Source organism: Adelges cooleyi, unplaced genomic scaffold (assembly GCF_023614345.1).
Source record: "Adelges cooleyi isolate 19-005CV unplaced genomic scaffold, UGA_ACOO_1.1 ACOO_flye_CR_arks_rails_tigmint_CR_PRNA_30, whole genome shotgun sequence".
Lineage (NCBI taxonomy): Eukaryota > Metazoa > Arthropoda > Insecta > Hemiptera > Adelgidae > Adelges > Adelges cooleyi.
Genome location: NW_026095971.1, coordinates 6,765,208 through 7,341,923, shown reverse-complemented (window position 1 = coordinate 7,341,923; position 576,716 = coordinate 6,765,208). Strand labels below are relative to the sequence as shown.

General features: G+C 30.3%; 18 protein-coding genes and 7 long non-coding RNA genes across 88 annotated transcripts; 8 read left to right on the top strand and 17 right to left on the bottom strand.

Moving 5' to 3' along the window:
- Positions 1–2,044: 2,044 nt before the first annotated feature.
- On the bottom strand, positions 2,045–6,688 carry LOC126839105 (uncharacterized). Its single transcript, XR_007685781.1, has 4 exons — positions 6,525–6,688; positions 4,941–5,171; positions 4,263–4,542; positions 2,045–3,072 (listed from the first exon to the last, which is right to left on the bottom strand). It is a non-coding gene; the product is annotated as an uncharacterized LOC126839105 (long non-coding RNA).
- A 1,829-nt stretch (positions 6,689–8,517) lies between these two features.
- On the bottom strand, positions 8,518–10,783 carry LOC126839106 (uncharacterized). The gene is made up of 3 exons (XR_007685782.1): positions 10,578–10,783; positions 9,809–10,157; positions 8,518–9,724 (listed from the first exon to the last, which is right to left on the bottom strand). It is a non-coding gene; the product is annotated as an uncharacterized LOC126839106 (long non-coding RNA).
- A 2,685-nt stretch (positions 10,784–13,468) lies between these two features.
- LOC126839104 (uncharacterized) lies at positions 13,469–18,378 on the bottom strand. Its single transcript, XR_007685780.1, has 4 exons — positions 18,181–18,378; positions 15,207–16,877; positions 14,872–14,942; positions 13,469–13,616 (listed from the first exon to the last, which is right to left on the bottom strand). It is a non-coding gene; the product is annotated as an uncharacterized LOC126839104 (long non-coding RNA).
- A 10,687-nt stretch (positions 18,379–29,065) lies between these two features.
- LOC126839103 (uncharacterized) lies at positions 29,066–42,172 on the bottom strand. Of its 3 annotated transcripts, XR_007685779.1 has the most exons (4): positions 41,791–42,172; positions 37,599–37,647; positions 29,825–30,077; positions 29,066–29,456 (listed from the first exon to the last, which is right to left on the bottom strand). It is a non-coding gene; the product is annotated as an uncharacterized LOC126839103 (long non-coding RNA). The 3 variants fall into 3 exon arrangements; XR_007685777.1 differs by lacking the exon at positions 29,825–30,077; XR_007685778.1 differs by lacking the exons at positions 29,066–29,456; positions 29,825–30,077 and adding an exon at positions 34,532–34,646.
- An 18,272-nt stretch (positions 42,173–60,444) lies between these two features.
- On the bottom strand, positions 60,445–63,044 carry LOC126839343 (zinc finger protein 681-like). Its single transcript, XM_050574622.1, has 3 exons — positions 63,017–63,044; positions 61,287–61,502; positions 60,445–60,813 (listed from the first exon to the last, which is right to left on the bottom strand). The coding sequence occupies exons 1-3, from the start codon at positions 63,042–63,044 to the stop codon at positions 60,551–60,553; spliced, it is 507 nt and encodes a 168-aa protein (XP_050430579.1). The 3' UTR covers positions 60,445–60,550.
- An 11,689-nt stretch (positions 63,045–74,733) lies between these two features.
- Positions 74,734–76,493, bottom strand: LOC126839108 (uncharacterized). The gene is made up of 2 exons (XR_007685785.1): positions 76,114–76,493; positions 74,734–75,224 (listed from the first exon to the last, which is right to left on the bottom strand). It is a non-coding gene; the product is annotated as an uncharacterized LOC126839108 (long non-coding RNA).
- Positions 76,494–80,433: 3,940 nt separating this feature from the next.
- LOC126839102 (uncharacterized) lies at positions 80,434–83,224 on the bottom strand. 2 transcript variants are annotated; one of them, XR_007685776.1, is made up of 5 exons: positions 83,066–83,224; positions 82,853–82,958; positions 82,262–82,338; positions 81,862–82,019; positions 80,434–80,907 (listed from the first exon to the last, which is right to left on the bottom strand). It is a non-coding gene; the product is annotated as an uncharacterized LOC126839102 (long non-coding RNA). The 2 variants fall into 2 exon arrangements; XR_007685775.1 differs by having other exon boundaries at positions 82,853–83,221.
- A 458-nt stretch (positions 83,225–83,682) lies between these two features.
- On the bottom strand, positions 83,683–87,441 carry LOC126839342 (gastrula zinc finger protein XlCGF8.2DB-like). The gene is made up of 5 exons (XM_050574621.1): positions 87,435–87,441; positions 87,195–87,317; positions 85,826–85,972; positions 84,532–84,720; positions 83,683–83,711 (listed from the first exon to the last, which is right to left on the bottom strand). Exons 1-5 carry the CDS (start codon positions 87,439–87,441, stop codon positions 83,683–83,685), a joined length of 495 nt encoding a protein of 164 aa, XP_050430578.1.
- Positions 87,442–91,548: 4,107 nt separating this feature from the next.
- LOC126839341 (zinc finger protein 586-like) lies at positions 91,549–97,182 on the bottom strand. Its single transcript, XM_050574620.1, has 4 exons — positions 97,173–97,182; positions 95,611–95,730; positions 93,934–94,134; positions 91,549–91,847 (listed from the first exon to the last, which is right to left on the bottom strand). The coding sequence occupies exons 1-4, from the start codon at positions 97,180–97,182 to the stop codon at positions 91,549–91,551; spliced, it is 630 nt and encodes a 209-aa protein (XP_050430577.1).
- A 9,346-nt stretch (positions 97,183–106,528) lies between these two features.
- LOC126839340 (zinc finger protein 875-like) lies at positions 106,529–111,899 on the bottom strand. Its single transcript, XM_050574619.1, has 4 exons — positions 111,876–111,899; positions 111,505–111,768; positions 110,172–110,178; positions 106,529–107,015 (listed from the first exon to the last, which is right to left on the bottom strand). The coding sequence occupies exons 1-4, from the start codon at positions 111,897–111,899 to the stop codon at positions 106,726–106,728; spliced, it is 585 nt and encodes a 194-aa protein (XP_050430576.1). The 3' UTR covers positions 106,529–106,725.
- A 2,482-nt stretch (positions 111,900–114,381) lies between these two features.
- LOC126839101 (zinc finger protein 699-like) lies at positions 114,382–117,005 on the bottom strand (the record flags this gene model as incomplete). Its single annotated transcript, XM_050574140.1, has 2 exons — positions 114,382–114,929; positions 116,873–117,005. Coding segments are annotated over 2 exons (399 nt in total), but the record flags the coding sequence as incomplete, so codon positions are not given.
- Positions 117,006–123,758: 6,753 nt separating this feature from the next.
- Positions 123,759–128,596, bottom strand: LOC126839107 (uncharacterized). Of its 2 annotated transcripts, none has more exons than XR_007685783.1 (3): positions 128,066–128,596; positions 126,018–126,101; positions 123,759–125,282 (listed from the first exon to the last, which is right to left on the bottom strand). It is a non-coding gene; the product is annotated as an uncharacterized LOC126839107 (long non-coding RNA). The 2 variants fall into 2 exon arrangements; XR_007685784.1 differs by having other exon boundaries at positions 128,327–128,596.
- An 8,281-nt stretch (positions 128,597–136,877) lies between these two features.
- On the bottom strand, positions 136,878–279,889 carry LOC126839087 (longitudinals lacking protein-like). Of its 50 annotated transcripts, none has more exons than XM_050574068.1 (6): positions 279,584–279,889; positions 279,313–279,504; positions 276,737–277,508; positions 276,569–276,661; positions 171,273–171,483; positions 170,890–171,064 (listed from the first exon to the last, which is right to left on the bottom strand). In XM_050574068.1, the coding sequence occupies exons 2-6, from the start codon at positions 279,487–279,489 to the stop codon at positions 170,950–170,952; spliced, it is 1,368 nt and encodes a 455-aa protein (XP_050430025.1). In that variant the 5' UTR covers positions 279,490–279,504; positions 279,584–279,889; the 3' UTR covers positions 170,890–170,949. The 50 variants fall into 50 exon arrangements, with proteins under 50 accessions (XP_050430036.1, XP_050430052.1, XP_050430043.1 ...); XM_050574092.1 differs by lacking the exons at positions 170,890–171,064; positions 171,273–171,483 and adding exons at positions 181,577–181,600; positions 181,775–182,001; XM_050574079.1 differs by lacking the exons at positions 170,890–171,064; positions 171,273–171,483 and adding an exon at positions 136,878–137,146.
- On the bottom strand, positions 226,436–237,000 carry LOC126839093 (zinc finger protein 809-like). 2 transcript variants are annotated; one of them, XM_050574130.1, is made up of 4 exons: positions 236,385–236,511; positions 234,233–234,788; positions 231,912–231,959; positions 226,436–227,571 (listed from the first exon to the last, which is right to left on the bottom strand). In XM_050574130.1, the coding sequence occupies exons 2-4, from the start codon at positions 234,699–234,701 to the stop codon at positions 227,330–227,332; spliced, it is 759 nt and encodes a 252-aa protein (XP_050430087.1). In that variant the 5' UTR covers positions 234,702–234,788; positions 236,385–236,511; the 3' UTR covers positions 226,436–227,329. The 2 variants fall into 2 exon arrangements, with proteins under 2 accessions (XP_050430087.1, XP_050430086.1); XM_050574129.1 differs by lacking the exon at positions 236,385–236,511 and adding an exon at positions 236,536–237,000 and having other exon boundaries at positions 226,977–227,571.
- Positions 250,642–259,852, top strand: LOC126839098 (transcription factor grauzone-like). The gene is made up of 3 exons (XM_050574136.1): positions 250,642–251,851; positions 257,006–257,087; positions 258,295–259,852. Exons 2-3 carry the CDS (start codon positions 257,054–257,056, stop codon positions 258,747–258,749), a joined length of 489 nt encoding a protein of 162 aa, XP_050430093.1. The 5' UTR covers positions 250,642–251,851; positions 257,006–257,053; the 3' UTR covers positions 258,750–259,852.
- LOC126839096 (longitudinals lacking protein-like) lies at positions 260,362–265,136 on the top strand. Its single transcript, XM_050574134.1, has 2 exons — positions 260,362–260,853; positions 261,551–265,136. Exons 1-2 carry the CDS (start codon positions 260,626–260,628, stop codon positions 261,815–261,817), a joined length of 495 nt encoding a protein of 164 aa, XP_050430091.1. The 5' UTR covers positions 260,362–260,625; the 3' UTR covers positions 261,818–265,136.
- An 8,123-nt stretch (positions 279,890–288,012) lies between the features above and the next one.
- On the top strand, positions 288,013–295,567 carry LOC126838265 (longitudinals lacking protein, isoforms H/M/V-like). Its single transcript, XM_050572559.1, has 9 exons — positions 288,013–288,254; positions 292,017–292,167; positions 292,239–292,403; positions 292,551–292,832; positions 292,902–293,126; positions 293,364–293,508; positions 293,617–293,759; positions 293,818–293,905; positions 293,970–295,567. Exons 2-9 carry the CDS (start codon positions 292,024–292,026, stop codon positions 295,106–295,108), a joined length of 2,331 nt encoding a protein of 776 aa, XP_050428516.1. The 5' UTR covers positions 288,013–288,254; positions 292,017–292,023; the 3' UTR covers positions 295,109–295,567.
- A 1,653-nt stretch (positions 295,568–297,220) lies between these two features.
- On the top strand, positions 297,221–301,540 carry LOC126838914 (ufm1-specific protease 2-like). Of its 2 annotated transcripts, XM_050573699.1 has the most exons (10): positions 297,221–297,304; positions 297,895–298,132; positions 298,233–298,442; positions 298,618–298,854; positions 298,922–299,123; positions 299,184–299,423; positions 299,510–299,662; positions 300,731–300,857; positions 300,919–301,172; positions 301,246–301,540. In XM_050573699.1, exons 2-10 carry the CDS (start codon positions 298,085–298,087, stop codon positions 301,452–301,454), a joined length of 1,680 nt encoding a protein of 559 aa, XP_050429656.1. In that variant the 5' UTR covers positions 297,221–297,304; positions 297,895–298,084; the 3' UTR covers positions 301,455–301,540. The 2 variants fall into 2 exon arrangements, with proteins under 2 accessions (XP_050429656.1, XP_050429657.1); XM_050573700.1 differs by lacking the exon at positions 297,221–297,304 and having other exon boundaries at positions 297,867–298,132.
- A 10,595-nt stretch (positions 301,541–312,135) lies between these two features.
- On the top strand, positions 312,136–391,996 carry LOC126838310 (G-protein coupled receptor GRL101-like). The gene is made up of 27 exons (XM_050572638.1): positions 312,136–312,274; positions 326,748–326,904; positions 359,394–359,543; positions 364,310–364,414; positions 367,352–367,468; positions 367,543–367,665; positions 372,624–372,722; positions 372,870–373,025; positions 374,257–374,391; positions 378,252–378,515; positions 380,779–380,901; positions 380,993–381,121; positions 382,802–382,921; positions 383,181–383,295; positions 383,448–383,522; positions 383,601–383,744; positions 384,390–384,461; positions 384,528–384,599; positions 384,666–384,737; positions 384,805–384,876; positions 384,938–385,335; positions 385,416–385,563; positions 385,644–385,735; positions 385,812–386,038; positions 389,883–390,072; positions 391,457–391,505; positions 391,746–391,996. Exons 2-27 carry the CDS (start codon positions 326,793–326,795, stop codon positions 391,810–391,812), a joined length of 3,426 nt encoding a protein of 1,141 aa, XP_050428595.1. The 5' UTR covers positions 312,136–312,274; positions 326,748–326,792; the 3' UTR covers positions 391,813–391,996.
- Positions 391,997–393,292: 1,296 nt separating this feature from the next.
- LOC126838392 (uncharacterized) lies at positions 393,293–402,639 on the bottom strand. 6 transcript variants are annotated; one of them, XM_050572774.1, is made up of 15 exons: positions 402,362–402,639; positions 401,372–401,464; positions 400,385–400,429; positions 400,254–400,298; positions 400,119–400,163; positions 399,988–400,032; positions 399,856–399,897; positions 398,681–398,746; positions 397,760–397,828; positions 397,594–397,662; positions 397,452–397,520; positions 396,285–396,335; positions 394,915–395,077; positions 394,241–394,471; positions 393,293–393,414 (listed from the first exon to the last, which is right to left on the bottom strand). In XM_050572774.1, exons 1-15 carry the CDS (start codon positions 402,485–402,487, stop codon positions 393,380–393,382), a joined length of 1,194 nt encoding a protein of 397 aa, XP_050428731.1. In that variant the 5' UTR covers positions 402,488–402,639; the 3' UTR covers positions 393,293–393,379. The 6 variants fall into 6 exon arrangements, with proteins under 6 accessions (XP_050428731.1, XP_050428732.1, XP_050428734.1 ...); XM_050572775.1 differs by lacking the exon at positions 400,385–400,429 and having other exon boundaries at positions 402,362–402,638; XM_050572777.1 differs by lacking the exons at positions 399,988–400,032; positions 400,119–400,163.
- A 3,479-nt stretch (positions 402,640–406,118) lies between these two features.
- On the top strand, positions 406,119–412,922 carry LOC126838512 (calmodulin-like). Its single transcript, XM_050573005.1, has 8 exons — positions 406,119–406,287; positions 406,775–406,843; positions 408,669–408,728; positions 410,049–410,120; positions 410,250–410,363; positions 411,685–411,859; positions 412,468–412,698; positions 412,798–412,922. The coding sequence occupies exons 1-8, from the start codon at positions 406,186–406,188 to the stop codon at positions 412,824–412,826; spliced, it is 852 nt and encodes a 283-aa protein (XP_050428962.1). The 5' UTR covers positions 406,119–406,185; the 3' UTR covers positions 412,827–412,922.
- Positions 412,923–414,273: 1,351 nt separating this feature from the next.
- Positions 414,274–463,065, top strand: LOC126838002 (LIM and calponin homology domains-containing protein 1). 2 transcript variants are annotated; one of them, XM_050572066.1, is made up of 15 exons: positions 414,274–414,616; positions 444,691–444,842; positions 445,849–445,994; positions 457,310–457,950; positions 458,337–458,809; positions 458,880–459,005; positions 459,078–459,189; positions 459,258–459,373; positions 459,506–459,656; positions 459,745–459,923; positions 460,110–460,156; positions 461,929–462,037; positions 462,099–462,304; positions 462,381–462,625; positions 462,722–463,065. In XM_050572066.1, exons 2-15 carry the CDS (start codon positions 444,699–444,701, stop codon positions 462,742–462,744), a joined length of 2,718 nt encoding a protein of 905 aa, XP_050428023.1. In that variant the 5' UTR covers positions 414,274–414,616; positions 444,691–444,698; the 3' UTR covers positions 462,745–463,065. The 2 variants fall into 2 exon arrangements, with proteins under 2 accessions (XP_050428023.1, XP_050428022.1); XM_050572065.1 differs by having other exon boundaries at positions 461,923–462,037.
- Positions 462,957–466,641, bottom strand: LOC126838003 (CCR4-NOT transcription complex subunit 10). Of its 3 annotated transcripts, XM_050572068.1 has the most exons (12): positions 466,552–466,641; positions 466,060–466,489; positions 465,811–465,995; positions 465,620–465,751; positions 465,445–465,548; positions 465,230–465,381; positions 464,963–465,168; positions 464,790–464,902; positions 464,419–464,679; positions 464,094–464,337; positions 463,234–463,312; positions 462,957–463,164 (listed from the first exon to the last, which is right to left on the bottom strand). In XM_050572068.1, exons 2-12 carry the CDS (start codon positions 466,472–466,474, stop codon positions 463,106–463,108), a joined length of 1,950 nt encoding a protein of 649 aa, XP_050428025.1. In that variant the 5' UTR covers positions 466,475–466,489; positions 466,552–466,641; the 3' UTR covers positions 462,957–463,105. The 3 variants fall into 3 exon arrangements, with proteins under 3 accessions (XP_050428025.1, XP_050428024.1, XP_050428026.1); XM_050572067.1 differs by having other exon boundaries at positions 466,060–466,613; XM_050572069.1 differs by having other exon boundaries at positions 465,620–465,748; positions 466,060–466,613.
- Positions 466,642–470,876: 4,235 nt separating this feature from the next.
- On the top strand, positions 470,877–479,373 carry LOC126838348 (dopamine beta-hydroxylase). Its single transcript, XM_050572702.1, has 9 exons — positions 470,877–471,208; positions 472,714–472,866; positions 472,967–473,230; positions 473,379–473,576; positions 473,655–473,739; positions 473,819–473,985; positions 475,900–476,082; positions 478,445–478,632; positions 478,927–479,373. Exons 1-9 carry the CDS (start codon positions 470,930–470,932, stop codon positions 479,171–479,173), a joined length of 1,764 nt encoding a protein of 587 aa, XP_050428659.1. The 5' UTR covers positions 470,877–470,929; the 3' UTR covers positions 479,174–479,373.
- Positions 479,374–501,036: 21,663 nt separating this feature from the next.
- Positions 501,037–503,937, bottom strand: LOC126838826 (uncharacterized). Its single transcript, XM_050573565.1, has 3 exons — positions 503,598–503,937; positions 502,625–502,774; positions 501,037–501,305 (listed from the first exon to the last, which is right to left on the bottom strand). Exons 1-3 carry the CDS (start codon positions 503,865–503,867, stop codon positions 501,105–501,107), a joined length of 621 nt encoding a protein of 206 aa, XP_050429522.1. The 5' UTR covers positions 503,868–503,937; the 3' UTR covers positions 501,037–501,104.
- Positions 503,938–576,716: the final 72,779 nt, after the last annotated feature.

Below are 576,716 nucleotides of genomic sequence, written 5' to 3'. Positions count from 1 at the left end.
CTGAAACGATGAAAATGAGTTTATTCGATTTTCTTCTAAATGCTAACACTAACCTTTATTACAGAGCAGAATATCCATATGAACTGAATTAACATAATATAGGTGATATCTGTGTTTGTAATAATATTATTTTAGAAGCTATTTACATATTTTATTCGAGTTGTTGTTATTGTACTGTTACCGATAAATATTGTAATTACACATCGTGAGTATCTAGTGATCTGAACTAACTATTAAGACGCACAATCCTTGACGCCTTTTCTTATGTAAACTGTACAACAATGGGGTTATACAAATAAAATTGATAAAACTAGAGTATCTACCTATTTTATATATTGCGAAATGCAAAATTTCAAAATAAATTCCCATTTAACCCTTTATCGCATTTATAAATTTTAATATATAGATACTTAGTTGTGTAAACAGAAAATTCAGTTTTTTTTTATGTTTTATTATAATTTATTGCGATTTTATCTGGTGTGTCAATAAGATAATGTGAAAAATATACGGTTCACTTTTTGATTCAACAAATAAATAAAACAATAGACAATAATATAATATAATGATTTGCACGAAGCACATTTTGACTATTTAAATATATAGATAATATAATATAGGTACTATTATCCAAAATCACAAAGACCATATTTAGAAAGTTAAACAAATACAGACAGTATTGTATTTTTAATGGTTACTGAGTGACGCGACCGTTGTGATTAACGTCCTGTGTACCATAATCATATGTCGCTTTAAGTTTTCGTTTCTGGTAAATTTCCTTAGGCATATATTGCATGTAAACATGGGCGCTACGCCACACTCCAGTTTCAAATGTTTTCTCAGGTTGCATTTCCTTTGGGGTCCCCTGTAGAAGCGGCCACAGTAGTTAGGACATTGCGCAAGCTCAGATTCGGAAAAATTATGTAACGGCATCGAACCGGCTGTAAAAAAAAAAGAAGATATAGAATAAGATTAAAATGTCTTATAAGTGTTTGACCTTAGTACATGGCGTATAAGCATAAAATCATTGATGTACAGTTTCTTTAAGTCAGATAAACAAAAAAAAAATATATATCTATAGAAATAAAACTGAAAAAACTATAATTAAGCGCTATGAGTTTTTAAATTAAAACCGTCTCTCTTATACAATTAAGTTCCATTAATAAAAAATATATGAGTGAAATATCGTTTTCAAGGAATTGGGTAAAATTACGGTTCTTTTTTATAATAAAATAATTTATACACGTTGAAACTTAATAATAAAATGTTTTCGCAAACTTTTACAAAATACTGTTAATTAACGACAAAAACAATATACTGTAGACTATTGTATTTGAATGAAAACACGAATACATAATATTGTGTGTTCCATTTTATTTCGTTTACATTCAACTGAAATATGTTAACAAATAATTTCGTAATACAAAAATAACAACAATAATAATATGTAAATAAAATAGAATTTTATTTTTGCTTTTGTTTTAACCTATCAGACCTGTATGACAACTGTAGCTATTGCAGTTAAGAATATATTAATTACGTTTTTATGAAAAAAATTATAATAAAAAAACGTATTTTTTTTTTTTTACTGAACGAAAGATAGAGGACGAAGAACGTTACATAAGAAAAATACTTTTCAATGTCAAACTGTGTGACGCGTTATCCAAAACATGTTATTGAACTCGATTTCCGTACACTACACTCGTTCAAGGGGGAGGCGTAGTTTTAACTATGGGGTTAGAAGAGATTGTGATCGCCTAAGGCGAACGGCCGTTGGAAGGTGCGCCGGCATCAGGCCGAGTCGTGTCGAACGGGATGATCCTGTGCACGTTGACCAAGTGCAATTTCAGCTGGTAATTTCGGAAAAACCGTTTTTGGCAAGCGTAACAAGGAAACCTGGGCAAAACGCCACACTCGAACACGTGCCGGCGCAAGTTCACCTTTCTGTGTTGACCCTTGTAAAATCTGCCGCATTTGTTGGGACAGTGAGCCGGATCGTAAACCGCCGCCACCTCCACTCGGCGCAGGATATCATCTTGATCTGATTGCAAAAAAAAAAAAAGCAAAAACGTCCAAAAAGGATTTTAATAAGAACATCGCCTTTATCAAAGGGCGCATACGCATGATGCAATGCACTACGAACAACCATAATCAAAAATGAAGTAGGGCGTATGTATACCTATTGGCGTTTTGCAGCAAAGTAATAATTACACTTTGGCGGAGCTGATAATACAGCGAGAAACCCGTAGTCGTCGTGGGTTATTTTTGCAGGGTTCCCCGCTATATCATCAGTGTTACAACTTACAGCGTAGCGTTCTCTACAGGTGTTGACAAACGCCAATACAATACGTTATAGCATAATATGGAACGATGCGGTGTATGGAAAAACTACTAATAGTATAGAATACAGTCTACACTTTACTGTATGTCATTACACACTGTCATTTGGTGTTGTTTAAGCAAAAGCGATTACGCAAATAAAATACAAGATTTCGTTTAAACTAATTCGATCGCCGTTATGCCATATAAGGAGATTAAAATGACGGTTAACGGAGAAAATGACGTATTTTATTAGTATAATATCGACTGGATTGTATTATGACAATGGAGTAGGTAATATGGACTAAACAAACCAATAGTCATCGCATTGTAGAGTGACGCGTACTTAAGTACAATTTTCATTTGTGAAATTCTATGTACATTGATTTTTTTAGTACAGGCATACACCATAGTGTTTATAAAAAACGTCTGCGAGTAATGTTTTATTTTTGTTTGGAGACGTTTACTTGAAAAATCACACAAAATACTATAAACATCAATTAATTGCATAAGGTCCATTTTTTTATCGTGGCACCATGCGTTTATGAACGAACAACATATGAGCCGTCATGACGTTGTTTCTAGTAAACTGTTTTGAGCACAACGGACAACGAAACTTAGGCGGTACACCGCACTCGTAGACATAGTGTTTTCTCAAATTTCTCTTCCTATACTGTCCATTGTACGAACGACCGCATCTGTTCGGACAGTAAGCAGGGTCGTTCAGGGCGGCCATGTCGATTATCGTTTGGATATCTGTAAAATACCGTACAATTTCTTAGAGATTGAGATATAGACAATAATATTGGCTCACTAAAAGAAACACTACAAATTGCATTGAAGCCAATAAGCGGTGACACATTATATACTAGTCAGTTGAAAGTCGCATGTACACGATTCTAAGCAAAATACTGAACGGTGGCCAATTGTATGTAACACAAGCCGACTTCAGCCCGTTTTACAATAAAAATGCATTGCTTAATAAATTGCTCAAAAAATTCAATTAAAATACTTGACCGATTGTCATATGATATCCTTGTCGGTTATCCACTGAGAGATCTCGAAACCTTAAACTTCGATACCAGAACACACCGTGTATAATATCTATTAGTTTTTAGGGATATTGGGGGGTTCGTTTACACTTAAATGTTGCTATGAACTCAAAGGGCCAATCTCAGTTTTCACACAAAATAATTCAGCAGTCCTGCACACTAATTTAAAATGTATCTTCTACAAAACTAATTACCTAAACGGATAGCTATACAAACAACTCCACACATCCGCAGTCCATAAAATAAGGACTGAAACTAAGGTTATTCGGCCACCGAAACCCCTTTTAATACTGGGGGAAAACCAATCTACACTACCTGGTAAGAGATTGAGAAATTATTACTTATTAAACATTTTAACGTTAACATATTCAAACACATAGTACATTTCATTGTTAATTAAAATTATAAGGATCAACCACGGGTCTGTTGTTTTCGGAACAATTAAATAGTTGACTTATTAACTGATTAACCCGACGTTAATGCGGTAACTAAGTTGTTGGTTTTAACGCGTATGTACATATTCATATTAAAGCATAACGTGAGTTAACTAAAATCGCTACGTAGATATTTCTTGCACAAGAAATATTAATTATGTTTACTTCAATTTTTCTGTGAAAATAATGGAGATTTTATGGTTATTTTCCATTATCGGCTTCGAGGTAAGTGTATAAACAATTGTGTATAACGTATATACATAAATACAGCGACCACTTTTAGGTTTAAAAAAGACTTTTATATTTATATGATTGCCAGTAAATAAACAAAAATAAAAATTCAGCACCGGTTGAAAGTTGTATACGAAAAATGGGTAGTGCGGGTTTTCTGGACAAAATAATATATTATCATCACATGCAATAATCATTTAACCCGAAATTCAAAAAAAAAATGACGTACAATCATAATGCTTGTCGTTGAATACATGGTTGTTGTAGACTTGTAGGTTATGTGACTATGAATTTGTGTACACTGACCAAGTGTACTTTCCAAGTCTCCTTTCGGGCAAACTTCTTTTGGCAAAATTGACACTGGAACTGCTTTTGTACGCCACACTCAAACATCAAGTGATTTCTAAGAGTGATTTTTCGGTTGCGACCGCCATAAAAGCGACCACACAAATTCGGACAAAAAGCAGGATCATGGACACCCGCCAAATGCACTCTTTTCAGCAAGTGAGCTAAAAAACAAAAGGTCAACCGACTTATTGCATGTTGACGATAGTCGATAATGATTTAAAAATGTTTTTAAAACGGATAAAAGCGTTCGCTGGAATAAAAAAAAATTTACATGGTAAATATATTTTTTTATTAGGTTAGGCATATATTGTTAAATAGTATCTACGTTCTCATAACATACAAAACACTACGGTCATTGATGACTTAGTTTGCACTTAAAAAATATAATGTATTTTCTAGCGGGTATGTATAGTTTAATACATGAAGAATTCAAGCAGCTAGAATTAGCATCTGATAAAAACAAAAATAGTTGCACAATTAAAACAAATAATTTCTATTAAAAAAGGTGTTCGATTAGGTAGAATATACTAATAAAATTGTCAAAGCGACACGCACGTACTTCTATATCATCGACATTTTAAGGTACAATGTTACTTTAATATAATTGCATGTCGGTTGGCTAAATGTAGTTTTAATGATTCTTTTCTTGAGAATTTTTTATCGCACATGTGACATTTGAATTTAGGTTCCACGCCGCAATGATACTTTAAATGTTGAACAATTGTGTATTTTACGGTTTTGCCCGAGAAACGTTTTCCACAACCGTTAGGACAATAGTGAGATTGCGAATCTAAAACAAGTAATAATTATTCTATTAGAAATAATAACATTAATTATTATTAAAATATATTTAGATTGAATTAGCAAACACGAGATTGTATAACTAAACGAACGGATTCCTTTATATTCTTAATGATTTATAATTGAAATGTTATGATTTCACAAGTGACACCATATATTAATTAAAAAAAGTTGCACAATATTTCCAGAATAGGAATATCAACGTTAAAAATAGACATTTTATGTAAGTGTTTTTAAGTTTTTACTTTACAAAAAACTAAATAGTTTTTAGTTGTTGTTCTAGCTAAAAATACAAGTAATATTGTAGTATTACATAGTAAAAAGTAATAATTAAATATTTTAACTCAAGTAAGAATCAGTTAAAAAACCTTAACGCTGAATACAACGATTTTACATATTTTATAAGTATGTAAATTGTAATTATGTTAATTTGAAACAATAAAAAAATACCATTCACGTAAGCATACAGTTTCATAAACAAAAAAATAATATATTACTTATTTGTTATACGATAACATATTATAATTTGCACCTATTATTTACATAGAAATAGTAGTTATAATTTTGTAACAATAATTTTAAATGTAACATAATATAGAAATATTTTGTTTAATAAATTTAAAAAATATATACTTAATATAAACCGGGTAACCATAATATGAATGAAAGAAGTGGTAACAGACACTATTCGTTTAAGACTTATATTTAATGTATAATACAACAATAACATGGTGGTAACTAACAATTTATACAAAAAACAAAAATCAAGAACATTAACTCAGCTGTAATGAAATAATAATTTAACCGATTATTTCAGAAGCGACACTTGTGTAACATTTTAAACGGTTTTGTAATTATAGTAGATTCTTGTAGAGTATTTCTAAACATTTATTTTTGTGTAAAAACAACACGTCATGCACCATTAAGTATATTTAAAAAAACGAAAACTCCATTTAAAGCAGAATCTACAAGTAGAAAAATACAGTTTTTTTCCCCTAAATCAAACAATGTTATACGTGTTGTTTCTGCAATAACCAGTTCAACTAATGTAAGTCGTTAGCAAAAATAGACAAAGACATAATATTTGAATTGTGACAGATATAGTTTTAACTTGGAAGAGGACTTGCTGACAATTGTAATGACAGACGTAGATCGGTTAATGTATACAAGCCAATCAAACATAACAAAAGCGGTAGGTAAAATAAAAAAACAAAACACCCCACACATTTTTATAAAAACACGCACATACAAACAAATAATAATAATCATACATAATTAACACAGCATTGAGTAATTATATAATAGTTTGTTAATTGGTAAACAGTATGTATTAGTTTATAACCTAATATTATATGGTTTGAATTTTGAGAGTTATTTTTTGTTTTATACTTTTGGTGCAAAAGTAAAATGGCAACTGACGTATATACATAGGAACCAGCTTAAGCAGCCCACGTAGGGCCATTGCTGTCCTTATATGACCTTTGAAATGCTAAAAAGAGAATAATAATGCCTCTCACGGCATCGTTGTGTTGGGTGGGCCCAACACGATTTTGTGGACGACCATCAGGTGCATTTTTAAGTTGGCTTTTAAAGAGAAACTTTTTGGGCACACGGGACATTTGAACTGCGGCTCTACCCCACACTCGTATTTCAAGTGCTTCTGTAAATTATACTTTCGCCATATGCCCTTATAGCATCGACCACAATTCTTAGGACAGTAAGCCGGGTTGTCTTTGGCCCATACGTCGCTTCTCTTTAGCCATACATCTGGAAAAATAAAATAAATCCAAAGTCAATCATCAAAAACCATCCAGCTCCCGAATAAAACCCCAAACAAAACACGAATATTATTTATACAATATAAGCAATTTAATATTTTATGTTATTAAAGTCATTCCTTTGGACAAACAAACGAAGGAATTTTAAGGCAAAAAAAAAATCATTCAGCAAACACAATCCATAACATTGATAAAAATTGTTTGCGGCTTCAAAATATAAGTATATGGTGGAATAGAGGAACCAAAGTGATTAACTTAATAATAAATATGCATCGAATGAATAGGTTATAAATTATAATATTTAGATATTACTATTTTATGTATTATGCACTGGGGGGGGGGGGATAAGAGATCATTTCATTGATTGCCCAAAATGTATAGTAACGTCATATAGAGTACGTTATTTATTCATTAGCCGATGACTGCCTAGTATAGGTATTTAAATGCACAATAGGAATAAACTGTAACACAAGGAAAAAATAAATAATGTTGTCTCTACACAAATTCCTTAAAAAAAAAAAACATGCCATCATCTAACATGCATCATACATTTTTTTCCTACCCTCAAAAATTCAGTTATTTATTGTTTATAATAATGATTTCCGTTTAATAAATGAATCAATGACAAACAAAATGCCAAATCTAGGTATGATTTACAAATTTTATGTATTTAAAGAAAATTAAGTACATATTTTCTATTATACTTAGCACGTGCATATTAATCGTGGTTGATTGGTACGAGCGTCAATGATCGCCGGTAAACTAGCCATAATACTCATAACACTAATCAAAGAGATGGAAATATTGTTGGTCGCTTGTGTTCGATTAAATCAAGACTAGAGTAGTTATCGTCAGTTAAGTATTCCTTTTTAAACACATAGTCGAAAACCTTCGGGTAAACAAAGGAGTGTAATCTTGACCAATCTCGTCAAAGGAGTCGTCCGAAGAAATCTGGATACCTGCAACGTTAAGTGATAAAAATATATTAGCCAACGCCAGTTGATAGGATTGTTATATTCGGGTTATTGTACAATAAACAAGCACCCTTCGGTTTACACCAAACATTGGAAGTTTGATATAATTTACAGCTGTTTTATAAAATAAAACATAAATAAAAATCGTAATACTTAGAGAGTATTTATTATATTGTTATAACATTAAACATTTCAGTAATACAAACATAAAAACTATTTAAAAAAAAAGGTATATAAGTATACATTTATGCTTAATCGAAAACCAAATGAATCATTCTCAGGTGATTGGCCAGACCTTTTTTCTTTTCGAACATCTTGAAACAAATTGAACATTGAAAACCACTGTCATTCGCATTGCACAAGTGGTCCGAGTGTGGTTTCGATACGGGTAAATCGGTGTTACATTTAATGCAAGGATGCGTTTCTCCGCTTGTAGTATCCGAGGATTTGGGTTTCGGTACAATTATCGTCTCTCTTTCTAACATGCTAGCAAGCACGGACATTGGCGAGTTGTTCGCGAGCGGTTGGATCACAGTCGGTGTCCTCAACAACTCCCGTAACAATCGTGTACCTAAAAACAAATATAAAAAACAAAAATGAAATACATTGCGTTCGACGACGGCACAAGAAAGAAAAATTAATTGGTTAGGTGATAGGAGGGATAATGAATAATATAGACAAACATAATATAATGGGTTAATTTAAAGCGTTTCAGCAAACAATAACACCGCATTCGCCGACATTTAGGTACATATGCCTTGGACAGTGGTGGCCAAATAAGTACAATCAATACAAATATCAGTAAGTATTAATCACACGTTGTCCCCACAGATCGACGATTAACCACGTTATAGTAGAAGTAAATGAAAACATCATTAATCTGTCCACGCGTAAACAATATTTTCGATAACATCGTTGCTTGTTTGCTCTCGCCTGACGATATATGTCTCAAACTCGGCACAGACAAAATGTTGCTTAGCTGTGGACAGAGCATTCCAATTTAAATAATTCAGTGAAGGCTGGCTACAGTTAAAGTTGAGTTGTTTAAAAATTTCGGAGTTGATAAGGTTCATTACCACAAGACATAATATTTCAGATAGCATCTACTGTAATTATGTACTTAATTGAAAATTTGAAACTTACAAATATATAATATACATCTAGTATGTTGTATCAGCGTTAAACTCTAGTGGTACACAGGGCTATAGCATGCATGTTAATGGTGGTACCAGTGCTTTCATATTGGTATTGTACAGAAGCTCCATATTATCTAGTTATTACTTCTTGTTTTACTGGATGACATTAATTGTACTATTTTATTCAGATAGGACAACCTGCAACTATTATAACGTCTCATGTTGACGTTAAATCAATTTTTTATTATTGTTAATTTATAAATAATAAATTAACATTTTAAAAACAGAATTCCCACGTTTAATAAAAATATAGTTGTACAATTAAAATTGTATAAGATACAAGCATAAGTAATTTAATAAAAAATAAAAAAAACATTTAAATATAATGAAAACGTGATTAAACATTTCATGATAAAATAAATCATTTTCTTTTGTCTCGAATCGCCTGTAGATAAGCATAGTTGTGTACAGTAATCATGTGTTTTTTGAGGTTATATTTTTGAGCGCAAGTCTTAGCGCAAAACCGGCACTTGAATTGCGGTTCGACGCCACACTCGTATGTCACGTGACGGTTCATCGAGTCCTTTCTAGTATATTGACGACCGCAGTTATTCGGACAACTATACATAGAACTGCCAACCGTTAAAAAATTTCCTGTAAAAAATCACATTAAAAAAAAAATTAATTAATTGGAATTAAATTACAAAATGTTACAACATAATAAATAAAAACACACACATTTTTCCAATTCAGCGCCAACACTAATACTGCTTTCTTACTACAGTAAAGCTAACGCATAAATTATACTTGTACAAGGACTAAGGATTAACAAAATATACGCTAATGAAGATTTAATAATCATTATTTAAGTAAAAAAAGAAAGAATACTACATGGTAGATTTTTAAACTCGTGACTTGTATACACGCGATTTTTTAATAAATCATTATTTTAAACAAAAACTATATGACAATTCATACATAAACGACGGTCTGTCGTTATTGAGATACTTTTAATATATTTTTCTAATATCATTACTGGTCACTCGAGTCCGATAAATTATATTCGGGAGATCCAATTATTAAGCACCTGAAAACAATTTAAAAACAATAACTATTAACGAAACGAACACGGTCAACACCTTATTACATCATATACAATGGATAGAGCATCTATAGTTGTGGAACGTGTTGTATCCAACATCTAGCCGAGTTAAATAGTCGAGCAAACATACACGTACTACTGCGCATGCTCGATAGCTACTGCGCAGGCGTAATACACTTTCACAACATTACACCGCATGCGCAATAGAACAAATGTATGTTTGCTCGGCCATTGACCTCAAACATGTTAGACACAAGCCTATGTACTGTACGCTATATCCATTGTGTGTGACCTAAGGTCAACACGAATATCATAAATACATTATAAATTGGTCGATAAAATGACCGTTAGCAATATAACTAGTTTGTAAAAGCACGCTGTATAGATATTTTGTTGAAAATTTACTTGGAAGAGAAATGTACGTGTTATAATGCGAGAACGACATGTGTTTCTTCAGTACTTCTTTGCGGGCGAAATTTGTTAAACACGTGGGGCATTGAAATCTCTTGGACACACCGCATTCCAATTTCAGATGCCTGTTAAGCTCAGAGTTTCTCTTGTAGCGCCGGCCGCACATGTTGGGGCAGTTGAATTTAATGTTTTCCTTTAGTTCTCCTGTGGAAACAAAATAGGAAACGCACATGACGTTTTAAAAACTAATGTGTTAAGTTGGTCTCGACGGTTATCCGAACAAAACAACGATGGTCGTCTCTCCGTCCAAAGCTATTTAAATACTATTATTATTATTATTATTATACTTAGACGAGATAAAAACCAACGCTTAAATTTACAACCGATAACCGGCCCGCAAAAATGACAGACTGTATACACTATTGACATAAATACTAATTAAAACTACCTATGAATAACTTATGAACTTACACGGATATAATCCTGAATCCCAAAAAACTAAAACAAATTATAGTAGGTATATTTTATGTGTACATTATACACATTATTGCAATGTGTAAATTATAATATACACGCATACACATATAACTTTAATAAAATACAACTGTTTGAAAGTTCATTGAATAGCAACTTGAAACGTTTGATATATAATTATAAATTTTGTTTTCGTTTTATTAGTCAGTAAATATAAAATAGTTTAACGTTCTTTACATTATTCGACACCTAAATAGTACCGAGTACATAACAAGAAACATTTTACAGTATACAAACGACATCAACACAAAAATAGAAATTATTACAATAATAATACAATAAAAGACATTATTAGCAAATGTAAATGGTTTATCAGTCACGAATTACTCAGGAATTCGGTATAAAAATAAAATTAATTGTGTATAAAAAAATAGCGAGGATTATTATGCGGATTATATAAAATATAAAACTGCATTTAAGTATTTACTCTCAATATAATTACTAGAAATTACTCAAATTGTACTAGAAACAATAAGAATTTCCACTAATATAACATGCGTTACAACATAATACACTATTATACCGATTGTGTTCGTAGTTACACTTATCACTAAGAAACGTATACATCATACAACAATAACTGTTAGTCCTGTAATACAATAGATTCAATAATGAGGTAGCCAGTATAAAAAAAAATGTTTCCATTAAAATTACAGCAAAAAAAAAAATAAAAACTTACATCTATAAGTTAATATCCACGGCATGATGTAGTGGCAATAGTGGTTAATAATAAAACAAATTAGTTAACAAGCTTTTAAGTTTAAAACCAAGAAATATAATATTTTCCCGTTATCCTATGCGTTTTCGCTAAAATTGTAAAAAAAAAAAAACTACACAAATCACCATTGAAATCAACACTTTTGCAAATGTATCAATACATAAATAGCGCTAGTTTCAACTTAAGAGGACAATGTTGAATTAACTTCAAAATAATAACTCTGTATTCGTTTTGCGGTTACTTCAACAACTCGTCCTGTTGACGGTAAGGCTATGCCGACGGCGCATGATAATATGTATTTCATACGTTTGCAATGTCGCAAAGTGCTTTGTATTTTTTTTTTTTTTTTAATGTATTAAAAAAAAACAGCGACGGCAAAACTCGAAATGGCCGTTTTCGAATTGTGTCGTCGCCGTTTTTTTTTTTACACGCGATTATTATTGCATTAACAATTTAAGCAAAAACACACAGGATTTGACGTATATAATTATTGTACGTACTGGATATCTATAAACGACGTTTAAGACAAATTTAAGAAATTTTTTTTTATAATAATAATACGGGTTTCACTTTGTGTACGCACTTCGACGAGTGGGTATTTTTTTTTTTGTTTTCTAATACGGTTTACTCTTGTTTCATGTCTTTGTGGACGAGACCCATGTGCTTTTTCATGCTAAAGTTGTAGACGAATTTACGCTGGCACACGTTACACTGGTACTTGGGTTCGACGCCGCACTCGTAGGATATGTGCCGCTTCAGGTGTTCCATGCGCTTGTAACTGCGACCACACAGTTTGGGGCACATTATCCGCTGCATGTTATGTCCGAAACCAAAATCAGCCGGGGCAGGAGGCGGAGGCATGTAATCTAGAAAATCGAAGAAAAAAAAAATCAAGTAAACTTTAATCGAATTTCATTAATTTTGACCACTTTGGGCGACAACGCCACCATAGTACTCAAAACGTTTACGTTATACAGGCCAAATGGGAATATACGATTACAAGACTAGTGTATGAATATACTTTAAGGTTTACACTACACTACTGCAGCACAGATAAATAAAAAATCACTAGTGGAAAAAAGCGACGCACGAGCTGCTAAAAACGATATCATACTACTGTTAAATACATACGATAGAATATACTACTTATAATAATACATAGGAAGACAATACACGTACACAATGTATTATTTTAAAAAGTGTTAAATAATAAAAGAAGAGATAAAAAAAATAAAGCATAACATATGGTATTTTTCTAAAAGCTTCACTACGCTCGACAAACACTGAAGGAGATAGCGGGAGTGTTGTCAATATTTGTTTATTTGAATCGATACAATAGAATAAAAAAAAAATAGTAGTAATAAAATCATTTACGAAATATACAGGTAATTTTATTTAGATTTTAGTTGTATGTGTACATCCGAGTATAAGCGAATTGGACAAGAGGTAGGATGGATATAGATAATAAATGCGATTGTGTCGGACGTGCTTGGGGTCCGCTACAATTGTGAATCACACATACATAGAATATAGTGTACAAAAGCAATACAATAGTAATCGTTGTAGCTGACGTATTGTACAATTAATACGGTGTTAAAGTTTAGATGAGTGCTTGCACTTGATATGTCTCCTCATGTCGCTGCTGTGCTTGAACATTTGGCTGCAGTGGAGACAGCTAAACCTAGGCGCCACGCCACACTCGTAGTACAAATGCTGGTTAAGTCCGTTTTTATACTTGTACGAACGACCGCAACCGTTAGGGCACTTCAGTCGACCTGCAACTAATAAAGCGAAAATACAATTAGTGAGCCGTGTAACGTTTTAGAGATGCTTTCGTGTTGACCCGACACACAAGTATAATATAGTGCTCGTCAATTGAAATAATCAGGGTTGGCAATATTTGTAAGTTTTTAAAATAATAAAGTATCAATAGTACGTTTAATAAACCACCACTTGAAAAAACAAATCGTAAAGAACATTTTGTGTTTACGTGTCACGAGGTTAATCTTGTTAAATACAGGGTGACTATTCTGCTAACGCATGAAAAACCATTCAAAGATGGTCGAGGGGTTGCTTTGTTTCGCAAATTTCAACTGAACTGGCCACAAAGGTTTTTTCGGCACGTGTTTTTGTCGTTCAATTCGGTTGAAATTTGGAATACTCAGGTTTTTAAAAATATCAAAGAAATCGAGGGAGTGTCGGGTTAGTACAATCTACTAACCTCCTGGCATATGACATACTACGACAGCCGCCTAAAAGTTGAAGTTAATATATTTGTTATTAATTTTAAACAAAGATATAAATATTCCAACCCTGAATTAACAATTGATACTATTCACGGTAAAATGCCATATAGTATTGCGTATAGCCGAGAACTTATTTTATCCCTCATCCATCAGACATTGCTGAGTAGTCGCTATATATATTATATAGTAAAGCAATCATTTGTTTTAATTATCAAAAGTTAACGCCACCAGTTGATCAAAAAAAAAAAAAAGAGTAGATAATACTGTAAAATTATACATAGTGCAGATGCAGTTACATAACGAGAATAAATCCGTTATTAAAGAGGACTTAAACAAATACATTAATCGATTGTTAACACACGCTTTATGGATTCGTATTTACACCATTTATATGTTTATTATACATATTTAGAGTAGTAACCTGACCACACGTCTATAATCTAAAAATTAAAACAATATTACAATGACGCTATTGGGAACAATAAACTTTAAGATTTAATATGTTCATTACGTCTGAACTATCGACAAGTTAAGTAATCGCATATGGAAAACATTCTAGAATTATGGGACACTGTAAAAGTACACAAGCAGTTCTTTTTAAAAATGGTATAAAAAATTGCTATATTGCATTATATTTGTAAAAACGGCAATTGATTTATACGTCAGTGTGTAATAAAAGTCAAGTGGTCAGAGATTTGTGAATCAGTATAATGTGTTTTTTTAGGTTAGACTTCATAGAACTTCTGTGAGGACAAAACGGACAGTGAAACCTAGGTGCTAGGCCGCACACCTCAAAATGCTGTTTAAGTCCTTTTTTGTACTTGTACGAACGACCGCAATTGTTAGGGCACATCAGTCGACCTGTAAATTAGAGAGAAAAAAAATTATTAGAATACCGTATAACGTTTTAGAAACGCTTCCGTGTTCTATACAAGAATATTAGTGTGCGTCAATTAAAATAGGCGAGGTTGTCAACATTTAATTTTGTTTGAAAAAAACATCTAAATATTATCTATTTGTATCAGCACACTGACGTACTCCAATACTAGGAATGCGATTTAAATTGGAAATATCAAATAGTTCAAATATTCGGATTCGATAAGTAATTAAAAAAAAAGTAAATACCTGCTTATTACGAATCTCAAATATTCAATTACCGTTATTGGCAAAACTATTCTTAATTTAAAAAGTTACAAGAGATAATAGCGCTCTAGAAAATAATACCAAAAGTATATTTGGTAACTTTATAATTAAACTGCAAAAAATTAAAATGGTTATCATTTAAAAAAAACTACAAAATGGCTATAATTTTAAAAGAAAAGTGTGTTAATTGCTTTAGTCTTTTAGATCACTTGTGTTATGAAAACACTATTATAGTAAGTGCAGACCTGGTTATACTACAACGAGGAATACGTTACTAAGGATTTATAAAGTAATACCGATTGTTTACATATTGAATGGATTATTGTATTTATGCTAATTATATGTTTTAAGGTCACTAGAGTGTACAACAGTTAGACTGGTCAGTAGTCTGCAAACGTTTTAGATGTCATACTGGTATTTATCATGACTGTTGTTATTCGACGTTGCGGTTGCCATTCCCGACTGTTGATATATACAGCACCGAAAATTGTAGTAGTTTTCTTTCAAAACGTCGATAGATGATTCAAATCGTATATTAAACATATAGTAGTAACCTAAAAACACGTATTTAATCTAAAAAGTAATAATTGCAATGCCGCTACTGGGAACAATAACCTTATGACTAAATGTGTTAACAAGTCTGGAATATCCGCAAGTTATGTTCTTGCTTGGCTTAATATTAAAGTACCACAACAAGTTTATGATACGCATTACGTTTATATAACTTTACATACAATTACTACTATTGAGTTTCTTTCCCATGTAAGTTATACCATGCGCTGATTTAGCGGATTTAGCTAAGTGTAATCGTATATGGAAACATTCTTGTTTTATTGGACAAAATATAAAATACTCAAAAACTGTAATGGTAAAAAATAGTATACAAAATATATAATATTTGTAAAACAGAAACAGCTATTGGATTACACGTCGGTGACTAGAACAGGACAAGTGGTCAAGCATTTATGGACCATTGCAATGTGTTTCTTTAGGTTAGACTTCACAGTACTCGTCTTATGACAAAAAGGACAGCGAAACCTAGGTGCCACACCGCACTCATTGTAAAAATGCTGTTTAAGTCCGTTTTTGTACTTGTAGGAACGACCGCAACCATTAGGACACGTCAGTCTACCTGTAAATTATAGAGCGACAACAGTTAGTTTTGTGTTATAGGGTAATTATCGTTTTACTGTTGCATACATGAGTAGCAAAATAAACAACACAACAATAATTAAAAACTGGCATATACAATAAAATATGAATACAAATACATTAGAATACGTTAATGATAGGGTTTCTTCAATGACGATTTTCTATCTTGATATTATTCACACACGAATCACATCAAATACACAAAAAATAATATTAGTTTTTTATTCTGTTTGTCATATTTTTTTTTTACAGAGTTTGCAAAATAGCAAGAGCAATAGGTTTACGGATCGATTAGGTTAGGTTCAACGATAAAAACAGGACTAATCTTAAATTTGTGAACCAACTGTATATGCTTCTTTAGGTTAGACTTTAACGCGCTCCTCTTGGGGCAGATTGAACAAGCGTATCTGGGTGGTTTCCCACACTCATAATGCAAGTGCTGATTTACTCCTTTATTGTACTTATATGATCGGCCGCATATGTTTGGGCACGTTATCATACCTAAAAATAAAACAAGTATGCAAGTATAATTATAGCTAGTCCATAGCAACAAAATTAAAGAAAACCACCTAAGTATTGAATTACAAAAAATTAATTATAGTTGATCTGTATGAATGTGTTAAAATAACTACACTTAATTTTAAGTAAATGGAAAAGTATATATATATATATATATATATACAGGGTGATTATTTTATCACGAACCAGCCAAAATCTCACTAGGTTTAATTAATAATTACATTTTTTTTTTATAATGTTTTTAAAAAACGTGATCTTAATTTTTCACAATTTTTTTGTTTTACCTCTCTCTACTTAGTTTTTTGATAGCAACTTTTGAAACTTAAATGGTAACGTACATATTTTATTAACTTTTTAAATTGAGAACAATGAACTAAAAATGTTGACTGGTCGATAACCAGTTTCAGATAACTATTTTTGAAGTTATTGAAGTTTCAAGTTTAGGGCAGGAGGAAAGGTGGAGTGTATTTTTATTTTTATCTGCGCGCATTTCCCAACCGCACTTCCCCCCCCCCATCATAACTTTTAAATTCTTTTAACTTTAAAAATAATTGTCCGAAAACTAAGTCGGGAGGGGGTAAAAACGAAAAAAAATATTTGAAAAATTGAGATCACGTTTTATAAAAACATTATAAAAAAAAAAAATAATTATTAATTAAACCTAGTGAGATTTTGGCTGGTTCGTGATAAAAGTATCACCCTGTATATAATAAAGAAATAAAATAATGATATATTAAAAAACAAAACCTTATCCACGAAAATAATTACACTATGGAGTATACGCGTATTTCGGCAGCAATGTTACCATCATAGTTTTTCTAGATAAGTATACAAACTAACAATAAAAATTAATTACGTTTAAAAAACTTTAACAATCTTTTTATCGATTTAACTGTAACGTTCGTCTACTTAAAAAAAAGCATACGGTTAATCATAACTATCACTTTTCAAGGGGTATGACAAAGCATTTTTAAGACTTAACGCAGACAGATTAAAGTTATGTTAAATAATCTTTAATGTATAGAATTGTACATATTCAAATATATCTATAGAAATATATTACTTAAGTTAAATTGTGAAAAACTACGCCGTTTTTAAAAAAAGAAAAGTATCGATACTACTTTATTTCTAACAAGGTTCATTAAATAATATGATTATTAGTTACATTACCACTTAACACTACTTGTGTTTACCATATTATATATTAAAATTAATATGGTTGTATAGACATTTAAAAACTGTTATTTTTATATTCATTAAATTCATTTACTAGTAACATATTTACTGTTATTTGATGAACACTGGACTGGTCAGGAGGCTGTGAACTAATATTATGTGTCTTTTTAAGTTGGACTTCAACGCGCTCCTCTTGGGGCAGTGCGGACACGCATACTTGGGCGATATTCCACACTCGTATTGCAAATGACGGTTTAGATCTGTATTGTACTTATATGATCGACCGCAGCCGTTTGGACATTCTATCCTACCTAAAAATAAAACAAGAGCTATTTTAAACCATACATTACTATTTTGTATAATTTGCCTAAAACCGCTATCAATATAAACTTCAATAATTTTATTATACATATCGAACTATAAAAGCAAATAAATGAAGTCGCAAAAACAATTTAACTGGTCCTTACTAAGTTAAAAAAACGACCTAGTATTGAATTACAGATTATAATTAGTTTTAAAAACGAATTAGATTTAATGTTTGTAAATCTTCAAAAATGAATCATTCATTTTGAGGAAATAGATAGTAGGCAAGTTTAATGTAGGTACATAAACAAACAACTATTATAAATTGTGATTTTATAATATTAGAGTGAACACAAATTTCTACCCGATAAATATTATTAATTGACAATTGTGGCCATACATTTATATAAACCTCCTTAGGTATGTTTCAAAATTTACTTTTATTAAAACTTTGCTTAACTATGAAATTTAGTAACAAATTATGACTATTGACAACTTAATTTATAATTTTTAAAATATGGTTTTAATTGATTAAAAAAAAAATCAGATTACCCCTAAACTTTTATCTTCTTAAAAATAGTCTATCGGTTTTAAATTATAACATAGCTAGCACCGTTTTAGGGCTATAACAAAGCATTTTTAGAACCGACGTAGACAGATTAGTGTTACATTTAATAATTTTTATTACGTACAAATAAAAATAAAATATATAATGTATACTTTATTAAAGATCTACAATTAGAACTAACAAAAAAAAACAACTTTAGTATACGGCTTATTATACTTATCTAAATATATCTACACAAATATATTACATAGGTTTAACAAAAAAAAATTTTAACTTTAAACTTTTTTACACTTGATGAATTACACACATAGTTTTATAATTACATAACTAGTTAACACTATTCGGAATTACTATATATTATATATTTAAATTAATAAGTTCGTACAGAGATTAACAAAAGGACTGCTAATTATATTCATTGAATTTGTTTGATAATAATTAAATTACTCGTCGTTAATTAACACTGGACTAGTCATGAGGCTGTGAATTAATACTATGTGTTTTTTCAAGTTGGACTTCAACGCGCTCTTCTTGGGACAGTATGGACACGCATACTTAGGTGACATGCCACATTCATATTGCAAATGTCGGCTCAGACTGCCCTTGGCTCGGTAGCTCTTGTGGCAGCCTTGGTTTGGGCACAGGAACTTAGACAATGTATCGTTAGCATGATAATCTGAAGTAAAAAAAAATATATGATCGTTAATATAAAAGAAGACTGAAAATTATAAACGTTTCAAGCTTGAAAGTTGAAACAATTGTCTCACACTACTGCTAACGCTAACATTACACAAGTATTTGTTTTATTATAATATAATTACAGTAAATGTAAAAATAACAGCTTTTATTACATAAAGATTGATAACCTATGTCATTTTATCCTAACATTTTATTAAGACATCATTAAATCTAACAATGAAATATACTAGAGCAAAATTGATTTTAAATATTAAGTCATGCGATTAAAATACTTATCAACGCAAATCGTTATGGACACAGGTTAATAAAGGTTCACGAAATTCTAATGTGATCTTCCAAACATACAATTTCAGGTCTTTTTGTGGAACACAGTTCACTAATAAGGATAATTTCTCTATCTCTTTCAAATTTATTTAAATTTCGATTATCAATTAAAAAAAAAAACAATAATATAACATTTTTAAGCGATAAAACATTTTTAATGAATACTAATAATTATGGTTTTATCACAGTAGGTGTATACTTGTAGTTAGACAAACGCGAGACATTATATAGGTACTAGTGATGGGAATCCGAAAACCGGATTTTTCAAAAAAACGCTTATTAAGTCATTCGAAAATCATATAATTGTTAAATACTATTACAATATAAAGATGTGTACCTAAGTAAAATTTTTTGATAAAAATTTTTAAAAAAAAACTCGTAACTTTGTCTATAAAATGCTTTCGGATTTCGGATTCCAGATTTTCGGATTTCAACAAATCCGCAATTCAAAAGCAGTTTATCTCTTTGGTGTTTTGTTTTATTTTCACATATTTATCAAAAAAATGTTACTTAGATATAGAGCTTTATATTGTAAAATTATTTAACACTTATATGATTTTTAAGTAGCTTAAATAGCGTTTTTTTGTGAAAATCCGGATTTTCCGATTCCCATCACTAATAGGTACAATAGTGGTTAATAATTTGTTTCGATCATTTAAAACATTAATACACGATACACGTCGAAGTCATAGAAAAAATAACAATGCACAATTGTAAAAGGTTCGCTCAACGATTTTGACGGTTAAGGTTAATTTTTAATTTTGCCTGACAGCTGATAAAGGGCGTCGGCGTCGACGGTCGAAAGTGACTGATGCATTCGCTTGATGTGTTTGGTGAAATTTGATTTCTGGTGAAATGGCTTCTGGCAAATACTGCACTGGTATTTCGGCGGTTTACCGCATTCGTACTTCAAATGAAAGCTAAGCGATCCTTTGTTTTTGTAGCTCCGGCAGCAGAACGCATTCGGGCATAAGTACCTCACAGAATCGTCGAATGCATTTGGTATGGCTATACACGATAATAAACTTAAGGTTAACAATTAAATAATATCGACTAAAATCTAAATGCTGTCACCGATTTACTATACTATTTTATAGAGATAGACAACGCCCATTTATCATGAATTTTGAGTTCTTTTTTAATAGTTTTATGATAATTTTACTATCGGAATAGTCAAATAAACGCACAAATTGTCGACTAAAAGAAAGCGTTGTCTATATCAGGTTACAATGGCGCGACTAGACATTATTTTCGGAAATGGTTAGAATGTTTTTAGTATATACCTAACTCAGACGGAATAAAAAAAGTAAACCATTTTAGCAAGTGTTAAAAATCCCTCGTACCCTATATCTTGTTGCGCCACTGATCTATAGTATATTTAATCAATGTCAGTGTATACTTATGGGTTTGGAATGCAATATTAAAGCAAACAGTTAACTTAGCAATTTACATTTGTCTGCTACAAAGCCAAAAATAATATTATAAGTCTAAGAAATTAGTCTAAAATACATACGTTTTTTTGGCGATGAAAATGTTTTTATAACGTCGCGTAGCAAGTAGTAGTTTTCACAGTTTTAACCCATCTTGAGAATTGTTTACAATTAAGTTAACCAGTATAACACCAGACTCATAAAAATTAAAGTACATGTGAAAAAAGTTTATTATGCAAAGTATGATTCAAATAAAAAGTCCAAGTTTAGCAAAAGTTTTTATTAAAAAAAAAAAAACAAATCGATTCAACGCAAAAAACATAATAATGTGACCATAAAGCAAATGTAGAACAATTTTTACTATAGAAGGCAATCCTGTCAGATTAACATACGATTTATATGTGATCTGCCATATAATCATTAATCGCAACCTATAATACTATAAACACTCACTGTATAAAAACGGCCGTGTTCACAGATGCTCGAGTAAATTAACAGTATACAAATTGTATAATAATCTAATAAAAAATAATTTTTTTTTTTAAATGTTCCCATGTATTAAGATATTGATAAAACAATGTTGTATAATATGTTACACATATACAAAAACAAGTATACAACAATTAATATAATTGTATATATTAAGCTGTAAACTATAGTAATTATGATATTATAGGAGATCCTATAGGCGAATGGGGTATATAAATTGCAATTTTGTATAGCTAGTTATATCTGAATACACATTATACATACAGGTGCTATTGGAGTTAAATGGTCATTTTATTATGAACCGTAGCTAAGTGAATCTTCAACACATTCCGGTAGGCGAAACTCTTGTGGCACACTTCACACGGAAACTTGGGCTGTACGCCACATTCATATCTCAAGTGTTGCCGTACTCCGTGCAGGGCTTTGTAACTTCGGCCGCAGATATTTGGACACGGGTATCGTCCGTCGACCATGACAAATCCTCGCTTGCTGGTTGACTTCCAGTTAGCATAATCTACAAAATAGTACAAAGAAGTCAATACTAAATAATTCATAAAATATAGGATGGTTCACGTAATCAGCAGCAGAATGCGGACATTATCATAAAATATCGTCATCATTGATAATATAGAAACGGACGCTGAGAGTGGTATAGCTCACATTGGGCCTGACCCGACTTGAAATAAGATCAAAAACAATAAAGCCCTTTCTCTATAATCAGGCGACCGTTTGCACCTAAATAAATACAAATACGATTCAATTTAAAATGAAACGAAACCGGCGGCATTAAAGTGTCCACCAAACTGAGAACTATATATTCTATGACTACTGTGGACGGTTATAACAACAACTTTTATATCGAGTTCTCCCTAGTAAGCTCAGTTCTCGACCACTAGGTTTCATTAACGTTCGTTAATTATTTAAACGCTAGATCCCCAAATGGAAAATTATTAACATATGTGTTAAAACTAGAAACGCTTGGCAAAACTAGTCGAGCCTGGTTAGTAAAGGATTATGAATTCATCAAAAAACATGCATTTCTTATGATAAGCTTAAGTTGTCAGTTTGATGAGCACAGGTATAAAATTTACATTGTGACAAGTAAACTATAATGAAATGAGTAAAATCATACGTCCATTCCTATAAGATCCAAGACTTATTTATCATATCAAGCGAAAAACAAGTACAGATAGAGCTATACGGTGGATAACTAAAAAAACAATGTAGATACGACGTTTAATATTATTGGACTACAATTAACAATTAAGCGCTTAATGAGTGCAGGGTGGGTTTAACTATATATTATAACAATGGTTGTTTTATACCTAACTAATCATAAAAACAAAACGTTAATATCGTTCTAGTGAATTTTACTAAATGTTTATATCGACAGATATAAATAAATATAAGGATATCTAACAACGTTACACGCTTAATTTAATGTACAAGGTGCAAACGAAAAAGAAATTACAAAAAATTATAATTATAAATTACAATTAAATTACACTAAGCGTTTAGTTTTTCAACTTTTTTCAATATAAGACAAAATAAATAATAAATTATAAAATCATTAAATAGTAATATTATATAGTAGTAACAATCGTTCCACTAAGAACATTGTAGTGATTCCGAAGCTCTTAAATGGAATGCATTCCGTGTGTCAGTCTCTGGTGTTTTTTGACGGAATCCGACCTGGAATACCTTTTACCGCAAAACTCGCACTCAAAGTTCACACCGCAAAACTTGAAGTGCTTGGCAAAACTCGGCCTTTTGTCATAGGTTCGTCCGCACTTGGAACACGTGTACACTTCTGCAATCCGAATCGTTCAAATTATTTAAACACAATTTCAACATAATATGCTTAATTATATACATGTCATTATTAATTTTCACTTTCTATCCGACTACCAACAGTACAGCGGTGCTATTCGACTTATGTAGGTACATAATATAGATGGCATAGTGCACAAGTTTAATCAGTGTATTTTTCGATAAATTGAGTTATATAATTCACTATTGATAACAATAGCCTTTTACACAAGTTTTATCACGAAGGATACTTTACCTTTCATGGTTCAACTATTGGAAGCTGAAAATTTCAATATGTATTGCTAGAAGCCATGCCATAATACAGCAATATTTATTTTGAAATATTGTTCTTGTAAAATAATAACAAAAAATGCACTTATAATACCAGTACATTATGCCATTGGTATACGAGGGCTGTAATTTAAATTCAAATAATCGAATAGTTCGACTAATTTATCGAACTATTCTAATACTCATTAATAATTGAATACTTAATATTCGACTCGAGTAAGTGAATAGTTGAATCATTCCCATCACTAGTGCATACATAAAGTTTTATATACACATATTATATAATATATATATATATATATAAAACTTTATAATAATTATGTCTAAATACCTATGTTGTGAAATAAATAGTATGTATAACGGCATCGTCGTACGGATAAATACCAAAGACGATACGTGCATTACAAAAACGAATTAATAATGACTGTACTTAATAGAGATGTAGCAGGCAACGAACAACTTTTTTCTTATAAAATCGTTAAAATTAAAATCTGAATAACTACCGATTTTTTTATTAAGCTTATAAGCGTAGCAAGCGATTAAGTATTAAACTAATTTTAATACTTAATATATAAATGTGAGATTTATTCTTACCGCCAAATATTCAATTGCTCTTTTTAAATAATAATCTTCAAGTAGTATAAATAATGTGTGTAGAATAAATTTTAACCCGAAAAGCCATTGAATCATTTATGAGTTATTTAAATTTATATAAAACAACCGGTTCACGTTCCCATGCACAATACATCGCACCGTCAGAACATTAGTGCTGCAACTCAGAGATTATAGATTTTAAAAATCACGTTTAAATGTACCTATTAATTTACGTTAAACTGTTAAAAATAAGTTTAAATATATAATATAATTATTGTATAATATCATATTGAAATTAAAATTTTTATACTCTTTTAGGTATTTCTGAACTCACTTTTTTTAGTATTCCACTAATGTTTAGACGATACAACATTTGCAGTGTTATATAGACAATTGTATAATTGTTTGCAAACACAGCATTAACATATGTATTTACAAAGTGTTAATTTATTGAACAAAATGTGTCTTATCAGTTAATAAATAATCACTTATAGAAAAATATACAGATCGCTTATACATAAATAAATAAACAACAGACAAGTTTAATGTAAACGTTTATTTTATCAAGACAATCATATGAAATCTCATTTTGATAATAAAATTTAATAACAATAATAATAATCATAATCATAAATTAGCGATTTGGTGGAATAATGACGAAGCCCCAAGATAGAATGTCCGGTTCAAGTTCTAAAATTTACAAATTTGAGTTTTACCATAAATACTTTTTTATTGATAAACCCATTGACGGTTAATAAGTATTTGAAATGTGTATAGTGCCTTTTAAATATCTTGTCGGGTTCTAAATTATTCCTGTCAAAACGAAAAACTTATCAGGTACATGTAAATAGTTGTTCAAAGCATACAACATTAGTGTCAATAAAATTATTTAATATTATACGGGTTAACAATACGAGAAATAGTAATTTTTAATCTCTATAAATACTTAATAATTGTTCGGCATGAAACATTTCTAATTGTTAATATGTATTATATATATATATATAATACCTTAACAGCACACAAATATTCAAGTGTCCATCGAGTTCTTATGAGTTCCTCTTACGATTTAAATGATAACTAACTATATTATCACAGATGAGATAATTTATTTTTATTAGACAATTTTTTTTATTTTTCACAGATTAGAATCTGTGATATTATTATGATATTGTATGCTTGAATCTACGATCACACTGATTTCATTTTAAATCATGTGACGTCATGGTTTTTGCTTACATTCCGAGTGAGCTATCTGTTTTCATACAGTCTGTGACCCTACTACAAAAGGTCGTAATTTGGACAGCAGCCTAAAGACCGTTTAAACCTTCCCAGACCGGCATGGAAACTTAACGGTAATTTTCATTTTTTTAAAATATTTTATAAGTTATAACATGCAGACTCACATATCTACTTTGTAAATTTTATGAACTAATGGGAATTTAGTATCGACATCTGTTGTGTAAAATATAACGTATATACAAACAAAATAACGCTTCGTTTAACACATATGTATATAAAGCTGCAATGTATATTAAACAAAAATATATATATAAACTGGTACACATTTTTTTATAATAACTGCTTACTACAGTTTAATATATATTCTAGCCACGAGAGAAGAAACCCGTGCATAAACCAAAACGCCTTCTTTTGGCTGCGCAGGCGCATACTAGAGTAACGCGTTTTAGTTTCTGCGCAGGTTCCTTCTTTTGAGGCCCAAACAAACGAAATTTCACTTGATTGAAGACGATCAAAGACCGCGTGTTATCCTCAAAACGGTATTGTCTTGTGAACCATGATATTGTGCCGTTTAAGGTTCTGCTTTTGTGTGAACGGGCGACCACAAACGGTACACCTAAACTTGGGTTCCACGCCGCACTCATACTTCAAATGAGATCCTAAATTCGCCCGATACTTGTACTTCTTGCCGCACTGGGTACAGACGAAAATATACGCATTACGGTTCGAATCTGAAATCGCGTAAGTACACCATGTATACATGAAACTATGGTCACATCAAAATCTATTTAATCTATCATATTGGCGATTGAAAAAAGCAAGTGTTAATCAACGTTACAGGGAGCGTGGTAAAATAACATGTAAAAGTTATCTCAGACCGTCCGTTACAGTAGTAAGCTCTTAACTTTCACTTGCCAATAGCTATGGTGACAAATGACATTAACAGGTTCACAATAATAGTTTACAGTGTACTCAGCAATAGCACACAAGGGTATATCAACGGCCTAAATGTTTGCATGGAGATAAATGGTAGGTGGTTAAAATGTATTTACCCCTGTGAGAGTGCACTGAGTACAACGTTCTAGATGACCATATGAGCTAATATACATGTGCAACAACGATATTAAAAACAAATTATGTTTAATAATAGTAATAATTGCTTTATACTTATATTATTTTAATAAATATCGTTAGTCATACACTTCAATGTGTTTATATGGTAAACGAAATTACAAACAAAATATAAAATTAACGTACGATTTGTGTCATTACGTTTACTACTATCAGCTGTCAATCTTGACAGCTCAATATTAAGCGGACAAATAGTTGTACAAAATTAAAAACAACCCTAGATCATAGTAGTATGTTCAACGTTTTGTGGACGTTTATTATGTGTCGCTTTAGGTGTTGTTTCCATGTGAATTGACGGCCACAAAAGTTGCACTTAAACTGTGGTTCTACGCCGCACTCGAGTTTCAGATGACTGTTCAGGCTAGCTCTGTGTTTGTATATTCTACCGCACCGGGGACACGGAAATGTAAACTGATCGAAATCTGAAAAAACCATAATTGCGTTGAAAAATACGAAAAAAATACGAGTGCATTGTTCTAAAAGCTATTATACGGTCCGAGATGGACTTGTACGGAAGGTACTCGATAAAGTGAGGGTATACACGTATGCCTTAGTACATCGATTGTAAGGTAGTAGCAATTAACCAAACACAATTAAATACCGAGATGCCAAACTATAAGCTATAAGTCTAAATTGGCATACTAAAACAAGTTCGTCTAAATCTTTTTATTCAATTATAGTGTAATGCAATAACATCAAATGACGTTTGAGATGAGTTTTCTGGTGAAATCTTCGCCAACAAATGGTACAATGGAATTTCGGATCGACCCCACATTCAAATCGCTGGTGTCTGCGTAAGCTCGGTTTGTACTTATACAAGTTACCACATTTTGTGCACTGGTATTGTGGCTGAACAATAACTGTAAACACAAATTGAACCATGAAAAATGCTTTATGTTCGCATACATTACTATAGGCTATCCAACGTGTAAGTAATTAGTCATTACCATAATCGTTACGTTTAACGAATACATCTAAAGCGCTATGTAACTATTATAAAATTATTAAAGTAATGTGTCACTAGACCATTGAATTTAAATTTGACATTTTCATCTTTTTTTTTAGTGACAATCACTTTTTTACTAATTTTGGTTTGTTAAACGATGTACACTTGATATAATTTAATTTTAAAAGGAAGCCAGGACTATGAGAATTATTATCAGTAAGGGTGATGAAATCATTAAGAAAATGTGGATCTATAGGCGGTACAAATTTTAAAATCCACAAAATTGTTTAAAGGCAATAAAGTGCTTAGAGACATGTTTAATAGATGTTCTACAAAAAAATTCGATTCAATCTGGTCATTCTTGACAGAGTTATAGCAAATCAACGTTGAGATCTAAAATCCCGAGAAAATTTTAATTTTGGATTTTTCTGTTTTTGGAATGAAATAGTTAAATTTTTATATTTTTGACTCACCATAGTACCAAACGCATACGATTTTGGATCGGTATCCACGCTACTCGAGTAAACCGATCTTTAAGAAAACAGTTATCGTACCTTCATACAAAAAAAACGCATCATTATAAACCAATACCTTCTCATCGGAGCTAAAATAAATAATCTTGGTAAAAAAAAGACCAATTCTAATCAAATAATGTACCGCCCAAATTGTTTTATATCTACCTATATGCGTATTAGAATATTATAAATACCTGAACGGTAATCTAATTTTAAAAAAACTTGTTTTTTTAGTATTAATATTTCTACCTATCCAGCCATTGGAGTTCCATCGTTGGATGGCATCTTTAAACACGTCATACACAGCTAATATTATATATTTCTTATTGTATACATATTTTAACTTTAAAGATTGTATATTTTTCTAATAAAAAAAAATAAATATTTTACCTCATATTTCATGGTAAAATTGAAATAAAACAACTATTTTATTAAACAAAGTTTATTTAGGTATTATCACACATGGTTAACAATATATAAATATATATATATATATGCTTTAGAACATCTTAAAAAAATATATATAAAATTGGTGTTGACAACAAAGAGTAAATATTTAGTAGGTATTTTAAATTAATTAAGTACTGATTAATTAATTTTCTGCATAATTTTTTATTTTTCATTCTAGTAAGTCGTAAATTAAATTACACTCAGAAAACCTAATAATTTATATTAACTAATAATATATACTAAGCTGTTTTGATTATAGTATAATTTATTCTTCATTCTTCTGCTGTTGTAGCTTTCCAACAGCAGAAGAATGAAGCCTAAATTATATGGGATTTTAAATATAATTGACCTCTGATAATAATTAAAATAGAGAAACTCAATTTAACGTTTACGTTAATATCTTGTGAACAACCATTACATGATTACGCATATGAGTTCTACGAGCAAATTTTTTTTGGCATATTTCGCACTGGAACTTCCTATCTACTCCACACTCAAACTTTAAATGATTTTGTAAAGTTGTTCGGTGTTTGTAGATTTTGTAACAATTGTGACAAGTCCAGGCTTCTTGTAGTACTTGGGCAAACATGCCCCCTGTAAAATAAAACATCTTATCAATTTCATAATATATATATTTATATTTTGTCAAAACTAGTTCCTTATTTTTTAAGACAAAACATAAAAAAATGTTTGTGGTAACTGCCTGCGCCTAAGCAGACCGTAGTGATTCAGCGTTTCAGTTTCTACGCATTACCGTTCTCTCGTTAGACACAGTATAAAAATAGTAACAGATAAACAATATAAAATATACACAGTTTTTTATTATAGTACTCTGTACAAATTATATAAATTGTTCTAATACATAATTATTTTACTTTATGCATGTATTATTACGGCAGTAAGTTTTAATCAACGTCTAACAAAAATCCAGACTTTGTTAACAACTAGCATCGACGTTTTACCGAATTTATTACTGAACGACGGTTTCGTTGTTCATCACATTGTATCCGTGTATCATAAGCATGTGTCTTTTCAAATTATCCGGTCGTTTAGCCATTTTGTCGCAAAAGAAACATTTAAATTGAGCTGTCTTACGACACTCGTACTTTAAGTGTCTGTAAAGACTATTACGCGAATACAGTTTACCACATTTCTGTGGACACATGACTTTGTCTTTACTTCTGTCGTTAGGAAACACCATCCTGACATCTAGTTCTGAAAAAAAAACACAAGAAGAAAATTAATACAATGTTGCTACGTCGACGCCCAAACTATAAAAGCGTAATTTTATCATAATACTATTGTCTACAACTATGACGCGCGTGTTGACTATATATCAAACAAGATACATAAATAATGAACTATATTATCACAAATACATACTTGTTTGAGTTTTAAACATACTACAGAAAACGGTATTAGCATGTTAGTAGAAAGTTTTCGGTTAAATCCAATCTCATCTTACCTAACCTATAAGTGATTGGAAATTGTAATAATGTTGGGGTTTCGATGTGTTCAAGATCTATTTGATTTTATTGAGCAACTAGAATCGATTAAATACCTCTAGCGTAAGTACTTAAAAACCTCGAGCGTCCGTCGAACTCAAGCGAATTGGGCGACAATTGGCCTTCCCAAAAAAAAAATATATATATTAACTAAGCAGCATTTATGTACAGGTACTTATAAACCACAATGTTCTTCTAGCAAAAAAAATTGCACAAACAAATTGGAATTCACAAAAAAAAATTTAAGCATGTAATAAATTATTCAGTTATATTATAAAGAAAATAGAATATATTTTGAGACAGTAATAATAATAAAAAAATATATACATACATCTTATATGGATAAGAACAAATAAAATATTTCAAGGGCCTCGAGGAAACCGATAATAATTTAATAGTGATTTATCGTGGGTGGTGATCTTTTATCCACAACTCGATTCGTGGATCCATTTGTTCGAGAACAAACCACTGGATGGTGTAATTAGCTAATTTTTACGAAAAATCTACAATGGTCGTTTTTCTCCGCATCCCTTTATTTGATAACGCTTAAGAGAACGTTATACCCCAAATTCTCTAGCGTAAACCCGACTACGCAGAATGCATTGTACTCGGACCATGATAGTTTTAGAGCAAAAACCCACATAATAATAAAATAACGTGAAAAAAAGTTATACCTAACTATTATATAAAAAAGGAAAAAATATAATTTTAAATGTAAAATATTAAGCTAAATATTAGGTTTATCAAAAAAAGTCATAATATTCTATCCAAAATCATCATCATCCAATATTTCATTTTTTTTAAATGTGTTTTTGCTTTAAAACCACTATGAACCGAATAAAACGCATTCTTCGTAGCTATGATTGTCTGAAAAATATTTAACTACCAAAATAGATTTCTAATCGATTTCTGAACTAATTATTCACACATTGATGCTTTAATTTAATTTTTTACAAACAGTTGTCCATACCGAACTCCTTGAAAATAAAGGGTATCACGTCTTCTTAAGCAAGATTGAATAAACGAAAATAAAGAAAATATTATTATCTATATAATACAATTGTGGATTCTTATCATGTGTATCTTGTGATTTATGCGCTGTTTGAACGCCTTTCGACATACGATGCACTGAAATTTCGGATTAACCCCACATTCGTATTTCACATGTCTAGCTACGCTACCCTTGTGCTTATACTTACGGCCACACTTATTTGGGCAGTGGATCTCTTCGTCTCCATCAGCCGATTGGGGGCCTCTTCCACCTACAGACAATCCAATCCCTAGTAATGCAACAATTATACAAAACATACTACTTCTCGTCTATTTAAAGTAATACATTATAAAAGACGGTATAGATATGTAATCACGTATGTGATACACGTATATTTCATGTATCGAAAAGCGTATAAAGATAATAATAAATATCAAGCTCCCTCTATTTATGTATTATCACATGTATGTATATAATACGTATATATAATATGAAGGGCTGCGGGGGAAAAAGATCAATGTCAATTTTTTAACATTCTGAGAAAATCATGTTTTTTTTTTCAAAACGTAATACATTTTGCCTGTATGCCTAAACTTCCGGCGGTCGTTACTCTCGACTAAACTATTTTTTTCCCTGGTTCGAGCGCATAAAAGATACAATACATCAGTACAAATAATTTGATACCAAAATCTCATTTTCAAAAAAAAATTGACATTGATCTTTTTTCTCTGCAGCCCTTCATATGTGTTATAATAGTCAAACGATTAATTCGGTTAAGTTGTTTATACACATAAAAAAGCCAAATAGTTTAGTTGTATGTGAAGATTTAAGAGATTGCGCGAGTATATCATAAAGGTATTTTCTTAGATACAATTACAAAGCACCATAATTATAATATAGTACACATTAAGGATGAAACACTAATAGGATTGCGATAAGTAAAATTCTCAAGTAGACTAATCGATCAAAATTAAGTTAATTTTGTGATAAGGCTTTAATACATTTTTAGTTTTTATGGACACCAATATGCAAATTACAAAATCGATACTCGAGAAGTCTCTTGAAGTCTGTAATAGTAATACTAAAATTAATTTAGATGCAGATCATTTAGAAAGGAAAAGGAAGGGTACATTATAAATGAACCAACGATATAGTTTTAAAAGTTACCTGTAAATATGAACAGCGCGACCAATTACATAAGTTGATCTACCAATTTTATAAAATAACGGACAATTTTGACTAATCAATAACCAGTTTTAAATTATTATATTTAAAGTAATTTAAAAACTTCCTCTTCAAGCCATTAATAAAAAATTCACAATATTTTTTACACTAGTGATATCCACATTAATTAGCTAAGTAAAGGTGACACACTGTGTGACCATTCACCTCCGAATGTATCATGTAAACTACATTTGTTTGCCAAGTTAGTTACCAACTACGCTCGAGACAAGTACGTCGTAAGTCCGTAGTTTCGTTTATTTTGTAATTGTGTTTTTATATAATGCAATTAAAGTTTAAAACGCTTAAGTCAAATAATTGTTTATAAATCATTAATAACACTAGTATCAGAATTAATAATGTTATAGCTGTATAACTCTATATAATATGTAATACGTAAGTAACTCAGAACAGAACTGACATAAGCCTCTAGTCACGAAGCGTAAAAAAACTATCCTTGCCAAATAATTATAAAATAGCAATTTTTGTAATTTATACAGATTACCGTATACCATAAATCATAATATAGCCACTGTACTGTTGTCAAAAATTAAAACCAAATATTTTGAAAAAACAATTGTAATAGTTAGCGGTACATTGTAGCATTGTACTTACACATGATTATTCTATAACTTTTTGGATAAATTAGACAGTTGAACGGCATTAATTAATTAATAACAACTAATAATCCATACGAAAAATGTACAAAGTTTATTTAAATACAGATGCTGCAAACAACATAAATAATACATCTAAATAATTAATAATATTAAAACTAATAACAAATAGCCAAGTGGAAACACTTTACAAGTAAATTAAATATATATATATATATATATATATATGACATTAAAACTTTAGAATGTGAATTATTAATGGCTCTCAAATTATTAAAACTGATATCGCAATCAATCAACACTCTTTCGTATTTTCTACTATCTATACATTTTTACCATTCCTTATATACGTATTATACTTTTTCTAAATAAGTCTCCAAAAAAATATACTCTTCTTCAAATAATTTACTGATATAAAAAACGATCTCCATAGAGTAAAAAAATATAATAGTATATACTATAATGGCTGTTCTCGCCAGTTAAGCTTAAAAATAAGTATAGATTAATTAAATTAGAATTATAAGCTAAGTTATATTTAAATGTTTAGCCAAACTAGTGAGAACGTCCATTAAGCATAAAATATACCTATGTCACTTGGATAAGTGATATTCAACAACTATATTGACTCAATATTCAATACAACCTTTTTAACAATTAACAATAATAAGGTTTTGTTCCTGAATAAAAAATTCTAAACATTCGTTGTAAACGTAATGAAAAACAATTGGTACTAATAATAATTTTTTTTTTATTATGACAAATAAAGAACAGTCATACTTATAAGACTTTTGAAAGGAACTAAGTCTTATAACTATGATTTTTTAAAAGAATAAAACATGCTACGAGTTCATAATTAGATATTAATCTAACTGATAATAAACAATAACAGTAAGTAACAAAACACATAAAAAACGTTACACACTTGACGTTGATACTTTTAAGATTATGGTAATGTTGAATGTATATTTAAAACATTTTCAATATCTTGAGTATAAATTTTGTTTTAAAAAACATTATTTCAATAAGATCTATTTTGATTAGATACACAAATATATTGTTTATTGAGGACATTAATATATATTTAGTTAATTAAATTACCAAGTATGATAATACAATAAAAAAATTATTAGTTCATTTTTCTTTTATGTAACAATGTGATTTTGAAATTTTACTAATTTGTTATGGTCTATAATTGTATATAATTACTAGGTATGAAAAACGTTTTCTTTATGAGACTTCCTCTCACTTTTGTTGATACCGTGTATTGATGCTAAATGCATCTTGTACGTTTCAGGTTGTTTGTACAGCTTACTACAAATGGGACATTGAAATTGAGGCGACACACCACATTCATACTTAAGGTGGCGAACTAATCCTTTTTTGTACTTGTACTTGCGACCGCATTGTTTTGGGCAATAAAAAAAGTCAAATTTGCGTTCCACGTTATATCCTGCAACACGGGGAATTCCCGCAATCGTAAAAACTTAAAAAATATTGATAATAAAACAAAAGTACAAGCGCAAAGTATAAGCTGGTAGGAGTATTAAGCAAATAATAAATATAAGAAGATAACTCGAAATATTTACAACAAAAATTACACTATAAGTTAATACAAATATATATAATAATTTTAATAAAAAAACCTTTAAAACGTTTGATTTTGTTTTATTTTTTCATCATCATCATCATCAGCTTAACGGGCCTTTAAGACCCAACGCTGTTATCATGAGATGGTTTCTAGACGGATTCGCTATCCGGGACAGGGCGTTAGTCCGTCGCTGAAGAGGAGGATGGCAGCTCCTTGTCACCGGACGATTGCTCGCCCGACAAACGAAGCGCCCGTGACCGAGTGTCGAACTGGCGACAGTGAGCGCAAGTGACTTACCGCTAACACAGTGTCACCTTACCCACTCGGCCACTCCTCCTCCTCTTTTTGTTTTGTTTGGCAAAAATATATTTTTGTTAACGTAATTAATAAATATTGTCTTTTATACATTTCTTTCAACATTCAAACTTTACATTATAATTAAAAAATACAATATCAAATAAAAAAACCAGAACCTACAAACACATTCAATAAATTATCTTTATTTAAAGAAATAAAATCATATGACACATTATCTCTAAAACACTAGTCGTATTTACTGAAATAAAATAAGGCTATGTCAATATATGGAGTTTTGTTTCCAATCAAGTATAAACTTATCATAGTTACTTAAATCTAGAATATAGAAACAATAATTAACACTTACCATAATATTTAAAAATCAACATCACAATCAAGTGATTGAAATAAAATTGTTAACATCAACCACAAAAGTAAAATACACGGAAAAAATATTTTTAAAATAAATCGCCTTCAGATAACATTTAAAATATAGTACGTACCAAATAAAAATAGTAGAATAAATATGGTAATCAATAACACTAGTAATAGTAGGTATTATAAATATTATGGTAGATTGAGCCTATTGATACAATACTCAATAGCAATGTACCATTTTTTTAAATTTTATTAATTATTTGAAATTTTGTACCAGGAATTAACATAATGACTCTATTTATTTTAGAACATTATATTTACTATGGTTTGATTTCAAATATTATTAATTTTGATTAATCTACAGATTGATAAAATAGTTTATTGAACACAGCTAGCTATTACAAACTAGTAGCTATCTAAAAATATTTCCATTGTCTCTCGTCTTACCTTTGTTTTGATCCATTGTCATAAGTTTCTTTGGGTAACTGAAATACTAATATTTATTGTTTATTCCTATACATAAATAAGAACAATTTTTTATAATAATTGGTATTTAATTCAAAATTTAGTAATTTCCTTTGACGCACAAAATCAAAAAACCTCAAGAAGTATTCAGCTTAAGATTTGATATGGAAGAATAATTTGATATATTATTTAACATGAAGACTGTGGAGAGCCATTTCTTTGTCACAAATTTTATCAGATCTGACTTGGTTGACTATGCTAACTTTGAATTAGAAGATGGTCAGAAAATATTTATGTCCTTTAACAAAATTTCTCTCAGGTAGTAGATGTAATTTATGATTATGCAAAAAACTTAACCATACTTCATAATAAATGTATATTAATCTATAACATTAAAGTTAAAATATGTTAAACTAATCATTTTGTATTAAATATATCATTATTTCATGTTTGTCTTTTTCTGTGATTATGCCATTGTTTGATGCAAGTAATTACTGTACCTACTATGTACCTAAATATCTACTGTACCTACTTATGTATTTAAAAAAACATATAATTTCAAAAAAAAAGTTCAAGGTTATATTATAGAAAAGATTCATAAAAATAACATTGTATTCTAAGAAAAGATTTTACTTATTTACTTAGTGTTATTATTCAAATATTAATAGTAGATAACTAAATATTTATGAAATTTTTACCTGCAATATTTTAGATCTTCTGAGAGACATGGAAATATTTGCTAACAAATATAAATACTAGAAATATGTGCCACAGATGAAAAATATTCAAAGTATCTAATAAATAATGATCTAAGTTATAGAATCAATTTTTGGATACCCAAGTATTGTTATTACAATTTTAATTAGGGGAATATTTCTATTACTTTGGTTCATGTTGATGGTTAAATGTACTTTAAAAAAAAAAAATATATTTTTAAAAAATAGTGTAATATTTTTAATTATGGCACATACTTGCATGTTTAAAAAAATAGAAATTTTAAAATGTTCAAAGTATTGCTGCTAGCAGAATCAAAAAACAAAATTTTATACTTCGCTTATTACCTATTTAATTCTTTAAGCTTAATGATGTTTTGTTATTTCAAAAAAATAAAAAATATAAATAATAATATTGATACTGCCAGCTAATAACTGTGTCCCATAGAGTAATATACTCGATGCTGTATTCGTGTATGTTTAAATAAAAAACTAACCTTTAAGGTTTTTTTATGATTTCAGAATGTCACAATTAACTAGTAACGTGCGGTATCGCTACTCATTGTATTGTGGCTGTACATCAAGTTTTTGAGTAAAATCAAATAAATTAGTTTACTAAAGATTCTACTACAAATACACCAACTAAAATCAATGTTTTGTATCAACTAATAAGAACGAAATTGGTACAAGAATAAGCAGAGTGTTACAATATACCGCACATCACTAATTAAGGGTTGAGATTTCAGAACATCAGACAGCATGAAACAAAATGAAATCTGACATAAGTTTATCTGACTTGACAACATTATTGAAACTCTGAGAAACCTATACTGGTTTAATGTACTCTAATTAAAGTAGAATGGACAAAAGTGACCCATACACATGAGTGGACACTGGACCCAGTTACATTCCACAATACCTTAACATAAAAGGTAGGTATATCTTATTTTTAGGTACTTACCTTATTTGTAACTGTGCGACACATTCAAAAATGATTAAACAGCATCACACTGAAAAATAAAACAAATATAAATTAGTTTTAATACCTAACTTATAATATTACCTAATTATTATAATTTAAATAGAAAAATATAATTATCACTGGTCAATAAGTAATGTATAAAGTTATTTCTATGAGATGGACCTATTTAAATGGATCCCAGTATTTTGCAATATAACTATTATAGCTTAATAATATGTTTCAACCATTTTTAAAAGTATTTCTTTTTAACAGTTAATGTGATAAAGTCTTTTATTAGTTGAACCATACTTCTATTTTCTATAAACAAAAATCAAATTTCCTGTCAATAATGGTTGGTATGACTATCAGTAACCACAACTGAAAACTAAACATAATTTATTAGTAAGTAATAAATGTAATAAGTAAAATATATTAATAATAAACTATTTTATATGTATATTTATAACTAAATAGAAAGTTTTTTTAACATTTTCTATAATCCAAGATGTGTTGTTAGTCTTTCACCATACAACAGGATAAGTATTTTTTATTTTTACATAAATAAATAAATAAATGGAGCTGATTAAGAGTATTAAACTGGTGACAGTGAGCAATGAACTCAGCAACCGCTTTACCCACTTAACCATTCCATCATTTTATACTTAATAATTGCAATCATTTGAAGTAGGATAGATAGATCTATTTTAATTTAATTAAATCTCAGCTCATTTCATTTCATTTCAGCTCATCTCAATTCATTCAGCATGGAATAGTAAGTTAACATTACCTAGTTTTTAATGAATTATTTATAATTGACAATGTGCCTACATTTTTTATAAGATAACTTTTTTTCAATGATATGCATAGAAGGTTTGATAAACTAATTGAATAGTTTTAGTTTTATTAATGTTCAAATGCAATTTTATTTTTTTTTAAACAATTTGTATAAATGTTGCATACCTACCTATAATAAGTCATTGTGGTGAAGTTAACATTGATTTACATGAAAAGAAGCCGTCCACCGACAGTACTTTTTTATTAGCTTGATATTACTATGGGGTTATAGCAGGAGGGTAAGCCGTAAAGTGGATTAGGACAGAAGGTCTCTGCACTACTGGCATTTTGAACGGTGAGGAGCATTGTTTGGGAGAAATTGGGTGAGAATAAAATCTTTTGTAATTGCAGTTTCTTTGACTGTTGGTTTACTTAAATACAAAATTATAAATAATCAAGAAAATGTTGTATGACATTAAAAAAGAAGGCCATTAAGGCAATCTATTATACAATTAGCCATAATTGTTGCAATATAAAATAATTGATAACATAATATTAAAAATTTCTATGCGCACATGATTTATGCTGATATGAATTATTGGCTTTCAAATTAAATTAGAAACTAGCGCGTTTATATACAACATTATGCTTGCCTCATCAACCATTTAGCTAATTACTAAAATGGAAATACAGAAAACAAAGGTATGAATGAAAAATAGTTGTCAACATTTGATTATATTCTTACAATTGTCATTTAATAAATTGTAAATCTATGAAGCAATATATTACATATACAGTTTTACAATGAAAATAGTATAAGTTTATTATTTCTTTTTAATTTTCACCTAGACGCAGACATCAGAATAAAAAAACTCACCAAATAAAAAGGCAATAGCAAAATAAGTATTACATGTATAACGTAAAAAATAAGATTATTGATATACATATTCTTGTTGAACTTGTTAATACCTAAGAGTTATAATATGCAATATGTTTGTTGATGGATTAAAATTCTACTATGAAAAATTATATGTTTTGTTTTAACAAATCAATTTCTAAGACTTCAGTATGTGTTCAAATGTAGTGTTCTAGATTCTAGCTATCTAGAAACCTTTCTTGAGAGTATGTAAAAAGATGAGTAACTTGAGGAGCGAATCAAGAATAATGAATCAAACATAGATGCTACTCAGAGTGTATTAGATCTGAAATGGATTAGATAGAATTGAATATCGGTTTTAGACGATTTTAAAATTCACACTAGGTTTTTATAACGTCGGTTTATTAGTTAACAACATATAAAATAAAGAAAACAAAATTTATTGGCAGTAAAACATTTATACGCTGTTACAGTAAGTGTGGTGAGTGGATCACACCCACAATTGTCCACCTTCTAGAGCTAAATTAAGGGACCCTAGCTGAGACAGGAAGCTACCCTGTATTTACCCTAAAATATCCCTAGAGACTAAATTTATATAACCGCTCGAAGAGCAATAGGACCGGTCGTATCTTTAAGTGATAAAACGGAACTCTCAAATTGTAATATACATCGTTTATTAAAAAGGCTTAACGCCGAGTAAGAATTAAGTTATTGATAAAAATATTAAAATGACTGAAAAACTATATGTATACATTTATACATACAGGTTTTACACCTGACATCTGGTCCGTGATAATCCGGAGATAAAGCCGTAGGAGTAACGCGCACAAAAATGATAAAAAGGTGCCGGATAATTACGTAATTATTATATAAGATATTAGCGTGTAGATAGTAAGATGTAAGTGGATGCAAGTGCTGTTCACTGGTCCTCTAATCATTATAATATTATATTTATAACGCGGGCCCAGACCAAGGTGCTGTCCGACATAATAGACTTCATAGGTTTGGTTTGGGAGTAATGACAGCTACCAGCTATGCACAATATTATTATTGCTAATAATATGCAAAAAGACATTGTTAAAACACCAACGCTTCCCTTGGCAAAATTTATCAAACACAGTATTTACGGCTGTAACTAAATAAATAATGAAAATATCAATGTTTTTATTAAGAGGACCCACCTGTAATTAATAGTGTAAATGTTTATAGTACAGTGGTATAAAGCGTTGAATTTGATTGGCTAGAGGTATTAGTTTCAATCCCGTAACACAACAAAACAGACGTTGTCTGCAGACACCTTGCACAAGACTGACTTATAAAGGGGTATATCCTCATATACAGGTGGTTAGAGAAACGAGAAAATTTGAAATAACTCTCACAAACGTTTAAAAAAATTATTTTCAATATTTATTGTGGAAAACGTAGAGTACATAATATGCTATTCAAGGTTCAAAACACTTAAAACCCTTCCTGGTATTGATAATACGTGGTTTCAGCAAGATGGAGCCACAGCTCATACTGCCAGCCGTTCGACAGCTCTTTAGTAATCAAAATTCAAATCATCTCACGGTTTGGCGACATTCATTGGCCCCCAAGGTCACCTGATTTGTTGGCGTGTGATTTTTTCTTGTAGGGCAATCTTAAAAGCAAAGTGTACAGCACTCGCCCAACAACACTTCTCCAGTTGAAGACAAGAATCCAAGAAGAAATTGCTTTGATTCCCATGGAGATATTACAGAGAGTCTTAAAAAACCTCCACACACGATTCGAGGAATGTATACGGAGGAACGGACAACATCTTACAGACATAATTTTCTAAACTTGAGATTTTAGTATTTTGAACCTTGAATGGCATATTATGTACTCTATGTTTTCCACAATAAATATTGAAAATCATTTTTTAAACGTTTGAGAGAGTAAAATATTATTGATAGTAAAATATACATTCATACGTATCAATGGATATGGATACATTCAAGCGAGTTCAAACAAATGGATAATACATAGAAATAAATAATTATATATTTTTTAAACAAAAAGTAAAAGAACTTTACTCTTAAAGTGATAAGAGAATTTATTATTGATTATATTCATTATTTTTGTATGCTACTTTAACTGAAATCAGATGTAATATTATAATTGTATTTTAAAAAAATTGTCTACTAACCAAAAACTATATATACATATATATATATAGTTTTCTTAAAACAAAATAAATACTCAATAAATATTAATGATTTCAAATAATTATGATTTGCTTTTAAAATCTACAAACAAAATAATTTAAGATGTCACCAATTAATTAAACTGAAAAAAGTATAACTCTAAGTAGCCAGAAACTCCCTAGCAGCGATTTGCTCTATTGGGCTGCTCAAGCTGTTTTTTAACTATATTATATGAATACAAATATATTTATATATAATAGATACCTACAGTTAATAAATTATATAACCATTATCCAATTATCTAATTTTTGGTTAAATATTTATTTTTAAGTTGAACAAATAATGTAATTGTATGAAATCTATAAGTAGTTCTTACCAGTTAAACGTTAATCCATTCTTCAATGTGTACAAATCCCAGGAACCCTTGGTCATTAGAATATTGGAAAATTAGTTACACCAAAATGTATAAAATTTAAATTTAAACTAAATAAAGCGCACTTTTTAAAATTTTAAAAAAGCTTCTACGTTATTATAGTATCATAACTATTAATCATAATAAACATGATTTGATACAAAAAAAAACTATTAAAAATGATAAAAAGAATCATTATTTATTGTATAGTTATTATTGTTGTCTATGTAACTTTCATATCTAGTCATAGGTAGTTATTATATAACTATTAACATTATTTTAAGTCCCAATCGTTCTAGAAATTCAAACTATATTATGTTCAAACTATACTAATTCATGTCAGTAATATAAAAAATATATAATAAAATATAAAATTAACTTTTTAAAACATTATCTGTATTATAAACATATATTTTAACAACTTGCACCGTTTTCATATATTTTATAAAGTAGCCTAAAATATTTTGATATTATAATACGCGTACAAAGCTTTTTTAAAATACAAATTTACTTTATGAAAAAACACTTTATCACACTTAAGACTTATTAAAAAGGAATAAAACTATAATTTAAAATTATATATACATATTTATATATTACTTAAAGCACTTGCAATAGTATACTACATTTTACAATATCACACTAAACAACAATCATTCAATTATTTCTGTATTATAAAATGAATAACAAACTTAATTTGTAAAATATTACGCATAATATATCACACAAAACGGTCGCCATTCGCGAAAACGAAAAAACAATCAAAATAATGTAAATTAAATATTGTTTTGTATACAATAATTTACATTACATTGATAAAAAGTCCGGGTTGTTGACAAAAAACTCAAAAGTAATGATAACAACGGATCGCTACTAATGACAAAAACGCTGATAGTATGTCAGTGAGATTATACGTTTTACATAGAATCTCCTTGAAAATGGCGTCTGGAGAATCCCTTTATCGATAATGTGACTTTAGTTCCCGCGCTTTAATATTGTAATGTACTTTTTTGTGTGCATACAATTTTAAATAAAGTATAATAGTTACCATTATATTTTGCATTCAATTTGACAAAAAATATATCCGATTCACTCAATGAACAAATTATATTTTACCATGTACCATATTCCATAAAGCTAAGCATTATTACCTAAGCATTTTAAGTAATATATACCGTTAATCGATACAGAGAATATTGTTATAATTGTTAATATTACAGTCAATTTGTTTAAGATTTCAGTAGTACCAAAATAATATTTTAAAACAAAAACATAAGTTTTCAATTTTATCATAGTAGTAGACGTAAAATTGTATTGCTTATTTTTTGGAGAATAGACTAACCGATCGTCTGCCCTATGAGTTTGTACTGTTTACTAATAATGAACTTTACATAAATATTCTTTGTATTATTAGTATACTTTACCTATTTTATAGAAATATATTCTTCAAAATCCCAAAAAATATTGTGCTTAGACTTAATATTTGTATGATAATACAAATATTGTGATAATTAAAAAAAAAACTGTAGTTTGTTTACACAAATAATTATAGGTAGACTATCAAATTATGACTATGTGTGGTAAAAGATTAAATTATCTACAATTCTATAATAATACAGAGCACTCAAATCATAGTACAATATATTATAATGTCATGATAATACCAAGAATATTAAAACCGGTGAATATCACCGAAATCTATTACATTTATTAGTTCAAATATTATTTCATAGGGAGCGCTTGTGGTATGAAATTACAATAAAATAACTTTATAGCGTCCTACAATACCACCTATAAAATAGTACCTACGTACGAATTAGGAAGTATAACCATGAATCATGATGAATGACGTTTTGAAAACATTACCTTAAGCTAGTACCTACGTGTTGAGTATTTTAACAGAATTGGTTATCAGAACACTAAGCACGTCCTATTATCTGTAATAAATGTGACATCTCACATATTTTATAGAATATAGTTTAACTGAGTAAAATAATAAAAAGTAGATGAGGAGAAAGTTTACTTGTATTGTTATAAGTAACAAGTTTAATATACTATTTAGTATAGGTATAAACTCAATTAAGCTATAAGGTCAACGCTTAACTACAGTTGTTTATAACGCTAATTAACAATTAACATTTCATTTATCGCTTCAATGGTTTTTATATTTTTTTGTATTTTTATTAAACCAAAAATATCACTGAAACACATAGGTACGGAATAAACAAATATCAGGTATTAAATAAAATATTTTTAATATCCCAACTCGTATCAAGTAGTTGAAGAGTCGTAAACATTATATTATCTTAAAATCGCTGAAATATAATGTTATTTTACATTACAACTGTAATTTAAATAAAAGTAAGAAAAAATCATTGTCAATTGAACATAAGTAATATTTAAAATTCTACAAATTAAAAAAAATAATTAAATTAAAAAAAAAAAAAAACGTTTAGGAACTCTCTTTCACTACGAGTCAACTTAACCTCTAATTAGGCGTTTACCTTGTTTATGTTTATCACATTGGTTTAAGTATCACATAAGTTAAAATATGGTAATTACAAGTCGAGATTAAATATAACTATTCTGTAATAACTTTATGAGCCAATATCATATGGGCCCTTAACGACGACATTGGCTTGCATGACTTCCAGCAAACTCTACAAATGCGCAATTTCCAGTACTGTTTTGGACAACCAAAATCATTGTGTGATTGGAGCTGATGTTGAAAACTGTAACTACGTCCGCAATTGCACGGGCACATGAACACGGTCCGCGGGCTAAGTAACATTTTCGCAAGTGTCTCTGTAACGTTGAGATAACACAATATTATACGGGAATTCTGTAAATACCATATTGAGTACAGGTATTTTTCAAAAGCCAACATTTATCCCCACACACGATCCGACACAAACACAGATTTGTAATATTATAACATATAAAATAACATAGTTACATGAAATTTCACTGTAACCACTGACCATTGTAACCGTTTAAGGACGAGCGAATGGTAAACTATGACGAGGCAACCACCGTTGCCAGCGGAATCCCTCATAAAATCTGTCGCCGTTTTTGTGTATAGCACTGCTTATCTGTATAGTCTATACTCTAAAATCAACGCTGTAACCTATTATTCCTGGGAATTTCACAAAATTTAACCGGCCACACACAAATAAAATCCTCTTATCAAAATATCATAAGAATTACACCAATAACCAAATTACTAAATGGTAAGGTAATTTTCAGGTTTATTTGCGACCGTCTAACTTTATTAAAATGCATCATAATATTATCCCTAATCATAACACGATAATAATGTTTAAAACCTTGTTTCAGCAGTGATAAGGTATGTAGATTACATTAGACGGTACTTCAAATTTTTCACCATTTTTTGATTCACCGCATCTGAAAAATATCAAATTTGACACAATAAAACAACTGCAAACTTGTATAACTAAAAATGTTCATATAGTCTGTGTCATTAGTAACAAGTAATAATTATTTAGTATTTAGTAACATTAGTAATGCTGAATATTACTGTACCTATAATTGATTATATAAAATATTCATCACAGAAAAAAGACAACGCCTATTAAATATATATATATTTTTTAAAATATTTATTCAAACGGCTACACGACTAACATATTTAACTAACAACGAAATGGCTATTTTATACGTTTTTTAAATAATAATCAACAATATCACACAAAATGTTATTCAAAATAGTTACAACAATATAACAATGACCTGTCTCATATTTTTATTCATATATACTTTCTTCTATTTAGGTATAAAAATCAGGAAGCAAATCTACTTTACCCGACATTTTTTTTAAACATTTTTTTATAACGTTTTAATTTTTGTTGCGAACCAATATTATTAGACATTACTTAATATAACAAAATACTAAATAATTTTAGTTTAGAAGTTATAGAAACCTTTTTCCCGCATTTCTGCTAACATATTCGATATTATAACTTAACCTAACCAAGCAGGTGAAAAAAAAGACGGCCACGAAGGACGACTGAATGAGGAACGCCGGCAGTAACGCCATAAAGTATTGTGCTGCGTACACCAATTTTCAGTAATATGAGCAATCTTTAAACGTCTAAGCTAATTGCGAGCAGCGCATAATTTTTGCAGATTCATAGTCAGCATGAAAAGTACGTTCGATAAAAAAAGGTGTCTGGTAAAGTAGATTTATACCAAACATAAAAGATAAGAAAAAATATGTTTCTTAAACTTGTTACTGTTGTGATCGCGTTTAATTTGCAAAATTCGACATAGAAACACGCGTTTAAGTAATATCATAAAATAATTAATGAAGCTAAGGTGGTCGTCAAATTAATAATATGAATGGATTATTATTCATATTTTTTATATTTTAATCAAATGCACCAAAATTAGTTGATATTTGGCGCAATTATAGATTATTTAGAATACAAAATAATTAATTTTTTACAACAGTGTTGTTCGTCAAGATCATTAATTGTACCCATAAAAAAAATTACATATATTGTTGAGCGTTTTTTTTTTTACAAATACATTTGTTAACAAAATTTGCTTGAGTTGTTAGTAGCGTTGCATTTCATTATTTGCTTTAATTTTTCGTCCAGTTCTTTCATCCGAAATTCGTGGGTCAAGCTTCTTTTTAAATCAGATCTTTTGATATTTGTACATAACCAATTACTGCCAGGCACGAACGGCAGTCCGGTGTGCCAACTGTTCCATAAGTACAGTCTAGTTTCTGAAAAACATCAAATTTGTATGTATAAGTATATTATACACACACGTACATACTATATGCAATGGTAGGTAATCATCTACAAAATGATAAAAACAAAATAGCACAATACCGTAAAAACCCGGTACAAGCTTGTATAAAATAACTATAAACAACTTTTTAATAATCAATATTAGAACATGAATACCTATCTACAAAATAAACACAACGTAATATTGGACATTTTAAATTCTTAGTAATTTTCAATACTAAAAGATAATCCGGTTTTAAAGATGTCGTTTAATAGTTATTTGGTTTTAGGATGTTTGACTATCATAAAGTAATTTACTACAATAGGCTTTCTTGTCTGAATTCTGAAAAAGAATAGGTACTGTTAATAGGATATAAAAAATAGGTATAGTTGCATTAAGTATTTTTATTCCATGTATTCTTGTCGAACAATAGGTACTTAATGGCATTAATACCTAATTCGAACAAAATTAACCAGTTTATTTTCTTCAATAAAAGTCTCAATTGTTACAGAAGCAAATTAATTTCGTATACTCACAATTATAACAGTAGGTATACTTATGTTAGGTTGACCTTAATATTTTCTGAAATTGTCGGTTTTAGTTTCACCTATACGTTTTTTGGTAAGTACTTTGAACACTTGAGCTCCCTCAAAAATAATGAATTCTGGCTGTGCCACTGGATTACATTATATTAGTATACTAACCTACTAAACCTTGAACGTTTTATAGGAAAGAGAAAGAGTTGATCAAAACTCAAAAATATATTTTTCTAAATATTAATGAATTATAACACTGTATAAAATATGAAATGCTTAGTACTTTTGCACCTAATATGTAAACTATTAAATTAAAATATAAGGTAACTGTTAAACCATCAAAATGTTGATCGTTTTTAATACATACGAGTATAAAGAACATCTGTTCACTGTGGTGTTTTATTGTGATATCCTACGAGTTATTAAGTACCTTGTACATTTGTTTTGTTCGTATTCATAATAACATAACATTTGATACATACATACCGTATAAATTATTATTATTATTAATAATATTTCTATTATTGTTGAACAGTCATTGTAAATTACTAAACGAATATAATTAACAACGATAACGCTGAAGTATCATTTATAGAACTAACATAAGTATTATAAGATAACTCGTCTACTAAATTAAATAAATCTTGATGTACAATATTCAAGATGGATATGTTCAACAATAAATTTGATTGTGGACTTTGAACATGTGCACCTTGAGACTGACTTTTTGGGCGAAACTTTTGCTGCATATGTAACACCTGAATTGTCTGGGCACACCGCATTCATAGATGAGGTGGTTCTTTAGATTATACTTGCGCCATTTGCCTTTGTACTTGTGGCCGCATCCGTTCGGGCACAGCACCGGATCGTCGATAACTATTGACTCCAGTTTAGACAGAATGCCTATGCAAATAAGGACATAACATAAACTTAAACAATAATTTTTTTAAAAACACGTTTCTATTTATTTTATATTTTGTCACTACGCTACATGTGCGTAAGCTAAAACAAATAATAGATTTGGTTATTAAAGCAAAGCGATTTTGTTTTCTTTAGATCAATGAATTATAGCTATTAACAATATCTTATTGGAAACGTCATGATCTATAATTGATATTGGTAATTATTAAAAATATACGGGATTACGAGGAAATGTTCGGTTAAAGGAACATTGTTCAAATACGTTTTTTAATTAATCGAAATGACACAATCAAGTCGAGACTTAATCGCCTTAGAAATTATTTTTATTTCTTAATGAAAATTATGAAAAATATCTTTATAATATTTAATAGTAATATTTTAAACGTGATAATCTACTAAAAACAATGACCGCTCTCGATTGCGAGCTGCAAGCTATGTTTCATAATTACATGTAGATACATATATATATCTTAACATAATATTCATTCATCGATCAGTTCCGTTTTCCCCTGAAAACAAAGAAAATGGAATGAATAATTTATTAATATTTTTTTTTAACAATAACAACGTCATAATGTAATAGTTATACAAATTATCATTTGTTGAAAACTAAAACGAGCTGTAATTTTAGTATATAAACATGTACTTGATATCAACATATCCAGTATACGACAGCCATTATTTTGATATGTACTCTAAGTACTTTATAAATACAGCTCTTTCAACACCGGGAAATTATTATTGAAACAACTCGTAATTTGCAAAAATAGACTTGGATTTTGATTTTTAAAAGTGTAATGTAAACTTTTTAATACATAAACAAATGTGATTAACTAACGTAAATAATATTTCTTCGATAAATATAAAATATCAAGTTAGGTTATAACAAAACCGTAATAATAATAATAATAATAATAATACCTAAAAGTTTTAATAATATTGTTAGCTTTTCAAAATGCAAATAAATTCTTATTATTGTTTATATAAACACGAAAAACAAAAATAAAATATTAACTAGAAAATAAAACTAAGATAAGTAAATTCGGTATATTTTGTGTTATAATAAAATATTAAGTATTTTATGTGTGATAGGTATATAATAATTTTTTTGTTAGACTACTCTCTTCGGCTAAAGTCATTTTTCACATAACTCCGCCATACACATGCTCATGGCGTCCAAAATGTTCTTGTGTACGGCCATCTGGTGTTTGTTCAGGTTGACTTTTTGAGCGAATGTCCTCGGACAGTATTCACACTTAAACTGTGGCGGAACCCCACATTCGTACTTCAAGTGCCGGCGCAAAGTACCGCGGTGGTTGTACGACCTGCCGCAGTTGTTAGGACAAGCCAGCTTGAGCGCACCCACTCTTTGGAAACTACCAAAAGCACCATCGCCTGCGGGACAAAAAAACAACGGGAAAAAACGATATCTTCTATTCAACAGCAGGTGTCGATGCCGTTTGGCTAGGCTGGGTTAGTAGACTTAGGATAATAATGTAAGTAGATAAGTAAAACAAAAACGAAAAGTCTGTTAGTAAAATTGTGTTGACAACGTTAACAAAAAACAAAAGGGGAGGTTCTTTTGCGAGCGACCAGTTTTCGAAAAAGGACCATACGACCCTTCGTCAAGTTAATTAGTAAGTCACACACTCATACGTCATAATCACGTTTCAGCAAAAATAACTTCCTTAATATATTATAAAGCTTATTATAAGCTTCTTGTAATTGAATACAAAATTACATGTAATACACGTGTAACTTATAGTTTTAAAGTACACAAGTTACTGAGAAGACGTGGGAGAATAAAGTTATCGTTTAATAAAAAAAAAATACTACAAAACATTTACTTATTGTAGTCCATTGGGAATTTTCAAAACGAACAAACAAACTGACAGTTATTTTTTATTTACATAAACTCCTTTAAAGAAACGGTACTTATAATATATAATGATGGGAACTGGGCAGTTGTGATCAAGCGCATAAAAACAATAAAAAATAAATTAACTCTTTATTAAATAATTATTTTGATTCATATTATATTACATGATCACTGTTTTATATTTTATTAGCTAGGCACACATATTCTTGAATCGTTGCCATTGTGTAAGCTAAAAGTACTAGAAACTAATTAGTTGCATTCGTCTCTTGTATAAAACATTTTTGTAGCGTCGCATATGCTACGCAGAGTACTGTCTACATCACCAATGATCAATCTAAAAAAATACACATTTTATGTAGATTAATCATTTAAAATGCGTCCAGTAATCACATTTTTTTTTAAATATAGGTACATATAAATATATGTAAAATAGTATGTAGATAAATCGTTTATAATTCATTTTAACGTAGTATTTGTTAATTTACATAATACTAAATTCGCATACAAAATAAAAATGTGTACATCATAATACACATAGGTATAAAATATAATATAAAGTAATAATAGTATAACATAACATTTATAATTATAAAAATAATAATTTAAGGAAAGTAAAACCATTTATTTTCAACCAATCAACAATGAATCCGTAGCATATTCATAACACTTAACAGCTATGTAGCAGTAAAAAATACTAATATTAATATTAAGCGACTAGCTTATATAAATAATTTATGAGCAAGTATAAATTTATAAGACATTTCCTGTCAGGTAGCGAAATCTTATAGATGATATACAAATGGGAAAATTAAGTACATTTTTAAAAAAAATAAACAATAGCCAACAGCTTTTATTATTTATCTGAATTTTTATCACATAACGTTACCTACATAATAACTGGTAGCTATTCCTTTAATACAAATTGTATTCACATCCACTCCATTCAGTATAAAACTTTAAAATTGAAATGCAGAACGAACCACTAAATTTATTGACTATACTGATATATTAATTTGTATTTATTCATCGTTGATTTTCATTATTTTCTATTACTGTATGAAGTCTCATCGGCTTGAATTCATAAAATGAATTAAAACCACCCAGTTGAGAGAAGTATAAGAATATAAATCACCAAATACACGTTGTAATTGGTGATTTATACAATTTATCCCTTTTTGCTGTAAATAATTAATATATTTTATACCAACTAACAAATGTTTACTTCAAATAAAATTATAGCAATAAACATTGTTTGAATGTATGTACATTGTAAGTGGTGAATTAACAAAAACATTTTTTTTACTAAACATAGGTACATAAGTACTAAAAAAATTATACTATGTAAAAAAAACGAATTAACAAATTATTTGTTTAGTTCTTTAGAAAAATAAATAGATAGTAGGAAATAGGAAAATTTTAAATTTACATGATTTTATGAGGCCAACCTCTGACGTCTGAGTTGCATTGAGCCTAAACGTCCTGTTACTAATAAACCAAGTGTACTTGGGGGTCACGTCTGCAAAAGGCAATATATTATGTCTATCTATTAATTCTTTTTGCTTAAACGGTTTGGCGCAAACCTGACAAGCGAATTGAGGTGGCATCTCACATTCCTTTTAAACGTGTTGTTCTAACGCAGACTTCATTTGGTACGTTTGATTGCAAATTGCGCACATCCATCGTCGCTGCCACGGTATAAAACCCTTAAAAAACGTTATTCGCAAATATCTTACAATTTATTTTTAGAATATATGATTATAAATTTTATAAAATTGCATCTACATAAGAGTATACTTTGGTAAATTGTAGATTGAAATCATATCATCGGTACGGATAAAATGCGTACCGACTTTGGTAATTTAATAATATTTAAAAATCAACCACGTTATACTGAAACATTATTGCACTTTCATTGACTTTATATGTATGTAGGTTTACTGGAAGACCAATAATTTCTAAAATATTTGAACAACGTATAGTTAACCAGGAGTGGATATCGCTTCTATTACGCGATTTCGTATGTGTCGGCTCAAATCTGCTTTAATTTTACGTTTGCAAGTCAATCTCACGATTTAACTAGCCATTTACATTATAATATCACCTAAATAAAATTTAAAAATGTATGCAGTTGATACTCGTGCAAGTATGTAATAAATATTCATAATGGTTGAATAACTCTTTTGAAAATTAAACGTAATATTTATAAGTACACAAAAGTATAACAGAAACTTCACTGGAATAGTAAAAAAAACGAAAGTTATTGCTTGAAATAGTCAGATTTATTTGAAAATGTTATACCGAGTTAGGTTGACGAAATGTTGGCGCCAGCCTTTGAGAAAAAAAAAGGTAGTTCAGCATTGATGATGTACTCTGGCTAAGTGCGTGACTAAATGATAGTTTCTTTTGAAAGACTGCAAACAGATGGAACACTTATGTTGACGTTCAACTCCACATTCTTTTCGCATATGACGGTTCCAATCAGATTTATACTTATAACTTCTGCCACATCCTTTGCCGCATATCCATCTCAAATGAGTTGGATTGTCTGATTAAAAATACAATAGTATGTAATAAATAAATGATTGGTCTATAAAGATATTAAGGTACTAATTGTAAGTCGTAGTTTTCATTTTGAAATTTTATCAATTTGTCCACAGTAGGTTAACTAAAATGTTACACTATTTCATATCGCACGTAGAACAACTTATTTGTATTTTACTAACATATTGTTTAAATGAAAATCCATAAAATGTATTTACTTTCAAATTTATGAAATTTTAGTTTTGTTTATCACCAACATTTTAGTTATTATTTACAATTTATTAATTAATAATTCATGTCCATGTTTTTAAAAACTGGATTTTATTGAGTTCATTAAACAGGAAATGTTTTTGCCGAGCTAATCTAAGAAATAGTTACTAGAGTAGAAAAAAGGAGGAGAACTGTATAAAATATTAAAAAGCGGGAAAAGTGATGTATAAACTTGTGCATAATTAAGAGGAAAGAAAACCAGTGGTTTGATGAGTTTGAGTTGTCTAAAAAAAAAAATCCGCAAGTGTTAGTAAGAGAGGTACTATAGAGAAAAGAATATTAAAGAGAGACGTTTAATGAAAGAATTTTCAGTAAGTAGTAAAAGAAAAATGAAGCGCAAAAATTGATAAAAGCAATAAATTCTAAAAAAGCGGTATGATCGGATGTGTTGCCTGTAAAAATCGTGAGAAGGTGACAAAATAAAGAGCTTAAGGTTAGGTTAGGTTTCAGCAAAGTTATGTATGGAGAGGAAATGCCCAATTTTTAGAGAATATCTTAAATTAAAAATATCTAAGGTTAATTTCATGGGATAGATAAAATAAGTTTAGAACTCAACGATGTAATTATAGTTTTAATCAGGTTATGTAAAATTAAACCACAGATCACCAGTCGAAGTTTGTAAAAAAAAAGAACATTTGGAAATTGTATTATTTTTTCTTTCATAAAATATTCTTCTTAATTATCTTAAAAATGGAATTCTGGGCTTATACCAAATACTATAAATGACAATACAGGTAACGGTAAAGGTCAATGTTATTTGTATTGACTCAGAATTCCCCCCCCCCCCCAATAACAGTGTTTTCCATATCAAGAAATCAAAATAGCATTATTCTGAAACGATGTGTACACTGAAAATTGAAATTTTACATAGGCTTATCAAATATAAATTATTATCATACGTAATATGTATACGGTATATTTTTTACAATCTATGGCTCACTGATATTGGGGGGAAAAAAGTGAGCACCTAAAAACCTAGCCTTCCGGTATTTTCTTTTGTAGTATTTGCTAAAACGCAGAATTCCAAATACGTATTCATTCCAAACACTATTTAAGTCGAAGAAACAACGTGTATTATTAAGATTTCTTATCTATATTTCAAATTTTGTAGGTAACTAGAAGAGAGACAAAGGCTAAGGAATTTCAAACTTAAAATTCCTTCTAAGCTTCTTCAGGCCTTTAAAAATAATTCAGCAGCTATTAGCCTCGAAGAATCGTTTTGGTTTTTTACTAAACATGTTTGAAGAGTTTGTAAGGGATCTATACTTCCCCAGGCCCACCTATCTCGTGTTGCGACATTGCGTAGGCTCCAGCATATTGTCATTTTACTAATAAATTATAGAAATTCTAATGCCCGAGAAAACGAAAAATTACTATAAAACGAACGACTAATCTAACTGTTCATTATTGTTGTCTAACGTTAAGTTTTAATGTAAAAAAAAAAACACATGGTTTAATTATTAACAATAACATAATTTAATCAGTTCTGGTGTACGCGTTATATTGTATTTGTGATTTTATGAACGTGAACACGGTGTTTCTTCATGGAATCCTTGAACCGAAACATTCTGCCGCACTGATCGCATCTAAATGTCGGCGGCGCGTTGGTACAAGAAAGCAAATGTCTCCTCAAATGTGTGTTTCGCTTGAACGCTTTGGCACAACGAGAGCACACGTGGCTAGGAATAGCTCCACATTCTTTTTTCACGTGTTGTATGAAATATTTTTCATATTTATAACTTCCGCCGCATCCCTTTGGACAATAGTACCGTCTGTCATCGCCTAGGTAAGCGTTCCAGTAAACTGAAATTTAAAATCCACAATTAGTCGAGGCGCCTTTTACCTACACTTTGACCACGATTGCGTCGAATGGTCTGTACAGTTATTTCATGTTGGTCTATAATCATGTTTACCGTAAATAAAAATGATTAAAAAATATATGCAACGCAAATCAACCTAGGTTTGAACTCGATGTTTTATCAGACACGTGGTGAGTTATCTATACAATTTGTCAATCAGATCTACATGATATTATTGGTCTAATTCACTCAAAATGCACTCACCAGTACACAAGACATGTTCTAAAAAAATAAAGAGAAAAAAATATTTCTTTTATCTTTGTATTGACCAATTATTATCAGTCGAGTTTATTGCGTTCATTCAAACAGTTATCGTAATAAAGTTTATGACAAACTAATTAAATTTTACATAGGTAACTAACATACCCTTTCCCCCATACTTATAGTATCACATAACTTGTTATTCTGGCAAAATGTTCAGTGGATTATCTTAATTTTGATACCATTAGAGTATGCAACTAACATTTTTATAAGGCTAAAAATTGGAAAGTGAAAGGTTTAGAGTTGAATGTTATCAAACGAATTTTGAATACAATTTGGTACCCTTTATGGTATATTATTGCGGTTTCATATCAGTTTAAAAACTACAAAATAATATAGTTATTTATTAAAATAACATACTTTTAATAACAAAATTACATAGTACAGTTAGAATCATTATTTTGTGCGCGAGATGAATCAGTATTCCATAACTGATAAAAATTATTTTTTAACTTAAGATTAAAGTAAAATTTTCTATTTTAAAATGGAGCCGGAGCACACGGGAAAAAAATGTACAGTTAAAATAGGGACTACATTCAATTTGTAGTTGGAATAGCTAAATTAATAGTTAGGGCAAATAAATGTATAACTGTTTTAACAACACATATAGTTAGCCTATCTTATTATTATTTTATTCCAACTATACATTTTTTTTGTTCCTATATTAGCTATAACTATAATTGGTCCAACTATATTTTTTTTCGTGCACTAGTCGACGTATTGATCAAAGACTTTATGAACCATCAATGTGTGTTTCTTCAACGAGTCTTTACATCTGAACATTCTTTTACAATAATTACAGTTGAAACTAGGTGGTATATTGGAACAAGATAGCATATGTCTTGTCAGATGAGCTTTGTGCTTGAAGGCTTTTAAACATTGATGACACAGGTGCTGTGGAGCGACACCGCATTCTTTTTTTAAATGCCTGTTTAGGTTGTGTCGTTCCTTGTAACTTCGACCGCAAGCATTCGGGCAGATGTATCGTCCACTAAACGGACAAACTGTAAATTTTAATAAAATTAATATTTTATAAGACAAACGTACTCGTTGTGTATTCACTATATTGTATAACAACTTAAACTATTTTAATCAAGCGGAAGCCGACAGCAAGCTGCTGCTGCTGATGCTGCTACTGCTAAATCACATTCTATAGTGTTAAAGTAGGTATGCGGTACGGTGTAATACGTTTGTATGTGGTCTAGTGCGCGGATTAATAAAAGGTAAATATAATTAATTTTATATATAATATATAATAATAGAAGTTAAGCACTGATATTAATGTTAAAGGTAAAGTACCAAAAATTATAACATAATTACTGCATTTATGCAGTTTAGCATAACCATTAAACAATAATTTATAATAATATGTAAAATAATGTAATATTCCTCATACACGATCGCTCACTTAATTTCACAGCTATTGCACCGAAAACACTGTTATCACATTCAATGTTTTTTTAGCAATTTATTTGGTTGATTAATAATGATTATAGTAAATAGATAATATTTTATTTGAATAACCACATATTTTTATACATTTGGTTTAACTAAAGAAATGTTCTTCAGTAACTATTTTTTGTACAAAAAAAAAATGAATACATACATAACAAATAAATAAAAATTATATTATTCATTATAATAAATATTTAATAAAAAAAATAAAAGTAGCCGCAAATAAATTTCAAAACTCAATTGAACCTTTTATGAACAATGATCTTATGGGATTTAAGATTATCTCTTCGACGAAACATTTTATTGCACACATCACATTGAAAATTAAGCGGTAAGTTGGCACAGAATAACTTATGTCTCTCCATTGTTGTATGTTGTTGGAATCGTCTGCCACAAATGTCACATGTATACTTGGGAATGACGCCACACTCGTATCTCATATGTCTAATTAAACTGCTGTGTGACTTATATGCTCGGCCACATCCATTTAAACAGTTAAATATTTTACCTATAGTGAACACATCACCAATAAAATAGGGTAATTAGTAAACGATTATATAATACAATAATTAAAAAATAATAACTCATAATAATAATTTTCTTCAACACTGCTACAAATACCTACTTATTTACTACTATTATTGTGTAAAAATCAATATGGTATTTACTTTAATAATAACAAAATATATAAATAGGTATGTAAATATTATGATGCAATATGTTAAAAACATTACATAGCAATAAACAATGTAGGAAATCAAGACCAGCTGTAATTTTTTTTCGCAAACCATAACACCACTTATCAACTCAGGACTTCTGGTAAAACAAATACCAGACGACCAACTATAGAAGAAGAAAAAATATTAAAGTTTAGACTGTAACTTTCGAAAGGTAACTTATTAGATCAATTTCGTATAAATTATACTGATTATAATATGTTTATTCCAGTAGTTATATTAGTTTATCTTTTAGTTATTTTATGGCCATGATGATTTTAATACATTTAATGTATTACATATATTATACACAATAAACAAACAATGAAGCTAATAAACACCAAAGATAATATTTTATTGCAAAAACATAAAAATATACCTCCTACAAGTCTCACTGTATAATTAATAAATTAAAACTAATGAAACATTAATTTTAAATCTGTAAATAACATACAATGTTTATACTGTTTCATGAATACATTTAGGAGTGAAGGTATAGCAAATGCAGTCTTATAATTTAGATTTATGTTCAATAGGTAGCCTTTTTAGTTCCAACAACTGTGCCACAATACATATAATCCGATTCACTTATTACATTTTTTGAAGAGTTTATCACATTATGTATCAACACCGAGTGCGATTTAAGCGATTCTTTTCGCTTAAACGTTTTATTGCATATCCTGCACCGGTACTGCGGCTCAACACCGCACTCCTTTTGGCAATGGCGATTCAACGAAAACTTCTGTTTGTAACTCCTGCCACATTTATTCGGGCACATCCATCTGCCATTGAAGTGGATCATATCTAAAACATAATTAATTCGATAGTCTTAAAACGAATTCTCTATACCCCGTGTATTTATCAAAACTATAAACGTTACTCAAATATAAACTTTACAGTTATTAACTTGTTCAAAAATTATTAATTGTATAATATTCTACCAGGCTTTAAATGAGTACAACACCTATTCCATAAGAACTCATAGTGGTCCGTCATATATCCCCTCCACGTTACTTAGCCGCCCAAATGGTGGGTATACAATAAGCGATGTTACGGCCAAGGGATGCGCAATGTGCATAGCCGACCGATTTAAGAAGAAATCTTGTGGCATAAAGTGTAAAGCGATTGCAAATCCATTGAAAACATATATTTGCGAGTTAAACAAAAAAAAAATTAAATAAATAAGAAACAAATTTTTAGGAACGTTTGCATTTAATAACGAGATACATCCGAGAAGTTTTATTTTTAATCTTTACAGCAATTTCATCGATGGTACATGAACTATATACACTGACACTGGATACAATATTGTTTTTTTGATCATAGCGACTACACTATTATATCATAGATAATAAAATTGTCATCACATTTTCAAGACAAATGTATGTCATTAAATCGGTGAAGGATTGTAGTAAACTTTGTTGGGATTACGATAAAAACAAATTTTAGACAATTTTCTTTTTTATACTGATAAATGAAAAACAAAAATTAAGGGGTTATAAACGTTACAACATTCATAAGTTATGACTAATGGTGACACACTCCGTGAACGCTTGCTTTATGGAGGTATAGGTTAGCTTTTCGTCGGAATAGTTTTGCACAAAGGTCACAACTAAACTTGGGTGGAATGCCACATTCCGTATTTACATGACGATACAATCCGCTTTTGTGCTTATACATTTTTCCACAATCGTTAGGACATATCCACGTTTGTACAGTTAATAACTCTAAAAAAGTAAAACACAATATACGTTAAAACCATCATAATTGACAACTTAAAAACATTAATGCACGATGATCTCACGAGTTCGATCAGATGTGTTAAGTAGTTTGAAATATATTAGTTAATTGGAACACAAGCAAAATAGTTAGATTACTTTATGACAGAACCATCGAATTCTTGGGCTAGTTTGAATGCGACTATTCGAAATAAAGTTGATTTGATTTGTTTCACTTAATATAAAGGGCACACAAAGATTTAAACTTATCGCTTACTCAATCAGTGTACCTATTTTAAGAACTAGCGGCACTTCGGACTAGCCTAAAAAATACATTTTTTTATTGTGTTATCTTTTGATGACCATATAAAACTGGCATGCACCGCGAGTAAATGATAGAAATAATTTACCCTTAATTTCCGTAAGTCAACTCACTTTTCTATATCGTGATTATTGTCATTTTTTTTTAAATAATGCAACAAACACAAATGTAATTAAATTTAGATAGAAAGAAAAATACCAAGTATGTCATCGAACTATTATTAATCGTTTTGATTTTTGGCAATCATACATGCATAATTGAGAGTCTACAAATTTTAGTATACAGAAAATATATTTTTTTTTTACACAGCACCAAGTGACGAGAGTATACAGAAATGTTATTGGAGACGCATGCTAAAACTTTGAATATTACTATATTGATCGGTCAATTGTTTGAATCAGAGTATCTTTGAACAATTTGCTGGTTCAATTTGCTAAGTTCGATAAATTATTTGGAAAACAAACAAGACAATACAAAAAAAAGCTTTTGATTAAAAACAGATTCGAACTATTACATCAGTGTTTTATGAATGTTCAGCAAATGAGACTTTAGATGATGACATCGGGCGAATTGTTTTTGGCAGAAATTACAACGAAACTTCGGTTCTACACCACATTCATACTTTAAATGTCTGGTAAGGTTGTCTTTTCTTTTGTAAATTCGACCACACTGCTTTGGACAGAAAAACGGTGTGCGGGTTTGATCTAAACAAAACATTTCAGATATTGTAGTAAATTTGTTAACAATAATATCAAGAATTTTACCACTTAGTAAAAATGGTTAGCGACACATTATATACAAAGATATTTTACATCGTTTAATTTTGATTGACATTAATTGAAATCGACATTATTTTGAAACAATAATCTTTGAAACAAAGCAATAAATTTTAAATCGATATTTTGCTGTCGGCTCTGTTATATGACAATAAATAAAATGCAGGTCATCGGGGATTGGGCACTGGCTCCCTTTGCTCCACTAAACCAAAAATATCCTAGGATTGCAAGCTAAAGTCACATGTTCCAAAAATAAAATGTCGATTCTAATATTTGTCAGCTTCAAATTTATCGATTTTGTAACACATCGTTTCCAAACAAAATAATTTCCTAGTCTTTTAAAAAATAGTAATTTCAAATATTTGTTTTTCAAAGAACTTCCCGCACACCTTTTCATACATTTCAACAAATAATATTACACTTTTATAAAACTAGTATGCGACTATCTTACAATTAATATTAACATGTTTTTTGATCAAAAGTTATAAAAGTAGATATAAGTACACATTTTTTTTAAAAGATATTTAATTATAAATTATAATTTTACTTCATATGGAGATCAAAACATAAATAAAATGTAAGTTATACAATACAAACAGGATTTAATTTAAATATTATGCTGGCTGCAAGTCACAAACATTAAAAAGTATAAAAGAATACAAAATTTGACACTTTTTTTAAGTACATTTTATAGGATACAATTTTGTTTTGATTATTCCAAAACTCCGTGTAAAAGAGCTTTGTGTGTTTTCATGTTTTGTTTTTTGGCAAAATATTTGTCGCAATTTTCGCATTTGTACTGTGTGAGAATACCTTTAGATCGTACATGAGTGTGTAAATGTCTATTTAATGAAGAATTGTTTTGGAACGATTTTGAACAAACAGCACACACCATGTTTTTTTTTGCTTTCTCATTCTTCTTTTTTTTTGATTTTGCTTTTTTCGTGATGTTTGGTTCTTTCCTTGTAATTTTATCTGGAAAAAAAACATTTATCATAAACGGTAAAACATTTAATAATTAAAAAGTAGGTTAGTCGAAGCTGGAAAGCAAATGTCGCCAAAATAATAATAAATAATAAGTTATAACCAGCAGCGTGAATGTGTTAATATTATACGTGTATAATTTATTGTATATAATATATGTGCTGTAATGACAAATATAAACATAACCAACGAATATAAGATTAATTACGGAATCTTTTCCGAACGGTCTTTCGAGCAATTTGTTTTTGAAGATAAAACTAAAAAGTTGACAACAGGTTATTCTACAATGTTCGTACAACAAAATTGTAATTTAATGCATTTTTTTGTGTTTTTAAATAGTTATTGATCGGATTTCTATTTGTGAATTCTACCGGTTTGCCAGTAAGTGTTGGCAGCAGGCTTCGCCAGTTTATGCACAGTGTACTTGTGTGTTTTCATGTTGTCTTTGCGCGTGAACATCTTACAACAAATGTCACACTGAAAACGAGGCGCCGGGTTACCGCACGACAACAAATGACTGTTCAGGTGGCTGATCCGCTTAAAATGCTTCAGACATTGTGCACATGTGTATTGTGGACCCACTCCGCATTCACGAGCTAAATGAAAACTTAAGTGACCTTTGTGTTTGTAGCTGCGACCGCATACGTTTGGACAAATCCAACGCCCTTCTTCTACATCCTCTACAGACAACACAATCGTTAATAATGTTAATAGAATAAGTACTTGATATTGCGATACACGCGTTAATATTTTAAAAACTGCAGACGTATGCAACAAATAACTAATAATAGGAACTCGATTTCTAGTAAAAAAATGCACAACACATACACAATACAAATATTATATTATGCATTAAACAGTCATGACATTAATGACAAGTTATTAAACAGTCATGACATTAATGACAAGTTTTCTTACCGGGTTCACCATGTGCCGGTGTCGGTAATTATTTTCTGAAGCTTTTAAAAAATAGAGGTTTTAGGTGTCTACACATCAAAATAAAATACTTGTATTTAAATGTATACTACACTACAGTGTTACACTAACTAAACTGATGTAAAACAACGAGCGATCTATACTTATACTAGGATTAATTGCGAGAACACAATAACCTCAAATTGTCTTGTGCAGAAATTAGTTTTTAGTCCTACAGGGAATTAAATATTGGAATATGTCAAATTATTATCTCATTAGGTTTTTCATACATTGGATTATCACAACTTAAGAGCTGCCATGACAGCAAAACCTACAAGACAAATGGCGCACCGCAAAATCAAAGTATCCTAGTGCGTTTTATAATTGATTCTGGTGATATATTTTTACTGAAACATAACCAACATATATAATAATATACATTTATTAATAAGGTAAAAATACAAACTTAGAAACTTATTTATTAAAATTAATGAGTGTATTTTGAGTTTATAGACGTAGTTACCACTGTTTGACTCGATGCAACTGTAAGTACTCAAAAATCCATAAATCTAAAAAACAACAATCAATTAGTATAACTTAAGATCAAACCTATTAGATTAACTCCAAAACCAGGATTTCAATAAGAAATAAAATATGTTAAATAAACAGAGTTAGGGGAAATTCCGTTTTTTTAATTCAAATAAACCAATCCAGTTAAGGGTTTTTAGGCTCACATAAATCCAAATAAATGCAATTATTTTGGTTAAAACTTTATAACCAACATTTTGCTGAGCCTGGAATGAGTCGAAAAATTCTACCAGTGAGGTCTTTTGCCAACTCTAAAATAGAATCTAAAATGAAGATGTATACAAACACGGTAGGTCAATATTTATTCTTGAAACGTTTATTTTTTGATAAAAAAAAATAAAAACTTAACAATGAAAGAATAACCACTTAAGTATAAACGACTATTAATAAACAAATTAACAAACAATTAACGGTAGAGAATAGAGATCGATAAAGAATAGTTTTTGAAGGTTACATTGGACTAGAAATTTTATATTACTTAACAATTTAAAACCGGTATTAAAAAATTAATTAAAATACAAAAATAGTTTACTAGGAATGGGTAACGATACAGGATAATATGTTTTTCGTCGCGGAGCGTAAGCTTATATCATAATCATAATTTTATGGACTAGTATCATGTGTTTTCTTAAGTGTTCGTTTCTGCGAAAATTCTTCAAGCATATGGTGCAAACAAACTGAGGTGGCCTACCGCAGTCGTGCAAGTAATGACTCCTCATGTTCTTTTTATGTTTGTAACTTTTCCCACACTTGTTTGGACACCAAAATCCTTTGCCTCTTAGCGCTGAAACACAATCAAAAAAAATTTAACAGCTCTTATTACAATTAATTTTCTGACAAAATATTTTTGTTATTGAACAAAAAAAAATAGAACAGACGATCGGGGTTTTTGTTATTTATAGTAAAACATTCGAACTGAATATACTTTCGAATTTTCATCCAAATGCACATTGCACACATGCATGACCAAAATACACTCACTGCGTTCAACATTACTGTATCAATATCAATCGATTTAATAATGGTAATGCGGTGTTAATAAATATCAAATTAATATATTTTATAAAGAAACAACGCAATACAAAAAAAAAAGCTTTTAATTAAAAATAAATTCAAACTATTGCGTCAGTATTTTATGAATGCCCAGTAAATGAGACTTTAGGTGGATCTTTTGGGCGAATTGTTTCTGGCAGAAATCACAACGAAACTTCGGTTCTACGCCACATTCGTACTTTAAATGTCTGGTTAGGCTGTCTTTTCTCTTGTACATTCGACCACACTGGTTTGGACAGTAGAACGGTGCGCGGTTCCGATCTAAACAAAAAATTGCAGTTGTAGTAAAACTGGTAACAATTTAAACATATAATACCATATATATATATATATATAAATACAAAAATAAAATCTTATCAATCATCAACCTTATCAAGAATTTTATTACTTAGTAAAAATGGTTAGCGACACATTGTTTTTTATATGCAAAGATTTTTTACATTGTTCTTTCTTGAAAAAAAGCGCTTAGCATTATTCAGTGTTAGTCTCCCATAAATTATTAACGAGCTTTTGTGCTTAAAGTTTAAATACACAAATATCTAACCAACAACATGCATAAAATCCGAATAATTATCCACAACTATACATTATTGAATGATAACTCTTTTCTAATCCATTTCTAATCACACACAATTGATTTTCTAAATTAATCATACAAGTCCACATTAATAATATTTTCATCGGTCATTAACTAATAGTTATAATTCCTTATTTATTTATTTATTAATTATTATTAATAAAGATTGTAACAGTTTTTAAATCTAAAAACTTACAAAAAAATCTTACAACTGTGGTAAAATATTGCAAATTTAAAATGAGTTTATTTAAAATTAACATAACATACTTGATACAATAGAAAAAGTAATGTATCTAAATACATGATATAGAATATTTAAACACGTATTATTAATACAAGTTATTCAAAAAAAGCTCATCTCTATGATTTATAAATTGGTAATTAAAATAAATGTTGACAGTAAAATTGTAATACAAAATAAATAATTATTAATAAAAAAGTTATACATTTTTATTAGTCCAGTAACAATAGGTGGAAATCGCCTTAAAAATAATCGTCATGCAGTTAAGCCAAACTGATAATTGTATAATGAAAAACATGCACAATTATAGTAATATTGTAGGTTGGTGTACTGATTTTATAAATTTATTTTTAAAAAATGGCATAGTGTTATCTACTAGTAGAAAGTAAAACAAACAAATTCAAGCGATAACTATGTTAACTACATTTACAAAACAGGGCATACAGGTATACAACAAAATTTTAAATCGCATATTTACAATTTTTTTCAAAAATATAATCCATATCAATTATTTTTAAGGCTATACTCGTATATATTAAAATATGAATAGTTTTGAATAATAGCTGTTGTCTAAGTCTCAGTCCGCGTATCTCTAAAATATTAGTAGAATTGAATTATAATTTATGCGCTTTTCTTAAATCTTGAACCTATTTAATGTAGAATATATAGCTCGAATAAAAAATTCTAAAATATATTATACGATGATTAAAGATGTCTTAAAACGATGATTAAACATGTCTTTTAACCACAACTCCACTTCTTATCCAAGAGGATTTATTTAAATAAAAAACAAATTCTTATTTTAAAAACAGGTCGACATAAGTTAATTTTTTTTTTCCACTTAATAAATACCTAACTATCAAACATGTTAAATGAGTGGAAACACATAATGTTCTGGATATTATTAACAATGCAAATTTCACCAATGACTTTGGTACGTCTTGAATATAAATTCGAAAAACGTGCTGTCTAAAATTAAAAATATTCAGTACTCAAAATTGAAAATTCAAAACTGTGTACCACAAAACGTAAAAATCCAAATTCTCAAATATATAACAGCTGATAAAATCGTTGTATGACTTAGATCATTTTGCCCAAAAAATTGTAAGTTTTTTTCCGAATCTAGATAAACTATTTTTCGCATATTTTAGACTTAGCACGTTTTTCCCGAGCGCCATTGAATTGTTGAAAAACAATCGACAACAGATGTTCATGTCATTTTATGCACAAACAACATGTGTCTTCTCAGGTTGTCCCTTCTGTTGCTCTTCTTGTGACAAACCGGACACTGGAACTTTGGAGCTTGGCCGCAAAAGTGTCTTAAGTGCCTGTTCAACTCGACCTGAGTTTTGTAGCTGCTACCACAACCCGGATTTGGGCAGGCGAACCGGGTTAGAGCGAACGATTTATTTATGGATTCTGCAAACACATATAGAATAAATAAATAACAATTATATAGTTTCTTGCAGCTTTTTTTTTTTTAAGTTTTGGTAGAAAATCGAGAAAAAGTATTGTTGCATAATATAAAAAAAAATGTAAAAGTATTTTTACTTATTATATTATGTCAATAATTATTTATATGACATTTTTACAACGTACATCATTACCTAATGAACACATTTTCAGTTAAACCCGAATAGTTTGGAAACACTTCCCTGTCCTAGCACAGACCACAGAGTAACAAAACCCGCATGACACTCACTATGACAGACGCTATACAAACAACACCACGCCACAAAAAACTAAAAGCGTTATTTGTATTTAAAATAAAATGTTTATTTTTTCACAATTTAGTTAGTTATCGTTTACACAATAATGATAAAGTACAAACATTTAACAAAAAAACGGGTTAACACATAATTATAGTACATGCATGATGGTGTATCCCGATGATCGGACAGATTGATACATGTAGGACCTATGTAAATTGTAAATCTATACATACGTATTCTGCCAGATCATCGTGATACGTTCAGCATAATTATTGTGTACTAGGAATTATTAAAGAACAAAACATTATTGACTCTTAGATTACGATATTGTGCACGTGCATTCGATGAGATCTGAGCGTTGTATTCCTAGTGAACGACTTGAGACAAATCTCGCAGTTGAACTGTCGTTCCACTCCGCACTCATACCGCCTGTGTCTGATTAGACTGCCCATGTTCCTGTATTTGCGCCGGCAACCGCTACAGTGATAAAAGCCTGAAAAAACAATGCAAAAAAAAAACTAAATAAATGTTAAAAATAAACAAGACGTTAGTTGCCGGCGGTCACAGTTCAATTATTCGGGAGCAACTTGAACTGGAACCACCGGCACTTCGCATAGCAGCAGCTAACGTGTAAAAAAATTTATCGAGTCGATCATGATTCATGTGTAGCACTTACATACTTGCCACACGCTGGCCAAAGCAATTAATATGAATACATTAATGCAAATGTATTATTATATAGGATACAAACAAGACTGGCGGAAAAAATAACACGGGAAACAATAACATGCTCATTTTTTTTTTAATTTGAATTAGTGCGTTATAAAAATTAACAACCGACATTACTCGTATCGTTTGGCCCAAGCATTATAGATATGCTGTATGTTGTCAGTATGGCGTACCCACGTTTTTTATTATAAGTCTTTTCGACTAACTACGCCTATTTAAATATATATAAAATGTGTTGTACTATACTTTATGCCGAAATTAAAAAAAAAAAAACATTCCTTTTTTATCTATTTTCCATACCTATAATGTTCTTTTCTCTATTCAAGTTCAGAAGCGTGTGCTGAGCAGAAATCAAAACGCGTGTATTTCATTTGGACAAGCGCATACAAAAGTATTGCACACGTTTCTTAACTTGAATTTTTTTTTTTTTTTTGTTAACAGCCCAAAGGTTGGCAGCAATTCTCCACTCCTGACGCTTCTCCGCTGGAGTGGAATATGCGCTCGATAAATATCATAGAAAATTAATATCCCGAAATAACTAAAAATACATAAATCATACTTAATATGAACATAATCTATAGAGTACAGAGATATTTTATAAGTACATATTAAATCCATATGGCAATTTGCTCTATATTTTGTAATTTATCAAATACCTGTACAAATATATGTATTTTATTTGTCTAAAATCACAAGTGTTAGCATCATTATGATAATCAGAGAATTAAAAACGCAAATCGATACTAACGATGAAAAGTGAACGTATAAGGAACTCAATTTTAATATTTATAGATACATTTGTTTTTGATCATCTATAGAAACAAATTGTACTTATAAATATAATATATTTTTTTAGATTTTTCGGTAGTATTAATAAATGTGTTGTTTTTATTTTTAATTAAAAACTGCCATAGGTTTTTTTTTTGTAGTTTTTAAATAAAAACCATAAGGATACCTATTACTATTGATTACAAATATTATTATTGGTTTCAAATATTTGGAACTAATTCGAGTCAACGACTATAATAACATAAGAATATACGACTTTATTTTTAACACCGAGTAAAAACAAATAGGAATAATATAAATATAATAACATAATAATAAAATGGTTTAAATTAAAGGATGATTTTTAGGAACATCGGAGAAGTTCGTGACCGGCGGTGTGAGTTGGTCTTCCTTTAATTTGTGCACAGATAAAATGTGCCGTTTGAGATTAGAATACCGGCACGACGTCTTGGAACAAAACTGACACTTGAACTTGGGGTTGACACCACACTCGTTGTTCAAGTGATAGGTCAGACTGCATTTGTTCTTGTAGTTTCGGCCGCAGTAGCTGTTTGGGCAATAGTATCGGTTTCCGGAGAACCGAACGATATCTGTAACACATATGTTGATGGTCGGTCACGGTCAAAGCCAAAATAAAACAGCTTAATATAAAATTATATTAACATGTATTGTGTACTTAAGGTTCTACACGATACAAGCGTGATGATTCGTGTTAGAAGCTGGGATAAGTAAAGCCATTAAGCTTTAATAATAGTAGTAATAACTAATATTAATATGTTTAGATGAGGTACCGCTAGAGCCTAGTTCATTGCACACGGTCGAAGGACTACACCAAAACCAGGGCCAAATAAACAGCTGCCGTACCAGCTACCCCCTTCTGTGAAACCAGTTACAATTACAAACTACAAGGGCTTCAAAGGGAACAGTAGTAGTTTGATATCGGTAACGGTTTTGGAAAAAAGGCAAACTAGATAAACAAGTAGCGAATCACAAATTAGTTCCCAGGGGGCTTACAACCCTCGACCACCTCCCCCCTCCCCCGTTGCGCCTAGGTCGAAACCCTTTCAAATGTTAACAAATACGTAGAGGGATAAAAAAGACCATTCCTTAATGCTTTAGGTGGCCATTTTTTGTCCATTATTAAACTAACAATTTATGTCAATTATCGTTATTAGGTCAAGCGACACAAATGTTACTCAATATACGTTCAGATTATTAAATTGCATTATTTAATAACGCACACCACACACTAGCGGCTGACCCGACAGCGGCTTTAATTATTATTTCCAAGTATTATAGAGTAACGTATTATTTTTTATTTAAAATTTAATATTAGTTAAATTCTGTGTTTAAAAATAATAATTTAAGAATACTTTTTCAACGATTTCATTGAAAATCCCCCAGTGACGAGACTTTTAATAATTTCTTTAGTTTATGGCCACCTCAACTTATATTTAAATTCTGAGTATCTAGATATTAACTAAGTGAACATAAATATTTTACTACTTAGTTGGCATGTCACATTAGAAAAAATCGTCATTAGTTTTTTAAATCATATAAATCTTTGATATGCCAGAAACAAAAATTACAACTACAAACAAGACTTGTATATCATTATAATGTTTCAATAAATATCCTACTAAATACATATTTTACATAGTTGTCCTCGTTAAAGCAATACAAAATAAGGACGTGTACTCTAAATACGGTTAAGTGTTGTTCATAGATACATTGGCTAGGTTATTCGAAATCCTCACACAGTTTAAATTACAATCATAATTTATTTATTGATTAACTAACTATGACTAATTAACTGTTTGTTTCTCAACTCGTGCGCATAACACGAAGACTCAACGAATACCTCACAACAATGAGACATTTTCAATAAAAAGCTACATTAATATATATCAAATAAATATTATAGTTGTATAATAATTATTGTGATACTCTTAGACCATGACACGGCATTTCATATTATTTAAGTATAATTCCAATTCCGTTGATAACGTGCACGTACCTGAAAAGTAAAACAGAAGTACAAATTAAATTAGTACGAGCATCATAAAAAAAAATCAAGTTAATTATATTTTATTATGTTGAACAACAAAAACTTCGTTGATAAAATATAGTTATTATACTGTCCTCATACATTTTAAGATGGTATGTATTAAATTATCGACCCAGAATAGACAATCTAAATTCTGGTTATCCGACATACTAAAATAGGGTTTGTTTAACGGTATGTAATGAATCGAGAAACAAATACAAATAATATATTAGCACCTTTTATTCGCCATTTACTACATCCAAAAAGAATAAAAAAAATTGTTAATAATAAAAATAGTAAAAATCAAGTAAGTACATCGCAATTGTATCAGTACCTCATAACAGTATTAGAACATAGGCGTGTAATCCACAAAACGAAAAAAAAATTATATTAAGTTTTAATTAGTTGAGTAAAAAAAAAAACATTTTAAACATTATTTGAATTACACATTGTATAATATAACGTTAACATCGAATACAATTCAAGTATTCAATTTAAAAGATAATGTTAAAAAAAAATCAACAGTAGTAAACACATGTATTATTAATTGAGAGTAAAAAGTATTCTTGTACATTTTGAACTACAAACATAATTTTTATTTCATAATTTACTCACATTTATAATTGTTGTAAAACGCAAATATAGATATACAAGTTAATTGATATTATTTAAAGACACACATATATTATATATTAGATACATAATATGTAATAACTATATTATAATTAAATATCGTAATACATCATAACAAACGGGTAATTTACAGCGTTAAACGGCATTATTATTCATACAACAAAAAAAATTCACAAATTTTTGGCTTGTGTTTACAAATTATTGGACCAAACTGATCTGACTAATATGGTCTTAACATAAGTTAGTGTGGTCGAATGTTAAGTATGGTAACAAAATGATCTATCAATGGGTAACCGTCCACTCGTCTCCATTTAGATTATGATTTGTAAAATATAATATATAGAAACAAAAACTATACATGTTTAGAACATTTTTGAATTAAATAAAAACATTACTTTGTGTAAAACAACTTGTAAACAAAAGTAAACTAAATAACATATTAAGTAGGTATTTAAAATGTTGGCAGGAATTTGTGAACGGTTATCATGTGCTGTTTTAAATTGGACTTAAGAGCCCAACGCTTGTGGCATATCGTACATGCGTACTTGGGAATTTGACCGCATTCAAACTTTAAGTGCCGGTTTAAGGAACTTCGGTTCCGATAAAATCGTTGGCAAACCTTTTCATTGGGACACCTGAACACCTCTTTGAACAACTCCGGCGGCAGTCGATGCAAATCTCCGGTAAATCCTAAAACGTTGACATTAAAATACATTTGTATAGACAAAAAGGAGTACAAGTGGTAGAAAATAACATATAGTCGTGTATCGAAGCAAAAAAGTGGCATCATTTCAAGAATCAATCGGTTAAAAAAAAAACACCAAAATCAATTTTTTGTTTTTCCCTTCTACCAGCCAGATGACTATTGGTAGGTACAAAGATAAATAGTCGCAGTAGGTATAAGTATATATGTATATATACTATAAAATACAGCGTGATAATAATTGTTTTGTACATTGTAGGTATATATTATAATCATAGTATTAGTAAAGTTCAATATTGTACAGTGTTATTCAGTAAACAACGGTTGAATCTACAAGGTTAGGAAGTTTCAGGCATTTGATTTTAACAACATTAATTGTATCTCCTGCGACCACGCAACGATGGCAGGGGCGCAATGGGTTCGATGTTGCAGAAAGTCTTGTGCACTTGGACGATGTGCGACTTCATGTTGGACTTCTGGTAGCATTTTTTGTCGCAAAACGGACAGAAGAATTTCGGTTGAGTGCCGCATTCGTTTCTCAGATGACACTGCAACGATATCTTGTTCTTGTAGGTTCGGCCGCACCCGTTGGGACAGCTAATACGCTCGTTGGCGTTGTTTCTCAGGACTAAAAACAAAATATAACAAAACGCAGAGATTAATAAAGTCGACAAACGTGGTTCATCGGGGTCGCATAACCCTTGAAATCGCTACAAAACTTCGACAGCCCATCAACCGGGTCTGTGTACTAAGTCCGATAGGAAAAGAAAAAAAGAAAAACTTGGCAAGCAAAGCATACATTTGATTTATATCATATGTCATCACTATTGGATTTTCCAATGTTTCCAACGAGTCGATCACTTACCGACCACAGCGCTGGTTGTCGCTCCCTCGATCAGTCTTGACGCAACTATATAGAAGAAATACAAAAAAAGTAGTAGGTCGTTTAGCAATTGTTTATATTTCTTTGGTTTTCGTCAATAGCATACAATAGTGTATAATTTTAAAGTCTAATACTATTTACCTTTTCTATTAAACAAGACAAGCATATTTTATGTATTACGCAGGCCTAGACTAAATATACTATAATATGTCTATATGTGCACATAAGCAATGCATATTATGGAACGGCTGGACGCCCTTTTTGTAGTTCATTTTTCTGTCAATAAAACTCAGAATGGATTTAAAACATATGCCTGCTGGTGTATCACAAATGTATTATTCTCTGTCTATAGCCATGTCAGACGTTTCCACCACTTTCTACAATTAAGCGCTCCCAGTTACCCGAATTCACACTAAAATGTGTGTTGTATACGTTGCCAATCATCATAACATGGGCATTGTCTATCTATACTCTATAGTATATTTAATCTAAGATAGAGGTATACACATTATTATTATAGTAATGAGTAATGACCCAACAAATATGGATATTACACACAAAATAACAAATATTTTAACGAAGTCATCAGTTGGATGTAAACTCAAAACAAATACAATAAAACTATTACAAAAATGTACACACCAACAATACATAACATTTTTATTCTTCAAACTTTTGTTATAAACTTTTGAAGGTATTATGACTTTTGAGTTCATATATTCTATACACTTTAGTATTCAAATACATTTAAACATAAATCAAATACTGTAAAAAAAAAAAAAAGATGGTCACAGAGTAAATAGGAAAATTCTAAAAATATGTTATAACTCAACAAGTTTTTTTAACAAAAAACCCATTATACAGATCAAACCACACAATCAAAAACGTTCGAAAAAATACAGAGTAATCAACGGATAATAAACGAACTGTAATTGGTATTAACTAATCTATTATTATTACATTATTATGTAATATTAAAATGAAGATTTAAGCTTTTTCGTAAACCGTAAAAAATAATATGTAATAAAAAAATATGAACTGATTAGTTAATAATAATTATTATTAATCGTAAATAATAGTGATCATTACAACGGCAAAGGGTATGATAATATCACCTAATAATTATAAAACATTACTGTAGGAACATTTATGTAGGTAAAAAATCATTGCAGCCAAATAATCCAATTGTTTAATAATTGGTGGAATCTTGTCTGGTTTTAATGACTTTATGTTTCAACACCAAATGGCTCTCCAATTGGAACTTTCTGGCAAATTTTTTCGGGCACAGCGAACACATAAAACTTGGTTCGACGCCACACTCGAATTTGACATGCGTGTGAACTCCTCTTTTGTATTTATAACTGCGACCGCACATGTTCGGACACGGGTACCGTGGTAACATTAACACATCTGCAACATTCATTAACACCCGTTAAAGATCAGAATACGGTATTGAGACTCCGATAGATAATAATTTGTTTTATTATTCTTAAGGCAGCGAACGATAATTCTCAGTGAAACAAACAAGGCGACTACACGGCGAAACAACAAAAACGCTCAACGCCTATATACTCAGTGCAAACTGCATACCTACGTCGCATCTATTAATAAATGGTCACCATAAAAAAGTATAGGTTTTGTATGGATTGATGCTAAACGCATACACCTACAAGGTAGATTATTTAAAAAAAAAGGAAAAATCAAATGGAGTATTCATTAGCTTTAACAAATCTAAATTAAGCAATCTTCGTACTTCATGATGCAGTGAATACTACAATTTGTATAGAATAGAATCATTCTATCTGTTAGATCCGATACTGCTTATTTTACATACACTCATCTACAAGTAAACAATAAGTTCCATACCTACTGTACAATACGCAAATATTGGAATACTTTTATCGATGGTATGTAGTTAACGTTAATGTTAGGACACTACTAGGCTCTAGCGCTATTGGATTCACTGCGAAACTAACGTTGGTAGCCTCCATCACACACGAGCTATGCTTAAATATTGTTGAGTAAATCACTAGTTTTATGCTTGTATAACGCACGCCAGAGTACTTCACTCACCATTGTTTTTATTTTGTAATAATAAAAACACCTATTCCAGAGTCAACAAAATTGTTAATATTCAAGCAAATAATACTACTATTGTAGTAGTAATGTATACATAGGTAATACATTTGGTATACGACCATTACAGCTAAAAAACATACATTACTATATACGGTAAAAATGTTTGATGAAAAAAACGAATATATATATATATATATATATATATATGGGAATAACGGACGTTAAAAGTAAGAGAGATACCTATACTCGGTGTAGATAAACTAAAATCGTGCTATTATGAAAATTAATTTTTTGATTATAAAAAATACAAAACAAATTTTAGATAACGATCACAAATCTTCGTTGTTTAATATAATGCTGTGGTTACTGGCCATGTGCACCTTGAGCACGTTTCTGTAATAAAACCTCTTGGTGCACAAGGTACAAGTAAACCTAGGCGTCACGCCACATTCGTTTCTCAAGTGTTGTTTGAGTCCACTTTGGCCTTTGTAATGTCTGCCGCATAAATTTGGACAGTGGTATCGTCCGTTTCTCAGGCAATTTGCCAAAGGCACGTTTTGTATGATCCCGTGGCCGCGAAAGTTATTGTCTAAAAAAAATTAAAACAGAATACCAGTTAATTGTACGTTCATCGTAACCAGTTGATTTTAAAACAATTTAAGTTCAATAATGTTACACCGAAGCCGAAAAAATAACAAGATCAAAAATATACAAATTTGTTAACCCATTCGGTCAATTTAATTAAATTAAAAAACAAATAAAAATAACATCCATTAAGTAAAAAACAAAAAAAGTAGACGTCCCCTGTATAGTATATAAAACATGTACCACTAATTTTTAAATTAATTAACCTGTTCAACGTTACCCTACCGACTTTTTAAAATACAGATCTTAACATATTAAACATAATGTGCGTAATATTAAATATCGTTAAAAATAAAATAGTCAAACAAAATAAATAATTAAATATAATTATACTCAGTTTAATAGTAAATAAAACCAAATAATAATATTTACAAAAATTCATATTTTTGTTTATTCTTTTCACATTATTAACATACTAACTGGAACTAAAGACAAAATGATTTACTTTGTGACATGGGTACATAACATAGAATTATAATATAATATATGTAGGATTTGATTTTTAACCTAAATATCTCGTGTAGTCCTAAATGTATTGTAACTTATTGTAATGTCGAGGTTACAATGAACGTTAATACAACGGGTTTTTAATTTGGAATTTTTGTACATCTAGTAATTTAGTAGACATAAAAAAATTATTCCATGAGTACTCCGTGTTTGACAGCTTTGTGGAGCTGAAGTGTAGCTTTACGTGTGAAAACGCCTTGGCAAAGGTCACAACTGAACTGTTGGCCGCAATAGTAGAGTCTGTGCTTTTTCAGACTAAGCATATTCCTGTACTTCCTTCGACATTTATCACAAGTGTATTCTAAAATCAATATACAATTTTTTATTAGTGCGAAATTAGGTACATTAACTCTAATTAAACAAAATGAGATGCATTAATTATACTTAAAAAAAAGACGCTAATTAAACAACTTTCTAAATTATAGCGATATAAATTAAATCTGGCATTTTTCTATGATCAAGAGTATCAAAGGATAGCGTACGTATCTACTTCTAAAGAAATAAAAGACATCCTGTTTTAGATAGAAATGATCTTTGCAAGCTGATGATTCTAAAATGGTTTTGTTGTGTAACACTACAATAATCAAATTAAATTATACTCCGACTATATTTTTAGTCATTGTACAGTAATTCTTGGCAAATCACAGCCTAAGATGAAAATGTTTTTTTAAATCTCAATTATCTGAGCCACTGAAGTAACCTAAACGTTTTAAACAAATATATCTCAAGAACATATACTAAAAAAAAAAATTATACTAATTATTACTATCAGAGCGGATTTGAGGTGTGTTGCTACAGATCCACATCCTTCCTTTTTAGCTTAATTTCTATTTACTTTATTTTACACAAACCAATGGGATGTTGTAAAACATAGAATATGTGTTTAATTTTTCAAAATAAAGACTTTTTATAAACTGTTATTAGTAGATGCTGATAAAAAAAGATCAACTATTAAAAAGAAGAATTAGGAGAGGAGGAGGATATGACCAGCTTTAGTAGCGTTTTCTGTCGCGTATGTTTTTACATGAGAGGATCCATAACAAAAACATAATATATGTTAAAAAAAGATGGCTATATTTAAAATAATCTATTGTTATTATAGCATAGGGTACATAGGAAATACAGAATAGGAATAATAAGTTTTTGATTATAGTAATGAACAATATAGTGTAACAGTTTAACGAACTAACTAGTTTTACATCAACATTTAACGAAAGTTCTGATGAATGTTAATCATGTGAGTTTTGAAAGTTCCAGGCTGTTTAAAATATCGTTGGCATATTTTACACTGGAACTGTGGACTAACTCCGCATTCATACTTAAGATGATTGTGAATCCCAGGTTTGGATTTGTACACACGACCACATAATATGTTCGGACAAATGTATTCACATTCTCCATTTTTTACCCCACATATCAATTTGGCGTATTCTATAGTGAGAAAAAATAATCACATTTACGGTTTACCGAAAAAAAATTCACCCATATATAATTAAACCCAGAAATAAAGCTTTGCATATTATGTTTATACATAGTAACATATACTTAATATGTGTAGTTTCAAGTCTGTATAAATCTACCTAGAACTTACTTGTTTTGTACCTCAACAACGCATATACATTTTAAATATATAATAAAGCAAGCTTGTAATTTAAATATCTCTTTCAAATAAAAAAAGTTTTATAAAAGTAGCAGTGAATCATATAAAGTATACCAATAAAAAACATTTCACAGTTACATTTAGTGAACAATTTGATTGCCAAATGTAACAAATTAATGACAATTACCCGTTAAGATTACTTTATTCTCAGACATCTAGCTTTTAATATCAGTATTATACCTTATTAGTTATTACTGACCCATTAATAAAAAAAATTGATTTTTTTAACCGACACCAAATGAAAACGAATGTTCACAAAAATAATTATGGCATTTTATTGAATGCATTTCATTTTCACGTAACATTAATAATAAAGTGTGTTTTACATATTGTTTTGTATTTCAAAAATATTATATTTAGAAACGTTAGACTATTAATTGAGAATAAAAGATCATACACTCGTCTCGTTAATAACATTTTAACAACACTAAATGTCTAAATTGATTAATTAACACGTATTAGATCAATAGCATCGAATAGGAACAGATATCTATCTATACCCAATGGTAAATGGTGCATTTAAAACATTGTCAAACGTATTCTTTCGGATTAAAGTTAGTCAACATATAACACAATTAATCATTAAACCTATCTTTAAAACAAAACGTAAAAATAAAATACATACAATTCATATAAATAAGTCAAACAATTTTTTTTTATTGTAACTATTAGTAATAACACTTGAATAGATATTATAGCGTTAAATTAACGTTAGTAAATTATTATTAATTGTTTTAATAACAGAGTACCTACAGATATGGTTTAAAAAAAATTGTATATAATTTATAATTAAACACATACATATCTAAATTTAACTATAAGTCATAGAACAATTTTTAAGTGGTGAATTGGCGCTATTATTTATAATTGAAAAGCATATTTCCAAAACTAACTGTCTATACTTTTTGGAAAAATAAGAAAAAATTGTTTAAATATTTTAACAACTTTAGCTATGGCGTGCAATTTTTTAATTGCTCTATATTTAAAGTTATTTTTCTAACTGTGTATTACTTTAAAAACTTTAAACTAAAAGGAAATATTTAAGACAAATTATGTCAGATAATTAATTTTGTAACTCAAAGGTGTAAATTATAAGTTTTGAAATAAGTCGATTATTTCATACAAAAATATTATCAATAACATTTGAACTGGATAAACAATAATCATTTCGTATTTTCATTTATTTAATTTCGAACTCTAATACTAACCATTGAGAATTTGTTATCATACATTCAAATTTATAATATTATGAAAACCACCATGAGTTAATAAAGAAGATAAGTTTTGGAACTATACGTGTACATAATAGGTTTAGAAAAAAATTAATTCCAACCAAATCCTCCAATAGAAGATAATATTGTGACCCTGTTAGCCTTAGTATTGAAAATAAGGCTATATTAAATATAATTATAGCTAGAACATAATAAGTTTAGGAAATTTCTTTTAAGATAAAATCAAGGCAATATATTATCACAAATCTTTAAAATCATAATTTTAATATTAATTTTACATTAATCAATATTTAATTTTGGAAATAGGCTACTCAATTTAAAAATATATATGATGACAGTTATTGGCCATTTACATGCTTAATCGAAAACAAGTTTAAAATTTAAAAACTTTAAACGTTAAGGCTGCAACTAGCAAATGACTCTTTTAAATTAATTTAAGAGTACATTAGGGATAATCAATTGCGATTGTAATAAGGTTAACATTTTTGGAGGGCCACATTAGGGATTCGGGAAGTTTTCGCTGGCCAACAAAATTAAAACTAGTGAACTTTATGTAATAAATAAATTAAATTACTGAAAAATGAAAATTTTAGTCATCCGTTGTCGCGCATCATTGTTTATCGCCTTTTTCCTCTTCTTTTTCTTGGCGGAAAAAAATAGCCTATGGGCCGACAATTGGTGACCACCCTTGCTATTTAATACAAACTTGATTTGCAGCTTTAATGTAACTTGGTTTAATACAATTTAAAATGTCAAATAGTTCCTTTATTGGAAAAAAAATGAATGGAACCTTTAAAATATATTCTACGGGCAATTTTTAAACAAATAAATGAATATTATTAATCAGATCCAATGGAGTAGTCTGCTAGCATATGCTGGCCAATATCATAGTCGTGTTTTAATACCAAATGTTTTTTAAAATTGGAAGGATAGTAAATGCCCTTTCCACAAAACTGGCAAATAAATTGTGGTTCTTTATTGCATTCGTACTTCATATGAGTCTGCATTGTGTACTTGTGGACGTAAGTTCGGCCACATTGTGGACAAACATTATCACCATTACGGTTTTTTCTTGGTTTCCCACGGTTGAAATTATAATGTACTGTAAACAACAAACACAAACATGTTAGTAATAATACTCAACCAGTTTCAAACTAAAAAAAAAAAAAAATAGTACTCGTTTTATAGCTGTGCACACAGGTTATACAGAGTTCAGTGCCATAAGATACTACAAATACCTTGCATTAACATAACTAAAACATTTAGAAATGATTTTTCATTTCAAACATATTTTTATCTTAATTCAATTTTAACTTAAACACATGTAGAATAGATCTGCCGCATCCATATTAAAGTTCAGGAAAATTGTTGAAGTAGAATAATTAAAATTATTGTTAAATAATAAATAATTATTGGAAGTCGCAAATTATAAATAATTATCTTTGACACTTTTACACCATAGTATTAAATATACCGATAAGTAATATTAATTGGGTAATTAGAACAAGGTACTACTATGCACCAATGTTTACAATTATTTAATAATTTATACATAAGTATACTTGGATCATTCAATTTTATTTTACTTATTAAGTTTTGGGTTCATAGAATTTCTTATAGCACTTTACTCTACTGTTGTTTGTGGTGGGCAGTGGTGGCAAACTAAAGCGTTTACAACGTGATGATACTTAATTGTCCTTTAAAGCTGGTGATATTAATATATGCAGTGAGCTGAAAAAACAAGAAAATTTACAGCCAAATATAATTAGTACCTACTAAACATCATTCTGAGCAAGATATTGGACTTAGAATAAATAAAAATAATAAGCCAAGACTAAAAAACCGATAGGTACCACTATGTGTTTAATAAGTATTATAATAAATTAACCAATAACTTATAATAATATTTCCTTCTAAAGATTTTTAAATTATTATACAGTTTAAGTATAATCTATTATTATAAGGTGTTATGGTAAAATTAACTTTTAGTTTAAAGCATATTCTTAATAAATTAAACCTGCCTAGGTACCAATAAAAAGACAATTATAAACTTTTTTGTATTGTTTTTAGGTGGATTTAAAAGTTTGATAAAATATTTACTTTTATAATTACCTCTGAAATAAGGTTATTTAAACTAGAAATGTACTTATAAAGACAAAAAAATGATCTTTATATTTAAATTTTGTAATACATGATGCATTAAACTAAATGCACAAGTCATATTATTGGAAAAGTATTAGTGGGTTTTTACCTCATTGTATGGCTTACAACATATTTAAATGTGCCACTTGTAATTAAAAACAGTAATATTACGAAGGTCGACACAATATTTACATTAGTAAAAAAAACATATTAGTAATAACTGTTAATAAGTTTAATAATTAACCGACAAACAATTAAATTTGAAACATTGATTTCCAGTTTGCAGCAACATTATTAACAAGCTCACACTTTTTTTGATACCCTATGATACATTGACATACTGTTGTTAATTTTGATGTTAGATGAACATAGTTGGTTTTTTAACATTTATGACTCCAATTTTCTTTTTCCAAACATTAGCCAGTCAATATTTGTAATTTTTGCAGTTTTTTGTATTAAAAATGTATGTACATAAATTTAGTTTTTAATTAAAATAGTTTATTTAATCATTTTGTTCAATCAGTAACAAATATTTCAAAGTAACTTAATATTACTAATTCATTACAATTGTACTACTATACATATATAACAGTAGGAAAAATAAATAAATGCTGAACATAAAATACAAATATTATAAATACAACTCGATTTCAAAATTTTAAATTGTTATCAAGTTTATAGGAAACTAATAATATCCAACTGAAATCAACGGGAACTCTTTTATCATATTGACATAGTTTGTGCTGTTGAGTGTTTTCCATAAATATGTGCTTTCAATGTGAACTTATACCGACATTTTTTTGGACACATTGGACATTGATAAGATGGTTCGATTCCGCATTCGTTTTTTAAATGCCTGTGTAAATTACGTAAGTGTACATATGATTTTTCACATTGTGGACATTGAAAGTGGCCCTCCCCTCTGAATAGTCCATCAATAATTGTTCCTACTAAATAAATATTAAGCAATATAAAATTAAATTTCAAACCAATATGAAAAACAAAATCTTGATAAAATCTACTATAGGCAGTAAATAATAGATAATAATGATAACTATCATGTAAAAAACCACTTAAAATAACAGCGTTAACTAATAAAAAGCATTACTAGAAAGCAATATGGGTAGCTTTTAAATCTACGATGACCATATATATGTGTATAATATTTTGTATTAATTACATTGTGTTTACAGTTTCAAACATTTTATTTAGAATTTCATCATACATCTTTCAAGTTCAAAAAATAATTATATACAGATACTATTTGGAAATGTAAAAAGTAAAAATTATAATAATATTCAACTCATAATATCTGGTTATAAAATATTATATGAGTAATACAATTAATTTAGGATTATTGGTTCTTTAGCAAAGTTTGTTGGCTCCTAGTGAAATAAACTGATCGGTTTGATGAGATACTACTTAACATTTATGTTATATCATATATTAATTTTTAATATATTATATAAGTTATTAATTATTATGTCTAATTGGAAATATCCATCTTTAACGATAATTATAAGATGTAAAATAATTAAAGATATCATTCTATTACTGTTGATGAATATAGTTTTTCAGTTTTTTTTTAAATATAAAATAATCACATTGTTATTAAATAATATAGAATTATGTCTCATATAATTTATTACACCCTATCAAATGATAAAAATGTTTTTAAAAAAAAAAGAAATATTACACAAGAGTTTGTGACTTGGTTAAAATGTGGTCCAGAAGCAAAACAATTTTAAAGTTTTACATAAGATACATTCATTATACAGTACACTATAATTATTAACAAATCATAATAAATTAATAATTAATAATCTATTTTTTTTTCAGTATGTCACTTAATAATGAAATTGGCTTATTTTAAAAATATTTGTTTCAAGCCAATTAATTTTTACCAAATGGTAGTCTGCACATGACTTGATTTTCTACAGAAGGCACGTTACACATGAATTCTGTTTTGTGAAACATGTTTCCACTGGTCCCTTCTTACGATAGATTGTAACGTTAAATGTATACCAGTGCAGCTAGGGTAGATAATTGGATGACGATATTGCTTAAAAAAAAATAAATTCTCAAGTCATAATGTACAGCATAAGAAGTACTAAATACCTTAACCCTTAAATGTATTCTAAGTGTCACTATATATCACATTTTCTCACTATTTTGCACAAAAAGGTTAAATTTGTTTAGATAACTTAAATTAATTTAAAAAAAAAAAAAGGATCACATACATCACCTTTCATGACCATTAGAATTGGTAAGTAATAAACATAGAAACTTTCAAAATAGACATACCTTTTTGGTTGCTCGATGTGGCATGGATCTATGAAACTATTTATCACGTTATCCGATAATGCCATTGAAGTTTTCAACTAAAATAAAATAAAAAATTAATAATCTTATTGTATTAAAAAATATAATTTTATATTTTTAATTAATGATACCATTTATATAATACACTAATTATAGATTTTAAAAGTAAAAATTAAATAAGGACAACTGGAAATTTAATGAAGGTAGAAATATGTTGTACAAAATAAGAAAATTGAATTTTAAATATTTTTAGGCCCAACTTCACCAATGGTTGAAATTTTGTTTAATTATTAACCGGCTAATTTTGGTCTGTTAACTGCTAATTGCGATTAAAATTGTTGCTGAAATCAAACACAAGATTAGCAATGAGTAATTAAACGTTTCAGGTACAGTAAATATGAACTAATTTGTTAGTAAAAAAAAATATAACTTGAACTTTTAGGCTCAAAGAAGTTATTGAAAAAAAAAGGTTTTTCATTGTTCAATTGGAGAAAAGTAATTTGTAATTAATCCTTTAACATAACACATAAACCAGCACTTTTTAAAATAATGTATATTTAATTAATAATTTACCCTTAAATAAATAAGTGCTATATTCATTTTTGTAAAATCTGATTTTTCTTGCAACATAATATATTAACACATATTTAATATACTAGTACTGGTACTACTTCAAGGTCTATGCTTGAATAATAAAATAATAAAATATAATACAATAAGACAATAATTATAAATTGAAAAACTATTTATATATTCGATAAAAACAACACAGGTCACGAAACATACATTACTCACAATCATCGAGATGTATTCTTAATCTCGATGCTCACAAGTAACAATTCTTCACAATTCGGCAACCGCTCATTGCATGCAGACTAACGAATGATAACACAAACGTTGATAAGCTATCATGGTAGTTTGCGCATGGAGATTGTATATATACAACGAAGCGGTATTTTGAAAATGACAAAGTAAAAAATTACAACTCGTCTTAATAAATCGGTTAAAATTAAACACTTTAAATGTTTGCGAAGAGATTTGTGTCATGTAAGTACATTTTTTAAAACGCATATTGAATATGTTATTACTTATTTGTCTTTCTTGCATTTTTCTTTTTTCAAGCTAAGCAAATATAATAACATTTATTATTATATAGTAATTATTTATGACATTGAATAGGTCATTTTAGAAACGACATAAGTTAACACTGTTGTTACATAAATTACTTTTGTCAAATTTTATACTATATATGTAGTTAGGATTTTTTATTTGATTTTTTTACCAATTGATTGCTAATACTATTACACTATTAAAACTACTAATAGTATTTATAGTCAATTTTTCAAGTCAAACTTAAATATGTTTCATACTGGTTTAATAACATAAGGTCAAAAGTAGACTATTTAAAACTCTGAATCATGAAACACAGATCCTAGAAATAAAGTTAATTTATAATATTAATTAAATCTATTCTTATTTCACAACCCCCCCCCCCTTTCCTCCCGAAATTATATTCTATATACGCCACTGCCTACAATAAGATATTAGATATAAAAATCTGTTACATTAGATAAGTTGGCAAAAACAACAATATAATAAAACGAATTATAACATTAATTTTTTATTATCATACAAAAGTATAGATATGTAACAAGTAACAAAGAACTCTTTTAATAACAAATAATTAGACTTATGGCGTGTATGAAATAATAACAAAAAGGTTATGTTAGAACTTATATAAATACAAAATAATATGTAATATATTTTGTATTGGGTACATTTAGTTAACTTAACTAAGTTAAGTACATAATAATCACGTTATTCACTGCCGTATACATAAATACATAAGTATTTATGAAAAAACAGTAATTCGTCAAGAAAACTGGCAAATCGAAACTCATTCGATAAGACTTCTTAAAAACTATTAACTGATTTGTTATAACTATTTATTAGTAGGTACATATATGTGTCTAATCTGAATATATTTTGGCTAGACACTGTAATAGTTAACACATGTTATAACTGCATAGACGATAATGGTGTTGGTGTTATAAGCTATACATATTTGATAAAAGTCGAAATTAATAAAAATAATGAAGTGATTTAATTTGTTTTAGTATGAACGCTGACGATATACATTTCTCGTAGTTAAGTTATGACTTTGTGCACACAGCCCAGGTGCGTTCTAAGGTGGACTTTTTGTCTGAACATTTTATTACAAAACGGGCAACTGTACTCAGGAGGGAAATTACCACAACTCATCATGTGACTTTTTAAGTGGTGTTTGAGCTTAAACGTTCGAGAACAGTTCTGACAGGAAAACTGAGGTTTTACACCGCATTCATATTTAAGATGACTGGCCAGCGAGTGTTTGTTTTTATAGCTTCGACCGCAAGTATGCGGACACGTCCACTTGTCGTTTAAGTTTTCCAAAGGCAACACTGTAAACCATAAAATACCATAGTTAATGGCCTGTCACAATCTGTGCTGACGTAATAAAACCACTATGATGATTATACAATAAAAACACCTATAGCGTATAAAAAGATTAAACAAACAAACACATCTTTATAATAATCGGAATCACTTAAAAAATAAATCAATTCAGATGGGTCATTCAATTTAATAAATTTTAAGTAAAACAAGCCATACTAAAACCTTTTTAGCTGTAGGAGATATGCTTTTTTTTTTTTTGGTTAGTGTTTAAAGCAATCTACATTTTAAGCCGAAGGTAGTAATTATAATTAATGCTTGATAATAAAACAAGTTCATTATTCATACGGCATAGCGACAAGTCTTACTCATATAAAGGGATCTTGGTACTTACCGATCAGATAAATACAATCAATAAGCTCCCATAATTTATTGGATCAGGCTTTTATACTATGAAAATAATTCCACACGCTATTTATTCAAGTTTAATTTCTAACATCATACAAAATCCTACATTTTTATGTACGTCAAAATTATATTTACGGTTCATAAATAAATATATACTAAATTGTATCTGTTTTTTAAAAGGCATTAGAATAATAAATTTCAGAAAGAATACAATAATTATAAAGGGATCGCTTGAAAATATAAGCCGAAATCCAACAATCCTAGTTACATAATATTTCGGTGCATTGAACTGCGATCAAAAGAGCAGGTAACTAAAATATTTACATTTACGTGTAAACCACGTTCAGATCTCAAATTTGTGTTCTTCAAAAAATGATCGGGGTCTCTCAAACTTTGGCCGCATCTCGTGTGCACCGTTAAAAATCCGTTTTTGTTTAGAGTCTAAACTTGATAGACACCATGTTGAAATTAAAATATTATGTAAAATTGAAAGCCTTGTAAACTTTAAAAATTATTATATTAAAACAAATACGAATAAAACATTATGTTTAACATTTCCTCATAAAATTTAAAATTAAATATGTATAACATCATATAACTGTAAAGAAAGTAAACTCTTAAAATGTGTTTCCCCTCTATATTCTTGACGCGTATCAAAGAATTCAGCCAGTAAATTGACACTGGCTTTGAAATGCTTTTTAAGACCATTTTCTTGTTTGAAATCTTCTAAACAGATGCTACATGAATACTTTGAAAGAACACAGCATTTATCGGGTATATGCGAACTAAGACTTCCTTTGTACTTACATTCTTGACCACATACATTTGAACAAGCAAACCAATTTGTAAGATCTAAAACATTTAATATAGCATTTTAGTGTTTAACTAATATACAATATAGCGTGAGCCGCGACGTAATTCATCAGTTACATAAATAAGGTTATGTTAGGATGTCGAAGAGCCGTCGTCACAGTCAGTTAAAAAGAGATTGAATTAGGATAAGTACAAGGTGCGAATGAAAAGCAAAAGTCAAGACACGAGTATCTAAGGAAATAGGAGCACACACTGTGCGAACGAATCGCAAGACAAGTGCAAGTGTTAAAGAAAAATACAAGGTGTTGATCAAAGGAACGAATGTTATTAACTGATGATACATGGTGTACTGAAGTCGACCGACTTTTGCAGTTAATCGTTATTTAATTATTTTTTAATCATTTATTTATTTAGCCATCACTCATCAGTCTTGAGTCGCCGGAAGTGCTGCTGGTATTTATTTTTCTATAAGTATAATATATTGATGACCTGGTAATCCTATAACAACACCACACGGCTATAAATTTAAACAATAATAATTCAAAAATAATAATTTATTAGTAAGAATTTATTGCAACGTTCTAATTCCTATACGAGCAACTTTACACACATTTTATATTCATTTATTTCATTAAGAAGTACCTACTTAGAGTTGTGCTGGAGGTTTACAATTTTTGGAATTTCTTATTTAAATAAGCTATTAGAAAGCCACTCCCTTCCCCCCGCAAGTAAACAAATTTATTATTTTTTTAGACAAAGTTTAATAAAAAAAAGCGCTAAAAAATAAAAATTCGTAGGGTGGTATCATGAAAGTTTATGAACAATGGGTGTATAGTAATTGTTTCATAAAGATTATAATTTTTATTTTAGGTATTAGGTTGTTCAAAATATAATGCGTATTTATATTTTTTTAAATAAAATGTATGCGATTTGAATAACATAAAAAATACAAGTAAAGTGACAATTTATGTTTTTAACGTCTGCCATTGTTGAGTATATATTACATTGTAAAAATTAAATATAACAGCCAAACGTTGTTATATTCATAATTAAATAGTTAATGATGTTGTTTGTATCGTCAAGAAATTCTACACGAAGTCGATTATTTTGTGCACTACTGCCAAATGACTCCGCAAATTACTTTTTTGGTAAAAACTTTTCTCGCACATATAACAACGAAAATCTGGTGGTAGGTTAGCGCAAGATTTGTAGTGTGTATTCATTTGTCCTTTGTGCTTAAACCTCCTCGAGCATATCTTACACGCGTACTTTGGCACAAGTACGCCGCATTCTTCCTTCAAATGTATGTGCAATCCTCCTTTATACTTATAACTTCGTCCACATTTATTCGGGCACACGAACCGTTCTTCAAAGTTTGACTCGCCTAAAACGAAAGCACAAAATTAGACTGTGAACAACGGTTACCTACTAATTTATAGTTTTTAAAGCATAAAAAAAAAAAATATTTTTCGCTTTACTTCACAACATATTTAATAACTACTAGCCATGGCATCTCGTTGCTCATTGTATTCAAATTTAAATATTTATGTAAACAATTATTTAAACACGGTATTTTTTTTTTAATACTACCTATCCAATAACCATTGTCTAATGCCATTACCTATTATAAGTTTTATAAAAACAAAAAAAAATATTGTATCTTTTTAATTAAGATTTTATTCCTTAAATAATATTATATGACAATTAAGATACATGCTTTAATATTAATTATGCCATATATATTATAGATGTATACATTTTTTATGATAAATACTTTTCACAAATAACTGTAACAACAAAAATATAAAAGACTAGTTTAAACTATTTTAACTCAAAACAGGTAATAATTAAAACAGTGATGTAATTATGATCAGACTATAAGTAATAAAATGTCACCAAATAAACGATACAACATAATATTATACTGGTTTATATTTTATAAATAATTGCAAAGAAACATACCTAGTAATTTTAACTATTATTATCTATTTTGATCGCAGTTATAACATTATTAAGAGTCATGTGGGTAATAAATAATAACCACTCATAAACGAAATTATTATGTTTTTATTATTAATAAATTTATGTTCGATATGTTTTTAAATATATCGAACATAAATCATTTATTTGTAGCTGTATTTTTACTATAAATAATGTTATTAAAAACACTTTTTTGTATACAAATAAAATGCCTCAGTAAAATAATATAGTACGTTCATTAACCTACTTGACTACTTTGTTTGGCACCCTTAGTAAAGTTTAAGTTTCGCGGCTAACGCCAAATTTTGAATTGTTTCAAATATGGTACATTGTGCAGTAAAAAAAAAATCATCGCAACTTATATAACAAAATATTATTTTATATGATAATTGATTAATAGAAAAAAGAAACAGTCTAGATGAAAGGAATGCATTTGTGGATTAAAGCTATATGTCTTTTGAGGTGAGTTTTCTGATTGAAATATTTGGTACAAATCACACAAACAAACTTTACACCACATTCGTTTTTATGATGATAATTCATATTTAGTCGATGTTTAAAACTCCGACCACAATTGTTAGGGCAAGTGAACCTTTCCACTATAACTGGTTGACCTGAAAGTTTTTACATAAAAAAATTAGTTAATTTCACAAAAAAAAAATTATAATAAAATAAAGTAATAATGTATGTATAATACATGTATATAAAAATGTAAATATGTATACAAAATGTGTATATGTATATAAGAAAAACATGTTTTATGCTGAAATTATAGTATATGAAAGTGCAGAAAATACTAATGCGGTTGAAAACGAAAAAGCTGATATTAGGTAATGTATTGAAACAACCAATTAGCAAACAAACCATTTACAAATTAAATACACTTCTTACTAAATTCTCGGTGATTCCCTTGATGTACGTACTAATTAAAATGAACTAAATTCACAACAATAGTTAATTAGAATGGTCTTATTCATAAATTTTCATTTTTTCTTTTAAGAAGTTGCTATCTATCTTATTATTCTGAAAAAGTTGAGTGTGTTACAAAATTATTGAAACGTAGTTTATAATACTTTATTAGCCTAATAATTCAAATAAATGAATTGTTTAGTTTCTTTGAACATATGATTGGATATCAATTTGTTATAATAAAATAATAAGGCCAACATATATTATTTTTTTAAATCTTCCTTTTATTTAAAAGTATTTATTATAAATTTGTTAGCGTTCGTTACATTTATAGTGGTTAGGTGAAGTTAGCTTTTTCTCATGCACTATAACTACATTGTCCTAGGTCAAGACTAAAACGACCAGGACGATTCGTTGATAAACTGTTTAAAAACTTTGTAAAATCGTTTTTTTAAGTATGCTAGCTAATTAAGAGACCCGTCTTGCACTAATTACACAGGTACTTAAATCGACAACATTCATGTATATAATAATATTAGAAACCGGAGGTTTAGCGTATCATACTAAACTTGTCACTAAAATGTCTCAGGTTAATCTAACCTAAAATATCTGATATCAGTGTTGTCGGTATAGCAAAAGTCACACTCCTTTTGTAGTTTTATAAATAAAACCAAACATGTTAAACAATAAATATTAAACAGACTTTATGTACTTTCTTTTAAAATATCTATGCATAAGACAAAAAAATTTATAATAGGGAGTAAAAGTGATATTAATGCAATTGACACTGCCTTCTATGAAATCCAAAAAGGATACAAATAAAAATAATGACATAACATCTATATTAACATTGATATATTGTTATCTAACATAGATCTATAATATATTAATATCGTTCATTTCACAAACTCAGAAGTAAAAAGTCGTTATGATTTTTAAATTAGTTTGTACAGCAATTACTAAAATTTAATAAATAATACAAAATAGGCTTCTCATAAATGTCGACATATTATATTTATATATTTACATCATCTGACAAAGTTACGTTACTTTCCATATCGGATTTGAGTTTGAAAAGTATAGTGCATAACTTGCAACTAGCTGTACCTCCACACTTATACTTTTGACAGCTTCTTTGGTCGCAATTGTTTCCACTATCGAGCGGTCTTATACTGGAACCAGATTTTATATCTAGTACAAACAAATAAAATAGTTAGTTTTTATTTCAATTTTCTAGCGTTAACTATTATACATATACATAGAAACTGTATAGTACCAATGAATGACCGAAGTGTAGTATATGTATAGTTATTATTAAAGTATTTCTTAAATTTATTCTGTGGTACTTATTAGAAAAATTCCTTTGATATATTTTAAAAGTAAAACAAAGAAAAGTTAGTATGATGACGTATTACAATTACAAACAAATTATTTTGCAGGAACTAGGTAAACTTTTAATTAACAAAAAAACAATTATGTTTTAAGTTAGCACAATATCATATAATGTAACTACAAAAATACGAACAAGTTTTGATTCCCACAAGCAATATTATGATATACAAATATAACCAATTTTTAAATATCACTAATAGTTATAAATTAAAATTTCGAAAATTACACTTTATATCAATTGATATCACTTTATACTCAATTTAAATCATGAATACTAATTTGTCACATTACTAAAGCACATATTTAAATAATAAGTATATTATTTAATAACAATTATCAATATATTAATATTACCTTTAACAATTGAATTTAATAATTTAAAGTTTAAACACAAAAATTCTATAGAGAGGGTATATACTATATAGTATAATCCCCATTCCTATCCTATACACCAAAAATACACTAATAAGTGCAACAGGCAAAAGAATACCAATAATAATGACATGATTGCAGATAACTATAGAAAACAGTTAATTTTTCTACCTACACTTAAAGAAGTTTTTTTCCAAATAAAAACAAAGGATATTTATTTTTAAGGACACCGACTACATAAACCTTTAGCTCCAGCATTCTGCCGAAAAAAGATTTGCAAATTGTACACTGGTATTCGATGAATACCGCATTCGGATCTTTTGTGCCTATTCAAATTAGTCTTGCTCTTTTAACTTCTGCTACACGGACAAAAATAGCACGTCCCCGTCTTCTTAGTAACTACAAAACAGGAATGAAAGACACCTAAAAATTTATCTGAGAAACTCGGCTAATCAAATAAGTTACATGTTTTTGGGGTTCAAAACGAAAATTATTTAAAAAGGTTAGGGAAAAAATAATAATTAATTAAGAATAAAAAAAAATACTAGTATGATACCAACTATTGAGAGGATTCTGCCCCGAAAGATTCCTGTTCCGTAGGTATTCCTGGACTGTATAATGTGCATAAAACACGATTGTTATTTTATATAAGTTTATTACATTGGTTAATCTGTGAAGTACTAAAAACAACATTTTTTATTACACGAATACTGAAAAACACTATCAACTAACATTGACTAACTAATAAATAGCTACATAAATATCATACCTTTACAAAGTCTGAGAATCACAAACAATAAAAACTGATTATGACGAGATTCTTATTACAATTAAAATGTTTAATATTTTAGGTTTAGATATCATTATTTTCGGTATCACATTATAATTATTGCGGTATAGAATATTAGCTCAAGTTCCATTTGTATTTAATTATCGTTAACAAATCTTTAAAACAATTTAAACTAAGTAAGTTGATTATCAGACCAGTTCAACTGTTGTCTAGGATTTCTGTGGACGGCGTCCGGTAAACGATTGTGCACAACCACTATGTGTAGTTTCAAAGACTGTTTGCGCGTAAATGACTTCATGCAGTATTGACACCGGAACTTAGCTTGACATCCACATTCGCTCCTTGCGTGTCTGGTCATATGCTGTTTATTCTTGTAGCTCTTACCACACCCGTTGATGCAATAGTATCTATTATGCGTATGTTCCAGGGCTTGCATTTCTGTTTCATCTCTGACGACACCATTCACTGTACCTGTCAAAATAAAGTACCAGTATAAGTATACAGATATGTACGCTTTCGGATATTCGTATCTACTGAATTTTATATTGGATAGCTCATGATTTAAACTAAAAACACGACTTTATTCTAGAATTCTGGAGTAATTCAGACGTCATATAGGCGTTGATATTTTACAGTTACTCACTGGCTAATGATCGGTATAATAACCGTTCAATACAAAGATTCAGTTTGTAATATTAAGCATACACGATCGACTACCATTAGCATGATTATATTGTTTTTATAAATCTACTAGAGTAGCGTTACAGATGAAAAAATAATTATTATTACCGATAAAAGTCAGCCATATTAAATCTGAAACAAAATTACACCTTTTTTAGTTTACAAAAAAAAGTCATCGTGTAATTTTTAAATTAACATAGAACTTTAATATTTCGACCAAAGACGTTGGACTACATATTATGTATATATTTACATGTTTATTGTAAGTAATCAACAAAAAAATTAAAGAAAACTATAAGAAAAAACAAAATACATAAATTGAGCAACTAGTTAGTGTTAAAATAGACATAATTATATATTTTAAGTACATTTGGATAAAATACCTTAACCGTAGACTATTTAAACAAATTACACACGGCAAAATTAAATATATCAGCAAATAAAATCTATAATTTAAAGAGTACTAACTTATTAAATAAATAATATAATACTAACTACAACACCGGTAACTGCAATATAATTGCGTTTTACATTACTACTAACACTTTCAAAACTATTTGTATAAACAACTTACAAATAAAAATTGGTTGATAAATAATTTGTGTAAATTTAATATTATTAATACATTGCACTTATAACATATACTTTAAGAGCTTACTTAAAAAACGAAAGATATAGGAAAAATTATCAAAATTGAGATCAATAACAATTAATGTTCAAAACCCGTTACACAGATAGTTTACCTATGATATATACAAACTATATTGTGATTAGAATTATCATTTAAGAAAAATAAAACACCATTTCATACAATAATATTATAAGAAAGACTAGTTTATTAATATTAACCAAAAAAAGGACGGCATTTAAATAAAGATATTTTTTCCCACCCGAGTAAAATTTAGTAGTTAAAACAAGGGAATTGAAATCAAATTATTAAGTATGATAATTAAAAAAAACAGATTTTTTTTAATCGCAAAACTTATTTTGTAGCCGCTAACATCCACTTGGAAGAAATTAGTTTAAGGAAAACTAGTGAATTTTGACTATTGATTAATTATAAAATTAAAATAAAACCTATGACAGTAACCAGATATTGTTTTTTAACAAACATGTTTAAATAAAATGTCATGTTCAAAAAGTTTTGTGGTAAACAAGTATTTAAATTTAATTTAACTAAACAACATTTTATTTACTGTCCAAATGTTTGGTTAAATGACAATATAAAGAGATCAAAAATTTTACCATCCGCTAATAAAAACAATAATATTTGGATTTTAATTTAGTTGTAAATTACCTTGAGTATCTGATAGAAAAGACCAAATAAATTTAATAAATAATATTAACAAAATATGTACTTTATATAAAACATATAACCTTTTTATATTATATACCTGATTAAGAAATAGAAAACAAACATATCATTTTATTTCAAAATAAAACTATGGAATAATAAATTAATATATTAAATATTATAATTAAACAAAAAATTCAAATAGTACGAAATAAAAACAAATTAACATTTAGTAAAGATACACTGAAAATAATACATAGGTGGTACAACTAAAATTGTGGTTAATACAGGTTATACAGTACATTTCTAGCTGGAATAACTAAATAAATAGTTCGACTAATTACTATACATTTAGTTGGTAAAACTATAGTATAGTTGCTTCAATTACAAATTTAGTTGGCCCAACTATTCATTTAGTTATTCCTACTAGAGATTTATTGTGTCCTTGTATTAACCTTAATTTTAGTTGGACCAACTATGTATTTTTCTCCGTGTAAAGTATAAAAAAGATCAAATTTGGTGATGTCGTGTATTAAAATTCAGTTTATCTTATAAAAAATTGTTTATTCTCAGATTTGTCACTAATGTGTTGATCAATAGCTATAGTTCTAGATGTGCATCTCTGAAGGTGTTTTTTCAAATGATTCTGAAGTTTAAACTGCTGCAAGCATGTGTTACATTGAAATTGACGTCTCACACCACATTCATATCTTAAATGCCTGATTAAACTTTTTTTGTTCAAATACTTGCGTCCACAATCATTCATACAAACCCAGCGTTTATCTAAATAACAAAAACTTATAAGTTTTACAAAATTATTAATTTTTTTTAAAACCAAAATAGGCATAGACTGTTATAATAATATAGCAATACAAAACCAAACAAAAATAAAAACACTTGAATTATATACAATACATTTCTTATCTCAGGCATATGTATAAGGTTAGTTAACACAATATCAACATTTTCCATTTTCTTTGCTGCTTCACCATTATCTATCTTCTGTTATAAGTTGGTTATAAGTTATACCATACAATAATTGTAATAATATATCTGATCAAAAAGTAAGTTATTATAAATACAAGATTTAGGTGGTTTAATAAATACAAAATTAAACTCGCTAATAAAATGTTTATTTGTATGAATTCGTTAAAATCATAAAATATCATCTTATTACAAGTATTATTAACAAAAATGTACATGCCCACAATTAATAAAAGAGTTAAGCAAAATTACAAAACATTAATACATTATTTATGGTTATATTATAAATCGTAAGCGATGGATATATGTGGACAGAAGTGGACACGAGTAGTGTAGACAATACTTTTGCACTACCTATAAGTCCAAGTTAGGCCCTGAGAACTCATAGGCTATTAATTACTTGTCAGTCATCCCAACTTTATTATTCAAGCTATATAATTTGGTATCATCAATAATCATTTAAAATTATTTTGTAGGTACCGACCGACTGTGTTAGATTATAAACCATTTTGAAGGAACATTATTACGTTTAATTAAAATACTGTTATTAGTATGGAGTTGATAGTTATAATTAAAAATATTTATTAGGATACCTAAAAAGATTAAGTATAAAATTGAGATATACAGGGTGATTAATTAAGGCTAAGATATTATTCTTTCTTTAATTTAATTTCAGTATTTTAGTTCTCTTTTATTTATATAAAACTATTTATTTATGTTGTTTTAGAATATTATAAAATTACCTTATTTTCGTGAGCTCTATCAACTTAAAAAACTTAAATGGTAAAGTACACATTCAAACAACTGTTTTAATTAAGAATAATTTGCTAAAATCGTTGACTCCTTGCGTGTTGGGTAATTACTTTTAATTATACTTAAGTTTAAAAGTTAAGACATATTGAAGGATAAAATGTAAGAAAACTAAAAAATTACAATTATTATAAGAGAAAACATCCTTAACGAATCATCCTGTAGTTATGCACTTCCATGACTCTCAAACCTCTGTCCATTATTTTTGTAATAACATAACAGGTACAAAAAGTATAAATGTTTTAAAAATGAAATTTAAAAAAAAATTGATATATTTATTTAGTATACAATATGTTACACATAATACTATTATAAATATATATTAAGTTAAGTATTTAGAAATCAATCTAATGTCTGTGTCTTAAGGTACCAAGCTTTTGTGTACTAGCGCTAAATGATTCTTCCATATATCTTTTCTCATAAATCGTTTAAAACAGAAGTAGCAAACGTGTTTTGGCTCTTTACCGCAATAATCTTTTATATGTCTGTTCAAATCTGGCTTATACTTGTAACTTTTGCCGCAGTTACTGTTCGGGCACATAAACTTGAAAGAACTTCTGTATTTGAGCTGGTTGATTTGCGATTCTAAAAGAAAAAAACATAAATTGTAAATTATATTAAAAAGATATTTTTGTATATTATGATGAGAAGAAGATGAAAGCTGTAAAAACAAACTAAAGTTCACATGATAATATAATCACCACATGCTATATAAATACTTAACAAATAAAAAAGAAATTAATATTTAAACCCTTAAGCATAAAAATAATACACTGAGCCGTATATACACTGTGTATATACATACGGCTCAGTCTGTTTTTAGCACTGAAAGTGACAACATTGTTGTCGAAATACGTATGTGCATAGAGTGTATTATTTTTATAGTTAAGGGTTTAAATATTAATTACTTAACTATATAATATGAATGGAGTTGTAATGTGTATAGTATACACTATACCACACTAGTTAAACTGAAATCTCTTTTTTGTGGGTTGGTTGCTTTCTGCATAACGCCATTCATATAAAACCAAAAAATTTTCCTAGACTAACTTAGCCAATGAAAACAACTTAAAACTACTAGTTTAATAAGTATTAGCTTTAAATAAAAATGATCCACATCGTAAAATGTATTAAAACTAAAATATAATTATTAACTTTGCAAATTAGAAATTGTAATATGTATGGGGAATATGTTGAAAAAATGCTTGACCAATGCTAGGTGAAATTAATTAATTTGAATCCTAAGCAAAAAAACTAACAACGATTAACGTGTAGATATTAAATACGTAGGTATGTATTTATATTTATTTATTTATTACTATAAATACATTTTGAGATTTACAGTTTTGAAGTAAAGATCATTTATAATAGCGTTTAATCATTAAAAAACAATTGTTATTATATAATAATTCATAAATAAAAATGTTACATGGTAGGAGTACTAGTTAATTTTTATTATTTAACCAGTGAAATACAATATTACGTGATTTAATAACTATAGTAAATAGTAACTGTATATAATAACGTAAGAAAAATTAAAAAATGTAATAGCTTATATTGTATATCGGCGTAACTAAGATAATCATTTAATAAAAAAATACATTTTTAATAAAATAAAAGGTTACTTTTTTGTATTATTTGAGTATAGTAAGTTAAACCAGAATATACATTTTATATACTTATTAATTCTTCATAAAATAAAGTACTAGACAAGTATTTTCCATCTATTAATGACACTCACAAGACTTACATACGTAAATAAGTATTATACACAGCTATCGAGGAATCAAAAAACAGACATACTAGTATACAGACTTGTATGTTTAAAAAAATATTGTAATCTGTCTTATAACATTATACTTTAGTTATACAAATTATTCTAATACAAATAAATTACCATATTATTATTATTATGATTAAGTAAAAGCTTTTTTAGCAAATCAAATGTTTAATTAATTAATGTTTGAACAGTAAATCATTTATCAAATTGGAGTGACTATTTAAATAAATTTCAATTTTGTCGGTACCTACATTCATGTCAAATTAGCCTGATTAAAAAAACAAACAATTAAAATGTTTAATAATAATTGAAATGAGTTGATTTCACGTGTCTGAGCAAAAAATCTTTGCGCACGAACTTTTTGCCACAGTATGTACATTTAAACTGGGGTGGAATACCACAATGCTCGGTGTGTTTAAGATAACTGGCTTTGTTGCTATATGCCTTTTTGCACTGGGGGTTGGGGCAAATCGATTCTTCTAAAACAACTAGCGATTTTACAACTACAACAAATAAAAATAACGTATTAACTTATATATAAATTTAATTGTAATTAGAAATATTTTAATGTATTTAGAAAAAACCCGCATTTAAAATAATAGATTAACAAAAAGATATTATGATGGAAGATTTAAGCTACAGTGTTGTGCCTATTATTTGATGAATAAAAAAAATATATATTTTACGATATAAAGCGTAAAACACAGTAAAACAAAATATTATAGTCTTAGAATTAATGTTCTTTGGAATAACTACTAGGTACTCTAGTATTTTATATTGTATGAAGCAATCTAGTATTTTGTTATTATCTGTTATTAGTAATCTGTTTTTATTACAAAATAATATTTAAAACATTAAAAATATTTTCTTTACATAATAACAAGGTATATTAATATAATATAATGTACTTAATAAATTTAAAATTATATATACATAACTTACGTAATCTCGAAAATATGTTAATAGTTTTTACTAGGTACTAGATAATACAACCAGTAGCGGTGTAAACTGTAATGAAGTAAATTGCTGGACAGTGAACCAAAATTAATACAAAATAATAACCATAACATCCCATCCAATAGCTGTCACACAATAAAGTTATACAAGTTAGGACTCGATTTTAAACGGATTGCGGTTTGTTTGATTTGTTGTCCCTATTCATAATTTCTTAGAATTAAAAACACAATACTTAAGCACCTAAAGTAATATAAATGATTACATTTTATTTTTAGCATTACAAGGAAACACAAAATATAATTAACTAATAAAACTAAATGTAACAATAATAAAGAAAAAAAATTCTGAGGACGAAGAAAATAATAAAATGTGCGCTATTTGTATAAGTATATATAGATACGAAAAACAATAAAACTATTTAAGTATAAAGATTATAGTAATAGTTAATAATATAATATAATGTTAGAAAAAGCATACAACTGAATTCTGAACCCATAAAATGTTTTATAGAATATAAGTGTAAGCTAAAAAAGGCATTTAAAAACTTTTTCCCAAACTCAATTGGGTTCATTTATACTTGGTAACTAGCTCGCCGAAATTGCAGACATAATTTGTTTTGTATCGTTCAGTGCAGTTTAACTGAAAAAAAAAATTATAATTAGTACTAAATATATAAACAATTTATTATAGTATGAACAAAATGTATTTCTATCAAAATGATACTGTCTAAACCGACTGTTTTTAATTGTAACTCAATTACATTATTGTGACATATTTTCATTTGCGATGAAAGATATTGTCAAACCTGACCAAAACTAGTCAGCATGAAGAAAATCTTAGTTTACTTAGTCGTACAGTTTTTTAACACAAATTGAAAGTGATAGCTGATAACGAATAGCATTCAATAAGAAAACTTAAATCATCGAAGATTGGAAAGAATGTAGAATTACGTCTAAAATAAAATAAAAAATAAGCTATTAGGAGGGCGTCACACACCCGTTATTTTCTTCAAAAAACCCGCCTTGCGTGGCATAATTTTACAAAGGCTGTAATCAAAACTAAGAAACCAAATTTTCACATAATATAGACAACAACATTCATGTCAGTGCTCTACCATGGCCATTTTTTTAATATATATTTCAACCAGTTAATGAATAATTAATTAAGAAAGGACTATTTTGACTTTTTTCAAAATGATATAGCGTCGGTTGTACTAAGTATATGGAAAAAATACGGATGCTGGAGCACAGATAATTTTGTATAATATAATGTGTATGAATTTCTTTCCTTAACTATGTATGAAGCCTGAGAAAAATTAATCCGCACATAGCAGTTTTGATGGGGAAAAAATTGTACTTTATCCAATAGAAATGACTGTGATAGTCTGACAAAAAAATTGCAATATTAATAAGTATACATTATAGTTCAAACTCCAAATTAAGATTTTTCGAAAAATTGCCTATACTTTACTCCTTAGAAATGGCCTGTGTGGCGTCCTCTTAAACAGAATATTGTATAATACAATACTATAACGGCCTATACAGTGTTGTAATGGATGTTAGCGGTGGTGCAACCAAGGGGGGTCCTCAGGCCCATACCCCCCCTTGAGTATTTCTAAAGTGGAAAATTGGTAAGGTAATTTTAGTTATTGTCTAATTATATTTTACAGTAAACAATATTTATTTATTTTGGCAGTATAATAATTTTGTTTTGGCCTGCTTTGCGACAAATAAAAAATCGTTATCACATATTGTCATTTTCTTATATTACACATGGACCTTATACCTAAAAACCGTACTTTGGACCCCCCCCCTCCCCAAGGGACATTTCTGGTTGCGCTACTGATGTTAAGTATAAGTTCGATAATTTATATTATATGATTTTATTTTACAAAGGACTTAAATGCGATTAGGATTAATCCAGAATCGTTTTTACAATTATAACTGTTTAATAATTTAAATAATTTCCATAAATGAAACTTGATGTAACATCTACACTGTATATTTTAAAATGCGTTTGGTTTAAAATAAAACAAGTGGAAATACATAGGATTACAATCTAATGACACTTACAATGTCGTACAAAAAAAAAAGGTCAACTTATTTTTTACATATAAAAACTTAATGAGGAATTCTAATAAAAACTATTACGAGAAAAAAAATGTACTTGCATACGCAAGCAATTATTCTATAACTTAAATTTAAGTATACTAAATGGAACACTTAAAAGCATTTATGAATCATCAACAAGTGTTTCTTCAGCTGCTCGTTCATGTGAAACGCTTCGTTGCAATAGAGACACGTGTAGTACTTGTTTTTAGTGCAAAATTTTTGTATGTGCTCTGTAAAGTTATTGACCACGGTGTACGTGTAACCACATCCGTTTGGGCATTCCATAAATTTTGGAAAATTGTCTTTGACTTTAAGCTGTAACTTGGGTTCTTCTGAAACGAATACAATAGCGTGTTTGTCAATTAAAGATAAGATTGAAATACATTTTTTAATACTATAATGTTGATCAAGCTGCCGAGGATTGTTGTATTTTCCTTGTTGGATTCTAACCATACAACTATAAGCAAGAGGTAATTATAATTATATTGGCAATTCAAAAAGTTAGCAGGCAACAAAAGTAAGCCGGAATTTCACTGAAAACTAAAATTAAAATAATTTAAATGGCAAGACAATGTAAACATATAACATATATAAAAATATAATAAACCACCAAATAAGTTCTTGCAATAAAATGTTCTGGTTTATTCTTCTACAGTACATAATTATATTATTATATTTCTGACTACATAATCGTTTAATAATTAGAGGCTGTACAAAGTAGTTTTATATTTGACTAAACAATGAGACAATTTTGTAGAAATTAAAAAAAATAAACATTATAACATTACAGGATTAAAAGAAAGATGAAATAATAACAATATAATAACTCATTGAAACTAAAAACTTTCTTTCAGTGAAATAAAAAACCTTTGTAAAGCACTCAGTTTGTTGTAAATGCTGTTGATGATAGCATATAATTACCGAAATACAAGACTGCTGAGGAAAGTATAATTTTTGTGGTGTACCTAGGGCGTTTAGGTATTTTATTATGTTATATTATGTAAAACCACAAGTTTTTTTCTCGATTTCTTTTTAGAAAATTTGTACAAATAATATCTTAATATAAAATAATAGTCTTAATATCTTATTTAAATTTGTACCTTCTTGGATCGATTACCTTCGAATGTGCTTATCCAGGTTCTCCTCCTTTTTACACACAAAAGCTTTATAAATTATAAAAACAATTTTTTATTTGTAAATTGATTATTAGCTTATTTACAAACTATCAAGTATAAACGTACATTATATGTATTAGGTATCTCACGCATTTTTAACAATTTTACACGGTAATTTACTACATCACGCAATACACTCTTTAGATTTATTATTTTTAGAAAAATATAACTTAAAATATAGTTATAAAGGTAGGTTAACAGTTAACCAGTTACTAATGCCAACTTACTTTAACAAAAACCAAATACAAATTATAAATAAAATATAGATATTTTTTAAAAAATAAAAATGCATACATGTTTTCTGTTTTTTTTTTTTCAAAAAAGAAATCGACCGGAAACTAGTGTATGCGAGGAGGTGAACAGTGAACCACCTCAAGTTTGGAAGCAAGAGTTGCGCTTAACGGCGTACAAAATAAGGTATTTAAAAAGGGCATATCCGTTGTTATGGCTAAATTTTCGAGTATGAAGGTAATGTTAGCTGGAGGAAGACTTATATATCATTATAACTATAGGAAGAATACAATTTTGTAGCTATAATAGTCACGCCAGTTTCATTTTGATCGTGCACCTCCAATCGCCGGGCTTGCGACGGCATTGTTCTGTTTCGTAGGCATGGGAAACCCATGTATGTAAATCATGTGTGACTTGAGCGATTGCTGTTGGGTAAACCTCTTGTGGCACACGATGCACGGGAACTGCGGTTCTTTGCCACACTCGTACTTAACGTGTCTAAACAGACCACTTTTGTATTTGTATCCCCTACCGCATCCCGGATTGTCGCAAACGTACGGACGCCAATGGTTGGGCGAATCCAGCGATAAATTCAATTCTAAACAGCACACGTGGAAAAAAACCATATTAGAAATAATATACTGGAAAATGGATAAAAAAAAACAATTTAAAAACAATTCTCAAAATTCGACAAACTAATTATGCAAAAAACCTAACTACCGGGCACAAATCAATATAAAAACTATCTATATATATTAATCTACTCGAAATCATACCAATATTTGATATGGTAAATAATAAGTTAAGTACATGATACGCCGTCTATCAGTCGGTCTTTCCATTCGAGTAGGCATCGTAATATACTACTACTACTATTATTATTATCATTATTGATCAACTATAGGCTAGTTTATGAAACTCAGTAAATAACGAGAAACTAATTTGTATTTGAATTTAGACGTTAAAAATGTTTTAAAAATAATAGATAATATAAAACATAAATTATTAGGTATATTATTATTATTATTATTCGTGTATACAATTTAAAAGAACATATTAAGTTTATGAATGTTCATCATGTGCTTTCTCAGGTGTTCCTTGCGTTTGAACGGTCTGTTGCACATCTCGCACGGAAACTTCCATTCGACACCACACTCGTACTTCATATGCCTGGCCAGTCCTCGACTGTATGTGTACAACCGACTACAGTTCGGACATTCGAAGTTTCGCTCTGTGAACGTTACAGCAAAACATTTTATATAAATCACAAAAAAAGAAAAATTAATAAAAAACAAAAAATGCTCGTGCAGCAATGACGAAACATCTAATATTATAAGCGATACTGCGGCTAGTAGGTCCTATGTTCCTTGAGCCATGTAAACTAAACAAAATTGAACTAAGAGAACACCACACCACCTAGATACATTGAAGAATAATATAAAAGCAACTGTTTAATAAAACGCAATACGAAGCCTGTCAAATTAAACAAACATTAATAGCCCCATATAGCTCATACATTAATACATCAAAGCTAAATTACTAAGTAATAGTCTTAATTTCCGACTGTTTAAATTAGCGTAAAATGTTTAGAACCAGAAATAATCTTAAAATAAAAACACGGTCAATGTTAATTAATCCTAATAGAAACCAAGGTATTTAGATGGACTTAAAAACAAATTAAAAGTTCATAATTTTGTTGGAATATATTTCATTATTCATAGCATTGATTTCCTTATAGTATTTTACCAACCCTTATTACAGAAGACAACTATATTTTACTTTTAATTGGCTGCCATAGAAATTTGATCTATTGTAAAACATATTTGGTACACTGTTTTTTAAAATAATATCAGTTTGTTTAGACTGACTCTAAAATTTAGAGATGCTCCTATTATTGTATATTCCATTACACGGTATTTATTTATGTCATCCATCAAAATTCAGATTTCCTCAATTGTATAATGATTTATTTTATTGTTTAAATGCTTAACTCGCTAAGGTCATGAAATCAGATCCCCATGTCAGTAAATAATAAAGTTAATTTTTAAGACAACATAATGTGTTTACCTGTGTTATTTAATGAAGCAACCGCAGTTCACGTTTAGGTTCGGCGCCACTGTTGGCATATATTTAAAAACGCGTATAATAAGCAAAAACATAAGTGGGGTGACGTTCCCTTCGTTAAAAATAATATGAAGCGTAGAATTTCTTACTTAGTGAAACACTTTTTTATAAAATACTTTTATTTTATTTTTCTACCCTTCTACCCCACTCACAGCTTTTCATCAATTGCATTAAGAAAACTGGCACTGCAGCCTCGGTACATTGTTTTACTTAGAACCGTATAAAATATGTTAACATAAGTACAGTTAATAGTAAGTTATTAAGAACATCGGTTAATAATTCTACAACAACGATACGACAAATTCTCCTCTTAAAAAAATATGTTTGGGCCACTAAAAGCAGTACTACAACTATTCCAAAATCAGCAAGATTTTCCTAATATTGCCAAAGAAAATTTAGAACAATAAATTAGAATAACTAACTAACAAGGAAAAGAGTGATTAGAAAAAGAACAGTATAATTAATAATTATAACCACACACAATCAAGTTTCAAGTACAAAAAAGGCATGATTAAAACAAATATTTAAACTCCATCCACTCTAATGTTTTATTAATAGTTTATGAACGATGCACATGTGAAGTTTAATTTGCCATCTATATGGAAATGTTTTGTGGCACACATGTGCTTATTGCTCTACGCCGCACACTTGTGAAAATGTCAAATCATATCTTTTCTGTTTATAATGTCTCTCGCACTGGTTGATACAAAATTATCTCACGTTCTCCACTGAAACGAAAAACCACAAAGTCAGTGTTAATTTTATAAGTCTAAAAACCTACAATGGATGAAAAGCTATTGATAGGTATTTTAAGCTCAAAAACAAGGCCGTTTTATTTTGTTTATTATGGTACTAGTCGATCATATACCATTCACATATCCACGAATTTAAAAATACGGAAAAACCAAAACATTTCTTTAATATTTTAAAGTTTGAATTAATCCAACAGAGAAGCCGGTGTTCCCCAAGGAACAATATAACTTTTTTTAAAGTTAGTTTAAGTTTATACACGTTATATTTCTTAAAAACTTTTCAAATATTTTTGTACGTAGATGACTCATTATAGATGATGATCCACACAAATATAAAGCAACATCTAGAATTCAAAGACATCTTCAAAATATGTAACTATGGTCCGACTGTTTTGAATATAAAAATATATCAGTCAGCTTGTGTTAGGTACCTCCTTCTTCCGACCAGGCTAATGTCAACCGGTAAATCTAAAAATCTAACTTACTAAATGTCAATCTGAAACCAAAAATGATAACTTATTATTGACAACAAAAACTTCAAATCAAGCGTAATGAAATACTTCCGTCTTTATTGCTTACTCTTAAAATAAAAATTAATTATTATGTTACCAAATAACATAATAATATATTTTAATTATAATCCTTTCCACGTACACCCTGCACAATTATCATCTTAACAGTCTAAAAAAACAGTGGTAACGTCTTATCTAATATACATTTAAAAAAAAAACATATAAATATTTTTTAAAAAAAAGTTCAATAAAGAAAATACACTGGCACGGATAAAAGTATTTTTTTTAATAATTACATTAACTTATTGTACAAATTTGAATTGAGTATTTTGTAACTATTCTGATAAAGTAAAAATAGCAACTAATCGTTAATCAGTTCAATTTACTAATGTTCAAATCGTTAAATTGGTTTCATTTAAAAATAATATTTATATAAAAAAATTATCGCACTCTAACGGTTTATCAATAGTTTGTGAACGGTGCCCATATGAAGTTTAATTTGCCATCTGTATGGAAATTTTTTGTGGCAAACACTACACACGTGTGTATGCTCTACGCCGCATTCGTTGTGTAAATGTCGGATCATGTCGTTTTTACGTTTATAATTTCTGCCGCACTGGTTGACACAAAAATATCTGCCGTTCACGACTGAAACAAAAAAAACAAGTGGTCAGTGTTAAGTCTGCATCGCATTATATTGACAATGAACGGTGTTAACAATGACTTATAATATTCGAAGCACATTTAACAAAGTTTTAGATTTTTTTTTGATAATAATTGTTTATAAATTCTGATGACCACGGTAACTGAAACAGTTAATGCATACTACGGGACGGTAAAGGTACATACTGGTAAGTTTCCTTAAAATGTGCTTCAAATACAGTCACGCGCCTCATAGGCTCCTTCCAGTGTAAAAACGGTTGATAAATACGTGGCTATATTTCCGATAGCTAACACCCTGCTTTTATTCGTGAAACAATAATAACCAGCTACACGACACGCAGCAGTGTGACATCATGAAATATGAAATATGCTAGTGCAATTATAAACTAGCTTACGGTGCCACTTACAGCTATAAGACAATGAACGCACTGACAATAATTTATCAAAGCAAAATACGTTAGGTATTGAAAAAAGGAAGTAATATTGTAACGCACGAGATTTCATCCGGTCGTTAAATTATAGAATCTAATGATTAGATCATTAAAACAATACAAGTTAAACGAATTGCCAAAGTTTATTCGATTAACAAGAGTTGAAAAGAATAACATTTTAGCAAATTTAAATTATTTTCAATTTAGCAACTAAAAAGTAAAACTTGAATATTACTATAAATTATTTTACTTCGAATCGCAAAGCTAAAAAATATATGGCAGGTTTAAGTATATTAATTATTACCGGTAATATACATAGGTACAAAAAAAAATACTAGCCTTTGTCGTTAGTGTTTACATTATACCTCAAATAAGTTAATTGTGTTAACAAATAATACATTTATGTGTGTTGGCACTAATCATACTTAAAACATACATTTAGTTTAACAACACTGAAACTATGCGTACAGCTATACATGAATTTTACTATTAGTTGGTGCAAACGGCTATTACAAACAAACTACCATAATAATTAGATATATAAAACTTTATAAAATGACTAACAATTCTGGAATGATAACATAAATTATACCTATCTAATTAAAATATTATAAAATATAAAAACAAAATTATATCATTAACAATTTTAATATGGACAATTATTATGTCTATACAGTGTCTTAGTAAATATATACTTATCAAAGAAACGGAAAAGGTAGAATAATATATAATTTTAAGAAAACTAAAAAGTGAAATATCGATTGTTTAATTCGCTATGGTTAATAAAAGTGTGGCGCGTCACTCGTGCAACGTATCAATGACAAAAATTATTAAAAGGTATTTGTCATAATGCACTGTACATCCATTCTTCGGTCAAGTTGTGTTTGAATATCATATGATTTCTCCAGTTGGACTTGTAACCGAATTTCCTCAGACAAATGGCACATGTAAAAAACTCTGACCCTTCGGAACAACACTTAACGTGTTTTTTCTTGTGGTCTTTGCGCTTAAATGTTTTATCGCACCTGTCGCACTTAAACTGAGGTGGTACTCCGCACTCGAATAAGTGACGTTGAAGATGTTTCTTGTTCTTGTAACTACGTCCGCAGCTTTTTGGGCACACCCATCGGTTTTCTAAAAGCAACAAAATAATATTGCAAAACCATCACTATAAGCACTCATAATGTTGTCCAAGTCAAGCGTTCAATTTACAAATACTAATTTTCAACACATATAACTTTGTACACTCTACATAAAATATAATCAAACAAACATTTTTTCAAGTTTTGATTTTTTTATTATCGAGATCAGTACGCTGATATAAATTACCTATATATTATATTGCCCAAAAAAACAATTTTAGTCATACACATTATTTAACATTTATCGGAACTGTAAAAATAATACTGTGCTTGATTGTCTGTTCTACTTGTCATTTCTTATAAACAGCTTACGCCTGTTTTGTCTCTGTCTTTTCGTGTCTAGTACTAACCAACTGGTAAATTTTGCCACACCAATTTTGACGCTTTAGCCTCACAGCAGTACATTTTATAAAAAAAAAATGCAGGTTAGAGCTCAAAAAAACAATAATTATTATAACGAAAACAGCAAAATATAAACACTTTATTTCATTTTTATTATAATTGGAAAATCGTATTCAATTTGTGTGTACATGTATAACTCAAAAATGATTTGTGGATTAAACTATTTTTTAAACACCAACACGAAAATGAAATACGATTTTATTGTTTAGTTATTTATAATACTATTTGTTTTTAATTTTTAATGAAAATTAAGCTGATCGTAAATAATAAAAATAAATATTAAAAGTCAACTTAAAATATTTGTTGTTAAAGTATTCTAAATTTCTAAACAGATATCAAAACATGTTTTTTAAGAAATAAATTTAAATACTTACAAGAAATAATTCATAATATTTAAAAAAAGTTTTAATTTTGGCGAAATTGTTTTTATTTTTTTAATTCTATCGAACGACAGCGCATTTACCCACTCATTTATCCTACTTAACGAGGCTCTAAATTACATTACTGTCATATAGACTTTCGTTTTGCAGTATCTTAAGGGTACTACTCCAGTAGTGTATTCGTTCCTAAAATCACTCACATTTGCCACTAATCACATCAATCAATATATTGTGCTTCCGTTATTTTTATAAATTAATTAATTCAGTTATCTATTATATCAGTTAAGTTCTAACTGGACTAAGGTGCCTATGAAATATAAAATACAATCAGTTATATTTAGGTACAAATATCGAAAGTAATCATACATTTTATAAAGATTGAACTTCTTTGATTATCACATAATGTTTACTAGTTGTTTAAGTTAGATATTTTGAAATGTTGATCCATAAATAAATTATCAAAAAAAAATACAAATATATTTTTTATAATTAAAAAGACTAAAAGAAGTACTAATATAAACAATGAATTAGTCAATTAGATCAATTAACAATTTTAAAAAAAAACTTAGGTACGCTACTAAGACTAGCAAATTACACTATATAAATTAAGAATGAAAACTTTTGTTCACAATATAATTAAAATAGAAATAAAAACAATACAATTTTTTTTTAAAATATACTAATCAAACTTATTGTTTAAAACTTAAGCACACTCTTGAATAGAAAAGTATTGTTAAATATTTCTATAGGTTTTACTAAAATGACACGGGATTTTAACGAGTTGTATTTACATAATATACACTGCCTTAATTGAAATTATTAAATCTTGTGTTTCACACTACTGTTATTCAGAACTGTTTTAAAACAATGATATTAAGACAAATATTTAATCATAAATATTAATTTTTAACATTATACAGAGTGATTCTTTTATCATGAACCAGTCAATATCTCACTGGGTTTAATTAATAATTGATTTTTTTTTCATAATGTTTTTATAAAACGTGATTTCAATTGTTCAAATTTTTTTGTTTTACCCCCCTACCAAATAAGTTTTTTTTGATAGCAACTTTTGAAACTTATATGGTAACGTGTATATTTTATAAACTTTTTAAATTGAAGTTTAAAAATTGGGATGGGAAGGGAAGTGGGGTTGGAAAATGCGCGCAGATAAAAATAATACTAAATAATAATTCCTCCAGCCCTGAACTAGAAAATTTAATAACTTCAAAAATAGTTATCCAAAACTGGTTATCGACCAGTCAAAATTTTTCGTACATTATTCTCAATTTAAAAAGTTAATAAAATATATGCGTTACCGTTTAAGTTTCAAAAGTTGCTATCAAAAAAACTAAGTTGGGAAGGAGGTAAAACAAAAACAATTGTGAAAAATTGAGATCACGTTTTATAAAAAAAAAATCAATTATTACTTAAACACAGTGAGATATTGGCTGGTTCATGATAAAAGAATCACCCTGTTTGTAAGGTGGAGTGCCAATTTAAGATGAAAAAATTGCCTTATTATCAATATCATGAGATGTTTTCGTGCAAGGACGTTTTCATATGACCGAACAAACTTTCCTTTCGGGTAAAACGTTTGAAACACACATGACACTCGAATTTAGGTATAACTCCACACTCCAGTGTAAAATGCCTTTTGAGATGGATTTTTCTTTTATAACTGCGTCCACAGTGATTCGGGCAAACAAACCTCCCGTGAAGGTCACCTGAAATAAAAACATAATATTACCATCAATAATAACGGTGAACAAAATCGATACTACTGGGCGATCAATTTAACAATCATGTATACAATTAGGTAATATGCAAGCACTATCGAAGCCACAGAGATTGATCTAAAATGTACCCGGAGAGCTCCTCGTACCAAATAACTATTTGTTTAGCTACGTAATTTTGTTAAATTAATGAACGTACACCATTAACAGTTAATTACTTTCATTTGCGGATATTAATTGTTATTAAATAAACATTCCAGGTGTATCCGGGACATCGTAAATGTTCTCATAACGAAAGCTTTGTAGGCTATCTGTTCAAAAATCAATTTATCGATGGATTCTACAGAGATGACCTTTATGCGTTCTGATGTATCGATAATTATCAGTTATGCAGTCTAAGCAGTTATGCCGGAAGGATGCTTTAAATATTTTCCTACTAATCAGTATTTATCTTGACGTGTTAATGCAGACAAAACAAAAAGTATTTCAAAACACGGTCAAATAAAAGCAAGATAAAATATTGGTGTGAACGTTCATCATTTGGGTTTTGGAGTAATAGTACTTTTTATTTTATGTCCACAGGCAAAACTGTAGGGTTTGACGGCTTGACCTCCTCGGTATTGATATTACCTCGCTCCTATTTCAATTTATTAGAAATTTAACTACAATTTAAAGTATTTTCCATAAACATTAAATAATAAACTACTTTAAAAAAAAAACCAAATTTACAACTATAGTCCCTAAATTTTGTTGTCCGGCATTAAACCTTCTGTCCCTTTTTGAATACATCCCTAATAGTCGAATTTCTATAAACAAGAATTTTCTACGTCCAAACAATTATAACTGATCATTTTTAGCGACATTATAATTATTACTATATTATTATATTATTATTAATATATTCATCATTATCAATATGATAAATATCATATAAACCATTATGAATGAATACCAAATAATCTTAATGATCATTATGTATACCAACATACAGGCTGACTTTTATACTTTTATCAGCTACCACACAATTATATTTTATCCATGTTCGTCGTCGCAATCGAGTAGCCTCTTAATTTTCAACATTGTAAGCAAAACCGTTAATAGGTATTTAAAGTTTTTCTTTTAATAAATACACATATATATATTTTAGTTGGACAACATCATTTCTTACAATAATATTCGGTAAAAACAATATTATTTTGAAAATATTTTTCGAATAACACAATATTATTCGTACAATTATAATATTTTATTCGCGAAACGCACAGTGAATATAAGTCATAACATTAATTCATTACGTACAATATTATAAAGCATTCGATTAAAAACATGTTTAAACAATATGTTAAAAATCTAAAATATGTAATTTATGAAATATGTTAAAAATAAGAAGTATTTTTCATCCAACATCATAAACACTTGAGTTTTTTACTAAATTTGATTATTACCAACAATTTGTTAAATAGAAATCATATTTTTTTATAGTCATATAATTTTTGTAAAAGTCAATTCTATTGTTTATAATAACTTTATGATTATTGGTTAAATTAGTGAGGCGAACAGAAAAAGGCAAATTTGTAAGTGAAGACCGTTGAATTTTTTTATACAATTCGAATGAAAAAGTATTCAAAAATATATGTTTTACAATGATTTAAACTAATATTTGTTCGAATAAATCCCTTATATTTGTACAAAAATGAGTTTTAGCATATTTTATTGAATTATATTATATTATTCTTGTACGATTCAAACGTAAACGAACACACGTGTTAATACGTGATAACAAATTACTATATAACTAAGGTAACATATGTATCATTACATGACGTACAAACTACAATACTCTTGGCTTTGCTTATTTGATTTATTCGAGTATATTTTTTTTTTTTGTATACTTCAAATCAGTATTTAATTTTGTTTTAATGCAAATGTATGCGTACAACATTTTTTTCTATCGAGAATTTCAATCAAATGTATTTTTTACAACACTAACTACGTGCAACAGTGTGCAGTGTCGGTTCAGGTTGGCTTTCTGGTGAAATTTTCGACCGCAAAAATTACAAACGAACATTTTTTCAACGCCGCATTCGTACATTTCGTGTCTCCGCAAGTTCGCCTTGTACTTGTACGAATTGCCACATCTCTTGCACGGATGACGGGGCAAAATAAATGTGAAACCTGCGATTCCAAAAAAAAGAAAAAACACAAACGTCCAATCGTTAAAACAACACTATATTATGCATGCGTTTTCCGGATACAACAAACAAACGTCGCGGGAAAACGCACCATGTGTAGTCAAATCACAAAGTCATATTACAAAATATGCGTTTATACTACCGCAGATGCAATGGCGAAAACCATAGTATTACAATCTATCAAATCAAATTGTACTAATCGGATAAATGCAACTAAAATAAAAAAACAAAATACCAAAGAACCGAATCACTTATGTGGAGGGTTTCCATGCAAGTCCAAGGTGCGCATCCAGCACATTAATCCATCAGTCGACCTAATTAGAATAAACAATTTGTACACATTTTAGATAATTATATAATAAGTGTAATTTTTTAATAAACCATTATTATTAATATGACCAATTTAATCAAAAACGAGTGCTATAAACATTATTTTTTTGTAAATAATAAACATTTTGTTGGAAAAACGTAAACGGCAAACTGCTTTTGCACTTAGAACATAAATGTAGAATATAAATATAAATAAATAAAAATACACCGTTCAATATGCATAATATTTATACCAGCCATAAGACGTTCACAGTATTAGGATATAAGTGTTTCGCAACAAAAAAAAGTGAATATAAATAAAATCTTACTGCAGTAGGTACAACAATAGTTGTATGTGAAAATTAAACTACAAAGTATTAGACATATAATTTTAACGTATAACTTTGTGGATGTTGAAGACGTGTGCTTTGTAGGTAATGGGCTGCTTAAAAAATTTAAAGCAATATTCGCACTGGAACTTGGGCTGAACTCCACATTCAAATTTCAAATGAGTGTACAAAGCTGGTTTCGATTTGTATATCCTACCACAAGAGTTAACACAAGGGTACATTTTCTTTTCAGACATTTGTTTACTTGCAACTCGTTTAACCGCAGGCCTGTATCCTAAAATGCATCATTAATACAGAATTAACAAAACAAATAATAATACAGTTTTTAAAAAATAAAACATTCTACTAGCATTTAAAAAATGTTAAGCATATTTATTTCAAGTACAACAATTTTCGCGTAGTTAACAACTATATGGAGGAACTAAAGGCCAAATGTTACTCTTTTTCCCAGAAGTGCTGCAATACACTTACAAAATAATATGCATACAATTTTTGTAAAAAAGAACTATAACGATTATAATAAATTATGTTAAAAGACAATTATTATTGCCCGAGTTCGGATGAGTATAGGTTATGAATGCCGGATTTTTTTTACACATATTATTAAAAATTTTCCTTTTTATAAGCAAAAAAAAAAATATACAGACTTTTTTCTAACTAAAATCTTAACAGCCAACATAATTTTAAAATCCATTTTAATTATAATAAACGAGTGATTTCTTCTCCTCCTCGCATTACAATTTAATCAGGTTTTTCGTTCAACTTCATCATGATGCAATGCTTAATTGAATAGAGTACCGTCAACACACATATTTAATAAATAAACTATCAAGTTTCTTAGAGTCAATTTTTATTATTTTTTTAAATACAATTAGTGAACAATTAAAAATGGGCATACGTGATAGCCGCTTTAATTAACAAAACAATATTAACTGTTTTTTATAAATAATTATTTTGTATGGAACAAAATACAATTAATAATAACCATATAATTTTTTACTATTGTTTGTAATACGCATTAAGCAAATAATAAATTAGAAGAATACATTTATCTTGTATTAAAATTACACCATATAAGTAATAATAAAACAATCATTAATAAGTATCCGGGTGGTTACGAAATTAAGACATACTACTTACGAATACAGGAAAAACGTATAAATTAAGTTATTTCCCATTATGGATTAACTAAGATCTATTCTAAACTTTGAACTGTATGAGTGGATATAACTATGAATATAAAGTCATTCAGGAATAATGAAAAATATCACTAAAATGATAGGAAGGTACGAGATCATTTTTTTTTCTAATGAAACCGTATTCTATTATCCCTTAAAAAACGATTTACGTATTAGTTATAAAAGCTATTATAATATTTAATATTTTACTTATATCGAAATAACATTTTCACAATGATTTTAGCCTAAGATACTTGCATTTAAAATGTTAGAATAAATTATTTTTTCGGTAATAACGTTTTGAGCAAACTTGACATTCTTATGAAGACATGTCTTCGCACTGGACTATATGTAATACAAGACGATAATATGATGTTGAATATTTTCGTTCACAGAAATTTGAACATGTGTCAAGTGAAAATCCAGTGATCTAAAAATTAAAAACAATTATTTTATTAACAAAAAAAGTAAAAATGTTTTAAATTAAAATAAAAGTGTGTTTTTTAAACAACATTTAATATTATGATACGACTTTCCATTTTAATAGTGTACGTAGTCTATAATCATATACAATTGACTGCAAGTATAATAATGATTAGCAAATATAGGTCTTATTTGTTAAGATCAAAAATACATCTTTCAATCATTTGGTTCTGCCGATGGATATCTAATACACGTTGGTAAATTATGCAATAATAATTATGTAGTTTATTACCGTACATCATAAAGTAGGAATAAAATATCTTTTGAAATCTAAAATACTATTACGCAATATAGGAATACAATAGCATTTGTTCCACGGTAAAAGAATCGTTTGCCAAAACAAACGCTTAAGTTTATCGTAGAATTTGAAAGGTTTATAAACTATATAGGTAATAATTAGTTTATATTATTATTAGTTGTTATTTTTGTACAAAATATTAAAGTAACAAAAATACATAATACATAAGACATCGTTTGATTTCGTAGCTGCACAGTGTGTGTTGTTATTTATGACAATATGTACCAGTTAATAACAAAATCAAAAGTTGCCGATAGGATATGATGTTCTAATTTTTTATTGTACTCTTATTTTCCTTTAACGTGTTGGTCACTAGTTTGGATTATGACCTTCGACCAGGAACTTGTGGACGTTCATTATATGGGCCTTATAGCTGACGGGTTGCTTGAAATATTTATCGCATTCCCTGCAGTAGAATTTTGGCTTTACACCGCATTCGTATCGCATGTGCACACTGATGGCTTGCTTTGACTTATATTTCTTACCACATTTGTTTGTGCAATAGTAAAGGCCGTCTTCCGACGGTCCCGGATACTTGTTCATTCTACCGGATTTCGAGTTGTACAACAAACGAACGACTGCGAACACATAAGAGATGTTAGTCAGATTTAATGCAAGACACACAGTAGGCAAAAAATAATAATAAGGAAAGAAAATCAAAATATGAATCATGCGCTAGAATGTCTTAAACTGTGGCGTGGCGTACTAAAATATGTTATAATATCAAGTAGAAAAAAGTATCTGTATACAGGAAATAATCTGACTACCTGTAAACAGAACACATACCTAAAGACAAGACGTTTTAACTGGATTTATGTTGACTTACGGCCACTTGATTTTTACATGTTAACATTATTTTATGACCGTCTAGAAAACTGCATTAATTTTTTTTTCTGCTAATACTAGAATATCTTAATATCTACGTTTAACTTTGAAAACATGTCCAAGAGATCTCCACATGTAAATTAGCTTCCGTTGGAAGGATGTTAAAAGGAACTGTGTTTTATCTACACTTATTACACAGCAATATATTACTATTAAATTATAAATCATAATTAACAAAAAGAAATAAATACTCTTTCATTCAACTCTTTCAATCTTTCAAAAATTGCAACTCGTAAATAGATTATTACAGTAAAATAATTTATATTTTATTAATTTGTATTTATTATATCTTATTTTTATTAACAAATATGGTTCGGTAATTACAACGGTACAAATATAATGATTAATTAACAATACAATATTAATTAATTAACAGAGAAAAAAATATATCGATATTAAAGATGATGGCTGAGGTAAACAGTTGAATTATGAGAGAATTGAGAACAAAAGTGAGGAGATTAGAATTAGAATGTAACAATTGAGTTATTAATAAAACTAAACTTCGCGATTTGCATAGAAAGACCCTGGAAGCCGGTGAGTCTAAGTGGGTATAAGCTCATTTTTTGAAGAAATTTGGTTGTATAGTATAGATACCTAAAATAGACTCTTATTAATTTTACACATATGTTTTAAGCCAGAGACTTATAAGCTTTACTGTTAAGCTGTAGACGTTTATTAAATCGCACAATAAATTTTTAAACGTCTTTTCTGAATTTTTTTTTTTTAAATGTACTTATATTCCTTGGATTCTAAGGTCCTCATACATATTATGATTTGTTCAGAACGATTCAATGACTTATCTACACTGTGACACTGGCAATGACGAAATTAGAGAGAAAACGACTTTATAGTATTTATCTTCTCTAAGCTATTAAAAGCTTCCAAAACGATGTTAGACAAAATAATAAAATATTGACAATTATATTTTTTTATAAATAAAAGTATTTTGGTAATGACAACTTATAAACAAAAATAAAATTCAGCATAATTATTTCTTTTATCAGGATTTACATACAATATAAACGTCGGCCGATTACACACAATTTTAGCACTTAAGCACCTCTTTTTTTGTCCATTTTTATCATTTAAAATGGGCTTACAGGTCATGGAACCGTACTTACATACAGTAGCCTTTGCAGGTACTTTGTTAGTTATTAGTTACTATTAGGCAGGGCTCAATCCTACTTCTCCGCCGATTTCAAAGCTAACTGCGTCACATGACACTAGCAACCATTGCTTAGTTGGAACAGACATTTGTTTGTATGAAATTATATAGAAACAGTGTGATTATGGGTAATTTATAATAAAAAAAGAAATGTTAAAAAACAACAAATTTGAAAGACATAATTTAAAAGTTTTAACAAAAAAGTCATATTTAAAACAATAGGTAGTTAATGAAATAATTCTTTCTGAATCAATCTCACGACAAAACCTTTGTTGGCCCGTGTAAAATTTTTTTATACATAAATAAACTTAAGAAATTATAAGATGCCATATAACAAACATGGTAGTTGACTATCTTAGCGGGCTTAGACCATAGTCACGTGATGCAGGGATTTCATGTGGATTTTAAAGTTCCCGGGTTGTTTGAAGTTTTTATTACAAATAGTGCAGTGGAATTTCGGCGGTACATTGCATTCGTATTTCAAATGGTTGTACAACCCAGGTTTGGTCTTGTAATTTCTATTACAGTTCTCGTTTGGACATTTAAACGCCCTTTCTATATGTTCAATCCATAAACCTAAAAGAAAAATATACACCACAACAAAATGGCCGGTTAGTAATTTATTTCATTCAAAGTAACGCTATCATTATTTTTGTCTTACTTAAAAAAAAAAAAAACTAGTACCTAATTAGATTTGCAATAAAAAAAAATACATATAAATTTTAAAAACCTCAGCGTTATGTATGATAATGTCAATAAAACATACCTTTGAAAAACAAAATAAAAATCATTCAAAATTAATGAATAATAAGCAGTAAAAATGTATTGTAAATTATTAACACTAGCTAGATAAACCAATAAAGCGTCGTTTATTAGCAATAAACGCTACCGAAATACAATCAATAAAACAATAACATACAAAGTATATTAATAAACATTGGTACTTAGTTAATATACTTTAATAGCGTATTCATGCGTTTATGAAATTATTTACATAAAATATACACATGTAGACCGATTAAAAATTGAGTAATTATTATATATATATATATATTATGATATTTATTACTAAATTCAATATTACATAAATTATATGATAAGAAACACGTAGTTATAACTTTAAATTATGCGTGAATAATAAAGCGTCGTCTATTTTTGTACATTAATAGTTCATCGATAAATTTTATCAATACTCAAAACTGGACATTAAAAAAAGACAACTGTATTTTAGTTGTTCACAAACATAATGGTGTAATATTGTAAAACCGATTCCCGGACACTTGCCCGAATGCTAATTATTTAATTTAGGTAAGATAAGGGTAAGGCCATCGTTTATAGTTTAGTGAATTTACGTGGTGGAGTGAGTATTTTGTATTTTTTTGAATTAACAAAATTATAGAGCAGATTACCGCGAGGGTTGGTCACCCGGCAGCCCCATCCCTTCATCCTACATCTTAAATACTTCAATTTTCAGTATAGTGACTTCAATATAGTGTATAATTTATATACATATAATAGTACCTCATAAAAAAATCATGGTGGTTATACGGACCAAGTAGTTTATCAAAATAGTTAAAAGATAAATTATTTTACAGTGGAAATGAAGTATTTTGATGCACGACTAATAATATTACCAGTTCTGAGATGCGTTCATTAAATTTATTAGTCTAAGAAAGTATGTAATTTTTTTTTTTTTAATTAATTAGACATAAATAATTACTTTCTAATCGGTCAAAACTAATTTATTTGTAAATTAGAGAGAACGCATGAATTGGGATAACATTAAAACCGAATTTAAACGTAAACAGATGACAAACAAGGACAACACTGATCATTAATGAACTAACTTGACTCGATATCATTGACTTGATAAAATATAATTTGTTTTAAATAATAACGGCTTCGAGTAGTCTTTCATTTTTAAAAGGTTTTCAGCGAGTGGGACATATTATTTCAATCGTAGAGGGTGGATTTTTGCAACGCCCCTCGCCGTTTTTCTCAAGAATAACCCAAAGTTTTTCATTTAATTAAAAGCATAAAAATATATAAATGATCATCACGACAAGCGTATACAAGCGGAATGGTAATGCTTATATATCTTCATCGTTGGCTCTTTTTCTCAGTTTGACAATTGTTCCAATTATCGTGAAGACCTGATATAGAGATATCAATCAAATAAATCCACATATAAAATTATCTGAGAAATTAGAAATACCTGGGTGAAAATTGTAGGTGAAACCTTAAACGTGCCATCTAAGACCATGTGTTACCAAAACGATGATAAACAAAAACAACCAAAACGTTGTTAGATTTTGTTATATTATCAACACACTTAGTTTACGGGAAAAGACCACTCAGCTGGCATGTCTGTTCGGGAATAAGTTCGGGTAAATATCATTCGGGCGAATGTCCGGGAACGGTAAAACCTAAACCGGGTAGGTACATAGATTATATATAATAAAAAACCATTATCAATACATTAACAATAAATTTGATTTCTATAGACAAAATGTTTCAATTTTTAAGCCAATATTGGACACCTAACCGAAAAAGCAAAATCATTCATTAAGAATTTAAAGTTATTTATAAATATTTAACATAGTATCTAAAACATAACTTATCGATTATCATACATTAACGGGTTGCTTAAAACAATTATGATTTTAATAGACCAATCACAGGCTACTAATTTATGTCTAAGGAACTATTAAACGTCTATTAATGTCTATTGGTTCATTAAACTTTTAATGCAAATTTGTGCTACCTGATATATAAATATTTTATTTTAATGATCCGGTCAATATATGATGTAAGCATTTTATTTTGAAACCTAGCAATAAAGTTAATTAGTAATAATTTACTTACAAAAAAATATATAATTAAAAAATCTTTCAAAAGTTTGCACTATTAGTTTTATACTTATATGATGTTAAGTACAACAAAAATACTGTTGCGTAATCCTTCAGTACCCATTGTAGCAGATATGCTAAATGTTTATTATATAATTTAGTTTTTTTTGAAAAAAATTCATTTAATTTGGTGGTGCCCTATAGTTATTGAAGATATTTTATATACTGTCCAGATGTTATAAACGTAAGTGTTTTACTTATTTTATCAAAATTCCTGATAGTTCAATCCATATAAAAAAATTTTACATAACATTTTTAAAAAATTGGGCATTGAAGACAACATGCGGATGTCGTCTTGTGTATACAAATTGTCATTAAACAAATTTAGTGTAAGTTCATACGCTATAAAAAAAAAAATTTTTAAAAATAAAAAATATTGGACAATTTTTAATTGTTTTATATAAATTCATATTAATATAGTCATAAATAAATAAACTAAACAAGCGGACAATTATTGTTCAAAAACGGTACAAATTTGAATTACACATTATCTTTAATACTGACAATAATAGTGCGTTATAAGGATCAAGATCAAAATAATGTAACGATCGTGGCACACGATTAGGTTATAAGAATTTTGTGTCTGATGATCATGTGTTTTTTAAAATTAGACCGATAATAAATCGCCTTGCCGCAAAACTGGCAGACAAATTGGGGTTCTTTATTGCACTCGTACTTCAAATGTGTAAGCATGTTGCTCTTGTGACGGTATGTGCGGCCGCACTGGACACAACTGAATGCGTCTGCTCCTGTGTACTTTGGTTTGGCGGTGTTGTTATAGCGACCGACTGCAAATACAAAGAAAATCAAAGTTAATTTTTGTGATTTTAGAACAGTTGATCAGTTTGAATTGTTAGTCGTGGACAACAGCGGCTAAATGCGACCAAAAGAAGCGTTGATTGTCTTTTATAAGAAAAAAAACTTTATTTTGAGGAAAGTAGGTTGCGATCCGATAATAAAACACTGAACATATTTATAGACGTACACACACCTTTCACAAAAAAATAATAATAATAATAAAGTACACCATTTTATGAATTTGTAATTAATAAGACAGCGAAAATACACATTGATAAAAGACAAAGACATTAAGTATATTTTATAAACCAATTTGATAATGGATATTAGTTATTACACTAATAAAACAGAATAACTAGTATCTTATGATATTAGTCATAAATTATGTTTATCATATACTTAAATATGAAATAAGTAGATACACAAGATATTATTAAATTGTTATACTATAATGAACAATGTCTGAGTTAGACATCATAGAAAAAATAATAAAATTAATACAAATGTATTTCAAAGAACGTCAACAAATTTGGTAGTCAAATCAACCTCAATCACTTATGAGTGCCAACGTGAATATTTAAATAAAATTTAGTTAATTTAAAAAATATCTTTAATTTTTTGGTTTCACTATGAGTTCAAAGCGCGAGTTAAATATACATTTCATAATTTGTTTAATTAATTTAAATTCTAATCAGCCTATATTACATTAAATAATATCTACTAATGAAATTAAAATTGTGTTTTGTTATATAGGCGCAATGGTTCTTTTTTATTGTGGTGCAAATAATCTCGTGACATGTAAATTATTAGCCTGTACGAAAAAGTATATTGTACTTAAATTGCTTCCGGAATTTATCAAACATCAATAGATTTAGTGTTAAATAACTAGTGTTTGTTATTATAATGATTTGACGATATGACAATAGTTATCCAACAACTATAATGTAACGACGTAGGTACAGTTAACATTGCGAACTTTACAAAATGCATTCATTTTAGTCTTAAAATGTATTAATACAATTTTTTTAGTTGATTCTAACATTTTATAGACTATTATATTTTATAGGTTAAAAGACAAATTATAAAATTTGTAATTTAAAGCTATAACACTCACCTTTGTTAAGATTTTTCAAAGATCAAACTGCCTATATCGACTATAAACCATACCATCAAATGTACTTATTTTCTACTATTAAAACAGAAATAAAGAATTTAATCAAATTATTTAAATAGACACCAATATTTTGAATCGCTTGATGTGACGTATCTCATGATGTAATGTAAAAGAGTTCTGAGTTAGTTTATATTGATAACCTTTTATACTGTTGTGAGATCATACAAATTTGTTACTACAAAACCTAGTAAAAGAAGAGCTCATAATAATGTAATATGTTTTTATTTTTTACGGCCTGTGTGCAAAGGAGATACATATATATTATATACACACATACACACACACATTTATAGATGCAGATATATGTTGGAAGGGTTAACATGTACGGCCCTCATGTGAAACATATTGAAATTAACGTTTTATTCACTGAAAACAAAACAAAAATTAATAAGAGTCATAACTTTCGGGTAGTTTCGCCGTTAAATGATTAATTTAAATGATAGTTTTAAACGTTTACAACACTACGTTGTATACAACGCGACGTTTACACAGTAAACGTACAAAATATATAATCATTTATTGACCAAAACAAATAAAATAACAAGTTACTTTTAAGTAATTACATTTTTTTTTTTAAATACTAGATTTGATTAAGAACATAACAACTAAACAAAACTTGAACAATTTAGGGAATAAATTAACATTAAAAATACAATTTGTAAACTGAATTTAGATATATTTTAATTACATTATTATTTAAATGACACTCAGACACTGTGTTTAAATGCTACATGCAATCTTAACTCTTTATGACGGTAAAATTTTTTGCCGCAGACCTGACACACCTCGGTCGGGGGCTTTCCACATTCGTATTTCAAATGACTGTTCATACTCGACTTGTACTTATACCCACGTCCGCAGTTAGGACAAAAGTGTGCAAACGATTTTTCGTACATGTTACCGAAACCTGTAAATACAAAAACGAATACAAAATATTATAACTGATTAAAACAATCCAAAAACTAACCACTTCAAATAGTTTTTAAACCCGTTTAAACAATAATAATTACACTTAACAGGCATAAACAAAATAATGGCTACCCATGAATATTACTTTAATCAATCACCATAACACCTAATTTTCTATTTATTTAGTTTACACGAATCGTAAAAAATACATAAGAGGTAGGCATATAATTTTAAAAAATAAACTGTATAGTCACCGGGTAGTATGAAAAATAACATATCAACAGTATACAGTTATTAAATTGACACAATTGCGCTGACTTACAATTAGAATGATGTATTTAATACATTTAATATATATATATATATTAATACTTTTCATATGACTTGCATAGTAAGACAACAACAGTGCATCTCGTCAAGTAATTTATTTAATTCGCACAATTGTTCTATCTTAATTACTCAGTTAAATAAAAAAGTAAAAATACAATTTTTATTTTTAAAAAAAATGTTATACAATTAAACACAAAAAAATCATTGCAGCTTGTCGATAATGTAATTGGGAAATATCATTTTGTGTACGTTGACCAAGTGCATTTTCATAGTAGATTTTTGAGCACATTTTTTTTTACACACAACGCATTCAAACTTTGGTTCAACCCCACATTCATAGGTCAAATGTTGAGTTAGCCCGCTCTTTCTCTTATACTTTCGGCCACATTTATTTGGACAGAAAAATCGACACAACGGAAATTCTCCTATTTCATCTACAACAAACCGTAATGCGTATTATTATCATTATTATTTAATAACTGTTGAACATACATTAATTTTAAATGAACGAAGATTAAGCTAGAATACTACATATGTTAGGTATTTTATAATATGCAGGATCATATTATCACGGTTTACACAGCTATGTATTATTATAACAAATTCTGACTAATAGACAGCTTTGAAAATATATAAATTGAGTTATTATTGTAAAGTGTGTTAAATCGAAATGAATATTCGATCAATACAGTATAATAATTTACTACCCAAGCCATTTAGCTATAAGTATAAATTATAAAGCTTACAAAAAAAAAAAAAAAGATCGGAACACTTTGAAATAACATTAAAAACAAATAAATTTTGATTAGTTTTTAGACAATATTCATTAAAAAAAAAAAATTAGTACAATATTACTCAAATTACAATGATAACTCTATAGTCGATAAATAAATAATATTTTTATTCTACATATTAACTAAAAACTCAACCTTTATAAAAACAGATATAATATTTTTAATTTATCTAAGTCATAGTAAGAATAAACCTATCAATCAACGTTACAAGTAGGAGTATTATGTAAATATGTTATACAAAATAAACTGAAAATGAATAATTTAAAATTATTTCTTTGGCCTATTTCTACGACCGCAATTGTTAGAAATGTGCTGAGACATTCGACTTTTCTGTTTGTAAGTTTGACCACACTTAAATGGACACACCAATAAGCCGTTATCTTGAATAGGGAAGTTCGCCGTCGAGTTTCTGTCCAAGTTCGGCAAACAAACAACGTCTAAAAACGAAAAGTAAACATAAGTTAGAATAAATAGTAATAAAAAATAATAATTATAAACTAGAACAACACACACATGTTCCCATAGCATCTCATGCCTCCTTACCACAGGAGACCTAATTAAGATGAAACGTGTACATACAAACAGAAAGCCTATTATCAATACATTTTATCGTCTGTAAGTGTTTATTATTAATATATTTTTAATTACAACAAAATATATAGAAAATACAACTAGTTGAACTATTGAAACGAAAACAAAATTATCAATCACATAGAATTTACTAACGAACTTAATTCAACTCATAGATAATGGTAATTCGTATTGTTTAAGATAAATTCAAGGGGGTAAGGTGCCAAACATTTTAGTTAAATTCATCTTACGTTAAGCAATTATAATGAAAAAAAAACCTCAAGGGGTATCATCGGGGTCTCATTGAGGTATATACTGATGTATTTTGATTTGATGACATTTCAGCGACTCTTTGTATGTGAACTTTTTATTACAAAAACTACAGTCGAACTGGGGCCGCATACCGCACTCGTACTTCAAATGCCTCGTCACATATTGCTTCCTTTTGTAAGACCGACCGCACATCCTTGGACAATGCCACTTATGACTTGTTTCGGTTTTCATACGTGGGGTTGACGTCACATAAAACGCTAAAAAAATTTAGTCACTTTTTTACGTTTGAAATTACATTTATAATAATTAAATCATTTTTTTTTTTTAATCTCCTTATATTTTGTCATTTACATACCAAATTGTATTTTATTTTAAATAAATGTAATAAAAAAACAAAAATCCAAAACTATGTTTGGGTACTCATGAACCCGCGAGTAGTACGTGAGCTGTCGAACAATTTATCCTTTTTATTTTGTACAAAACATAAAGCGAGGCGTTCTCAACAAGCGATTAGCGGTTGTGGTGGCTATAAGAATATCATTTGTTTTAACTCGGGTCACCGTTAACTTTAAAATTATTAAACACGACATATATATATAATGTAAAATAAAAGTCAACGTTTTTTTATTATAGGTTATTGTAAAATTGTATTTATTATAATTTATATGTATCTACTAAATCACACAATACTAAAGGTTACAAAATTAATACAAATCCTGCGCGGTATACAACAAATTTACACGCTTGGCAATAGGTAATATCAAGCTACTTCCATCTAGTTACTAGTTCCCTATACGTATAGTGTAAAATATATAGCTATTAAGTACTGATTCGGAATGCTTAAACAAAAAATTAAAACGACCTATTATTAACATTATGAACTTAAATCAAGTTTTTAACGACGGTGGCTGGCTGCGCACTGTCGGGCGACACTCGGTGCACTGTCATCCGATGTAGCTTCATACTCGCCTTGTAAGTAAACTTTTTCAAACAGATATCACACGTGAAGCGAGGTTCCACTCCGCACTCATAGTTGAGATGCCTGTTGAGGTTGTGCTTTCTATTGTACCGTTTGCCACACATGTTCGGACAGCAATACTCTTTGCCCCCATAGTACACCTTGTCTGAAACATCACGGGCAAATAGTTAGAATAATTGCAGCACCCACATTTTTCGTATGATGGCAAAACCAAAATAAAAAATAAGGAAAAATAAAGATATTAGCAAATGTTTTTCGATTGCAGTTTACTCTAAAATTTACCTTATTTTTTAGAAAACGCCATATGCGTTCCAAGCGAGGTAAGCATAACAAGCGTAGGTAGGTATATCGTTTGATGATAAATATTACACTATATTGTCGTGGAACTACTTTAAAATAAAAGGTACATACAAGGAGCCAACAACCCGGCATTCTTACACTGACTCTACTGCACGACTAAAGCACAACCGTCGTCCGTTGACTATACTAGACTTTTAAATTAAATATATATGAAAAACTCAGATGTTTATTTTTACTTTCAAAATTACTCAACAGTGTAAGCAGTAAGTACGTATTTGGTTTTATACTTTATTTCATCGAAACAACATAATAATAAGTATATAAATATATAAAAAATGTTTTATAAAAATCATGTTTCAATCTATACTTTACCATAAAAAATTAAAAAAATATAAACAGCAACATTAAAAATAGAGCTGTGTAACATCTTATTGAGTGATAATATTGTGCATTTTTTCTAAATGAACTTTTAAGTAATATTTCTGCACAAACTTGCGACCGCACACGTAGCATCCGAACTGTGGCGGTAAACCGCACTCATACAAGAAATGACGCTTAAGAGTGGACCGCCGCCACTTACCCGTATAAACTTTACCACAGTTGTTTGGACACTGAGACGGATCCGTTTTCAAGCATTCCTTTAATCTGAACAGAACCGAGTAATCTGAAAGTATAAGCATCGTGTAAAAAATTAATGACTTAAAAAAATATAAGTACCTATTTATAGTTTTTTGTTACTGTGTGTTGGCATAAAAATTAATAGACGTTCTTTATTTTTTATTTATAATTCGAATCAAGACGATTTTTAAAACAGAATTTTGTAAATATTAAAACATATTCGTAAAATAACTTTTTTAAACCATAAAACGACTTAATAATCATCGTTTTCAAAAAACTATAGGCTATGCCAAAGCTAATTATTACACTAAACAGGCGAGAACAGCGATTAAGCATTTAAATGCCGTAGTATACCAAAGAAGTGTTTAACACCCAACAAATCAGTGGTATAAATTTTGGGTTTAATTATAGAATTTTTAAATGCAGAAATAAATTCTTATACTTTACTACCACTATCTCTCTTTGTTACATTACCATCTAGTATTATTTCAATTTTCATAATTATCAAACACACTTAACATAATTGGATAGTCAAAATTAATTTGTAATTTTTATGTTTATAAAAAAATGTTTTTTTAAAGCGCATTTTTTTAAGAAATAAAAAAAAATACTATGTGATTAAATTCTAATTAGCATGTTTAGCGATTCTTTGACGCACTTGTTGTTTTTTAAAAACAAAGAATATTAACGGACATTTTTTTTTAAATTCTACTTTCAAACTACTATATTGTATAAAAAACTACTTAAATACACTTTCTTAAGGAGATATATTCAGTGTTAATATAGTCAAGCGACGCCAAAACGCCCAAAAACTAATAATTATTCGGAAATCAATAAAACGCTTATACATAATTATTGGTACACAAAAGTGTTGTTTTTTTTATTGTCAAACATAATACAATCATTTTCAATATAATTTATCAATACCAAATGACTTTAAATTAAAACAAAAAACAAATCTATAGATTAAAATCACAATTTTAATAACCCCTTTCAATATCGTAAATTTCAACTGTTGTTTTATCTTGACTAATATCAACAACTAACATTTTTCAACTCGCCATACTCGTTTATTTTACTATTTCTGCTCAATGATATTTCAACCAGCTTACTTTGGATGTAAATTAAGAATACAATACCTACAATAAAAGCATTAACAATATGGAAGACGGCGTACCTAAAATAATATGATTCGAAAACTTTATTTATTTATTATAAAAAATATTATAATAATTTATATTTAAATGTATTATAATAAAAATTATTAGCAAATAAAACAGATGTATTTAAATAATCCAAATCGTTGGTACATAAATATATTATAATGACTCGTTAAAAACTTAATGTTGGTTCGACGTTCTAAATCTTAACTAATATTGGTTAATTAGCCGGTCGTTTAGAAATATATGATCTATATATTATATAATGGTTGATATGTTAAGTTTACTTTTTAATAATTAGCAAGATAAAACAAAGTTTAAAATCAATAATTAATTGATTTTATAGTACACAATTGATAATAATTATCGAAGGAGAAAATTGTACGAATAATACAATGAAGTAGGTAAAAAATAAAATCACTTTTCAAAAGTATATAGGAAAAATAACTACCAAACGTTAGCTTTGTGTGTTAATGACCAATTGTCTAACTATATGATTCTGTTTTTTATGTAATTACTTCATAATAAACAAGCATGAGAGAAAGTTTTTAAAAAAAATTAACATCGGGTTTCAGTAAACATCTTTGACTTCTAACTTCTTTAAAAATTTTAGCTATTGAGTGAGAGAAATTTTTTTTACTGACGTTAAACACGTTTAATAATTTGTATGATCACCGTTTAGGTGTAGTTTCATAAATTATAATTGTTTAGATAGTGATTGAAAACGCTACCAAGACAAAATGTACATTATTTGTTGTAACTACTACAGATAGCGATTAACATGATTAATAGTAAATATTCTGATAGTATGAAATTTCAAAAACAGCTAATTAAAAATATTTACGTTAACCTTTTGGACAATAGAGAATATTGTTTCTGGAAGGAAACGTCTATATTGCTCCATATGGCATAACTTAGCTTACAAATGTTTTTTATTGATTGTCATTAGACAGGCTATCAGAATAGTATACTATTGAACATATTAACAATGTACAACAAATAAAGTAAATGTTGCATTGTACGATTTTAATGCGATTACAAAGATATACTGTGTATTACATAAATATATAAACTGAACATCATACAATTTACGCCTATGAATGTGGTCTACCTCATACTAAGTTGCAAGTACAACATAGTACCACTTATGTATGTTCAGAATATGTTGTGCACTCTCATAAGATGTATTTTCAGGTCATGTTTTTGCACAAACTTGCGGTGGCAAACGTAACACCCGAATTGTGGCGGCATGCCGCATTCGTATAAGAAATGGCGCTTGAGCGTTGATCGCCGCCATTTTCCCGTGTACACCTTGCCGCACTCATTTGGGCACGGCGACGGATCCGTTTTCAGACATTCGCTTATCATTAACATGACCGCTCTATCTGAAAGGAACACCACTTGTCTTAAGTAAATTGTTCTCGTCACACACACATGTTTAGGAACTATAAGACGTTTGGCTATTTTACAGTCAATTCATTCAATTTATGATACCTACTACTAATTATCAAGATACTATATTGTTATTATAAGTGACCATTGTATGCAACATAAAAAAAAAAAAACATACTCCTTTACTTCTAGGTGGTATCTCTATCGTAAATTCCAATTGCGGTTTTTTTTTAAATTAATATCAAAACCCGTTGGACAAAATTTATGTTGACTTGTATAAACGCGTTAAATAAATTCAAGCATGGTAAGCATAACAAGCGTATTTAGAGGAGGTAACTGTACATTTTCGCTCAGCTCTTACAGACAAGCGTGTATTATGAAAAAACAATTATACATCTTTCTATATCGAAATAATATGATAATATACCTATATATATAACTAATATCTGTTGGATTTCAAAATTAGGTGCCGTAATAAATAACTTAGACAGACAAGTGGCACGTAATTATAAAATATAATAAATCAACTTTATTATTTGAATATAATAATATACGAGTACGGTTATTAAACTATTACAATATATTTTAAAAAACATTAATGATTTGGCAATTACTATAAATTATTATAAATATACATTTTTATATAATAAAAAAACATGTAGACGATCTGTTAGTCGATCAATTAACTAATAAATTAAATTTTTATAAAACTTAACAAATTTCTTAAGTATACTTTACAGATTTAATTGTTTCACAGTAATCGTTGTAAGTAACAAAAAAAAAAACCCTGATAGTAAAAAAGAAGTTCGGTATAAATTATCTTGAACAGTATTGTAACTCAATGGAAGAGTATTATCGCAAACCAATAATTTCGAATTGATTTAATCTCAGACCGTTTAAAGCTAAATTGATAAATAAAACAGTCGAAATTCAATAGTTTTATTTGCCTACACTTTATAATACTTACCAAATAGTGTAAGCTATAGGCTTTGGTACAGTCAGTAGGTTTTATTTTCGTATAAAGTGTTCTGTTTTCATTTGGTATAGTAATGTATTTGGGGCGACGGCCCAATCGAAGAAAAATGTAACGGAATTTTTTTAATTATTAAGTCTTTTCCGAAATCTTATTATATTTTTCCGACGATACAACAGTAACTGTATTATTCCGAAAAGTAACAAATTAAATAAATACACTAACATTTTGTTGCCGTCGAAAAACTTATAATTGCCACCCTTAAGCGTCTTATTTATCCAGTTACTTCTTTTTTAAATGGTGTCGCTGATTTATTCGATTTGAACAGCCATCATCAGCAGACCAGTCTGTGCAAAGACATGAGGTGGCACTTGAGATGGACTTTTTGCTTGAACTGCTTAAAGCACACCGGACATTTAAACTGTCTGGGCACGCCACACTCGTAGAACAGGTGTCGTTTCAGGTGTGACTTTCTGGCCACGCCCACGTAACGCCTACCACACATATTTGGACACACTGCCGGATCGGACTTGCAAGCATCATCCAGTTTAAGCAGCTTCCAAGTGGCGTCTAGACGGGGAGGAAAAAAAATAACTGTAATATCAATGTCGCGGCGGATTGGTAGTGAAGGAGAAGGATTATTAAGCCTTCAGCCACCAATGCAATCCTATACAATATATTGTGACAATAGTTTTTTTTTTTTTTTTTATATAAGCGGTGTTAGTGACAACAGTACACACATATTATTTTATTATATACATAGTTATTATAGTATACCAATCCGTGTATGTACCCAATTTACACGTTGTCCTGCCCTCTCGGTGCCGGTGACGGTGCTCAGTGGACACAATGTTATTGTAGAGTTGACCGTACCGAGAACAGGTAAGTCTCAGTCTATACTCCAAAAATTGAAACTGCAAGAAGAAACGCAGTTTACACTGGACTCGAGCCTGAGAAAACGCTATATAAACGTTTTACGTCAATGTTTTGTTGTGAAAAGGAAAACAAAATGAAAACAGTACCAACGTCATCAATGAATACGGTTTATTGTTTTCATAACTCAACATCAACATCTATAATATCTATTCTAATGTAAATCTAAAACAAAAGTAAATTATGTCAACCTGCGTGACGCAATAGATGCGGCCATTTGAAGTTCGGCCGTCTATACTCTGTTAACGAGAGAACGCACGGCACGTCGACCAAACCCTCTCATTGCTACAACTGCTGGTATCACATAATAGATGAAAGCAGAAGGGTCACTTTCAATATAGGGGGAAAAATGTCGGCCATTTTGTGATGGACCATTTAGTATTATATGTTATATCTATAACATACTGTGGTGTAGCCTTAAGAAGATGACCGCCACGTTTTTGTGTGATAAGGATCTTCCCCGTGTTAATTATTATCAGTGTCTGGGGTATGCTAGTAATACGCGGAGAAGGGATATAACATTATTGGTTGGCCTAAGAAAAGGAGACATTATGTTGTGTCGAGCGCGGTACACGTACACAGTAGCCGTACGCGTTCTCTCGTCCACCGGAATATAGAAATAGTCTTAAGTTCCTTAACTAAGTACCGATCCCGACCCCGTCAAATACAATATCATTACAAACATGTTTATTGAGGTAAAATATTTGTTAAAGATCAAGTTAAAATCAATACGTGTAAATATGAATTAAAAAAAAAAAATCGAATACTTTATTTTATCATAATTGTCGATTTTAAATGATACCGTGCGCCGACGCCAAATGAAACTTTAAGTGCGCCTTCTGGTTAAACGATTTGATGCAACTAGGGCATTTGATTTTAAGCTTCGAACATTCGTACAGGAGATGTCGTTTCAGAATGTACTTGCGATGTTTACCCTTATACACGCACCCACACATCATGGGACAGGGCATAGGCTCTGGAATCGCGTGGGGTTTCATCATGTTCAGTTGTACCACCAGAGCTGCAAACGAAAACCAAAGCAAAATGTCAGATATTTGAAACGTCATTCAAAAGTTTGCTACTAAAAAATATTTAAAAACAAAGCATTATAATGAAATGCAATAATGAGCGTTTCCAAAATTGTTTACTAGACAACAACAACGAAATATAATTATTTTTCAAGCAAATTCCTCAACACTGTTAAAATGCAAAAGGAGTCGGTTACCGAGCTTACTTGTAACAATAAACGACATTATAAGCTAAAACAACATTTTATGCAATATCACTGCTCATTTGCAGGTGTTATGTACACAACTTATATTATAAGTATAAATATTCAGATATTTGTCAATGAAAAATACATTTCGTAATAAATAGTATTTTTATTGTGGTAAATTCGTTTAGATAATATTAAGCGATAAAAAAATCACAAACGAAAATAAAATAACTCTTTTATAACCCAAGCCAAGACATAAACAATAGTTAAGTCCCTGTATTTTAAGAAACTCAATCAATTACGGTAATTTAAACAAATATTAATAACAATGACAGTTCAGGATAACTAGCATAACATATTACAACATAAAGTAAAAACATTACTTGACACGTATGGGTAAACTATAACTATAACATGTTTAATCAATGGTACAACTTAAACGTATAATGTAGTTTTATTTTTAAAAAAAATAATAACCATGAACAAATAACGTACCTACTAATGATTGTAGTTATTCGTTGAGCAATAAATCCCTAATGTACATTTAAGTTTGTACTGTTAAACAAATTAATGAAACTATCTACTTTGGCTTATTATTGAAATTCACGAATTCGCTAATACCGTAATTATACGTTGTATTCTAATGAGCTTAACCTTTAAGTTAAACAAACGCGTTATGTTTTTTCTGCTGGTGTATTAACATTTCATCCTTGCGCTTGAACGGTCTTGAACATATGGAACAAGGAAACTGCGGCGGCATCCTGCATTCGTACATAACGTGGCGTTTGAGCACATACTTGCGACTTTTTCCTTTGTAGCTGCGACCGCAAGCGTTTGGACAGGACACCGGATCGACCAGCGAGTCTTTGTTAATTTTCTCCAAGAATTGTAGGAAATCTGCGATAAAAATCGACGCAGAGCGTTACAAACAACACAATAATAATAATGATTAACCTAATTTGCCGGGTAACAAATACTTTTGTAGACAACATAAATAATGTCGATAATGTTTTTGTGTTTAATTAACTATTTGTATTTTTAAACAGCGTTTAAATAAGCTATCCCTTCCCGCACTACTTAACGTACCAAGAAAGCAAGCTTTAAATAATGATTACAACTATGAAATGCCGTTTGACAATGATTTGTTTAGCTTTTTTTTTATTACACAATTAGTACTTTTATATGATGGGGTTAAAACGGTTTAAAAACATCAAACCGCTTTCAAAATTAAAACGCCCGCGCTGTGTAGTTTAAGAAATTAAAACCATTTTAAACGCAGCTTTTTTTATTTTGCACTTTTAATAATCACGATCAGAGTCATTAGTTTTCGTTAGAAATATTCACTAAACCGATTTAATAGTTATTAAGCAAAACCGTTTAAAAAAAAAATAATTCAAACCGTTTTAACGCTATCATATCAACGTTCTTCGTGATTGAACGAATCAGTGAACCAAGGATTAGTAAATGTGCGTTCGGTGAACAATCATGGTGTGAGACTTCAAATGGGTCTTCCTGGCGAATCGCTTCAGGCATATGATGCACTGGAACTTCTTGGGTACTCCACACTCGTGTTTGAGGTGCCGTTGCAAACTAGACTTCCTCCATTCGCCGCTGTAGCTCCTTCCGCATTGGTTCGGGCAAAACACCATCTCCCTCGAGGACCACGATAATCCTGCACAAATACCATAAATATTAGTAAACATTATCATCGTCATGTCCATTATGCAAAACTGCATAGAAACAAAATAACAATAATATTATGATCACACCAAATATTTCGAAACTAAAAAAAGAACCAATATCAGACACGTAATACCATACCTAATAATACAGCAATAACTACAACATTAACAGTAGCCGCAAGGCACACCCATGCTTTCTTTTCTCGCGTCGTAGTTCAAACACACAGAGATGAATGATTAATGTCACATACATATGAGTAAATATACATTGGCCTGGTATGACCTGAGATGTACGTTTATACATCATATCCTAAATAAATCAAGTAATTAGGAGAAAACAAAATTGACCAAAAATGCTATAAGCTATAGCTAACCATTTCTGAACCCAGTAACCTGTCTACACCTATGTAACTTTAAAGATAAACACAATTACATTTCAATCACCGTATTTAGTTTCAAAGGGAATTGTTTAAATTTGTATGTATATTAGTTGTATATTGTATTTATACTATTTACATATTTTTCGATTACACCCACTTGAACAGATTGACTGATCTGCCAACTTTTCGGAACACTTACACGTTCCATCTTCACGGCCGTGGTTCGATGTTGTTCGTACCGTAATTGCCTGTAGTATTTCCAAAACTGGCAAAAAGAACTTTATTTGTTGGTTACACGCAATATCAGATGACATGTTATTTTTTTGTGAAACTTTAGCAACCCTCATTATGAAAAAAATGTTTAAAATAGTTTACTTATAACACAAGGCGATTCATTGAACATGGACCAACTTACATGCTATCAGTAGACAATTTGTTTCATAGTTAATGAACTACCATGTGTAATCCGTTTTTTTGAGTATATTCTATTTGGTCCAATCATAAAAGACTTTTTACAATTTTTTTTTTTTACAATTAACCAGTAAAACCTTTATTATAGTTCTTAATGAACAATTTTGATTTGGTATTTATCTTAAAAATAATAAACGCATCAACGATCATGAAAAAACAATTACTTGAGAAACCTATTTGGTCTTAATAATAATTATTGTATACCCACGAATAGAATTTTATTAACACGTAAGGTAAATTCAACATTAATACCATTTATTATTATTTAAATTAATTAGTACACACAAGTTGCACTCACGCACGGTTGGTATAGCTACAACTCATCTGTGTACGGACAGATGTCTTTTCAGAGAATAACTGTAGCTAAATCGTCTATTGCATTGTTCGCACATAAACTTAGCGTCTTGTCCGCATTCCATTGTCAAGTGCCGTTTCAGGTTTGTATTACATCTCGAGCCCAAATACTTTCGGCCGCACTGGTTTGGACAGTACACGAAGCTCACTGACCTTTGCCTCTCGACATCTATAACACCGTTTGGAAAAATTACTTGAATGTATTTAAATAAGTAATAGTTTAATTTGAAAATTGCACGAGGTCTGTATTGGATTCTCCACTAACAATATTCAAATAAGATAAATGCTTAAGATATTTTAATTGAAATAAGTAAAGCGGGCGGTATTGGTACAATAATATTATGTTCTAATCAATACACAATTTGCTATTTTTCATCGATAAAATTTTTTTTTTTTATATAAAAATACTAACTCATAATATTCATATCGTTCGAGTCAAGAAATTCACTAACCCGCTTAGCATCAGAAAGTCGACAAAACTATTAATCAATATCAATCAAACTCCCCAGGAAATTATGAAACAAAAACTGATTAGAAAATACTTGATTCTTTAAAATACAGTTTAACACGCTTAATGTACCTACATTGGCATTCTTGTAAAAAATAAACAATACCATAATACTAAATAAGCAAAATCGTCGTTTACATAAAATACAAATATATTAATAATAATTTATCATATTACTATAAAAAATATTCGTATAAAAAAAATAATACATAACATTCATAATCATCGCATACTTCATGGGGATTGAACATACAGTAAAAATCGTATAATCGTCAAAGTTAAAATACAATCATAATTTACAACATATTTTAAAGATAAACAGCCAACGGGTAAGGTCTTTAAAAAAAAAAAATTGTATTTAACAAAATACGTCATGTATTAACGACTATCGATTAAGAGTTAGTAACCCATTTATTTGTAAAACATCAACTAGTTGTTTTTGTAAAAAAATTCTCATCAAGTCTGTATTTTCAGAAAGTGATAGTTCTTGAAAAATACATTATAGCTCCTTTTAATATTATACGAAAAGTAAACATATTTCTGTTAATACCCGAAAATAATAACGATATTATTGAGCAAGGCGCTTTAATAAAATCTCTATTTTAATTAAAAAATGGTATTTGTCAACCGTTCGATTAGGTTAGATTGTTCAACCAAACGTCTCGAATTAAAGAAAATCTTTCAAATTTAAAGTTTTTCTCTTCTGGGACCGAAGCAATTGTTTGACCGTATGCTATTTATTTTTTACATCCTCCTCCTATTTTCCCCCTCCTATTCACTCAAGTTCCCAGGAACATTTTGTGCACGACATATACGTGCGTCTTGAGGTTCCATTTTTGAGAGAACCTCTTGAAGCATATCATGCACTGGAACCGCCTGGGCACGCCACACTCGTGTGTCAGGTGTCGTTTGAGCAGCTGCTTTCGGTAACGGCCTTTATACTTGCGGCCACAAAGGTTGGGACACATGGCCGGGTCAGTGCGGCATATGTCCTCTAAATGTCGTCGCCACATGGCCGCTAACTGTTCATCTACAACAAAAACCCATACTTCTTACGCTCCTTATCACAGTTTTGTTTTATGGCAACAAAAAAGCTTAGTATCAAAAATGTGAGTGTGAATAAGAATACTACGAGTAAGTTAGGAGAAGGCGAAATATATCATATTAAAACAATAAAAAAACCGGTAAAAACTCAATACTATATATACATATTTTATTTGTAAATAAACCGAGGATAACGCCATTAATTCACAACAGCGGAAGTTTTTTGTGCATGCTGATCATGTGAGATTTCATGTTCCATTTCTGAGAAAACCGCTTAAAGCAGACTGGACATTGAAACCTCTTGGGAACTCCGCATTCGTTTTCCAAATGCCGTTTCAACAACATTTTCCGCTGTTCGCCTTTGTACTGACGGCCACACATTTTCGGACAACTTACTGGATCCCATTCGCAGGCAGATCTTAAGAACCGCGACATTTGTGGGTTGCCTGTAATATATATCCGATTATTCATGGTAAAATACATACATAAACACCAAACAACAACATTATATTAATTATTAAATATTTTATAAACTAAAATGAAAATCATAAATCAATAATAGTAAAACACGTAGCCACCAAAGTCGGGTTTGTTAGTCACACATTTATTTTTAATTTATTAAAGCTCCCAAATGGCAATGAGAATACAAAATAAGTAGATAGGTGAACAATCTTATAATAATCTAACGATTTAACATGAAAATACAAAAACAAAATGCGACGAATCACAAACTCAGTCGCCTGTGAACGATGATTATGTGTTTTTTTAACGTGTAGTTCTGTGAAAACTTCTTGGGGCAGTCGGGGCACCAAAACTGTTTAGGCACACCACACTCGTACATCAAATGTCTTTTGAGCAGTTTCTTCCTCTGAGGACCATTATACTTTCGCCCGCACATACGATTGGGACAGCTAGCCGGGTTCGGTTCAGATATCAAGTCCAATTTGTTCATCCAATACCGATTAGCGGCCATACAGTCTAGATACAACAACAATGCATGACTTCTAAGGTCTAACGTGCAAAAACAATATTGTGTACCTACGTTAATTGTATGGCGAAAAAACAAAAGCAATACAATAAGACGCCTTGCAATGTGTTGTCATGTTTTATAACAATTTACTAACTCGGCAAAAGCAAAAAGTTTTCCCAAGTTTAAGATGCTAACAAAAAGCCAAATAAAAACAAGGTTATTCGAGTTCGAGTATATCTGTATACCTAAAACTTACTTCACCAAAACGTTGTCAAAAACAATAAACTATTAGGGTTATTAACTATTATAAGGTTGCCAACTCCTTAAACCATCCCTACCCTGGCAGCTAATTTAAAACTTGAAAGGAAAGTGAAGTATTAATGTCAGAACACATTTCAAATTTGATTCCTAAAATTTGCTGTTGAATAAATGGTATTTCTCCAAAAATTTTCCTTTAACACACAATGCTACTATACTACTCCAATATCGATTTTTTCAAGACCTGTGTCAGGAGCGGCCTTGAAAGGGTCAACCATAGATTTTGGAGCAAGCCAGTGGTGTGAGAAAATGGCTATTTATTTTTTCCATAGCTATTAAAACATGTTAATCATTCTGATAGATATATTTCGTTTACCCGAATACACTGTAATAGTACAATTCTTAAGACATGCCAAAAATAATAATAGCTACTTACAATTTGTCATGGACAAAAATGTACCATATTCATTGGACGACCCAGGGTACACATTAAATATCGTAATATTACGGTAAAATACCCGTGTAATAGCCTTAATAGAGTGTAGAAAGGTAATGGTACAGAGTGTTCAAAATAAAAGAGAAAACCTGATGTTCTGACGATATACTAAAACTTTTAAAAAAATAACCTATGTGAAAATCGTTCAACATTTTAGTATATCATCAAAAAATCAGATGTTACCTTTAACTTTGAACACACTGTACAGAAAAACTATGTAATAATAAACTTAACTAAAACATTAAAAAAAAAACGCCATAATTTGGTTTTTGTCCTAATGAATATTTAGAACTACTCGATACTAAAATTGGCAAGTCTCAATATTTTTTTTTTAAATTAATGCTTTCTACAATATTATTGAACTAATGCTGGCTGAATACAGCAAAATTAAATTAACGACATGATGGATAGATAGTAATACAGTAAAAATATTAAATGTTTATATTTATTTTAGTTACAAATTCGATATTAGTTAATAATCTTATGCACTAGGATCACGTGTTTTTTCAACGACCATTTTTGCGAGAAACGTCTAAAACATACGTAACATTGATATTTTTTTGGAACCCCGCATTCGTTGTCTAAATGCCGTTTCAAATGGCCTCTGCGTTGTTCGCCCTTGTAACTTCGACCACACTTGTTTGGGCAAAACACCGGATCGGCCTTTGATATCTCATGGAGGTACGGTAACCATTTCTTCGAACCTATGAAAACGAATGAAGTAGTTGGGTTAACAGCAGTATTTCTAAAATACGTGTACCTCCTCTTTACACGTAACAGCACTAAAGCTCAAAATTCCATAAAAACTAAAATGTAGGTGGCTACTAATAATAATCGTAGAATTATCACGTAACTCATTACAAATTATCATAAATAAATTCCATGCGCTATAATGAAATGTAGCCGTATGAAATAATAACGTTTATAGATCAGGTGCTACATTCGGTTAAATCACAACAAACAACCCAGAACGTAATAATTGGTATTACGATTATAATTCGAGCGTTCTAAAAAACATTATGTACAAAAATCATGTGATTTTTTAAATTACAATTACGCGTAAACATTTTGCGACATATGTTACACTGAAATTTCTTTGGCAAACCGCATTTTTCATTTAGGTGCCTTTTCAAAAGAAATTTTCTATAAAATCCTTTGTACTTGCAGCCGCACATGTTGGGGCAAACGACCGGATCTTGCATGCTCAGCTCGTTCAACTGCATCAACCACCGATTGTTTTTTTCTAGAAACAACAATTAAATCGCTATATTAAAATGTTTTACTTTGTTCGAGCTTCGAGGAATTTAAACTTAATAGCATATAATGTTTAAATCGAGACATAACAATAAAAAGACAGAAAACGTATATGACTAAGGAGAAAAGTAAACATTTCAATGTATCTTTGTCAAGCATACAAAATAAACAATAAAAAACAGTAATGTAAGTTGCTTATCAATTGGTTGGGCGGTAAATAATAACAAAAATAAAATCGATTCATGAAAAATGCGTATATTTAGTCCTAAGGGATGTTAACACACAATATTTTTTTTTATATGCGTAGGTTTATTACACCGGTCAAATTAAGTGTTAAGCTTTGTGCACTTAAGCGTTTTTGGTACAGGTCATGTAATGTCTTTCCAATACAACGTTGTACGAAAACCTCCTTAAACAGATGTTGCACTTAAACTTTTTAGGAACACCGCATTCGTGAAGTAAATGTCTTTTTAGAACCGCTTTTCGGCACTTCCCTTTGTAACTGCGACTGCACCACTGGTTGGGACAAACTGCCGGATCTGGTTTTGTCAATTGTTGCAATTTGTTTGGACTTAACCATTTGGCATTTGGTTCTAAAAAATTAATTAGTAAAATTATTAATTAAGCTGAAAACAGTAATTAAAAAAATCAAATACGATAGCTTTTGAACAGAGGACCTAGATAAGATTATTTTATAATAATAACCAGAAAATTTAAACCTTTCTAAAATGTTCGAAGTTTTCTGACAAACGTACATAATAATAATGCCTAAAAATTATTACAAGTTTCCGCCATTTATGCCCACTGGACCTACCTACTCTAATTAGGAACACACAAAATCTGAACATATTTTACCACGATTGAACGCTTTTTAAATAGTTTATAAGCAAGCGGTTATTATATAATATTAATAATATTTGTAATGTTTATTAAATTATCATCATTATGATTATTTAGTAGCCATACTTCTTTTAAAATGAATACAATTATCTTCAAGACCGAATACGCACATTATATGTTACGGCATTATATATATATATTTTTTTTAATTTAAATGTTTCAATTTATAATTAAAAATCATATTATTATTTAAAATCCATGAATCTGTAATGTCCGATTTAATTACTGTGTCATTAGGCAGCCCATATAACGGACAGTCCGTTTTTGTTATTTTTAATAAAAGTTGTTCTCTTTTTTTTTTTAAAAAGAACAAAATATGTATATATTTGTATAATTAGACACTGACTGAAAAAGTCTCTACTAACCAGTCAGAGTTATAAAAACCAAACGCTATAAAAAAATGTTAATTTACGAACTTAACTGTGTATCGATAAGATGTCGGACAATAGCAAACAATAAATAAAAACAATAATTTAATCACTCAATGAAAAATATATAATTGAAATCAATGTTAGTACAATTATATTGTAAGTCTGTGTAGACTTGAACAATGCACAAGTCAAACGGCAGTACTATCATCAATGCTTTGTATGAGATATTGATCATTGTGGACTAATGAATTTTTAGTACAAGTCTGGTAGTGTCTTTCCAGTACGACGTTGTAGGCAAACCTCCTCGAACAGAAATTGCATTTAAACTTTTTGGGCACACCGCATTCGTGCAGCAAATGTCTTTTTAGATGCGCTTTTCGGCACCTCCCCTTGTAACTGCGACAACACCACTCGTTCGGACAGGCCGCTGGGTCTGGACTCGACAGTTGTTTTAATTTGGTCGGGATCAACCATTTGGAATTTGGTACTATAAAATTAAAAACATTTATCAATTAATAGTCCATCCATGTAGAAAAAATCCGTTATCGATGTTTATGTTATTGTTAGCGGAGTTATGTCAAGAAGAAACCACCATCACTTTTGCAAAAAACAATTCCGACGAGGCATCCGGAGAACCAAGACGAAGGATCGGTTGGTGTCGAGCCAGCAAAATTGATGACTAGCCTAGCATGACTCGATAAATAATATATACATTACAAGCAAGCATTTTACTAATAAACATTAATTTAATTGCAGTACCTATTTATTTCAAACAGAAGGTGGCAATGAATTCAATATTATGTAATGACGTGTATACAAAAAACATACAAGTATATTAGTAACACATGAGTTAGTAAGAACGGTAATGTTATATGTTAACCAATCGTATTATGATCTAATTTTCAATAATAAATGATTATACTGGCAATTACCAACACTGGTATCAATGGCTTAATATTTTCAAAATATTTTTTTTTCTACGTCGTCTATTACACGGAATAAATATGATCTTAATAAATACATTGATACATTTTAATATATAATCAAGCAATTAAGCATTAAAATCTCTCGGGTATTCCACGTTCGTGAATCATTGGTCATTTCAAGATATACTTGAAGTGACTTTTGCGATGGAGTGCACACAAGACATCAATACAACAAATGCGTGACGACTAACTGCGACAGGCAATATTCTTTTTTTCCCTTAAACAAAACATATATATATATATAGAAACTTTAAATAAATAGTTATAGTATACCGCCATTTAGTGCGTTATGACTTTTAAAAGTCGTTTAGATTCAATTCTAACGGATCATAGAATAATGTAATATAATAATAATACCAATGACTTTATTTGAAAACGTTATCTAGAAAAATATTGAACACAATCGATGCAATATTTTTATTTAACGGATATTCAATCCATTAAGAACGCCCGAAAAGAACTTGACGATTAAACAAAAACAATTTTATTATTAACAAACACATCGAGAAGAATCTATAAAAAAAAAAAATTATAACAATAAAAATATAATAAAAAACCCAAACAGTTTATTATATTATGTACAATTGCTCGTTGCCGACGGATCTTCTGGCAGCGTTTTGTGGATCATCACCATGTGCTTTTTTCTGTCCGAGTTGTGCGTGAACCGTTTTAGGCAGACTTCGCACTGGAATTGGGGCTGAACCCCACACTCGTACCTCAGATGGCGTTTAATGTTTTTGGTCCTATACCGTCCCCTGTAACTTCGGCCGCACATGTTGGGACAAAACTCCATTCCTTCGCTACAGTTCGTATCGTCTATAACACACGCAAGTGCGCCTCGTGTTAAAAAAAAAGGAATATTTTTCTGTACACAATTTTTATTATTGATAAATAAAAGCGTATAAAAAGAAAGAAAATGTTAAGCTATAGGTATAAATGTATAATATATTTTGAAAAATTCATAACGATTCGAGACCTTTGAAAGTCCATACAGTTTTGATTTTTTATACAATGCCGGTTTTCCTTGTAGACAAACATAGATGTTCGTTTTTATATACACGACGAAGAAGTCGAAAACATGCGTATTACTTAGCTTACTTAAGAAAAAAAATTATCAGTGATAATATTGAAAAAAATAGAGACAAATGTTTGTAAACGATTAAAGTATGACGAAGTAATTATTCTACCCATATACCGTTGTCTACATTATACTAAATGATGGTAACAAACCTACACTTGAGTTAAAAACGCACGAGTTAAATAATTAGTTTTAATAATGAAAAATACAAAAATAAATGTTATTTATAAATAAGTACAACTGTCTCAGATGGGTTCCTTTTGTGATAAAGGTCACAATAAACAAAAATGAGTACATTTTAATATAAAAAAACATAGTTTGACCATCATAGATGGTGCTTATATTGAAAATAACATAAATACCTCTTAAGGTTATTGGCAGATTTAAGTAAATAAAAAAATGGCAGACTTTGTGTGATACGCTTCGTTAGTAACCATTTCGTTACAACGTGATGGCGTGCTTGACAACCATGTGTGCTTTCAAATGCGTTTTATGGGCAAAATTCCGGTCACATAATTGACACTGAAATTGTCGCTGAACCCCACACTCGTATTTTAAATGACGTTTGAGATGACTGGTCCTATGCTTCCCCTTGTATTTTCTGCCGCACAAATTAGGACATACCATTAATGATTCTTCGTTACACCCTATGTGATAATCTACAACACAACCGAGAAAACTTCATGTCACATACATTTTTTCAAGACATCTTTTGTCATGTAACAAGCGTATGATCAAAAAGGTATGTCTATATTGAAATACTATTTAACAATATTAAAATATCTTGACGTTAGTAGCGCTTATAAAAATGTATTTATTTTGGTTTTTTATTCCTTTCGGATAACTTAAATAATAAATACATATTATATTAACTATATATATTTACGATCACTTAACGATTTGAATTGTTATAAACCGCGTGTACAAATAAATTAGTGTTAACAAACTGGACTTAATCGAACGTTAAGGGTATTTTTATAACAAAAAAAAAAACAAATGTTCCAAGTATAATTAGTTGATATGTTATAAACAATGCAAAAATGTACAACATATTTTGTATTAAAAAACAATATTAAATAATACAATTCGGTGGCGCGAGACAAATATATTATTGCGCATTTTTATTTTTAAAAAAACCTTATCATCGTGCAATTCGCGAGTTAAGGAATTTCCCCCGGTAATGTTTTGTGGACGGTTATCATGTGAGTTTTACGGTTGCCCTTTAGATGGAACTTCTTGAGGCAAATGTTACACTGAAACATGGGCTCCTTGCCGCACTCGTATCTCAAATGGTTGGTCAACACGGTTTTCCTATATTTTCCTGAGTACCTTCGTCCGCATCTATTGGGACAGCCGACCGGATCATCCCTGGCTATTATTTTTACCAACGTTCTCAGTGGATCTGAAAACAATAAAATAGACCTTTCGTTAGGTAATAAATAAAACAAACAAAGTCATTATTAATAAAACACGTAACTGTTATAGAAAAATAATGTTTTCGCTTTTTATATTTAGCGTTACTTAGCCGTTATCTAAACACGCATAAAGTATAGTGAAAAGCTAAACAGCAAACTAATAGTAATCAATAATAATATTATAAGAAAAATATCAACATATGTTGCGGTAGCGGTAGATCATCAAAAAATCGATTACTGCTTAAAGAAAATATTATTAACGAGTTAAACCAATGTTAGCCAATAAGTGTTTGTTTTTATGTGAACTAGATCGAACGGGTGTATTAAAAACGACGGAAATAGGTTTTTTTGTCAATTTATACAATAGTACGTAAATTACTTTACGCAGATTTTTCGAAATAAAAAAACAATACATAGATACAAAATTGTATTAATAAAATTAATCTCAAATAGTGCGATTTTCTTCGATAGTTAATTACGATGACAATACTTACTACGATAAAACATAAATCATAATACGCTTAAAATAAAGTGTAAGTAGGTACTAAATATTGTTATTTATTAACAAGTCACTTTTTTTTTATATATATAAATAAAGTATAATTTTTTTTAATTTACAAGTGCATCTTAAAGTTATTTATGAGAACTTGTATAAGATAAACACACCAACAGTAAAATTGGTGGCAGACTTTTATGTACGATGCACTCTGATGGACCCATTTGATTACAAAACAACTCCGTGCACGACACCCATGTGTCCTCTTAGATGTGCTTTGAGAACGAAATCCCGATTACATATTTGACATTGGAATTGTCGCGGTACGCCACACTCGAATCGCATATGAACTTTTAGATTGGATTTCCGGTTCTTGCCTCGATACTTGCGTCCGCAACCGTTTGGACACACGGCCGGATCGAACTTGACGGCTTCGTTTAACTTGTGAACTAAAGAGAAAAAACAATAAACCAAACCATTAATATATAAGAACATAACAAGTCTCGTAGTTTCTTTGGTAAGATAATATTTTAGCTAAGACGTGAAATGAAAAATTAATTTATTACGCCGTTTCAGACCAACTAATATAGAATAGCATGTATATTACAAACATAGGAAACTTACAACAAAGGAACCTCGGGGCCACGTTGATAGACCACGCCTCGCAGCATACAATTCGCCGCCGAGGTTTCTTCTTAAAGTGAATAGAGTAGTTTATGAATCCTACCGTAACTCAAATCAAGCTTACAACGAGGCTATAAACAGGATTAAGCTATAAAAACCAGTTGTATTTTAAGTGCGTGTATAAATATTTTTTGGAAAATAAAATATTATTAAATCAAAAACAACATTTAGAAGACATCATCTAAATGCTTTTTGAGATATTTTGGAGGTTGTATAATTATTTTGACAGTTATTAGATAATTAAAATTTGTTTATACGATTTCCTATTACAGTATTCGTCATTGAACCATCAATCGTTCGTGATATTTTTTGGTCATAAAAATCTATAATACACAAGGACATGTATAGTCTGATTTGTAATAATGTATGCAACAATCTATAATTTGTATCTTACACCCTAGACTCTAGAGCATTAAATAGTATTTATTTTAAATTACATAACCTGGCTGTACACATGGTTCACCATTATAAAACGTGTTTCTAAATTCAAGTCGACATAAAAGATATTATAAAATAAATATTAAAAAAGGACAATTGAGCAGTTTATTTTGTAAATTACAGTTTCTATTCTCTCAATACACAGTGAACAAATGTAATTCTACTGATACATTAAAATTATGATTAATACAAACAAAACTGTTAATAATACTATTTTGTTAAGTTGACAATACAAGAAAACTATTTTCGTTAACAGGTGACAAAAATATCAAAGAACATATTTACTAAAATGTGGAATACATGTAAAACCCGAAGGCGTTACAGACGAAAATCTTTTCCAATTACGATTTTGTGTTTGCATCCCAAGTGAGCCTTAAGGGTGCACTTATGTTTGAACATTCTATTGCATATGGTGCATTTAAACATACACGGCAATCCGCATTCATAGACCAAGTGATTGCGAAGGTTAGTCTTCCGCCATTTTCCCTTGTAACTACGCCCGCAATTTCGAGGACAATAGGCCGGATCGTTTTGCGTCAACTCGATGAGGCGACCTAAGAACTCTAAACAAACAAAACATAACAATTTCAAGCTTAATAAAAAGACGATCAATCTATAAATGTAAACGACATTGCTAAATTTAAGCTCTCAGGCATATATGAACAAAATACTCTTACAATAAATACCAAAAGACGAAGTGTAGCGGTAATCAAAAGTCAGTCATGATGATAATAAAAATAATAGTATATTATAATACACAAGAGTTATGGATATTAACGCAAGTATATTGTTTTGTAATGTATATTTAAAAAATAAATAAATAAATAAATAACGATAATAATGTTTTAATAGTAATAAATAATAATTATATATAATGGCGTCGATGATGCGTTAGTTCTTTGATAATTTCGAATCCATTGTGATAATAGCGGGTACGTTGTTTCGGGTTTTGTGCACTGACATCAGATGAGTATTCAGGTTGACCTTTTGGGCGAACATCTTGCTGCACACGTTGCATCTAAACCGGGGTGGAACGCCACACTCGTACTTAAGGTGCCGGTTCATGGTGGCTCGGTGATTGTAAGAACGGCCGCAGTTCCTAGGACAGGTGTACTTAAGCAGGAACGCGAACATTCGCCTTTGCGTGTTGACGACTGAAAAAGCACAGAGTAAACAAAAACGATTCGTTTAGTCAACAACAATTACAAATAGCTCATGCATCGCAGCCATAAACAATCTAATAGGTATTATTAGGCTTACGGAATAAAAACTTAAAGGGATATTTTTTCTAACATGAAAATAAAATAAATACAATTTTTTACAGAACAACAAAACTGAGCGTTAAAACTGTTAGATAAAATAAAAACACAGCTACACAGTTAAATGTGTGTGTATATTCCAGCAGTAACAGTAATCAACTATATATTATGTAGCTATGTCGATGATATTTGTGTATGGCGTTTTTTTAATTTTGTATTTCCTACTTATACGCTGCTATATAAAAATTTGTATCGTTTAACAAGTTAAAATTCTATTGACGATATTAAGTTTTATTACAGTATAATAATATTAAATGTACTATCTAACTAACTATACATTAATACTTATTATTTATTAACACTATGATACTATTCGTGTTTGACATAATATATTTCATTTAATATTTTGTAGTACAGTTTTCGGAAACACAAGCTAATCAATATATGTATAATACAATGGTAAATAATTCGAATTTATTATTCATTTTTTTATTACGGAATTATTTTACAGCAAAACAAAACATAATTTATAAATAGATAACAAATTACAACAAAACCAGTTAAACGTACAAGTATTAATAATTAGTCAATAAATTAATTACAGTAAATGCTCATTGGCAAATTGTACCAATATACAGATAGATTTATCTAAACTCATAGCGCATGTCGAGGTGAAAAACAGTTTGGGCGAACCCCGTTGGGAAGTGACAATTCTTCAGAATCCCAGAAATTCGTCTTGAGTCGATATTCGGTTACTTTGCGCACTAGATTTAGGATGTTGGAACGTTCGATAAGATTTCTAACCAATGACAAATAACCAGGTCAAAGTAACGATCACCATATCGATAAATTTTACTATAAGCCACACGTTTCATCTGCTGAACGAAATTAGCCTCTGGTTAGCAAATCTGATGTGTTATTTCCAATAACAAAATTAAACGAGCCACTTCTAGTATTAAGGTCGTCGTCCTTATATTCTGTATGTGATTTCAAAGTCAGCACCACGTTCACGCTTATACAAATGTCAAAACACTGACGTTGACAGATTAAATGCAAAACAACCGTTGGGAAATTAAAAACCCCAAAAATTAATAAAGTTTGTTAATAACTTTGCATTTATTTTAATTAAGCGATTACAAATGTATTAAATGTTTGTAATATAATATGTATTGTAAATACATGTAACTAAGCAGGAGCATACTAAAGAAATACTATGTCTAAAAAAGAGATTGATATAAAATATGGAATCCGGTTTAGTTCAAAAATGGTAACAACGGTTTTTGCTTTATGATACCATGAACGAGACCCAAATGCCCTTTGAGATGATGATGGTGTTTGAACGACTTTTGACAAACAACGCAAACGAACATGGCCGATACGCCGCATTCGTAGACCAAGTGATTACGAAGGTTGGTCTTCCGCCATTTTCCCTTGTAACGTCGACCGCAATTTCGGGGACAATAGGCCGGATCGTTTTGCGTCAGCTCGCCGAGACGACCTAGGAATTCTAAATAGATACAAAAAATAACAACTTTAAGCTTTATTAAAATGAAGCAATACTAATACAAAAAAACTATTGCTAAACATAAGCTCGTATAATAATAAGGCGTATATACAAAATACTCAAAATCGCAATAATATCAAAAACGATTAGTTATCAAAATTCAGTCATGATATAATCCGTCCAGACTCTAGTTCATTTTGAGCTCGAGCGACCGTTACGTTTTCAAATTATAAGGGATTAGTCAGCCAGCAGCACAGAATTGTTGCCAACCCTTTTATTTTAAATGTCGTTTTGACATTTTTATGTCTTTGCTATGGCACACACGCGGAAAATCGACACCGACATCGCTTATCATAACGAAAAAAACAGCTGATTTATAAAATAAGAGATAATGGAAAGGGGTGAGAGTTAGAGGGTAATATATAGGGGGTGAGAGTTATGGGGTGATAGTTAGAGGTGAGAAGTTAGGGGTGAGAGATAGAGGGTGAGAGCTAGGGGGTAAGAGATGAGGGGTGGGGTTGGGTGGGAATGGGGGGGTGGCATATATGTTGTGTTCACAACGTTCAAAAAAGAAATGAATAATAAATTCAATAATTTAAGGGGCCAAATTCTCTATGAACTGTTTTGGGCCAGATATTATGAAAACACTAAAATATTAGCCAGAAACTTGATATGTTTACTAGCCACCTTAGATACATAAAAATATAGCCCGTGGTGTTGCGGACTCGTACGCATCTATAGTCTTTTCATTTGGTTAAAGTAATACAAATGCGAACCCAAACACTATTAACAGGATAAAACAATGAATTTTTTGTTAATAGTTGATTAGTGTTAATGTTATAAGTGTAATATTAGATTTATTTATTCGATTTTATTCGAGATTTTATATTTTATTCAGATCAAAAATTATACTTAAGTATATCGTATACTTATCGTATCGGCAACACTGTTATCCCATACTGCGTTTTTAAACCCCTCAATTGTGTGACGTCAGAGCAGTTTGAAGATGAGTTGGACGGGTTATATTATAACCCGTCCCTATTATGGTAGTATAATACACTTAAAATAATAACAATATAGAACACTTGGACTAGAAAAAAATAACCAAAAATAATATCCTGGAATCGAAATTCGTACAGCTGATGAAAAAATAAAAACTCAATAATGTTGATTAATAAATAATCATTTAGGATTATCGTTTTAATATTAAGCTTAAAAATATATCTATATTGCACATTAAACAGGAACGTATTAAAGACATAGTAAAGTTAGTAAATACGTTTTATTAATAATATGGAATTTCGGTTTAGTTAATCGATATTATCGGTGGTTTTCATTTTATAATACCGTGAACGAGACCTAGATGACCTTTGAGGTGGTGATGGTGTTTGAACGACTTTTGACAATAAACGCAAACGAACATGGCCGACACGCCACATTCGTATTTAACGTGACGTTGTAGATGCGACTTGTTCTTGTACCTTCGGTTGCAATTGTTACAAGCCCACCTTTTCATAATTTCCATAAAACTGAAGTCTGAAACGAAACGACAAACCATAAGTACTTCGATTACAACACACGTGAACCACGCAGCGGCAAAACGGTAAAAAGCGACTCGTATTTAACCCATACAAGTAGAAAGGTTGAATTATAAAAGTTGGTGATTAGATAGTAGGTACCTACAATCCAAATGCTGAAAACTGTTTCGCACACGGTGTGCGCTAATACACATTCATATTCAATGTTTTCGTTTGGGAAGTTCGCTAAGAATATAATTAAATTATCTGCATACAATTTTAGATTAGTTTTTAGTATTTAGAGCAACCGACACGGCTTCTAATGGAATATAACCAGTTTATAAGTTATGTAAGAAAGGTCAATCAAATTCTACACTTCACTTCAGTGAATTACTCTAGCAAACTTTTTAATAACGCCATATATAATATTTTATTCTTAACACATTAAAAACAAAATAATGTTTAAATTATTTTTAGTTTCTATAACAATACAATTCAACAATGTCCATTTATAATGCATATTTTACACTTAAATATTGTAGCACTATCACTATGATTAATTAATATAATACTACTGTTCATGTAACTAAATATATATATATATATTTATATATTATATATTTGTACATTTTATTTTACAGCGGCTACAACTAAACTAAATACAAAATTGATTTTTTATTTAGATACTTACACATTTTAATAATAGTTGTCAAGATATCATAGTGGTTTGTACTAAAAGATCAGTAATAATAATGAAGGAGTAACTTTAAATTTAACGAACTTTTAAATGCCAACAAACGTTTTACAGAAGTTTACTACAGAACTACTTTCTGTAGTTTTACATTTTAATACCGTAAGTTAGTTTAATTTGGATCATCGTATCATGATTACTGCTAGTCTGGATTAATATGTAAAATACGACCCCGGTTGGGTAAGGTTTATGCCACTGTGTATGGTTCCTATATGACCTTTAAGATGATGATGATGTTTGAACGACTTTTGGCAATAGATGCAAACGAACTTCCGCGACACGCCGCATTCGTACCTGGCATGTCTCTTCAGTTCTGGCTTGTTCTTGTACCTTCGACTGCATTTACTGCAAGCCCACTTTTTTGTCTCTGCAAGTTCTAGAACAAAATGATAAATTTTAATATTACGCGTTTCAAAACCACGCAGCTGTATAAAAAGCTAGTCTTGACGAAGTGTTATATACACATAATGTATGCAAAAATGAGAAAACACAGAATTTAAGTATGTGTACTTCAGCGTCTAAAACAGAGCGAAGAGTCACAAGATACACACGATACAGAAGAAACAATGCAAATATAAGAGGTATACGGCACCTCTTATTATAAATCTCACCTGATAAAACCAATACCTAAATGAAACTTCAGTAGTTAAAAAATGAAGACACGGTTTATATATAATAATATATAATGTTTTTAGACAGGAACTTACAGATAAATCAAAACGCATATAGTTGCTTCTGTAATAATATTCGTAATCTTTTATCGAACGTTTCATTAAATTGTATTTTTAAAAATTGTACATACACAATGAGTTAATATTAATTTAAATTTTGTAGTATTGAAATTTGTCTTTAAATCGTTACATGGTGGATAATCCCCACGCCAGAATATAAATCAATTTTGGAGCTTTGACAACATTAGTTACAGTTGTAGTAATTCCATTTCTTTATGTGTTGATTTTAAGCAAACTCAAGGACAAACCAGCTAGCTGTGAGTATTTTAATATCCACGATCGAACCAAAATTACTCTTAAATTGTAAATAAAACGATATAGTAAAAATAAATTATTATTAGGTTCATTAATACCTAGCAGAGATATAACTCTCTTGTAATATCGTTTTTCGCTATTATTAATTATAACATATTAAAGAACTTACTGAGTGAAAACAGTTTTAACAGGATTAACAGAATTATTAATAACCTAATTTGTCTAGAACAATTATTTTAAGATGTTAACTATATTTAATCAACGGTATCATTTTAAAGAAGCTATTATTGGTTAAACAATTAAATTACTATAACAAGGCTTTATAGAACAAATAACATCTATTAATTATTCATAATTAATCATACATTATAATACAATTTAATTGTGTTAGATAAGACTTTAACACTTCTGAACATTAAAATAATGCTCTCATTTTGCTGAATCATTGATTGAGCCCAAAATATAACAGATAGCTAAAATAAACACGAATTTAACACAAAACCGAACTCAAATTTGAGTAGTTAAAAAATTATTAAGGTCTCCTAAAACATGTTGATTTATTTAGGGACTATCAATTTCTCCTTATCGTCATCCCACCCACATCTCCTCTCCTTCCCTTAACATATAAGAACACCCGATCACGTAACATATCTATAAACGAAAAAATAATAAAATTGATTTTTGAATCACTGAATTTACTTACCCATATAGTTAAGCACAGCTCGTGGTTTTTAAACTAGATACCTTTATTTTTGATACCCCTATTCAGCTGATAAAAACATGACACAATTCGAGTATGCTCCAATATATAACTAACATTTTTAGACTATGACCCCGTGAACGACCCCAATATGAATCTTTAAACAATTGTGGCGCTTAAACGATTTTAAACAAATTTTACAAACAAACTTGGGTAACACGCCGCATTCATATCTCATGTGTCGCAGTAAATTGAACTTGCTCTTGTAACTACGGTTACAAATGTTGCACGCCCATTTCTTCATCTGTTGATTTAAATAAAATTCTAAAACAAAAACACGAACTGTGAGTGTTTTAAAATCCAGGATCGAAGCACAATACGATAAAATAACTTCAAAATTCTCTTAAATTAACATATTTATAAAAAAATAAATTATACTCATTTTACCTAGCCAGTTTAGAAATTTCTTGTATCATCGTTTTTCACCAATAAGTGTAACATATTAATAAACTTGTCTAAATTATAACAGTTAATAATAGCAAACATATAAAACTGACTATATAAATTACTTTATTTGTCAAAGCGTTAAAGCCCCATTAAAAAAGCCAGCACAGTAGGGTGGGGTATAGTGAGACCGAAGCATAATGAATTCGGTGAGATCATAGATCTTTAGGAATTATTACAACTTAAAGTGATAAAGTCATTTTCAAATAAACGCTTTTATGCAAGTATGTAAATAGTTGAAATATTAAATACCGATAAGAGCTTTGCAAAGACAATAATGTGCTTAAAATTGTATTTTTGTATTAGGGTAACCACATACGATTAGGATGAACGTCTGCCTGTAAATAACAATTTGTTGCTGTTGTTACGTATAATGTCATAATCGACGGTAAAAAGATTATTTTGCAGTTTGGTTGACTGTTGTTTCATTAATTTAATTTAATTTTAAGTTGAAATTGTGTATACGTTTTAAGTGTTTTTTTTTTTTGTATGAGGAAGGAGTTTCAAATTTTTTACCCAAGAATGTATCTTATAAGTATGATTTCTGATCCACAGACTGCTTACATGAATAAATGGGTTCAGCGGCGGTTTAGAAGATATCGCGGGTCCAAATAGAAAAATAATGACACAGCACTGTAACCACAATACCTTCTCAGCTCCTCATCAACGTTTAAAAGTACATTAGGTTTTGATTATAATTTTCTATGTCTACATGATAAACATTAAACAATTGGGTACTATAAGAATGTTAACAAGGTTTTGATAATTGAACCAATAACGTACATTAACAATTGTAATTAGTTTATTAATAATCAAACATTGTTATACAATAAAATAATGATACGTTACATTTTCGTTAGCAGCTTAACGAAAATGTAGCTTAACTCAGGCTTACTTTTCACTAATTATTGTCATTTTTATAATATTAGCCCGTGGATGCGTCCGATATGACCCCTCAAGCAATCTTGACGTTTAAACGACTTGTTACAATAACTACAAGCGAACATACCCGAAGTGCTGCATTCGTACCTGACGTGTCGCTGTAAATTTGATTTGTTTATGTACATTCGATTGCATCTTTCACAAACCCATTTCTTTGTCACTTGTTTTGAATCAAAACCTAGAACAAAACAAACAGTGAGTAATTTTATTTGTTAAACTTAAAGTACACAACTGTAAAAAAGCAACGCTTTTGTTATTATGTTAATAATAACAAAAACTGTACATTTAAATATTATTTTGTATATTATGCTGTATATTTATATTCATAACCTGACTATTAAAATATGAAATGTTCATGTATGAAATGAAACATAACTGCAAGCGAGCTTACAAGTTAGACTATACAGCAAGTAAATGTGTATCTTAATATTGTTTTAACACACGTTAACAATCCTGGTCGCATAACCAATTCACCAGGTATTCGTTTTCGAATTTACTGTCTGGCGACAATAATTATGCGTTAGTATGTGAATACTAACGCATGTTAGTATGTGAATGATTTTATTTAAGTTGTATAAACCTACAAATACTATAATTATATAGTAAAAAAGAATATGATTTATAACAATGTCACTTGCATAAAATAAAAATTAACGCATTAGTTTGCCTATCAAATGGTATATTTTAATAATTTAATGTTTGTTTAAACATATTTGTAATGCCTTTGAAAGATATACATCAAGACGGTTTCACTCAACTGCCTTCTACCATTTTCACATTATGATACCGTGAACGAGTACAACGTGGCTCTTCATGTTATGATGGAGCTTAAAAGACTTTTGGCAAATTCTGCAAATGAACATGGGCGACACACCGCATTCGTACCTGATGTGTCGCTGCAGATTTGACTTGCTCTTGTACATTCGATTGCACTTTTTACAATGCCATTTCTTTGTCACTTGTTTTGAATCAAATTCTAGAATAAACCCATACAATTGAACAGTTTTATTTATATGAGCAAGGTTAGCGAGCATTATGTCTATTAACACTCAGCAAAGGCGTAACATGAATTTAATTGTATAGCATGTACTTAAAAAAAGTAAAACCCCATTTATTAAAACCGACGATAAATAAAAATTTGAATTGTTAGTTTATGTATATGTAATTTTTAATAACGTGATTTAACCATTTTATACCATACCATAAATTGGGCATAGTCTGAAGATCTAATGGTATAAAAATTGGAAGTAAGCAAACATTATTCTAGTGATAGTGAGACCAACAAATCAATTGCTACTAGTCTTAAACGATATACTTAATTGCATTTCAACCATTATATGATAGTGACAAGTATAAAAAAATGAAATTTAACGAAGGTGTAACTGTCGAGAGAATTAGCGGTAAAAAAATGATTTCGATAAAAATGTTAAGGAAGACGATGATATGGATATTATCTATGCCGTGTTTAACTAGGGTCGGTCAATCAAAACGCATAATGACAGTAACACATTTGGTAATATTTAAGTTTAACATTTACTCAAAACACATGTTTACGCCGTTCTAAAACATTTTACTAACAAAAAAAAACTTAATTAAAGTTACAATTGGTAAAATTTAGTTTTTTATCGGATTATGCCAATTTTATTTTATGACACCGTGGACGAGTCCAATGTGACTTTTCAAGGTTTGCTGGTGTTTGAACGCTTTAGGACAGTAGGTGCAATTGAACATGGGTGACATGCCACATTCGTATCTGATATGTCGCTGAAGATGCGATTTGTTCTTGTACCTTCGGTCGCATCTGCTGCAAGGCCATTTTTTTTCCGATTGCATAAAACTTGATTCTGAAACGAAACGATAACAGTGAGCTTATCTATATCACGGAAATCACTCAGCGGTTTAAAACAGAAGAGCTACTCTTTATTTTACTATACTAAGTACAAATTATTCAATAGACACCCAGTAAATAAAAAAGTTTAAAATTTTTGTATCAAGTCGTTAAAATCAATTTTAGAATTTGAATTCTACAATCGAAAACGACCGTTAGTATTTTGTGCAGCATACAACGATAAGCAACGATTATTTGCTTTCTTAACATTTATAGTTAATATTGATTAATATTAATATGAATTGGAACATGTAGGCTAAACGCGGTTTATAATTTTATTAATGACGAAGCAAATTCAATTTAAAAACTTAAACAACAGATGCACAAATTTCATGGATAACAGCTGTTATACAAATGTAATGATGTAACAGAAAGGTGACAAAATGTAATTAAGAAATCCAGAAAAAAGTACACTATCTAATTTATATTATGTGTTGAAATGAAGTTCAAGAACACGATTTTATTATAAATCTTATTTTATATACAGTTGACACGCGATACTTAGTAGTTAAAAAAAACATAAAGCAAGCAAATAAAAATTAATTTACGAATTGATCGCACCAATCGTTCAAAAATAAATTGGGTTATGAGTATGATGATTATTAGCCATGTGGTAGTGTAAGTTTTTTTTGTAAACGAAGACTTTTTTACATTGACCACACTGGAATTGAGGATTTACGCCACATTTGTATTTCATATGTCTTTGCAAATCTGTTTTGTATACATAACTGTGTCCGCAATTGTTTGGGCAAAAATATCTATAACTAGATCCTAAAACACAGAAATACATAATACAATATTTATTATCACTACTTATTAAATGTCTAACACTTCTACAAAGCCAACAATTTTTTACACTAGTTTGTTTAAACTAACATTCCATATTGGTAAAAACACACACTAAGTGAATCAAAATTGTCCCTTTTCGCAGAATGAAGTTTATTGTAAAAGAACACATAACACAAAAAATACTTACTGAACATTCATGTTCCTTTATAAAACAACAACTAATTGCTAATGGGATATTAAATATATAAATACAAATATTTTCAAAAAGAAAAACTTTGTATAAAACTATGTATAAATACATTTATTATATATATTTATTTATATATAATAATAATAAAATGTATATTATAAGTAATACAATAATTTTAATCAATTAGAATGTATTACACTTCTTTATACACGAAAAAACTGGTATTTTTTTAACATACACTTAACAACAAATGGAACAATTGTAAAAACGTTAACATAACGTGTATTTACTGTAACAAAAGTAAAAAAAAATAAAAGCTTGACGAAGTATGAGATACCGATTTTCAAACAAAACATTAACTTTTGTACAAAACAAATAATAAAGAAACAAAATTGAAAACTCTGAAAGACATTAATTATAAACACACAAAAAAAAGAAGATAAGTTTATTTATTTTCAATCTGCGAAAATTCCATGAACCAAACTTAAGTGTTTCTTCCTAGTGTTGTTTCTAGTGAATCTACTTTTACAGTATAAACACTGAAACTGTTTAGGAACTCCACATTCAAATTTCAAGTGTGTGGTTAAATGTGTTTTGCGTTTATAACTTCGACCGCAATTTCTCGGACAAGTGAACCTACTATGTTGTCTCGGCGTGCCTGGTGAAAATACAATTATAGTCAAATTAGAATTTGAAAAGGTAACAAAAACAAGTAAAATATTCGCAACTATCAGTCCTACGCATACAAATGAATACTCATTAATCTAATGGCCGCTTCAAAATCAAAGCTTAAGTTTAACCTGTGAGATAAACTAGTTGTATGGTTGTAGTACTTAATGAATCATTCGTCTGGTTCTAAAAGCATTGATCCAAATGGGTTTTACAAAACTAAAATTAAATTGTTAACAAACAAATAAAACAGCATTCACGTGCGATGACGGTAAAATATTTCAGTACTTTATAAATGTCCACTAAAATGTAAAAAAAAAAACACTAAGAAAAAGTTCATTGCAGTATTTATTCTAGTATAATGTACACTGTAGACACAAGATGTTTCAGGAATATCGGATAAAATTAATACTCGACACAAAAACAAAATTGTTGAGAGCGCTAACAGGGTATAATTTATATAGTGCAACTTAAAAGATAATAGTTAATAGGTAAAAATAAGTATATTTTAAAAGCAACTGGAATTTATAATTGTATTCATGTTTTTCTTGTTTCCTTACTAGCAATACAAATTGTATGACACGTATCTTCATTAAAACTCAACTAACACAAAAACCTCATTTAACAGGTACGAACAACTGTTTCAGAAAACGATGCAATTGGTTTCAAAATTATACTTACATGTTGTAAGTATATATTTATACTTTGAATTCTAAAAAAAACAATATTTCATTATCAAATTAATATATACGTTTTTATTTATTATTATTTATTTATTGATATTTAAATCTAGTTAACGAATATCCCATGCACCACTGCCGAATGAGTCTTGACAAGTTTGTAATGGGCGAATCGTTTTTGGCACAACGAACACTTGAACTGTTTTGGAACTCCACACTCGTATCTCAAATGGGTACTTAAACTGCACTTCCACTTGTAACTCCTGCCACATTTTCTAGGACAAACATATTTGCCCTTGCCATCTACAAATACAACAATAACAATAAGAAATAACCTATAAATGGGTTTCACACTTGAATTACGGATATGGTTCAGTATCAATCTGATATTTCAAAATTATTCAGATACACAAAGTTATAGTAGTTATTGTACAGTTACAAGCAAGCACTAATATCTTTAACGTAAGACCTATACGACGTACACGCATGAAATAATGTTTAACCCAAAACAATTTACACTCGGTAAACGTTCGTCAACCAACACCCGCAAAATGACTAAATAAAATCAATATAACTTATTCGGCATTTAAACTTAGTTTTAAAGTATGAAACGCATAAACTTATAGGGAGATATCAAACGGTACGACTCACTTGCCAGCTTATATTGAAAAATGACAGCTTTTTGTAGCTTTCCCGTTTTTGTTGAGTGGGTGGTTCCACTGCATTTCATCCTACCCAAGTACATATCAATAATGGATTATAATGAAAACTTCTAACGATTAGTTATATAAATAAGAAAATGTAAACATAACAATATAATATAATACAATTAAAATGCTGTTAGGATTAAATTAAAATTAATGACTTTTTGACAAAAATAATTACTTTATTTCATGTCTTATTTACAAATAAAACTAAAACATTGTTAGACATAAAACAAATACTAAACTTTTTTATATTTTAAAAAGTTTTTAAAATGCCACTATATTTATTTTATCGATTGCATCTCTACTACTCATAACTCGGACCGAAGAACACACGTGTTAGCACTACTATTGACTTTGATTATGTCCAGAATATCGGTAATTAAAAGACAACCAAAAAAATGTTTGTATATAAGACTCGGTTTTGTCTACTAAACACAATTTTCTGACATACCCAACATTTATACACTTAAAACGAAAAACGTTCAATAAAAAAAAACGATTTTTTATAACATAAAAATTAACATTTTTTTTTAGATTTTCTAAATTGGTACTCATATGATAGTTAAACAATTTTTAAAATGTAACATCTTAATGCCTAAACGTGTTTTGATACAAATGCTTCCCTAATTCGATTTATATAGCTAACGCCGTACAGTCAAACCTGCGTACATAAAAGTTCGTTTACATTTTGATTTATTTAATAAGTTGTACACAATAAAACTGTAAATACAGCGTATACATTTGCAAAATAATAATTAGCTAACGTTACAGGTTGAATGTTCACATATCGCACACCTACATAGATCAAAACTGTATGAACGACGACCACGTTGTTCTTACGACATAAAAAAATTAAACTAATCGTCGTTTGTGAACTTGTGTACAACTGTGGTTTGTATTTCGTCCATGCTGAATTTGTATGATCTCCGGGTTTCTATCGTGTTTTTGGGCACCACTTTGTGAATGACCATTATGTGTTTTTTGAGAGCACTGTTGTGTGCAAAACTTCTAGTACAATGTAGACACCTGAACTGTTTAGGCACCCCGCACTCGTACTTGATATGCCGCCAACAGTGGTCTTTACGTTTGTAACTCCTGCCGCATCCTCTAGGACAGTAATACCTATTGACGGCGAATATTATTTGCCCTATTTAAAAATAAAAATAAAACAATTTTTAATACAGGAATTTAACTACCACACTGTAAATAGTTCTACAGAACTATATTAAAAACCAGCATGCTGATAACGCTGGTAAAATTGTATGTTAAAAATCAAGCCCGTGTTTATGAAAAAGCCAATAGAAAAATAGTCTAATGATTAATAATCTACATAAAAATTATAGGTACAATTAACACCGGCGTATCGATAATAATAATTGTGATAAATCTACTTGATATTGCCATAATATATTAATAAATAAAAAATTACAACAAACTGAACACAAGACGACAAGATTCAAATTTAAATTTAATTTCAGCTGTAGGAACGATTTGGTATTCAGGTTGATCAATTTAACGTAACACACTCATTTCTCGGAAAATAATTACAATTTTATAGTTTTTCTTTACTAAAATATTTTTCTTTGTATTATTATACATGTTATGAAATTACCAAATGTTTATATTTTTTAGTATTTTCCAGAGCGCTATCAACTTTTAAAACTTAAATGGGAACGTACATATTTAATTAATTTTTTTAATTAGAATAATCTGCTGAAATTGTTAACTGCTCGATAACCAGTTTTGGATAATTACTTTTAAAGTTATTAGAGTTTAAAATTTAGAGCGGGAGGAATGGTGAACATTTTTTCCTACTCTATACTCAAGCACACTACACCTCCTGTCCTAAATTGTAATCTCTAATAACTTTAAAAGTGATTATAAAAAACTAGTTATCGACCAGTCAATAATTTCAGAAAATTAATGTTAGTTAAATATATACGTTACCATTTAAGTTTCAAAAGATGATAGAGCTCTGGAAAATACTAAAAAAGGTAAATAGCATTTGTATAACATTGTAAAATAACATAAATTCAAAAATTTCGAAAATAAAAACTATAAAAATGTTATTACTTCCCAGAAAATGAGTTTCTTTCGTTGAATTGATCACCCTTATAATAATATTTCCAAGAGGGTCTATAACAAGAGTAAATAACCATCAGGAGAGCTAGGGCAGAGTGGAGAAAGGGTTCATCTCAAATTTGACATTGCCTCGGCAGTTCCCTCTTCTAATACTTGATATGTAAGTATGGTTAAGTTTATTTAATTTTTATGCTTAACTGATGAGAACGGTCTGCATTATAGTAAGGGAATTCAGTATAACTGTCTAAATAATAGTTAATTGATATTTGTCGCAAATTCAATTTTAATATTCAACAATGTATATATTTTAATATAATGGGTATTATATGCAATTTGTATTACATTAAAAAAAACATCGATTTTAATATTAAATACTAAAATAACAGGAAGAAAGTTTATTATTATAAACCAGTACAATTGTTATCTGTGCAAACATTTACATGAGTAAAATATTTGTATTTGAAAATATACTTAGATGATCAATATTTAATAACAGGTCTTTAAGCTGGTTACGTATCTAAAAGAACTATTTGATTTTCGTTGAACAGGACTTTATGAACAGATACCACGTGCGTTTTAAGGTTCGACTTGCGATGTGATTTTTTGTTGCAGTAAAAGCATTTAAACTTAGGCTGAACTCCGCATTCCATCTTCGTGTGCCGGTAACAGTCTAGTTTGCGTTTGTAACTCCTTCCGCATTGCTTAGGACAATAAAAACGATATTCCTCCTCTAACGTTTTTTTCCCTAGAAAAAATAAACACAGTTATTTTAGATTTAAATATCAATAGCTATCGATCGAATGGGTTAGTGTAGCTTTGAATGGGTCTAAATAACAAATAATATAAATAGTAATAATTATTATTATTATTAATATTATCGATAATATTTAATTTAAGACTAGATATTTATAATGTTCCAATTAATCGATAATAATTAAAAAATCTTCTCTTAGACTCCTAATGATTTTTGTTTTTTTTATTATAATACTGCCTACGTCTACTATACAGCTGCGCCTACAAATAAAACTATTATAATACACACATTTTAATACAGTAATAAGCCATACAGCACATCTTGACCTTCCCTCAGACGACATATGATGTGATAATTAATAATCCAGAGGTTAAAAAAAAGCACAACACATCAAAACTTACCCTAATTTTTCGCTGTAAGAGAAACCCAGTTTTAAACCAGTCTATTGATTTATAATAATGTTTATATTATTTGCAATTAAAATGTCGATTATAATGGCATAACCTTAAAATAAAGTATTTTGGCAAAATAATTATTGGGGTTCCTAATTCTTTGAAATCCTAACGATCCCTCGTGTTTTAAAGCTTACGATGAACTGATAGGAATATAACACACTCAATCTAATAACATACAGCGAAGTCGTTTTAAGATCTATGTGCCTCTATTGGTGTCTTCCAACAACTAACTCTAAATTAAAGGGCATTATGTACAATTTTTCATAGGATACAAAATTATAAACGGTAATAGAGAGCTGGAAATACAACAATAAACAGATACAGATAATGTCAGTGGATCAATTAAGACAGTAAAACGTCCTACTCTAAACAAAAATTACACTTTTTCACCATTTTTTTTATTTTGGAAACCGGTAAATTTGCATTAGCTGAGTACATTTCTCTAGTCGTCTATTCTTCATAATATTATCGTTCATTAGTTTAAAGTAAAACAAAAACACAAAAAATTACATTGAATATTTTCGTTTTATTAAAATGATACATAATACATATTTTTGGGTATTTTAATGATATTCGTATCGTTAGTATTTTTTACTTATAATCACTTGTAACATGATTTTTATACAACAAAAAAAAATGCTCGCTTAAACCTTAACATTAAATATACTTTAATCACAGATAGAGACCGCAGTTATGCGTATATTGCTCATCTACTAATAAGTGTACTACTTAACAACCAAAATATCAAAATTGAGTTAAATAAATTACAAGTATGTTTTTACGTATTGAGTAACAGTAGTAAAAATGTCATCCAATGGCTCAAAAGTTTATTTAAGTGTTCAAATGTTTCTAGCTATAGCGCGAATGACTTAATATTAAAATTCAGTATTGGCCAATTATCATAAATTTCAGATCATAGATAAATAAAATTTCAATAGGTGGACTGTTTTCTAGCTAGATTTCGAAAATAAATTTTATACTAGAAAACAAATTGGAATTTTTGTACTCTTAAGATAATTTTTAAAACATTTAATTTACAATAAACATAAAATATATATTTGTATTTCATTATAAGTGTGAATGTGTATATTCTAACTAATCTCTAAGTACTAATATAGTACACACAAATGAGTTTAATAATAACACAAAAGAAATAAATCAATGAAATCAGAAATTAGCAATTTTCGAATTTTACAGGTTTTTTGCTTAGTTTTGACTTTTTAGTAAAATTTTCAGGAAATCATTTTTAAAAATCATTGAAATTATTTAACAATTAAAATAATTTGTATTTTTATACATATTTACAAATTGTTTCCAAATTAAAAGTGAATAAGACTTTAATAACTAGAAATAACGGTTTTGGAAAATTCTAATTTTGCAGTACAGACACACCTATATATTGTTACAAATCATACATGGTTAATGGTTGTGCGATAGTTTCCTAAAGAAAAATAGCCTAGTTATGTTTTAAATAGTAAAATTGTTACTATAAAATGTCTCTAAACGTAACGTAAATAAACCTACGTTGATAGCTACGGGAGAAATGGGGATATTTTTAGATCTTAGTTACATTGCAAATAGTTGTAAGAAGAACATTAACTCTAAGTATTCAGTTATTACTCAGTTCAAAGTGTCCGATTATTTGATTAGTGTCCTTTGCTAGCTAATACAATAAACAGAGTGGGCGATAGTTTTTGTAAACAGTTAGCCCAGTGCTACGCTAACTGTTTACCGTAAAATGCACTTACGCATTTTCGAAAGCTCCCCGATATTAAATTGTTATTATTTTATATAAAAAAAACAAACAACACTAATAAATTGATTTCCACTCAAGTATCACTAATAATGATCAGCCCTTCTTCAAACGGCACTTTATGCACGGAACACACATGTATTTTTAAATTGGACTTGCGATGAGACTTCTTGCTGCAGTAACGACATTTAAATTTGGGTTGTACGCCACATTCATACTTGATATGACGCTTGCAATGGTCCAGCCGTTTGTAATTTCTGCCGCACCCGTTGGGACAATAAAACCGGTCATTAGGTATCATTGATAATATATCGTGTCCTAGAAAGAATGAACTATTTTAAAATCATATTATTCGGGTTCGGCTGAGTTAGCGTAAACGGGTCATGACTACACATACAAATCAAAATCAAGTGTCCTAATATTGTAAATGGTGATTAATCACAAAATCAAAACGGATGCATTTTGCGTTACCGAACAGATACAAATAATAAAATAAGATCAATAGACAATACTAGCTTTTAATAGTTGTAAAAACATGAAAATATTACAAGTATAACAATAATTATTATTATGATATTTATTTGTGACACTCTTTAATATATAATTATTTTTTTGTAAAAACATAGACATATTGTTTTTATACGTCCATTTTTTTATGTGAGTTGATATGGTGTTAATTTTAAACATACAGCCAATATAAATTTGGTGTACCTACTCTGATGATAGAGAAATACAGAAACTAGTAGATAACACGTATTAAATCCTTTATGTCTATATATTTACATAATAATTATTAACTAGTTATTTAGAACGCACAAAAATCATATTATTTCTGCTCAGGCTGCGTTGAGGATGTTAGTCATGTGCACCATAGCCGCGTGGTTTCTCAGGTTGCTTTTGTACGCGAAGCTCTTATCGCAGTAAGGACACGAAAACTGCTTGGGCACGCCACACTCAAACTTCAAGTGTCTGTTTACGTTATCTTTTCTGTTGTAGCTCCTGCCACAGCCCCTGGGACAATGAAAACGCGGACATTCTAAAAATAAATAAACTATATAGATTGACGTCAAGAAATAGAACATCATATTCTATTACCCTAGTAGACAATCTAAAGCACAAAAAGCAACTATCGGTTCATGTGTTTTCATATAACTCTAACTTACATAAATAAATATTGTACATTTATGACTAAGATGACAACATAAGTTTTTTTTATCAAGACATTTTTGTTTTGTTACAACACTATTTCTACTCTAAAAATTGTTTTGTTCTAAACCATCACCTGTTATGACGTCATCTAGTTTTTTTTTAACATTCTCTTCGCCTTACTTATTTTGTTGTCGGTTGTATTCTATGCAAGGGGCTATTCGTATATTTTTAGAATTACGCGATGTGTGGAGTGATAAAATACAATTATTTAATATATTTGTCAGAAACCGACCCCAGGAAGACTGTTGCCACATATATAAATCATAATTAGAATATTTGTATGAATTTATTAAAACGAAAATATATTAGTTTCAAAGAAAAGAGACAAACAACAATCAGCCGAATGTCATATCGAGTATTCCAATGTGGAAAATGTTGACTAGTCATAGTGTACACTCTTCATGTGGTATGTGAGAGCGTTATTTCGCGTGTATGTCTTGAAACACAAACGGCAAGGGTACTTTTTGGGGACACCGCATTCTAGTTTAGTATGCCGAGACAGGTTGTAGCTCTGCTTGTAGCTGCGACCGCAATTGTCACATGTAAACCTTCCTTTTGCGTGGCAGCCTGAGTAAAAATAATAAAACTCATGTTAAAATAAAAGTAAGTGCTCGTTGCAAAAAGAAATGTAATGAATAACGATAATCGCAGACAAAAATACATGACGTCATAAGTATAGACTCTGGGCTGGGTCAGTTGCCTGCTCTTGTGGGAAACCCCGGATGAGAAAGGATGTAACATATTTTGGAAAACAAGATGAAAGTTATAACTTATAAGCGGAGAGATCTTAACGTTGTAAGTTTTGTTGCTTGGCCCAACTCAGACCGGCGCTTGTACCTGTAGAGATTACAATCGGCTGGAGAACTCTACTGGCCGCAGAATAAAAAACAATAACTCCGCATGTATATAGTAATGTTCTTTCTAATTAATTATAATTAGTAGTAATAGTAGTAGTAGTAGTAGTATTTGAATATTTCAGTACAATCAATCTAGATTATATTATATTATCGTTACATAATTATTTAGTTTTTAACAACGGGCATTTCATGTAAAATTAGTGGACGATTTTGACGTGATGTTTTAGGGCGTCGGGTCGGGCGAATCGTTTTTCGCATATGCCGCACGCGAATTTCTTCTGCACTCCACACTTAGTGTTCATATGCCTCCTGAGGTTGTCCTTCCTCGTGTAACTATGACCGCACTCGTTGGGGCACACGTACCTCTTTTTCGACCCTGGAACACCACAAAACGTATCGCCGCATGAGTGAAAACGAAAATAACCGCATTGGGCGGTTGTTTAGAATACCTATTTTTATAAAACAAATCCAAAGCGTTTACTCGCGAAAATCTATAACGTTTCTACACAAAAGAACAAAACTATACGGACACCGTCACGTGAATCGAATAGGCCGATTATCATATTCCAATACATTTTTGGTAGACGGTGCCCCGGACACGCTCTTACTAACTACTGTACTCAGCTATAGGTAGATGCTACAACTATAAATTGTTATTATCCAGAATCACAACAACAGAGTAAAAGAAAACGATTACAATTTCTTTTTTGTAGTCGTGTAATGAAATTTCAAATACAACAAACAACAGATTTACTTCGGTGTTAATTACACCATTTTGTTAATCACATTTAACCACAGGCCATTTACAATGAATAGAGTAGTACCAAACGGATATTATTGAAGCACACGTTGCATTGGTCTGGCTGTTTTTCCACAACTGTACACCCGTGTTAGATTATCTTTGTATGTGCTCATAAAAGCTTCGCGCTTGTATATGTAAAACGATTTCCTTTAGACACTCCTAATTCCAATTCTACCTCTAGCTTTACTCATTGTAAATTATTCATGAGCTACGTGGTTAATGATATTTTACGATTAATATTTTACATATTATCATATTGTATATGTATCATATGATATATATATATCATATATCATTATTCTTATAATCTATACACATTTACTAATCGAATCCTATGCCAATTATATGCCGTACACGATCGGAAAAGTTCACTGCAAAGTATTATTAATATTATTTTTACAATAAAAAAGACATTTTGGCAGTCGAATATAATATTATTATGTTTTGGAAACATACTTCCAAAACCAATACAATAAACAACGTATACGATTACCCTAGAATATCAATGGTAATACTTAAATTACAAAAAAACAAACACTGTCGATAAAATAAAATATCATCACGAACGTAAATTAATTAAGTTGTATACTTTATATATTCCTTACAGGTTCTAATATCATATAGTATTTTAACATGATTAATCATAGGGTGAACTCCATAGGAAATGTCCAACAAACATGCGATTACAAATTATAAATTAAAATCTCTCTAATGTGATGTGATATGATAAAACAACAGTTTGCACGAACAATTGGTCTTGTAAATCCGGCACTTACGGATAACGTATAAAATTAAAATAATAAATAATAAAAAACTAAATTAAAACTAATCACATCAGTTGTTAGTGGAAATTATTAGCGTTTCGTCGAACAGAACTTTGTGCACAGACACCACGTGCGTTTTAAGGTTGGACTTGCGATTGGACATTTTGTTGCAGTAACGACATTTGAATTTGGGCTGTACACCGCATTCGAACTTCAAGTGATAGGTCATGTGACCTTTTCTCTTATAATGGCGGCCGCAACCGTTTGGACAGAGGTGTCGGCTGTGGTATGATTTGGCATTATCAAAGTACTCGGTGGAATCTGAAAATTAGTAAAAATCAAAAAACCGGTCGAGTGGATAAATTATTCATTACGTTTTTGTTAAGCTTTTATAATTTGTATGTTTAAGCTCAGGCAGTGGAACAACGGTGACAGTGTCGAGTCGAGCTAGCGAATTGACAATTTAATTAAAAACTAAGTCTGAGCAGATACCTATAACCAATATTGGTATAAAAGGGTATGAGTATTTTTTTCGAATGTATAGTAAAATCGATAATATTATAATTCACGCTGTATTCTTACAATAATGATGATGGCTATAAAGATGTTGTTTTTAGATATATTAGAAAATAATAATTAATCAGTAATCACCCTTGCAAATATGTCCGGTGTTTTGATATGTTCCATGATTTATATCGGTTTGTAAATTTAGGTTTTTTTTTATATCGGTCCATGGATTCGAGAAAATAAAATATTGGTTTCATTTCAAAAATATGTGGTATCGGCCCAGCTCGTAAAAACCTTTAGTTTTTATTGTTATTAATTAATTACATTAACAGTACAGTAATATTAATTAGTAGTTATATTATAATATATACACTAAATCAATATCACCACAAATCTTAACAAAACAAATGTTCGCATCGTTTACCCGTCACTTGTGATCAAATAAATATTATTATACCTTCGGTTACAGATTTCATTGCCAATATAAAAAAAACTTTTTTTTGTTTTTTAGTTAGGTATTAATTATATTTCAAAACTCAATAATAATAATAGTTCTCACGGATACAACGAAAGTATAATAAATCAATGTTATAACTGATGTGTAAAATATCTAGCGTGTAAGTACAGCAATATTTTTATATTTAACTATATATAATACTAAAAAAAATGAATTGGTCAACATTAAAATTTACCACAAAGGTTATAATTTATAAGTACATTGTATCTTATATTTCCATATAAAAAACTGTTGTAGCTCGTCCATAATTTTATTATCTACAATTATAACTCATGATTTACGAATTCATATAATTAATTAATCGGTGCATCTAAAACAGTAACAGTGCTGGGAACTTCATTAGTATTCAATCGACCATTTACTTTAATAATAATGATGTTAATCGTTCTTGCAACCGATTGAAGCCCCAACATATTTTTCGTTGTAGAAAATGTCCATATGTTTGGTCTCGTGTACATTATGTCTGTGCCTGAGCAATTTGTCATTCCTGGAAAACACTTTTGGACAAAGAGGACAAAAGAACTGAGGCTTCTTGCCGCACTCAAACTCTAAATGTCGCCGGAGACCTCCCTTGTACTTATAGCTTTGCCCGCAATTGGGGCAATGATGTCGTTCGGCTATCATTCTCCTATTGACTTCGTTTTCCACTATTTGGTGAAGCCAATAATCTAGAAAACACATAATGGGAAATAAACCCAACGTTAGTGATCGAGCATTTTTCACAGGACCCTAGCTTTAGCCGCGATGAGAGTTAACTACTGGCTGCGATATACACACTAAAACTACTCAGACTACTAAAACATACAATTTGAGAGTGTCAATTGAAAGTACAGAGAAAATGGAAAATAGGTTAATTTTTCGATATTTAATCGTTTCTATATATTTTTTTAAGACAAAACAAAATCAAATGACTTCAAATCAACAGATAGTTAAAACAATTCATAAACAAAAGACTATAATATTTTATTTTATACATTTTTTTAACGTTAAGTACTTCAGAAATATTTTGATTCATCTCTGTGATTGATATACTTTCATTTTTTCCCCGTATACTCTCCGTATATATTTTTTTCTAACGCCTTAACATTTCTAACTGTTTATAAAATGTATAACTATCAGACATGTATTTAACCCTTCAATACCTATTTTTTTTTAATTGTTTAATGTATATTTTTTTTTATATGGATTAAATTATCAGAAATTTTGAAAAAGTAATTAAAAAAGTATACATCTAAAAAAATTACGTTTATAACACCAGGTAGGTATAGATAGCAATTTCTTTAATAACTAAAGGGCACTATCAAATTAAATGCATTTCTGCTAGAATGGGCACTGAAGGGTTAAACAAAATAGTTATGCTCTACAATAAATATTCAATTATCAGTATAAAATATGGATCTACAGTAAGGCTACATTATAATAAATAAATATCGAGAATATTGTTTTGTTTATAGGGTCCTTTGTATGATTTTGTGTATATTCAGTATGTGTTTTCTCAGGTTGGCTTTGTAGAAACTCGTCTTGTCGCAGTACGGGCACTTGAACGTGGGCGTTTTGCCACATTCCATTTTCAAGTGCGACACTAAATTCCGCCTATACTTGTAATTTCTGCCACAATAATTTGGACAGTCGAAGCCGTTGACGCTGAAATCGTACGCCGGCATCCGTTGACCTGTAAACCAACAGCAACGACACACGGTTGTAACTGATTACTACAACAGCTGATCATTACAAAAACAATGTATATGGAAATTATGCAGAACTCTGCCGACAGACTTAACTACAAATAATTTTTTAAAAAAACACGTTTACAAAAAACCGAAAAACACCACGGCAAGATTTGTATGAAAGGCAACTATTACAACGTATCACTATAATATGGGAAAAAACGTTGTTTCGCACGGGGTGTCTAGAAAACAAACTGATAATTCTATTTTGTTTAGCTAAACACTCTGTACTCTGACGACGCTACGTTAGTGGAATACTGGAATTTGGCGTTATTAAAGGGCCAAGCGTGCGTGTTACGGTATGTCACTTAATTATTGTGAATTCGGTCGACAAGCCGAACTCACACAACTCTGATTTATATCGATCCTTGTCAAACAAAATGGCAATCCGACGTCTTCGGCCAACAATGAACGTAGTACAAGCAAAGACTACAACTTCACACTACACGACGATCATCACAATATCATCGATGACCATAGAAATGACAATCACATATACACACAAGTAGTGTGGGGACGATTTTAAATATGTATACTAATGTTTAATAATAAAAACTGTAAATATAATATAGGGATATACAGACATAGTCATCACTAATTATGATAGTAAAAAATTTGAAAATCCGGCTGTCTTAAAAATGTATTTATTCTCTTTTAAAAATATATAAAAAATAATAAACCACTAAAAAAAATTTAAGACAATATAATAATAGTCAGTATAGTTTTTAAGTTTAATAATAGTATTTTTGACAACGAAAACTATACTGTATCGATTAATAATCGTCATGCAGCATGTCTTCTATTTTATCATTCGACCTGATGGGTAAAATTGTGGATCAACAACATATGGTTATTCAGGTTACTTTTCCTGGCACACTGTTTCGGACAAAAACGGCATTTGTACTTGGGCTCGATGCCGCATTCATTGCGTAAGTGAAAAGTCAGACTGCATTTGTTCTTGTAGCTTCGGCCGCATTTGTAGTTCGGACAGAAGTACCGCATTCTCTTGATGCCCAAGTACGAGCGGATAAGTACATCTGAAAATGGAAAATAAACAGAACAAAAAACGGTATTAGTCAAAAACACTGACATACTTGTGAGACTTGTAAAAAACTAAAAAGCTCTAAGCCGACGCTACGCGATCTCGAAGCCGGTTTGTCCCTCCCGTACCTCCCCCCTCCCTCCAACAAATTTTGATTTCTCCTAACACGATATTATAATAAAAAAGCGTCTATGGGTCTTAACCTCCGTAACGTATTAGAGCTATTGAACGATTCCCAAGAGTGTTGGCTTATCATATGGAATTTCAGACTCGTGTTCTGCGTGAACGCTTTGGGACACAGCCGACACTTGAACTGAGGTCCGACGCCGCATTCGTTTTTTTCGTGCCTCAACAGATTTGTGCGGTGCTTGTATTTTTTACCGCACCTGTTTCGGCAGTAGAACCAACTGATATCTGTAAAATCATAAAAAAAAAAAACAATGGAAGGGATTTAACAAACAAATCATCCGCTACGATCACATAAAAAAATGCGTATTCCCGCGTTATCCCAAAACGCATAATTTGCAGCAGGTTAACTTGCTTAATACCAAAACAAAGAAAATTCAGTCATTAATAATATTATCAATTAAGATTCTACTTCCAAGTGCAACAAAACAGTAACATGTTATGTTTTAAAATAAAAATATTTTTTCCAAATCGCACAATGAAAAATAAAATAAAACTAACATTGATCACGGTAGTATGTACAAAAGTATTTTAAAGAAGCCCATTTGCATAAAATATATACAATATGGAATGCGTTCTCCTTCTTGCATCACCATGTCAAATTTGATCGTCGCTACTCACAAGGAAAAGGTACAAAACGTATTAATTTTATTAGCTGTTAAATGAAAACTAGTCATGATTATTTTTTGAACTTATTCAACATATCTAAAAATGAAGTTTACGACGTAAAGTTAAAATAAATCGTTTGTATTTCATGTATTGTTTGTCGTTAATTAAGGCAGTTAAAAAACGAACTAATACATTTATTTATGACTATACACGATCATAGATTTTTTAGTAACCTTTGTAAAAAGCAAATAAAACCCATAATGCAAAATATGCTGATCCCAAGTTATCTCTAAGTATATATGTTATCAACAAGTGACCACAAAGGCACTTATAATGTAAAAAAAAAGAAAAATGAATAGCCAAAAAGATAACAGGACAAGAACATAAAACAAAAAAGTAAACGATAGGCAAGCAAAATACATCAAACCTATAAACACATTAAAAACATTTAACTGTTTACTTTACTAAATTAATATTACACTGGTGTATATCAAATGTGTATACCTTTTTTTTAATTAAAATATACGGAATTATAAGAAAACAATTATAAATTATTATCAATTTTCTAATATTACATCCCATCGTCAGTTCGAATGATACGATGCTTGAATGCAATGTGTTGTCTCAATTTTGATTTGTTCACGCATCTGGTATAACAGTAATTACATTTGAACTGTAATGGCATACCGCATTCGTGTCTGTAATGATAGCCCATGTCTCTTTTGTTTTTATAGTGACGACCACATGTATTGGGACAGTAAAAACGACCGTTAATAGGCATGATATTAGCCGTTGAACATAATCCTAAGACAAACAAGACAGTAAAACTATTTTAATAACATTTCTTGTACATTATAAAGAATTAAAAAAAAAAGCCAAATTCAAATATACATTAAACAGTACGTCAATTAGTGCTAATATAAACTGTGAATAATGTAAAAAGAACTATCAGTCTAATCAAATCAACAATCACCAACTACATAAATATAAATATATATTACTCTCAAAAAAAATTTTTTTTGCTTTTTATTGAATCGGTTTTATTTGTCAAAAAGAAGAAATCTTTAACATTTCATTGAGCCATATTTTTCCCATTTGATTATCAAATAAAATATGTATTTTTTATTAAAACTGTCATAATTTCAAAAACTCATAAATAGTTTTTAAATAAAATAAAATATTCTGAAACCTGAATTTTGTGCCTTTAAAATATTTATACACATTGGTAGTTTTTCTCGGTTTTTTAATTAGTTACAATACCTTAAAGTTATTCAATTAACAATATATAATGACTAAAAAATGTGTATCTTTAAACCAGTTTCTAACAATAAAAATCAATAACATCAAATATCTAAAAATGCATTTTGAAGGCGATATTGTCAGCTATCGGAATCATTTTTTTTAATTTAAAATAAATTTATAAGCTTCTAACTTATGAAAATTTTAATGAAAAATTAATTTTTGCGTGTTACTCCAATGTTATTTATGGCCAAAAAATGGGTCTGTAAGAACCACTTAAGAGTTTTTTAGAAAGCTGATATTTTATCAACTTCTTCTTTCCGAGAAATAAAAACGATTCGGGTAGTAGCAAAATTTTTTTTCCGGGACAGTAATATATATATACATACCATGACAAATTAGATTTTAAATGAATTCGATTTAAAGTTATAATTGTTAACAAAACATTACAATATTTGTATGTGGACTAAAGTAATTAAGGTGACCGCATCCGGTTTGGTTAAAAACAGAAAACGTCAGTTCGCTACTTAAGAGGGTAAATAAAAAAATACACTTAAATCTATTAAAAAAAAAATACATACTTTTTAAAAATATAATTCACTCGGTTACTTTGGATACCTCAAACATATTTATACCATTAACTGATTAAAAAAAAACATTTATCAAACCTTTTTTTATTCAAAATATTACTTGAAGATAAGTGGTATCGTTGAGAGAAAAAGTGATGTAAGTCACGTTTTCACGCAATCTGAAATAAAACCACCAGGCAATAGTTCTACGTTTTATCTATTGCCAGCGAAAATCCTGTTTTGCTTGTTTTCCGCTAGATGACAAAGAAACTTTAACGTTGTCGTAAAAACGTATACAGCACTTTTACTTTAACCTTTTGGTTCTCAACTTTGAACATTCGTGACATAATCCACTTTAGCTCTTGATGGCTCAAATACAATAATAATTTTTTATACAAGTATTCGTCTTTAAAAAACTACACACAATTGTGTATCTCTTATGCGGTTACCCACTAAGTTATAATTGTCTGTAAGATTTCTTGGCTTCAAACTAAACTTGAATTATTAACTTGTCAATAGTTTTTTTATATAAAATGTACATCATCGTTGAACTTGGTCGTACTTTTGAGTCTACTGAATAATCAATTTCATTAGATACTCCTCCGACGGTTATTCGTAAACTATTTGTACATTATATTGTCCTAGAAATTAAACAGATTTGGCGTTAGTAGGTACAGCAAATGTTTTTATACAATTGTAAACATTGGTAATAATCAATAAAATCGTATCAAGTAATACGTATAACATAAATATAAATCAAACCAAATACCTCATTATTGTTGTTTATTATAAAACCAACGCTTTTAACATGATAGGTTTTTATAACTTAATAATAGGTACAATAAATCTTATCGTTAAATATTAAATAGTCACAATGTTTTTAAAAACTATTACGTTAACCACAATAAGACCATTTTTTTAATATTCGAGAGTTAGTTCTTCATCTACATACGTAAGAAATCTTCATATAACATCTTGTGTTTGGACACCACGTGCGACTTCAAATTGGATTTCTGATAGAACCTCCGGTTACATTTTAAGCACTTGAACTTGGGCGGCTTTCCGCACTCGAATTTCATGTGATAAATCATGTGACCTTTTCTCTTGTAGTGGCGCCCGCACTGGTTCGGGCACAAAAATCGATCGAAAAATTGGTCTAAAATAAAGTAACAATTACCGTGTGTTTAAACCAACCGATACTTGAAATAACGCATCTCAAATTGTGTAAGCCATAAAGAACCAAATAAAATTATATAGACTACTACTTAGCACCGGAAATCTCTTTCGGCTATAACAAAAAAGCGCATTAAACTTTATATGACATCCTGTCACCCAATAAATAACCTTAAACTATATACTTTGGAGTGTCAATAAAAAAATTGTACACTTAATAAAAACGTCTATTTATTTCATTTTAAAACATCAAGTAGAACAAACATTGTTTAAACAAATTTAGTTGGCATGTTAGATAGTTTTATCATGGTTAAAGAAAAGTTGTCACAAAAAACAAACGAATTTTTGTGTAAGCAAAATAAGAAAGTTTAAACACAATAAACTGTCATTTTATGCATTTTTAACTATAATAACTTAAAATATAGATATTCACAATTATCCAATGGGAGAATTTCTTAAATAAAACTATTGACAAATTTATTTCCTTGAATATCCTTCTATGTCTTCGTACAACATCTTATGCCTGATTATGATGTGTTTCTTCAAACTGGACTTCTGATGGAACATTCGACCGCACATCAAACAACTAAACATCGGTGGCTTACCGCACTCGAATTTGACGTGGTAAGTCATGTGTCCTTTGTTTTTATAGTGACGCCCGCACATATTGGGGCATATAAACCGAAGGGGCAAGTCTAAAAGTAAAAACTCTATCGATTATACTTCATACCACTAAAATTATCATAAAGAAAAATATTTTCAACGAAAAACAACTGATTGCGATCACCCAAATCCGCAGCTAACAAAAGCAATCATCAACATTGAAGCAATATGCGAACAGTACCTACTATATGTCAAATAAAAAGCAGATTGAACATGAGAAAAAAATAGTATTTGACATTGTTACTTTTTAATGTAAATTGCATTTAACATTCAACGTTATTTCATAATCAATGATATTTATTGTTAAAAGATATTAAAAATTTAAAACGCTTTTTTATTAATCCGTTTGTAAGACCTTCAAACGTTAACAATTAGTTTTTGTACAACATAATATTATAAACGAAACAAAACAAGTATATGTACAGAATATTTTGTTATTTCTTTCTTCAGCCGATAGAAACATTAGCTTTGAAAAAAACGTTCTGTCAAATTTTTTTTTTAAAGGAACTTAAACAGTCAATGTAAAACTCTATTACAAATTTTTAAACAAAATTTTAACAACAAATAAAATATCAATACTGATAACTCTTGAAGTTAAAATTTAGAATTAAATATTAACAATAACTTTTGCTGAAATTAATTGTTTAGCTCAAATATTTTATTTATATAGGCTATTAATTTACATTTAAGTATTCTTCTACATTCTCGACCAACACGCCATGTTTGATTATTAGGTGTTTCTTCAGAGTGGATTTATGATTGTATTTTTGACTGCACAACGAACAATTAAACTTGGGTTTGCCACACTCGTGTTTAAAATGAAAGGTCATGTGGCTTTTATTCTTATAGTGACGTCCACACTGATTTGGACACATAAATCGATGGACCAATAACTCTAAAATTAAAAAACACAACATCGATTATGCTTTTTTAGCTAATAATATAACATAAATTTCCAACAAATAAAAAAACCGACTGGGATCTCTTTATTGCATAGCCAACAAAAGCAACCATCGATATTGACAAACTATATGCTCCGACTATATACATCATTTAACAATGATGCATATATATATATATATATATATATGCATAACATGTAAATTTGGTTTGAAAGTAGATACATGTTTTTTATCCTAACATAGTATAGAACATTAAAACTAAGATTTCGCAGTACTAATTGTTAATTGATCAAAAAAATAAAACCAAAATGTAATAAAAAATACTTTAAACGTGAATATTCCATACTTTATACTTCTATTATCATAAAAAACAATGTTATATTTTTAAATAATTGATGTAATGAAAAATACATCAATAACAACATTGAATACTACTTGAATTGAAAATTCACTATCAATGAAATAACAAAATGAATAACATTAGTTATTTTGACGAAATCAATTGTTAACACAAAAATGCTGTTTATGAATAAGCTATCGCTTTACATTAAGTATTTGTCGAAATTCTATTTGTCCTTTGGTGTCTCATAAAACTAAGCTTCTGGTCATTACACGAGAAACAAATTTAAAGTTAGTATGGTCAGAGGTAATTTCAACTACATTCTTTACCCCATGCACTGGGGTACTGAAGTCAAAAGAAATTTAATGTTTATAAATTGTTACAATAAAAGTCCTTTACAACTAACATGTTAAATTTAAAATAAATACTAAATAAATTTAAGGTAAACATTTATTTCAAAAGCACTCAATAGAGAATTGTAATTATTAATCATCAACATTGTTGTATGATACTTCTTTGTATTTAATTTCAAATTTAGTATGTCCTCGTGCCGAAGTCATCTATTCAAAACAAGAATTTTGATTATTAATTGTCTAGTGATTCGAGTATTCCTTGATATCACTGTACAACATTTTGTGTTTGTTAACAATGTGTTTTTTCAAATTGGATTTTTGATAAAACATTCTATTGCAAATTACACAATTAAACATAGGTTGTTTGCCGCATTCGTAATTTACATGGAAAGTCATGTGGCCCTTTTTTTTATAGTGACGTCCACATTGATTAGGGCATACATATCGGAGGGCCATTAATTCTAAAAGTAAAAAAAAAAATATTATCGTTTATGCTTTTTTGCATCACTAACATAATAATTTATAATAAATAAATTGTTTAGCGATAATCGACAAAGATCTACAAGACACCACAAATGGTAAAAACTGTTTATGCCATAACGCCAACGATACATCACAATGATGTTTCATTGCAACAATAAGAATATGTGACGAAGAGAACTCGCTAACGTACAATTTAACTTAAGTAAATACTTTGTATTTTAAAATAAATAAACACGTGTACACAAAATATACATTTGTACACCCACACATTGAACCAATTGTAACAGTTAACTAAACTTTGAAGACAAATTTAGTACCACTGGTTATGTGCAACCATTAGCAAGTCAATAATGATTATTAACAAAAAAATAATGAATAGTTGAAAGTAGGAACTTTTTATGTTGGTGTTCATAACGGGATGCGGCAATAAGACACATTACAATTTATTTAAATTACTAGTAAAATGATATAATATACTAATTCTATATTAAATAAAAAATTTAAATAAATAAGCGGAAGAAAACAATACAGCAAAAATTCTGATTATTCTACTTTTAGCAAAAATACAAGTGTCTGACTATCGAATTCTGCTCTTAACCAGCAAACGACGTATTTCACTTCTAACTATTACATATATTATATTGTTTTCTACGTCGGGTAATTGTTGCCGGCAAAAGCGTAAGACAAATTTTCGTCGTACAGCATCTTGTGCTTAGACCCCATGTGAGTCTTCAAATTTGATTTTTGATAGAATCCCCGTACGCACATTGGGCAGTTGAATGGGGGCGACTTGCCACACTCGAATTTCAAATGATATGTCAAATGGAATTTTTTCTTGTAATGACGTCCACACTGGTTTGGGCAAAAATATCTGTCAAAAAATAATTTACCTAAAAAATAACAACGACCTTATTTAGTCCTGTCTCATAAAAGATAGACGCATATAACATATAACGCATGCCTTATCTTTAACTAAAACGTGACATAAACCATTAAATTGATTGAGATACCCCAAAAGCGTAATGAACCTTATGTTACCGAAAACGATGATCTAAACTTGGAAAACAGTATACCTATTTATTATAGGATTATTTATTTTAAATAAAATAAAATGCTTGGAAATTGAACACTTTATACGAGAGTATACTTAATAATTTATATAATAGGCAATATATTTTCGTTACTCGTGTTTTGTTTTCTAGTAAAAAACTTGCTAAATAACATTAAACAATACATTGAAACAGTTGATGCGTCAGATGGTGGTAATCCGAAATAGATTGTTAAGCGATACATAATCGCTCCTTAGCTCTTATCATATTTGGGATATAAACTATAAAATGTTCAAAGAAAAAAGGAATAACTGTGTATTCAGTGTATTCCTCATTGTAATATTGAGTATTGGCAATAGAAATCCAAATTTAAAAAAATAACGTTTTAAATTTTTTGTAACAAGCTTCCTTTGTACAATTGTTTAGAAAGAAAGTTCACTAATTGGGCTGTTTCCACAATCTGCTCTAACTATCGTGGCTCCAATTACGAATGTAGTTGGTGGTGCAGTTAAAACGGTTGTCTGAAAAACAAACAAAAAATGTATTAGTTCATAGCATTGCAGTTATCTTGGTATTACTTCTGCTGTAACTAATACAGTATAATAATATATTATATAACACCTAGTTAGTAGAATCGTTTGTTTAACTAAAAAGGTAAAATATATTTTTCATCGTACTCAGTACTGCCCTATTCGCTTCCTGTCTTGATTTTATAATAACGTTTATTAACGAACGCGTTCTACCAATTTTTGAAAAACAGTTTATTAAAAATATTTAAATATTAATACAAAAAAATAAAATTATTATATGCATCCGCACAATTTGTTAGTAAAGAAATGTCAGTTCATAAAAAACATGTTATATTATATTAGGTATAAACATGTAAAAAAATTATCGAAGAGAATGTGATCATTTAAATGGACGGTGAATGGAAGGGAAATTATGTTTTCGAATTAAGACTGAATCTTATCAAAGTGCGAAACTCGGGCCATATCATCATGCTAATGTCGAAAAAAAAAATAACATCGGTTTTGATGCATTCTCTTCGAATAATTTAACAATTCTAAAACAAAAATCACGTTAACAAGTCATAACATTCGGTAGAATACTGTTTCCATTGTTCCGGTAGGATTTTGTGTATGGTTAACAAGTGCCTGTTCCTGTGTTGTTTATGAGCAAATTTCTTGCTACAAACGACGCAGACGAACTTGGGTTCAACGCCGCACTCGTACTTCAAGTGCTGCCTCAAGTTTCGCTTGTGTTTGTAAGTTCTAAAGCATTTGTGACACTTATGAGGGTATAAAAAGCCATACACTAAAAACAAAATATAAACAAATTTCTATTTTAATTTTATTAGGTTTTTTCCCATCACAGTGCGATTAGTAGTCTAAGGCGGAAGAATATTGCACTATATAGACAAGATCGCAATTGTAAATTACTTATATAAAAAAAAAAATACTATAAAGCCAATAATATAATTAATGTATTGAGTAAAATAGTTAACCATGTATTATAAGTTTAGATCATACTAATAAATAAGTATAATAAGATTCAGACTGTTGCGGTTTCTAATAAGGAATCAGGTAAACACCACCTTTGGTCAATAATGCACATTTACATGCAACACATACATTTGTGACTGAAATTAGTAATTCGAACAAATAAATAATTTTCTACCTTAAAAACATAACTTATAAAAAAGACGAGTACATTTTAATTTCAAATTCATGAACAAGCAAACGGAAACTTTCTTTATAATTATATTTACTTTTGTCATACCAATCGACAACCGTGATTACGTTTCAAATTTTTAGATATAGAGTTTAAAAATAAAATGTATAATACTCCAAATATGTATTAAGTACCATTAATCATTTCTTTTACTTTAAAATTTTAAAGAATAAACATATATATCTATACAGTATACATAAAACTAATAATAAATGATAAAATACATTTGCCAGTACTAATTCATTTTCTGTACAACCCGTGCGAATAACATTAAACAATAAAAAAGTCAGTACACAGATCTACAGGGATTATTATAACTAAAAGAGATGAAATCAATCACTTCTAAATAAACGCTTCGATGGAATCTGTGGATAGTAGCTTCAAACCAGTACAGTCCAAACCAAGTACAGTATAAACTAGCACACTGTTAGCTGCTAGCACCTAACACAACACTGCTTGAAAAAGCGAAATAAAGAAAAAATTCTATCCCTTATAGGGGAAGAATTTATGATATTTTTTTGGTTTGTTAATGTTTATCGGTAGTCAGTGGCGTATAAAGGACAGGGTTTTGGGGGTTCAAACCCCCCCGAAATTTGTGGTTGGTACGGCACATGTGCGAATTAATTTAATCAAAGTTAATTTATAATATTAATTAAATCTATTCTTATTTTATAACCCCCTCCCCCTAAATTATATCCTATGTACGCCACTATCGATAGTTCTATGATTAAAGAATATTTCCTGCAAATTTGGAACTAATTCGACTATTTTTATAAAAGTTGAGAGCATCTTAATTTTAAGTTGAAAAATATGTACATTTTTGGGTATTTTTCTCGATTATAAAGGGGTAGGGGAGAATTTTTTTAATTTTTGGCCCATTAAAGTACCTGTTAAGACGATTTCTGACCAACGGAAAAATCGGTTCAGCGGTTTAAAAGATATCGTGGGTCCAGACACAAAAATTAAAAAATTAAATAAAAACACATAATTGTAAGTAAATACAATACCTTCTGAGCTCCGCATCGAAGCTAACAGTATAAACGATATATTTGTAATAATTTAATTACTATAGACAATAAAATTCGAGCAAGCAAAAAACAAAACAAAAAAGTTAACAAAATTATAAAACAAAACGACAAGTTTCGGCGAATGTAAGTAGCAGTGACGTGGTGTGGAATCGATCCAAGGATCACCGTGATCAAAGCGATCCGTTTTTATGTTCGGTTCAGGTCACCTGTTGGAAAACCAATATAATCAATATATTATGGACAAACTGTAATAGCGAATGATTGTTAACGGATACCGTTGTCGTCGCCGGTGCGTTCTTTTTTGTTAAATTAGGTATAAACCATTTAACGAAAACAATTCCGTAAAAAAAAAATGAAATCGCAAAACCGACAATCTGTACCGTTATACTTTTGATCATTGCTTCCTCTAAGGCGCTCTTGTGGATGTCCGTCATGTGCCTACTCAAATTCGATCTCTGGGTGAACTTGCGGCCGCAAAAACAGCACTGGAATCTTGGTACCGTCCCACATTCGAATTTGGCATGCCTCTGCAAGCTGCTCCTGTGCACATAATACTTTCCACACCGGTCGCACGCGTGCACTCGTTCCTCTCCGTTAAACGGTCTTCCTGAAGAACAAGAACAACAGATAACGTTTATAAAATTAAAAAAACAGAATACAACTATTAACACTGCGGGCCACTGGACTGTAATCGCCTAACGATAACAATTATAACGATCTATTTTACACAATAGCAGCGTGAAATAACCAAACGACTAAATACAAACGAATCAATCGGGTTAAAAATACAATCATAAGCAAATCGTTAGGAGAATGATGTAAATACGGGACACAACGACAAAATGTAAGTTACAACGAAACATTAAAAATGCAATCGAGTACAAGATACAATCCGTAAATTTGTATTACCCGTTATAATGTTTACAGAGTTATTTAACAACCCTGTAGAACATTAACGTTCGTCTAGCTCATCGTTGGATAATAATCAGTGGTACCGACACAGCTAAACTCATGCTCTGGTCTGGCATGTATTATTTGATGCTTATTTAATGTATAAAAATTGATATTTTAATTATTTCCCAACATTAAACGTCATAATTATCGTAAATACACAAACTTTAAAGAAAGTATGTTGGCAACACGTCTGTTATAACAGTTTTACTGACCATTAAAATTATTTAAAAACGTAACGACACTAAACTGTACTAAATTATCGAAGGGGCATCCCAAAAGAAATTATGAAAGTAAAATTTCTCTATCTCGACCCTATCACATTTAAAAAAACACACACTCAACCCAGAAATTACAGATTAACCTCTATCTTTCAAATTACTCGAACCTATGTAGTAAAGAACTACTTGATACCGTTTTCACTAAGAGAAGTTAGATATGTATGCACTGAACTTATATATTATGAAGAATTAATTTTTAAGAAGAATCGACGCACGTGCTAAGCTTCCAAGCTATACACATCACACATGAGATAATATTATACAATGTGCCATCCATTTTTTGAGTTTAACGCGTTACGGTTATTTATTCAAACCGGTATTCATTTAAAAAACGACAGTTTTGCATGACAGTTATATCATTAATGGGGATTATTAAATGAATAACTAATCCATTACAACACATGGATAGAAATGTAGTGTTATTATTATTGAATTATAAAGCGAATGGGGTAAATCTGGCTATAAGACAACGGTGCGATAATTTCCGTGTTAAAATAATAGACAACGTTAAACATTCTTTACAACAATGTAAAAATCGCCATTTAAACTGCCGGTTAGTCGACATCAGTCGACAAAGGCATATTTAAAAACAACAGCTAAGACTTGTCTATCTTATAAAAACAAATGATAACCGAAGTTAGCTCGGGCACCATACGACTCCGTCTAAGAAAAACTATTGAACAAAAAAAACAAGCCGATATTGAAAAACCACACAAATATTTTATTAGCTACATGAATAAAAACAAATAATCACAATGATAATAATAATGAGAATGTAGGTAGATATTGTAATACAGCATGAGGACTTTTAACATATTATGTTGTGTACGGTTATCATGTGTCTCCTCCAATGGTGTTTAAAGGCGAATCTCTTCATGCAGTCTTTGCACGTGAACTTGGGTTCAACGCCACACCTGAATCTCAAATGCAAGCTTAGACTACTCTGGTACTTGTACATTTTGTTGCACTGAGGACACACAAATAATTCGGGCAACTCACCTGTCACAATTAAATACAAAAGTTAAATCAGTAAGCCAAGTATTGAGTAGAGTAACATACTTTTTATTTATTTTAACTACAATTATATGTGTATTTCCATTAAAGAACAAGCAGTATTCAATAGGAACTTGTGTCAAACAAAAAAGCCAAACTAATTTATATTATCATGACTGTATAAATAAAAGCTTTAAACGATTTCTTATTTAATTAAACACCTGGTGTGAGTTCTCTATATTAAGAACGTAAATCAATCCAATCAGATATGAACATTTCATGTTTTTTACGTGAAACCATAATTATGTAAGTACATTATTTTATACAAATGGATGTACATTTTAGGTTATTTTTTACATGTCAACTTTAGATGTAAATAACATACTTCAAAAAACATAATTTTATTTTATAAAAAAAAAATAATTTTAAAAAATAACTTCTTGATGAAAAAAAGAAAACGAGGTACACTTGGGGAATAAAAATAATGACTGGGTAAAGTAAACAAAATAGCTTAATTTATAAGTATGCCATGCACCAGCCCTGAGTGTGTTTTTAATTGAGATTTATGAGCGAAACGTCGATTGCAAACCGTACAGATAAACTTCGGTTGAACACCGCATTCGAACTTCAAGTGTAAAGCCAGACTTCTCTTGTACTTGTATGTTTTCGAACAATTAGGGCAGTTGTACGTCACACATACGCCTGATAGACAAATAAAACAAACTTCAATCCAAATGTTAAACGTCGTTACCGTCAAAAGGATAAATAGTATGAAAATATATTATATCTTAAACATAAAAACCGACCATGCACCAGCTTATTATTTTTTCTGAAGTATGCGATTTTAAGCAACAAAAAAAACTAATCAAGCATATAAAATATACTATTGCAAGTTATTCTAAATACAAGACGTGTACACTTTAAAAAACCAAAAAATATATTTTATTAACATATTTTCAACTAGCAGTTAATTAAACTTGTATACTCATCAGTAATAATAAAGCTTCCACAGTAAGTAAAAAGAAAATACCACTAGTGGAAAAGCTTCCAAAAATAATAAGAGCACATCGCCGCTTATCACTAACCTTTTACATACACTATTACTATCATCAGTAAGCGACACCAACTGAATCAGTATGACCCTGATATCACGCTTTATTAAACATTGGCAATAATAGCTTTGTAGTTTAAACTATAAATCGGATTTTTTTTTATTAGAGATCTTTGGTTTTTTAACCAATGTATTCTTCTGGTAAAAATGAGTAGGAAACCTGGCGAATCTTGTGAATCCATCTTGCTTTTAGAAAATGAAAACTTTATAGATCATTTGATACATGTCGCATACATTTTTATTGGACATTTACCTTATTGATCCAAATTAAAGAAATAAATATTTTTAGAGGGATAATAAGCACACGAGACTTTTTATTGCATAATAATTTGTATATAATCAAGTCTCAATATAATCAATGTACAATCGTCGGTAATATTATATTAAAAAATACTAATTGTTTTTAACATCTTAGTGCTATAATTTTATGCTAATACGTCAGAGAGCACCCCGTGTGATAGCAAAACATGCGTCCGAAGTCGGTGGTTTCTGCTGAACATGCGATTGCAAAACTTGCACTTGAACTGTGGCAATACACCGCACTCGTAACGCCTATGATTGCACAAGCTGGGTTGGTGTTTGTACTTTTTGCCGCACTTAGGGCAAACAAAATTTTTGGACAATTCGCCACCGTCGTTGACAAAGAAAGTCGCTGTAAAGGGAAATGAAAAAAAAACCAAATTAATAATATTCTACCCACACAAAAAATCCATCGCTTTTTTTTACAACTATAATTATGTATTACAAAAAAAAAAAAATTGTACGAAAAGTACAAGCATAGCGCTTCGTCAAATCACACCAATTTAACATAATGATAAAAAAATAATAATTATCTCTACACATGCAAAATTGACGTAGGCTCCTTGTTGATTCAGACGAATCCAATTTTATTTAACGGATACAACATGTTTTAAAATCAAGTACATATGTGTCATTTAAATTCTTAATGCTGTTTTAAGACGAAGTACTTTTAATTCTTAGATGTATACTCTATGAGCTGTGGCCGCATGCAGTCTGAGCGTTTCTTTGCGCGTGAACTTCTTCAGGCAGTGCGGACAAGAGAAACTTAAGACGGCGTCGCCGCACTCGTACTTCTGATGTCTGGCCAACGTGCCGGATCGTTTGTACCTTTTACTGCAGCGGTCGCACTTAAAACTTTCTATTGTCCCGTCGCCTACACACAACAAATAAACCACTCGATTAGAGCTACTATTAACATAATTCATCATAACCGTCACCCATGCGTTTAAACGCCGACAGCCCAAAGTCAAAAGCATACTATAGTGTCTCCCGGATTTACAGTAAACAAGTAATACAAATATAAATAAAACATAGTTCAACTACTACTGTACATCAGTGGCAGGTTGACAATGTTGTTTCAATGTTCACGCCCTGACGGAAATAGCCAATAGTTAAGGTGAAGGAATCGTAGAACGTTAATACATTCACATTATTTTTCAAACATGTTTTAATACAAAAATATACATGTCTCCCCTCTTTACAACATTATGGTATTGAACTTCGAAAATATTGCTAGCAATAATGCAAGAGAAATGGGTTTTATATAATATATGTAGAGATAAAAATTGAAAAAGAAAATCTGTTTGTATTTTATAATTACGTAGATTTTTTTATGAATTATTAATTACTCTCACCGGCGTTGATAAGAGTGAACAAGGGTTGCACACTAATAATAACTATAAAACATAACTTATCTACAAAGTATTTATTGTAAGTATCATATTTGCGAGTTGCTTTAGTTACAATTAAATCAGGAGATATAAAATAAAACTCATCAAATTCCCAACCAATAGCTCACACGAAAAATCTAGTTGAACACGCTAAAAATATTATGTATAATACCTTTACTAGTTACTACACAAAGCCTAACTGTCGTCGGGGTGCAATTCTACTAAAAAAATGAGGGAAGCTAGTGCACCCATGTATTATACCACCCAACCCTTATTTGTACAACTTAAGGAGCAACAAAATTTCCTCGGTGAAGTAAATTTACTAGTACACAATTTTTTTTTTAGTTTTATTTATTAAATTGTTGTCAAACAAATTGGTATACAAAAAGGCGATACATCAGATCAAGGCCGCTACCACACGGACCAGACCATGTCGTTCTGTAAGTATACGATAGGCATAGAGAATCTACATTGGTGGCGTGTCGTCAAAACTGGACTTGGACATGATCTTGTGTTTGGTGGCCAAGTGAACGGGCAAGCTGAATCCGTGTTTGAATGTTTTCTTGCACACGGGGCAGACGAACTTGGGTGTGACGCCGCATTCGAATGTCATGTGTCTCTTCAACGTACTCTTCTTTCGGTAAGTACGACCGCAGTTTTTAGGACACACGAACTGATAGTGAAGTGTTTCTGCAAACACAAAATACCGTAAGTATACAATACACAGGTGAAACATAACACGGCGGACAACAACCAAAAATTGTTCCGTTTTCGAGTCTCTCAGGCGAAAGAAGCTTTATTAACTATTTTTGCATGAGAGGCACGCATGCTGTTTTGTAATCAAGATATTATTGTTGTTATTATTTAATTCGTTTAAACCACAACGGTGTAATACATATAATTATTATTATCGTCAACTGTTGATATACATTTCGCAATATTGTATATTTTTTAATTATTATATATAAATAAAATACATCTATTTCGATTTCGAATGAACAAAGGTCCTTTTCTCTAAAATAAACAGTCATAATAATAAAATAATACATGAATATATAACATTAACCAATTATTAATAAATTAATTATAAATAGAGGGTATATTTTGTATATTTAACTTCTATTAATATAATTATAACGATGATGATGACAATAATATACGAATTACAACAACGTTTTTATCAATATTATTACTACAACCGCCGACCAAGAATAAAAACCAAACAAACCCGTTAACTAAAAATTACATTAAATAAATAAATAATATATACGAAAGATCACCCAAACAATAGTCGCTATAACAAACTGTTATTATAATAAACATTTCAAAGATAAAACAATCATAAAAATATAATTTAACCGTAGACTGATAAATGTATGTAAATATCAACCTCCGTAGTATATTCAGCATATCATAGGAACTCGATAAAAACAATTTTGAAAAAACGCACGGAAGAAAATCAACAGCTAAGTAATAATTAAATGAAATATATTATCGTTCGAAAATACCCTTTACCATTATAAAAATGTATTATTTCTAGTGTTAAAGGGTATTATTTATAAATGATATTTCATTATTTATTACTTAACTATACATAATACAACCACGAATTTTGCTCAGGGTTTTTTCTAGAGGATCAACATATGATGCGGTGAACGGATCGCATATGACCTCGGAGACTGGACTTTTGGGTGAAGAAGTTGCTACAGATTTTGCACTGGAACTGAGGGGGGACGCCGCACTGGTATCGTTGGTGTTTTTTCAAATTCCGCACGTACTTGTACCGCCTGTCGCACCTCGAGCAAACGAAGCAAAACGGCCCCAACTCGATGTGGTTCTTAGGGCCAGACGGATATAGTCGTCGATGATGGTCAACAATGCCGTTATACCAAACTGTAATCACAAAAAACGACACAATGCGTGACAGAAGTGATTAAAAAAAAACCACATTTCTTTGTTTTATGAAGGGTTAAAGAAGAGCGGGACTTAATAAATGTCGCGAGGAAAAATTACATATTAAATAACTATTAAAATTTGCAATCAAAACAGTAAATAAAATATACTTTAAAAGGTATGAGAGATAAGCGTAAAATGATAAAATATACAATTATTATACAATTTATTCCCGACTAAAACAACGTTCGAACATTAATTGTATTATTATTTACACGATGCAGGGTTTCTATACTGCAATTTGCGGGCACTATTGTCGCATTTTTCAATGAATAAAATAAAAATGAAAGCTATTTATACAAATGTTTTAAGCTTTTTAACAATAACTTTAGATTAACATACATAATGCGGGACACAACTAATAAACACAATCTAAAAATTTCGTTTAAGGAACATGTTCATCCCGATCTTGTTCTTTTTATTATACGTTTTCTTTTGTGACTAAGTCTGTTAGATCATTTATATATATTTAAATACAAATTAAGAACATGGTTTTACTTGTATTATCTACCGAGTACAAAATAGTAGTTTTTTAATCAACACTACATTGCGTTAATACTTCCATCATGAAAATCGGTGAGTTCCAAAAACCAATGAATTCCTATATTAGGTATAGATGTAAATAGGTAAAATGTATATAGGTAAATGCAATGTTATGATAGAGCAAGCAATTTATTTATACATGAAATTGTAAAATGCAAAACCAAGTGAGTAATAGGTCAAATCAACGTTGTTCGATATAAATGTCATAAATAATACACATTTCAATTGCACTACAAAATTAATTTTTAAAATTTGATACCATAATAGTTGAATTTTGAAAATTTTAACGAAATACTATTTTTTTTTTTCAAGTATCACACTGTTTTCTTTTTGGTAACACCATATTTATAAACCGTAATTAGTTTTTACTGCTATTATGCTGTTGCGAAATGAACTAAATTTCAAAATTAGTCAAAGAATACAAAGATACAAATTGACGATAATAATTAAAATAAGGACGAGGAAATACAAAACAAGGCATTGAATAAGTCTAAAATAAAAAACGTAATAATTATTTTAATAATCGTAAACTGGTCAACTAATTATAAATAACAATAATTGATCAATTATCGTAGTAAGGAAATTTTAAACAATTTACACTTTAATCATAAAACATTTTTTTTAAACAATGGTGATTCACACTAAACGTCTGTTTTTTTATTATGGACTCGTAAAAGTTTTATACCTCCTTCACTAAAATTAACAGAACAACAAAATTGTATTATTTATCTCAAACAAATATCTACATAGAAACCCTTTAATACCGAAAATAGACCCTTTGTTGACGTTGCCTGCACGTTAGGTAGCCCATTTAAAAATGCAATCCAATAAGTCACGACACATTTTTTAAACTTCTAAATTTTCAATTATGGCTTTTTTATTCTATAATATTCTATAATTGATTTTTAAAACAAAATTCAAAATTTTGTATTTGCTCATTTAACATAATTCAGGCCTGATTTGACGTGACGATAATTTTGTGAATACACATCATGTGTCTTTTGTAATGTATTGGCTGTTTAAACGACTTCCGGCAAATGTCGCATTGGAATTTCGGTTCAACGCCGCATTCATACTTAAGATGCTGTAACATAGCGGCTCTGGATTGATATTTTCGTCCACAGACTCTAGGACAGAACACTATGGGTCGAGGCCGTTGCTTTGATTGCCCTCGCTCGTACGTCCACAATGACTCGTCTAAAAACAAAATCGTTTCTATTAATAATGATTACAGTAAAATATGAATATCTTATGATAAGTTTAAAGCAGATAAATAAAAATGAAAAGAACCTTATCGTAGTTTTCTAAACCAAATGTCTAACTCTAATGCTTAGCTATAGACTATAGTACTTAAACGAAATTATTTGATGAAATAGTCCGTCGACAAGCAAAAAGCGAAAATTTTTATAACGAAATTGTATTAATTTAAAGTAACATTTTTTAATTGAGTACCACTTGCTCAAAACATCACTGTTTTATGCTTAAAACAAGCTTCATTTGAATAGCGTATAGTTTTACTGCAAGTACAGTTTTTTAGGCAATATAACAAAAAATTATCTTAGAAAAGCTTAATAAACGTAAGAGACTGTTATTTATCAAGATTTTATACAGATTAATTAATTTGTTGTTTTATAGGAAACGTATTCCAAAAACTCAAATACTTAAGTGATTTTAGAAGACTCTTAAAAAAAGGATTACAAATATGTATTCTCCGCGTGTGCCAACAAACCATGAACAATGCAGATTGTCATTTGCTTTCCTCGATGGCATCACAAGCCAGTAGATTAAAAATGCATATTTAAAGTGTTGGTGTTGATATGACAATTACACGTAGCTAATAATAAGTTATAAGTAATAATAACACAAAGTTTTACTTAGAATCTCTATAGTAATAAAATATCCGATACAATAACAATTATTAAAAATTATAAACAATTATTAGTTCGTAAAAATACAGACTATATAACAACAACAATAAAATAATAATAGCGATAATAGCAAAAATATAGGCAATAGATAATCGATTACTTAAATCGTTTACGAATATAAATGTTAATTTAACTTAATAATTAACGGTTATTGAAGAAAAAAAGAAATTCGTAAGTTTTAGAATAATAAAAACAATAATAATAATAATAATAATAATAATAATAATATAAAAAATATTCACATAATGCAACTATGTATACGAATCATGTGTATTTTGAAGTTAATACGTTGTTTAAAATACTTGCTACAGATAGAACACTGAAATTGCGGGTTGACACCGCATTCGAACTTCAAATGTCTGGCAACGCTGCCTCTGTGCTTATACTTGCGACCGCATTTGTTCGGACAAACTAAGTCCTCTTCCTTGCAGTTGCCCTCGGACAAAGCTCCGTCGCCGCCTGTTTGGAGAAAACAAATTCAATTTTTACAAACACAATATGCTAATCGTCAACGCGACCACCGCGTTATGCAAAGCAAACCGATATCAAAATATAATAACATATTATTATATCATGTAAGTTGAATGGTTAACCGGTTTTAAGCCAACAAGCCGACGTGGTTAGCTGACACCAACAAAATATAAAAAAATACATACAGCAAATAACTGTTGATTGAATATTTGCATGGCACTTTGGATAATGCGATCCTATGTCTAAATGTTTACCTCCGTACTTTTGAGCTTACGTGTTAACGCCAAAGAAAATATTTTTAGAAAAATATATATTTTTACACTTGTGGATACACCTGACGATTATCTGGTGTAGTGGGTATATGTTAAACAAAAATTTAGCATTATAAACGATTAATACAAAACATATTTTATTTTAAAAGGGGTAAATATAATAAGTTTTGGACAAACATAATATTTATATACAATCCGTCTATCAAACCCATTGTCCAAAAATCAATGTAGTTAAAAAACTAACAAATAACAGGGCATAAATTCTAAGATATAGCATAATAGTCTTAGCAAATAGTCTAGAGTCTCTTCGCTGATATTATACTCAACAATGTAAACCCCGATGTAAAAACCATCAATCAAAAAATTACATCTATTTCAAAATAATGCCTTATAATATACAAAAATTCAAAATATAGCATTTCAGTGGCGCAGTATTACAATATGACAACAACATGTTATTTGGGTTTTTATTATTGATATTAAATAACTTAATATGAAAACGGTAATGCACGCATCACTTAACAAAACAAGAAAAACTATTATCTACAATAGCCATCTACAAAATAATTCAATACACGTATACATATATATATGTGTGTGTGTATGTGTTTGTAATTAAGATATAAACAATTCTATAACAATGAGCCGCTTAAATCTCGACTTAACAGTAAATAATATAGTTTAAAATAGAAATTAATCGATAAAATATAATTAACGCTATAAAATATTTAAGTAGTACTTGCAAATATAAAACTGATAAATGTCATACAATAATTGTATACTCCGTACCACGAGAGAATGCATCCGAAACTCATCGTGTGTTATTGGTGCGAATTCGGAGCGCTTCGGTTTGGTCGACAGCTGTACGATTTCGCACGGTGAGGGAAATTTGGCCTCAAAACAGCAAACCACAGCTATTTCTTCTATGCCCTATCAGGATGCCTTCTCTTGTGGCGCAGAATAAATACACAAGTTTAAATTACATATGAAAACAAAATAATAATAATAACAATAACGATAATAAAAGTAATAAATCTATCATAAAGTTTTAGTATGAACGCCGAGGATGAAAATTATTGAAACGGTGAAAGCGAATTCTGATTAAGTAGTGTAAGCAGATTTTGCATATCTGTGACTAGGAAATTTTAGAAAGAACGACATTATTCATCACGCTCTGTTAAACCTCATTTCTTGTCGACTGACGAATTTTTTGCTAAATTCTATTTTATAATAGCTATAGGTATATTAAAATGATGCCTCCCATGGTACTCTTAACGAGACTGTGCAGTTAATGATTGATTTGTAAATGGTACAGGCGGACAAATCTAAAAACTCCTAATATCATACTTTTTTTGCGGTCTAAAATAAAGTATATTTTCTTACTATTTAAAATAAAAACCTAGACAAATGATGTGTACCATGCAATTTGCTCATTTTTACTTCAATAATAAGTAAGTAGTTGTTACATTTATTACACTATTGAGAGTACTTAATAAAAGGCTGTTTTACAACTTACACAACACATCGAATGTCTGATCATTATTTTATTTAATATATTTTATACATTTAAAAGCAATATAAAATATAATTGTAAGGTGTATTCATAACATAACGCATTAGATAATCTGAAAACTCTTCGATGGTCGAAACAAAACCCCATCAGACAACATTTGAATGTATGTAAAAAAATATATAATTACCATAAAAATAAGAAACAACAATTATAACCAGCAAGCTAAATAACATAAATGGGCAAGTGTTTTAGTTACTATATGAATGGCGCCACTGAAACGAATACACGTTTTAATACGCCTATACGACCACGTCTATGAGGTGCACGTTTTTCATATGTCTTTTGTAGTTGATGGGCTGTTTAAACTCTTTATTGCATGCAATGCAATTGAACATTGGTTTTTTTCCGCATTCGTACTTCCTGTGCGTGAACAATCCCTGGCTGAACTTGTACTTGCGACCACAAGTACAATGATAATAGTTATCTGCCCGTTTGGATTTCCGCCTGTCGCCTACATATGGTATCACATTCTGTGTATCAAATTCTGGTGTCGCATATGATGCATATTCTGGAAACACTGGAGAAAATAGTCAATAATTAGTCGTTATCGATGTAATTTGTTGGATAGGAAAATTTAATAGACTATGACCTAATAACTATGCGTTTCATCGCGTGATTTCGTTAAAAGCAGACTAATGTAATAACTTTATTCAAGTCAGCCAACTAGAATAAAAAAAGTTAAAATAAATAGCGCCAAAATGTATCGCATGCATAAAAATAATAAACGTGAAATGAGGCTAACCAATTATTGTAGTTTGAATGTTTTTTGGTGAGCCTTAACACAACTAGGGCGCGCCTTATGAATTATTGATAAATCAGGCCGCGAACATGGACGACTACGGTTATCACCAATGTCATCAATACCGTTAGAAATCAAATGGTAGTTTAAAGCAATAAGTTAAAATTTAATAAAAAATCATTTTTATATAAATACATTATACATAAATAATAATAACATTGTTACAATAACATTCCAATTATTTGGAACTATTGAGCTGTATTTATTTGAAACTATAATACAAAACACGAGATTTATCAGGACGTACAACAATATTTTCTACTTGCAGTCGCATCTAGGAATTCATAAGATGATATCGATAAAAAATAAAACGAAAAGTGACAGCTATAAGAATTAAGTAGTACAAAAAACAAAATAGCATAATATTACAGTAAATTAAAAAACATATATTATTTCATGTCATCTGTCGGTGTTGATTGAATATGGTGGTCATAGATCAATCCATGCACGTTGGCCATATGAATTTTGTAAGTCTGCCGCAATTTGAACGTTCTTTGACATACCGAACAAGCAAAAGTAGGTTGGACCCCACACTCGAATTTTTTATGTGTATACAACCCTTGTCGGTACTTATACTTGCGGCCACACCCATTGGGGCAGTGGAAATATAAGTCGTTCGTCGGTTGTCCGCACGTCTGCCTTTCGTTGCTTTCAACTGTAAATGGTTTTAAAAAACACACACACACAAAGGTTATTAATACATTAATTAGTCACAATGTCTTGGATTGAATGGTTGGTTCAAGTTCATACATGAAGATGGCAAACTCAACGCTTTACTTGAAAAAACAAAGCGCATTACCGAAAATATAATGGATTTGTCGAACTATATAATAAATATAAAAAAATAGCGCCAAAAATGCATTGCATCACACAAAATTAACACAGCATATGTTATAATACTGTAACTCTGACGCATGTTTCTATTATGTCTATGACATTCACTTTATTACTCATTGTCTTGCAGTGATATACATTCAGGATGTTAAGCGATGAAAACTCTTGTTTTCAGTAATATATATCGGTATTGTGACGGAAGGCCGATGTCACTTTTCACCGACACACACCATTTTAGTATTGTTTCTTTACGGGAAGCCGTTACACTGAAAAAAACATTTGTTGCTAATGTTGCTCTCTCCAACCCATTGATATAATACAAACACGCATGTACAACATTACTAAGTACTTTTATGTAATATGATTGATTAAAATTATACAATTTTTAGCATCTAACGTCGCTTGAAAACAATTAACTATTGAAACAAGGTAGTGAACGTTCGCGTTTTTACACTCAAACGTAGGGTTCTTCCACACTCATTATACTTTGTGCCTAGATTACGACTCGATGGTTATTAATTACAAATTTAACTAATGTTACTGATAACTATTAAATAATGATAAATAATTCTTAATTAAACTAATCAATATAATTTTTTTATAATCAATTATGTAATTTAATCATAAAGCAATCAATTGTAATGTTAAAGCAATGAAACTGTTTTTCAATACATACAAAAGTACTTTTTTATACTATTTATTCTTATCGCAGTATTGTTTTATTAAATAATTATTTTATTAATCTACAATATCTAATTCCGGTTGACCGGTTCTGCTTATCAGACATAATTTAGAGTAAAAGCCAAAGTAATAAAACCAAAGAAAATAATATAAATAATATACCGACTTAATATTGTAGATTCTTATCAGATTTACATTTAATCAACCACACTATGGCAACCGATAAAGCTAACGGTAACTTTCATTTACAGCGTGTGGCCTTAATATAAATGTTGAGTTCTAAAATATCAAGTCCTCTCAATTTTATCAAATACATTTTAAAAAAATTATAAAAATAACAAAAACAATATTATAATATATAATCACCCAGTACACAACACATACAAAATAAGTTTCACTTTTTGTGCATAGTTGTTCAATGTCATTATCTGGTCAAATTATGTTTTACCAACCCCTAAAAAGATCCATGCAAGTTTGCCAAATGGAATTTGTAACTCCGTCGTAATTTAAACTTTTTGTCGCAAATCGAGCAATGAAACATGGGCGGCACTCCACACTCGTACTTGCAGTGACTCCACAAATTTCGTCTAAACTTGTACTTTCGTCCACAACCAGGATTCATACACACCCATGGTTTGTCTTTGTCATAATAAATGCCACCACCATCTGTAAAACGAAAATTGAGTTATTATTTTTATGTTATAAATAAATCAATACTAATATCCATGGCCCATTAACAAATAAAAATACAATATCGATTTAATTAACTGCAAATAAAAAAACAAATCAAACGTTTAAAAAATTACAATACACTTGGTGCAATATGGTTTGTGGCGTTTACAAAAAAGGCTAACCGTATCCTACCGTATTATATGTACATGTAGACAAACAAAAAACTCGAATAGTAAAATAATTGTTTAATAACCGCCATATTACAATAATAATTACATACATAATAAATATACTTCATTTGACTGTTATAAAACTCAACATTTTATTTTTACTCTATACAAAAATACAAAAATACCTTAGTGATTTTCCACGAAGACCTCTACAACGCGTTACAGACTTAATTTATCATTGCTCCAGCAGTAACAATGGAAATCGCCGTTTTATATTAAAATAACAAACATAATAGAAGTAATTTAAGTAAAAAAGTATAGAGTATAGAGTAGTAAAAAAGTACAACTTATTAGGACACTCCTCGAAATTATTGGACAAGGAAAATTGACACGTCAATGTCAAACTATATACCGCAACAAACATCGGTAAGTAAAGCGTTTACTTTAAGTGATCACTGATAATATAATTGTATTTCACCCTATGAGATGTATTATTTTTAAATACATACAAAAAAACATAAAGGAACTTTTGATACAAAAAAAATGTGTTTTTTTTAAACAGTAATAATAATACAATAATAGTTGAAAATAATATCTCTATTTGTCAATATTAGTGTGGAGGGGAACGGACCGCCGTCAATACCGGTAACGACATGACATTATGGAAGTTTTCGATGCTTCCGTGCTTGTTACTCATGTGCATTTTGTAGCTGATCGGTTGCTTGAAGTATTTGTTACACATCATACAATAGAATTTCGGGCTGACGCCACATTCAAATTTTAAGTGTTTCAACAACGATGGCCGGTGGACGTACACTTTGTTGCAGTTGCCGTTGGGGCACGTGAATTTACCACCTACAAACAAAATCATTGAGCCCATCGAATATACACCATTGTGAGGTATTTTTTAATGTACAATAATAACTATTAGCTAAAATATTATGTTATATGAGTTATCCAACTGTAACTATGTTTAAATCCGTCGTTGAAAATAATTAATAGCTAAGCCGTGGTTAGACGATAGAGTTAAAAAATAAATAAACGTGCACATGCTATAAATACAATAAAAACGATAGGGACTTTTTTTTCATCAGCGAATTTAATTATTATAATTTATCATATAAAATATAATTGTCGTTGTATATATGTATGTACAAAAATATTAATATCGTTTTATCGCAGAGGTGTATCGAATAAAAATGTCGACTACTTGATTTGCGAATTGTTGACCAGATTTGTTTGTGGGCTATTGTTCTCATCGATGATGATACCGTGCTTGTTCAGTACGTGATTTTTATAGCTGACGGGTTGCTTGAAGTACTTGTCGCATTCGAGGCAGTAGAATTTCGGATTGACCCCGCACTCAAACTTCAAGTGTTTTTGCAACGAAGGCCGGTGCATGTACTTACGACCGCAGTTTAAGTTGGGACAATAGTATTTGACTGTGAACAAACGATTTTTCAGTTTTTATTTTCATCATTATTAATTGCCCGAAGGCGTCGAGAAAACAACAATAACGGCCATGCACCCACCCGTGGACGTGGCCTATGATGGTTGGCAAAAAAAAAAATATGCCCATACAAAAAAAAAACAAAAAAAGCTCGATTGTCAGCTAAGAAGAAATGTTATATATTATTATAGTAACGGTAATCTACTGTTACAGGCACGAGTTGAAGTTAATCCGACTCCAAATCAAACACTAACGCGGGGCCTGTAATAAAGTGTTATTATTTAAATCAAGCATAATGCACCGATTATCACTGGTATGATTAAGACGCACAGAATACTCTCTCAAATCACACATTTTGTAGATAACTAATACCCTTTAGACCTATTCTTGTGTAAATTGTTGCCACTAATCAAAGCATGAATAAGTCACAAAATATGAGTAGGTGGTCAATTTTTAGATTCCTGCTCCTGTATATTTTGTGTGCCAGTGGTTATCAATAAAAAGTGTACAGCTGTGCTATTTTATTACGATTTAAATTAAACAGAACAAAACTTAGGACTTCGTATAAAAACCGGACTTAATATTCAATTCATACGAAAATTGAATTGTTAAAAATATAAACAAATATGTATTTGATCAACAATCAGTTGGTTATTTTGTTACTTTAAAGTAAAAGATAAGCAAAAAGATATACAATAATATACCTTCAAAGCTAGATACTAAAAATGCATAGATACAGTTTTAACCAAGGATCAACATAAGAATTATTTTCTAATTCAGAAAAAAAATCAGGTAAAACTTTTATTTTTAAAAGTAAAAATAACTTTTATTTTTAACTTTTTTGATACAAATTCCTTAAGAAATAACATCACTACACATTAATTTATGAAAGTTTTAATGGAAATAGTATTTTTGAGAATAACCAACTAATTGTTATTATAAAACTTATTTTTTTTTTTTAAATCGGCTTAACGGACCTTTAAGGCCCGACGCTGCCATCATGAGATGATGGTTTCTAGACGGATTCGCTGTCCGCCGGGACGGGTCGTCAGTCTGTCACCGGAGATGATAACGGCTTATTTTTACCAGATGATTGCTCGCCTCCTCCTCAAAACTTTTAAATTTATTTTTCATAATTAACTGTTAAAATATAACTTTTCGAAAAAGTTTCAAAATTGGTTTGGACTTTGGTTTTAATTAAAAATAAGTATACAAGTAACAATTTTCACATCAACTTATGAACGAATACTTTGTGTATGTTAGCCATGTGAAGTCTAAAATTATTTGGTTGCCTAAAGTGTTTCATGCAAAACACACAGAAAAATTTAGGTGTCACCCCACACTCGAACTTGAGATGTTTTATTAAGGAAGTCTTGTGTAAGTAGGAACGTGAACATTTAACACACCGATGTCTGCCTGGAAAAAAAATGTTCATAAAAACATTAAATATGTAAGGATTAACTTGAAATCTGTATAAGCGAACACAACATGCACCATTATATTACAAAGAAATAATATAGAATTATATTCTATAGAATAATATATATTTGCTTTTTATCCGTATCACTTTATCTCGTAGTTCCTTTTAACACGCTAAAGTTGAATTAGCTAAAACCCCGTTTTAAATCAATATCAGAGTCTATTTGGTAACGTATGACTATTATAAAACTAAGTACAATTTCACTTAATGAATTTCTCACGTTTTTCTACTATCATTAACACAATACAACAAGGTTTTTACACAATGTAAAACCAAAATAAGTTGCTTTGATAAAACTCATCATGCTGAATCCGATTTTGGTCTTAGATTATGGTATAGCTTATTTGTGAATCGTTCCTAAAATTGTTAAATTTTGTGGATAGTTTAAAAATATATTTTTTTATGTGAATTTTTAAAGATATTTTTTAAAAGGTATTTTGAACTAGTCACGAGATTAATACACGATTTTCTAACTATTATTTGTATTAACTATTATTACCTAACTTTGTTTTATGAAAATTTATTTTTGTGTTCGAATACAAAGTACAAATTAAAAGTTAAGGTCGAAATAGGAAAAAAACGTTATAGCAAAGAGCAACCCAAGTTATTCATCCAATCGGCAACAAATAACAATTGGCAAGGATTTCCAAAAATAAACCTAACAATATATATGGTGTCATGTAATATTATAATTATATTAAATTATAAGATATGTTTCAATTTCGAAAAAATATTATAATATTACCTAATTTAAAAAAAACCAAGTTTATTAAAACGAGGAAAAAAAAAGTAGTTTGATTCCAACGTAATTTAAACATTTTATTTTCAATAAAAAAAAAATGTCATTAAAATATTTCAGAATTAAGTAAAAGCGACATGTAGTCTGAAAAGACACAAATACAATGCAACACCTCCCTTGAGACTGCGTTTTAGAAAAACACGATAACGGGTGATGTATCGTAATGTAGGATTTTGATTTTTCTCAAAAAAAATTTGATAAAATGTAAATATAATTCATATAAAGAAATTCTATACATTTAATTTTCTAACATAAGTACATAAACAGACTTGATAATTTATGTATCGTGTAAATTACATATTAAAACGAGCATTGAAGTGCTGCTGGTACATACTTTCTTTTATTTATTCACGCATTTTAAATTATTATATGGTGTATGGACAGAGAATGGCACTTTAACTGCGATTTTTGTTTAAATTGTCTTTTGCAAATTTCGCATTGAAACCTCGGTGTAACACCGCATTCATATTTCAGGTGTGCGTTTAAATTGTATCTGTACTTGTAAACACGATGGCATTTCGGACAATTCGCACCATCTGAAATTAGTTCACAACAACATTATAGTAAAGTATACGGTTGTGTCGAGTTAGATAAAAACTGATTAGAAGCAGCGCTAGTATATATTATTATTATTTATAAACAAAATACATAATATATGAAAACCACAAATACTTGGATATTCATATATAATAAAGTAAAAAAATGTTATACTTCTGTCAAATGTGTTCCGAAGTATTTTTTTTTAATTCAAATGTATGCAGGTAGGATTGAAATTCATTCGGATTATATTAATGAAGTGAGTTTATTAATTAAATTTAACTTTATTAATGCCTGTTAAAATTCATTCCAGGGTTGCTCAACGAATGTTGCTTCCAACATTTCCTGTTTCATCACTCATATTGTCTTCACAATTGCGCCTCACTACTTTTCTTCATTTTTGTTTCTCTTTTTTAGGGTAAAAATAGTTTTTGTTATTATTATTCATGTATCTTTTGTTTTACTGTATCGCATAATTAGTTGAGTATTTACCCATTTATTAGTAAATTTAATAAGTTATAGTAACTACATCAATTAGTATTGTTTGTAATGTAGTTACTCACTTAATACAAAAATAATAAGACATTTTATTTTATTGTATAATTTATACTAAATTAATAAATTTTGTAATTATGTAATTATTAGTATACATTTAATTAAATAACGCGTGCGACTTTATAATTTTACCGACTATTTGTGCATATTATAAAATGAAAAAGGTCAACAGATATATTTTATTTATAAATTAATTACAAATTGGAAAGATAAAACAAATTTATTGACTAATTAGAACTAAACGCATTTTATTAAAGAACAAAACAGGGTGTTTTTTTTAAGTAATGAACTATCAAAAACTAGAATGCAAAATAATCAATCAAATGCTTAAATGTGTAGGATGTTATGAACTCTAGATATTATTGGAATGTAAGTTGGAATCGGTATTTATAGAAAAAAATGCATACACAAAATATGATTGTTATTATAATATGTAAACAATACGTATCAACAAAATTCTCAATGACAAAGGAATATGATGTTACTTATCGATAAAATGGAGTAATAATACAAAATACGAAGAGTGAATAAATACAATAGATGGCTACATCACAATTCCGTGATCACGGATCATGTGCACTTTGAACGTGCACTTGTGTTTGTATGACTTTTGGCACACGTGACAGCGAAACTGCGGTTCCACACCGCACTCGTACTTAAGATGAGTGTATAGAGCCGTTTTGGACTTGTACTTTCGGCCGCACTTGTTAGTACAGAAAAACATTCCATCGTGGTCTTCTAAAATAAAACCAAAAACAACTAAAGGTTAATATAAATATCATGAAAACAACAGTCATTGAGCCTTGCTATTATTTCATTCTCACACATTCGATAACAACACTACTATCACAACAGCTAGACTGCTCGATAAAAGAAATAAACCATCGCGCGTTGTGCTTACTCTTGTCACTTACCTATTAGGTAAAGTACAATGTATTTTGCAAGGTGTTAAGTACCTACGCATGCAAACATAATATCCGAATACAATAATTACTGGACAAAAACGTGTAAGCTAATAACTACAACAAAAAAATCTAATCTACCAAATATTTGTTTCAATAAAAAGGATTTATGCTGATTTTTAGAAAATTAAATTTAACAAAAGCGAACGCGTATTAACTTGGTTGGTTTGCTACGAAAATCTAGGAGAGAAATGTGGATGGATAAAATCAATAAGAGTGAACAGAACAGGAACGGGACCTATTCGAACTTTACAAATAAATAATTTACTTTATTTTTATTTTATTTAACACTAGCTTATTATCAAAAGAAGAATTATAAATAATTATCAACGGTCTGTAGACTCCAGACTATTTTATAAAAATAATCGTTTTAATAAAAAAAAAATCCCTTGGAAAAGTAATGGTATAAAAAAATGATTTTGCGTAAAACGTGATCACACTGCTAATAAAACACAAGACAGTATTGCAAAATAAGGTGCTCAAGAAATGCGCGAAAAGTAAAAAACTGTATGCCATCATGTATAAAACATAGTATATACATTATACATGTATGTATTTAATAACCTGTTCCGAAAACTGAAGTTTCCAATATTGTACGGATTTTCGGCGATAGGAGTTATTCTCTTGTAAATGTAACAGAATAATTTCAAAGCAGAATTTATCACTTAAGCATAGATTGTGAAAAAGTCATCAGCAACGACGTTGTCAATTATCTGAGTTTATATCTGCACTTAGGAAATATCATCTCAGTAAAACTTTACAGTCTAAGTGTTCTTTTCGTGTGCGGCCGGCTAGATGGTTTTGTTTTTGATGCACTCCTGGCAAGTGTGAACTGCAGACTCGATATTTTTCGGACGTGCGATCGGCCAGTCATCTCCCAACTGGAGTCTGCAACTTGACAAACTGTTATACGAAACCGGGTAGTATAAGATTCAGCGTTAATTGCGTACCATTCGAGTTAGAATGATAATTTACGACTTAAAAGTAGGAAAACGGATTCAAGTAAAATAAATTTAAAAGGAAACGTGTATTTTTAATGAGCTAATTTTAACATTTATCATGTACAATTTTCAATACTATTTAATGTCGAATAAACTTAGTTTAAGTTTCTTAGCTAATGATAAGATTACAATCAAGAAAAAATGTAATTAATAAATAATCAAAAAAATAGAAATAATAATTTTCAAAAAATGATATAAAACTACAGTGAAATAACGATATTAAATTTTGACATTAGATTAAATCATAATTTTTACTTTAATTCTTATTCATCTAGTATTAACTAAACGATGAATACAATCAAAACGCTTACTCAATATCATTAATCATATATTTTACCTATAGTCAATAATCGACATTAAAACATATACAATAATATAAACAACCTAGTAAAATAATGTTTAATTCGCAGCAATAAATTTGACATGTCACCACATAATTAAATATTTTTTTTACATGAGCACCTAAAGGAGAAATTGGCCGAGAAAATTTCCTGTTGCTATTTAGTGTTGAACAAATTAAACTATTTAAGTCAACATTTTTACTTTTTCCTGGTGTGCCCCATACAACATTGATGCGATTTTGGGTTACGTCAAAAGTACCTGTATTATTTTATTTTTTAGTTGAGTTTTATAAACAAAATATTGTTTCCCTCCACTTGAACAATATCCGCCTGAGAGCGCCAGGTTAGGTATGAAATATTGGGAAACTTATGTTTTTGTTTGGTAGAGTGAAGTTTTAACAAGATTTATATCACTATAGCCTTGTGGTGTACGTTAAACATGTGAGTCTTGTAGGTGAATCGCTGTTTGAAACTCTTGTTACACATGGTACAATGGAACTGGGGTAATAAACCACACTCGTACTTAAGGTGAACGGCCAACGAACGCTGCAGTTTAAACTTTCTGCCACACTTCTCATTCGGGCACCAGTGTATGTTAATGTCCCGTTCAGCAAACAAATCTGGATCAACAATAATTCACGCAACCGTTAGTAATCGCCAGTCGGCCATTTACAACACACAGTCTTTGCTAAAAGCGCAAGCTATTCGACAAAATAGAATTATCATCATAAACTACATATACAAGAGCAAAGAAGATTTTAATGATTAATAAACGTGTAATATTAGCCATTTAAACAAGCCGATTATTTGAGTAAACAACAAGTCTCTAGAACTATGTATTTAGATGTCTAAAAAATCTTCCAGGCTTGAGCACCAACTGTCGGGTCGAACTTCGTGCTTGCCGATCATGTGAGTTTTATAATTTGCCGGATACCTCATAAACGTTCCGCAGTAACGACAACAGAACCGAGGTTTCTTGCCGCCACATTCGTACTTGATATGATTCTTAAAGGCATTTCTGGAATTGTAGGATCGACCACAACTGTCCCAACACTTCCAAGTACATAACAGTTTACCATTGACCAATGACCTCACCTTACGATCTAGACAATTAAAAACATATTTTAGGTAACGTATTTTTATATACTCGCACATTAATTTTTTTTGTGGCGCATTACAAATACAAAACTGATTCCAATGTTATTTGATTCGATTCTCGCACAATGCGAAACAGAGATTATCTACTCCAACTTAAATCAAGATTTAACTCTTACTTGAAATGGATCATTATAAAATATATTATCATGTTTATGAGCCAATGTTTGGATTAATACATCTGTGTAAAATTTATATTATATTCTAATTAACGTATTCGTATGAATTTCTTACAACTAACAAGACATATACGACATAACATATAAAAAAACTACTGTAGTACTAACCCCAAGTAAACGGGTTTCATAAACCGTTATTTACATCTACTGTTCTTCCACTTTCGGCTGGTATCGATAAATAAGATTTAAAAAAATATATTTAATGTAGCTGAACGACACGTTATTTAAATTTTGAAAAACAAAATTGTTTTTTATGTATGTTCGATTAGCATCAACATGATATATATATTTTTAAATAATAATAATAAGTATTATATTGACGTTCTTTCAGCTCTCAGTTTGTCTGGATAAAACAAATTAAATAAATAACATTGCGTCATCAAATGTAGAATGTTTGATATTATGTATTTACAACGAATACATAATTATATCTAATACATATTACACAAAACTGAGTTTTCAGTACAAATATCAGCATTGTGAACACAAAGCATATGAATTCTGAAGTTACCGCGCTGCTTGAACCTTTTAAAGCACAAACTGCACTTAAACTTAGGATCGACACCGCATTCATACGTAGTATGGTTTCTCAAAGCTCTTTTAGATCGGTAAAATTTGAAACAATTACTTCTGGGACATTGAAATATTGTGGCAATACCTGAAATAATGACAATAAATTACTGTAAAACAGATTCGTTAATAAAGAGAGCACGGCTTTAAAGCAAATCAAGAAATCTAGAACAAATGTAGACGGCATATCAATTGATCTTCATTTGATGGTCAAACGCATATACATGATTTCGATATTCTTTAGTAGGTAATACACATACATAACTGAGCACTATCAAAACGTTACTACAGTGCTCTATAATAATCCAACATTCATAAGAGGTACTTTTCAAATAAAAAATTCAAAAAGCTAAGTTAAAAAAATTATGCTAAAATTAAAAAAAAAAAAAAAAAAGAGGGATCTGATGAATTAACGTTATGTTTTTGAAACACAACATTTATGGTATCGTTCATGACAATTATCAGATAACATTACACAATCCGTTAGTCAATTAAATATTCTTAATTATTGTATTCAGTTGTAACGTAACCCATGTTCAGTAATTTATAGGTAATGTTACATATTTTTAAACGTTCAGTTTCCAATAACATTGTGCACTATTTATGGGTCTTCTCACCCGACCAGTCAAATTCTAGGTTACTAAGTAAAATAAGAGCTAGATACTAGAAAACAATTGAGTTTTCTTCACGACTATCTTTTTATACATACTGTTATTCTGAGATAATAATACAAATAACATTAATGACATTGAAAAAAAATCTAAATGTGTTATTTATTATTATCGTTATGATTTCATAATTCATGGTTAACAACGAAGTTTAATAAGTTCGTGTAAATGTAATAATAAAAAACTAGATTAACGACTTAGATATTTTTATGAAACTATATATAGACCCCATGATGTATATTTATTGTACATAATATTATGTATGAGGTGGGGTTTAACGAATAAATAAAATATATAATAACAAAACGTAATAACGAATTAAATATGTTTGCATAAATATTAACAGCTTAATTATTATAACAAAAAAAAAACAATTCGGTAGATCGAGTTAACTTGTTTGAAGAATTAATATAACAATTTAACCCTACCGAATAACATCGGCAAATTAAAACCCTAATGGTAAGTTTCCGTTATCTTCCTTGAATCGAGTAAGAAGTCAATAGAGGAGGACTATACCACATAGTGTCTAAGTTAAGAAATTGCTATTTAAATCTTGGAAGATTACGTGAATTTTTCATTAGCATCCTATTTTCCCGTTGTTATTAAGGATATTTGATAGACTCTAAAAAAAATAACAGCCTTTAAGATTAAAATTAGACTATATAACAATATTTTGTTTATCACTCCAAGCTATTAGAAATCATTCGCATTAAACAGGGCTATGGGCTAGACCAAAGTTCTGTCCATTGTTAACGATATAAAATAGACGTGGACGGGTTTGGTATCAGAATAAATAGGTAAAAAAACAAAACAATTGGCGAAAAAGTGGAGGGGGCTTTTAAATGACACAGCGAAAACTGAAACACGAATGACAAAAGACACGTTACATATTATCATCCGTTCGGTTCGCTCTTTCCCCGCTTGAGTACGGTTGTTATAGGGGGGTCATTGAGACTCTTCGGTATTGTAAAACCACAAAGGGTTGCAATTGCCATGGCTGTCGTCATTTCCGGTAGCTGACAACGTTTCCTTCTTGACCGAACCGGGCAGGTGGACTAGCATGTGCCGGCGCATGTTGCTGTGTCGGGCAAAGCTCTTGCCACAGTAGTCGCATTTAAACTGAGGGTCAATGCCGCACTCGTACTTGAGGTGATTGTAAAGGCCGCTTTTGCTCTTGTAATGACTGCCACATTTTTTTGGACAAGCGATCCGACCATCTGATCCGGATTGCTTTAGTTGTCTGTTGACCATCCGCCACCGAATACTACCTGGGAACATGATAACAAAAAAAAACAAAGCCCCACGCGTGAGCAATCAAAACCAACAGTTAACAACAAAACTAATAATAATTATAAAATACAATATTAATTCGTATGTATTGTACTTGTCGGCGATACCGCCACCGCCGTTTCGGTCGTATAAGTAGTGTGTTATTTTTAGTATCGCAAACGGTACACAAGCGCCGCCGATTTTAACAATCGTTTGTAGTGACCGTATAACGTGTTATCAATTAAAAAATAAATTATAATAAACATAATAAGTGTACATATGTGTGATATTATTTATATTGTTGTTAGATCGATGTTAGTCTAAAGCAGTAGCGCTGATCGAAGCGGTAGAGTTGCAAGCTCCAACTGATAGAAAACGAACGTCATTTACAGTAGGGCAAACACAACCGAATTGTACACCTATACTTGTTTAGTCCCAACTTAATACAGGAACGTTAACTTAAAACTTGAATAAAACATTTTTTTAATATTATTGATTACTTTTTCGAATAATTTCTAATTAATAGCAGTTGCAATCATACTCGAGTATATCTTAGATTTTGAGCAAAAATATAACATTGGTGTTTTTTTTTGTGTGTTTTCAGTAACGTGTACTCGAATAAAGTCCAATGTTATTCGAGAGTATACTTTTATTATATAAATATATAAACTTAGGCATCAACGGCCATACGGTTTTTATACCACCAATCATGGTGAATTTAGCTTACAACATACATTTGTGTAGATATTACCAAGGCAGCAACTTAATTTTATAATACACACCACGTTATTTTTTGTAATAAAAAACATTTTGTACGTTAAAGATACCCATGGATTCCTAATACATTTAGGGATTAAGACATATAAGCAATCCGCTGTTAAATAAGATGACTCGGACTAATATCAAGTCAGTTTTTATCTGTTTTGCCACGGATTTGGCAATGAATGACTTTGATTTTACCAGCCTATTATTGTTTTTAATAATAAATATTAATTCTGTTACAGCCATTTTTCTGGAGGTCAAAAGTGTGGATTGCATGCAATGCATGTTTTTTTTTAAAGGATGAAATTGCAGAGTAGATCGATATTTATGAAACTTAAAAAGCAATACTTTATTCATTTGTGTTTAAACAAAAAAAAAGGATTAAAAATAATTGCATACATATAACAATTCTGAATAAATTAACTGTTTTTAAATTGATGCGCTCTGTAGAATTTTTTATTTTATTTTGTGAACACTCATTATTGAAACAAGCACTAGGCGTCCATGGGTCGTCTCATCAGCCATATATATATAAATCAGGGTGATCAACTTATCGTGAACTACTCAATATCTCAATGGGTTTAATTAATAATTTAATTTTTTTTTCCACAATGTGATTATGTGATATAATAGTTTATAAGTCAGAATGAGAGGGGAAGTGCGGTTAGGTGAAATGCGCGCAGATAAAAAAAATACTAAATAATAATTCCTCCAGCCCTGAACTAGAAAATTTAAAAACTTCAAAAATAGTTATCCAAAACTGGTTATCGACCAGTCAAAAAGTTAAGTACATTATTCTCAATTTAAAAAGTTAATGACATTTATGCCTCACCATTTAAGTTTCAAAAGTTGCTATCAAAAAACTAAGTTGGGAGGGTAAAAACAAAAAAAATGGTGAAAAATTGAGATTACATTATATAAAAACACTATGCAAAGAAAAAAAAATTAATATCTTATTAAACCCAGTGAGCTATTGAGTGGTTCACTATAAGTTGATCACCCTGTATACTTCAGACACGTTATTTTATAAGTATATGTTCACAACACTAAGCGTTACAAACATAATGTGATCTAAAAATATATTTCAAAAATAATAACAAGAATATCGTGTAAACGGTATATATAAAGTTTATATTTTGGTCGTGGGAGTAACTTTCACGTTAAATTACACACAAACGAAAATTATAATTAAAAAAAAATTAACTAGCAAAAAACGACGCCATTGTTGCAATGTACAAGCGTTTAACAACAGTCGATTTCGTTCTCGAGTTTAATCGAAAGACTACGGTTGTGCACAAGCAACTCATGACGCTTGCAATTGCTCTTGATGGAGAATTTCCTGAAACAAGTACGGCACGAAAACTGAGGCTCTTTGCTGCATTCGAATTTCATGTGCGTCCTCAGACTCTCCATGTGCTTGTGCCATTTAACACAGACCGTGCAACGATACAGCTAGCGATGCAACAGCTGCTGATGGACTGCAAACAACAAAACCTACACGTCATTTAGAAAAATCATGTATATTTGTAAAGCTAACACACTTGAGAGGCGAAAGCACTGTCCGCTTGTCGGCCTACGAGAAAAGTGAGAATTTTGTCACAATAACCTACACTATTTTAAAATAAATATGTAACTCGATCAATGTGTTTAAAATATAATAATAAATAACAATAATAAATTGCATAATATAACTATAATGTTATACATGTAATAATGGCGGTTTTGTCAATGACCGTAACAAAAACATAAAAATAAAAATGCAAATAAGTAGCATATTTCTAACAAAAACGTGCGCAATAAATAAATTATATAAAAATAATAATAATAATACATCAATAGTAAATAAAATAAACGTTTTATAAAAAATGAACTTGCACCTTGGTCTAAAAACCCATCTTGCGTTTATTTTTTGGCGTTAAATAAAAATACCTTTCTTAACATAATGTTGTAGACATGTTTTAGATCAGAATTAGCCAAAAATTGAGAATGTTTTTTTTAGATCTAACGTAAAAAATATAATAAATAAAAAATAATAACTATAACAGTAATGATAATTATATAACGCAGAATATTTATTTAACATTACAATAACGTAAATATAAATTGTATTTAAAAAACCCAAAACAACATCCAACAACGAAAAATAACTAATACACAAGCTTACTTTACATAAATGTATTATCTATCATTTTGTTAATTTGTATTAACAAACAAAAATTAGATTTTGGTTCAAGCTTAACAACTTTATAAAAAAATATGTTTCGTAATAACAACTAAAATAACGTAAAATAACTAAACGTTCTTGCTAGACCACAGCGTTATATTAAAATCCGAGGTCATGTGTCTGGCCACCATGTGCGACTGTAAATGCACCTTCTGGTAGAACCTTTTCAGACAAATGTAACAAAAAAATTGCCTGGTCTTTTGGCACTCGTACCTCAAATGTCTGTACAGTCCCGGTTTGTACTTGTACCTCTTGCCACAGCTCTCCCGGGGACACCTGAAGAACCCATCGGGACTCATCACAGTCGGCTTGACATCTATACGTTAAGAAAAACAAACAAAACACGCCCTTGGGTTGAGTACACACGAATGTATTGCACGTACTATGTATATGATTACATATGATTATTTAATAACACAGTGTGTAAATAAGTATTTGTGTGTCAAGATAGAGATCGACAACGCCGAGTTAGAAAAATAGTGAGGATTTGTACCCGATTCCGCCATCACCAAAAATAAATAAATAAATAATTATACATAGGGAATGTACAAATGTGGTAGGTAAGAAAAAAAATTGTGCGTTAAGAGCTATTTACAAGTCGGAAACGGAGAAGAGTGTCTAACCTATAGTATTCAATTCCAAAAAACTTGACTTTTTTTTAATTTATTCAAAAAAATATATGTATAACGATTTCTTATTTAACACAAGTTTTCACTCAGTTCTTTAACATTCTCATCGCTGGTTTAACTCCTACTTAAATGGTAAAAGTAGTTCACACACACACATACAATTAATTCCGAAGACGTGTTCAATTTATTTCCCTAGGCACGGCCGGTCACCTAGTTAATCGAGAAAACAAGTTAAGTAAAAACATATATAAACAATTTAATTATACAAATAATTAATATTTTAATTTTTTGGTTCGAAACACAACCGTCATATCAAAATCAGAAAATAATTAAGTTACATTTTACTTTTAGTTGCATTTACTTCTTATGGCTTACCCATTCACACTAGAGAATTGTTACAACAAAAAATTATTCTTAAAGCTAAATTGTGACACTTGAAAATCCCTTGAAAACTTGATTAAAAACATTATCATTAGATATTAAAAGAGGTATTTTCAAATGGCACATTTCAGCTTTAAAAATCTTTTTTTTATAATTTCTAACATTTTAATTGATTTTACATTATCAATTATGTTACATTTTTGAAATCATAGTTTGAAATAATTAAAAATCAATTAAAGGGTAATTCTGTCAAATTGGAGGGGTAACACAAGTCGAACATTTTTAATCATAATCGAAAAATTGTTTTGCACAAAATTGAACGATTAAATATAATAGTTATTATTAAACAAGGTGAAAATACAATTGAAAATAACGATACTTAAAAAAACTGTTATTTAATAATTTCTTCAATAATAATAACTTTGTTGATAACGTTATTCCGGTCACGTCATGACGGTCTTTTTAATTCGCGATTAACATATTAGTTGGGATCACTTAACGGGTTCAAAACAATAAACGCCTTTGCTTAGAGATCATGTTGGCTAATGATAGTGTTTCGTAAAAAGAAACATACAGAACATATTCAGTGGCACACCATTATTAAAGTTGTACTTCCCACACAACACACTAAATAATTAAATAGTGGCGTGGCGTGGCGATTAATTGATCGATTGTTCTTCTGATAGAGGTTTGATCAAGAGCCACTACTAATATGTCATAGATCATAGAAATTATAGATGAGCGATGCAGATCGAAAACACTATAAGTCTTAAGTCGATAATAAATCGTGGGGATTTTATAATCCAAAAAACGAGCATCGCTCATCCCAAATAATAACAGTTTGCACGACGATTTCTTTGACGCCAATGTTCATCTCATCAGTTCATCACAGACACAATTTGTGAACGTTAATTGTGTGAGATTTCATGTTTTCCTTGCGTTTGAACAGCCGTCCACACAACGCGCACTGAAACTTGTGGTCCACGCCGCACTCATAAGTTATGTGCCTCACAAGTCCTCGATGATATGTGTACATGCGACCGCACGTCAAACACTGATGTCTCCTCTCTGAAAAGAAAACGCACAGACTATTGGTAATCAGCGAAATAATCGAGTAGGTTTCTAACTTATCAAAAGAAAACTCTATAACTAGTTTCAAAGGGACAATTCAGAAAAAAAACCAACACTCCAAATTTAAATCGACTTCTACTATTTACTGACTACTTAAAAAAAAATATTATTATAAAAAATAAATATAATTTACATCATTCTGTCGGAATGCCGTTTGTACTAAACGCGGTTTTCAAAGACAAATTAAATTTTTTTTTTTTTATTGTGTAAAAAAAAATTATAACAAGCATACGTTACTTCACACTTGGTGTGTGTACTTGTGCAAAGCGAGGAGCTCTAATGTAAAGTATAATTGAATTAAAGTATAACTCTAATATAAGGGATCCAAAAGCTTATGCATTAGGCCCATGTGAGACTTGAGACTGGTCTTGCGAGAGAAAGGCTTGGAGCAGATGTTGCACCGAAATTGCGGTTGTTTCTGACACTCGTAACGCAAATGTTGGCCGACACTGGACTTGTTGGAATACGACCGGTTGCAGTTAGGTGTCGGACACACGTACCTTCTAGAGAACCCGGAAACTGGAAAATCATAAAACTTTGTTGTAAGTGTATGCAATGATAGAGCTCCTTTCGAAGTGTAGCGGGAAAAAAATGATTAAGGGTTTTAAGCCGTGGAGAGCAGCAGTCTTTACCGCTAGAGATCGACAGGGACCATTTACTAGATCATAAAAGGTCATTTCCTAGTAAAAGATCCAGTGGTTTATTAAACACTCTCTTGAGGTAACGACTTCCTCTCTCACATATTTTCTTCCTCTTTCTTACACACATATACCATATAATATTTAGTGATAGTTGGAGGAATGCAGGCAACCAAGCGAGTACTATCAACATGGTCGTATCAGATTTTAAAGCGATAAGGAACAATAATGCTACCAGCGATCAACGACAACATCAATTGTGGAGTTAACACTGTAAACACGATGTTATAATAACAAAATAAAAAACAACAAATGTTAAAAATATGAGATTAGATCATTTTTCTACCGACGTGATTTAAGTCGTTAAATACTTCTTAACGTACAAACACAATATTAATAAGCATATTTTTTATTAAGTAAAAACCAAATAAATGTGCACACTACTAGGTTTTTGTACTAGATATTCTCTTATTGAATACTTATCAATACGACAAAAAATATAAAAATACAAACATTTTCAACAATTATTTTTCAAGATGGCATGATTTTATGAACAGTGGCCATGTGCATTTTATAGTTGCCTTTTTGTTTGAATTGTTTTTGACAAATGTCGCACTTGAACTGAGGAGGTTTGCCGCACTCAACCCGGACATGATTGCTTAAGCTGCTTTTGTTCCGATACGTCCGACCACAATTCTTACACACTAACATCATTAAATCATTGCATACGAAACGGCCGACTGCAACATGATATAAAATCGTATGGCTCATGAAAACCTAATTTCATTGCTGGCGTTTGAACAGAATTTGTATTCTAGCCGAAGCGCGTTACTAATAGTTAGATTAAAAATTAAAACAAATAAATGCATATAAAAGCGTTCCTCGGAGTGATTTTTATTGCTAACGAATACATAAAATGATACGATACTCCACAAATGTACTTTTTTTATTTGTTTACAACACGTCTTGTCGACTACTAGGCAAAAGTATGCCATGTATGTTGCCCACGTGCGATTGCAAAGAATACTTATACCGACACTTTTTGGGGCAAACGGGACACTGATAAAGAGGCTCCTTATTGCCACATTCCATCCGTTGGTGTCGTTGCAATTCGTAAATGCGCATGTATGACTTGCCGCAATTTGCGCATACGTTATCTCCCATTCTGCGAGAACGACCTGTGGACAACAGACAACTATTTTAGTGATTTATCATTGACCTCCAGTTTTAAAACGACTGTAAAAGGATACTTTTTCGTACCAAGCCATTCTGTAAAACGTAACTATAAGCTAATTTTACAAGGAACCCCAACTGCTGCTGACTCAGAGTCTCACAACAACTCACAAGATAGTGCTAGCCAGTAAGAACTGCAATCGTGAATAATTTCAAGGTCTCAAGAATTTACTTCTGAACCGTCTATCGACATGAATTTCCATGATTATATCAAACGTCATTGTTGTCATCATTATTTTCTCTCAGCTGATGTATGCGTGCCTAAAACGGTTAACCTACCTAGTACCCACGATGTGGACTCGAGGGATTCCATAATTGTCACTTGAACGGCAGGACGCAGCCAACCAGTTCTACTTAGGACCCCCCTCTAACATTTATCTAAATTAAGTATATTATAATTTAAAAACAAGCGAATGCGAATTATAAAAAATATTCTACATTTCTATTTTAATAAATGTAAAGAGTGTACTTAAATTTCGGGTTCCATTCAACATTAAATCATGACATTAAAGTAGATTTAACAAGGATTAAAAACTAGTTAAGAGTACTGGAATCGAGATAATTTTTAATTAGCTTCAACCATTATATTTTACCATCGATTAAAATCCTACAGACTAATTTTTTATTTCTTTTAAAAATTAATATAGTCTATTTGCTTAAACGAAACTAATACAATAATCGTAATTAAAATAACAAAACTATTTTTAAAAAACTAATCAATTTTTTTTATTAATCATAATTCCCGTTAAAATTCACTATTTCGACAAATCAATCACAATCAGTCTATCTGTAAGTCATACATATATACATATTATAAAACAAAATCGAAAGTTTTTATTGTTTACCCGTTAACATAAACAAAAAATCAACAACATATAAATTTATTGCGTTAAAAACTATTTTGAAAATAAATTTGATTTAAACATAGTTATAAAATAACAACAAATAGGTAACCCATTACGAATTCCCTAGAACATAGCGATAGGTCTCAGCATCTACAATAAATCAGTTTTTATTAACTATAAGATAATAAATAATCTGTGTATCTACATATTTTCGTATAAAATCATAGATCTTTTTTTCAAATCACTAGTCATTTGTAAAAACGGATCAGTGAACTGCGTTAACTCAAATTGTAAAACAATTTTAAGTAACTAGTCGATGACCTTCAAAAGATATTGCTTGTATATTACACGTGATTTGTTAACTACTTATAACAAGTGACAATTACAAATAAACACAATGACGTCCCGACGACCTATCGAATAATATAGAAAAAAATATAAATTCAAGTATTTAAGTATGAAAATTTATGATTTTTCTGAAAAACAACTGGTGTTTGCCGGATTTTTTTCAATTTGAAAACGTCTTGTTGGAAAAATTAAAATACTCGAATAGGATTATTAGGATATTAGAATTAATATTTTAATAAGTACGATTTAATAAGTAACTGTAGGTGCTCGAGTTACGAATAATAATTATTGCCATATTAATTTGTATTTGCACGCGGATCACTTTACAAAAAAAGTTTATTTAAAATTCAAATCTAATCAAGAAAAACCACATTATTTTTGTACAAGGCTAAAACAAAAAAACAATTTACTAAGTTCCCTGTTTATATCTAAATGTTAAATTTTTTATTTCCGGTAAAACTGGTTAGAATAGATTTTTTTGAAAAACACATAAATAACAATTTCTCGTATTTATGGCAATCTCAAACACGACACTAACGTCTTTGGAAAAACTACCGTCAATGACCTTTTTTAGAAATCTATACCTACGTTATTCGCACAAAAGCGGATACGACCTTCGCTTTATGGGTGGTAAAAACTAGTACAAAATTTAAAATTCATCATTACTTGACCATTTCGAGAAAAGTAGACGCTTTCAGTACTGAAATTTTATAAAAACAGTTAATTTTTTTATAAAAACGTGTTTTATTCACCCTCTTCCTTCCTTATCACTTCAAAGGTGAGAATTTAAAATATCATCGTAAGAACGTTTTGTTTTTCATTTCCCCAATAACCCCATAAGCCCCAATTCCAGGGGACTGCGGCTCAAGAGTATGAGAATTTCCATGGAAACTGATTATCTTGATTGTTTTGGGAATATCAAAATTGAATTTTAATCATGCGACTCTCAGATAAGCTTTATTGTCATGTACATTTAGGTCATAATTACTTCGGTGCCTGTAAATGATCCTGATACAATTGAACGAGCGAGACAAAACAAAACAAACTTATTGTAATCAATTGATCACAAAAACACGAGTACATGACTCTTGTAAGAGCAGCCTAAGTATTTGGAACCGATTTTTGTTTGCTCTCATCATAGCGTTTTCTGTAAGATTAGTGACCGTTTTAATTAGCGTAGTACTGAGACGGACGAAAGGGTGGAGTGTTTATAAGCTGGAAGTGCCTGAGTCGTATATGTTGGGTCAGGTTGGTCTTGATCTTGCACATCTTCGGGCAGAATGGACACTGGAACTGCGGTTCCTTACCGCACTCATACCGGACGTGTCGCCACAGGCCGTGCTTGTACCGGTAGCTCTTAGTACACTTATCGCACTTGAAAGCTGATGGTTTTTGTAGGTGGTCGTGGCCGGTTTGTGGTGACCAGCCTGCCACCAGATACCGCATTTTGGTGCCTGAAAACATAAAACACACATACCTCCAATTAGAAATTAAGCGACACCGTACATCTAACTACAAACTATTACTATCATCTATGGGATGTAATAATAATATTATGATATTCGTAGTGTAGCATGCACATCGCGTACACACCATACACAAGGCATCTGTAGACTTAAAACAAAATTCTACCGTGTGTGTGCAACGTTCAACAACATGCAGTCCAAATACGAAACGAGTGCGTTTTACAGGCGACTATGACGCCCGATGACCGCACTCGGGTAGCACGCAGTTCTACTGTTTGGTATTTGGCACGATGGAAATCTGTAATCTTACTTCGACTTACTCAGATTTACAAACGTTTTATTATTATTCAGCCTCGTCTCATAAAATACATTGTCCGTTTGAACCGAAAATTATCGGCACGACTATTTTGACTCGTTAACACATGTATTTTTTTACGTGTTGAGATGGAAAATATAAAAAAATACTAAAATTATGTTTTTAAATAAACCTAACCGCGAGAACAGATGTATTTACGTCGAATAAAATATTTTTTATTTATTTTTATAAAAATACATAATATATCACTTTCTCTCTAACACGGTATACATATAAAATTAGTATAATTATTATCGTTATCGTAGAAAAAGAACACAATATTTACTTTGTTAGTATTTTTCAATATAAATAATATAGAATACACATATATTTAATATTTGTTTGGCACACAGTTTATCTCGAAGTCTCTTAGTTATCGTTTTGTAATAAAAAATATATTATATTAGTCGTTGTATAAACTCGGGAAGACTAATTAAAAAAAAAAAAAAAGACAAAAAAATTATAATAATTAGTAGAAAAAATAAATAAAGCAGCCAATTCTATGTTGAGCGTGGCGACGCGTTACTGCCGCCCGGGCAAGTATAATTTATGATAATGAACATTATGGACTAGGCCGACTGGGTTTCGGCAGCTTCCAGGGACAGAGCGGCCACCGAAGACTTGTGTCTTATCCGAATGTGCTGGTGCAGGTTAGACTTACGACTACAACGTTTCGGGCACATGGGACACGCGAACATGGGTTCTTTGCCGCACTCGTACCTAAGGTGTCGGTTGAGCGTAGCCCTGAACCTATACGTCTTGCCACAGTGGTAACAGGCCGACCTAACCAGCTGCTGAGGGTCCGGCAAGTTCCAGAAGTTGTCGTCTGCAAAACGGGGATAGAAAAAAAACATACCATCGTAAAAAAACATTCCAAATACATAGCAAAATAAAAAAAAATGTTCTCGAGGATATAAAAAAAAAAAACAAAATGAATACTATATACTCACGATGCAGCAATACAAATAACAACAACAACAAACGACAAACTGCTACTCGACTGGCGGCTACCACGAAGCTCGACTAATTATTACACACACATACACCACCACATGCTCATACAAGGACACACATCTATCTGCTTCTTGTTCCCTTCTTCGAGTATAATCTAGCACAATGATCCTGACGGTTTAGAACCTAGTATGTGTGTATGTGTGTGAATACTATATATTTTTTTTTATTAACGGCCGCCGCCGTGTCGACAAAAAATCAATTTTTAGTACTAAAAAAAAAAATTACTAAATACAAACCATGCACAAACAGCTACATCTGTTAAGTACAAATTAATGATTATTGATCGACTACTTCTATTTTAGTAATCATTAAATATAATTCTGTACTTTTGGTCTATAAAGACACAATCTTAAAAGAGTACTTATCGTCCGTCCTTTAAAAGGTTAATGTTTATTAAAATTCGCTTAATTGTTATATTTTTGCCAAAACTCTTTAAACGTGATTGGATATTATTAAACCGAAGGTGCAGAATTATTTAATCGGATCAAGGAATATAAGAGACGATATTCACATATTTCAACAACAACCATTTATACTGTTTTTTTTAATTTCGTTACCACAATTAAATTTGTTTTTATAAGCTATAGGATAAAATATACTATATTAAACTGATAATAATAAATATTATAAATAAACAAGAGTGGGTAATTATTACATAAACGATTATTGCATTTATCTGAGTTTTACAACTAACTGTACAAGACTAAGGGACTGCGATTTGTTTAAATAATTTAATAGGTATTTTATTTAATTAAAAATATGACTTTCTTGAAAATAAACTGCTGACATTAAAATAAAATATGTCGAAATATACGTGTGTAAGTTATTAAAACGAAAAGAAAAGACAGAAACGGATTGAAAAACATTTAGGAAATTTAATTTTCAACCGCTTCATTTAATTTTTCCTGTACATAATAAATATTGTAACCTGTAGTATTATGGAATGAAGTAAAAAAAAACATTTAAAAAATAAAGAGCATAAAAATTTAACGTTGATAAAAATTAATTTAACTTTTTTTTAATATGGAAATGTTATGTCAGATAGGTAGTTATAATTTATGTCTAATTTTATTGCACTAAAACATAACGTACAACTTGAGTAGTTAAATAAACACAACAATAAATCATTGATGATACGTAATTTTAAGTACTTAACTTGTTTAGACCCGCCACAATATCAATTATAATTTTAAACGAATAATAATTATTTAGTTTAATTACAATTTTTAATCACTTGTACGGAATTATTAATATCATTATTTTCGATTAAGTACTTAAAGTAATTTTCATTTATACAAAATTGCACCATTTTAACCCTTAATGTTAAATACAAAATAAAAATTTGCTATTCTCCCACCACCTAAAAAAAAAATTATAATAGTTTAAGGTACATAATTTCCTTTTGAATACAACTAATAAATTAAAATAAATAAATAAGTACCTATACAACAAAATTTAAAACCCTTTAAAAAAAATAATAATTATAATAAAAATAATTTTATAAAACAAAAATAAAACAAAAGATGCCAACCCGACGAGTAAAATATTTAAAAAAAAACAACGTATTTAACACCATAAATAATTATATAGTTTATGCTTTCAATTTTTTTTTTTTTTTATAGGTTAAGTTATTCTCTAAACAATTGCATTACGTTATCCATTCTTAATAGCTAACCTATATATTAATATTTATACATATATAGTAAAATAATAATAATACAATAAATAAATAATATATTTATATAAAAATATAATATATTATATATTATATATATATATATATATATATATATATATATATATATAATATTTGTATAATTTTTTTTTCCTGTTATACACCGCTTTTGAGCTATCACAATCGTCTTATTGCACTTTCAGATCGTTATTTCTGTGTTTGGATACATTTAAAAATGATATCTTAATTTTATAGTATTATATATATATTGATTTGTATTTATATAATATATATTCCACTAATTATAAAATGTTTAATAAAATCGTATTCGAGGTAACGGGCATTATAGATTTTTAATAAAGATTTTTTATTTTATGATAACATATTTATATGATTTTATGCAACAACACATATTTATTCTATATATATAATTGAATATACAATATTCCTGACAGTCAGGGGTGGATAAATATAAATATATATACATTGTATTGCACAGCTTTTTATTTTATTATCATATTCATTAGGTACCGCAATGTATCTATAATGTATTTAGAAGAGGAAATAAAGATTTAATTTATATTAGATTTAAAAAACGCCGTAATCAAATCAGGAATATTTTATACATACACTTAAAATTAAAATATCTAACATTAACCTTTACTTACTATACATACAAAGAAATTCAAATTTTGGGAAACATTAATTTAAGGCTTCTGCCTCGGTAATAAGGTAAAAGATAAAAACGTACAAATAAAATTTATAAAAAAAAAATATATATATATATATAATATATAGAATTTCTCAAATTGACACACCTTGACAAAAGGATAATACACAAATATACTTATTTTTGAGGAGGGGGACAGACGTTAACTCACCCGAGATCAGAATGTACAGCCGATAATCATTGGAAATGTTTTGATATGTACAAAATGTCGATTACTGTTACTTTTTTTAACTAGAACGACCAGGTTTGTCGCGCAAGGTAAAAAAAACACAAAATAATCGACGAGATGCGATAGTTAAAATCTTAACGACAGATAAACATTTTCAATAATGATATTATTATTAATATAAAACAAAGGATATACATAATTTAGTCAAAAGCTAGTAGGTGTTTAATTTGTTTTGTTTGATAATAGAAACGAATGAGGAAAACAATATTATTTCAAACATGAGGTCGATCATCGTATATAGAGAAGAGATAAACATCGATGCACACGCGGTCAATGATAATAAAGATAGCGAGATGAAGAAGGAGGAAAAAGAAGTGAAGGAGACAAGACAAACGAGCGACTAGACCTCTTTTGTCGGTGCTTCAGTGACAGGTGGCGTAGGGGTGGCGGCCAAGTTTAACTTGTTCAGGTGTTTGTAGTTGATGTGTGTCTTCAGGTTGTCTCTCCTGTAAAAATCTTTGAAACATATACCGCACCGGTACTGTTTGATGCGATCGCACTCGTAGCGTACATGCCGGTACAAGTGGTTCCGGTTCCGATAACTCCGAGGGCACTTTGGACAAGGGAAACGCGGTTCTGCGGATCCGTCGGCCGAAGAGGCGGTCACTGCCGGATTACCTAAGCTTTCGGTAGACCCTGTAGCGGTAGCAGCAGCAGCAACAGCAGCCGTAGTTGCGGCAGTAGTAGACCGTGGCTGCTGTGGAGTTTGCGATTGGCACGCCGAAGACGATTGCCTGCTGCCACTCGTGGCCAAGGTGGAATGGAATGTCTCGGAGGTGCTGGTCCAGTACTGGAGCCTGGCTTTGGTCAACGGGTCTAACATCATCCTATTGTATTTGTTTGCCGAAGCTACGAGATTCCGAGTAAACAAAACAAACAAAAAGTAGCAGAAATTAGACGAAAAATGTTTTTCAAAATAGGAAACAACAATAATGATAATAATTATGAACTAGTTTTGCCACAGTACATACACCGAAGCCCAGTGGGACCGTCCGCCAACAAGCAGTGTTATTCGTCCCGATAGGTCAAGTTAGGTTAGGTTAGGATCGTTGTTTTTAATTATAAAAACCAAACCTAACCTAACCTAGCCGATAAGTTACTCTCGGCGGTCACGTAGAACCGCTACATTGATCAAATAACGACAACCCGGGTTCACCGATATTCGTCAATTACACGCCAGATTACTGATGACATAACAAGTGAAACCGAGCGTTCGACAAATAAAAACAATTAGGTTGTATATAATTACCCAAAAACAAAGTAATTTCAAGTTAACACTTACCCGCAGCCGGTTTAATAATAGCTGTTTTATAACAATAGCACACCTCTTCCACCAACCACTTCCCATGCATAAATATTATTATTATTATACAATTAGAGGAACGTTTTATAAGCATAAAATAATATACACATAATTATGAGTATAAATATATACAAATAAAATTAGGTTAGTCGTAATAAACATGAGAGTTAGTAATATTTAAATTTTCTAAGGGAATTGAAAAATTTTGTTTCCCGCCCGATCGCAATGGTACATCTGTAACAAAAATCAAATTACAAATTAGTATGTGCGTCCGAGACCCATTTCATTTTGCTCGTTCCACAGGAAAAGTACTTGGCAAGTACAAATAATCGTCGAAAAGTTTAACCTACAATTTTTATTGGTACATGAAAAATAAAAAATTACATCAATGACGACCGTCCAGTGAACATTAAATCTTTAATAGGCGGATTTTATTAGTACAAATTTTCAAATATAAAATAACCGACAGCTACATTGAACGAAATGAATATTACAAAAAAAACAATATTATACAAAATATAGTGTAGAGTTTCAATCTGGGAAATGGCGACGGTGTTTGCTAATCGTGTGACGTTGTATATTGTATTTTCGAAACGATTTATAACTGCAATGGAAACAGTGGAAAGTCGGTTTTTTACCACATTCGTGTTTTCTGTGAATCAAGTAGGAACCCTTTGTTCGGAACACTTTGCCGCATATGCATTTGAACAGCTCTCCAGAAACTGTCAGAAACCATGCAAAACAAAAAAACAAAATCAATGACAAATAAAAATGCAATTCTTATAAAAGTTTTTTATTTATAACTCATGGATTCGTTGCCAAGACAATAAAAGCTCCTACCGTGGTACAAGTCATATCTAGTTGAAATGGCAGCGGGTTAGCTGTCCAAATTACAATGCTACATCGACTTTTAATAATGAGCTTTATAACCTAGTCTTAACCCTAATAGCACCAGGATGTTAGAAATAACGGGAACTTCCTAGAGCTATTGGGCAACTAAAGATCGTTAGAAGGAGAATAGAAGAAACTAGTAGTGATGTGTAACTTGTCCAGTTTAGCTTGGTTTTTGAGCGATTGTTAAGATTCAAAATTGTCAGGGTTGCGTTTTCGTATACACGACTCTTATTACCGCTTGTATGCACGACGTTAGGAAAGAGATAAAAGATGAATTGGATAGGGGTTATAAATACAGATTACAGGTAAAACATTACACTTGCACAAAACTACTTACCAGTGCCTGATTTTGAAATTGGGCAAAATGGGCTCCAGATCCTAACTTATATTTGGGGTCTAAAGGCAGTGTGAAATTCTATCATAGTAAACAAAAAACAGATGAGGCCTCTCTCTAAAATTAGGGGCCCCAGGGTCTAAATGATAAATATAGACCTAATATACCCATTTTTTTTTGTGTCAGGATCAACGATATATTTTAAACAGCTGAACCGATTTCTTCATACAGCAAGTCTATAAATCAGAAATCAAACCTGAAAGATACTTTATTGGACCAACAATTTAAAAAGTACACCTCTTCCCTCTCAAAATAAAAAAAAAACCCAAAACAAAATACATATTTTTAAACTTAAAAATACGGCGTGCTATACTTTTTTTTAAAGTAGTCAATTTAGTTCCAAATTTGTAAGGAATAGTATTTATATAAATTCCTAGAAGGGGTGAGACATTTTTTCTTTATTTCTCTATTTGGAGCAAAGTTTTAGGATTCAAGATAGGACTTCAAGATTGAAAATTAGACTATAGTAAATTTCTTTGTATGGGTGAATCACTGAACTGTATACATGGAAGGCGCATAATGTATATTTTTCATATAATAAAAGTGACCTGCCTCGGAGGCCGCCATTTTGAATCAGTTTTCTTATTTTACTTACCGTATCTAACTTTATTTAGTGATTTTCGATGATGGTTTCTCACTTCATATACCTAACCTAACCGGTGATAAAAGGTAATACGATGTTATCAGATTTTTATCATGAAATAAATGGTATGTTACACCGTTTTATCCATGACAGGACTCAATGAGACTCCATGGCGGAATCCGTGTGTCGCCAATTTATTTTCACCATGCGCTTTCCGTGTAAATAGTTCAGTGGGGTGAATCGACATCGAGTTAGTCCATCGAAAAATATTTTCATTGTTTACATTAAATGGTTAATTACCATATATGAGAAACGACGGCAACAAATTATAATAGACAGACGGTCAACCCGAGTCGTATCAAATGTAATACTCAAAATTATATAACTTGAGCACTTCAACCAATTCTTATATTTATAACATCTAAAAATTCACAACAAAGCGTTTTTTTAAAGTGATTTTATCACATTTAGATATAATTTATAAATAATCGCAGACAACGCGATCTCCCCTCCCCCCAAAAAATACAAATTCGTCCTTATTATGCCCCGACCCCGCTATGCTCGCTTTTTTAATGATTTATTAATTTTTTTCATTTCCAAGGTTTAATTTAAAAAATTTAATTTAAGCATTACATTTCCCATAACAACAAATATGTAATTTCTGTCAAATTTACTTCTGTGACGGTTTTACTCGCTTTTGAAATGTGGGATGGTAATTCTTACAATTTACATACCTATTATAAACTTGTTTATGTATTTTAAACACTTCCAATATCTTAAGTCCAACAAAAACAAGAACTTATTTTTTTTTCTATTTAAAAATGAAAAAAATATTGTAGTTTTTAATATAAAATTATCAGAAACTTAATTTTTTATTTAGTTTGAACATATTTTTCTAAGTGATAGTTTTAAAGGATAATTTTTTAAATTCAAATAGCAACCCTCAAGCTTTATTTACTTATTAAAATCAAAATTATGTAACACAAATAATGACTATTCAACAACTAATTTTGGTTACGTTTAAAAAATGTTTTTGGCAAAACAGTTATTCCAAAAAAAATTACTGTAACCTAAAATTTGATTTAATTGGTGTGTATATACTTTTACACATTTGATTCAGTTATAAAATAAAAACTTTGTCAATAACTATTATTATCAAATAACAATAGTTCGTTTATTTGTATGCATTAACACAATATTTATTATTTTTTACACATATAATGTACTGGATAAACAAAAGATATGCATTTACGTAAATGTTTTAAAAATATTATTACATTTTAAATATTTTAATTTAAATCAATTAAATTATTTAATAGTACAATAATTATTATTTGTATTCAAGATTATAAATTACATAATACATAATGCATAAGACTTTCAATTTAATACTCTGAAGGAACAAGTGTAACATTATCAGTTCAAAAGTTACTTAAGTTAGTAATTAAAATCAATGTTGTAAATATTGATAAATTTACAGTTTATATGTATTAAAAATCAGCTTTGCTTGTAAAAAATAAAAGATATAAAAAATTAGAAGTATAAAGAATTAAGGTCAGTCTCGTGACGACAATTTTAATTCGATAGGTAGGCGAATTTAATATTCAATAGGAACCCAAAAAATAGTTTCAAATGCAATTGTGTTTTACTCTAAATACTCTAAGGTTTTGTTCTCCCAAATTCTAACTTAAGTATTATCATCATCATCTTCCTTCAACATAAAGTAAATATTATTTAAAAACACAATTCAAATACATAATATTTTATAAAAAGCTCAGAACATAAGAAGTGCTTCGAGTACCTAAAATTACTTGGTACTTGATTTTTCTTAACAAAAAAAAAAAAAAATTAGTTACTTTTAAAAATGCTTATTTTTTTAGTATTTCTGTAATTTATGTCTTACATTGAATTACTAAATAATATTTACAAATTTTCAGTTTATACAAACCATTATGAAAACTTTCTCATAATGAAATCATAATTATGACGTTTCAAAAGAACGCAATGGTTTTCCTGTAACCAATTGATTGTCCACAGCATATAAACAAATAAAAGTCATACTGTTTGAACAGCACAGCGGTGTTTGCAATAAGTGTGTTTTTGCAACGCAATTTTCTGATATGCTTTATATGGACAGTGATCGCATTTGAATTGTGGTTCTTTTCCACACTCTAGTCTCATGTGTAAACTCAAGCTTGTTTTAGATTTGTAATTTTTTCCACAGGGGCACACCCATCGGCCGTCGATCAATTGAACGTTGTGCATCAATACAGACGGCTTCCTGCCTCTGTGCGCCAAAAAGAAATGTATACCTGGTGATAAACGTTAACTGTGGTTACCTTTTGTGTTTAAAATAATTATTTTAACGACAAGTTGTATAAAAGCTAAGCAAATAAATATCAAGAAGTTCGGGTCATCAGTCCATTAGCTGAGTACAGTTTTCAAGTTGTGTTAATAATAATAATATCTTAATAAGTTGTTGTAATTATAATTTATATAGTAAAGATATAATAAATAGATTTTATATCTATATGATAGTTAAATAATATATAGTTCTAAGCAACAAAGAGGCTAATTACTGAACTGCGTTGCACCGTACTAACTCTTTTTTAAAAACCTGACGTTTAGACAGCAATGCACTGTCACACTGTGTAGTCGTCTTCACATACCACTTGTATTGTACCTAGATGAGTACTTATAGATGTACCTATATTAAACTATAATCTAAATGTATCTAATATATATATGTATAAATAAAAACATTATTGACTAGAAATTATTTTTATATTTAATTCCCTTTTCCACAAATTCGAATAATCTGTTTACAGAGATATTTTTCTTGAATTGATTATAAAAAAGTATATATCACAAATTATTACAGTGGAAAAGTGTGCTGTTGCATTACAAACAAAATTGTTATTATTATTATTATAGTTTGAACATAATATAAAAAATATATATATATATATATAAATTGCAACAGTAAAAAAGACATTCAAGAATACATACAGTGTGAACAAGTTTTTTTTTTACAATTCAAAATATTGTTTATCACAAAATATCACAGCGAAGATAAATAAATAACATAGAAAAATGTCTATACAAAAAAAAAGGACTAGATTCAAATTGTTAACAATAGTCAAATTAAAACGCTTTTCCGATAAATACAAAATATAAATAAGATAACATAAAATAATTAATAATAAAATAACTCAAGCGTTATTATAAGTATCAATTTTTTTTAACAATTGTTTCGATTTAGTGGGAAACATGAGGATTTTATGAACACTAACGTAATGACGATTTAATGAACTTTTTCGGAAAAACATTTTTAAACAATAAGAACAACGAAAAGTGGGCTTAAGCTGGCACTCAAACTTCTTGTGTTGGTTGAGCCCGGGCTTGGCAGTGTATGTACGATGACAAACATCACAACTGAAAACTCCAACCGAAACTAGGAAAACAAAATGATTAGGAAATTTATTCAAGAATCATTTAGACAAATAAGGAACCGCGTTAAAATGAGTTTAAACAGCCGGAGATCGCAACAGGACGGTTAATTAAAATAGTGATTACAAGGTATGACATCTCTTATTTTAAGAGTCAACACAACCTAGTAAATACAAGTATTCAAAATAAATTTTTTTTTTTTTTTAGTTACAAATGAAAAAAACAAATTAAATTGTATTTTTAATAAATATTATACAAATATAATTATTTGTTACAACAATGGTTTTACTTTCAATTTTATACTTGCTATGTCTAACAGATAATATTCTCGTTAACTTATGAAATTACCTATACATGTTGAAGCTTCTAAAGAAAAACAACAAGTTTATAATTGCCGACAAAAGCCAAACATTGCCTTGAGTTTATCTATGCTGAAGTATTGTTTGTCGTTGGCAATTTAAAATGTGTTGGTTTTCATAAGGAATGATTAAGGTAATAATTTGCTAAATTATTTAGTTTATAATAACTGGAAATTCTAAAAATGTATAATTTTGTTACAAAAAAATATGATTAATTTGAAATTGTGATTTCTGCAAAAAATCCGAGTAGCATAAATTATATTATAAAAAGACCAGTTTATTAAAATTTGACTTAAGTCTAAACTGTTAAGTTACATTATACTTGTTTTTACCAACCCGGCACTAGTCTGAAAAATCGGAATATAAATTTAATGAGTATATTAATATAAAATAAGCTTTTTTAAAAAGTATTCTTTATCAGTTTTTTAACCGATAACGTATTTTAAATCAAAAAGAAGGTCATGCAAAACCGAAGAATAACAAGTTAATTTCTTTACAATGATTTATCACTATAAATTTATTTGTCCTAACCTTTCTTAACTTTTTTTATAATTTATAAATAGTGGCAAATTTTAATAATTTTACTTATTTCAAGTAAATATTCCTGAAAAATATAAAATGATACAAACTACATAATATTATTTCTAATATTAATTAATTAATTAATAGATAAATACATAAAATATATGCTTAACTTTATTTTACCTAAGCAATCTTCTTTTCTGTACTGATTTATCCACTTGATAGCTGTAAATTTAATTTTACATGACAGAAGAACAAATAATAAAATATTATGGTAAGGCAAAAAACAGAATTTTTGTTACTCACTTTTACATTTTTTTTCACATGTTTACTCACTTTTTGTAAATTTTTCTTCCTAAAACAACTGCTAGGTATGGCATAAAAGAACATTATGTATCAATTAGATACATTAGATAAGTATACAATTAAATACAGTGTTATTTAAGTATACAAACCAATATTAAGAATATAATATACCTTAATTCTAATACCCTTGGTTACCAATACTTACGTGATCAAATGTAGATAAATGTATATGATGCACATTATAATATATGTAAATTATCCGACTTTAAATTTATATATTTGATAAAAAATTAGTTTAAAAGAATTGGAAATCACTTTGTAACAAACATGCACTTAAACACCAGTTAACAGATTTTTTTTTAAAACACATAACATTGAAAAAAATTGATAAATTAATTCTTTACTTGCTGATAACGATGCAAAATTATCCCATAGTTAAAGAGTTAAAATCAAATTTATTTTAAACATTATCCTAAATTTTGTAAAAAAAAAAATTAACTAGAGAACATATTATATATTACTACACTTGGACATTAAAAAATAAACTTATAAAATAAATTGTTAAAAATACAATTGGCCAGATTCAAACAAATCATTTAAAAAAATTATTGCGTGAAGTGTAATAAGATTATTTAAACAAATTGCAATTTAAAATTAATATAAAATTTGAATTAATTATAATTTTTTTTTTAAATACAATTTAAGTATATTAAAATTGTAATAAAAAAATAACAAAATTGATGAACACTGATAAAATATGCCAATTAAGAATTAATTATATTGATAAATATGAAAATAAGCACAAATAGTATATTAATTTACATGCAAATGTAGTTGGTGTGATAATGTAATAATAACACAACGCTTAGAAATATGTAAAGTAAGGAAATTTACATAATTCTAATATAGCTGTTTCACCATTACATGAAAAAATTACATAAAAACCACGCTTACGATCAGTAGACACATTTTATCAGCTACATCAAGTATTTGAAATAACAAGAGAATTTGTTTCCATTCAAATTTAGTACACACTGTACTGAAAAATCTAAATTTGTAAAAGTAGAAGTATTCTCTTTTTAGTATTATTTATGCTGATTTTTTTTTTTTTTTTACTATTAATATTTTAACCTATAAATTTGTTATTGTTAAACTATACTATTAAATTAGATACGATACTGTTAAATTAGAAAAACGGCCATTAGTATTTAACCTATCGTGTTTCATTCTAGTAAAACCCAAAGCATAAATATTCTATTTTATATGTATTAATTTTAAATATAATTTACACTAATAATAATAAGTATTATTTACGCAATATTTTTTTGCCGTATTGTTTAAATATTTTGTATATTAATAAATTGTAGTTGGTTTTGGTACATTTTTAATAGAATCTAATCAAATTTCTAAAATTATAAATAAAAGTGCCAAGTGTATTAATATAATTTCATTGTCTCCTCAACAAACCTTTTAACACATTCTTGAGTTATTGGCAACATGAAGAAACCTGAAAGCGTAAGCCCTAGAAAATAATAATATACTATAATATTTAACTAATTAATTATCATTTAATATGTTATAATTAATAATATATTAATTTAGTCTAGTTTTATTTTCAATTTAAAAATTTTTTTATACCATATCTCTCAATAAATGGTCTGTTAAATGGATATTACATTTTTTTTACAGAAAATTCTTGGTTGTTTATTTAAAATTAAAATGTTATTTTAGTAGTACACATTTACGATAATATATTGGTAATTAGAGTTATTAAAAAGAACAATTTAGATGAATTCAATCAAAATTGGTTTATCCTATTAGAATAACTAAATAAATAGAAACTAATTCTGATATATTTCTGAAATTTTTAAACATTTCAAACCGAGGATATTATACTTCAAAATGCAATGAAAAAAGAGCACTTGCTCTAAATGAAGTGTATTTTTCTTTCATTTATGTTAGATAATATATAATAGAATATATATATATATATATTTATATAGAATAAAATAGAAAAAATGAGAATAGAAAAAATATATAATTTATAATAATGCTCATAGATGAGAATTTGGATTTTTTGTTAAATGTTTTTTTAACGAATAACATTAATGAATGTTATAAAAAACCGAAAACAAAATAGGTTATATTAAAATACATTTTTAAGTAAACATTAATATTTCATCTAAAATAAAACACCCTAGAATGACAAATATATTCGATAAATGTATTAACTGTTAATACAGAAATACTTATAGACAATTATATAAATTGTAAAAAAATCACTTTTTTGGAATAAATGAAACTGTTTGTATTGTCTTAAGCGTAGTCAGTAGAATATAAATAATTAAGCTCTATGATTATGCATAATAGAAAATGCAAATTACTAAGTAAGTCAATCAATAGTTTGAAAAATTTTAAATAACTTATATTGAAGCATAATTATTGTTTACTTTAAGATAGAACTATATGCATATATTCAGCATTAGAAAAGAGCGTAGAACTCTTTATTTCAATAATTAAATAACAAATTATATATTTTGATTATTAATTTTAATTTTCTGTAATAACGAATATATTATAATATAATTAGATAAATATATATTTTTTTAAATACAATATTGTTTAGTAAGAGCTTTAAAAGGTAACATTATTTTAGCAAAGTATATAGTTTTACAAGTAATTGTTAATAGCAAGCCATATATTATTAGCAAAGCAAAACTTACCAACAACATCTTCATATTCTTCATGGAGACAAGAAATTAAATATTCTCTAGTTTCATAACTTATCATATAATTATTTATAATTAAACTTGTGGCTTGGACATCATATTATTTAAAATTCAAATTTACAAAAAAATGTGTTGTAATTTATGTTTATTTAAACAATTTACGATTCAAATAATGTAAAATTTAAGTTAATTTCTAACCCAAAATATTCAATTCAAACATATTAAGTGACTATTTAAGTTATTGTAATATATTAAAATTAAATAAAAATAATATGATGACAACCATTAACAGCCAGGATAAGTAAATCGCTAGCACACCAAACAAAACAATATACTAGACTAGCGCATCAAGAATATGTAATCATTTTAGTTTGGAATTAGGGGGAATCTCCGGCTGTTTTATTTTACTTTTTGAGAAATTCACTTACCTCGCCTGTTAGTGATTTGAAACTTACTAGAATTGTTTGTTACCAAATCTGAAACAAAATAAACATTTACTGTAAATATTGTTACACATTGAATAAGATTAAATTTAATTAATATAATGGAAATATATTAATTAAAACTAAATATTAAAAATTAAAGCATATAGCAAAAAGCAATTTTTACAACATTAATAAAGTATTCACAGTTTGGCTCTATTGTTTGTAAATAAAAATTACAAATCATACAAATTATTCATTTATGAAATAGACAAGCTATTTCATTTCAATAAAAATCAGGTCAAATACTACGTATAGTATACTTAGTTGAATTTTATACATCAAATTTATTGAAATTATTAAGAGAAAGCCACAATAATAAAATTTCAGTTATAATACTTGTATATACAATGTCTTTGAGGGGCTAAAAGGTTGAACTTTAAATCTTGACTTTAATGCAGTGTTGCATATAAGTTTTATAGTTTTTCTAATAAATATAATACACTTGAGTAAGTTTCGGATATATCCACGTCACTAGTTATATGCCAACGTGACCATACTCAGTATGGTTACGGCAGTTGAACAGTCGAGACCACTATCACCCTGAAGATGGACTCTGCAAAGAGTCCAAAACGTCAGCATAAAACCAGTGACGTGGATATATCCAAAACTTTCTCAAGTGATATATTAATCCACGAAAGTTTTAACGCATTCATAAATATAATACATTTTCATCAACTAAATAAAAAAAAATTGCCTTTTAACCCAAATTGAGAAAGTTGTAAACGTCGGAAAAAAATTTAAAAAATGATCCTTTCAATAAATTTTACCTTAAAGTTAGTTTACAATAAAAATTCAATATTTAATTACTCTTAAATAAGTTGGCATATTTAAAAAAAAAACCTCATAAATTGAAGATGATTTAAGCTAATAGGTTTATCAGTTTTGATCGAATAATGTCAAATGTATGATAAGCTTTTATTTTAAAATTTAAATTCAATAAAAATTTGCCAAAACCCGACCACTACAACAAATTGTTGGTCCACTGAATTCATTAATAAATTAATTTCAAATTTTTAACAATTAATTTTATTTATTAGTAAAGTATTTTTTGGAGGAATATTATTAAATTTACCTATTTAAATATATCAGTTTTTTTTTTTAAATAAATAATTTTGTTCTTTTATTGTTATTTTTAATACTTGTGAGTACTATTGAGTTGGTTAATCATTAATATGAAAATTGAAAATCAGTATTACTTAACAAGTATTAGTTAACCGGCCTACTTGTATTTAGAATAAATTATTGCCAGGGAAAGTAGCTAGTCCACCCTGTCCTAAAAACTTTATGAAATACTTATTTAGAAGTCTGATAAAATTTTTAAAACAAATACACGATGACATAAAATAAAACCCTGGCTAGTAACTCGTTCAATTAATTTAGTTAATTTTTTGAAATGTATGGTACACAAATTTGCTAATTTTGTATGAAACATGAATGCTTTTTTTAATACAAAAATAAATAAAATATTATAAACCCTTCCCCTCCCCTAAGATAGAATAAACATTAATTATTTATTTATTTTTAGGCAAAGTTAAGGAATAAGAGACAATTAGATTACTTTTGAAAAATAATAAATATAAATAAATATTAATTATGAATATTAATTTATGAATATTTGCTTTATAATAATTTATAAAGCAAACACTTGGTGAAGATATGAAACATAGGATTAAGTGTGGTTGGATCAAGTCGAGAGAAGCGACAGTTGTTTTATGTGACAAGAGAATTACGATGAGACTTAAAGGTAGATTCTACATGAGTGTGGTGAGATACACAAATAGATCTAAAATAGAACAGAGAATGAGTTTAGTTTATTAAAAAAAAAAAAAACCCTATACAATATACAAATAACTACTAATACAAAAGAGAAATTTAACTTTATTGGACCTTTAATTAAATATTTAAATATACCTTCCAATTCAAACTCAAAATTCTATAAAGATATGGCTAATTCCAAATGATACAAAAAAAATTGCATTAGGTAGGTACAATATGTTGTTCCCACAGAATGTTATGTCAATATTTTGCACCTGTGTTTCAAAAGTGACATAAGTTTAAAAATTGACATTTTTAGTAACTATCATGGTAATATGTGGGTAAACAGTTCTCAAAGTATGCGATCAAATTTGAAAAAAAACTTTTAGTTGTATATTTTGAGACATTTAAACTTAACAGTTTTTTGCATTTTTCACAAAATATTAATTTTTGGCTTGTATCACTTTAAATATGTGTAATAGGTATGTTAATAAAATTAAAAAGCTTACCATTAACAGTTTTGTCCTTCGTGTTTTTCATGCCAATTGCCTCCATGCTATCTTCATTACTATCAGTTGTCATCTTCATGTAATTGAAATTTGTACAAATCAAAGTATTGGTAGAATTATAATATTCACTAGATTCACGTTTTATACTATTTTCAATACTAGAAATAGTCGATTGTTTGCATTCTTCTTTAATTATTCTTTGGATCTTACATGGTCTTTCTTGTTTCAAGTCAATGTCTTGTTCAACAAAGTGAGTGTTTTCATCTAGATCAGTATGATATTCTTCAACATTTAAATTTTTATCAATTACAGAATGGTCATTTTCATTTTTAGATTTCTTAATATACTGTATGACATTCATAGTAACATGATCAATCGTAGACATCTTTTTCACTTGTAGATTGATTCCCAGATTAAGAACATAAGTCATATCTTCCTTTGACGAAGTAGCTGCGCAACCAGAGTACATAAATTGAATTAACACTTCCAAAAAAAAATAAGGCACTTCAGCTATAGTGATGACTGGTTCTGGACTCTCGTGGTTTTCCAAAATTGTCTGAAACATAAGACAAAACGATTACTTATAAGAAAATATATTTAGGTAATTGTAAAAATCTGTTAATATTCAATTTGATCAAACAATATAATAGAAATTATAACTATTATTAATTTAACGAACCCAAGCCTTAACATTGTGTATTAGTAGGTTCAAAATTTAAATAAAAATACCATAATATGCTACTCAATTGAAAATTAAATCACTATTATAACAAATGATTTGATGCTAATTCACACATTTGTGAATAGGGTCAGGACTTCACGAGTATGTGGCTCGGTTTAATTAAGTACAATAAATCAACATACAAAATGCTGATAATTTATCAAATATTTGAGAAATATCATAACTTATGCTAAACATATAGATTCAAGAGAAAATTAGTGAACAAAAAAAAAATTAGTCAGAAAGACAAAATCCTATAGCGAATATTTATAGCTTTAAAATGCCAGAACAATATAAACCAATACAATTAAATCGACGTTAGTTTTCCCCTAATATACCTAAATAGCTAATTTAAAATAATATAAAAAATATAATTATCTTTTGGATGAAAATTATTGACAATTATGACTATGAAAGTAATTGACATTTTACCCAAGAATAAAAAACATGAAAAGTCTAATTTTTAAACACTCAAGTTGTCTCAATTCTAACTAAGTTTTAAATACTATAAAATTATTAAAGTACCTAGCAGAAAAAGTGTCAATATCCATTATACATTAATTATAAAGCAAAAACATGCTTACTGAGACTTCATTAATATACTTGTATGATTCAATATTGTTTATGGTTTTGTTGCTTTATTAGGTTATTCAATAACTCAAATGCTTATCTATTGATAAGGTTTGATAAAACATAAACAACTACTATTTATTCAACCATTAGGATCTACATGATGCTAAAACTATGAGATAATCTGGGTAACTTGAATCCATTAATATTTCATAGAAATAAATATAATTATCAATATGTACAGTTGTTACAGGTATACTAGCAGTTTAGTATATAAGGTGATAAGTTTGATAAGAACTAAAATAAGTAGTTAAAAAGTACCTGTGGTAAACTAATGCAGAAAATACCTAATGAATATAATTTTATACTGATCTTAAATATGTTGTATACATTTATTTGGCTCTATATTAAAAGTGAAACATTTTTAAAAAATTTCAACCAACGCTTTCCAAACTGAAAAATTTGTGCAGGTCTTTTAACTCCAATAGAAACCTACCTACTTAAATCACATTAGTAAACATAGACAAGACTTATTTTACAGAGGAGGACTGAAGTACTTATAATCGGCAAAGCTTACAGATAAATCTTAACATTGATAACAGCGTCATTGGTGTCACTGTACAATATAGTATTTGACAAATACTATTTCAAAACTGTGAAAAAATCAAATTTGAGAATACAAAAAGATAAAACGTATTGGTAGGTAGAAGACTTTCGTGGAGGACACATTGAAATCCGTAGTTTAATCTGTGTACGAACCGATAGGTTGACGACGAATACGTATCAAATTAATAATAGGAGAATATGCATGACCGATCAATACAACGTTAACAGTATATAATTTACATTTGAATTATGTACCTCTTAGATTGGTGGAGAACTCGAGAGAAGTTCATGAAGGGGAGAAGTTGAAGAACTCGAACCAGTATTAGTGATAAGCCTAGGGGGGCACGTCTATATGCTTTGGTGTGTTACACCGAAACGGGTTTCCCGCCAGCGATTTGACACTTACCGCCAAGAAAGGGCTGTTGATGGACAACACCAGTCGATGGACGCGTAGCCGGCGTCCATCCGACGACAACAGTGTACAGTCGGCCAACGAGTCGTCCGCGGTTAACGGGTTGTTCTGGCGGACAGCGTTGCGGACGCGGCCAGGATGCCCTGTGGATTTGATGGTGTACATGGCAACGGCGGAAACACGAACGCAAACGCGGAAACACAAAACGACACTCAAAACTGGCGGCGGCGGGCGGACGAGATACCGGTGGCCGGCGAAAAATTGGGAAAATTCGGACAACGGCAAGCGACACAAAAAATGGACCGGGGACACGGACGACCCGTCAACGCGAAACCGTACAGAACATGACATTGGAACGGTGGCGGAGGGAAGAAGCCGTGGCAGGGTGAAGGGACGCGGGCCGCGGGGCCATATCACAATTCACAGTAACGGTCGTGGAAGAAAAACCGCGTTCGTCCCACTGTCGGCCGGCTGTGTACCGAGGGGGCGCCCGTTGGGACACGCACGATTCACGGCGATCGCCAGGGTGGAGGCACTCGTCGTTTTCGGCAAGCCGCAACGTTCGCTCAGCGGTGCGGCCGCTTGGTACAATGTGACCAACCTACGTCGATGAGCACGTTGACCACCGTATCCGGTACCTACTACCGAGGTCAAGGTCTCGTTCGCTGTACTCGAGTGTGTGTGTGCGTGCATACAAGGCTTAAGTAGTTCGAAAAACAAAATAACTAACATTCAAAACAAAAAAAAAAAAAGGTGGTAAATAGTTCTGTCAAAACTTGTTGGGGAAGGGGATTTGCTTCCATTTTATATTTTTGTGTAGCGCAAGCGGCCGCTGGAAGAAATTCCGTGAATCGAAAGATATCATTACTTCTCGGTATTAGGAAATGAAATTTTTAAACGCGCGTTTTTGAAATGTCGACTGATATAATACAGGTTCCTACACGAGTAGCTAGTAACACCTAATAACTTGCCTTCCACAAATAAAAGTAATTAATTATACAATTTTAAAATGTTGAAACGCGCATTTCGAATCTCAAAAATCTATAATATTACGAAACTTGTTTTTTAATCAAATCATTATTTGTAATTTATATTAAAATACTAACCCCTGTTAGTATTTTAATATATGGCCATACTTTCTATAGGCAAGTGGTACGTGTCTATGACCTCCAAATAAAAGGGCCTCACAGCTCACTTCAAATACACACTCTTTATAGCTAAAATATTTATAGAAAAAAAATTATTCACGTAACAAACCAAAGAAAACATATTTTTAAGAATAAATTAGGTATTCAAAATATTCAAGTTAGTTTTCCTTTTGTATACCTAACAAATTTGTTAGGTACAATATACATTACCTGTAATAATAATAATAATAATTTCAATTTATAATAAATAAATATTTTATTTCTTTTTATTTAGTTAATGAACACTCGAAGGCATAAGGTACAGTTTGCTATAAGCAGATGTAAACAATAATAAAATAAAACTACCAAACCATAAACTAATCTCTTTCTCTAATAATATTTCTAGTTATGTGAAAAATATCATTATTATTTATATTATTATATGAAGCTCATGCCCTGTAAATAGGTTGGAATGTCGGACGATTTCTAGAGTTGTGGGAAAGAACAGGTACATTAATTAGGCAAAATAGAAAATACATTTTAAAAACCACAGATTTTTTTATACCTAGAGTTGCTGTGAAAAAAAATTGATTGAAATATGAAATGTGGTAAGTACTTTTATGGGCCAGATGGTAAAAATTAACAATATTTTTGTGACACCTACCATTTCAAAAAAAAAAATTTCATTACTCAATCAAGTGCTTCTTAGTGGTAGTAGTAATATAACAGTAATCGGGAAAAACAATTTTGGGGAGGTATTTTTAATTTTAATTTAATTTATGAAAAGGTGCCCCAAATATATTTTACCTTATGGCTCAAAATGCCTAAATCAGAGCCTGTATACCAATCATACACACGTAATAAATTTAAAAACTACCTTGGAATTTCTACTTGGTATCTTTTAAATATTTTCCAAAAATGTATACATTTTAAATCGAAAATTACTTGGGTGTACGTATTCAAAACTTGTTTCAATAATAATTATCACATAAATTATTTATGTGTTTTAAATACCAATTATGGTAATCAAAGCGTTTGATAATAAGAGGATTCAAAACCTCTCTTTATTTATGTTTTCTGCAAATTTTTTTTCGAACTTTACTTTTTATTTATTTAACTTTTATGTTTGTTTTTAAATAAATATTCATTTGTATACATCCTTAATCACAATACCTAGGTATGTATAAAAATACTTTAAGAATATCAAAGTATTAGATCAAAATCACGTACCTACACGAGTTTATTACTTTTGATTGAAAATAATTACTTTGTGGTTCATTCAAATGTGCGATCTACTAATGTAGATCCTAGCCTTCTTTTTAGGCAATTCATCGTCTAATTTAAAATTATAGAAAAAGAAAGGGTACAGTTTTGGTGGAAAACGAACATGACCGAAAATAAGAGGTCAAGAAAAATCAGGTAACACGACACAATGTAAACAGAAATAATAATAGAAGGGAAATCAAATATACGACTATACATACCTTAATCTACCGGCAATAATAACACAAAATTGGACGATGCGACTAGGTACCGTTTATAGAAGCCATTTGCAATTTACCTTCAAAAATATAATCTGAATCAAAATAGTAAATCTGGTTCTAAATAGTCATTTGTAATCGGCCTAAACTTTGCCTTTACAATCGTATGTCTTTCTTTTACTTTAACCACTGTTGTCGGTTGTTTCCGATTTTTGAACCAAAAAAAAAATGAAATACCATGATCCTAATCTCGTATGAATGTACAAAATATTCGAATGTCCTGCATTATAATAATTGTTTTAGAAAATGAATAATAGAACGCTGATACTGAGAGTTTCGGGAACATTGTTATTTGTTGTCACACATCACATTAATTTTAGAAACGAGTACTTGAAAATTGGATTGTTTTTTTTTTCATTTTAATCAACGGGCAACGGCCTTGATCGGTTGAAAGCAGATGGCTGGTTAAGTACCTACAACACGAAAATTATGGAATTTTTTTTAATTTAGCTAAAAATTATACAAAAAGAACAGCGGGTAACGGAAACAATTCTGTATTGTATTATTATTTTCCTATCAGATTTAGTACAAATACATCTGAGTGTACGAATGGAATATCACCGCTACATCAACACTATGATACTATGCATTCATACACTTAAATAATTTCCAAAACTATTATACTATATTAGATAGGTATGTTTCCCATGTGGCCGCGTGTACAAATTTATAATACCACAAACGGAAAGTCCAAACACAATTTCCATTGAGCTCCAACACAATGGCCAGTGTCATGCTACGACCAATAGTGTTATGCCAAAATTAAGACCATTATCATGAGTGTCCATTTCGGAAATATTTGTCAAATTATTTATTTTTACAAAACACCAACCCGCGATTAGCCGATCGGTAAGTACTTTGAGACAACCATTGTCTACCAATAATTAATAAAAATAACATTAATCTTAATTGCGGGACATTAAATTACAACCACAATTTACAACATCTCAGACAATGAATATTGTTAATATGTCAGGTTTACATGAATAAACCATTGGTGGAAAGTATTCTTAACTTTATGTAAATGGTTAATGGAGGGCCCGAAAATGCATGTGCCTGTATACTTTACCGAGTGGTCTGAGCTACGATTTTGAGTTCACTCGAGAATCCAAATTAAAAATGTATTTTTGCACACTTTGGGTTTCTTTTAACGTTTTTTACATTTGTCGGGAAATGCCCATCCCCAAAATTATATCAATAATAATTAATGAACATCGTTGGAATTGTCAATTATAAAACGTCTTGGATATTAATATTTAAAAAGAAAAATGTATATCTTGTGTTGGTTTCCTGTTAAAATACATCAATAATTTATAATACCCAATTGTAATTATATGTATTTTAACTTCGTGTTCTTGTGTAGTCATTTTGGTGCGGGTGCGTGGGAAGTCACTATATTTAAAATAAATTATTGATTTCGTTCTAATATAGGTTGTCCGCCGCCCTTCATCCCTCTCTCCGTCGCTGACATGATATTATAACAAATTACCCTCGTCCTGCTTTTGTAACTTGGTAAAAATAATATTTCACATTTTTTTCCCTTCATAATACAGAGAACGCAATCGGGTATTATAGTATACATATATTGACAAATATTAACAATTGACCTATTTAAATTTTAAACAGATATTTATAAACAAATATTCTGGATCATGCGGTGGTATGAACACCGCACAAACAAAATATGTTTACTCTTTAAATAAGTATAATAATGATTTTTCTTATACATTCACATTTTAATTTTACTTAACTTAAAGCATAGTGGTGGCGTCGGACATTTTGCAACGATAGGACAATTACATATTATTAATATAAATAATATACATTATCAATTAACTCAATTATTACCAAAAAATTACGGACGGGCCGCGGAAGAACTGGGCAAAATCAAATTTTATAGGGGCACATGCTCCACCTCATCCCAGTGGCGCATTTACATAGATCAGGACTCAGGTTTTATATAACAATGTCGTTTAACAATAAACGAACGGTTATACTCGTAGTCATTATTAATATTTGATATCATATATTATGATGTATCTGCAATTAGACGTCGTTAAATTAATCATAATTATTACGGTTATAATAATTGATTAGACTGAAACCTGTATAATCCTAACGACACAACAAATGTAGTACATGGTGCATTAACTGAATATTATATTATGAACTAAACGTACTTCGAACACCCATAACCGTATTAACAATAAATTAGTAGGTTACGATAAATTATTATGTTAACCGCTTGTATTCTATGCGCCAAGGTGACATAGACAGCTGTTTGTAAGATATTATGCCCTTTTGAAATGACAATCTTCAGTTAAAAATTCTCCTTTTTTTACGAAATACGATTTCGCAAAAGGTAACGAATAATCAATAAGTTTGGTTGTTTTTAATTGGTTCAACAGCTAACGCGCATGCATGTTTTAAACATAGCAGCTGGGCGTTAATTATACGTCGTATATTGGGTTTATTTCATTATTTTTTTTTTCAAACTTAAGTTGCTTTGGGAAAAACGATCAAATACAATTGAAAGATCAAGTAAACCTAATAACTGCTTAAATAATAAACATGTACAATACAACTTTTACTCGGATGTTATGGCCGATTACATAATAAATTTGCTCGGAGGGGGGGGGAGAATAATCAATAAGAACGTCAAACACGATGATGTAACAAAACGCCCAAATTATAAATATCCCACTTATGTACGTGTTTTTTTATGTCTTTTTAATAAACCCAAATATTTTTTCACAAAAGACTTTTACTCTATCGGACAAAAATAATGAGTACCTACCTACCTACAGCAACAATAAAGAGAAAAAGTACATATTTTTTCCGTTAAACTACTGTATCTAAGAATCGAAATACATCTAAAATTGGTAGTTAGATCTTATTAGCAATACGTAAGTGGTACCGTCATATATTATAAAATAATATTTGGACTTGGACTTGGTCTTTGGAAAGACAAGAGGTGATACAGATATTAATTTGCTTGCCCGTCATATGATACGTTTAAATAACGAATTTTTATCTATGGAATATAAAGTCACTCCAACAACCGACGAAAACTTGATAACAATTTTTTTTTAAAGCAACCGCGAAACAGATAAAATAAAATATTCCCTATTTTAGCCAGCAAACATGTTGTCTACAATCCATACAATCATAATGAATATTTCATATTTTTACCATTAATTATTGTCTAACGTAGATGAAACTGTATTATTAACACCTCCTACACCTGGCTACAAATTAATTTCTTAGGAAGTTTTATAAGTTCTATGTCAAATAGTGATGACTCCCAAATTTGTTTTCTTGTTTTTTCGTTTATTGGTGTATTATTTTATTAACAAATTTGGTTTTCTTCTATTTTAAATAAAAACTAGTTTTTTTGGTCACGATTCGAGTCTTGATTCTTGAACACATTTTTATTGGCACTCTTAGCGCTACAGCGGCAGTAATAAATTCTTCTTTAACTGAAGGGGGTCAACTGAAAACGAAATTGTTGCAAGTTATTTCCTAGGAATTCCGAATAGAAAACGCCTTTACATTAGCGTCGTACATAAAACTAGTACATGGCATAGGCGGTAAAAAAAACATTTAAACTTACCTACCTTATACCTCATTTTTTTTTATGTACAGTATTACTGCATATTATATAGCTGAATACTTACCGCTAGATCCTTTACGGTTTCTTACAGCGCAGCGCGGTGCGCGATTCGCACTTAATTAGGCCACCATACGAACTATAATAACAATTATTAACCTACGTATATAATATTGTCTACAGACTATTACTAATTAAGTGGCGATAGCTTTTTTGACTGGAAATATGCATGAGTACAGCATGCGTCTCTTTAACTCATACCATCTTGCACACGATAGTAAACAAATATATACATACATAGGTATATATTTATTTTTATGAATGAAACCCATGCAAAACGCACGCACACGCACATCCAGTAAGTCGTATTGTGATAGGCCGAACCGGTTTTGCACCGCTTATATGTGTATATATAAATGTATGTGTGATAATGTACCTACATAACGTGTCAATAAAATATAATTGTGGTATGTGTAAATAACCAAATAATAAGTTTAGGTGATATTCAAATTGACTAGAGTATTTTTAAATGTATTGTGCATACAAATAATTAAATTAAATTAAATCCTATTTGAAATGTTACATGATATTTTAATATAAATATAATATATAATAATATAATATATATTTTATTATGGTAATGCCGCGGATGACACTGAAAAACTAATCGATCCCATTGTGCGTTTACGCGGTAAATTATAATATAATATTATTTCTATTAAGAGGGCGTCGCACCGCCCAATTTTAAGGAGTAAAGAATGGGTAATTTTTAACAAAATCTTAATTTATAGGTTAAACTGTGATGTGTAATTATTAGTTCAATAACAAGGACTCTATTTTGGTAGTTAATTTATTTTTTGGATTATCACAGCATCCTTGAAAGCGATTTAAAAATGTTTTTCATCTTTATATGTTTATACAGACTGAAAATATAACTCGCTTAATTTTGGTTTTGGAGTAAAAGCACCCATTATATAATTAAAAGAGAACAATATTCATTTTTCAGTTTTTTCATTATTCCAAGTATAACGCTCAATACATAGTTTAGAAATAAAGACTATTTTAACATTTTTAAATGACTGTAACTTTTCAAAAAATTATTTTTTTTTTTAAAACGCACCGTCTTACCCTCCGGAATATTGTTCTCTTTTAATTTTATAATAGGTGCTTTTACTCTAAAACCAAAATTAAGCGAGTTATTTTCAGTCTTCTTAAACATGTTTTTACCACTGAAAATCACCGGTGCGACGCCCTCTGAATAAGTATTAACAGTGTTGAGAAAGAACGAGTTTTAGTTGTATTTTAATTTGGCATTAATAGTTTTAATTTTTAAAACGCCATCAAACATTTTTTATTTCCAAATTTTCATTTTTCTTTAAAAATTAGTAAGTTATCCACGAGTGATAGGGGTATTTATTTTAATACAATTATTATTATTTTAAAAATGTACAGGAAATCAAAATGTAAGCTATATTTTCAACGTATTTTTATTGGCAATATCTATAAGTTTTTACTTGTAATCAATATAATATTCTGACATCTCTTTCAAAAAAATCATTAAAATTTTTTAAAAAAATACCGCTATAAAAATAAGTTATTTATAGATGCTGTAGATCTAAAAATGTGTGTTGAAAAAGATCGCCATTTGTACCATTTTGAATAACTCTCCAGTTTGATTATCGTTGTGTTAATATTTTGTGTGCAACTTTTATATTGTGTTCTATAATCTAAATTCTAATTAATAGTCCATTGTAATGTAGAAGTTATAGAAACATGTCACACGTTTATGAGTTTATAAGTAAAAGAACACTGATTGAAAACTGACTACATCGGTGTTTCTTCTTTTTCGAAAATAAGTTAAAAAATAACACCACTTGTTTTAAATGCACTTACTATGTATTATATTTGTTATACCGTGTGTTGTACTGTATGTGTTTTTACTATAACTTCGTTTGTATTTTCAAAGTCAGCAATAATGGATTTTTGTTTTTGAAATTTTTTTTTATGTTCAGTGCTCGGTACTCTAGATTTTTTATGAAACAATTATTCGTGCATAACGCGTACATCGTACATGAACAGCAGAAATTTACAACAATTATTATAGTCATTGTCTATTTGTTTTTGAAACTATAATAATAATATTATTATTATAAATTACAAGGAGTATAACATAAAACATGGTATTGCGAAACAGCTAAACGAATAAACATTTCTTCCTCTTCTAGTCATACCCTCCCGTCACACATGCCCCGGTATTACCATTTATATTTAGGTTAGAATATAATATACACCACTGTAATGCACTTATTATATACAAATTTAACTATAATTATTATTCGCCAATGCACTCGGCCAACGCACAACGATTAAAAAACAAAGTATTTTTTTCCTTTAGCAGACTTCTGTATAATCAAATTCCACTGCGTACGCCACATAATATCAATATACGCCTTTAAAATTCAGTGTACACGCCAATATGATTATACATATATATTTAAAATTTATGATTATTATTATTTTCTTTTTGAAATGAACCCACAACTCTTGTGTCATTAAATAGCAACCGCCAACCGTCATCGCATTATCGACCGTCTTAAACGCGTATTACTTGACACCGTTTTTTTTTTACGTTTAATTTTGGTCGAGCTATTTTGCAAAAAACAAAACTTATAAGCGTTATGTTTACTCTTTTGAGACTACAAATTACAACCTACATGACCATTAGGAGCAAATATTGTTGTAATATTTTACAATAATATTATTTATTTATTATGTACCTACAAAGAGGTGTCAATTTACTCTTATAATATAGACTGTATTTATAAATTATACATTTGACTAAAGCTAGTTTGTAGTTTTGTACCTACCCTTTTGAAAAAGGTAACAAACCACTATGTTTAAGTACAATATAAAGTACAAATCATTTTTTATACAACATTATTCAACTGTGTTACAAACAAAGACTGACTAATATGACATATTATAGATACATAGCCTTTCAAGTTTCTTCTTTCTGAGATATCCGAAAGGATCGTCGAAACGCGATCAAACCAACTACGCGAAATCAACCAGAGAAATGTTTCAAACTGGTAACGGGGTCATTTCTGTTTTATATCCATACAGAAAAAATTAAAAAATTTAAATTATTGGCAAACGTGTTTTCAATATTTTGAAATATGTTTTAAAGATATTTTGGTGCGAAATTTAATGCTTCAAACATTTTATTTACAAAATGTATAAATATTTTAAAATAACTTCTTCAAATGTTTCTATCATATTTAAATATTGTAAATAACATTTTTGAAAATGTTTAAATTTCATGCCAAAACATCATTATATTATACATTGAAAACATTTTTAAACTTCTTTGCTCTAAGACAAAATAATGTAGTGGTTATGTCCGTTATATATTATAAATTATAATACAGTGTACTTGCACTATAATGAAATGGATTATTTTGGAGTAGAGTTCAAAAAATGTTCCGACCCTAGGACTATTTTTAAAACTATGTAGGGTTGGGTGCAGAGCACGCGCGTCTGTCCCCCAAATGTCGCCGCGTGTGCTTCCAAAGAATTTTCATTATTCACCATAGCAAAGGGATTACTGTTAATTGTTATAAACAAAAAAATATACACCAAGCGTTTCTTTCATTGTTATTGCCGCTGACAATATTTATTGAGTATCACAGCTAGTTGTGCAATGACGATAAATAGAAACTGAGACAAATAAAACAAATCGGTGGTACATTAAATTTAATGTATAATAAATTATCAAATAATATACCGTAGATTTTCTGTAAACATATTTTTTTCATAACGAGTCCACGTGTAAAAAACGAGCTGGTCTCCCTTGAGAGGTTAATCGCGGCCATTTGACATTCCCCGTGATATTTTTATTACTTGAATCCACTCGCGCCTATGAGATCCATGAGATATAATTATGACCTATCGATTTCGAAAGGTTGTTCGTATTTCGAAAAAAAACCCTTAAGCCGGTCAATGTTGGTCTCACGCAGTGACGCAATTCGAATTTTGACGATGACCGGCCGCCCAACTATCTTTCTCGTTACGGCGCGGCCGTGTGCATGTATACAGATATAGATACTTATATGTCTAACGTTCAAACATATTTGTTTTTGATAAAATGCCGTTCGAGGCCGTTGCTCCCGCCGCTCACAAATCCACTTACCGTATCGCCTGCACTCTTACGGTCTTCGTGCGACTTACGTTAAACGAAAAACAAGATAACTGTGTACATTTTTCGAATTGCAATTAAGCCTCACCCGCAATATGTAATTATGCGGCGTTAATAATTTTAAATTCTCAAATATAAAAATAATACTGTTTAAACGTTACAGCCACTATATGTTATGGTCGTTTCGGTTTATACTTTCGGATACCCGCGGGTCCTACACACAAACCGTGCTTAGTGTGTTCCTATATCCTTTCACATGTTTGTCGCAATAATAGTATTTTTCAAATCGACTTGTCAAGTTCACGACAAACTTCGTGTTAGCAAATCCGGCCAACACGACGTCTAACAAGCACTAAGGCGCAGTACATGGCCCAATCCACAGTCTCACTAAAAATAAAAAGAGCTTAAAATGTATCTAGGAGTTGTTTTTGCGAGGCTCCGCTCGACTACCACTTATTAATTAGTCAGATATTCGAAGAATTTCTATGAAAAAGTTTCTTAAATAACACACTTTAAACAATTATATGGAATATAACGATATTGTAAATATTGTATTAGAGCCGAAAATATCCTTTACACCACTGCACCTCCCACCTCGTTTTAGCCAAATTAGCAGCTGAAATCATTCCTCAGTCCTTTTATCTTTTGATGTGTACTGCCGAGTTAATGAATATTAATCGCCTAGATGCAAATTTTAAAATGCTGCTCTTTACTAAATACTACCCTTCTACTGTTTTACCTTTTACCCGTCATAAAAATATAAATAATAATATATCAATATATATATCGACGTGTCCAACAAAGAGGACGTAACTCGTTAAAAAAAAACAATTTTTTTTTTTTTAACTGATAGGTAACACTAGTTTTCTGTATTACCGGTGAAAAAGGTAGTAACTCGAAGCGACTAAAGAGGTTCTGAATAATACAATTCACAATTGAATTACTACCTTTTTCGCCAGTAATACAGAAAACGAGTGTTCAGTTAAAAAAAAAGTTGTATTTTTAAATCGAGTTACATCTTTCTTGGACACATCGATATATTTACTTAACATCAGAACAATATTTAAACTTGAAATATTTCAAGTAGAACTAAATATAAAAGTATATTATGCATGTGTTCAATTTTAGAATTTTTTCTGACCTCAAAAGCTGCAAACTCTTTAATAATGACATTCCAATCTATAATTTTTCAATCTATAACTATTTTCAATATACATTAAAGCCAACGGTAACATCTTTTCATTAGATGATGGTGTTCTTAGTTAGTTTTTTACTCTCTTTAAAACTCAGGAAGATCTCTTCTCGCTACCGTTGGAACATGGTATTAGAACAAAAAGTGTTAAAGCTATTTTATCATTTGAAAAATAATAGTTTAACGCCGAAAAATGTATATGTATGTTTATTATACCTACATATTTTGTAATAGGTATCGAGCGGCGGATTTGTGGTAAGACATCCTATAGAGTATAGGAAATTGCCTAGGTTGGCAATAATTAAGATAGGAGGGACATTTTTTTCATGATCGTTTTTTTTTGAAAATTATATGAAACTTTATAAAAAACTTTAAATATGTGCTTCTGAACGTGTCAACTTGTAACTTATTGTCCAACAAAACTAAAGTTGCTTAAATGTTATCTTAATGTTAATTTTATAGTCCAACTTGGGTCTTGGATTAATTTTATGTTTATGAACTAATTGTTTAACATCTATGAAATCTAGTTATCGCGAATGCAACCGAACTTCAGTTAATGAAACGAAATATTGTTTTTGGTATGCATTGAAAAAATATTATTTTTCTGAAGTACTAAAAAGTACTTAGTTAATATATAATACTTTTAAGTAGCTATTTTTGAAAAAGAAGACATTTTAATTATTTGTAGATTAAAATTATCGAAATTATGCGTTCTATTGCATTTTGTAATGATAACAATTCAAATAGTTAAATTAATATTAATAGTAATTCCTACAACGCAACAATCGTGATGTAATGATTTGATAAATGCAATTGGACATTGGTAGTTTTTTTTTTCTGTGACGACAAAGAAAATTATGATTTCATTTCTCTTAAAAAAAAAGCCCTGCGTAGTTTATATCGGTATATTTTGGAAACGCCTGATTACGTTTTGGCGCCACTGGGCCAGAGTACTCGGCATTTGACATAAAAATAAATTGTTGTTTGGCCGGGACGCGCTAGCTGTTATGTTTTCCCATAGCGTGTGTCCGGGAAATTTTCTGTGCTTAGGTATCGATCGGTTTTCGGCGAACACCATTTTAAGTGACCTAAATAAATTTTCTATAACAACCAGGAAAAAGGCGGGTCCCTTTAAATTCGGCCGCTTCCCGTGGCAACTGTCCGGGCAGTGGCAAACGCGCAAAGCCGCCCTCCTTCCACCATTCCTCCACTTACGGACCAACATTTTTCACGTTTTATAATATAAAATATCACATTATATACATTACACACGTATATAATAATACAACCAAGGCCGAAATCATAACAACAACAATAACAACAAACTACTCGTCGCTCGCGGTGCGATGACCCCCGCCGCCAGAGTGTGAATGATCTCTCCCCTTCCCCTCTCCTTCTTGCAACTACTCCTACCGCTGCTGATGTTGCTGTTACTACTATTATTATTATTATTATTACTACTACTACTACTACTACTACTAATACTACTACTACTACTACTACTGCTGCTGCTGCTGCTGCTGCTGCTGCTATCACTACTGTCAGTATACCTGTACCTACTGGTACTGCGAATTATTATTATTACGTTCAGTCCATGCGATAACGTGGGTAATATTTATAGATTAATAATAATCGTCGCATTTGCGTATGCGACATGTATACGTCTGTCCATGTGTCGAGAGTAGAATATATTTTATGTGTACAACGACCCTAGCAAGAGACGTCGATTATGAATAAATAAAAAAGTAATTTCTAATAAAAAAAAAAATCCAAAAACGGCTCATCGTTCCGGATTTTCGAAACGACTCGTTTCTCACGGAGGAATATATTAACACGGTCGGCCGCGTGTCCGTAAGCGCAGTGGTGGGGTAGGGCGAGTACGGTGAGGAGGAGGAGCTGGAGGATGAAGAGGCGGACTAGCAGCAACTGCGGCCGGCCCGAAGACGTGAGCGAGAGAGATAAAGCGAGCGAGCGGGACGGATGGTTTTGGTCGGTGAGTAGTCGTCAAAAAATCCGAGTGGTACCAAAAAAAGAAAAAGGAAAAAAACAACAAAATTTTGTTAAACAATCCCCCACTAGAGTGTAACGCGTGTACGGTAATTATCGTACGGGGCCGTTCCTACGGTAATTCCCCCCGGTCGAGGGCGCCCCGCCACCATCCACACCTGTGTGCCTACACTGGTGCACCTGTGTGGCGGCCGCTCGCCTTGCCCGTCCCCACTTTGCGGCGTATCAAGTAAAAAAAAAAACAACGAAGGCGGCGGCGGTGAATGAAATTTTTTCATTATTTATTATTATTATTATCGACGCACCGAATTTTTACGGAACGGAATTTTCCCCTCTCGACCTTTTTGTTTTTTTTTTTTTTAATAACGTTCCCCTATGGTATAGTAGTGGTCGTCGTCAGCGGCGGCGGCGGCTAACGCGCGTGTGTCGACTCCGGTATTATCGTAAACGCATACGCCGATAATAACGCTCGCACAAACTCTATCGTGTCATCGCCGCCGCAGTCGTTTCTCACGTCCTCGTTAAATGTTACCGTCGCCGCGCCGCCGCAAAGTTGTTGTTTTCATCGCGTACGAATAAAAATATATCATTTAATTATATTTTTGTATTATTCTCGATTTCGCGTACCACTATTATGTGTTGTGCACCTTCTCATCGAGTGTTAGTCAATTCGTGTGTTATATTATTTATTATATTACATACATTTAATAGTAAATAGATTAAAACGCCGCCTCGTCTCGCCGTTGTTGTTGTTATTGTTTTGTTGTGTTCGCGGTGCGTTTCGTTACGGTGGGCGCGTATGGTAAACGGAAGCCGCTGTTAGGCATATCACCCTGTACTATATACCCTTCGACGGCCCTATTATTGATTTTCGTCTGAGCGTGAGTGTGTTTGTATACGGTGCACCACCGTGCAACGGAAAGCATAGGATAATATTATGTTTTTGTTGTCGTCCGCATGACTGTGGAGGAGGAGGTGAAGGAAGCGGCCGTGATAAGAAGCGGCGGACGGAGGAACCACTGTCGTTGTACATAATAATAATAATATTAATAATTTTTTTTTATTCTAATATGTGTTTTTGGTGGATCGATAAAAACAAATTTTGCCGGGGGGTATCTCCGCCACGGCCGCACGCCCACTGCCGTCGCCGCCGTCGTCGACCACGACGAAAATTATATATATAGTAAATATAATGTACGCAACCGGAACTAATGGGCCTCGGGAAAAGACAGTGTAAACAAACGAAAGACGCGAAATATTAATACTATAGAGGAAATCGATTCCGCGGGCGGCGTGCTGTACACGGCGGCGGTGGTAGTAAACAAACGAAGCAAAAAAATACAATATACCGAATGGAAAAAATTTTCCGCCAGGAAACTGAAACGAACGAACGTGCGCACCGCCGCCGCCGCCGCCGTCGTTTTTCGGTCGCGGCTCCAACAACACACCCGTCCGTCGCCGTTGGCCCTCGAAAAAGTATTTTTTTTATTTGTGCGCTAGCTGTAGTTTTTTTAACATTTTTTTCCACGTACCGACCGCAGTCATATCGACGGCAGCGAACGCAATTCACATTGGAATCGAGACGACAGAATAATATTTACATTCCCTGTGTTTTGATGATTACACGTCCGATATCAGGTAAACAAAACATAATATTATTGTTTTTATTATTTATATTATGTGCATCCGTTTTATGTGTGTGTTTTCCAATCAAAGTTTCGACAGTCTTCAGGTCAAACATTTTTTTGTTGCTCAGCTTAACTCGAGATGACCACGGTTGTCGCATATCGGTCAATCTCACCAATCTTAAGCCGAACAAATGTTAATGTTTGTTACTTAATCTTATTAATGAATTACAATATATTATATATATTTATACCAAACTGTCATCGATTTATGCTCGTAACGTGTTGTGCGATTTGCAATTTAAATCAGTCAATTCTTGAACTAGAATAGGTAATAATAATAATATGACAATGTTATCAGATGAACTATTCTAACTATTCGAATAACTCCTTCAAAAGCAATAATCCACAATTTACATTTCAATAGAACATACTGTCATTTTTGTTATCTCGTATGGTATGATTATAATTAAACATTTATCTAGTGTTAAGCAAGTTAACGTAGAAATGTATTCAAATTACATTACTCATTACTTATAAACGAGTAAAAATAATATTACTTTATTAGTTACCCAAAAAGAATTTCAACAAAATTACTTTCACATTATAAATAATGTATAATTAAATTTAACATTGAGACCTCCTTTAAAACAGTTTTATTGAGTTCCATTAAAAAGTAGCCAATAAAAAGTTTTTTTTTTATTATTCCAAAGTAATGTAAAATTAATTTTAACAATGGATAATTACTTTGTGTCGTCAAACATTAATAATTGTTAAGAAAATAAAATACCTCCTCAGCCTTGCATTGAAGCCTAAAATAGATTGATCAAGTGTTAATTTACATTCAACAGACAAAACACTAAGTTTTTAATGCCTTAATATCAATAAAGTTACATTTAGAATTGGCATATTATTATTTTTTGTTATAACAGAACATTTTTTAATAATATTAATCGAAATACTTGACTATCGTCAGTGAGTGAGCAAACCACACAAGTCGAAAATACCAATTTTTTTAGGAGACATGTTTATAAACTATATTTTGGATAACTTAATGTTTATTATCTTAAATAATGTTTATGTATTGTATTTTAAATTAAGAACTAAAAATAATACAAATATTATTACTATCAAAAAATTAGGCTGTTTTTTTTCTAGACAAAGTGATTTAATAAACTATTTTTTTTCTTATTTTGCTCACCGACATTATGTGATATTTTAAGTTTCAACTCAGTTTATCCTTGTTGAATATTGTTATATACCATATAAAAATACCAAATACAAAAAACCTTTCCAACACAAGCTAACTTTTTAAACTTTTTTTGAGAAGGATATGTGTAAAGAAATGACTGAATTAATAATAAAACAATTGTTATTTATTATTACTTCTTAGTAAAGTATTAGAAACAATCTTTAAATATTTACTTTATAAAACAAGTCAAAAAAATTTTAAAAATTACATTGTTATGTACAAAAACACGAACACAAATATAATATAATCATAAGTATGTTATGTTTCAAATTTCAAAGCATGTCCAGACGTGTTCTAATTAATTATTTTAACTTATACAGGAAAGCCAAGGCATCGTAAAATGTGGGATGATCTTATAGATTTAGCATATGGAACTACTATATTTATTGATTCTTTTTCTACAATATAATATATTAGTATTTATAATAATAAATAATAAAAATTAATCCAGTAGTATAGAGCTTATATATGAACTGAGACTATTGTTTTATATAAAATTAGAGGTTGGTGGTTGTATACTTTTTGGACATTGTTTACACAAACATTTTAATCCCGGTCCACTGAATAAACAAATGATAGCCTTCCTACCTAAAAATTACCTGATAATTTTACACAAAATGTGAATTGAGTCAAATTGAGTTTTGTCTATAAGATGCACTATAAATAGTGGCGTATATAATTTTATTAATCATAATTGGTGTATGAAAAGGGTTTACAATCGAATAAAAATGTAATTCTAGTCGATTGAGAACCTAAATAACCTTTACTTTATTAAACATCATTAATCAATATATATATATATATATATATATATATATATATATATGCACTATTAACATAAAATATATCTCGAATTTTAAATACTCATGGTGCACAATTAACATAATTAAGTATAAATTATTATTTTATTTACACTGATAGCATAACATATAGGTATATTTTTAAATCTTTTTTTCGCTGAATTATGGTAATATTATATTTACCTTAATGACTAGTTATGAATAAATAAAATAGAAATAGTATAAATTAACGAATCCTTGACATTAAGACGTTTTAAAAATATTTAAGATGTATAACACTTGTCTTTCTTCTTAAAAGTTTGTTATTTTCTTTCAAAAAGTGAATTTATACTTCTCTAGAACTTTGTAGCTTCTCTTTGAGATACAAGTAATAATGTCTTGATTGTGTATGATCATTGTTGATTCGGCAATGGCTATAAATCTATTACTGGAATACTATGAATAAATCACATTAAATTTAATTTATGATAAAATCCGGTCAGAAGTATTTTTTTACAATCATTTGACCTTCTTACAGTAGGTCCTATACCAATGTTATTTTGCTTTACCATCCACTTGTGTTGATATTTCTTATAATATTTATGTAGTTCCATAGTTTTTATGTTAATGTTGTTTTGTTTATTAATAAACATACAGAATTCATTAATGTATTTCACGGCATTCTAATACAAAATATAATCTTCAATATGAAGTAATAATATATATTTTTAACTCTTAAAATTATTATAAATCTCAAATTTTTCTTTTAAATAATTGTTTAGACTTACTACAAGACTAACTATACTAACTAACAGACTAGTTATTGTATTAAATGTGATGCGGAAAAGGAAAAGGGCCCTCTTGTTGTGAGAATCTATTGCAGGAAAGTTTAAAATATGAATTAGGGTTGGAAACATATTTAAAAAAAAGAAATATGTTATTTACTTAAGGGCATTTTATATTAATTTTTACCTAAGCTTCATTCCTTAAATATCTATAATAGTTGGCAACATTTAAAAACTTTTTAGTTTTTTTTTCAAAAACCCATTTTCCAAAAAAAATTTAAAAAAATATAACTGCCAATTTTTAAGATAAGAGAACGATTCTGGTCCAAAATATCTGAATATTTTAGAACAGAATCGTTCTCCTGAAATATGTGCAGAATTTGGAATAACCAATAACACAAAATTTAATATTTGTGACAAGATGTCCCTTTTCCCTTGTTACCTCACAAATATAATAAATTTAACAAAACCAAGAAATTATTATTTCCTATTACGCGTATTTTGTTATTAAATTCTCTTATTCTGAACTATAATTACATAAAATATTCATGATTATATCATTAAAAAGAATTTGATCTTATAATTTTATTAAAAAACAACTCGAAAAGCCCTCTTACTCATACAAATTTTTCAAAAATAACTTAATTTTCAAGCTAACTAATGAGAACGGCTTTGAAAGATTTGTCACAAATTCAGCAAATTTTTAACTATAACAGTAAACATTAAAAAAAAAAAATTAGAGATTTTTAAATTATTCTTTTTTATTCTTTATATTTATCCCTTATGTCTTAAAACCCTATGAACTTAAGATTTTTAAATGGTTTGTTACATATTATTTTACCTCTTTAAATTAGAAATAATTTGCTAAGAATGTTACTATCAAATTGTTCAAAGAATGAACTATCAAAATTGAAAACCATTTTTGAATTATTACTTTTAAAACTCACATAAATAAGAGCCTACCTAGTGTTACATTCTTCATATCACATGCAATAGTTTATCCAATCAATTATAAGCATTTTTATTAATAAACTAAAAACACTAAAAATTAAATAAATTAAAATACTTGGGAGTTGGAATTATGTAAATCTAGTTTGGCAGTTGCTTTAAAAGATATAAATTACTTTCATAAAAATGTTTATAGTATTTTACCCATTTTTATAAAAATTGTGTTGTTCCCTTATATTTTTGTGGATATTTAAATCTACAATCTCACGGTTCACGGCTTGGCTTGTGTGACCTTTGACTTGTGTCCAAAACACTACCATAAATCAGCAGATAGGCGCATGCCAAGCCGAAGAACTGATTTAAGACAAGCCAGACCATTCCCTTTATTTGTAATGAATCCTGAACTACTCGTCTAATCCCATGATGCTGTGGGTTGTGGGATCTTGACTTGACAAAATCATAAATTTAATAAGATGTTTAATAGAGTTGATTAAATTAAAAATGTATGTTTTTTTTTTTGCAAAAACTAAAGTAAATAAAGTAGTACCTATTTCAATCGCTTGTAAGCAGTTATACATTTAAAATGGTCTCCTGTAAAATAATCATTTTGTACGTATAAGATTTTTTAATTAAGTCATTAATAATTTAAGTCATATTTAAAAACTATTTAGTGTTATTTATTATATCTTTAAAAATGTCCTTGAAATATTAACACATCATATTAATTCAACATTATCGATTCTTTTGTGATCTTTACAGAGTTAATCTAGTAATGTTATAATTACAAGGCAAATATTGGGTAATAAATCCTATGCGACTTTTATATCTTTTATATTTTGTTCAAGTGTTTATAGTGGTATACCTAATTATAAATATTAATAAACAAAAAAATAAATTAATGAAAAATATTATTAAAAACTACTATTGAAATTTTCCTAGTTCTTAACCCTCCATCAGACGCACGGTTTTCAGTCACACTTAAATTAAGTGTGATTTAAGTAAACTTTTCACACCAATCATAAAACTATGTTATGTGATTAGGGTAAATTTTTACCTTGTATTAAAAAAATGTTTTTATTTGGTTTACCCTCGGTCAAGTGGTTATATTTTGCCCAAGATACTCAAAATTATTATTATTATTGTTGTTGTAGACTTCCTTTCTATGATTTACAAAAAAATTATGGTAGACACGGTAATTCTGCTCAAAACATATAAAAATGACTTTAAATTCTGAATATTTCTATACAAAAATAATTTTTCGATATTTGGCATTTAGGACATTCTTTGCTCAGAGTGCAGAATAATGTTATCTAATAAGTCTTTGTAGCTTTTTGACTTGAAAATAAATATATATATTTTTTTATGTTAAAAGATCTTAATCTGTTATTTAAATTTTGTTTTAGGTTGATTGAATTCTACCTCGGAACTATGTAAAATACAAAAAGGTTCTCATGCAAGATAATTTATTCTATAAGAAGCAGTGTGGTAAGTTGATTTTTGTTTTCCTTCTAATCAATAAACATATTATGAAAAAACAGTTTTATTCAGATAACTTAGTAAATTAAGTTACTTATGAAGTTAAGGTTTCCAACTGGTTAAGATGATCATCTCATGATTGTCATATAAAACATAATTTTTAACTAAAAAAAAATGTTTTAAGCAAAAATCATCATGGTAGGGACTTGACAGATTTGGGAAATTAAAACTTTTTAAAGAAAACAACTTCATAGAAGTAAGTTTAAATTTATACATTTTTTTTAACATGGGTGTATGTCTATGATAGTTTATAATATAATATAGCTAGTTATAAGTTAAATCTTGTGTCGAACTATAATTACTGAAGCATTTCATTGTAAATCAGTAAGTATTTAATTATCATAATTTTAAAAGTTGGTCTTCTGGGTTCTCATATTCCTGTATCTATTAATAATTGTAAATTGTAATAATCAAAATTGGTAACTTAATATTTTATAGGGATTACTACTTGTATTTGAAAGTAGCTCTAATAAAAACATTTACAATTTAGGCTCAATCAATTTATATTACACTTTGAACAACAAGTTGAAGATCATATAAGTTAACTGTATACTTATGTGTGATGTCTATTTATATAAATCAAACAAAAGTTTGAACTCGCTGTAAAAGAATATCAATTTTATTAATAAAAAAATGATTGTGAATAGTGAGTACAAATTTGTCATACTCAAATGACCATGTTCCAGAATAAAATACTGTTTGAGGAGCACATCAGCATTGACCAATTCTTATACTTCTAAGCTTTAAAAATTAAAATTTCATAACACACTAACATATTAAACAATTTTAAATGTTCAACTTAATTAATCCTACAAATTGTACACTTCTATATGCTAACTGCATCCTTACAGTTTTCATATAGAATGTGAATTTGTATGCTTTAATCTAATCAAAGCGGTTTAAGTAGGCAGAGATGCTTAATAATATCAATACGCTTTACCCATGTTTTATTTGATGAAATATATATTATTATAGGTGCTGGATTAACACTGGGAATCTTTATTTTATTTTATTTTTGGAAATGTTAAATATGTACTTGTTTTCTAACATGAATCATTATTTTTGTCCTAACTTTCTTTTATCCTTTGAGGTTTTGGGTATATTATTGTCACTATTGTTGTGAACCCTAATAATATTATTTAATATGCATTTATAGCTGAACTGATCGACTACCAGAGGCGTTTGATACTTACAGAGTACTATAAATTTACTGGTCTCCACACAAAAGAGTGGTTATCCCAAGATTCAGAAGAAATTCCTGGTTTGTTTCCACATCACCTTGATCCTGGTGCTATAACGATACGGACAACCCCTAGCACTGGGTCTGGTAATAAACGTATGCGAAATTCGTCCAATAGGTCGCCCGATGAAGCACGATGGGTTTGTCCAACCTGTGGAAAACGTTATAAATATAGTCGAGGATTGGCAATGCACAGACGGCTGGAATGCGGGAAAGAACCCATGTTTCATTGTCCATTTTGTCCCCAAAAATGTCACCAAAAAGGAAACATGGTTATACACATAAAAAAAAAACACCCGACCCAATATGAAGAACAATCACAGGCAGTTGTACAAGCTCACGTCAAAGCACAACAAAGTCAAAGTGATTAATACATAATAAAGTTTTTCCTTCAGTATTTTTGTATGCCCTATTTTCTAATATGGGCACGCGCTACTACTTAATTAGATTTTTTAAATTGATTTTATATTTGTATTTATATATATTTAGACATTTTATTCAAGGTCATATCCTATATAACACCATATTCATTTTTTTTTTTTTTGTTACAAGCAGAAAGTTTTAACACGTTTTCTTTTAGTTATTGAGTGTTGTTATCTCAACAGATAAATGAAAACTGAATCAATAACTATTAAGTTAAAACGAGTCTGTAAGTTATAGTTTTGTTAATGAGTATATGTACTTATTAGACAAACTTTAACAGATTGATCTACCTCTAATGATATGACCATGATATGCACACTTCCTTTGTCCCTCAATTAGGCTTCAACCGTTACCTATTTGATACTTAGCCGTAACTTAAATTTATATTTAATAACCGATTGCAATATTTGTGCAATGCATATTATTTTTTTACTCATAAACATTTTTTTTAAGCATTTTTTGCTTGTATATATGCAATAATTATATTGTTAATTTTTTTTATTATTATATTATTTACACTATCATTAACTTTATTGATTTGTATTTTAAGTTTTTTTTTTTAGAAAAGTATTAAAACGAATTTATAGTATTAGTAGACCAAAAACACTGAAACGAGTCTTCCAAGTGATAATTTTTAAGTTGATAGAACAAGCTGAAGTATATGTTTTTAAATTGTAATCTCGTTCCCGTCCCATTTCCCAAAAAATATTAGTTAATGTTTGACACAATATTTTTACTTGAAACGTTTACTTAAATCACCGTTATGTACCATATTAATTTTAATTTTGTGTAATTGTTGATGTATTTGTTTCTACTTAAAAGAAAAGAGAATAATATTTATTTATAACAGTATTAAGATGACAAATTATATTTATTATTTTTTGTATTATATTAACAACCCAAAGTATTATGGATTAGTTATTAATGGTATTTTATTTATTTGAAAAAAAAGAATGTATTATGAAATTTTTTTAAGTAAAATCATTTGTTGGGTTCTTTTAGTTAGCCTGAAACAGATAATATTATTTTGGTGGTTTCTTAAGTTTTCTTATAATTGTACTTACAAGTTGAAAATTGTTGTTTTTTTGACTAGTATTCAAATTTTACGTACAAAAATTATTTCGTTACATTTAATTGAATTTTGTAAATATATATTTATAAATTGTTATAATTTTTATATAATTTTTTTTTATTTTAACATTCAAAATCGTAATACCTTATTAACAACATACATAATATATCAAACATGATGTATTCAAATTGTATCTCGTATATATTTAATTTACTAATTTGTGTTTCTTTTTTTTTTACAGATGTTGTCTTAGGCTACTACTGAACTATTAAAGATAAGGCAAAAAAAAACTATCAACACATATCAATCAATTGCATACAAATATTGTGAAATCTTTATTTTTAAATTGTCTTACACTATTTAATATGTATTTGTTTATTTTCAGCCTATAAAGTATAATATATTTTTAATATGACATATTATACAAAAACTTTTACTTCTCAAGCATTGAAAATTAAAAAAAAATACTTTAAAAAGAATTTGTATAAATAGTGTATGGTTTATTATAAATATAATACACATGGTACACTTATATATTTATAATAATTCATGTTTTACTTTATTTTGTAGGCAATTTCCTTTTATAAATTTATTACCTACAATGTACACTGTTAGTTGAAAAAAGTACCTTTTTTGGAATTGCTTTGAATTTTTTCACGCTCTCTTGTTTTGCACTCGAGCATGTCTAGCTTAATCTATTTTCACTAAGTACTCATACTAACAGCTTGGTGGTTGCAGTTACAGGCGATGAAATGGCCACAATCACTACATCGCGCTGTGTGGTGAATAATCATTTGACCAACTTCAATTATCACCACTTGTCCAGTGTTATAAAATACCTAAATAATCAGCAGCATCAACAACAAAAAACTTGGACAGCGAATAATGCACTGTCAATATCACAGAGATATTTCGAGAAAATAGCACCAGCAGCAGTGGGTATTCCTGGTATAATGAATCAAAACTTCTATGACATGCAGGTATATACTGTTTTTGTTTTCTTAATATTGCTTCCTCAAAGAGGAATTATTTGTAAATTATTTTGGCACAATTTGGCTCTCTGTCTGGGTAGAGACTTATGTGGATTAAATTTGTTCCCTAAAACTTGACCAGTATATGTTAGGTTATCTAGATGAACTTATTAAAATATGGTGATTAGGTGATTATATTATTTCATTTTGACGCAAACATTTTTCTTGCAGTATATTATAATTAGATATTTGAAATTTAGACAGTTTATGTAGATGACTGAACTCAATATGTGTTGACAATTTCTGTTTCCTTGCTCAATAATTGTAAAAGTTATGTATGTATGTATTTATTAAATCTAGTAATCAACCAGTTGCTATTTTCATGGCACTATTCTACTTTTAATACTAAAATAGTATTTATTTTATGTTGCCATTTAAATTTCAAAGGGTTTCTCTTAAAAATAACTTATTTTTTTAACTTGAACATTAAAAATTAATTTTTACCATTTAAAATATTATTGATAGAATTGAATCGATTGAGTTAAGAAAGAAAAATTATTGGTAACACTAAATTTGGATAATTCTAGCTGATAGTTATATTTCCGTATTGTTTTTAATAAAATCAATTGAGGATTAAAGTCTGTGCATGCCTATGCATGTGAGTCTATACAATTAATTATGATGTTAAAAGTTCTACTTTCTCTAGGACTCCGGTTCAGATGCATCTGGACATGACGGTTACGGAAGACACCGAAGACATAATAGGGATAAAGAACCTATATTTCAATGTCCTGATTGTGAAAAACGATATCGCTCTAAAACAAGCTTGAGCTTACACAAACGCCTAGAATGTGGTAAGGAACCTGCATTCCAGTGTCCATTTTGCCCACTAAAAACACACCAGAAAGGTAATCTACAAGTGCATATAAAAAAGAAACACAATGAACATGGGGAACTTAACAGGACTTATTGATTAAACTAGAATACGATAAGACTTGTATAATTGAAACATTTTGAGAGCTTAATAGTGCCAAACCCTTTGAGTAAAAAATTATATATAATTTTTTTTTTTATTAAGTAACACTGGGATAAAACGAATGAAGTATCTTAATGAAATTCATACAAATCAAACAATAAACATAACATATAAAAAAACTGATAAGGCTGCTCAACAACATTACATGTGTTGTTTTATTTAGTAATTATAATTTTTAACGTTGATTTAATATTACATACTTAAATTTAATACGAGTAAAGTCTTAGATTATCTCTGTATATCCCTGTTTTTAGATGCCTTACATTGTTAGTGTACTACAAACTTAATATATTGGCATCTATAATCGACTGATCAAATAGAGCAACTAGTTTACTTCAATGAAACTCATTTTTAAGGAGCTAGTGGGTACATTAAGAACACGCAACTTCTTGTGGCAATCTTCTAGTTATTTGATAACTCAGTGTACCGAGCATGAATACTACAGGGTGATATTTCGTACAATAATGCTCGTGTACATTTAAGAACTGAATTTGATTTGATTTCCTTTTCCTAAATAATTAATAAATTGTTACAAGACAAATTATTTAACAAAAAATTTAATTTATATTGGAAATGTAAAATACTCTTAAAACTACAACATTTTGACTGATTATAGAAAATTTGTTAAATTATTCATTGAAAAGTTCTATATAAGTTTCTAACAACAATTAAAACACCAAATTAAACCCAAGTACTGCAAAAAGAAAACAAAGGGAAAATATAAATCAAATTTTTTTTACAAATACTAACAATAAAAAAAAAAAATTACAGTACAAATTATGTGTTCATTTAATAACCGTATTCGGTGATAACTATTAAGGATAATGGATGTATATTTTTCACCAAACGATTTTATGGACCAAACAATGATATGTTTGCATATCCATAGCTTTCAGAAAACATTAAGATCTTTTATGTAACTTTAACCTAATTATTGATGAGATTGGTATTCCATTGCCGTCCATTACTCTTTGTAACATACTATAGTTCACACCAAAGTTTCCAAAGTACAAATTTTATTAGGTTTAAGTTTTTTTTTAGTAGTCATAATAGTTGTTTTTATTTAGCAAATGTGTATTTTTCAAAATATTGTACAATACATTTTATTTTATGTTAAAGTTACCTTCTTCGGTTCCAGCGTACAAAATAAATATTAAATATGTGCCTTACAAGGTTTGGCTTTTCAACTTAAGAATCAACTCTTTTTGTCGTCATATTTGTTTTTTAGTTTTATTTTGTACGCTCTCGCGAGCTCAAAGCGTTTGGTACTATTATTATTTATCTCTTCTACGCAGAAGACCATCCAAAGAAAAAATATTATATATTTAATATATTACCTATATAGAAAATGTTTAAAAATAAATTTTATTACTGCAATATTGCTCTCTTGACCTTAAGATCTCTCTAAAGATATAAATTTACATATATATTGTATTAAAATAAATTTAAAACATAATACTAGCAATAAGAAACTCACTGTCTGATCATAATATCTGTGGACTGTATTTATTGAACTCGCCTCTTATTATTGAGTTTTCCGTTATTGAGTGCAATTTTTTTCTTATTTTTTTATGTTGTAACATTGTAAAAGAAGAATATTATATTATGTTGTGTTCCTAGTATTACTTTATATAAACACTTTTTTCTTTAATTTGTTCCATGGAACAAATCATTATTAGTTATTTTTAACCTACCTCGTTCAATTGCTTTAAAACAACACAAGTGTACAAATAATATTCTTTTTTTTTTTTAATTTATTTCTATAACTATTATTATTTAGCATTATTCTTTTAATTACTTTTAATTTGTATCATCACATATACACTAGATCATAAGCCATCAAGACTAAAAAAATACTCAAAGTACAAATTTACTATCGCAGGAATTTTTGCATATTATTAAAGATTAAATAATAACTATTTAATCAGTAGATTATATTCGTCTAGTATTATAATCTACAATAGTCTAGTATTTAAAGAAGGGGGAAGCTGTTTTTGTGTAATCAATTCTTATAATTTGAATAGACTTGCTTAAACACATATTTTACTTATTATTCTGATGGTAATATTGTTCCTTATACTTAAAACATTACAAATATTCCTATTATTAAGGAAATGGAGAATAAAGACGGTGGTTTAGTAACAATATTTATAAAGGTAGGTTATGTGTTTACTCAAGGAAATAAATGCTACATGGAAAAATCAACTTTTTAGTTCAATGTCGTGTTTGAGAAGCAATATAATACGTTTGAATTTAGCCGTAGCTGAGCATGAGACTTAGACAAAAGGCAATAACATTACTTATTCTTATGTAATTATACCTACTTAAAAGTATATAAGCCAAATTAAACACAACAGATTTGTCTACATTTTAGAGAGATCGGTATTAATGTTTTTGGAGAGGAGGGGGCCACAAACTTGCAATTGTTAACAGTATATAAAATAATAATTGATGTTATAATAATGGAAAAGTACAAACAAATTCTAAATTACAATTTTAGTACTACGGTTCAATCACGTGTTTGTATGTAATATTATTTGTAAAAATATGTAAATTTAATTCTATTATTATTATTATACTTATTATTATGATTGTTTTTTAACAAGTTTAACCCACCACCACCCTCACAGTACATAATAGGTCTACATTATTGAATTGTTTTTTCCTACATAGTTCCTATTTTTTTAGACAAACTATGCATTTTATCTTAATTTTAATCAATCGTGTTCATACTTGTGTAGATGAAAATAATTGTTTTCAGACAATTCAAAACGTGTAAACCATTATGTTCCTGACTTTTTGCATTTATAATAATATAATATTTACAATTTTACCACATTCACGCATTTTCCAAACTTTATTTATCTTCCTAAGTATTGCAAAATTATTTAATTTATTTTACGCATTATGATGTTATATTTACAAAAAAAAAATATGTTCTTTATTATAAGCAAATTATTTATCTTATTATTATTATATTGTTTGTGTAAGCACACACCACGCGGGCGCAACAGTATTATTGAATTATTTACTTTCTTCGTCGTACTATTTAAGCCTTATTTTGTTTTGCGAGTTTTAATTTTTTAATTTTCATTATTTGTATACATAAATGAGAACAAATATTTATTTAGAGATTATGTGTATATTATGTTTTGTGCACTACATTTAGATGCTTAGTTTTTATAAATATTTAAATACCTATATAAGAGTAGAAAATAATGATATTATTGTACTTTGTAACTGAAGAAATTTTAAAAGCAAAAAAAAATGTCATTTAAAGAAAACAATATATTATATATATATATATAAATATATTAGTTTTTGATTTTAAAACAATTTTGGTTATTATTAATATTGTTTAATATGTTTTTTTCAGTTTGTTTAAATTGTATTAAATAATAATACCCAACAGATGTATTGCTAAGTATGTAAAGCGTGTAAGTAACAGTAATCAAAAAAGACTTCGTAAAATTATTTCTGGCTTAGTAAAATATCCAGATTATAACAGTAGCAACGAAGGACCATGATTTTTTAAAAGTTCCACAAAAACAACGAACGTTCTAAATTATTCATTTTTATTGGAATAAAATCCCACACGCTCTAATTAAAATCACCAACAGCAGTGTTATTTATTATTCTTTACGGCACTTGTTATACTCATGAAAAAAACAGTTTAAGAATTCTTAATTTTTGTAAATTTTAAACGCTGTTTGACCTAAATTTTACTAATATTATTACTCATTAGTCTTGGAAATTACTCCTTTTACTGCGATTTAAATAAATGTGGCACTTCGAATTCGACCTACTCACAATTATGGTATTGATGTTCCTTTTTTTTTTAGAACTAACCGATGATTTAACATTTTGCAAACATAGGCCTTTTAGTTAGACCACCAAAACGGTACCGGGAATTAAGTTAATAAAATTTGCACGTAGGTCGCACGCACGCAGTGCATTATTTTAGAATAACACATTGTTTATACTTAGTAACAAAATATCTGGTTGAAGCGTATAAATTCTAATATGCTTTGTAATAATTTATATTTTATACCGCCCGTAATACCATACATAATAATGTACGTTTATAACAGCGCCACGACAACCGCCTGTGAATAACCAATATCATATCTGATTTATTACATCAATAATAATTGCTCAACAAAAACGACTAATTGTAAACAAAACAAATTAAGTAGAACAGGTAAAGATATCTTGCCCGGAATATTATATTTTTTAGTTAACGTGAAGTTTAGCATCGACTTGTGTACATATATAATAATTATAAAAATATTTTTTTAAGTAAAAAAAAAATATTATGTATATTTAAACGTGTCGGTTTTTCATGGCATATGCCCTTACTACCCAATGTCATAATATATTTATATATATTTCTACATTTTTTTGTTTAATAACTTCTACTAATCCTTGGCCGTTTAGTTTTTTTTTAAGCAATAGAAAAATAAAACATCTATCGAAGTTTTCGAACATTAGATTACAATAATTATCTATTTGAAACGCGTCAATTCAGGTTTTTGAACTCGTCTTGTGATTTAGGATACTAGTTGGATAATTGATACCTGCTTGAACTAATTTTCAATGCACAGAATACTGTATTAGTATATTAGCTAGTATGTGCGGCCAATAAACATTTACTATATTAGATACATATATTATCTTCCAAATATATTTATTGCGCCTTATAAGAAGTAAACAAGAATCAATAACATAAGAAAACTGGTTCCTATAATAAATGTGTATATATATATATATATAAATATCATATAAAATATATACATATCATATAACATAGTGTGTTGTCTCACGTTGTAATGAATGCAAAAATCTTGCCCTAGACAATATTTATCATCAATAAGAGGTTATAATATTCTGTATATTCTTTAGTCGGAGGTGTGTATGCCGTATATCTATAACCTATGACAAGTATTTATTATTTAAACTTGTTCCAGCCAAAAAACGGCATTGGCACAGAGCCAGAGATTTTAAGACATGGACATAACAATATACATACATTTATATGATTCGATGCGCCTACAACTGACAGTTGTCAACTGTTTATTACGTTAAAATAAAAAATTCCGCAAATGCATTGCAATACGCGCAATATAAACGAATGGCACAACCCATGATCCGAAGTTCAATTTCTACTTCAAAAATCTAACACGTTTAATATATGTAATACACGATTTTTATTCGATAATCGCCAAAATATTAGAAACGTTTTTTATTAATGATACTTGAGATATTTTATAATTACACCGAAAAATCCAAAATGTTATAATTGCAATGCATTTCAGTTGAGTAGGGAGATCTTTTTTATTCAAAACAGTGTTGAGGCACCCTGTGTAGTTAATTAACGCTCGTTTTTTTTATTATAAATTTCTAAGCTGAAGGTTGAAATAAAACTAAAAGAGGAAGCGTTAGGCGATTCGTTTCCCACTACGAGACGAGTAAAAAAATAAACTGGTTTTAGATTTGCTTATTTTTAACATACATAGTGGTGTGTGCGTGTTTTTATACATACTATGTGTGCAATAACATAATATTATAATACTATAAAAAATATTTTATAAAAACAAACGTTAACCTAAATCATTCAGCATACGTTTTTATCTCAAGGTGACCAAATGTTATTTTTATAGCAATTAGTATACAAAATTATACCGCAACCCACCTATACATATAATAGGTACCTATTTATTATATAGCTCGTAAGTAATCTGGTATTGATAATATATTTTCAGCTTTGATGCGGAGCTGAGAAGGTATTAATTATTTTTATCAAAAACAAACCTAATTTTTTTATTTTTCAAATGTAAATTATGAGCTATGTTGAAATTTAAACCTACTTCAAGGACCACTTCAGGTCGTTGACACTTGTAAATCGATAGGTACTGGCCTTTCTGGTGCATACTAGTAGCCTCACATCTATATGAAGTCTTCGCCTCCCAACAAAATCCGAATTCTCTCCCAACGATCCCTTTTAAACACGGTATAACGTATATTTTTTTTATTGTTTCAATAATATATCGATACCAATGAGCACAAAACACTGAACTGAATACATGGAACGCGCATAATGCATATTTTCCATATAATAAAAGTGACCCGCCTCGGAGGCCGCCATTTTGAGTCCGTTTTCTAATTTTACTTACCGTATCTAACTTTATTTAGTGATTTTCGATGATGGTTTCTGACTTCATATTGTTGATATCATTTTTATAACCGGTGATAAAAGATTATACGATGTTATCAGATTTTTATCATGGAATAAATGGTATATTACACAGTTTTATCCTTGACAGGACTGAAAATGGCGGAATCCGTGTGTAGCTAATTTATTTTCACAATGCACGTTCCATGTATTCAGTTCAGTGGCTCAAAGTGCTATGTCCATTTTTATCAAAATCGTTATTTGAGTATCCCTGAATTCGTTAATAGCACTATTGTGTGCTCAAAGGTATCGATTTGTACATTAAGGTGGTTCTTATTTGCACGCTTTCCGAATTTCAACTGTGCCGCCCCCAATAAGATAAAAAAAAAAATTAAGCCAACTTAGAACTTTCTAATTTGATCCTAATCATTCTCTGTACCAAGGAGAAGTTTTCCGTTTAAAATACACGCAGTTTTCCTATATTAACTTGATTATTGTATTACAAGGGCAAATTATTGACGAAACAAATGTAATTTATAGTGTTACTTTTAAGCATGAATTAATAAATTATCTTATTTCGTGCTTTTAGCTTCTGCTTAGTACCGTATAGTTCAATAATAACAAAGAATGAGTAACAAAACCAATACCTGATACAAATTAGGTCGGAATTCCGGAAGGAACGTATTTCCGAATACCAAAAATTAAAAAAGAAAGAATTATGAAGAATTTTTTAATAATTCGACAAATTTAAATTACTTTATATTTCTACAAACAATTTCCCGAGCTAGTATTTTAATTCTTTAAATTGTTTTATTACTTATTTAGTTCAGTTTTAAATATAAATATAAATATATATATATTTATATATATATATATATATTTTTTTTTTTTTTGTCTGTAAATGAATCAAAAAAATACTTTTTTTTTAATAAAACGGAACGGTTTTTAACCCTTTTGTTCCTGACATCCTCGTACGAGGATATAACTTTAATAAATCGAATAAAATATTAACAACGTACTATCGTTGACAAAATTGTTTTTAAACACAAGTTTTTGTATAGACTAATGATAAAAAAATCGATACAGCTATCTTAATAATCATTATTAGTCCGATATTATGGTTTGTTTAGCATCATAGGTTTTTATTATTTTCACAAATTAACAGTCTTCGTTTTTTGAAATTTTTTTAATATAGTTATAAATTTTTTTATAACAAGTAAAAGACTTTTTTTGGTAATTCATGTAATTTTAGGTGAAATAAAATTAATCTATTGACTTCGTTACTTCCCGACACTTGAAGAAGGATTTTAAATTGTGTAGTGTATAACTAGGCCAGAATTCTAAATTTACTTCTGAAACTTCGTTATCATTTCATTATATTTGTTATTCCTATACAAACACGTAAAAAAATCGTTGAATTATTTTTCGAAAAAAAATACCCAGGAACGAAAGGTTAAAGTTTTTCTTAAATAACCTAAATAATGGCACTAAGTAGGTACTATAATATTGGATTTTAATTTTTTTGTTATTATAAATAAATAATTTTTATTTTAAAATGTAGTTTTAATTATTTGGATAGAGTTGTGAAATACTCGACGCTTTATATTTAAATTTTAAATGAATGTTGAACACGTTTAGAATATTATAAGTGAAAATTCGTTATTACTAATTTTCAGTAAAAAAAGTATAAAAAACGTAATTGTGCAGTGTAAAAAATATATAAAATTACCCATATATTTTATTTGTAAAATTTGTTTCAATTTCAAGTAAAATTAATTGTTTGCGTCAATAATTTGCCCTAGTAATACAATTGCATGTATTTATAACGGTAAATTTCTCGTTACAGGAAATAATTAGGATCTGATTAGAAAGTTCAAAGTTGGCTTAAAATTTATTTTTTTCTGAATAGAATGGGGGGGGGGGCGCAATTGAACTTTGGAAATCGTGCAAATAAGAACCACCCTAATATACATACTAGCAAACTTCATACTACTAAATTGTTTAATATTTTAGAATAAGCAAGAGAGCCACAATTCGTTAATTTTTCGGAGGCAACTAGCTATCGCCCGGTACAACTAATCGTAGGTAGGCGTAAACCGTAGTTCCATTATGCTCAGGCTTACCCAAAATTTTCAACAATAATTATTTTGGGGAATTGTCATCCCGATACATTTTTTTTAAAAATAATAGTTTGTACGTCGCCGTTGCACTATTTAGTATTATAACTGAAAAAATTTATCTCATTTAACGAATTACATTTATTTAAAGAACCACATTATTATCACTACGCTGTGTTGAACTTTAAGTTATCAAATGGAAACGCTACACCAACCTATTATCATTCCTTCAAGACTTAAGAAAGTTAATCATAAGAAGAAAATAAAAGCCTGGGGTACATCACAGTCTATGCCGAGCCATATCTCTATCAAGTGTACAATAGGTTGCTCTAATTTATGTTATAAGTATAAAAGTAAATTGTTAACATTTAAAACCAATAGAATATTATGTATAACTTATCATTTTCTCATACTCATTTGCACGGTTCACGGGTGGAGGAGGGGGTGCGAGACGTGGAAGGTAAATCGGAGACCATATTGTCACATGGTGAGTTTTTTTGGGCTAAATAAGCGTAAAAGTAATATCTTTCAGTCAGGCGCGGGTTCAGGATGTCTGATTGGGAGGGGAACATCAAATAATATCAATAGAGATTATCAGGGTTTACTATTTTTAAATGTTTTGAAATCAGGATAATTACGATTGAGACGAGTTTACCTCGAAATTATTTTTTTAAGTATACCAAAATTGAAAATATTACGTGCAGACTATTGGTGCCGTAAATGATCCATATTTTTCATTATATTTTAGTAAATTTCAATAAAGAATTAAAATGTTTATTGTAATAAATAAACAAAAACAAATTTAAAATAGAATTAACCGAAAACCAATATCATTTTTACAAAATGTTATATAAAATATAGAAATATGTAATAAGAATAGTTTAATGTTTTTCTCATACAAGTTTTGATATTATCCTATAAAAGATAAAGTTAAATATATTATTATTACTATTTACGTATACCTTAAATCATTTTCACCAGCCTCTTTTTATTTTTGAGATTTGGGGGGGGGGGCATTGCTCCAGTGCCTTGTATCCGCGCCTGCTCTCAGTGACAATTCCCCCCAGTTTCACCAAAGTTTACAGCCTAATTTTAAAATGACATAAACCAAAAAATTGTCTTTATCAGAGGTATTCTAATATTCAGTTTTGAGCTCTAGATAAATAAGTAAAAAAAGTTACAAAATATAAAAAGTATTTTAAATTACCTTTATATTGTTTTACACTGCCCTACAATTTAAAAAAACGTATTAAAATTAATTTTATCAGTACAAGATTCTATATAATGGCTGATACATTACACTGTATGTATTGCATCTAAATATCAAAATATATACGTCTCAAAAGGTATTAAAAAATTATTGTATTAACCAAAATTCTAGCTTTATAATTTAATTTTATATGTATAATATTATTATATCAATAATATTATTTATATTAAGTATCCCAACTAGCATGTTTATTAGTATGAATATTAGAGTTTATTACTTAGGCTACTGTACCCAAAGCCCACAAAAATAGAAAATTTTCCGAATTTTAACTTGGGGAGATCCTACCTGCTATTATGAATTTACGGCGTTTTTTTCCTTTTTCATTTAACCCAAATGGGAAACTAAATGGAAAGGCACATACACATATTAACCCGCACTTGTAACAGTAATTATTATTAATAGTACTAATACTAAAATAAAACTAATTGTAAATATGAATACATCATGTTTATATTTAACAGGTTCCTTTTTCAGATGCGATATCAGACTACCCTCTCATTTTCCTTTACCTACCAGCTTATTGCACACAAATAGAAATTAAAATTCGGGACGGCTTCAATCGCGCAATATGATGTATACTGCGGGTAACAGTCAGAAAACCAGATGTCTGTATCGAACCATAGATAATAAAATGCATAGATCATTTTATATTATCAAAATAAGTAGTTACGTTAAACGGGGAATGAGAAAAGACAGTTCCTTTTGCGATATAAAAATCCCTTTCGGTTAGAATGAGACTACTTTCTAGTGCCCACTTATTGTTATCACTTTATTCTCATTTAGGGGCACACCATTCATTATTATTTATGTGACGAATTATCCGAAAGATTAATTAATATACGATATCACCCTATATTATAGATGTGAAATATAGCACTATGCAGTTTTAATTTTAATTCTAGCCAGCAGTACAATATTATATACTTTTACTTGTATAATATTACAATATTTTTTTAGAGTAAAGTATAATTTAATATTCATATTAATTAGGACTAATGACGTGTGTGCAGCAGTTCACAAAACACTAATGATTAACTATTACATAAGAGTATTTACCAGTTTCAAGTTTAGATTTCATCATTTCATTATCCATATATTCTACAGGCATTCATGAAATAAAAATATTTTTATGGGAACTTATGTAATGGCCGGGTTTGGTTGTGCCTTAACAACACGCACTGGTGCATTTACCCCTTTTGAACATTTACCATTTAATATATAGTCTACTTTCTGATGGGAAAAAATATTAGAGTAGAATCCATTTGTACTACACCTTCGCGTATAGTTAAGGATATATACTATTAGATAACGCTACATATTACAATATAGATTTATAAAAGTTGTCATAATTACAAGCCTATTCACTAAAAATAGAAGAATCGTAGTCAAAGGAGCGTTATCATTGAGAATACAATTTACCTACAGCATAAAACGGACCAGTATTATATAGAATATCTAGAAAACGCCTATCCACAACCGATTATTAAAATCTACACAAGAGAAATCCACTCCGGGCATTTAACAGAATTTTTGAGTACAGCCGATTTTGGTCAAAAAAATTTAATTTTAAAACTTATTTGTAACGTGTAATTACTTGTTCACGGAATCTTTAAAAAAATTAATTTAACATAGCAACATAGAATGTGTCTTGCTAGGTCCAGTGATTGAATGCAACATTATAAAATCGAAATATAACAGAATTTTGGGTACGACATATCACTTTTAGGTTACGTACAATAAAATTGGGTAACGATTTTTTTTTAGTTCTTTATTTTGAAAAGCTACTTTTAAAATCACTCGGAGAGAGGCATTTAAACACGTTTCTTAACAACACATTCTTTACAGCTATACTCGCCAGCGTGGCGGTCCTCTTTAAATAAAATTTTAGATATTTTAGATAACTACAAAATTTGTTTCAGATAATATATTCATAATATACCAAAAATATAATACACCAATTTCAATTCTGCAAAATTTTTTAGCCACAAAATAGATTATTTTCGCTTGGTAAAACACAAAATATTGCGATTATTTCCGTAGTTCATAAATTTATCTAAAACAGACACCCAATTTAACCGAAAAATCAGTTTCATACAGAACTAAATGTAAACTAAAAAATTGTACACAATTGAAACTGGACCAGCCAGCCTCAGCATTTCTTACCAGAAATGGTTAGCACTCTTTAAGAGGACGTTACACGTTAAAAATAATCATAAAATTAAGGTTTACGGTTAGGCGACTTGGTCATAGAATAAAATGTCGGTAGTTATAAAATGAACTTACTAGGTTCTCTCAACGGTTTTTAAGGAATACTTTAATTTTACTTTATATACGAGCACTTAAGTTTAAAAAATGTCAGAATTAAGAATACAAATTGACAACGTCAAGTTAATATCAAAAAATAAAAGCCGAAGAGAGAACCTAGAATAGTTATTATTTAAAATATGTAAAAAAAATCGTCTACATTTTTATTTGGTTGAAAAGAGAAATTGCTGTCAAGGAAACTTAACATTTCGAAAAATAAATACTACCAAAAAAAGTCCCAATTACTTAAATAGTAATTTTACAGCCGTATTTTAACATTACAGCTAGCCTTAAAATTACGATTTTACAAAAAAAAAAAAAAGCCTATACTTAAACTCCTTACCGAATAGGGGGTATAGACATCTCAAAGTCCTACATTAAAAATCAAATTTGGAGCTCAATATTCAAATTGTAGATTATTTTTACAAATACTGGCATGACCCCAACTTTAAAATAAACCGCCAACTAAAATACTAACAAAATTAACATTAATTATTAACCCCATATTATAACAGATACTATCTTGAAATTGAACATTTACTACAATTTTTACTCTAGGACAAGTTAAAAGTAGAGTACTAATTGACATAACCTAAAGAAAATCCCCAGAAGCTAAACATCAAATTAAAAAAAAAAAAAACATGGTAAAACCTCTTTTAGGAATGATTACCCAAGAAAAAAAACTAATAAGACGAAAATTTGAATTGTTTTTTACATCCTGTAGCCTGGGAACATTTTTGTATACAAATTAACCAAGTGAATATAATTTTACTTTAAGTCATTAACAAAAATAATTTTAATTTATTTCACATGCAAGTTTTTAAGAAACTGTACAACACGTTGATTGCCAACTACGAGACAACTCGTAGTTAGTGTTGTTTTTGGCAATCACATTCTCTACATGCTTTTTTATGTTTACAATGTATTTATTAAAAGTTTTTTAAAGATTAATGTTGGCTATTTAATCGAAAACCTGAAAAGTACCGTGGCAGTCAACGTGTTAACCAAATAGTTGCTCTCCAAAAGACAGGCTAAAAAACAATTCAATGTGGATAAAAACAACAGCCACTTACCTTTGATGACCATCGATCTTGAAGTTGAAGAAATTTAGTAGATAAATCACACACACCACTCATAAACCTCTTCACATTATCGCTCCATACTAATATCTCTAAACCAAATCTAAATCGCTACACTGCCGAGCAAGTATGTTACATATAAGATGTTATATATATGAGACGACGAAAGGGCAAGAAAATAAATTGAACACGTCAGTCACAAGACTTTTTTTTTTTACCAAACATCAATGTAGAGGGGCGTTTACCTGAATACATGTTAGCACAGTAGTACTTAAAATATGGACCACGTTCTACTAATGGACTGGTGAAGTTACCTACTTAATGCTAAAAATAAAAATATTAAACAATTTAGGCTCTAAATAGAGCTTATAATGAAATCAATAATAAATTTGTATATTAAAATATATTTTATTTTTAACTTAATAATAAAGCAGGATGTTAAGAGAAAAAAAGGATAATTAGGAATATGAACATGAAAGGTATGGAGAAGCCCTATTTACCGATTACCTTATACTTACCTCAAACTGCCATAATACCACCCACAGATGATCCACTAGTTGTTGAGACTGGCTTGACGATGGTTTTTATTTAATATATTACTAATGAATTTTACATTAATACTTTTGTTAAAATATGAATAATTAACATGAACACTTAAAAGGAAAAAGATAACAGTAACATGATAACGTATTTTATCATTCAAACTTAACCGCACCCCCGCCTCCACTACAACCTTCTTTACATACAACTTGTTTTCCCAATTCCCTCAAGTTTTTTTAAAAAACAATAGTAATGATTTATGATAAGATAAGGGTGAAGCAAAGATCCCTGTAGGAAATTAAGTTAAGAAATGATTTTCCTCAGGACCCATAGAACCATGACAACACAAGCACAAAAAGAAGTTCATGGGTCCAAAGAGAAAAACCATAGTAATTTTATATTACATTGTAGTTAACATTTTTATTAAAATTTAATAGTTATTTACAATTTATTAGATTACATTAACTTCAAATAATAATTGGATAATGGATGAATAAGATTTTGGATAATTTTGCCAATCCACCGCAAAAGTAGAACTTACGAGCCTCCTTTTGCTCTAGTTACAACTTTTGATGGATATGACTAAAATATAGATAGAATATGACAAAGAAAGATCAAACAGAGATCTTTGTGAAAGGGTTAAAAAAAATGATGTTAACTCACCACAAGTTAATCCATTGGATTGCAGATAGCCTACTTAATGAGAAGAGTTACCTTCTCGTTAGCTTTTAAGAGAACAAGACAATGAGGAATAGTGATTGCAAAAATAAAAGGTTTATACATACAAAAAAAAAAAAATTAGAAGTGGTTAGCAAATGATATCCTACACCGCAGGTTACTAAACAACAGCCAAAAAGTGCCCAAAAAAAAAAAAAAGAACCATTCTAAGCTCAAACCGAACCAAGGCTGGGCTCAAATGTGACTTCAACAATACTTAAGATTTCAATAAAAATGCCACATGTGATCCTTACCTAAGGTTCTGCCATAGCTAATCTATCATAAGATAAGAAAAATTTGGCTGAATATAAATAAACAAATTAAATTAAGTTACACGTGGTGGAAATTAGATCAGCGCTGTGATCAGTTAGGGGTAACATCAAGAAAATAAAAATGTTCAACCAAATTTCACCAACGACTCTCAAACGCTAACCAATCGGATGAATGGTATAACGCTCAAAAGCCTAAGAACTTAAAATGAAATCTTACCTTGAGTATCCCTGTGAGCTCCAACCGCTTCCTGTGCATTCATGAACACTTCATCCGTAGTTTGGTTTCCCGACATTGGCCATTGACCAAAACCTAAAATCAACAAAGCAATTAACACACACAATCCTAAGAAAATGTTGAAAAATGTTGGAAAAAAAAAACACATACTTTGGTTTGAGTTGTCATGTGATGGGCCAGCTCTTGACATGTCCATACTGTTTTCCATATCATCATCATCGTCCAGAGTCAAGTCTTCTATACTATCCTCGTTGTTCATCTCTTCCATGTACTCAGTCTTAGGTTCAATCAGTTCACTAGTCGGTTCGATCTTTGGTCCCGCTACACCTTCAGCAGCTGATGTGTCGTGGTTGTTGACGCGGCTGTTATCAGTCTCATGATCACCGTCATCTAACGGCGCACCTTTGGTGATGGTGGCGGGAATGTTAGGAACACCGACGCCGCTCAGGGCTCCGGACTGAAGGGGCGGTACATCACAGGAGTTGCTTGTATCAACATGACTGTCGGGATCATCACTAGTGGACGGCCTACGCTGGTTACGCCTACGTTTTCTTGGCGTCGGCGAGGCACTGTCGTCACGTGACCTGATGTGTGGACTTTCTGGCCTCCTTTCTATCGTTAAACCCTGTGCTGATGCGGTTGGACCGCGTGTGACGGACTGTTGGACTGGTTTTCTAACTGGGTTGGTAATAGGAGCCTTGGCAGGAGCCGATGAAGGGGTGCCGCCGTCTTCGTTACCACCACCATCAGTCAGACCCTTGATCTGCAGAGATTCTGCAGCTTTCAGGAACGTACTTAGTTGGTCCTGGGAAATGTTAACTTCCCCCCTGTACATGTAATCCATCATACTTTTGAGTTCTTGGAATTTTACATCCTTGAGTATGACGATCGGGTGTTTTTCATAATGCTGACTAAGCAGTAACTGAAATTAAAATAAAATGATATACATTAAAAATGCATTAATTGAAGATGCTAATTGATATTATTTAATTTTATATAAAGAACAAGCCTATTTAAAATGATGTACACAATATTTGTGTATCCTATCGTACGTCAAATGCGGAACTTAGAGAGTTAAAAATAAAATTAACCAGATATAAATTATATTAGTGAACAATATGGAGTAAGATAAGTTCGGTTGCAGGGAAGACTTCAAAATTTAGAAATTACCACATTACATTCAAAGATGGAAAATAAATTCATCAACAATGTTATGTTGATTGCAGCACACGCATGAAAATAACAAAGTAAGTTAGAACAATCAGCTGTCTGTTCACACAATCACAACAAATTTCTCAATAACCAATTCATAAAAAATGTATTGTTACAACAACTTTTGCTAAAAATCAACAAATAAAAATTGAATTACTTGAAAAAAGTAAAAAAAATTCTCAAAAATACTATCTCTTGTTAATTACACAATTAAGAAAAAAAAAGTTGATGAAAATGAAGTAAGAATACTAAAATTAAGCCTCAAGATAAAAAAAACCAGTCTTAGATTATTTAAAATGAAAGTACTCAAAATTATTTTTTCAAATGTTTGTTTAACTTCACAACATTACTACTATGGAAGCAATAAACTATAAGTATTCAATACATAGCTCTACCACTGTCCCTGAACTTGCTTTTATCTAATAAATAAATTTTACTGCGAGGATATTAATAATAAAGATTAGAAAGAGCGCGTTCCATTAGATAATTTATCCTAGCCTTAACTTATTTTAATAAACATAATGTCTTAATATTTTGATATATTCTTAAAATAGGAAAACTGTAGACAGTTCCCTTGGACCATGAGATTGTGCAGAGAAAATAAAATAGGTTATCAATTTTATTGCAATATAAAATTATGAGATATTCCATCATGCATGTGCTAAGTGTCCTTTGGAACTTACATTATATTCTACTGTTAAAAAAGTGAAATTCAAAAAAGTTCACTTTTAGAGTAACAATTATACATGTAAAACCCATGGAATATGATTAGAAACCAATTCTTATCCTTAATGAATATTGATAACAAATAATATTTTTGTTTACATAAAGCAGCTACAGAGTAAGTTTGTTACCGAAGACGAGGAGAGATTCAAAAAGAGATGCATATTTGAGATACAATAAAAAATACTGTCAATGCGGAACACTTTTTCATTGATAAGGGTAACCACTTATAATAAGCTACTTTAAACTGTAACAATTGCCAATGTATAAGGTGAATCGTTTATTTATAGTAGCAAAGATACTTAATCCCTCCAGTTATTATAAAGATTAAGACTACTTAATAACAAAGTACACTTAACAACGATATCTTCAGAAATCATACAGCAACAAGAAACTTTCATACAGAGTACCGAATACATTTTTATTGTTCATTCACATATTAAAATCTGTACATTAGGGTCCAAATAATGACAAATAACAAATTTCAAGTTACAATAACAATCTCAACCTATGCTCCCTTATCAGTTAGTCCCAACAGCAATTTAATTAAATTATTCACGCCTCATTGTACTACTTATTTAAGCCAAAAAAATGTTAATTAAATAAACTACTATAACAATTATCAGTAGTGTAGTTAACATAAAATTGGTCAATTAAGAAGTCGCGTTAAAGTACTCGTTAAATATATATGGATCAAATAAACAGAAAAAAGTATATATACGAGGTATCAAGGCAGCGTTAACACGGTAACGGCATAATGTTTACTTATTAGATTTATTTAATATAATCACCTCTAGGTATGGGCTACACGCCGACAAGACGACCTTATGGGCTTTTAAGTATTGTCCTTCAGCTGCTAACGTGCAATCGACCAGGGTGCCGCTCTCCAATAAGGTGTCGAACACGCTGATCAATGTGCTTTGGTGGTTGTTCCAGCGCAGACAGAAATGTTGGTTGTCTCCCGCCATGTTTTTATCACAGTCCTGGAAAATTAACAAGTCAATTATACATCGATCGCGATGAAAAGAAAATAAAAAAATAAGAAATGAACGTGTATCTCACCTTATAATTTAATCATTTACAAAGATTTTTTTGTTTAAAAAAAAAAAAAAAGAATCAAAAGCGTTAAGATTTAATACTGATTTATAATTTACAGTCAAGACATGAAAACTAACGTTGCACAAACGTTATAATAAAAAAACAAATCGTTATAAACAGACGTAAAATACTTGAGTTGTTGATTAGTGACTGTGAATTTTGTAATGTACATGTAAAAATATAATGCGAGTGTATTAGCGGCGGGGGGTTGATGAATGAAGAGCGAGCACAACCGTCCGGCTTCACATCAAGTACGAAACAAAGCAAATGGCGGAGCCGCGTCCGGGTCGGCGGCCGTGGTGACGTGCGCAAACCCCGTATTTACGACTTGTGCGCACAGCTCGCGAGCCGCCGCTCGACGACCGCCTGCCAGACTCGTGTTCTGTGACGGAATCCGATATGCGGCAAAAACGAAATAAACGCAGCCGACCGTTATTCAACCCGATTATAAAACGGTGGAAAGTCTTTTAAACGATCTCTACAAGGCTTTTTGTCGTCCTCGGCGTCGGTGAAACACGATAAATTGTTATTGGACCCGTCAAAGGATCACAGGTTGGACTTGCTGCGGCCGCTCAAACACCGTTGCAGAGTTAGGAACAGAACACGAGGCCGACCCGGGCGTGGCTTGTAGCAGCTGCAAGTAAGCCGGCCGGCCGGTCGGTGCTGACGTTGGGATGTTCGGCGGAGGGGCCGCTTGGTTACGGGCTGACGACGATGTTCGGCAAACGGGCCCAAACCTTCCAAAACGAACGGCCCGCAGCCGATGCCGCGCCGTCGCCTCTCCTCTTCCCCTTGCCATCCGACTACTTGATCTGACTTGATCGAACGGTGTACCCGCCGCCGTACAACAACATCGCCTTCGTCATAATATATATATTATAATATGTGACCGTTTATGGGTTTTGAAAATTGCTATCGAATATTTATATGTATATATAATAATCATTTTGCTGTAATGTACCGGTTAGCGAGTCAACATCTATTATTTACATTTTACTCAGAATACAGTTAAAATATAAAATATTATCTGTAGTATAAATAAGTTAAATGTATGTGTGCGACATGAAAAAAAATCAGCCATACCTAGATACATTAAACCAAAACTTCAGTAAAATAATTATAAATTCATAAGAGCACTGAAATACAAAGTGTACTAAAGTAAACATGTTATTTTAAATAAAATAATAATAATCAACCATACAAGTAAATATCAAAAATACACAGTATAAAAATAAAAAATTTGTTCAGTGAATGGTTTAAATTAAAATTAAACATTTATTTATGTAATACTAAGTATACATGTATACATTAAATATATATGAGTCCTTTTCGAAGGTGTGACCGAAAAAAACATATGCAACATAAAATAATTAATAATTATATAAAATATAATAATAATATTATGTTTTATGTATTCATTTTTAATACTTCCCATAACTTAAAATTAAATAAAAAAAACCATACTAAAAGTCAGACGTTAGTAGTATTGTTGGTTAATAACATGTACAATGTGTAATTGGGGTTAAAAAGTGCTAATTTTACATTTATTTTTTGACCTGTAAATGTAAAATGAACATCAGTTTCTAATTTACTTAATATAGAAGTATAATTTTTTAATAAGAATAATACAACAGTATGTTAATGAAATTTTACTCATAAGTTATGAATATCCCTTAATCTAAATTATAAAATTTATTTATCATTTTCCAATAATTATTTGAAATTATAATTCTATTTCGTTCTATTCCAAAACCTATTAAATAATTAAGCAACGTGATTTTAGGTAGTGAGATAGATATAATTATTGATTTTAATCTTAATTATTAGTATGTTTTTATTTTATATATTTGAACAGTGCGTTTGTCTTTATTATACAGGATAGTGTACATAATATACATAATATATGAATATTTATTTTGTAAACATATTTTTTAGACTCCTCTAAAGCTAATCAATTTCCAGTTTTTTAAAAACTAAAATGTTCTTTTTCAGTTTTTGTTTTTATAATTCATAATGTTTAAAATACAAAGTATGATCTAAATAATTATAATTACTTAGCACTAACTTAACTACTTATCTTTGTCATAAAAACTTTATTTAAGATACCAATTAAATAGGTTGAAATAATTTTTCTTTACATTATTATTTCAAATATACGGACATATTACAACTTAAGTAATTAAGTCATTTAAAGGAAATAAACTGAAAATTCATAAAAATATCTTGAGTGGTATGTATAAATGGTAAGAATTCAGTTTGGAAAATAAATATTAATTAATAGTTTTTAACAATCGAATTTTATCTCCAGTGAAATAGTATTGAAAAATCATTCTTTAAAACATAATTAAATATTAAATTATAGCCCTAATTAAAACTACAACGTACAAACCAAACATTTTAAAATGTAAAATAAGTGTTGTAAAGTACTGTGGCGTTTCCACGTGTTATTTTCACTGTTTTCATTACCCAAGTATATTGTGATAGTTGCAATAACAAGTAATAATTGAAATTATATACTGAGAAAAAAAGGTGTATTATACCTTTACAATAATACAAATTAATATTCTCGTTAAAAAACAAATGGGATTATTTTTCTGCGAATATAATTTGAGTTATTTCACTAACAAGTAACAAATTATAGATATTATCATTTACAGTTATTTTTTAAATATAAAATAGTATGAACTGTGTTAACTATAAGACCATATATTAATTACAATTTAATACAACATTAGTAGTGTAATAAATAATAATAAATATTTTTTATTGTAAATATTGCGCCTAATAATTCATTACTAAAATGTCTCTATTATGATAAGTGATTTATCAAATTTATACTCATTAAATATTTATATTCGATAATAATTATGCGGCTAAGTGTTGTTACCGTTATCATCTTTCTACAAAAAAAAATTATTTTTGACCTTAAAGTACTTAAAAAGTATCCAAAAATTGACATTTTATAATTATTATATTTGGGTTCTAGAGTTTCTAAAAATGTTGTACACAATGTTGGAATATATTTTTGTTAGCTAGGTCTAAATTCATAACTCCCGTTTCATAAAAAAATTAGTATTTCAAGAAATGGCAGTCTCCTATAGAGTTTAGATGTCTGGCTAATTTTGTAGTACAAATTACAATGACCTCTAGTCGACGTCACTAGATTTTTAACTACCTTGTTCAAAAAAGTTGTTGATAAAATAAATAACAATTTAATATTGACTTGAGGATTCTCTTTTTTCATGTATGCTATAAAATCTCCTCGGCTCTCTCAAGTATAATAATAATTTTAAATGTTTTATTTTGTAAGGAGCTGTCCTATTAGAACTTGATAATAATGATGTACTACTCAACCTTTAAAATACATTTTTATTATTAAACCCGTGTAGCATTAGATTCTCTCTATAACGTCTACATATTTATTTTTTTAATGCTACATTTGGGTTCAGCAAGAAAAAAAACACATAAAATGTAAATATTTTGATTTTTACAAAAAAAGGTCACATTTTATTATTAAAGTATTTGGAGTATTATTTTTTTATATAGATATAAATATATTATACTCGATTGTTATATTGAACGAAACAATTTCACATTTTATTTATTAAAATATACACCAAAAATTATTAATTATGTAGTTTAATTCGAATCTGGCCTCAGATTTCCTCAAACACGACTATTTTTAAATTTCCTCTTAAGTTGTGAACGACTTACAAAACATAATTCCTAATACGCGTTAGAGAAAAAAACACATTAATTCTGAGATCCGGTCTGAATTCATAAAATAAAATATGAAAACCCTATTTGTAAAACATTTTAGACAATTTTTCTAATGAACAGCACCACAAAACGATGTTTTTACAACAAAGTAAGTTGATAGTATTTCAGTAAATAAAGAACAGTGGTCATGTTATCTGTATTTACACAATAAAAAACTTGGTAAATATTTTTTTCTTTTTAATTGGGTTCTGCAAATCAAGGTTTATAAATCATATTATTATGCTAAATTACAACTTATCAATTTCTTACTGCCTAAATTGGACATAACACTCATTAAGTTATTATTATTAATTTAGTTTAATTATTAACTATTACCTAATTTCTTTTTTTTATTCTATCATTTTCGGTCGACTATTTTAGATTATTTTCGTTTTCTAAACTCCGTAACGACGAACTTTTTTTATAAAAATCGGTGTAGGTGTACAATTTTTCACTTGTTTTTAAAAATTGTTTGAGTAAATTGAAATAAAACTTAAAAAATCAATGCCCAAAAGAAAAACATACACACATCTGACATCTTTAAGGTTCGGTGAATTGATAAATCATATGGAATAGAGAAAAAGGCACTTTTTTAGTAATTAGGCCGAGCATAGTTTCAACAGTTACTGACAGGAAAGTTTGTGGATTCCGTAGGCAGTGACTAGAAACACAAACCAGTTAAGGCACTATGCATGTTAGAAAATAACCATGGTCTTTCTCAGAAAAAAAACGGATCCGGACAGAAGTCACTTAAGCGGAAACAAATTCTTTCTTAGATTGCAGTATTACATATGTATTTTCCAGTAGTCATACACATTGTAAGGATAGAGAACTGCTGATAGGATTTACTGTATAGCAATAGAAACTAACAAAATGTTATTATTGTACTCTGTATGTGATAGATAAATAAATGGTGATAGCATTATTAAATTAATATTTAATATAATATTTTGTGTTTTGTATGGAAAAATATGGAATTTGGTTGTCTCACGTGAGACACGTACTGACTACTGTACGAGAAATAAATAAATCTGTCAGCGATTGTGAAATTGTAAGCAAATCGGGCAAATACATTTTTTTTTTTATAAAGTGAAGGATAGTTTGTTAGTTTTAATTATTAAATATGTTTATATTAATTATTACAACTATTGGCCAAATAAAAAAACATAAACAATGTTGTTTTTCTAAAATTAAAATTTACAATTCGTTATATGGGGCTATATTCATAAATCATAATCAATAATCATAGGCTATTAAAAAATATTAGTGTCAATTCTCAGCTTAGGAAAAAATTTTTTAACTGTACAAATTTTGATTTGTTTTCATGTTTTAATTTTTTTTTTCTAATAAAGAATTACAATTTCTTATATTAAACAAATTCAAAAAAAAAAAAACACGAGGAAGTACTTATAGTTAAGCTGCTATTGGGATCTGAAATCTTAAATAGGTTACTATCGATTAGGTATATATATATACCCAACCTTTTGAGGTAAACTAAGAGAAACTCATTATGATTACTATATGTCCTGATTTAATCAATACTATAAATATTGACGATGTTATTAACAACGACTTTGAATTAATACAGGTTTTTTTTTAATTCGTACTATCTATTAATTTTATCGTTTAAAAGTGCTCTTCTTTTGAGTGTCCATTTCAGATATTAGTCCAGTCAGGACGTTGAATAAGTGTAGATAGGAACCATCGATTAACCATATTATGTGGAGGTTGTACCGTTGTAATTTTTGGCGACTCCTACGTAAAACCTATACAACTAACCGACTGTATACCTATGTATTTTATTGTACAAATATAATTCACAATATTCGATATTATTGATGAATACAATTTTTTAAATATTCTGGATATACAGATGTAGATCTAGATGAGGGTTTTAAAAGGTGGACGATCTACAAAGATCCTTTTTTAAAAATACGTTTATGATTTCCGTTTGTTTTGTGTAAAATCAAGTATTCTGGCACTTCTGTATAAGTCAACGAATCATAATTCGTGGCTCTATCTACTGACCGAGCATCGTAATTAGTACTTAGTAATAGTACTTTGTATAAGCAGCGATTTACTATTATTATTGATTCAAATGTCATATCATAAAAATATCGTTGGCAATAAACTGAAACCGAATGCTAATATTGAAAATATTTATCTATTCCTTGCTCTCTAAACAAATGTTTTAAAAAATCAACAAGTTATAACAGGATTTACCTATTAGTAATTATCGTAAGGGGTTATAATTAATAATAATAAATTACTTTTGAAGATATTTCACGATTAACATACATAGGTTAATAAGTATTTTGCTAGGTTATGAAGTAGTCCATAACCTTTATCCAACAAGAAGAATGTTTTTTTTGCAGTTAGGCTTGTAAAATCCATTATTTAGATTTATGTAAAACATTATGTCCTAAACTTCTAAATCAGTTTAAATAAACAAAATAAATGTAAACGTTGTAATCATAAGTAAATGTACATCATTTAAAATGTTTCTTCAGAATATTGACACAAATTTATAAATGATGCCTGCCGTAAACAATAAAAATATGCTATTTAGTAATTAGTTTACACTATATTTTGTAAATTTAAATACAGTTGGCGCAAACGATTGGTACAAGCCTTAACGGCTCGCGGTTGGATTAATGTATAGTTTTACCAAGAAACATAATATGACAATTATTATTAATATATATATAATTAACTTCATCCAGTTAATTTATAGCAAACGTTGTAATCTAACCACACGCGCTTATTTTCCATTAATTGTCAAGTAATTGTACAAATTCTTAAAAAAAAATGATAAAACACAATAGTTTTATCGAATTAAATGGACATTAATCTTGTTCGTAGACAGTTGGTAGTGGCAACGAGCATATAAATCAATAGTGTATTAATTTTATATAAAAAATAAGAAAATATAGAGAACTACGCACAGCTCATCGTAAATTGAGGGAGGATCCTACCACCCAAAATTATTAAAACATGATAGAAACTATTAAGAGGTTATATAAAAAAGTTGATTAATGTAGAAGAGATGTAATGTTGCAGCTTACGGAAAACACCATTCGCTTTTTCTGATATTTTTTAGAAAAAACCAAATATAAAAAAACTTGGCAAAAAAAGGCCAAAGGCCTTACTATATACAGGAGCGGATAGGTTATGTTACAGTACAATATTATAAAGGGACCACCGAGGTACAAAAAATGGAATTATTAAACTATTTATAGCATGCGAAAGAATCTTCTTCAAAATCAGTGTTGTAAAAACAAAGTTAAGGAAAAGATACCATGGCTCAAGAAATAATCAATGCGTTGTGGTTTTTATTTATTGAACATGAATTAATATGTAGTATTAAATTAATTTTGATAACGAAGTTGATCATTTAAAAAATGTACCTTCAAAAAGAAGAATGGTGCCTTATTGTTTTAATAAAATATTATTTAATTTAGTCACTGGTCACGCCAATAAACATTAAATATTACAAGATAATATCTACATAATCACACCACAGAATAGATGAAAGCAAAAACCCCACTTTCAATGTAAATAAAGTAACGACCATTTTGTAGTATATTTAGTATTATACTTATATATTTATATATATTGTATGAATATACACAACAAATAATAATAATGTATGGATATAATATAGTGGTGTAACCTCTGTGAAGATGGCCGCCGCGTTTTTGTGTGAAGTATCTTCCCCGTGTTAGTTTTTATCAGTGTCTAGGGCCTGACACTATTATTATTATTTTCAGTATTTTTAAATATAAACCAAAGCGCGGACTATATCAGTTTACATGGTTTGATATTGTAGCGAGCGAAACTCAGTGAACAGTCACCATCAGTCTTAATTTTGATGCCATTTAAAAAAATTCCAGTAAGAACTGGGAATCCGTTTTTCATACTCTCCTTGAAATCCTATCGTTGTGTTAGGAATATCGTCAATCAAGTACATGTGTTTTTTACGTTGACAGGTCTGATATAATTTAGAAAAATGTTTAGAATATCATTTACTTCAATGATGCCGAGTCCTAAGATATTAATTTATTGTATATTCATTAAATCATGTTATTCCGGGTGTTTCTATTGTGAGATTTCCTATCATGCCACTCACTGTTAATTTGTATTACCAACAATTGATTTACTTATTGTACATTTTTTTGTATAGATTGCAAAAAAAAAATACAAATAAGGTCATTATTATTTTTAGAAAACATTTACTGTGATTCAGAATCGAACAGCCGAGTTTTAACAATATGCTATGATAAAATCGACGGCATGTTATTTCCTAGCATGAGAATCGCTGAAATACGGATAAAATGTTATGGAATCGTCGTTTGCCCGAAATTGTCGAGTGTGTATGCTCGCGACGTTTCAAAAAAGAGGACGGCGATAATGTCGTCTGCCGTTGACCCGCGGTCATTGATTTTCCAGTCGACGCGGCCCACACGCAGTCCCTTCTCAGGTGGCCGCTGTACCGCCGCAGCAGAGAGGAGCCGAACAGCGTTTTGTCAGCGTACACAGACCGAGACAAGAAAACAGCGAGGATGCGCGCGTTGGCTCTATTGGCTTTGGCCGTGCCGCACAGGCAAAATAGCTAATGGGCGATAGCCGTGGTGGGCCTGGTAGCGGGGACTGGCTGGGGGTCGGGGGATTCTCTGTCCGCACTCTTCGTGGACGGCGAACGGTGTGTCGGACCCGCGGGGAAGAGGGGTTGCTCGTGTGTGTATTCACGGCGGCGACGCGAACGCGGGCGCGCAACGGAACGAACGAAGTCGACAACGAAATGCAGGCTTATCATCAGTTCCCGCTTTGTGTCGGCCGTTCAAATTGTCCGTTCCTTCTTGTTTGGAAACTGCGTGTAAGTATATTATATGCGCGTCCGCCGCAGCCGATAATGTTCGTTTCTCTGCTTTTTTCCCATCCGCCGCCGTTTATGTACTTTTCCCGTTTTATAGTCTTCTGTACTCGTTCCTATCTTCACCCCTCCCCCTCAGAAAAAAAAACCCACCGCTTGCGTTTTCGTTGTTAATATTATTATTATTTTATATTTTTACTTTTTTCTTACCACGTCCCTCCTGTCATTCTTCCCATCTATAATTATGTTTTTCCCTCGCGCACACACAAAAAAAAAATTCTCTTGCCTCCGCGCCGCCGGTTCTCGCCTCTTCGTCTTCCACACCCTCTCTTTTTACTGATACAGACGACTGTGGCGTCTTCTTCTATTTCTATTTCTTCTTCTCCACTCGGTTAATTCTGGTCTCAATACACATACATTCACGTTTTATATGACGCATCATCATCAAATCGCTTTTTCGCTATTTCTCCCTATTTTCTGCCTTTGGGCTCCGGCCGTTTTGCTTTGCTCTATTTTCATCCGTTTTGGGTTTAATCGTATTCCACGCGCTTATATACATATTATATTTCATGTAATAGAAGATATTATTGTTCATACTTTATATATTTTTTCTATTTTAAACGACGCGGTTTTGTCCGTCACTTAAAAAAAAAAATGTATATATATTCGTCGACCGGCCACCCTTCGTAGGATATCGTATATAGAATAAAACATACCGCAGTTGTTGAAACGATAATAATATTCAGCTAATAATATTTGTCGGTACATATTTTTTCCTTTTGTGGCACCACTGGCTATTGTTGGCTGTCGAGTATTGTGGTGTTCTCGGTTTTGGGTAACTACTGTCTACTGAGTGGGTGGTGGCCGGAGGATGACTGGACCAATTGGATCGATAACGCCGGCCGGCTTTCGGGCGTTGCCATCGCACATTAACACCGAGTCTTTTTTTTTCTATTTCCATTTATTACTGATTAGAATTTAAGCTACCTACACTGTACACTGTACAGCTAAGTTTTTGTAATACAAATGTATGGATTTTGTTGGATATAAATCTGATCCTAGATTTCGTGTTGTACGTGTAATTTAATTTGTAAATCGCTTCTAAAGAACAGAAACGCAGTATTTTTGCCATTTTCATTGTGTGTTAGGCTGTCTACTATAAGTACCTTATAGGGCACCCATTTTCAACGCTTCTCCACATTTACATTTACTACCTCCTCCGTCATTATTATAAAATTGGCACCTCTTTAATTTATATCGCCCTAGAACACTTGCCCCATTTCGCCTTTACTAGGCTTCAAAAAATAATTAATTTTAGCAGTTGTACTCAAATATGAATATTTTAAGATTTTTTACTATGAATTTAGAAGTGGTCTCGAAAAAAAAGCTTAATACAATGCTATAGATGGACTGAGCGTTACCTAGGGGCTACGTTCTACGTGTAAGACTTGTATAATATGTGTCATTATTTCGGCCATTATCTCATGTTTTGATATAGCTGCAGTAGTATTAGGTATATGATATTTTAAAATACATTGTTCACGATTTTCGAAAATGTGTAATATTTTTTCTGTTCACTACATTTATACATTTATGTTCGAATTATAGTGGAGCTAGCAGCTGGATAATATCATGTATATCAAAACAAACTTATTCGGTATTTGATCTTTGAATTTATCCGAATTTATTTGTTTTTTGGGTACAAAAACAGTTCAACGACCTTTTCTCTGATGGGTTTTATTAACGATTTATTCGGCTTTCAGTCTAGCCTGACTTGCAGGTTTACTTACTGGCACAAAAATAAAAAAATATATAAATTTACTCGACTGCCTTGGTAGGTTTCTTTTAGGAAACTATTGACGCACATGCTACTTCTCAAGGGTTAAGCAGTATGCATAGACAAGCTAAAATGTTAGTTTGTCGTTTAACACATCGACTATTTGCAATGTTTCCTAAATATGTTCATTGCGGCGTAAACCATTTTATTTAAAATATATATTTATATCATAAGTTTATACTTGGTTTTAAAATAAGTCATAGATGTTATATTGTTATATGTATATTGTAGTATATAAATCTATAATTAAAATGGTCGAAAACAAATTATTGTAGTTATTAAATATTGTTGCGGTGTTTTTTTCTTCTGTTTATTTTGTATATAAATTTAAAAAAAAAAATACATTTTAAAGGCTGTGTGCTAGTTAATGCGTTAGTATTTAAATGGCTTGATAATTTTTTCGAACGTGCGTGGTAGATGGGATAATAGGTACAGGTAAATGATTTGTGCTAGTAGCAGTAAACGCTTAAATATCCTATATATCATGGTGTTCCCTGAACTGTTTCACTAAATGGGTATTTCCGATTAAAAAAAAAATTTAAGGAGGCCTAACCATTGTATAAAAATTATTTTTCTGACCATTCTGTAACGTACCAACTTGTACTTTCTTAAAAAATAATTTACTGTTATCAAAATGCTGCGATAGGTTTTTTTTGGCGTGTGCCTGTGGTTTGTTCCTCGAGGGTTTGGATTCACCAAAATCTGTTCTCGTTGGTCCAATTGGGGTGGAATATCGGGGCCTGGGGGTGGTAATTTGACTATTGATTTTTTTTAAACTAATTCGTCCCGCCGACTCCCTTTAAATTATAATATGATATATACGTTGTTTGAGCCACTCATTTAATTCAGCCGACGATAACTGCAATTGTATACATAAAACATTGCATACAGGATTATAGACTATAAAATAATATATTATATTGTATAAATTGGGTGGATGAATTTGGGCATTCTATAGGAATAAAAATATGAGCAAATCACTAACCATTTATCTATAACATTACAATTACGGCGATGGCTTTTTATTATGATGTATAGGTACGATGATATAATATATGATATATATACCTTTACCGAGGATTAATTTTTATGATTTTAGAACAAAAATACTTATAACGAAAACGAAAGATGACAGGATTTTGGAGACAATATACACTTTTTTCGATAAATCTAACATTTAGCTTGATATTTAACACTTAAAATCACATTTTTTAAAATAAGTACCTACAACTTTTATTTTTCGTCGTCATTTTTAAAATCGTATATTATATTGTCTCAGAAATGTTTAATCTTTCGATTTTATAGTAGGTATTTTTGATCTAAAACCGCTATGAACCGAGTAAAACGCATTCTGCGTAGCTATATTTAGATAAAAAAGGTTTTTAAATCGATGTCATGAATACCGTGAGAGTAAAATGAATTAATTCCTAAAAAAAATTGTCCTGATTAAGTACCGAACTAATAACTAATAATTCACAATCATAACACATCATAGTTTAACCTTTAAATTAAGTTTTTGCAACAAATTGTCTATTCCTAACTTCTTAATAAATAGGGGATATAACGATATAAGAGGTGAGGCTCTTAATAATTTTGACTTGCACATGACATAGGTTAATAGGTAGTATGTTAGTAGTTTATGTGTTATTAGTAAGTAGGTATCCTCAAAATTATCATTAATTCAATGTTAACTGTGTACATCATGAGATTTGCATCTCAAACTTAAAACTATTATTTTTCTTTATGAGTTCTAAATTCCTATGATTTTTTTTAATATTTGCGAGTATGGCAATGAATGTATGCACAACATAATAATTCTGCATTATCATTATTGTGGTGGCAATAAAAAATGTTACCAATAAAGAATATATTCAATGAAATTATAATTATTAATTGTTTTTAAAAATTTTTTCATTGTCTTATTTTAGGGTTAAGATGTCGGCTAATGGCCAGCATTATTGCCTGCGGTGGAACAATTATCAATCAAACATGACATCTGTATTTCATCAACTTCTTCGCAATGAATCGTTTGTTGATGTGACTTTAGCTTGCAATGAAAGTACTCTTAGAGCGCACAAAGTAAAGTTATTGTTTTATTATTATTTTTTTTTAAAAATTATGTTTTGTTAATAAAGTTAATATTTGTTCAGGTAGTCTTGTCAGCTTGTTCTTCATATTTTCAAAAACTATTGATGGACAACCCTTGTAAACACCCAACCATTATATTACCTTATGATATAAGCTTTAGTGACCTCAAATTTATCATTGAATTTGTGTATAGAGGTGAAATTGATGTTTCACAATCAGAACTACAAGTAAGGTTTATTTTGTAGTAGTATATATTTATGCTTATATTAATACAAACAATGTAGATAAATTAGTGGTTAAAATATTTAATACTTTTGCAATATGAGTCATGTTAATACAGAATGTTAAATTAGTATATGTTTTTTTTTTTTAAGTCTCTGTTGAAGACGGCTGATCAATTAAAGATTAAAGGCCTGTGTGAAGTTCCTGAAGATGAACGGGATACTTCTATTACTGCCGAAGTAACTCCTCTAGGACCACTGAAGACTGGAGGACGAGTATTCACTAAGTTGCAACGTAGAAATTCACCATATATAAAAAAATTAAGCCCCAACGGTGGTTGTTTTCAACACGAGCAGTATAACAGGAGTTACTATAGAATTGAACAATCGGGTTTTACTCCCGTTTGTATTGACCAAGGACACAAAACAATTGATGTAATAATATCATTGATTTGCAACATTCCACATATTTGATATTAGTTAATACTGTTTGTGGTTTTTCAGTCCTCTCACTGTATGACTGTAGCTACATCGACTGAAGATGATGACAAAGAAATGAAACCAACTATCACGGATTTACCGGTCGTTATTTTGGATCCGCAAGCTACATTAAACGTACAAGCTCAACAACAAACACAAATAGTTCATATGAACATGTCTACTCAACCTCAACTAAGCCATATATCGCAATCTCAACTGCAGCAAGCTGCTGTCCAAACAAATACACAAGTAATGCATTTATTATTATTTAACATATAACATTATAGACCTATTGTTTTCGTTTATTGTGTATAATTAATAAATTGTATGAGTTTAGGCATATATACAGTTTAACTTCTAAGCGATTGTTTTTTTCAAATATATTTTATTTTTTTGTTAAATTTTTAAATTGTTATTATATATAACAAATGATTAATCAATGTTTAAGGCATAATATTTTATTACCATGATTTTTTATTTGCTCAGATGATAATGACATCAAGTCCAGTTATGAGTGTATCTGAAGCCGATATTCCTACAGAAGGTCAACCTGTAGGTCCAAGAGCAACGCCAGTGCCTATCAAACCAAATTCCAGTCAATCTGTAACCCCGACCCATCGTGACATGGCAGGTTAGTTTTTAATTAAAAAAATAAAAAGATTTGGTTTTTTTGTTTTAAAAAAAGTACTTTAGTTTTTAATGTATTATTTTAAATATGTATTATATTTACACTATTTAGTTGGTACATCAAGTTCTAATGATATGGCAAATGATGGGAGTGAAATGAAGTATGAGAGTGTCAAGTTTGAAACACTAAGTACAATTGATCAATCTTCAGATGCCATCGGAATAGACCACCAGCAAACTAGAGATCGCATTACGGTATAGAAATTTCAAGATACACAATGCAGTAAATATATTAATGAATTGTATTTTACAGAATATGCATGATGACGATAGTTCAATGCATACAATGATGATAACACCTGAATTATTAAGTCTACTACCAAATTCTTCTAACACTGGAGGTAACACATAATTTGCTCACTTTTTCCTCAAAAAAAGTTATATTTAGTTATATTTTTACTCTAGATGTAAGCGACGATAACTCAAATAGTACAACGAACAAACAGTATGGTACCAACAGTGGAAAAGGTTGGACTACAGAAGACATGGAGAACGCTTTGGAAGCATTACGTACACATAACATGTCTCTTACTAAAGCTTCAATAACGTATGGTATTCCATCAACGACGCTGTGGCAAAGGGCTCATCGTGCTGGTATAGACACACCTAAAAAAGATGGTCCAGCCAAATCATGGAACGACGATGCTTTAAATGTCGCTTTAGAAGCCCTACGTACTGGTTCCATATCAGCCAATAAGGCTAGTAAAGCTTATGGCATTCCTAGTAGTACATTGTATAAGATAGCGAGGCGTGAAGGTATTCGATTGGCAGCACCATTTAACGCAGCGCCCACGTCTTGGGGTCAAGAACAATTGGAACAGGCTTTACACGCCATTCGTACAGGACAAACCACAGTGCAAAAAGCAGCAGCCGACTACGGAATACCTTCTGGTACACTATATGGTCGTTGTAAACGGGAAAAAATTGAGCTGTCCCGCAGCAATCCTACGCCTTGGTCCGAGGACGCAATGATGGAAGCTTTAGAATCTGTGCGTTTGGGTCAGATGAGCATCAATCAGGCGGCAATACATTACAACCTCCCATATTCGTCACTATATGGTCGGTTCAAGAGAATCAAATATGAAGCCGGTCACCTCGATGAAGATTGCGAAGGCATGATCGTTTCCGACACACAAGGTGAACAACACCAGCACATGCAGCAGCAGCAGCAGCAGCAGCAGCACACAACAACAACAACAACAACAACAACAACAACAACAACAACAACAACAACAACAACAACAACAACAACAGCAACAACAGCAGCAGCAGCAACAACAACAACAACAACAACAACAGCAGCAGCAACAGCAACAACAACAACAGCAGGTCAGCCAACAAGTGCAACCCACACCAATGTCTCAGATAATGTTGGTGCAATATCCAGCTCCAACACAAATACAAATGTACCAACAACATCCGACTCACTCATCGACCAGTTGAGACGAAGTGAAATACCTGCAGCCACTGTGATATGTAAACGTAGCAGCAGGTTTTCACCGTCCTTAAGTTTGGTTTGTGGTTGTGTTCAATACTTTAATTAGCAGTAGTTTTATTGTCTGTGATAATAATATAATGTTAAAAATGTTTTATTTTAATTTATAATAGCGTAGTATATATGTATACAAATTAATTGAATTTGTAAGTCGACAAATTGTACAGTATAATCATATTAACTATTAGAACAATTTTTTTTTTGAGAGGATGTATGACATCTGAGATAAGTCTCAGATACAATCTAAATTTCTCAAAAACTTTAATTTCCTTAGCTTTAATTTTGATATTTTCTTATAACTTGGCTACAAAATTATTATATTTTTTTATGAGTTCTCAGTTAAATTTAATAGTCATTAAATGTCTTGACTTGCTCTGAAAGACATAACAATGATCACACATTTTATACTATTATATTAAAGTATTTAGAGCCCTCTTGAACTGCATCAGTATTTATTTTACATTTTTTACTTCTTAAGGTACCTAGTACATTTAAATAATTATACATATGTCTTGTTTTATAATGCAAAATCTTTTATGTATACAAAAACATTTATCAAATTAATAATAGGTTATAAAATAATATGTAATAAGTTATAAGGCTGTGTAATAACACATTTATCAATGAAAAGACTTATCTAATTACATTTTAAATAGATAATTGTTTTTTTTTTAACTATTGTATTACTTTATTACTTATGTAATCGTGTTGAATAGTTATAATATTTAAACAAACGTTTAAATCAGTCTTAAACATTTGTAATTTGTATACATTTTTAGTTTTTTGAATAGTTACTAAATTCTTACTTATAGTCATTTAATATTTGTGTTTACACTATTCTATTTAAAATATTTAATCTTTGCGTCTTAAAGATGAGAACAAAATAATCAAATATTAAAATAAAAAATAAAGTAAATTTTGTTAAAGATTGGATAAAAAATATTAACTTTTTTGATATTAAACGACTATTGTTACCCTTGTCAGCAGTAAATAAAACAACAATTGTTGCTTATGATTTTTTCATAACTATTTTGTAGAAATTATGTTTTTTTAAATTTTTATTGTCAATATGTGAATTGTGTGTTATATTTCTCTAGCCTGCACATTCATATACTTTGGCTTGGTGTGTTTATTTCAAAACATCAAACATGGGTATAACTAAAACCCTGCACGGCACAGAATAATTTCCAAAATCGTCGGCCGTATTTTATAATATATTATATTATATTATTGTATTATACTATAATATTATTTACTATTATACCTATATTCTATTATATAAGTATCCCATTTGCTATACTATACACTTAGTTTTTTTAAATACGAAAATTCTAGTGACAACTGGTATGTATTTTTGCAATATTGACTAAGTTGACATGCAAATGTACATTTATCGCAATGCATAAGAAAGATTAATTTTGAAAGTACGGACGAAAAAATCTAAGTTGCCGACCATTGTAGCAGTCACTGAGTCGGTAACGCGTGCGTCGACCATATAACACTTTTTTCTTGTAGTTCTAATCCCACTTGGTGAAAACAATTTGTCCACAGTCGAAATAATTGTTCTATTCACAATTCGGATCATTCATACGACTAGTATACATTAAAAAATTACTCGAATAAGTTATTCTAAATTGTGTTATTGTCAACCTAATAGCTATTTACAATTTGTTTTCTGTGCTCAGTAGAACTGCATAATATTGTTAATAAAAGCAAGTTGAGATTTACCAATTCTATGTTTGTGTCAATTCGTTGTCAATGAATTTTTTGAGTCATTTATATTTTTAAGTTCTTCTCTAGTTACTTTTATCAGTCGTTATACGTTTGTGAAAAATAGGACAATATATTATTTTCGTTTAAATTTTTATTTTTGAATTCTAAATTTTAGACTAACCAGATTGTAAATTTATAACGTACATCAAGTTATTTCTGTTAAAATATGTAGGTATTCTTAATATTTATTGACATTTGGAGGAATTCATATTTAACTGCACTCCCACTCCCACAGTCATGAGCTATCACAGGTAGATAACGTGTATTCAATACCAAGGTGGATTTATCTCTAATCCACCTTGTTCGATACGCTTTAATGGTATTTGGTACAATTTTATAAAAATAGATGGCGTTATACACATCCTGAGATAATCCGAGTACCCTCATGGTACACCAATAAGCGCTATGAAAAATTGCTCGGTAGCCAACGTGTTAAGCATACCTAAGCCACGAAAAGGACGAACAAACGAAAGTATGTTTATTAATAAGTAACAACTCTAATTTTAAATAGTACTCTCACGACAAAATAATTAGCTATGCGGTATGCCATATATGTTTATAAAATTACATTTTACAATATGGTATACTGTATACGGATTTTTCTTGTACAAATGAAATAATTACGGCAGTCCAAAACAAACCGGAAGCCATTTAGACGCTATCACAAGTTGCTGATGTACCAAGGTGGATTTATAAATTATTAATCCACCTTGTTATGTATTTATTTGTTTTGTCCATCTGTGGCATAGAGTAATAATATTGGGTCAAAAAGGGCCAATTTCACTTTTTGGCATAAATAAGTGGTCCACTAAGTCCACTAAAAATTAAAACATCCTCTAAATACTGTGAAAAATGACACTGAGGGCAACAATTAAATAACTTACGAAGAGTTTGGAAAAAAAGTTAACATAGAGTATAATGAAAATAAAAAAAAATTAAAGTCTGTTTGCCAAAAGTTACAAAAAGTGAGATTGACCCTTTTAGACCCAAGCCATAGTCAGTGGTTATTTTATGGTTTGTAATGATTATAATTAATGTTCAGAAATGAAATGCTGATAACAGGTTTTAACACTGATAGTCGATACGATGATATGATAAAACGGCATTTTACAATACATAGTTACAGTTTTCACCAAGATGACGTGTGAGGTGTGCGTGAAGTTTCATGCTAAATGCTGATTATTAATTGTTAAATATTTTACGATTCTGTTCATTTTGTGAAGTCTTTAATAAGTTCGTAAAAAAAAAAACAATGAAAGATAACGACCCTGAAGTCATAATTTGTCGAGAAGTACTGGAGGTAATGTGGAAAACACTTGTATAGATTGCTGTTTGATACTGTTTACATCATATTAATTGAATTACAGTGGTTAATAATATTTATTTATTGTCTGGTCTAGAACTTGAAAAAAAATGTAACCCAAAAACTGAATGAGTTTTATTTGCTAGCGGTTGATGACAACGAAGGAATAGCGCCAAAATCATATGTAATCGGCTTTGTAGATTCTTCAATTGATGTGGAAAACAATTATCCATATAACATTATTATAAAAGGAGCTTCTGGCAAAGCTGAGCACATTGAAGACGTTCAAGAGAGTTTTGCTAATGATGTATGTTAAATTAAGTATTGGATAATTACTGTCCAAAAAGTTGATTTATTAAAAAAAAAAAAAAAAAAATATATATATATATATATATATATAATTGTAGTTTATCCGTTAATATAATATATCAATACTTCAATACTATGTTTTAAAATAATATTGGCCCATCAACAATTTTCAGGAAAATTTTAGGAATGTAGGGAAGTTACTTTACTTGGATTTCAAAGATCTGGAACTTCAGCTCTGGAGGTTAGTAAAAAACGGTGACACTCAGCCTGAAAAAATAAAGTATGAAGTCCAATCAAAAAAAGAATTATGTAAACAATTAATATACTTCAGAGTTTGTATGAAGTTTGAAGTAGATCAAAATATAGAAAACTGTGATTCTTCATACATTTTGAATTTGGTGGATAAAAAGGTTGATATACACAATGGTGTGTAACTAATTCTTTAAGAATAAAGTTGTGATCATTTTTATTTTATAGATTGGTGTTAAACCATTGTTTTACTTAAAAGAAGCTAAAAAATTTATAAGTAATACAGATGAGAAAAATATGATTGGCGATATTAAATCGGAAAATAAATCTGATTATGAAATTATTAATATTAGCGTTTATCAAAATTTATCAATGACGCCAACAGAAAATAAAGATATTTCAGATTTTCCAATAATCCATCAATCAAATGGTATCTATCTGATGATTAAATTGCTATTGTTTGACAGTAATCTTTATTTTTATGTTTTAGAAACTTATGATGAAAAGCTGGTCTGTTGTCAACTAGATGCTCTATGTGTAGCCAGCAAAAGTACTAGTTTTAAGAGAATGTACAACTTGTTGTATGGAAGTATTGTAAAAAATGCAGAAGCAATATTTTCTTTTTTTGTGACCAATTCCAAAGACTTGCCGGCTGTCCATCATTTTGGGCCAGAAGAACTTTGTCACTTTGTAACAATTGTTTGTTCACATAATCAAATTGATTCTTATAGTATGAACAGTATATATACATGATAATGTTACTGTAATTGAGTACTTAACATTTTAATACTGTAAAAATATTTTATAATTTTAAAGGTAATTTGAGAAAAAAACTACACAACGCATTCAAACTATCTTTAAATAGGCCGTTGTTCCGTATATCAAACGCTTATTTATTTAATGTTACATCAGTTGCTAATGAAGATGGGTTATTGACTAATGTACACGAGGGTCTTAATCCTTCTGGAAGTAAGTTTTTTTTTTAAAAATGTAATATTTATGCGTATGAATAGTGTTAAGTGTCTTTTTACTTGAAAGCTCTTGTACGTTTAGACAACATCAGCACATTATGCAAAGAAAGGGAACGAGACCTACAAGAATTATTCAAAAAAATGGATAATGATTTGTGAGGGGATACAAAATGAATATAAATTGAAAAAATATTAAAGGTAATAACATTGGTTTTGTAATATATAGATAAGCGGTGCTTTGGAGATAATTGGTCACTGATAGTTGCTTGTAGCAGATGTATCCTCATCATAGTTTACATAAGTAGGCATGGTAGACTCTCCTTGCCAGTGGGAATCCCATAAAAAAATGTTAATTGTTTTTGTGTGAAGCACTGCTTATACGTATACTATAAAATCAATGGTAAAAACTAAAAAAAAAAATTTGAGGATATAAACAAATGAAGGTCTAGATGAGTTTTGATAAAGATATAGTATTAAATATTAATGTAATGCCAGTAGTGGTCATAATATGCAGATGGGTACATGTTTAAATAAGTTTTAATTCTCCTTAACGAGTTTATACATAAGAACCATTAAAGTTTAATTTGGTTTGTAAGGCTCTTTTTATATCTATGTGTATTTACAAGCGTTTTTATAAGTGGCGTACTAAAATACATACCTCCAATATAATGTTTCACAACTGTTCATATGATATGCATCTGGTTTTTGAAAATGTGTTCTTTACAATCCAAAGGTGTGGCTCATTGATCCAAATTCATACACGAGATATGAAAAAGCTACTATGTGTACTATACAAGTTAATTGAGAAACGGGCCCAAAGAGATATTATATTGCACATAAAATCACATTGAAAATAAAGTATATAAGACATTTAAGCTGGATGTCCACAAGTTTTCTATGTTTCGATTTCAAGAAATCTTAGGATTATGGCACTGCACCGCACTGACCCAGTTCAAATTCTTACTTTTGATAATAAATTAAAATTTTGTATGAAATTATTATCATACATTTTTACCTGTGGTGTTCGTGTTGTTAACAGTTAATAATTAATATGTATATTTTTCAGTAAACAATGGCCAAATTTCAATAGTTCAGGGTAAATATACTTATTATCATTACGGTCATGGAGGTTTTAACGATCATCAATGGGGTTGTGCATACAGATCTTTACAAACGTTATATTCGTGGTTTAGGTATTTATAGTTGGTAACATTCAATATTTTCACAATAATTTATTTTAATCTGATTTTAAAGATGGCAAGGATGGACCAACAAGCCGGTACCGTCTATTCTGGATATTCAACAAACGTTAGTTGATATGGGAGATAAACCAAAGCAGTTTGTTGGTTCCAAAGATTGGATCGGCTCGTTGGAGGTATCTTATGTCTTAGATTCTCACTTGGGTGCTACTTGTCGAATTATGTCGTTAAGGCAAGGTGACACATTGAATTCTGTTTGCCTTGAATTGGCAGAACATTTCGATAGGCACGGAACTCCTGTCATGATAGGTATGGTGAAATATATTTTTTTTGTTTTATATTACTAATTATTATTACTAATAATTTGACTGCTATACATTAGGTGGTGGAGTTCTTGCCCATACAATCATCGGAGTTGATATCAATGAGGAATGCGGGGAAGTCAAATTTTTGGTGTTGGATCCTCATTACACAGGATCAGACAATATAAAAAACATTCAAGGCAAAGGCGTATTTTGGAAAGAAGCATCGTTTTGGAAAAAAGATGCTTTTTATAATTTATGTTTGCCATTGAAATTTAATGGCATCTAACTCTATAACATTATAATTAAGACTTCCATAAATAACCCTGATAATTATAATTATTATTTTAATAAAGCCATAATTATACACGTGTATTTGTAACAAATTGTAATTTGTTTACACTATCTCCAGGTACACAATTTTTGTTATGACACATACAAATAAAAGTGGAAGATGTGGACATTTCACAGATTTTAACAAATTTATATTTCAATTTACACATAAAAAATGTTGCCCTAGTTTTTTATTTTTAATATCTGTTTAAAGTTTTTTTTTTTTTTTTAATTGATAGAGCTTAATAAAAACTGTGACGACTTAATTTTATAAAAAAACATTCCATTTTTAAAAACCCTTTTTTTCGGTAATGATAATAATTATAAAACAAGTTATACTTCACGGATATATTTCACAGATAAAATAAAACAGTATTGTAATTTTTGCAAGCTGTAAATATTTATAACATTAAATTGTTATTAAAAATAAAATTTCAAAAGTTGTTTGAAGTTTGGTCAATTGATGATTTGTGTTGTGTTAAGACAAATATTTAAACAAAATATAATATTTAATACTCCAATAGTATGATTGTGTTTACTTACATCCTTTAAGTTATTAAATTATTTTTGTATTACAAAAAAAAACATGGTAACAATACTTTTTAAATTATATATAAAATTTTGAATAAGTAATCTGTAATTTTGACTTGGCAAGAAATGTTTATGAAAAATGTAAGTTAAGTAAAGAGCAATAATGAGATTTTCATGATTATTTAGGAGTTATTTATTGACATTATCGTTCTTTTATTTTAATAAGATTATTATTAAGTAATTAGGTACATTGCAACATTTTTTTGTAAAGCTACATCTAGTAATATTATTTTACCTATTATAAAATATTAATCTTACATAAAATTGTTGATTTAATCATTTTTCTATCATTAGTCATCAACAATAATAATATGGGCCATTATCCTAGAATGAATAAAACGATGTCCGCGCCTCATTTTCAATTGAACAGTTGAGTGGAAAAAGGATAATATTCCTCAACACCCAACTTTTGGAAAAATAAAGAAAACTGTTTATTCCCTATACAGGGTGGCCGACAATGATTTGACAAATGAAATAACTTTTGTTCTAGTGAATATTTTTGAGATTTTTTTTTAAAATAATTTATATTTATTTGCGCTACAGCATCACGTTTTTTTATTGCACTTACCTGTTTTACTTTTTTTAATTATTTTTAAATTTTTTTATTACATTTAAAATTTTTTTTTTCAAAATAGTTTTTAAAAAAGAATTGGTGAAATAAAATTGTATTTTTATTCATCCGTTCAAAAGTTATATTCATTTGAAAGTGTGGATGACTGATGACGGGGGGGGTACAATTTTATGTAAAGATATTATTTTAACGTTCAAAATATAAAATAATCACGTTTACATTGCGTATAATTTCAGTTAAAAATATATTTGCTGGCGTGCGTAGCAAGTTTTGAAATTATTGTAATTGTTTTATATATTTTTCGATAAAAACTTGATAAAATAATTTTGGCTCGATACAAGGACAGTATCTCTAACGCGGGGAAAAAATCCAGTTGAATTTTGGAGAAGAAAAAAAAGTTTTAACATGTTTACTATGAAATGAGACAGTGATGGATGAATTTTCGTATACCTACTCGGTACTAATAAATAATCCGCATAATCGATTAAAAGCCACTTACCCGGTTTACACATTAGTTTTAGAAACTTGACTTAACCTTCTAAAATACTTAATTCCCGATGGCACTTACCTACTTATTGGTGCTTACGCCGCTCCGAATATACAAAACCAAATAAACACGTACAAGTTTCTACGCGCATAAAATTATTCAGAATTCATCATTCATCAACAAACTTTTGAAATAAATTCAACACACGAGTATTCTAAATAATTAATGATAAATAAAGACAAGCGCTGTACATGACAATACCCTAGTTCTAATACAAATAGTTGTATTTTTAATTCAATTAAAATAAAGTATCAGGAGACCAGGCTCGCTTGGTCATTAGTTGATGGTACAAGTATAATTTATTCTATGTAGTGTAAATTAATTTTGTTAGTTAAAAACAATGATATGTATGTACGTGTAATTATATACTTTAAATAGTGTGTTAGACCATGTATTCGTTATCTGCCAAAAGACAAATATACAGCCACGCGTGGACTGTCTGTGGATAGGTTCAAATTAATTATTTTAGCAGTTTTCTGTCTTGTTTTTTTATTTTTTGTCGTGCATTAAAACGTTAAAGATTCATTAATTATTAATTTATGATTAACAATACTTATTCTATGTAAGTTAAAAAGGTTTTAGTTAATAGTACTTAAGAGGAATTTACTCGTTTTGCTTTGTTTGGTAATTTCGGACGATTTCAAACAAACAGCATAACGACGAAATGATTAAAAACGATTATCCAAAGTTGCATCAAAACTTAAATACAAACTGAGATTAAATGTGTAACGCGGTCCTTATTTTTGGCTTCATAGTGGATTGCTGAAAATAAGTTCAAACGAATAAAAAAAATACATTAATTTCAAAATCTAAAAATTTAGATGACTTCGTAACTCTGTTGAGCTAAAAAAAAAGTTATTACATTTAACACAAATAGTAAAATAATAAGTTTTTTCTCATAATTTTAAAATTAAATATGCTATTATGAACGTGTTTATAATAATTCTTTTAAAAATAAAATAGTACGGAACTACTATCAATCATTAACTTTAGGGTATAATTGTAATCTAAGTAATATTAATTATTTTACCTCTTTTCTGTTCCTACTAATTTAGTGTCTAAATAACCAATTTATCGAATATTGAAATAGGTAAGCTGAAAAATTATGATACATTTGCAAATATTCTATTTGAGTTTCATTGTTTTAAATGTTAAGAAGTTTTTTGTTATTGAATGAATTTAATTATTTTTATATAATTATCAACACGATGTGAGGAAATATTTGATATTAATAATTATATTAGCATTGGCGGTTGTCCAAAAAACTATTATGCATTACTAAAATAATATAATATAGGACCAACTCCTATGAAGGTATTGATTGATTGGTTGTTTTATTTGTTTTTAAAATAGAAATTATTTTTTAGCATTTAGAATATTTAAAAAGTTTTATTGGATATTTTTGTACACGCTGCGTTATTAACCACTATGTACAGTTTAACGAGGATAACAAAAAAATAACAACTGCTGCAAATATTTAAATTTCTGTTCTGAATTTCGGATTTTAAGGTTAATGAAACTTCACTTCACTAATATTCTATTATATTTTTTGTTAGTAATTTCTAAATAAAATCTGAATATTCTGAATAGTGGATAAATAATACGGCAGGATAAACAAGGATTAACTAAGCTTTTAAATAGTCTATAACTAATATTGTCAACCATAAACCATACTGTGGTTGTTACTATGTGACAAACTGCGTGCAATTTTGATCGACAGTGATAAACGGTTATCGTTGTAGTTGTTATTTAACTACTGTCGTTTTGTCTGTCTGTCGTATCGCCAGATAAATTTTCTTCTGTCAACTTTTGAATGTCGGCGTAAGCGTATGCTAAGTATTTAGAATCCGAGTTTTATTTGGCCGCATTTATGTTTACAAGTTTAGCGTCTATTGCAAAGGCAACACACAACAATTTAAAGTAAAGATTAAACACACTTTGTGATCTATGGAGCTAACCTAACCGATTTATAGAAACACGGTTAACACTAGGTTTACTTAATGGTTTATCTTTAATCGTTTATTATTATCGTTGGGTTTTTTTTTATCTAGAATCTAGATTTTAGCTGGAATAAGAATTTGAGATGGTTTTAGTTTTGAAATTTTCCATTTTTGTATTAAACACTATAAATCTAAGTACCGCGATTTATATTTCGGCGTTTTCTTAAGCTTTAATTTTTTGTGCAAAATCGAGAAAAATATTATTTTTTGTATGAGAAGGAAATTGAATTCTGGTTAAGATTTATTAGACTTAGGTTTATAAAATTATATTAAACACAGTAATCCACTATACAATCGCTGAAGTTAATTTCAACATTTTTAATTGTAAGTATTTATTTAATTTAGATATTGCAGTGTTCATCAATCATTACTCCGAATTTGTACGAACACGTACCTAGTTTTTTGTTTGGCATTTTTGTTGCCTAAGAAAAGGAATATTTCTGACAACTTTTATTACTATTATTGATTTATTTACAGCAATAAAAAATTCCCAGCGAAGCGTTTTTCACGAATGTGGTTTCATTATTTTCAAATGTAATATTTCCTAAAAACCACTCACGTCCCAACGCTTTTTGTTCATTGTGTTTACTTCCATCAAACACCAATTCATTTATATTATGCACAAAACAACTTTGGCGTGAAAAACAAGATGGTTCTCGGTGACACGATCGTAACAGTCAAATTAATTTTCAATCCAAGTTGGTGACGTTGTATCTTTAGTCAACTAATGTCTTTTCATACGCTTTGGGGAAATGTAACGTGGTTCAGAAAGTTTGGGGTATTCAGGGCGTTTGGAAAACTATGATTAGGGATGATTGGGGTCGTGATGTCTGACACGTTCGACTGAACTACCGATATTGCATTAGAGCGTAAAGCGTTCCTCGAGAGTTGTTGCTACTATAAAGTTGGCTCGTGTATTCAGATATACGACTGGTATTTTATATAAATACACGTGTACAAATGTACTATTATTAAATAGTATATAGTTTAGTATTATATATGTATATATATATATATATTTCATACCCCTTGCTCAATTGTAAGTACATCCTCGTGTTTTTGCATTTGATTGGCATAGGACATTTTTTCCTAATTCAAAAAAAAAAATCTTAAATCTAGAACATGACTTTTTTAAAAAGTTAAAGTAAGTTAAGTTTTTATCGGTTTTAATGGGCTGTAATATCATAAAAACAACTGTGAGAAACATCAAGAGAGTGTTTTTAAAATGTCATATTTCAGTTTTAGGAATATGTTTTTAAATTAAAAAAATGTTAATTGCTCTCAACAATTTTTTTTTTATGTTAACCAAATGCGAAAAAAAGGTTTCCAAAGAAGCACTTTGAAGCACTTATGGTGATCGTTTTCAGCTGTTGAACGACCCAGAGGGTAGTAGACATTGTTTAGATGGATGAAAATAAATAATAAAGAGTTCAGAGTTCTTACTGTGAATCAGTTTCGGATTTAAATTTGTTTTTCCTGAAGCCTATCTTACCTAATTGAGATCCTTGAAACATTTTTTGCGAATGCTAATAGACTAATGTCATGGACAATTTTCGCCATTCGTCATTTTTTAATTGATATTAAAAAACTATACACTCTATACTGGAATGTTTTTTATTAGGTCAGTAACATTTTTAATATACTTGCAGTAAAATTGATGTATACAAGAATGTAACGAAAAGCTACAATAACGACGCGGAATCGACATAGTTGAATGTTGTATTTTAACGTATACAAAATTATGCGTTCCATCATTACTCTTTGTAAAACTTACATGAAATAATACACTTAATGTTATTCAAAGAGGCTTTGCCGTTCAAAAATAGACAACCTAAAAATAAAGAAACAAACCTTCTTTTTTAAGGTGACATATTTGGGTCAAGAAAAATATATCTTCACGACGAATGGTATTCTTTTGAAATCCCTTTTTAATAAAAAAATAAATACACAAATTGTTAATGATGTGTTGACCCTCCTTTTTAATCCAGAACGAATGAAAACTAACTGATATTAAAAAACAAATTATTATTCGGATAATTTGTTTCAATCGTCGCCGTTGACATTACTTTTTTACAACGTAATTGATCGAGTTCTATTCGTTTTATTATCGAAAAAAATGCATATTAATATAAAATGCATATAAAATATTATGTTACTCATGAAAAATTAATGGCGTATAAATATGTATACATATAGTTTTAATTCCAAGATAAATTAGAGAAAATAAAAATTTCAGTACGACTTTATCACAGTTATAAAAAGAGCAAAGCAATCTGTACTATCGTAAAGACCACAATTAAAAAAAAAAACGCATTATAATCAGGTTTGCGCTCATGCTTTGTGTATTGCCAAGTACTATTTACAAATAGTATTTACAAATGTTTAAAGATATAAATTCAATTAAATGTTAAGTTGTCGAAACGAGTAAAAAATTAAGTGGGTGTCTATTTACTCTGCTACATTCGCTGCACAAAAAACAATTATTATTAAACTGTACTACGTAGATTATAAAAGTTGTAGTTATATTATGAAAAAGAAAAGAACATTGAATTTAATGTTTTATTTTTAAATTACCTAAATGGTTCTTATTGATGATCTGACTCATACAAAATAATCTGTACATGAGGTTAATTACAGCGAGGACTTTTCAAATTTATATAATGGCAAATTATATTTCGTTAAGAAAAATCCTATTAATTTAGAGTAACTTTGTTAGTGAATTTGATGAGCGTGAACATGCATATTGTAGATGTCTGTTATGATAAAATACAAGCAGGGCTTAAAGTGGGAAAAAATTACAAGGGGAACTACTGTCTCCATATAGTTTTTAGCTATATATAATTTTATGTATAATGTCTAATGCATATAGTATATGTAATATAGAAACAGTGATTGTGTAACATACTCATCCCACTTTTATCCCTGAATATATGTATATGTTTTCACTTATTATGGGCTAATCGAATACCTATTTATCACAGTATAGCCATTTACAATAACTGATAAAATCAATTATTTTTACACATATATTAGATAGTCCTTAATTTGTATTAAATACATTTGATAAAAGTAAAGTAACAATTGATAAAAAAATAAAAATCAAGATTTAATCCCAACGGAATTCTGAATTATATTGACTAATGTTTAGTTATAATTGGAGCGGTACGGTGTACCTTACGAATAATTTGTTAAAGGGGACGCTTTTTAACCACTATTAGAGGTAATGGGACTGAGTCCCCCTGCGTCCCCCCCACTTTAACCCCCGAATACAAGTTGTTTCCGCAGTCTTTTTGTTAGGTACCAAGGTTTCTGGCGTAAACATTTAGAGTATGCTGATTGCTGCTGCATATACTAGCGGGTTATTCTTATATCATTCTTTTATTTTTGGTATATTGTTACTCATTAACGATTAAATTTATAAGACTTTACTACTTTTTCACTTTCAGCATTTAAGTCCTACAATTATTATACATACAATTATTTAAAAACAAAAAATCTCTCTCAGGCTCTTTGACTTATTGTTAGGCTCATAAGAATTTTGACTCGATGTGATAGTTTCTAGTAACGTTAATCACATGTTAAAGCTAAATCTAAAAAAAAAAACTTTTTGTGTGGATTTCCTGTATTTTAAGTGTTAGCAGGGAGGATTGGATTTTTTTTAAAGTTTAAATTCACTCAAGTATGAATCACATACGGGTTATGGTAGATGCAAGTCAAGGAGACAAGAAAAAAATTCACGTATGTTAACATGATGATGACATATAAAACAATAATATAATTGGATAATTAATAAACCAATACTTCCTTAGAATCACATCGAAAGAGATCATTACTTTTAAATTAATATATACTTACATAATAATAAAAATTCCTCCTAGGAATATTTTCGTTAAAATATATTCCCCTCAATAAATATCGGTATTTACGACCTTAATGTAAATTTAATGTATTTTTAAACTCATATCGCGCGAGCGTGAAACTTTTATGACAGATGTAATTAAAGTACAGAAACCCGGAATTTATTTTTTGTAAATCATGTTTATTATTATTTTTTGACGAATTTTGAATTTTACGATTTTTTTAATTGCCTTTAAACACGAAACAAGCAGAAATCACAGCCAGTTGGAGGGAGAACGGAATTATTACCGCATTGAACTCTTTTACATTTAGTAATGACAATGAATCACCCCTAAATCAATGGATAAATTGGGTTATCCGTAAAACAATAATTATATTGGACTTACGTGCAGATATTTGTATCATGCTTTAATTCTTTTAACGCTGAATAGAGGTAACATGACTTAAGTGACTGATTACCTATTGTTTAATTGTGTACTGAAATTAGGCATGTTTAGGCTCATGCATTAGCACTGCTGCAAGTTATACCTACATTAAAGTAGTATAACTTTATAGTGTTTAACAGCTTTTAGAAATTACACTCTACTTCATAATAAGTTTATTATCCTAAGAAGGAGCTATAAAATTTAAATGTCTATAAAAAAATACATTAAGCGTAGGCGGTTGGAGCCAAAAGGAGTTAAATTCACTTTTTGTTATCCAAGACCATATGAATATATTATTCTGTGTGAATTTTTTTTTGTCTATCGTTAAAAATTGTAACCTGCTACGGTGTTAGTGTTCCAGTCGATTTGTCGGTAAGATGAGTCAATAAACGATCTTACATTTTTCAACTAACTTATTTTTTTCTCCTAAAACCTACTCGGCACGTGTCCAAAAAGGCACAGGTATACCTTTATAGGTACTTATCAAAATGTCCGTTTAGAGGCTATCCCATAAACTTGTGCCATGATCCAAGGGTTCGTTGTTTAAAGTATGTTACATTATTTATCGCTGATTTTACCACAAAACGTTTGAATTGTATACACCATCAAGATACACGTTCACTATAAACAATAAATATGTTTACCTTGTAAATGTATGTAATTGTTATATCAGACTCTAGTAATTAACCATGTTTATTAATTGATTTTAGTCGTGGATAGGTAGCAGCTTCTGATGCTGTTGAATACATAATTACGGAGACATTGTTTATAACGGTTTTCAATGGACCTGTATTCTTCGAATAAAACAAAAATATAATAAATACAAATTGAATAACTTCAAAAATATAAATATTTGTATAAAGTTTTATTAGAATAATTTCCAGCATAATTATTCGAATACAATTATTCGGAGAACTTTTAAACATATAATTAAAATAATTTACAAGTGCGGGTTGAAAGTAATTTTTGTTTAAAACACAATTTCACACAAAAACACATAACACCATTAATTATTAATAATATTATTATTAATGTAATATATTACTTATAAAATAATAATAAATATATAACTACATATTATGTACTTTTTACTAATAATCTGTGTTAAAATATTAATTTTGTATTTAAATAGTTATTCGAAAAACACAACTCTGGCTGTAATTTTAATAATTACAAATTCTTTATATCCGTTCATCGGTGTCCGATATCAACACTAGTAAAATAAAATGACTTCTAGTATTTGTGGGCCGATTTATGGTTATATTTGTATTTAATTATATTATGTGTTATCATTAGGCTAGAATTATTTTTGGAACGTTTGTAATATGTTATTTGTTTAGAGGATGCCACACATCTGTACGTTTAGTGTCAGTTAACTGTCGCAAGAAACAAAGATTTTATGGTTACGTGGTTACAACTGCAAACAATAAAAGGATAGTTTATCACAGACTATTAATAATGAAGGAAAATTGTGAAAACCGTTGTAAACAGACGCTATAATAGTCGAATAAATAAATTAACTACCCATAAATACTTCTCGTTATATTACTAATAAAAGAACACTAAAGTATAAAATGTTACGAACAACTTTATCTACAAGAACAAGATTTTCTCGAATTTTAGAGAGGACAGTGTGAATTTTTTATTATTATTAACGTTATAAATAATAAAATCATTATTTCGATATCGTTAAAAAGAATATTTTTATTTGATACGATATTGTTATAAGTAATTTATACAATTAATGTGTTGAACAAGTACAGTACTTACTACTTTCTCAATTAAGACGTATAATTACTATTATAACTTTTAGCTTCGATGCGGATTATTATTATATAGCATTTAAAAAAATAGAATGTTAATATTTGATATGTGACATTTAGGCAAGATGGAGACGGGAGTTATCAACCTGGGCATAGACGAGCTGGAGCCAGACAGGCTCGTGGAGAAAATGCTTCAATCAAGGGATGCGTGGATAGTAATCTAGGGCTACATCAAACGAGTCATGATTGCGCGAGAAAAGGCGGAGAGAGAACGGCAAAGGAGTTGCCCCTTAAAACAAAACTAGGCTGAAGATTAAAAAACAAAAAAAATTGTCAATGCGGTGGATGTATTATATTGTGCGGGGAATCCTACCCACTAATTTTAAGTATTAAGGTATTTAGAATCCCAAGGCCCCCACCAAATCTCCGGTAATGAGTATAAGGCTGTATGATTAAGCGTTATTTTTCAAACAGCTACGGCAACTTATCGTTAGTTAATTAAACTGGCATCGTTATTTTCATAATTTATTTTTTATCATTTCCTCCTTAGGCTGCAAGGCGTGCTTGATTTGTGCTCGTATAAAGTCGTCTTTGTAGAGCAAATGATAATGCGACGTATACAATCAATTATTATTAGCGTTGCCACTGTGTCGGTTTAGCCGTTTGTTTCAAACCAAACCCTCGCATTACACGCGCGGGAGTAATAATTAATATCGATACCTCGAAAATACATATTATATGGCAAATACAATATATGAAACGTTTACGGAAAGTAACAACCGCGATGATTGTTGGAAACGATGCAGCGGTGGTGGATGGTTTTTGAGGCGCCGTCGCGGCAGTACAGCATCTCCATTGCCCTATTCGAACGCCGGCGTTTTACCACTGTTGTTGCTTTGCGACGGTCGGCCACAGCAAATCGTATACCTACCAGTAGCACGTTTTCATTCCGCTTCGGCTACAACATCTGAACGATCCGTATAAGAGTCCAACGTCGCTGCCGCGCGCCGTTACCCATGCGGTAAGTCTGCAAAAATTGTCACACGAATATTTTCACGGTAGTCGGGTTAGGTTAGTTTTGACATTGACATTCAAGTAGGCACTGAATCGGATGGGTTGATATGATTTTAGCTTCGCTCGCCCCACAGTTAATATGGTCAAGATGAAGTTGAAATTTTAACTCCTATCCCCTATAAAACTAATTTAAGTATAGTTGTTTACAAAAAAAAAAAATGTCTAGAGCTATAGGTCTCTCGTTAATAGGGAGTAGTAGATTTTTTAAAATGTTTTTCAGTAGTCGCAATATCTTATTAAATTTATTTTGTGCACTAGCCTCTGTTAGCAAGTACTTTTTCGGATTTTTTTCCGCAACAAAGACCTAATTACGCCTATTTGAGTACTCAAATATCGAAAGTTAGTCTGAAAAAATAGACGACACCGGGCAGGTGGATAGGCAAAACATACATATTTTAGCATTTTACTATATTTGGCACTACGAATATTTTTTGAAATTTAAGACCTTTTAACAAAAATTATCGCTGTAAATAAGTGTAAGTGCCGTTAACACATGTATGCGACGTTGTGTAGTTGAAGCAGAGTCTAAACTATAAAGGGAATATAAACTTTAGTTTATTAATAAATGTTTTCTCTCATAATTATGGTACTTATATATATGATAAAATGAACAATTCATTAGAGAAATCCGTTAAAGTGTGCAGTCGCTAAAAAAAACATGTGTTTCATCCAGTCCTTAATTTTTAATAAAAATGTTAGTTAAACAATAAAATGTTAATAGTTTCTGTTGTTATCAAATGGTCAAATATTAAATTACCCAATGGAAGCTAGAATAAAATGTAATAATTTGTTATGGCCTTTAAGATTTTTGGTTTTCACTTGTTAGATGATTAATAACCCAATGGAACCATCTTTTTAGTTTTAAAAATATATTTCAGAGTTTTCTTAAAAATAAAGTTTAAAAAAACATAAAGTAAACTAAGTATCACAAAGCCGGTGGAATTACGTGGTAAATTATACTTCTTCTCCCTCATCAGTTAATTGCATTTCAAAGCTGTCAAGAATTATTTTTAAGCGTTTTTTTATTTATAAAAGATTATTACATCATCAAAACGCTAATTGCTCTTCTTTCAAGGGTTTTAATTCTTTTAAGGGCATTGGGTTTATTATGTCAATTTGAAGTATTGAACATTTATATTACATCATAAAAACGATTGATGCTCGCAAGTCATTGGATAAAGACAACAGGCATAATCCAGAGTTAAAAATCCTATTTGTATATGTCATTTAATAAAACTGTTATTCAACGTCAGTTAAACTTCATATTACAAATAACCCACAAATAACCTACGAAAAATAGTTGTTAAAATTAGTGCAATAGCAACAATAATAATCGACGCGTTTATATGAATGAAATAAATTACCCAAAAGTTAATATATAAAATAATACAGTAAGCGCACATTATTAACACAGCGCAATTGTAACAAAGCTTTATGTTTTAAGTTTATGGATTGTTTTTGTTTGAGAAAATATATTAAATGATGTTGTGGATTAAAGGAGACAAGAGGAAAAACCGACACTGGAACATCGAGAAGGCATTTTTGTTTGGCTTTTGACAACCTAAATTAAATTTTTTCTACTCAAAAAAGAATTTGTTAGATTGAAAATCGCAGATAACTTCTGTTTGTCGATTGTGAACTTTTTTTATTGAGCTGTCTCAACAATGTACCTACAACTGACTACGTACACGGATGGATGATTACAAATTACAACTATATAAAATTATTGTTCAGACGTTCATTTTTTCAGTTGAGAGCTCTCTAATACCCTACCGTCTTTCCTAATCAAAACACACTGGTAATTTATTGGAAACACAAAATAAAGAATATCAAATTACAATTTTTTCTTTAAAATTGCGGGTCTTTTACATCTCTAAAACTATTAAAATACACTATTAGATTCAATAAATTTATAAAAATTAGTCTGTTACTCGATATACACGAAAATTAATAATAATGTTGACATTTTTATTGTTCGTACAAGTATGAAACGGTTTTATTATCAGATTAAACAACAATGAATGTTATAACTTTCCCTGCTTGAAGATATTTTTGAGAATGATATATTAGTAAATTCGTATAAAACAGAATGTGGTCGAGTAATTTCTTTCAAAACATATTTTATGGCTTTGGGGCTGTAATTCATTTTGTCTTCATTTGAGAAATTATAATATTCGAAATGAACACTAAAATACATTAAGTTTCTCGACTGTGGCGGTCAGGCTATTTTATAATAATTTTTACTGTAGGTATAATAATAATACAATTTTAATAATTTAATTTCGAGTAATTTTTTACACATTTGACAACAATTTAATTTTACTATAAACAATATTTATTGTCTAATACGAAAGTTTAATTTAATAACATCACCGAATTTACTGGCTTCGTACAGTAAAATATAATTTGAACGAATTTTACTTCCAGGTTGAAAGTTTTTATTTAAATTTAGCGTATCGAATAGAATTTTGTCACGTTCATAAATTATAAAAACACATTATCAACACCCTGGAACAGTACAATTTTATAAAAAAAAACAAAATTATTAATATTTATTATTTAAATTGGAGTTGTTTTCTTTTAAAATATATCACTCACAAGCGTTTAATATTGCAAATTAAGTTAGTTGTTTACGCGTTATCTGCATTCTAGTTTTTACTCAAAATACGTAGAATTATATTTTTTTGAGTTTATATTTTGTAGTTGATAGATAGGTGGACTAAAATAGAAAACAATTTTGATAGCTGATAAGGATACCTTTTCAGCCACACCAAGTCAAACCCATATAATACTAATTACCATCTAATAATCATAGCTCTGTATTGCAGTGTGAGTATGAGTTATGTTGTTAGGTTAGTTCGATTTTATTTCATTATGGAAATTGGAAATTATTGATGTCTTCTCTTCTAAAATAGTTTAAAAAAACAATGGTTTTTTTAAATTAAGAAAAGTATTTGGAATTGGAGTACCTATAAGTAATTTAGATAATACGTATAAATGTGTAGCTGGACATGACGAAGGCATATGATTAACTTGTTTGCGTTATTGACATGAACATGACTTTCGGTTAGGGCCCTATCATCAATTTGCGTTATGTTACATTTAGTGTCCCATTGATTTACCATGGTTACCAACGGGCTATAAACAACATAATTAAATGTTTTTAATATCATTGACCACTCTGTACTCATAAATTCTATCTCTCGTAGGAAAAAATCGACGTTTCTCCATCTACTCCATACACCTTCATTTTTTCACACGATTCCTAAAATGTCGAGATAAAGTTTTGTTAATTATATTTTTCCTATTATGTTTTTTATGTTTGTTTAAAAGCACGATTGTTCAATATTTACTAAAAGCGGAATTGATATTTTTATTATTATTATACTTGTTGCGTTCACTCTATAGTCTACATATATTGAGTCCCTAAAATATCTCCATATTATTTTTGGTCAATTTATCTTTTTAACAAATATGAATTTTACCCCTTCTTAAAAATTGTGATAAAACCTCATTCGATATTTGATTATTATGTGTTTTATATTTACCAAATAACACCGTACCAGTAGATTATCAAACACACACATATTGCAAACTTTTGATTTTTCCTTACCGTGTTCCACTTAACAAATATAATATTTATGAAACGTTATTGTAGGTATGTTTTATAATTTAATATCAACTACCATATTTACTTGTGCAGATATAGACGGTTTAAAAATTAATGTGGTTTAACTATGTAATAAGCAAACAACATAAATCGACCTAAAGAAAAAAAAACCGATATTGATAAAATTAAAGTTAGGATCACTTTTGGAACTTATTATTAAATAAGCCAATCTTAATTTCAAGCCGCTTCGAGTATGTGATTTGACAAAATGAAGTCTTCATTATAAACCTATTTATTTATACTTCGTGGACTGCAATTCGTGGACTTTGGTTTGCAATTTCAACCTTGATATGTTTTGCAATTGGGTTCATCGTGTTGGACTCACTCTCAACCTCGATTAATGTCATATTATGTTTTTTAACAGAAATCGCTGGCCTCTCTACCGTTAGTATGACCGTAGTGCTTACACAAACCAGACCCAAACAAACTAACCAAAAAAAATGCTAATGTGCATCCAGCACATGTCTCCACTCTTTTTAATTCGTCTTGGTCCATTCTGTATTGAAGTATTATGGTGTGGCCACTTGGCATGCGCTCCTATTTGGCTTATGACCAACTCCGTATCGAGCGACTCTATAAAATCATTTTCTGTGCTATGCTTCATTTTATCTTAATATTGTACAAACTCTTGAAGATTACTCCATCATACGCTCTTCCTTAGACGTACCTACTCTTGCCTCACACAGTGATGATGCTGATGTTTCTTTTATTTTCTTACTTTTTTCAGCCTCGATCGTGTCCCAGCCTACTCCGCAAGATCACTTTTTTTTGTGCCTCTTATGGTCACAACCACTTTTTTCATAAATCCTGACATAATACGTGCAAATAAGACATACAATTTAGGTTGACATTAGTCTTATGTAAAAAAGATTTACTTTATTCGTGTAAATGTAGTACATGTTATGTACTTTGCTTATGCTCGAGAAAATGTTATTAAACTAATATTTAAGTATGGAGCACATTTTGCCATCCTTTTCTACTTATCTATTAACTCTTTCATGCACAAGAGATTTCAAAATTTCTATACCCAAGATGCACGGATACTTAAATTTTAAATTTTTTATTTTTTTTATCGTTGATTTGTACTTACATATGCATTAAAAATAATATTAAAAAAAAAAAAAATTAGTGGCAAAGTCTAGGAGTTACAGTATGTGGGATTACGTATTCCCCACCGCACATACTGTGCGCACAATATTCGCATCAAGTTTTTTTTTCATATCAATATATTTTTATACCATTGATTATAATCATAACCTAATATGGAAACAAACAAAAAAAAGAACATTCAAATCGGTCGATTATTTCCCTCGCAAATAACAAAATAAGTTTTGAAAATTTTCTGGGAAAAAAAATATGTGTATATGCCGATGCCTTTTGTTCAATACAGACAGGACAAATCGGCGTTACTTATTAATATTCTATAGACACACGGTCGTATGAAAAATGCTAAAAATAAACGAAAACGAGATAAATAAAATTTAGAAAAATAATATAATATGTGGTATATTATTTGTCCCACCATGCCGCAAAGGTGAATTTTTATGTGGGACAACTGTAATCCCACCATGCCGGAAAGAGTTAACTCTTTGGTGCTATGATATTTGTCCCCTGTACAATTGTAGATAATAGGCGGGAATAGCGAGCATGCATATAACAATGTATCTCTGACACCGAGTATTAATTTATTGTCTTTTAGCCACGTTATTAAAATCTAGCTTATTTTTTAAATATAATAACGTATTATAAAGTTTTTTTAATGCTCTAATTTTTACTCAACCTTACTATTTATCTGGCTAAGCTTTCAGTCTGTTTAAGGGACTCGGGTTAAATTATCTCTAGTTTGTATAAAATATTAGTTTATTTTACGTTAATTAAAATTATTCATTGCTTTTTTTTACACTTATAAGTTTTAATTACTAAATTTATGACTGGTGGTCAAATTCTTCGGGTAAAATGCGAGTTTATCTGAGAGACTTAGGGGTAACTTAGTGTAAATGCAGTTCTATCACCATTTTAGGGAGATATATAACCAATGACTGAGGAACGGTCATAAAAACACTAAATAATAAATAAAAAATAAAAAGGAGTTTAAATAACAATTACTCTCTAATTAAAAAAAACCTTTTAACTTTAATACCGAACTGAGAAAGTATTGGTTTTACAATGATGTGTTTTTATTTTAACATAAATGCTTAAATATAATATCAATTATTCTAATAACATTTAATATTTAAACTCAATAATATTGAGGTTGTAGGATCAGTTTGGATTTGAAATATTATATTATTCCAAAATGCTTAACCTCTAAGGGCTTGCGTACGCGGTGTTAACACAGCGACTTTTGGTACTTTTAAATACAGATATGACATGACAGTATAAATACCGCACTGTGATATTTTTTAAGACGCGCCTGCTCGGAGGTTAAATGTTAATGTAATAAAATTATGTATCATTTTTTATGGATTAAGCTTTTCTGGAGCTATGCGCTTCATATATTAAGCGTGTGTACAGAGTGATCAATTTAACGAAAGAAATTTTATTTTTTGAAAATTATTCTTACTGTGTCATTTTTTTTTAATATGCTCTTATAATATTATAAAACAAATAATGACTGACATATGCGTGTTACCATATTTTTTTAGTTTAAAAAAATTGTACTCATACTTATTTTGATCGATAAAATCCCCAAAAACAAACAACACAATTATTAACATTATTATTTATATTTAATAGTTTTTACCTTCTAGCAGTTTTGCATCAAAGCATATAGTCGAAAGCGATTTTATCGCTTTTAGTTATAATAATTTTTGAAAATTTGTGACCTTTCTGTTTCTAATATGCTCCTTTCCTACTGAACTGGCTATTTTCTTCTATTTTTTAAAACTGTATTTATTATGATCAATTTGGTTGCTATCGTGCAAATAAATCCACTATCCATGCTAATATTTAATACTTTAGTTTCAAATAAATTGTTGGACGAAATTTTCTTCGTTCTACTTCTATATTTATTAAAAAAAAAATAGTATCGGTTTGTATATATATTTTTCAGTGTCGTCAGGTCGTCGTCATAATGGATAGCTTAGCTTACAATCGCTTATACGTACACGATATAGAAAATCCTGGATTGATATTAAAGGCACGGCGTACGGACATGTGACTTAAAGTTTTCATTGACCTTTCAAACTTTTCAGGCATTGACCTTTAATGTGTTGAATAGTTTTTATGTACATTATCGAGAATCAACGTGGTGATCTTCATACATAAATATATACAAAGTCCCTAAACGATTTCTCTAAGAACTTTGTTTATCTTGCGAGAAATGCGTAGTTGACAAATATTAGTGACAACGAAATTACGGAATGTAAATAGTAGGAACGGGATACTTAATAAAATATTGTGTAATAATGTAATGCATTATATAATAATGTTATATTTTTCTGGGTTGTATAAAACAAATTCCATTGGTCAGAGATGGTTAGGATGAAAAAATAATAAAAGAACGACTACCTTAACAACTATATTATACATATCTCTTGGAATTTGTTGTTATTTTTATTACTTACAGAATATAACAAAATATTAGAAAAATAATTAGAAATATTATTTGTTCAAAGGCTTTAATTAAGTCTTTGAAGGCTAAGTTAACGTCAAATAATATTTATGCGGTTAAAAAAATGTCCATGTTAAAAAAAAAACGAATAAAAGAAAGTGAACAATAAATAGCACAAAAAATCCGACACTTGTCGGAATTTTTGTGAAACACTGTCAATTACAAATTTAGACAAGTATTTATTGGATATATATTGTGTACCTAGTACTTTGCAGCCAACAACTGCACATTTTTTTGTCTACAATTATCGATGACTACGTGTAGTTGTTATTAAAGTTACTGACTAAAGACCTTTTTTTACTACCCATCTATAAAAGTTTCAAACGTTTCATAGTATTCAAAGTCGAAAATAACAGCCTAAAGCGGATTACTATTGTTCATTTTCATGAGAGCAATGCGTTTTTAGAATTTTTATTTTACCTTTTCGTGTAGGTGTTATAATCTAATTTTCTGAATTACTTAATTAAAGAATTTTTCATAATTTTCTTAATATTCATTGGTTTTATATATTACAAATATCAAAGATTATATTCTTCCTACTCCGGAGTGTACCGATATTGCCTATTGTAAGCGCCGTTTGAATTTCTAATTCAGTTCGTTAATACAGCAGTAATAATTATCATTGACATCCAAACGATGTTCAACACTTATTCGCTGAGTAGCTGTCGTTAATTACTACCGCTGCTATTTCCAACTTTATTTAAAGGGTATCAAATATTGTTGCTTCTTTGCACATAGTATAATGCCAGATGCCTGTATCCGTTTATTGCTATTTACTCAAAAAGCAAACCGAAAAATCAATGAAATGCTACTATTTAAAAGTTGTTCGTTACACTTGCGATTGCTTTTAGAATTAATTGAGAAACAAACACTTCCATTTCAAGTTTACTTGGAATATGCAAACAATTTTAGTGAAATGATTACGCAAATTTTCGGAGGTTGTTTTCTGTGCCCGGATTTGAATTAAATTAAAAAAACGAATTTATTAAATAAGAAATTGATTAATTTCATTATAAAAAAAATTCATTAACATTTTAATAAATTTACAGTTTTTACATAGGTTAATACTTAATTTTATCTTGTCACAAAGTACCCTGCAATGACGTCACATGATTTTGGCGTAAATATGTAAATGCAGTTCTCTATTTTTATATAATTTATGTGTATAGAAAAAAAACAACAAAAAAGTCGCTTTTTTAATATAAGAAAAATGTTTAACAAATTTTGATTTTTTTAAAATGTAGTACCTATGTGAAAACGAATTTTATGTCACTAAAATTGTCATTTTAAAAAAAAACGGCATTTTTGTATTTAACTCTGTACGTTTCAATTTGGTTTAATCGTTAAAGTTTCTTATCGACTCGTGCGAAAAACGTGTCTTGGTAATTTGATATTAATATTGAAGCGTCGCAGATGTAGTGAATAAAAAACCGTTTATGACTTCTTTTACATAAACCTGTGCTGTAAATAATGTCTCTACTTATCACTTTTACAGTAGTTCTCGCGCAAGGAAAGGCGTTTCTTTGCTTGGTTGACTTAATGGGCTGTGCACAACGTCTACTGGAAACATAATAATTAATGATGACAATCTTTCTGAAAATTAATTAAGTTTTCCGTTGCACACCTTGACTTTTGAATTGAACGAAATGTGTCCGATTAAAGAATAGAACATAATATCGAAACAATTGACTCCACACAACGAGTAAAAGCCATTATGTCGAGGAGCCAATTTGTACGGGCAAGGAAGACGTATTGTTCACGTTCTTCTCAGGTAGACTTTCAACGCAAGTAGCTCGATAAATGGTGAGTTGATACATTCCCTTGATTAATGGATGTTCGATCGCAAAATAACTAGTAATTAACCTCCCCCCCCCCGAAAAAGTTAATTTTATCTTTCATTTTTACCTTCTGCCGGTTGTTTGATTTTAAGCCATTGTGCGCTATTCGTGATTAATCGTCGAAATTCTCCAAGTAGCACACACACATGTGTATGCTTGTTAGGAGTATGCCCCTACATGTTTACCGTGTACCATACACTATCGATAAAGCCAACTCGTTTTTTTTTTACATTGTTAAATTAGGGCGCGCGTGCTCGACTCGTAGAGAATCGGTATCGTTCGAAATGACATAATAGTTATATTTTCAATATTAACTTCGATAAGAAGCTGTTCATTTATAGCTTGTATTTTCGTTTAAAAATGTAAGATATATCAAAACAAGAAGTATTCAAAAACTGAGTTTGTAGTTGCATGTCAATTGTTCGAATTCACATTATGTGGCAATCTATCAAAATATAATACAGGCAGGCAGTAATGAAATTTTTTTTCTCGGATGCATCGTGTTATGTGTGATTGTTCTATATATTGTCAGCTAAACACCTACATTCTTGGTAGAAAATTCCATAAATATAAAAAACTTTCCCGAAATTTTTTTTTATTTAAATGGCTTTGCCACAATTTTTAAGTCGTGTACTATTATATTATTCAATATTTATTTTTGGTGATTCATTTTTCTTAAAATAAATGCGGTTTTTTTTAACATTTTTTTTCTCAATATTTTATAATATTATACAATTTTTAAATATTTACCTTTTTAGTAGTTTCCATATCTCTATTCTCTATCAACTTTTGTAACTTATATGAAACATATATATTCAATTAGCTATTTAAATTAAAAATAATTTGCTGACAATTTTGACTGGTCGATAACTATTTTTAACCCTGCTGTAAACAATATTATTGAATGATTTTATTTTATGTTGCCAGCATTGATTTGAACCATTGAGAATATACCTTAACGTGGCGTTGTTTTACGATAAATTTCAAAACCTAAATTATTGTCAATTCTTTTAATTGGTAAATCAAGGAAAGACAACTTTTTATCGATTTCTTTTTCATAAATTTATGTTATGTAAGAATAACGTGAATTTATATCTTGAAGAAAAATATCTTTATCCATTTCTTCAAGATTAAAGTTCTTAATACATAATTTTTTAGGTTAGTTTATAAACATAAGTGGTCAAAGGGAAGATAGCCAGACCGCTTAGTAGAGGGCTTAAACAAATATTGAGATCGGATACAGTTTTTTTTCTGGGTATCTCAAGGGGTTTAACAATTATTTTTCAAATTTACGGCATAACACTCTAATTGCATCATAAAATCATAATTTAAAATTTTTTTAGGTAGCACTAAAGATAAAATAGAGGATGAAGATTAATCGGGATTCATAAAATACATTATGAATGAATTATCTGTACAATACAAACATAAAAGCCTTCACTAAATATTTGATCGAGCTTGCTAAAATTATTCCATATTCTCAACTTTAATATCTTTAATTTTGGGGTAAGTTATTTGAATTTAATACAGATCAACTTTTCCTGATTTTATGCAATTTTTAAATGGCTGATTATATTATAAATTATCGTTTGTAAAACGGGTCATTTCACTCAAATAAAAAAAACTATTCGTCCTTTAAAAAAAATAATTCAGAGTTAGTTATTTTTTCTTTTGTTATGAATGTTACGAATGGAAAGGATATTTAAACCGAGGGCTACTATATAAATCTGCAAAATATTCCGCCTTCAATACTATACTTTGGAACGTCTTAAACATGTAATGTGCACATTTAAGGTAAGGCACGTGCACTTTTGCAAATATTCTAAATAAATATTTTCAGACCAAATATAATCTGGGTATTACTATGTATTCCTTGTGAAATGGTTGTTAGTTTTGTTAGATTGCGTCGAAGATCAATTTCATGACTATACCGTATCATGTCTTTCGTCGCTCGTGTCTATGTTAAAGTTAGAAGTTATGGTTATAATTTAGCTTACAACAAGGTTTCACATAATAATTGGAATCATATAATAATATAGTAATTCATTATTTTTTCAAGGAGAACTCTCAGTGGAAGCTTAACGATTATCTATTGCTGTATATTGATTAGACGACGACATATAATAGTATAGTGCTTGTATAAACAGTACAGTAGTATTATACCATTTTTTGTCGTAAAAACGTTTTCGGGTTTTATCGCTGAACGTCTGATGTCTATTATTTTTTACCCCACAATTCCCTTCGTTATTTTCATTTTATGTCTTCTTATTTCACATTTTTTTATAATATTATGTAACTTTTCGGAATGTGACATATATATATATTTATGTTTATTTGGTTAGTCAAGTGACCTTGAATTTATTGTATACTACTGAAGCAAGAATAGTCGAATTTTAAATTGGAAATAAAAAAAAAATGTGCTAGTTATTTTTTTTTTTGCTTTTGTTTTTTAAATAAAAAACATAGTAAGTATTTCATTTAAATAACGTTTTTTTTCCCAATAGTATGATATAGTATAAATACTTGTATACAAAACAAACAGCATATTGAGGTGGTAGTACAGTGTAATGGAGATTAGGGTGAATATTGGTTTGTAGGAATTATAACTTATAATGAAACCATAATTTGTTATTTTTTGAGATTTCAATAACATTTATAACGGCTTGACATTATTAATTATGCACCTATTATATTCCAGATTATACACATTATTAAACTACTGACAAAAAAGAATGACTAAACTAAAAAAAAAATTAATGTACATAAAATAACTAATTTATTAGATTTACGTACATTTCCGCCATTTAATGATAATTAATGTATTATTATTATAATGAACAATTACAAAAAAAGTATGAGATATATTAAAAAAGTAGAACTTTTATCGGTGGCACCTATCAGTAATTTTTATGTTTAAACAGAGAAGTGAACGTTAAACATTGTTTTCAAAACTGTATCTATAATATTCAAAAAGTTTTAAGTATTAACATGCAATATTACGATAAATTGCAGCAATTTAAACGAACTTGTGTATGCAGTTAAGTTAAGGTAAAAACGATAAGCAAAAATATAATAATATCTAGTTTAATATTATATAGGGGAAGTCATATTACCAGTATATCAGTATAATATTATATTTTTTATGCTTTATTTCACATATTATGTTATAAGTATGACGTGAGCTTAACTATAAACAATTGTAATAAAACACTTAATGTTTTTAATTGCGGTTCATACGGTATGTTCTATTGAATGAGTACTATAAATTAGTCTGTATATCTATTGTTTATGATAGTTTAATACATTTGGATTACAATTCTATCAAATTAAGTTAAATAAATATTAAAACGCGACTTCAGTGTGCGAGATTTTGTAATTTTCAAGATAAATAATGCGTTTAAAACAATTCAATTAAACACTTTTTGTGAATATATGCCGCCACCCAGTAACTGGTACTTAAATACTAATATTTTGTCATCGCCATACACGTAGTTGCGAATAGGTGTTGATGAATTTCAATAGGCTCAACGGTGCGATTAACTCGCTAACCCCGTTAATGTAGAATCTTCTTAAATAATAAACTGCCTACATTACTTATTATATCAACTAAATTTAGTCGGCGCCCTATTCAAATGAACGCTTACTGTCAGATGTTCAGTCATGAGTAATTATGGTCATTAAGAATGTTGTGTTTTCTAAAAATCAATCAGTATGACGCCGCATTTTTTTTTGCATGTTAACCTTCGATTAATAAAAACTACAACTTACCGTGAGCACCGTAGGTAATTGAGGATGAACTTTCTAACTTGGAAACTTTTACGTGTTTTTCCACTACATTAGTTATTATAAGTTATAACCGTTACATCAACGTCGAATAGAACTAGAATAACTAAACACACATTAATAACTAACGACAACCGACTATATAATACACAATATACTGAAATTTCGGTCGTTGATAAATATTGTTGTACGGGATCGACGTATTTAAATTTTAAACTTGATGTTATAAATTGAACTATACGATTAGCTACAAGGTATATGAAATGAAATAATATTTTTACCGTACTTGCGTTTTTATAGTTATGAGTAACTTATAAATTGTTTCAAACTAGCAAACTAATAAAATCATAACCTAACAATATTTCTATACTCATGAGTCATGATTAACTTACGTTTTGTTTTAAGTATTTTCAAGTATATTGAAGAAATGAAGATAGTAGTTTCGTGAATTAGTTTTATAAGTTTTTATACTTTGTCCTACTTTTATACTTATTTTCTATCTTAGTTAACCAATTACCAGGCGTGAATTAATAGATGTGTACTTAAATTTTTAATAATAATGTATTACTGTATTTATTTATTCAGAAATATACGGGCCCTTTGGAAAAAGTTTTTATAAATAGCTCGTTTAATGTCATTCCTAAAATCTTCACAATTATTATAACATTTTACAAAAAGTATAAAAATAATAAGATATAGAAGAAAATAAAAATAATAAATTAAATGACAAAGTGGGAGCCTGCATTGATAATGTTACGAAATTATATATAGATATTTACGTTTTAAAATGTAACAACAGCATAATATTTTGAGACTAGATAATATATTATACAGTTATGTTGACATAACTTAAAACGTATTGGCATTGCTATTATATTTAAAATGAGATGACTATTTGGGGGGAGATTTTGTATTACAGTGAAACTTGCATTTACAAACACATTACATTTAAAATTCAATAATACTTAAAAAATTCTTTAATAGCCAATTTTAATTGGTACAACAGCATGAAAACTTTTTAGATATGTCCTGTATTAACAAATAATAACAAAAGAAGATTATACTTACATCTAATATCAATACAAGATGTTTATTTAAGTCGTCATTTTTATTTTGTCTTCGGTACTTGTTTGGAAAAAGATATTACACTAACAGATTCCAAAGTAGTTCCTACTAAATTGTTTTTTAGCCTTATTTAATTACAATAATTTTTATTTATTTCGGTTTACTTCTTGACAAAAGAACTTCGAGGGTTAGTCGCCATGGGGGCGGATTTGTGTGATGAATAATTATGTTTATATTGAGGTAGATTGAATTGCGATTACTTTTAAACAATTTAAATGTCGCGTGACTTATTTGAATAATATATAAATAGACGTAAATCTAAAAAATACATTAAAATATGTCTTGTATATTGTTGTTGTACACGTACAATAGTTAAATGGAATGGGTAAAACTTAAGGGTTATACAAATAATCTAAAACACTAAATGTATGCATAATTATACGAATTGCAGGTTGAATAATAGTTAGACGTGGATAATCGCAACAAAAGAACAACAATGACGGTTTCGTATCGCTGTTGTTTGTGGTTGGCTGTGCAATTTTTAATGCTTATGTATCCAGTCTTATCAGGAGACATCAAGATTCATACTACTCTTATACCAAAAGCATGTAAGTACAAACTTAATATATTGCTTATGTATAATTCACAAAGTCATTAAAATTTAATTTAATAAGATTAGATTTTTAGTTGTTTATATAATAATGTTAAACAAAAATCTGGATAAATACAATATACATAAGTACTTAGATACAATACCTACCCAATATACTTATTTTCTAAAATTAAGCGTATATAAGTAAACTACAATCGAGAAATTGTACATAAACATTTTTTTAGATATTGATGTACAATGATCGTGAGATTAAGGAATGCGTTATAGTTCATACACAATTCGTCCCCTGCCTATAATCATTCATTAAACACTTGGCAGTTTGCTTATGTATTCTTAGGTAATAATATATCTTCTTTTTTTTTTATCATATTCTTTAAAAATGAGGGCGGCCAACAAATCCCTTTCTACAAACATTTCTATCCGGCATTTTTCTTTATTCACTCTACCCATTTCCATGTCTTTAATGTTATAAAATCTATTTACTTCTCCTTCGGTTTAATCTTATCTTGCCATTTAAATGTATTACCTACTTGTGCCAATAAACATAAAATATTTAATTTGTTTAATTACGTTTTTATATATTCTGCTAGAGTAATTAACTTGAAATTGGTTTTGCACCTGGCCCTAAACTTATATGTACTTAAAATACACCGTGTACGTAATAAGATTTGGAAAATAATATTGACCCGTTTTAGCCTTCCTTTTTTTTAATGTTTTTGTCAAAAAACTAAAATTATTAAAAAATGATATATAATTATAAAGTTATAAGTGTATAAATAAAACTTTTTTGAGAAAGAGATTCCGGTACTTTTTTTGTTGGTGGCGTAAATTACGATACACTTTGAGAAAATCATATGACTTCCTTTTATTCTAAACTATTCTATATTCTTCACTTAGTACACACACGAGCAAAGCGTCCATATTTTATTAGAACTTTGGCTATCTCGTCGTCATTACGGTTGTCCAGATGTCGTTTTCATTCACATTTTCAAACATGTAGGTACTACATAATATTATGATGACCTCCGAGCCGTGCGGTCCCTTCGTTATTTCTTACGTCGTTGCGGCCCGTCGTGTGCTCGGACCAGCATGAAATTGTTATGTGTTCTACCCGAAATGGTAGCATTAGTACTTGGGGTACGCATGGGTGCGTTATTATACGCTGGTCTGATGGTCCAATGCAATCTGTCGGGTGCTATTGGCTTTTCGCGTATTACGGGTTGCCGGTAGTATATATTTTATCCTTTTGATAATACAAAAAATAAATACAAAGCACCTGCACGACAGTCGTTTGTAGGCATTCGCGGTGTTCGACATGTCCCAGTCAATAGCTGGTATTATATAGCTGTGATGTTTCTTTATTATTATTTTATTATTTTGCCCGACGTGCAAGGTCAGTGGATTTTTTTTTGTATTTTGTGGGGGGGGGGGCTCTTCCAACAGGTTCGATCGAATTGTGATTTATATCAGTGGCACGCGTCATTATGATATACGAGCAGCCGCATGTATAATGGTTTATCCTTGGTTCATCCATAATGTAACGGTTCGGTGGCTTATCGTTTACAGTTACACATTTTTCTTCGTTAAAACTATAACTCGAAGGAATATTTATCGGATAACGTTCTTGATAAACGTTTGTTTGAACACATTTCGGGACCGGGACGTCTGGAACATCAGATGCACAGTAAACGTTACGGAAACGGGTTCGACGGCTCCGTTGGGATTAAATCAAAACAAACAAAATCCCACTGCGATTCTGTAGCTGAACAATAATTCTTTGTATCGCGCCCCTCCCCCCGGGCCTTACGTGCTATTTGTCGTGGCTTTATTTTGTAAAACTCAGTTGACACTTAAGAGAGAGAAACTACCGTGAGTCATTGTGTAATAACTCCCCATAGTTATTGTTATTAAGGTTTTCGAATAAAACCGCAAGAGAGGAAGAGAACGAGTGACAATGAGGGGTTTTCGAGAAAAAAAAATATCGCTGCTTGCCGTACCGGTGATGTATAGCTATAGCGTAATGGTTAAAAAGAGAAATATGATAATGTTGGCGTCATGAAACTTAGATAATTTCTAGAGACACCTGCAAGAGATGTTATCGTTCAATAATACTCAGTGCCTAACCGCTGGAGTGATAAAAATTACCATTTCCGAATGTTCAGAGACGACAAATGTTACTTCATTATCAAACCCGCGGTTTCTTCTATATAAATCAGCTCTGCGAGCTCCATTAATATTAACAATATTGTTTTTCAAACAAAACCTCAACTATAATATTTTTCAACCTACCGCTTCTAGTTAGCATTCAGTTTTGATATTTCCAGATATATTTTTACACAAACAAATGTTACTCGAAATAACGTTAAAATTATCTCGATTAACATCAATATCGATAATTGATTTGCGAAAGTGACGTGTAAATCGTGCGTTTAGCTTCAATAGAAGTAATAACTTTACAGTGATGTGTTTTTCTTATTATTTTTTATCCGATAATAGATAATAAATAATTAGAGATGATTAATACGAGTATGCTTCCACGTGAATTTGTGGATACCCCACAGTTAACTTCTTACTGTGCCAGATTTTTTTTCTTTATGGTGAACGAAAGCGGTCTGTGTTTTTGAAGTTTCAAAGTTTAAACCAAAAATCCTGACATTCCGACTACTCACTTCAATTTTGTAAAGATATGCGAGTTCTTTAGCCACTTTACTAGGTTATGTATGGAAACGGATTTCTATATGTTTGCTTTTTTTATGTAAAAAAATTACGAAACCGTCCGCTTTCAACCCCTTTAGTTTTAAATAATATTAGTTGACCAATGTATGATGTCATTTCAACATTCTATGTTTTGATTGAAAGAAAACATCATGTTATAATAATATGTAAATGTAATATTATTAAGGTTTCTGCCGTCAATTATTTTTAACCTTAGGGTTAATGACTAATTGATTTATGGAAACTTTAAATAGGTAAAAAATTGTGACTTAAATTTTCTCTTCTACTGTAAAACAATTTTTAATTTTTCAATAACTCATACGAATAGTACTCGATATCGTCTTCATAAAAAAAAACAAAGTAGGTTATATACCTTTTGATCTAAAATCTTCGTCTTTCTTAGAACTATTTTGTCATGTTTAACATAAAATATAGATACTAAAATATTATATAGTACAGCTATACTGCATTAGCAGTTTGTACAATGGTTTTCAAGTGTTGGATTTAATAGTAATGTTCCATAATTAATAATTATGATAAATGATTACCATACTACAAACATCCATATTGATTTTTTTTTGGTAGCTGTAGATACATATTCCAAACAAAGTAATTCCAACGCTAGAATACTTACTTTCTTAGCTTTGCGTTAAAGGTAAACATTGTTGTTTTGTGACAGAATTTGTAGTTCTGAGTTATTTACCTCACAAAGTTGACTTAAACACAGCTTTAAATCATTTAGCCCCATTAGTAAATAGATGTATTATCTTTTAAAATTGTAAAAACAAATTTCAATTATCGGTGACACCGTGCGCTAAGTCTTTTAAAAAATTAGTTTTTGCCAATGAAACTTTTTATGAAGTTTTGGTGCTTAAAAGTTTATCGTAGTCGACTGAGATATAGAAGCAAACCGACCCGCAACTAGAGAGCTGTTATATAATTTCAACAATTTTGTAATGCATTTGGTAGCTTTAGATTTCTATTACTGTACGAAATATATTGTTTAAAACAAAACGGTCGTATTGTTCATTGTGTGTGAAATACATAAAATAGTTTAGTAAAAAAAATTAACGCCGCGCCCTACTCAGTTAGGACAAACAGTATGTTTTATTACTTATTGTCCACCACATTCGCTAGCATGGAATCCTTTTATGCTCATTGAAAATGCTTCCTCTGTAAAAATATTGCGACGGCAATTTTTCTATACATTTTTCCATGTGTAAAATATAAAATATTTATTGAAGCGACGGTTTTGCCGGTAGAGAATCCACTTTGCGCACGTACGGTCATTATGTCTCCTTTTCGGTCGAACGGGCCCATTTTTTACACCTTACACTATCGGTAGACATAGTGCCGATAGATATTTTTTTGAAGTCGTTATGTACAATCCATTTTACGAGTCAACCTTGAATCCACTAGACCGTTTATGTAGGTATACTATATTTAAATGTTTACTCCTTAGTATGAATACTGTGTTTTACAAAACATACATTTCAATAATACAAAAAAAGTATTTTAATAATATTCGCTAAATAAATTTTGCAAATCATTTTTTTCTGTGTCACGATTAATAGAATTATTATAAAATAATTGATACGTGTTGTTAAAAATATACGTTATAATATAGCACCATTATCTATTTAACATTTTATATTACACTCAAATGTTTTTTGTATGCAAGTATGTCTGGCGTCACAAGAATAAAAGAACTTTTTAAAAGAGAAAATGATGTTTTCTTACAATAGCCATTTAATTTAATTTTCTATACCACAAAAAATGTTACACGTACACTATCATTTTGACGCTATCGACGTTCTTAGATGGATCCTGAAGTATTAACAGTAAGTGGGCGTTCAATGTGAAACTTCAAGGGTGCCGGTCTTCTGTTCGCCGCAAACACTACCTTTACATAAATCATTCATTGTAACGAAATTTGATATGAATAATATACATTTTATCCTGCGAAGCACGTAGTGACGTTCAATACCGCAATTTCAACATACTTCTAAAAATATAAGCAACATGAGTAGTACTTTTGTGCATTCCCATCTCAAGATTTTTAGCATCAACACGGTGGTAAATAGATACAACTGACATAAAATGGAACGTTCTTTTTTGTAAGGTGATATTTTTCTAAGGGTCTTGTAGTTTATTTTTTATTGGTACAGCTATGTAAATTCAAATGATCAAATATGTTGTACACAGTTGGACCTCAGGTCAACATTTTGTTGAAAACGGTATTCATACATCTCCATATTCTAAATCTTCAATAATCCTGAAGGACTCAGAATTCCCTTCGACATTTGAAAATATTACCTTAATGGTTGAAAATGGTAAATTTTCATGTATAATGTATAGATCGTTACGAATGTTTCATTATTCAGAATATTAAATTTTAGCCGCTGGCGCTACTGTTTATGGCTTCAGCACTCAAAACGACTTCACCGTCTCGCATATGTGATGTAATAAAACACTATTAAAGTTTAAGTATGTTTATTTTGTTTTAGATCATTTCTCAGTTGAATACTTTAACGTGAGTCTTAATAAATCTAGAATTATTAAATTATTAGCATGGAACATGCTTTAGTCTTGGCCCCACAGCCCGAAAACGACACTAAATTGAGACACTAAATAACGACACTAAATCGCGATACTAAATTGCCATCGAAATAATAACGTGTCTTTGTCGTCATGCATGAGGTTCATTACATTGACCAAAATGTTAAATATTGATAAATGTTGCCAGTAAATCGATTAAGGCCAGATATTATAAAACAACTAAAAAACGTTACTAAGAACTGTTACTGTTCCATAAGAATTTACAATTATTTTGTCATAACTTGTTAGTAATTAACTTTTTCTTAAGCTAATTTAAACAAATTTTCGGATTTATTTTTGCTAAGATTAGTCAATACTCAATGGACTTAGTTAGTATTTAATTTGTACCTGAACTGGTTAAAAACTTGTAATTTAATTACCAATATATTTCTTTTAACTCAACTTAAATCTAATCACATTTTACATAAACCGTTAAATTTGCCTAGGCTCTCCTATTGTGTTTATATGTTTTTATTATTCAGTTTAACGGCAGCAATTTCAAATTTCAATATAATATGTACTATTTATTGAGAGCTATATATTATGTAAAATGTATGAAGTACATATTACATTACGTAGGCAAGAGATGTTTTTTAACATTTCTATTTTCCAGATTTATCATATTAACTATTTTTCTTTATTTAGTTTTTAACAGAGAATCACATTTAACTTTTAACATTTTTAATATACCTGTACATAAATGCTAATAAGACTTTTTGTTTAGTTTCAAAATAACGTTCACGCATAAAAAGAAAATCAATCATCAAGACTTTTTTAAGTTACTAAAACAAACAATAATGTAAAAACTGAACATGAAAAATATATTTTTTTCTCTTGGATAGCTGACTTTTATGTTAAAAAACGTTCTACGTCCATGCTATTTGTCACTTATTTTCCTTAACATACCCGGACGAAACTGGACAAATACACCATTATTGTGACACATGCAAAATACTTTATAAACTGCCTTGAATCTACTAAACTTCCGTACTTATGTCATTTGTCACGTTTTGTGTTGGACTTTTAGTTTAACAAGATTGTAAGCCAAGTGGGTTATTTGTTTAGAGTACAAGAGGCACTTTGTTTAAAGTTTTGTAAAACAATTTGTATCAATTGAAATTATTATTAAATTGTTTTAGCTTCCTTATTTATTTGAGCAATGACAGTTTTATTTTGATGGTTTATATTAACAATTGTAGATTGAAACAACAAATTAAGATATTTACAAAAGAGATTAAAAAAAGCATTAATTTTCTTTTAAAATTTTTGGTTATACCTTAATTATATAATATTATAGTTTATAATTAATTGATGGCATTCTAAATTATAATATTGCTAATAATTCATAATTTTTGTAAAATAAGAATAATCGTTTTTTGGAATTGGAACATTATTTTTTGTCAATATTCTATTTTAAAAATATTATATTATATTAATATTAGTTATAAATCAATGAATTCTTAAGCATGTAACACACTTGTGTGGTATAAAACAAATAGTTCCTTATTTTTGAAATAATAAATAATAAATTACAAAAATAAAAAATTGTCTTATTCATCTTATTCAATGATGTATGCAAATTATTGTTAGGTATTGAACAAAATAGACAGTTGGAAAATTAAATTATCATAAATGCAAATATTGAAATTAGAAAAAAGGTTTATGAGGCAGTTCAAGAAAAACGAGTAATTGTATCAGCATGGTCTTGTCATGCTAAAAGAGTGTTAAACATCGAAATTTGTATTTTTGCAGACAATTGGGCAGACATCTATACCAATATTATGTATTCTAGGAACGTTTATGAAGTAAAAAAGAATGGAAACGAGTACCGACAAATAAAAATATATCACAAGTCGTTATTACTGAGGGTCGTAATAAAAAAAAATTACACTTTTATTACAAAATGATAGATTGGAAATTGGGAATGCAATTGAGTAATCAGAATTTGCCAAACAAAAGAGTGTGTTTATTAGAGGAGTACTCCGCCATAGAAACGAAATTTCTCTAGCTCATTTAGTTTAGTTATTAGTTCTCAAATTAAAATAAAGTTTCTGGCTTTGATGGCAGAATCAAAAAACGTTTTTTGAAGTGTTGTTTTTGTAAAATGTATGTAATATGTTTTAGTCTTTTGAGCTAATGTTTTCGATTTACTAAGAACAATTTTTAAAATAAATTAGTAAATCCCCAACTTTTTTCTATTTACATGTTCCTTTAAGAAAAAACAGTTTACTTTAAAAGTAACTTCTTACTATATCGGATTGTTTTTATCAGCGTTGGTTAAAATACAAAAATAATAAACAACTCAATTTGTATCTTTCTTTGGTTAACGTTGTAATGAATAAACATTCCATTGTCTTAAATTATTTCAATAGGCAACACGAGTTAAACACAGTTTCCATTACAATATCGATCGTATTATTTTTCTATAATTCAACAAGCATCGACGAGCGAGCATTAAGCGAAATAAAATCAGATTAAACAATATTTGCTTAAATTTACATAATTGTTTGAATTATTTTTTTGGCTATAGGAACTAATATATTATTTCAATTGTTGTGCGTCGTTAATTTTACTGAGTTTACTAAGTCATCCGATAAATAACAAAAGTCAAGATCTGTATAAGTCTCCAACAGTTTTCTATACTCAGGAAAACGTCATGATATATTATACAATTGATTATTGCTAGTATTTTTTTTTTTTGTTATATTGAACAAAATCCGTCGTATGTACGAGTAGCAAGGTCATTTTTTTACTCATTTGTCGGTTTTTATATTAAAATCTTGTTTATTGTACACTAATTTAGTAGTTTTTATACAAATCTAATATGGTTGAAATGTTTATCTTTTTTTTAGGAATTTTATCGATGAATATTAATTACTTTTTTATTTAAGGTGAGGTATTATTTTCTACATAATATTATATTTTGTACAGAAGCGGATTAGGTGGGATAGTTCTATGACCACGCGTGTGTTAAATATTTGACAACATTATTAGGCCGCTATTGATTAATGAATACCCAAATCCGAGCAAAAGCAATTAATACATTACTACTGTCATACATTTGTATCTTATGTATAATATCATGAATTTATGTATTAAATGATCGCCCTAATGTGTTCGAGGGGACGGTCGGATTAATAACGCGTTACAATTGAAAACCAATTACCACGTTCTATAATACTATGGTGGCCGAATAAAATTATAACTGCTCATGCAGAAAACTATATAATATATATTATGTCAACTGTTCGAGTTTTCTTTTAAATTCAACAACCGCGTGATGAAAACACAAAGTTCTGCATTCAAATTAAATTATTATACTATCTCCAATATGAAAGATATTTAAAGTAACACGCGATTTACCTGTACAAAATTACAAACAAACAAATTCATTGAATAAATGAAATATACATCTGTATATTAAAAGGTAACTTTTTATGCTTATTATATTATTTTTTGTTCACCACAAGTAAGGACTGCTGACATCTATTACTATAATTTGTACACTTAGATGCACCTATATAAACATTTGAATAGGGCATTTAACAATATATTTCGATATTGAATTAGTATTTAACAACAACTTTAATAGTTCGCACTTCAGACGCATTTCAAGTGCAATCTCAAAAATTAATACAGTAAAGGGGGGGGGGTTAGCAAAGCTAAAGCTGATGTCTAAAGTTGAATTTTGGTAGAAGAACAGAGATATACTCGTTATTCAAGAAACCCATACAAGTGAGTAAGATCAACTCTAAAAAATAGGACCTTTTATAGGCTACACCATCATTGACACTACATTTCATAATAAATATGGCACTGCTACTACGTAGAAAGCGATCTAAAATGGAACCATATAAAAAACTCAGATGACATCAACATATTTTGTGCATAATTTTTACAAAGCCCCGAGTATTGATTGGCCTACTCCTGTACTCCAAATGCCCCAACATCCAACTAAATACATTGGTAAATTTAACAGTCGCCATAATATGAGGGCGTAATAATAAGAAACCGAAATGAGAAAACATCGTTGTCTTACTTAAACCTAGAAATCTTATGGTGCACAAATCAGCTGGCTCAATTTGGATGCCTTCTACATCTACATTAAGGATTTCAGCCACTGAACTCAATATATGGAACGCATATTGCCAATAGTCGGCTGCTTATGAAAATGTCCCCTGGTAGAAGGCTGCCATTTTATGTACCGATATATTTTTTTCTATGATTTATCATATATATATATATATATATATGACGGTTGTATCATCACCTAACCTAACATTTTAATACATGTCATGAAAAAGTGACGTAGAGTTTTTACTTTCTATGAAATGGTACACAAAATGGCTGTCCCCAGGTGGGGACATTTTTCAATATAAATACGCAGCAATAACAATAGCCTTAGGGCTTAGTCTACTTCGCTGCATATTACGCCTCTCCATTATGGACAATCAGCTCGCAAACATTATGCGAATCATCTCTGGTACTGTTAATAGATAAAATTACAAATTACATGTTTTGTACAATATTGATTAATAGACGTCAAAATGTAATATTCTTGATATTTTTTTATTAAGTTACATAGAGTACATATTTAATTATAAATGCTACATCTTATCAATTATTATTTTAAGTATTTCAATCAAAAGTTTAAAAAAAAAAACATCGGTACGAACAAATGAGCAGATTTTATAAGGGTTTATAATTTTTTCAAAATTCACTATTCCTATAATCAGAATTGTGCATCATTCTAACGAAGCGTTAACTAAATAATAAATTATTTAAGTAAAATTTATTTGAATAATTTCAAAAATAATTATTCAAACAATTGTGTATTCGAATAATTTATATATATATATATATATATATATATATATATATATATATATATATATATATTCAAATAAATTGTGCAATAATTATTCGAATAAAAATGTGTACAACACTGCCTATAATATAATTTATCTTAAAAGAATTATTTCTTTAACTTTTATAAGGTGAAATCTTGTCTATGGGCGTTTTCTTATCTTTACCTGCTAATGTTAATAGTATAAATACTAAACATACCCATTATACTATATTGTTTAGATTGTATACAACAAATAATAACAAATAAAGAATAAAAAAATACGAATAAAACATTTTCGTGACAAAATTAAGTTCCATTGCCTTTATTCAGTGAAATCAAAACTCAATACCTCGATAGTCTAACCTAAACGGGTAATACAATTCTGTAAACACTGACCTGATTGATAAATTCTATTTTACGTTTTAAAAAAATGTTGTGTTACAGTTTTTCAAGTGAAACCAGGTTTTCATTAATTTTTATTTGCGTTTTTATTATTATATAAATAGATACTTTTGAAAATTCGTTGCGATAGTAAAGGGCCAAAACGATGAGAATTTAGACGACACACATAAACATTTAGTCTCTGTGTTATCGTTCTATAAGCCGGCCGTCATGCATGCCTTATTATTATTGAGGCGCCGCCCATGCATGTATCGTATGTGAGTGATGTACCGTCTTTATGTTTTGTTAACTTATACGACGACAACAGGCTGTGAAGCGCGACGACCTTACCTGACATTTAAAAATTGCACCCTTAAATATCCTCTGTGGGACATACTGAGTTGAACGAACCGAAAAGTTTGTTGCTTCGAACATTAAAAGGGTATTGAATTTACACGACAAAGGTTGACCAAAATGATGATTGGACGACCAATCGATGACCCATTGTACGACAAACTCGAACCTTGACGAAAAGGCATAATGGAAAAACGATGAATGATGAACGGCCGGATGAAGCTGCCGAGGCAAAAACGTATTAAGATTTCCATAAAAAAAAAAAAAAAGGAAGTATCGTGCGATGACAGGCCTGTCGTGCCGGCAGTTTATGAAACCCGAGGTCCGGAATTAACTTCGGTGACATTCTACAATTAAAAAATATACTATTAGTAGCTTTATAAATATACGTATTTGTTCCTACATAGTAAATTATTTCTCCAAACATTAAAACATACAAACATGGCACAATAAAACAAAAGTAAATTATTTTTACTAAATAAGTTGTTTATGTAGAACTAATATGAAGCAAACACAAAACATTTAACACCCTCTTAGTTTTAAATTATATAATTGTTTTCTTATAACACACCATAATAATTAGTGTTATTATTAATATTATTTATTATGTTTATGAATAATGTATTGTATTTTTATTCTATATACAAATTTTAAATTATTCTAAAATACAAATTCCTTGAAAAAAATCGTACAATTTTTCAAGAAAACTTTTTTTAGAATATTATAATTAATAAGCTTAAAAATTAAATCAAATATAAAACTTGATTGTTGTTAACTTTAAATCTAATAAATTAGAGTACCCATATGCAGTTACGTTCAATAAATAAATAAATAAATAAATAATAGGTACAGTTATTTGTAACATGGTTACGCCATTTAAACAGTTGTGCTATTTTTGGGACACCTTTTACTACTAGAGTAAGTTTACTAATTAATTTGAGTTAAAAACCTAACATCACAAATTATAACGTAAAGGTTTTAGGAATTGTATGTCATTAGATCTATCTATTGTAGTATAACTTATTTCTTTTAATTACCCATGTGTTATAGAATTTTATTTTTATATGTTTAGATAATAATTATTATTAAATCTATACTTCAAGACTTCTCAGCATAGACCACAAAGTTATTTATTAAGTTAAGAAACAATAATGTTTAAAACAAATAACCAAAATAATAACATAAAGTATGTATCTGTAAATTAATAATTACATTTTACAAAATTATTGACATTCTACTACCATTACGTATTATCTATAACTTATATCTTCTATAACTTATTCTTTATCATTACTATTATTATTTATTATTTTTTTTTTTAGGGATAATTGAATACGTGATAATTGGCTCTTAACGCAAAACTGCACGTGGACATAGCAAACGGGGTTCTTTATTGTGTTGTAACTAACTATTATGCGAGCTTAACGAAAACACATACTATATCGTAATATTAATTAACCGAAATGGTCATTTCCGGTCAAGTAACTGTTGGAAAAATAAATAAATTATATTGTTTTTAACGAAATACAATAATGAAACAATCGTTCTCATAGGGCACGTGTTGAGTATTGTGTTTGAGTTTGCAAAGCAAAAAAATTGTAATCATAATAACGATAGAATTCGATTAAAGCCAATTTATTTCCAACAAAAATCGTTCAGCGACGTTATTAACGGGTATTAATAAAAGCAGCTTACTCGTTTGGAATACTGTAGTATAATAAAATTTGCCAACTTAATTTAGTAGGTAGTACACAACAAAATAATCAATTTGGTTACGTCGTTATGATATGAATAAGGGTTTAGATATTAAAACACTGTTGTTATTATCTAATCCCCAATAACAATCCCTAATAAATAACAACAATTTGTTCTGTTGTTATTAAAAGCAATACGAGGTAGATTCAAAATAATTAAGAAAATATAAAAATTGAATGTTATTTGATCCTGTAAAAAAAATGCTTCTCTTAATAGACCTATTAAAGATTCGGATATTAGTTAAAAGAAAATTAATTACATTCTTTATGTTGTTAAATATATGTTGCAAATACTCATCAACACTATTTATTCGAAGTTGGTCCATACGGAACCTACTTCTTTTTAACTTACGCATTTTAAGTAGAAAATGTGTTCTAAAATAACTAATAATTAAAATAATTACTAACGTAGTATAACTATAATAATAAACGTTAAATAAAAACTTAAACAAATTAATTCTTCTTCACTGACATTTACAACTCTATTATAGTGTCGCCATCACTAAATCCCTCCATCTTTATCGACCTTGAACAATTGCCTTCCATTCTTGCACTCCCAGAGCTTTAAGATCCTCTTCTACTACGTCCGTGCCTCCTCTTTCTCGGTCTGTCTCGAGGTCTTTTCCCTTCCGGTTTAGAGGAATTAATTACTCTAAATTTTTTTTTTAGTCCCTCTAAGTTATATAATGTTAAATTATAGTTTTTACGAACCTTTTTCAAGGAAGTAATAAACAATACAATAAATGTACACAAACAGGATATTAAGGTCTTATGGAGATTTTACACCCGGTTCGCGACGCTAATCAATTGACCAGATCAATTAATAACGTATCATAAACGTAAACGTCTAACTTTATGTCATATATTATACTAATATTAAAATAATGGACATATTTTCATTGGACAATTTTTCGATTGTATAGTTTAAATTTACTTTTCAAAAATTTTGTTACTGTAGCTTTAAAATGTAGCATATTTAACCAGTTTATTTATATTTTTGTAGTCATGCCAGTGTGAAGTAATATTTTACAAAACAAAAAAGTCACAGTTATAAAAATATTGACAATGATAAAAAAACATGTTGGCACTGAAAAAATATTTGTGAAGTAAAAAGTACTCGTAACCGTCTATTGAAAAAAAACCTATTGAAATTGAAAGTTGTTTTTCTTTTTACACCTAAAACGTTTTTTTTTATTAGTAGGTACTCGACAGCTGCATAATGAGAAAACGAAAATGTCTTTAACATGATTATAAAACCCGTCTACAGAAAATATTTTTTTGTGACCAGACCGTTTGACTAGACATACAAATCAATAAAGAAATAAGCCGTGTGTAAATCTATAATTTTTTATGATTGTAAAATATGTAAACAGCCAGATGACTAATGCGTAATTTGTTTTTATTTCGAATTAATTGCTGTAGCTATGAAAACTGTATTGTATTCACAATAGTAGCCATCAAACTCTAATATAGTAGAGGTAATTTTCGATAATAATCCTAGTATGGCGTATAAACTGAAAAAGATAACCGGACCATTTATTGTTGTCCATCAGTTTAGTTTGTTTTTTTATTAGCAAGCCATTACTGTCGAAAATACATTTCCAATCCTAGACATATTACGCTTACAATATACTGCTATAGTTTTCTATATAGGTAGTGGACCATATCGCCATTACCCGTTAACTATTTATATGTTTGTATATTAGAACTTGTTTCCCTTGCCTAATACGTACCCATACCGAAAATGGAGATAAAAACAATTTGGACAGTAAAGACACCGTGAAAAGAAAAAAATGGAAAACCATTTAGGAGTTAAACAAAAAAAAAACGCCAATGAACAAATGACTGCATGCTCTTAGGTAATAAAACCGGCACAGGACTAATGTTATGGCTGTATACTTTAAATTCATAAAATATGTTCTGTCCTTTAAAAGAATATTTCGATGTTGAGTCGCAATCAAATATTTTTTATTATAAACTATAAAGTAAGAAAAACAAAATACTTTTGGAAATTCAGACCTCGGTTAGGTTTCCTCTTCCCTTAGCTATGTCATGTGTGTTGTGTTATGATTTTACTATGAATAACTATTATAGTGGTCGGTATTTTCATTAATGGCATATAATATATTCATATTATGCCGATGTTTTGAAAACAGATGGTCACGCTTGTCAGGTTAAAAAATGTGGTTATTATATAATATAGTTTCTAAGATTTATAAAAGAATAAAAATACAAACGTCGTTAATACGAGTGTACAAAGACAAAATAGTCAGACAAACATTTGATCGATAGAGTTAAAAATAATTGCTTTCTTGAAACAAAAATCAAAATCTACTAATGATATAAAATTAAACGTGTTATAAAAAAAAGAAGAAATTCCTCAAACGTTAAATAAAAAATAAGTGATATCTAAACAAAAACACTTCGTAAACTCCGTGTATAATAAATATCGCCAAGTAAAGAAAAAAAAATTAAAATTAAAAAACTCGTCATATCAATTTAGGGATTAATTAATATCATGCATAATTGTATTTTATTGAATAACTTAATATATGTAGTACCGAATTAATTTAAATTAACTTGGCGGTTAAGTAGAAACCAATTGTGAGATCAACAAACTGTTGAATTACTTTTAAAATTTAATTTCTTACTTTATTATTATCATATCATGTATGTCAAGCCCCTAAATTGATATCAAGAGTTTTCTAACTTAAATTGTTTTTTTTTAACTTGGAAAATATTTTACACGGAGTTTACGAAGTCTTTTTGTTGGGATATTATATACAAGTAAGTTTATTTTTGCCGCGTTTCCTAAATAGAAAATGGATAATCTTTTAAAACGTCACGGTTTTCATTTGCCGTTTTGTATATTATATTGTAGTAAAATATTTCACACACACCTACTTCTTGTTTAAAAAGTTCAGCGTTTAGTCGAGTCACCTGAACCCAAGCTGTAGCCCAACGATACCGTCGTCCTAATCGATTACCATACGCATATATTACCCTGCATTATATAATATACCTATGTAAGCATGATAAAATTGAGCATTTCCAAGCCGAAAGCTTACAAAATTATCGTTTGTGAGTGTATGTGTATGTTTATACGTGTGCTTGTCTGCAAATTGACTATTCAAGAATATACGCCATTAAAAAACAAGATACTAAAAAATTCCAGTCGTTATTTAACCGAATAACTTTGACGTTCATATATTGTTTGAAAACCTAAAACTTTCCAAAACACTCTACAATTATTATACAGAAAAAAATGTAATAGTACGAACCACATACTGCTTGTGCGTACACAATATTAGTTTTAATGTAAAAAGTTAAAAAGTCCTATATAATATTATGATTAGTAACTAAAAGTGTACAACCATTATTGTATGCCAATTTATATTTACCGTCTGAAAAATGTCATAATAACAATATGACCACTTTTATATACGTCAGTGTTGAGCAAATTGTAATCTGATTAATGATTAATGATTACGATTAATAATTGTAATCAGTAATCATAGTGCAGATTAATGTAATCATATACATGTAATCATGATTATACTTATGATTACATTAATCATTTATTTGTAATTATGATTACATTAATCTTTCAATTGTAATCATGAAATGATTAATGATTACATTTTTTTAACCTAGGGCGTTTTCTTTATAACATATATCTAAATAAATATATGGGATGTCTACGACGATTTGACCTTTGTAATATCATCTAGAACATTTTGTTTTTAATCAGCATTTCATCTAAATATTTTTTGTAATCCAATAAAATATAAATAAACTACTTACTAAATAAAAATCACTAAAATATAAATAAACTTCTTGTTGGCTAACGAAATATTTGGATAAAGCAGAATTAAAAAAAAATAATTGTTCTAAGGGATTACAAATGTTAAATCATTGTGGAACACTTATAAAATATGTTTATATATTATATATTTTAGAGAAAGCCTGAAGCGGTTAAACAATTTTTTTTCAATCATTTCATGATTATAATTGAATGATTAATGTAATCATATAGTCGATTTTTATGATTACAAAATGTAATCATGATTACTGATTACTTTAAAAAAATTATTAAATGTTAATGATTACAAAATGTGATCATGATTACTGATAAATTTTACAAAATGATTAAATGATTAATGATTAATTTAATCATGATTACATTGTTGTAATCGATTACGTAATATAAAGTAGAAAGTTATAAAGTAGAATCTATTGGTAACATTTCGATGGTTAAAGGGATAATTAATTGAAAAAGAGGATTGAAATGAAGAATGAGAATGAGGATTGTAAGAAGAAATGAGTGACGTTATTCAGTCTCATTTTTTGTGAGGAAAACATAGCAAAAATATATTATAAGTTAAAATAAATATAATCGTAATATTATAACACGCAGAAACCAAAATTCTTTATGAACCCATTACTAGCCATAACTATGTTTATTTTTATAAAGCCAAAAAAACATAATAAACAATGAATAATAAAATAATCAATTAACTATAAACAACAAACCAACGACTAAAAGTCTCCGGACCTCCTGACCTTGTTAACAAAGACTTTTGCCGACAAAAAACGATATACAAGAAGAAAAAAAAACTAAATATTTAATGATTTTAAATAATAGCGCAATATTATAACATTAAATCAGCAGTAGTAAACAGTTGGACTTCATGGGAAAACTTTTTTAAAGGTCACTCCTCAAACTTAACGTTTATGTGTGCTCAACCGTTTATTACAAAAATTTGTCTAATAAATAAGTCATCATTTTCAAATTTGTGTTCGTATTGATAAAATCTGGTCAGCTATAAAATAACTAGAGAACATGAGGGTTTAAATATAGCATGAGGAAAATATTATACATGGTTTGGCCAATAATCAAAAATCCTTACATAGTTTTCCTATGCGATTTATAAAACTATTTTAGTGAGCTTAGAAAAGTTTTAATCGAGACAAAACTTTTATCGTTTAAACGGTTGGCAATGACAAAGTCCTAGAAATCATTGAATTTGTTGTGAACGCATCGAGTTTAAATGGTTATAATTATAAAACTAAGCTATTGTCTCTCATAAATTATGCACCTACAAATAATTTAACACTAGAAACCGTTGCAGATTTGTGGTTTTTTATTGGTATTTATTAGTTTGTAACTATTAATTAAGTAATTAGTTTGTAAACAAAATAGTTCATGAGCTGCGCAAGGTATTTCTCGTGCAAAGTCGCTTGCTGTTGCATACCAGGCCATTAAGTTGACTTTAATTGCTCGTTCGTATAGTATTAATCTATGTCATAAAATAATAATTTCATCGATTAACAAACGTTAATTAAAATATATTACACTCTCTTAACATATTACAAAAAATGGAAATTGAAACCTAATCCCTCAAAACGGAGTCAATAATGTTTCACTTGAACAACATATTAGCTAGTTTTAACCTTAACCTTACTTCGATAGAAACCAAGTTCAACACTTCAAAGTCCTCGCCAAAATATCTAGGAGTAAATCTGGATCGATCTCATTTATAGGACACATATAAAAATAATAGCTCTGAAATTAAGCGCTCGTAATAATATTATTTCTAAATAAGCTGAATCTGGCTTAAGAGCAAATGCTGGTACGTTAAGAACAGAAACTTTAGCTTTAGTTTACGCCACCGCTGAATACTGTTCTCCTGTATGACTAAACAACTGTCACACCTCTAAAATAGATGTCCAGCTCAATCGAACTATGAGAATCATCTCTGGACTACTAAAACTCTATCCCTTGGTTACTAGTTTTTGCAGACATTCTCCCTCCATTTATCAGGCATCCCTTAGGAAAGAATGGGATAAATATTTTAATTCACCCAACATAACAATAAACGAAGATATAAAGAATCTACCCTCGATAAGGCTAAAATCACGGAATACCGGATGACCGTGTAGCACTGACTCATGTCACACCATAAAAGAGCGCTGGAAATAAGAATGGAGCATGAAAAAAACACATAACTATGAACTGGTCATGGAGCCAGATGCAATGCACCCAATGTTTCACCTCCCTGGGGGGGAATGATCAAGGCTAAATCGTTTTCGGTGTGGTCAAGGTAGGTCAAATTGCTTAATAACCAAATGGAATATGAAAAATTCACCATTATGCCAGAACGACAAAATGGTACAAACAATTAGTCACATAGTTGAATAATACACAGCTCATTCTTTATTAATACCGCGAGGTATTAAGTCTCTCCACTCAATAGAAAGTGACACAGTCCGATGGTTATCAAAATTGAGAGTAGAAGTTAAATTCTTATCATTGAACTGTACTTACCTTTATATTACTATTTAACGTCTAATACTTGTAAATAGTTTTGTAAATATTATGTTGTTATATATTTTGTTGCTACTTTTTCAGTTATACCATATGAATAAATAAATAAATTAACAAACGTCAAAACTATTTCAAGAAGAAAAAACTCTTAAACTGCACGTTGCCCGTCAGGTTACACTCTATTAGAATCGGCGCAAAATAAAAACAACTACATTATAGATTGTTACCATGTGGAATGGAAGATTCGCTGAATAAACTTCTGTCATTTAGATGTAGTTTAAACTTTTCTCTAGAAGATATTACTTCATATTTTATCCCACATCGGTACTTAGCTATGTTTGTATTTTACAATTCACTAACAACTCTAAACCTATTGCTATTCTACAAAAGTATAAAATTTACAAGCATTGCACATTTATACCAAGTTCCGTATAAACACAGCTAAATTTTAACGAGATAGAAAAACGCATTTTATCTTACAAACACCTAAATCAAAATTGCTACCAAAATCTAAATGTAAATTCCTTAAGCGTAACCGTGATGTGGGCGTCTGTACATAATTATTGGGAATTTCTTAGGGCCTGCACTATATTGAGCAACATAAATTACCATTAGACGAACGAAAAGATCCATTCGTTAAGAAATCAAACACTGTTATAAAAATACCATTCCTTGTAGATCCTACACTGACTATTTTATTTTCTGAAGAATGTACTAGTTTCGGTAAAGACAATTTTTCCAAAAATTTTAATTACGAAGCTAATTTAAAATCAAAAAATGTGTAAGACATTCTTTTTTTATTAGATATTTTTATTCTAAGACCATCATAAAAATAAATAAAACTCATTCTGAGTAGTCCAGTTTTACGCTAGAAATTTGAGTTTAAAAATTATTTCCTGTAAATTAGAACCTCTTTTTTAACTAACACTTATTTAAAACACGAAAAGTTTCTAATAATTTAATTTAAATTTAAATTTATATTTATTAATAATTGTTTATTTTTTATTATTATTTTTACTACAATTGAACAACAAAGTAATAACTAACAAAAATTAAGATTGTACTGCTTCCATTGGAAAACAAACATAATTGCAATAACGGATGTCCATGCAAAGTTTTACAGTATATTTTTTGTGTTTTCTATCCGTCCACCTATATGATTTTTAAAAATACTAACATATACAGGTTACGCCCTTGGGGAACTTGAATACACGAAATAATATTCGATGTAAAAACTTTAACTGCTGTTTTTCTTTTAATTTCAATAAATGAAATATATATTTTTGTAAAAAAAAAAATATATCAACAGTTAGTTAAACCATCAACATTTTTTTGAAAGCGCACAGTATTGTTAAATAATAATATTTAAATATATATTCCATTACACCCACATATTTTATACATATAAAAAAAATTAGGAGGAATAAAATAAAGCATATGTTAAAATGTGATTAAAACTAAATAAATATACAGGGAGTAGGGTGATCAAATTAACGTGAACCACTCACTGTTTACATTTTTTATTTTTATTTTGAAAAAACTATTTTTGTTATTGTACAAAAATATACTTTTTAAATTATTTTTTAGAGCGCTATCAGCTTTTGAAACTTGAAAGGAAACGTATATATTTAATTAAATTGTTGAAAGTAGAATAATTTGCTAAAAATGTTAACTGTTCGATAACTAGTTTTGGATAATTACTTTTAAGTTATTAAAGCTTAAAGCTTAGGACGAGAGGAAGGGTGGAGTGAAGAGTTATTTTTATCTGCACGCGTTACTCAACCATACTCCACCTTCCGTGCTAAAAGTCTAAAAGTCTTAGAGTTTGATCACGCGAATCTTGGTGTAATACGAGGGATTATATTGTGATCATTCTTTGCAAGCAGCTATTTTGTAGCGATGAAATATTACATATCGAAAGTCAATCTATCGGTGTCGGTTTAATTGCGTTTTATACATCATTGATCGACTATGTTGATTAAGTAAATCAAATATTGCAATTGGTGTTGCGTTAGAGAAAGAGAGAAAGGAGAGAATAAAAGCGTTGGTCATTTATTTTATTTCATTACGCTTTTGTCCGTACACACTTTTAGAGAAACATATTTCTGTCAAAGAACAAAAATGATAAGGACATTAAAACCAGCGTTGTGTCGGTAATTGATTACTCTTATTTTCCTATATATTCGCCAAGTAATCTCATTGTTATAATCAATTTTGTATTTATCAAACGGGGTAAACGCAAAGTATTTTTATTGCAGATAGGCAGACGATATAAAGTAGAAGAATAAAAAGTAATGTAAATAGAAACTTTATCCTGTACAGATTTGAGTAAATAATTCAACCGTTTCGTCCGCTCGTCATTCATAAATTTAGTTAGTGTGCACAAACTGAAAGCGAGCATAAGGCAAAGATTAACTTGCAACGTGTATACAAACAAACGTGTAACTAATATACACTAACCAAAATGTGCAGAAACGGTAACATCTGGTTTCAGAAAATTATTTTACTTAGGTAAACTTTTCACGCGCGTTAATACTCTTAAAAGCTAAAACTCGGGTTTAAGTTGTCATTATATGTATTAATAATATTTGTTAATGAACAATTGGTCCGTTAACTACATTAAAAATATTGTAATAACATCGTCGCAAATTCAATAATGTGCAATTATTATAAAATATTATGATGTTATTAAGTAAGCAATTATGAGACTTATTACAGAGGAAATGAGAGTGAAAGTTGTATAGGGTGAGAGGTGAAATGGTAAACGAACGGGGAAAGTATAATTGAAATTTTCTTACATAAAATATAAAAACTAACAAGTATTATACTTGTTTATTTTTATAATACAAATAACATATTATGATTAAAAGCTTTCAATTAAGCTTTTACATTTGTTTATAGTTTCATTTACCTCACTTAACCCTAGTATAATGGTTTTAAATCGAATCTTGAGAAAATTTCTTATGAAAAATTAACAAATAATGGTTCGCAGGTTTGCCAAATTCCAAATGGGTAAACTTTTTTTGATAATCGTGATAAGTAAAACGAATACAATACGTATGGACATTAAACGTAGCATTGTATAATGCGCACTGGTTGGAGACAAAAGTACTAACATTTTAGTCACATATTATCCATTTTAAGGGTAAACAACAAATGTGGAATGGATATAGGCAATAATGTCTAAAAGATACCAAGTGGAAATATTATGCGGATTAGATGGGTCATCGTAGATCATGATATGGCATGCAAGGCCGTTATGAAATGTTAATAAAAAACGAATTACTGAGTACTGAACAAAACCAAGGCCAATAAGCTTAACAAACACTAAAGAAACAGTCTTACGGCGATTGTATATGGGAAAGTCAACAATAGAGGTATAATTAATTGTTTTTTTTTTTTACTAGAAAATTACTAGACTGTTCTAGTTGAGATTTGGCTGTTGACACAAACGAAAAAAAATAGAAGTTCAAAACTAAATGAATTTTTATAAATTAGAGGCACTTACGTTGATCGGTATAGCGGTATACAGGTTAACCGACTATTGAATCGGCCTCTGCGTTTGAGTCGATTATATTCGGCGAACTTAATAGTTACCGTCTAAGACAGTTACATATTATGGTCCCGATATATATATTGTTGGCGTTTGTGTCCACTCTGCTTTTGCGATATTTTCCCTCTGGCGAAACTCCATCGATTAGTTACTTTCCGTTAAACTCACGTAGTACCGTCAGTAGTTAATAACAATAATTAAAAAGTTTAACAAAATTGTTACTTTAAGTTGTCCACGCACCCTTGTAGCACACACTGTTTGTAATATAAAGGAGTGACATGTATTAATGGCATATGAGCTATCTGTTTCTAAACATTATAGACGAGTTTGGATTTATTTCCGTCTGTTCTCTTGGGACCAATCAAATTTTGACGACGTTAATTCAGTTTTAAACACTTTAATAAACTAGAAAGTTTTAATAGACTTTGTGTCATTCATGGTCTCCGCAACGCTACTATAAACCTCAACACTGACCAAGAGGTTTGAACGACATATTGATATAGTGTACCCTGGATCAGTAGTCTATTACACTTATCTCTTTCCGTCATAGAATAGTTAATGGCACGCATGTCTTATACGGATTTTATAATACCGTTCACGTAAAATATAAAACGAATAATTTATTTATCACAAGCACAAAGACGTATAACCCTAAACCCACGTAAATTTCAAATAGCGTATAACTGTATTACGTTATTAATGTTTCTGTACATTCATAGAGAAGTATATTGTAGCTATAATTATGTATGCATATTTCATAGGTATCGTAATATTTGTAATTGTAGTATGACGGAGTTTGGCAATTTTGATACACTCCCGTCACACACACATGGGTCTCCTGTAATTGCACGAGGGTTGGCCAACGGTTCTATTAACTCTCTCCGTTTAAATAATGACTTGTAAAGGGCGTTAGAGAGCTAAAATGATTAAGTAGCTTATAGTATTCATTTTCAACTATATCAGTATGTATTTTTTTTTTTACCTCTTTCTATTATTTATTTTGTAGACGGCTACTTTACTCCACATACATTTCTAAACCACTTATTTCTCTATTCATTATTTTTATGAGCCTACAATTGAGCAGGTTCTTACCATTCTTCCCACTCTTTTCACATTTATTCTTTTAAACACTTGTATCGATTTTTATTATTTTGATATCATCCCGATTGCCAACACATATCTAACCTATCTAAACTTTGCCTCTATTTTTTGTTTTTTAGTGGTGCTTACTTTACACTAAAATAGCAAAATTGTATTTTTGATTTTTTTTCTACTTGTCTTTTTCTTTCGAGTCTTGTACTGCTGCAGTTTACTGTACACATTTTCCTCTCCTAAAAATTGTATTATAAAGCGCACGTTCCTCCCCCCCAAAACCACATTGTTTAGCATAACTATTAGGTTATAACAATTATTATTATGTTAATATAATACAAATTTATACGGTATTTTGTTTTTGCTTATACTATACTTAAATAGTATGCATGATGCAGCGCAAATTTATTGTTAGATTGTATAAAGGTGGTTTTTTAAATGGTTAACTAAAACAATACTTTTGAAATACTCGGAGAACAAAGTTGGATTTATAAACTTTTAGTGTGTACCGCTTTGTAAAGTCATAAAAACGATCAGTAATAAATTAAAATGGAATAGCGATTATAACAAGGAAGAATTATTGTGATAAATCCAATAAACAAAAGTCAGTAATTGACAATTCTGTAAAATATAACAATAATCTGAAAATAATTCAAATAATTATAGGTTAAACGATACAAATACAAGTTATAATAATAAAACTTAAAAACAGTTTAGGTTTAGTGCTATTTGTACTTGAATTCTATGTTTTGTAGCTGACATTTTGGGGCGAAGATAAATATATCTTTGCTCTCGAGAATATATTAACTAAAGAGTTTAATGTTATTTGCTCATGTTTTAAACATTTTCGGTGTTTAGGTCACGCGGGAATAGAGTGATTTTGTTTACTCGAGCTAAGATCGTTTTGGTAAAACGGACAATGATCGATTTAGATTTCAACACACTCAAAGAGATTTTATTGATTTAACCAATATTGGTCATTTATACCAGCTTTTATTTAATTAATGAGGGAGACTACGTCAAGTCACGAAAATGTTCTGAAAATTAATTTTCTTTTGGGTTTATTTTATATTCCTTATGATATATATTTTGTTTACTAATATGCTAACCTTTCCTTCAAGGGCACACAGTTCCTCCGAAATTGCGTTTTATCTTTACCGTAGAATAAATAATTTTATTAATAACAACAACAATATTTTATTTAACAACTAAAGTGTTTTAATAGTTTAATAACAATTAAAAACTGCAATCAAAATTTTAAGCAACAAAAATACTTAATTTTGTTTATTAAAAAACGTTAACCGTTTATTCTTTAAAAATACTGGTATCATAATGGTAATTTATTTAGTTATTGTAATAACTCGCCGGGAACAGTAAGAAAGGTCCAATTAAAATGTACACGTTATTCACATGAAAATGTAAAACCCTAAATTATGTCATTAGTAATCTTTTGGATTACCCGTTAAGTAAACGATGAATTTCCGAAAATGGATAAGAAAAAAGCTAGGTGACGTTTATTCCATTAATCATTGTAACAAACGTGTCATATAATATGTTTTGAAACATCATATCACCATTGATTGGTAGCACTTAATAACGTATACTCCGACTGAAATGTTTTATAAACTTGACTCGATAAAAGTAACCCCTCACTTAATTGGCAAGTTGTAGAACACATTTATTGTTTATTAGCATACTCGGATTTTTATTTTATTTCACACGAGTGTTGAATATCAACAAAACCCTTTCTGAATGTTGAAACTATTGTAGAGTTTTGATTTATTTTAATAGGTAGCCGAAAAAGGTTGAGTTTAATTGAAACCCGAGTAATAGGAATGAAGGGGTTAGCAAATTTAAGACGGTTCTAGATTAAACTAAAACTATAATTAAAGAGACTTTAAAAGAGAAGTTTTGAAGTGTGTTTATATCTTACCTAACCCACCGGTCAGGTCACCGCTCTAGGGTAAGACCCTAGAGAGATAACGACGGCATTCTGTTGAAACGTATCAAACTTTCCAATTATTATTGGAATTGCATTGTCCATTATAGCATAAACGATGCACTTGCAAACAATGAAGTTTAGTAAAAGCTAATGGCGTGGTAATCAAACAATTTACTTAAGCTAATTATTTTTTCTGTTAATTCATTACCTATATTATTTGTAGGTAAATATTAAAAAACAAAACCAAACAAGTTTAGTAATTTAAACAGCAATTTGTTTTGTGAATTACTTGTTAAATAGCTTTAATTTTATTAGCGATTAAAAGTGTAGATAGCGGGAGAGTTGGGTCGAAATATTAATTTTATCTATGCACACTACTCCACTGCAATTCCCATTATGTTAATAATTCTAAAAAGTAATAACTCCCAAGATATTTGTTTGAATGGTTATCGTCCAATCAAAATATTAAGTAGAATATACTTGATTTCGAATGTCGATCAAATATTTGTTACTATTTAAGCTCCAAAAGATAATATTATGCGAAATACTAAAAAGATGCATGCTTGTATAATACATCAGTGGCGCAACCAAGGGGGGGGGGTCCTCGGGTCCAGATCCCCCTTGAGTATTTCTTAAGTGGAAAATTGGGTAAGGTAATTTTAGTTATTGTCTAATAATTAGACAATAACTAAAAATATAATTATTATATTTTACAGTAAACAATATTTATTCATTTTGGCAATATAATAATTTTGTTTTGGCCTGCTTTGCGGCAGATAACAAATCGTTATCACATATCGTCATTTTCTTATATTATACATGGTCTTTATACCTAAAAACCGTACTTTGGACCCCCCCCCCCAAGGGAAATTTATGGTTGCGCTACTGTAATACATAATTAGGTACGTAAAAAGTATAATTTTTAAAAATAGTCAAATAGAAAAACTACAAAATTTCAATTATTTTCCGAGTGACTTACGTTAAATGGATCACCCTGTGTAAAACAATATACTGTCAAAACATAATAAAGTACAAATTATATTGTAGTTAAGTATATTGTGCCGTCAATAATCATTATCTAATAGGAGGCATAAAAATCTATTTATTTTTATTAAGACAAATAGTTTAATATAGTTACGTTTCAGGCACGGCGTCGTGCAATTAAGAAATTTGGCAACGCGCATTCTACAGGAATCTTTTTAATTAACACTCAAATATTGGCAAATCGTAAAACGGAAATTTATGGTCGTTGGCGGTTTTAAGGATTAAAATTATTGTCTTTCTTATTTGGGTACTATAATAAAGCTTTATAGCTATAGTTTTGAGGTGAGCGTTAACTATTTTATTAGAATAGCATTGTTTCATTTCAGCTTCACATAGTTGAGATGGTAGTAGTCGTACAATGATGTATTTTTTTAAAGCTTTTTATTAGCTTATTATTAAAATTAATTTTTTTTCCTTTTAAGGAAATGTGTTTATGTTTTAAAAAAACATCCTAACAACTAATAGTTTAAATCTTTTTGTGAAGTTACCATTTATTATTACTTTTGAGCTTCTTAAATGATTGTATTTTTAACGCTTATTCCGGTCGTTTGCGTTCAAAGTATATGTGTGTACCTGCGTTGGACGCATTTGACTTATTATTTTTAGTTGCTTTAACGCAACTGGAGCAGAAAAGTTTTCGTCGGAACAAATATAAATTGAAACAGTGTTTTTTATTTTTATTTAACCGACCACGGGAAGATTTGAACAAATGGAAATCATTATTCGAATTGTCGGGAATAAAATAATCGTTGAAAAAGTTATTAAATCTATTTGTAACATTTTTTTGTATATTTGTTAATAATTTTCATACATTGTTATAATAGAAAACAAGATTTTTCGTGAAATGATCCTCAGAGAGCGCCACGGATTAAAACAAATTTTAAAAACGGCGTCAGCCATTGATGATGTTATTGTTTTATTTGGTAGTGACGTGTTTAAGCAGTATAGAAGGTTAGGTCATGAGGAAATAAAGTTTCTATATTAATTGTATGTAAATCTGGTAAATCCGCATGACCTCTTCGGTACAGCATTAATCTAGATTCTGATTTTCCTAAATTTATTTTGATGGTTGCTAAATGTCAAGGTGTATAAACTAGAATTTAGATTCTTGCCCTCTAATCTATCATGGTGAGTTATCGCGTAGTACCTATTTTGAGGGGTTAAATTTCAATGGTTTTGCATTCTTCCTTTATTTTTCATATATGGGCCAGGATAAACAATCCATAAACCACCAGTACTGTGCGGTAACGATAAAACGAAAACATAATATATACAATAATCTATTTCTATACCGGTAGAAGGTTGAAGTCGATTAAAACAATAAATTCTTAAAGAAAGAACAACAAGGCTGTCACCGGATGTGATTTTTGGCACAGCAGACTTTTGAATTATGTCTTTTAAGGACTGTATCCAGTGTAGGTTGGTGTAGTATGTACGCAGAGAATCTTGATGGCGACATTAATGGTTCGCCAAAAACCATGTATGCATTATGCATTAAAATTATAAAAACTTATATAAAAAGGTTTTAATAAGTTCTACGAAAACCATAAAATTGTCTACATGAAATCACACTTAACGCGCAGTGAACAAAAAGAGAAAGCGAGCATTTTCAACGTTGAATATAAAAACCATAAGCCAATTAGATAACAGGGTTTTCGTCAAGATCACAAAATTAAATGGGTGACTATTATTCCAGAATTTTAATTTGTCAATAACATGTAGGTTGGTAGGAAATTTGAACGTGTATAATATGTCATGGCATAAAAGTGCATTCTGTATTAGCTCTAGAATGTGTGCATAAAAAAAAAATTGTAGAATTACAATAGGTATTATCACCAGACCTGGTCATCTAAGCGGCGCGGTAATATCAGTCTACAAAACAATAAATATATTTGTTACAGTTATAAAACTTTTTTTTGTGTGGTTTTAACATTCTCAAATTTAATGGCTGTATAAAATATTTTACAAATCAAATTCGACCTTATTAGTTTATAAGGTTTGATTTGAAATTGTCTCATATAAATTTACACTGTGCTCGTGTCCAATCGTTTGTTTGGACTTTATAAAGTCAAAGCAACTAATATTGTAGTATTTTATAATAGGTTTGTAAAATATTTTTTATTATATTTTGTAAATAACATCGTAAATATTTGTTAGAGTAATGTTAAAAGTTTATACAATTAAAAAAAAAAAAATACGTACAGCATGTTTATTAGTAGAGTTAAGACTATCTAATTCTATGTTGGCGGCTCCCAGGAAAAAAACACTGAATCTCTACAACATATTATATGTCGTATAAAAATTAAAATATAAGATACAAATAACTTTATAATCATTTAATGGTTCTTTGTTGACGAGAACTCCAAGCACCTCAATATCATGCGTATCAGTTTAGTAACTATTATACAACACGTAAATGAGTTTGCTTTGAATTTAATTACTAAAGAGTATAGATTCAAACGAAGCTTGTTTTCTTATTTAGCGAGTAAAGACAAAACAATTTTCGAAATTTGATCCTTAAAATTCAACAATTAATGATGATTATAGGTAAACATAATAACCATTACTCTAGCATCCAATGGACGTACGAGAATATCAATCGCAGCATAATAGATGTAGGTCTGATTGAATATGGTAATTTATCTCTATCAGAAAACAAGAGCAAAATAACGAGCACCATTACAAAAACGTATTAACTCCACACGGTAGGTTTTGCGGAGTTGTTGAAACAGGAAAGCTATAGAGAAAGGCAATAATTTAAAAATTAATGTTAGTAATTTATTATTTTGCGTTAAATTCATATTAATATTTTAGGTGCTGTAACACTGTGAAATATGTTATAGAATTGTAGTATTTGAACAAAACAGCAGTTCCACGTAAAATAAATTTAACGAATAATTTAAACAAATAATATAATATTATTCATCCGAATAATATTTTGTTTAAAAAGAACTAATGCGCAAGGGTAAGTAATCAAAATGATCAACATTCCATTGTTGTCAGTACTTAAACTTGTAGAAACAAATAAGAAGACATGTAATACAGAGAATACCAATGTTATTTTAAATTATATATTGCATTAGGTACAATTTAAAAAAGACAGCTATGATATATCAATGTCAACAATCTATGCTAAGGAAAGAAGAGAAAGCAATGAATAATAATTGTATATCTTCGTTTTCCCAATGTGATTCCTTAGTTTTTTTTTTTTTTTAAATAACCCAGTAAACTTTCAGAATAATTCGCCAAATATTATTTTTACTTATGAATTCATATCTTGTTTTTCTCATTCGTACTAAAATTATTATTCAAATTGAAATTAGAAATTATTTTTATTCAAATATACTTTTCATTACTATTCAAAAATTCCAGCCGTACCATTATCGCACTTTTTATTGGGATTTTATCACATTTCATTTATAAAAATGGCCCGTTGGTAAAAATAAATATTATAAATAATTGTATCGATTAATTGCTCAAAGTATTCTGTTAATTTTCTTAAATTAACAAAATAAATCGGTCAGAATAAAATAATTCGCGTTTGGCGAAAATGGCAAGTATTTTAAAAATATATTATTATTTAATTTATAAGAAAATCCATATTTTTAGTATAAAAACAGTTGTATATATCATATGCAATGTTAAACATCAATATAGTAGATAGTGCAAATAGGTTTATTAGCTAGATTTAAGCATCAACTTCAGAATATTTATCCCAGCAATTGTTTTTATTCATTTAAAATCCGATTTAACGAAATCGAATACACGGACATATGAATGATGATGATTTATGAGCTATTGATAAACCTATATTAGTTGTTGTAACATTATATACTGTAAGTAGTTTTTGAAGAAAACAAAAATGAGTTTTAGTAAAAAAAAAAAACCATTATTACATATCGTATTATATTATTTGATATAAAAATGTTTTTTGATTATTATTTGATCCCGGGGAAATGTTATGCCTCCTGATAAAATACATGTTTTTTTAAGTAAATATCTTCAAAGAGTTAATTAATAGAATTAATTTTTTTACTGAATTGAAAAATAATTATATTGTTGTCTATATTGTACATAATATCTTCAGGATATCTAGCGTAAAATAGAGGAAAATAAAGTTAATCGTCGTTGGCTGAAACAGTTGAAATCACATGAACAAGTTCTGTTGTAAATGCAACACAGAGCTCTGTATGTATTACAATAATTATTCAGCGTTATGCAGTGTTCTACGTTTTGCTAACAACAACCGTTGCTACAAAGTATTAACCATTGTAAGTTCCAAGAAAAAAACATGAGCTCATATTAAATATTTAAGTATGTAAACGTCTTATAAATTAGGTTTAGACTAATACATTTATTTGTTGTATGCTAGAATAAGTCTATGCTCAACGGCATATCAATAGAACTACATAGGGTAATAGCCGATAAACTATCGATTGATCGATAGCCGCGGAGTTATTTTTATGTAATTCTGTGAAAAATGCTAAAACCTTAAAGATATAAATTGTATAATAAAGTATTATAACGTTGAAAGAGATGCGTATCCAGTATTTTTTCTAGGAGAAATAAAATGATTTTTGTAATTTGTATTTAATGTAATTTTAGGATCGTCAAAATGAAATTTACTTAAGACTTTTGTTTAAAAGTTCATAAAAAGTGTGACTATGTTTTATTTCTGTTTTTAAGTTAAGCCGGGTAACGAATACTGACATTAAGTATGTTGGTTGATTTGGGGAAGTGTCGTTAATACCAGTTTGGAGAATTAGCTGTATATTGCACATTGCAAATGGTTATTCGTTTCGCTTACCGCTAATAGTTTCGTTAGTGGTTCTGGTGTTAATTGAATTTGCTTCTCCACTCCTTCGAATATCACTGCCCGAAACTAATGCTTTCGAATATTATTTTAATTTCAATTATTGCAGGTAAACAAAGAGTCTGGGCGGGACAAGGTTATTGCCTCTTAAAGTCGGAACCACAACCGGATAATTGTGAAGATAATGGTAGAGTTATGATTAGGTAATGCGACTTTAGAAATTTGGAATTCTCTTATATTAACTGAACCGAAATTATCTCATCCATTAAATTGTATAGTGGAACATGTAATTGGATTTAAGATCACTCGTTATGCGCTTGGAAACCGTCAAACGTGGTCGTGGATGTTTTGTGAGATATGTGCACAAAAAATATGTGAACGAAATTTAATTGTTAAGCTCTAACTTTAAAACGTTAATTATGGTAATTAACACAACAAACATAAATACAGCAAGAGAATTGGTATAAACACAGCTTATTGTTAAATTTATGTAATAGTTAACAAATAAACGGTCGCTTCTGCAGTAGACGATAAGTGATAACACATACATATTTATCCTCAAACGATACAACGGAAAAGCGGTTTACTTACTGCACAAAGAAATAGATAGTAAACATATGTTTTACATTTTTACACGAGGTATAGCTAAGTCTTTTGTGCAAATGTTGGTGAAATTAATTTGTAACGCTGACAAAATTGACAAGTAATTAACGTTGAAGTTATAAAGATTTTTTTTTTTAACGTTGGCTCTATTATCTTATGCAAATATGTATGTATCATAGCTATACTAATAATATTGTATTGTTCTATATGAGATAATATTATATAAAACGTACTATATTTAATTTATGCTAAAAAACACGTTTAAGAGTACACAGCCGAAAAATAATAATATAGAAAATATTAATATTGTCGGTAGTCCATAAAAAAGGTATGTAATATATGGCAACTAACAGATAATTATCGACAAGCGCGTATGTAGCTTTCAATGCATAATTGCGATGAATTGATATTGGAGATTTGAGGTTTTTTAATAATCCATTTTTTTTTTTTTTTTGAAGCCGACCACTTTCCAACTTTCACTTTGTGCCAGTCCAATTCGACCGTGGAGATGTTCCACTGCAACGCGACGGAGTGCATACCTAAGTCTTTGGTGTGCAACGGTATACCTGACTGTCAGATGGCCCAGGACGAATCGGTGTTCGAATGCGGTAAGTGACATAAGGCTTTCCTCCGTGTGATCTCATCAAAATCTGATATACTGGGATACAATACGTGTATAGTTTTCCCAAAAGTTACCTTTGTTAATAATGACGTGCGGAAAGGAGAACTGCCGTGTTTCTGGCCGGCTCACCTACGTGGTTGATAAAAGGATTAACTTAAATTAACAAACTAGAGTCTAGGGATGTTGTCGTATAATCCCGTGCAGGCTGTACGCGCGTATTTTGCTTTACACACATGCCAAGGAACCACCATGTTATTATAACGCAGCCAAAGTTTCGGTTAACATGCAAACTTGTAAGAAGAAAAGACTGAACCGATTGTGAACACCGACGAAAGGCATGTGTAAAAAAAAAAACGTTTACAACTGATATTATAGAGATAACCCCACATAAACACCGGCAGTTTATTTACTTAGGGTACATTTAATTATTACCTCTACCTACAGTTAGCCTGTAGAATAGCAAAACAGTTTCGCAACAAATACATTTATCACATTTACTCCTTACAATAATGTCAAAACTACAGTTGTAGTAAAAAACTAGATGAGTTTTAAATTATTAGATTAAAGGTGGTGACGTTATAACTTATATACTCCTATCACTTTCTTCTTAGAAACTAAAAAAGAGAACACTTTTAAAAGATACATAATTAAATTACTTAGCACTAAACTTATTCACTTGTGCTTAATAGAGGAATATAGGTTGCTTAAAAGTGCACTAAATGTTGTTATGAACCAAAATTATGGGTGCCAGAAGGATATACAAGTTTTTTAGATGGATTATGATATGTATGGTAGATTAAAGAATAATTTAACTGTAACATTATAATAACGTCATGCGATTTCTAAAATATATATACAAAATTAACAAACACAGATTGTTAAATCAAAAAAATAATACAGTTGTATTACCCTAGCAAATCCCACATATTGTGTTAAATGCGAGGGACTCAATTACTCCAAGGCTTTCAAGATCTCAACATAGCTGGGGGCCCCGGCCGCGTTCGTGCCTCGCGGTCCTAGCCAGGCCGACTCAGTTAGCGAAACTATATAATATAAATATATAAATTATTATTATTCATTTTAAGTTTTAAAATTATGATCTATTTGTTTATAACAAACACATTTCTTGCCAACTTGTCGTATAGTTTATAATCTTGTTTATATGCGGTCGACACGACGGCACCACGTGTTTCGAGAATTCCTAGTCGTCCACCAACGTTAATCTCAAGTTCGGTCAAAGTTTCGGCAATGCGGTCCGCTATAACTTTGTCGTTTTATTTTGGTCTTGATAAAACGTTAAAGAATTCGGTATCCTATTTGCTTACCTAGTCATGGGTTGATCAGCATAGGGCCGAAAGAGATTATCTTTGGATCGGCAGCCGAATCAAAATAACCCTGTTGGGTTCATAGTGTTACTTACTGTCGAGGTGTTGTGAATGAAATATAGTTTGACCTTTCTCGAAGTTTAATTCGTTTTGTCGGTCAAGCATTGAAACTTTACTTAAGCACATTCATTTCGGAGTGTATGGTATTTCAACAGTGCCGGCCGAAGGGTCGGACAAAATTGTATATAATATATATTTACATATCTGTTCAAAATAATTGTAAATAAATAAATGCGTAATAACCGTCAGATTTATTTTAGCCGATTCGATTTAAAATATATTTACGCCCTTAAAATCCCACGGGAAATTATCACGATTTGTTTGCATCCCAGTTTGACTAACGAACGAATAATAAATACCAATACTGATTGTGGTTCGCATAAACGTCATCCTCATTATTTTTACAGACCGCGCAATATAAAAAAAAAAAATTGTACGAAAGATAAAAATATGTTGAACGGCTTTGTAAATTACTTTTTACCTAGTCGTGTTATTCAACCTACTAGTTATAACGAAATCCCAGCATTATATTATTTGATGTGAACAGTTTTAGATGAACATTTTTAGTGAAAATCAATAAGGCCTAAATAAGGTCAAATCGTACATTTGTATCTTAAGCCGGTCCCACACGACTCGTGTACTTGGCGATCATCGTCATCCGCTCACAGAATTATCGTCTTTCGTATGGCGAACATAGACAATCGTAGACGATGAACTCCGAGTCGGATGACAATTTCAACAATAGTTAACAGGAACATTCGTTATCCCTTTGACTCGTGTCACATTTACAGACAACCATCGGGAAACGCCGAGTGAAAATAATCGTCATACTTTACGATTTATTATCTCCTACACGACTCGTAAAGTATAGCGATTGACGATCATTTGCCAAATACGCGAGTCGTGTGGGACCGGCTTAAGATACAAATGTACGATTTGACGTGGAAATACATCATATCTATTTACTATCTATGGCTTGAATATACAAGGTTATCGCATATCCCCAATTTATTATCACTTCACAAAATGCCAGCGTAAGAATATAATACTGTAAATGTATTATGTAAATATATACATAATAACTTTATAAGAAAATTGATTGACTGACCCGTACGCTTACATTTATATGCAGGTGCGTAAGAAGATTGTTTTTTTACTTATTTGATTTTTAAAAATCAAGTAAGTATGGTAATTGAAATGAAAAAAAAACGAGACCTTATAACTTTAAGAGCTTGAGAATAAGAAAAAAACAAAATGCTACACACTAAAAATGAGAAGATAAATGTTTATTTTAGTTTTAAATTTTAATATAAGATAATGTACAGGATTTCATACCCATGCGGTATAATGATTTTAATTAAAAAAATGTCAGCGTGTTACGATCTTATAACGCTTAATTTTCAATTTTCTTTTAAGCTATAAGAAATAGAAAGTTATAAGCTCATTAGAAAGAGCTTGGCATGACGATTAACAAAAATTAAAAATAAATGATTTAAGTTTTTTATAATTAAAATAATTGTCAATTTTAGATATTTTTCTTTCCACTCGCAGATCCCCGAAACCGATGAACTGATTTAGGTTGTTAAGGGGCTTATTAGAACCACCTTGGCATGTAGAAAAGCAGTGAAGAGTTTCAGAACCTTATCTGATACAGTTCTTTTACTACAGAGCTATTAAATTGTATATTACCATAAATAAATAAATAAAAAGCTGAAACATACATAAAACATTTTTTTTTTATAAAATTGTTTTAAATAATTCTCCAAATATTAGAAACCAAGAAAGTATGTATGCCGAAAGTATATACTTGGAAAGTGTTCTTAGACTAAAACCTATGATAGTGAAGAAAGAAGTCTGACGATTGACAGGTTTTTGTACAAAGCTACTAACATTAAGGGGAGGGTGACAATTTTATAGGATAATCACTACGTAGAAATATGTTTGACTTTAGGAATATGTGTTAGCCATACGTTGCACAAGAGGTTATATATAGGTATTTCGTATAATACTACTACCTACTCTCCTGAGTCTTACAAGGCTTTGAACGGAGCCATCGCAACATTTAAATTATCATCGTCTCCTACGCGGCACAATTCGAAACAATGCAATAAATTAGCCTTAAACCCAAAACGAGTATATTATAATGTCTCTAATTATTGAGGCACAAAGCCGAAACGAAGATTTAATTAATAGGAAAGAGTATTACTTTTGAAAGTGCAATGCAAGTCAGGTGACCCCTAATGCCGTCTTATAGTTTTTGTTTAATTTGTGGAGTTCAACTAATTATATACATTTTATTAAATTCGTTTTAACTCAACGATCTCATTTGGGTATAGAAACGACATATTTTAATACTGCAAGTAAATTTAACTTTAATAGCTATTTTCCAATTCATATCGACTTACAAATAATAATAAATATTAAAGTTGGATAATTTGATATCACAAGGATTACAGTGTTTTAGCTGCAATATGAAGGTATTGGTTTTACCGCGTTGTTTTAATTTTTATATTTTTGTGTCTGTACTCACGGTATTTTTTTATCTAATGGACGATGGAACGATTTCTACACGTAGCTCATGCCTGTAGATTAGAATCGTACAATTACTTTAGAAGGCCAATTTGAATGGATATCTTTCCGATGTAGCGCTTCAGATTAGTCATTAGAACAGGTAGGTACTTGCAAAATCCAGATTTTGAAAAAACCGATAGATTTCTAGTAATGTGTATTACTAATAGTATTAATAGTATTTCTAATAATGTAATGTCTAAAATATATTCAATAAAAAATAAATTGTAAAAAAAAACACTGAAAAAAAGTTATTAAAATTTTAAAAGAAGTTTTGAATATTAGAAAATCAGAACATTAATTGATGGTATATGTAATAAAACATGAACAAAATTTATAGTGAATTTAGTAGTACATCGAAGAAATAAGAAAAACTCGACTATAAAATATATTGAACACATTTATTAGTGGTTTGTATGTACGTTTAATACTTTTTAGTTTTTACCTGCTATAGTTACGTAGCAAAGGTTTTTTTTTATAGTCTCCACAATGTCTCAACCCCACTGTGCTGTCTGTTTTTACTGTGTTGAGTTTAATGTTAACAAAGTAACCAAATAGCAAAAAAGGGTTTTGAAATTTTAATGAGTAGACCGCTTTTGCAGACATTTACGTGTTAAACGAAAACACGAATTGATGTTGGTAAATTTTCTGCTGGTTTGGCTTTTAGGGCGGGATTTGGGGGAAGAGGACTACCGTAAACTTTTAAAATGTTAAGGAGAACGCCGGGGAAGCTAAATAAACGCTTGCGACACTTGGAAAGTCCGTATAAAGTTTGTTCATGTATAAAAATACTTTGCAGGTTGTCTGCAGAACGAGTACCGGTGTAAAAACAGCTGCATTGATTCAGTAAAGAGATGCGACAAGTTTGCTGATTGCGAAGGAGCAGAGGACGAGATCAATTGCAGTAAGTCGGCTAGCAAATTACATCAGTAAAAACTTTTTGTCCAAAATGCACGGTGTGGAAACCAACCACGAATCGACGCTTTTGTTTAATATTATTATTATATTATTTGTTCGACCCATACAAATATCCGGATACAGTTATTGTATCGGTGTGTATATGACGTACTTTCAGTTTATCTCTCGAGTATCATCTAACCAATCAACCGGTCGACCGACAAATTTTGTACTAATAATATATTATTGTTATTTACTATAAATTTTTACTGCACGTAGTAACGTTTTACCGACGTTTTTATTTTAATGAAATTTAATCGTTTATAAATCAAAACAAATGTGAAAAACTCTAGGCTTACAATCAACAAAAACGCTTATAAACGTTAATACAACGACGATGCTTCAAACTTTTTTCCTAAATTGAGTTTTCTAACTTAGATTTTGGCTGTTTTTATTAGGTAAAAACATTAAGAAAGTAAGTTCAAGTAATATAAATTTAATAAGTAAAAATAATAGGGTCAGTTTAAGGTGCTTTCCACCTTCACTTATACAATCTATTACATTTTTCAGCTAAACATTAATTGATCATACTTAGCTTAGTAACAACATTTTAATTTTAACCCAAAATTAATTTACTCTTTTATAAATTAAATACTAATTACTAAATATGGATATATGTTTCTTTAATTCTAATAATATTATTTCAGTGTTTTAGAAGTTCCGTCGTTCTAACACTAAATTTTACAAAAATATTGGTTAATATGCGTTATAAAAATAATTCATTTTTGGTTGATACGGTCCTCTAATTCTAAAGCGACGAATATTTCAACTATTTTTTGTCTTTTCTTTTTTCTACATTAATTTCTAGTGTTGTTCTTACTGTCTATATCTCATCCTCTATCTCGTTATTACATGAACATTAAACAGCCATTTCAATCTATGTGCTCTGTCATTTTTACTATAATAGACGTCCCTCTGAAGCTTCTTAATACAATATTATTTTATCCATCCAGATAATACTGTATTTTAATATAAATAGGCGAAACACGACTATTACATGTCGTAAATTAGAAGTTTTGAATTTTTTCTGTTTGTTAGTGGGAGAAGAGGCGAGATATTTATGTGACAATTATTTTTATATACTTTATTAAGATTATTATAATTAGAACTAAACAGGATTCGACCAAATTAACCTAACCTGACAGTGTTAGTATAGAGCGAAAATATATGGGTTAAAACTAGAAACGCGAAAGGAAAAGGAAAAACAGCAACAATGGTAAATATTACAATGTTGAGCGAACACGTCTGCCCAAGTAACGGTCGATGGGATGAATCCGATAAATTGATTCGGAAGTTGTATATCTACTATTTTCAAACGTGTTGTCTAGCTTATACTAGACGTACTATAATCGGATAGTATGCTGTCTGATAAACCGAACCCGACATCGAGACGTCTGATTGAACTTTTATAGGAAACGGTAACAAAATTGGAAATGGAATAGTTTTCGGTGTTCCACAATAATTCTGCCGTACCGCAGAATTGGAACCAAATGGCCTTGCGGTATTGCATTGTGAAGAGACTCTATGCTATAAAGAAAAATTATTTTACCGCGATTTCTGACAAAAAAAAAAATATATATATAAATATTTCACAACATATGTGATTTTAACGTGCTACATCAGCCGTGCCATTCAGTGTTCAATGGACTATATAATTATTATTTTTTCCTCCATTACCATCGAAAATCAGCAATAAAATTCGGATTCACCTACAGTCGACCGCGTCTAGTCTTATCCGATTAGTTGTGGCTATTTTATATTTAGGTCACCTGGTGTACGTCATTGTCATTGTGTTGAATTAAAATCTACGTGTACACTGCACATAAAAACTAAGGTGATTAATTTTTAATAACGCAGCTATTTTATATGACGGATTGTAAATAAACGCATGTTCCTATTCGACCTTTAGAGGATCAGTAAATATTTAAAACCTTTTTAAAATTCCAAGAAACGTTATTCGACCGTTATTAACTGGGACCATCGAGTGACAAACTTTGTGGAAATTCGAGCAAATATATCCGAGAGTTATCCATCAGAGCATCTACCTTTTGTGACCCTAAGTGTTTGACGTTTTCTATCTCTATTATACAGTGACGGAAAAACGAAATAACGGTGAAGAAGTATGTAAATAACAACAAAATAAAAAATAGTTTACTATCTCTTTTCTACAATGATGGAAACCCGAAATAAGGTCGAAGAAGTATCTAAATAACAAAAAAGTAAACGAGTTTTCGAAAAATCGAATCAATCGAAAGCCAAAGCGTTAGCAAAATCCGAAAACAAAAAAAGAAACTTAAAAAAATTATATTGAAAATGTACACGTTAATAACTAATTTGGTTAGTATTACAACAGTTAATGAAAATAAAATAATGTCGTTGGTATAAACCATAATGTATTGTTTACGTCAACTCGATTGATTTTTTAATTTAAAACTTTTTTGACACAGTGTACAAAATAGACCATAGGTGTAAATCAGAAGATGAGTTATCATAATATTGTAATAAGATAATATATATATATATACACATTTTTTTATTAGAATACATTAATAATGCTAAGTTATCTAAGTTCCCTATGTTTACATATGTATTTCGTACACTTTTTTTTATGTCTTTTATGTTTGTCAACCACAACTTACAAAAGGAGGGTCACTACTTAGATGACATTATTGCCTCTTAATTAAAATTTTTTTATGGAATAACAAAAATAACATTATGTAAATTGATTTTCGGAAAAAAATGTAGATTACATTTCGTTTAAAATTAAGTGGTTTATTGATTTTTTATCAATCTGTCTACCAGTAATGAAACCTGATCAAATTGCATTTACCTAATAATTATTGTTGTTACATTAAAATGTTTGTTTTTCGACGTGACATTACAGAGACGCACGTTTGTCCTCCGACTCATTTCAAGTGCGCCAATTACTTTTGCGTGCCCACGGACAAGGTATGCGACTTTAAAGATGACTGCGGTGATGGTTCGGACGAAGAGCATTGCAGTGAGTTATTTTACTAAACTAGACTCGACGAAACGCCGAGTTAATTATACTAACAGCTGTTTACCGTGTTTCAGAGCACAGAGAGTGTTGGTACAAAGAGTTTAAGTGTAAGAATTCGGAGTGCGTTCGGCCAGCATATCTGTGTGACGGTGAGGTAAACTGCGTGGATGGATCCGACGAGGAAAATTGCGACACGAGTAAGAAAATTACAAATAACATAATATATAATTACATACATATGTATATATATATATCATAGGCAGTATAGTGAGGCATTCTTTTTAAAGTCGTCGGTATTGTTTTAACACACATCTACTGGAAACCGAAAGGCCATAAAAAGTAAGATATTTAGGAGGAGGAGGAGTTTAAACATAAAACCACACAGAGCTTGGGATTTTTAAAGTGCACTTATTCGGCGTTTGACAGAATTGAGCTGGTAAGGTTCCAATGGAGATGTAAATAAATCTTTTTTTTAAGAAGGAACGTATATATTATCTAATATACGTATGTATCTATTATATTATATGCAACGGATGTGTCATGGTCACTTGCCAAATTTTGCTTACTTTATGTGTTACAAGCATGTATGACATTTCACCGTAATACACCCTGTATAATAATTTATTATACCTAATACTTTACCAACCAAATATATTCAAAGATTACTCGCAGCCTGAAAAGGCACCACATGAAATTCCGCAGTAAAGCCAAACGGTTAACCGTTATGATATGTGTAATTCGGAGTACAGCCGAAGGCCATCGAACAGTTTTCTGAAAACACAATCCGTAAAAGCAACGTAGGAATAAATATTTTTTTCAATATCCGTATTCTGTTGGGCGCGATATAAGTTCTAACATGTACCGTAATATATGGGGTATAGCCCAGTAATCTGACAGATCCATTATACGTCATTTTTATGTAAATCGATCAGATCATCTTGATACGATCTATTTTATATTACTTTTCCCGAATTGCATTCAACTTTTTATTACATTTGTTTATATTTCTCTTTAATGTAAATTTGTTTATTTAAATATTTACCTACAGACCGTATCACACTGTTTTGACAAACAAAGTAGGTATAATACTTATTATGAAGAGTTCAGGAGAAAAAGCAAACAGTGACATAAAAACGATTAAATATATTAAATCGTAATTTATTGCTCTCGTACAAAATGCAAAAACTTAAATTTGTATTGCTAGATTTTTTTAAATTAATATGTTACCTAATGTGAACAACGGAAGTTCAGGATATCGGGGCTGTTAATAATCTCAGTGGTAAGAAATCTATAAAAGGTTATTTATGTGTGATAGGGGAGGAGGGCAGAGGAAAAAAAGACCGGAGTACGCTCGAAAATGGGGCGGAATGGACAAAAATGAGGAATGAGTGCACAGGAAAGAAATAATGACCAAAACCTAAAAGGACGTAAACGTAATATATTCGCGTGTAAGATTAAGACCATAATTTATTAAGTACACACATACTGATAAGGCGATGTCACGAGGGAGGAAGGGATCAGGAGTACCAACCTAGCCTAATTTAACCTAACCACAACATGCACGTAAATTATTTATATATCATGTATAAATAAGTAATGAGAAGTCCATGTGGTTTTAAGAAAAATGGCCGTTGGGGTACCAAGGGAATCAGCAGTCTTGTTACTAATGATCCTGGAGTGTCCGGAGGCCCAAAGGAACTGCAATACTGCCAGTAGGGGATTGACGGGACAAGTGAGATCTATTGAAAATAAAGAGGAATATTTTTAGAAGTAAAGGGATTGGGAAAAGGCAAGAAGGCAGGCTTGAGAACCGTAGCACATCAGGAATCATAAGTGTGGAGTCTAAAAATAATAATGGAATATTAAAAAGTTAACAAAAAACGTTTTGACGTTAACATTTCTTTTGGTTGAGAGTCTACCAAAAAATGTGAGTCAGATTTTTTTGATCGATTTGTACGACGTCATAAGTGTTCATGATCCAATATCCTTCCCAAAAGGGATTTATTTCTATGCTTCACTTTAATAGTCTGACAAAAAAAGGTAAAGTATAGAGATATTATGTATTTTCAAGAGCTTTTTAATATTTATAAAAAATACTCCTATTGTTTAAAAGTATTTTCGAAGAAAGAAAAATCGTGATTTACGTAAAAGACTATTCATATGAAATGGTATATTTTATATTTTTAAAAACTGCGTGACGTTAGGACAATTTGTATAAACATTGTCGTGTCTTTGTACTTGGTCACATATATACACCTCTGAGTTGAAAAGAGTTAAATTAAAAATATACCTCGTTAAATGTGTAAATCGTTTGATGGGTTTTGTTATTAAAACAAACTCGACAACATTTCGAAAATCGAAAAAAAGAGAACAATGTTTATTCAATGAACGTTGTATCGTCTTTTAAAATTGAAAGTCGGTAAAGTATAAAAATATGCGTACATTTTTAATAGGCTCTATTGCTGGTTCCCTTAATAATTCCACGATAAACAGTTCAAATTATTAATAAATACCTACTACCGAAACAAAAAAAAGCGAAGGGAGTATACAGTACCAACTATCAGTTTAATATTTCCATATTACAATAACTCTTTTATGGCTATGTTTGTAACCGGTATTTTTTGGTGGTATTTGCCCTATATTTTTAAGGTTTGTGCTCACCAATATATTGCATTATATATGCATTACAGCACAATATTTATGTAAACGTTAATACTCTGCTGATTTATGATCCGATTTGAAACATAAATATGATTTGCATAACAGGCGTCGTTTTTCCTTAAAATTTTACTATTACTAGAACTATACCTACTCTATGTACATGTTGTGTATGGCAAAAAAAAAAACAAAACATTTCTTGATAGTAATTTGACTATGTGTGTGAGTTAATTTTTTTTTTTTAATATGATTATAAGGCTTGAATGGGAAGTGATTTCCATTAAAAATATGGAAATATTTTAAGAGTACTCGATAAATATTGTTTAGAAACTAGAATAACGTGTACTTTACTGGTTAATACATATAATATTTTAAACCGCTGCAGTCAAAATAATGTTATTACTCTGATTTACGACCAGGATGAACTGGAATTCTTCTCGTCTTTGTCCTGTACTATTTATAGTATATTATATTTTATGGTGTTTTTTGTGCCGACTACAATGTATCCATATCATTCATCACCATGAGGACAATGGAACGAATTATACTTTTGCGTTGTGTTTTGTTGATGACAATCGCTACTGTAAACCAGGAGAACCTATAAACCGTAGATTTTAATTACATTTTCAATTCTGTAGCTCATAGTATAAGTCTTCGGTGATCCGCCTAGCAAAATTGTTGGCTATTAAATCCAAAAATACCACTTACTTCGATAGTGTGTGGGGATGTGTAGAGTGACCAGAAGTTTTAAAGTTCAAAGCGGGATGCTAAGTTTTTAGGGGAGGGTACTGTAAAAATAAAACACTAAAAATTTAACCACTTTAACTTGTATTATATTTTTCTGTCGAATAATGTTTTTTTTAACAAATGTGGTGACTCTTTTAAATATTTATAAAACTGTTGAAATTAATATTTTTTTTAATGTCTCAATTTCCCGGATGCAAAAAATGATATGAAAAAAATATATTTTACAGAAAATATCACCCTACTAGTTTGGGTTACATACGCGTTGTTATCGTATTTGTATAGCTTACTTATAACAATTGTAGTTTTTATATAAATTACATTTTTTTTTTACCGAAAAAATACCAGCGATATAAAAAGTTTTTGGACGCATTACATACCATTTGTATTGAATGTGATAAACAATTAGCTTAGCATAACGTTCATTTGTACACAGTATGTCCTCTAAAATCCAATGTGACATCCAGAATGTTTAAAATTTAATTTATTTTTGTAATATTATATTTAAAAATATAAGTTAAATGGTCAAAATTCTGGATTAAAGTTAATTAAAGAGAAGACATGTTTAAAATTTCGATTTTCTCTTAGTGGCGTAACTAGAAACTAAAGCCAGGGGTGAGACATTTTTTTGCGCCTTATATTACATATTAACGTGTACAGTAGTACACCATACAAAAATGACCTTAAATGCGTCGTTGAATAGGTTTTATTTTTCGAGGGCAGTTATCGATACTAAAAAATAATATTTTAACTTAAATTGGATTTAGTTTGAGTGTCAAGGGAACATTTAATTTTAAATATTTTTTAATGATTTCATTATACTACATACACTAGTTTGGCTACACAATGCACAAGTTGGATACAACATTTCTAAGTCATAGTGTCCCGCCAAGTTGTTTACAATCGTACTTTTCTTTTAACAGTTTGTTCCCGAGTCCAATTTCGGTAATGGCGGTTTAATACATTTAATTTTAATTATTGTAACTATATTTAAAAAAACACTTAAACTAGGATTAATATTTTAAACTATTTTTCTGTAACTAAATACATAAGTATTTAGTATTTATGTTTTTTTAGTTAATCTAGAAATACAAATAAAAAAAAGTGTGTAACATTTTTTATCAGAGAGGCGACGATCCAAATGATCAGTATGGTGGTAGTATTGATGTTTTAGTTCAATATAATAATTTTCGATTTTAGTTCAGTCACCATTTTTTAGGAACATTTTAGCATTCTAGTCATCTATATTTAGTGGACTGCGTATGCAATTCACACAAACCTTAACGATTTATTAGATTCCCTTTTTTCAAAGTTTTCGTTGTAGTGATGGTATGTTTAAAGCGCTGACTGTGTAAAGTTGAAGTTTATGATATAAAAATACAGTTAATACTGATTGGTGCGCTTATGTTTGTTTTTATCTTTAAGTACTTGTTTTTATCAAAATACAGATTAAAATTAAACCATACGAGCCACGAGTTGATATTTATTTATAAATAACATACAATTTATAACAAAACAACTACAAATTCCATAATCGCAAACGCGCTATATTTGCACATTATAATAGAATACACCATTGCCGGGGAAATAGTGTTAGGGGAACGCAGGTTTATGTCAGGTCGGTGTTAGTATGTCGTGTACGTCGATTTGCATATACTGTCGCTCGGATTCTGTTATCGAAACAAATAGAAGTATTAATCCGGTTAGTTTGACTTGTAAAATATAACGATGGGGGTCTTGGGGCTTTTTGCAGGCGATTTCGTCAAATGCGGCACCGGGCAGCTGGTTCATTCTGCGTTCTGGTGTGACGGATGGCCCGAATGCGAAGACAACCATGCAGACGAATTACAATGTAATTTTTCTTTGATGTTTTCACACATATTTAGGATGTAATGAAATTGTGTTGAGACCGATGAGGCCGACAATGACGATTGCGTTATGGACGTTTGCCGGTGATTGACGGACTTCCGATTTGATGAGGTTGCTTCCTTTTTCTTAGGCAACCGGACGTGCGCCACCGACCAGTTTCGGTGTCCGAACGGCAGGTGCATTAACGAGGCCAACGTTTGTGACGGACAGTGCGATTGTCTGTGGGACTCCAACGGGGCGTGCGCTGACGAGACTCACTGTTCGGATTACTACTCGCTCACAGACGGTAAGTACCTGTACGAGTATAGGGACTGTATAAGGTTTTACAATAGGGATTTTGCGGCATTAACTATTAACGTTCATCCGCCGGAAGTCGTCATCGCCGTCATTAGCCTGCGACAAAATATCACCGACCGCGTTTCTACATACTTACACAATATAATATTACAATTTACAGACGTTCCCGTGGTACATTATTCAGTCACCGAAGGCGAAATAACGTTAACGGCTCACGAGCACTGTAATGGTATTAGTTTCCATTCGTGTTTCGGGGACGGGATAAATTAAAATTCAACGAAAGCGTCGCCAATTTAGCTTCCAAACGAAAATGCACGGTCCCGCGTTAACGATGTCCAATTGAAATTTTAACACCGCAATGGTTCTAATTCGACCTATTACGTAATAGACACACTCGGGACTTTAGCTACCTACAATTAATTGTCAAATATAATCGCCCGGACCGTTATTTCGGGTGTAATCTAACGGAAAATATAACTTCTATATCGCACCACATCGCAACTGGTAAACGGTTCGTTAAAATTCTACAAAGCAGTGATTGCAGGTACTATTAGTTGCACACATCTCTCAAAAAGTAAAATAAATAATTTAGCAGTAAGATCCTTTATAGCTAGCCAACGGTTGTATAGTATTTTCTTATAAATTGATGAAATCAATTGTTATTGCAATAAAAATAATAATAATAATATTTCCAACGATTTTATTGGCGCCTGACTCCTATTTTGATGGGTCACATGACTTTCTTGGTTATGGAGCTAAAAAGATCAGAAAAGTGTTGATATTTGAAAATCGATAATCTCGGGATTAGATACCCAGGATACCGGTATTTCTTCGTGGGATACATGCAATATATACATAGTGTTTCACGACGGCCTAACAAATTTACATATAATTTCTATGTTAATCTCTCAGAGTGTCAGGTCACGTGTCATGTCACGCGTTACACCCTTTATGTGTAAATGTATACACACATGGTAAACAGTCTAATGCGATTATATAGACAATCTGGTTAAATCTCTTGCCGTGTTGTCCTACGTTTGCAGTTCGGGGTTTTCGTCCCAGTACATATTAATTGGCTAAATTGTTTAAATGTATTGTTCGCGGTTTGTATCCACCTGTACTTCCGGTGTATTCGACAATCAGTGCGTTTAATTAACCGCAGAACTCCTATAAATTATTGTGATTTACGTGTTTCTGTATGCGTATGTTCTGTTATGTAGGGGTCGTCGTATGCCGGCGAGGGTCGTCGCTGAATTGTTGGATGCCCGAGGGATCATCGTCCCGGTGCATTAAGGAGCGGTACATCTGCGACGGCCGTAACGACTGTTTCAATGGATTCGACGAATTCGGTTGCGGTAAGAGCGGTATTTAAAAAACAATTTTTCTTATAAAATGTTAAACGTCCGTCGTTGGATTTAATGGCCTAGTTACCGAAAGTTTTGTGCAGAAAACGAATACATCCATACCTATTTACTTTACGGTTTGCTTGGACTTGCGTTTTGTATCCCTCGAGTATCACAGATGATTTTAACATTTTTAGCGTAAACGGCTGGGGCATGATGCTACATTCATCCTATAATCCTAGTATAAGATTAATAGTACTTAGCAGTATCCAAAAACGCTTTTATTTGGCCAATACGTTGGTACAAATACATGTTCTACGGTATTTATAAGCCACCAGACTCTGTCAGTGGAAATCGAAAAAGAAAATCTCCCTAGACAATCTTTCGTCGATGTTTTTTTACCAATGTGAGCACTAAATCTCTTTGAACGAAATGTGTTGGGTTATTTAAAAAAAAAATTGGCTTTGACCCGTTTAACTAACGTGTTTTAATTTAAAACAATAAAAACGTTAGTACAGTGGGTCGGGGCAAAGTGGTGATGGAGTATATTGTGACGGGTCACGCATCTACGGGGATTATTATAACTTAAAGTGGTAAATCATTTTCAAAAAACTTTACATGATAAAAGTATTAAAGTACATAAATCATTTGGTTGATAATAAATGTGATTGCAATCATGTTATTTTATATTTTTAGATGTCCCCGCTAAAATACGTGACTACAGATATTTTTTTAAGTTTATTATTATTATTTTTTTAGGAAAATTATATACTGAAGATATAGACTAGATGATTGAGAATTTAATAATACATGTAAAACTTATTTAACATTAAAAAATAATGTATTTAAATAGATAAAAGCGTAATTGTTTTAAAATAAAGAAAACAATTTATGCATAATCCAGTAAGATTTACTAGGGCATACTTGTTTGATGTTATTTTTGATAAAATCTCAAAATGACTACGAATGCCAAGATTTGCATTGTATTGAAAACAAGAGGGAATAAATGAAATATAACCATAGCCGCAGTATTCGTTTAAAGCTTTTGGTTCTATATTTGTAGTATATTTCTATTGTCAAATTTTCAAAATTAATTAGTTTCACCTTGTGCGGTATTTCACAAATGACGCCCACGATTAAAGTCCTACACAATAGAAACCCGATGACAAATGTAATTCAAACTTAAGGTTACTTTGGTCGTTTTTCAAATGCAATGCTTAAATCCTAAGATAAGCCCAGAAGTCTCGAGTAAAAATTTTAATGAAACTGCTTGGACTGCAAAAGAAGAAAGGATCCGAGGTCGTTTAGTTTTAGTTTTGGATTTATGCTGATGAATCGGTACACCATGCGTTCGGTATATAGCTGTTAACCGCACGATATGCTTACAATTATATTCTAAGTACTAAGACTTCATTAAATAACAGACTGCAATTGCCCGCCTACGGCCTAGTAAAATACGAAGGCGGATCCAGTACCAGTAATTTTTCACTCATACCATTGTCTTCATTATTCTAATTGACCTAACATTTAAAACTATAAAGTATACAAGATAATTCATTAAGGATACGACACTAATTTTTTCTTAAAATTATTTTAATTTCAATTTTGTTGGTTTTTTAAAAATATATTATTTATGTTATCTTACAATATTATAAAATTATTAAATATTTAACTTTTTTAATAACTTTTTTCCAGAGCTCTATCAACTTTCCAACCTTAAATGATAACGTATATAATTAATTAACTTTTTTTATCGAATTTTGGATAATTACTTTTAAAGTAACTAAAGTTTAAATTTAAGAACGTTTTGAAGGGTGGAGAATAGTATCTAATATTTCTATATGAGCGCATTATTTAATTGCACTATCCCGTTCTAAATTATAACTTAAGTAATTTAATATTGAATTATTCAAAACTGGTTAGCGATCAGTTAAAATTGTTAACAAATTATTTTTAATTTGAAATATTAATTAAATATATACGTTGCTGTTTAATTGATACATCTTTAGGAAAAAAAATTTGAGTATTGTTTAATATTGTAAAGTAACATAAACTAAAGTATCTTCAAAAAGAAAAACTACAAAGTTGCAGTTGTTTTAAGATAAAACGAGTATCTGTTCTTAATGAATCACCCTTAATGCTATAACAAAACAATTCATTTAAACAGAATTTTTAATTCTACAAAATCGATGTATAGTTTTTTTGGTAAAATTGTTTTATATGAAGTCGTTAATGAAGGAAATTACAATTATCATAACAATAACGTTAAAACGCTAAAATGTTTACCGACTTAATGTTCATATAAGAAGTATAAAAAAAACTAAAACAATGTTTCGAGTTTATTGAAATAATTAACAATTGCTTAAAATATATTATATGATCTTCAGACAAGCGAAGGAAAGAGGCACGTAAGAGTTAAGAAGAGAGATGTCTGTAGATTATTGGTCAAGGCTCAGGAATTTTTTATAGAGAAATAATTAAAAATGAAACAAATATATATAAAATTGCTAGTTCTAAATAGTTTTAATTATAAAAACCAGTAACTTTGTTCAGGGTTTTTTGTTTTAATTGTTAATATATTGACGATATTGTACTTATTTAAAAGTATAGTTTTAAAGGGATATAAAGCTTTTTAACATTTTCTGTAAAGCTGAGGCTTTTGTTTTAATTTATATTATTTATAAAAGTACACTTTTATAGTTATATTATACTGTATAGTAGAGTTATACATATCGATTTTTTCAAAGTATTTACTTTTTCGGTTCTTCTCTACTGTCATGTAAAAATATATATATTATATAATATATTAGGTCTCACTGTTTTGTATTTTTAAAATAAATCAACTTAAAAAACTTCTACAAACTGCCAAGACATGTGCCATAAAAAAGAAGACTTGTATTTGTGTGCCCTATATGAGTTCTTTATGTTAGGGTTGAAGGTATAAACAAATAAATAACAATCAATACTAGGAAAAAATACGCCAATTATAAAATTTTGGTTGCCAAAATGATAAAATGTATAATGAAACATTGATATTAAAATCATCATTATTGTTAAAACGTAGATGGGCTAACATTAACTAAAACATGTAGGTATATTACATACGTTTTTAATATACTCTTCCGATAATTTATTTGATTTACCGGGTTTATTGTAAGTTGTCGGTTAATCAATGTTATATGAGTTAAAATCAATAAGGTCGCGGGAATAGAAATTTAGTAATAAATTAAAAAGCAAGCCTTATTTATCTCACCTGAAATGTAACGTTTAAAAGACTTTTTAAAGTAATTTTTCATTCGAATAAGGGATACACAGATCGCTAGATTACACTAGTATTCTTCAAATCATCAACATTTAAACAGTTATTTGTGTGATAAATAATAGTAATAAATTAATTAATTAATAATCAGAAAATTGCTTCAAGATACTTTCAGCATACAACCGATGTTGCATTTCCATTATTTATGTATGATAGAATGAAAATTTAAAACAACCAGAGGTCTGGTGGCAATTAACTAAATACCTATACCTTTACATAGAGACATTACAGTGCTTATAAATAATTCTGCCGTTAAGGGCATGAAATACCAGAGCGACAGTGTTTATTGTAGCTTTTATCTTGTAGTTTACCGCGACTTATTACCTAGGCCTCTGGCGACTATTTTGGATTCAAAAAAATGCCAGTAGCCGGAATATTGAATGATGCATAAACATTTATATTATGTATTGTTATGATACTTAGTAATAAGGTCTTTTATATGCTCACATACATTTAAGCAACATTGTTTTTATAATTTCTGAATTGAAACGGAATGGAATGTTTATTTCTTAATACATTGTTTTTATATCCATTTATAACTATCGTCCTACAGAAGATGAAAGTTCGAAAGATGTGGAACGTTACGATATGGAAGACGGTTTGTTTCAATGTCGTGACGGTCGGTGGCTAGACATTTCTGGTCATGTGTGCAATTACCGAGACGAATGTCTGCATGGCGACGATGAACTTAAGTGTGGAGAACAGCCGGCTTGTAAGACCAAACAGTTCAGATGCGACAATGGGGAGTGTATAGAAGGCATCGGCCGGTGTGACGGTCACACCAACTGTTGGGACAAGAGCGACGAAATAGGATGTGGTAAGTATCTTTTACCGTACAAGTAGGTACAAATGTTTAAATTATATATTTTAAAACAGCTACTTTTCGGGTTGATTTTTGTAATCTTTTACATAGAAATGTTTATTGAAGATCCAACATTATATTTGGTTTTCCAGTTTTACTAAATGTAATCTAAAAAAAAAAAGGTAGATTCTTACACTCGTAGGAAAAAACATAAGATCATGAACATGTCTTATGGCACATTCAGTTTTACTTGCAAATGAAAATTCGGGAAGTTATAAAACCTTTAACCAGGTCTATGTGATTTTTAAAAAGTATTAATGTAAATATTGGACCTTTCGTTTTTGTTATTTTGTATTATTATTATTATCCATATTTCTAATTTTATTTATGTTGTGATCATTTTTGTGTCATTTTATTTGTCATTTATATTATAAAATTACGTTTGATGCTTGCATATAAATAAATAAATAAACATATCAACGGCTTGGGTACTTATGCGGTAGAGTAATTGTTGGTTTAATAAAAAATGATCAAAATTGTATTTTATAAAAAAACATTAACAAACAAACACAAAAATTTACTTTAAATATAATATAATTAAAAAAATGTTTATTTTGTTTGTATCATAATATATATTGTATTATATAGGTAGAAAAAGGTTTTTGTGGAAAAATACGGTGTTTCAATAATATTAAATGGAACTATTAAAAAATATACACTGTTTACTTCGAGCCCATTGTTTGAGTCGCAGCATAACTTGGAATATATAATCTAAATTGTAAAAATAAACGAGAGCACTACGTAAATAAGTTCTTAGCAATGCACCCAAGCTAAACAAATCGTATTCCCGCTTTGATCACCCATATAAATTCTTTGTGATAAAAAAAAGAAATTATAAAGATTGTTTTTTTAATGAGAAACTTTTTTTTAAAAGATTTTGATAGTGTTGTATGTACATAATGAGTTCGTTTTGATCGCGAAACGGCGCAAAATTGTTCAAATTGAGTAAATATACAAACACAATTCATTAAGTAAATTATGTACCTACTGTTTGCACTTTTTTTTTCATATAAATAATTTCTTGTAAGCGTGCGTCAAGGTCTTATTGCGTTGTATCTGCACTAAAAAATAATGAAAAAATAAAACGTTTTTCGAGGGCATATTATTACAACTTTGGAACGGAACATACAAGTGGGGTCCCTATATGCTACTGTTCCAACAACACTATAAAACCCTTCACGTGACACGAACACGCTTGGTTATTGGTAACCTACACAAGCTGTAACCGTAAACATGTATACGGATACCACCGGTGATAATTCTCAACTTTTAATTCAGCAAAACAAGAGACCATTTGTGGCCGAAAATGTTAATTTATTCCAGTGTCACGGCTGACACTGACGGTTGAGTTTACTTGTTAGTGTTTCGCTAGTATACTAATTGTAAGTGGTGACATATGACGTATAATCAAAATGTTTGTTCAGTAACAGATTTTTCCAAGAACACGTGTATTGTAATTTTTAACATCATTTATACAAATGAGAGAAATCGGTACAAGCGGACAGCTCATTTCAGTTTATAAATTATAAATTATTTTGTTTAATGATACTGCTAGCTACAACCAAGCTCACGGCAAACGATAATATTGTTCCGTCTTCTATAAAATTAAAACGTTTCTCTCACTCTTGATAAAAAGTTCCATTATGTTTTCAAATGATGTATAATTCTTTAATTTTTACCCATTCAATATGTATATTTCGCGACCGGTGTCATAAATAAGTTGATTTATCGGCCCAACATAAATAATTTTACACACTACACGCTAAGGCTAGACACTTGCGGAGTTATAATTTATAATTATATTATATACAAGACCATTTAATTAATATTGAGTAATATAAAAAAAAAACCTTTTACTTAATAATAGTATTATAGCGTGTATAATACCATTTAAATCTTAATGTAAAACTTCCTTGATGTCGCATTTGATTCTAAACTGATATAATTAACGGTAATGGGTTTACCAGATTTTAATGTAATTCGCCAATGACAATAATTCCATTGACAATAGATAATGGGCTGGTCATGTCTGGCATTCGCGTAGTTGTGTTGTTTGGCAATCGGTTTAGTATTGGTATTAGTTATTATAGATTTTTTTTTTTTTTATATAAAATACAACATTCATTTTGAACGGATTTCGTTTTTGTTAGCGATAGCGTGTACTGTTGAATTCGAAAAACAGCTGCTATTGTACTGTAATGGGTGTGGTAATTTGCAGCGAACGTGGCTTGTGTCCAAAAAGATTGGCCCAGGTGCACGACGGGTGGACAGTGCATTTCGCCGGATAAGTGGTGTGATTTCCGAAAACACTGCTCCGACGGTTCTGACGAAAGCAACTGCAGTAAGTTTAATAATCTATGCATCTATTCGACTAATTGGATTAAATAATTATATTGTATCGTTATATAATAATATAATATACTATTGCACAGAACACAGAGCGTGCGAAGTCAACGAGTTTCGGTGCGATAATGGACAGTGTATACCGTTACAACACAAGTGCTTCGATACGGGCGACGATTCGTTGGGCTGCGCGGACAAATCTCATTTGAAAAACTGCAGTAAGACTATTTTATTTATAATTTAAAATATGTCCCTAGTGGGTCGAGGCGCGCTCTAAAGATTTTTATTCCCGTTGCTGATGTCGTAGTCATGGACTTTAAATTTTCTATTTTATTTTTCGTTTGTTTTCTAGTTGTGTTCTTTATACGTAATCAATAGGGCGGAGCGCCGTACTACCTATTTTATTAGGGAGTTAAATTAAGGCAATAATTTACAACGTTTTAATTAAGAATTTTAACTATATAGTGTATAGCGTTTACTATATCTATACATAATTTACTATAATATAGTCTTTTTTTTTAACTAACAAAGCCACCCGTGAAATTACAATTTTTCCTATAAAACCTAGGCTGTGTTTCAAGCAGGTATCGAAAACGATTTCAAGACAATGTTTACGTTACTTACAATTTAAACTAACACAAGTTGCTTTAAGTAATTAATATAATGATTTTTGGTTAGGCTACCTGATTTAAAAAAAAAAAAACATTTTAAAATTAACTTAAGAACAATATAAACAGATCGTTTCTGGAGCGAAACGATCTGTTTATATCGTTTCAAAAGGCATAACTCGACTTAAAAGTGCATTTAAATGTATATTTTTTAAACTAGTTTGAAACCAGTTAAGCCATCAGAAAAATATACTATTTATAATTTTAATCAATATTTAGTGTAGCTATAACAAATAATGTAATTTTTCACATCGAAATATTTTCAATCGTTGATTTATTAGAGCATTTCTGAGTACACCTACAACTATAATAACGTCTAAAAGATAATAGACTCAACTTTTTATGGCTATGGACGTTCTATTACGTGGCGTGCAAACAAATCGTTTCCTACTACATAGGTACTATTACAGTCGTGTGATTAGGACATAGTGGGACAAAGCAAATTATGTTCGGGGAGTCACAGGTCTTCTAAAAAAAGGAATTTGTAATTTCGAAAGTACACCTAAAAAAATATTTCACGTAAGTGTTGAAGTAGTTCAAATATTTAAAAAATGTAATTGTAAATTTAACAAATTACGGCGATGAAAAATGAGTAAATTTTTAGAATGTTTTTCTCAATTTTGAAGCGACACTAAATTTTGAATTTGAAATATTTAGCCTAACGAAGTACTATTCTAACCTAGCTAGTGGTATTATACCATATCCATTTATACAGTTTTTTTTATTTTTTATTTTCTATTTCTTGTAATAATAAATGTTAATCGAGAATTATGAAGATTTTTACCAATGTCTTGGTATCTTGTACGGCAATATTATTTATTTATGAATATATACGCCCTCAAGGTCAAAGAGTACAAATATTTAAATATCATAATAACAACAACAATAACATTTGTAAAAATTAATTAATCTAAATAAGACTTTAATTGAGTATGTGTATTATGAAAGAAATCAAAATTAGCGTTATTGAATTCATTATCCGCTTACATTAAACGATTTAATGGAGAATTCATACTATATTTACACCAAAATACCGGAACATAAAAAAAGATTGAACTTCGTAAATCATGATTTAAAAATCTTATTTTAAAGCCACCATTATTATAAATTTAGGAATTTGTTACAAGACCTAATAAGTAGAGACACATAATATAATGTAAACTTTACCTGGAGGTATGAAAAGTTAACTATGTTATTTCTTCCTTTCATTGTTCATTTATTTTACGATAGGCGATTGGAAGTGTCACGAAGACCAGCACAAATGCCACCGGGGACCATGTATAAACCAGTCTTTAGTATGCAACGGACAAGTAGACTGCGATATGACGTGGGATGACGAGGACAATTGCAGTAAGCTCGGGTTTTTGTTTTTTTTATAGCAATAAAAAATTCGACATTTTGAGCTTAAGCTTGAAATTTAGAAGCATGATAATGTTTTTAGGCTTCGTGAGCGTAAATAGTACAGAGGGGATGGGGAGGGGAGATTTTGCATGACGGAAATATGTCTCGCGAAAAATCTCATGCATTTTTTGGTTGATCTCAGCTTAAAAACATTATCATGGTAGTATTATTATAAATAATAATGATTTGGGTTATTTTTTAATTTTAGCTTTCAAATGTTCCAACGAGGCTCTCGGTTGTGACTGCCAGGATGTACTTATTAATTGTACTGGTCTTGGGTTACGCGAGTTCCCGTACGACGCAGAGAAGGAGATCACGTTTTTGTGAGTACATAGCTGTGTTAGACTTTGTAATCCTTTAAAATAAACTCGATACACCCGTTTTATATTTAAATTCGATGAGATTTAAAAGTTGTACAACGGAAATTCCGAACTTTTTTACGACAACTACTAACGACGTTTTCTTTCACGTGAAGTCATTTAGGAGGCAATCGGTTCGGAGGAAAATTGGATGCCAATACTTTCAAACACCTGGACCGCTTGGTTTACTTGTAAGTGATCAATATCTACAGTGTTAGTGCAAACATAAATTACCTATGGTTTTTTTTTCGTTTTTTATGCATATCCAGGGATCTATCTAACAATTCCGTCCAACAGCTCGAACCATTCCTTTTTTCTACGCTATGGCGGTTGACTACGTTGAATTTGCAAAACAACCAGATCACTGTTTTGCGTAACGGCTCATTTTTGGGCCTTGGCCGAGTGACAGGGCTGTAAGTTTGATTTTAAGAGGACGCCACACCGGCCATTTCTAAGGAGTAAAGTATAGGATATTTTTCAAAAAATCTTAATTTAGACTATAATTTTAGATTATAAGAATTTTAAACTATAATGTATTCTTATTAATACAGTATTGAGGATACTTCGTTGATTGCCATTTTTTTTGTCAGACTATCACAGTCATTTTTATAGGATAAAATACAATTTTTTGCCATCAAAACTCCTTTGCGCGGATTAATTTTTCTCAGGCTTCATATATAGTTAAGGAAATAAATTCATAAATATTATTTATGACAAAATTATCCGTATTTTTTCGATATACCTAATACAACCAACGCTATATCATTTTTAAAAAAGTAAAAAAAGTCCTTTCTTAATTAATTAATTATTCATTAACTGGTTGAAATATTAAAAAAAGGGCAATGGTAGAACACAGACAATGTTGTTGTCTATATTATGTAAAAATTTGGTTTCTTAGTTTTGATTAAAACTTTTGTAAAATTAATCTACGCAAGGCGGGTTTTTTGAAGAAAATAACGGGTGTGTGACGTCCTCTTAACATATTTGGTTAACTTGAAGATGCTTATGGTAATGCTCAATAGTGTGCACTGAACTAACATCATTTTAATACCCTTTAGACATTTGCAAGGCAACAACATTCGACAATTAGATTCGATGGCGTTCCATGGGCTATCGTCGTTAATGACACTGTAAGTATATACTAAGTTTATCGTTACGCTGTTTGGATGTTGCTTAATGCTCAATGACTTTGTCAGGGACTTGAGCCATCAGAACATTTCCGAAATCCAATCAGATGCTTTCGTGGGTCTCAGATCTTTGAGACGTTTGTAAGTAACTTTTTATGATGATTTTCTTAGCGTTTTGATCCTTCATTTTTTTTTTTTTTTTTACAGAGATTTGTCCGAAAATTCTCTTACTTATTTATCGGATGGTACTTTTCGCGGAATGCCTCAAGTGATGTTCTTGTAAGTATATTCTGTTTGGCGTTTCATGTATGATCAGAATTGTGTTTATTGTTTGCACATTTAACAGGGACCTCAAGAAAAACCGATTAAGAGTAATCGAATCAAATGGGTTTCATACTATGCCTACTTTGGAAACGCTGTGAGTGACCATTAACGAAAAATTAATTTGGAATTTTACATTTTATTTTGTGAATCACTAGGTTCACTGACGAATTCCGTTTCTGTTGCTTGGCCCGGCACGTGCTACAATGCCGTCCGCTGCCGGACGAGTTCAGCTCATGCGAAGACCTCATGTCCAACATGATGCTTCGGGTGTGCATTTGGATACTAGCAATCGTCGCCATCACTGCCAACCTGATGGTAATCGTGTTCCGGGCCAAATATAGGCATACCAACCAGGTGCATTCGTTTTTGATCATCAACTTGGCATTGGGCGATTTTCTCATGGGATCTTATCTGCTGGTCATCGCTGTTGTGGATTGGTACTACCGTGGCGTGTATTTCATTCACGATTCTGACTGGCGGCAGAGCTCTATGTGCAACGTTGCCGGGTTCATCAGCACTTTTTCAAGTGAATTGTCCGTGTTTACGTTAACGGGTAAGTAATAATTGTGAACGTCACATTAATATTTAACAACAACGTGTGTTAATACATTGGGTTATTTCTCGTTTGTCAAGTCATTACTTTGGAACGACTGCTGGTCATCATATTTCCATTCAAAGTCCGTCGCCTGCAAATGGATTGCACCCGTATGCTGATGGCTATTTGCTGGTTACTGGCTATTGTTATTTCCGTCATTCCCCTATTCAACATCCACTATTTCAGGTTGGTATGATAGAACCAAACCGCAGATTCGTGAAATTATAAAAAAAACAAACGTTTTACGAATTTTTTTTTTTATGCAGAAATTTTTACGGACGTTCCGGTGTTTGCTTAGCGTTACACATTACTCCCGACAAACCCAATGGTTGGGAGTACTCGGTGTTCATATTTTTATGTAAGGTTTCATTGGGAGACGTTAATGTTTTACATCTAATTTCTTTTTCAACAACCATTTTTATTCCCCTAATCAGTCGTCAACTTGGGATCATTGTTGCTGATCTCCGGCAGTTATTTGTGGATGTTCTTCGTAGCCAAGACTACCCACCGAGCTACAGAAAATCTCATAAGACATCGCGCGCTCAGCGAATCCGCGATGGCGTGGCGTATGAGCTTGCTTGTAGCTACGGATGCTGCGTGTTGGGTGCCTATTATAGGATTGGGTCTCTGGTCTTTAGCCGGATTTACTGTACACCCACAGGTAAGACTTCACACATTTCTTTACTGCATAGCAATTTGCAATTAACTATAGATTTATTTCTGCGTTAATAGAAATATTTTATAAGTTATAAAAAAAACATTTCATTTATAATTATAGATTATACCTAGTCTTGAATAAAAGATAGATATATGTCACATCTCGAGTCTAAATAAGGATTAAGGAGTTTTTCAATGCCGCCAACAGTAAGGATATAACATAGCAACTTTTTGTTTTGCAAAGCGTTGTTACAACATAATATGTTTATATATTTTGAGAAGAAGTGAAACAAGCGACAACCGATAAATGTAACTTTGGTGACTTTTATGTTAACAAGTTTTTATATTTCACGAGAGAACATGATTTCAAGTTTACTATTAACAGTACAATTCTATAACAGTTTAATATGACAAATCCAAAAAAGTTACTAAATTAATAGAAAAATTAAAATATTCATAAAAAGCTGTACTAATTATTATAAAACCGACTAATGAGTACACGAGTACCGAATACTCTCATTCACCTCTAATGACACCTCATTGTGTCATTAGAGGTTCATAATTATTATATAAAGTTTTTGGTTTGGTCTAACTTTTTTATACGAAGATATATATATATATACATAAGTAGTTGATTTTTTAAACTAATAACCTTTTATGTATTTTGAGGTATGATATCTGGTCGTTTAAATGCTACTCAAACAAATGGGTTCAGTAGTTCTGAAGTTACCATGGGTACAGCAAACACAATATCATGGGAAAATTGATATTATTTGAGTTTCGTACATATAATTGCCATTATATAAACAATAATAGTATGTGTATTATATAAACATATTATCTATTTATTGTATGTATTGATTATACACTAGAGTATTGACACAACTATAAGAACATGTAATTGTTATACTAACCTAAAATTCATGCAGTTTGACTGTTTGAGTTGTGTTACTTTACTTGTGCGTAGACGATATGTTAAGTTTCGTATTATAATATAATAAAAGAAAAACATGATTAAATATCATATAAGTTATAACTAATGAAATTTAACATAGAAAATACTAGTCGAACTATAATGAGAACGTTCGCATAGATTTATTTTTTATGCTAAATAATTACAATTTAGTCATCTACAGACTTATTATGATATCGACCGGGAATATATTACTCCATTTTCGAATATAGAATCTATACTAGTGATGACATTATGACTTTTCAGGGGGGTACTAAGTAATTAGTACTACGGGTTTGGCGAACCTGGGGCCCCGAGCCGCACACTGACTTTAATTAGTTGGTGTGGACTGGTCCTCCAGGTCGGGAATTGTGCGTAGGGCCGACAACCCTACCACATAAAAAAGTAAATGTTAAGAAACAACAGAATTTTAAGCCTCGGATGAAAGAGATAACGGATATTCAAATCGGAACTTGGAACGTGCGATCGATGTTTAGGGCTGAAGCTTTGACAACATTTCTATCGTGTCTTGAGCGATATGAGATGGATATTACTGCTATTCAAGAAGTGAGATGGACAAGTTCAAGGAGCTTGAAGTCTCAAGGAATGACTCTATTTTACAGCGGTGGGGACAAACACGAACGAGGTGTAGGGTTTGTAGTAAAAGAAAATTTACTACCACAAATTACAAATTTCAAACCTATAAATGATCGTCTATGTTACATAGAACTTAAATGTAAGTGACACAATATTATTTTAATTAACTGTTATGCACCCACTGAAGACAAAAATGAGGAAATAAAAAATGAGTTCTATGATAATTTAGACATGCTGTACGATTCTCTACCAACTGATAAACCGAAAATAGTAATCGGAGGTTTTCCAAAGAGAAATAACGATGGAGAGTATGAAATGAGAAACAACAAAGAATTGGATAACCTCTATAAGGAACCTACCATTATTAGGTCCCTGAAGAGCACGAGGATAAGTTGGGCGGGGCACGTATGGAGATCAGAGGGAATGATTGGATCGATAACTAAATGGAAACCCGACACAAAGAGACCTAGAGGACGTCCTAGACAAAGATGGACGGATAGAGTACAAGAAGACTTCAAACTTCTGATCGTAAGGAACGCAGAAGAATGTGCAAACTATAGAGAGGGTTGGAAACAATATGTTGTTGCGGCGATGGGCCTTAAAGGTCTGTAAAAGCCCAGAAGAAGATGACATTATGATTCGAAAGTTCTTTAACTCGATGAGCTGTTATATGTCACGTTTCTGGGAACATTTTACGAGGGTCTTGGCTTTTATTATTATAGTATACCAGAATCGTATGTAAACAATGCATTTTTTTAATTTTATGTTTTTCATCCGATCCAAGAGCGTAAAAGCTTCCATTCAAACGTGTATGATGTCACCGTAGTATAGTGTTGTACGCTTTGGAAGTTTTTATAGATAATTTTTTATTATTTAAAGTGAACTCGTCATTGCTTTCTCCCATTCTGCCAACAATAATAATAAATAGCACAGTAATAAAATCATGAGAGGTCGGTTTTATGGAGGGGGATTAGATTAATTCTTTTGGCGTCTGATTGACGCATTTAAATGTTAAAGCATAAAAAAAGTCATTATATAAATACATAACAGTTGTATTGATGGCTTATATCGGTCATACTATGCCAAGCGTAAGCAATATCTAGAATAAAGTTTCTAAATCTGTAATGGATACAACTAAGGCTGCATTGAATGAGAGAAGCGTGGACAATTTTACTTAACAGTAACGATATACTTATTATTTTTTTAACGTGGTCTAGCCAACCGTTCCTGCTTGGATCCACTCATTAGTCCTATCGACGCACATAGGAGTATTTGTATAAAAAAGTCGGACAAAATATTTTTTGATATATATATTTTTTTTTAATAGTAGAACAACAACTAAATAAGTAGATGAAAAACATGTATTTCAATATTTTTTAAGTTTATAAAATGAAAAAATTTCAAACATTTTTTTTTGCGGTATGACGAATTCGAAACAGGTATGACATGAGTCATGACTAAGCGAAAACGACGATGCGCCGCGCTAAACACCGCTATAGTACCTACTCTAGTATGTCAAAGGCTGCATTTTTGTCAACTTTAAATAATTAGAAATGTTTTAAAATAGATTTTCCACTGTTACTAGATATTAAATAATTTCGAAATTTGGACGTCTACTTTTAATTTTTCGACTTTGAAATAACATAAAACAAAATGGCGGAATGATGCGAACAATTTTTATTTTTTATTTGTTTAAGGATAGTCTTAATTAAGCATTGGTTAACAGAAAGTTGCCCGACTAGGCCCGAAAGGTAAACAAAATTACCTTTATTCTTAAAACATAGTGTAAAATATAATGCTAATAATACGTGTAAATGAATGTTTGACAACTCGTTAATTAGCTAGTAAAGTAATACAAAATCGTATAAATGTAAAGAACATACCTTCCTTTTCAATTTCTACAAGTTTCAATCGTTAAAATAAATTATAACCAAAAATAGAGCAAATGTAAATTTACTCATATTATACAGCACAGAGAACGAAATAATTCGATTCTCACACGACTAAGTTTAGATTTAATTTATGAGAAAGCGGATAGAGTGGTACTGATTTTATTAGTCTAGCTTGATGAACCGGCTAGTAAGCTACAAGAAAAATATATTTGTCGTGGATTTCTGTTAATTTTGTAATTTCGAATTTTGTCCGGCTTATTCACATAAATACTCCTATGTGCGATGGTCACTTTTGTCTAGTACAGCCAATTCGGCAAGCAGGCATGTCACACTAGCTAGTGACTAGACATTTAAGGAAATGTACTGCTATCGTATATCACACTAAGACAACTGCCAATGTTTTTCAGGTATTCGCCTGGGTGGCAGTGTTCGTGTTACCGCTAAACGCCGCCGTCAATCCCGTCCTGTATACTTTGTCTGCGGTGCACATGCTTCGTCGAAGGGTCACCACCAACAGGGCCGTGTCGTTCAGGAGATCTTTGACCAACGACCCGAAGCGTACCATGTCCACCACCATGGTGCCTCCGTCCACAAATTGTAAGCATGTTATTTTCATTTTTATTATTGAACGGCGAGAGATAAGAAAATCTGTATTTTTTTTCATTGCCGACTGTCGAGAATAGGCTTAGACAGATTGTTCATATGCTATGTAGAACGTATAGTCTATAGAAGCTGCTATCTAGAATTCCGTATACAAGCAATACCTAAGTATAAAAGGTATCCCTCTATCGTATTTGGGTATCTTAAAAGAATGTGTTACAAAATCGTAACAATTAAAATAGATAAGTGATTTTTTTTGTTAATTTTTTACAAAATAACGAAATGAAAATATAATTTTACACCCATTCACTTGATTGTTACATTTTATATGATCTTACTTATATTTTAAATGATAAAACAAAAAGTTGTGTGGACAAATAATAAATTAAAAATTCACGAGATAAATATAAATAAAAATAGGCTTCGCCGGAAAATGTTTCATGGTAATAAAACAATTTTTGTTGTTGGAAATACAGTGGCCAGTTGAAAATATTTTTAGTGGTGGTGTATACTTATATTACCGCGGCCAGTTGAGAGTTTTAAACGGTCTACATGCGAAAGAGTATCATCCGCGCTCATTGTGTAACGATCTTGTTTTTTGGACCGTACCCCGATGGACATTGTTTTAATTAATTCCCCCCAACCGTTCGGTTGAATTAGCTGTGAAAATTTGTTTTAGCAAACTAATGACGACAATAGTCGCCGTCGTTATACTGAATTCTCCAACGACAACTGATGCTAATGTTCCAATTAGTACGTGTGTGCAGTTTAATCCTTTGAGCCTAAACAACCATACTCGATATCCATACACGCGTACTGCTTATGCCTTATACATCAGGGTTCCATAACGTAACGAAATATAACGTTATAAACTCAATTATTTCTTTCACCAAAATAAAGTTCACAGAGCATAACATAATATTAGTATATGTTTGGTGAACGTTATAATGAATAACGTTTTACATTTTTTTAGTCCGAGAACTTATAACAAAAAACGTTATGACTTTTTTTATCCCGAGAACGTTACACCGAATAACGTTATAATTTGTTTTACCCCTGGAATGTTAAAACGAATTTTGCTAAGTTAGGTTAGGTTAGCAAAATAGTATCCAAAACTGGTTATAGACCAGTCAACATTTTTAGTACATTATTCTTTTAACACTATTTTTTCTAACCTAACCTAACTTAGCAAAATTCGTTTTAACATTAACGTTCTCGGAGCAAATAAATTTAAAACGTTTTTCGTTATAACGTTCTCAGGGTAAAAAAAATTATAACGTTATTCTTAGTTTACGTTCATGAACATAATTTTGAACTAAACAAATAAAGCGGGCGGAGAGCCTTTTAATCTGAATAATTTGGTTTATTAAAATTTTTTTAGATACTGGAGAAGTGGTAACGTTTTCGTTGGTCAGCAAAATTCCGCCCAGGTATACAATAAAAATGTATCCTAGAAATGTTATTTATTTCTATTTTACAAATTTTTAATTCTATAAATATTAAAATGCTTTTTCGATGATAATATTAAACTGGATTAAAAGTAGCTTATTAGAAAACGCGTTTGTTTTTAAGCTAAAAGCTAGTTGGACTAGATCATTATTTCTACTATGGCACCGATAAAATAATATTAATTGATCAAATTATTTATATTTATTTATTTTGCTAAATAGAAGTCCGGAAATCGTCGAAACAGAAATGACCGAGAACGGTCTGGCCACAGTGGGCAAAATGATATGAAACACGCCAGCGGACAGACTATGAGACCGGCTGCTTAAATCAGTTTGATGGTTTGGTATCCAAATCACTCAGTGTTTCCCGCCAAAAAGGCGGTACTGTTGGTGTGATTTTTTTTAAAATTTAAAACTAAGCTTAACTTATAAAAAATGTATATTATTTGTTATAATGTAAAATTAAATAACTAATCAATATAATTGTAGCAGTATTTTATATCTCGTAATATATAGTGCACTATATATTACACGTCATTTGTCTTTAATCAAAATGAGTGTAATAGAAAAAACTAAGTCACTTGGAGTGATTATTTTTTGGTGAAAATATGTCTATATATTATAATTTAGAAATATTTTTTTAGTAAGTATTTTTAGTAGTCCTTTATATTCATGGAATGCTAGTATAGTTCAAGATGTATGCGATAAACTAGAACGGTAAGATTTTTCATGTTTTCTCGAATGATATTTTGTTATACCTTTAGACGTGCCACTTATATCTCGATTATTTAAGATTTATCCCCTGTTAGGTTTAATAACATAAGACTAACAAATTAAAACTAATTTAGCACAGCGATATAAGTGTTGTTAATTTATAATATAATGTGATCCAAGTGTCTAACGAAATACTATACCGAAAATTTGGGCACCTAAAGTATTTATTTTAGCATAGTTGTTTGCAATGTAAATTTAGATGGGGTTTTATATGGGCCATCAAGAGCTTTACTGTTGACATTTAAGTTAATTATTAATATTTTGCATATTGATTAGTATTATTGTGTTTTAGCACACTAAAAATTATTTCATTTTCTGAGTTTTGTTTTAAATAGGAATTACATGGCCGTTTAAAACATATCTATATCTTGATGTTATTATTTAAAAATTGTTGAACATAAACAAGTAACCGGAAAATTATTATAAAAAGTTTTTCTATTTTTCTCGTTTAACACCAAATAATTATAACTTCACACTGTTTCATTTGAAAATCGCCACTTTTAGTGTTGACGAGAAACTATTTTCCAACATTTAATAGCGATATAGTAAAAACCTATGTAATAATACTACCTAAATGTGTATAACTATGCATGCAACTCGGACTTAACTTTTGCTAGCATACAACTCGGTTGTTTTGGGTTTTTACTTCTTTCGCAAGCAATTCGGATGCGCTGGTCGAACAAAATAAGTTAAAGATGCAAACTAAGAGACACGCTAGCAAAATATCTTTTGTTCCACATTGTGGCAATAACAATGCAGCTAACTACGGGTAATTAGAGACTTATTCATACAAAAACCACAAAGAAAATCTATCTAAACACTGTAAATTATAAAACTCTTCTACTGGCGACTTTAAAAATTATAAAAAATTGTTATGTTCTTTAAAACAGTTAAACTTCATTCAACAGCTTTACTTATTTGATGCAATAATTTTTAAGTTTGGTTAATGATTTCAAAGCACTCAATTTATTTACTTTTACATTTGTTTTATTATTATAAGAAAATTAATATTAAACCAACATTGCTTTATTTCATGTTCTATATGTTTTTATGTATCATTGCTAATTAAATAATACTATATCTTAGTCCTTTTTATTATTAAAAAATGTCTTGAAACCTAAAACAAAAAAAAATTATATAGTAGAACTATAGGCGATTCTATTACATAATATAGATAATATCTATAGAACCCTTAATTTTTTATGCTACCTCTCGGCAGAGGTATGAACGAGTTCGTCTCGACACGATAGTCTCTTTGAAATTGTGCATGTTTTTAATTTACATTTAGCTTTAAGCAAGTTTTAGGGATATAATATTTGTATTAATCCGTTTAGTTTAAAAGCAATTTTTAATTAAATTATGTTTAGCCTATAAAAAAATGCCTCATGTCTAACTAACGTTTTCATTTAATTTAGTTTTTTAATTTAGTATCTAATATATAATCGAATCGACTAAAGAGGTTATGAATAACACAATTGAGTTACCCAAAACGAGTGTTTCAGTTTAACATTTTTTTTTAAAGTAATTGAAAATTACTTATAAACTAAATGGGTTATATATATATATATAAATTATATACCTTTATATATATAAAGGTAAAGCGTGGCTAATGTTACCTCTAGACGACTAACTCATGGCAACTATTGGCAATGTACTTTGGTTAACAACATTACCCATAGCAGAATGGATGAAATAATTTTAATATTATTCAGAGCAAGGCGGTAGGTTTATCAGTAGTATTAGTGATTACTATAGGTATTTTAGATGTACTTGATCAGTTTACGTTTTGTGTCACTGTCGTTTTTAGGGTGTTTTATTAAATTAACTGTAGGCATTGAAGTTAATATTTTATTTGGGTTTATCTCGATTGAAAAGTGGGACTTTAAATATTTAATTGGGTTACTTTTGGAAGTTTTTTAATAAATAAGTAACTTTTAATTTACCTTCATAATCGATAGTCATCGATTCCTTATTTCCATATTTCTTCACTAGGTCGTTAGCTTCATCAAGTGTAAAAGATTCATTAAAGCCACCAAATTTTGAATATAATTCTTTTGGAGTAACAAAACCTTTTTGGTTTTTATCAATTGAGTCAAAAGTGTCTTTGATAAAAAAATCGTTTTTATTAACCATCATCATTTCCTTGAATGCGTCATATGTAATTTTACTGTCATCTATGTAAATTAAAAAAAATATATTTATAAAGTTATTATTATTATTATGTTTTTTATTACTTGTTAACTAATTTAAAGATTAACCAAAATATTATTAAAGATAATTACTTTTTTAAATTATTTTTAAAATTATTTTTGTTACATTTAAAAAAAAAAAAATTAAGATAGCCATTTTATTAAGAATAATTTGCTGAAAATAATTTTAAAAAGTTAAATAGTTAAGTGCAATACAAAACGTAGTACTTATAGCGCAAATAAGTATAAATTAATTTTAAAAAAAAATCTTAAAAATATTCACTAGAACAAAAGTTATTTAATTGTCGAATCATTGTGGAACACCCTGTATACACATACCACACACACACACACACACAGATATGGTAATAAATACAAATATTATATATTTATATGTTATTATTTGTGTATAATATATATATTATTACCTTCAGTTTTCATTACATCTATCATATATCTAATATCTTCATCAGGTGTTTCTTCGTTAAGCGACTGAAATACTTGTTTTAGTTCTTCAAATGATAGGCCATTATCATTGTTCTTATCAAAATTGTTAAATAATTCCTGAATTTCTTCTTCCGTATATTGTCTCTTTATTTTATAACAATAAATTATTAGATACTATAGTTGTTTTCATACATTTTATAGGTTTCCATTAGATGTACAGTCCAGTTTTCAGACTCCAATTCCTAAAACTACGCTTAAAATAATAAAGAAAAAACTTTTCACAACTTCTAAAGGAAAATCTATTTATCAATTATTTTGGTTTTCGGCTATATATTTGTTATGGCATTTAGACAAACTTAATACAAAGCTCGAACTAACTTGAATATTTTTAGGATAGTTATAAGGTGCCATATTTTAAAATTTTAAAAATACTATAAATTTATAGCTCTACATACATGCGTGCATTATAATTATAATAATTATTATTATTAGAAAAGCTTATTGACATATTGTAAATAGTATATTAGTACACATTTTACCGAAGAATATATTATACTACCTATATCAATATACAAAAATTTCATATATTTGTCATTAATGTATATCTATTGTCTACACCCATAGAAATATGGAGTTAAGGGGAACGGAAAGAGCTATTTATTAAGGGACAAAGGATAAGCAATATATGACTAAAAAAATGTCTAGTAGCCATTTTGAAAAATCCGACTAAATTTAATGTAAAAATGTTTTTTTATGGGGTCTAAAAGACGGATTTTTGATTTAGTTATTAGGAAAAACTATAAAAAAGTACAAATATAATCGCTATAATAAAACTATGAGAACAAAAAAATTTAATCTTTTTTGAGTTCAACTTAATAAAGATAAAAGTTTGAAATTGGTTCGGTAGGCACTTCAGAAAATGACTATGCGTTTTAGCCTTTATTAGTATAAAATTTGGCGTTTTCCGTTCCCATAATACAACCTTAACTAGTGTCAATATAGCTGAATATGGTTAAACGTTGTTTTTGCACGTACACTAATTTTTGTTTGTTATAATTTATATTAAGTTTTAAAAATTGTAATTGAAATTATGTACTATTCAATAACAAAAAGTTTTAAATTTATTTTTTTTTAATTTAAAAATATTGTTTTGTTAAGGGTCGTTAGATCGTGATTGTGATATTAATCACCTAAGTGTTATGTTTATTAAAATGTACAACTTTTTGATCTATCTTAACAAATTAATATTTTTGGTAATTAGGTAAACTCTTATAAAAATTAAAATTAAGTATAATAGGATCACGTTCAACATTTATAGCCTAAAGGTAGGTAAACTGTTAGCAATCCTTACAATATTTAATGCGTCATCAGTAGTTTCATCAAAATCGAATTTATCGTCCAGCTATAATTTATACAACACAAAAAGATTAATTTATTTGAAAAAAATTAAAATACAAACTTTAATCAATTATTGAATTAATTATATACACGTATTTTAGTAAATTTGTTTTAATCATTTAGGAGTTTGCATGTAAAATGTTTGCAAATAAATGGTAAAATTGTAGTAAAACAACAGACTTATACTTATGTGGAATTATTTTTTATGTAGATTGGTTTGATGAATATATTTTATTTTTACACGTCTGTTAAAGAAGAATTTTAATGAATTTATGTATAATTATAAATAATTGAAATCTGGTTCTCATTAAAATAATTTGTGTGTGTAGCTCGACACACAGATGTCTGAAACATATTTTTAGATGAACAAAATTCAATTTTTGCATTAATTTTTAAAATTACCAAAAAACACAACTTATCTTATAGTAACCAAAATTATGTGAATTGTATTTTATTTCAATAGATGCATGAACTACAAAGTAATAAAAAAATGTACAGCACTATTGTATTTTTGATGATATTCGCACAATTTTATATAAATATAATTGATCTCCTGAATTAAAAGTCGCAGAAATGTGATTTTTTTATTGGTTAGTTTATAAAAATGCCGTTTTAATTTTTAATTTTTACTATGTTTTTAGTTAATTGTATGTTGTTTAATGTAAACAGTTGATAACATTTTACTCATACTTACTCTTAGCGACTACACACACTTCATAGTAAAATTTCCCAGATTTACAAAGAAAAAAAATCGTTAGACTATTTTCAGCATTATTTTTAAACTTAAATGTCCTCGTTTTAAGCATAACAAATGATACTAATAAGACTACCGAATTGTGGATAAGATCTTATTACGAAAAATATTTCCAAACTTACGTATGATGTATCAAGACTATAATAATACTTAAATACAATTATTATTCGTTTAAAAAAATATATCATGGAAGCATACAACGAAGATAAGTTAGTAAACACACACTGCTTTTTCGTGCTATAAAGTTATTGGTTATGTCTCAATAATAATTCGGATTTTACAGAAAAGATTTTGTGATTTGAAGATTGTTCTATGGAATTTATTGTACAACTAAAAGTTAAATTATTATTATATATGGTTTCAGACCTGTGGGTATAAAGTCTTTTTTGTGTTATCTTTGTAGACGTTTTGCTGGCTGTTTTCTCCTTTTTCCTTCTATAATGATGATTGTACTATGGAATTTATTTTACAACTATAAGTTAAATGATTATAAGATATGAATTCAGACCTGTGGGTTTGAAGTCCTATTTGCGTCCTCTTTGAAAATGTTGTGCAGACTGCTTTTTCCTTTTTCCATCTATAATGACGATGATAACGATTTCATTATTTGACGATTGTAATATAGAATTTATTTTACACTTAAAATTAAATTATTATAAGATATGAATTCAGACCTGTGTGTATGAAGTATTTTTTGGTTCATCGTTTAAAATATATTCCTGGCTGCTTTCTCTTTTTTCCATCTGTAATGTATTCAATAGGTACAGCTTTTTAGAATGTTACAATGCACAACATTTAAAAAAGTTAAATTTGAATAATAATATTTAAAAAAATTATTATTTAATGGTAATTTATTAAGTAACAAAATACTAATATAATAAAGTATCAACTTTAATAAGTTCATACATAAAAAAAAACCTTAATCATGTGTAACAACTGTTATATGGTCAGTTTCAACTGTAATATAGGAAAATTTACGTGATATCGTATTTGGCATTTTGTTTTTTTAGTAAAATAAAATGTTTTTATGATATAACTTTTTTTTTAATTTGATTTAATGCTTCTTATTTTACACGAAAATTGGCGAAACGGGATTTACGTATGGTTCCTGTATTCTTGTATTGGTGAATTGTTAGTTTTCACAAATATTAGTGAAATACTAATGTAATTTATAAACACCCCACAAACCATTCCAACATTATTCGGTTTCATATATTTTAATATAAACGTGAAATAAGAAGCAGGAAGCACTAATGTCGATTACATCACAGACTATATTTATGTAGAATGAGGTTTTAGCAGTGGTCTATATGCCATGTCCTTATCTCACGTGTCCAACCCGTACAAACATAAACCCAATCAAAAATCCAAACAACCAGCCCATTGTAATAGCGGCCGAGGGTTAAAAAAATTGTAATAATTCTGGGTGGATTAAGATAACTGAATTTCTATCATTTATGCCAGGATAGAAGCACCAACATTCAGAATACTATAACAGACCATATACCACATAACAGCCGAATGAAAATATACAATATAAAATGATATACCTAATAACTATTACTATATATATAATAAAAATACAAATATCGAACCTTCTCATCTTCATCAATATTTATAACATACTCTCTAAGGCTTTCTCTTGCTGGGTTTATTTCCGACTGAAATATGAATAATTATTAAGTCGATTGGTTACAATACTTCGATAAAAGTATTTTGGTCAGATTAGTTATGTTAAAATACAATATAAATATTGATATAATGCACGCTTTGTTAATAAAATACATTTGCTTTGTAAATTCGATAATAATTCTTACAAATATCATAAATCATTAAATAATGTTATTTGTAAAAAAATGATCATGTTTAGACTATTCAATACATTAATCAAATTCGACATTTTATGTTGGGTTCCTTTTATTTTCCACGATCGGATTAGTCTTTAAGTGCATCAAATTGTTAAAAGTGAGTCTAGTTATTACAATTACATAGTGGTATCATGCTTTGATAGTGTTCACAAAGTCGTCGTTTTTTTTGGTAAATTGTATTTTGAAACGGTTTCGTAATTTCACTATAGTTAATTTCCTGGATGCTGTCATCAACAAGATAAGTGCTTTATACAATTGGATTTCAGTAAAACAACAGAATGTCAACTGTAATCGCCATCTTAAAACCTCAAATTTTTGCTGCAATAAACAATTAATTAAAAAACCCCGAATTTTTTAAACGACCTATCCATATTTGCAAACATTTACTCCTCATGGACTGGTGTACCTAGATAAAAATTAGAAAAAATCTGGGACAATTTCTTTTTTGAGTACTATTTAAGCGTGAAAAAAATTCAGCAAAATCTCGATGAATAAAAGACCACTTTTTTAAGTTGAGAATTTTACGTAGAGTTGTGTAGAGTATTTTATTTATTTTTAAGAATTTCATGTAAATTGTTTTAACTTTTAACTGTCATAATTGTAAAGATTTTATTGTTGAAACATTACTTATTATTAGTTCAAGAAATACACTAAAAACAAACTTCACAAATAAACTTCAATTAGTGACAATAAAATTTAAAATAAATTGCTAAAAACTCATTGTAAATTTCTTAACTAAAAATAGGGAGTCACATAGTTTACTAGAATGATACGATGGTAAATTTTAACAGAAAATTAATTTTTGGTACGATAACTTTTTAGCTAGAGGTAGGGATCTTGATTTAGATTATTTTTTACGAGTATTAGTATTTAGTAATAACTAAATAATATTGTGCACTAACCTGTGGACTGGTCATCGCATTAAAGCTCAATTCTCTATCTGACTATAATGAGAAAAACCGGTACAATTGATTAGTTTTTTTAATAATAATATTAGGTATTATGATTTTTATAAGTTAATATTGCGGACTAACCTGTAGTCGGCTCATCGCACTGCTAAAACTCTGTTGTCTAGATGACTATAATGAGAAAAATCGGTACAATTGATTAATTTGCTAATAATATTAGGAATTATGTTTTGTATAAGTTAATATTGCGGACTAACGTCTAGACTGGTATTTGTATCTTTAAAGCTCAATTCTCTATCTGACTATAATGAGAAAAAACGGTACAATTGATTAGTTTATTAAATAATAATATTAGGTATTATGATTTGTATTAGTTAATATTGCGGACTAACCTGTAGTCGGCTCATCGCACTGCTAAAACTCGGTTGTCTAGATGGCTATAATGAGAAAAATCGGTACAATTGATTAATTTGTTAATAATATTAGGAATTGTGTTTTGTATAAGTTAATATTGCGGACTAACGTCTAGACTGGTCTTTGTATCTTTAAAGCTCAGTTCTCCATCTGACTATTATGCAAATAATATAATTGATTATTTGTTTAATAATATAAGGTATTATTTATTGTATAAATTAACATTTTAAGCAACATTATATTTTATTTGGAAATGTTTTGATTAGTGACTTTAGTAATATTTAGTACGTATATGCTATAGAGTACTGTCGTATACGCACTTTTGTACACGAAATGTTATAAACACACAAACACTGTAAATCAAATTACTTAATACCTTTTACCTGTCAACTAAGGTGTCTTTAATAAGTGGTGCATAAATTTAGCAGAGTTCTAGTCGCCTCTTCGACAATTAAATCGTCTAGCTATATAACTACAATAAATGGGTTAATAGCCTCAACGCAAGTACTAACACTAGCAAAGAACCAAGAGCCGTACTTTGACTTCCTCGAGAGATGCGGTTTTTGTTACAGTACACTTATTTATTAAAGAACACTAAAGGTAACAATTTTTAAATTAAGTAAAAGAAAAAGCAAACTCAAAAAATTAATAAACTCACAAAAGATATAATGTTCATAAAAACAATAAAAAAAAGTAAACTAATAGCACGCGATAATACCTACTCCCCTCGTAACAGACCGACGCTTACGGGAGAGTGCAACCGCCATCGTATTTTGGGCGGCTTTAAATAATAAGCATGATTGTAATTTTTGTTGTGTTGACAATTTCGTTTAGGTTTTTTTGGCTGTTTGGTCTATATTTTATTGCTCATTTGCTAATATACATTCATCCTTAAGATCTATACTACAGTACGTAGGAGATGAGACAAGTTATGGTCAGAGCACGGATCGTACTGATTTTAAATTACTCAGTGATAAAAAGTATTGTAGAAACAAACACTTTTTTTAATGACATCTAATTAAATTAAACGTTAAAAATATAATGCTGCTTATGTCTGATTTTAGTTTGATTATTAAATGATAAAATATTTACAAACCTTTGGAGCTTCCGTGCTTGATCCTGGCCTCCAAAAATATAATTTTTCTTTTATGTTTTTGATCTTTTGGAATTGGTCTCTTTTTTTAGATGGCTAGTGTACAATAAATAATTAATTAATATATATATTTTTTTTATTACTCTTTCATTATGACTTTAATTATCTCTCCAAAACACTATAAATGTTTGTCATCATTAAATGAAATCTGTGCTCATGATTACTAGCAAAATCTTAAGGGGCCTCTACATCTGAGTATATTTCATTGAAAACACCTCATTTTAATTTTAACCATACTCTAAAATACGTTATCCAACAATAGTTTTGAAAGCCGATATAGATGTTTTAATACTTGCTTGATGAATCGATCGAAGTGTATTTTTAATTTCGTTGTTAGTTTATTGTAAAAATCATTTTTTTTACCCAATTTTTTTCTTACGCGATTTTGTTATTTAGATACCTATGATAATGTATAATAATATACCTACTGCTATAATTTACTTTTTAAACTTTTTAATATTTTGAATAATAGCTATGTATTTGGTATTTAGAATAATAAATTAGGAACTAAACAACAAGATCTTTATTTAATGTCAATGAAAAATGTACGTAATTTAATTTAGGAAATATCTTATAAACATTAGTTTTAAAAGCAACGTTATAAAATAAATTTATTTATTACAACACAAGTTTTATCTCGTAACAACAAACAAAAAAAAACATTATAAAACATTCAGCTCCTCATCGAAGTAGATACAAATAAGGCTAATATAGCGACAACTGATACTTTGAATAATTGTGTTATATGGTGGGCTACTTAAGTAGAAACATTTAAAATAATTTACTTCTAATTTGTTCGTCTAATAGATCACCACAACGAAAAAAATCTAATAGTAAATTCCCTATTTTCATTGCCTTTACTAAAACGTAATCAAATTAATAATTTATGTAGTTAATATTTAAATACAATTGTTATAGTTAAATAATAATTACCGGTTTTGAAAATTTCCTCGTTGTAGTTGTTTGAGTTTCATTAATATCACCAAACGCCACAGCAATGCATAAAAGTGCATAAATGCATAATAAGCAGCATAACATTATTGAACTTTTAAAATACATATTCCACAAACTCAAATATCTGATGAGCGATTAAAAAATTACAAAACCCGTGTAAATTTTAATGAAATAATTATAAGTCTATTTCGTATCAATTTTATACTTTTCTGTAGTTATACAGTTATCTAGATCATGCTTTACATGTATTTGCCAACAATATATTTTGTTATTTAGTTGACAATACAACAATGACGCATTTAAAGTTAAAAAAATTCGTACTCGGTGTACCGACTGTGTGTACACTGTGCGTCATGCCCTGTGTTGTATGTTCATTTTTTAGGTTTAAAACAAAGATTGTGTTCTCAATAGGTAAGTAATGCACATGTTATGATATATGGTAGCTACGGTAAAGATACATATGACCCACATTCTGCAAGATTCACTTAAATAGATTAGTGCAGTATTTGAGAAGGACTAATTTTTTTTTATTGGTTGCCAATACCGGTTTATTTTTTTAAAATAAAATATGAGTTGACGATAATAATGAACACACCGTATGATTTTTGTTTGGCTGGTTCATACAGTTTATATGATTTATTATCAAATTACCGCAATTTAAACCCACAATATATACCTATCTTTAAATTTTCACCAACAACTTAATACTTTGACATGGATATAAGTTATCACTGGGGGGTCACCCCAAAACATTTGTCCGAAACGTAACGCGATGTGTCACACTCGTCGGTGGCGGTGCTGGATGGTCGGCGGTGATGAGGAGGAGGGGCGACGGCGGAGGTGGTTTATGCATGCAGGTGTGCGTGCATTGTGTGCACATGCATTTTATATTTATCGTGTATCGTATCATTTATTATGTAATATTTACTTAATATAATATATATTTTATAATAATATATTATTGTAATACATAGTAGATATACGTAAAGGTCGTTCAACCGCCGCACAGTGGGCTGAAATGAAAATTACCTCGCATAAATTAATACATCTTAACCATTTTTTTAAAATATTTTACATCAATTTAAAAGTTTTAAAGGCCGCTGAACTCAAATTGAAATTCTGTAAAAAATTAGAAGCATTAAGAAATACATTTTAAATATTTATTACTTTGATTTACATCTTATTATTTGAATTTATCTTCATTTTGTTATATTAAAAATAATTGTAGTAATTAAACTCCATTAATTAATTATTAAAAATTATATCAGTATAATTCAGTACTTCGGTAGTACTAAAAATTAATGCTTTGCTCAGGGGCAAAAGGAGGCAAACCGGATTTTCATGAATTATTACCTTGTTCTAATAAATAATAGTTAACAACCGTTAAGTGAAATATCATCATATTATGTTGATAACTTTTATCTGTTGTCGAGACAAAATAGAATAACTAATTGACTAATTATACAAATTAATATAAATCTAGCAAATAATTATTTTTATTTATAATATTATAATTTTCTTATTTGGTCGTTTTAGTTAATTAATTATTTAAATGTAAAAACCGCAATTTTTAACTTTTTTAAATTGAAATAATTAATTAACAAAAAATAATTTCAAAATTGTGTTACAGTCGATGTCTTGAAAATGTTATCAAGAATTCAAATATATTTTCAAAATTTAAATATGAGTATTTTTAGGAACAGTACGTTTGAAGTAGAATAAGTTGTTTTCGAACAAAACTACACAGGTGTAGGAGTGTAATTTTATAAAAAAAATACACCAAGAAAATGAATCATATAGTTAACGAAAGAACTGGTTTATAAAGTCACTAAAAGATATTCAAAAATGGATAATAATATACAACATAATATATCTCCAATAAAAAAAAATTAGGTATGTACTCGCATGCCTATATTCACGGAAAAACATTTTTACATTAATAATAGTTTCGTTGTATTCGTAACAACCATATTTTGTAGTTCCATTTACTGAATAATACTAATAGCTATTTTATAATATTAGCTATTTAAACACAATAATTAAGTTAGTCCAACAAAATTAAAGTTCCCTTGGTGAAATGTTATTTAGTGGGTACAACAACAAAATTTGATAGTTACGAATATAACCAAACTCTTGTTAATGCAACAAAATATTTTTTCGTGGATGTAAATAAGTGTTATTTTTTTATATTTTTAAAATTGGGGTTTTTATTTAGTATATATTGTCTGTAAGCTGTGAAAAATCTAGAAATGATAGAGCTAAACGGATTTCATATTGGTGTTCAGCACATTAAAATCAAGTCAAATCCGATTTCAAAACCACTGTGTTATAAGGGAAATATTGTACACCAAGTATAAAATTTAAAAACCATATGAAGCGGATTTGCATTTATATTGGACTCGTTAAAGTGGTTTTACGATTTTTTAACAATAACTTATCTACGAAAAATAGCTTAAATAAGGTATATTTGTCATTTTTTTATTAATGGAAGTTTTGTAACATACATTGTACAATATATACATAAATATGTTAAGATTATTTTTTAAAAACTATTATATTTTATTGAGAAGTATTACAGCGTATTTAACCAATTATTATTGGTTTAACTTTAAAATAATGTGTTGACTAGTGATAGAAATTATTCGAATACTTTAAAATTAATGTATTCTCAATTTTCAAATACTTTATGAATTTTAGAATATTCAAATATTTTTCATCACAAACTGTTTATAATATTATATATATATATATTTTTTTGAATGCTAAGCTTAGTTTTATAAGCGTTTTGCGTCGTGCTCTCTAGTAGAAAATATATTTTATATTTATAGATTCTTTTTTAGCTAAAATTAATCACTAGATCGCAGTACCGATGTTCAATCGTGTTCATTACACAATCTTACGATTACTTTAAAACAACCATGTAGTTCTTCCTTCTTGGATAATGAACTAATTTATCAGATTGTTTTCTAAAATTTAGGTTGCTTATATTTTTATTTAAAAACTGACGTTTTGGATACATACGAAATAAAAATAAAAACAACATATATATGACCGAAAATTTAGAAATGTGTTCAATTTTCAATTCTCCTTATAACATTTTATCCGAGCATTTGTGATAATGTTTATTGTTTAATGTGCGTAAAAGTTGTAGACTAAAATGTAAAATTTAGTGAAGTAAATTTTGAAACCCTAGTAGTATAATATCGAGCATATATACACAAAATAATTGAACAGTTTTTTTTTATACCGTAATTTTTGTAGTTGTACCATTAAGTTTTATATGTTCAAATATCTACTCTTAAAAACGATTTCTGATTTTAATACTCTACCCATATTATAGTACCACTATATTGTTATATTTACAAGGTAAATTTAAAAACTATAATTTAGTTATTATTCTCTAATTATGGTTGGCTACAAAACCACATAAGAGTCTTGGCATGGTGATATACTAATACAAACTAAGTTATGTAAAACATGTAAATAACATAAACTCCTAATTGAAAAAAACAATATTCAAAGACCAACATTTTTCATTAGGTAACAATTTTATGTTGGTTACCTTTTTCAGAATATAATAGTCTTTTTACGCAAAGTTTTTTTGTAATAGCACGTAAAATAATTATATATTTTTAACAATTGAAATAATATTGCAGTGTTACAGATGTTACAGTGTTCGTAGCTTAAATAAATACAAAAAAAACGTTTGTGTATTTACTAGAAAAACATATTATTTTAAAGGTGTATCAAACGATACAAGTCGTTGATTTTTTATTGTAGTTTTTTTATTATTTAAAACAAAAATGTATTTCAAACGTATTACAATTTTATTGTATTATGGTGTATTTTTATTTTCGGTGTTGGGGCAACCCGTAACTGATGAACACGAAAATAACAAACAAGAAGTAAGTATGATATTGTTGTTATAGAATGATTTTGTAACATAGTTAGGTACATAAATATAGGCTTAAAACTAGTATTTGGTAACTATAAACATGAAAGCTTAATACTTAAACAAAGTCCAAACAATATATTAAATGGTAGTTAAATATATCTAGTACGATCATGTCTAAAATTTACAGACTAAATAATTCTTTTTTCATTTCTGTATACTTTTTCTATGGTTAATTCATCTTTGCTAGAACATTTTTTCCTCATCTCCGAACCGAAATTAAAACAAAAAAACTAAAAAATACTACCCCTGTAAACTAAAAGCAAAGACAGATAAAAAAGTAAAATACATTACACAACATTTTTCAACCTAAAAGTTTTACATTTTTAACATTATTCTTTAATTTAACTATGCAAATAATAAAAATAATTTTCCAAAACATTATAAAATTAATTAGAAAGCTTATTAACTATAACTTGTATTTTTTTTACATTCTAAAGTCGGAATTGGAGACGATCGGTACAACCATAGACCATGATGATGCTGATGAAGTTACTGAAAGCCAACAGGTTTTTGATGTGTTTTTAAATAAAATTAAAAACTTAGTAATAAGTTCGGATATTGACGGCTTATAGTTGACGGATATAGTTCGGTTTATAGAATACAAATACCAAATAATATTTTGAATATAAATTATTTAACTAAATGTTAACACATTGAGTTAAATGATAAAAGATTTTTATAGAACCGCACAAAGAGTATTATATAAAAATCGTGAAAACTCGACCGAGCGTCTGACTGGGTGTATAACAAATACAAGCTAAACAAAATGCTAGCACAGTGGGGTTGGAGAATAGTGGTGATGTAGCATATTGAGAACGGGGAGGTGATATTTCTTCGGAAATTATTATATCTGTTATGTGCCTCGTACACCCAAGTAATGTGACACGTGGCTCAATGCTGGTTATCTGAGCGCACGGAAGTGCACCAGGCCAAGTTCCCGCAATGCCAGTGTAGCTTTACACAAACCAATTCACCCAGTTTTTCTAACCCAAATATCTCTGTTTCCTCTTAAGATAAGCATTTGAAATTTGATAATATATAGATTAAGCTCAAGTAGCTTAGGATACTGTAAAAATGTGAACCCGTAATAGTAAGCATTTTCAAAAGTGGAGAATTTCAAAGTTTTCAATTTTGTTACTGACTGACTGACTCACTCATCATAAAAATTATAAAAAACTTCCCGTATAGGTAAAAACGTGAAATTTGGCACAAAGGCAGGTCTCATAGTGTAACTAAAGGGAAAAATCTGAAAGTTTCAATTTTCTCAAAATGTATACCGCTATAGGGAGTGTAGTTTAACAACTTATTGTTGTTAAGCATCGCAGTACAGATAATATAATTCTGATACCGGTTTAAATATATTAATTTAATGGCAAAAGTGGTTTCTCTTAAAATGAATCTATTAAACACATCAGTATGGAGGATGTAACCTTTTTTGCACAACAATATAAGGTTCGAATCAAAACAATTTAAATTTAAATGTGTTTAAAACTAAAGGTAACTTCGTTTTTTTTATGATATACTACAATTTTAAAAAATTACCTATTTAAAACAATTTTAATTATTATCAAACAATAATAATTTTAAGTTTTGTATTTTTTTTAATCATATCGGGGGGGGGGGGGGTAACTTTTGAAACTTAAATAATAACGTATACATTTAATTCGTTTTTTTTTTAAATTAAGAAGCAATTACTGAATGTTTTAGCTAGTCGATAACCAGTATTAAATCATTACTTTTAAAGTTATTAGAGTTTAAAATGTAGGAAGGGAGGTGTAGTACTGTTAACTAATGAGCGTAAATTAAAAAATAACTACACTTCACCTTTCCTCTCTTCTTAATTTTAAACTCTAATAACTCAACATTGGTTATCGCCCAGAAAATAATTTTTTATTTAAATAACGGATTAAATATATACCACATACATTACCATTTATGTTTCATAAGTTACCCTCTCCTCTTTAACCTGGCTATTTTGTTATTTTGCTATATATAGGTTAAGGGATCGGGGCGAATAATGACTAAACTAAGTAAAAGAAAGAAATACTAAAATAAGACGATTTAAATATAAATACATTAATATTTATGTTTCAAAAGTTACCCTCCCCCTTTTAACTTAGCTTCTGATAAAAAAAAAAACGTTAAATTATCTTTGTTTGATAAAAATTAGAATTTATTTTAAATTTTAGTATATCAAAATTCACTAAGAAAATCGATTTAATACATTCGTATGCTTTTAATAATAATTATTACAATGAATACTGTTTATACAAATGTAGTAGTACAGTAACAATATATTGAAACGAACTAATCATTTGTACTGTATTACAGTCAGATACAGGTACAAGCAGTATAGCCACAGATATAACAGAAACGATGACACATCCACAAGTTCGAAGTTTATTTAATTATTTAATTTTTTATATTTACAATTAAAACATTTGTTATTAAAAATTTAGACACACGCAAATGCAATGATGTTACTTATAATAATCTAGCATGCCAAATGCCAATTTCCATTATAGAGGAAAAGCTAAGTAAAAAAATAAGGGGGAATACTTATGATTGTCTATAAAATCACAAAGAATTTTCGAATTAGTTAAATAATTGGTTACAAAAGTTAATAAGCTTTTTAAATGTAATATTATACTTATAACTTAATAGAAGAGTATAGAATTCGTTGTATTCTAGGTCTTATTTAATTGTTTTTCAGGAGGGGTCAAAAATGAAGATTAAAGCCATGACGTTGTATTTTTAAGATACGGCCTTGGTTGTATTTATACTTAGTATGACTGACAATTAAGCGCATCGACAGTATATAATTATTATAAATTGTCAAATTAATTTTAATTCATTTAAAAAGTACCTATAAACTTGTTTTTATTAAGTCACCATAACTTAAAATATTAAGAGATTTTTGTTCCAAAAAAGAGCAACATGTTAGAACAAATCCTACCTAATCTAACTTTTGGCAATGTTTTTCAAGCTTAAATTAATACAATGCTATACTAGCTTCACCTTTAAAAATCGTGTCATTTTGTGTTAAGTGTTCTCTACCTCTCGGATAATTATTTATTTTCTACCCACCTCTTTAACTTTTATAAACTTCAAGGAATTATATTTAACTTATACATTTATTTCTATGAGTTAATGCCATTTTGGTAGTAAAATGCTATAGTTGTGACAAAATTGTGTAACTGTCTGTTCTGCTAATACGAAAAACCTTAATACTTAAAATTAGTGCTTTTCAAAATACATACATTTATTTCTTAGTCAGAGATTTGTTGAAATAAAAAAAACGTATCACTTATTTTAAATAATAAGGTTTCTTGAGGTTTTTAGAATCTCAATCCCCTCTCACATAATTATCTGCCCATGCTAAAACGTAAAAAAAAGTTCACTTTTATCCTCCTAACCACACCAAATAACACACTTCAGTCCTGCACCTATTTCGGTAGCAATGCTATCATCAGCGCTCACAAAATAGTAATTGTCATAAAATACTTTGCCTTTTAGTAAGTTATGAACACTAATGAACGATAGCATTGCTACCAAACTATAAGTATTTTTTTTTGTTATAAATATTATATAATATTATATTTATATATACATTAACCATTAACCACAAATATTGCTCGATTTTTCTAGAATAAAGTATTAGATATTTAAATAAAATTATAGTAACTCATTATATTTAAAACATTTTTATAGTTATATAACATAGAAACAACCAGTTTAACCGAGAATGAAGAGGATGTTGCAGAAATTGATGAACGACTTAAGGTTTGCATTTTGATTTTCAATAAATTTAAGATAGGAAAACATGAATATGACCACTATCGATTAAAAATAGATGTACATTATCATCATTAATATTTACAATTTAAGTTCTATTTGACTTGTTTTAAACAGGGTATAGACATGGGCGATGAACCACCTATAACGTTAAATATTGTTGATAGCTTAATGGATTGCGAAAACAATGATACTCCTAAACCAGCAATCAAAAAAGTACTATACCCAAAAGTAATTATCAAAAGTTATCATATGTTGTATAATTATATTTTGTTATTTTGCTATGTATAGGTTAAGGGATAGGGGCGAATAGTGACTAAACAAAGTAAAAGAATAAAAAGCTAAGATAAGACTATTTAAAGAGTATTAGACTATTTAAAAACAATGATTTTTTTTTTATGAAATACATTTATTATATAATAATAATTAATTGTAATTACAATATGGGACCTATAAAAAAAAATAGATTATTTTTATAGTAAAATTTCTTTATTTAAGTAGTTTTGGATATAAATTTATTTAAAAACGATTTTGTTATCCAACCCAAATTTTTCCTATACAGTAGAGAAAAGGAGAAATACGAAGTTCTCATAATTAATATCTCATTATTGTTCCAAATTAATTCATCACATTGTTTTAAAACTTATAAAATTAAGAATAAAATGTATAAAATTAACATATAATGGTATCGCAAAAGGTGTATATCTCCTAGTTTGTACTAAGTAAGTGTTGGTTTTACAATGCAATGGCGTTCTTATTTTTGTGTCTGTACTTTGGACTCATAAAAACTTTTAAAAGATTCCTTCGTAGATACATAGCCGTAATCACCTTTCCTTCAAAATTCAGAAAACACCTTAAATTGAACAATATGTTTCTTTACCTAAAATAGTGAATGCTATAACTTTTAAAAATAGTCAAATAAGTACGAATTGGTTTGCAGTATTCTTTAGATATAAGTCTAGAGTTGGATACAAGAAAAGTCCTAATCTTGTTTGGAGCACCTCCCACTGAACTTTTTGAAACTTACCCTGCATGTCTGTTACGATGAAAAGAATACTCTCAAATTTTTTGGGATTTTTTCGATTATTATGGCCATGGTCGTACAGAATATTTTTAATTTTATTCTTTACTCTACTTTTTATCGTTTTTTGTAGTATCTTCGGCCATAAAAGAAATATTAAAAATCAGTTTCTTGTATAAAATAGTCTCAGCTTTATCAAAAAAATATTGAATTATTTTTTCGATTAACAGAAAGACATAAAAATTAAATTTACTATCTAAAGAGTTGGTTTTTTTGTGTTGCCCAAAATTTGAGAATTTTTCTAAGGTTTTTTTAAAATGCTGATATAATTTTACATAATATGTGTAAATTTCAAAGTGGGTTCCTTATATACGAAAAAGTATCTTATTGTTACACGTAATTATTTCAACCATTTTGATTAATGTGGTCGTTTTGACCCATATATTTTTATACAGATATTTTAAAAGTACAAATTGATATAATATAATATTTTTTAACATTGTTATACATATTTATTTATTGTTTGTTTAGCCTAATATTTTCTCGGAAAGTGAGATGGATGAACGCAGAAAGGAATTCCAATTACATGACATAAATAGAGACGGCTTTATTAGTGTTTCTGAACTTTACGAAATTCTTAATAAAACGGGCTGGAATATGTCCTTAGAAAATGTCCAAGATATAATTGAAATTAATGATATTGATGGTAACCTGCGTTTATACATATTACATGCATTTGTATAACATACTTAACAATTTATACAAACTTATCTTAAATCATATGACTATTAGTATAGGAATGTGGACTTTTAATCCTTTCTTAGACCGTTCCGGTTATAAACTTTTAACAATTAAATGAAATTAAAAGCGGGTAGGTTTTTAGGTAATGTGCATAGGCAATATTGAAAGCAAGTGTTTTTTTATTACAAATTTCGAACAAGCCAGTTTCTTTTTAGGTTATTTGTATAAGCTTATAAGTATTAGTTTTAACTTCTACAATTTTTTATAAGTTAATTTGAGACATTTTGGTAGTAAAAATGTTGTAGCTATGACAAAATTGTGACACTTTAGTTGGTCCAAATTCAAGTCTGTAAAACGATTTTGTTAACTTTTTGTTAGGTTATGGTAGGAACCGAATTTTAATGAAAGATTTCAGTATTTTTGTAATTATATAAATTAAATTTGATTTGAAGTTTTAATGTTAACCGCAATTGTTTTACATAAAACTAGCAAAAAATAAAAAAAAATAAATACAATATACAAACTTAAGACATCAGTAATGTATATTTTATTTAAATATTTTTATATGTACAGGAAATGGAAGCATTGACTTTTTTGAATACTTGGTTATGATGCAGACTAACTCCGATCGTAAACAAAACATGAAGATGTTTATCTTATTGGACAAAGATAAAAATACTTTTTTAAGTAGAGATGAAATAGTAAATTTTCTAAAGGAAAATTATACGCCCATTTCCGAGAAAACAATAGATTGTATACTTAACAGTTTCGATAAGAATGAAGATGGTACAATCTCTTTCGAAGGTAAGATATTTTATCAAATAATAATTACTACATTTTTTTTGTTAGTTCAATGTAAGTTAAATGTTTATTAATTACCTATACCTGTGTTATTTTTTTTAGAATATATGAACTACAAAAAACAAAATTAAGCTTCTAGAATGCAGTATTTCTATAAGAGCATGAAAGAAAACCGATTATATTTAAATGTATTTGATATTGTCTAATAAATTAAAATATATGTCATTGCGTTTTTGAAATTTCTTAATATAGATAAAAATAAATCATTAAGCTTTTTGAAACTTACATTTACCTCCAATAAACATCTGTTGAATTCAGTATGGCAATTTGTCCAATACAAAAATGGGTCATGAGGGAGGGGGATTTATTCCCCAAATCGGACTTCTGTACTACATCCCTGTGACAAATCTCTTAACAGGGTCAACGGGTATAAGGTAAGTTCGACTGAAAACAGTAAAAATAGCCATAACTTCTAAAATTGTTGTGATAGAGAGCCGACATTTCACAATATATCAAGTTTAAACGGTGCAAATTTCAAACGTTCAGGTTCCACGGGACGCAAGAAATAAAATTCACGATCACTATCGAATTTTCATGAGTTCATCTAGAACAAATAAACTGGTAAACTTTAATTAATACAGATAATGAAAAATTATAATTTGTATAGTCGCTATAGACGGACATAGGGTTAAATATTGAAAAAAATTGCAAATTAAATTTATTAAATTATAAGAAACTGAATTTTTTTAATGAAAATCGGCTTCCTAAATAACATTGTAAAGTAACCAAAGAACTCGGAGCTCTTTACATATTGAAATTGGACCATCCTAAGTATTCAACATTTTGTCTAGCTTTTTGACCTAAAATAACTTTTACTCATAGAAAAAATTGTATAACTTAAAAATAATACCTTGAAGCTTATACAAAATAACTGGTAAATCAATTGACATGTTTGAAATATATTCAAACCTTTTTCCTTAAATATTGCCTTTGCCTATACAAAACTCTTTAAAAACAGGACGTATGGCCGATGGTGCATGCAATCTCCTTGACAGATCTGTTTTAACATGTCGCAAATGTTGTATTAATATCTCAATCAAAAATAACAATAGGGAAGAATAAAAATGCCTGCTTACCCTCGTTTGCATAAAGGATAGCATTAATATGTATGAAATACAGTTGGTACGTCATAAAACTTTCATGCAGAAATTTATGAAAACCACTTTTTTCTTAAATATTGTCTCTACAACTCCTTAACAACAGACCGCGTGCAGTCCCCTTAAATTTTACCATTCGTCCCCGCTTTGCTGGCTTTTTATATTTTAAACAAATACATTTTTGTAGAATTTGTATTCTCCTCGAAGCGAGCAACTAAACACGCACGGGCGCTGGTTCAAAATTTGCATGAGATTTTTAAGGCAAACAAGGTAGATAGGTAGGTTCCTCCTACGCCGCATCGGCTAGATCGTCATAATAATATTAGGTAGGTAGATCGCGTAGGTTCGGTTACCGTCGGCACCGGTCGCCGTTTTTACGGCCGGCGGTCGTGTCTGTTTTTGTTTACAGTATGCGCACGCACTTCACAGTCAGTTTCGTCTCACGCGCACCCGTCGTGTTATCGTCGACATCGACGGCGGCAACGCACGAGTTATACCAATATTATTTTCATGTTCTTGCCGTGTGACCTTACCCCTAAATAATAATAATAAACACCTACCGTCTTGTTTAACCCGGATTATTTGTACGCATTATCGGCGGTCTGTTCTTGTTTTTTAAGTTTATTTTCGCGGCCGATCAGATATATATTTTAATACCGTCGGAAGACTTGAACGCTATTTAACCGTGTGTCCAGACGGTCTGGCGGCGTTAAACAGTGCGTATCGAGGAATTTCAATGCTGGACAACTAAATTTCATTTTAAGGTCAGTAAAACGGACTATCTAGTCGCTAGTGTATATTTGACATTATATAGAATATAGTAATATTTCATTAATTAATATCATAACGTTCTTACGACGGTTGCGGTATAAGTAGCCGGCTGCTAAGATTAGCGCATAATCCATTCGGTATTCACTATTCACATGTTTTTGATAATACCTGCTTCTCATATTAGTGTATGTGCAGTTTGTGCACTCTACGGAACCCTGACGACGCTGACAATGGCAATGCTCACAAAAGGCCGTTTATTTTTACTTTTCTATTGCGGCAGTGCGTAAGCTCTGATATTGTACGCGAGTAGCACGCAAGTTCGTTTGTCAAAATTCAAAATGTAAAATGTTAAGTTGTCACGTTTAATGTGGTAGAAAAAAAATGCTAGGAGTTAGGACCATTTCAACCATCGGTCGAGTTATTGATTGAAAGTTCATATATAAGTTTTTTGACTAATATTTTTGTTGGTATGTGTCCTCCAAAATGTTTATTTACAGTAGAAAACACATTTTAGTTTGATATTTTAAAACTATTACACAACTAGTATTGGTTTACTATGTGTAAAATACACATCGTATCATTATCACATCCTCAATCATCTTAGTCATCTATTTGTGCAACTACTAATTCACAAATAATGTAATCTTAAGTACCTATATAGTATTGTTGTTTTTATGAATTTTCAAAGACAAATAAAATTTAAAATGACTGCCTCAATTATTATCTAATAATTGTTTCGTTGTTTTGATTTTTGTTTGCTTAGTAACTAATACGAGATGCGTCGATATGACGTGCTTGTAAGTTGTATTTTTTAGATACGTACGTGTTGGTATTAATAAATAACATAATAATTAATATTATTTTATATTGATTCTAATTTAAAATTACTTAAAATTAACTTAAATTTTAATTCGAAGTGTATTTCTTCCGTGTTATTTTGTGTGTATGTAATTATCGAAAGTTATGTGAAAAGTACAAACGGTTCGTTTAAGAGCGATCTAAATTCTAACTGAACAAGACACTAATTGCGAGTGCACTGAAATCTTTGGTATGTTAAATCCTATAAATAACTAAGGTACGCTTAACGCTAGACATTTTGTATTATAATGAGTAGGTACACATTATCGGTATGCATTACCCTAGTGATGTTAGAGTAAGCCGGAACTGGGTTACAGTCTTGATTTAATCTCTATGACCTGCACTAGTTGCACTTTTTTTTTGTGTGCTGAACATCCCGCGAAGAATGGAAAGTTTTTGACATTATTGTCATTCATAACAATTATATTGTCTTTCGATAATACCTATGATGTTGGTCCAAATGTGGTTATTATACGGTGAGAGCTGGGTTGATAAACGTCGAAAACAATAATTATTACTTTGAGTTTAGCAAAACGGAGAAAGCGAACACAATTTTAACATTGTCGCTTCGTGTATGGACATTTTTGTATACTAAATGTTTTTTAAAGGAAAATTCGAATTCCTAGTTTTTTATTTCATTAACTAATAACTAATAAGCAATCCCTTAACGGGTTTTTGATAACAAAAAACTGGAAAAAAAAACAAATCACAACAAACGATTGAATTCGCGTATCATCTAATGTGACCTTTACTATAGTTTATTACTTTGAAAAATCATTTCTAAATTGGTAATTACTGTAGCCTGCATGCGTTTTTGAAAATATTAATTTTAGGAATACATAAATATAACTATGAAAAAATAATTTTATACTTTGGATACAAAAAACAAAGGCAAATTAAATTTTAGGCTTACAAAAAAAAAAACGATGCTACTTTTTCAGGTCTTACAAAAATGTAATGTTGATGAACAAATATCTAAATAAAAGTATTGTAACAATAAAAGATTTCATATATTTTCTTGATACTTAACCTTAAGGTGGCTATTTTTTATTTTGATGAACATTTTTTTTTGTAAAAATTATAGTATTTGTGGTTCTGTTCATACAAAAGAGTTTGGTTTTTTTATAAAACATAAAATGACTACGGATTTAAAATAGAAAGGGACTGATATAAACTAGGTGGAAATTGGAATTAAAGCATTATACTTTTAATCTTGACACGGATGGATCCACATTGTTTACTTTTTTTGGAGTAGATACATCATGATATTTGAGCAGATAAAACACTATCTAATTTCATCATGTAAGCTGTACAGTTAATAAATGTCGAGAAGCGTAAAAATGATTATAACTGAGCTGTAATAAGTATATTATAAAATGATTAGTTATTTTTTGTTATTCGCCCCTGACAATTAACACATTATTTTCAGTATTTTTTTCTATTCGAAAACCGGCTTAATTGGTGTAAGCTCTGTGTTTTCATTTTCACACAAATAATGTTCAGCGCCTATTGTCTAGAAGGCAAACCAATGTTTTAAAATATTAAAATAAGTCTGGGAAACTGTTATTGAATTAGACTTTGTCGTTGGACAAAGGAAATTATAAGAAATATTGAGTCTGGCCAGGATGTGACGAAAATCTAATATCATTTGCTTACACAATATCACTAAATACCTATGCTTAAAATATAATAATGATTCATTTGTGGGCGCTTATAATTAATTTTTTAAGCCGCAAGGTATTGGTTTTCCTAGGATTTTAAAACCAGTTTCTCTTAGTTTCAATTGTATTTTGAACTTACAATTATTAGTGTCATGATACATATTATGTCATCACGAAAAATACATTTGGTCGTGTCATTAGGCTGATGATTTCTTTTACGATATTTACTGAAAAACATATCATGGTCGGTGTATTAAGACTATATTGTAAGTTTTTCTAATAGGCGTTTTCCATTATTTGGTATATTCGTCAAAAACTACAAAAATGAACATATAAATCGAATCGTTAATGCATGATTGTTTGTTTTTTTAAATTTTTTTTTATTACAATTAATTTGCTTCAGAAAATACAATTTTGATATTTTGTTTTTATAGTAAATTTTAACTATTTGTTATGCTAGCTAATTTTGGATCATCATTTTTGTGTAGGTCACTATCATCTGGGGACCTAATGGCGAACAACTTAAATAGACTGGTTTTACATTAATACTCAAAAAATGCTGAATAATAATTCACCTCGATGATTCTATTTTAGTGGGTTAGAACTGATTATGATCGCACTCGACGTCTCTTTTCGTTATCCGGCTGTGGAAGAAAAAAGATAATGTGTTTATTTTATTGATTTATTTTATTTTAAAGAAACCGTTTTAACTCTTTCTACCGGTTGTAATGTTATACTTTACAATAATAAATATATAATCGCGTATGGTTTCAACGCCGCCGACGCCTTGTTAGGACGTTTGAAGTGGTGTTTCGTCGGCGCCCAAGGGACGTTATAAATATAGGGTTCCCAAACATCATTGCCGGCAGGTGGTTTAGGATTAAACACGATGCTATCCCACGGAATAGCGACTGTAGTCTGTAGTTGGCCCTCTTAAATTATTTTTCTCTGGAATTTTTACACGGCCCATGTACCCATCGTTTAATCACAAAGTATAAATTGAATAAAATATGAATGCTATTAAAGTACTTGTTGATAAATTTCGGCAATATTATTTCAAACTTTAGTGGTTTTAATGGAATCTATAAAATCAAATATATATTGCTTAGGACACTATAGGCGAACGTTATGTTACGTAAGTGACATGGGTCGTAAAAGTGCACTAAAGTTCTCATATATAAATTAATAGCCATGTTGTATCCTTGTTATTAAGAGTAATTTATTATGTGTTTCTTCTCCGTTACACACTCAAGGCGCACTACATAATATTATTATGTTGTACGTTATATGTATAAAATGTACTCAATAAATAATGATAATAGACCAGTGTCATTATTGGGTTTAAAATTAACTACAAGACAATGCCTACAACGTTAATTCTATGTAAAACAAATCTTGATCATAAATTCTTCAAGAATTCCTGCCATTTTGACACCTTGTGTAAGATAACACTCAAATGCTTAATCAGATTATTTTGCTCGTGGTAAAACAATTTTAAGATATGATATTCCTCTTGAAGGTCTACATTGCATTTATTTTAGTTTTTAATAAAGTTTTAAAGTGTTATGATAATCGACTTGATATCAAGATATCCTATCATTCAATTACATTTGCATGTTTGTTTCGTGATTAAGTAGCTTTTAGTTAAGGAAAATTTCAAATCGCTGCAAACATTAATATTTAAAAGAAATCCAATAAGAAAATTAAAATATGTATTTTTTTCTACGCTATCAAATAAAAACATTTTTTTAAATATTCTTTATTATTTTGTTTATATTTAACAATAATACATTTTTATCTCCTTGAACAATATACATTTTTTATTAGAAAAGTTTAGAACGATAAAACAAAGTTTTAAAAAATATATAGGTAATATAAGTAAACGAATTTTTTTAATGATATGACAACATTATTTGTATTAATGTTACAAAATTCTGATACGTTAAGCTATTGAAACGATAACCCCCGTTTTAAGATTTTATCTTGGTACTTAAAGATTTTAGTAATTTCTTTTATATAAGTATTTAGGAAAAATCCAGGGTTTTTCTGGAAGTTAATCTGATTGACCCGATACTATTGTTTTAAAATATTGGACATTTATATTTCATTATGATTTTAATGACTACAAAAAAACATGTACTATATAGTATACCACTATTAATAGTGATATATTATATTATATATATATATATATAATTGGGTTTGATTTTTTAAGAACTCATTATGTTTACTAAACATTGTCTAGCAATTGAAGAACTTCATACAACAATTCTTAAGTGCACCTTATATTTCATCCAAAAAAAGTTACCGATTCCAAATTATACCGATTATAACTTCTTACTTAACATAGTAATTTAAACATTTTCTTCACTATTTAAAATTTTTAAAAAATATGTTACTTGATTGTTGCATTAATAGTTGTCTCAAGAATCATCGGTTTATATAAAAGTGTAAATTCTTAGTTAAAATGGAAAAAAATCTTGTAGACATTATTGATAAACTTTAGAACAAATAAGTTATGTTATGATATGTGAAGGTTTTTTCCCTTCATTCTGTTAGACTACAACATAATATTACATAATGTTTATAGCCTTAGTAACGTTAGCTTAAGAAACACACTGCACGCTGAATTTTCATAAAAATAGCTAATTGTCCTTCTACAATAATTGAAAGTACCTAGTCCATTTATGGAAACGCACACGAGTAAGAATTATAAATAAAATGGAAAACGAAACTGCGGTAAAATTCTAAAGATCAACTAAGTTGCATACTCATATAGTATAATTATGAGTTTATTTTATTAATTTAACACGTGTCTTGTAAGAAGTACCTCCAGGAAGGAGTTTAAACATGACTTGAAGGTATGCCAGGCATAATTTTATAATGTATTTCATTTTAATTCTTCTTCTCAATTACTAATTCCTCTCTGTAAGCGTTATAGTTTCGTTTATCTATTTTGGTGTTCAATATAATAAAAACAATTTTTTTCTTACCTCATGATCATATGTCCAGATACCGTGATATCATGTTCGTTTCTAGAACAATGTATATATTCAGTCGTTTGATTTGTAGTTAGGTGACGCCCTATTCCGGCACACAATAGTCCTAATTCAAATTTCACATTGGGCAGGTATTTTGATTTGTTACTCGATTGGTGGTTTTACACTAGTCGAACTAGTTAATATCTAGTCCAGATGCATAATGAGACTTTTATCCTACCGTATGTTGTTCAGTTTGATTTTTGTTTCGTATTGTAAAAATGCTTAATTAATATTTGAGTTTTAACCGTTATGAAGGGCCTAGAACTAGTTTTTTATTGATTAATTTTAAGATTTTAAAAATAAGTACTATAATAATTATTGCCATAACTAATATATTTTAGTACAGGTCCTAATCAGGGTAATAAATACTGTTAGATTGCGAAAAAAACAGCCATGGCAATTCACAGAGTACTAAAAAACATTTTAATCAAGTGACCATGCTCGCATTTTCTTCGGCCAATGAATAATATGTTTTTGTACCAAAACGAGTTAGAAACAAAACGCATTCAACGGTAAACAGTGTTGAAGTGTAACTATTACTACACGAGTGTTTTGTACCACCATTATTATGCTCTGTATGCGTCGGACAAGATTAAGAAAATAAGAAACAAAGAATGGATTCCGGCGCATAATATCGAGAAGGACGTGTACGCAATGGATTTTGGTCGATGTTATCTCGGTGTGTGTGTTTGTGTGCGCCCAAGGGAGGAGCAAGAGGTTGTTTAAAAATAAAAAATAAAAATATCCAGTTTTAATAATACTGTTTCCGTCCGTCCCTACGTCCCAAAGTAATAATACTGGTGTGTTGTGAACTGCACATGTAGAGTGATGAGCTCCAACATCTGGTAAGCTACCTTTATCCCGCGTTTGTCGTTATGTCATACAGCTTACTATAGTAGAACGCTCGACGGCGAAAATCGGGGGATAAAAATACTTGGGCCGAATAAATTGTCCATTTACGAATTTTTAACATTTCAAGGTGTATTTTATTTGCGCTTTATTACTTACAGGACGTCGTTAACGTGTTTGTTTTTTGTTTACACTGTCCCAGTTCGCTCGAATAAACGAATGTCATGGCCTTCTTTGTGTCTTTTTCTGTTGCCATCCAATGATTAATTAAAATTTGGTGATGACCAGTAATGTAGGTACCGTTTTGTAAACATTGTATGTGTTTTTCTTGAAGACTACTGCGATTATTACGAGAAAGCCAACGCGCGTTCACAAAACATAATGTGTCGCTGGAGTTTTTTTTCATTTTTAAAGCAACAGGACCGTAACGAAAAAAGAGGTGACGTTAACGACTTTTCCGGTGTAACATCGTCCCAAAATAATGCCAAGACTACATTGAAGCAGCATAGGCGACCGGTGGAAACAAAACTGTTGTTTTATAGCTTTCAGTCGCCGATTACCGTTGCCATCTCCGTTTAGTCAATTTAAAATAGTTTAATAGAACCATAGATTACACACTCACTACAGAACATGGGAGTAGGCTAGTTAAGATATAGTTATTTTTCGACCCTGTAATGGAGTCTGATTTTGGACAGTCTTTCGCGTTCCTTTCAAAATATAAGCGTTGCAACGTATTTATAGTTTTTCAAAATCGAACCTAAAACTATAATTAAATAAGAAAATTAGACTTATAGCTACTATAGTCTCATAATGACTCGAGCATTTTTTCTTTGTATTTTACCGATGTACACTAAATGTAACATATTATTGAAACATTTTAAACTAAGGTTATATAAATTATAAATATTTTAATATTTATATATACTAGGCTAATTGACCATTTAAAAAATATTAACATAATACATATAATAAATTATCAGTTATTTCCAAGGTGGTTTATATTGTTCATTACTTACTGTATAATGTTTTTTTTAACACGGTATGTAATATTAATGCTATATGAAAAACAAGTGATTATAAGTTATAGCTGTTGAAATCAGAAAATACCAACTACAATATAGTATGAGTGACAACTAGCTATAGGCGAAAATTTAGCGGAGATTGGACTAAAAATGACTCAGTTTACTTACAGCTTTACCTTTTCTTTCCTTTTAAAATTAGAAGTTTATAAAAAAAAAAATACAATTTTACGTGGACTATTCAAATGGATCGCTAATTGCAGAAAGATAGAAATGACAAGATCAATTTTGCTGTTATCATCTTTCTGTACTAAGCAAATGTGAATACGTCGTTTACTGTGAAAAGGGGTTAAGTCCACCCGTTAAGTCTATCACAATATTATTTTAACTTTAAATTTTAGCGACAGAAAGATTGTATCGAGCTAAAAAGCAATAAAAAAAATATTTAGTTATTTGATAGCGATTGTCTACAAGAGACAAGAGTTGACATCCTGGTGAAGTGGGTATTATAATATTAAATATAATATACACAATATACATATTAAATAGTTAAGTACCTGTTAAAATAAATTATTATTCAAATTTGTAGGTATTAATGAAAAGGTCATGATGTGTGAGCAATGTTTATCTAAGTCTTGAAAACCTAAATACTGGTTTGAGCTGCATTCCTTACTTCTTCTAGTATCTAAATTTATTTTGCTCTTTATATTATAAATACATTAAAATAATTTCGTTTAAAGAGTTTATTTGCTTGTGACTAATCATGTAAATGTATTATTGTAATGGTACCTATTATCATTTTTCGTGCGTCATATTGTAGTGCATACGTTTTACACCCACTATCGTACTTAAAATTCATAAAGTATGTTAATGCGTGCCATAATGTTATGATCAAATAGATAAATTATATTATTATTCGAGAATTTTAAATAATGATAATATATCACATTTCAGAATTTTTAATTAAAAAAATAGCATACTATAAATAATACAAACAAGACGTTGTTTATTTTTTTTTTTAAATTAAAATGAAACGTGATATATTAATATTATTGTTTTCTCTATTATTAGTTGGTATAATTCTTGGATCTAACTATCTTACGCTTGAAGATAGTTACGTAAAGACGCTATATTCTAACAAGTTTCTAATTATATTTTGTAAAAATGTAAGCCATACCCTTTTTTTATGGCACTCCGTTGAACTAAAAACAAAATGCAAAGCTAATGTAGAGATGAACACTACACTTTGACGTTAAAGTATTTCAAAACACCTTTATTTGAATTTATTAATTAGTAGTTCTCTTTATAATTTTTCTAAAAGAAATTACACCATTTTTAAAACTCTTCATAACATTATAGTTATGTCAGCAAAAAGTCTTATGTGTCGAAGACAAATGTTTTATAAATTTAATATGTGTAATGTATTGATGTTCAAATACAGTCAATTGTTTAGACTAATAATATTAACACAATATTTACTGAAAATAAGTATCCTATTGTTCATAGTTTTGTGCGCAAATTAGTTTCAAATTTTAGGTAAATGTGTGCAATGTGGATGTAGTGTAGCTCAGAGCACAAGACCCTTTTATGGTCAAGATTCGTTTACACTTGTAAATATTAATAGAACGATTGTTGAATATGCGAATCGTTGAGATATTTAGTGTAATTAAAAACAAACTCCCAATCTACTAAAGTAGATGCTTAAACGACTACACTTTTTCAAACCTACTCTCTAAGCGCATCTCATAAGTCATTATTCATTAGGTGTATTGTTGTTCGCCAACGCACGCCCATATTGCACGTTTTCCATCTATTTACTTACACTAATTATTTTCTCTGTATTAATATCATATCATTTGCGCTAAGACAATATTCGTCTATGTCCGCCGCGACGGCGTATACGAGATTGCATTGTAATAGTAATTACACAGGTGTCTGTAGGTTTATTTTAATCAGATTTTGCGCACTACGGTTTTTGCATTAATAGTTCTGGGTCATAAATCTTACTGTGCATGTTGTACAACTAATGCATTAATTAATAATGGATAATCACAAGCAAATTAAACAAATTTAGTACCGCGAAAAGAGTATTGAAAAACACTGAGAGAAATCTGACTCCGGCAGGAATAACTATTGCTTGCAGGAAAGGTGATCGATTGTCATCTGTAAATAATACTGTGGCAACGCTTTTGCATTAACCATCGTTTTGGGCGTTTAATTAAAGGATTTTGGTATTTTAACTTAGAAAAACTAATGAGTAATGGGCAATGGCTATTAAATTATGTAAGGCTAATCGAAATTTTCGCTGTTATAATATTTTTAATAGACGACCACAATGCTTTTTCTTGATTTTTGATTTCCTGTAATCGGATTGCCAAGTCTCGTTATTGGATTGTATTCGCGGTTACTCGGCCGACGGACTTTCTTGGCCATCGATCCATGTCCTCATCAAGCTGATATAATACAACATACTGAAGTGCGATTTACAATCGTCGTCTTGATTAGTTTTCGAGTCAATACTAGAATAATAATGATAAAAAAAAAAATCCCTCGAATAACCCATAGCACGACAAATAATAATCAAACAATCACGTATCGCGAGTCTCATACAATATCATTTGTTAGGTATCATTTTTTTTTTTTTTTGCTCACACGTGTCCCTCGCCGAAATACCGAGCGAAGAGTTTTAATAAGAAAATTCGTCTGCGATCGGGCGCTCGTGCGTGTGTGTGTTGAAAGAAGAACTGAAGAAGACCAACAGCCGCAGAGGAGAAGGTAACATTACAGCACAAAATAATAATAATAATAATATACAATACGAGTAGTAGATACGAGAAGAAGAAAAGCACATTCAACACGAGACACGTTCACATCACGGCACATTATAACACCTCAGGAGTGTGTTTGGTTGTTGAAGAAAAATCGACAGCGACGGGTCGACGGCCAATTGACACGGTAGTGTTCTAATCGAAAATCATATATATATATATATAACGATCCGTGTATTATCATTGTACTTATAGCGTTATATATATATAATTATTGTTGTCATCGTCCTTGTCGCATATGCGTTCTTGGGCACTTATATATTTCTTTTGTGAGGCGTTCAGCTATTTCTTCTATGCCGCGGTCATTCCATCGGGCTAGTGATTTTGGCGCCTACCTCGTCGCAGTTGGCTTTTTGCGCACGCCATTCGATCAGCAAGGAAACCTTTGAAGACTATTGACGGATGACCTTGTTTAAAGGGGCAATAAGAGTACCCTTGATAAACATAACGTATTAGAATATTAAATAAATACAGACGTATCGTTCGATGCCGTCGTCACGCATTTTGTCCTGTCACTTAGTTCTTGATGTTTATTGTTTCTGGCCTGCCCGTTCGGATTTATGTGTATTAATGTGATTCTCTCGGTAGAAGCGTTTGTTTTCTTTTGTTTCAATTGTTTTTACACCTGAACCGGTCGCGAAAAAAGTAAATACACGTGAAATTCTAATGGAAATGTTGCACAGCCACCGCCTACGACGCTTACGGTCCGGTCGCTATAACCTTGATGACGTGTCGACGCCAATAGACTAGTGCACCGACTGCTTATTTTTTTTTTTTAATACTACGTACACTCGCTTATAATATAAGATGGTGACGGATACAAATGGTTTTTTCTACTTCAATGTTAAACCACTCACGATAAATTCAGGTGCTGTGAGGTTATGATTTAGACAGTCAATCTGATTACATTAGCGAATGGGAACGACAATAATGTTGCAAAATAACGAAGTACAAGTTGATTATCATCTAAATATCACCCTTAGGCCTTTGGGTGGACCTTGATTTAACATAATGAACATAACTCTTATCGGTTGACGATTAGATGTTTCCAGAAATGGGTTGCTAATTAGCTAATTTTCAACGTTTATCCTTTTGTCCTTAGGCTTAAATAGGGCTCTAAACTAGCTACAGGGGTTACAGTTCCAGCTGTTTTTGTTCATAAATTTGTCTACACCCCATTCGTGTAGCCAAGTATCAACAAAAAAATTAAATGTATAATCAGTATTTTATTTGTATAAGTATTTAATTTTAAAACTTATTAGATTCAAAACAAATATGGATCAATACTCGAGACTTTAAATAGTTTGACACAAAAATTAGTTAGCTGGAGTTTGAGTTTGAGCTTACGATCTATCTCATCAAATAATTTATAATATTTACTCTTTTAATTCATTAAATAACTTTCAATGTACAATAATGACAATTTAGAAAATTTATCTTTTAACATTATTTGAAAAATATAATAATTGTGGATGCGTTGCATTACTATTAACTACATACACTATTCATTGGTATAAAAAAAAAGCTAAATGCAGTATTTATGAGAATTTGGAAATAACGGTTAGGTTAGGTTGCTCAATGATACTCTAAAATGTTTTTTTACTTGGAATAGAATTTAGAATTAATATTTCTACAACACTTTCAGGCTACCAACATTTCTGATTTTTATGCATTTTCATCTAGATTTTTTTCTAAATTTCTAATTTTTTTCAACATTTTAGAAAAATTAAAATACGACAGTTTTTTAGGGATGCTCGAAATAGGATTACCCTATTCGTTTTTTTCTGTTTCTTTTTATTATTGCCATGCTTTTAGTAACATTCTACGTACTATTCTATTCTATTTATATATCATATATATATGTACAATCATTTAGTAGTATTACCATTTGTTTAGTTTCATTTTTGGGGTGAAACGTATTGGAACCATCGATTATAGGGAAAGTGATAAAATGTATATCGGACCTCGCTTTCAAATATTCATATACAAAAGATACATTGTAGTAGTATATATATTTATATATAGACGGACATCACTTAGTTGAATGCTACATTATGTTACTTTGTTTACATTTATGATGTTTTAAAGAAAATACAATATTTTCATTTGAAACAATATAATAGGAAACACGGAACAATATTAAAGATATAAACAATAGTTTAAGGTGAACCTTTGACAATCGGCATTGTATTATGTTCAATGATCCAATTTTAAATTACCCATATTTTATTAATAACAGACATGAAATAAATTATGTTGGTATTATAGGTCGTTTAGGTAGTTCTTTGCATGTTTCGACGGACTAGTTTACGGACTTGAATCAATCGACTTTATAAATGAACTTTTTAAATGAACTTGAGAACAAAATTTTAAAAGAACTCTTTAAGAAATCTTCAGAACTTAAAATCGAAAAAGACATTCTCAAGCAATTTGTTTGTGATGTATTTATTTCAGTCAAGTTTCCCTGTTTTCAAATGTCTTGTCAATAACACTTAAAAATATCAAGACAATGTCCATAAAATATACGCTGATAATAATAACAAAGAGAAAATGTTCTATTTGACTTGAGAACTAAAAAGTGTAAATTAATGATGCAGAAGAAGCGGTATAAATTTACTTAATTTTATATCTTAGCAAATACTATTAATTAGTGAATAATTATTCTACTCTTATTTATGGGAAATCTAGTTTTCTTTAGTTATTTATTACAGGTAAATAAGAAAAACATTGAACTGGATTATAGAAAGTCTGTGGTAAAAAATGAATACTGAAAAGTTATAATTATTAATTTACCTAAGGTTCTAAAAACGAATTTTGTTCATGTTTGTAAGATGCTTAAAAACCGGTACAAAGACACATTACTTGAAATTTAAAAATTGTGTTATATCCAAAGTGAACATTATTATTCATTAACATTATCATATACATATAATTTGACGATAGCATTTCCTTTCACTTTAAGTAGTATTTCTGTGTAATAAAATATTTTTGGTAGGTTTGGAGCTGTCTGCTGATAATTACAATAGCTAACTAATTTGCTGATCAACCAATCATACTCAATTTTTTAAATTCATTAAACCACTTTCAGTAGTCTAAAAAATAATTGTTAGTTATTCTATTATTAAATAAGTTATTAATACAAACTAATTAGGTATTACAAAACTCATATTTGGTCATATGTACTTCAAATTTAAAGTTAATATTCTGACGTAATAAGTAGTTAGTGTCCCATTTGTAACAATTGTATCTGTTTTGTTATTTGATATGTTTATATAACAAAAATAGTTTTCACCTAAAGGATATCGTTTTTTTACTTGTACAACAACATGTATTGTTTATATTGCGTCTATTTTAATTGAACCTTGTTTATTTACTTTTGAAATATTATATCATATTACCATATTACAGTATAAGTTCCCTCATAACTACAACAGCGTAGTATATTTGTATTTTCTTAAGGGCATGCATTAAAATAAATAAAAACGTGCACTTACGTAACAAATTTTAATTTTGTTGGTTTGTATACACGTTCCAATTAGGTGAGTTTTTTTGGCGTTTCTCACGTATATAACATTTAGCATGATTTTGTAATTTATTTAGAAGGTTGAGTAAATAACTTTAAACTCTATTTTATTATAGTTATGTATGGTTTATTTAATGGTTAAGCCGTTCCATTGGAACTATTTGGAATTAGAACTGGTAACATAAATGTTTTGAAACTCTTTGAGATTAAATGAAAATAATGTCGACGGCCTGGAAGTATTAGCACACTGTATATACTTGCATTCTGTTTGTTATCTAAGGCTTTACGGCTTACGCTGACCTTGAGCAAGGTCGATTTTGGATGATTCGTCATAAAGAAATCGCATTTATACAGTGATTACCAATTGCTTAAAAATTTAGAATTTGAGAATGATCAGTATTAGCATAAGTTCAAAACGGGCTCGCATATATGTAGTTGCATTATAATATGTTGTTACATACAATGATGACGGCATATTCTTTATTCTTGTGGCCGCAGACGAAATGTACTCGTACATTATGGGAATGATTAATTATTGTCATTAATCATCATTACTGTCATTAGACTCTTGTATTCGCGGATACGATGTCTTCATACAGCAATAATAACAGTATATCTATACCGTAGCACATACGTATTATATATGTGTATAACTTGAAGTCTCGAGTAGTTCGCATTGCACTCCGACTTCGGCTTAGGGTCCGCCTAGTGTATTATCATTCAATTACTCAGGAATCGTTTCGAATCCAAAATGTATATCATCTGGATTGTGGTGGTAGGCATTACACAAGGTAATTAACGTTTATCAGAACAGCCCGTTACCCTTTTATACATTACAAGCTATCCGGACCCAGCGTTGCCCGAGATTTAGTCTACCAGGGCTAAGTAAAATAATTCCTATTCCCCTATTCCCATCCCCACCGTCTTCCCCACCCCATCCCTCATCTTTAATCTTTTATCTCTTATCAGATAACAGCGTGATAGCGTTTTTGTGACACTTTTTTCGGTTTTTATGTTCTCCTCTTACTCGAGGGCCTCAGTCCCAGTCCCAGATCCCGTTCCAACAGTTAAAAGCTTGCCCAGAATCGTGGTACATAGAACCGGCCTGTTTCTTTAATCATCACCTACCATTTGCTCGAGTACCGTGGTTACCATGGTTACAAACCAAGTGTTTATTTTGAGTTACTATGGTTACAAACATTTAATTTATTTACATTTTGTATTAAAAGTACAAAGTTCGTGTTTAAGGCCACCCTTAGGGGTGGAATTTTGAAATAGTACTATGCCAGTTAGGTTTGCGGGAGTGTACTCAACAACTTCCAAAAGTTTCGTGGCGATCGGATGAATGGTGTACTAATGCATAAAGGACAAACAAACAAACAGACAGATATTCATTTATATATATATATATATAGATGATCGAGATCGACGTTTCTTTTCCTTTTGTTTCATCATGAATACGAGCAATTGACACAACAAATTATACTTAGACAATAACATTGGGAACGCAATAAAAAAGGTCTTACTTTTTGTTTTTTATTTCGCATTGCTTTGTTTCACCGGCTGTAAGCGACATACTCAATAAATTTCCCTCCGTTATTATTAAGAAGAAAAAATAAGGTTTCGATCGCGTGTAGGTACATTTATAACACCGAAACACGTTTCGACACTTAAATCCGTTATTTGTCCAGAACCGCATTATGATAATATACTAGTTGAGGTATAAATCATAGAATAAAGGCGAAGATCGCACTTTCAGTGGACATAATATAAAAAATAATAGACGCGTGAGATCTCTCGGGTGAAATTGTAGTTATTATTGCTATACTCGTTTTGGGATTCGCAATAAAAGTGGTTGACAATACTATTTTCACTCTTAAAGAGTATTAAAATTTTCGAAAATATCCATCGATTATAAATTGCATGCGATTGTATCTAATGACCTTTACAATCGTTTGTGTAGCATGTCAGTCGGTTTGTGCTTTCTATTTAAAACCAATGCATATAGCTTATCTCATCGCAGGTTAATGTACGTATACAAGGAGCCTTTACAGGATACATTTGTTGATGTTTTAAAAAAATTTAACTTAGGAAAACTGGACAGTTCACTGTGGTCACTAGTTATCTATGTTAAACCTTTTTTTTTTACAATAATAACTGCATAATTTGTCATCCAAAAGTGTCCTTGACACCTTAAAAACATTATTTTTATTATCTTTGGCCGTATCGCACTGTAATCCAATTTTATTGTAACAGGATTTAATAAATAGGGTTGACTTAATGAATAAAACTCTAAACAAATATCTTAGCAAGTGATAAACTATAATATAATACTTACAAATAAAAAATAAATAGTCATGGCGTGTGTTATAATCTAAAACCCTAAGCGGGGATTCTATTGAGTTTGGGCGGCGGCATATTCTACATGTAGAATAACAACAGCTACTGAATAGATAAATTATATCTAAGGTTATGTCTAGAAAAATATCTATTGAACTTAGTTTCAAATTATTTATGCTCAATATGTCACCTTAGATATCTTCTCAGTTAGTTTATTTTTACAAAATACTTCTTTTCAAGTATAAAAACCGTATACATTTTATATATACATATATATATTATACATTACATAGATAGTAGTTTTTTTTATTACAGTGAGATCATATAGTACACTGCTACGTCGTTGAAAGTTCAATATGCTCTCTAGTTAAAATATTGGTACGGTGAACGCTAAAAAACGAAACATATTGACGATGAATGACCTTTCGATGGGACGAAGCTCTGTATATTACCTAAACCTCAACTACATTCGGCAAACGAGTTACGATAATTTTATAATTTATTTTATTTTTATTCGGTGGCACATTTTTATTTTTGCGCCTTACCCAAACACGTCGAGAAAGTAAAACAAAAACGGGTAAACGTTAGCCCGTTACTATATATACATACACGTAGAAATCTTGGTAATCGGTAATACAATTACATCTCTAACTGAAACCTGCAGTACTACTAAATATTATATCTTGGAAATATAATATGTAGCGTATACAGAGCTACATATAGTAGTTATAGTGAGCGCAGGACATCAGAGTTGCGTAAACGCGTTACGCCGGACCAATTGTCTTTACAGCATTGTGCCCATAATCCAGGTGTAAGTATATATAATATAATATTGTTCGCATTCAGGGATGTGATTGGTTGTGGTCCGCCTAGAGTTACGGGACCGTCTCGCTTGTCCTTATAAAGTTCAATAGACAACATTTGTATGCATATATTTTATATGTATATAATCAATATATAATCACACACTCCGTTAACCGTCGAGAAATATGTGACAGACCATACGACATCCTTTGGTTGTACGTATAAGTATATACATGAGCGTCTCACGTCTGTGGCCTCGAAACTAAACCGGTTGTGCTGCACATAACCCGAGGCTGCTGCGGTGATGTGTGTTATAGTAACGGTGTTCCCCGGTTACCGGTCCATGCAAATAATATCATGCTTACTCCTTCTACTGCTCGAACACCGTAAACAGTAATCCCTCGCCATTTTAAATGCTGTCTCTTATATTGTATAGTAATATTTATTTACAAGTATCAGATCAGTAAAAACTGTACAATAATAATATACTGACTTCGACTACAACCCCCTGTGGTTCTATAATAGCGTTTTACGATGTACGTACCTTAGAATGCGTTCTTTATAGACAAAAAAAAAAAAGAAGAAATAATAATAACTTTCCATGAAAACTACCGAATTCATTTACGGAGTTTATAAATTATATCATGTATAAATTCACTGGCCCATTTTTATTGATGATCGACACGTTTGATTTTTTTTTTGCCGAAAAAATATCCGCGTTCCTACTTGTGTTCGTCTTCTCGCATCCTTTTCAAACAAATTTGATTAGAGAATATTTTTGTTTTTTTGTTCGTAATATCATGTCCTATGGTAATAATTCGTATCCGTCGGAAAAGGTTCGGGCTATTATAAATCCTAATTGACACGCCGAGTAATGGGTGAGAAATAAGCGCATAATAATTTTACATATTTGTATGTATATAATATATATAGTTTTTTTTTTTTTTTTGGAGGGGAAGCCGGCGACGACCATTGCGGAATGCAGGTCAGACCGTTTAGCTTCGCCGTATTTCCATCATTCCGGACAACCGATCATTATTAGCATTATTATTATAGCCCTCGAGTTGTGCACATAAGTAATATTACCATACCTACCTCTGTCGTGGCCACACCGGATCATCACTTGAGGATTTTTATAAACATACACAATATCATCATATTATTATTATAAAAAAAAAGACTGGATGTTTTTCGCCCGGATTCGTAAAGCTATATAATAACGTGGTCGCCATAAGGAGATGTTATTTTGTTCAGTTCTATTATGCCTAAGCATAAAAAAAAGTTGACGGTTATTGCCACTTCACTCGTTCGTGTGGAAATTATAGCTAATATTGCGGGACTTGAGGATTTTTTAGATAAAATCATACACGTATGATTTCTGTAAATCAGAAAACGTCCGTGAAATAAATAATATTCGGCACAAATTACCCGGTGTCTTCTATACGGTTGTAACTTCCGCCGCCGGTGATGGTCTAAAGTACTTAACTGCGCGCCGACACGATGATAGTATAAAAGACGGTGTCGGTGTGTAGTATATAATATGTTACATTGTAACATTCATCTTGTACATCTTCAAAACTCTAGATTGCTGTATGTTTTATAGATACTCGCCTTTCCTTTTTTCACACAGTTAGGATTTATAATATATTGTAACGCTCTAATCGTTATTTCGTGTAGCTAAGTATTGTTTTTTCGATCCTAGTTATGTCCGTCGTGTTCGGTTTGTCCAATAATCTTATTTCTTTTGAAATTAACTCTCGACCGCTTATTGTTACCTATATTAAAAACTTATAATCTGTAGTTTTCCGGCCCTGCGATATCGATCAAACCGCAATGCAACCCAATTTCTCTATGTACTTGTGTGTGCCACACACAATCGACAATGCAGAAACTACTATACTTTTGGTTGTTTTGACGTTCCAAAGTATCGTCGAGTCCATCAGAAATAAACTAGGGTCATTTATCTGCCTTAGGATTACCAACGTTTCATCAGCCTGTTATATACACAGTTAACCTATGTATGTATCAGCGAATGATACGGTGACTTGTCGTTTTTAACTTGATGCCAAAAGACGCGGCATAATAAGCTGCATACCATAGTAAATATGATTTTAACCATATAACAGCTGTTATAATATGATTGCCCTACTAGAGCAAAAATTCCGGCCTAGTCACTTGTGACGTGGCCACTTTTGATCATTATGGTTGACTCGTTACCTGATGCCAACTGGCTTAAAAAATATAAATCCTTGTGATCATCTATGGGTTCATAACACATGAGTTCGGACGATACATATTAAGCTAGACTAAACTTTATTATTTCCTTTTTGTCTTCGCTATATCGAATTAAGCGGTCATCCTAATACTCTCATCCAAAGTTCTCTGACATACAGAGGTATGTCACCACTTCGTCCACCATTCATCTATCTACCGACGGCTCTCCGTATCTCTATCAATTACTATTTACGACCATCCACGTGTTCCTTGGTAAACCTCTTTTCAGTGGGTAATTACATTTTTTTTCTAGGGTCATTTAGGGTATTAACATAGTGTAAAGTTTGTTTATTTTTAATTTGTCAAATTCTACATTTTTTATTTAACATATGTTTTATCTAGATAAATAAAGTTAACCAATGTTATTGATTTTCCTTGATTTGGCCAACTAGTGTTATTTTTTTTTATAATACAGTATGAAAGTGGTAAACAATAAATATTTAACCGAACGCTTTTTTTATACTTCAAATTTGCGACTTGATCTGCAACACTTAATAAACATTTCGATTTTCCAAGCTTCGCAAATAGGCCTATATGACCAAATAGCTCAAGTATTGTCATTTGAAAAACCATCGCGGATGCGGGATGACGCTGTTTTGTTACTACAGACGACCGCCCCACTGGTTTTGGGTTGATTTCACGTTATACTTACCGCCGTTTGATTTCAATAAGACGGCGAGGAGTGAAAAGAAAACGCGGTGCTATAGTAAACTATAAACTGGCGGTACTCCAAGACGCATACACGGACACGAATACAGCAGATAGAGATGTGCTATGTCTAACGGTAGTAATAGCCGATAATACGTCTTATTGCGGTCAAACTGTCTGTGACATTCAAGCGGATGGTCGCGGCCAATTTACATTTTGGCGTCGTCGTCGTCGGATGTGTTTGTACTGAGTTTTCCACTCGTTTCAAAATAATTCCATGCCATCAACTTACATATACGTTGGATCATCGACATCAGTATTTTAACTACCGACTCGCATGCATATCAACCTACGTTTATGGTACATTTGACCTGCGAACGCATCGATGGTGCTTGGCTGTTTGGTGTAAAAATTGTTGTTACGCACTCTGTAGCGGTCAAGGTCAATGAAATACAAATAATATACATCCGTATACTTATTATATATGGAAGTTCTAATAATAACGCCCAATAATAGTAATTCAATATTCTAACGTGAGTGATTTGAAGCCGCGGTGTGTACCCGTAGATGTACTTTTAATGACAGACTGGAATTTTTGAACGCGATAAAAACTCGTTTTCAAAACGCCAAGGGAAAAATACTGATGGAACGTATCAATTTTGCAATAATGTAGTTGGTTATTTTGTTTAAACATAATCTCATTAAGCGTTGTTATTGATTTTATTTAATTTTTTTTTGTCCTCCGGCATCGCCTTAGGGGGACGTTTGAATTATTAGGAATAATAGACACCCACCCGAACGGTGGCCGAAAAAAGCCAATAACCTAGTGATCGATCGTTCATAGAAGTGGTATGTATGTATAAACGATGACGTAACAGATTTCGGTCAAAGAAGCCCATAAAAAAACAGCGGCATGAACTGCTGTCGTTGGGTGTTATAACGATTGGCAAAATTAAAAATATGTTCCATCGTCGTATAATCTTCGCGTGCAAGTGTTGAAAACACGCCAATGTTGTTTTTATTTTGGTCTCACGCAAACGCTAGAATAAATCTGACGTTTCTCGTTTGATACCGGTTTAAGTATTATTATTACTTAGGAGCCGGTCGTCTTTCATTACTACACTTGCAAAATTGTAACTAAATGGAGTTCATCGCCATCTATCTAGTACGCCCGAGTTAAATAATGGATAATTTCAAATAAAAAATGTCATTCGTACCAAACCACTAACGAGACGCACAAACGGAGTACATAATGTTTAGATTCGTACAATCTTACTTTAGAGTAGTAAAACCAGGAAATCTTTGTGATAAATTAGCAACTAATATAAATATAATTTCACTTAACCCGTTAATTTGTTTTTTCTTCATTATCGACAGAGTAAAAAGAAAACCGTCACGTGTGGAGTTCCGGTCGGTTTGCTTGAAATACGTGTATATTATTTATGTTTGTCGCCGCAAATTTAGACAGTCATTCGAATTAAGGAATCTCACTTTATTATTGGCGCAACATCCGGACAAAACCCGAGAATATATTATTTGTCATTTAAAAAAGTAAACCGTTCAACCGTTACAAATCTCGTTTTCTCGGATATAATGGGGATTTAATTTATTGTAAAAAAGCAATACCCTCTCTTAAAAATAACCCCAAGTTTTCCAATGAACGGAGAGCTCTAGGTGACATTTAAAGGCATTGATTAATGGCATGACACAATATTTATTTCCGTTCGTCGAGATATATAATAACGATCGTGACAAACTCCAAAGTCTTGTTTGTGTAAAAAGGATAAAATGACACTTGTTTTTGTAATACACAGCAGTTAACGCTTGCTTACAAGGTTGTCTGTTATTTATAACAATGTTTAAATGTCGCACGGTAATGGTATATTTTTAAGTGGGGTAATGACGCGAGAAAAATACATATTCTTTTACCATTTTTCGTTGATGTGCGTTTAACTACTAGACAAATCTTAGTGTTGCGCAATCTTGCTGAAATCATAATTTTACTATGATGTGTGTAAAGAATTGATGATATTTTCGGTAAAATTTGTTATTTTAAATATCTGTAATTTCAACTGTTGGACGTGTAACCAAAATCCGCTACTCAGATTGCAATAATGTTTTTTGTGAGTAGTTTTTATATTTTATACAAATTGTTACGGCCGTGTTGGGTTATTGCTCAAACCGATTGTTCGTATAATATTCAAGGATGGTATAGATATCATAACCAAACATATATTTTGTATATTTGTGTCTATCAAGTACGGGAATAAACTCCGAGCCTGCGCGGTATGTTTTTATTTACTGTTACAGATATTCACGCTGTAATTAAAATAAATACAGGTTAAGTGTATATGTGTATATATATGCACTACCTGTTATAATGATTTACGCGCGTTGAGTTCGTATGGTTGCGTTCGCCTAAGTTCGATTCGTTGAATCACGTTGGATAAAGGCCGAATTCGGAATACTTGAAATGAAACGCATTCCTGTGTGTGAACCAAACCTAACCGCAAACAGTGCACGTACTCACAATGGAGTGGGCGGGCAAAAGTAGAAAAAAACAAAATGTTTATACGGGCAATTGTTTTTTTTTTTATTCTCATGTTCGTTGTAATTTTTATATGCAACGCGATCCGTCCAATTGTAATTATAGGTCAAACGATCGGTGAATCTTTAATTTGTGATGTCCACCGGTGGTTCTAAGTAGTAAGAGCGTAAGACTGTTGGCGCGAATGCTTCTTATTCATTTAACGTGGAATAGAAATTATTTTTATGTGCTAACACTGTTAATAAAATATAATCATGCGTTCGAGTGGCCGTCGTCCGTTCTTTCCAATGCTAACGGTCAAATCGAATTATACACGAATACACCAGTAATGTGTTATTATCAAATAAAAAATAAAATAAAATCACGGATCACCGATCTGCCCTTGAAAGATTTGTCCGTGTCACGTTAGACATTTTTACTGCCGCAACTGTCATTTTATTTAGTAAAAAAAAACCATATAAATATATATAATAAAGCATAATATAAAGCAAAATATAATAAAGCAATATAAACGTCTGCTATATATCGTCTGCTTAGAACAATAGTGACCTAAATCCAAAAATGGACTTTTGAGATAATCGCGTTTGAAAATTAGCAAATTACTATTTACAAACACAAACGACTACACTGCGATCTAGCCTAAAATAATTGAACTACAGTTTTGTCACTCTTGTACAAGAAAAAAGAGCCATTATCAAATACTTTGGCGTGCGTATCTCATTTTTCATATTTCGGAGTTAGGTCATTATATGCAGCAGGCGATATATCAACATATTATACATCTTTTTCTTTAGTAATCAACCCTTAAAGTTGGTTATACAGCATTCTTCCCATGCTGTTGACTTGGAATAATAATGTGGTGGTATCCTTCTCCTTCCACGTCGCAGTTGACGAGCCAGTACTTGAAATATGTCCAAACTGCCTTCGTCAAATCCTCCCATTGCCGTTAGTTTTGCTGCAAAACTCGCCAATGGTCGGTAGTAGCGGTTACTGCTGCCCTCTGCTACCTCCTTTTAATCGCCTTTTACGATAAACAGGAGTTACTGTGTGTCTATTCTAATCCCCGACCCCACAGGGGCGTTATACATCTAGAAATCTCAAATAAGACTATGCTCTTTTTCTTAATTTTCTATAAAGTTATTTTCGCGAGATGCTTAAAATATATGCGATTGCGTTTAGCCAAGATGACGACGGTGATAATGCTTTATTCATATACTTCCTCTAATAGTAATTTGTATTACATTTTGTTTTTTCAAGTTTGTATTTTGTGCCTAAACTTAACAAGGGAGGATATGACTCTTATTCTTTCAGATCGTCGCTCGCTCAGAAAAAGAACCCACTGCATTTTATAGCCTAAGTAGAAATAGCGACCGTGGATAAAACTGAAAATCGTTTTCCAATTAGCCTTACTGCAACTTCACTCGTTGGCCGATAATCGTGCGAAATATAATTGAAAAAAGGGTTACTGTTGTTTTCGTGATATTATTAATTTTGGTAATGTTGTGCACAAAATAACATGTAACGTTTCATAACTTTAATATTTTGTAGGCTTTGTGGTCGCTTCCCCAGTCGTTCAACTCTCTCTGTACAAAATTCGTGTTGTACGTTGTATTTAAAGAGAAAAAATATCACATTCGATTCTGGAGAAGAATATTATGTTTACCAAAAAAACGTGCGTTTACCGCTCGATAACGATTGTGTATATTTTTCTATGTTGTCTATTTTTCGGGAATGATAATAATATTACTTATATATGTATTTATTAGCTTCATACAAGAATAGACAGCTGCTACTGTAATTGTATTGTAGAGTTCGAATTGTAGATGGAGCACGTTTTAACGTTGGTGGGATGCTGTGTGACGGTTCACAGTAATGGAATCCGTTTGACACGTGGACGCGGCGTTTGTATAATTTTTTTTATAAATAACAATAAATATGACAATAATAATAATGACGACGATAATATAGATCTGTATAGATGAAGTGGAACATTGTTAATTTACTTTTTCCTCTGCCGTTGCCACGGTGTACAAGTACACCACAGTGGCTATGCCATCACCTATAACCACTATTACGACCTAAAACATCGCCCATTCGCAGTAATCAGAGCAATGTCATATTTTTATTTCTAACGAACATCCGAAAACTCCTCAGAACGGAACGACATCAGGGTTTATCGTCGTCTTTCTTTTCCTCGAGGTAAACAAACACACTACGCTGTGCTTGTAATATAATATTTTCGAGTAATATTATGACATAAATCCAATCGCTCATCGAGTTACTGTCGAGCGTGTGTATCTGTGTGTTTTGTAATAGGTCGATGCCATATTACTATTATAATCGCCATCACCATCATCATTATTGCAAACGGGCGGAAAAAATCATTAATACTTTTTTTTTTTTTTTACATAACGTTGCTGCTGTTTTTTACCTATAAAGACTGACTTCCGGAAGATTTCTGTATAGTATTCGGTCCACACCGCAGGAATAATACATGTACACACAATGCGGTACAATGACTTAACGTGTATACGCCGTTCAAACGCACACATTCGTGTTAAATTAGATTTTGCTTTACTTTTGTGCGCAGTGTATATACTAATATTATATAGGTATTATACGTACCACGCCACCGCCTCCCATTAGTGTTTACCGGTCGCCCCCAAGTCGTTATGACTTAACAACGTGTGTCACGACCACGTCGCTAGTGTACAGAGCGCTGTAGTAAATAGTAATTATATTATGTAGATGGAGCAAAAAAAAAAACTTGTACAAACAGCGGTGGTTCGGCAGGTTAAAAAAAAAATAATACACACTGAATCTGTGTTAACCGCTTGCCCACGGCTTGGACCGCATCTCCTGTGCATACAACACATAATATATACACCAACCTGTGTATAATAATAATATATTGTGTTGTTATTAAAATTTCACGCGTATATATGAAAATATAATATATATTTTGTTCAGTCCGTGATCTAAATAAAACCTGGTCGTCCAATAAAATGTAGTACTACTACATTTTATACATTTTTTGATTTTTTAAATTGTAGTAGCTACTATATATTGTATGTTTAGTATGATATGCATACTAATCTGTTTTCAATAACCGGCAAATGTGTCTAATTCACGTCAATACGTTTATAATATTGTTATACAACAAATTTTTTTCTTGGTGGTACTGTATAACCAATATTATCACCAGTGAGTAATAAAACTATGGGTGGAAATTCGTTATTTTTTGATGACCGACTTGTTTTTTTTATGTAATTGTTGATGTAGACTTAATAGAATTTGTATTATTTAATTATAGGTACCTAAATTATACCTATAATTTAAAACTGTTTAGTCGTTTTTTCATAAAAACAACAAGAAATATTATGTATTATAACGTTCGGTATCTATACTTCAATTTAGCACTTGAGCGATGTGTAAATTACCTGTCTACCAGTATGTTATTAATTATTTAGCCAATAAGTCAATCGGTTGTCCTTAATGCCTATTTCTTTTGCGTCGAAGATGGATTATTTTTTTTTACGACTTGTAAGGTGAAAGGTGGACTTTAACAAAAGGACAAAATTAAAAAACACGATATGTTAAAATTTAATGACTGTCCTGTCGTATGAGCAAAAAATTATGCGAGTTATGTATAACTAAATTAGTATTTATAAGGTATGCGATTTATTTTTTACACGGTATAATAATTATTTAGTAATAATAATAGTATAAGTATTATACTTCGACTAAGATTTTTAAAATCTGCTCTTAAACATTTTATACACGTTAGCATAACATTTTTGACACAGTAAGGTTATTTCTATTTAATGAGCTAAAGTGATACTATACGATTTCAGTTATCGTGATTCCTTAAATTAGGTTTGTTATAATCGAATTATCCTACATATGACGTAAATTAAATTTTTAAGTATCTAGTACATTGATATATCATGATCATGTAGCTTAACGGGTCATGATGGCTTAACGCTGCCATCATGAGATGGTTTCTTGACGAATTCGCTTCCGGGACGGGTCGTCAATCCGTCGCCGGAGAACATTACTGCTCACCAAGTGGGTTGCCAATTGGACACAGTTTACTACTCAGTACATTATATATAGTTTTTTTTATAAAATAAGTATTAATAAATTTGAAGGGTAAAAGTAAACTAAAATAAACGAAAATTACAATCTTATGTATGATATGAGCTTATTAATGATAAAATAAAGTTTTTATGAGTATAGTGTATAGTTTGCGTTTTATTGTCCTGCTAAACCAGTATATAATCCAACTATCAAAAATCTTTTTCTAATTAGAGACTCATATCAATATTTATACCTTAATACGTTCAAACATAAGACTGAGTGACTGATGTGTAAATTAATTTAATGTAACCTTTATATAGTAAAACTAGCAGTTGAATTTCTAGTTTATTATACACTTGTAATGACGAACGGTATTAAATTATAATTTATAATTATAGTCAATTATAAAAGGCTGTTATTTAACGGTGATGGTAAATAATACTTGAATTTCTAAACCGGATCTTTCCTAAAAAGTTTTTTTGTGGTAATTCAAAGAGGTTTTTTGCACCGTTAATAAAATGTAAAATATTTTCCCAAGTAGTAACCTATAAGTGTATATCATGATAATTAGCTTGTCAACCTAATATTGGTATCGTATTTTAAACTACTATTGACAGATGCGCTTTCTCTTAAAAACGCAAAAATATTCATCAGAAACAATATTCCTTCCTTATTGTTCTGTTTCAAATCGTTTGTGTTTTGTAAGTTTTGAAAGGGAAATTGATTGCATTACGTTTAGCCAATCATATTTTTTTCTTATAGAAAAGTATATTAGCCGTACTTGCTCTACCGCCGTCGTTATTGTTATACTTTAGTTTCCCGTGTAAGGATTTTGCTCATGTTATTGCCGTATGGCTTTTTAGGTAGTTTTATATTATTTCACTACTATTATTGTTTCTATACTGTTCATTATAATATGGTTGACATTGATGCAGTTTTCTGCACATATATGCAAGTGCCACATTTTAACGGGACATTTACATAATATAAGGTTCTCGTTGCGAAACGCATTATAAACACACAAAGTAATAAAACTACCAAGTCCGAGAACAAAATTTGTACCCACATGTGAATGTTGTTTGTTTGTACATGAAAAAAATAATATAACCCGTTAAATCAGCTCATTAATGACAAGTTTTTTCGTTTTGTAGGTACGCTTACCGTTTTGCATTTCGTTGCATAATGCAATTATTATTTTTATTATTACGATACCGGTATATATAATATACACACTTATAAAAAAATATATATTATACACGCGACTTGCGCATTCGGTCATGTGGTTCACGCGCGTGCAACGGTTATATGCATCAGATTTAGGAGATTAAGTATTAAAAGGTTATGAAAATAATGTAATATATATATTATATATATATACGTGTACTTAGTGGCAGAGAAAGCAAAAATACATAACGCCAGCGCACATTATCTTTTCTTTAAATCTTTTCTTCTTTAAAATCGAATTTAGAAAACGGAAGCACCGAGGCCGCGACGGAAAACCGTTTCCTGGAAACGCGCCTTAGTGTACGAATAGTCATTCGCTGGAATCGGTACAATTTTAATTTTGTACTATATCATTTGTATCAAAATAATTAACCTTAATACATTGTAAAAATGTATTTAAATAACTGGATGTTGTTAAATAGAAATAATACTTGTCAAGATATAAGGAAATTATTAAAAAATTAAAAACCTAACGTGTATCTCCCATCGTAATCAATACGATTAATTTGTAATCATAATAAAAAATTATGAAAACTATATATTTAATTTATAATAGCCTCCGACTGAAATGGGGTATTTTATACGTTATTGGTTATTATGTATTGTACTTATATTTCTATGTATAATTTTTTTGTTGCCTAAAATATTGTTTTTTTATTTAAAAAAAACATAATATAATAGATTTTATACGATTAATAACCCCACAACCGTTGTGTATTTCGGTCATATTTGTTTTCGTCATTACTGAGATTCATTAAAATGAATCAAACGCCATATATTTTTCCAACGATTGTGTAGTCTTCAGAGAGACTTCGCTAGTATTTGTTATTATTAAATTTGGGCAGTCCGACTGACGTGTTCGCAGTATTTTTGTTATTGTCCTCAATCGGATGTGTGGCAATTGCTTTTTTAATAATTCTATAACCGAGGTCATCCACCTCGTTCAACGCAGTGTTGTGCTATTACACCGCAGCACATCATTAGCAAATATAATTTTCCAATTATAAATTTCGCGGAAGAAGTATAAAAGATGTTGTAAAAAATTAACGGATGAGGTAAAGTTAATTTTATTGCTCTCTTACATTCGCGTTAAATGATATGCCGGCATTAGCGTACATAAAGTCAGTCCACAGCCGGTTGTAAAATTATGAATAATATTAGTATTAAGCGTTTTTAAGTACATCACAACAGCACGGTTTTCCTTAAACGGCCGGTGGCTGTTTCTTATTTTTTGTGATGTCGACCAACTTTTATCGCGCTTTATGTTTTACAGCTACTGCGTGCATTGGACCGTATAGAAACTCTTTTGTATGTGTAATTGTTTTCTGTTCGGCCAGCGGAAAATTATCACTGTAAGATAGACGTTCTCTGTCGGTAAATGTGTGCGATCTATTTCAAAAATCGTTAGCATTTTTTTTTGTTCCGGGGAAGTTAATTTATAACTACCGGAATGATCGTCCCTCGCGGTTTTGTATATTATGTTCTTTCCAACGCTCATTTCAAATCGTTACCGTTAACATATATATTATTTAAAACCGTATGTGTCTGTCCGGGCGACTCGTGAATTCAATTAATCAAATCGCGCGTGGCAACTGTTGGCTCGCACGACTTCTGAAAGTTTCCTCAATGGGATTGTCACGTTTTTCTTCCCTCGTTCTCGACGGCACTACGCCCACCTGGCCAACAGAACGGGCTGACTACGGTAATTCCACGAGACGTTACCGATGTAAAAATCGTTTAATTCAATATAACATGTCGTACATTATAGTATTGTTGTTGTTTTTATGGAAGTAACGCTCGTGGCATTCCGATTAAAGTGGAACGGCGACAAGGTCGCATACAATTAATGTACACGTATGTACCTACTGCATCAGGTAGTAGTAGTAGTAGTACAACAGCACACTTAAGATTGATGGCCCTCGAGTCTTAAAACGAAATTTATCGAGTGGTCCATGCAACAACGTGCGGCCGCAGTGGAGTTGTGCAGTGTCTCGAAGCAGCGCCGTGCATAGCGCGAACACCGTTGTGCCGTTCCGCGCTGCCGTGGGATACCCATGATGTGGAATGACCTGGAAAATATTATAATAATTCAAAAACACATTAATAACGAGTGAAAGCAATATTGTATACGTGTATACATATGGTATAATTATGCATGCGTGTATTGGATCTGTCGTTTAATGAGTTTTATTGTCTTTATGTTGTCTGTATGCATCACACAAAGCAGTAATAATAGTGTAATACACGTGTTCTATGATCAGGACGCGTTAGATTTAAGCATTATTACATTTGACGGAATGCCTTTTGATTTTTAATTTTTATATAGCCGTCTTTCAAGTGTCGTGCTAATAAATATGGTTTTGTTTACAGCTGATCCGATGATGTCACCCATGAAACCGGCTCCGCTGCAGTTTGTCAAGCTGGCCCCGCCGTCCGATAGGTTTCGATCGGCGCAGGATCAGCTCAACAAAGCAGTAACGGCCAAACCAAAACCTAAAGAATTCGATGCGGACTGGCAATCGGTAAGATAATAAACTTGCTAAAAATTGATAGGAAAATATAAATTTTATTGTACAACTATGCTAATATTGCTGTGATTTTAAGCAATGAATGAATTGAATACAAATGGTCTGTTAATTGAGAGTAAGTAGATAAAAAAAACTTGTTTAAGCCAAGTAAATGGTAATTGATAAAAGAATTAGAGATTGGAGTGACCGTATATAATTTTAAGAGCAATGACATTAGTGCAATAAATGAAAAATTAAATTACGTTGAATAATAAGAGTTGTCATTGATTAAACATGCAAATATTAATAACACGAGATATTTATGCTGTGGTAAAAAGAGGTATACTATGTGACAAAAAATTACATTTAGAATGAAAGTTAAATATAAGCATAAACCTTAAGGTCGGATAAAATTACCTTTTTTATTTACGTCTTTGAGAGGGATTAATAAACATTAGCTTACCAGAGGCAGTGCAAAATTCTAGGGCAAGCTGGTATACCTCAACTAATTTTGATTTTCCCCAAATTCGCCTACCTATAATTTATAAATTAATAATATAATAATAATCAATAAATTAACAGTTCTATATTTATTATTATTCATAATAACTCATTTTATTTTTAATATGTATGTTGATAAAATACAATAGTCAAAGTCCCAATACATTTTTGCTCTTTTCATTTAATAAGTCTTTTTTTGAAGCCGCGCAGCATGCAGGTGCACGCACGCTCAGCATATTACGTACGCACGCCTATGCACAGAACTCAGAAGTAGCTGAAATGAGTATTTTATTGTTAAATATAATTTACGTAATGCGGTAAGATGATTAGGACAGTCTCGTTGGCTATTTGTTAGGATAAGGCAAAGAAGAAGACGATTAAATCATAATTTGGGAATATACTCGTGTATACTTTTTTGTATGTTTAATATTGTTAATTATGATTTGAAGATTTATTCGTGAATCGTTGATTTAAAATTATTTTGTGTTGAGAACCTTCAAATGTTTTGTACGGTTTGCAGGACTTGGATAATTGGAAGAGCAATCGGAGGAAACAACAGGAACACATTATCGAGCGTTTAGTAGAGGTGAAAAAATTCGAGACTGATCGTTTGGACGATGGATTCCGGAAGAGAAGCAAAACGTTCAATGAAATGATTCAAGAAAGGTAAGGGTTTGATAATATATTGTAGTAGGATGCGATTGTCCTTTTACGGACATTTTATGAAGAGGGAAAATGTATATATGTCTCAAACTTGAATCTTAACGCTGTTTGACAAATTCCCGGTATATTTTTAAAAATATTTTTCACGGTAAATTTGCATTATTGTGCGTAACACAGAAAATTAAAAAAATTATAATCACATAAATGTTTGATTTTTGCCTGGGTATTTAAACCGCGTCAGAACCTGTACGCCGCATTGACATGTGGTAATTAAAACTTTTATAAATTATACTTAAACTAATTTTTCCTTTTATGGTGAACATCTATATTACATAAACGGATAATCGCGATCAGCCGGTTGCAGCATATATAGTAATGACCGTCTCTCTAGTACTGTAATCATGTTATTGACCGGTAACGTGTATTTTGTGAAATTAAAAAGAAAGCGCCCCGTCTATTGTTGTGGTTCAAATGCTTTTAACAGCAGCTACGATACTGACTACAATATTGTATTATAAATCATTCGTACACATAGGTAAAATATATAAAAACGGTGACAACGGCGGCCCGTAAATGTCTAAAAAAATGTTGTTCGTGGATTGCAATTGTGTTGTACATATTGGAAAAAACTATCAAGTTTTACTGTATATGCGCCTCCTACACTTGCACCACTAGCACAGATATAATCAATTATTATTGTTGTTTGTTATATTATGAGTTGCGTGCGGTAATATACAGTGTTTCCCAACACTATTTCGTAATAACGAATGAATTTATTCTCCGTTTAATTTCAGTTACCTGTATTCACATATTACTGTATCGGCCAGTGAAAGTCCATGAGAATTAAAAAAAGTAGAAATAATCTTTGCATTGTCCGATTGTCATTGACTTCCAAAACCGCTACGATGTTTTTGACGTCGCGTCGGATAATCCGCTAGTAAATTTATTGCACGCGCAACAAAAAGATAAAATATTATGCTGTATAATTTGAACTTACACATAAGCATATAGTTTGAAGCATTATAATCGATTGACTTCTCGACAATTTAAGTAGTAGCGTTGGCGGACAGGCGCTGTGAATTATGCACGGTAAATGTCATGCCGACTAATATGCAAATATCTTTGTTTATTTCTTACACGGCCGTGTATTTGGTCATACAATGTTCCTTTAATGCTCTTGAATATTTATTAAACGTTTTGTCAATACATACTATTTCGCTAATGAGCCGTGGAGCCTAATATAAACACTCGAGAATGTCCATTATTTATATTTAAACAATGTTGTTTTCTATTTTTGCGCAAAAAAATATATATTAAAGCGTTTTCCTGCGACCGTGGTTGGGACAATAGGAAAAATAAGAGGAATTTACATTTAACCATCATTCGACTTCAAAGCGCTTGCTTATGTGGTTAATAGTGTTGCTTATGTCAGTGTACCTGGTTCAAGGTCGAACAGCTACAACGTCCGTCCCACTGTGAAAATTAAGATTTGAAGCGATAATATTTTTTATTTTTACAATTTTATGTTAATACTGATTTTGTAAAAAGCTGAACATTAGGTGTTACATAAGTTTCGAGACCCTTATGTCGTTTACAATAGGCATTAACTGAACATATTAAATAATTAACACTAGGTAACCAATATGTATCGGTTGGAAATCCTCTGTTATCGAAAGAAGGATCAACGATTTTCTATTTATTTTGATTGCATAACACTTACTTGTAGTAAACTTACCTGTGAATTCCAAAAAAGTCACCATTTAATTTACCGCTACACTGATCATCTATTATAGACTATACTTTACACGGTCTAGGTAGTCATGATTTTTAAAACCATATACCCAAGGTGTTGGACGAGTCGTCGTCTGAATAATGTGGCGTAAGTGTCATGTGTATTATCGTTAGTTTAAATTTGTTAGCAAGTGCTCAAGAATGCATTCCAAGCATGGCATTTCTCGGCGCAACTCATCTTTGTGTATTTATAGACTTTGGACGCCTTTCATGGGTTAGATAGACTATCTCTCGCTAAATGATCCTAGAAGGGCGTGCAATCAAGAAAAATCTATTTTAACTTGTCGTTTTAAAAATGTCCAAAACATGAATGCCGTATAAGCAAAGTATGTTTGTTTTCTGACCATTTCAAGTCTCGGATCCACTGAGTTTGTGGATTATTTGGGTATAATTTTTGAAAAGTTACTTTTTATTGAATTGTAATTATACACTAGTATTTTAATTATAACCATGATTGTGCTATTTTTGAGACGATTAACAAAGCGTTTTAGCTAATGGAAATATTATGCGCGTATTTATCGAATAAAAAATAAATGAACAAGTAATGCGCCTTACGGCATATTCACTAACTATGTACAGGCGCAAATTACATTTAAAAAATTAAATGAGTGTTATATTATGTACAGTATAGTATAAATTCCTAAGGAAAATATCTTAAGCGGAATTTTGTATATAGTATAATAGACGAATAGTCCAAAGAAAAAAAGATGTTAAAGCATTGTGTTAATAGAAGCTGTGATAAATAAGTTTTATATACGTACATCGTACATGATATTGGACCCTAATGAGAACAGATTATTTGCTTTTAGTTAGCAAGTGTATAATATGCGTTTAATTATCTCCTGTAGTATATATATATACTACCTAAAAGCAAATAATCTGTTCTCATTAGGGCCCAGTATCATGTACGATATATTCACAATAAGTAGTCACAGTTGTCGACGCCATCAGGCTTTATAAGACTACTATGGGGCTTGTCTAGACCTCCAAAGTTATCAGTAACTCTCCACCTCAACCTCAAAATAATCCTATTGACAGCAAACAGATATTAAACGACATTTTTTCTCTTATTACAACTTAAATTGTATTTGTTTAATGCTGGCAATTTTTTGGTTTTTATTTCTCCAAACTACATATGCTATTCACGCAATCCCTATAGAAATCGAAAGAGTTCTTAGTAGGAATGTTCATTCGCATGAGTTATTTTATTTTATTTTAATTTGTATTATTATTTATTCAAATGTTGTACAAACGCTTTATTTAGGCTTTTAAATTACCTAGATGAAAATGTAAAATATTATGTGTCCGGATAATTCCAAAAACAAAAGTGCTTAATTAAACTTTCAGAGAAAATCGGTAGTAAGGTTAAGTGTTCACATCGCTTTAGTCAATGGGGGAAATAAACAGGGTCTGGAGTTTTTTGCGGTCTTTAGGTTTTTTTTGAAATATTACTTGTATGTAGTATGTAGTATGTTTATAAACGTAGACAAACTGTTTGTGGTTGTGGCGGATACCATTAGGATATAGATAGTTTTCTCTGTTGTGTACGAAATGATAAAAATGTACAGTTGAAAGACGCATCATCCTTTTGAAACCGGTTAAGTCACGTGGGCCGTAGGCTTACATTGTAGTAGTTACATTATGGAGTTTAGTTAGCGACCGCGTAAACCGATATTCCGCTTTTGCGTTCACTTTTAAGCTTGAATATCATGTCCTAGCAAGTCATCGGTTAGAGGTAAAAAAAAAAAAGAATAAAATGCTTTATTATAGTATACAAATTATAGAACTTGAAACCTAACGGCGGCAGTGAACAATCTAAATTACTTGGCATGTGACAGTCGGATATTGTTATACCTACGTTATTGTTGTTGTTCGGCGTTTGAAAGTGAAGTACAAGAGAAGCATTAGATAGAGAAAACTGGTTTCGTTCGTTTTAGCCTTGTCCGCACTTTTGGACATGGCATTTTACATTATCCGAACAGACGTAGAACGTATAAAGAGCTCAGTAGAAAGAGAAAGAGTATAACACTATCCTAAAGCGTGTAACCCTTAGAGCATAGTCCGGAAGTCATAATATATCGTATGTTATTTGCATGTGCTCGCTATCACTGTGATTACCGCAGGCATTCATATTGTTGTAAATATTATTCCAATACAATAATTATTATAATTGTCTGCACGAATCGAACGGCACAACCATGTATGTGTTTTGTTACCTAACGAATGACCAAAAATTAGAAATTTTTCTCCTGTAAATCATGGCATTCATAGATTAAACATTGGATAATAGCATTGATTATAAATACTAATATTATTTATAGTCAAGGATAAATAGTATCACACATGTATTGACATTCATGTTTCTTATTCGATTCGGTCATAACTTTTCATGCGTTTACCATTTATAACGGGGGTTGTAAAATCCTAATTCCCAAAACTGCTTTGTTATTATTGGTTTGGTCAAATATTTTTCCATATTTCATGACAGCGCATGAGCGATAATGTCAACTACTCTTCATACTCGTCCGCTGTCTATTTTCTATAAATTACCTTAACACACTCTTCTTTCAGTGACCAAACTTGGTGCGATATTTTGGCACAGAAACCGAGTAAAAGTGTGACCCATTCGCCGCTTGGTAACAGTAGTTTTGTTTTTAAACTCATTGCTGAATAATCGGTCGGTAGGAGTTTTTTTTCTAAACGATTTAAATCGTATACTTTCTATAATATTGCGTTGGATAATATTTTTTTTTATAATAACTGAATGCATACATTATAATTGTTTTATGTGTAAACATTATAATGGCTCAGGTACTGACCGTCGCAGGTCGCCTAACCGTACTTCCTTAAGGTCGTGGCTTCTTGTCCGTCAGTTTTATAGTATAGAATAGTGTACAATATATATATATATATATTGTGATAGACACTAAGATTCTAAGGTGCAAACATTAATTAACATATTTGTGTGCATGTATGTAATATATAAGAAATGCATAATGGTTATGTGTTGCGTACAAGTACTTGCGTTTTTCATACTTCGAGAAAAACTATATGAAATTCAAACTACGTTACATAAACAAAATATGTGCGTAGTGAATATGTTTGCATATAATTATTATTCTGTGGCACTCAGAATTATATCTAATCGGTGTATATTTCTAAGTGCCGTATACATAGTGTGTAATGCAGAACGTATTTATATTTTATTTTAGAGTTCAGGGCCATTGAGTAGTATAATATTATCACAGCATGCTCCAAAAAGGTTGCTAGTTTACAAATAAAAGATAATGAAGATTTGCACACTTGACGTAAACGGTAATGTTAACTTTAACGCCAATGACAGTTCAAATAAATGAATATATATGTATTTACATATAATGAAGTGTTAGAGCCTGGCGTTTGCATGTGTATGGAACTAGGACGGTTTGTTTTCTAATGATAACGAAAAAACTAGTTGTTGTTTTCGACGTGTTATTTTTATTTTTTTCTGGAAATGATCGCAAAAACTTGTTTTGTTGTGGCTGTCGTGAGAAAATCAACGTTGGAAGAAAACAAGGACAATGCATGTTAAATTACTGTTTAACTCGCACAGTCTAACCACGTGAAGTGGTTAAATCACCAACGACCTAGTCTCTCTAGTCTCAACAGCTGCTGGGAAGTGAATTTTATTTTACATTTGGTTTTTGGTATCGTATCAATTCGTTAAAACAATTTGCGACCAGTTTACGTTTGACGATAATCATCGCCGCAAGTAATAAAATATAAATGCATATATCAGTTACTTATTTAACACTATTATTTTTGTGTTTATTGGAATCTAACTGCAACTAATAAAACATAAGTAACTTGTATTTATGATTCAAGATAATTGTATAAAATGTTTAACGCAATGAATATACATAAATGTTTGTTAATGATTTAAATGAGTATAGTTTATGGACTATACGTTTCGCTTACAAAGAACTTGGACGTATTTCGTTAAATTTAAAATGTTCACGTCTTTGTACATAAAAATTACTAGAATTGTGTGTAGATGGGTATCTTGACTTTCGGAATAGTAGGTATATGGCATTAAAATAAAATAAAATCCAGTTTTAGTAGTATCACATAACGTACGTTTGACGTTGGGTTTGTAATTAAAAAAGCTACTTTATGAATATCAATAAAAAGTAGATAAGTGTAAATGTGTCAGTCTATATTTATTGGAACCAGTAAACATTCTATGAGAACTATTCAAAAAAGCGCATTAATATTCATCGTCTACTCACAACTATTATGACTTATTATAATAATGTGTGCAACTCCAAAATTTAAATAAAATAAAAGCCTGTTAGGTCTCGTATTATATCAATAAAATTATTATGCCATGTTAGACTTAATTCACACCCAGGAAATACGGAACTGTGATTTTTCGCTATGTCGCGTGCAAATGTTTGTTATTTCATCCTACATTGTAAACATAATACAGTGTCCTCCAAAATGAATAGATAGTTATTTTTATTTTTGTTTTTTACATAACAGTGAATATATATACAGTATATTTGTGTATCCGTAATTTTACTGTGCGACGCAGTACATAATATTAAACCCTACCGCGTCATGTCAGTCTTAAACAGGAATAACGTTGATTGTAATATCACTGTCATTAAAAAAATACAATCCCACACGTGTTTGGCATGTGCAACAAAGCTTCGTGTTACCGACTGGCTCATCTATTTTTTGCCTGTAATATTTATTATAGCGAACTCGACAACGACCAAACATATGACACTTATAGCAGAAAAGCGAAAGTTTATGAATTATATTGAGAAAACTATGCGTTCCACAGAGCACGAGTTATATATATATATACATAGACGACAATCTATAGCTGTTAACCGACTACGTGATGGGTTCTGATAACTCGAACCGAAAGCTAGCTGCATAACTTTACGGCGTACCAATACCTCTTAATTGGAAATATGAACTGATTAATTATTTGCTTAGAGTATTCCAAACTATCCAATTCCAATGAATTGGATGTCCATGTCAAATGTGTTTCAATAACAAATTGTATAACCCAGATAACCAGTTGATGATAAAATAAATTACTCTATAGTGAAGACTTAAAAACAAAAGTTCATATTTTAGCTTAATATATATTATGTTGAAACTGTCATGGATATGACAAACAACTAAATTATGTACTATAAGTTTCAGCTCGCCAAATATGTACAGTAGTATTTTTCAATAGATTGCTTTAATTTCTCGTCGAAACTCACAGATGTAAATCTAAAAATGATTACCGTTTCGCATTTTTTGTTTCCTCACCATATCGGATCGTCATCTTAATTAAAATCTCTTCCATAATCTATCTCCTGATGCGAAACGGTCATCGGGCGAAATCCCGCTTGTACACATACGTGTTTTTTATTATACCGGGGCCGTTCGCGATTGAATTACCACCGGCCACCGGTGGATAAGATAAGTACTGGTGCGATTCTATCGAGTGTTGAGAAACCCAAAGGAAAGAAAGAGAGAGAGGTAATAATAATCAATCGATAACCGGCAGACAGTCATTATTATTATTATATTGCCGGCCACCTGAATAATATGCTTGCGGGCGTGTGTGTTATGTTTTTTCCTGCCAGCCGACCTAATACATATAAAAAAAACATCGAAGCTAAAATATATATACATATATTGTATCAAAGCCGGTAAGTTTGCACGCTGATATTCTTATATGGAATAGTTGGTAGGCACTACAACCTAAGAATTTCCATATCAACTGTGTGAGGTCCTCCGTCCACGGCTTTATTGTTTCTCACAAAGATCTGTATAGCTACGCGCCTCGTGCGCTCGTTAGTCATTACTGTTTTTTTTCCATTGTGACTGTAATTTTGTTTTTTATTATTGTAAAATTATATATTATCACACACTACCCATACGGGTAGTCGATATCCGGTTTTGGCAAAAATATGCTCTATGACCACATATTGAGTTTTTAAAACACATTTTTCTGTATCCGAAATATTATAAAGTGTTAAGTAAATGATACGTCTATACTCTATACTATATATTGACATGGTTATTATTTATAAGTAAGGCCCGGAAGATTATGTTCTTAAAACAACCAAAATATATAGGGGTGATTTTTTTTATCATGGACCATTCAATATCTCGCTGAGTTTAGTTAATAATTGAATTTTTTTTTTTTTATAGTGTTTTTATATTTGAGAATAATTTACTAAAAATGTTGACTGGTCGATAACCAGTTTTGGATAATTATTTTTGAAGTTATAAGAGTTTAAAAGTTAGGAAGGGAGGGGAAGTGCGCGTAGATAAAAATAATACTACACTGCACCTTTCTTCCTGCCCTTAACTTGAAACTTCAATACTTAAAATAGTTCAAAAAAAGAAGTATGGTACGGTATAAATGTTTGGTGAACATCTAAAGTAAAAAATGGGCAGATTCCCATTTTTATTACTCATGTTCTTTTTAGTCATTTTCCATCATTTTTAACATCTTTATCTTTGAGCAATAGTAAAAAAAAAATTAAAAATAAGCGTTAAAAGTATAGTTTGTTTTCGATCTATAAAATTGTATACTACTTTTATACAACATTTTGGGTACACGGTCCACTACTTTGATTATGGCCTCATTTTCATCCAAGATTCTTATACACATATATAAGCCACAACACCAGTCACTCGATAACGCATGCAAAACTACACGAAATGAAAGGCCGGTCAATTTTCACACAGGTTTCATTGTTTTTTTTTTTTTTTAGTCAATTCGACTGGTCGTCGGCATAACTATTATTATGTTAACACAAAATATGTGGGTTACACTAGCAACACGTTTCGAAATACCCCAACAGTAGTTCGTATGTGCCAACACGTCATTTTCCCTAGTTAGTGTTTATGTTTTACGATATATGTATAAAAGATATATACATTTTGTCGTTGATACTGCAACAGTGCGTACCTCAAAATTTGGCCAAATGACATTATTACCAATATTGATAAATCATGTGCCGCCGAAAATATATTGTTAATGGTGTTTTTTTATTAGACTTATAGTTGCACTGTAAATCATAAAAATGATAACACAGCTTATAATATCAAAACCTATTCATTTAAATAACTTATTTTGCTTCTCCTGAAAACACTTGGAATTGAGATACGCGCTGTTGCAGTATCAGCGACGAATTTTGTATGATAATATAGTGTAGTTATCAGTACTCGCCAAGGGAAAGAATAAAATTGTATCACATCAAACTATCTACTCTTTTTTTTTTTTAATGTTTCTGGTTTTAATCTCGACCGCCATTCGAGATAGTTCTACGATCAGCGCGCCAAATAAATAATTATAAGAAGTAACATCTTCATTTTGAAATTACTTTGGTAACAGTAAAGTATTATGTTTTTTACTACCTTAATCGAATCGACACCGATAAGTCGACCGGAACGACGCGGCCCGTTTGAATATGTTTTAAAAGCGTTTATTCTATCTTTTTATCCGTATGACAATAGTATTTAAATAACAACGGTAAATGATTGACTGGCCAAAACAGTCAACTTTTCAAAAAATGGAAATCGCTTATTTTACGACAATTCTTATAAAATGTTTATTGAGGAGTTTAACTCGCTTGTAGATAAAACGGAGAGGCGGATAGGATACATATTTGCTACCGGTAAATTAATAAATAATAAAAAGGGCTCATAGCTACTTAGTGTTGGATTTGATTAAATATGGAATGTTTGTAATTGTTTATTAATTATTATAGAAAATATTATCTTGCAAAAATACAAGGGCAACATATACTTTTTATGTTTAACGCATTGTTTTTTTTTTTTGTAAAACTCATTTATTTTTTATATTTTTTAGATTAACTAAAACGCTTTATCATTAATGAAAAAGAAAATAATGTATGTATGTAATTTAGGTATTAAAAAAAATAATAGTGTGTTGTTACCTATATGTATATAATATACTTTCCACACGTATAAAGACAACGGTAATATTCTTGGGGTTTTTTTTCGTTTCCGTGAGAATTCCGTTATAAATTCAACGAGAACCGAGCTATGATGGACAACAAGAACGAAGAAGGTTGTAAAAATATGATTTTTTTTATAAATGGGAGCAGCCAGCCATTGTACATTTTTTTGTTTAAATTTATAAATAAAACTATAAAATTATAAATAAATTATAATAAAACTATACACAAACTTTTAAAAAACGTTATTGTCTATTTACAATTAGTTGCTTGATGGGATTTATGTCGATAAAGCTTGCTAGCTAATTATTACATTATTATTAGAGAGATAATATTGACTCTTGGGTGTTTCTTTTAAAAATCAGTTAATGTTTATGTATAAAATGTAATTTAAAGAAAAATATAAGTTCTTATCATTAGTTGGGGAGTCATTTTTATACTTCATGTTATTGTTTGTACTTCGTATAATTCTGATAATTTATATCCAATAATGTTTCCGCATAATCTGTGAAAGTAATTATATTAAACAGTTTTGTGCATATTCTTTATTTTGAAATGTGACCTACATGTTGGTATTTGCTTAAGTTTTTGTTTAAAATATAAATCACTATATTATGTATTTATTCATTATAATATTCATCACTGATTATTGATGGGTGGTTTTTCTAATAAGAAGTGGATTTCATAGGGTGTTTGAATTGTTTTCACTTAATTTTTTGTTTGAAATACCTTTGATAATTACTTGCTACTTTCTATATAATAACACAATATGTATTTTCGCTGAATATTATCGAACCTGTCGCGCGGTTGAATAAAAACTTTTATCCGCGGTGCTCTTGGAGCGTCACACTCTGTCTTAAGAAGCTAACGACATTACATTATTATTATTTTCACCTTTTTGCCAAAGTCATCGACTGTAATGCGCATTGATCGTCCAATATACACGAGATACGCGCACACAACGGGAATATCTAATGCCCATGACCCGCTTTCTTTCGTTTGTATATCAATAATGTTATTTTAAAGGAAGATATTATAAGATCATGTGGTGCGACGTTTTTCGGGAACAATTAAGTAGGCAAACGACGATACGAAGAAGCGTTGGGTAAATAATAGGTTTTTGAAAAGCTCATTATGGTATTTAATAATCGAGACGCCGCCACACACAATAGGATGCCAATTAAAACTGCGGTCGTCGGCAGAGAAAGTCTTGTATAAACATATATATTATAATACAACAATTTTATATTATGATTTCTGTATAATATTTAGGATTATGAGAGACTATTGCGTTTTGGCGGCGGCTCGCAAACCGCTGAAACTACTCACGTTCTGATAATAATATGTTCGGCTTACGTGAACTATAGGTAAAGCGGTCACCTGGTCATAATACGGGTCGTGCTCGTTCATGAAACATTAAATTTTGTATAATATTATATAGACAGACCGTAGTGGCTCCCCGAGGGATGTCGAAAGCATAATATTGATACCGAGCATGTCGCAACCACAATTTTTATACTATTGTTGCATCGTATGATTTTGTTCCAGGGGAAGGAGTGGCCGCCTGAGGAGTCTGCCGGCGCTGTACCAGGACGACGACGACGGCAACGATCTCAGCGATTTGGGTATAAGCACCGGCGGCAAGAAGTCCGAAGACAGTTCAGACGAATGTAGCAAAAACGGTCGTGAAGACGAGGTTTTCCGAGAAGAGGTCGAACAAGAGGAAGAGTCTCGGGATCCGGGTGCCGTCACAAGTGAGCGCAACGAAAACGGATACGATCGGGCCATCAAGGACTACGTGGACTTTGCCGAGTCTAAGAGGACCGCGGTTGTTCCGGCTTGCTCTAAGCAGGAAGACGACGATGGCGAGAGACAGCTGCAGCTGCCTACTTATAGGAAACCGGCACCGTTGCTTGTGGCCGAAGCCAAGCGCAGGATGTCGGCGCCAAAAATCGAAGAGAAAGTCATGTTGCTCAAAATCAGATCGCAGTCCACCAAAGACTTGCACTCGGCCGTGGCCAACGAACTGCCCAAAGTGGACATTGGCAAACGCCGGGAAGTATTCGAAAAAGCCGCTACCGAACAAGTACAACCGTTGCCGGTCGCTCTGAAACCGACTAAAAAGAAGTTGTCGGAACCCGTCGGATCAGCGGCTCCCCGTCAAGAATCGCCTCCGCCTACTTCCACCAGTAAGTCAAAACAATAATAAATTCCCAACCTGACTGTTTAACTTAACCTAACTTTAAAACTTCCGAAAAAAACCTTACCGGCTACGGGCGGGCTACACATTTGTTGGTGTTATTCGTGTACATACGGGTTGACGAACGTCATAGGGTTTCGAGTTCTCACAGGAGGTATAAAAAAAAACCCGTAATTTACCCTTTTAATACTAATCAAATATAGTAAACAAGTACGTAGAGTTGTTAGACAGGGCTGCGTTAAAACAGTCGCCCCGAACTCGTTGAGCGTTCTCCTGTCAGGCCCAACTTTACCGTCGCTAAACGACGAATTACTTAGTAGACATAGGTGTGACTTGGGACTATACGACTTTCTATTGTCAAATATTTGTTTTCAGAACCGACATTCGAATCACAACCTGAATCGACGTGCGTGGCTTCTTATCGCAATGAAGAGGAACAGCGGTCGGTACCGCTAGTCCAACAACAGCAATTGCAGGATGACTCTGTCGAAGAAGAGGAAAAGCCCATCGTGGCCATGGAGAAAGAAAGGCCGAGCATGGCTCCGTCGACCGCCGAAGACGAATACCGGTTGCATAACCACGAACTGTCCCTGTCTGACCTTGTAAGTCGCCATTCCATCGACAGCTTAGACCAGGAGGAATGCGGCCATCACACGACCGAGGACCCCGACGACGGCAACTATCCGGGATCGTGTCTGAGCGCCGAAGACAGCGGCATACACACCGAAGACATGTCGAGCTGTGTCAGTCAGGCCGATGACGAGGAACAGCGATCCAACCTGCAGCCCAGTCCCATCCAACAGCACCAATTGCCCGTCGTTCCACACGTCGAAACTTCTTACAACATGGTGAGTGAGACGGTTTATACCTTTCATGATACAGTCTAACGGGTTTTTTCTCTGTCAACTCTTATCGCAGGTACTGGAACTGACACCCGTCAACGCTTTGGAGCCACCCAAGGAGAAGCCTCCTCCGCCGCCGGTAGACGATGACGACTCCTATGCCGAGGCAGAAGTGAACTTGCCACAAGAGCGTCATCTTACGGTAACCGATCATATTATCATAATGTAGAGTAGTGTTAAGTTTTTGTATGAACGCTCGTTGTTGTCCTGGCAGGCCGCGGACGCCGTCGATTCGGCGAAACGCATTAAAAAGGAAATGTGGATGAAACGTTCGAGTTTTCTGGGCCTGGAAGAATACACCAGTGGCAATGCAGGCTACGAACAAGGTATGTATGGTGGTTCAGTTCTTGTCGTCGTCCTACCAGTTATTGAAATGGCATTATTGTTTTTTTAGATCTAGAAAATTTGAAGTCCAGACCTCCCGATCTGACGTCGTTTTTGGAAGAGGAACGTCGGTTGGAGAAATTGTTGTACAAACAGAACAAACCCGAACGACCGCAAGACACCAGGGTAGGTTAATTTTCTTATACTGAAGTGCGGATACAAGTGGTTCCCCGACGTCGCTTTTGCCAGCGATTCACATCTATAACGCTTTTACCGTCGTTGGACATAATTCAATCTTGATCTCGATGATTTTTGCAGATCTACGAAAACGTTAACGCGCCCACGAAAAACGTATACATCGACGACGGTGGCGATATCGAGAGTAACCAATACATGCGGGACATACTGCAGGTAGAAGAACAAAGCCGGTGCAACCAGTTGAAAAACAAAGCGGCGCAGAACAATATCGGTGAGTGCCTTTATTACTTAAGAAATACATTCATTTTGTATAGTCGATGGTCGGATATTTACTTACAAGTTGTATGCGTTGTCAACAGGCGAGAAGTTAGTGAAGAAACTCAAAGAGTTGGAAGAGGATTTAAACAATCAAGAGTGCATGAGGGTGGGATCCGCTCATTGGTTACCGTCGCCAAACCGGCATTCCCTGCAAGACATTTCCAGCGTGGCCAACGCCCGACCGCCTCTTGACCACACACAGTCTATGCCAAACTTGGAAGTAAGTGATCAAACACATTAACATCACGATTGTTGAATCCAATGCGTATTTTCCAATTTTCTACGTACATCTGATTTTGGATTAGAGACGTGTATTATGTAGGATTTTTAACAACTACATTTCACCTCTTACCTGAAATACGCTTGTGTTACTTTTTCTAATGATCAATTCTATTTTTTTTTCCAGCAACAACCTATTCACAATCAACACCATCAGCCCGAAGAATACACGTGGTGAGTGTGCCATTAATTATTAAGACGGCGCCACACACCCGTTATTTTCTTCAAAAAACCCCCTTTGCATGGATTAATTTTACAAAGGCTGTAATCAAAACTAAGAAACCAAATTTTCACATAATATAGACAACAACGTTGTCTCTGTTCTACCATCGCCCTTTTTTTAATACTTCAACCAGTTAATGAATAATTAATTATTTAAGGACTTTTTTAAAAATGATATAGCGTTTAACCTTTTAGTTTGTACAAAATTGCCTATACTTTACTCCTTAAAAATGGGTGGTGTGGCGACCTCTTAAGGGGATTGAAAGACTGTTTGTTTTTTGACGTTCTAAACCAAAATACCTAACAAAATTTTAACTATTTAGGATGGTTGGTCCGGTTTCAATAGTGTAAAGATATACGAGTCCTTTGGCTTGTTTGATAGGTTATGTTTCAAACGGTTTTTTATATTTTTATTTAAATAAGTTGTGTTTAAATATTGAAAAATTTTCAAATTGAATTTAAAAAAAAAATGAATTTTTTAAATTAAAATCGGTTTTTAACATAACCTACCAACAAAATCTTATATTTTTACAGAATTGAAATTGGATCAAACAGTCTCAGCTTTGTCACGTCTAAATAATTTTTTTACCACCAAAATGGCTTTTACTCATAGAAACAATTAATTAGTTAAAAATAATACCTTGAATTTTTTACAAATAACCTGAAAATAAGTTGACATGGTCGACATTTATAAAAACCACTTTTTTCTTAAATAATGCCTGTATACAAATCCCTAAAAACTACTCGCTCTCAATCCCCTTAATATGAAAATTGGAAGTAAAGTTTTTTTTATACAAAATATGCGGTCAAAATTTTTTTCACGTATGTAAATAATTTCAATTAACTTAATATTGTTCACGGATTCTACATTTACGAAAGTATGTCAAAAATCGTATTGTTTTTTCTAACTTTTACTAAGAACATACAATATGTAAAAAAATTTTTACAATAAGTATTTTTTTTAACTATTTATAATTAAAATCTTAATATTATAATGATACTTGATTATACATGTGAGAAATAACTTGTTAAGACAATAACTGAAAGCGGCCGGTCTTTAAGGGGTTTATATAGGCAAAATTTAAGAAAAAAAGAGGTTTTAATAAACTTTGACCATGTCATTTTTATTTTCAAATAATTTTTATATAAGGTTCAGGGTATAATTTTTAACTTGTACAACTTTACGCCTAAAATCCATTTTATTCCTAAAAGAAACTAATTTAAACCTAAAAGCCTGACAAAATTGTGCCTACTAAGATAAGATATGATTTTGTAAAAATATTTGAGCTGATCTAACTTTTTTCCAGGTTATTGTGAAGTCAATATATCAATAGCTATTTCATTTACTTAAAAAAATCTAATGAAGTGAATACTAAACATTTTAGAAATTCAAATAAGATTTAAACACAATTTTAATAGAAATATCAAAAGTTGATGACCTTATTAACCCTGAAAAGAGGCCCATAAATTCAAATAATTTTACAGAATTGAAATCTGGCCATTTTAAGTAGGCATAATTTTGTCAGGCTTTTAGGCCTAATTCGTCCAAAAAAACTGACTGCTTTCAATCCTCTTAATGAGCTTATGTTACATTATTTTTTGTTTTATCCTATTTGATTATTATGTTTTGTAACTTATATTTCCTATGCTATTACTAATTAAGTTAGGTAATCTGGTTATAATAGTTTACATTTTTTTTTATAAATTTCTTAATCTAGTTTTAGGTCACAAAACAGTTGTCCTCGGCCAGCCCAACAGCCGAACATGTATGCAAAACGAAAATCAACAAACAGTCAACCTGAACAGTTCAATTACCAACATTGGCTCATTCAAGTGAGTAAAAAACAAACGTTATTGTGGGATGATTTTGTAACTCTTATTGTCCGCTGTGCAGGAAGCTGAACATAGGCGTCTAGTTGATAGGTGTAACCGTCAAGTACCACCTCCGTCGGCGTCCGACATGATGCCTCGTTCCTGTACTAGACCGGCTCTGCCACCACCTCCACCACCGGCACACAATAAAAAACCTTTGCCCGACTCTGTAATCAACACGATAACACAACGTGTACAAGACCGTCTGTCGTTTAATGACTTCCACAGGTATAAAGAGAATAATTGTGGTTAATATTTCCCACATTATTGGTACCCAATTAATTTGATGTTTGCCTACTTATAGACACGACCATGGAGCACCTCAGGAGTCAATGTTGAGCGTCAGTGGTAAAAAGAAGTGTTCTCATTGTACGGTGGAGCTGGGTCGCGGCGCTGCTATGATCATCGAGAGCCTACAGTTATTTTACCACATTGAGTGTTTCAAGTGTTGTGTTTGTTGTGTACAATTAGGCGATGGTCTCATGGGTACAGATGTACGAGTCAGAAATAAAAAGTTACACTGTCAAAACTGTTTTTCTAGTGACGATGGTACGTTTTACTTTTTACAACATATTTACACTGTTATCAGTAAACAATAACATAATGTCGTGGTTGTAATAAAATTATCATTGACATTGTTTGCAGGAGTTAAGTTCAGTTGCGTATAAAAAGAAAAAAAGGAGATAAAATTAATACAACATAATTATTTATAAGTAAAAAAAAAAAAATGTTTAATTAAAATATTAATGTTAAAAATCTTTAGAAATTGTAATATATACTAATATGTATATTGTTGCATATGCGTGTATAATTATAAAGAATGAAAACGAGAAAAGGAGAGAGAGAAGCGCATGGAAATTTTATTTTTGTTGTTGTTGTGTTTTTTAGTAATGTAAAAATTTTATTTTTCGAATTTTATTGACAACCATCATCATAATATTATATTATTATATACTTAAATAGAAAATAAAATTATAAAATACATGAAATTACGTAGTATTAATTGTTGTTGTTTTGCACACCTCAAATCTACCGTTTTGCTTGTGGACAGTTTTGTTTAATTAATGTTATTGCAATTTCTTTTTGACCTGAAACCGAAATTAGATTCAATCAACATCAAGGACTTTGTACATCTGATTGAACGTAGCAGGACTTACCTAGTCGTAAGTGAATGTAAAGAGCCAATATGACTACATGCACTGGGACTGAAACATGTTCAATTTTTGACAGCCATATCTACGACAAATAATAACTGTTACATCGCATAATAATATTGTAACAATAAAATCTGATTGTCTAGAATATTATTTACAATATTTTGTTTTGAAATCTAAATTATAAGTTGTCAACAGTAAGGATAAGGATTATTGTAAGAAATTACAATTAATTGTATTTATATTGTATTTAAAATAAACATGGTTCAGTTGAAAAATTTATATCATAAATGTACCTCATGAATAAGGAATATTATATTGATACGTATTCATTGGACCCTCGGGCATCCGCGTCTTCTCCCGGAAACCACCACCCGTGGCAGCATGGTGTGCTATCACACAGGAGCCCGAGGGTTAAAAAAAATATTTCTAGCTTTGGATTAGATAAAAAAAACATTCCAACTAAGAGAGAACTCGATCCACTTTACTCCAGTAATTTTATATACACTATTGCTTATGTTTATTACTAGAATAATAGTTATACAAATTATACTTATTGTTGAGACTGAAAATTTTTGTAAATTAAACCAATTTAGCTTAATCTAAATTAGACAACTCCTAGAATTATCATCATGTAATTTTGATTAGTTAATTAGTATTTAAAACTTGAATAAAGACTAACTCCACGAGTTAAAAGAGCACATAATCGAATAATGCTGTTAAACTCTGATAAGAAAGTTACTGTTATTTTCTCAACAGCTCGGTGCTGTTACACATTATTTTACTTTTTACCAATTTATTAATTATTTTACGAGTCAACACAAATATATTACGATATTCAATTAAGTGTAGAACTTGATTACTTGTTTGAGTAGCTCTCCGGCTTTATCTAGGTCTCCCCTAAGTGTCAATGCCACTGCCAAGTTATAATAAAGAACGGCTTTTGCAGACTTTTGCTGGTCCGGCTTCCAATTTTCAGCAGTGAGTTGTTCGTGTAATTCAGGTTCCAAGTCGTCTAATGCACTTGACTCTTTAAGCATATCAATAGCTTCATTGGGTTTATCTAATAAAATTAATGCTTCTGCTGCGTACAAGTGACCTAAGAATCTGAAAAGGAAAATTTGCTATATTTCTTTTGTTGGTATGTCTCAGTATTTTATAACAATTTGTTTGTTTTTTGCTATATACTTGAGAACTTTATTTATTTTATCCGACTTGATTAACTCTTGTGAAAACTGGAGTGCCACTACAGGGTCACCAAGACACAGGGCTATATATGCTCCAGACGACTGAATACAGCCAATGAGATAATGTTTTTCAGAATCGATTGGCGCGTGCGATGGTGAATAATCAACTGTATCTCCTTGTATCAACCAAGCTGCATTCCGAATGCACAAAGAACCAAATTCGAGACTTGGCATAGGTACAGCGGCAGAAACCGCTTCACAACTAAAAAATAACAAATAGTCTTAGTTATAACATAAGAACTATAATAGTTTGAGTAATTTATAAGTGTTATTAATATTATATAATTTATTTAGTTGTTAAAATTTACTGACCTGTATTTAGTATCTGGGAACAAATGGGATTTCAAAATTATTTTTCGGTGTTTACCAGAGCCCACCACGCCTTCAATATAAGATTTCTTGAAATCGAAATCCCTATCGTTACTCTATAATGCAAATTTGATATAATATACAATAAACTTAGCCTTAAAGTAAGAATTACTTACGCTTTTGTGTGCCATAACGCAACATTCGGCTAATCGTAACCACAATCTCGGATTCATGTGATACGTTTGTACTGCTTCTATTAAACAGTCAAACGCCTCCTCTGGCTTATGAGCGTGTAATAAACTTATGCCCAAATTGAACATTAGTTCAGTTTTGATACTAGCGCCGATCACATGAAGTGGTTGACCCGATAAAACACCTTCGCCTTGATAAAATATAATATACAATTTATTATACAATAACTATTATGTTTATTATGAATTTACCTTGTATTGGTTTGGTTACGTTTTCTATGTTCTTTTGATGACTATCAATCGCTTTGAACATCGACATATAAGCTATTGTAGGTTTTTTAGTGTTATGATACAAACATGCCACATTGTTTTTTATCAAGACGTGTGGACATTCTCCTGTTTCCCTGTAAAATTACGTTAAGTCAAAATCGGAAATAGTCAATTCCCGTTAAAAAAAATATCATTACTTAAAATTGTCTGTAAGAGGAACTTCTTTCAATATATCCAATGCTTCTTTATGATTACCACGAAGGTATTCTAATTTACCCAGCAGAAACAAAGTTACCGAATCCTGTCATAGATATGCATACAAGTTTTTAATTGAAACCTTTTGTTTATTTATGATTGTGAACATTGAGATACCTGTTTTTCTTTAATAGTATCTAATTGTTGACTACATTCGTCAAATTGATTGAGTTCCATTAAACACCTTACGCGGTATTGAATCAGACTTATTCGGAAAGCATCGGTGGCCGCATCTAAATTCGCTTTCTGCTGGTAAAACATTCATGTTTAGAAAATGTATTTGTTAACACTTTATGGTAAAACCATACTTTTTCAGGTTCCGTGTGATGAATAGGACCTTGGTCTCCGGTACCGGTCAATATATTTGTGGCATTGTCCGTCGATACAAACTGACTTTCGATGTATGTTATCAGTTTGAGCGCTTCAGAAGGTTTGTGGGTTTCCAAATGAAGTTGAACCACCAACAGGCACACTTTATGAGCTAGGCTTTCCTCTGCAAGAAAATTAATTTTATTAATAACAAACCGGATTGAGTTTTCTTCATATAAAGATTTCACCTAGAGACTCTATGAAAGCATATACTTTATTGATTACAGTCAGGGCCTTTGTGTAGTATTTCAAGTGGCATAACAAGACGGCGTAATTGTAATAGTAAATACAATTTTCAACATCTTCCAGCGAGTCTAAGAGTTCCAGGTTAACGTCAATTTGTGAGCAAACGTCTGAAAACGACTTGCGAAATTTGTCCGTCGTGCACAGATCATTTTTATAAAACTCTACGACCGCCTTGTTGAGCATGACTTTGGGATCGTTGGGCCGTACAGCTTCTATCCGCTCCAGAGTCTGCAGACAAGCCTTGTAATTCTTTTGTTCATACTCAGCCAGTGCTTGCTGGGCCCAATCCCGTTCTTGATCGGTGATGTTGCTTGCAGTGGCTCCTTTACCGTTCTGCTGATCTGCTTTGTCAGACATGTCATTCGCTCGTCACTACAATTCAGTTGAACGAAATATATTTACATACAATGCAAAAAATTACTAAAAACAAATACCAATATAATGTCAAACGATGCGCTTGTATTTAAATGTTTTTGTAGTGTTCAAAAATTCCTTATCAAATGTTATCATTATGTTTATTATCGTCCATAAATATAAACAATACTTCAGAGTGTGTTAGGGTGTCTTCTTTTGCGTGTGGCGCACTCTAACCAATATATATAACACCAATGTGTAGACAAAAATTAATATTTTAGGTATTTAGTATAATATTTTTTTTCATAGGTATAATTGTTAACCATTAAAATGTGTAACTTATTTTTATTTGTATTAAATCAAACCTTATCGTATCCACATTAATTAATACAATTGAGTATATATTACAATATAATATACACTCAATGTTAATAGTTTGAATCCTAGAGCCTACAGATGGTTTTTTTTTTTATTAATTAAAAAAAACATGTATAATGTTTAGGCTTAAATACGAAACAGTTAAACGCATTACGTATTCACTTCTAGTTATTTATTTAAAGTGTACAAGAGAAACAATTCAGTCGAGAATCAACCAGAATTTCAGTAAATACCTACCTAAATTCACTTCTTCTCGAATATTTTCGCATGTTTTAAATTGCAAACACAAACTATTTTCTTTAGTTCACTGGCTGAAAATGTGATAGAATTGCAAGTGTCAACCGCATGTTCACAACAATTTACCATTTTTCATTTTTATTGGTTTAATATTAAGTTAAGTATGCTGTACTAAGTATAGGTAAACTCTTTATTCTTATGGGAAGTTCTTTAATATTTAACCAAACACTCGAGGTTATTGATCGGTTTAAAATTCGATACAAAAAGTTTTAAAAATGACACACAGGGTACTGTACAAACATGCAAGTCATTTACACCATGATTCCGTATCACCTAAGTTACATTACATGTCGGCCGAGTACTGACTTCTGACTTAAAGTTAGACGATAAATTAATCTCACTGATATGCATTGATCTGCAGCACATATAATAACAATATTACCCAATCTAGACCATAACACTATATCTAATATAATAAAATTACTCAGCCAACTGGGCGTTTGCTATAGAACATACTACTAACTTCTACAACATTTTTGTTTGAAGTTTTGCTTAAAATTTAATATCGACGCATGTTCAATAAATACCACAATTAACGCAACAACTGTCTGTATAAAAGGATACAATAAAAATGGCTGAACAGTTGTCGTGGAAAAGTCTTTTGACGACAATCGACAAATGGTAAATAGCAGCTTTTGATGGGTGCAATTAAATAAAACGCGAAAAAATGCGCTTTTATTATTAAGGATACGCCATGGACTCGGAATGACTGCGAACAACCATAAGAATGTGAGTGTTGAATTCCAAATGCCGTTGCCTTTTCGAAATACAGTCTAATGAAATTCCTGACTGAATTCCAAAGTTCCTATGTTCGCACTACTTATAGCCAGTGTCCGCTTATTGTCATTTATCGATTTCTATCTAAATTTCCATTTTCCACCAGCCAAACTATCTGTGCCGCAAACGTTCAGTGTGATATTTTCACTGTTGCTTGAATTATGAAGTACCTATATTATATCCATACTGATGACATTATACTCAGTGTAAAATTTTTTAAATTATGTGTTGTTTTCACAACGAATAAATTTAAATGAATGGTTAATGAATTGATTCAAAATAACTAGCCAAGTGAACGTTTTGTCAATAAATCAATTAAGGTCAATTATTAAAAAACTACTAAAAAACTTTTGGCCACAACAATATTTCGAATGGTATCGAGGCAGAAAAAAAGGAGCGGACGGTGCTCCGCGGAACGAGACATTAAAATGTATCCAGTGGTGTTGCGGACTCGTACGCAAGCTGTTAAATAAAATATGTAATACCTCTCTTAGAAAAATAACTTTAAGCCAAGCCGTCTTTTAAATGCAAAATTTCTGGTTTTAACAACGAAAATTAAAACATTTTCAATCAGTTTATAATATTATTATTTTTTATAAAACGTGATCTCAATTTTTTTGTTTTTACCTCCCTCCCAACTTAGTTTTTTTGATAGCAACTTTTGAAACTTAAATGGTAACGTATATATTTTATTAACTTTTGAAATTGAGAATAATGTACTAAAAATGTTGACTGGTCGATAACCAGTTTCGGATAACTATTTTGGAGTTATTGAAGTTTCAAGTTTAGGGCAGGAGGAAAGTTGGAGTATATTTTTACTTTTATCTGCGCGCATTTCCCAACCGCACTTCCCCTCCCATCAAAACGTTTAAACTCTTATAACTTATAACTCCGGGCTGACTCAACATAATGTATAACAGAGTCATAAAGTTCTACTACAGTGATAAAATCGATACTGACTGATTGCAACGTCTCCCCAAAATACTTGTATAAGAGCACATTCAAGACGATTAAACTTGTTTAATAAACCTTTTACCTCACAACGTGTGGTTGGTTTTTGATAAGGGTCATCTGAAAATGTTTTTAACACTCAAACGATTAAATCCCAATTTTTATTAAGAGATCTACAAGCTTCTTCCCAAGCCGACCATCGAGTTTCAGATAACCCTTTTAATGCCACTTTTCACTTTTGCCTTTAACATAATAGCATTTCCCAACATTGAGTTGACGCCGAAAAAAAAAACATACTGCTTGTAGCAATTCACGAAAGTGACAAGATTCTCACAACAACTTGCAGCATAACTACTGAACTACCAACCAAATTTAGAAAGTGTGCTACGCACGGAAAATACTCAGCAAGTGGATTAACATCCTTAATTCTTGCTTGTAGACCTATGTAAGCTCCTGACATATTGTTTGCACTATCATACGATTGTCCTCTTATTATCTGAATCAATGTTAAACAACCAACGCCAGAGTAGTTCACACATTATCAGCTAATTGTTCAGACCTATTCCCAGTATTCTCTAAGAAAACACAAGAATCGTTCTCAGGACGTCCATCTACAACGTATCTTATTACGAATGATAATTGGTCAGAATTTGAAATATCAGGTATCGAATCAACTATTATGGAAAAATACTTGGCTGTTTGGACTTCTTTCACAATGTTTTCCAACTCTTGGTCACTCAACAAAGTTATAAATGTGTCATATGTATGGAATGATAAGTGTGTAGTTAACCCTTTTCCTTTATTAGCATATTTTAAAATGTGAAAAGCTAAAAATGGATCAAAATGTACTATTAATTCCATTGACATTACAAAATTACCATTGTGTGAGTTTCCAATTTTGTCTGAGTCACCTCTAAATGCCAATCCTCTCATTGACAAGGTTTTTACGACTACCACAACTCTTTTTAAAAAAATGTTCCAATAGTTAACTCCATCGTTAATTTGTGCTAATAATTCACTGTCAATTATTTGTTAATGTTCCTCGTTTTCTCATAGTCTGTAAACCTATGTAATTAGTGTGTCTTGTTAAGAAATTAAGCTATGAAAAACAATAGAAATAATTGTAGCCAATAGGATACAACACTCAACAGTCCTATACTCCTATAACATGATACCTCAGTGTGAAGTGTTAATTAAAAAAAATATACTCAATTTCCAGTAAAAATAACATTTGATGAATTTCCAGCGTGGCGTTAAAAGTTGGAAGATCTTTAACTACTAAAATGTTGACACTTGATATTGTCCAAGCTAAACTGCAGACAAATAGGTTCCAGATCTTAATCATAAAACTATGACAAAACAGTTGGTATATTTCGTTTCGACTATCATCAATTTAAATGTATTCTTTGGACATTTTATTGAATATTGACCAAAAAGTTAATATTTCTGTACATCGTTGTACAAGTCATGATAACGTAGACCAAAAGAACTAAGTAAGAAACGTTCGTCACTTCACATCGGACTTATACTTAGTAGGACAAGAGATTCTCAGTTGAAATTCTTATACATATATTGTACGCGTTTGGTGGAGACGATATGTGGCTGATTATGTGAAAATTCCGAGAAGAAGACCACAGTAATTGTTATAAATTATAATCAAATATAATCTATCATATTGCTGTCAGTAAACCGAGGAATGTCCACGGCTGTATAAAATATGTTCGTTTATTGAATACAAAGGAGACGCTGGTGGATCGCGTAAAGCTAAACTTTACCATGACTGGAATTATTTAATAGTCTACGGACGGGTAGGAGCATAGTAGTAGGGCCGAGGGGGGTTCAGCCGATCATACGTAACGGCGTTTTGTTCGGGCGTGACGTCACGCGATAGAGTCGAGTATCCTCGCGCCGTCAACGAGACGCCGGGTGAGCGTCGAACATCTTGACTTTGACGCCGCCGTCGCCGCCGCTTGGATGACAGACACACTGCTGTCATCCGTCGTCTGAGCATTATAATATTGTGTTGTCTCTGCACGCCGTCCGACCGTTGGACCGATGCCGCCGCTGCGGGTGCCACTGGCCGCCTGGCTGGTATGTTGGTTGGCCACCGTGGCCACCGGCAAAAGAGTGTACACCGTGCCCTTAGACGAAACCGGCGACACGACCCTCTACTGGACGGTGGATCGTGCCGCCGAATCGGTCATGTTTGAGGCACACGTAAACGTGTCCAGCCCATTCGATTGGGTTGCTTTGGGATTCTCCGACCGTGGCAACCACACTGATGCCGACTACTGTCTCATGTGGGTCGACTGGAAAAGTCACACCCGAATGCTGGTGAGCAATAAGCTTGTGCTAAATTTATTTAAAAACAAAAAACACCGTCATAATCACTCTAGGACTTATTACATAGTGGCGATGCCAAACGTTTTTCACTGATGGGTCAAAGCGGAACAGATATTTTCCCCAACGGGGCTTATAGTATTATTATAAATGAAGGGCACAGGGGGAAAACAGTAGTAGTCACATTATGAACAATTTTTTTTTCAAATAGTTTTTTTTAAATTTATGCCATTATTTTTTTTTTATTTATGTCAATATATTATTTCACACGTTGACTGCCATGAGGGTCATTTTTTCCCCTCGGTAGAATTTTTAAGTGGGCCATGAGAGGTCTAATAATAGAAATAAAGTTTAAAGTTGTAAAAAAATATTGTGGCGTCAATGGATAACACACTGAAATAGGCGTGGCAGTCAACGTGTTAAATAAATACATTTATTATTAGAGTAGCATTTAATGTGATTTTTTTGTTCTTATGTAAGAGGGAGGGGAAATCATGAACTTTGTTTTTGCTATACTCTAAAATTTTCATAATGTGACTACTACCGTTTTTCCCCTGTGCCCTTCAAATAATAAATAATTTTTTCCCATTCTCTTATTTATTAGAATATATAAAATTCTATTTATTTTTAAATTTCATAAATTGCTGTTAGGGTACAGCCTGGGTGAGGCCTTTTGTGTGATTGCCTTAGTGGCGTATTTATCAGGGTGGTATATCACACCCCAGAATCCTAAATTTTATATATATTAAATATAATCTATACTTGTTAATTAAAAAACTCTTCTTGTTTTCATTAGTTTTGGACGAAATTTTACAAAAAACAGATTTTCATTTCAATTTTAGTCTGAATATTAGGTAAATTATTTTATAATGATAAAAATATAACAATTTTTGAAGACATTTCTTTTGCTCGTTAAAAAAAAACGTTTAAAAATGGTTACAAATTTTATTTTATTCAATACAACTTGAAAACAATTACAAATTTAGATAAACAAACTGTGACCAATAAACAGACAAATATGCTTATCCAAAGAAAAAAAAACATGTTCACATTTTTTAGTCTATATATATATATATATATATATATATATATATATATATATAAATAATATAAGAAAGGATATCGAATTAATTTCTTATTTTAAAAACAATATCATGTTATGTTATTAAATGTAAATAATGAATTTCTTTAACGGAAATACTACAACTTTTGTTTTAAAAGTAATTTTTGTTTTTTGATTACCGACTAAAACACTTGAAATAGTTTTAATACACTTAAAGTACGTTTAAGTTGTGTATATCTTATTTCCAAGTATGTTACTTGAAATGTACGATTTTTATTTTTTAATAGTGAAAATAAAATATAATTGTCGTTTGTTTAATAAGAAAACCCAAACTAAAACGTGTACCTCATATGATAAAATGATAAAACAATTAACTATTGAGTAGAATATGTTTTAGGTGCATTATGTTTAATTAAATTAATTGATGGCTTTAAAGGATACATGGTCTGATCACACGGGAAGAATAACCGTAGACGAACGACAGGATTGCGAAGAATTTGACGTGGTCCGTCTCCACAACGGCCTTACTGCTTTGACGTTCACCAGAAAATTCGACACTTGCGACGATCAGAGAGATTACTTGATTGAAGTAAACAACGGCTATTTAATAAATATATGTTTTTCATTTCTCGACGAATCGCTTAGAAACATTTGAAACTCTTAACGGTAGTTATTATCTATTGTGTTAGGATGGGACAACTCATTTGGTGTGGATGGTTGGCGGAGGTCCGCTGTTCGCAGTAGACGGTCTGTTGGTGTCGCAAGCTAGAGCTAAAGGTATGCAACGGGTACAGTTGTTAAAACCAGAAAGGCCGTCCGTTAAGTTGCCAAATAACGTTGCGAAAATCGACGTGTTGGCCAACAAGGTTGAAGTGCCAGCCGAAGAAACCACCTACTGGTGTCACGTGATGAAGATTCCTCTGGATTTATCGTTTAAACATCATATTGTCAGGGCAAGTATAACATTTACTACATTTACATGGTCTAAAACATACATAGGACTACATTAATTTATTTAGAAATTGAACGAATATAATATTAATATACTAATGTTATTCGGTTAATGAATACTCTACCTTTTTTTATACTATTTGCGTTTAGTTTGAATCAGTCATCGAGGAGAGTAGCAGAGGCGTTGTACATCACATGGAAGTTTTTCACTGCGAGGCTGGTGCAGGAGACCAGATGCCTTTATACAGCGGTCCTTGCTTCGGCGACAAGAGGCCGTATAAAACACAAGTGTGCAAGAAAGTCATGGCCGCCTGGGCTATGGGGGCAACGGCGTTTGTTTATCCAGAAGTTTGTGCTTATAACTGTTGTTAGCTAATTTTATGTACAGTCTTAATAAGCAGATTTCGTGTTTCCGTGTTAACGCAGGAAGCTGGTTTGCCTATCGGAGGTCCAGATTTTAACGGTTTCGTTATGTTGGAGGTGCACTACAACAATCCTGGTTTAAGGAAGGGTAAATATTGTCTACAGTTTAAAGATCTAGATTAGGTGACCTTTTATATATACAGTAAAGTTGTATAATTCGCTTAAAGGAATAGTGGATAGTTCGGGCGTAAGACTTTACATAACGCCAAATGTGAGGAAGTATGATGCCGGTGTAATTGAATTGGGGTTGGAGTATACAGACAAAATGGCAATTCCTCCTAATCACCCGGATTTCACATTAAGCGGTTACTGTATAGCTGAATGCACGGCAGTGGTGAGTACCTTTTTTTTATTTAACAACCCTTACGCTTGTAGGCAGGAACTTTCCATTGTTCCTCCACTTCTGCTTTTATGTTTAGCTTGGTATATTTGATAAAATTGGAACTAAGTCCAAACAGGTACTTCTCCCGGCCATAACCACAAGCGCCTTACAAACAAAACATTAGATGTTCTGCCAATTAATTGTTAGCATTCGCCATACTTCAAAAATATAAGAATTAAATTATCTTCTGTTTATCCCATTCTATACACACTTTTATTAAGAAATACATTCCAACAATTTTTTCCACCTATTTTTCAATAGGTTATTCATAATTTATATGTCTACAGCTTATATTATTCGATGCATGTAAGCAGACTGTAGATTCCTCTTTTAAGTTAAAACACATTTTAATTGCCCTATTCTGCTTATTACTGTTTATTTCCCTTGGAGACACTTAGTATCACTCGATAAAAACTATTGATACTATTAAAGCATTCCATTTTATTGTATTATTTTTTTTTTAATTTAACATGATAATTATAGTCAGTCTGCTTTTAGTATGATAATATATTCAGTAAGCTTAATAAACAAACAATAAAACTAATTAGTATTTTAATATATTTAAAGGTTTTAATATATTTTTGGAGTTGAATTAAAATTATTCGATATAATAATACACAAATACAGGCCAAGGCCCAAAAGTATTTAAAAAATGCTCGCATTATTGTTATAAATTGTACAATAAATGTTTATTCAGAAGATGACATGTAGTCGGTAGACCGAAACATTTATAGTACGTTACAAATTAGTTATTTGTATAATGTTCTAGGTCTATTTGTGTATTTTATTAACAACTGTAAAACGTTTTAAAGTTTACGACTCTCATTAAAAATAATATGGTGATGATTTGTAGAAGGCTATATTAAACCACAGATATAATATAAACATACTATATAGCGGACGACCATCCGAAAATTGTGTCAGTCCGCCATATGCAAAAAGGGCAATATCATAATGTAAATGCATTATGATATTGTCCTTTTTGCATATAGTGAACTGACACAATTTCATTAAAATCTTGGTCGTCCGCTCTCTAGTATGTTTATATATCTGTGTATTAAACTGACATTAGTAGCTAGGAATAATTATCAATACAAAATTATTTTAACTATTCCAACTTTTGTATAAGCAATAGAAATTAAATTAAATATTTAGTCTGTATTGAGTGTGAATGCTTAGCTCATTGGTTGAACGATAGATGGCGCTCATATAATAAAGCGTTTTATTAAATACATTGAAATTTACACTACTTGGATATTAATTGTGAACGGCATACCTATTCCTATTTTTTTTGTTATATATAATGGGTAAAATATAAAACATTTATTCAATTTTTGCTTATTAGAGAAATTCAAATCAACCTAAAGCCTAATGCTTTACTTAGTTCTTCAGCAAAGATATTGAAATATTAGTTTAGAGCTTTTTTATTTTTTAGAGTATTTAAGTTTTGTTACATTATGAATGACCGAATTCGTTTTTTTTAAGTACACTTAGAATAAAATAGAAGTTAGTCACTTGCTGTGGATAAGAAATGATATATTATTTATAAACCAGACGAATTAAAGGCATACCTAAACTATAACCAAACATGATACACATGACTAGTTTACATGACTTCAATATTAAAATGTGTATACTTCATACATTTTAATACAATTTGAGTCACCTTGATCAATGAAAGAATAACTTTTTAAAATGTTTCAAACATTTCGTGTAAGGAAGAGGCTGTCTCAATCAAGAGAGTAAATAAACACTTGATGACTGATGGTATTAGTTTGTTGATTAAAATCATTAATCGTTATAATTTATTGTATCACTACTCGCGTTTTTGTAAGGTGCCTAATAGTCGTTTGCATTGTTTTGTAGAGCATACCACCTTCGGGTATTGAAATATTCGGATCGCAATTGCACACTCATCTGACCGGAACAAGGATTTACACGAGGCACGTGCGGGACGGACAGGAACTACCGGAACTCAATAGGGACGATCATTACAGTACTCACTTCCAGGAAATCCGATTGCTCAGCAAACCGGTTCTAGTACTGCCGGTGGGTATTTCATCGGTGGTTTTTAAGTACAATAATACAATACCTAACCGCAAAATATCCTGCAATCAGTTTGCCGTTTGTTCTGCGACGCTATCGGTGCGATGACCGATCAACAGTGTGTAGGATAACAATTACAATGCCCCTTCGAGAGCAGCGCGGATTGGGTTGCAAGACAAAATAATCAAATGTTGGAATTGTAATTACATTACCTAACGGATAACAAACAAAAATATTAGAACCCTAAGGTTTCGCGCCACGGTTCAATCGCACGGCCGCCAAGTATTTTCTAATTAATTACAACAATAGCCGCGGTACACTAACAAACAGAAATCAAAAAAATTATAATATGCCATCGAAACACTGCGGTACTGGGCAGATCGCTATATGCCTAAGTACATGGAAACGCAGCTGCGCAGCTTGTAATTAAACATGTATTACCAACGGACAAATCGTAAAAGCTAGTCGTCGCCGCTGCCGCCTTTAATACATTTAATACTAATTATCGCGTAGAGTAATGATGGTTTGTGTATATCGTCATTGGTCGTTATACTCATTACGTTGTCGGTTGTACTCGGTTAGGTGCTTGACAACCGCAGATTACCATATAACGTTTGACTCGAGTTTGCGTGACCGAAGAGACATAACGGAGATAATTATTAAACAAAGTGATTCTGCTGGATAATGGATACATAGTTATAGTAGAATACGGTAGGTACATAGACATGCTGTGAGAGATACATCGCAAATTTAACGACCCGAATAGTCATAAACTAACCGTTAACCATTATTATTATTATTATTATTATTATACATATTTAATGTGGTTAATATTGTATAAACCAATGCGATACAGCCTTGTTTTAATACAGTACACGCAGTTAATGGCTATTACTATTATTACACTGTTTAATAGTGTACCCATCTCTTGACGCGTTCCGACGACTTAATCACTGCGATCTGTTAAAAACATTATAGTTACGGTGTTTCCATCTCTTGATTTTATTAAGAGAAGTGTACAAAACATAACACGGTTCATTTCTCAAATAAGGAAATTGAAAGCGGGCTGTTTTTAAGGGGTTTTATATGGGCAATATATAAGACAAATGTGGTTTTAATAAACTTCGACCACGTTAATTTATTTTCAGATAATTTTTGTATTAGGTTCAGGGAATAATTTTTAACTTATACAATTCTTTTACGTGTAAAAGCCATTTTGTTCTTAAAAGAAACCATTTTAGACCTAATAGCCTGACAAAATTGCGCCTACTTAAAATAATCGAGTCTTATTTTTGTACTAATGTTTGAGCTGATCTAACTTTTTTCCAGGTTATTGTGAAAGTCGACATGTCAATAGCTATTTCGTTTACTTAAAAAAGCCAATGAAGTGAATACTACAAATTTTATAAATTCAAATATGATTTAAATACAATTTTAACTGAAATATCAAAAATCGATTCCCACAATAATCTAGAAAAGAGGCCGATAAACTCAAATATTTTTACAGAATTGAAATCCGATCATCTTAAGTAGGCGTAATTTTGTCAGGCTTTTAGGTCTAAAACGCCCAAAAAACGATATCTTTCAATTCTCAAAAATATTATATTGTACTAATGCCGAATTTCACAAAACAATAATAAAGTATATAGTTCATTAATATTTAATGGACCAATCACGGGCTCTATAACGTCAAATGAATCACATTTTTTTATACTTATTAAGTTTAAAAGTATCGAACGGGTAAGTTTTTGAAAGCAATTTTAAAATATAACTTTTAAATAAGTACAACAATGCATTATACTTAACAATTTAATTATCAATTATAATACATTTTGCAGGAAAAATAAAATAAATTAAAACAAAACATATAAAAGTAATTTAAAAAGTATGAATACAATTGGGAGTGTTTTTAGTTTAGATATATTCCGAAAAAAATCAAAATATTTAATTGAATTACTTAATTTATATTATTATACGGTTTATTAGATATAGCGAAAAAACTATATGATTATCGGGGACAAATTAGACGGGGCAGATGAGCAAATTCTATTAGGCCACTGCCGTTTTAAATTATGGGCCGGTATGTTATAGTAAATTTGTTTCTTGCGCCAGTTCTATGATAAATAAAATGACGATTTTTAAATATTTTGTTTGCTGTTAATAAAATATTTGCTCACTGAGTCGGGCCTTGTCTAGTCCGATGTCCTTGTTCACTGTATTATGTTACTGTTATAAACGACGTATTGTAAGGTTTTCTAATGTTTTGCTTAAATATTTTGTAACAGTATAAAAAAAAAATTGGATTATTTTGTTTGCTTTTAAACATAATGTTGAATAATAATATACATGTATATTGTTTTTGTAGGGGGACGCTCTGATAACCACGTGTCATTACAGTACTGAAAATCGGCAAAACATCACTTTGGGTGGTTTTAGCATCACCGACGAAATGTGCGTTAACTACGTGTACTATTACCCAAAGACCCAACTGGAGGTGTGCAAGAGTTCCATCAGTGATCAGAATCTCAAAACGTACTTTAAATTTCTCAACGAGTGAGTAGTAAATTTCTCATCGGTATCTTCATAGAAAATGTATTAAAATTAATCCTCCAATACTTTTAATCACAGTAGCCAATAAAAACGTGGGTTCCAGTTTAGACGTTTTACATTTAAATTTGAATGATATAAGTTACTACTTACCTGCTTGTATATGTGCAGTCTAATGTTGGACGAACTAACAAGCTATCCGTTTTTACCTTTATCTGTAGTAGTTTTTACTGCAGCATCTAATGATTTATAAACTTTGATTGACAGTGCATAAGTGTTATATTTTTGTGTTTGGGACAGGTGGGAAAGGCAACCGACGTCCCTGGAACAGTGTGTCAGCGATAACTACCGAGGAGTCGAATGGACTCCAATGCGAAGTCAAGTACTACATCAGGTCTATTCAGACAGCACGTTGTCTATGCAGTGCAACAGGAGTTCGGGCGAACGGTTTCCTGGTGACTGGGAAAACAGGCCTTCCACGAAAATCCTATATACTCTACCACCTCCGGCTAGAAATTGTCCTTCACAATTAAACGTCGTAGGATAACTGTATAGTAGCATTATCACTTATCAGTCGTCTAGATTGACCGTAGCAACATCAGCTGAACCAGATATTAGAAGTTATCATTATAATATTAGCCTCGCTTACACTACATAACTATAACTAATTATAAATATTATACAGTTTATGATAGTTCACTGATTTTTGTCATGTCATATGTGTTATAATAAAACGCACAAATTATAATCACCGTTAATGTATTATTCATCTTGTTTTCTTAAAAATTAAATAATTTGGCAAAAGTAATAAATACTTTAAATGAATAAATTACTCTACCACAATTTTAAACCATATTAAACTATAAGCCCGTTAACTAAGTTGACTAGGTAGTATAAAAAAAGTCATTGTGACTTGTAGGTGGTATTAAAAAATAAGTATCTGCTTTTCTTTTTCTAGCTTATTTACGTATTTAGATCTATTTTTAGCAATCTGTCTATACCTAATGATTTTTTAGTTTTGTTGCCTGATACTCTCACCCCATGTGCTTTGAAAACACCATCACGCTTTTCAACTCTTATTCTACTGTGCTGACTTGGTTTAAATTCGTTAGGTCTATGATTTTAGAGTCGGGTGTTCGAGCTAAGTTTGAGTGCATGCACATTACAATGGACAATGGATCTTTTCTTGCAATGAGACACTTTTTACTTAGTTAACTGTTCTTAATAGAATCATAAGTCATGTTATTTTATCACAACTATGCTAATTTAAAAAATGACGACATTGCTTATGAGTTATGTGCTTCAAGACTTCAACTTTCCATTCGATAAAAGTATAAAATCTCAAACGTAGAAATAGAATAGAAGGGGAAAGGGAAAAAAATAGTTCATTGCAGTTTATCCAATTCGATCAACGTTCAGTCACGGTCAAAACATGTTCTGTATGACTGTATGTAATGTGATCTACAACCCTCTACAACCGAATTATGTCAAGACGTTTCAATGGCACAGCGTAGAGAAGGCTGTTCTTATAAATCTGTACTGGGCTAGAAAAATATGATTATCAAATGCAAATTACATAATTTACACATTATACTTAAATTGCTTCAGTTAGTCTGCGGGTCGTAGAAGCAAGCCAGCTGTGGAGCAGTGGGTATTATCCAAAATGAGAACAACTAGCAAGGAACAGAAAACGACTCAATGGAATTTTGTTAAAATAACAACATGTCGAATGATCTCAAAAATTTATTAATTTATTATCAATCTCCTCCAGGCTCCAATTAAGATTTTTCCATTTATGTAACTTATTAATTTGCACCTACAATTTAAAAGTAAATTTTAACATTTTATGAAAATTTCAACATTTCTTTGCATGTAGTATAGGTGTATAATATTTCAAAAATCTATGTATTTGGGGTTGTCTGTTTTGGTATTCTTAGAAAAAAATTGTTCTCTTGTACTTAGGCAAGTATTTTATACGTGAATAGATAATCCATTTCATTATTAAATAATTATTTGAAAGATTTGGGTATGTATAATTTTTTTAAGTTGATTTTAAAATTACACTATTGCAAAGATTAGTTGTTTCTAGTTATTTTACATGTTTTATTTAAAATTAAATAATTTTAAAAAACGCAGAGGAATAAAAACATTTCAAGCGTTAAAAATTGGCAGTATAAAATATAGACTATAATTTGTTACTTTTCATACAGTGATTTTAAAGGGATTTATTAAGCCACTTCCCAGTTTTGACTGAAATAACAATTGTGTGGTACATGTTTTCAGTATTTATTTGCAGTATTTCTATTTCCTTTTAATTGCTGTACTATTTACTGTGTTGTAGTTTAAAGTGTTGTGTTGTCGAGCCTAATTTTTTTCTTTCACTACGTTAATTAACAACGTTAATAACGTTATTAACAAGTTCATCAGTATCTAGTTAATTATTTGCAGGTTAAAATGAATCAATTAGTTAAAACTATTGTGTACCTATATCCTAGGTCTTTTGTTAATTTGTAATAATTTACGGTAATAATGTTTCTAATACAGGTTAAGAACTGCTTTTACTCAAAAGTTTTAGACTTAATAAAAATAAAATTCTCTTGTAATCGTATTGTGTGATAATTTGCTATGGTTTTAAACGCGTTAACAAAATAAATGTATGACATAAACGTCCGCCGCGGTCGTTATTGTACGACTAAATGATTGTTTCTGTTTGATGACTATGCAAAACTACAAAAGTCTTAAAAAAACATAGTACATCTTTTTCATAAATGTACCCACTATTTTGTACAGCAAACGCTTAGATAATAGAAACTTACCAAATACAAACGAGCATTCACTCAAATTGCAATTATACGCTAAGTGTAGATAATAATTCTTCACCGGGGTACACAACAGCTATTCATAGCGTTAGTTGAGATGTTTGACATTATGTTGTAACAATAAAAAAAAAAAAAAATACTTTGGTAATAATAAGCTACAAATATAACAGCGCACTTACCTATGTACATATGTTATACTTAAACTAAAATATAAATACATGATTAATAATAATTGATTATCTACAATTGGAAAACACAACGTCACCCAGTATATTATATTTTTAAATTGTGTGCTTTAAAATAATATATTATATACATATTATTTAGCAGCCTCACTTTAACGTCGATTTAGGTTTCCTTACAAAGTCTATATGCTATATATTTTATTAAAATTAATTCAAGGTAAAATTGATAACCCTAGGGTTTTTAAAATTATTTTTTTTAAAGTTAATAGTGGAAGCGACCAGGCTAATTAATTTTTTCTACATACTTACCCGACCAACTAATTTTTGTATGAATGGTTCTTCAATAAGAACTATAAATACATTGAGTACTCACTCTAATCTCTTTCGCATAGAAGTCGATTTAAAAATATTTTAATAATTAATTTGCCAAATTAAATAAAAAATCGCACCAGCTTATTTTGACGGATATTATAATTAAGTATTGCTAGGTTTAATACAGTTATCACAGTGTTTAGAAAAATTAATCAAGACACATCGAAGTTATTTACCAATTAAAAGTAGGTGTGTGATATGTGCTTATGTGTATCATCTAAAACAATTAAGAAAATTTACATTGACGAGAACATTTTATCATTTTTGATCTCACCTCTAAAATCTAAGCTTAGCTTTTATGATTGAACGGCAGTTTTTTAACATTGCACAGGGAACATTTCATTGACCCAAGAGGGCTTCGTTCCCTCACTTCCTCCATCACCACCTTAACCAGTATAAAAAAAAAATTATAGAATGTCAAAAACTAGAAAGTAGATGGACATAATAGTAATATTATAATAAGAAATACGGAAAACTGTATAAAAACAGCTATCCCCACATCTCCCCTGTAAAAACGACACTGTTGACTTGGACTCGATTTCCCTACTTGCGCACATCTGTTTTAGTATTACTCTAACAGCTATTAGGATTCAAGGACAGCGGATTTATATTTCACACATAACTAATATAATTACTTTAGAGAGTAGAACAAAACTAGTCTATACTTAGTAGTTTTTAAATAAACGGTTACCAAATTATGACATACACACAGCACACTGCGTTACAGTTTTGCCAAATAATCTAGAGAACTACAATTTGACTTAGATTTAGTAATACACTCGGGGAATAGCGACGTTTTTGGATATACACAGTAATAACGAGACACGAGAGCCAAAAGATTGGAATTGAATTATACCGGCTGAAAAGAGAGAGAGATCTTACACATATATAGGAAACATAAAAGGAAAGAACTTAGACGGCGAGGAGGTCTCTTTTGTCGGTGTTTTATAAGATTTACTCGTTTTCCGAAAAACAGCAGGGTAAATTACACACACACAAACACACACTACATTATATACTGTACAGTGAAGTAGTAAGTAGAAAGAAGAACGATCGTTCTTCATTTGTCACGGGTTCGTGCCCACTGGCCCCTGACCTCTACCCGGTCGGCAGTGTTTTCATATACATATATATATTTTATAAGCTCGTGTGTGTGTGTGTGTACAACCGGACCGCTAATACATCATAGTCCTTTGGGAAATAGCTCTCCTCCTATAGTACATACATACACACACACACACACACACGCGCGCATCGCTTTACTCCCTTCGTCCTTTTAGCCAATCAAACACACGTCGTCGCCTTTGCACCTCTGTAAAAGCGGTGGACCAAGATCGATTGTGCTAAAAGCCTGGTAGTGCTTGTGTGTGTGTGTTTTATTTATGGCCTCACAGTTTATCTTGTTTACTATACGGCTGTAAGCATACCTAGAGCCTATCCGAATCGCCCTTTGATTGGTCGTGGTGCTTGAGGCAGGGTATAAAGCAGCTAAAGGGAATGTATCGTATTTATTATTGTGCATCAATTGAGCGGTGGCGATGGCGGCGCATATGATATTTTTTTTTCCCCAACGTCATCAACTCTTTGCCGCCACAATCCGCACCTATATACGTGACATATCCCCCTAGCGACGGCCGCCAACTTCACCACCTGCAGTCGGCCAAGAACCGATGAATAATTCAGTGTTTGTGCTGAAACGTATAATCTAAAGTCGCTGGTATGACAATTATTACAGTACCGGGCCATCATAAATCTCGGGATGATGTTATTATATTATAGTATATGCTAACGCAACGTGACGATGACGCCGAAAGTCTAAGTCTGTCGGATGAATAGATACAATAAATTATAGTTAATATACGACTGGTTTCAAATGCACTGCGTTCTTAGCTATTTTATAGAATATTCTCGCGCAAACCCCACTGTTTGATTGTCGGTAATATTATAAAAATGTGGTTTGAATAAACTTATCTTTGTAGAACTAAAAAGCTTCTTAGCTTCGCGTCGAAATTAAAGTACAATTTTCAGTAAAGTACTAGTTGCAAATTATTTTCTAATCAGAGAATAATCCCAAACTCATTAAAAGCGACGGTATAATATACGAACTCATCTAGATTTATCCAAAAATTAAAAACGTGTGGGCCATGTTTGCCGACTAGTTCATTCATAAATTATGATAATAGTTATATTTTCAAAAATAACTGTATTCTAATTTTAATTATATTAATGACAACACTCATCAAATGCCGCTTTACAAAATATATTAATAGCAGCTGAGTAAATGTGTTTTATCGTAAAATTGATATTATAGAACATTTTTTAAAAATAAATTGTTTTATCGCTTTTTGCGGTGTTAAAATAAAGGGTTTGATTAATTTCAAAATAAAACATATTACATAATATACATGCACTTTTTATTTTCTAGAGGTATATTCTGTTCATTTAGAATACCTAATTGGTCAAGCGGTAATAATATTAATATTCGGTGAACTGATACTAAAGTACTAAATTACACGAATCAAACAGGCCCAATTCGGTTTTGACTCAACTCTTATGCAAAAAGAACCCAGGACCCTTATATACAAACATATTGTATGTGTAACGGGTTATACAGCTGATGCGTTTTAAATGTTCAACGTATTAGGCGAATAATAAGTTCCCTCTTTCTTTACAACTCGATGACGCGGTCACTCGAATAATCGACTCTGTATATATATACGAGCACACTGTGTACTTACACCACATGTATAAAATAATATGATGTAGTGTATGTGCGGTTGAAGTTTGAAATATGACCCCGCAGACAATCGGTGTGTATGTTCTGGGTGGAATATCACATTGCAAATAATATATTATTTGCGGAGTCCTTGATATATATATAGTATGTATAAAGGGATTGAATTATTCATGTATCGTTGCTGTATTGTATTGTGTGTGGGAGAAGGGTGGTCCAAAGAAAAAAAAAACACTAAAGCAATGATTTGTACTCTTGCTTCCGAACGCTTCCGCTTCATTAACAACGCAGTGGCACTGGATTGAATGGTCTAAAAGAGTCAGAACGTACAACGAAATAATAACAACGTCGAATAAAACAAATAGGCTTGCTCTATACACTCGAAATATATTAGTAATTGTCGAAAGAGTTTCTTTTTTTTAGTAATTGTTGTAAAAGTCTAGTGGAACGGCGAGTGCGATTTTAATAGTCAGTCAATGTACATAGCATACGATGTACTTATACTATTGTACCCGGTACGTGTACTTGAATTTTTTTTTACGGATGAGGGTGAATTACACAAATGAAATTAAATAGAAATTCGTTAAACCAACACGTGTTTGAATGAGATTTACAGATGTTAATATACAGAATTAATGTGTTGTAAGCGGCTCATTATTCATTGAAAATCGCCTTCGATACGCGACGAGTCGCTCCCACACACAGCGATTGGCACAAGCACAATGTATAAAACGCCATTGTGCCATTCTGGTTGCTTTCGAGTGGTCCTCTTTACCGTTTCCTCTTGACTTTGTTTCACGAAAAAAACACAGTAATATAATGTAATAACTAATATAGGTAGGTAGGTATTCAACGGGTTGTTTTATAAAAAGGTCCACTTGCCATATATATGGGACATTCTGAGTCAAACCACGCGGTCATCGGGCCGACCTCGAAATTTTTTTATAAACTTCTTTTTTCAAAATCTGAAAAAAAATGTTTCAAAAAAATAGTTTCAGTTTTATTACTTAAAAAAAATTAAACATCTTAGTGAAATTTGATTTTTGCATATTTTAGTAGTAAAAAATAAAAAATATGCCTTACGCATAAAATAAAATCATACATTTTTTTCAGAATAAAAAAAAATGTTTATTACAAAAAAAATCAGAAATAATTTATTAAATGATTTATTTAAATAAATCATGACCCATTCCTTTTATTAGACTAAAGGATTTGATTTAAGTGTCTGATTTTATGATAAAACATTTTTAAAACTGGTCGAAATCGATTTTTTGTGAATAATAACTAAAAAACCTCTATTTTTGGGGTAAATATGAGTGATTAAAATTTAACAGTTTAAAAGTTAGGACGGGAGGGGAAGTGCGGTTGGGGAGTGCGTTCAGATAAAAATAATACTACATTGCACCTTTCCTTCTGCCCTAAACTTGAAACTTCAATACTTCAAAAATAGTTATCCAAAACTTGTTATCAACTAGTCAATAGTTTAAAGTTCCTAAACCCAAATTAGCTTTTAAAATCCTAATTTTAAGATTTTTCGTGTTTTTCCAAAAGATGAACAAAAGATGTTTCAAGCTGAAAAATGACATTTCAAATTTACTCTATTGATATATCCCGATAAAATGTTATTTATAAAGTTACACTAATAAAACTGATCACTTCATAACTTGGTAAAAAAAAAAGTCAAGAAATATTTAGAAAAAATTAATTTTGGGGATTAGCCGTAGGAAAAACTAAAACCATTCTAACATTATTAAGTATTAGAAAATAGCGTGTCAACTGTAAAATATAACATACATATAACACATGCTGCGGCTAGTTTCTGTTATTTTTGTGATTGTTATCGCCCCATTATAAACCGAACGCGACTACTAGCGGATTAGGTTAGAGTGTTAGACAATTGACATCAGTCGATCCTCCCCATGCCACCCCGACCCAATTCAGGGCCCTCGAAGGACCTGTGATGGAGTGGTGGCTATGCAGAATTTAACGTCCGCCGCGCCTGTTATCGAGATTGTTGCGGTTCGTTAGTTTTGTTCCTTTGTAACCGTATCGTAGAACACATTACATGTATATATTATAAGTAAGCGCGTATATAATATACATATTTAAGAAAGCGGGTATAGTGAGATTCAGGAGAGGAGAGAAATGGATGTTATTCTAATTTATCTCTTTTAGCTTGGCGATCGCGCAAAACCCATTAATCCCGGCCGGGATCGGAACAACTTCAGAGAAATATCCGCCGGAATCGGAATCGGTGGCCGCATTTTTTTTTTCATCGTTCGCCTCCCTCACCCCGTTAAATTCCCCCGGACATTATTAACCCGTAAAAAGTTTTCCTACACGAGTAACGTGGTACCATTGTAGCAACATAAATGCATGTGTGTGTGTGTGTTCACATGTCTGAATACATTATACCGGGAAACTGCTCGCAGACAAGCTCCATTAGTTTCCGGTTTCACCAAAAACGAAACCGAATTGTCCTTTTTCCGACGACGACCGTTTTTCTTATACATCTCATAAAACATGTACATGTGCGGCCGTGTAGTCGAGCTTCTGCTGTTGTGTATACGCTATTTTGCCTTATCTTTGTAAATAAATCGGTCAATAAAAGCCGGGACGCATAAAATGCTCAACATTATTCACCCATAATAATATATACTTTTATATACACCGAAACCCTTTTTAACCGGCACGTTTATACTCCTACCCGTCGTGGCGTTTTAATAAATATACTGTTTGTTTAGCATTGTATCCGAAAAGTATAATATTTGAGCTAATTGAGACCGTTGGAACAAAAATATGATATCATCTCATCAGTTATAAACGTTCAAAATTACCGACAACTCAACGGCACATTATTTACAAGTTAGCAACATAAAATAATAAAATAATAATTGTTTGTGCTCGTGGAAATATGCTCGATTAACTTTGTTGGAATCCCTAATCTTTATGCTATTCAAAATAGTTTTCTACGATTCTTATGTGTTGCATTCTTTTCGTGAACCTATCTTAGAAACTAAATTAGGGTCTTTTAAATATAATATGACGATCAAACCTAGATTTGTGTTTTATGTTTAAATTATTACATTTGTAAGTAGATTTTCTTTAAATTTTAAATATATATAACTTTTTATTCCTTCTTAAGAACTAGGACAAAACATTACTCATTACTGTTACCCTAGTATTACAGTAAAAATAACACCCAATTTAATATTTTTATTTATATGCTTTTGTGACTATTAAATAATTGGAATATCGTTCATTTTCTCCAGTTAAAAGGTTCAAAACATATTTAAATAAAATACAATTAGTTTTTACAAAATCTTTTTTAGTATGAGACTCGTGTACACAAGTTGATAAAAATTTTAAAATAAACTGTACTATGCTCCGCCCGTTTATTTATAAAACAAATAAATAAATAAACTTCTGCTTGGGTAGTGTTATTCAGCAAGAGATAAATAAAGGAATGAATTTCTGGAAGTACGTAATAGAATGAGAAAGGGTCGCTTGGTAAGAACAAACGTGGTCGGCGACGGCTGCAAAATGGTGTGATCTCGCCGCCATCGCAGCTTAATGCCACAAAGTGCCGGAAAGACGGCGAAAAACAATATTGCCGGTTTTTGGCGCTAAGAAAGCGGGTAGATGAGGGTGGTCGTGAGAAAAGGAGCTTTTGGCTTTCACCGGGGGGCGTCAGACCGATACCACTTAACCGTCTACTAAGTAGCTTAAATCTTTTGCGAGGCCAAAACCACCCGGCAAAAAGGGTATCGTCCGCCCTACGCTCTGGTATAACGATATAACTCATAGGATAACCGGGATTTTCGGCGTTCTTCCGTCTTTTTATTGTTCTCTCTGCCGCGGTCGCCGGGGAGATGCGCTGTTGACTTCGAATAAATTGCTTCGATAAATCAACGACCGGCGCACGCGCTTCTTGCATACAAGCAAGAAGCCTTTCTGTGACCGCGCGAGGCTGTTTGGCGCTCCGAACCGCGTAAAAGCGTCGCCCAAGTCTTCGGTGCGCACATAATATACAAACACACCAGGCGACTTAAAACCGCGGCCTTTGCTCCTTACACGGATTTATCGCACACACACACACACACACACACACACTATGTATACACCGTGAAAGCACTGAAAATATTATTTATGGCTTGGCTCGCAACGATAAATTACGTTATCGCTATGATATTGTTTTTTACACTATTACAGTATAGATTATAGACCGTCTCTGAGCGCGCATCGAACCGAATAAGTTCAAGAAAAAAATTAATTCTAACGATAAATATTATTTAACTAATGATACATTTATTCGAAGCATATTTATACATCACAATAAATGATAATATAGAACTCATATAACCGGCAATCATAAAAATTGCATATAGGTATTATACCGCATTATAATGTATAATAATTAGTTCAACACGCACGCTTCTGCGGAACCTAGTAATAACTCGATTAATAATTGCTAGAACACTTGAGGAATTGAACCAGTTAAAAATTAAAAATAATCAGAAACGTATTGTGGTTGTCTAGAGGTGCCCAGCTTTGGTTATTTTTCCCGGCTAAAAAATACAATCTTACTTGTTCATTTCTTATTACAGTGTTTAAAAAAAAGTACTAGAAACGAAAGAAAACATTCCATTTAAGCCCAGTAGCCAAAGGAGCAGTAAATTAGTGATTTGTTAACGAACAAAGACCATAATAATTTAATTACCGCATTGTTCTTCTATGCTTTTCTTCTAAGAAAATTTTAAGAAATGCGATTTACGCCGCTGTACAGTTACGTAACGTGTATTGATTAATTTTTAATGATTTTCAAAGTGATAATATAGAAGTTCTTTTGTTTTATATCGATGCTCGTACTCGTATTTTTTTTTAATACCGCTTTAATTAATTGTATGCTAAAGAATAATAGATTATACACTGATTATTAAAAAAATAATGATATTAATAATAGAGAGAATAATACATTTTAACGTTATTGAAGTCCGTTGTACTTTTGTTACAACTTATATATTATAATAATATATTATGTTCAAATTGAACATTGGATATTGTTTTTTACATGCCGTGCAGTATAAACTATCTATAACAACCACGACTGGAATGTGGTGTATTGTGTACGTCTACATATCATATTATAATTATAATAAGTTAGCCAGTAAAGTTAAAACACTCTGCGATCTACACGCGGATTATTCATCGCATAATTATACCAAGTACGATAATAAACCAAGGTCAAATGATATTAAAATTTGACATAAAAACAAATTCAATAAAAATATTATTCGTTTGAAGGTAATACAGTGAAATTACGTTTCATAAAAATTCTATTATATTCTATAAACTCAGTTAATTCGCATTAGCTGTTAATAAAAATTATAATCTTGACTTAATATAGTTTCTAACACCGGAGTATGAGTTAATTTTGATAAATTGATTTTTTTTAATCAATCGATATTAAGCTAATGTATATAAACAGGTTTTTATGAATCTCAATCAAAGATTAACTTCCAAGGCATTAAGCTAATATGATTTAACGACAGTGTGTAAACGTTATAAATATGAACAATTTTCACCATTTACAGTTTTTAATGAAAGCGTTTTTTACCTATAATTTCATTACTTTTAGTCATAGAATTTCAACGAACTAATAGCCAAAGAACTACAGTGATTTCTGTAAATGAAAATTAGCGACTGACCGAAATTACAAATCATTATGTTGCCTTATTTTTTTTGGCCAAATTGAGTCATAATTAGTGAGCTCTAGGGATAAAAATAAGAAAGTTAATTTTCTTATTTTATACACTTTTAACATTGGCAATCATTATATTAACATTGAAAAAATAGATTGATGAATTCGTATAATACATACGCTGTTTTACTTGTGCATATTATACAATTTAATTCCCTTACTACGTGTCAGAGATTTCTCAAAACAAATTATACAGAAGAGTTAATGTAAATTTAAATTTAATGTGTTTAAAATAGTTCATAAAATCCATTAAAAAAAATTAATTAAATAAAACCACGGTGAAATCATTTTCTACGCTAATATTTTGAAATAAAATGTATTAAGAACGATTTGTATTTTATATAATAATAAGTCATTTTAACATTTTCCTTCAAGTATTATAAACTTTTTTTTTAAAAGATTTACTATTAATTAATTTTCTAGATACCATTTAGTTCGATTCTTAACTTGGCCTACATGGAAAAAAATATATAGTTTGATCAGTTAAAATTATGGTTAATATAATACATTTATAGTTAGATTAACTAAATAAATAGTTCTACCTAATTAATGTTTAGTTAAAGTAACCTTTTATTTAGTCATTCAAACTAAATACATGCATTGTTGATCTATTATGTTAATCGCCACTATGTATTTTTTTTCAGACCTTCAAGTTTTAATATTGTTTTTAAATATTCATACGTCGAATGATTATTTATATTTTAAAATATAAATATAATTTTAAAAAAGTCTACAACTGTAAAAGTTGTTTTATGTGAAGTAAGAAAGCCTGACTGAAAAATTGTAGTATAAAAGTAAATCTACCAAGTGGGGAAAAGCAATTCCGGTTGTAACACTTCACTATGTTTTTCAAATCGGTTTCAGTCAGTTCGAATTTGAATAATTCATCTTGTTTATACGGAGCGGGCGGTGCATGTAAGGCGACATGTTATTACTGTTTTTCAGAATATTATCTTTTGGCCGTCACTTTTATATTATAATATATAGACTTCCCTCAGCCCTCTACCTTCTTACCGCATACGCTCATTTAAATATTATGACGGGCAATATGTGGCTTATTTGCACACCCCAAGTTTGCAGTATTGCTCTGACCGTTTGGTCGAGTACCCGGCCCAAAAATGTATTCATACGTCAGCAAAAGTAACCTACAGAGTAGGTCGTTGCCGTCAAAAGAAACGTACACAGGGAGTATGTATGGATAGTGATACAGTGTTTTACATACGGTGAAGGATAGCGGCATAAACAAATTTATCTTGTTTGAATGTGTCTACTAGTACATGTTCATAAAGCTGTGGCGTGGAGGATTGTGTCTCTATCAAAAGTGTTTTATTCAGTAGGGTGCCCCGGTCCCGAGCCCAATTATATCAAGTTTATGTGCGTCTTTCTCTCTCTTTCTGTCCTCACACTTTGGTGCACATCGGTGTCGATGGGGAGGTACAACAGAGGCGCCGCGGGGTGTCTAAAAACACTTTATGAATACATAATAAACCCGGTGCGGATCGAGTTGGTTTAAATCTAATATCACAGTTAGTTATAACACATTAAAAACACCACCACTGTATTGCTACCGACCGAAAGCTGTTTACGCTGTCGCCTTTAGCCGACAACATATAATATGCGCCTTGCCTGTGTTTGGTCATTTCAAATAATATTCCACAGTTGCTGCCGACATAATCTAATCAAAATCCCCCGGCAAACCCAACCTAACATAACTCGCACGCGTTATTATTATTGTATTATTATTACATTATATAAATTTTAAAAGGGAAAAGGTATTGCAAAATGAACACTTTTAGAAAGGCGCATAGATAATCGCATTTCGACCCGACTAATTTAACGTATCCATACACTCCAACGGCCATAATTTATTAATGAAAACAAATTATTCCATGCTTAGAGGTACATTTACATTAGTGCATAATGTATATAAACATTACTATAATAATTTTATTTTTTTCGACCACCACTTCAATAGTTTTTTTTTTTAATTTGTTTATTGCCTTTTATACAAATAAAATTTAAAGAAATACACAATTTAAGATTCTGCAGACAGTCCGTTTCAGTTATTTTTGGAAATGTTATTTGGTTTAAATGTAAAGAAAAATACGATTAGGAGTACAACAAGTTTACCATAACACTGAATACGTTAAGATGAAAAAAGTCAATAGATATATAAGTAGATTTGTATTTTATTTTATAATGATAAAAGTGACCTGTATACTTCAATTGTTTTGTTGTTTTATTGTAACTTTAGTATGATAATATCAGTAGGTAGTAGGTACATAAAAACACATTTGTATTGTAGGTAACTAGTAATAACTTATAATAATTTTTATAATTATTATTATTTATCACAAAACATCGTTTTCGGTTCTATAAGCGATGGGCAAAAAATATCACGAACAAAATTTATAATAAACATTATATTTATAATTAAAAATGTACGCTGAACTAGAATAAAATTTAACTATAAAAAATGTTATTATAATAACGACTAAGCTTATTTTTTCAAAATTTTAACTAACAAAATAAATATTACGTACCAATTTTTATTTTTACTTTTAAATTTTATTCGTGGATTTTTTTTTTTTTTTTGGACATCATATTATAATTAGTTTAATGTTGACGGACATATTTTAAAAAGATAATCAATTTTTCCAATTCGTTTACAAGATAATATAAAATACACTTACAGAAATGAACATAATGTGATAGTAAAAAAAAAAAATTAGCGATGGACGTGTGCTGTAATATAGTGTTATCATTAGGGAAATCGATACGGTCTTATGAAACGTTTTAGAGATAATAGTCGTTTGTAAAATAAGCCTTTTATATTATCGGTTGACAACATTCGAGATGCTATCGCCAACGCTTTTAGCGAATAAACATATGACACGCTGGGCTTTATGCAAAACGTCCCGAGGGGTTGCCAGAGCTAATTTGTCACGGGTGGAGGGTGATCAATTCGTTGTATTGTCCTTGTACCGCAGCTTAAGTTGGTCTCTTATTAATAGCCAGGGCGGAGCGACGTATATATTATTACGGTTAATGGGTCGAGACCTAAATTTAAAAATAAATTGTATAAAGTGCTATAGGGTTTGAGGCGATTTTGATATGGCTATTTTTGATATCGCATTTTTTTAAGAAAACTACAAGTTGTACTATCTTTTCAGTCGCTTTGATTTCAAAGCGGGTGGCAATACATTAAAATGGTTTTCGGATACAAATGTACGTATTGCGTATGTACTGCAGGCGGTATGAGTAAATCGATGACGTCGAAGTCAAGACATAGTGTCAATGGTATGGTGCCAATACGGCTTATTAATCTCGATTCGCGATTAATACACTAATCAATGTACATAGGATAATATGCAGTGGCAGTGTTGCACGGGGCGCAGGCCACGTAGCCTCGATGCGGTAATGCGTGCGAAAACAGCTATCGTATCAAATTAGGAGCATTTAAAGCGTTTTCAGTGTCCCATAGAAATTAATGACCCGTGTTGCCGGCAGAGCCGATGACAAGAAAAGGAGGGCGGTCATTGTTGCCGTGACTAATTTTCACTTTCCGCCAATGTGTGTGTGTGTGTGTGTATTAGAAATGCTGGGCGCACGTGTTGTGTATGTGTGAGTTTATATATGTACTGAGGGTAAAGGGAGAGTGATTGTGGCTGAGCATTATGGGTTTTTGCAAGGAACCGCAGCGAATCGCCTAAAAGCGTCTTTTATGGCACACAATGCCGGCGGTCGTCCGATTCGGCTCATCGTCATCATCGGCTATTATTATTATTATATATTACTATATTGTTGTGGTTGTTGTTATGTAAGAGGTAGTGATCGATTGATTTATAGCGGAGGCGCGCGGTATACCAAAAAAACGGTCGTTTATATTATATTTGCGCGTGGGCACATAACATATTATTAAAAATGTTTTAATGTAATGCACAATAAATTGTGCATTTCGACTATTATAATCTGTACGAGAACAATATTCCAATTTCCAACGTAACCTTTTTTTCCCTCTTTTAAATCGCTCACCGAGAACATGCCTTTTGATCACAAAAAACCTTAAAATTTGTTTTTATCACAACTGTTTAATTAACTGTTCAGTAAAATTAAGAAATTACTCCGTTGCCGTGCTCTCGTATTATGTTACCTACATGTACACCGTTTTAAAAATGACACATAGGTTAAAGAGAAGTGTCCTCTTTCATACGCCGTATCCCAAAGAGGGATCGTACCGCTTACCCACTTACTCGTCCTGTTACTTTTTGTTTATTGTTCGTCTTTTGGCCTTCAACATGGCTCGGGAGAGTCACCGTCCCCTGTTAGACTTTGACACAACTCTGTCCTCCTAATCACTGCTGTTTGGCAACCTAACTTAACTAATTTTTATTTTAGACTTTAGAATCGTAGACAGACCCGGGACCAACCAATATAAATAATACTACATTTTTTTTAAATTTTAAATTAAGGGGTTTTTATTAAAGCGCATTATAGCGGCAATTTTTCACTAAATAAAACTAAATTTATTAAACACAACAAACTAGTCGGTTTTTATATTTTGTTGGGGTTTTTACATCATATGCCTAGATGAGCCATGAAATTCTTCTAATTTTCTTATTTGTTTGCTAACAATTATTCGGAGTCGACACATTAATTAAACTACAGATTAAACTATTTATACATGCGAGTTATAATCGGTATTTATTTAACCACCTAATATATACTTAAAATATGTATTATATTATATACATTTATTTATAAATTACTTTGACTATTGCATTTCCTATCTTTATATTGTTGTGAGAATTTTTGTATGTATGAGCTTCGAATTCGTGCGCAATAAATAAATAATACATTATTGTTAAAGTTAAACGACGTTAAACTCGCATTGTGTTTAACCAAAGCTAACAACCGTATATTATTGTCATTTATACATAACGTTGTAACCCCATCGAACAAAAATAGGAAGAGATTCGCTATAGTCTACGCGGTGCCGGCTTCTGATGCACTATAACCACGCAGAGGATCCGAATCGAACCTTTAAAACTTCCGGATCCATCTCATTGCTTATGCCCCTGTATTATATACATATATATATATATATATATGTATAATATCGGTCTCTTCCCTCGGCAAACGACGTTCACTTCCGGATCTCGTTTCCAAAACGTTGTTAAAGCGCATCCGGATAGAATATCCTTTTGTTGAGCCGTTTATCGTCATCGATGGGTAGTTCGCGACGAGGCTTACCACAGTTCTTATTTGCTCATCCTTTGACCAAAGGTTTTGTTTTTAGAGCCCCAAACTTTTTGCTAGCCGTATTCTAACGCAAGAGTTTCGAAATCACATTATATTTAAACGCTATGTAGTGTAATGATAGCTAAAAGGGATTAAAAAAAAAAATCCATTTTAAATTTCAGAGAATATTTTTTTTCATAAAAGCTTTCTAGAAACTAATTGTTTGTGAAAAACCATTGTGTAGCTCTTCTGCAGTCCTTATCTACCAACAGTTGGTAATATAATATGTTGTCGTAAACTCCCGCGCCATGGAAAGGCGATGACGTTTTGTTTTGAAGTATTGTTTTTTTTTTTTGTTACTTCCTGAATATTTTTTACCAATACAAACTACACAGTACACACCAGGTGCGTTTTGTTAACTTTGCAGGAAATAATCTCTTATTTCTTTTTTAATACATTATAGTACAGTATTATACTACACTTGAAAAACTGATTAATAGTTGATTTGTACACAAATCCCCTCTTATATGAAGAGTAACAAGTAACAATAGCTATTGTTTATAAATTATAACGGAATATGTTACATGGATTATAAATTTCTTAATTTATTACAAACTGTTATAATAATAAATAAACAAAATATTCATATAGAATTTGTCAATTTAGAGAACAAGTTTTTACATGTCATTTAACATTTATACTCGGGAAGTATTTTATCTCTATACGAGATATTACATAGTATAGTATTACTATACTGGGCTGATTAAAAGTTGATATACGATGAGTAATTTATCAAATATGGGAGCTCAAATAATTATTCTATACACATATGCAGCACAAATGCAAAATTTGTATTTCATAATTATAGTAAACATGATAATGTAATGTTCTAATCTCTTATGGCCAATTAAAAATATACTTAAAATATTTCCATAATACCTATTTTTCAAATATTAACTCTATACACTGCTGAGTAAAAGTGTAATATATACTTTTAAAAATTATAAATTAATATATCATATTTTACTATATTAAATGTGTACAATAAAATATGCTATCAAAACTTTATAGTGCTAATTATTATGCTTGTTTTGCACGAAATAAAGTGGAGGGTTTTTGTTTTGATTATAATTGTGCTTTAAAAACGTAGTATTCAACTGGTTATTTCTATTGCATTTTTGGAATATAATTATTATAGTAAACAAAATTTAAAAATTGATACGCCTTGTAAAATATTGTTCTTTTACAGACATCGAAAACGTTAAATATTAAATGTAATAGACTATATGGCCCCTTAATAATCCATGGATCTTTAAGACATTTTTTAACGCTATTTTCAAAATTTTTGAAAAAGTGAACCCATTAGATGTATAATGTTTTTGTGGTCCTTAATGGAAACCCTATACTCAAGTCTATGAGTTCGAATGGAAAAGTGAATATGATCGCTTGCGGTTATTCTTCCTGTTGAAATGATCCAAATCATTGGTCGGTCGCCATGAAGTCTTTGTACGCGCATTAAAGATTTTCCCAAGACCCCGAAGTTTGACCGGAATTCTGTACAATAATAATTTAATACTTTTTTAATACAAGTACACAAAATAATGGGCGAGCCAGCGGTTAACACTGTGGTTTCATCGTCTGCACCTCCTGCATCGGTCACTTTGGCTCGAATGCCTGTAGTGTTTACATTCAATTGGTCGAAGAAATCTCACCGTACATCGGATATAGGATATTACAAGCTTAGGTAGGCGGTAGCAGTTCCACCGAGATGATGTGGTAAGCCTCTATTCCTATTGATATTTTTCGGTTCTTTAATTTTTGTTTACACACAAAATGACTACCAAGCTGACTCGCGTGTAATCAGATACGCGATTCGAGCGGTACCGTCGAACCCTGCTGCGGTTTTCCACAATCACTATTGTGATAGTCATTACATATTAGTTAATACATATATAATGCAAGTATATCCACTACGCGGCCTGTGTAAGCTGTTTAATATGTTCATACCCATAACGGTTCAATATAATATGTTTTATGGCTATGGTATGATAGTTTTTTTTTTATAATATCAGAGTAACTATAGGTCTAGTGTAATAAAAAAAATTATATTTTACTACACATAGTACATAATATTGCGTTGTTCTAATAGCTGTGTTAGGAAAAATAATCAATGAAACAGTAGATAGCTCAAAACAGCCAAAAAATAAAATTAGTACTTTTTTCCTCAATATTTGTCTTTATTCTAATCTCTTAACCACGGGGTTACCTGTCGATAATTATTTATAACTACAAAATTAGTTTTTTTACAGGGTCTTTAATGTTGCAAAGTATAAACTATATAATAATTTGAGAACTTTTTTTTTTCCTATATGTCCATGGAGACCCGGGGGGGGGACCTGCCTGGTGAGGCATTACTTCCCCTCGGGTTAATCATTTGAGAACCTATAAACACCGAATTTAAGCAATTTTCTTATTCATTAAATAAGCATAATAATTCGCTTATCGTTTCTAAATAAATTATTTTTTTTTAAACTAATCGTAACTGCTGTTTATTTAATTTTAATATGCCGTTGAATTTTGTTTATGTAACTCAGTATTAATTATGAGTTACAAGTTAAAACTGAGTTAATCATGATATTTTTTACTGAGAGTATCTGTAAAAGCTAATTGATTTTACCACTAATTTACACGTTAAGTCTTGCGATGATTCTATAGCGAAAACTACGGTTTATGTGCTCAATAGATAATTAATCAATAGATATTTCTTCTTGAATAATATGGGTTTACTTTTTATACGGTGGTCGTAAATAAAATATGCAAATTATTATAAAAACTATTCAGTTTTACTTTATAAATCTATCGTACCATTTTAACAAATAAATATTTTGCAGTTAAGGGTTGATATCCGGCGAAGCCACCTTCAGAAATAATATATTACTGTGTAAATTCGTTATTCAGATCGTAGATTATTGTAAAAAAAAAAAAATAATAATGTAAACGTCTATAGTCGTTGTATGTAGGTCTCGTGAAGTCTGGTTTGGGTGTATTGCTATTATTTATTTTTTAGCTTCTTATATTGTACAACTGTTTAACTGTACCTACAAGTGTTGAATTCTATTTGACGGGGTTTTTTTCCTTGTGCCTTTGTTGCGCGTAAAGGCCGTGATGGGTAATCAAACACAATGCTTTTAGGTATAGATATAATGTATTTAATGTGCACACACTACACAGTACCTAATAACAGTCTGTGAAACACTAATAATAAACCGGAACAAATGTTATTTTATCGTTCTGTAATTTGACGGTCGAGACGGTGGCTACGGCGGCGGCGGTGGCGGTACAGAAGTGTAAACACAAATTATTAAAAGGTGGGCGCCAGTGTGTGTGGACAAAAGAACCGCCAAAATCGATAATCTTCGAAAATGTATTATTTTTTTTATCCCAGTTTCGTGTATCTACGTAAAAAAAAAATTAGAGCGAACGGTCTTCGGCGGCGCAGTTGGTTAATCGCGTGAAGAGGAAGTGTTTTGTCTTATAGTTATTATTATTTATTGTGCAAGCCGACATGTAATATACACACCGCGATGGGCGTGTATGGATCTTGGACATTGCCGCTCTAGCTCGGGTATGTACCTGCTGTACGCCGACCACACAGTGAGATCGTTTTTGCCAAAAGGTCGCGAAAAGATACCTGCCTAAATGAGAGGAAAGAAATTAGATCGACAAAGCCAATTCTATTAAATAAAAAAAAAAAAAGTAAAACATTAGTAAATTGGTTTACCCGTAAGTGGATTTATTTGACCGCCATTTAGATAAATGTTTGATTTTATTATTATTCCCGGTATTGTATTTACCTTCTCTCTCTCCCCCTGTGTCAAAATACCAAATACGAACGAATTTTTGAGCACCCCCTTCCCCTCTGGGTAGATTATAATTTAGACGTTTTACACTTCTATTAACTGGAAGATTAAACATATTTAGAAGATCTAGATCCGAATATTGTCAAAAAATCTAATAAATCAATATTATGTAATGTTTTGTTAATCTTAGTACGTTTTTACTTCTAGGAACGTTCACGTTATTTCGTTGATAGTTTAAGGACTTACAACAGCAATAATCCAGCGACAGGACTTAACGGACGTTTACATTTAGATATTTAGTAGTTAATGTTTATATTATTATAGTAGTTAATTATTACAAAAATTACTGACACCAGTGTGCTGGCTTGTTTATGAATATTTAAGCTTATTGATATTTTTAATAACTAATTATGTACACTACCTATAGGTCAACACGTATTTCGTGGAATTGAACAGTAAAATAACATCTTTTCGGTGTGCATAAATAATATTACAATGTACATATTAGTTTTGCGGAAAAGCACCACACGGTTTCGGTCTACCCTGCTGCTGTTTTTGTTTGATCAGAGTTTTCCGAACGCGTACCGACTTAACATAGTTTGTTTAATCAGTACACGGCTGTGTGTGTAATTAAAACGCTCTTTTGCGCGGTTATACCAACCGATTGCTCGTTTTGTCGATGACAGGCACTGATTGTCACTAATTAACTTGAGTACGGCAAAGTTACACTGAGCCCCGCAATTCGAGACGGTGCCGAGTCTAATTAAGCTTTATTAGTGTATCGTCTCAGATGGTGATTATTATTATTATTATTATTATCACTGTATCGCGAGAGCGGTGCCGAGAAGTTGCAAAACAGACTGCGCGCCTCCGCGCATTTATAATGTAATACACCAAGGTACTGTACATTATTATACAGATGGAATACAGTTTGGACCCAAAGTATCACGTTCCACCACCGAGTTGCCTTCTTCGGCTACACGCGAATTAGGTGGATATCCCTATTTCCTGTTGATGGAATTTAACGTTATCGGGTCGACAACAGCAGCTCTTTGTTAACTTTCACACTAGCCTACCGAGTTAAAATATCTTTAAACATTTTTACTAGTATTCGTAAAATTACACCACCAATATATAATTGAAAAGTGCAAGCTTTACAACTTCTTTAATCTACTGATACTTTGTATGGTAAATTTTGTCCAATTAATTTTTTTTTCAAACTCCCGGTTTTATAGGAAATGCGATATAATTCCTGTCGAGTGTAATCAGTTATTTATTAAATAACAATATTACAATCAACAGACGATTGTAATAGGATTAAAACGTAAGGAATACAAATACTAAGATTTATGCTTTAATATAGATAATTATTTATTTTGAAAAAAACAATACACTCAAAAACAAAAATGTTTATTATAATATGTATTTTAACATGCATTCACGTTCTTTAAAATATGTAACTTGATTTTCCTTTTTATAATTTTGTACTATAGTATAGTTCAAAAACTAATCATCATCATCTGATGATGATGATGATGATGATGATGATTTATTATCATCATTAGAGAAATTAGGGTCATTACATTCAAATCCGCAACATATTAGTTTATCAGTACAACCGAAGTCGGTGGTACATCCAGTGAACAGTCCTGCTTTAATTGTAACGCCCGAACATGTTTCTCCATTATATTTTATTGGCGGTTTAGACTAATAGAAATAATACAATAATTTACTTTATTTAACAAAAATAGTAACAACAAATCTGAACAAAAAATATATTAATGTATTAAAGTGACTTAAATTAAGTTTATTTTATGCCTGTTAACGTCTCTAATGAGTTTTCATTGACGATTTTTTTTGTAAAGCACTGCTACCATATTATTATATTAATATAGACAAATGCAATTTGTTTTTTTGAGTTCAAACTTTTATTAACTATAATTTTGCGTATTATTTTTTTATGTTAAGTATAATTATTCTCTCCTTGACGTGAAACCAACTTATAATAGATAAACAACATGGTTTTTGCATGGAAACAAAAATTCTACATCAAACAATTTACTAAGTTATTATTGTTATCTGAAACGAAGTCCAAACATGCAGTCAAATTAATGTGTTTTAGCAGAAATTAAAAAAAAAAGTTATATAGTTAACATTGAAACTGTACCTATTGCATTATCATTGTAATTTTAGTTTAGGTTAGCTCCTCGTGAGCTGGATAAGCTCATATTTAGTTAATAGAATCCAGTATGGTAAATGTATGGTATAGTCTCAAAAGGAATAAACATAACTTCAAACGTTTCACAAGGAGGCCATTTATTACCGTTAATGTCTTTGTTTAAGTGAAAAATTATATTATGTCTATTTTATCATTTACGCCTATTGTACATACAAATTGTATAGATTGTGTAATAAAAATAATAAAAGAGAAAAAAAATGGTTTTTTTTTTAGATTATTTACTTAAAACTCCCGTTATTTGTTGGTTGCTAAAGATCTCAAAATATAGCGAGTTTTATGTAATATCATTCTGAGCGAATATGCTCAGAAAAATATTGTTATTATTGTGAGTATTACTATATTTACAATTAAGTAGACAATTTAACTTTGTCTGTTTTTTGTATAAGCTATTGAGAAATAAAATTGATAGTCCTGAACTTCAGTCATAGTACGTTTTTAAAGGAATCATGCTCAGAATTACAATTATATTATCAACCAATTAACCGTATGGCTTGTGTGTATTATTATTATTAGCTAATCATCTTAAAGTATTCGGATTTAATTAATTTGATAGTGAAAAAATATTGTTCATCGTAAATGTAGCATCAATTAGTATAAACATTAATGAAGCACCTACTTAAACTAATGTGTTTATTTTTACCCTATCAATATGTTATTAATTATTAATTATTAGTTGTATTTTTATCACAACTAGCAATTAACTTGAACTGTACTAATTACCGTTATTGCACGTTACGCTAAAATAATGAAGTAAATAGACAAACAACATGTTTAAAAAAGCACTAACCTGAGGAGTCGTACAACTTTTGGTTCCAATTCCATTTCCATCTAAACAACAAAGATCTCCATTATCACAGTCTTTTTTAGTATTACAACTATTTTGGCTTGAGAATCCAGTGTTTTGGATTGTGAATTTAGGACAAAATCCATAACCGGTCTGTAAAAAAATTGTTTTATGTTTCAATTATAAAACATATCACACAGATGAATAATTATGATTTTGAAATGCATATTAGAAGGATTCAGTTTAGTACAATTAAATGTGTGCAATTTTGTTTCTTTTTTAACTAATAGAAACTAATAGAAATTTGTATACCATTAAAATACTTAATTAAATATTGATTTTCAGTTTTCATAGATTTTACTGCAAAATTCAAGATTGGAACATCAAATAATTGTATGTCACAATTAGAACTATACATAGGTAGCTTGCTGGTATATATAATAAATAACAATAATATTATTGTCGTTTATTATTTTGGGATATTTATAATTGTTAGAAATTAATTAAAAGGTAAGTATAAAGATTATCTGGCACGCTTATTTGAATATATTATACAAGCAACTAAATTATTTAGACCTTTTTAGTTTGCCCTTTTAGTATATCAAAGTTGTACGAAAACTACACAAACAAATTTTGTTAAAAGTTAAAAACGGATTTTGTCGAATTTCCTTAAAATTTACCATAAAATTTCGTTTTTCTGGTAATTAATTTAATTAACTGTTTAACATCATTTTCATAATTTATATATCTACTGTCAAAATAAATGATTAGATGATCAAAATGTATACATTTTTAACATTTCAAGTAAATGATAAAATGCTAAGAAAATGTATCACCGTGGATTCTGATCGTGAATCATGGATTCTTCTAATATTATAACTGCTTTCAATTGTTTGTTAATTATATTTTAATAAAAAATTAATAATGCATAAATTATTATTTGTGATTATTACTACACAAAAATATTTTTCGTTACTTGTAATTGAGGTGTGGTACAATGGCTGTAATGTCCAACTTCTGTATTAGAAATAGCATTATCTACTACGATTACGGTACAACACATTTGATTTTCCTCACAATCTGAATCACCTTGACATTCTATTCCAGAATAAGCTATTGACGATTCCACATTAAATTCACTCGGACAATAGTAAAAGTCTTCATTATACGTCTGTGATCTTGCAGCACCACCAACGACTTGAAGATAGAAAAACACCACTCCTACTAAAAACCAAGCCGGAGACATAATTCAATTTGCTTAAGGCGAATTAAAAACAAAGTACACGACAAGTGAACAAAATACCAAATAATATTAGTCGAAATGTAACGAAAAATAAGTGACTTTGCTAGCTTGACTTGGCTATTTATACTAGTCCAATAGTATTTACACTGAAATCTTGTGATGTTTACCCAAATGTTTTGTTTTAGCGGAGTGCGTGGGATATACCTAATCAAACCGACTGACATATCAGGATAATAAATCATTACGAGCGAATTGGCCTCTAAAATTTGTTTTTGCAATATTTATTACTGTAACGTCAATAATGATTTATATCATACGATCTTAAACAAAAATAGGTACGGTGTGTTGTAAGCTAATAGTATCGCTTCCATTGTTTTCGATATTACAAATCAAATAAATTTATTTTTTTTATTTTCACCTCTTTGACACATTTTTATTGGTTAGGATAATTATCTGTTAAAATAAAACTTTAATTTTAAACATTTGTGTGGCCATTTATACATACTTGCATTCATTTTTTAGCTTGATATTTGTTAAATTGCTCTCATGTACATTCATTTGATTGATGTATACTAGTAATAAATAACTGTGACTTAATAGTCCAAAAATATTATTCTTCTATTATACATTTCTAATATATAACGCAGTTGACATTAAATACGCTTTTGTTAAAAAATATTTTGTGACCATGAATACTAACGCGATGCAAGTGACATGAAAAAACTTCATAATAATTAAAGTATAAAAAAAAACGCATTTAAAATAAATTAAATACAAAACTAAATGCAGCATGAGATTTCTTTTCCTCAGAAACCTCTATTTATATGATACATCACTCGATTGTCACTCTGTAGGGCTGAGTAAAATAACTACAAATAAGATAAAAAAAAGTCAGTTCTCCAGGTTGTATAATGTAAATTCTTAGCATACCCCGTCATAAGCCATACCTCGTCTCGGTTTTTTTTTTGGATCTACATATGTATATTACATTGTATTGATTATGTCCCCCTCTTACTCAAGGGTCCCAGTCAAAGATCTAGTTCCTATTGTGAAAAGCGTCCCCAGAATCGTGGTACACAGAAGTGTCGTTTCTGAAGCTCGTAATGTCTTTTTCTTTCGTGCTTGAGATTTAGATCGACTAATCGATTGAGGTTTAGGGGGCATAACATAAAATTAATTATCATTCACTCAAGTACCGTGGTTACAAACCAAGTGTTTATTTTGGGTTAGCAACGAAAATAATGTCGTATTTAAAGTACAAAATTCGTGTTTGAGGCCATCCTTAGGGGTGGAATTTTCGAAAAGTACTATGCCAGTTATCTTCGCAGGAGTGTACTCAACAACTTCCCAAAGTTTCATGGCGATCGGATGAATGGTGTACTAATGCATAAAGGACATACACACATACATTCATTTTTATATATGAAGAGTGAAAGTGTCAAACGTTCCAAGTGCCAAAGTATAAAAATTGAACTTTATAATTTGATTTGTATTTTATTCATTACCCTTTAACATATTTTTGAGTTTTAAGTATGATTGTTTTTTTTATAAATAACTATTCTTTACTTGAAAAATTTACAAAATTGTTATATATATATATATATATAGATAGATTATAGTAATCTTTCGGGGTAGCACAAAAACGAATACAAACCTATTTTGTATGTACTTTAAGCTGTCCCGACCCGGCGTTGCCCGTGTATTAGAATAGACACACAATCAGCTGATCGAATCACTGTATCCCTGTGGTATGGAAAACCATAGAGCTGTATTGATAACTATTGATACTATTGACAATCATAATTAATCATTTTATTTAATTAAAAATTAAAAACATGTTCTATCAGATCAAATTGTGAATCTAAACCTTTCTCAAATTAACTTAATCGCGCACACAAAATTTCATAAAAATCTGTCTAGCCGTTTAGAAGGAGTTTGCATACTTACACACGCACAGAATAAATATATAAATAAAGAATAGATTACAGTAATCTTTTGGGGTAGCTCAAAAACGAATATAAACATATTTTGTATGTACTTTTGAGTTCTGAGTATAAAACACAAACAAATTACAATCGTAGACGTCTAGGCACGGTGACATTTTATGGAGCAAAAATACACACATATATAATATTATATTCGGGCGAGTTAATTAATATGTTGACGAGCAGTGTTAATAAAGCGATGGGACGTGTAACAATATTTTCCACCTCAAACAGCGTAATATCCACAACGCACTGCGCTGTATATTATTAAAATGATGGCGTCATTACCCGTAAACAATACACATATTACAATTTTTCAACGACCACTTTTCTCGACCCCTCAGTTTTCGGGTTTATAATAATAATCACCATCATCATAATAGTATATTAATGCGAAAATAAAAACGGGAGTGTTTTCGGATATAATAAACAAGGACTGCCTTATTGGGATCGACACGAATTTCCCCTTATTGTGTTTTCCGCGTTACGCACCAAAAACATTTTATGATTAATGGTCTCCCCGTGCGCCTATACACTCGAGCTTTAACCCTTTTTTCCCCCGTACCCTCCAAGCGGCGCCTGGGAAAACATCTCTTTCGCATTATTTTCCACGATCCGACTTAATTATTTAAGAGCGCTTTATGCACGGCTAACCGTCATCGCGGGCACACCCGACGGGATTGGTCTGCGAGTAGGCGTGGCCTCGGACCTTTCTATCGATTGCTATTGGACCTTGATGGGTATTATACATGTATAATCATACATATATATATATATATATAAATACCTATATTATGATACTGTAAATTGCTTAAAAGGTGTCACGCGGATGCTTGTATAGTTGCTATGGTATATAGGTATAACGCGATGCCGTGGTTTTTGCGATAATTATTGTATGAAAGGGTTGACTGTGGAGCCCCTAAGTGCTTTCATTAGCCCGCTTTTCCGTGCTAAACCAGAGGCGATTTTGGAATTCATTAAGTCAACCTAAAATAATCCGTCATCCGTCGGAGATTAATTAACGACGACAGCATCCTCCCTTCTAGTTCCCGTTCCCGTCGCGTCGTTTCTGTTATTTGGTAACCTCTATTATTAGTATTATTGTTTTTTACCCATATATTGTGTAGGTATTTGGTTTTAACCACAACACTGTAATTTATATAATACTCAACTTTATATTATGATATTTTAACACTATTAAGTCATTGTAATAATATAATATAGCACTTTGACAGTATTGCAATAATTATTTTTCGCTATGTAAACAAATATTTCGTCTGGGGTATTCGTCTAACAGCATAATATACCTATATGCACCTTAAAAAAATATTTTTCCGTCTTATTGATTTTACTGATTTCTCCTTAGAGGAAATGCAGTTTGTAATCATTAAGACACATCATAATAAATAGAGCGCAAGTTGACAAATTTTTTATTTGCAAATTGTCAGTTATGATGTGCTAGATTCCTTCTAGCTCTACGTATACCACGAATGGAGCCTTTATTATACTATTATATGGGCACGCTGCACGAGTAAAACATGAGAAGTCCTAATTATATTTTTATTTAATCCTGTCATTGCTATGTATTTATTTGTACAGAACAAACTTGTAACGAAAAATACTACATTTTTAAGCTAACGTGATTTGCCCTGCGGCTGCAGATGATATTTCTAGAGCAAATATTCTCGCGTTAGCTGATGAGCTGTGTGTAAAAGCGTTTTAGCGTATACACGACATTAATGCCTACTATTCACTTTTTGCTATTTCAACAATAGCTGATAGGTACAAAGACTTTCCCACGCGTTCGATATGGTCTACTCGCCGATAGTCATGTACAAAGCGTGAACTTTACACTCATTTTAGCTATTTAAATTGCCTCATTTTCACTACCAATCCAGTCGCGTTATTGTGTTTCGTCGTTTTTTTTTCGCAATTAACCTTTATTTTTTTTATTGTTACATTTTTTTATTTTATTTAGTACTCTGTTGCCCGCACTTGTATAGCTCACACTCGACCGGCGCGCGTAAACGCGTTTTAAGGGCTCACAAAACGAATGTTTACCATGGATGGCGTAGGAGGTGGTGACGGCTGCGGTCGTGATCATTAATAACACACAGCACACAATGTATGCCGCCGATCCGGTAGGCGATGATTAGGCGACGACGACTGTACGACGACGGTCGCATTTACGGTAGGTATATACACACACACACAACAACAATGAACTTGGGGTTCATTAAATGAGGTTTGTTGAGCGACTTGGTTGCGCGAGCACCCAGAGTCTATTATCAAATCGTCCGGATAATTTCGTTAATAACAATGACAGAATAAATTATGATAAAAAAAAAAAAAAATAACGATATATAGTCGACAAAAAAAAAAAATGATATTAAAAAAGAAAGAAGCCGATCGCGGTATGTATAATATACTTACACATATATATGTATTATGCGTATGTGTGTGTCTGAATGTTCAAATAGACGTAGAAAATAATATAATAATAATTATATTATGGCGTCGAGCGACTCGAGTAAACGAGTAGGGTAAATGAATAAGCTTAGCAGTTAGCGAACGAAAATAATAACACCTGCTGCAGTTTTTCTCACGGCACAATTAACTTTTCTAGACAACGCGATTATTGATTTTCCATCGTTGTTCTATACAAATATGATATTATATCCATAAAAAATGTAAATACATAAATCCTCGACCCTCAAACAAACCAAAAAATAAATACCGTGTTATTCGAACTGTTAATTCGTTTGCTATACAACATAACCAAATGTACCTATATATTTTTTTTTAACATACTGAAAGCGATCAATTTAAAATGTATATAGGTAATATAAAAAGTGTTGTATCCGATAATTAATGAACGTCATGAAAAATGTGTTTAAACGTTTATTAGTAATAAATTATTACTATAAATAACCGACGACAAACGGCATAACGGTATGACGATTTACGTTTTGTAATAAAATAACTAATGAGGTAACGTGGTGTGAGTTGTGACTAATAGCATATTGAGTATATATAATATTTGTACACTGTACAGTATATTATATTGTAGACTCAAAACTTCTATGGTGTCTTTATTCTGTAGTTCTTTTAATATTAAAGATAAATTTCATAATTATATTATTATTACAAGTTTTTCTAACACCTACATACTTATTATTCCTTTTTTTGTTTGTAAGTTACTTATAACTTATAATGTTTAATGACATGATCAACTTTTTTTTTCCAAACAGACGTTTGAAAATTTCATTATCTATATTTTTTCGTGCCGATCAAATTGCCCAATTTTTAATTCAAGGTGATTTAAGCAATTGTATTGGTGTATCACGAGTACTACAAATTAATATAATTTATTAGGACCATCAATAAAAAATCTGAAAAAAGTAAAATCTATAATACAAGGTGATGCATTAAGTTGACTCATTTTCTCGGAATATATTAATACTTTGAACAATATTTTTTTCCAATATTTTTAGAGACACATAATACTATATTTTTCAATATTTTGAAAATTTTTATCACAAAAAAAAAGAAAAATTGAAGCATTGACCATACTATTAAAATATTTTAACGGGTAAGTTTTACTAAGGTTATTTAAAAGTAGCAATATTAAAAAAAAGTAGACATTACTTAAAAGTGCCCAAGTTAGTATATAATTTGGCAATTATTTTGTAATAAAACACATGTTTGGAGATTTAAATTTTACGGAATTTTCAAGCGACAAGTTTGTATGATTTTATAAGCCATATAGTAATATGTATGCGTTAATAAAAATATAAAAAAAATATTGGTATTATTAAGAAGTGAGTACTGATTGACTTCGGCGACAGGCGTTAACACGTTCAAGGAAGTTAGTGATGACTCGCCCACAGGTGACCGTATTCTCTCGCGGAATGATGACCAAAACTAGCCTCCCTCATGGTCATGTGACCTAACACCACTAGACTTCTTTCTTTGGGGTCACATAAAAGCTCGGGTGTATAAGAATAAGTCTCGAACAATTGCAGTGTTGAAGGAGGAAATTCGGGACAAACTCGCATAGCTAAGAATTGGTGATAAAAATTTTCAAAATATTGAAAAATATACTACAATGTATACCTAAAAATATTGTTCAAAGTATTAATATATTCTGAGAAAATGAGTGATTTATCCTTAATGAATCACCCTATATTGTTTTTTCGTGAATACTGTTGTAATGTTTTATTATCGTAATTCAAAAATGATACATAGAAGAAATTTAGTTTAGCTTTGCACCTATTTAAACAAAATCAAAATTATTCTAGTCTGCAGAATAAGAAAAGATAGATATCGACACTTAGGTTGTAATATATTTTCGTATATGGTTTCATTTCTTTATTGTTCAAGCATTGTATTTCGAAACATAATGTTACATAATATTAATATTAGTTAATGACAGTATTTATTATAGTACAGGCCTACGCTATGGGCTCTCGCAGGTCCCTGTATAGCTTGTCCGCGTGACTGAGAGAAACGCTTTGCGATTGTTTCTGTTTAAACGCGCGTTTCGTAATTTATCGACATTTAATTAAGCGTAAAATAAAATTCATTCGATGCCCCAAAATTGAATTCGGCAAGTCACGCACATCACATTAAATTCAACCTAGCACCAATACTCGATCCACACCGCCAGTGTCGATTATTGTTTAGTAAATAATTACAGCCTTAAGACCGCACACACATCATTCTTCGGGCTCCGTTATTTATACAGAGTAGCTTTTTTTATCCTGGGCCACTTAATATCTCACTGGGTTTAATTAATAATTGAATTTTTTTTTTCATAGTGCTTTTATGTAATGTGATCTCAACTTTCCACAAATTATTACGTTTATACCCTACTCCCAAACTAGTTTTTTTGATAGCAACTTTTGAAACTTAAATGGTAACGTATATATTTTTTAAACTTTTTAAATTAAGAATATTCTACTAACAATTTTGACTGGTTGATAACCAGTTTTAGATAACTATTTTTGAAGTTATTGAAGTTTCAAGTTTAGGGCAGGAGGGAAGGTACAGCGTAGTATTATTATTATCTGCGTGCACTTTCTAACCGCAATAATTATTCAACTCTCGTAATGTTATTAAAATTATTGCAATGTCGTCTATTAAAGCCTAAATGTCTTGCAGCCTTATTGGCAATTATAAAGATGTGGCGGTTAAAAGTTAAATCAGACGAAAATATAATTTCCAAGTCTTTAATATGTGTGACGCTTGCGTATAACGCAATATAATATATTTTGTTTGCAGTAACGAAGCTTGGAACTGTTTCCTTCTATAATATACACAAAACTGTGTAAAGGAACGCCAAACAAGTAACCGGAAATAATTGCATTTTTGGAACAGCTTAAACAATAATTATAGCGCTTTTAAAACAATTTTTTTTTTAATTTATATATTTGTAAACCATATATTAGTTGTTCATAGAGTTCATTCTTTATAGAGGTCAATTGTTTTAAGTCAGTAATCCATCATAAAATTGAAACACACCAGACTGGTTGAAGCCCAAGTTTAGTTCCACGTCTGATTTACATATTTGTATTTTTTATTACGAAAATCTGTCTGTTCATCGCGTAATATATCCTATATTTAAAAATCCATGTCAATACTAAAACCGCTATTGTTCACAACATGCTCGTTATGATCAATAATTACTCGTGAGCCAAAAGCTGAACTTTTATATAATTATATCTAATACCAATATTGTTTCTTTTTTATGTATTTGTAATGCGCGCGTGCAGTTGTTAAATTATAAATGGCACACCGCGCGATTACCGTGTCTTAAACCTGCAAAAAGGTTCTACATAGTCACGAACCACAACGAAACCCATCGGCTTTTACTGTACACCGACACGGGGTGTAGGGTACAGATAGCTGAATACAATATATACATAATTTATTGTGAACGGCTCCGCTATTAGAGTTACACAACTCTAAACGCCAACGCAAACCGTCACGATTCGTATTGAAAACATTTTTGTTTTTCAATTTATTTGCTAGAAACGCAATGCCCCGGCCAATTGATATTTTAATGTACACCACTGTTTGGCGATTTCACGTGATGTAAATAATTAAGTTAAAGGTATAATAGAAAAATAGAAATACGACTTGCATTAACAATAATAGGTACCATAATAACCTACTTACGGCACACAATATCGGCTGCGACCCTACACTGGTCAGCGCGTTAATAGATCTCACGCGGCAATATCGATTTCATATACCGGACTCGAAAGTCAAGTGACGATGATTCATACACAACAAGTATACATATAGCCTATTATTACAGCTGTAGATACTTTACGCGTGTACAATTATACGTATACATATTTATATATTATAGATGCGATGATAAAATTCAATACCCGCGAGAGAGCTACACAGCGTACGGCCGGCAAAACCGCATTTCAACGTTACATCTAAGCATGTGCGAGTGTGTGTAGATCATTCAAAATCCATATAAACAGATCAGAATATAGTGTAGTAATAGTAATAATAATACGTTTGAAGTATATCTAGTCTATTCGCACATCGTTGTGTCGATATTTTCACACGAGTCTACCTCATATTAACGTTAGATGTATACAACATATACATAGATATAACCTAATAATTGCTGTTATAGAATATATCCCACGATATTCACGCTTCGCTACGCCTTTTAGAAATGATATTCGAACCCATAAAGGTACAATTAAAATATTGTTAATAATAGTATAAGTGTAATAACCTCTTTGATCATTATACCAGATGATTTTTAAAACAAACAACGGCAGTTGACACGGTTGTAGAGCAGCTCAAACATCATAAATTTGTTTGGGTGGCAACTGCCACAACGCAAAGCCATTTATTGATACTAATCAAACAAATGTTCACAGCTAATAAAAAACAGGGCCTAAGTTCGCACACAATAACATCTACGTTGTGCATCATAGAAAAATTCATAACATAATATGTACATTATACACTTGGCCTGACTATAAATGCTTAACCTAACATTGATTTTATTTATGTGATTTCACCTATAACTTACATTAAATTTATTATCAAATGCAAATGTGTACTTAGTACGTACATTGGAAATAAAAACTAAAACGGTAAAATACGTTTAATCATAATACCTACATTTTATGTTTGATGTTAAATAAACTTCACATTTTACAATAGACTAAATTGACTATGGTAAATTGTTAATCGAGCGGAGTATGAAATCTCTTTAACAATGATCTTTTATCTATTTATGCACACCTGTAAATCGGGTTAATATTTAGTCACCAACTAGAGGTCAATACAGAAATGAATCAGTCATAATAATAATAATACATCAATGAACATTAATTTGTATTTATTTAAATAGGGCATAATATGCGTGTGCAGTATAGCCTGTGCAGTTTAATCAAATAAAGTTTTGAAATTAAGGGACAATAAAAATATTGCCAAACTCAGTTTACATCATAGGTATGTGTATAATAAAGGGTACCAACAAAGTAATATTCAAATCGGTTTACTTTCAGTTCGCGTTTGATTTTTAATAATCGTTTTTTTACAGTGGTCAGAGAAAATCAACATCTATAGTCATTAATGTCTATCTAACGCTTATCGTCTTACACTGTTTTTGTGTTGTACATGCCGGCAACAGGTAATTTGTCTCTAGCTGTGTGTGACGTGTGTGTAATGTAGTGTACCCGTGTGCGTACCGAAAGTGGATCAATTAAAAACAGGGGTATACACAGGACAAAAAAAAATGTTATATGGTACATCGATGGAGATCAAAGAAACGATTTACGTCCCACAGCGATTCGGGGATGAAAAAAACCTCTATCACTCCTTCTGCTGGGTGATAGGACGTCGGTGTGTTATTTTCCTTTTGTCGGCGACTGCGGGGCGGCTTAAAACAAACAAAACCGATTTTAATAGCGTCGCCCGTGATGCGGAAAAAATAACGTTGCGCACGTTTAATGGTTTATTTGTACACATATATATATATATATACGAAACACACACGCGAGAAATTGGATTTAGGTTTTATTCGGTTTCTTCTCCTGTTTGTATAGGTATACCTAGGTGTATAGCTGTACGCTTTTTTTCGTTCCAAGTCCGATTATACGCGTATAGGTAGGCGTCCACGGTTGCTTGGATAAAAGGGAAAAAACGCTTAAAATAAATAACTATTGTATTAAATAAAATATATGTCGCGGTTGCCGTGATGAACCAAGCGGCTAATGAGCGTCGAGGTCTATCAGAGGGAACGTATACATAATTGTTGTTGATTATACTAAACCAATACAATCTTTTTATGATAAAAATAATAGAACCATTTATTACAACACATAGATATTATTTGACTACTTTTTTCCTGACAATGTAACAAGTTGTAAACAATTATTTGAATCATTTTTTATTGGCACAACTCTGATAGCAAACACATTTGTTCTAAAAACAGGTTAAAAACAAATTAATATTCTTTTTAAATTTTAGTTACCTTAATTGTTCTAAGCTAAAGGGTCCTGAATTAAGGTCTCTTAAATCATGAATGCTGATGGTGTCATCAATTGTGGCTATAGACAGAACACAGATAGTATTTGTAGTCGTAGGCGTTCTTACGAAAAACTAATCCCAAGGGCAATGTGTTTACTGTTCTAAATTATATATATATAAGTTTTTTTTAATTTCAAAAACTACACAATATTTTTGTACTTTTGTATTAATTTTTGAGGGGCTGACATACATTTATTGATAACATGATGATTAAACTTTGTCTTTTCAATTTTAGTTCATTCTTTTATTACCTATTAATGCTTTTCAACGTCATCTTTTACAAGACATTTAATTGGTAATAAATTCACAATAACATAGCTAATTTCATCGCTTAACAATTAACATATTAAGTAACAACATCCTTTTTTAAAAATACACAATCTACTAAAATTTGTTTTTTTGTTTAAGAACATTTAATTAAGCCACAATGCAACTAAGCATGTATCAGGAATTTAGCTTAATTTAAATTCAATTTTTTTACTAATGACAACCTACTTGTAATGGTTGTTTTTAACTTGGGGCCCCAATCGAAAGTTCTCAAATGCCCAAAAGAGCGTCAAATAAGTTTCAGTAGAGGATATCGAGTGGTTAAGATATATTTTAGACATAAACTCTGGATTAGATAAATATCGCGACTCAAATAATTAAATTTGTACTATTTATTATTATTTTATTAACCTACTATTTATAAAATGTATTAATTTATATTTAATTTAGTTTTATTATGTTATTGTGTAATGATACACCATATACGAATGTATAAAAAATACTTGGGGTTAGATTGATGGCAAAAATTCGATAACTGATGGTGCGTTTTTATTAATTAACTTAGTTTTTTTTAATGCCGACAATACCGTACATAATTTTTCTATATGTATAAACAACGTAAATATCAAAAACTTGTTAATCACTATCAACACCAAAAAAGGGTTTACTGGTAATCAAACTAAATTAATTTAAATGGTACCGACAATAATATAAATTACCGGTATTATACTTCGGTACCTACACTGATAAACCGCCTACCATAACCCAATTATAATTGGCTCATTTCAATTATTGACTGCACCTGTGTGTTTTAAAGCTGCTCACGCATAATGATCAATGGTTAATAAATAATATTTAACATATATGTTACACCTTGTAAGCCAAGTGGAACTAAAAATTGTATTTGGTTTAATATGAACCAATTATATAGATTTTAGTATGACACAAATAACGATTTGTAGTTATTTTTTTTAAATAATATTATTTTTTTAAACTTCTATCGACTATCATTTGAGTCTCGCAAGTTAATATTAGAGTGGTAAAATTATAATGAAGTGAAAACTCTTTTGTTTAAGAAGCCATAAAAAAATTATAGCTTCACTTTTATTATGAGTTTTAATATTTTAATAATTTTGTAATTCCGTTTATTATATTATTATGTAATGAACACAACATTTCAATTTTTAATTTACCATTTTATTTTAAACTTTAAAAAAATGTATGACTCCAAAAGCTTAAAAAAATAAAGTCAATTAGGTATTTAAAATGTATTGTTGTAAGAAAAATTAATGAATAGGAAACGGTACATAATATAATAGTAGTTCACGGTATTAAAGCTAATATATTTTGCCTCTATACAATTATAATTATGATATGTAAAAAAAAATATAAAAATAATAACAACAGTAATAATAACGACAATGACATTGTTTCCTTTTAGTAGAAACAAAAAAATCGAAATAAAAAACTCTACTCGTTTATAAATTAAGCGAACACAAACAAAATGTAATAAAAATGAATGGTTTAAACCGACATTTATTTTCACAAATCTTTTTTTTTGTTACTCCGAAAAGCTCAATTTCCTTGTGTATATTATATTCACGGGTTTTCATGTATAGTAAAGTGTATACACATATTATTTGTATACATTATTGTTGTTTCTTTTTTGTAATTCGGAAAAGCGATAAAAATAAAAACGTTGGTAATAGAGAACTGTGTTTGTGTAGGCTGAAAGAGGAGTAAAACGTACAGATACAGTACAGACACATGCAGAGGGGAAAAAACCCAGTAAACTTGACGGTCGCTGCAATAATAAAATAATATATATATATATATATATTAAAGTACTGATTATAAAAAAACGGCGGCAACGTTTTGTTGGCACAATTTACGGCAAATAAAAACGAACGTATCCGGACTAAACGAAATAAACCAATACGACAAACGATGTGTCCGGATGTGAAAATAAAAGAGATGGAAAACAACCCTCTTGTTCGCGGGTTTTTTATTATTATTATTATTATTATTTATGACAATACACGAAACGAGAGGGGTAAAAACAGCACACACACACAGACATACACGAGTGGACGATTTATACATCGTTGTTTGTATATAATATGTATATTTTATATAATGTGTCCGATTGAAAAGTATATAACATATATATATATATATATAAACTGAAAACCTAAAACAATAAACAAACGCGGTAGGACCAACTCCTCCTTTCCCTATCCACCGTCGGTCTATGTGGCCAGCTTGCGTGGCTAGTATAGTATAATATGTAAACATGATTTTTTTAATATGTCGTACATAATAGTTAAATAGACAACAACAGATTGAACTCACCCCTAGGCCCTGACACATTGCATATAGCACACAAAACCTACGCGGACCATTTCGGTCGTTAACAACGATAATAATAATAATAACAATTCTATAGAATAGAACGACTACAACAGTAGGGTGGTGGCGGCTGGCTTATGGTTTGCGATTGACCCGTAATTGCAATTATATTTCATTTTCCCCTGTCCAAATCGAAAATAATAGTCGGCTATTGTGTTTTTTTTTTGTATTATTGTTATTAATTTTTTTGTTGTAGGCGGAGAAAATCACATCGCACGCGGTTACCTATGTTGTGTGTTATCAGTGTGACTGACAGGTGTAGACCACAGCAAAAGGGTGGTTCCCCCTATAAGACCTTTTATTGTGCTTACGCTGTTTGCAGTATTCTGTATATAATCGTCATCGATCATTACAGCGCCTATTTACGAGTATTTTGAGTAAAAAAAAAAATTAAATAAATAATAAACGCACGAATCGATTTGCGCGGTCAATTACTTGTTCACGAGTCACGAGTATTAAGTAAAGGTACTGCAGTATAATTATTGTGCAAACATACAATAGAAGCCGTCCGAACTCGGAAAGCGTCCGTATTGTTATTATTTCATACTATTTATTTTTGAAAATGCCGTCTTATTAAAGGTTCCGTTAAAAAAAAAAAAATTAACTATGTAAAATCGCATATGGGCGCATGCAGGTTTTATTTCCTAGTCGTAATTGTTCAGAGGATTTATTTAAAAGCATTCAAAAACTGTATACGTTTAAATGTTCATTAATAATTAAAGTACAGATCAAACAACCCTATTGAATACATTACCATTATATGGGTACATCTACAGACTATATGCATAAGTTCTAATGGACGTTTGTGTAATCCAGCATTTAACCATAGTCCATGGTTATAAAAATTGAAAGGTTTATAATTATAAACCTTTTTAAGAAAAACGTACCATTCATACTTATATAAAATCGATACTAATCTGAGAGATAAATTGAGTTAGTTTGATTCATTTAATTTGTTTTAATTAATTTTATTAAACAATGTACGCAGGTTCTATAATAATTAGGAGTTTTAGAACGAGTTACCGTTAAATTACGAAAAACGCAATCTGATTAATCAATAATAAAATCAATGAAAAATGAATAATTATTAATCATAACATTTATCAGTAAAGCGAGTTCAAATTAAATGACTTATTACTATTTGTATTACCGAAGTGTTGTTTTTACAGCAGCGGTCGCTGCTTTTCTGGTATGATACGACTGTCATATTACCCATAAAGCAATTTAAAATTGTAGCCTACAATTTGTAGGATAAACTAGTGTTGTGGTCATCGCATCGTAATATAACATAACTTAACATACAACATGCTGAAAATTGAAACATGTAATGCTCGAGAAGAAAATGTTTCTGGAAGATCAGAATGGGTAAATTAAAATTAATGATTTCAATGGGCGTCTTAAGGTTTTATTCGGTGAACACGTTTACTATTTACTTTATTTTACAAACGCTAGAGATAATTTTGTTTTTAAATTTAATAAAATGTCAACCTTCCCTCCTCGAAAACACGAGTATAATGATCGACATACGACCTCGATATGATGTGCGTCTTTAAAACTTCACTTATAAAATCGGGTTTTATAGAATTTGAATGGTATAATACTATAGAATTCATTTGCCCAGAATACTCAGACAACTCTCAGCGCCTTCTCGTATTGTTGTCTCTGTGCCATTTCGTGTAAAACGTAAATGTGCTTTCCCTTCGAGTATTCTGTTTCGCCTCCTATTGAATTTGCGTCGAGTATTAGATGAATTTCCGGATAAATGTCTGCGCGTTAACTCAAACCGGCAATTTGTACTTATTTTGATAGTGACAAAACCATTGTCGAGTGCGTAGCGAGCTGCGTTCGTTTATACACAAACGTGCAATGTATGTACCCAAAAGTATGCATACAAGTGCATGTATACTACCCAATATAAATAGACTTTATTATTACGTACTGCCTAAGTGCGGTTTCCGCGTTTACTGCCACCGTGCTCGGTCGTATCGATATATTTTCGCTTTATATCGCTGCGCTGTATGTAATAACATAATACAGGGATACGATATAGATACGCATCGATCGTTTTAAAAGCGTACAACAGTTAGGAGTGTGTGCACAGTACCCATTTTCGCTGTAGTCAAATCGAGTTATGTTTACCGGTGAGACGACCAAACAAGAATGGAGAACGCCCACCGCCGGTCGCCGACTGTTGGACGAGCAACGGCGCAGAGGCTTTTACGGGCCACTAAACAAAGTGCCTTTTTTCGCTACGGCGAAAACTTTCCTATGCTTTTTTTTCTATTTTTCTCCTCCGAGCGAGTCGACCAGGGAAATCGGTTGACAGGCGCAAAAATAAATCAATTGAAACGTTAAACCCGAATGCAATATTATATATATATATATACAATATGTATGTCTGTATCTGTGTGTGTGTTTACGGAAGGCAAATCCGCAGAGGAAAACTACCAAAAAGGTACTTAGCTCGGTATGTTTTTTTCTCTTTAAACTTTTTCGCTTTTTTCCTTCTCTGTTACCTCACCGGCCGTTCTTCCGACAATCGACGACAGCCTTTATGCGGAAGGCGTCCAATTTGAGTGCTCGTTGTTTTCTTGCGGAGTACGACCACACCAACTAAGAAATGGGGTGTGGACAGTAAAACACTGCCAAAACAAATGCAACTCCTGTCTAATGGAAATTAAAACGATTCGTTAAACTCGGTGTTGAGCGCGATAAAAAGAACTTTCCACTTAAGCAAATCTCGTTTCCCCCGATTTTTTTCTCTTCAATTTCATTTCATAAAAGGAAATGTTTCTTTTTTTTTTTTCATTTCAGGCCCGATCAATTGTATAAAACAATGGATTGCAAAGACTTATAAACCGCAGACAATTGCAGACTTCGGGTGCGTTCCTCTGGGACGAAAAATCCAGCGCGTGGAACTCATTCGAACATTTTATTTTAAATCGATTATTATTGCACAGCTATCGCCCTATGTTAGACTACAAGATCTTTGTAAAATACATTTTAGTGAATCCTTAAATGTGCGTTCCCACGAGATCCACTAATATAATTATTTTCTTACTTCTATGTTGATTAACAATATGGAATTGATACTTTTCGATGATATTCATCGTATAAAATAAATTATATAATGGTAAGATGACTTAAACTGATCCACGTGTGTATATTCTTAATGTATTGTGTAACATCTGCTTCAGAAATAATTTATGTCACTTGATCTCAACTTAAATGTCTATCAAAACTACTTGAGACATCCTATACGTATAGTTAGGAGCTACTGTTACACAGTTGAATATTAATGTAATTAATTTATATTGTATTAATTTTTATGAAAAACGGTCTAATTGTATTTTTGACTTTTGAATATAATATATTTGCCCTGATTTTAAAGTATAGGCTTAGGTACGTTAGAGAAAATATCAAACTGCAATTTGAATTACTCGTTCTACTAATATAAGACTTTTTCTTAATATTTTCGCCATATCTTATACAAATGGGGTCGGACAGCCAAATCCACTTTCTTAAAGTTGAAGTTAATCTTTATCCACCGCCATATTTTCTGTTTTTACTATACACACTCCTATATTTTTATTTATCACTAGTATATAACTATTAAAAAAAAAAAAAATGTTTAAAAGTTGGTTAACCAGATATACCTATTGAAGTCTGAGTAGGTATAGGTTGTTCTGGAAAATGTTATTAAAAACATAACTTAAATATTTTTTTATATCTAAGCTTCGACAACTTTGGCTATCAAAAAAACATAATATATTGTAGAGCAAGAACGTGGCAAAAAATTGTTTATTTAAAATTACTCATTAAAGAAAAATGTTTAAATTGATATTGATATTATCTCTAACACAAACTATTAGCTTAAAAGAGAGAGATAATCATGTAAACTAATTTAATGTTTTTGTATTCTATGTAATTTATGATGGTTTTTAAAATAAAAAAAAATATTTTCCATTCATAGGTTTTTAAACAGGAAGTTATACATACTCAAAAAAAAAATATTAAAAAAATCCGAATTTATGGTCTTTTTTAATTAAACAGAAATTTAAAATTGTTTTATCCGAGTCGTAATTAAGTTATTTAAATATACATGAGTATAAATTTTTGTTAATTTTCTAATTACTTATGATTAAATTTGTCCAAAACATTTTAAAAATATTCAACTGGCTGGCTAGATGATGTAGTATAGATTGACCCCTTAAAGCAATATTAATCTTTCTTTATAAGCATAATATGTATTCCCTGATCATTTGAAATGTTACTGTTTTAAACAACGAATTTCGTTTTCTAGTTTTTCTGATTATGGAATACTATTAATATACACTTGAACATCTGTTGAAAAATAATTGTAATCGCCAAGTCAAAAGCCATACCACGTATAATGTTACAAGTCACGATAGCATAACGCTGTATATTATGTTTCATTGAACATACGGTTTTTTTAACCAATACCGGATGTCGGTTTTTGATTTGAAACTAATTTGAGTTAACATATATATATCATACATTAAATCCTTTATAACCCTTTGGAAAATTAAACGCAGCTATGTATGTAACCATTACTGTAATCGAGAGAATATTTGTGAAGCAGTGAAGGTTCTTATGATTTTTTTTACATTACCTAAATAAAAACAGAAAAATCGATTATTCTATTTACGGTTATTTAAAATCACAACCCTTTAGATTTAGGTATGTGAAAAATACGATTATTAGATTTAAATTTATTCCTGAGGGTTTTCGTTAAAATTGCATTGTATTTTTATTTTAATTCAAAACTGTATTTTATGTCATGCACATAATCTAGTTATGCATACTCAAGTCTGAACAATAATTATTTAAAAAAACCAAAAATCCGCTTTTAAAGTGCCATGTTAAAGTGGAAATAAATAAAATTATGGATACATAAATATAATGTGCTCGTTTATTACAGTGGCATTAATTATTTAACGTGACAATAACCGTAAATTACAATGTACGAGAATTTATTCGGATACGATTTTTCAAGTTAATGATGAATTATTGTGGTTTTTTCTGAGTCACATGAATTAAGCTATTCATTGTGGGCGTTAATGATATGTCCACAACCGGCATTGGCATACAGGGTGATTCTTTTATGATGGGCCACTCAATATCTCACTGGGTTTAATTAATAGTTGAAAGTTTTTTTTTTTGGGATTATATGTTTTTTTTTTGGAATTATGGTTCAAAACTAAAAAATTAAAAGTTTGGCCAAAATAAAATTTTACTATCATAAATGCATTGTTACCAACGACGACCGTTCGCCATTTTTTAATTATCGTATATTTCGTAGGGGTAGTCGGCACTCGGAATACAGCTGAATGTCCAAAAGTAAAAGATAAGGGAAATGGTACGTTATATGTAGCTGTACCTTTCCCATTTCACATCCAATGATTAGTGAACATTCTATTATTTTATTCACTGTACACAATATTATAATAAACCAATAAATGATAATACATGCGTTGTCGACTGTTGTTAACGGTTAACCTTAAAAGTTAAAATACTCAATAATATCTGCTCACTTTAGCAACTAGTGTATACTGTAGTCTGTACATACTTAGTATTTAGTAATAGTTTTAACTTTTATTAATTAAGATTTATGAGTACCTACAACATGTTTTAATTTGTAAGTCGGTTTAATTTTAGATTAAACTGTAATTAAAATGTTATTCGATACTACTGAAATCGATTTCATGATAACTTTTATTTAAAAAAACTGTTTCAACTTTTAAAATGATGATATTCTTCATTTACTCTATTAGTCGTTAACCGATTTCAGGTAAAATTTAATCAAGATGGGTGATAAATTATAAAATGGGTAGGTACTCAATCAATTTATTTGTTATGTCATGTTTTAGATATCTTCTCAAAATGGTGAAATATTTTTTTGCTTACCGAGTACAGTTAAAATCAAACCGCAAAATATGGAATTGAAAAAAAAATACTAGGCATACATATTAATGAATATATCATGTTTTTGTGTTTTTGAATAAAAAAAAGAATTACTGACTATTGTATTTTAAAAATCGTATAACTAATCCTACATTTAAACCACTATTACCCATTATGACTCTAAACATTGCGACGTGTCCAACGAAGAAGGACGTAACTCAATTTTTACAACTTCAGTACAGCCGTTCAAAGTTTTCTAAGTTAAGTCCTAATATTGCATTTCAACCTTTTTGGAAGATAGGAGTTACAAATCGTCTCTATGTTACTATTAAGAAATGAAATGCTATCTTAATATTTAATAGCCAAAAAATGATAAAAATCGAGTTACGTCCTTCTTAGTTGGACACGTCGATTGTACACATTATATCATAACTGTCCATGTTCATAAAAATACAATATAGTCTATAAAATAGAATATTTAAAAATTGGCAAAGAAAGACATTTGAAACAAGTGCAGAGAAATAAAGCTTAAAGTTTCCTTTCCTCGATTACACCGAGGGTTAGTGGTGTAGACACACCCCTTAAATAAAATACGCCCTACCAAAAGGCTGTGGTTGTAGTTTTTTTATTTTCAGAGGAAAGTAGAACGACATCACACTCGACCGAAGATGAACAACATTACAAGTGATGTAATAAAAAGGTTTTATATCGCTTTTATGGCGTTAATTTTAAACACTTCAGAGAACTTAACACGCTCATTGTTGTTAATAATAAAATAGCAAACAAACGATAAGTAACACAAAGAAGCATAAAATAATTTTGTAATATATCATTACACGCTTAAGAATTTGTATTTTGAACTTTAAGGCGCGCCGCTTATGCAAATCACGTGCTTGGGTGCATTGTTAAATAAATTATTATTTGTCTAGACTTCTAGTCAAACCGTAACAACTATTGTAACGCATAATTTATTGATATTGCAGTTGTAGAACTTAAAAAGAGTATAGGAGCTATAAAAAAGGTTAGTAGTGAACGATTACCTCGCCAAATTGTCCAGAAACCTTTTTGAAAAATTAAAATCGCTATCACTGAATTTCATAACATTTCTCATGCATTTAATCACCTCACCTTATGGACAAGATAATATTTGTTAAAACAAAGTATTTGATGATAATAGTGCAAGTTTTTTTTTAAGAGTTATAAATTATAATATCTGTAAACCTTTAATTTGTTTTAACACCCATAATCCAAGTATAATAAGTCTCAAATAAAAAGAGCAAAGTATTTTCGCTATACCTGCGCCTCCTTATTATGTGTGACGTGAAAATTGATCTATACAAATTTAAATGTCTGGTTGAGTTATTGTACATTTATAAATAAGGAAGGAAGACCGTCTAAGGAAATACTGCAATAGAATATTTTATTATAAATTGTACAGAACACTTTTTACTGCAGTTTGATAAAAAATTATATCATGTTGGCTGCAGCCGTGTCATTTTCTTCGACCAGATTTTGTTTTTATCTACATAAAATGATTATTTACATTTCATACATGTATATTAAGGACAAATTACAAATATAGTAGGAATAATGTTGGTTATTATACAGAAATCAGCGATTGGGTACGCGAAAGGGATAAGGGGCGGCTCTGTTCGCCACACATCGTAATGTCAAAACCAAGCATAACAAAAATAGGTATAAAGAAGGTGGCGGACCGAGTCGGTGTGAAAGCGCAAAATATGACATTACTTTCGATTGGCCGTGGTTTAGTCGGTATGCGCGATGCTCGGGGACCTGTTCTTATTCCCAAACCATGAATAACAAAACCCTTATTCAAACTGCCATTTTCGCCATTAAACATTCATGCCCACACTGGGTCGTCGTAAAACAACTGTATACAAATTCCAATCTGCATCCACCATCACGCTACTGCGCCGTCAATTTCTTTCGTAGGAAGTATGCGATGTATCCTAAACAGTCATATAACACGGAATACCTTTATGTGTATACATCTCTAACTCTGTATAAGTCATTCAGACCCTTTTACACCATCGTCATTCTTCTCTACCCGTCACCATCTGTTGCAGTTACTTTATCATATAAAAATCCTAGCATCTCATGCAGATCTTATGTATATCTGCCTCGGACGGCTCAATGAACCAGAAGAACGCCCTTACCTATTTGATGACCATTTGGAATGTTTGAAATCACGATTGCCGTACATGCCAAATTGTCATCCTTCTTCTTATCATAACAATCTCTACAACGGGGCGTTATTCTACTGGAAACAAAGCGGGTACTTAAGTCCTCTACCCTACCAAGTGATTTTTTTAACAATAAAAATCAAATAGATAATTTTATAAAATATACGGCTCAATTCTTATTGTGTGTTTCATTGATTTATGGTAGCCAAAAGTTTTGAGCTTTATTGTTAAATAGTTTGTTTTAAAACGATATAAAAAGTATCCTTATTCTATTTCCCGTTGACGGTGAAGTACTATGGCCTGTTAGATTAAATCATGAATAAATGTCAAATCATTGCCGTTGACAAATCTGCGAAGTGCGGGCTACAGAACAGCATGCTATTTGCCGAAAAAGAAAATTAATATTTTGCTATTACCAAGAAACAATTGTCAAACAGCAGTTATAATAGTACATTACTATGCCGTTCGTCCCAGTTATTTTATTGTCATTATTTATCATTTGTGTATAATCTCGATCGCCAATCTGCACGGTGTCGTTTCCGGGATTTAAAGTGGAGTCCGGAAGGGAAATAATGGTAAATTATATAATGACGGAGTAGTGTATATATTTTTTTTATTATTCTAAATTATTTTTGATTACCCGTATTATAAACTCAAACGACGGAACTCGTTTTTCTGTGGTCATCTTCGGTGCGACAATAGTACGAAAATAAAAAATAAATCGGTGTTTCTTAATGCGATTTTAAGCACCTAATTTGTGAATAGAGCGCGCGCACTGTGTATAAATATGTTGTAGTAGTACTGTGGTCGACGCCTTCAGCTGTCAACTCGTGGGGGAGAAAGGACGCGGAAGACAGGGGACATCTGCAGTTGTTGGTATTGTTTCCGTAACTCCTACATAAAATAATAGTAGTAATAATAAAAACAATAATAATAGAATACGTTACATAGTGAATTAAGGATACGTCGCCGCCATAGCCCGTTATGATTAGATTAGCGCGCCATAAGTGCGGAACATCGTGCACATTGTCGCAAATGGGAGGCGGACTTAAAGAGCGTTAAAGCAAAAAGAAAAGAAAAAGACAATTGAACGGTTTGAATTTAATAAGAGAAATCGCCGGACGACCGTCGTTTGGCCATTGATCTGATTTTTTAGTGCAGATCGTCCGGGTTTAAGACAAAAATGATTGTTGTGACGTTACAAGTGATCTCTTTATGTCGGATGGCCCGTCAATTCCTGCAACGAATGTCTGTCGTGGTTCTGTTATTATTATTATTATAGAATAGAATATAAATGTTATATGCATGTCAAGCTACATATTATTATATTAAAACGTATGGCCGATTAACGAATATTAATTACTTACAAGTCCTGTAGCGCCTCGTGTTGTATGTAGTATACATAATGTAACAACATAACGCGAAAAAAAATTATTATTATTATTATTACCATTACGGGTCACGGTAGACGGATCCGATTTCTGGCCGCAGCGACACTTGTTTGGCCTCCGATGGAACCAATTTTACCATCTCCAACGTTGATAAAGAGAGCTGTTTTGTAATATTAAACCTACTATACCTATAATATCATAATGAACTCTTTAAGTGTTTTTCGATCTCGAAACAGCGCGTCGAATATTGTTAGGTCAAATAGTTGCTTTAGAAAGCTTAAGGCTTCTAGAAAGTATACTGTTTTTATATATATATATATATATACAGGAATTAGTTGTTTCATTTTATTGGACATTATTAGTTCAGATTTTATAATCCGTGAAGTTTGTGTGTGTGTGTATCAACTATAAGGATATATTACGAATATTTGACAATCTTACGTTCATGTTATATTGAAGAAATATGACGGACTATCAACACGGTGTATCAGTGTGTACTGTATGCATGCAGTATACATTTGATTTCGAATGAATCGGCTAAGGTTTAATATTAACCTAAGTTGTACTTCAGCCGTTTAAATCATCTTATCTCTGCAACTATCTCTCAATACACAACTCTCGCGCGTGTTTGAATTGGACAACATCGTTCATTAATTTAAGAAATAGAGTTCCCTTGGGTTCTTGTATTGTTGACCTTCAGAAATTTAATCAAACTTCATAAAATAAATACGTTGTATTTAAATAATAATTCTATAATAAATGTGATCTGATTTTCTTAGGCAATTTTTTAGCGCTAATTAATTAGGTATTTTTTAACGCATAAATGCATGTATATTTTGATTGTTTTTAGTGTATGGACTTCCGGGTCCCACTTATATAATTATTAAATGTGCGATAACGATTTGCAATGCACAAAAATCGAGTAATAAAAAATACCGTTCAAATAATTAATTGGAATCGTTGAATTTGGCGATCATTATCCGTTGAGGTCATGTCTGTTACACATCCTCTATGTTTTGTGTTTTGTGTGTTTGAATTATAATGACATAAAACGCTGTAAAATTCAATTTGTCTTTTTTTTCGTTCTTGATTGCCGTCGCTCGTATGCTTAACCACCGGATCTAGTGTATGATATTCGACTCTTAGGTTGTCACGTTAAACAAATGAGGCCCACGAAATGTTCTGTTTGTTTTTTACAACCACGCTGTGTGTAATTTATGTGCAAGCTATAAATCAACATCTTTATTTATATTTTTTTCTCTCTCAAGTCCACACAGCCAACAGTAACAGTTAACGAGCTAAAATTAGAATAAACACCATTCGATCATCGTGCATCATAGTACTGAAAGCCATAGCAAACCATCGAGAATGATACATACAAATATTGATATAATTCAATTGTTTTTAAAACTTTCATAGCGCGTTATAATTCCAAGTTACAAAATATTATGCACATTTTTTGGGAGTTTTTCTAGATTTTGATTAGAAAGGGGTGAATTTCTTCAATTTTTGACTCAATTAAGTACCTTTCAGGTACGGCCATTTCTGACTTGCTACATAAAGAAATTCGGTAAATTTTATTAAAAAAAAATCATTATTGTACAAACAATGCCTTATCAGCTCTGCGTCGAAGCTAGAAGTTACTCAGATATAATATGTACAAAATGTTTTGAAAACAATTTAACGTAAGTTAATTAGTTTTAATCATTATTACCTACCTGGCCGTATGAAGTCAGACAAATGGCTTTGGTGACGTTAAAAAGTCTTAAGTGTAAACTTTCAGTTACTCACGACTTATACTATAGGAAAATATTATGGGGCCAAAAGGTTAGCTTATTCTTTCATTTTTTATTTATACATAATATATTTGTGAACGTATGGATCATTTTTCATGTTTTCCCCGGTGACGAGAATTTCCATATGGTTGTTGTCTCCCTATAGTTGAGATTTGCATGCTGAAATGAACGGATTTTCCGAGCCGTGACGGCGTCGGGCCCTTTTTTGATTGTCAAACCCCTTTGCTATGCTAATGCCCGTTGTGTACAGCTATATAGATATAATATGTACACTACACTGCGTACACTTTCCGCGTCTCTTCCCGTCTTTACATTTATTTATACCTATACATTTTCTTCTTGTATATACATCTATATTAACCTGATACGGCACATTCGCCACCCTCCCTTCCCCGACAGTGTGTCTTCGCAAGTATATGTGACAACACGCTGTACATCGTTATAATAATCTGTATATTATACTGTACCGCAGGACGCTTAAAACGATACAGATAGTTCGTGTTTTACATTTTGATTGACATTTTAAAATAACCCACGAGCTTTGGCGGCCGTGTAGCGCAAAGTCCGTTGGGATATTTTTTCTCATTATGTCGCTGCGGCGTTGGCGTTGGTTTTAAAATAAATTCCGATTGCATATTTTAGTTACGACTTAGCCGCTGCTTCTTAGCATATCCAATGTAAAGTCCATACTTACGAGTAATATAACGCTGTTATAACTAGACATTTTCTTAACTTGAGTTTTTGTTTTGTTCCTCTAGAATTTCTATAACACTTGCAGTGTATCTATTTGGCGATGTTTTTTTTTTAAAACTATAAAGTAATAATTATGACATAATAAATTGTCTGTCAATCAAAATGGGACCAATATCGGCACAATGAACCATCCAAAAACAAACTAAAAAAAAATAAATATATATCGAAACAAAATGTCACCGACCCCGAAATACTCACAAATAGAAAAGTTACACTTACATGATTGAGCTAAGGCCACAAAAAAAATTACACATACATAGCTTTTCGATAATAAACCGCGTATTCTAGATAATTTGAGATTATAAAAATAATGTTTGGTGTTTTAAAGAAACCAGCACGTTTCATTTTTCCAACAACTCTTAACAATAATGCTCTTTTAATTTCCACAAATTGAATGAGACTGGAATGGCTTCCCTATTATTGAAACGTTGTGTTATTTTAATGCCCATTTTCTAGATTAAAATGATCTTCCAGTCTGCCCTCCCCCAACAATGGCGGGTAATGTTTATACCATCACAGGGACACGTGGTATTTATTTATAAATATACAGCCTTAGGTTTTTTTCTTAGTCAATGACACGGTGGCGGAAGGAGGTAATGATACAGAGCAGAAGAACCATGTTTTTCACTGTAAAAGATACATTGTAAATGTATGTGTGTGTGTGTGTGTTTAATGGTCTCTGAAATAAATAGACCCCAAATACGTTTCATTTACCGAGCAAAAGACAATCATAATAATTATTATACGATTCTAGAGTCGGTCACCACCTCGAGGAAATTATACAGAACCACAGCCAGTGTCTCTGCTCGGCCTACCGCCTCCGTTGATTACAGCGCAGTGATACTATATTATATAATATTATTATAACGTTAACCCCGGTGTCTTTTAATCATCCCTTCCTTATCATTTGGAAACATCTTCCCGTCCATCCATCCGTACGTGACGAGCCTGTACATAATATTATACAAGGGAACATTTAATAGAGGTTTTTCTCCTTACCTTTACCGTCCTAAGTACCATTAAAATGTATTTTAGATTAAAATTATCTTTAATGATGTATCTAATATAGGTATTATTTTATTACATAGGTACATATGGTCGCAGACGCACAATATTTTTTATTTTGTCTCGTTCTGTTATTACCATTATAATCACGAGCGTCGGTGGCACGTAGCTCCAAAAAAGGGGTGGGCACGCGCGATTTAAGGACTAAATAAAAATTGTTGAAGAATATGTTTTTTTTTTCATTAGACCCATCTAATGTGTCTATAGATAACGTATAAGTAGCTTTGGCTTATGAGTATTAAAAACAAGTTGTCCGACAATTGTACTCTACAGGTGGTCTTTAATTTAATTATTGTAGAGTTAGTAATCCGAGTCATCATTATTTATAATATTTGAAACTGGACATTGTTTTAAGTGACTGTAAAAATGTGTTTTTAATTTGCATTACAAATAATATACTAATTTTAAATTCTAGGTTCGTTTAAAAAACTTGATATTATTTGAGAGCAACAAAATAATACATTAACAAAGCAAAAACAAAACCTCATTTATATAGAAATACTATTTGGCATTATGCAAAAACACGAACAAATAAATTGAGGTTTATATAAGTGAACAGATTTTAAGTAAGTTAATTAATTATTAAATAATGTATGTCTGTTGTAATGATCATCATGTTTCAGGGACAGTAATCGAGGTACATAAAAAAACGGTGATCATGCAATTTATCATGATTGAGAGTAATCAAGCTTCTATTGACCTTTTTTCACGGTCCAACTACTCTTAATTACTATATCCTTTAATTTAATTAAACGACAGTGTATTAACACTATATTAATCAATTAACTGCTTACTATACATGTCTACTAAGTAATAATTATATTGTTTGATATATTTTTAAGGTAAACACTGAGCGTATGGCGTAGGTAGCATTTAGTCAACGATATATCTGCATTTACTTCAATAAATTAAAAATCAAATTATAAACCATAAATAATTAAAATTTATATAATTTCTAAATTAAAGATAAATATTCTACATTTATGTTTGATAATATTAAATATACAATTTTCCTTAAATAAGGCAGTTGCATTAAGTACATTCTATAGTTATCTCTTACTATATTATGAAAAACATGTTACTTAATAGAGAATAAATTACTCACAAAAGTAGCATAATGATTTTATTATTGGCAACGTGTTATAGTATAAGGTGTCGTTACATTTTCAGTAAAGTTACAACACAATCAACGACTGATAATAATATTACCCTAAGTCATTATTTTTTATTAAAAACCCATATATTTATTCTCTATAGCTAAAATTTTGGAATTTTCATATTATCCTGTTCCGGCTTGTTCTTTTCTTGAAACTCACTTCCATTTTTTATTCTCTTAATAACAACGAAGCATTATTGGCTACTTATTCAATACCACAGATAATTATTTTTATTGTTCTGTCCCAATCTTTGATTCCATAATAAGAATCAGCTTTTCGAAGTTATTTTCTTTTAAACTTATCTTTAGTTGTGTCTTTCCCTTAATTCAAATTCTTGACATACGCTGCAGTTACTTTGTCTTCCTTATTATTTACTCACAGTACTGGCGTTGTGCCTTATATTTTATTGTATATATTAATTTACTTCTGTAGACAATCTTGTTTTTATACGCTAAACTTACTTTGTATTTAATTGAATACAAATATTTATACTTTCTCCTTCCTTGGCATTTTATATATTTAATTTTATTGTATTTAGGTTATTTAATTGTAGACATATTGTATCTATAAGTTATGTTGATAAAAAAAGCTGTAGAAAATATAACTATTATATTATATAAATAAATAGCTATTCCTTGCGATGCCATCATAATCATTGCATCACAACATCTACCTAAAAACACAACACCATATTGTTAACGAATCTAATTTATAAATTTTAAATTATTTTCTTTTGTACTATATTACTTGCTAAATTTAATGACCTTTGAGATAACAATTAATTTCAAGTTCACAAATCAAAAGAGTATTTATTTTGTATTTACTGTTCATCGTCACTATAGTATTATGGTGTCCAACGAGTTGGCCAAACCAAGGATTTTTTCCAAGGTTCACGGATGAGTAATAATGGAAAAATACACAAACCATCATCTATAAAAAGTAATTTGAATGTATTTTGTTAACATTGACTCAATCGCGCATCAATGTTACTATATTATAATAGATTTATAAACTTTATAATATACCTACATTGAATCATTCGACGCTACGTTCGTTTAAAATACAATGACCGGTATAAATTACTGGCATCAAATAAACCTATTATTATATCTTGAGTATCATTGTACATTGCATTATCCCCGACAATTACATCACGGTCCAAGTCTAAACATAATAATACTTTAATTAAAATCTATAAATTCCACCTATATTTTTACTGGTAAATGTTAATGGTTTTATCAATCAAGTATACACGTTATTCATTATGATATTGGTTCGACAAAACAATGCTTTACCATGATCAAAACAATTAACGCGAAATTTAGATTAAGACCTTTAAGGATATTAGAAATCATCATTGTATCACCGGAGGTATATTATTTTAGGTATGTGTGATAGTAAACGTAAAAAAAACAAAAAGCAATGTGGTAAATCTTCCAACTAGCATAATAAATGATGAAATGCATATTTTGATCCGTCACAGTTTTGTGTAAAGAACAAAAAATATGCCCTGTGGATAGTTGAAAGAGCTCGTCAGATAGACTGTTTAATAATAATGAATTTAATACTCTCACACTAACAAAACATATTTTGTAAATTCAATATAGTATATTTATACAGAACCTTAACAGCACACAAGTGATAGAAGTTCATCAAGCTGTCTAGTGATAATAGATTAAATTTTCATTCTAATATTCTGCTCTTAATTCTAAAACTTGTCTTATCCATGGTCCATCATCATGTCTATGGTGAAACTGCAAAAAAGGAGTCACTTGTCGGGTCGAAGAACAATACAGGCGATATAAGAAAAGGCTCCTTCGTATTACTCTATGGGATGAACGCGAACCATATTCGTACAATTGAATAACCAGAAAGCATTGGTATAATTATTATTGAAGGAAATTAAATGTATTACCTGTACACTAGACTCCGAGCAAACGGGAAAGGCCGCCTCATAATATCCTGCGTGTTCTTCAGTATGTACAGTGGAGTGGATATCCACGCCCAAGAAACGACAAGTTCTGCGGTACTTGTAATCGTGTACTTACCTATATAATAATACACGGCCGGGGCTTGTGAAAGGACGAGGTGGAGAACCATTGAAATGATAATATACGAAATGAAATGATATTTAATTTACAGTTTCATTAGTGCAGGAAATACCGCGGGGACGGGCATACTACGTGACCCGAAGACAAACCGGTCCCATTTCGGGTGGTACAATCATGGAAATAATAACACACACACGCATGTCTTTTATAATAATATTGTATTATTTTCATATTTTCCCACCGCAAAGACATCACGTGTACAGGCTTTAAATATTCCCCTTTACACGCGTTTAATATCTCTTAATGTGATTTTTCTTTTTAATTTTTCGTTTTCGTCTATTTGACTTAATCATAACATTTATAATGGACGGCGGCGGTTGTGAAAAATATATATATCCGCAGCCCGCAGCGGTAGTTCTTCTATCTAAAATATGGATCAATGTAATAATATTATTACAACTTGTATGATACCCGCAGTACAAGAACCAACTGCGGACAAACGTCTAACATTTTTTATAAGTGTGTGTGAATGAGTCATGCCGATTGATCGTTTCCCAGAGATTTTCAATAATATATATTTTTTGTTTTACATTTCATTGATAACTTTCTGGTTATCGGCCACTACTGTATACTATTATACAGAATTCGACCGGAGGGCACAATAATTACCTAAACAAAATAATCCCAAAGACGTTCATTCAGTTGTAACGGATCGTTTTCAAAATATACTTTTATACCTAATGGGCAAACGGGTATTTATTACAAGACAGCAACTCTATATAAAAACCCATAGATATAATTTACTTTTATAACCACGGCAATAATGGAGAAGTATTACGAATATGATAGAGACTTGTTCATGATGTTTGTGGACTTCAAATAAGCCAGTGACAGTGTCAATAGATAACAACTATGGAGCACTACACAATTTTAAATCAATCTCTCTTTCCCGTTTTACTATTTTATTATTCTTACTTCTTTGAACTTACTCAAACAATCTCAATATTTGCGCTCTCATTTTCATTGTGCTACTTGTACGACTTCTGAGCTTCCTCCTAAAACTTCTCTAGGTATACATTTTTCTTTCATATTTTTTAGTCAACGTTCAACACCTACTTACTCCCGTATACATCACTTGCCATTTAAATTTCTCCTTACAGCTTCATACTTTTTTTTACCTCATACAATTGCACTTTTTTCTCCTATATAACTGATTGACAAATACCTGAATTTCTCCAAAAACAATTTAAATAATCATTAAATCCTTTCTTAAAGAAAAAAAGATTGATAAGTGAACAAAAATTTCCAATTAGGTCATTAAATCATTCAATTTTTTTTTTTTTTTTTTTAATAGCGTTTATTAATAAAAAATATTTGGCTCAACAATTAGATAGTGATAATAAGTAAAATGTAAATGTAAGGTAATTAAATCATTTAATTACAATTTTTTTTTAAATTGTTATCTTATATATCAATATATAAAGAAAACAGTCCCTTTAATCAGATACATTAGAAAAAACAATTATGCAAAGACTCTTTTAAACATTTTGGGGGTTAAAACGGTATTTTTGTAATAATACACTTATGATACTCGAAAAATTGTGTTATGTTGTAGTTTTTAATATAATATCGTATATTGCTAGCAGAATCAAACAATGGCACAACAATTCGGCCACAATGAAAAAGACAACGGCAGTCTTATTAACCAAATTAAACGTATTTCGATGAGAAAATAAAGAAGAGGTTATATAGATTTCATTGTCGATTGTTCTATAGTCCCCAAAAAGGTCGCTATATAATAACACGAAATATATGATACATTATATAGGTATATATTGTAATTATTTTTGGAATCACATAAGCAGCATTGGTCTACTATCAATTTGTCTCAGTCTCAAATGAAATGACTGCTGCTGCAACAGCAGCACCAGCAATTGTTTTTTTTTTTTACTCCCCAATTTGGAAACAAAATACACTATACACTATAATATGTCCTCTCTGTGCGTAGGTAACTATCGGTATTATTATTATTATTATTTTAAACATATATAATATCAATTGTTTCGGAACCGTTAAAAATACTATACACTATATAACCCATCATTATAAACCTTTACCCGTTTTTTTTGGTTTTCATTCACATGCCATCTGCCAAATATCATTAATGCGCGCCGCGATGCATGGGAAACTACTCGAACACCGATCATTACAGCATTATTATTACTTGTGTATGTTTATTTCTCGTACGTGAGCCACATATAGGATATAATATCAAATAATAATTATTACTAAACCCAAAGTAAAAGACACGTTTATTACATAAAGTACCGCATAATATTTAATATGTTTTTCTTTTGTATTTAACGACATATTTAAGTTTTTATGCATTGTTCCAAAAATATTATTAGGTTATTTAAATTTGATTTAATTAAAGTCATTAATGTTTTAAAAGAAGTCATTTTTATTTTGGGAGTGACTGATGATGGAGTTTGATAGTATCATTTTGTATTATACCTCAACATGCGCAAAGAGTTGTCCTGGATCAATCTTTTGTCTGATATAGCTCAAGAATAGTTTGCGAATAAAAAAATGCTAAGTTTAGTTAAATTGTAGCCCAAGTTTTAAGTTTTTGTAAGGCTTAATAAATAATAACTATTGTTGAAGTAGTTGTCCCTTACATACTTATTATTACCGATACTATTGTCATTTCCTTAGTACTCTGAGTTTTTCCTTTGGGGCCAATGACTCTACTTTTATATTTTATCCAATTTTTTTAATTGTTAGATGTTTAATAGAAACTCTATCACTTGATATTTGATCCATAGATGTATCTACATATAATTAATGCGTGAAATCACTAAGTTAAGTGTATTTGATCTGCTTATAACTTATCACTTAACGAGTTATTTTTTGGTTATAATTTACTTAGTTTAATTTCCAAAGTTTCATGGCGTTCGGATGAATGGTGTACTAATGCATAAAGGTTAGACAATAACAGACAGACATACATTCATTTTATATATATATATATAATTGTTTCCACAAAATTAATATTTTTACAATAAAATTGAAGTTTTATTAGATTAATAAATAATATATAGGTATAATCATTTTTAAAACAAAGTAAGAGATATGAAATATAGAAAAAAACTTAATTTATTTTCAAGCTTACTTGAGTTACACAATAGGAAACGCGTTTTCCACGCTAATTATTCTAGGAGATTTTAGTGCAAAACACATATTTTTGTATTTTAGACGTTTAGCGAATACTTTCACTTAAACACACGATAATCATCCTTACGCAATATCATTATACATTCAAACATAATAACTTAAGTAGGTGTATTGTTGTAATCTTGAGTTTGGATGTGTAACGTAATAATGTTAATCACCGTTTTTAAGATTGTTCCCTATACCACAGGTTATATGAAAACAGATTGTTCACTCTCGATGTAAACAAAAAATGAGCTGATAAGCAATCCGCTGAGGCCAGTGTGACCATGTCAGCCGGAACGAAATTATCGAACTTGTATTTACTACACATTATATGATTATTTCATATAAGCTGTGTACTTACCACATTAAATGTTAAAAAAATAATTAATGTTAGGTATATAGGTAATTAGGTATTAATCTCGTCGATAACACTAATATTCACTGTATTTGAATAGGTAGATCATTATCATAAAACATTTCCTTGTGTCTGGTTATTACTTATTAGTGGTCTCGTCTATCGGGTAATGCGATTATATATATATGAATTTTATAGGCTTCTGGATTTTGGAAAACCGAAGACATATTATAATAATTATAAGGCAAAATTTGCAGTCATAGAAAACAGTAGCGTATCTAGGATTTTTCCACGGAGAGGGGGGATATACAGATTTTAACAGCCATACCTATTCATACTATTATATACATGTTGCATGTAAACAAAAATATTTTGGATTCTTAACTTCAAAACAAAGTCCAATTTTCTTGAAGACAGTGAAAGAATATTGAGTATTGAGAACTACTTTGAGTCTCAATTATTTAACAAATGCGAAAGCCCGCGAACACGTTTAAAAACAAATTCCCTTCAGACGGTCACACTGATTTTGGCGGGTCAATCATAGAGCCTTATTTTCAATTCTATTGTTATAGGCCCAAGTGAACAATCTTGTTTTCATATCATCTGTGGCTATACACTTTGGTACGATTATCGTTGTGCATATTGTATACCCTTATGCCGTTAAGGTGTTTATTGTTATTACTCGTACAATGTTTAACAATATTAAGTAGTCAACATTTTGTTAACCTTTTTGGTCTAAAACGTTTAAAATTAGACCGATTTCAATCCCCTAAAAATGTATCTTATTTTAAAATATTCAGCATAAAAAATAAATAAGGAAGACATTAATACCTAATATAATTCTTAATGATTGGAATTTGGATGTGTGGTCTTTATGAAAATCAAAAGTTGAAAATGTCATTGGTAGCTTATAAAACACCAACTACCTTTTGAATGTACATTTTTTTTTTTTTAAAGGTATTGCAATCGTTTTTTCAATATAATGTAAAATTTTGGGCAGAGAAGACGTTAAAAAATATGAAATTTGATGTTTTTGGGTTGAATGTATAAGTCATATGTGAGTATAATTATTCTAGAATAAGAAGTCTAGAATCTAGAATATCAAGTTGGTAGTCATTTCGAATTATGGTGATTTCTAGGATAGCTGGTTTTACGGAACACGACAGTTGCATAATTGTATTGTTTATTATTATTCGAAAAAAAAATACAAACAAATCTAACAAGAACCTAACAGAATTATTCCGTTGTTTTAGGAAAATTCGGATTTCATTGTTGTTTGTACCATTAAAGTCTCGTTTAATAATTACTATATAAGCGCGAACGCTACGCCAGAATAACAATATATAATAATATAATATTATTATCTTAATGTTTTTTTCCTTGTTCTCATTCCCTTTAAACGCACGTTTATATACATAAATAAATATATTCTCCGTTTCCTCGTGTCTGTAATAATAATAATATTTCCTAAAGCGATCTTTGTTCCGGTCGGCCGGGCAAATTCCAAGCAAGCCAGCGCACAACGCTTATAATTGGCCGAGAACAGTTTTTCATGTATAATTATAAAATAAGTAACAACTTAAAGGTTAACCGGGACCACGTAATCATAATATTGTTATGACCGCCCATTTTTAATGAATTATTTTCAACGATCACCGCCGCGTTATATACACACAACGAAGTATTGTAATAACTGTGTTAATTTTCATAATCATGCATTATTCATCGCGTAGGACGCTTATGATCCATCCGGCTATTATAGCATAAATATATACAAAAATATACCATTTAGCCGCACGATTAACATATCAAATTCTTTATATTTAGGTAATTTCTCATAGAATAGTATTTACTAAAATATAATATTTTGAATATTATGACGGCCGGTTGTTAGGACTCGGGACAACGTTGAACTGTAGCAATCAACAGTTTACACAACTTGACATAATAAGTGTATTGCTCTAAAAAAAAAAAATTTTTGAAATTAAAAACATAAACTCAACAGTTTAAAACAAATCGAAAAGTTCGACTAATAACAGCTATTGTATTTACCTATATCGTGTAAGGTTACCAAATTAAAAAAAAAATTAAGTACAATTTAGTGATGCGGTACACAAAAATTCGCAAAAATGTAATTAAGCTACGGTTTAGCATAAGTTAACTAATAAAAATAATAACGACATAACTAATAGACGTGCCATAGTAGATAAAAATCCATGAAATGTACATAATTCGTCTTGTGTTAATACTTGCCTTTGTCGGGTAAGAGCATACGATTGTTTTATTTTATTTACTCTACATAAATTATTACTCTTGTTCGTCTGAATTTCCTTCGACCGCAAGGTGCTATTGAAAACTGTGTTTTTTTTTTTTTTTGAAAACACTAATAAGCGACACGGCTGTGCAATGTCTTGAAAATATCAGTCATTCTTTTGAGGCATTTCGCTTTTGTTCCCGGACCCGGTTAGGGTGTACATTAGCAACGCGTACAATATACGGCGTATAGTACCGGACCGTTTGTGAATGAGTATACCTCTTCTCTTTCTAAATGGCTACCGAAAGCGTATGATTACGTGACTATCTGTGTAAGAGGGTATAAGTATTATTGTTACTATTTTCTTTTTTTTATTTATCCGAGAGCAATAAATGATTGGACGAAAGAACGAAACCGTATATTCGTGTTTTTTTCTTTTTATTACTTATTACAGTCTATTAAATAAATATACCTATATTACACGGTCTTGGTGCGTTTAAGGAACCACACTATTACTATGTATAATATCTTTCCTAACCAAAACGCCCGCGGCAAGTATTGGCGTTGATGATACATGCGGCGGTAGGGTATAAAATATACTATATGAAATTATTATATATATATTTTATATGTTTCCATTTTTCAGTGAATGGACTCGGTCATTCGTTTATGTTGAATGCGCGTGTGTTGCTCTCTATAATTTTGTCAATGAAATACGCTAAAGCGGAGTACCTTTTTTTACCCCAATAAAAATGAAAAAACGTTTTAATTCAGAACGGTTTCGGGTTTTTTGCTTTGTAAACGACCTCTTACACACACACACACACTCAGACACTTAATTCCAACGATACTCACTGAGCATTTGCCGCAATCCCTCGGGCGGTTGCGATTAAAGTACCCTTAAGGATGCAAACACCTTGCTCGAGTAGAGTATTATTATACCTTAGTATTATTATCATTATTATTATTATTATATCCGTCCCCGCTGTATCAATTGCCGGGAAACTAAATCTTTCATCGTGCAGCTGCCTGACTTTTTTGCGAGTAGGTCGTTTCATCGTGATGTCCATTCAATTATTTTTTAGGTACATACTACACGCGAGTATGTATTTTTTAATTTATATTTTATCATTCTATCTTTTATTGTTTGCGCTGCGTCGATACCTTAAACGGCTTTTTCATATAAGGTACTTCTGCATAGTTTTTTTTAGGATAATTTTTGCTGTTTGTTATTGTTTTATTTTAGAACGGTTTCCTGATTAAAAATTAAAAATCGTTGACCGTTTACATTTTAATATCGTTACCATATACATTTGCATATTTTATTACAGACTCGAGCAAACAATAACTATTTAAAACGGCGCATGTGAGTATGCGGGTGCATATTAAATCATTTTTCACCGAACAGGAGCAACGGACGACCGAAGTCGACCGAAACGGCAAAAAAACGTAATATTATTATAATAGTAATATAATATATATACTTATAATATACTCAGGCCGCTCGAGGATATCGACACTGCGGTACGAAGGCGGCAAAGAGTAAAAATTGAAAAAGTTAAACAGAGAGAGAGAGAGATAGAGTGAGAAAATATTTTTAATTTGCATGATGATTGTGCGCGGCCATGTCTGAAATTCATGAACCTGCTCGTAATTGACCGGGAGTTTTTATCAGGATAATATAATCTGAGCTAATTACTCTCGTTGTACAACTACCGCCATCACATTAACGTTCAAGTTAATAGCGCTTACTGGAGCTACATAACAGATGGTACACACCTTGTGTTTGTGAACTGCAACGATGCGGCAAAATTATAAAATCATTCTTAACACAAAATATATATTATACAACAAATTATCAAATAAAAGAACTTAATACAATACGCTATACTTAAACGCATTTTGTCGGTCTTAGAAAATATTTGTATTTATATCACACGCCTAACTAACCTTGAGTGTGCTATACTTATGAAATATAGAACACACGCACATAGACGTATTACGATAATCATAATTTCCAACAATCATTGTTAGCCAGTTGCATTAAAAGGGATGGTAAAATAATAAAGGTATAGCGATAGATCTAGCTCGGCGAGAAGGAACTTTGATGTAGACCTAATAATGTAAATGAATTTATCCCGCTTTATAAGAGTTAACAACTTAAGTTAATATAGTATAGGAATACCTATGTTATAAGTCAAGCAACGAAGATTACCAACTGCCAGTTATACAATATGTAGTCAGTAGCCGTGCTCAAGAAATGGACCGAATAAAGAACATAATTTAAAATTAAAATTTCATAGTAGAACAAAGTTTGTACCTACGCATTTCATACTATTTGTTGAAAGAAATGTATATTGCGTGAATCATGTATCCAATTTTAGAGTTTTACTCGTTAGTTTGTAATAAGTACAATAACCATAGGTGGATAACTAAATCTACCTTGATTATGTTAAACTAATATATGTCATATAAATATTTATCCTCATTCATAGACTCATATCATACAAATTATATGTGTCTAATATGATATACCTATTCTTATATGTAGGTTGTATTATGTAATAGATTAATTAGACCGAATTACACATATTATTACATACATATAATACTTATTATATATAGGACATAATCCATAAATTATAGTTTTAATTTAAATTATAGTTTATGTGAATTTAACAAACTTTCTTTTTATATTACATAATATTATAATATAGGTACTACGAACGTCGTTAACATTGTGTTCATCAACATAGTAATAGCCAACAAGTAAGAAGTTACTAGTTCAACGTCCAAAAATCCATTTCGAAGGTTTTTTTTTATTAATAATATAGTACTTCTTTAAGCATCAGCACATAGTATGGTCGAGGTGGCCGATAACGTTTGGATGAAGTTTTTTTTTAATTAGAACAAAACTCATTTCAACCTATATCAGTTACCACACGGAACGCATACTTTCCGTCAAAATAAAATAATTGTAGATATTAAACTATGTTTTACCAAAACTTATAGTCGCAACAAAGTCTGTTCTCGTGTGAAAATAAAATAACACTTACCGCAATATACAATTGAGGATTCTTCTTGTGGAAGAAACAAAAACAAAACAGTTATAATATGAGTAGAGTTTTTTTTCTATACTTTCAACCTTAAAGTTCAATAATCTGTTCGGAAATAATGATTAGTTTATTATTATTATTGTACATACACACATTACACATGATAATACACAGGCTCTCACAGTAATATTTAGTTGTGTTGCACAACGAAGGCGTTACAATTGTTTTCCTAACGATTATTATGATACAATTCGGCAACCCTTTGATGTCTGATGTTATTTTACTACTATCATTTAATACAGGTATATTATATGCGCGCATCTGTACAATAATAATGAAAGAAATGAGAAATCCCGTTAATATATCGGCGTGCACACAATGCGGCGTCACGTGTGTGTTATATAGATTACAAAAAAAAATTATATATATATATATATATAAAATTTTGTTTCCATAATTAAAATATTATATTGTAACGAACGTATTTGTTTCTTTTATTTCTTTTTTACGCCGTCTGTATCGTTATTAATTCTACTTATTACCTATCGACGAGCTGGCACACCTTATTTTCAAATGTGTACCTACCCGAAGTATGTATGCGTACTATTATTTTTCAGTTATTGTTCTCATTATTGACGGACACAACTGCAGCAGTGGTCGAGTTATTGACCGCAACTGCGTGAATTGAAACAATCAAAGAAACATCAGTACAATATATTATTGTAATTTTTTTTTTAATTTACTTTAATACTATACGTATGTCGTGCGCTTCGTGATTAACCGACTTTCCAAGTACTTGAGCTGCCACAGTGTATATAGCACGTCTTTCTTTTCTTTTTTTTTGTCCGGCACACGCCATGTTTTCCCTTTACTTTATTTTTTATTTTTATCGAATAATTATAATATCGATGTGCTTGTTTCCGATGGAAAAACAATACACGATAACGGGTGTTCGGGACGAAAATTCTTTTGTTTAAAAACGTGAACCGCCCTACGGTTTCCTGTCCACTGTTTTTTTTTATGAGTGCAATTTCCACACGAAGCGACGTTAAACAATAATTTTTGTGAATTAAGTACTATACTAAAATGATACACGAGCTCTGTTTTATTATGGTTAATTATTATCATTTATTTATTTTATCATACTATAATAATATTATTATAAATGCGCTGTCGCTATTATGTTACTGCCACGTGCGGAACAGTTGGTTCAGCTACGATATGACCATTGTACACACTATGCAAACTACTATTATGACGTATAATGATGATTAGCTTTCTGACGATGTTCTTGGAAAACAAAAGCTTGTCAAAGATGTTGAAAACGTGCAATTAGTAGGTATATCGTACAACATAAGGGTGCAATTTTCTATTGCATACGCGCTTAAATGGCAATACCAGAAACAATAAAATACACGCCTTTCTGAAGTTCAATGCTATTGTGTTATATTCGCATATATTAATCATATTGTAGTACATTGTACTCCAATGCATTTCTATTTTTGTGGTCTAAAACTTCATTAAGTTTTTATTTTTAAGTTTTAGTGTGTTTAAATTAAAAAAATATTTTAATGCGTACATAAAACCCGTATTTTTTTAAGGAAATATTACACATATAATACAAACATCTTTCTTTTTTTTTTATGTTAATTTACACATAAAACTACCTTGTGTTCAAGTATTGTATTTTAATTATGGCATATAAGTTCAGAACACACTGCAGTAAATAAAATATAAATGAATATGATAATAAAAATGAAAAAAATATTGTCTGTAACTTGTGCGCTAAAAAGTATTCAAATTGGCCCAATGTACACTTTACCAAACCATATTTTAGAATAAGTCTGACCAGCCTACGAAGTGTCAATGAAATTCTTCTATCAAAATCGATTAAAATACTGATTAACTAAATAAATAATTTGATTGCTTATATTTTCTTACAAATTTGCTTATCATAATTTATGTGGTATGGAATGGTGTAGTAACCTCCTATTTCATATGGTTATTACTTGTTGGCCATTTAAAAAATACATCATTAATCATAATTAATATATACCTTAAAATAGTGTTTATAGTTATGTACACCGTTAAAATATTGTTGTACCTACTTAGTTGATCATATCAACATTTTATGTCATGTCCCTTACTCCCCAAAAATATGTAGCAATCATGGACATTTTTTACATAACCTACCGGAATGAAATGTAACTACATCTCTTCGTTTTATCTTTTTACCATCTTTATTTTTTATAAGTACTTCATTATTTATAAACTGTAATTGGGACTACTGTGTAGGTGACGCAACATCATTAATTAACCACACCATAAGAGCATATTACATATTAACGTATCCGTATTACAAACTACAAATTAAAATACACGCATATTTGGAAGTCCAATTAACACAGACATTATAATAATTCGCCTGGCAATTAAAAAATCTTTTAATATAATCTCATTGTGTTATTGTTGCATCATAAGTTGTTTGAACTAGGGAACGCCATAGAACAGTAGCAAACAAGTTACTGAAATCGCAATTAATATAATACATACAAGAAGACGTAATAGGTATATTTTATATCTTCAAGAGGCATATAATTTAATAATATAGATTATACTACTGATACGGTCACTCCTGCTATTTATCGACAATGTTGTCAAATATTATTGTTGCGTTAGTAATATTTTGTTGATTATTATAACTGTTGTGAATTCAAGTCCATAATATTCTACAAGTTATCTTTTGCATTTCAATCTCTTTTATTTTTATTTTACAAGGCTATAATCGTTACGACGTTACACATAAGTATGTAAAACATAATAGGAATGACATATTGTTTGGGCATAGATACGTTTTGTTATTTCATGTATATAAGTCAGGCCATTACGCTGTCAATGTTGTGGAAACATTTCAAAAAACCATTACGGGGGGCGACCACTACTGTATATTGTTGACCGGTAAAACGTAATTACATTGTGATAATAATATTGTGTTATATATATTTATGATATTATAACGCTAAGCTCACGATTTTTATCTGAAGTTAGATTTGTGTGTCCACTTTTGCGGAACAAGATCGCGTGTTTGTGGGCTACTGAGCAAATGAAACAAAATATAATATAATGCAACATATTACGAGGACGTGCGAGCCAGTCGCACAGTAAATGCGCGCTAGTGCATCTCCTGTTATTGCATCGTTTAGCGATTCAAAGCATTTAAAATAAACCTCGAGTTCGCATTCATAAAACAAATTTTTTTGTTCAAAATTTATTTTAAACAGTATACATGTTTAATACGGTGTACTAGACTAATTACTAAGGCAATATTAATTATTATATTGATATATCATCAATGAGAATTAAATAAAATGTATAAATTATATGCTACGATCGAATTAACACCGAAAAAATATACAGTTAAACACAATTAAATGTATAGATGAAATAACTAAATACATAATTAGCTTAACTATTTATTTAGTTATTCCTACTTCTAATTTATTGAGTTTTAACTATAAAATATATAGTTGATACAACTGTATTATATTTCTTCCGTGTTAAGTATTCACACGTCTAGAGGTAAACAATTTAAGGTTCTTTATAATACTTTGAATTATCATAACGCTATAATTTATGTGAACGTTAGATTTTTAATTGGGTATATTTTAGTTAGACTTAGCACCAAAGTTAATGATTCCACCCATCAAATAGAAAACAGCCATTAAACTTGAAATCTTAAGAAGATACATATATATAAGTCATAGCTAATAGTCAATGATGTATTTAAGATCTGAACTTGGAGTAAATTCTTGGTAAGTCAAACAGACAAATATTTACATCTGCAATCAGTTGTTTTGGAATTGAAACAAATTTTAAATATACTCATAAGCTCTCTTTGTATCGAAAGATCTCTAGATTATTTATAGCTCTTGGTAATTATGATAATCAATTAATTAATAATTGTAAGATTAAAGCCAGTCAATAGTAGAGTCGATTTCCGGAAATCGAATTATTCACAGCCTCTTTAAGCTCTTTTTTATTATATATTGACTCTTCACTTGGGACAACTCAAATGACAGAACATCACTAGTGTAGTGTATCATTTATAGGTATAAAAATAATTTCTCGATAAGTAAAAATCATTTGGCATAGAAGCTAATTAATCATTAGAAATAAAATATTTATAAAACATTATAATTTGCGGTAAAATACTTTAACAATAAATTACCTTCGGATTGAATATTGATAATAAGTAATAACTGACCGACAAATCAAAACACACTTCTGTGTCTAAAAACAATTGTTCGTTTATTAATTAGTAAGTTTAGTCTAATATCAATCTAAGTTCTAATATCAAAATCAGCAAATAAATATTTTGTAGTAATTAAATTACGGGCATTAGTATAGTTTTTTGAAACGAACTTCGACAGTGAAAGATTAATATTATACAAGATTGAAAGTTTTAGGATGTAAAATAGTTAAACTGCCTAACGTTATTGTAGTTCTAATGCGTTTGCTGCAACGTACTTTACGCTTATTACTGTGGGGAACACGACGGATTTTGGAGCAATACGAGTTTAAAAAACCCAAGTTTTTCTTAACTACAATGACATTAAACGCGTTTATTCGGGGACAAACGGTGAAATTGTTTGTTGTCGTTTATATAATGTTATTATTATTATTCGTTTGAAAATTACCGTAAAGTAGTATCGTTAAGCGTTTCGAATCTACCGGCAGAGACGTTAGCGCTTATGTTTATGAAAAATAATATAATATAATGTACCTGTCTATACTCGTGTGTGTGCCAGAAGTACGTTTTTTTTATGACCACCGCCACCGCCGCAGTGGTCACAACTGTCTCATTACGTCCGCTAATTACCGCAGTCCACGTCTAATTTTACCCGTACTTAACGACGATTTCGTATATCCGGTCGTCAAACAAAAAAATAATAATAAAAAAACAGAGAACAACACACCGTTGCATGGCGATCGCTTATTATTATTTCCCTCCTTGAAGTAATAAAATTAATATATAAACAAAAAAAAACGGTTGTCGCGCCGGTCGCTTAAGATATGGATATGATATTATTATTATTATTATTATAGTGACAGAGGCCGCCATCTGATGACTGCACGCCAAACTGTCATTGCGAACAAACGGATAAGATAATTATTATTGGAGGAGACGTTTTCATCCGCTTTCCTCGGCGAAGCGATTTTCCGTGCAATTATTTCTCGGTCGGTGAATCGGTCACGTCCGCCGCTTCTAAATATAATGATAAAAAAAAGACACAACAATATCGTTATACTTGGGCTTAACATTGTTGCCCAGTGAGCAGCAAAAAGACGTCAAAAATTGCCGCTGGTTTCTCGTCGCGGTTAACTTTCTTCTCGTACTTACGGTTTTATTGCTTCACGTCTTTGTTATGAATATTATAGTTTTCGCGTTGAAATTACATTACACAAATACTCAACTAGAAGCGGACGTTAATCGACCACAATCGTTAATTATTACCACTGAAGTTGATGTAGACGGACAAAAGCATTTGTATTTTTGTATTTAGAAGACTTAACGATTCGCACTTAATCACAGTGCGAGCTCATAAACGAAAGCAGCACAGATCGTAACTCTTAATGAACCCATACTAATAAGTAATATTATTGTCGCTGAACAAACCGTGCTTGGTATAATATAATATTTCAACCACAGAGAATAATAGTATACAATATAACTCATGATCCAAATTACAGCGATAATAACTAGAACAACTTGTCCCTTGAATCTAAAAAATTGCCTATTACTTTTTATGACTTTTAGTATATTAACATTAAACGTTTTTTTAATTTTCTATGGGGTTCCGTGTTAAATTGATTACAAAACTGTTTTTCTATACAATATTAAATTTAAATTTTAGATGTCTACTCGTGGTTGCCAAATACCGACGTTAAGTATTTTAAGATCCTGTCCCAGATTTTTACTTTTTCTGAAAAATGCGATTTTTGGCTCATGTGTGTTTTGATTTTAGCTTACACATATGCTCAATATAAAAATACAATGAATTATGAAAACATTTACACTTAACATCTTATAATATTGTAAATATACATATTATTAATGTTAACTTAAATTGAAATTTTCCTCGATATTTTTTGTTGCATTTCACTTACAGCATATCTAAATCCTTTAGTGATGTACATTCGAGTTCCTGGACGGTAAGACGAGAGAGCCCAAGTTAGATAGAGTAATACGGGCTAATGGGTTAAAAACAGTTGTTCTATCAGTGTTTACGTTGGTAATTTAACACAATCTAGAACTCTACAATTATCCGTTGCAAACAAGACGGTCGCCAATCTTCTTAGCCTTAATCACTCCGTACATTAAGATGGCTGTGTTCAATTTGAGAAAACTTTTCTTTTAAGAGCTCTGCCCAATGGTCGAAGCTGCGTCTACGGTGCCTATTAGCTACGCGGGTATAATGGCTGCAGTTACTTGCGTATGTACAATTCGATTAACTGTAGAAATCCTATGTAGTCAAGTACAAGGGCGTGCCGAAGGAAACATATATATAAATAATAATACATACCATATACATAGTATAGCGAGTATGCAATGGAACGTTAACAGCATTTAATGAACGTCCGGGTGATTGGTTAATATCAGAAAATAATGTATTAAAACGTTGAATTATCAAATAACGATACTCTTGTAATTATTTTAATATTCGTTATTCAAGGACTGTTTCCCTATCTCTTAACGTCGCAACAAGATTTCTCTAAAGGTCTTAAAATGTTTCAATCGATTTTCACGCCCCCACCCCATTTAGCGTTTAAGTTGCTGAATTATTATTAATTAATAAAAACGTTTTGTTGTCTTAATAGATATGACTTGAATAAATTTAGCCATTGATAAAAAAAAAACTATATTCTATTCGTTTCAATGCAAAACTGTATCCCTAATTTTTTTTTTTATACATACTTAGCAATTTTATAGACTTATTGATATCGACATATTTACTAGAAACCAAACTAGATAGTCCATACAGCAATTTAAACATTTATATTTTCCCAATGGTATGTCAAAGTTTAGTTTATAAATATATTTGTTTGATGTTTTGAAAACAATTTTAAAAGGAAATGTTATTAAATATCTTGCTAAACATATTATGGTTTAATATTTTAACAACGATACCTACTATAATTATTATTCAATGAATTATTATTAAAATATTTTTGCGTGTGATACTGCTTGGATAGTGTAAAATATATTAATTGGATAACATAAAGTAATTCGTAATTGAATTATCGTGTATATTATTATTACATTAATAATTGTCAATATTTGCAAGTGATCAATTAAACGTAAGACACTCATTACAGAGAATAATTACAATTTTATACATTTTTTTTAAACATTTGTTTATGTTATTGAAAATTATTATAAAATTACCATACTATAAATTATAGTATCAAAAAAAATACTATACAATTATAAGTATCTAACTTTTTTAATATTTCCAGAGCGTTATCAACGTTTGAAACTTAAATGGGAACGTATAATATATTTACTGAAAATGTTGACTGGTCGATAACCATTTTTGGATAATTATTGTTAGAGTTATTAAAGTTTAAAACTTAGGATGGGAGGTTAAGAAATGCACGCAGATAAAAATAATACTACACTGCATTCTTCTTCCCTTCATCCTAAATTTTGTACTCTAATAACTTTAAAAGTAATTATCAAGAACTGGTTATCGATCAGTCGAAAATATCAACAAATTATTGTTAATTAATAAAATATTATTAAATATATAATATAGTTGATTTAAGTTTCAAAATTTGATAAGGCTCTAGAAAATACTAAAAAAGGTAAATACTTGGTATTTTTTTTAAATTGTACAATAACATAAAAATACATCTTTTCAAAAAGAGAAATTTTAAAATTGTAATTCTTTCCGAGAAAATTAATGTCTTACGTAAATTGATCATCCTGTATATACTTCATGAAGAGAACTGTATATACACTTCGACTATTTATTTAATCCCGTCAACGCGCTAATATGAACTACTTAAGCATTTCCACATATGATATTATTATAACAATATATCATTCGTGTCGAGAACATACTTGCGTATGAGCAGCTATATTGTATGCAAACATCTATACCTCTATAGTCTATAACTATAGTAGATATATCATCAGTCACTAACGTTTTATAGTAATAGTACGGTGTATAATATAACGATTAAAACCAGTAAACAAAATACAACGTGTACAATATATAATTATAAATGCACGTTTGAATTAAATAACTGACAGGAACATTTAAAATTCAATGCGTTCGTTTGACGTTATCTCGTAGGGCAATTAAAAAATATATATTATTCCGTTCAATGGACACATTAATTAGGTTTTTGTCATTTGTATACCCCCCAATGCGGCACACTGTAATATATATTATATTATGATAATGATTCCGCACCTAATTAATCTGGTTTTTTTTAAGTTTCCATTATGTTTATTTGTTTATTTGGAGGTCAATTCGATGAAAACCATACACTGTGTCTCCTCTTCTCCGAAAAGTTTTTAATATTATAATATGTTTACGTGAGCATTATTCACAGACTGTGGGTATACACAGGTACTAATTAAACTCACAACGTTTAATGGCCAAAATAGACTGAATTTTTCTCATAATAATAATAGTAAAACGTAATAGCACAAAAAGAGCAACTGTCCCTTCTGCGCAGTCGAATAATACTGACTGACCATTTCTGCATTCACTCTTCCGCTCCTATTGTTGCATTTTACAACATGTGTTTCACAATAAACTCTACACGCGAACATAAACCTTCAGTAAACAGGAATGATTGTAAATATAATAGTGTTGTCTGTATGTACGTTACATTAAAAATTTAATAATCCGCTACCTGGTCAGCTGACCGATAATCTGAAACTGTTCAAGTTATGTCACATAGGGTCGCATCGTCATTATGGCCACAACGTATCAAATTAAATATAATTACATACCGCCTGCCGTATAATATGCCGTTGAGAACTTCCCATAATAATATTACTTTATATTTCTATTATGCATGAATATTACAAGGTAACTAACAGCACTCTGTAAGTGTCCTCTCGAACGGTTCGAACGGAATTATTGTGCAAAAATAAAAAAAACTAAACCGTCGTCTTTGTGCATAATTAAAACTGGGTTTTTACAGTATTACGTTCAAAACAAACCCTTTTTTCTACAAATTTAGCCATTTGAAATAATATTAAAAAGGACGAGTAACTAAAAGCATACCTACAAAATGTGTTTAAAGGTAGACATATTGCAAAAAAACAAATATTTTTATTGCAATAAAAAATTATTTTAAATATGTGCATCCATATTATAATATTAATTACTTTATTTACGATTACTTAAAATTTGTTTAAGCTAATACCAATAATGTTATTGTTTATTTAGTCGACCATCATAACTGGTTGTTATACATCTAATTAATGAATTGGCCTATAGAGTTAAAAAATTATTTTTCAAATGAAGTAATATAAAATATTCCAAACGATTCCACTATCCAATGTTGTAATGTATAGCGTGTATGTAGGTATAGCCGTCCAACAATTGAATTGCTGTGCGTCAATTTTTAAACGCCACCTGTCTTTGAACTTATTTGCATATTATTTAGAAAAAAAAAATATTAAACTTAATTTTAAAACGTTATTTTTTTTTATGTACAGACTACTATAAATTGTTTATCCTCGTTATAAATAAATGAAAAAAACGCAGCTGCCTCGCGAACTATACACGTTTGTGTTGCCTAGGCGCCGCGAAATATATTTTGTAATTAATAAAGTTACAAATTCCAATGTACATTATAATATGAAATACTTTCACTATTATTGGAACACAATTTAAATGCTAGCCTGCAACGAAACGCCATTGTAAGACAATATAATAATATTCTACTTGCACCGTGCAACATTACGCTTACTTCTACTTTGAGTTAATTAATTATGCATTGCACTCTGGTAGTTACAACAAATATAAATGTATAGAATTGTGTTAATTGTTTTAATATTCTATACGCGTACTCGCCCTTGAGGCGTTAAAATCACAATTAAAAAATACTATGAAATAGACGCACGGTGGGGTCGGAGCAGTGTACAATTAGTTTGAAAGCTGTAAAAGAATTTGTTGCAATATTTGATACAGAGTAATTCACACATTATGAACCAACTATTATTTCTAAACTATTACTGAATACCTAAGATTGACTTTAATAATTCGAGTTTTTAGTTCCAAGCTTTAAACACAGTTCAGTAAAAAATTATCAATTCTGGTCGAGGCGATCACATGCCTGACAGTGATTAAATCACTTTTAATATCTTCGATACGATTCTGTGGATAGCAATAACACTGTATTAACCGACATATTATGAGACTGTTTCAGTTAGGAGCAAGCTAGCCACAAATTTACATCATACCTTTTGTTTAATAGCGTCTTATCGCTACATGCTTTTAAATCTAAAATTGTGGATTTGAGATAACCTTATTGCGCATTGGTATTTAATAAATCACTTTTTTTATTATGAATGAATATAAATTAATAATGACTAAAAGCCACAATTTTTTTCTGGTTAGAGGTCAACATTTTTATATTATACGGGATCAAATTTAAAATTAAGTATTATTTTATTATAATATAAAAAAAAATTAAGTGTCTCAGAAAAAAAAACCCAAAATAGTTACACTTTTTATTATTATAATTTGCCATATTTATTCACTGGTATTTAGGTAAAGAAAAAATACATATTTTCCCAGACTTCCTAGTATTTATATATACAGAGTAGTGCAAATTCCTATTCGAATAATTTGTTTACAATTTATTTAAACAAAAAGTTTTTCGAATAAAAAATTGTCTTCCTTTATTTACTGATTTTACATATTTTCTAACTGTAGAATATATTAGATTTATATAAAATAATATTTTTAAATATAATTACTTGAAAAAAGTACTTACAATCTATTTAAATGATATTTTAAAAAATTATAACTAATATTCTAGTGTAATAATTTCAAAATGGACACAAAGCAAAAATTCCTAAATGATTACACCGAAAATTGTATCCGGTTATGATATCATTATAATGTATGATGACATGACAAGAGCATATTAGGTATTGGTTTTTTGTTGTAGATTATAAATTCAAAACAATAATATCATACATCAATCATACGTTAATCGCAGCTATATAAATCCGACAACATTCCTGTTCACTACCCTATGTAATAACACATCAATAAATTGTGGGTACCTAAGTATTACCGAAGGCCAAACGGTAGAAAATTTAAAACAAAATATAATACATAACATGTATGTTTTATTTATGAAATATAATATTATTGTACATGCTATTAAATGTATTCCCACATGACCCTCCTTCCGTATCGATTCTACGCGAGTTATTGCTTCCGTTTTGGGCGATTGGTTTTTATTGGTCAAATCATATTATTACAAGCGCGTATAAAGTCATTGACCGTCAATAGACGGTTTATCGACAATAGTATATCTCTGTTGTAGTTATTATAATAAAATATGTATTGTTCAACATGGTCGGGGAACCACTAATTTCTATCCATTTGTAATTAAATTATACACTACATTCACACATGTAGATAAACTAGATTGATAACTTTGTTATAATATGGTTTACCGTCCATAATGTTATATTATGCTGGACAGTAAATCAAGTAAGTAAGGCACATACATTTTGCTATTGTTATGAGACTTACCTCATCAGTTGTCAATGCGGTAGCAAAATAATTGTTATACTTTTTGAAAACTCAATCATCATATTTTTGTGTAAATGAAGTGACTTCAGGCAATTTTCAGATTGGAAGTGGAAGGACTTACAAGGATCAAAAATAATATACTTTTTTACGTTACCTTGTACGAAATGAAATCCTATTAATTTTGCTCAAGTACGCATTAATTTATCAGGCAAAGCCTTTTAAGAAATATTACTCAAAACTATAAAAATTAAAAAATCTGCAATATATATTTTCTTGATTTATAAAATTTTCAATCTATATGGTCAGGATCCCATTGACCATCGATAAGGAGACCAGATAGTTTTGGTCACATACGCAGACGATATAATTGTGAAAGCAGAGACAGAGAATAGTCTTAAAAGAACGACCGAAAACCTAATTGATGCAGCGAAAAAGATTGGTTTTATCATCAATGAAAAAAAAAAAAAATTTATGATTGTATCTAGGAGAGAGTATTCACAAAATTCGATAACGATAATTGACCTGCCATTTGAAAGAGTCCGTAATTTTAAATACTTATATAGGGGAAGACGTAAACTCACAAACAGTTAATCACGAAGAGATATATAGAAGAATCACAGCTGGAAACAAATGCTATTTTTCTAAATCTATTTTTTTAACTATTCTAGAAAGTTATCGAGAAGAACAAAAAAAATATTATACATAACACTCTCGTTAGACCAATTGTACTTGTGCTTTAATAAGCACAAGCATAATTGCTTGTGCTACTTATGCTTGTGGAGTATGGACATCCGCCAAGTCAAACGAAAACAAACTATTGGTATTCCGGAGTGTAATTTTGCGAAGAATATTTGGACCAAAGAGAAATGCAAAAGGCAGCTATGAAATAAGATCAAACAGAGAACAGAATACCTTATAAAACGTTTTGAGTTCTTTATTTGGCACACGAAGTGCTCGTATGCCCATTTTAAAAAACCGCAATAGTACCTGTTGGCGGTTTCCATACTTATTATATTGAAATTATTATTATTTAACGAGTTTATGATCATTTCCCACATACTCTATAAAATTAGTATGCGCATCTACTGTAATAAATACAAACAATGTGTTCTATTTACTAAGCGTTGAATATGCCGTTAAGTAGTAACTATTGTTGGCATGTGCACTATAATAATTATCGTGAGTCCGAGTCCGGATATTATACAGTGTTATCGCCGCTTAAAAATTTTCTCAAGCGAATAATATATTCTATCGTGGTAAAATGTTATTAAAAAGGAATTGATATTGATGTCGATTTATACAATTATTTATAAACGGGATAAAATACACATAGCTGGTTCAACTAAAATTATGGTTAAAATAGGGCACAATACATTTCTAGTTGGAATAACTAAATAAATAGTTGGGCCAACTAAATGTTCAGTTAAAGCAACTATACATTTAGTTAAACCAACTGTGTATTTTTTTCCGTGTATAAAACCATATTGCTTATGTCCATTTGAATTCAAAGGGGCTGTGTACACTTTCTAAAAATAGTGTTTCACACTTTTCGTCATAAATGTAAAATGTACCACAAATATTAGATTATTGAGCAAACTGTAAATAAGAATAATATTGTACAATAAGGAATTTATACAGTGATCGAATAACATAAGTAATTATAATCATACTATAACTTAAACATGAATGTTCGGTTTGAAATAAAGCACAACGTGAATAATAATTAATTAAGAAAGACTAAGGGTCATACCAATGAATCAAAGAATCTAACGAATTATCTATATAGATGTTCCACGACTAACTCGTACGCGTTAAAATTGACATTCTCTGCGCTGTATAATCCTAATAATAATTGTCACGTTACATCTTTATAAAAATTCTCCATTATTTTAAGGAGGTCATAATTATAACAAGACATACAACGTTATTACAGTTGGGTCAATGAGCGTGGTAACTTATATTGTTCTGTTTCCAGACTTATTGAACACTCGCTGTATGTGCACGTGTGTATGTCGGCGACGGCAGTTTCCTAGTTTCGCAACGTCAGCCCGGGCGCCCAGACTTACAATAATAATAATATAATATCCTTATTATTACGTTAAATTAGATACACACAATGAACGTCTAATTAATTTTACTAACAACAATATTATCTGCGCGCGAGCCTCGGCGTGTGTGTGTACACGCACAGTGAATATAATATAATAATAATATTATATATATATATATACATTTATAAATGTTATAAAATATGGCCTGTGTGTATAATATATTATTGTAAGTCGATGTGGGTTAAACAAAGAGCTGTTACGCGCGGTTATGATACGATTGTGTGTAAAAAATATAAACTGCTCACAAGCGAGGTAATTGGCGGTAATTTAATTTGCCACAATTATAAATGAATATATTATAGTATACTATATTATATATATAGTAATAATAGTGTATATAGTGCGCGATGAGCATAACGCGTTTGTAATATAACGCAATTTTTTTGTACACACTGACTTACGTTGTTGAGAAACGTTGTCGCCGCCTTCATTTCTACAAAGATTACGAAGCAGATATATATATATATATATATATATATATATATATAATTTCATTATAATATCTATTACAGCACGTTTTTTTTACATAATTCGTTATTTCTGTTAATTACTCTTTACACAATTAATGCACGGTATAACTATCTCGGTCGCGTTATTATTAATTAAAATTATTATTCATTTTAGTTTTTATTTAAGATTGTATATTGTTTACCTAATTAAAATGATGCCAATTATTATTTAAGCAAAATGAAACAGTTTTGATAAAGTGAATATTTATAAGTCTTTATCGAACACATAAACACATCTAAAAACAGTAGCATATCCAGAGAGTGAGATAAGGAAAAAGGACTCTCGCTTATTTTGTTTTCATTTAGAGGACGTTATATCTCCAGTTTTTTATTTATTAAAGGGGCTACCGTGTTTGGTATAGGCGGTTTGTATCGATTACCGAAGCTACCACAACATATAAACTGCAAATTTAGTCTTAGTAGGTATATGCTCCGGAATACCTATAATTAATTATAGGCTAGGCACTTTACAGAGGACGAATGCTTTGGTGGATTTAATGTACTTATAGCCTACGTTCACTATGGCCACTGGAGAATATACCATGTTCATTCCAAGCAAAATTTGACCAAAGGTACACCATCGAAGGAATACGTTAATATCAACAGCAGAGACACGTAGGCAGCTTTTCGACATTTGTCACATAAAAATATGTATTTTTAGTTTGCAAAAATTAATTCTTCTGTAATCCGTAAAAACTTTCCAAAACTTTCTGATATTATAATATCTTGTAATTGCAACCAAAACAAAATATAACCGTGTTTTTCGTCAACACCATTTAAAAAACAGCGTGCCGTATGGAAATAAAACACAAAATGTTATAAACATAATATTAGTAGATGTTATTATAATGTTCTGTAATGTTGCACACAACCACTTATATATAGCACGAGTTAATGGTAAAATGATAACAGCTAAAAGCGTGTACAGTCATTTATTGCATTTTACTCCCACAAAACTCCTACTTTAGTCATACGCAATTTGTATGTAGTATTATTATTAGTGCTATACAAGGCACGTCTACACCCGATCCCATAAAAGGTCGTTAAAAATCGCTTGTTCGCTTCGAATTATGTTAAAATCACGCAAACACAATTTATTCTTATCGGATCACGACAACGCAATGCGTTAATGTCATTTCATATTTTTCAACCTTTTAAAGTTTAAAAAAATCATAAAGGTATTTTATATACACGTGTTATGCCGTAAAAATAATAGCTGTCTGTGATTTTGTTATAATACATGCTAAATTAAAACTTTTTTTTAAATCTAATAAATTATAGTCCGTTTGACATTGTACCTTAAGTCCAAATTATTTATTTTTTTTAAAACAGTTACTGCTTAGATTTATAACAGTATGACCTCACGGATAATGCAAAACAGGCTGTACAATCTGCATATTTCAAAATTAAATCGTTACTCTAGTTTCCTAATTTTTAAGTGTTTTTTAAAGTTATCAAATTGTATTATAATATTATATGTATAAGCCTGATATCAAACTTGTTTAAGGTGTCGATCAATCTTGTTACGTTTAAGTTTTGCTTTAAACAATTTTTGAACTAAAGGAATTGAGTTATCACCGGTGAGGGTTACAAATGATCAGAATTTTATTATTATAAAAATTGTACGTTGATGTTTTCTCATCATATACTGCGGTAACGATACCATTTAATTAACGAAACGATTAAGAAACACTATATTAAGCAACATTTTATACTTTTACAAACAATATCGTAAAGTCATTCCAATTTATGATGATCCGAAAAATACAAATTTGGAATCGACAGATTTACAACCACGAGCAAAAAGTTTCTTAGCGCTGTGACACATTTTGAAAACGAGATCAGATTATCATGATGTTACAGTACCGCCATTATCCTTCGACGCGTTTATGTGCGAGTGTGAGTGTGTGCAACAGACGTAATCCAATTTCCACACACTCCGAGAACTCCCAATTAAGTGCTCTGTGCTTTGGACTGTGTGATACAGTGTGTTGTACAATAATCCGGGCAGTTTATAATAATACAGCGTATGAATTATCACATATGTGTCTCGCTGCGGGTCCTTGTGTAATTTTCTGGCCGTTTTCGATTTCCTATATTTCCCCGGACCGGCTAAACACGCATTATACACACACTGGTTGATACAGCGTCCAGATAAAGTGCGGCGGTGGCGGACGGTTTTTCACTAAACCGGTGTTTAGTGTTTACAGCCGGAAAGATGGTGGACGGCCGATAAGCCAGTGAGGGGGTGTCGGGATCAAAGGTTCTCGCTTTGAAATGAACTGCCAGCACCCTATATACATACATATTAGCCACAGACGACCATGGGTAATTATCGGATTCTTATCGCCTATATACATGCAAGCACAATATGTTGTGTCGTTGCCAACGACGTTAAAAATACTATTTTTTTTTTTACTATTTTACACGTTCACAGCTGAAAATAAAAACAAACGTTGTGCAGTTCGACTATCTATCGAACCATTTTTTTAAAAATATTATACATGACGTGTACCTTTATGTCAGGTATAATGTTTGTTATTCATTATAAAGCGCCACTAGTGGGACAAATTAAAGAAAATGTACACATATTGGCATTTGACAGCCAGTATATATAAATCGCTGTATTGTTGTAATATTGATAGGTAATAGTATTAATATTTATTAATATCTAATAATTATCACAGCGAGGAATCCGTTAGAAATATTGTGTGACATGGTTCCTCACTATATTATAAGTTCCGCCAAAGTGCACTTACTTTTCTGCAAAATGCCAAAGCGTTTTCTAAAAACCAAAAGGGGTATACGATACAGTAATTTTGTCAACTAGGATTTACCTAAAACACTTAATCAAAGTGATGAAGTTATAATAAAACGACTAAGAAAGGGTCGTAGTAGATTTTCCCATGAACAACTCGTGGATATCTCATGAAATAAAAGAAGCCTGGAATATATATTGTGGGGATCTCCAGTTAAACATTTTACTGTTCAAGTGTTCAACCATACCGATACATAAAAGTACAACTTTATCAGCTAAATCAAATACATTTTTATGCCGATGTGACCGTCATGACTGGAGTACTTCTTGGATCTATCAACGGTCACTTTTTTGCGACGAAACGACGACTGATAGCTGATGGTCAGCTATTACTTGCCCCTACCTATGGGTCAAGGCTTTAATTTAAAAGCCAAGACTGAATAAAGAAGCACTTGTACGGTTTGCGTACGAGATGTCCAGTCGAAAAATAAATTTCCCTAGCCGTTGGTCATCCGATTAAGCATATCGATCCAATATTTACGACACACCGGTCGAAAGCCTGTTGGTGATCACTTCCAGGATCTGATCTTGGCCATTCTGTCTATAACTGTCTGCCCTCGCCATAAGAACACCTTTTTTAGACTATAGTCTCCGTTAATGTGGTAAAGTTTTGTTTGATCAACTTAATATTTATATCGTTTTTCCCGTGTACTAAAAATCAATATTAAATTTCCCTACAAAAAAATTAACATATTAAATAAAAACGTCTAGGTCAAATTATAATTAGTCTAGGAAAAAACAGCTTAATTTAAAAAAAATTCCAAGCGAACTGCCCAATGGATGAGTTGTCTTATGACATAGTAAAATATCGAATAGTATTATAATACTATTCATTGTAATATAATAACACTACTAATTAAATTATTAATTACTTAGTTTTTTAAAATATACTTACTATATAATAGAACTGTAATATACAATTGCATAACATTATAATAAATATAATAGGTATTGCAGGTGGATAATTTATATAAATATATAAATTAACATTCGTAATAAATTCGTATACAGGGTGATTCATTAAGGATAAAACACTAATTTTCTCGGAATACATTCATATTTTGAACAATATTTTTTTCCAAGATTTTTTGGTACACATTGTACTATATTTTTCAATATTTTGAAAATTTTTATCGCCAATCCTTGAACGCCAAAAAGGGGGATTTTAGTTTTTATTTAATGGCAACATATGTTTTTAATTACATAAATTTGTAGATAAAAAATAAAAAAATATTTTAGCGTTTGAATTTTGAATTTTTATTTCTTTGATCATTAGCTATGACTTTGTTAAGATACTACATTTTCTCTTAATAATTATCATGTTTCTTCGGTTTTCCAAAACCGGTAGCACATAAAGTTCATATTTATGTACGCATTGTCCATTTCGCGATAACACTAACAAAAAAAAAGTCACTGCTAAAAAATACTGAAATAATGACAGACAAACGATACTTATCTACAGATTACCTATTCCAACACAGGTACACAGGTTGGTTTTACAAACCCACTTTATCAAATTATTTTTATGCGTGTAATAAAACTACTCGTCTTTGTAGTAACGATTGAAAATATTAAGAAATACAGTCAAAAAATCAAATCTTTATAAAGTCATAACAAATGAACAAATAAATAAAAATTCAAAATTCAAACGCTAAAATATTTTTTTATTTTTTGTCTACAATTTTATGTAATTAAAAACATATGTTGCCATTTAAAAAAAACTAAAATCCCCCTTTTTGGTCTTCAAGGATTGGTGATAAAAATTTTCAAAATATTGAAAAATATAGTACAATGTGTACCAAAAAATCTTGGAACAAATATTGTTCAAAATATTAATATATTCCGAAAAAATGAGTGTCTTATCCTTAATGAATCACCCTGTATACGTGTACACAAATATTATGATAGTAATATATAAGTGTATACACTTTTATATGACTGCATTGTGCAGTCTGCATATTATGTGTTATGATACCTACATAATTCTAGGTATAATAATATTAAAAAGATAAAAATAAATATGTGATGGCGGTGACTCAAGACGATGCGTCGAGGTCACTTGCGCTTGTCAATTAATTGAAAAATAATTGGATAATTTGATGGTTTCGCATAGCGAAATATCACAATAAACGTCTACTACAGATTAATCGAAGGATAGTTTTTATATATAATGCATCGATCACGTGCACAACGTGCGCCATTATATTATTTCATAATAATAATGATATTGTAATGATTCGTGTGTGGTTCATGCACTTTTTTAACCATTATAACACCGCTTATTATGCTTATATTATAACCGCAAGGTTTCATACAGCGAAATAAAAATAATGTCATCGTTTGTTCAATTTAATTATCAGCGTACCCCGGCCATTACAATGTAGAAATTATTAGTATAAGAGTAGCTATATGGGAAGGGAGCTGAAAAAGAAATGCATCCATAACGCTGCACAATAATTATATTTTACATGAATTTCGAATAAAAAAGAAACATACATTTTGAAACTATCATTTTTCCCATACCGATTAACCATTATTACTGCAGTTTTAGGTCTATAGTAGAGTACACAATTCAATATTTAAAAGCTGTAATAACGTATTTCCTATGCTTGTACAAAAACAAGCTCATATATTACTCGACGACGGACAAAAAACGATGTAAGCATAGACAAGTTTAGAACAATTTTTGATTATTAAGAAAATAGCAAATGACCCTCAAAAATAATATAATATTTATTATAATAATGACGCCCTATGAGGCAAGAGTACAGACGCGTTTTAAAACAAGTTAATTAATACAAATAATTACTAGGAAACAAAAAAAAAATCACTAGCATTGACTAGGGATGATTTTCAAAATATATATTTAATACCAAATTACTTGCGGTGCCAAAGTTTAACAAACATTGTAACATTTTATCGTTACGAACGGTTTCTTATTATTAAAAATAAAGAATACTATAATACCACCAATCTCGGATTGTAAGAAAGCCGTATAGAGGATTAAATCGGTTATCAGGGGAAGTTGAGAAAGCAATAGAAGGCCCGAAGAAATGGAATTAAGTGGTTTTGAAAGGTTTTCGACAAAGTAATACGCGTAGGGGAAATGTCGGATATTCAAAAAAGATAAGTTTGTATTTAGTAGTTATTGAAAATGAATGAGACATACAAGAATGTGTAAAATTGTAAAGTGTAGAATGAATGAATTTCGAATGGAAAGTTAGGAAAACTTAGTAAAAATGGTCTATTGGAGAATAATTTTCAATTTAGACTCAGACTTGGTATAACAGCATAAAATAAAAAACACATCTATAATGTACCCGTTACTTGCATACATGACTTTTACTTTAAGATTAGTGGACCAAAAAACCACAATATTCTATACCACACAATTTATCCGTTTCAGTTGATAAATGATAATAACGTGATTTCGTATGCCAAATAATAAATGAATATCAATAATTAAATTTCACTTGCGCGTGTGTGTTTAGCGAAAGTGTAAGTTGGTTTCTTTATTTACAATATTATATTTATACATAATATCTACTTTAGACCGCAAATACAAATCAACAGCGTTGTTATCTGGGAAACATATTATATATATGGTTTAGTTTTCATTTTATAACTGACATCTGATACTAAATTAAAACGTGCTGACTTATCGATTTTGGCGGCCCATGTGTATAGAATAATTTCTAAATTTTGATCCAAAGCAAAGCTTTTGTCGACGTGAACATGGCGTTGATCACAAGATGTAAACATATGTCTTAGCAAAAAATATTTTAAACATATTTTATTGTGTAGGTAAAATAATAATACTAATAATAATGATAATAATAAAATAGCTGTTATTCTTCCGTGTACATAATATACCTAGTGTAGCGGATCGTTTATAATATAAACTTTATATTATAATTTATATGCATTTCATGATGACCTGTGAATGCTTTTTTCTGTGGTTTGACATTATAATAATTCTACACAATCGAAACTGCCGTCATTTACTTATTTTGTTTTTTTTTTTGTTTGGTAAACGGTAAAAGAAAAACGCGATTAGGCGACAATTACACGTAATCATAATAATAATAATATTGTATACGTTTCGTGGTGAACACTTCCGGTTGCAAGTGAACGGTCCGGCGGTTTCCTGTTTGCAAGACAAATGCGCACGTAGATTTGCTTTTTCCTTTTCAACACGTCCCAAAAACCACTTTTTACTCCCTCTTAAAATTATTAACAATCCAAAAACCAACCATTACGCTAATTTTCAAACACTTTCACGATCGTTTTGTACACATTTTCTATTGTTTGTAAAATCACAACGCCGCATAAATAATATATTTTTGTATACCTATTCATTATATTTCCAGTGCAAATGGTGCCCAACGATCACATTGTATTTTAACGATCCAACCAAACTGTATATATGGGTAATTATTCTAATACAATAAACTGACGAGGCCACCAGAAGAGACTTATGCATTGAATATGCACTAAACCAAAAATATGCGAAAATAATTGAACAAAGGATAAAATCGGTATTATTATAATATAGAACTAATGTACAATAATAATGTATAATATTATTATGGATGCATATCAGATTTACCTTGACAACAAATATCCCGTTTAAACATCAACCAAATATATCTACATTCCTGAAAAAGCAAAAAACTTTAAAAAAACATGCATCAAAAGGTTAACAGCCGGTAAACAAAATTAGATATTTAAAAAAAAAATGCTTGTTATCATTGCAGTGATAACATAGCTAAGATACGATACATAAATATACATAGTTGCGAGAAAACCATGAAACATAAAATCATTATAGTACATAATAAATACTTATAGTATAAGTCACTGTGGATGTAATTAAATAAAGTATAAATTATATCATTAATAAACCTATTTTTTCAGTACATTTCTTCGGTGAAAATCTGATGTCTAAGCCTAACGTTATTATAATTTATAAAATCAAGTCACTCCTTAGGTAAATTATCTTAATAATACAATGATATGCAAATTTTAGACGAAGTTCTAAATTTGAATTAAATAAATATACTTAGATAAAAATTAGTTCACATTGAATTTTTTTATTTTGAAACCAGCAATCGTTCTGTTCTTTCTTTTAAACAGTGGCCATGGTTATCTCATAATATATCTCGATAAAAAAAAACTGTTGTAGCTACGTCGCTATTATGTATTATTATTATCGTATCGCTTGTTTTGACTGGGAGTAGTCTAAAGGCTTATAAATATATATGAATTAATGATCAACATGTATAATTAATGTACTTAGTTAAATTCGACTGCCTACTTGTAATTTAATATTGCCGTATTCTCTTAACTTAAATTTTGTTTGACACCTATAAATCCTCTATACCCATTTTTCTATGTAGGTACTACTATACCTTTTCTTACATACGTTCACGCGTCTTCCTTAACATAATATTACTATGTTACAAATACTTTTTTTTTATACTGAACTCTCTTCCCGTTGTCTTTGTTATCCTTTCAAACACTAGGCTATAATAATTATATACACACACATAAATAAATTATCGGAAGGAAGAGATGGACCAAAACTCATGTTAACCATTATTTGAAGTCAGTCGACAAAGAAATAAATTCCAAAAATAGACAGAAGTCGCGACTACTACAACGGTGCTCGTCAAATTATAGTACTAGTCACGGTATAAGTATATTTATTAACTAGTAAAAAAAAAAAGTATCAACCCATTAACCTTAAAGTAGACTGTAGACACTAGACAAGAGTATTTAGAAAGAGTTTTTCACATCCAATTACATGCGGTAGCGTCACGAATCACTGGCAACTAAACTGAATTTAAACACCGCGGCCAATAAAACCTTCGAGTACTTGAGGATGTTTTTAAAAAAATAAACGTTTAACGATTTTCTATACGTCGTCAACCGAAATCGTTGAAGCAAAAAAAAAAAAGATACAATAAACATATTACATCAAACACCGGTAAACTACTTACAGTACCGACCATTCGGTTACGCAGTTTCGCTTTATCGAATCGGCCACTATAAAATACATCAAGTAGTAAGTACAATATTACATACACTATTACTATTAGCAATCTACACAGTGTAACTGTGTTTTATTTTTTTCTAATAACCTGTTAACGTTAATATACATTTACAAACAACTAGGTTTTAATAACTATTATTTATTTTGTATAGTAGTCTATGTTTGACAAACACTTATTCTTTAGGACTTATAAAAGGAACACATAAATATTCTATAATGCATCGGATTATTTATTTGTTTTTTTTTATTTTTTAGGAGTTTTGATTAAGTATAGTCAAACTTTTGTTAGTACCGCTTAGAATAAAATACATATAGGTAAAAATGGTTTTATCTTCTTTTTGAAATAAATCATAAATACATAAATACATAATAGGTAAGTAAATTCAAAAGCAGCACCCATGCATATTGTTACACCACAAAATATTTATACCGACGCATTTAGCGTCAGAACGTACGTTAGACGAAAATAAAGGAAAGGGTTGAATAACGATGCATTAAGGGAAAAACATATGTGCGTGAGCGGGTTTGGTAAAATTAAAACAATTTTTTTTGGCCATAGTCACGTCTCTTATACAAATCAACTCGTAAGCGCTACCGCCCGGTGCAAAAAAAAAGGGTTAATACAATACAAATATTATGAATTATTAATGTACTAATGTCCTTCTCATATTTTTTTCTACTTGATTATACTGCTCCCTTTGTACATAAATGACTGTGTAAGTTTGCGACAACAAAATAATAATAATAATAACAATAATACTTTAATTCAAATTAATCTTCCGCAAACTATGGTACTGCGTTACCTGCGTGCTAAACTCAATATAATAAAATCCATAATAAGTAATAATATTTACTACGATTAATCTTTTCCAGGAAAATAAAATATTATATATTTTAGTTTAATCTAACCCTCAATATTCCTAACTCCTTGCTCTATTCCACAGTTTAGAAAAAAATCCATAATTAATAGTCCAGTGATCCAGTTTGTCCCCCTGTTTGTACTACACAAGTATTAAGTACGAATACCTAAGAATGCAGTGACCTCGGATCTGTTATATATATATATAGTACCTAGGAACTATACCTATTTCTATAAACCAACTGCTAAAGTTGTATTTCAATTACGATTTTTGTTTTTTTTATAATACAACAATAACTCATGACTATTCCGATTAAACTACACAAACAACGTTAGTAGAAAGATAACATACATGAGGTATTTATACACATTGTGTACCGTGGTATTTATTGCTACAGACGGCGATGTGGGCGAGACAACGGTATATTAATATTTAATAACGATTTGTGAAAGCTACCCAGCCAATCCGTAGAGATTTTCGATTTAATAAAATTGTAAAAATGGTACTTTTTAGTCCCACGCGGTACTTATACATAGGTATTATATACTTATATTGTATAAATTATTTTCATGTGCCCGTCGAATGACTGTATGTGCTCAATTGCTCAAGAAAATACGATAGGCCGACGCCGGTGGGAGGGCCGCGCGTACCGTCACGATCCGAGAGGACAGCGAGGCTATATAAAAAACAAAATCAAAACCCCTATTCATATACTATACTGTTGTATTTTAATATACGTTTTAAAGCTGTATACGTATATATTATATTAAGCATTACACGAACTCGACGAGAGAGAAAAAAAATGGCGTCGACGGTGTTTAATAAACCGGTATACCGCTGGGATGTATTAGGTATTGTTTGTCGTTATTATACATCATCATACACTATCATTGTTATTTATTATTAATATTATTATACCGTGAGCGTTGTGCGTGTACGATTGGCCAATTAATTCGGATCACGACCATTGGATCACGATCTCCAGCTCTCATTACTATAGCCGGCACGACGACCCGCGAAGAAAGAATAAGACAAGAGCGAGAGACAGAGAGATGGAGTTAAGGTGTTATGGGGTGCAAGCTGGGATTGGAGTATAACGTGCGGACGTGGCGCAGAGCTATAACAGTAAATATATATACATATCTGTATTACAATGGTACGTGAGTTCTGGTGAATATTGCCATATCACTTTAAATCGAGGTTGCAAAGTATATATCTACAATAATATTGTATTTACTATATATATATAGGTGGAGGTGGAGTACAGCTGTACTACACCGGGAGGAGCTAAAAAAATACAAGTATAACATTATAATAAGCTACAGGCGGGAAAGAAACCGAATAATAATAATAATAGTTGTTCTTGTTGAAGGAAACGGTTGTAATGTATTCGAAAATCCGCTATATCGATTTGACTTTGATAACACGCGCACGTATAACCCTTTACACTTATTATGTCTTCGAGGTGGGGCGGGGAGGCAGTGGCGTGGCAGTCATATTGTTTTGTCCGTATAATTACGGGTATAATATTCCTATAGGTGTTTTGTGTCCGTACCTACCCGAGTAAGTAAGTACACACATAAGACTACAAACGAGAACGCACACCGTGTCATTAGCCGCCTTATGGCTTTTAATAATTTCTTCATGATAAACAATAATAATAATACCGTAATGGAAGTTAGGAATAATATGTGTACAAGTAGGCCCGAGTCCGAATCTATGATTATAACTGTGTTATTTCCCCCCCCCACCCCCATCATACGTCTCTCTATTATACATTTTTAAGTATATGGCGCGTGGAGGTGTTAATAAAAGCTAATTTTCACGCACAGCGCGTGCAGTGCGAACTAAAAAAAAGCCCTAAAGATAATAGGAATGTCAAATGATTATTTAAATTGTATTATTTCACTAAATATATAGCTATAAGAATACTCGTATACACGTCCACAGCTTTTGCAGCGTTGAATAGACTAAAGTCTAAAATGCTATCAAATTTTAACTTTTCATTTTGAAAAATTTATAAGTGAAAAAATGATTACACATTTGGGGCCTAGTGAAATGGAGTCCAAAAACAATGCTCAAAAATCAAGCCGAAGAAAAATGTCCATGCGAATTTGGTTTTGACATATTTTTGATTTTTGACTCAAAAAATTTGATTGTACATCTAAAGTATTATTCTAGAAATTTATCTTCAATTAAATTTGGAATAAATTCGACTATTTTTTTTGCAGTTATAGTATGTCGTATTTGCAAGATGAAAAAATTTACAAATAATTTAAGGGTATTATTATCGATTTTGAAAGGGAAGGGATTCATTTTTCAAGTTTTTTTTTTGGACTTAAAACGTAGCTTTGGTGTACGATTTATGATTTATAGACTCGATACACGAATAAATCGATTTAGCACTTAAAAAGTTATCGTAGTTCCACCAACTTAAGATTTTTATTTTTTTTTTCACATCAGTAATCGCTAATCTGGGAGGGAACTGTTTGTACACTAACACAAGTACTGGCATAGACATTAAGTAGCCCTCCGCAATTTTTTAATAATATTTTTTAAATTATTTGTTTGTTTTTATAAATTATAACTAAACAATTAAAGAAATTGGATGGTAGCTCTTAATAAGCAAATTACTTTTACACTTCAAAACAAAATTACAAGAGACCTACATCTAAGCATCTATGTACAATTGTTGTGTAAATTAACTATTAATTTTCGTTGCCTGGAAACAAAAGATATCTGCTAATTTATAATCGTGTTATAGACTAAAGGTTATAACAAACAATTAAATATATTTGTATTATTTATTAAAAATAATTAGGTCCCTAGTAAAAATGTATTAGAGCCAAAATAAAATCATAATTTAGTATTTGTTCACTAATAAGATTTTATAAATAATTAGTATAAACAAATTATAGAAGAAATCATAAAGGAGGGAGGGGGTAAGCTCCCGTTATTTCTGCGGGTAAATGTTACGCGCCTGAAAATATTACCAAATGCCGCCTATGATAATGAGTATGTTCAAAGATTTAAACAAATAAATAAATTTAAAAAAAAAGTTTTTGTTTCATTTGTATTAGCCTTTATTTAAAAATATCGTGGCTTAACAGTTATAATAAAAAAAACAAGTTAATTCAAGCAAATTTAACAATTATTACCATATTATTTTATTATGTGGACGCATATTATCTATATTTTCAACTGTCGGGAAACAGAAATAACTACACGTTTTATATAGGTAATAACTACATCCGGTACCCTTAACATAGTTGTATACTTGTGTATAATTGTAAGACATGAACTCGAGAAGTCATAAAACAAGATTACAACTTAACTTAACATTATGTTCAAACGACACCAACGAGCAACACAAGTTGTTCGAGTAAATGTAATAACATATTAATTTTTTTATTGTGCAATCATTCAAACATAAATTTATATATGTTTTAACCGCACGTGGCACATTAATCGCTATACAGACCTAAAAATTGAACAAACCATATACGGGGCAAACAATTACACAAGGCATTATGATTTATCTGTATGATATAGGTACTTTGTGAACGCTATATCTTTATTAGATAGGAAAAGGATAATCTGATGATCTAGACAAAGTGTAGTATGGAGTGGTACTCATATACCTATGTATAGTTTAGTGGAATTCATTAAAAACTTTTTTAATAGGAAAAAGAGTTAGTTAAATTACATTTTTTCAACGTGTAATATATATATTTATATATAATATAGTGGTATAGTTATAATTATACATAGCTAATGGTAAAAATCGCGCTGTACAGTGATTTTCTCCATGCGTTTTTATGTTATTACCTGACTGAGAATCATAATCTCCTGTGCACACTGCACATACTTATATAGATCATATTATATAGATTGCTTAAGACCCCCCACGAGTATTTTAAGGAGTAATTTAGAAGTGTCTGCGCGCCGCATCGAAAAAAACAACATACCTACCTATAATATTATGTGTAACTTAATACTATATGTACAGAGTGCTGATGATATACAATACAGGAGTTTCCATGCAAAATAAATTAATGAAAAATAACAATTTTTTACATTAAATATAACAAGTAAGGACTAGTTTAAAACATCAACAAGTCATTTGCGGTAACAGAATTTATACATGATCAGAAAAAAATGAGTAATTTTATTGCAATTGGAAAATAACGAAAACAGTTAAGCTTTACAGTTAATAGAATAGTTAACTTTGACCAAGTAAGTCTTCAATTCCTATTATAATATGTATTTTAGCTTCGACGCAATAGCTGCGAGAAGGTATTGTACTTACAATGATGTGTTTCTATTTTTTTTATTTTTGTGTCTGTACCCACGATATCTTTTTAACCACTGAACCGATTTCTTCGTGTGTCGGCTCTTAAAATCAGAAATCGTACCTGTAAAATCGTTCCCTTCAAAATCTATAAAAACACCCGAAAAATTTACATTTTTTTCAACTAAAAATTACGGTGCTCCATATATTTTTTCAAAATAGTCCAATTAGTTCCAAATTTGCATAGAATATTCTTAAGGCATACCACCGACAAACGTTGACAACTTAAACAATTATCGTACACCCTTTCTTCTAGAAGAGGTGGACATTTTTCTCTCTTTCGCTTTTTCATGCAAAGTTTACGGGTTATAACCTACTGTACTGGTTTAAACCTCAGATTCGCATCGAAGCGTTTATTTAAAAGTGATTTTATCACTTTCAGTTGTAATAATTCCTGTAGACCTGTGACCTCGTCATCCCCACTACGCCCCGTCCCCACTGTACTTGCTTTTTTTTATACTCTTGTATTATGATTTTTATTTTTTGCTACCGTATGGTAGGGTGGTAAGGATTAGGCCTTGTTTGGTTGCCAGGTGACAGAATTAAATATTGTAATATATAAATGATATAATATAATTTAAGAATAATTGTTTACATATAATTTCAGATGTAATACTTAAGTAAAAAAACGAGTTGGTGAATAAACGGTCCACAGACATACTAAGTGGATTATTATTGAATTTATTTTCCATTTTAACGTTAAGTGTTTTTAAACGACCGGATTTTGAGATGTATTTATACAGCGAAATACCTACTGTATACTGCGTAGCGTTCACGCTCATATTATGTTTAGAAGATATTGTATACACGAATATTTTTATGAATACTAAATTTAGCGTACGTGTAGCGCATATTATTAAAAATTAAATCGCATTATATAATATAAATAAACTCTGTACGAAATGTATACTAACCAAAACGCATAGTAGTACAGCGTCCTTCTCGGAAACGTACACGAGACGTCAAACGAAAATGCAATAATTTTATTAAAACGCTTTCAAACGAATAATTGTTTGAATATAAGATATAATGAATCATATATTTTATGTTCTAAAAATACATACTTAAAGTTGGCCCAGTCTACGCGAGTTTTCCAATTGCATTTCCTTAATGGCGCATGCCGATTCAAAAATGTTTTTACAAGAAATATTTTAGATCTATAATGCCACAGAAGTATTTTATCCTATACAACTTCCTGCGCCATGAAGTAACGATTCTGGACGTACTTCTTAAAAAAAAAAATAATAAAATAACGACAAGAGACTATGATCATCTAGTTCCTAGCATTGTTAAAGAAATTCTCTTTATCTGCCTTATGCGTTATGTCACATGAGTAAAGTCGGCCATTTAATCCTCTCTACATCTCTCTATCTACTCTATGCACCTTTTTATGTTCAACTGACCTAGGCATACACACATCTATCTCACTTAATTTAACATATTCGATGCTTAATTAAAATGTAAATTGATAATGTTTGTCACACTTTTAGTCACATGATCACGGTTGGTGACGTCCAGTTTTATTTTTTGCCATTACTTAACATTTAGTAAATTAGTTTTTTTTATAATTTTTATTTTGCTCTTATCTGCCCCACTGCTGCTGTATAATTATAACATACGGATCTACATCATTCATTCCGGTCATTCGTTAATTTATACACATCTATATACGTATAATGGAATACCACATATAGCTTTATTAAAACAAAGAGCTTGCAAATTTACAGGTGCCTTAACTGTGTTTTGGCAAAAACCTATATAACATATTTTGAGTCCATGATAACGATTTGTGAAAAAAAAATATGTGTACAAATAGATATAAACAAACAAGCGTATTAGTGACTCACGTCTAGTTAGTCACGTTAGTGATACACGTCTATATAATATATAGTATCTATACCTATTTAAATGGGATTTAGAAATTATTATTCTACGAGCGCGTTTACCTAATTTAACCTATTTACAATTGAAAATAATACTTATTACAATTATGATATAGATGGATTGCACACTGGAAAATTTCTCACGCGCTCAATATGCATACAGTAATAACGTTATTATTATATTAACGATTGCAAAAAAATGAACAGTAGCTATAATAATAACATGGTTTATTATTATTCACAGTATTATACCGTTAATGTTATTTCAAAATAATAATTCGATATCGATGTATTATTTCTGATATCGTTTTAATGTTATAATTGTTTTGTTTATCGCACTTTTTCGAGTAAATAAAATGTTGCAACTATATAATAGGTGATAATATGCGTTTGTAGATATTATAAATTCTATCTATCTCTTATTTTATATTTCACACGGTGTAATGTTCTACATATAACTATTGCATAACGATTATTATTGTTAATGTATTAAATATGCAGTGAAAAATATCATTTTATACCGTCATGCATCATTCAATACTTATCTCTATAAAATATTATAATATACGCGCCTATATAGTCATATAGTGCCCTCTGTACGTAGTTTATAATATACATATCCACACCGATTAACATATCTGTCGACAGTCCATATTGTATATACAATTATAAATATATAACAGTCATTGAAACTGTAGTATGCGATCAGCGCATGTATTATTAAATTTCAGTATCGATTACCTACCGCACACGTTTTAACATTAAATAGGTTATCATAATAAATCTAGTGATTTAATTATAAATTAAAGTATAGAACATAATATGTAGATACAATAGCTTACATTAATTGTTTAGTGAATGAGGTTAAAAGCAGATATGGGCAGGATGATTAGTCCCGGATTACTGGATTATTTTGTTTTAATTAATCAATGTAATCCAGGATTTCAGGAATAAAATAATCCAGTATAGATATTAATTATTACAACTGAAAGTAATAAAATCACATTCAAATAAACGCTTCGATGCGAATCTGTATAACAGTAGAATTACAAATATCAATAAAAACATTGTAATGAGATAACGTGCTAAAAAATGTATTTTTAGTAAAAGATATACGAATAGCCTATTAGGGTTGACCGTCTGTCTATAATAATTTTTTGTCGTTATTACCCGTACATAGTAATTAACAATATAATGAAAAATATCGATATTACTATTTATTTGTGGGCTAGACACAGAAAAATAGAAATAAATCCGCGTTGAAATATGTATACATACATTTTTTAAAGGTTTAAGTTGTACCAAAAATGGTCTATACCTACTAATGATCCTTTTAAGAAAAACAATGGTAATTATTGTGTCATATATTATTTGTAGAATAAAATTGGCGCAAGATTGATATGATGTAATCGTACAATAATAATATTATTATAATGATTTTTAATTTCGGACGCATAAGTATAAGTATACCTACATACAATTTTGCCAGTATTTATAATATGCACAAATGAAGTGGCGCTTATGAAAGGCCTTAAGATAGTACAAATATTCCTATACAGTTACAAATTTTGTTACAATATTAATTGGTCGCAACGACCTAGTTTTAAACAAATCCGATTAATATAATACGATATAAGACTGATTTGCATTTAGGCGTATATTAATTAAGTATAAAACTAGGTATTCACGGATATTTAAACATTAATTATAAAGTAAATATTTAAATTCGTTTAAATTATGGATAATAATAATTAATGATGATAATATATTAATTTTTGCGTCTTGAATTTGATACTTTTCATCGTTAGATTTATTTATGACCTTTGTTATAACAAGGATAAAGAAAAACTTAATTGCTCTACCATTATGATCTAGAATTATTTAAAAACGTATAGTTGGAATAAACATAAATACATGAAATATTTTGACTATGTTATTTTCATTAATTAAAAAACCTTTAAAAGTTCATACAGATACAATATTTCTTATATTATTCATAAACATTCCTAAGCAAAAAAACTCAATTTTGCATCAAAATCTTAAATAAAATAAGCCAATATTGGTTAAAAAGCTAAATTATCATTTTCCTAGTCAGGCAATTAATCTTTTTTTTTATAGTGTCTTTTTTTAGATAACTGAGTGGTAAGAACTACAGTAGACTACAGTAGTGACAATTTGTTTCAAAACTATTTTTTAAAAGCTATATTGTGATATGTACAAAAAAAAAAATCACTCTAAAAAAAGTCACTATTTCAACTGTTTTATTTTTTTTCTTTTAAACCAAATTTACATTTTGTTTTGCTTTCGAGCAAATCATAGGAAAAACGAAAACTAATGGTTTAGCCAATGTCATTTTTTTTCAAAATTTGTATTGTACTCAAATTCGACGAATTTTTTAACAATGTCCTCACAATGATATAATCACATATAAGTACTTAACATATCCGCACATTATAGTACGTAACTCATTTCGAACTTATACTATTATGTATATAATATACCATTGTGTACCTGCGCGTGTCTGCTCAGCAAATTAGTGATAGTTGCAAAATATATTATATTACAGCGGAAGCGCAATGTCGTGTTACAGTGAATAACTATAATAGCAAATTTTGTTTTTACAATAATAACAAATCCAACCTTTAAAAATATACCATAGGTATTAGCATACATAATTTATCTAAAGCCTGTTTTAATAGATTATTTTTAAAAAAATGGTCATTGTATAATTTCTAATACATAATAATATCATATTTATGAAACACAATTCTACATAATCAAATAATTGTAACTACGCATTATTTTTTGCTTTGATGTTCATTTCTCAGTTTTAAAAACTGTAAAAGTTCCCCTAAATCATCATACTTTATGATTTCATCTATAAACAATATTCAAAGATGAATACAAATTAGAGCTATTACCATTTATTGTCTCTTTACTATAAACGTTAAGTAAATAATAAATTCCCATTCCGGACCAATATTATCATTTGTAATAAAAAATATGTAAACATTTTTAAACAATAGGACATCATTAAAATACGAATATTACTTGTTTAGTTTTACTTTTTTTATTGGCCAAAGCCAAGAATATGCTTCTTAATAAACGGAGATTCTCCGTTCTAGATTTTATTATCTATATCACATTAAAATAAATCCATTCAAACAAACGTGTAGTGTGAAAGTTATTGAAGATCATATGTTAGTTTGGAGCAAAGTTATATAGTACCAACTACTAACTACTCAAAAACACAATGCGGCAAACAAATTGAATAAACTATAAAGTGAGTGACTCGCTTTTTACAAGTATAAAAATAGAAATGTATTTCAAAATGGTGATTTTGGTGCAATGAAATTCGTTTTGACGTACTTCATTCAATAAACATGTTTTACTTAGATGTAAAAAAGTAACTTTTCTGGTTTTTACCCCAAGTATCCTTTACATGTGAATTGAGAGTTGCCACAATGTCCCGCCAAAAATTTCAAGTGTTTGGGATGGGCGTTTGATTAGTTCAGTTTTTTGCCATAATGACTCGACCGTTATCGAACCGTGTCCATTTTCCGTCAAAGGTAGTAATAAATTTAAATTCTTCTGGGAGCATTATCGGGAAGCGAGGTCGAGGATAGTTGCTTAATTAGGGGATTAGAATTTAGATTTAAATGGAAATTTGAGCAGAATTATAAAAATCGAAATCTTTAATTACACTATACATGTCTACATATAGCTATATATATTACATCTACATTTATATACATTTAGTACTTATACTCTGTTCTTATTCCGAACAGAGTATATATAACATCTATAAATACTGATAATCATGATTATAATATACCAATATATTAGTAAAAAAATTAGTATACTAATTTACTTACATTTTTTATTTAACCACGCGTATATACGTATATCAGAATAGCATTAAACAGCGAAAGTGCTACCTAAAAGTGTACAGCTAACATTTTTTTACAAAAAAACATAAAAATGAACTCGTTATAATGTAACGTCTACGTAT

Excerpts from the sequence above, each read along its gene's own strand:
- LOC126838002 (XM_050572065.1), top strand. The coding sequence starts at position 444,699 with ATGATGTCACCCATGAAACCGGCTCCGCTGCAGTTTGTCAAGCTGGCC. Across the intron at positions 459,374-459,505 it reads AACGACCGCAAGACACCAGG|ATCTACGAAAACGTTAACGC; the intron begins GTAGGTTAATTT and ends TGATTTTTGCAG. Across the intron at positions 459,657-459,744 it reads AGCGGCGCAGAACAATATCG|GCGAGAAGTTAGTGAAGAAA; the intron begins GTGAGTGCCTTT and ends CGTTGTCAACAG.
- LOC126839098 (XM_050574136.1), top strand. The coding sequence starts at position 257,054 with ATGCAAGATAATTTATTCTATAAGAAGCAGTGTG. Across the intron at positions 257,088-258,294 it reads ATTCTATAAGAAGCAGTGTG|CTGAACTGATCGACTACCAG; the intron begins GTAAGTTGATTT and ends ATGCATTTATAG.
- LOC126839343 (XM_050574622.1), bottom strand. The coding sequence starts at position 63,044 with ATGAGGAGTCATTACTTGCACGACTGCG. Across the intron at positions 61,503-63,016 it reads TCATTACTTGCACGACTGCG|AGGATGTAGAAGAAGGGCGT; the intron begins GTAGGCCACCTC and ends TGTTGTCTGTAG. Across the intron at positions 60,814-61,286 it reads TTTTCAGTGTGACATTTGTT|ATAAAATTACAAGGAAAGAA; the intron begins GTAAGATGTTCA and ends TTTTTTTTCCAG.
- LOC126839342 (XM_050574621.1), bottom strand. Across the intron at positions 85,973-87,194 it reads ACTTGTGCCAAAGTACGCGT|ATCTTACAAATTGGTTTGCT; the intron begins GTAAGATATGCT and ends TAAATGTTTTAG. Across the intron at positions 84,721-85,825 it reads AGATTTCAAACAAGAAAATG|TGTTGCCTTTGGAAAACTTA; the intron begins GTCTTAAAAAGC and ends TATGGTTTACAG.
- LOC126838392 (XM_050572774.1), bottom strand. The coding sequence starts at position 402,487 with ATGTATTTTAAAAGTTCAATAATGTTATGCTGCTTATTATGCATTTAT. Across the intron at positions 397,829-398,680 it reads ATATTGATGAAGATGAGAAG|ATGGAAAAAAGAGAAAGCAG; the intron begins GTTCGATATTTG and ends AATACATTACAG. Across the intron at positions 396,336-397,451 it reads AAAAGACTTTATACCCACAG|CTGGACGATAAATTCGATTT; the intron begins GTCTGAAACCAT and ends TATAAATTATAG.
- LOC126838310 (XM_050572638.1), top strand. The coding sequence starts at position 326,793 with ATGACGGTTTCGTATCGCTGTTGTTTGTGGTTGGCTGTGCAATTTTTA. Across the intron at positions 367,469-367,542 it reads TTCGGACGAAGAGCATTGCA|AGCACAGAGAGTGTTGGTAC; the intron begins GTGAGTTATTTT and ends ACCGTGTTTCAG. Across the intron at positions 384,462-384,527 it reads CTATCGTCGTTAATGACACT|GGACTTGAGCCATCAGAACA; the intron begins GTAAGTATATAC and ends TGACTTTGTCAG.
- LOC126839087 (XM_050574067.1), bottom strand. The coding sequence starts at position 279,489 with ATGGCGGGAGACAACCAACATTTCTGTCTGCGCTGGAACAACCACCAA. Across the intron at positions 277,509-279,312 it reads CGTGTAGCCCATACCTAGAG|TTACTGCTTAGTCAGCATTA; the intron begins GTGATTATATTA and ends TTTTAATTTCAG. Across the intron at positions 221,793-276,568 it reads AGCTCACAGGGATACTCAAG|CTTCGGCAAACAAATACAAT; the intron begins GTAAGATTTCAT and ends GGAATCTCGTAG.
- LOC126838914 (XM_050573699.1), top strand. The coding sequence starts at position 298,085 with ATGAAAGATAACGACCCTGAAGTCATAATTTGTCGAGAAGTACTGGAG. Across the intron at positions 298,133-298,232 it reads TTTGTCGAGAAGTACTGGAG|AACTTGAAAAAAAATGTAAC; the intron begins GTAATGTGGAAA and ends TGTCTGGTCTAG. Across the intron at positions 299,424-299,509 it reads TAATCAAATTGATTCTTATA|GTAATTTGAGAAAAAAACTA; the intron begins GTATGAACAGTA and ends ATAATTTTAAAG.
- LOC126839341 (XM_050574620.1), bottom strand. Across the intron at positions 94,135-95,610 it reads ACATATAAAAGATTATTGCG|ATAAACGCTGGGTTTGTATG; the intron begins GTAAAGAGCCAA and ends TTTGTTATTTAG. Across the intron at positions 91,848-93,933 it reads AGCTATTGATCAACACATTA|GTACAGTGAATGGTGTCGTC; the intron begins GTGACAAATCTG and ends TTATTTTGACAG.
- LOC126838826 (XM_050573565.1), bottom strand. The coding sequence starts at position 503,867 with ATGTCTCCGGCTTGGTTTTTAGTAGGAGTGGTGTTTTTCTATCTTCAA. Across the intron at positions 502,775-503,597 it reads GTACCACACCTCAATTACAA|ACCGGTTATGGATTTTGTCC; the intron begins GTAACGAAAAAT and ends ATTTTTTTACAG. Across the intron at positions 501,306-502,624 it reads AAAGTTGTACGACTCCTCAG|TCTAAACCGCCAATAAAATA; the intron begins GTTAGTGCTTTT and ends TATTTCTATTAG.
- LOC126839093 (XM_050574129.1), bottom strand. The coding sequence starts at position 236,892 with ATGTCATGTTCTGTACGGTTTCGCGTTGACGGGTCGTCCGTGTCCCCG. Across the intron at positions 231,960-234,232 it reads GAAGGACAAAACTGTTAATG|ATTTGGTAACAAACAATTCT; the intron begins GTAAGCTTTTTA and ends ATTTTGTTTCAG. Across the intron at positions 227,572-231,911 it reads TCAAATCACTAACAGGCGAG|TTTCGGTTGGAGTTTTCAGT; the intron begins GTAAGTGAATTT and ends TTGTTTTCCTAG.
- LOC126838265 (XM_050572559.1), top strand. The coding sequence starts at position 292,024 with ATGTCGGCTAATGGCCAGCATTATTGCCTGCGGTGGAACAATTATCAA. Across the intron at positions 292,168-292,238 it reads GTACTCTTAGAGCGCACAAA|GTAGTCTTGTCAGCTTGTTC; the intron begins GTAAAGTTATTG and ends ATATTTGTTCAG. Across the intron at positions 292,404-292,550 it reads TTTCACAATCAGAACTACAA|TCTCTGTTGAAGACGGCTGA; the intron begins GTAAGGTTTATT and ends TTTTTTTTTAAG.
- LOC126838512 (XM_050573005.1), top strand. The coding sequence starts at position 406,186 with ATGTATTTCAAACGTATTACAATTTTATTGTATTATGGTGTATTTTTA. Across the intron at positions 410,121-410,249 it reads AAATTGATGAACGACTTAAG|GGTATAGACATGGGCGATGA; the intron begins GTTTGCATTTTG and ends TGTTTTAAACAG. Across the intron at positions 411,860-412,467 it reads TGAAATTAATGATATTGATG|GAAATGGAAGCATTGACTTT; the intron begins GTAACCTGCGTT and ends TTATATGTACAG.
- LOC126839096 (XM_050574134.1), top strand. The coding sequence starts at position 260,626 with ATGGCCACAATCACTACATCGCGCTGTGTGGTGAATAATCATTTGACC. Across the intron at positions 260,854-261,550 it reads AAAACTTCTATGACATGCAG|GACTCCGGTTCAGATGCATC; the intron begins GTATATACTGTT and ends TACTTTCTCTAG.
- LOC126838348 (XM_050572702.1), top strand. The coding sequence starts at position 470,930 with ATGCCGCCGCTGCGGGTGCCACTGGCCGCCTGGCTGGTATGTTGGTTG. Across the intron at positions 473,231-473,378 it reads TTAAACATCATATTGTCAGG|TTTGAATCAGTCATCGAGGA; the intron begins GCAAGTATAACA and ends ATTTGCGTTTAG. Across the intron at positions 473,577-473,654 it reads CGGCGTTTGTTTATCCAGAA|GAAGCTGGTTTGCCTATCGG; the intron begins GTTTGTGCTTAT and ends GTGTTAACGCAG.
- LOC126838003 (XM_050572068.1), bottom strand. The coding sequence starts at position 466,474 with ATGTCTGACAAAGCAGATCAGCAGAACGGTAAAGGAGCCACTGCAAGC. Across the intron at positions 465,382-465,444 it reads CCTCTTACAGACAATTTTAA|GGAAACAGGAGAATGTCCAC; the intron begins GTAATGATATTT and ends GTAATTTTACAG. Across the intron at positions 464,903-464,962 it reads GCGTTATGGCACACAAAAGC|AGTAACGATAGGGATTTCGA; the intron begins GTAAGTAATTCT and ends TTTGCATTATAG.
- LOC126839340 (XM_050574619.1), bottom strand. The coding sequence starts at position 111,899 with ATGGTTTTCGCCATTGCATCTGCG. Across the intron at positions 111,769-111,875 it reads TTTTCGCCATTGCATCTGCG|TGTTGTTTTAACGATTGGAC; the intron begins GTAGTATAAACG and ends TGCATAATATAG.